Genomic DNA, 548,486 nt, shown 5'->3' on the forward strand with positions numbered 1-548,486 from the left:
TTAGCTGTGAAATGGGGATAGTGATAGTACTAACCTTGCAAGGCTGTTTTGAGGATCGAATGAAATAATATTTATAATATTGTTTGGTTCAGCATCTTAGACATGGTAGGTGTTATACATCCATATATACATATATGTGTGTATGTATATCTATATCTGTATCTACTTATCTCTTTTAATTGAATCTATGTTAGCTTTAACTTTGTCCAAAATCATGATTGCTACCCTTGCTTTAATATCAGGTGAAGCATAATAAATTCTACTCTAGCCTTTTATTTTTACTCTATGTATATCTCATTTTTAAATGTATTTCTTGTAAACACTGATTTTTAATCCATTCTGCTATCAGTTTCTGTTTTATGGGTGAGTTCATTCCATACATATTTAAAGTTATAATTACTAGTTGTGTATTTCTCTCCATTCTATTTTTCTTCACTGTTTTCCCTTCTCTTGCTCTTTTTATCCTATCCCTCCTCAGAAATCTCCTGCCTTATTCTGCTATCTTCCCAAGATCACTTTTAGTGGATGCTGTATAAATGCTTATTCCCTTCCCTGCTTACTAGAAGAACTGAATGTTAGCCATTCTTGACATTCTCATTATAAATGAATAAAGGAAGGAGAAGGAAAATGAACTTAAATGGAAGGATAGCTCACAGGTTCTCCTTGGAAAGGCAACAACAGGAGTAAGTAGACCACAAAGATAACAAGAAACTTTATCTTAGGAACTATTTCATTGTCCCATATTTGAAGACAAGCACTATGAAAGAAACTTATCTTGAGAAAAGAATTGGAAGATGTTGGATATAGTGAGCGTCAGCTAATATTAAAAATGAAAAGGTAGTTATATTTTAACAGACAGGAAATAAATTGTACTTCAGCATGAGGAACTTTCAACCCCATCCACTGTTACCACTAGCCAATATTTTTAAAGTAACTTTTATGGAGTTGTCAAAAGATATTAAGTGAGTTGCCCATGTTCGCAGAGCTAGAAAGTGTCACAGCTGGGATTTGAGCCCTTCCTGACTCTAACTCCAGCACTCTGTCCCATCACTATAATGAAAACAACAACAACCACCACCCAATATTGTTATTTTGCATTTTGTTCTCAGAGTCGCATTGGAAATTAAAATCCAGTGGTCTTCTCTGACATTTGCTGAACCCTAAATTCTCAGCAAATATGAGAAACTTGCTTAAGTAAAGTCAATATTGATATTGATTGAAAATATAAAAGAATGATGGGACGTGATTGACATTAATTAAAAATAAAAGAATAAGGAGTAGATGTAATGAGATTTATATAGCATCACATTTAAAGCTAGAAGCGATGTTAGCCTCTACTCCAACCCCCTCATTTTACAGATAACAAAAATAAGACCCAGCATGGTTAACTGACTTACCTTCAGCAAGAAAAGGTTATGCCAAATTAACCTCATGTATTCTCTGTCTCTCTGTCTCTGTCTCTGTTTGTTGCTGTCTTTTTCTCTGTGTCTCTGCCTTTGTCTTTGTCTCTGTCTCTCTCTCTCTTTCTCCCCCTCCTTCTCTCCCTCCCTCCCTCCTACCCTACCTTTCTTCTTTTTCTCTCTCCTTCCCTGTCCCTCTTTCTCTTTTACATACTAGACTGGAAGGGTATGGGAAAGCTGAAGATCTAGTTTACCTAAGTCTTATCAAAACATTTGATGAAATCTCCCATGTTATCCTTATGGAAAAGAAAAAGGGATGTATAGAATAATTAGGTGGCATTAGAACTTGTTGAATGGCTGAATCCAAAAAGTAGTTGTTAATGGTTTGGTCTCAACAAAAAAAAGAGGTCTTTCTAGTACTGTGTCTTAGGGATCTATGTTTGTCTCTGTGCTGTTCAACATTTTATCTGTGACTTGGACAAAGATATTGATGGTTTACTCAGCATGGCAGGAGACATAAAACTGGGAGAGATGGCTAACAAGTTAGGTGACAAAGTCAATATAAAAAAGATCTTGGTAAACTAGAAGCCAAATTTGGTAAGATGAAACTCAATAGGATTATTAATTTAATAGAAAAATTTATGTTTGTATTAAAAATAAACTTCACAAATATGAGGTGTGGTACAATGGTAGCTACATAACAGGTTGTTTTCAAAATACCTGGCTGTTCTTGATGGAATGAAAAGTCAGTATGAGTCAAAAATATATGGTGGTAGTGAAAAAAGTTTATATGATTTTAGGTAGAATTAGGGAAATCATAGTTTCATTGTGCCCTTCCGTAATTAGACCACACTGTGATCCTTGTCTTTGATTTTGGGTACCTTATTTTTGAAAGGAAATCATCAAGTTGGAAAGTATCTAAAGGAGGCAACTAAGATGGGATAGGGCCTCCACCTCATAAAAGATGATGATTGGCTGAAGGAATTTGAGATGTTTGGCCTTGAAAAAAAGAAAAATTGGGGCAGAAGGTGGGCCCACAATGGCTATCTTCAAGTATTTGAAGGGTTGTCACATGGAAGAAAGATTGTCTGCTTGGGCCCAAGGACAGATTGAGGATAAATGTAAGGGTGTGTGAGTAAATGTGTAACAAATCGTCCTCTGGAAAAAAATGTATGCACAATATGCTTTCAAAATTAAACTGATTAAAATATTTTCTACAACAATTTCTTAAGTCTAGACAATCAACAAAACAGTCATTCAAGCCCCAGTTTGTACTGTTGCTGATTTCTGAGGTGTAAAAGCTCACATTGAAAATTCAATAATTGGTTTTCACAAGTACAACCTAGCTGTAGCACACCCCTAGATCAATAGGCAGGAGTGGCACAGAGGTAAATTTAGGCTTGATATAATTAAAAACTTTCTAACCACTGAGATTCTACAAGAGGGCCATGGGCTGCTTCAAAAAGTATTTGGATCACCATTGGTCTCTAAGGAAAACCTTGATGATGACTTTTTCTTTTAGGCAGTTGGGGTTAAGTGACTTGCCCAGGGTCACACAGCTAGTAAGTGTCAAGTGTTTGGTCTGAGGCCAGATTTGAACTCAGGTCCTCCTGACTTCAGGGCCAGTGCTCTATTTACTGTGCCACCTAGCTGCCCCAGATGATGACTTCTCAGATATGTTGAAGAAAGAATTCCTCTTTAGGTATGAGTTGGACTAGATGACCTCTCAGGTTTGCAGAATCACAGACACAGAACTAGAAGGGGACTCAAAGGTCATCAGGTCCAACTTCCTTATTTTAGAGATGAGGAAACTGAGGTCCGAGGAGGTTAATTGATTGCTTAAGTTCCCACATGTAATAAGGGTCAGATATGGTATTTGAATTTAAGGTCTTCCAACTCTAGAGCCAGGGCTCTTTCCACTGCAATGTGATTTAGGAATCTTAAACTCTGAGATTCTGTGATTCTTCCTAAGGTCATACTAGGTAGTAAGTGACAGAGTTGAGATTCAAACTCAATTCCTCTTAACATACAATAAAAGTTAGGAGATTGTCACAAGAGGGTAACCACTCAAGGGCAACTCTCAGCAGTTTGGACAAAGTTTGAGGGTAAGTGCTTATAAAAGGGATCCTTAATAAGTTTATTTTTAGAAAAAAAAAAGACAGCCCTTTTTCTTTGATAGCAATACTCATGGCCTCTTAAAAAATGCCAACACAACGCTTTTTTTTTCCCCTATCAGGATTAGGAATCTCTGATATTAATTCAGAATAAGTTTGCTCAGCAACATATGCTGGTCCAACAAAATAGAGCTTTACATTGCTAAGATCTTTGGAAACATTGAAGCTTTAAACTTTTCAAACACATTTTGCATCTCTAGTCATGGAAGTCTTTAACCAAAATTAATTTTTGATGAATACCTCATAGCCCACCAAGATCTATGTTAGCTCAAACAATTTAACTCTGAAAAATTTTACCTATCTGCAAAATTTTTATTAGCTTTTCCTCTATTTACCAGTATTCTTTCTTCTACTATTGGTCTCAAAAGATGAAGAGAATTAAAAGAGTGGCATGCAACCAATACACAGGATATATTGCCTTTCTTATTCCTGTTAAGGTGCAAAATTCCAGGAAAACTCAACATAAGGGTTGGGGTGGGGGGAAAAGAAAATGGAGAGACTAGGTATACTTCATTTCTCTTAGGTTAGTACTTTAAAAAATACACACACACACACACACACACACACACACACACACTTATTTCCCCCAATTACATGTTAAAACAATTTTTTGACATTTTAAAATAAGTTTTGAGTTCCAAATTCTATCCCTCTCTTCCTCTCTCCCTCCTCTTGCCCCTCCCTGAGACAGTAAGCAATCAGATATAGGTGATACATGTGCAATCATGTAAAACAGTTCCCTATTAGTCATTTTGTACCAGAAGACTTGAATAAAAGAAAAAGAATGAAAGAAATGGAAAAATAGCATGCTTCAGTCAGTATTCAAACAATATCAGTTCTTTCTCTGAAGACAGTATGTTTCATCATTAGTCCTTTCGGATTGTCTTGTATCATTGTATTGCTGAGAATTGCTAAGTCATTCACAGTTCTTCAATGAACAATTTTTGGGGGGAGGGGCGAGGCAATGGGGTGAAGTGACTTGCCCAGGGTTACACAGCTAGTAAGAGTCAAGTGTCTGAGGCCAGATTTGAACTCAGGTCTTCCTGAATCCTGGGCTGGTGATCCATCCACTGTGCCACCTAGCTGCCCCTTCAATGAACAATATTGCTGTGACTGTGTACAACATTCTCCTTGTTCTGTTCACTTCACTTTGCATCAGTTCATTTAAGTCTTTACAAGTTTTTTTCTGAAATCATCCTGTTTGTCATTTCTTATGGCACAATAATATTTCCTTACAATCATATACCACAGTTTGTTTTGCCATTCTCCAATTAATGGGCATTGCTTTGATTTCCAATTCTTAGGCTAGTACATTTTTTTTTTAAAGAAAATTCTGCTCAAAGGGTCTCTGAATTAATGCCTACTCAAAAACTAGAATGTCCTGGGATTTTGTTTATTATATCTTTGTGTTTTCTGAAATCATTAGCTTTCCCTTGCCCAAATCTAATTTCAAGTAGTTATTTTCTTCTGTAAGTTTTAGGATCTCTTTTTCCAAATAGTCAGGTTTCTTTTCATAATTTTCTTGACTTTCTTGCTTTACTCTTATCTTCCCCCCTAACTTGTCCTCCACATCTCTCATTTGATTTTTGAAGTCCTCTTTAAGCTCTTCCAAGAACTATTTTTGGGCTTGTGACCATTTTGTGACTAGGGCCTCCACAAATACTCTTACTCCCTGTGGTCCCTCCAGTGGTCACAGACTTTAGCTCACTCCTTTTCCCTGGAAACGAAACTCTGCTGTAAGGGACCATAGCAAGCAGGGTCCCACCCTTCGGCAACCACACTCACCAGCATGTACTCACTCCTCCTCACCCACAGCCTGTGACCACATGTGGTCAGTGCACCTGAGTCACATGTCCAGCACTAGCCAGAAGCTGAGACTGCCGTCTACACAGCTGCCTCCAAGACTTGTTTAATTCACCTGTATCTGCTGGAGGTATTTGCACATTCAGTTAGACCAGATCATCATCCTGGGAGGTCAGGTCTTTCCTAACATCTTCTCTAATTGTCTTAGGCTGGACAACTGCTTTATCCCAAATTTTAATTATTCCTGCCATTCTAAAGTTCACTTTGAGGCACTATTATGAATTATTTGTAGGGGAATGTGGGAGAGCCAGGTAATTTCCTGCCTTATTCTGCCATCTTCCCAGAATCCTCTCTAGAGCTGTGTTAAAGTAGTTTAAATAAGCATGTTCCCATCTCTTTAATAGTCTCAGATTTAAACAGTCTTAAATCAGGAGAGAATTCTTCAGGTTCAATTTTCTGTCATTGCTGTTGGATTTTGAATGTCTAAATAAGAGTTTACATGAATAGGAGTTTGTGTGCACATGTTTATTCGAGTAAAAACCAATGGAAACCATAAGAATGTATTTTCTTCCATTGTGGTTCTATTGGACTCAATTTTTAATTATTTGGATTTTAAATATTAGCTATTTAGTTACTCAAGTGATGTAGAATGGAAAAGAAGAAGCACTAGTCTGGAAGTCAGTAGTATGTTGGTAGAGTAGAGTAAACATGAATTTAGGATCATGGTATTTATTTTCTTCAGTTCTATTCACATTCATTTGTCTAAAGAAAATCCAGAACAATTATCAAGGAAGTAGCTACCCAAAGCAAAGATTAAAAAGTGGAGAGAACAGGATGCTTTATATAAATTGAAGAGCCTCTTTAATCATCATACCTTTTTTGCTTGTTTTTGAGCCTGGGTCACCCTATCTTGATCAGGCTGAAAAGTCAGTGACCACTCACAGGTCTAATCTCACTGCTGATCCACATGGAATATCTGCTCCATATTCCAAGCTTAGCTACTTTGTCCCCCTCTTAGATAATTCCCACATTGGCACTGAATTAAGCGCAGACTCCTGATCAACCTTTAGCCCTACTGCAGCAGAACTCCTAAGCTCGAGCAATCCAACACCAGGTATTTCAGGAATGGAGCAATATACCTGGCATCACCTTGTTTCAAAATGAATAGTTCTAGATAAAGCAAAGTTGACCCTTCTCTTTCAATCTGTTCTCCCCTTTAGCAATACAGCTGGCCCAGCCTGGGTTATGGATAAGGGAGTTCACCAGTCACAGTGGATTAGTAATTGACTAACTAGAAGGATCTACCCCTACTGATTCTTTTAAGATCATAGCCCCCTACTCTCCATTTAGTGATGTGCTTTTGTTTTACTCCTTGAAGTACAGTGACTATCACAGACAACTATGTTGCCTTTATAATGATGAGCGAATTCTCCCTCCCTGGCTTTTTACATGCATCTGGGAAATAAAGATAAGCTGGGGGATGAATGTTTAGAATTTTTTATTGTTCAGATTACTATCAAATGATATTTAGGTAATGTACTCACTAGATTTATACATTAATAGCGTTTTATATAGAGAATACTGTAAAAACACAGTAAGAATAAATTTTACCCATTTCTATTCAGGAAGGTCTTTGTACCCCTTAACTTTTTTTTCATCCCTTAACTTCTAAGCTTCACCAATGTTTTGCCTCTGTCTGCTCCAGTCAGGGTCAACTGGTACTGCTTCCTCTCCTCCTCATCTTCCACAGCAGCAGAACTTCCAAGGCCTTCTTGCTCAGATACCATCCTGTTACATTCCATTTTAGGAGCCTTAATGAAGCTTACAGGAGAGTAGATATTACCTTCCTGGTGTTTTCTCATTTTGCTATCATTGTGATCCAAGAACCCTATCAATTTAAATATTTGTTTTTCTAATTTGTTTAACTAACCTGCTGATAGTTGGTCTTTTAATTCTTCCATATTTGTTTCAGTGTCATTAATGATTCCTTCTGCCATATTGACTGCTAATACACATTCTTTCACTTATCATCCTTGGCATACCTCTCTGCATATTTAACCATATTCTCCTATACAGCTAAGTGGTTCAGTAAATAGAACATTGCATCTGTAGTCAGGAAGACTGGGATCCATTAGCTGCATGACCCTGGGCAAGTCATCAGGATTGACGGCTTAACTCCCTTGGCCTGACCAAACAGATCCTCACAACCTGGTGAACCTTTGGCATTTTGCTCATGCTGCCAAGGCATAAGGATGCCTTTTCCAATGTTGTTCTTGCTGACTTCAGCATCTGATGTGGCTTTCTGACACTGGTCAGCAGTCTTCCTAATGAGCTTAGTGCCAAGACCCTCAAAATGAGGGCAAGCCAGCTTTTGGTTCAAGTGCTTAAACCCAGAAGCATCCTTGGTCAAATACAAAAAGTTGATGTCAATCTTCACAGAAGAAAGTCCACATTTGGCCTTCTCAGAGGCCTCCCACACTCAATGAAGGGCCAAGTTATATTTAATAACGTCATGTTCTATCTGTCTTTTGAACTCCTTCGTAATATACTGGAGCATAGCTTGATCAAAGTCTTCACTAACTAGGAAAGTTTCTCCAGTGGTAGATTCTCTCTCAAATATTTCTTTCTGAATTTCCAGGGGAAATATGTCAAAAGTTCTTCCACCTAAATAATACATGGCAATAATTCTCTTTTCAGATCTAAGTTGTAAGTCAAAGCAGAAATTGTAGATTCCTTTATCACTCAAAGTATATCCTGGCCAAATATTTGCTTAACATCCTTGATGACTCATCTCTGGAAGTAATCTAAATAAGTTAGAGGAACAACTAGGTACTGATTAGTATGAGTAATGAAACCCATGAAGTGGTCACATTATTCAAGTTTTGTTTGCATATTTCCATTGGGCTGGAACTAATTACCATATCATATATACATACATATATATGTATATATATATATATATACACACACATATGTACACACACTATATATATACACATATACTAACATATGTAATGTGTATTTATAACTTCAAATAGTGTAAATTTGAATAATGTAAGCACTTCATGGGATTCATTATTCACACCAATTGAGATCTGACTGTACAATGATAGCAGGATGTTAATAACTTAGGTAGTTGTCTGCAGTCTCCTTCATCTTCATCAACACAAATGTACTCATCTGGCTTTGAAAATATAGCTTTCTATGGGGGCTTCCACCTAAGCAATCACCACTAGAGGCTCAGACAATTCTGAAAAGGACATTGTTCATCTCTTTCTGCACTTCAGGATAATCAGATCGATAGTCAATGAAGACTACAACCGAGGGAGTAGATGTGGCATCTTCAGCATTTACCAACACCTTTGCTTGCTCTCCTTCCATTACTGCCACATAGGAGTTAATTTCACTTAAGCCAATACCAATAACCACCCATTTGATTGTTTCTAACACATAGTCTCACCCTGAAATTATTTTTTTGTTTGTTTTTTGCTTTTAGGCAATTGGGGTTAAGTGACTTGCCCAGGATCACACAGCTAGTAAGTGTCAAGTGCTTGGTCTGAGGCCGGATTTGAACTCAGGTCCTCCTGACTTCAGGGCCAGTGCTCTATCTACTTGGCCACCTAGCTGCCCCACTGAAATTATTTTAAAAGTCTCATGGCTAACACCATTCCAGCAATCCTGTTAGAGGTGAGGTGGGTGCCCATAGCACAGCTAGTACTGAGCATGGGCAGGTGAGCAGATGGGTGCTAGGATGCATGCAGAGTGGCAGTTACAGCTTTTCTCAGCTTTTATAACATTTGCAGCTAAAAGGGATCTTAGAGATGATATAACTCTTCTCTATTTTAATGTATAAGAAACCGAGGCAAAGAGAGGTTAAGTAACTTGCATGACGCCGCAAAAATAAGTAAATAGATTCAGGGTTTGAACTGAGCACATTTGACTCTAAACCCTGTATTCCAGGAAACTTGGGTTTTGAGTCTTTGTTCTGCCACTTATGCTCTATGTAACCTTGGAAAATTACTTTGTCTTTTTTGGTACATATTTCTTCATTTGTTTGTAACACTGTACTTTGGAAAGTATTCCATCCTCTAAGCTCCCTCTGCTCTTTTGGAAGTTATGGAGCTATATCTCACCTAGTCCGTGTCATCTGGGCCTTTCCTTTCTCCACTCTGCCTTCTTTCTTCTTTACATCATATTCTTTTTTACATCATGAATTAGTCACATTGTGTCACAATAATTAGCTCACTTTTAGCTTAGGGGCCATTACCTCAATGTCACTTTCTCCACTATGTTATAGCATTTACATCAGACATAAAAATAGTAATAGGATCATAATAGTTCAGAGCCCCCAGTTAGAAAACTTCCTAACATTGGGACAAAGGTTTGGCTCTCTGTCCAAATTTAAATTATGTGATTTTCCCGTTAATCCCTGGGTTCTTTATATTTGTGGCAAAATCAGGATACAGTAAACTCTTTGGTAAAAGAAAAAAAGCCAAATATATTTTAGTGCCTGTGATGGGATAGGCATGAAGGGAAAAATCTGGAATATAATCTTTCAGTCCTTAAAGAGGTGAGTTGGATCAGTAGCTTCAGTCCAACTCATCTCTTCCAAGTTGAGTACAGAGGCTTGATGAGCCTCTCACCTCTATCTGTCCCTTCTCTGCCATGGCTTAACTTTCTCTTCAGCTTCTCCTCTTGTCTGTTGCCCTCATATTACTTCATCTCAATTCTTTTCAGCTTGGCTTGTTAAGTTCCAGGCGGGCCTAGCAATGCTACATTTCTTACTCCTTCCTCTCAGTCTGCTGTCTTGTAGGCTCTGTGTCTCTTTTTCAACTCCTTGAGTGTTACCTAAATCAGACTTCAAGCTCAACAATAATGATTGTCCAAATCACTCTCAGGACTATGAGGGGAATACCTGTCCCTATGAACTACAGACCTGGAATGCCATTTAATTCTCAGTCTTCTATTATATATAAAATGAGGGTTGTTGTTTGTCCTTCATTCTCAAAGAGGACCAATGATATCAGGAAGGTGATGTCTTGACTTACAATTGAGGCAGGGTTGCACAAAGTCACGAGCCTCACTCTCTTCTCCACAGCCATGTGGCTCCAGTGGCAAGACATAGATCAGGGTGACAGGAGATGGCCCTGGAGGCAGGGGGAGATTTTGGCCTTTTTAAACTAAGGTCTTTCCCAGGTCTCAGTTTGTCTGAGGCAACACCCATTCCTTGATTAAGGCTAGGTAAGAAATGAAGCAAAAAAAAAATGGCCACTTGTACCTATTTAAAAAAAAATCAACCTGGGAGGGTAAGACCCTCAGGGTTTCTGTCCGGAACAGAAATAATTGCTATTTACACTCATCCTGCGCCAACAACACCCAAACAGTGACCAACAGAGGCTTGGGCTGGTACCTATTATTGGCCAGTGAGACCCACAGTGATTTAAATTTAAGGTGTAGTCAAGTGGCTCCATTTGAATCCAAATGGGCTTTATGAAAGCCTGGTTTATTTCAAGAAATTTATATTCCTCTGGGCAGAGCAGCCACATGTAAGTGTATAATTCTCCATGTGGAGGGAAAAAGGAGGGAAGGAAGGAAGGCTAGCAGGGAGGAAGGAATGAAGGAAGGAAGGAAGGAAGGAAGGAAGGAAGGAAGGAAGGAAGGAAGGACGGAAGGAAGGAAAGAAAGAAAAGTGAGAGGGAGGGAGAGAAGGAAGGAAGGAAGGAAGGAAGGAAGGAAGGAAGGAAGGAAGGAAGGAAGGAAGGACGGAAGGAAGGAAAGAAAGAAAAGTGAGAGGGAGGGAGAGAAGGAAGGAAGGAAGGAAGGAAGGAAGGAAGGAAGGAAGGAAGGAAGGAAGGAAAGAAAAGTGAGAGGGAGGGAGAGAAGGAAGGAAGGAAGTTGAAAAAGAAAAATGGAAGGAAGGAAGGAAGGAAGGAAGGAAGGAAGGAAGGAAGGAAGGAAGGAAGGAAGGAAGGAAGGAAGAAGCAGCATTACCTAACTGAAATTGCCCAGTTGGGTCCCCAGTAGGACAGCTACTACTGCTCACAGATTGTTGTTTGTCCTTTGTTCTTGAAGAAGATCAATGACATCAGGTAGGTGATGTCTTGACTTACAAGTGAATTGGATTTAAGTTGATCTTCATGGACTCCTTTAGGTTTTAGAGCTAGAAGGAACCTTTATAAAATCAAAATCACTTCCCTATTGTTTGGGAAAAAATTAGAAGCAGGACTTAATTCTAAAGAGGAATTCCATTTGAAACACTTAAAATGATCTTGAAAATAAATTATACAATTACCACCTTATGGCTAAACAGGCTTGTCTCTGTCCTCAGTTCTTGAGTGTTGGTTGGACAGCTGTATTTGTTTGAGAGTGAATCAGGCTTCTACCATTTCATTGGTGCTAAAGAAATCAAGTCTATTGATTGCTTGTATCAGGATCTGGGAACCTGGGAGTGGGCTTCTAAATAGCAGTAGCCCCAAAGAGCAGCCCCTGGTTTTTAAAATCTGAATGATTGTTCCCGTTAATTCGATAACTGCCGGAAGGAAATCACACTTTCTCATTGTCCTTTTCAAGGCCATTCTTTAATGAATGGTAAATCTGAGGTAGGGGAAGGGGGTGATCTTTGGGTTAGATTTCCCAGAGTAAATGATGAATTGTGAAGGGTTTTATCATCATTTAGCTGGGAGTGTAAAATGATCATGGTGAAAGAGAACTAATGTAGTCTTTATTGCTTCCTGTAGGAACCTGGGAAACACATTATTTCTATTCACAAATGAAAGAGAAAGAGAGAATGAAAAAGTCAAATGGAGGAGTATGACAAAGTCTAGTAGTGAAAATTATAAAATTATAATTGTAGACAACTTGGTCAGATCATTAATTGAAGGAGTAGGGACATAGGACTTGGTATTGTTTTGTTGAGACAAAGGCAATTAGTGTAGTAAAAACAATACCAGGTGTTTTGAATCTGAACTCTGACAGTAACTGTAGGCTCATGGGCAAATCATTTAACCTCCTTAAGCCTCAGTTTCCTTATCTGTAAAATGGGGATGAAAACATTTAAACTACCACTCTCACAATGCTATTTTATGGAAAGTGATTTACAAGTCTGAAAGAACTACATAAATGAGAGCTATGGTATTATTGCTGTTGTTAATTATTATTATTTCTTTATTTGACACTGGGTTTCCCTATTTTGTCCAGGCTGGAAGCACAGTAACTGCTCACAGACCTGACCTCACTGATAATACTCATGGAAGCTTTAACTTGCTCTGGTTCTGTGCAGTGCCAGTTCAGCCTTTCCGCAGGTAGTCTGGTAGATGCCACCACTCCCAACTATTGTATTATTTTAAAATATATTCTTAGCAATTTTCGGTATCATTGAAATTTAGTATTTGAAGAAACCGTTTTTGAGAGGTTCAATGACTTGTTAATGATCATTGGATTAAACGTCAGAGTCAGGATTTGAACTCCTGTTTACTAACTCCAGGTTTAGAGCACTGTCCACTAGACGACATTGCTACCCTCTTCATAGGCTCATAGATTTAGAGCTAGGCTCTTAGATACAATCAAGTCCAACCCTCTCATTTTATAATGAGGAAACTGAGGCCCAGAGAGGTGAAGTGATTTTCCTAAAGTCACACAGGTTGTCAGAGGCAAGGTTTGTACCCAGTTCCTCAGACTCCAAATCCAGTGCTCTTTCCATTATGTTCCACATCTTGTCACTTCCTCATCAATATCTTAAAGATAGGAAATCTGACACCTGAGGAAGGAAATTAGGAAGCTACTATTTTGTGACCTTAAATGGTATTTCACTTGACAACTTTGTCTATCCAAGTATTCAGCCTTGAAAATAAGGATGAGGACAGATTAAATGATTAATAGAATAAGGACTGTGGAAATTATGAATCCTTAATTATTCTTGAATATTAGGTTTTTGTGAGATTTTACTAAGAAACAATAAGAACCAAATTATATCAGAATTTCTAGTACCCTTCATGCCTTATTTCTCACTATAATTAAATTTTTTATTAATGCCAGAAATCCAAGGCATACAGCCCTTAGACAAGGTGGATATGGCATGAAATTTCAAAGAGACTCCAGGGCACTTGAAACAAGTATCTTTAATTTATATCAGAATTAACTTAAATCTTTAGCAGTTTGCAGCATTTTATGTGCTTATCTTCTTGTGGTTTCCAACATTACTGTGGCCACCAATCTCCCTTAAATAGGGGAGAATACTTAAGCCTACAGTAAGAGCTGAGCAGGGTTAGGTCAAATAGCAGCTTCTAGATGTGTGATCACCAAATCCTGAACACATTAAAAGTGCTGGGGATTGAGTTTCCTTAAGTATGGTGCATATGGATGGGGGTAAGGTGGAAGGAGACAGTGAATTGCAAGAATTTTATTTCCCACTGTCATTGGCCTTCATGAAGCCAAGATAAACCAGGAAGAGAAAGGCAACTCAGAAAACCTTTAAGTATTTGTTTGGTGGCAGCATGATGGAGTAGTCAAAGCCAAAACTAGGAACTCTGGTACCTGGTGCACCAGATTGAGATGGCATGGAAGGAGAAGAGCCAGAGAAACCAGGACACCCTAAAGCTACTGCACATTGCCATCATAAATCCCCAGACTAGGTGATATATAGGCAGTCTTCCTGGGTTGACTGTAGTCATGCCAGTTTGCCTATGATAGAGAGTAGCTTGGGGATAAGGATATGTGTTTCAATAACAGGACCCTTAGGGAAGTGGCAGCACATACTTCCTCTCCCTTAAGTACTGGTATCTGGAGGATCACCCATTTTCCCTGTAGAGGACCTTCCTACCTCATGATCCTCTGTGCCACCTGATACCCTGAGGGGAAGAAGCACACTGCCTTATATGCTATTACCCTGGAGAAATGTCCTGATGGCCCAGTGCCAATGTTGATTATAGCTGTGGAGTGATGAATTGCAAATGTTTATCTTGATCCAAGGCAGGTGTAGAAATAGTTGAGTTTGGTGGGGTGAGAGCAAGGAGAGTAAAGGTTGTTTGGGGAGAAAAAGTTGGAGGTTGTCAAGAATCTCTTGGTCAGTTGTTTTCAGGAAGACTGAAGGATAGAATTCTCATGTCAAACACATTGAGATGACATGTTGACCCTATCAGAGGGGTAGACAGTTCTTAATAAGAGACTAATAAATGTCATCACCCCTACTATGTGTACCTGTTACTCTTTACTCTCCTATTCTTCCATTTCCCATAAATGTTAAAGTGGGACTCATAGCATCACTTCATCTCACTGGTGGCACTCAAGACTACATTGTTGACCTTTGCCTTTCCTGCTTGCTTCTTTAATTATTACATTCTACATCAGGATCTTCATAAAGTCCTTGTGTCATTTCAAAGATTTCACATTGAAAACCTTTAATAACTTAAAAATCAAATGCCCACAATTTCTTTGGTAAAATGAAGTGAATTTTCCTTTCACAACTCACGTGGCAATTCTGTCAGCTACAGGTCATAATTCATCTTATTGTTTGTAATAGATATGGTCAGAGAAAGGCCATGGAATGGGGCCAAAAAAACTTTGTGAAGACTGAAGCCAAATGAACAAGTGTCTCAGGTATCCAGATATATGAGCATCCTTCTGTTTGAGAGTCATTGGAGAGATGACACCTCCAATAGAGGGTTGTGTCTTTTGGGTATAATTGTGTGATGTGGTTGTCTTAAAAAAAGTTTAATGCATTGACTTTTCAAGGCTGACTCCTATCCATTGTTACCATTTTTTTCAACCTATAACCTAAATAAAATTTCATCTAGCTCTAAAATCTGTGATTTGATTTCATGATGACCCTACAAGCCACAAAAAACAAACTTACACACACACACACACACACACACACAAACAAACGATGATTTTTTTTTCAAGAAAAAATGTATTTTCCTTCCCTTAATCAGCAAGCATTCTGACACTGCCACCACTCTGGTGATTAGGCACTCATCACCTCATGCCTGAATGATTGCCATAGTTTGCTGGTTGGTCTCTCTTCCTCAATCAACTCTGTATCCTCAATCAACCCCCTCTAAGCCAAACTCTAGTCAGCTGTCAAATTTATCTTCCTAAATCACAGATCCAACCATCTCTCTCTCTCTCTCTCTTTCTCTCTCTCTCTCTCTCTCTCTCTCTCTCTCTCTCTCTCTCTCTCTCTCTCTCTCTCTCTCTCACACACACACACAACACACACACACACACTCAAACCATTACCCTTCCCCCCACACCACGTACCATTCAATAAACTGCAGTGACTCCCTGTCACTTCCAAAATCAAATGTAAAATCCTCTGTCTTTTAAGTTGTAGTTCAGTTGTTTTCAGTTGTGTCTGACGGGGTTTTCTTGGCAAAGACACTGGAGTGGTTTGCAATTTCTTTGTCCAGCTCATTTTACAGATTAGAAAACTGAGGCCAACAGGGTTAAGTAATTTATCCAGGGTCACACAGTTAGTAAGTATCTGAGACTGTATTTGAACTCAGGAAGAGGAATCATCCTGACTCTAGGTCTGGCACTCTTTCCACTATGACACCTAGATGCCCTTGGCTTTTAAAGCCCTTCATAACCGGCCCCCTCCTACCTTTTCATCTTCTTGTACCTTACTCCCCCACCCACATACTCTGTGATCCAGTGATACTGGTCTCTGTTATTGCTCTCACGAGACACTCCATCTCCTGATTCTGGGCATTTTCACTAGCTGCCCCCTATGCACGGAATTCTCTCCCTCTTCATCTCTGTTTGACCTCCTTGGCTTCCTTCAAGTTTCAGCTAAAGTCTCATCCTCTTACAAGAGATGAAAGCTAGTGCCTTCCCTCTGTTGATTATCTGCAATATATCCTGTACATAATTTGTTTGTACACAGCTATTTGATATGGTCTACCTCATTGGATTGTGAGCTTCTTGACCATGAGCAGGGACTCTCTTTTGCCTATTTTTGTCTTCCCAAAGCTTAACATAGTGTCTGGCTCTTAATTGAGCACTTAAGTAATGCTCGATAAATGACTTATTAAGTTCTTTCTATGTCCCAGACCCTCTGCTAGGTGTTGAGGATACAAATACACAAATGAAACAATTCCTATTCATAAAATGCTTACATCTGAATGGGAAAAATAAGAAGCACATACATAAATACATACATAATAAACATAAAATGAATAAATACAAAGTAGTTAAATACAAGGTAGTATAAGAGGAAAGACATTGGCAGCTGGAAAGTAGAAAGGATCAGGAAAGACTTCATGGCGAAGATACCTTTCCCCTGAGTTTTGAGAGACATCATGGCATACCAGTAAGAACTCTAGTCAAGGAGTCAGAAGAATGGTGTTTTGGTTCTGGCTTTGCCATTTAGCAAGGTCTGTGGCACTCTTCTCTTAATTTACCTTCCTTCCCAACCCTTTGAGTTGTTTGGGTTTTTCTGGGGAATGTTCTACCTCCTCTTCTGAGGCAAAGGCATCTGTGATTAGACTGTCCCCTGCACCAGCCCACCTCCAACTGGTTTTATTTCTCTCCTGGTAAAGAGAGACAGGGACAGAGACAGAGACAACAAAGACACACACACACACACACACACACACACACACAAAGACACAGATAGACACACAGTCCACGAGAAAGAGACAGAGACACACAGACAGACACACACAGAGGGAGAGCAAGAAGGAGTGAGAGAGAGAGAGAAAGAAAGAGAGAAACCGATCTCTGAGAATGACCTTTTTAAAGGGTTTGAAATAGTTTGAAATAGAGGTTGGGATAGTAAAGTCCATTAATGGATTAGAGGAGAGATTGGGTTGTTTTGTTTTGCTGCCTCCTTCTTTTCCCTTCCAGAATGGACTACCTTGGGGCAGCTAGGTGGCGCAGTGGATAGAGTACTGGCCCTGAAGTCAGGAGGACCTGAGTTCAAATGCGGCCTCAGACCAAACACTTGACCTGCACTAGCTGTGTGACCCTGGGCAAGTCACTTAACCCTGATTGCCTCACTAAAAAACAAAAACAAACAAAAAACCAGAATGGACTACTTCCAGTCTATCCTCCCTCCAATATTTTTTCCTATATAGTTGTTAAACAAATATTTCTAAAGCACATCTATGACCAGGTCACTACTATGCTCAAAAAGCTTTAGTGGCTCCCTATTTCTCTCAGGATAGATAAAATATAAAGTCTTCTTTTTGACATTTATAACCTTAAAATATGGCTTCTACATGCCTTTCCTGACATTTCACATTTCTTCCCTTATATACTTTATGTTCTAACTAAACTGGCCTATGTACCGTTTGTTGTACATTATGTTTTTCTCCCACCTCTGTGCCTTTGCATAGATTTTCTCCTGTGCCTGTGATGTTCTTCCCCATGCCTGGGATGTTTTTCTCTTCAATCTTGTTTCTTGGAATCTTTAGTTCCATTCAAACCTGAGCTCAAGTTACATAAGGACTTTCTGGATCCTTCGAATTATTAGCACGTCATTCCCAGAAATTACTTTGTATTTACTACACACACACACACACACACACACACACACACACACACACACATGTATACACATACATGCATACATATATATATATACATATACATACATTTATATATTCTGTGCATGAATCCTTTACATCCAGTTGAACATAAACTCCAGAGGAGAGGGAGTATTTCCATTTTTGTATTTATATCTACAGCCCTGGACACATAGTAGGTACTTACTACCTGTTGAAGCTAATGGCAACATCAACCAGTTGGGAGAATTTAAGATGGTGTAACTGAACTAGTCTCTGGGCACCTTTGTCCTCTTATAATATTATTTAAAGCAAGGAAGATTTTTCTAATTCTAATAATAGGCATGATTATATAAGATGTCTAAAAAATCTTAGTTATTCATATCTTAGCTATTAAAACTTAAAAGTGCTCTCAGACATTTGGGAAACCCTGTATAAAAGAAAGCAAATAGAGATGTGGAAATGCAGGGATATTTCCAATTTAAGCTTAACCCTGGTTTGTTTGATGATGTACTTAATTCTAAGTCCTAGCTTACATTTTATAGTCAATCCTCATTCTAATGTCTGGATATCTTGTCCTCTTGCCTTTGGGGCCATAAATGTGAGTAATCACCTACCAACCAGCATCAGCTAGAGGAAATTGCTAGATGGTTTCTTCTCAGTTTGTTCCTGTTAGACAGTTAGTGAGACTGCCAGTATTGATTTTCTGGGTCTTGTTTGATACGTGAAATTGTCTTTGCCCCTTTATTGCAATGTCAAGGATGGGCTCTGAGTTTAAGTACCATTTTTCTCCACTGGTGAGGATTTGCTTCCTCACATTAGGGCTTTTCTTTCAAGATTCATACAAGTCGCAGTGAGATGAGGTGAAGTGAGGTAAGGTGGATAGTTTTCCTTTCCCTGTTGCCTGGCCCTTTAGTGAAGAGAATTTACTGGAAAGGGGGCAGGCCAGCACCTGAAATGACTCTGTGGAGACAGAAGCCAACTGAACAGTGACCTAAGTGTCAGGCTATGGCTAAGGAATACACTGGAATTGAATCAGTGGGAAAAGGACACCTGCAATTTCTGGATGGTGCCTGTGGCAGGTGGGAATCTATATCACGGGTGATTTATTCCTGTTGTGTTGAGGGATGGGCATTACCAAACCTATTAGTAGCAATTTTCACAATTCAAGCAAGCTAGTGGTGAGATGGGGCCAGGGAGGAGCTCAGCTGATGTTCAGCCCCACCAGGGTCTAGAGAAAGGAAGCATACCACTATCTGGTAGCTTCCCATTTTAACTACAGTAATTGTTGTGAACTCGATGTAAGCTCCATGATTTTTATGCTGTTGGCAGATGGCTAGTGCTTTCATTTTCAGCTCTCTAGGAAAAGCCTCAGAGATATAGAAGAGAGTATTATTATTAATGTTGTTATTGATTATTATTATTATACCATAACACCCACTTTTCAGATGAGAAAACTGAGGCCTAAACAGATGAAGTCATTTGCCTAGGATCAAACAGTTGGATTATATTGAACCTGGGACTCAACTAGAAGTCTTCTGGCTCTTAGATGTTTTGGAAAGAGTAGTCTATCATTATACATTCTAGTTCTTTTGGGAATGAAAGAAATTAATCTGGAACTGCAGAGCTGCAAGATCTTAGTGTTAGTCTGGATTCTCTTGGGTCGATGATGTCTTACACTAAGCCACCTGTTTGTTTGGTTTTTTTGGTACCCTGAACTTGAGAGCAAAACCCTCTGTATTACTAAATCATCCATTTTAGAAAATTTAGGAAAATTTAGAAAAATCATCAATGCTTCTCACATTAATGTGAGAAGATAATGATACTTTGGATATATTTAGGGGCCCTTTTTCTAAATTTTACCATTTATCTCTTTTTTGTCCTTGTGAAGTAGACAGTGTGACTGTTTTGCTCCAGGTACACAGAAATTTATGAATTCCTTTTTTTTTAGTTTCTTTTTTAAAATAATATTTTATTTTCCCCCAATGACATGTTAAAACCATTTTTAACATTATTTTAAAAAGAATTTTGAGTTCTAAATTCTATCTTTCCCTCCCCCTTCTCTGAGATGGTAAGCAATCCAATATTTATGAATTCTTGATTTGCCTTGTTGATGATGAAAGTAGAGGAATCAATAAAAAAATTGCTACTTTGGATTTGATTCTGATCAATAAGGAGGAACTCTTTGATAAAGGAGAAATGATGGAGAACTTAGGAGAAGCTACCAATCAGTATGCTGATTAGGTAATAGAAATTGTGCTAGGTGCTTGGAATACAAATATAAAGAATGAAACGATCTCTACTCCAAAGCTGCTTATATTCTAATAGAAAAACTGTCCTCTTAGGGCTCATGATGCATGAAGACAATACTGAAGGCATTCTGAGTTCCAGGCCTTTGAGAAGCAGATTGGAAAACTTTAGAGAAATAATAGGTATCATCCAAAAGACAGAGATGTAAAAAGGGAAGTCAGTTCAAGACGGATAGGAGGCTCTCAAAAATAAAATTCTGATTTAAGTGCAGATGAACCCAATGAAGAAGATGACTCTATGAGAATGGGATTTAAAAAGATGCATAATAAAGGTTGAAAGAAGGGCAAATAACCATGGACTATTGTATGTGGTGTAGTAGAAAGAATAGACTAGGGTCAGAAGACCTGGCCTTGTGTCTCTCAGCTCAGACACTTCATAACAGTGATTCTGGGGATGTCACTTGCTCTTCTCTGGGCTTAAGTTTTCCCTTGTGTAAAATTGGGATAATAATACTCATAGTATACTTTACAGGGTTGATGTGGGGAAAGTACTTTATAAACCTGAAGATCCTATTTTGAATTGTTGCTGCCGTTATTACTATTATTATTTTGTTCTTTTGTGTTGAAAGGAGCTCAGATAGAAATGGTCCTGGAATAAGTTGATATACTGCTATTATTCTTTTACAGTCAAGGTTTGGTAACATATTGTACAGTGGATAAAATGATTTCTTTTTGTAATTGAGTGAAAATATTAAGATCTCCACTCATCTTTTGTAGACTCACTGAAAGCACCATCAGGGCAACTCTAGTAGTAGTTCATAGTTTGGTAGGGTTGATATTTTTCCTTCCTGTTCCATGTGGTTTTGATTTCTTCCTAGGTCTCTATATTTTAAGAGATTTTCATTCCACCTAATTTTGAGATTATGAATGATATGGCAACCATTATTAAAGTGTTTTTCTTCAATTTTTGTAGGTCAGTGTTTTGTCTGAGTGATTATGGATGATCATTTTATTTGTAATAATACTCCAGTGCCAGGGAAATTTATTTGTTGGATTCATAAGAACATTGTGACATTTGCATTTGTAGTATCTACTACTTTATGAAGAATAGTGGGCATGTGTTGCATAATTTTTGTTATTTGACTATGGTTCCGGTAGGTGTGGAGTTTTTGCATCTTGCAATGATATGTTGCATGGTTTCTATCATTTTCTTGCAAAGTCTGCATCTATCAAGAAGTCCATTTCCTTATGAACAAGCCTTCTGTAGTTTCTGGTAGCAGTGACCTGGTCCTATATTGCTATCATGAACCTCTCCATTTCTGTAAAAAAAAAAAATTCACTAGAGTAATATTTCTTGGATCTTAGTTGTTCAGTAGGGTCAAGCTGGTGGTAAACATGTATAATAAACCCTTCCCCCATTCCCACCCAAGAAGCATATCTAATCACCATTCCTGAGTCCAGAAAACTACTAGGAAGATTGGGTAGTGGTGTGGGGCACTGCTTCAATACATGCATAATTTGGGGGCTTGCAATGGGAAATGATAAAAAGTCCCTAATTTGCTACTGAGTCAGAAGAGTTAATGACTCAGAGGATGTAGGCAAAAGGATCTATGGGCACTTCCTCACTCTTACTTTCAGGTTGTGATGTATATTGGGGGCAAGCCAGAGTGTGAGAATAGGGAGCCTAATTTCTCTAATTAGATGTCAGTCTTCTTCAGGATTGACTTTGGTCTAGGAACCAAGTGCTTGGGTACAGAACAAGAGTGGTGTCCTTGGGAGTCGAGCTGCTATTTCTCTATGCTAGAGGATATTAGTTACATGTAGTCAGTCCCCTGATATATCTCTGGTATCAGCTTTTATTATTGCTGTCTGTAGAGAAAATTTTCTATAAAAATTTAACCTCTTTATCATGTAGTCTGAGAACATCTATTTTCTCCTACCTTTTTGATGAAGAAGTACTAATCTTTCTATAGCTGCCTTAGGATGGTGGTCCTTGTGTTTTAGTAATATTGTGCAAATTTTTGTTTTGATACTTTCTAAATATGTTATCAATTATTTTACTATTCCAGAGGTATACATTGAGACTGGTACTTCTAAGATCTTCTATATTGAATTTTGATTGCAGGATGCCAATAAACACATTATTACTTTTTGCTACTTTTTTTTTCTTGATAACTTTGTGCTTGATGTGTCTTGCTTGGAGATGATGGTGAGATTTCTAAATATCATCTTTATCCATTGGATTTATCCAGTGGAATAGCCAAATCCATTCTATTTGATCTCCAGATTTAAGCTTAAAATCTTTAGTCTCCATTTTTCCTTGGTATTGAGAATTACACACCTATTTAGTCCAAGTGACCCAAGTGACAATTTGATATCATTAAAGAAAACTTCTATGAGATGTAGAAACTGCTTATGTGTTTTTCAGTGTAGCCATACAATGGGATGTTGTATGCATATATTGAATGATTAATGCAATGGTATAATGCAATTTACTCTTTGACTTAGAAGTCCTACTAAATTCTATTCAGGAAATTTATGACTGAGCAGAATCATAATGATATTATTGCTATTGATGATATATTTTATGTCAATTTGTTTTTAATGTTATTGTGCTTGTAGTAAATTTTAAGTAAAGAACAGTTTTCCATGTGTACATCATATGCTCCAGTATTATCACTGTATTTATGCAAAGTATATGTATTTGCAATAAATAAATTTGCAATGGATATGTAACAAAGTTGAAAGCTCTTTGATAATCAGTGAAGGCAATACAGACGTGGCTTCCTATTCTATCTGCATCTTCGCTTTTATTCAGAGATAAATATTAATATTTGATTTCTTTTCCATCCCTTTTCCTGTTAACTGTGAAAGTAGCTGTTGCTCTTCATTTAATTCAGAATATCTGACCTAACAATTATGCTTGAAATGTGAGGGATAGTTGAAGGACCTTTTGATATTTGACCTGAAGAAGTGAAAGTGGAAGAGAGGTCAATGGTGTACTATTGCTGTCTTCAATTATTTGAAGGACTATAGTCTAGAAGAGGGATTAGATTTATTTTATGCAGTTACAGAGAACAGAATGTCATTCAGTGTGTGAAAGTTATAGAGATGATTTCCGCTGAACTTAAGGAAGAACTTTTGAACAATTAGTATTGTTCAAAAACAGAATAAGCTCCCTTCAGTGCTGGTATTTCAGTTGAAGCTCATGAGAGATTTTGTAGAATTGATTCCTTCATTGGGTGGGGAATTAGACCGGGTGACCTCTAAGATTCTAGTGATTGAAACAGAATGAGAACATTGACTTTCTAAATCCTGGCCCAGGATTCTTTCTTGAACTGGAGTTTGAATGACTAGACATTAGAGGATCAGTAGGAAATCATGGAGTTGGAGGGCAAAGGAAGAAGTACATGCAGGAATGGGAAACATATGAGCAAAGGGCATGGAGGTGAGAAGTATATAACTTGGAGGTGAGACAAGAATCCAATAATTTAGTTGCCTTGACTTAGTGTGTGTGTGTATATATATATATATAGTGGTAAGACTGGAAAGGTAGTATGGTACCAGATAGTAGAAGGTCTTAATGCTCGGAATAGGAATTTGGACTTGGTAAGCACATAAAGGATTTTGAACAGAGGAAAATAAAGCGATATCCACGTAAAGAATATATGTTTAGCTGTGGTGTGAATGGTAGATTGAAGCAGGGAGAGAATGGAGTCTGAAATATTTTTAGGAGGCTATTGCAATAATACAAGAGAACAGTAATGAGAGCTTGAACTACAGTGGAAGCAGTAGGACTAGAGTAGAGGGAATGGATACAAGAGAAGGTGTAGAAGTGGGATCCACAGGAACTGATAATTGATTGAATAGAAGACATGAGAGATAGAAGAGTCCAAGGTGACACCTTGGGTTCAAATATGGAAAACTGGCTAAGTGGTGATGACTTTTAGCAATATAGGTAAGTTAGAATACATTGCAGATTTTTTGTGGAAAAGTAATAAATTTGATTTAGAATATTTTTAGTTTGGATACTAGTGGGATATTCAAGTAGAGCTACCTTGTAGGTAGCCAGAAATAGGGTTTAGAGCTCAGAAGAGAGATCAAAGCTAGAGATTATAGGAATCATAAGATTTAGAGCTGAAAGGGATTAGCAGTCATCTACCACAATCACCTCATTATACAAATGGGGAACCTGAGGCCCCAGGGACATTCAGTGACTTAGTCAAATTCACCCAAGTAGCAGGTAGCTGAACTAGAATTACACTGCGCCTTTCATTTTAGAGGCAGCTAGGTGATCCTGTGCATAAACTGCTGGGCCTGGAGTTGGGAAGACCATTCAAATGTGGCCTCAGACACTTCCTAGCTGTGTGACCCTGGACAAGTCACTTAACTTCAGTTTTCTCTGCTGTAAAATAGGGATAATAGTGACCCTTACCTCCAGGGCTGTTATGAGGATCAAATGATATAATAATAATTAAGCGCTTAGTACATACAGTACCTAGAACATAGGAAGCACTATATAAATGTTAGTTATTATTATTGTAAGTGATGGTTGAACTCACAGAAGGGAATGGAATTGCTAGTTGTGAGAGCAAGACACAAAAAGGCTGAGAGAAGTTTGGTGGTAATAAATAGCATACAGCTGCTTTTCCAGTCTAAAAAGTGTTCTTAAAATTTGTTGTCTGATCCTCCTTTCCATACACACCAGGTTTTCTCTAATATTATTCTATTCTATTCCATATTTTTATCTTTATCTATACATAATACACACACTTCTCAAGAGTTCATTTTATAAATGTGTATATGTACATAGATCTATATACATTGTAGATTCATATATGGGATAATAGCACTTATCTCAATGTTGTGAGGAAGAGAGGAGGTAATATATATATACATATATATGCATATATATAAACACACACACACACACACACATATATATATAAACATACATATGCACATATGTGTGTGTATAAAATGTTTTGCAAACTTTGGTGGTAGCTAAGTGGCTCAATGGCTAATGTGCCAGCTGTGGAGTCAGGAAGACCTGAGTACGTCTGACCTCAGACACTTAATACTTGGGAGACCCTGGGCAAGTTGCTTAACTTCTGTTTGTCTCAGTTTTCTCATCTATAAAATGGGGATAATGATAAGCACCTACCTCCCAGGATTGTTGTGAGGCCCAAATAGGATGAAAAATTTGAGTTTTTAGCATAGACCCCAGCACATAGTAAGCACTATATAAATGTTAGTTATTGTTATTATATAAAAGTTTTTGAACAGAGTGCGAAGGTAATATCTGCATAAATAATGTATGTATAAGAATGGTATGAAGGGTGGATTGAAGCAAGGAGAGGATAGAATCTGAAATAGTTTCAGAGGTATATGCATATATGTGATGTGTATTGCTACATATTTGTATATCTGTATTTGTATATAATATCTACATATGTTTATGTATTTAAGTCATTATAGTCATATCTGACTCTTCACAATTACATTTGGAGTTTTCTTAACAAAGATGCTGCAGTTATTTGCCATTTTCTTCTCCAACTCATTTTATAGGTGAGGGAACTGAGGTAAACATATTAGTGACTTGCCTATGGTCACACAGTTAGTGTCTGAGTGTCTGAGAATGTATTTGAACTCAGGTCCTCTGACTCCAGGGCCAGTGCTCTATCCACTGTGCCACCTAGATGCCCTATAAGGAAACTTAGAGAACTTCTAAACCAATTCCTTTATTTTATAGAACATGAACCCATCATTCTAATGGAGGAGACAATATAGAAACAACTATATGCACACAAATTATGTATATCAGAAGTATTTGGAAGGTAATCTCAGAAAGGAAGCTCTAGCAAGAATAGGGGCAGGAAAAGGGGAGATGAGTTACCATGCCCTGTGGATCCCAGTTCTGCTGTGTCTCTTATATTTGTCAGTGCCTGGTACATAAATACTTGAGATAGGAATGAGGATGATGATGATTATAACGATGATGATAATGGTGATGATAAAAGTCAAGGAAGAAAGAAAAATCAAAGATGATATCTGTGTTCCAAATACAGAAAACTGGGTGAATGGTGATACCATTGATAGAGACAGGAAAGTCAAACAACAGTTCATTTTTGAAAGGTGAGAAAGGTAATCCATTTGGTTTGGAACATGTTTAGTTTAGGATACCAGTGGAACATCCAGGTTAAGCTGTCCAATCTCCAATTAGAGAGGTACAAGCATTTAAATTGAATTTTAAATTTTGTGTCCCACAGGTATATACAGAATTCTTAAAATAAAAATGCATTTTAAAACATGTTCATGTTTTTCAGTCTGTTGAAATATTCTTTGATTATGTGCCTGGAAGATTAATACTGGGTTTTGCATGATTGGATACAGTCCTAAACAGATTTTCACAAGCTGAATAACCATGTGAGGCCACCAATTTCACTACCATGCAAATGAGAAAACTACTGCTTTAACAGAATGCCAAGCAGGCTTTTGGTCTCCTCCTCTTCAGTGACCCATACAAAGTGACCTCTTCAGCCCTGTGAGAATTTGTTTTCTCACATTTCAGAAGGACAGTACAAACTTCTGTTCAGGTGTGAAATGGATCTTTTCCACCTGATGCCAAAGAGAAGCAGCATTAGGAAAGGCAGACTGATAGAACAGGCATTTTCTCTCTTAACTAGGTTAAGTTGTCCTGTCAGTATATCTTAATTTTTGATCTTCCCACTGTTTTGTTTTTTTTCAGTCTATGCTAGCATTTAAAATCAATATTCCCTTTGTTTTCAGTGACACATCTCTGTAAAAGTAAGGTGGAGAGAAACTTTGGGATGCCAAGTGTTCTTGAAATTCTCCATGATATTTTGAATATTTCTATGTAGTGGTGTTTTCAGGATAAGGTCCCTCAATGAGCCAGGCACTAAATATTTAAAGTAGTTATCTATCTTGCAAGAAGTTTGAGGGTCAGACCACTCTTCACATGAGACTTTAAGTTCTTTTTTGAGTGCCTTAGCGAAGAAAGAAGCATTTAAAAATTTGTAGAGAGAAAATAGGATAAACCAAATACCTTGAGCTTATATAGTACCTTCTTTGAATCTTTAAATACTTCACATTATTATTTCTATAAGTGTAATTTTTCTTTCCATTTTCCAATAGAAAAGCTGAGGTACAGAAGTTAAAATTTCTTGTATCATTCTAGCCATCCAAGTTCAAAACCTAGGAGTCAGTCTCATTATTACCGTCATTCACCTACCCCTTATAAATGACTGGATATTGGAGAACCACAAGGAAATAAGTGGTCATGGTTGCCCTAGTTCAGACAATAATTAGCTGTGTGGCTTTGGGTAAATCACCTTACATATCTAAACCTCCATGTTCTTATTTATAAAATAAGAAGGTTGAATTAGATGTTCCCTAAAGTCTCTTCCAGCTTTAATAGACTATGTTTCTATAATTAAGAATCATCATAACTCTGCCTGATTAATTACGAAGGCCCTTCTTTAAAGATCCCAAGTAACGTTAAACCTATTCCTATTTCCAATCAAGGCTCATTGATCATTCTTTCTCCTTTATAAATAGGGAAGAGGAGATCACATAGGCCAAGTGGATTATTCAATTACACAAGAAGAATGAGAAGTGGAGTAGGGATAGAGTCAACAAGGTGAGCTTCTCAGTCCGCTGCTGTACAACCAGACAAGTCTTAATAAGCCTTGTATAAGTAGCCAGTGCTGGTTTGAGAATTGCTGTAAATGAAAATGAAAAGGGAGAGAAACCATGTATCTGGGCTACTAGCTACAGTGTTACAATGGAAGATAAGGCAAGGAGAAGAGAAATTTTTGATGGAAGAGATGGAAATGAACAAAGGAGCAGGTAAAATATCGCCACTGGCTATTGGGATGTAGACAATAAAGCCTGGTGGAAGAGTAATAAATAGAGAAGCAAAAAACAAGCAAACTAACCAATAAAAAAAAAACCCACCACTTTTTTTCTCTTCTGCCATCTTTCTGTATGACATTTGACAAATCACTTAATTACTTAGCAATCACTTATTAAGAGCCTATCATGTGCCAGTCCCTGTGTTAAAAAGAGATGGAAGGTTCAAATACAAAAATGAAATAATCTCTTTCCTCAGAGAACTCACATTCTCCTGGGGATGGCAGAGGAAGATAAATGTGGTCACAGAGAAATAAATACAAGATACATACAATATAAATCCACAGTGATGGGAGTGGAGAGGACAGAGTGAGCTTGGGAGTAGATCATGTACACAGACAATCAAGAGTAAACCAGGAAAGCCCTTCAGAGCAAGTGACACTTGAACAGAGCCTCCAAGGAAACCAAGGATTCCTAGGAGAAAGAAGTGAGTAGGGAGAGGATTATTGGCCTGGGGGACACCCCGTGCAAAGGCAAGAGGGAAAGAAATGATGTCATGTATAAAGAAAGTACACCAGTTTGACGATTGAGTAGAGTGCGTGAGGGCAAATAGTATGTTATGAGCCCAGAAATTCACATTGGAGCCAGAATGTGAATGGCTTTAAATACCAAATAAAGATGTCTTGATTTTATCCTATGAGCCATGAGGAGCTGCCAAAGTTTCTAGATCAGGGAAATGAGATGATCAGAGCTGCATTTTAGTAATTTTTGGCAGTTATGTGGATAGATTAGAGAGGGAAGGAATCAGATGTAGGGAGATCAATTAGGATGAAATTGCAATAGTCAAGGATAGAGGTGATGAGGGATAGTTCACTAGGGTGGCAGTGGTGTTGTGAGTAGAATGAAGGGGATGGTTGAAAGAGATGTTGAAGAGGTGGAACTGCCAAGATTTAGTAACCAATTGGATCACAGAGCCATAGCCTATCAGACGTCGGAGAGTCTTCAGTGATCATCTCATTCAACCCCCTCATAATATAGCTGAGGAAAACTGAGACCCACATATGTAAAGTGAGTTGCCCAAAGTGACACAGCTAGTTAGTGGCAGAGCTAGGATGACAAGATAGACCTCCTAACTATTCTCTATGCCACAATCATTTATTGCTTTGTGGATTTCTAATACCCAGTCATCTATAACCCAAGAACAGCTCCATAGAAATTCCAGTCCTGGCTGTGGGCCAGGCACCTTGAGAAGAGACTCCGTAAGTTAATGTCCATGCTCCCAAATAATCTTAAGTTAAACATGAGAGAGTGTGTGATGTAGTTGTCAAAACACTGAGCAGGGAGTAAGAAGCCTTGGATTCTAGTCTTTCTTCTGCTCATTTGTTTTGACCTTTACCACTCTGAGCCACAGCTTCCTGATCTATAAAATGACAGGGTTGAGCAAGATGATCTGGAAGGTCTTTTCCAATTCTAATGCTAGTCCCAGTAGATAAGTGGCCAAAGGATAAGAATGAAGAATTTCCAAGGGAATTATAAACTATTAACAGTAGATGAAAGAATGCTCCAAATCTCTAGGAATAAGAGAAATGCAAAACAAAACAACCTTGGGATTTTATCTCATACCTAGCAAATTGACAAAAATGACAATAGTTAATAAGTAGGAAGAAAGGTCTACTGGTGCATCATTGGTAGAACTGTGAATTAGTACAGCCATTTTGGAAAGCAAGTTGGAATAATGCAAACAAAGTGACTAAAATGCCCATACCCTCCTGGAAATCTACTACTAGGCATAATAACCCTGTAAGGAAGTCATTGATAAAAAGAGACTCCTTATATACAGCAAAGTATTTATTGCAGCACTTTTTTGAGGGGTAGCAAAAAACTAGAAACAAAGTTCTGATCCATGGATTGAGGAATGGCTAGACAAATTTGTGGCCCATGAATATAATATTGCTGTACTATAAGGAAAGACAAATATGATGAAATGAGGTAAGCAGAACCAAGAAAACAATATATAATATTACTACAATAATGTGAATGGAAAATACAACTACCACAAACAATTGTGAGTAAATTACCAAAACCCCCCCAAAACAACAACAACAACAACAAAAACACAGGGCCACAAAGAAAAAATAAGAAAAGATGTTTTTCCCACTCCTTTGAAGAGGTGAGAGGTCCATGAATGTGGACCATTGCATATATTTTTCAGATTTTTTTTTGCATATAGTGATTATTTTCACGTTTTTTTCTTTCTTCCTCTTTTCCTTCAAAAATTTATTTGCTATGTGAGTGAGATGGTCCTTGAGGAAGAGGGAAAGGAGTTCAAAGGGAAATTCTGAGGTTGTCAAAAAATAATAATAAATATTTTTTTTAAATTGCTGTGTTGCCTTGGACAAATTCTTTAACCTTTGCAGATGTCAATTTTTTCACATGTAAAATGAGAGAGATAGATTTAAATGATCATCACCAAGGGAGTATGGCAAATGCTTAAGAGTGCTGGATTTGGAGTCAAAGGATCTGGGTTCAAATTCCAATTGTTACATTTATTACCTGTGTGACTGGGCAAGTCACCTAACCTCTCTGAGCCTCAGTTTCCTCATTTGAGGAGGCCACACTCAATTATCCGTCAAGTTCTGTTCACCTTAAAATCTAATTCTTACTCTGGGATTTCCTATTTTGGTGTGTTGGGATATGGTTTGCCCAGTAGAGGGGGATGTATCCTTATAAACAAACTCCCCTCTGGGCTATTTCTCATTCCATTCTCTTAACTAGGCACCATAGGAATCAGAGTTTAGGGAAAGAAATGAAGTTAGAGGAGTGACATCATATGGGTGGAGGTGAAGGAAAAGATGACTGCGTGAAAGTTGCCATGTTGTTAAGGATTAGAAGAGGATATTAAAGGTTGCTGTTGGAAATAGAATCCACAGCTTTATGTGTTCCTTTTTGTTAAATATGCTAATTTAGGAGTTAGGTTGTGGGTAAAAGAGTGGGAGGAAACAGGCTTGGGTGTTCCTGCCTATGTCTGGGAATTTCCTTCTTCAATTTGTGGTTCACGTTCCTGATGTTACTGGAAAAAAAAAAAAAGGAAACTTCACACTGGGCAAATAGGCAAATGCAGTTTGATTACTCAATATCATTGCCAGGTCCTGGTCCAATGTTACTCCCTGCCCGCCAAGTCCTAAATGAAGGAATGCATCGTATTGGAATACTAAAGAATGATAAAACTTACAAACACTTTTCTACTGATAAATGATAGATTCAGAAAGAGTGAATATTCATCCGTTTATAGTTGGAGAAGTTATATGGTATTGTGAGAATTTGGCCAGTTTGCTTCATTTTATTTGTCTGGCCCTGATAATTTTTTTCCACAGAACTCATTTGGTGTTAGTTCTGTTTGAGGACAAAAGTACTAAGTACTTGACATCAGCTGAGTGTGCTTATACTTAAGTTTTATTGTGAAGGTAAAGTTCTGTTTCCATGGAAACATCCTCCTTTTGTGGTATTCAAGTTAGGAGAAGCTATTCACTGGATAGCTTCTGGTGATGGCCTACAGTCTGGTAGGCTAGCCATGACTAATTGTATATAAATTCCCTATTTCCACAAGTGCCTGATACCATCCTTCCCACACAATCAGTGCATTATAAATCTTTTTGAAATTGAATGGTAGTAGATGCAGTATTTGAAGGCAATGTGATTGAAGACTGCCCACATTCTCTTACCCAGTTAGTGAAAATAGTTTAAGAAATCTTCTCTTATCTTGGAGCCTGCCTCTGACTGTGGAAGGAGGCATAGACTATGCCTAAGGAACTTCTTAGGACAAGTAAGTGTCCCTATCTCTGTCCCTTCCATCTCTACAAAGGGTAGAAAAGCAGGTGGGAGAAAATAATGGTAATATGTTATATCTGTTCAATATCTTTCTCCCAGGAGTACAGAATATTTGGGGGGAGGGGTCTAAGTTGGGGAGAATTGAGCCTGTAGCAAGTATCTACCTGTTCTAATCTATCTCCAGTAGGGAAGTTAGAAGTGGGGACTGTTATCCTATATGCCAGCTAAGGCTGGGCTGCCTGAAAGGGGTTTTGGAAAGTTATTTGCTCTAGGACTTATGAGCTAAACTGGCTTTTTTTGTATGTTTCTAGAGAGGAAGCCAAGGGGGCATCAGTAAGTATGGTCATCTACCCTGAAAACTCTGCCTAATAACTGGCTATTATGGGAATTTGACCAGTTTATTTCATTTTGGTTGGCAAAACATGCTATTTCTGCACAGAATTCACTTTGGGATAGCTGGGCTTGTATGATATTGCAGTTGAAACCTGGAAGACCTTCGAGAGACAACTTGTTAAGATTTTAAGGTGCCTATTTTAAGGTGCCTACCTGTATTAGTAGAGGGCATTTTCTTCATCCTGGAGTTCCCAATGCTAAAGATATCTCATCTAGTACCAATCCCACCATACTTGTGTACAAAGGTACTTCAGTCAAGCACTTATTGTTGGTTGAGTGTCCACATTAGTAGGTAATATGCAGAAATTACATAGAGCAAATTACACATAACCTTTTTTGGTAAGAGTTTATATAGGTGGTGTGAAAATTAATCTCGCAGAAAATATGGATCACATATGCAAATACTATTTACATAAACATTGATTTTTATTTTACTTTTAATTTTGTATTTTTACTTTCTCTCTCTTTTTAAACCTGATTTTTAGTCCAGAAGATCATAGATTTAGAGTGGGAAGGGACCTTAGAGGTAGTCTTGTCCAAAGGTGTCAAACTCTCAGCCCTCGGATCTCAAGTGGCCCTCAAGATGCTTGAGTACAGTCAGAACCAGGTTCAAATGTAATTGCAAAACATTTGACAAAATAAGTAAAATGCAATAAAAACTAGATAATGTTAGTATGTGGTTTTCTACATCAACATGTAGCCCGTTGAGATCCTTATGTAAATGGCCCCATTTCTATTTGAGTTTGATGCCACTGATCTAGTACAACCCTCTCATTTTACAGATTTGGAAACTGACACCCACAGAGATCAAGTGACTCATCTAAGGTCATAGTGCTAGCATCAGAGCTGGGGTTTCAAAACAGTTCTTCCTGACTCCAAGTATAGCAATCTGTCCCTCTTGGGAGCAAATGAATTATATGGGATTCCATTGTTATGATATAATTGTTCTAAAGCTAATGTAGAGACCATTGATCTGGAGTCCACAAAAGGAGTTAGATCTTCTCAAGGATAACCTTTTTGCTCCTAAACAACAACTCTTCTTCATGAAATACCCACACTCACTAACTCATTTTAATATGCCAGTGGCTACTAGAACTTTTTTCTGCATACATTGAATGCTGGCTTTTGTTGTTGTTGAATCATTTCAATCATGTCTTCTTTGTGACCCCATATGGGATTTTTTTGGCAAAGGTGCCGGAGTGGTTTGCCATTTCCTTCTCTAGATAATTTTAGAAATGAGGAAACTGAGGCAAACAGAGTTAAATGACTTGCCCAGGCTCACACAGCTAGTCAGTGTCTGAGGACAGATTTAAACTCAGAAGAAGAGTCTTCTTAGCTTTCAAAGTGTCAGGCACATACTGAGTGCTAAATAAATGTTTGTTGAATGACTGATTGGTAGAACTGGACACTACTGAAGACCTACAGTACGACCTGTTATAAATAGCACTAATATTGACTACAGATCTCTCCCTGAGATTTACAACTTGGCTATTATCCCAAATCCAAACTTGGTAGAGTTTAGTTTGATACTAGGTTTTGCTCATTGGGACAAATGTCTGGAATACTAAATTGCTCACACTTAAGACACCTATTTTATACCCTTGGATTCTAAAACTGTTCTGCATTATTTAAATTCCCATCCCACCCCCACCCCCATTTTTTGCAGGTGATTACATTGTGATATTGCCTAATTGCTGTTTTAATTGCTAAGTTGTATTACTCAGGCTTTAAAATATGTGTTTACATGAAAGATGATCATGTCTCATCTGCAGGGTAATGAATATAATAAGATGTTCAACTTCAATGAGGTTTTATATGCTGGACTTCACAACGTTTTAGGAATACTAATTCAGCTGGAAAGAGAAAAGGGATATTTTCTTCCAGTGAAAAGAGAGATAAAGAGATAAACTGATGCAGTGAAATTACTTGCTTGGGGTAACATAGGGAAACTATGGTCCTGACTTCAGATTTTCTATTCCTTGACAACATTCTCACCTCTCTTTCTAATTGTCCTGCTTTCAGGGTCATTCAAATTATTTCTCCATAGATTGTTTACTGAATTTCTATTGCTTCTTCAAAACACAAGATTTTTACCTCCTTCCATCTGATGATCTGGCTCTTATAATGTTCCTCCCTTATCCTTTTCTTGGCTTCCCCCTTCTTTTTTCACCCCTGGTTTCTGCTGTAACCTTTAACTTACCTCTTTTTTGTATTTCTAATTTCCCATCTGGGGTATTCTGCTTGGGATCTCTCTCTCTCTCTCTCTCTCTCTCTCTCTCTCTCTCTCTCTCTCTCTCTCTCTCTCTCTCTCTCTCTCTCCTCTCTCTCTCTCTTTCTCTTTCTCTCTCTCTCTCCTCTGCCAAATATCACCTCTTCCCCTTCTTTCTCCATCTTCTTGGAGAGTTAGCAGAAGGATGAGGTTCCCTAGAGCAATAGCCACTTTTTCATGTGGCATGCACTGTGACAGCCCACACATGTGACTTTGTCAGCATGTTCCAGGTGGGGTAAGAATTGAAAAATGTTGCACACAGACTTTTAGCAAACAGGAAGATGAAATGTAGTATCATTGTCACAAAGATCCTTATAATGGCCTCCACCATAAATTTGGTCTCTGTCCCATCAAATCCTACACCAATTATAGTTTCACAGCCCCAAGAAAAATTCATTTTCAAGTGAGAGCTATGATATTGCCTGGGCATGAAGCAGGGACATGAACCATATGAGATATGCAGTGGATACAGGTTTGGTTTGGAAAATATTTTGATATTTTGGTTCTGTTCTCAATAGTTTTGTAACACGTCTAAATTTGGAAATAGGTTTCACTGGTTCACAAGGTTTTAACAAAAAAATGCTAGTTTAGTTTTTTTTTAATTCTCTTTTGGTTTCCATTTGGTTTGGAGCTCATAAAATCAAAGACACATGATCTGATGTTTCAGTAATGGTTAGATTTGGTTTAAATTCCTAAAATAAACCCAATTTACTAAGCAATTCACATCAACAATGGTTTCTGCTAGTGAGAAGGAAGTTGGAAGTTTGTGGTCCTGACAGATGGTTGATGCAGACTACCATTAAGGTAATCATGTCAAACAGAGCACATAGTGGGTCTTTAATATTTATTGAATTGAATTGTCTCAGAGGGATCTAGATTGGGTCCTATGACTTGACTTGTAGAACAAATTCAGAACACCAAGTGGAGATTACTTGTGGGAAATTTTAGTTCCTTCTCTACACAAGGGAAAGTGTGGTATAGAGGCTTGTGGGCTTTCTTAGGGATGGAAATAGGGAGTGGATATTGTTATTTCATTAATATAGGGAACTCCTGGGTAAGGACATTCTCTCTGCCAATGGAAATTGATACCTTCTCTGTAATCATAGTTACCTAGAGTACCAAGAGGTTAAAGGACTTGCGTAGAGTCATACAACCAGTATATGTCAGAGGATGAACTTGAACCAGGCCTTTCTGACTTCAAGAATGGCTCTCTGTTGATTATATTAAACCATCTCTCAGTAATTCCTTGCTGTTCTTAAATCTAATCCTGATGAGATGTCATAGCATCTTTCCAAACAGTGGACCAGTTTTTTTTTTCCTCTGTGGTAGGAGTAAGCCTTTTGTCCTAAATTATGATTTTATATTTATCCTAATATGTGCTTATATATCCAAAGTTCTTCTGTTTTAGCCAACTCTATAAAGTAGCATGATGCATCAACAACCTATGGTTAGTTATTGTCCTTTATTCTCAAAGAGGACCAAAATGACATCACTATGTTGGAGTCAAGGTACAATGTGTCTGATTGTAGCTTATCAGACTGATACAAGCTTGGAAGGCACTAGCCCAGGTCAGGCACAAATAGTCCAAATGAACAATTGGAGTGGAGATGTCTCTAAATTTGTGCATTGTACATTTTCATAACAAACTATAAACACCAGCAAAGAAGCCTTGCTTCTCTGAGATTTTTTTTCTGACTTTAGGCAGTCTATGTGTGGGAGAAAGGCTGATACGTTACTCAGGGCTATTGGCAGCAGCTTATGCCTTCCGACTCCCATAATTCAACTATTTTACCTTCTTGACCATATTACAAACATTTTTTTGTCCTCAGGTAGCATAAGAGAACCAAAAATCATCTTAGTAGATCACTCTTTCTGAAACTCCTGCAAATATTTATTATAATCTAGATTCAAGCCATGCCACAGGGGTAGTTGAAGATAGACTATTCAACTCTTCTAGCCCACTGAGAATAGTCTATTTATAATGCCTCCAAGCTAGAGGACATGTCCCCCTGTTCTCTTCTATATCAAACTATATTAGTAGCTTCTCAGAATAATCATATCACCTGGAACAATTTGATTAAAGGTACATGATAGGGGCAGCTAGGTGGTACAGTGGATAGAGCTCTGGGCTGGAAGTCAGGAGGACCTAAGTTCAAATCTGCTCTCAGACACACAACACTCAACATGTACTAGCTGTGTGACCCCGGGCAAGTCACTTAACCCCAATTGCCTAGCAAAAAGCAAAAAAAAAAAAAGTACATGATAAAATCTAGGTATAGATGGGTCATGATATATTCCCTAGCAGGAGCAAAATACTGAGGAATGAGTCAATTGGTGTTAAATTTGATGGACACATGGGGTGACTGTGATACAGAATATATTCCATGCATGAATCTTTGAAAGTGAGAAGGAGGGATGTGGAACAACACAACAATAGCAGGGATTTGGGGGAGGGGGAGCAGGGAGCTGCTATACTTTTTTCCTTACTTTTTTTTGGCATTCAGTTTATGATGCTCCAGTAATGCTATATGATCACTACTCTCTTATTATTCTTGTGTTGTGCTCCATTTCATTGCTGGGGTTGTAAGTATTGACCAAAGTTCAGTGAAGTTCCAGAGTATGAACAGAGCTCCTCAAGATATCGGAGTCGGTATCTTCATATTCTGTTTGTCCAGATGTGACCCCAAGAATCACTGCAAGTTTTCATGGTATTCTCAAAACTGGGTGTAAATAACTAGTCATGAGTTACCTGCATGTATCTAGTATCCTTGCATGGGGAGCTCTAAAAGAGGATATTGAACTTTTAAATTATATATGTATATTACATATGTAGTCTGGAGATTTTAAGTTATAGTCTCTTGCATGCAAATAATGCTTCTGCTTTTAGTTCCCTTTTATTTAATCCAATTAAACTGCTTACTAAATGATTAGTATTCGATACAGAGGCTATTGATTAAAAATACTTTGAGAAAAGTAGGAAGAGGTGTGGAAGTAGGAAGACACTGAAAAAAAATTATACCCCTAGGGAAAGTAACAGTAGGGATCAGAGTTCTTGAATAATAGCTGTATGCCCAAGGTCCTGCCTGACTGTTGGTAGAAGACCATTTATGCTAGTCACATGTATGTAACTTCTTGAGATGTTTTTGTTTGCTCTGGGCATCTTAGTTAGAGCTAAAGTAAGTTTGGGCAATGGAGTAAATTTGGGTTATATGATTCCTTGCAAAAAAAAGAACGCTGAAATCTTGTATGCTTATGTACTGATACATCTTTTAGTTCTTTTCTACCTGCAACCTTAAACCATTTAGGAAGAATACATTGTACCTGATTTTTGTTTTGAGAGAACTACAATGGCCTTTAGCCAAAAACAATAAAGTTCTGCCTTGACTTATTTTGGTGATAGAACCCTAACCCTCTTCCCCAGAAGCATAGTGCCAATCTCATAGATGGCACTCAGTGAACATATTCATTTTAATGGAAGTGAAATTCCTCTTCGCTGTCAAATCTACTGGTACCAGTGCTCAGCTCTGTACTATGGGGTGTAGAAGTCCAGGGCAAGTGATGTATAAGTGCCCTGCTCCCTATTTTTTGAATATAGGTAAAATTGAGTTAGATGAATGTCAGAAACTGAAGTGTTGATAGGGAGAGGAAGGAGAAGAAATCTCACAAAAGGACATCTCATATATATCCCCTTCTCTCCACTCACATGATTACCACCCTAGTTCAGGCCCTCACTACCCCTTGCCTGAATTATTGCAATAGCACCCTAATCAGTCTCCCTACCTCATCTCTCCCACTCCAAACCTGCCTCCACTCAACTGCCAATGTGATTTTCCTAAAGTGTTTGGTTTGTCCACATCAACCCCACACTCCCATTCAGCTCACTTCAGTGGCTCCCTACTATATTCAGGATCAAAGGTAGAGTCCTCTGTTTTGAATTTAAAGCTCTCTACAACTTGGACCCTTCCTACCTGTATTGTCTTCTTACACTTGTCCTCTGTGTGCTCTAGGATTGAGCTGCACCAACCTTGCTGTCACTTGCACATTATAATCTTCCATTTCCCATCTCTATGCCTTTCCACTGGCTTCCCTCCTCACTTCCCTCTATGAGTCTCCTTGATTTCCTTCTAGATTCAGCTCCAAACCCATCTCCTACAAAGGGCTTTTCCCAGTCCTCCAAGTTAGTAGATTCTTCTCTGAAATTACCTTCCATCTAGTCTGTATGTATCTTGTATACACCTAATTGTTTACCTGTTCTCTCCCTCATTAGAACATGAGCTCCTTCAGGGCAGGGGTCATTTTTGTCTTTCTATGTACCCCAACTTGGAGCACAGTGCCTAGTATAATTTAAATGCTTCATCAATGTTTATTCCTGAAAGGGGAATACAGAGGAAGATTGTTATTGGCAACCATTTTTATTCTACTCTCCCTTTACCTGCTGACTGTTTTAGATGTTGAATATATTTATAAAAGGGCAGCTAGGTGGCACAGTGTGATAAAGCACTGGGCTTGGAATCAGGAAGACTCATCTTCCTGAGTTCAGATCCCACCTGACACTCACTAGCTGTGCAAGTCATTTAACCCTGTTTACCTCAGTTTCCTCATCTGTAAAATAAGTTTGAGAAAGAAATGGCAAACCACTTCAGCATCTTTGCCAAGAAAATACCAAATGGGGTCACAAAGAGCACATGACTGAAATGACCAAACAGCAACAATATTTATAAGAACAAGTCTTAGGTGCTTTTTAGGACCTTCTCCACTGTTTACTGCCTTTTAAAAACTCTCCAGACACCTGGTCCCCACTGCAGCTTTTGGACACCCAGTGGTATCCCATAGGGATTTTGCAGTGGCATCATTCCCCAGGCAGCTGAGGTTTGGCACAGCATTGCTGTGATACTTAAAGGCTTGTCAAAGTTTGGGAAGGTGATTTTTAAAAATTGTAACTATATGTTTCTAACAAGTTTACATTATTATATTTTATGTAAGCACTTTGAGCTTTTATAGGTAAAATATATTTCAGATGCAAATTTCTCCACGTGTACATATACATGGATTTTTATTTCTCTAGACTACATGGATAAGTGATTACTAAATTTCATTGGTTGATGGTGTGATGAACCCACCTTCCTGTTTATACTGCTGTTTTGGAGCAAAGGGATGAGAAGGAACAATTGATCGCCTTTAAATGCTTTTCTCCAAACTGGCATAGGCCAGAAAGTAGGGCAGCTAGGTGGCACAGTGGATAGAGCACTAGGCCTAGAGTCAGGAAGACACAAGTTCAAATCCAGCCTCAGATACTTCCTAGCTTTGTGACCCTGGGTAAGTCACTTAACCCTGTCGGCCTCAGTTCCTCATCTGTAAAATGAGCTGGAGAAGGAAATGGAAAATCACTCCAGTATCTTTGCCAAGAAAATGCCAAATGGGGTCACAAAGAGTCAGTGGGGAAAAACGACTTTATGGGTGCAAAAGTTTATGAAGGCCTCATTAAATTGTTACCTTTGACCCTGTAATATGGTCATTGACAGATATAGTCCCTTTTAAAATGCCTTTCTTGGGACTTAGGGCTGATTCTAACATATTGAATGATAAAGTAAGTTAGCAAAAGATACTGACAAGCTAAAATGTTAGGCCAAACCTAATTAGATGAAATATAATAGAGATATATGGATAAAATCTTATACTTGGGTTCAAATGATCAGTTTTTACAAATATGATATAGGAGATACTTTGAAATGCAGAAGTTCATTTGCAAAACATCTGGGAAACTTAGCAATCTTCAAAGTTTGCTATCAGCCAACAATATGAAATGGCAGCCATGAGAAAAAAAAACTAATGGAACTTTAGACTACATTAAAAGAGACAGTGTCCTAGGTGGTGAAGTACATGGAGTGTTAGAACTGGAGTCAAGATGACCTAAGTTCGAATCTAGAATCAGATACTAACTAGTTGCATGACCCTGGGTAAGTCACATAACTCCTTTCTGCCTCATCTGTAAAATGACGTTTTCTTACCTGTAAAATGAAGATAATAATAACACCTACCTCTCAGGGTTGTTGTTTCAGGAGGGCCTGGGGGTTGTTGTTGTTGTTGTTTTATGCTCATATCTTCATCACCTATGGTAGTGCCTTGTCTACAGGGGGCATGTATTAAACGCTTGTTGAGTTGAATTGAAGAAGGTGACATGGCAAATAAAGAGACTAATCTTATATTGCATTAACAGGAGCATAGTGTCCAGGGTGAGGGAAGTTCTAGTTCTGTTGTTCTCTGCCTGGGCCAGACTATGTTGGGAACATTAGGTTCAATTCACAATGAGGGTGACCAGGATATAGAACCACATCACAGGAGGATCAGTGGAAGAAATTGGGCTATTTATCTCAAAGAAGAGAAAACTTAGGTGGGCCATTTTAGTTGTCCTCCAATACCTGAACTCTGCCATATAGCCCAGGGATTATCTTTATTCTGCTTGTTCCCAGGAGGCAAACCTAGAGACACTGGGTAGAAACTGCAGAGAAGCACATTTCAGAGTCAGTGTAAGGGGAAAAGAAACACTCAATTATTTGAGCTGTTTAAAAGTGAAATGGGCTTTCTTGGAAGATTCCTCCCAACAATGAGTAAGTTCCTCATTGTTGGAGGTCTACCAACAAAGGGTGAATGACCACTTTAAGGGATCATAGGGTAATAAGACCATAGATTTTTAGCTAAAAGTGACTTGGAGCCCATTTATTTTTAATTTTCATTCAGGGATCAGCATAGGTGTTGTATTTATAAAAACTTTTCCTTAATTACCCTGTTAGTGTTATTTCCCTCTTTAAATTAGTTGATATTTACTTTTCTGTTTATTCTCTCCCTACTCCCACAACCCACCTCCCAGAAATATAAAATTTTTGAAGAGATTGTTCAGTTTATGGTTTTTGTATCCTTAGCACTTAGTTGCCTTATATATAGCATGCACTTATTATATTATTTATTTTATTAATATATTTTAATTGAATTAAATGTAGCCCATCCCCCATATTTTACAGATGGATATTATAGAATTGTAGGATTTTACAGATGGATATTGCTGTTCAGGTATGACTTGAGCTAGATAATGTCTGGTCCCTTGAAATGCTGAAATGCTAGGATATCTGTCACTAACTTTCCATCATCCTAAGTATCTATTGACTGCCATGCTGAATGATATTTGTCAACTTTCTGCTCTTAATATCTATCAAACTTCATATTCAGTACTTGCACTACATTTAGCCTGCTTGAGGTTAGTGGGTGGTGAAGATGGATGACTTTTCAGCTTGGTATTTCATGGGGGTGACAGGAGGGGCAGAAAGAATGTTTGCTTATTAAATTCTTTCATTAAGTTGATTCCCCCAAAGCCTTATAAATCACTGTTTTTTACAATCTAAAAAGAATTAGCTACAAAAGTAATTGGGATTTAATCTAGCTATCTCAAAAGACTTTACAAAAACTGGACTGAAAGAATTATTCCAACTTCCTACCATCCCTAGAGAGAGAAAATGGAAGTTTTCTTTCCTTTTAGATTACACAGAAAATTAGTTGTAGTTTCTGGATTGTACCCTAGGGGACAGATGGGTCAACATGGGCAGATTCTACATCATGCGGTTACCAACAAGACAAAATCATCATCAATATCATGTCAGCCATTCCTGTTCTTCCACAGAGAAGGGGGCAACTGCATGTGGTCCCCAGACCACGTGGTTATATGGTTATATAGTTACACACACACACACACACACACACACACACACACACACACACACACACACTGCACTTGGAGGTAGGAAATTACTATTCACCATGTATTCAAAGGATGAGCTTAATGCACCTGATGTAGAGGCACAAGTCAGAAGGAGGGTTAGGCTAATTAAAACCTTGTATTGTCCCACAGAGTCTGTAGCTTCCTATGCCATGTAATTTTAGAGAGAAACTAGTTGATAACCTGTTGGGTTATTTAAAACACACACACACACACACACACACATACACACACGTCTCTCTTTCATGAAATAAGTTGCCTTGGTTACAAGAATTCAGATAAATAGGAAAGAAGAGGGAAGATGATTTGAAGTGAGAGGTTTTTTTTAATGTCACGGACTCTTTTACCAGTGTGGTGAAGTCTATAGACTCCTCAAAATAACACTTTTAAATGCATAAAATAAAATACATAGGGTGAGAAAAGAAACCAATTCTATTGAAAACACAGTTTTGAAAATATTATAAAAGAAAAACAAAATTCATGGATCTCAGGTTAAGAACCTTTGAAAAAAATTCATCATAATATAGGAAGAATGAACAAAGTTTTCCTTTACTTTCATTCTCACAACAAATTGGGAGGAAAGTATTATTATTGTCCTTATTTTACACATGAAGAAACTGAGGCAGACAGTGATTAAGAGACTTATCCAGGATCGCACAGCCAGTAAATGTCTCAGGCCAGATTTAAATTCAGGTTTTTCTGACTCCAAGTTCAGCATTCTATCCCCTTCACCATCTAGCTCCCTACTGAGGTCAAATGTTTAGGGTTCTGGGTCCCCACCTACCCCTCAGTTTGGTGATAAAGATGAGGAAAGAGAGACACAGAAGAAAAAAATGCCCCCTATTGTCACATACTAACTCAAACCTAGGAACTGAATTCCAGCATTTCACTCTCAGGTGTCTTCCTCTCCATCAGCTCCTTATAATGTTCTGTAAAGGGCCCACTGGGCAATTCAAAATTTTGGTGACTATTTTTCAGGCTTAGAAGTAATCAATTTTTTTTTCTTGAGCTAAACTTAAAATCCTAAATAACAGATGGCTAATGGTACTATTCTCAGTCCAACACCATCCATCTATTTTTCTCAGTGGTGTGTCTCCCATTTGATATCTTTGAATCATAGTGATGGAATGTCCTGTCCAACTGTAGGAAGAGCTGACTTAGCGAGGATCCCTGCCAAGAAGAAGTGGGTGAAGAGGAAAAGAGGTGACTGGTGTTGAAATCTCATTTTTCAAACAGGGCTAAAGAGTACCGTTCCTTCCTGAGGCAACAGGCTTATAGCATCCATGGGTACATAAAGTATAGCAAAACCCCCAAAATCCAGAAGAATAACTGCTATTGCCATGAATAAGAATCCTGGGTCAGCCTCCAAATGAATAAGGATCTGATGGCTTGGCATTCTTTTCTCTGGCTGCCATGGTGATTATCTAGATGAGGGGTTAAGAATCTCTGAAAAGTACTGCACTCAGGTTCAAACCCTTTTACTTCTGATGTGTGGGAACTCATGCTGCCAACTCTCAAGATTGGAGGTATGTTAAGTATAGGCTAGTGGCTGACTTTCATGATGGTGAGATGGGCGGTGCCTCTGAAGAGCACTGAATTTGGAGCCAGAGGGCCTGGGTTCAAATTCTGAATCTTCCACTTACTGCCTTTTGCCTCTTTTTGTGTCCCCAGTGCTTAGCACAGTGCCTGGCACATTGTAGGCACTTAATAAATGCTAAATGAATTGAACTGAATCATGTGACTTGTCCTAGTTCATACCATCTCTGGGCTTCAGTTTCCTCAGTTCCATTAAGAGGAATTTGGATTAGATCAGAGGTGTCAAGCATCATAGCCTTTAACACTCCCAAGTGTAGCCTGAATCAGCTTAAAATATAATTGGAAAATATTTAACAAAATAAATAAAAATACAAGAGAACATAGATAATGTTAATGTGTGGTTTTCTGAGTTAATATGTTGTCCACAGGGATACTTGTATTTGGTCTATTAGAATTTGACACCATGGAACAAGATGATTTCTCAGTTTCCTTTCAGGTCTGTCTTTGATACTGTGGATACATGAGAAGTTGGGCAAATCACTTAACCTCTCTGGCTTGCAGCTTCTCATTTGTAAAATGAGATTGGGTTACATGGCCTCTGAGGTTCCTTCCACCCCTAAATCTTTAAAATAGTAGTAGAAATAGGGGTTTGTGGCAACAATTGGTTCACATATCGTTTTGGACACATGTTTATTCATTGATACTTTCTCTAGACCAAATATAATCAGTCAAAATTTCATATAGGACCTTTTGAAATTGTTTAAATGGCCAATAGGAGGGAATAATTTCTCCTTGAAAAAAAATTTTTAAAAGCCTTCCTTTTCTACTGAAAGATCCAGTTGCTTAAAAGGAAACTAGTCAAGTAGAATATCAGAAAAAGAAATCCAAATTTCAAATTCTGCTGAATTCTGAATATGACCTCAATTTGAAGTATGACCTTTAATGAATCATTTAATCTCCTCTCCCTCAGTTTCTTTACCTGTTGAATGGGCATAATAATCATTGCCATCATCATTCCTAAGTAGGGCGTTGTAAAGCTTAATAAGATCATGTTGGTCAGGTGCTTTGAGCTCCTCAGATAAAAGACGCTATATAAACATGAAGTCTCATTAAGGATAATTATACTGCTATTTTTCCTACTTCAGGTGTATAGCTGAGACTAAACACTGTACGAAGGAAGTCATTTTAGAGAGGAAATGAGGGAAAACAGATTTCAGAAACTTAAAGAAAAATCCCCAAATATTATTTGACGAAACAGATATCAGACCTTTGGGTTTTAGAGGAAGAAAGACTTGATCATTGGGTTTTTTAAGCAAATACACAAACAAGAGGGCCTGAAGTTTCTGAATTTAAATGAAAAAAAAAAAAGAAAATAGCTCTTCATCAGGTTTCCCCATTCCCAAAGGAGAAATATTAAACTTTATAGGAAGAACATAACTAGGTGTTTTTTTTTTTTATTTTAAATACGTGAATGTAGAGTGGGGAAACCTGTTTGACCTTCTATACAGACTGCTGGTTGACTCATTAGTGTTCAGTGTGCTCTGCATAGTGTGGCATGGTAACTAGTTACTTGTGCAATGGAACAGGAGAAGAGTGTCCACCAAGGCTTCTCCCTCCTTTCTCCATCCTGAGAGCCCATCATGTTTGCTGCGGGCTCCCCACCCTTCAGCACCATGAGTCCCTGCTACCACCATAATTCCAGACATGGCCCATCCATGTCAGTTGCCAAGATCTGGAAATGCCGTCACAGGAGGTCAGTAACCCCAGAGGAAGGTAAGCTTGAAATTTTAGACCTGGCACATTGGTTGTAACAAAACTCTCATTTAAAAGAGTGAAACATGCCTATCTTTGTATATAATGCAGCATCTAAATTCTTTTTGTTGTTGTTGTTGATTCTTATTAGTTCTACCTATTGATGGTCTACTGGAATAAATATTGAGGGGCCAAGGCAGTATTTTGGCAACTCAGCACTGGTGAAATGGCTTGAACATACACTTTGACTGTTATCTACAGGGTTGCTGTAAGATGATAGTGTTTTGGCATCTGGTTTTGGTTTGTTTCAGACTGAATATTGATCAATTCATTGTATTATATTGAGACCGTATGGTGGACTAAAGGGATAGAGTTCAGGTTAGTGTTTAACTTTTTGGAAAGGATGTAAGGCTTATAAATAGATTCTTATCTAGAAGGTAGTTTCATAATGGAAGACTGTATCTTTGGAGATATGAATAGGGTTATCCTTTTTTAAACTGAATACCTGATCTATGCCTTAAAAATGTATTTGAAGTAAGAAAATAAAATTCCATATTAAGGAAGCGAGGATTCTATGTTTGAAGAATAAGGTTCTCTTTATTAAAAGTGCATCCTTTTAAATATTAAGCTTGGATATTTGATTTAGTGAGGACAGTATGGTATAGTGGAAAGAACACTGGATTTGGAATATTGATGACCCAAGTTCAAACCCTGTTTTGCCGCTTAATATATATGTAGTAACATTGGAAAAATTTCTTAACCTTTCTGGGTCTTGGTTTCTTATCAGTAAAGGAAGGTTGCCCTAGGTAAACTCTGAGGACTCTTGCAACACTAAATCTTTGTTCCTACAACTGTTTATTAATTTGGGGAAGAAGGGATTTCCTCTTTTCTTCTTTCCCTAAGAAGAACTTTTCCCTATCTCTTTTCTGCCATCTTTGAAAATTACTGGTGGTTGAAAGTCTTGAAATTTCATTTTAAAGTTTAGAGATAATTGCTTAGGAAAATGAATCATTTTGGAAAAAATGGAAATGGTCTAAAGAAGTTATATTTTACTCTGTTTCACCCCTATCTTTAAGCTTCTTATTCAATGGTATCTGCTTGATATCATAGTCACTTTCTTTTTTTTTTCTTTTGTTAATGTCTTAATATGGCTTAGAGCATCTTTCTATTGGGAGAAAAAAGTGAGAAGGGGTTTCAGCCTGCATATAAAATGGTTATTAATGAAACCAATGAGAAAATTCTTTAACTTGTAATTGCCCACTAGTAACTAGTAATTAAATAAAAAAGAATGGTTTCCCATGGAATGTTTTAATCAGCAAGTGCAATCACTTTTAAGATTGTGAGCCACAATTTGTGATTGTAAAGGGCTTTTTAAAGGGGTCTAGGTGAAAGTAGGCAGATTAATTAAACATTTCACCATTCATTTTTCTTGCATTGCTAGTAATAAAAACATTAAAACATACCCTTTTATTCACATATATGACAAGTAAATAGTATTTTGATTTGGAGAGCAAAAGATTTTTACCTAAGAAGGTATTGAGAAAGAACCAAAAGGCATAATAAACTCAAAATCAATATCCTTTTCATTTAATTAACCAAGGTGAATAGTTTAAGTAGTAGGGAATTTGGATGGCAAATGGCATTGGGACTTATTCCCAGTACAGTCTTTGATTTACTGTTTGACATTGAGCACATTTTGTAACCACTCTGTTCTTTACTGCCTTCATTCATTCAAAGAAAATGAACTTTATTCACTCTCCTTCTTACCACGCTTGTGGAAGAAAGTGTTTGCAGAATTTTTGAATATGCAGGTAAAAAAAATATACCTGAAATGTGTGTTATTTCATTATTGGAATTAACATGAAGCATTTTTTTGCCTTCATTTTCAATCTCACTTTTAGTTACAATTTTTAGTCCCTAAAATAAACCTGAAGTGCTATTAGCATTAATCATTGTAAGTTGTAATTTCCAATGATCTCTCCTTAAGGTTAAGTCATTTAAGTATATCAAGCTGTTCAATGTAGTAACATACATAAACAGGAAGAACCCAAGAAAAGAAGATCACCATAGTACCCTCAGAGACCATTGAACAGGGTTTCTGGTCTTTGTGTCATGGCCCTTTTGAAAGACTTGTGAAGCCTATGGAACTCTTCTCAGAGTAATATTTTCACATGCACAAAATAAAATGCATAAGATTACAAAGGAAACCAATTTTGTTGAAATGCAGTTATCAAAATATACATTAAAGCAAGTTCAAGTTCTTAATTCTAGGCTAATTCCCCTGTTCAAAGCAAAGCCCTCATAGTACTGGTACTCAAAATCTGTACAGGGTTATCAAATTATTTGAATTTTAAGCAACTGTTAAGTAGGAACAGATACTTGTATTATGTTTTTTATGATAGGAAATTGTAATTACATATTTTGTTATTGACAGATGGATTATGGGGGTGTATAGCTTCAAGGCAGTAGCACCTGGATTTTGTTTTTTTGAGGAGGGGGTAAGGGTTTGGAGGGGCAGTTTCTCATGCCAACCACCCAACTGTTAAAACATTCCTTCTCACCTTAATCATCCATAAACAGTCCTACCCTAAGCTTCTACCAGTAGAGACCTGTCTTCCCTTGACTGTTGGAAAGAAACTGTATGCATAGAGTTTTTCTTTTCTCTCAGCTGCTGCTTAATATTGGTACCCCTGACCTGGAAAATATCTTTCGCTTTAACTAGATAATATTAAGTCAGTCACCCTTGTGTTCATTAGCTTGTCCACACCTTGAACTTCTACTATCTATGCCCCATGTTTTTGTTGGAGAAAAATGATTAATTTTAGAAACAATGGCTTCATTATTTACGTGATTTCTCTACTCTGAACTGGTTAGTGGAAAAAAAAAACAAGCAAACCAAAAAAAAAATGAACAAAAAGACTTTTCCTTGGAAAAACCATATGGTCTGCCATAGGAATTCAGTCCTAGTGGTAGGAAAGCACACCCAGAGGTGGGTAGCCCAGTCTTGTTCTTCTAAAGAAAGAAAACCAATATAATTTAGCAATATCCTAAAGACTGGTTCCTGCCCATCTGGGAATTGAGTCATGCTGGAGAAGTGAGGGCAGTGGGGAAAGATTTCAATCCAGAATTGTGAGAAGTTGAAATGCAGAGAGTTGAGAAAGGGGTGGGAGATTACTTGCTAGGTCATGCTCTACTTGAAGATATGCACTAGAAAATAGTGGATTTAGTACTGCTTGAATGACTAGATCCAAAGATAAACCTTAATAGGTTTTTATAAATTGAGAGAGAGAGAGAGAGAGAGAGAGAGAGAGAGAGAGAGAGAGAGAGAGAGAGAGAGATCTTATGCATACACTATCATATATCATATATAAGAGACCAGCACTGGTCCCAGAAGGGCTGGGGGAACTCACCCTGTCCCTCTGAGTTGATTCTGAGAATTCAGGTTTCTGTTTGGGAGGAGCTTGGATTCTTTAAAGAGGCACTCGTTGCCTTTTCTCATCATTTCTTGTTCTTTGTTCCCCTACCCAGGGAGCTCAGGGGAAAATCACTTACAGTTTAGGTTTCATATCTAGCATCTTCCCAAAATGGAGCAGAAAGGTACTCAGTGTGTACAAGAGAGATAACTATAGGGAAGTTCTTTATTTCTTTTTATAAAAGGAATGCTTAAACCACAAAAGATTCATAAGTGTGCATTGATGATAACTATATATGACTAGTAAGTCATATCTCCTGTTTTTTTTTTCTTGGAAGTTGATATTTAAAACATTAAACCAAAGAACACGTGGTGGGACTGAGAAAAAAGACATTTCACCTTTACCTAAACTCTGCAGTGTTTGAACAATTCCCTCAAGGTCCTTGTCTTTTGGCAAGCTGGGCCAGGGTTTGAGCTCATCTGCTTCCTGGTCATCTCTTCTAAGAATCATCATAGTAGAGGCAGCTAGGTGGCACAGTGGATAAAGCTCTGGCCTTGAGGTCAGGAGGACCTGAGTTCAAATCCAGCCTCAGACACTTGACACTAGCTATGTGACCCTGGGCAAGTCACTTAACCCCCATTGCCTATCCAAAAAAAAAGCATCATAGTAGCTTTAGAGGGTCCTCCACACAATGAAACAGAGAACAAGTGAGGGACCTGGATACTCCTGACCTTTCAAACTCATGAGGTTACCTACCATACTAGAAACATCCATCTCAGGATTACTTTTTGATCACCTATGGTCAGGAAAAGAAACATAAAAGCCAGAGAGTCAGCCAGAGGCCTGATCAAGTCCAGGCTTTAACATGCTAGACAGTAGATATGCCTACTTCCATGAGTGAACAGCCTCTTTCTCATGTGATGACACAGAGAGTCCTACAACACATGTCCTGGTGAAAGGACAGAAAGGACAAGAAAAAATTGTCTATCTCTGTAAAGTGTATTGAGTGCTGAATAATTTCTGGCTCAGTAGCTAATCCTGTTTGACAGAGGAACCTCTTGCTACTGTCGAATGATTAAAAGGAGTGTTGAATCATCCCATCCCTTAGTGCCAAGTCCTTCAGCATTGAGTCCCACACATGATGTTGGTTTTTATAACACTATTCTCTGCTGATTTTCTACATGGTCTGCCACTGGAATTCAGTTTTAGGAAGTCGGAAAACACACCCAAGGTTGGGCAGTTGAATCTTGTCCTGGTTCTCTGCCTACCCATCTGACTAATCCTCTTAAGTTTCCTTTGTTGCATCTGAATCTAGATAGTGCCTGCTAATAATCATGGATGTCTCCCAAGGCTCTCTAGAGGGCCCACTTCTTTTCTCCTTGTTTTGCTTGGTGATCTCATCAGTTCCCAGATTCAATCATCATAATTATCATCTCTGTGCAGATAATTCTCAGATCTATTTATCCAATTCCTCATTCTGGGTCACACTGTCCACCCCACTCCATTACCCAGTCTGTTGAACTATTAAGTCCTATCAAGTCCTATCAATTTACCCTTCCCAATATATTTCACATACCACTGCTCCCCGCTTCTGAACTTTAATGCTGCCACCATTTTGGTATAGGCCATTCATCATTTTACACCTAGACTATTATAATAGTGTAATCAATATCTCTGCCTCAAGTCTCTCCCTACTCTAGTCTATGCTCCACTTGGCTATCAAAGTGATTTTTCTAAAATGCAGGTCTGACAACATTTTACACACACACACACACACACACACACACACACACACACACACACACATTCAGAAAGCTCCAGTGGCTCCCTGATAGCCCCAACATGAAATATAATATCCTCTGTTTGGCTTTCAAAGCACTTCATAACCTGGTCCCTGCCTCCTTTTTTGGTCTTCTAACACCTGACTTCCCTCCAGGTACTCTTTGAGCCAGTAACGCTGGCCTCCTTGCTGTTCCTTGTACAAGACACTATAGCTCCTATCTACATGCCTTTACCCTAAGCTGTCCCCCATGTCTGGAATGGTCAGCTCTCTTACCTCTACCTCTTAGTTTCCCTGGCTTCAAGACTTAGCTGAAATCTCTGCCCATCCTCTCCTCTTCTCCTAGTTGCAAGAGCCCTCTCCTTTTAGATTATCTTCACCTTCTCTGTACATTGATGGTGGTACAAAGGAGAGAAAGTTAGTCTTGGAGTCAGAAAGACCTCAGTGCAAATCATATCTTAGATACTTCCTAGCTGTGTAATACCAGATAAGTCATTTAACATCCTTCAGCCTCAGTTTCTTCATCTTTAAAGTGAGAATAATAATAGTAACTACCTTAACAAGGTTGCTCTGAGGATCAAATGAGATACCATGAAAGTACTTGCAAACCTTTAAGTCCTATATAAATGTTGGTTGTTATTATTAGCTAGTTATGTCCCTAGTTATTTACATGTTTGTCTCCCCGATTAGAATGTGAGGTCCTTGACTGAAGGAACTGGGTTGGAGGGGTTGTTTTTTTTGGTTTTGTTTTGTTGCTTCTTCTTTGATCCCAGAGCTTAGCACAGTGCCTGACACATTGTAAGGCTTGTTAACTAACCACTGTAGCAGAGAGCACTTCCTATATGCATTGGTGGAGGTGGTAGCCAAGCAGATGAAACCACAGACTTCAGCTGTCCAGAACCCGCCCCTTCCCATCCCTACCAGCATACAGTTGCTACTTATACTTACAAAGAGAGAAAGAAAAGGGAACTTTATCGCTGTAGCCATGTATGCTAGAGCCACGTGAGGAGACCTCAGCAATTGCAAGAACTGAGGTTTAGGGACTAGGCATCCTATTGCAGGTTTAGAGATTTAGGGCATTTAGTGACATGGATATGCAATGCAGTGTCATGACAGTGCGACCCTCAGAACCAAATAACCCTTGTTGAATGAGCAGAATATCCTTGGAATAGCCAGGTCATGCTCAACCATATTTTCCAGATTGATGAGGGCCACCCTTCAGCCTCTGTACCTTCAAGCTTTGCAGTGGCTACTTGGGCAGTACCTATGATTATGACATAAATCTTTCTTAGTTAAGGCTAGATGCCCCCCCCAAATGTATGCAGGTGAAGTATATATACAACAGAGCAAGATAGAGGCAGCTAGACAGTGCAATAGGTAGAATGCTAGACGTGGAGGTGGAAAAACCTGAGTTCAAATGCAGCCTGAAATAGCTGTGTGACCCTGGTCAAGTCATTTAACCTTTGTCTGCCTTAGTTTCCTCATTTGTCAAATGAGGATAATAATAAGACCTACTTCCCAGGGTTGTGGTGAGAATAAAATAATATTTGTGAAATTTTGTGAACCTAAAAGTGCTGAAAAAAAAAGCTAGCTATTATTATTATTATTAGCAAGACTTGGTTCTAGGTGTCAGAGACTAATAGGATCTTAGCTATTGAGGTGCTCAATCATTTCAGAGATAATAATTTAAAAAATAAAAATAATAATAGCTAGCTAGCATTTATATAGCACTTAAAGTTTGCAAAGTACCTCACAAATTTTATTTTACTTGATCCTCATAGCAAGCCTTGGAGATAGATCCTATTATTAGCCTATTTTACAGAAGATGCAAACAGAAGTGACTTGCCCAGGGTCATGCAGCTAGTAAGTGTTTGAGGCAGGCTTTGAACTCAGTCTTTCTGAGTCAAGGTCCATTGTTCTATCTCCTGGACCATGTTAACATTTTCTTTTTTTTTCTTTTTCTTTTCTTTCTTTTTCTTTTCTTTTCTTTTTTTTTAGTGAGGCAATTGTGGTTAAGTGACTTGCCCAGGTTCACACAGCTAGTAAGTGTCAAGTGTTTGGTCTGAGGCCAGATTTGAACTCATGTCCTCCTGACTTCAGGGCTGGTGCTGTATCCACTGCGCCACCTAGCTGCTCTCATGTAACATTTTCTATCATCTAACTACAGTATATGAGAATGAATCTTGGTGAAGAGTGAGTGGGTATATGTTTTCCATAGTTAGGAGGAAATCTAGTTTTGTTTAGATATTTAAGCAAGATGGAATGAATGGCTACTAAGCTCCGATTATTAGACACCCTTCAATAAAGGAATGTTGTTGGTTATATTGTAGAGGAGGAAAATTTTTGGTGGTTCTGTCATATGCAAGGTGGGAGAGACTAGTGTTTGTGTGATGTTTGCATGGTGTACCCAAACAAGCTGTGAGTGATGTGAGTCAAATACCTGAGCTAATGATGACACCCAAGAAGAGGAGGAAAGGCACCAGAGAGATTTTTGTGGGTCTGATGACCAAAGAGCATCAAAGTCTGTTTGTTTTTTCCCTGTCAAAGCGAAACCACCCTCATATTAAATTCTCTTCTGAAAACTTGGCCTCTATTTGGTAAGAGTGTCTTGGGAAAGGTGTCTTATGGTGTTACCATTGCCACTTGGTTGTTCGGTTTGGGTTTGCAAATCTGTTCCTTAAGTTACCTGCCTTGGTCATGGCTTCATGGTCCAAACAGTTTTCATTTATAGATATGTTCAAGTAGGAGAGATTAGCATCCTATTGCGTTGAATTATCCTTTTTTAAAAAGGTTTGTCTTTTTCCAACTTAATAGTATTTTATTTTTTCCAGTTACATGTAAAGATAGTTTTCAACATTCATTTTTATAAGATTTTGAATTCCAAATTTTTCCCTCTCTTTCCCTCCCTTCCCTTTCCCCAAGACAGGAAGCAATTTAATATAGGTTATACATGTACAATCAGTTAAACATATTTCCACATTAGTCATATCGTGGAAGAAGAATCCAACCAAAGACAAAAACCACAAGAAAGAAAAAAAAAAGAGAAAATAGTATGATTTGATTTACATTCATACTCCATTTTCCATCATAAGTCTTTTGGAATTGTCTTGGATCATTGTATTGATGAGAAGAGCTAAGTCTATCATAGTTGATTATTGCATGATGTTATTGTTACTTTGTACAATGTTCTCCTGGTTCTGCTCACTTCACTAAGCATCAATTCATGTAAGTCTTTCCAGGTTTTTCTGAAATCCACCTGCTCATCATTTCTTATAGCACAATAGTATCCCACTACATTTATATACCACAACTTGTTCAGCTATTTCCCAATTGATGTTCATCCCCTCAATTTCTAATTCTTTGCCACCATGAAAAGAGCTGCTAGAAATATTTTTGTACATGTGGGTCCCTTTCCTTTTTTTTTTTTTTTGGCAAGGCAATGGGGTTAAGTGACTTGCCCAAGATCATAGAGCTAATAAGTGTTATGTGCCTGAGGCCAGATTTGAACTCAGGTCCTCCCGAATCCAGGGCTGGTGCTCTATCCACTGTGCCACCTAGCAGCCCCTCCTTTTCCCTTTTTTACAATCTCTTTGGGATACAGACCTAGAAATGTTATTTCTGGGTCAAAGGGTATGCACATTTTTATAGCCCTTTGGGCATAGTTCCAAATCGCTCTTCAGAATGGTTGGATCAATTCACAACTTCACCAACAAATCATTAGTGTTCCAATTTTCCCACATCTTCTCCAACATTTATCATTTTCATATTAGCCAATCTGATAAGTATGAGGTGGCACCCCAGAGTTGTTTTAATTTGCATTTCTCTAATCAATAGTGATTTAGAGCATTTTTTCATATGGCTATAGATAGCTTTAATTTCTTAAGACTTGTTCATTTAAATTAAAGTTTTATTGGTGCCTTTTGTTGCATCCCAGTCATTTCTATGTAAACTCCCCACACTATAAGCCCTCACATGTAACAAAGAAAAATAGTCAAGTGACAATGGCACAGTGAATGCATCCAACAGTATATGCAGCAATAGCTATATTTCATTATCTTTTTTTCTCTTCTTTTCCCCAATCCTTTTTCCCTGAGTACTCTGATAGTAATGTTCCTATGTATATTCCTCACCAAGCAAGGATTAGAGAATAAAGTGGAAGAATAATTCTTATGGGTTTTCTTGTCTCCAGGTGCATTATTGGAATTTGTGTCTTTGGACTTAAGCTGTTTTTGCTACCTCTCTTACTCCATTTGTTAGCCAGTTTAACCCTTTTGCCGCCATAACAAACACTGTATCTTAAAAAGATACATTTAAAACCATAAGTTCAAAAAATAATGTCCTAATAAAGATATGTAAGACCAAGAGCTACTCTCGAATGGATAAATTGTGAAAGAATATAAACAAAAGTTCTCAAAAGAATTGTAAAGTATTAACAAATTAAGGGTTGCTCCAAATCACTAATAATAAGAGAAATATGAATCAGAATGACCCTAAGGTTTCATTTCACACCGAACAAATTGGAAAGAATGACAAGAGGTTGGAATATTTATTGCTAGGAGGTCTGCAGAAAGACAAATATGCTCATATATTGTTGGTGGAACTATGAGTTGGTCCAATCACTTTGTAACGCAATCTAAAATTGTGCTAAGAAAGTGACTAAAATGCCCATACCTTCTGACCTAGAGATACCACTGTTAGATATATACTCCAAGGAAATAAAAAACAAATCCCATCTATATTGAAATATTTATAGCATCACTTTTTATAGCAGTTAAGAATTTAAAAGATTTATTGGAGAGTAGATGAACAAATTGTGGTGCATGAATATAATATATTAGTTCCATGCCATAATAAATGAATATAAGGAATCTAGAGAAATGTGAGAAGACTTGTATGAACTAATAGAAAGTGAAGTAAGAAAAACCAGGAAAATAATATATAAAATGACTACAACAATGTAAATAGGAAAAAAAGACCAATAAAACCAAAAGCTAACAAAAGTGAATGTCCAAGATTGTCTCCAAAGAAGAGATGAGAAAATGTACCTGCCTCTTTCATTGGAGAAGTGGAGGATGATAGGTATGGAATATATATATATAGTCATACTCAATTGATGTGTTGGTTCATTTTGTTGAATTGCTTTCATTTTTCCCCTTTCTTTTTTTATAAGGGATTGTTCACTAGGTAAGGGATGGGTATATTTAGAAATGAAGGTGATATAAAAATAGAATATTTCAATGGAATGAAGACATTCAAAATTTTAATGTCTTCAGCATAATCTAGTACCTTTCTCATTAATACTTAAAGTTTTCAAAAGTTTAATGATTTCATCACTGTGGACATTTCTTATTTCAATGCCATTCACAACCTTGTACACTTTCGGAGATAGTGTAGTTTCTGAGATAGAGATAGTTTCTGATAAAAAAAAATCACTATTTAATAGTAACCCATTTGACAAACCTTTATAAACTTAGCTAGGCTGGTCCTCAAATGGCACACCCTCACCAGGCCCATACTGAAAGCCAGATTTTGAAATTTCCTTGCGTTGCCTTTGAGAACAGAATTACTTCCATGTAATGATGAAGCATCAGACTAGGACTTAAGTGAAGCCATTCATCTATCATTATCAATTGATACTTATTCTAATGCCGGCATCATCACTATCCAAATTCTTATTTTGGAATTAGAATCTTCCTAGCATTTGTCCACAGGCTCTGGGACACCTGGTTTGGTATAAAAAACTCTAGTGGTTTATGTTTTATAGCTATGATAGCCCTAGTGAGAATCCTCTTTGTTGCATAATCATCCAGTGGAATTCAGCACCATCACTGTCTAACTTCCAGTTTTTCTCTGTCTTAGGTTACACAGAAATACAAGTGTGTGTGTGGAGATTGGGATGGGGTGGGGGGAGATATGAAGAGAAAGACATATAACCTGTCCTCTACTATTTCTCTCTCAAAGCTGCTCTTGTGTGTTAGAAGATCAACTCATTGTGAAAAGAAATTGTCTCATTCATTGTATTTGTATCACCACTGACTGACACATAATAGGTGTTTAATAATGTTTTTTGATTGATTAATTTACTCCACAGTGGCAGAAACACACACACACACACAACCCCCCCACCCACACACAGATTGGAGTCATGTTGTATGAGGGGTCTCCAAGTGAATTAAACAAACATTTAAGAACATACTGTGTGCAAAGCACCCTGCTATGTACCAAGAGATTCAACAATAAAATTAAATTATCTGTGACTCTCTCTTTCTGGCAGCTTCTCTATATTTAGCTAATTTTTTGGAGAGAACATAAAGCTCCCACATCCCTTGTGATCAAAACTGTAGCTAAGTTTTGTGTGAAATGAAATTTTACATCTTATGTTTCCTTTAACAACCAAGTCTAGAACTGGGTCTGAAGGAGACAGTGTGGTTTAATGGAAAGACCACTGAACTTGGTGTCACAAGGAACTGGAATTCTACCTCTACCATTTATTATATGTGTGACATGGAACAATTCACTTAACCTCTCTAGGCCTCATTTTCCCCGTCTGTAAAATGAAGGAATATGATTAGTTAACCTGTAATGTTCCTTTCAGCTCTAGAACTATAGCTCTATGACCCTAATATTAACTGCTTGTGAAACATATCTTAGAATTAGAAAAGTACATGTATACTCTGAAGTATTTCTTAAATGGGTTCAATTCCTCTTCCAGAACAAATTCCTTTTAAGTAGTATTTTGTGATGTGTAAAAGTTCAAGAGACATATTTCTGGGTAATTAATTATTTTATTAATCATGCTAGCAATAATTAATTAAAGGGTCAGTGGCACTCTTGAATGCCAAAGACCCTTCATGGACCCACCCAGCACTTATATGCCCTTGGAAAAGTGGGTGTTCCTGAGGGCAGCAATAGACTCTGATTGGTTAACAAGTAATGAGAGAATGAATATTATAATGAGAGGTGGACTTACTCTAATGAGGGGTTGGGGGTTAGTGACTCTGATCACTTAGTCCTGGACAAAGAGACATATCTTTTATTCCTACCCTGGCTTAGGGCAATCTTAGACAAAAGGGTGGGTCCACCTCTGCTCAGACTGAGCTGAGTGGAACACAGTGGACCAGATTTCACCTTATATTAAATCTTTGTAAGATTCTCTAGTTGGACTGGATAACAATCTGCCCTGCCCTTCAGAGGACTAAGCCTTGACCTAATCTCCAAATGAAGAAGGGAAAAAAAAATCCTAGATCTTCCCAATATTTGGTTATTTAATATTAACTTATCTCATTTCCAATAGAACAAAAATAGAGAATTTAACCACAAATATTTTAAAATACCCACTTCTTTTATAGCATAAGCCAAGTCAACAAATTAGTTCAACAAGCATTTAATAAGCATTTAATGTTTTCCAGGCATTGTGGTAAGAACTGGAGATACAAATTTTAAAAAGGCAAAAACAAGTTTCTGACTTCACGGAGCTCACATTCTCATGGGGAGACCACATGTAAATAACTAGGTACATGGAAGATAGATATATTGTGTACAAAATAGATGAAAGATGATCTCAGACGGAAGGCACTAGCAGCTGGAAGGTGGGTAGTGACTGGCAAAGTCCTACTGGGGAAGGAGAGATTTGAATTGAATACTATACTGAAGGAAGCCGGAGAAGTTAAGAGATACAGAGGTGAGGAGGGGCAAAGACCATACCAGTCACGTTGCGAGGAATTTTGGTGAAAGTTAAGTGTAAGTAGAATGGAAAGGTAGGAAGGGGCTGGATTACATAAAGATTTAGATGGCAAAGAGGAAATTTTACAGAATACCTGGTCACTTACTTGTATCTGACAGTATCCCTTGGATTGTAAACACAATGTGGTGCAGAGGATAGAATCCTAGACCTAGAATCAAGAAGTCTTAGATTCAGATCTTATCCCAGTCACTCAATGTGTAACTGGGGCAAATCACTTAATATTTCTAAGCCTCAGTTTCTTCATTTAGAACAGGTCTGAGCAACATAGAGCCGCCAGGTGGCTTGCAGCCCACCAAAGACTTGGGGGGAAAATGTAAGATTGTCACTGTGCACGGTCCTGTTTGTCACGTGACCTGCAGCAACCAACCGTGGTCAGTCTGTCTATACTCTAACCTCTCTGGCCTGAGGAAATTTAGCTATTTTAATTTTGGCTCCTACCTACTCTCAAGTAGTGTGGGTCTGATCTAGAAAATGGAAATAATAATACCCTTAGTACCTTCCTCATAGGGCTGCTGTGAGGCTCAAATGATAACATGTGCAAACTGCTTTGCAGGCTCTAAAATATCGTTATGAATTGCTGCATGTGAATGCGTGTGTTTCATGAATGCCAGCCGCTTTTGTTCTCATTACTGATACAATGAATAATAGTAATTTCCATGACCAAAACAGTGCAAATAAGAAGAACAAAATACCCCAAACTGAGCAGTGTCATTATAATGACCAAGCTTGGCTTTTTAGGAGATGAGAAAATGAACCTTTTGTAGAGGCAGGGGCTAAAGGCTAGAGAAGGCCACATATACTGTCAGACTCAAGGCAGTGGTGAGTTTCACTGTATTGTTTTCTTAATTTTTCCTTTTTTCTTGTTACGAAGGTTGACTCTGCAGAGGAGAGGAGGGAAGGTACATCTGCAAATGAAAGTGATGTAAAAATAAAACATTTTAATAAAATTTTTTTTTTGAAATCTAGGGACTTTGACATAAAACTTGACATGCATTAGCTCAAATCAGAATGCCAAAATTTTACAAGACTTTTGAAGAAACCTCAGCGTAATGGTTCTTTGGGATGTAAATCCCAAGAAGTATGCTATATTTAGCTCCTATTTAACATGCATACAAGTAGTAATTTACCCTTGTGGTCTTAAAATATAATACTGGCTTTTATGAATGCCTCATAAATGAAAATGACCTACCCTAAGCAAGACATGCACTTTAATTTTTTTTTCTAGTTATAATTTTCATCCATTCATACTTTAGTGTCTGTGGAAACAAGATGGCTGGCCAGGGATTCGGGGAAGTAGTATGTCACTGTGAAATACACTAGGGGATAATTGTAAGTTGACTATACAATTCACAGGCCTAGTTCTCAGAGTCGTTGCTGGCAACAGGCAAACCGGGTTAAATGACTTGCCTAGGTTCACACAGTTACTAAGCGTCTGAGGCTGGATTTGAACTCAGGTCTTTCTGACTGTTGGCCCAGTGCTTTATCCATTGCATCACCTACGTGCCCTACCTATTATTATATATAGTTTATACTTAGAAGAGTTGTTGCAGTCTATCTGCTTTGCTGTTGTACGCTAAGGACAATAGGACCTTTCCATCTGCGTTGTAGCTGAAATCTTCCATCTGCATTATGTCCTCTATTAGAATATGAATTCCTTGAGAGCCAGACTGTTTTACTTTCTTATCTGTCTTCCCAATGCTTGGCACAATGCTTGGTGCTCAGCTTGGTGTTTTTCATAAATTCCTTCATTCCTATTTAAAAATACATAGTATCATAGATCTAGAGCTGGAAGGAACCTCAGAGGTCAGCAGAGGGTAGGAAATAACACTGGGGACATGCATTTAAATTCTACCTCTGAGGCTAATTTTCTAGTGTGACCTTGGGCAAACCATGTAACCTCTATGGGCCTCAGTTTCTCATCTGTATAATGGGAATAGCAATACCTATAAAATGAGAGAGAGCTGGACAATATGGCATCTTAAGTTCCTTTTATCTCCAGGTAATTATATTGCTGAAGTAAAAAAGCTCTTTGGTTTTTATTGCATCTGTACATTTTCAGTTTTCCTCATTTTACAAGACACTTTTCTAAGGCCTTGTGCACAGCGAAGAAGGACATGTTCCCTGTCCTCTGGGAACTGAATACTTAACAGGCTTCAGAAAGAGTGCTCTATCTGCATGACTCTGCTTCTGCCTTATTCCTGGATGTGGTCACTGCTTAGGGCTTTGGTAATCTGCCTGGCAGCTGGCCTTTCTTGACATTGTGAATGAAGTTATTCAATGAGGTGTTGAGATCCATGACTGCCCTTAGTGGGTTAATTGTCATCACCAAGCAATCACAGTCTTGGCTTCTATTTTATGGTCCATTTTGTAGTTATGGGCCTACATATTTGTATGAATGAATGAATGAATAAGAATATCATTTAAGGACTTACTGTGTGCCAGGAACTCTGCTGGTCCAACTAGATCAGAAGCTAGTAGAGTACAAGGGCTAAGTCGTATAAATATATAGATATAGGTATAGATAGGTATATACGTTAAGTATACATACACAGTAAATAGTATGCTAGGGCTGGAGTCAGGAAGATTTATCTTCCTAAGTTCTAATCCAGCCTCAGATATTTACTACCTGTGTGACCCTGAGTGAGTCACTTAACCTTGTTTGCCTCAGTTTCCTCACCTATAAAATGAGCTGGAGATGGAAATGGCAAACCACTCCAGTATGTTTGCCAAGAAAACCCTAAATAGGGCCATGAAGAATTGGACACAACTGAAAAACAACAACAAGAACATATGCATATATTTTATTTATCTTATTTGTGTATACATTATATTTGTCAGTGTCATAGTCTAGTAATAAGTGCTTGAAAAATATTTGCAGAATAAATCTATTAAAAGAACAGTAGTTGAATATGTGGCATTCATTTAATATCCTAAGGCTTTACAGATACCCAGAGCTTTAGGATGTGTTATTATGATGGAGTTTAAATTACAACACTGAAGTCTGACATGGGGTCCTTCCATTAACTTTGTTATCCTTTGGCTAGACATCTCTAGGGAAGCTTGAGTGTATTTTCTTTTATTAGATTTCTGCATTAGCTGATAGTTGCTATATTATGTTTTTATTCAGAAAACAGTAATAACAATATTTCTTCGGACTTATAAGTAACATTTAATTTTTTTATTATAATAAACCTGGTACAGACATGAATAAACAGATAATGCTAACAAATGTGGGACAAATAATTCTCCAATAAAACCCTAAAATCCAAACTATTTACATTCTGATTATATATTTAGGATGTGTCAAAGATCTTGCTATACTAGCTTAAAACTGCTTCAAGAGCTTTAAAGTACACTAGGATTTTTGGGATTCCCTGGTATTTTACACACACACATTTTTATATGTGTATAGACATGTATACATGTATATATGCATATACATACCATACCTACATGTGTGTATATAACTTTCAACTATGATACATTTACTCTATTCCATTTTGAATCAAACTGCATACTACTTAAAGAGCCATTACCTTTGAGACCACTAGGTGGCAGAATGGATAGATCACTAGGTCTGAAGTCAAGAAGACTTGAATTCAAATCCAACCTCTGAGACTAGTTGTGTGACCTGGGCAAGTGATTTAACCTCTGTTTGCCTCAGTCTTCTCAACCATCAAATGGGAATAATAACAACACCTACCTTGCAAGCTTGTTGTGAGGATCAGTCGAGATAATATTTGTAAAAGCTCTTAGCACAGTGCCTGACATAGTAGATGCCATATTCCCTTCCCCTATTATTTTTTTTTAAATATGGCTGTGGATAATTTGTGTTCCCTTCTTGTGTTGATGACCTTATTTTGCTTCATTCTGTAGAGATTTTCCTATATATCTGCATTTTGTTATTTTTAAAAACTTATGTATATGTGTATGTGTGTGTGTGTGTGTGTGTGTGTGTGTGTGCGTGTGTGTATAATTCCATGAATGCCATAATTTGTTTGCACATTCCTCAATAGGTAGGCGCAGAGATTGTTTCCAGAATCTTGCTACAAGTGAGATGAAATCTCCATAAACATATTTTGTACAAAGAGGACACTTTATCCTTTTTAACTGATATCTTTAGGCAATTGTCTGAGCAATGAGATCACTGGGTTAAAGTCTATAATCAATTTTGTAACTGATGTGTTGTTGGAATTTACTCCAAAAACTTTTCACTAGTTTATAGTCCCATAAGCAAAGGAATGAAGTACTTGTTTCCCAGTATTTTTATTTATATGATCCCCATTCCTAGCTGTTAATGCCTTCTTTTCCAATGAAAGTATCTCTTAACACAGAAATCTTTTGTCTGAACAAAAAAGAGCTCCACCATAGATAAAACATGAAGTGAAACCGGGGAAATAATATACTAGTTTTCCTGGCTATCATAAAGTACTTTTTTTCCTTTTTCTACTGCTTTACATCTTTCTTCTACGGATTATTCCTACAGATATAGCCTTTCACATTTGAAAAATCCCATTTCCACAAAGGTGGGATATAAGAAGAAGAGGAATCTAGAATGAGATTATGAGCAACTTTCTGAAGATGGCTGTTTCATTTACTGGGCTTTGGAGGGAAACATGGATTACTCTGTAGCCAACATATATCAGTAATGTAATTTCATTTGGTTCATATATTTCAAATGCTATCTCTAATGTTTTGGCAAGTTCATTTTGTTTGTTCTTTCCTGAATTATCCCAAGCTGTTAGGAAATGCACCTTGAAATGCACATATTTTCCCCTGCCCCATGATTGGTCCAAACCTCTGATGGATTAGCATTGGAGGGCAAAGTGGCAATCAGAATGAAAGTTGCAGAAGTGGATGAGGACCTAGGAGGAGAATGTGTGAAATTTAGGATGAATTGCTGTTTGTGTCCTGTCTGTATTTACCAAGTCAGTACAGTTGTTTTGGCAAATGCTGTCTCTTTGGAGTCTCTTTGAAGTGACCATCTAATGAATCAAGAAAAGGGCAGTTAAGGCTTTCATAGTAAGAATATCAAAAGAAGAATGAGATATGTTACAGGCCAGGAGTCAAGGGCTATATGTTGACTTTTCCAAAGAATGAGGATAGAAGGGATTTGGATGACTGGGTGGATTTCCTTTATCTCTTGACCTTTTTATCTCTTCATTTTTACCAACTCACTCTGCAACCTCATTTTCCTTAGAACTATTCATGCATAACTTAATATCATACCAATGTTCCTGGCTGAGGAAATGAAAGTTATATTTTATCAAAAGGAAAGATGTCATGATGTAGTTTTACAATGTAATTTCTACTGGTTTAGAGCAATGAAAGTGAAGTACTCACATGATATTGGAAACAGCAATGTTCTTGGCATAAATTTTAGGCCATAGCCTGAGTGCTTGTATTGGAAATTTTTTTTTTAAAAAAAGGAGTTGATAGGAGAAATACCACTAACTTTTAGTTTATCATTTTAAGAATTCACTTTAGGATCAATTTCCTTTGTCACAGAATTGTAATATTACATAAATTGTAATAAAATAGAATCAGGATGTTTTGATTTTACTTTAATATTTGTCTTGTACAAAATCAGTTCTCTGTTTTCCTTCTGTCTTCTGAAAAAGAAGCTGCTGAATTACAAAAAGCCTAGAAGGCAGAATAAGGAAGAAAGAGGAAAAATAAAGGTCTTAAAATAATTCACAAATATGATAACTTCTACCCAGAAAAGAGTTGATGATTGTTATCAAGGTATCCAAAAAAATTTCCAAATTCATTACATAAAATCCCTGCTCTTTTCCATCACCACCCATGGGAGAAAACCAAGACACAACCTATTGAAAAAAATGCTATTTTAGAAGATTATAAGCTTGGTTCCTGCTTCTAACCCTGGCTTTTTGGAACCAGGTTTCTTGAGCTGGCATGTTTCTTGACTGTCCAACAGCCTTGCCAATGTTTGTGAAGTTTGGTAATATGGCCCCCCACAAAAAATTTCAGAGTCCATTAGCTAGGTTAGGAACATCAAATAGTGATATTTTCAATGTCTTCTGGAAGTCTTGCCTCTCTCTCCAAGTTGGTCACTGGGTAGCTAGGCTTTAAAAGGTATCCGCAGGAGGTCAAGAAAAGGTGATGAAGATGACTCTAAGCATGTTGGGTATGTCATCTGTGTTGAGCTAATGGGAGAACATACACATGGGCTGATACGGAAGGTGTAGAATATTCATCATTATAAGGAAAATCTACATTAATGAGATCATATAGCAATGGGACAATCACAAAACTGAATTTTATAACCCTCTTCCTAGACATATTTGTGTGTAGGTGTGTATATAGCATATACCAAGAGTACAGCTGGCACAACAGATATACCCTTTATTAAGTTGACCTGTTCAATATTATTTTGCAGTGATGTTTTTAGGAGAGTTATGTTATAATGTGTTAACAAAATCCCCAGACACTTAGTCAATTGCTTGTTTATGATATTGTTTCCATAACACTAAATGCCCTCTGAAACATTTTTTATGGTTTTTTCTCAACAAACTAATGATATCTGGAAGAGCATGCATATGCTCTTTAAAGAAAGAAACCATATGACTTTGTATTTGGCTGCCCCTAGATATTTAAAGTCAAGGAGATAAAGTTCTTTAGCCCTTTCCTCTTATGATTTTTTTTCTTCTAAATGTGTGATTTCATTGGTATAGTGAAGTCCAAGGGAGAAAATTCTCTCCACTAATGCATATCAGCAAATTTTGTGCAAGTTTTAGTTTTAGAGAGTTGTTTAGGATACCAAGAGGTTAGGTGACTTCTCCAGGGTCACACAGCCAGTATACTTCAGAGGCCTTACTTGAACCCAGGTCTTCTTGATTAAGAGGCCAGCTCCACTTTGCCATCCTGCCTTACTTCATGATACCTCATCAGCTATGATAACACTGTTAATTTGCACCCAAGACATTCCTTTTTTTGTTCAATTTTTCTTTATGATCCCTCCCCCCCATCTCAATTAATTTGCTGCATTCTTGATCCCATGGCAAATTAGAGAACCAGTTTATAATTAAATTAGCTGGAAGACATTACTGAAAGATTGGTGCCAGTTGTTCTCGATAATTTTATTTTAGTTTCCCACAACTGACTCAGTCTTTATGGTCTGAATAGCCTGGGCACATTTCAAGTTTTAATTGTGCTGAGTCCTCTGTGGTCGTCATTTCCATGACCTCACACCAGGGGGTTTGCTGATTTCTTTCAGAATATTCTGGAGTTTCATCATTAGTGGGTATCAACTGGGAATTCAAATAAAAGATAAGAATGGAAATTGTTTGGTTTTCCAAGCATTCTCAGTGAGTCACTGCTTTGTCTCACCCTGCTGTTTTAAAAGATAAACGTGGATATTGTGTTTAAAATGTAAATTTATATGCATATTAACAAATAAGTATAGTGATAACTCACCCTTGAAATACTTGTCAGCTTAATAAAATGAGATCAAATATGTTCTTCTATTCAGAGGTAATTATTGAATATAATTTATCTCTGTATAATTCTTCAGAACTACTGCATCAAAATGTCCCCTTTGTAATCTAAATCAGAACTTGTTAAATAGAGTTATCTTAGGATATTTGTTCACGCTATTCCCCTACTTGGAATATGTCTCCCTTCCTCCTTTGTTTTTCATTTAGGAGCCAGTTTAGATGTCATCTCCTTTTGCAAATCTTTCCCTGATTCCCCTCCTCTCCATCCTCCAAAGTCAAAAAAGTTTCCTTCCTTGTGGGTTGAATGGCACTTATATAATTCTTATATGGCTATGTATTTTCTATTTTGTATTATACTTATTTTTTGGCTATGTATCTATTTTCTGTACTAGATTTTAAGCTTCATGAGAGAATGGACCATGTCTTGGACATTTCTATATCATCTTCCAAAATTTAGCACCATGCTAAATATGTTCTAAAGTGAATTGTTGGATTGAGTTTATTGGTAAATAGTTGAATTAGTATTAGCAATAACTGAAACAGTGTTTTACAAAGCATGCAAGTCCATTTTCCCATGTGAGCCCCACAACCACTGGAAGAAGTTGGATCATAGCTTTTAGAGTTGGAAGGGACTGTAGGGGCCACTGAATATAACACCTTCATTTGACATGTGGGGAAACTGAAATCCAAGGAGATTAAGTGGCATGTCCAAGATCACACAGGTAGTACGTGTCTGAGGTGAAATTTGAATCCAGCTCTTCCTGACTCCAAGATCAGTGCTGTGTCCACCATACCATACTGCAAGCATGATTATTACTGTTTAATAGGAGACTGAACCTCAAAGAAATTAAATGACTTTTTGTTGAGTAAGATAGCCAGGCACACAATTTATAAGTAGCAGAGATGGGAATTAAACCCAGGCAGCATAGTATCATAGAAAGAGCACTAGGTTTTGAGTGAGAGGACCTGAATTTGAATTCCAGCTCTACTCCTGACTAGATGTGAGAGTTACTTAGCTACTTTCAGTCTTTTTCACCTTAAAGGGAGAAGGTTGGACAATATATTTTCCTCCAACCTCCTTTTAGCTCTAAATCCTGTGGTCCCTCCTTGATGAAGAAGATTTGGATAATTCTATTTCTATATGAGGAAAGATAGAAACTGAAATAATTAGCATTGATATTTTAGTGAGAGAGAAGCATCAGTTTCCCTTCCATATTGGTATTGGGAAACCAGTCCTCAAAGACAAGATGTTATTGGTATAGAAACAATTTTACACCCAGAAAACTTTCACTAGTAAATCAGCAGCATTCCCTGGACAGTTGACTTGTGCAATACCTAATGAAATTGAATGTTGGCAAGCATCACATAGGTTTGGGTTGCCGTAACATAACAGTTAATTGTTAACTCTCTACTTCATTTTGTGCTGTGTCAGGCTAGCTCCTTAGAAGGGTGTGGTTAAATTTCATTTTTTCCCCAGAAAAGTGATATTTCTCTATAGCATTTTTCCCATTGTTGAAGGTAAATACTATTCCCCCAGTTCCATTCTTTTCCAAGTTCATTTATTACAGTTTGATTCAATTACTGGAAATTAAGTCAGTGCCCATGAATTGGAGAATGGCTGAACAAAATATGGCATATGAATATAATGAAATACTATTTTGCTATGAGAATTGATGAAAAGGACAGTTTCAGAGAAACCAGGGAAGACTTGTAGGAACTGTTGCAAAGTGAATTTAGTAGAACCCAGAGAATGATTCATAATAGCATGTTGTAAAGTCACTTAACCATGTTTACCTCAGTTTCCTTATCTATAAAATGAGAAGGAAATGGCAAATCATTCCAGTATCTTTGTCCAAAAGCCCCAAATGGGGTCATGAAGAGTCAGGCACAACTGAAAAATGACCGATCAACAAATACATGTATATATGGGGGGGGGGGTGTATACATACATACGACGACTATAACAATGTAAGTGGAAAGAATAGGCACAAAGTAATTTTTAAATGAATATTGCAAAATTACAAAGAAAAAGCATGGCCCCAAAGAAGAGATATGAGAAAACACATTTATCTCACTACATTGCATACATTTTCATACTTTTGGATACATTGATTGGTTTTGCATATTTGATTTTATTTCTTCTTCTACTTTTTCTTTTTTTTTAAATATAGTTTTGTAAATGGGATGGTTCTTTGAGAGGAGAGGAGAGAAATGCTAGAAAAAATTCTAATGTAAAAAAATGAAAAAATAAATATAATTTTGTCTTTTTAAAAAGAAAATATTTATTAATTGAAAAATAAAATAAAATGTAAAGAAGTACAAGTCAGTTTTAATTCATCAAGCATTTATTAAGCACCCACTATATGCAAGGTACTTTGCTGGGTTCTAGGAATACAAAGACAAAAATGAACAGTTAACAAACCTTGTTGTTTCTACTTCCACAACACATCTCAGATATGGCCCTTTCTCTCTATTCTCATAGCTGCCACCTTAGTTCAGACCCTTATCACCTCTCACCTCAGATATTATAGTAGCTCCCTAATTGATTTCCCTGCCTTAAGTCTCTTCCCAATCCAGTCATCCTCCATACTGTTGTTTCAGTGATTTTCCTTAAGCTCAGATCTGATCATATAACTCCCATACTCAGTAAAATTTGGTGGTTCCTTATTGCTTCTAGAATCAAATGTAAATTCCTCTGCTTAGCTTTAAAAATTCCTTCCAACTTTGCCCCAACTTATCTTTTCAGTCTTATTGGATATAACTTTTCCTCGTACACGCTGCAATTCAGCCAAACTGGTCTTCTCTTTGTCCCCCATCTCCAGCCTTGTACATTTGACCCTGTGCAATGGACTATACTCCACTGCTGGAATGGGATTGCAATGTGTGTGCTCTGGTCCTTTCTTCCAGAGACAGGCTACATACACCCCCTTAAGGTTTCAGATTACTCTTATGATTTAGGTATCTTTTTCTCTACTACTACTGACTCAGGTTCCCCCCACTGGCTCTGTTCCTCCCACATACACACACTATTAGGCACCAGGAACTAGTACCCCAATTACATCTAATTACCCAGCATCAATTCCCTTTTACAAACGGATATAGCAAGAACAAATGTATAAATATTTTCTCCAATACCCCTAGGGTATGCTCTCTCCTTGATTTCTTGGGGAGTAGGCTCAAAACTTAACTGTTGCCATAAAGTATTGGCTCCACAAAGGGGAAGTCCAAAGGCATCATCACTGTCAGATAAATTTTCATATTAGCTGTCACTGGGCTGAGGTCCCAAAGGTCACTCCCAAAGGTTATTCCTTATTCCTCACGGTATTGATGCTGTTCTGCCTGCCAAACCCAGCCTACACTCCAACTCCTATTGTTGGCTTAGTCTCCTGACCTTTTGAAGGGTTGACATGCTTTCTAACCAGAGACCATGAGCTAAAGAGTCACTCAATTAAGGCAAAAAATAATGAGAGAAAAGAAAAGGCACCTGAAACCGTTCCTAATCCCTTCAACTACTGGAACCTTCTTTTCCAAACCACCTTATATATAATTGTTTTGTGCTTATTCCCTTTATATTTATTCTATATAACTTAAATATGTACTTGTTGTCTCCCTCATCAAAATATGAGCTCCCTAAGAACAGAGAATGTTTTGTTCATTGTATTTGCAGCCTCAGCATCTACCACAGTGCTTAATAAATACGTGTCATTTGATTAATCATTCTGGATAGAAGAAGCCCTTTTTTAAGGATACAGTTTTCCAGATATTTGACAGTCAGCCAAGCCAACAAATACCAGAAGTATCTCTGTCAATTGCAAGTGTTCCTATGTTGGGTATTCATAATACACAGCTTTACAGAGACAGAGTGTAAAGCATTTCTGCTCATTAACTCTATCTTGTTTCTACCTTAGTAATCTACCTGATGATCCAACTTCTTTTGTAAGGTTTTGATTCATGGAAATTCTTTATGCTTTTTTCAGGAATCTGAGCATTCACTGAATACCATAGTTGAAAGGTTCATTTGAAACTGAGGATGGTAGGGAATGTTACAATTATCCACTGTCACACAATTTCTGTCTCAAGGTAGGGATTTAATTTTGAAATGTCCAAAACATGTCCTTTTTCCTAATGCTCACAGGAGCTCAGTGACAACCAGAGTTGGATATGTAACAGCTATTCACTTAAAGAAAAATCCTCAGGCATTTGTCACTACAGTTAATGCCTGTGTTGAATTTGTGTTGTGAGAACTTTCCTTCATTAACTGACAACATCAGTGGGATTGCATTTTGCTGATTGATTAGTGTTCGGTGAGGAATTACATTCTGCACCAGGCTTCATGTCAGGATTTACAAAGAGCTAAAAATAGATGGCAGGATCACAAAATAAGAAATGTTAGCATTCATTAATGACTTTTTTTTAACCTTTTTCAGAGAGAAAAGTGAAGTATCTGCCAAATTGGGTGTTGGGGAGTAAGCTGATTTGCTGAAGATATAGCAAAAATAGCATTATATTTTTTTGATGAGGATCTCTAAGAGGGAAAATCCTGGGTAACATGGTAAAAGAAAAGAGACTTACCTTTGGTATCTTGCTTTGCTTGTTCAAAGCAAAGCAGCAGCCTTTTCATTCAATAGGGTTTAGAGCTAGAAAGAACTTAGGACTCAGCATAACTTTGAAGGCAGGAGATCTGGATTTGAATCCTACTTCAGTGCTTACTTAGTATGGTCATGGAAAACATCAATTAATCTCTCAGAGTCTCACTTCCTTTTTCATCTGAAAATGGGGATGATAATATTCATACCTTCCATCTCACAGGGCACCTCACAACATTATTTTTATGTAGGTTATCATTGCCCCATAGCAGGAGCTAGTAGATTCTGACGTTTTGTCCAGAATATCTCAATGTTTGTGCCACCACTGTGTACCTCTTTCTGGTATTTGCCAAAATTATCAGGATGAAGAGTCTCCTCTTTTACCTTTTAATAATTTGGGCAAATGAACATTTTCTATTCCCTCATGAAAGGTTGGGGATTCCTGAACTAGTCCAAGCCTTTCATGCTATAGGTGAGAAAACTAAGCCCCAGAGAGTAATAACTTGCCCAAGTTAGTGACAGACTTGGTATCCTGACTCCTGGGTTCATGTTCTTTCTTTCTTATTTTTTTAAGCAATCATTTATTTGCTCTCCCTCTCACATACACCCCAAATTGGGGGGGGGGGGAATACCCAATATCCCTTTAACAAATATCATAGTTAAGTGAAACAGATTTTCTCATTGGCTTTGTCCAAAAATAAATCTCATTCTACACCTGAGTTCTCATTCTACACCTCTCTGTCAGGAGGTGGATAACATGACCATTGGTCCTCCAGAATCGTGGTTTGTCATTGTACTGATCATAGCTCTTGTCTTTTCAAAGTTGTTTCCACTGTAAAATATTGCCCTATATTTATTCTTATTGCCTTTGCCTTCCTTCATCTTCATCCTCATCCTTCCCCACTCTCCTTTTGGCTCCAAGACCCTGAGTTTAACTGCTAGAATTTTGGTACCCATTTGCTATTAAAAGGCGTCATTTGACAAGGAAGATTGCTAGGTAAGGAACATTAGAATGTGAGGTAGGCATCCTGTTTCATCACCCCTTTCATTCATTTTAAGAATCAGTAAATCCAGAATCAAGACACCACAAAGACTAATTGGGAAAGATGAGCAAAAAAAGAATAAAAGAAAATAAGTCTTTATTTGCCATTGTGCCTTCTTTTAGATTATAAAATTTTCAGGATAGAGGATTAGGCCTCTAAACTATCAAATTAATAAGATTTTAGAGCTAGAAAGAGACCTTGGAGATTATCTAATCCAATATTTTTTATAGATGAGGAAACCGGGTCAAAGTGACTTTGCCAAGGCCACAAAATTCAAAATTGAATCTGTAGATCCATAATTGTAGTATGTACCCATTTTTTAAAGTGTCTATTGAATTTAACTTGATAGTAACAAAACTGCCCTGCTTTCTATGTCACTTTCTGGACTTCCTTTGATTCTCTTTCTCCTTAAAAAAAATTCATTAACACTATTTTATTTACATCACTATATTAACCCTTTAATTCCTCCTCAATAACTTCACTCCCATATGAAAGTCTTTCCTTGTAACAAGTGTAGTTGAGCAAAACAAATTTACACATAGACCATGCCTGAAAACGTATGCCTCACTCTACACCTTTCTGCTCAGAGGTGGGAAAAATGCTTCATCATTGGCCTTCTGGAGTCATGATTGATTATTGCATTGATCAGCATTCTTGTATCTTTTAAAGTTTAGTTTGGCTGTATATTATTATGGTCACTGTATAAATTGTTCTCCTCATTCTTCTCACTTCACTCTGAGTCCAAAAGTCTTTCCAGCTTGCTTTGCATCAATCTTTTTTGTCGTTTCTTATAGTGGAGTAATACTTCATCCCATTAATATCCCATAGTTTGTTCAACCACTTCCCAAATGATGGGCACCTTCTTTATTTCCCATTCTTTGCTACAACAAAAGAGATAAGTATTCAGTCAATGAACATTTTAAAAACACCTACTATGCACTGGTGATACAAAGAAAGGTATAAGACAGTTTCTATCCTCAAGAAGCTCACAATCTAATGGAAGCCACAACACATAAAAAGAACTGAAAAGCTAAGAGATGGGGAGAGGGAAGGTTATACAGAGGCATGTGTCATGCAGCCAGAGTAAGAAATCATCTGTGGAGGTTTGAGTTTCTAAGTTGATTTAGTCTTGTAGAATGATGATTTTTCTGGAGATGAAGTTCAGAAAAGTAGCTCAGATAGGAAATGACAAGGGGTAGGAAACTATAAAGAAAATTCTCTGGCAGTCACCCTTAAAAGCAGGAGGATAAGGGAATAGCTCCCAGATATCCACCTCCCACTCTTTCCAACTAGAGGGCACAATCCCAGGGGCACAGGATGCTGAGGAGGTGTGAGTTTCTGAGTTGATTTCACCTTTCAAAATGTTGAGTTCATGTATAAGTCTTTTCCCTCTTCTTTAGGATAAATGCCAAATAAGAATATCACTGGCTCAAAGAATATGTATGCAGTTTAGTGATTTTGTTTTATAGAAGCACATTTTAAAATGTCTCTTTTTAGATTGTCTCAAAATATTAAGAAAGAATATTAATCAAGACTAAAACTCTTTCCAGACTTTTCCCTTGAAGAAGGTGGGTAGAAAAAAAAAGGAAAAAAAAAGAAGGTGGGTAGAAAGCTATTCTTAGAATGCTAAAACCTTCCTTAGGGAAATGGATTAAGAGTGATAGCCACACTTAACTCTGATCTAGATAAAATCCTTGCCTTCTCCACCCACGAAGTGTTTGGTGCTAGGATCCACCCAAGGGAAGTGCCCATTTCCATTGAAAGGCAAAATGTCTTCTTTTCCTGGAATTCAAATTAGACTCTTTGATATAGATTTCTGGTAGGAGTCTCACTGATTCCCCAAAAGGAGTGGTCTAAGAGGACCAGAATAGTGACTTGGTTGCTCAGATATTCTTAATGATAACTCAGAACTGTAATATTACATATTGAGGTTTTCTTCTTCGAGATTCCCATAAATGTTACCTAAAATTGTCTTGGGGAAATAAGTCATGTTGGAGGGAAAAGGAGCCTATACCAGTTTAGACATCTCTCTGTCTAAGCTAGAAATGCTTGGATATTCACTTAAAGTTACATTAAATTTTCTTCTGGAAAACTTCAGTACAGTAGCAACTTTTTTTCTTTGACAATAGGTATATTTCTGATTGATTTCCAGAACTGTTGAACTATTTCTCAGCTCTACCAATAGTGTATTAGTGTCTTTATTACTGTATTACTGTGTGACTCTGAGACTTAGCTTCTACTCGAAATCCTAGAACATTCAAGTTGTAAGATACTTCAGAGATCATTTGGTCCAATCCCATCATATTACAGGTGCAGACAATTACCTAATTTGCAGTCTGTGACTTAATTTTGACAGCAGCCCTCCTTGAGGACAGTGACCACATTTCTCTTATGTTTGTGCATGTCCTGCAGAAAGAAGCTGAGGAGAAATGACATAAAGAAAGCATTAGTCAGTGAAAATTCTCTGGGAGATGTGAAACTCTCATTGATAATGGCCTACTCTGGTCCTATCTACCTGGTTTTCTACTTTGGGACAATCATGTGAGTGACTGGGCATTCAGCAAGTCCAGCCAAGTAGGAAGACAATGTTTTAAAGTGGAAAGAACACCAAAAAAATTTTTTTTAAAAATAAAGTGGAAAGAACACTAGACTCAGCAGAACAGAATTGTGGTTTTGGCTCTGGCACTGCATGACCTTGGGCAAGTCACAATCTCTGTGGACATTAGCTTCCTTTTGTCTAAGATGGTCTGTCATAGTGGATTATTAAGGTCTCTTCCAGATCTTTCTGTTATCTACAAGAACTACTATTAGTATTTTATTAGTATTTTCATTTTGTAGCTTAGATATACTGTTTTGGAAAGCATTGTTCAGGGATGCCTGTGAAAAAGCCGCACTACGGTTGTTTGCTGAGGTGATTGGCTGGCTTCCTGGGAGTTATTGCATTTGATGATGTGAATCCTATTTTAGAACTTGGGTAGAGGTTAGATCTGCTGCACTGACACACTCCTATGAATTCTGATGAGCTTGATGATTTTTCTCTTTAATTTCCTTCAACAAAAATGGTCACTAGCACAATTTAACATTTGGTGAGCCTCATCAGTATATGGGGCACTACCCTTACAAATTTCATAAAAGGAGAACATATGCTATTACCAGGGGCTAGTAAGGGATTCCTTGAAGAAGTCAGTTTTGAAGAGCATTGAGAGAGAGAGAGAGAGAGAGAGAGAGAAAGTAGGAAGCATTATTTGTTGGTTATCTTAACCTGGAACAATAGCAAAAAAAAATGAACAAAGAAAAAAAGACTAAGAAAAAGGACCACATTAAACACTGGGAAGTCATGATAGCTTCAAACTGCACCAAAACTATTGGAACAGCCTGTATAACATAAGAGTAAGGACAAGAGACTTTAAACTAGATAGAAATACTTCAGTTTCAAAAAGGAATCTTAGTATTTCAGTTTTTAAAGGAACCTCGGTGGATATCTGGTTTAGTGAGGAGGAGGAGGAGGAGGAGGAGATTTGAGAAAAGGTCATTGGGGGAAACTCATTTACCTTCACAGACCTCAGTTCTCTCAGCAGTTAATTAAGCTGCTTCTGTCTCCTGGAAATTGTGGGAATGAGTAAGAAAATACATGAAAGGGAATTTAACTTTCTGAAACAATGATTTATGATCTCAGAGTTTCATTATCAATTGTAACCTGATAACTTTACAAAATGTTTTACTTGTGTATAGCTTTTCTCTTTATAAACATACAAGATTATGACTGTATCAAGGAAGAACTACTAACAAATTAATGAATCAGGAGTTTGTACTTTATGAAAGAATTATTTATGAGTTTAAATATATTTTTTCTTAATTATAAGTTTTGGTTGGCAATGAAAATGATGGTTGACTCTAGTAGGTCTTTGCTGTTAAATAAGATATATTCTGGTATGTGGAACTTTGGACTGGGAGTCAGAAAATCTAGTCTCTTCTATCTCTTGTTCCTTGGCCTCAGTCCCCTCATTTATAAAGTGAATGGGTTATGGCTTATGGCTCAGTGTCTGGCACATAGAAAATACTTAATAAATTCTTAGGATTGATTTATAGTTCTATAATTATATTCAAGAACTGGAAGACACTTCTGGGATCATCTGATCCACCCCCTAGCCAATGACTATATCTTTCCCTAAAACCTCTCCGAAAAATAGTATTCAAGACTTTCCTTGAACATTTCCAGTCACAGTGAGCTTTACTACATTGTGAATCAGTCTATTCCATTTTTGGACAACTTATTGTTTGGGAGTTATTGCTCAATTAAGCCCCAAATTGCTTCCCTATAATTTTTCACCCATTCATCCTCATTCTCCATTCCAAGCATCTATTAAGCATTTACTATGTGCCAGGCATTGTGCTAAATGTTGGGGGTATCAAAAAAAAAGGGTAAAAAACAAATAGTTCCTGCTCTGAGGAGCTTACAGTCTAAGGGAGGAGACAACATGCAAAATGACTATGGTGTATGTGTGTATTGGTAGGAGGCAGCCAGTGAAAATACTTAGAGTCAGAAGACGGAAATATCATATACAAGAACAACAAGTAGGCCCCTGTCTCAGGATCAAAGAGTACATGGAAGGGAATAAGGTAAACGAAGACTAGAAAGGTAGGCAGGGACCAGGTTATGAAGGACTTTTGAAAGCCAAACAGAGGAATTTGTTTTTGATCCTGGAAGTAACAGGGGGACACATACTTTAAATCCCTCACATGACAGCTCTTTAAACATTTGAAGGCTGAATCTCTAATTCTTTAAGTCAGGTGTTCTTAACTTGGGTTCCATGAGCTTAAGAAATTTTATTTTGACAATTTTATTTCAATTTCATTTCTAATTCTTTGTATTGTGTTTTGTACATTTAGAAGACATTATTCTAAATAAGGGGCCTATAATAGAAAAAGGTTAAGAACTTTTGCTGTCAGCTAAATATCCCCAGTTGCTTTAACTGATCCTCACAAAATATGTTTGTACATCTCTTTGTCATCTTGGTCACTCCTATCTTAGACATGCTAATCTTTAATTTACAGAGTCTCTTCTAGGTTTAAAATTCAAGCTAAGTCCAGATTAGTGCAAATAATCGCATTATTTTAATTCATCCTACATATTTCCATTGAGCTGGAACCAATGACCATATTTTATTTAATTATAACTTTGAATAGTCTGAATTGAAATGTATGTGACCACTTCAAGGGATTCATTATTCTTACTCTTTGGTACCTAGCTGTATTCTATGTTTAGAATTTAAAAATACTTAAGCTTTTGGAAATTGGAGCTCCTTTTCATTTGAAGGTTCACTTTAATACAAATTATACATTGACCCAGAGGCAAGACACTAATAGTTACTAGATATTTCATCTAAATAGCTACTGGAAGTATTGTTCTTCTAAAAGTGGAAGATTTTGACATATCTTTTTAACTTGCCTTGGCAGTTTCATCTCTTCAAAGGCACAAGTAGCCAGGAGAACCTTTGTTGTACTTAACTCAAAGCTACCAGGAAGGCCGAGGCTGGTAGACCTCTTGAGCTCAGGAGTTTTGTGTTACAATGAGCTAAATAGATCAGGTATCCCTATTAAGTCTGGTACTGATATGGTGAGTCCCTGGGAGCAGGGGGCTGCGAGGCCCTCTAAAGAAGGGGAAAACCAAGTCAGAGATGGAGCCAGTTAAAGCTTCAGTGCAGATCAGTAGTAAGTTGGGCCCATGGATGGCTACTGTGTTTCCAGCCTAGATGGAACAGGGATACTCAATCTCAAAGAGAAAAGAAAGAAAAGTAGAAGAAAGGGCGAGGAAGGAAATGGGGAGGAAGGAAAGGAAAGGAGAAAAGAGGAGAAAGAGGAGAGGGGAAGAGAAGAAAGGCATGGAGAGGGGAGGAGAGAAGAGGACCTAAATCTAGTGCTTCCCCTAAATTTTCTTGTAATATTCTATCAAAATTAGTAAATATATATTATTTCATAAAACAATATTCAGTAATTTTGTTGTTCAGTTGTTCAGTCATGTCTGACTCTTTGTGACCCCATGGACTTTGCACACCAGGCTCTTCTGTCCTCTCCTATCTGCTGAAGTCTGTCCAGGTTCATGTTTGTTGCTTCCATAACAGTGTCTATCCATCTCATCCTCGTGTCCCCTTTCCTTTTGCCTTCAATCTTTCCCAATATCAGGGTCTTTTCAATGAGTCCCATCTTCTCATTATGTGACCAAAGTATTTAAGCTTCAATATTTGACCTTCCAATGAATAGCTTGAATTAATTTCTTTAAGTATTGACTGATTTGATCTCCTTTATGTCCAAGGAACTCTCAGAAGTCTTCTCAAGCACCATAATTCAAAAACATCAATTTTGGGGTGCTCAGCTTTCTTTATAGCCAGCTCTCAGTCACACATTGCTATTTGGAAAACTATAACTTTGACTATTGGACCTTTGTCAGCAAGGTGATGTCTCTGCTTTTTAGTATGCCGTCCAGATTTGTCATAGCTTGCCTTCTAAGAAGCAAGCATCTTTTAATTTTGTGACCGGTATTGCATCTGCAGTGATCTTTGAGCCCAAGAATGTAAAATCTAACACTGCTTCCATTTCTTCTCCTTCTACTTGCCAGGAAGTGATAGAACCAGTTGCCAAGATCTTACTTTTTTTTTTTATGTTAAGCTTCAAGCCAGCTTTAACACTTTTCTTTTTCACCCTTATTGAGACCTTTTAATTACTCTTCACTGTCTGCCACCAGAGTGGTATCATCTACATTTCTAAGATTATTGATATTTCTCCCAGCAACCTTAATTCTATCCGTTGATTCATCCAGCCAGAACATTTTGAAGAAAGTAAGGAATTTTAAGCCCTTCTCCCTCTCCACAAGATGTAAATCTTTTTTTGATACAATTCAATATTATTTTTACTTATGCCTTCACTAACACCCATCTATTTCCCTCTAGAAGTCCCCAAATTGTATTTTCACAGGATGTTTCCCAAGGATACTCCATTTCCCCACAGAAAAGTAAACTCCTTATGGTTGTTGGCTCAAAGATTTCATTACCCTCATTTTCCAGTGTTATAAGCAGAATATCCTGATCTTAGGAGGCTGAGATCAAGCAAATAGCAAGGGCCTTCTTGAATCTCTTACTCTTCCCATTATTCTCAGGAAAAAGCCCTACAGCCTAAGAGAGGAGGCAAACAAGAAAGCTTGACAGAGGACAGAGGAGGGAGATAAGGGAAGAGCAGAGAGAGGGGAGGAGAGGAAAGGAGGAGTTCCTTGGGGAAAAAAAATGTGACAGAAACCTTGGGGAAAAAACTGTCTTCTTGAAGAGTCCTTCAAAGTCAATGAAAGGAGTGGTAGGCACAATCAGATATATAACCTAGACCTTATGAGAGCAGTTTTCAAAAGTTTCTGTGTAAAGGTAATTGTGATCATGGAGAGCAGTAGTGTTAAACTCAAATAGAAACATATGTGGCATAGCATATTGACTTGGAAAACCATGCATCAACATTATTTATGTTGTGTTATAATTTTATTTATTTTATTAAACATTCTTCAATTACATTTTAATCTGGTCAGACAGCACTCAGGAGTTTTCACAGCCCGCCTGCCAAATTTGACACCTATAACTTAGACCTAATAAAAGAATATGGCTCAGGAGGGTTAGACTGCTCTAAAACATGAATTTATGACTATAGAATTAAATTATCTAAATTAGGAAGAAAAGATCAAGGTATCTAGGGAAAAAAAGTCAATGCACAGGCAGCTCTCAAATGAGCTCATATTGCTAAAGGGAATATAAAAAGGCTAGAAGGAGGAAACATATAACCAATGGGACATCTGAGAATAATATAAATCCATATTTATAGTGCCTGGAAAGCTGAGTCCCAAAATGAATTGGGGCTTCTGAAGAATATTAAAGACAACAAAAATGGTCTTTTTGGTACCACCAAAACAGGAAGAACAAGTCTCACTATTTGAGGACAATGGCATTGTGTGAACAGATGGCAGAAAAAATCAGAGACTCAACTTCTATTTTTTTTCTGTCCTCACTATCAAAGTTTGTCTTCCAACTGAAAATTGTACTACATAAAAAAAAGTTGGAGAGCAAAAGATTGAAGACTCGTTGACTATAAGAACCCAACTGTTTTAAAAGAATTCATATCTCTTGGTATCCTTTGATTCCAAAATAATGAGACAATGTGATCAGGAATCTCTGTTGACAATCTTTGGGAAATCATGGAGAAGGGGAGAACTACCAGAAAGCTGGTGATGGATTGTCCAGATTTTCAGAGAGATTAAAGAAGGTTACTAGACACTGTGGACCAGTCAACTTGATATTGGATATTAGGAAAATTTTAGAATAGAATATTAAATAGATGATTAGTGAGTATTTGTAAAAGAAGGTGGTAGTCATTTGGATCTAGAATTTGTTCCTAAGGAATAAACCAACTTCTAACTAACTTCATTTTTGTTAGGGTTATTAATATAATTAGATGATAAGCATATAGTAGATACTGTATATTATTTCAGTACAGCACTTGACAACTTTCTTGTAGAAAAGAGTGAAAATGGTGATTTAATATTTTAGTTAAGACAAATCTGTAGTTGGTTAACTAGATATTTCCTCAAAACTGTTGAGTAATGTATTGATAAACTAATTAGAGATTCCTAGTTGAATGCCATGGAATTGTACTTGGTCCTGACCTTTTTAACTCTTTTTTAAAAAATCATTGACTTAAAGAAGACATCAGGGGTATTGATGTTAAATTTGCATATGGCACAAAGCTAGGAGAGAAGCAACACAAACAAAATTCAACTAATACAACACAAACAAAATTTTAAAAGTTCTCAATATGCTGGAATAAATAGGGATGGGGTAAGAACTGGACCTGTGCTTTAATTGGCATAGGGAATTCTCAGGTAAGTACACTCCTTGTGCCAGTGCAAATCAGCACTTTCTCTGCAACTTAGAGTGTTACCTAGAACACTAAGTGGTTAAATGAGTGACTGAGGGTCACAGCCAGTATGTGTCAGAGGCAGGACTTGAACTCAGCTTCTCCTAGCTTTGAGATTAGCTTTCTCATCATTATATCATGTTGCCTCTAATGAGGCTACAACAATAGGTTAAAATAAACCAGTTGAATACAGATGACTTAAAGTGTGAAATGTTAAAAAAAAAATCCTACACATTTTCAGGATTGAAGAGATATGACTTGACAGTAATTCCCTTGAAAAAGACAAAAAAAAAATCTCATTAGGAGCCTGTAGTGTGACATGGTTGCTAAAAATACCAGCGTCATCTTAGGCTGCAGTATAGTACCTAGATCAAGAGAATTGATAGCCCCATTGTAGAACTACACTAGTTAGACCATCTGGAACCTTGTGGCTAGTTGTAAACACCATAATAGGCACATAAAAATTTTTTGAATGTGATTAGGATACTGAAGGGATTAGAAATCATGTCACATGAAGGATGGTTGAATAAACTAGAAATGTTTAGCCTGGAGAATAAAAAATTTCACTTTGTGTATATGGGGGTGAGAGGAAGAAAGGAGGGAACACAGTCTTTCTCTTAAAATGTTTGAAAATCTTTGATGTGAAAGGTGGATTAGAGGTATTCTGCATGACTTCAAAAGGACCAATGAGTCAAGGTTAAATAAGGAGGCAAATTTTAGACAAATAAAAGGCAAAACTTTTTAAGGATTAGGGATGTTCTAAGGATTAGGAAGGTGTTATTTTGAGAAATTGTGATCTCCAATCAATGAAAATTCTCAAGGTATGACTGGACAATGATCTCCAGAGATGTTAAAGGGGAAAATACTGCATTAGGGGTGAGGGGCATCTAAGTAAGCTGTTTTTACCTCTAATTCTAAGATTCTGTGACTCAGTGCTATGGATGGCATTAATGTATTCAAAACCCTAAAATGCAAAAGTCTGGATACCAGGCTACAATTTTCTTTCTTTCTTTTTTAATGCTATCTTCTTCCATGCTGCAGGCATTAACAAAATTTAGTCTTTTGCTGCATCATTTATAATACCTATACTGTAATACCAGATTCAGATATGTAAAAATCACCGTCTACAGATTTCATACATTTCTCTATTGCTCACAGCAATTTGAGGGGCAGAGTTGAGATTTCCCACTTAAGTATAAATCCATTCAGACAATGGTCATTTTATTTCCTTTCTGTGATCAATCCTCATCTCTATGGAAGGAACAGATCAGCCAAACACTTTTCTCCCAAAGCTCATATTTTTAGGAGTACTGCTCCTCCATTCACAATCCCTGTCATTTTCCTCTCTTACTTCTTGTGGTAGAGATTTAGGATGGTAAGATGGACATAGAGACAGACAGTATCTCAAAATATGTCTGTCTAGCCGGTTCAGTGGCATTAAGTAATAGCTGCAAGGTATTGCAGGTTGTGATTATTCTCTAAAATTGACAGACAGAAAAACTATCCATTACTGCGCTGTCTTTCTAGACACAGATATGAATATTTACACGTGTATACAGAGTCTACATGAGTACTTAACACTGTCACGTTCTATTAAGCACATATCTAGATCGCTGTCTCCTTTGCTTGTAAGTACAAGTTTTAAATCACCTAAGGAAAGCAACCTGTGTCTAACATATCACTTGTGATATTCACACTTGAGAAAACTTCACCTTGTTGGATTTATTTTAACTTGAGCCTGATGGATGGCTTTGGGAGCTGTAGCACTTTGAAATTCATGAGAGGAATTCAAATTGAACAGTTTTTTCCCTGTTATTTTAAAAGGCTTCACCAATTTAGCACTGCTGCCAAGGAGAGGATTCTGGTTGATGTAAAAGTGAGAGAAGTAGGTCTGATAGGCACTAGAATTTTGTTTAGGGCAATGACTTTAAACCTAGGTCCATGAATTTTTTTAAGGAAAAAATTTTGATAACTGTGTTTCAATGTAATTGGTTTCCTTTGCAATCTGCTGTGTATTTTATTTTTGTATATTTAAAAGCATTATTCTGGAAGAGGTCCAGAGACCACCAAACAGCCAACATAAAAAGAAGTCCCCAAACCTGATCATGTAGTATGTGGAAAATCAACTTGTCTTTGGAAATGAGAATTTCTTTAATGATGAAAAATCAAGCTTGGTAAACAAGATTAAGTTGTAACATTTAATAGATGTGGAGATTACTGGGTATGAATTAGGAAATGTGTTATAAACTCTTTCTTGGGTTACTTGATTTTTAAAGCTCTGGACTTTATTCTAGGTGTTTTCATTACAATTGACACAAAGAAGTTGAAATTTCAGTTATGATACTTTACTGGGATTGGTTGTACCTTATGACAGAAATTTGTTTGGGTCTGGGATTTGTTTGGGATTTGCACACTGTGTAAGGGGGAGAGACAAATGATATTTTAGAGATACCAGTTGTATGTAGGCACTGCTCCCATCACTAGATGGAACTTGACCACAAATTTGACCATTCCTTTCTGTGTGGCCACCATTTTTGATAATTGCTAGTGGAAATCCCAGTCTGATGTTTTAGGTTAGCGACAGGAAATGCAGTTCACCATTTGAATGCACGGGGAAGGCCCAGACTTTCAGAGTGGTCCTAAGGTAAGTCACACCATTATTACTGTTATCTGTGATGTGTTGCATTAACAGGGCTCGGTTGTAGGATTAACCTTTTGTGTGTACATGTGTATTTGAATAATGTCTTTGGGAAACTGAAATGATAAGTGACAAAGGGAAACACAGAAAAGGAAGGTGATAAAGGGATTCATTTTAGTCACATGAAAGAGATAGACAAATGATAAATTTAATGATTTTTTAAAAAATGACCAGCCACCATGTCAAATGAATGTTCTATTCCTCCAAACCTGTTCTATACAATACCCTGAATGATTTTTGAGTGAAATTTTAATAGAATATATTTACTTGATTTTATTTTATTTTATTTCTTACCAAAATTAATCAGGAAAAGAAAGTAGTATGGCCACTTGCTACATATAAATATTAATATTCATAGCAGAGGAAAACTTACTTTCTAGATTTGTGCTTCATATATTTAAATGAAGAATATGTCCTGTGTTCTAACCTGCATCATCAGATCACTTAGAATAAAAGCTTTTTGCATTGAATTCTGTGGCTGAATTAATTCAGCTTTTGGTCCTTTGTCATGCTGACAATACAAAAATGCTTACCTGTCAAGGTTTCGTAATGCATGTTTCCTTCATTTGGATACTGTCTGTTTTTTTAAAAAAATCTTTTTAATAATTTACTTCTCAAAGCATTCTCCAAAACTAAATTACTTTTTACTGTGTCTGCTTTGGGTTTTGCTTCTTCCCATCCTCATCTTAAGTTGCAAATAGACCACATGCACAATCTCAGTATTGCTCTGTTTGTAGTCAACTACAGAAGGAAAATATTTTTGTTAAAATGGGAAGCAGAAAAAAAAGAAAAAAATTGTTAATTGTGATCTATATCAAAGTTTGTGGAATTTTGTACTCCTATTTTTCCATTATACCATTAAGAACTTGTACCATCAGACAGTTTCCTTTGATTATACATGCTTTAAAAAAAACTTGAAGGTATTTTGCTTCCTTCTGTGTTGTGACGTGTCCAATTTGTTTTATGTGTCATCCTTCATTCATTACTACTACATGTAATGCCGACGGTAACTCCCATGTCCAAATGGAAAAGGAAAATGTAGAATGAGATTTGGAAGTGAGAAAGTTGCAATGAGATTAAGAAAGTTGTGAAGGGAGAAATCATAAATTAAATCAGCTTTTGCATCCCCCAGTTCTACTTCCTGTGAAGAGAAAAGTCTCAGAAAGAAACAACAATAACAACAACAAAAGAAAGCATAGCTGAAGGAAATTCAGTCCTTTGGTTCTATAAAACATACTCCTATATCATGTGATAAGAGTAAGAGAATACATGGGGAGAATGAGAGGTCTGAAAGCCTAAAGATATTTTGCCTTGAGAAAAGTAGCAAAAGACCTAAAGGACAATGACAATTGAACAGGGAAATTATCTTTATCTGTCCTTCTAAGGTAAAAGGGCAGTTTGGATGTAACATTCTGGACACCCTGAAGTCTGCCCAGGAGAGAATAAGCAAACACTAGCAGAGATCACAATCTATCTGTTGCTACTTTAAAAACCTTTAACCAGATAAGCAAAAGAAACACCTGCCATATACTTGGGTAATTTGACATATGGTGACAGCAGAAACACTGCCCCCTATGTGATGAAGCATAGTAGATGCTTTTGTGTTTCCACTTTTTTTCCCTTTAAAAAAAAAAAGGCCATCTGGTATGAAAGGTCAGCATGAAATGCTGCCTGGCAGTCCATTTCCCAGCTGGCTTATCTTAAGCTCATGTTACTCATGAATTGAATTTTCAATTGGATAGCTGAGCTACTTGTACATATATATATATAGCCCCACAGATGCGTAGCACTGCCACGATAACCTCGAATGCCAGTTTAATAGATATATTTACCTGTCACATGCTTAACAATGACTCTGAATGCAGTGGTAGGTTGGCCTCTCTCTCTTTGGTCTTTCCTACTGGTCTTAAAACAACACCATCATTCTGAGTTTGCTCACAATGCTAGATCTGGAACAGACCTTAAAGAGCAGATGAAGAAACTGAGGCCTAAAGAAGTTAAGGAACTTACTCAAGGTTACATGACTAATTTGTAGCAGTGTTAAGACTTGAACCTAGCCTTCTGTCTACTAGTCTAGTAGTTACTTCCTTTACACCAGAGGTTCTTAACCTGTGATCCATGGACTCTTAAGGGGTCTAAGGATAGATTTCAGGGGGTCCATGAACTTGGGGGGGGGAGAAATAACATATTGATTTTCATTAACCTCTAACTGAAATTTGGAATTTCCTTCAATTATGTAAAACTATTATTCTGAGAAGGGGCCCAGAGACTTCACTAAACTGCCAAATGGGTCCATGACACAAAAATAAAAAAACAAACCCTTGGTTTAGGTAGAGGCAGAGAGAAAAACAGTAGCCTTCTTTCACTGACTGTGAATATGGACATATCTATGAGTATGACTCAGAAATAATGATTATGACTTAACCCTTTGAGGAAATTGGGTCCTAAAAATATAGCTCTGAAATAAGGGTAAAGGAAAGAGAAGCTAAAGTGTAGAGAGGAATTTCCACAAGTTGGATTGAGATTTTTCCAGCCACCATCACTGATGACCTTCTATGTATGTGTTGACATCTTTTAGGCATCTCCCTAGAGGGCTTCGTCAAGATGGCTTCACTGAACAGTCAACATATAAGGAGAGCTCCAATAGGGATGGAGATGTATGGGTCTTGGGCTACAGATCAGGACCATCCTATCCCTTCCTGATCCACGAGGAGAAAGAGAAGCCCAGCAGGAGTGAGTTACATTTGGACCTTCATGTGAGTATTTCAATAGAAATCTGGATGTTTATGCTGTGGTTTTATGTAAGCAATACAGGGTCATTTAGTATTCTTAATCCATACCTATATTTATATGATATGTTGCATCATTCACAAACTTGTTTAGACCAGAAAAATATTGTAGGTTTTTTTTTTTATTTTGGTCATATAAAAATGTGAGGAGCTTTCTCAAAACAAAAAAAAAAACAGGTAAACTGAGACTAAATTACTTGTCTTGGAGTATGTCAGAGGTGGAGTCAGGAACATAACTTAGATTTCTTGTTTCCCTATTTATCAATCAATAAGCATTTGTTAAATGCTTAGTATATACTAGGAATTGTGCTAAGTACTGGGGGCATAAAGGGGTATAAAGAAAGGCAAAAACAGTTTATTAATAATAATAATAATAAATAGCTGTTAGTATTTATACAGTGCCAATTATATGCTTAGAACTGTGCTAAGTGCTTTACAATTATCTTATTTGGTTTTCACAACAACCCTGGGAGGTAGGTACTATTATTATCCCCATTTTACAAATGAGGATACTGAGGCAAGAAGAGTTTAAATAACTTTCTCAAGGTCACACTCAGGCAGGATTTGACCTCAGGTCTTCCTCATTCCAAGTCTCCATCTAATGGAGGAGACAGCATGCAAATAAATATATACAAACTATATAAGGTGTAAATGGGAGGTAATCTCAGAGAGAAGGCACTACCAGTGAGAGGAGGGGGCAGGACAAGCATCCTGCAGAAATTGGGATTTGAATTGAGTCTTGAAGGAAGGCAATGAATCCAGGAGGCAGAGATGAGGAGGGCCAGCATGAACAGTCAGAGTCAGGAGGTGAAATGTCACGTTTGATGAATAGCAACAAAGTAAAGTTGATTATGTGGAGAGGAGTAAAGTGTGGAGAATGGGAAGGTAAAAACTGCATGTTGTGAAATGCCAAACAGAGGATGTTATATTTGATCCTGTAGGGAATTAGGAACCACTAAAGTTTATTAAGTGGGGAAAGAACAACAGGGTCAGACCTGGGTATGAGGAAAGTCATTTAGGCAGCAATTATCCGACTTTTAATGCTGGTTAGACTCTTACATTGGTTTCAAATGATAGCCCAAGTGACTTTATAATGGTTCTAAGTTGGTTCACTGATAGAGACTCTTTAGAAGCTATTTTGAAGAAATCTGAAGTGAAGAAATCTCATTGCAAAGAATTGTTATACTGTGGAGACTCAAGTGAAATCCATGTATCTACAATGTTCTTATAACTGCAAGAACCTGCCTTCCTGTCTTCTATCAAGTAACAGGGTTGGTATTTAAGTTCTCATAGTTGGAAAGGAATTTAGAGGCTCTTTTGTCCAACGCGTACTTGAACATGAATTCCCCACTATAAAATGTGTGGCGAGGGGCTAAATAAGCATTTTTGCTTGACGTCTTTCAGTGAAGAAGAGCCCACTAACATGAGGCAGCTCATTCCACTTTAGATAGCTCTAATGGTTTGAAAAGTCTTCTTCCCCACCCCCATCCTACAACCCACCATTATTAAGCTTACAACAATAGCTAAGAACACTAGTATTTATATAGTACTTTACATTTTGCCAACTTCTTTACAAATATGATCTTCTTGTGTCCTCTCAACTGTGAGATAGGTGCTATTACTATCCCCTTGTATGAACCAAGAAACTGAGGCAGGCAGACTTGTCTAGTATCATACAACTAGTAAGTGTCTGAGCCAGTATTTGAACTCAGGTCTTCCTGATTCCAGGTCCAGTATTCCCTCCACATACCTGCCTGTTGCCTATATTTATCTCCTTGAAACACTCCCACCCATTGTTTCTAGTTCTACCATTTGCAGGTCAAAAAGAATAAGTCTAGTCCCTTTTACCATGTGATAGCCCTTCAAATAATTGGAGGTAATTATCTTGTCTTCCTCTTCCCCAATTCTGCTTTCCCTTCATCCTCAGCTCATTCAACTAAACTAGTCCACATACGGTGTGAGCTCAAGGTCCTATATCATTCTGTATACACTCTGCATACTCTCCAGCTTAGCCAGTGTCCTTCCTAAAATGTGCCCAGTACTAAATGCAAACAGAACTGATGTAACTTCCCAGTAGGAAACCTATATAATTCATGAGGGTCCCTTTAGAATATAGTGTTTTCCCTTTTTTAATTCATTCGTTCTTTTGTTCAATAAAGTTATATCCAGCACATATTTAATAAGCTCTTACTGCAGATAAAACCTTGTTATTTTTAAGGAGATATTTCCCTTTCTTTTTGGTGAGGTGATCAGGGTCAAGTGACTTGCCCAGGGTCATACAGCTAATTAAGTGTTGAGTGTCTCAGGCTAGATTTGAACTCAGGTCCTCCTGACTCCAAGGCCAGAGCTCTATTCACTGTGCCACCAAGCTGCCCCTGACATTCACCTTTCAAATAAGCTGAAATAACTGATCATACTACAAATATTCCCACTGTCTCTGGCTCTATCTATTATCTCCAATTTCCTTTCTTTTTTTTTAAAAGCAAATCTTTCCCTCCCATAGGCCTCCAAATTAAGCAACTCACACCATTCCCCCAACAAAACTTTCATTAAAAATACACACAGTCCTGAAAAAGAAATTCCCCCCACTGGACTTGTCAAAAACTGTATGTCTCATTCTATATTTTAAGTCCATCACCTCTCCAGCAGGAGGTGGATTGTTTGTTTCGTCTTTGAATGAAACCCTTTGGATTCGTGGTATTTCATTGCATGATTCAGAGTTCTTGTCTTTCAAGGTTGTTTTTCCTCTATAATGTTGTTATTATATGAATCGTTCTCTTATTTTGATCTCACTCTGCATCAGTTCATAGAAATCTTCCTGATTTCTTCTGAAATCAGTCCATTTTATCACTTCTTATTACATTCATATATAATAATTTATTTAGTCATTCTCCAATAGGTGGGCATCCCCTTGGTTTCTAATTTGGGGTTACTATGAAAAAAGCTACTATAAATATTTTTGTCCAAATAAGTTTTTTTCTTCTTTCTATGATCTCTTTGGGGTATAGCATAAGTACTTTGTGTCCAATCTGCCACCAGTGACAGGAATTTGTATCTAACCAGTAGTTAAATTAACATATTTAGATTACTGTGAGCCCTGCCTAAAGTTATTGTTCCTTAACATTTGTATGTACCTGTTGCTAGATCCTTCTTAGGCCTTATCTAATTACTTTTAGACTTTGGAACTATTTGCATGGCTGGTTTGGATTATGCACCGTATTGCTCACAGGCATGATGATTTACTTCTCACAATTTTCAAAATCCACTCTAGGCATGGCTTTGAATTTTCCTGTGGGAAACGCAAATTAATAATTATCTTTTCTCCTGGAGAAGCAACAGACCTCTCTCAGCCAGCCTCCTCTAAAGGGCATTTGAAATTACCCTGCAGGTTAGAAATCGCTCTTGAGGAGCTGACATGGACTTTGCTAAACATTAGTCACTTCCTATTTTTTCAAACTAGTTTCACAACCTGAATGATGGACTGGAGTCTTGGAGGGCAATAGTGACATCTGTTGGTGGAGTAGCTGGAGAGAATTTAAATGGAGATTACTGAACGTAGCAAGACTATCACATAAAAGCTGCTGGACTTATATATTGCTGATCAGTTTTTCAAAATCCTAGTTTCTGACCCATATATTCCTTGTTAATTAATGTAGCTCATCGGATTGTAGATTTACAGTTGGAAGGGACATTACAGGTTATTAAATCCAAGCTTTCATTTTACAAATGAGGAAACTGAGGCCCAGAGAAGTTAAGGTTATACAACTAGTAAATACTTAAGGCAGATTTGAACCCACGTCTTTCAGAATCTAAGGCCAGTGCTCTATCCACTAGGGTATTTAGTCTCTCAATTGTCTTTTCCTGTATTAGTGGGTAGGCCTTAATACTTTATAAATCATAGCTTCTCAAGTTGTATTATTTTCTCGTTTATATACTCCTCTTTAAAGGTGACTATAGTAGATAGCAAAAGATTTTTTTTTCTCCTGGTGATCTGAACATTTAAGGTAAGATACTGTTCTCAGGAGAAAAGGGGATAATATGGTACCATTTTTTGACCAGTCAGCAAGCATTTATTAAGCACCTAATATGTGTCAGGCACTGGGCTTTGTGCTGATCAAGGGAGACAGTGTGTTATAATGTGAAAGAGTATTGATCTTGGAGTCACAGGAGCCAAGTTTAATCTTGATTTTTTTCATTTAAAACCTGTGTGACAGGGAGCACATCATTTAACTTATCTGGCCTTCAGTTTTTTCATGTATAAAATCCAAGGGGTTGAACTAAATGACTTCTAAGATCCCTTCTATCTCTGTCTAGTTCTATGATGCTATGATATAGAATTATCCACAATGTTCTATTTTTAGCTCTGTTCCTGATTTAAAGTGTGACCCTTGGGAAGACTGTTAACCTTCCTGGGTCTTTTTGTAGAGGAGAGATGCTTTTTCCTCATTCGTTTGTCATTGAAATTCACCACATGGGCAATTAAAATGTATTCCTTTTTAGACCAAGACTGCTTACTGCTACACATGGGATCAGGTAGGTTCAAATAAGACTGAACTTAACACTTCATTAATTTCACTTGTGAAGTTTTGAGCACTCATTTTTTAAGCAAGATGCCAATGAACTGAATGAGCAAATGGTGTGAAAAAATGATGAAAATCTACCCCTTCAGTGTAGCACATGGAGCTGACAAAAAACCTTAGTCATCTCCAAGTGCACAAACACCCTTATGAGTGACAAATATGGAACATGAAGATTAAAAAAAAAAACCAGGCTGCTACTTATTTACTCTTACTACTACCTTCCCAATTTCCTTTGGTTTGGGTTGTTGTTTAAAGGTTGTTTTTGTTCAGTTGTTTTCAGTCGTTTTTGACTCTTCGTGACCCCTTCTGGGTTTTTCCTTGGCTGGAGTGGTTTGCCATTTCCTTCTCCAGTTCATTTTATAGGTGAGGAAACAGAAGCAAACAGGGTTAAGTGACTTGCACAGGGTTACACATGTAGAAAGTGTCTGAGGCTGGATTTGAACTCATAAAGATGAGTCTTCTTGATTCCAAGCCCGGTGCTCTCTATCCATTATGTCACCTACCTGCCCCTACTTAAAGATAATTAGTTAAAATTTTTTAAAAGGTTATTAAATTAAATCATAAACTGGAGGCCAGGCTGGACCTAGCTCCTAACTATGGTTAAGATAATCATATGGAAGCATGTGGGGAAGAGACTCTTTCTTGTCTAACATATAGAATCATTTATTAAAAAGTCCTTAAATTAATGTTATAGAAAAATAATAGCAAAACAACAAGATAGTTGAAAGGAGAGAAGATGAAAGACATAGCTTTGGCACTGTCTTGGGCAAAATCTTAATCAGTGGTTTGGATGAAGATCTGGGAGACAAGTTGCCATATTTGTGGATGATATGAAGTCGAGAGTGATAGCTAATACATTGTTTAGATGATGACTCCAGATTTTAAAAAGAGATTAACAGGCTAACGGATGATACATCAATGATATTTAGTGGGACAAATACATCCTTTGCACTTAGGTTGAAACATCAACAAGACAGGGGAGATGTAGTTTAGAAATAATTCATATGAAAAAAGACATAAAGATATTACTTGGCTCCAAGTTCAAGCTGGGACAATAATGTGAGGTCACCATTAAAAAAGCCAAGGAGATCTTGGCCTGCAATGCTAAAAGCATAGTATAAAGAATAAAGAAGGCATGAGTTTTACTCTTCAGATAGTTGTCTGGAGTATTGTATTCAGTTCTGGCTACCACTATTTAGAGGAGAGTGATCAGAGTGGTGAGGGGGACTCAAAATCATAGTAGATGAGTATCATTTGAAAGATCTGGGGATGATGAATGACCTTTGGAAAAGGTTTGTCAGAGGGGAGAGAACTAGACTTACACTTTGTAGCTCCCGAGGACAAAGCTAGGACAAAGGATAGAAAAGGACTTATTTTTCCTCAATCCGAGTTGTCCTAAACTAGAATAGGCCATTTATGAGGCAGTGAGTTCACTGTCACTGAAGTCAGTGTTCAGAGATTGGTCACTTGGTGATAGATAGAGAGACACACACATACACACATATACATATGTGTACATTATATAAATGTGTGTACATTATATCTATATGTGTGTATATTATATGTGTGTGTGTATACACATATATACAGAGAGAGAATGAATTTCAGCCCAGGGAGGTTGGATATGATTTCAAAGGTCCTTTTCAACTGTAAGATTATGTGATTATAAAAGGTGAATATACTTAAGCTGGAGTAGGAGACACAAAAACATTCCAGAGAAGTGAACAGCTAGTATTTTTGGTGTTATGACTCATAGGAGATTTGTGATTTTAATATAACTACCACAACCTTTGCACTTTTCTTTGTGATAGCTTTGTACTCTCGGTGCTCACTATTATATGTGCACACATAAGCTAGGCACTTCACTGCTCAATAAAAACTTGTTGATTTCTGTAACAAAGTCAGGGCTCATGTTCATTTCTTCTTGGGAACTACCAGTGGTTATTTCTAACTCATATCTCACTTGTGGCTATCTTAACCACTTTAAAAACACCTACTGAAGGAAGTTTAGCTGATCCCATAAAATAAATACCTCCCAGAAACAAGAAGTGTGCAGATTCTCATCAGTTCAGTAATAGCAGCAAAATGGAAATTCACACACCCCTGCTGTTTCCTCATTTACAATAAATAACAGATTGGGAGTTGAGGTGGGAGGGGGAGAATGAATAAGAATAGGGTAGGAAGAAAGAAAGAAAGAAAGAAAGAAAGAAAGAAAGAAAGAAAGAAAGAAAGAAAGAAAGAAAGAAAAAAGAAAGAAAGAAAGAAAGAAAGAAAGAAAGAAAGAAAGATGGAGTCTTGAAGCATTTTAAAAAATGCACACAAGAAAAAAGAAGGAAAGCCAGGATCATAGACAAGTAGGACAGCTTTGAAAGTTACATATTGAATTTATTATATATTTGAAAGAAAAGCAAGTTGTACGTAAGACCAACAGTTCTGTGTACAATCTTCTTCTTCTGTTATATTGTATGTATGGAAATGCCCATTTTATTTGTTGTTTAAGTTCAGAATCTTGAGAATAAATAAATTTTTTTTAAAAAATCACAATAAGTGGATAGAGCACCAGCCTTAAAGTCAGGAGGACCTGAGTTCAAATCCGGCCTCAGACACGCGACACTCACTAGCTGTGTGACTCTGGGCAAGTCAACTTCACCCCAATTGCCTCACAAAACAAACAAACAAACAAAAAAATCACAATAAGCAATGGTTCTACTCCCCCCCCCCAACCAAGCTACATGAGGGATTACATGTCATTAGTTTCACTTCAAAAACTTGACATGTCCAAATCAGATTATTAATAGTAGTACAGCAAATATCATCAAGTAAAGCAGTTCAGAATAATCCAGAGGATCCTTTCATCTCCTCTCAAATGTGTTTCTTTTAAAGAGTGTAAAATATCTTCAAGGAGATATGGGCTGGGAATGACAGCTTTTCATTTCCAAAAAAAGAACATAGAATATAGAAAAACAATAATCAAGAACTGGCAGCTTTGTATAATTTAGCATTGCAAGGGATCCAGGAGTGATCAAGGTAAGGGACAGAAGAGGTCAAGGTGAGCAGGGAATCTATGATGAGTAGTGATAATGAAATGAATATCTCCCAATGGAGATGCTAGCTCTCCAGCTGTCTCTGCCATTCTTGACATTACTGGCTCTTCCAATTCCAGAGAAACCTGGGAACACTTGCATAAGCTGATGCAGAGTAGAGTAAGCAGATATAGAATAATTTATACATAATTTATATAATATATTATATAATTATAATATAATACAATTGTGATACATAATCATATATTATATAATTATAATAATATAATATATAATACATAATTTAATACAGTAACAACATAGAAAATCAACTTGCAAACATTTAAATACTTTGAACAATCCAGTGACTATCTATGACTCCAGAGGAGAAATGATGAAATATGCTACCCACCTCCTGAAAGATGGGTGACAGCCTCAAGGTGCAGAGGGGGAAATACATTTTTGAAGGGCAAATATGTGAGTTTGTTTTGCTTGGCAATGTTGCTACAAAGATTGTGGTTTTCCCTTTTTATTTGCAAGAGGGGATTTATCAGGGGAAAGGAAGGAAGGTAGCACTACTTCCCTCCCCCCTCCAAAAAAAAAAAAAGAGAAATTAAACATCGTTAAAGCATCTTCTAAAAGTTCAGATAGGGGAATAGAAGGAAGTTCATAGAGAAGCACAGCTTTGAAAGTAACATGTTGAACTTTTATATCCTCTTTTAAAAAATAAGCTCTATATAATTAAGATTCATGGTCTCACATATTCTCTTTTTCTATTCTGCTTTGTACATGAAAATACTCCTTTTTTGTTTTCATTTAATTCAAAATAAAAAAAGTAAATTACTGGCTCCTCCTCTCTATAGTCTTATCCCACTTGACTGTTAACATCCATAAAAGTGGGAGAAAAGGCCTACAACTTTCTAGTACACTTCTGAAAACTTCATGTAGTTATGTAGTTAAGGAAATTGGAATCATAATTGCACTTAGTGGAGGTTTCATTTTTTTTTCCCAATGGCAAAGAGTTGTTTTATTTTTGTGCTTCGGCATCAATATCAGATAGGCACTAGATCTTAGTGGGGGCTTTGTATATATTAATTTTTCAATTTTTAAATAACATCAATCAGAAAAAAAAAACCTCAAAGGAATGAGAGCTTTATACCTAGGGTATGCTACCCCTGTCCTCTACCCAGAGGCTTCTCTAACTAACAGCCTCACATCTCTACCCCTCATTGTTATACCTAGAATGCTTAAAAAGAAAATTCATCCCTTAGATTCATAGATGATTTTGCAAATGTCTGTATTTTAATTGCAGAGCTTTGGCCCCAGGAGATTTTTCTTTTAACCATTGTCAAAATAGATCCCTTTCCTCTTTTAAGGATGAAAATGAAATATGAAAGAAAAATGAGCTAGATAGGAGACTGTACTCTTGAAGCTAAGCATATGGTAAGAATACATTTTCCATTTGGGGAAATAATATTCAAATGAAAGACATAGAGATTATTATTGGAGCATCATGCATTCTTTGTCGTGATGTGTCTGAAGTCAGGCCATACTTCGAATGTATTTGCAAAATCCTTCACCAAGATCTGCAGGTGTTCTTTTGGGCTCCTCTCTATGGGTCAACAACTTCATCCTTTCCATCTTAAAGAAGGAAATATTGAAGCTCAAGAAACTTTACTGGCCTGCTCCAGGAAAGTTATTACATGGAACTAGTTAGGATAGAACAGTACGCAGCTCTGAGTATCGTAGTATTTCCTATTGTGTGTTTGATTTTAATATACGAGCCCTGACTTCTGAGTGTACAAAACTTTAGGAAAAGATAATGCTTCTTGAACTATGTCTTTCCTAGGCCAGGTATTTTAATATTTCCTAAAAAGGATTAAAGAAATGAAGAGTAACTATGATTACAGTTTCATTATCATTTATACAGAGATAGCACCCTGAAGTTTACAAAGCAATGTATTCATCAGAAGCAGTCTGGAATAGTGGCTATATGGTAGACCTCTGAGTCAGAAAGACCTGTGTTCAAGCTATGCCTTTAACAAATATTGACTGTCACCTTGGGCAAAGTTATTTAATTTGCCAGGGCCCTAGGTGAACTCTTTTCTTTTCTTTTTTTCTTTTTTTCTTTGCTAGGCAATGGGGTTAAGTGACTTGGCCAGGATCACAAGGCTAGTAAATGTCAAGTGTCTGAGGCTAGATTTGAACTCAGATCCTCCTGACTCCAGGGCCGGTGCTCTATCCACTGCACCACCTGGCTGCCCCTCTTAGGCAAACTCTTTAAGCCTAAAAGATGGGTAACAGTTTTGATGATAGGCACTGGTGGAGGGTCTTTTCTCACTTATTGTATGCTGATGAAATCACACATCAGGCATCACACACCTATACATAAATTATCTTTTTGATCCTCTCAACAAAACCCCAAGTATTGTAAAAGCACCTACCTCTTAGGGTTGTTGTGAGGATCAATGGCCAACAATAAATGTATAGTGCTTAGCATAGTGCCTGGCACATAGAAACACTATATAAATGTTAGTTATTATTATTGTTATTAACATTATTATTAATCTATCAAATGGGGATTGAAATATTGTGTTATTCCCATTTTACAGATGAGAAAACTGAGACTATTCAACTAGAGTGGAGGATTAGAGCCAGGATTTGAATTTAGGTCTTTTGAGCCTAAGTCCAGGGCTATTTTCGTTTTCTGCTCTATGAACAAAGAAGCATTGCAGCACCACAAAGGAATCATGAGACACACAACTCTAGAGACAACAGCGATCCTAAATGTTCAGCTGGATTATTTGTGCCTGACCTGTGGTAGAGCCTTTCAGAGCTTGTATTGGACTGATCAGTTACAGCCTAACACACAGTACCTTAGAAGTTCCCAAACTTATCTGGCCCACCACCCCCTTTTCAAACAAAAAGATTACTCAGCACTCCCCTGGAAATCTATTTTCTTTAACCCTTTAACGTTTTTTTTTGAAATTTGCATCATCTCAAAAAGTATATAAAACATATATTTTTTAAAAGATGACACATCTTAAATTTAATAATTTATTACGAATTTATGGGTTTTTTCCTGCATTGAAATGTTGATGATACAAGACTATGTCATACCATAGAGTACCATTACATATACCTATTCCTGCTGACGCGTGCTGGACTTCCTGACAATTCATGACATGCTCACCTTCTATCATTTGCTTTTTAAGAGCTGTCAGTGGATTTGACCACTGATTGGTTATAACTTGCATTTTATGTGTTTATTTGGAAAATAATGTAATCACTATGACTTTAACTCTATTACACAACACATGAAAACATGTATGGTTTTTCAAAATTTTCTTCTCTTCTTATAAGCTTCCACCGCCCCCTTATTTTTATTAAATCCCGCCCCCCTTGCACCAAAGGCTGCTACCACCCTCCTGGGTTGTTCCAGCACCCCCCAGCGGGCAGTAAAGCTCACTTTGGGAACCTATGCACCTTGACCCCAACATTGTGATATCATTGGTCTTCTTCGAGTATGAAAGATTAACAACACAAGGTCTTTTGATATGATGAAGGGAGAGCTTTAAGGAGATCAATCCAATGAAACTATGAAGAATATTTGAGAATTGAAGTGGTGTGAGGAAAACCAATTTGGAGGATTCTGCAGTACTCTGAGAAGAAGATCATAAGGCCTGAATGTGGGATGGAGAATCAAAAGGACAATTGGGACGATTGGAGAATAAGATAGTCACAGATAATTCCTGAGTTAAGAGCCTTTAGCCAGGATGTACTTACCCAGTATTCATAAGGCAATAATGCTGTGCGAAATGCTTGTTCAAACCCTTTCTCCCACTGATCATGGTCCTTCACTATTAGAACTTCAAATTCATACATCCTCACCCTTACCTCTTTTTTCAAACTTTTGAGTATGCCCCTGCCTCCACTTATTTTCCTTCTCAGAGTCTCCCCTTTGCTTTCTTGTTCTGCAACATTTTCTGACTCCAGTAAGCCTTTTGGGAACCTCATTAAACCACACTCTTGGCAACTTTTGGCCTTTAAGTGTCTAAGGAGAAAAGACCCTAATTGCTACAACCTGTATTTCTTGCAATGTGCAGGTGCACTTGATTTGTACCGATTGACTAAGCTCAGTTGTTGGGTTTAGATAGGTTGCACCCACAGGGAGTGCTCTCAGTCAATCATTCATCAGTACTTAAATGGTGGATGGTCCTAGGACATCATGCAGGTAAGGAAAATATTTCAAAGTTATAGCTCTTATGTCCTTCCAGGAGCTCAAAGAGTCTTCCTGGATTTCTTCGTTTTAGTCATATAATGTGCTTGTGAGTTAGGCAAGTGTGAGTTATTGTCCACTTTTTCCCAGATAAAGGAACATTATATGGGGAAGAAGCTGGGTTATAGAGAAGGTAAAGTCACTCACCAAATTAATGAGGAGATGTAGAGTTAGTATTTTAGGGGAAAGAGAAATAGATTGGAAGTCAAGTGAGCTGAATTCAAATCTCAGTTCTGCAATTATCTGACTATGATACCTGAGAGAAATCAATTTCTCTGGACCTTACTTCTTTTCATCTGCAAAGTTGAAAGCGTGGAGTTAAATGGCCAGCAAGGTCCCCTTCAACTCTGGAATGCTGTGATTCTGACTTAACTCTCTCAACTCCACTTATATGTGAAATTTCCCATTAATCACTTAGGTAATTTGATAAATTTGGCAGCATTCCTCAAACAAAAACAAACACAAAACTTTTATCCTTCCTTTACACCATAACCCTACTGTTTCTTTATTATTTCCTAGACCCTTACTCTTTTCCTCACCCATTTTCCTCTCAAATACTTAGTAGTCAGAGATTGCCCCCTCACTGACATCCTTCACGTTTCTACTCCTTAGCATTCTTTAACCAGGCTCTAATTTTACCCATTGACTGAGGTATCTGGTTCTAGTAATAGTCAACTGAACCATGACTGACATCCTTTGGAAACTAGACCAGTGAGGAATGTCAAAAGCAGGAGCTAAAATCACAGCAATCAGGTGCTATACCTAGGAAAAATTGAATCTACTTTGCCTCATTTTTTTTTCTTCCCTTCTGGAGGTTGCTTTTATCGGAATTTCTCTCTACAAAGATATCCTTTTAGCTGAGTAATTAGTAACCAGTAAAAATCAGGAGAGCAGTAAAAAGAAGATGAACAAAGTTCATTTTGTAGATTGCATAGAACTTCAGTGGCCTAATGGCTTTGGAAAACTCTTTTTTAAGGCCATTTTTACTTATAGGATGAGGCTAAAGGCCTTGTGGTACAATGGAAAAAACCACTGGACTTAAAGAGATGGGTTTTTGTTCTGTCTCTGCCAACAGTTACATGATGTTGCACTATTCACTTGATGATTTGAAGCCTTAGTTTCCTTATCTCTATAATAAAGGGGCTAGATTAGATGACCTAAAAGGCCTATTTAAGTTCCAAAATCTCATGTCCCTATACTCAGTGAGAGGAGAGAAGCTAGCACCTAATCCTTGTTTCCCAGGAACAGATGATAGGGAAAACTTTACCTCCTGCTATGCTTACTGTTTTTGGTGAGACAAACCATCTTCTTATCTGATAGAGGGAGACAAATCATCTTCTTATTTGATAGCTAACCTCATTGGGATAAAGAATACTTGACTACAACTTCAATCTGAGTGTAGCTGGGATTATAGTGGGATGAAGAAAAAAGGAAGAATTCCCTGGTCACCTGATCAGAGGATGTATTTCAAATCCTAAGTAGTTGGACAAGGATTGTTATTAAAACCTGTTTATAGAAACCTTTATGTAGGTCAAGTACTTCAGTTTATTATTTGTACCTTATTATCACTACCTAAAGTAAATCGTTGTGAGGTCCATTGTACATAGATAAAAGCCATCAAGTATAAATGTTGTGTAAGTGTCTAGAGACCAGAACAAGTAGATTGAGATAGCAGTCTGAGAGCAGCTGACAGAAGGACCTGCAGTTATATTTAGGGAGAGCATCTTGACTACAAGCATCATGGGAATCCAGATCAAGTTTAGATGGTGTCTTCATAAGTGTTGGTGCTCATTTAGTCTTTGTTAGTTGATGGCTCACAGATGTCAACATACTTAGACGGTCACTCTTTTTAGGCTCAATCCCACCTATTTACCCTAAGTCTATGGGAATGTACTCCTTTGTATTGCTATATTAGATGTCAAACTTCATGAAAGAAAGGGGAAAAAAAACCCTCAAAAACTAGATGACCTCTTTATGCCCCCTGCTATAGTAGGATTCTTTGATCTACTTAATTTTTTAAAATTATTGTATTTTTAGTTTATGGATTAAAACAAGCATTTCCATAATATAATTTTTTTTAAAAAGATGATTGCACATGAAAATGCAAATCTATTATGTACAATTTGCTATAATCAAAGCCAATATTAATGGATCTCTTCTTGACTTTTAAAAGGAGATCTGTTAAATTTCCCTTGAAAGTGTTATCAGTGAAGAAGAATGACTATTCTTCAGTTTTCTGGGATTAACTGTAGGGGTCAAGAAACACGAGTTCTGGTCTTTGCTCTGTCATTAACTCGATAACCTTGGGTGAGTTACCTAATTTCTCTGGGGCCTCAGTTTCTTCATCTGTAAAATGTGGCTCTTAGATGAGGTGACCTCTAAGGTCCCTGTCATTTCTAACATTCAGTGAGGCTGGTTTTTGTCTTTGTATCTCCAGGGCCTACCTAGCATAGTGTCTTGAATATAATAAGTCAAATTTACTAAGTAATTGTTCAGTTAAGTTCTAAATCTGCTTTTCCATTTCTGTAGCAAAAGTCACCACAGTGATACTGAGCTCCCTGGTCTGGTGGTAAGAGATAGCTATTGACACTTGGAGGGAGATTTCATGTCCTTGAAAACTTAGAGGCAGCATTGTATACTGTGAAAAGTATTCCACAAGGAGGCAGGAAAGACTCCATCTGTCACATGTTAGCTGTCTAACCTAAAGCTAGTTACTTAACCTCTCTGGACTTCAGGTCTTCATTTATAAAATGGGAATACGAACACCTTACCTGCCTCGGATTGGACCAGATGATCTCTCTATCTTGAGGCCTCTTTCATTTCTCAGTTCTAGGAATCGTAGATTCTCCTCACTTAAATTACACTGCCTATGGGCATCGAGATGAGATGAGAGCATCTATCATTTTACTATACATAGTTCATAAAGACCCAGGTGTTTGCTGTTGTCCCTTCCATCTTGTGTCCTACTGTGCCCTTTTCTAGAAACCAAAATATAGCAAGTTATTGGTAGAGAGACTGTGTGGTACAGTGGGAAGAGGATTGGCTCTGAAATTAAAGGACCTTCATTCAAATCCTGATTACTTGGATAACCTTAGACAAGTCAACTCAATTTTCTTAGTCCTCATCTTTAAAGTAAGGGGTTTGTTCTAAATGGTCTTTGAAACAGACCCCCTCTACCTCTAAAGGAGGTATTCTTAGCTTTGTTTTTGTCCTATATCCCTCCAGGAGAATGGTGAATACTATGTAACTCTTCTCAAATAATGTATTTTTTTTAAATGCATAAAAGAAAATATATTAGGTTACAAAGGAAATTAATTATATTGAAATGTAGTTATTAAAATATATATGATATATGTGTAGATATGAGTGTGGATACACACACCCACGCAACACACACACACACACACACACACACATACACACACACATGCCTGTTAAGGATCCCTGCTCTAACAAATACATTAATAAATAGATAGATACAACAAACAAACAAACAAACAAACAAACAAACAAATAAATAGGGGCAGCTAGGTTGCCCAGTGGTTAGAGTTCTGGCCTTGAAGTCAGGAGAATGTGAGTTCAAATTCAGTCTCAGACACATGACACTTACTAGATGTGTGACCCTGGGCAAGTCACTTAACTCCAATTGCCTTACCAAAAAGCAAAAATCAATACATAAAATCAATAAAATCAAATAAAATAAATCAGAAAAGATCCCTACTCTAAAGCCATGATCTTATTGACCAGAACCTGGACCAGACCTTCTCACTTAACCCATTGTGTGACATGTCTACCTCTTCCCACACTTAACCTAAATGTCTTTATCTACAAAAGTCTCAGATTTCATTTTTGAAGAGGATTTAGTTTATTAATTCCTCCTTTTTTTTTGTCAGAAAAGTTGGAGCTTTGTAATAGTGATCCTTAATGAGTAGTTCTGCTAAACAAGAAGCAAGCCTACTTTGAAACCCCAATGTCATGTCTGAGATTTTCTCTAGCATCTGGTACTTGTCCAGCCTAGTCAATAAGCTGACATCCTTAAATTAGAAGACTAAATGTGGAAAGATAAATTTGATCCTGTGCTGAAAAGGGGAACAAGAAATGTCTTTGATAAAGGGCAGTCTCCTGTATGTGTCAGTGAAAAATAATATAATCTATTTGTTCCCATATATACACAAATGAGTATGTACATATATATATATATATGCAATCTGAATGTATATGTGTATATATATGCCTCTTACAATCTGCATATATGTGTGTATGTATAGACAGATAGATAGACAGATACATAATGATTAAGTGTAGGCTTCTTGGGGGCAATATCTAGAACATATATACATTTAAATATATTTCCACTGGTTATCTGACTGCCTCACACTTAATAAGCGAATTGTTCAATATGCATTCACACCTTTAAATATACATGTATTTATAGAGAATTGCTTTGGATCAAGTCCTTCATAATTATATGTTATTTGTGCTTCACGGAAGCTGACTAAGGTAGATCATTGCACAAAGTAGCTAAGGTAGGTCACTGAACATGTTGCTCATTGCACAGATATGAAGATGAGCTCATTTGTGTTGTGTATCCCAGTTCTCAAAATCCAGAAACTGCAAACTGTTGTCTGCGAGTAGAAAACATAACTGAAAAGACCAGTGTGTACCCAACCTAGTCCTTTTTATACCGAGCACACAGGGCTTATCTTTTGGTGTGAGACTATAGCCTCTGTTTAAAGAACTTGTATTAGCATTTTTGCCCCTTGGACTCACTCTTCTTGACACTTTTGCTCAAAGCAAACTGGACATATTCATAACTGATAACTACTGAACAAGTCCAGTGTGCCCTCACAGTGCTTAGCAGCAGAGTGCTTGCACATAGTAGGTGCTCTGTACAGATCTGTTGTTTGGCTTGGCTTTAGAAAACATGTCTAGAAATAATCCCAGAAGACAGCTCAGAAACTAGGCAACAGAGCTAGTGTTTTTATGTGTCCTTAGTTTCCAGTCTCAGTAAGAGGTGTGGTGGTAATGAGCTTGAGTTTGTGTATTTATTTGGTGACTTGGCTCTGCCCACAGAGGCTGGTGTGAGCCTTGTAAATCCATTGGACTTTGAGGAAATTTGTCCCCCTGGCAACAGGCCTCATATCAGTTTGCCTAATGACAGGTTGCATTTTGTCTGAGGTAACTGGAACTTTTATTCAGTGTGATATATTATCCCAAAGGGGGTTGGGTGGCGGTGTCAGGGAGGGGTGTGAGCAGGGGGTTGCCCCTCTGCGGCCAGGATTTTCTTTGGGAAATTGAGAAGTTTCAGTTGCTGTGAAGAATCAGTCAGAATGTTACACATTCAAGGTGCATCTAGGACTGGCGGTTTACTCTGCTACTGGTATAACTTACAGACACTGGGCGTGGTGAATGTGCCTACTAAGTACCTGTTTGTAGAACACAGACACAGCTAAAACACCAGTAATCTGAAACCAGTCGTGTTGGTTTTCTCCTTCCCTGGCTCCGGCAGCTGAAATATGCATTCCAGATGAAACCTGTGGGGAAACGGAAGAAAACATAACTTTTTGGGGGAAAAAAAGTGCAGCTTCAAGGGCAGTAATTTTATCCTTCAAGAAACCTTGAGGACTCTGGACATTTTGCGACTCCTCTGTTTCTCCGTCGTTCTTTGGTTTGGGTTTTGTGAATGCCCCTTCTGGGGTGGAGATATTTTTGCATGCTTTGGCCCGGCCCTCTGATTGTAATCAAAACTGAAAAGATGATATGCGAGCGGTTTTCTGAAGTTTTCTGCTGAATCTCATTTGAAACTCTCTTGGGCTACTCCTCCCAGAGAGCCAGACAGACGCTGTCAGCGCAGGCTGACCGGCCCAGCGTGTTCAGAGAACCTCAACTTTCTCAACAAGGAGGAAGTTGAATATAACCAGGAGCACGGCAGGAATTGGGGCGGAGCTCATCGGTGGAGTTCTCGGCTGAGATTACACAGTCGCCGGCTGACTTTCTCTCCTACAAAAAGCCTTTTGTGCCGGGAATAAATACGGAAGTGGCCGAAGAGAAGCCTCTCTGGGTTGTATGTAGTAAAGGTGCAAAGACTGTCGGCTGTTTGGGGCTGTAAAATTTGACAGACGTTTTAAAGTTGACTGTAGTCACCTCATGACTAAAACAGGAAGAAGGATACAGTGACCTAAGGAGAGACCAAGTTTGTTAACTGTGTCAATTGAGGAGACTGGTTGTCAGCCCTTGTTGGGTTCTTTCTTGTAAGTTCAGAGCAGATGGACAGGATAAACTGAGCTAGCGGGAGGATTGGCAGTCACTTGCATCAGGAACATATCTGAATGTTTTGGAAGACATGGAAGACGGGGACAGTTCTCTGAATGGCAGCGATGGCCCCAGAAATGAGCATCCAACAGAACATGGAATTGAAATAACCCAATCTATCCTGAGTAAGTTTTCCATGAAATCCTTTTTTGGATTTACTTCAAAATTGGAATCCACTAAGCCAGCAGAGGAGGATGCTGTGCTTAAAGCCTTCCGAAATTTGGGATCTGAGCCTCAGCTGCAGCTGGAAAGCAATAACAAGAACCAGGAGGCCAAGGCCCAGTCTCCACCTGTTCTCCTGAACTGTAAAGGTAATGCAGATGTGGAGCCTGAGCCAGAAAAGGAAGGATGCCCTGGGAAAGAACAAGATGAGGGGTTTCTTTTCAGGCAAGAGCTGCATCCATCCTCTGCTCTGAGTCCAAGCAGAGATGATGGTCTTCTTGTTCATGGGACCCTTGTCCATACCACCAGTGATTCAGAATCTGAGGGTGAAAGTCGGGAAGAGAAAAAGGGTAAAAATATTAGCAGTACAATGTCATTATCTGAGCCATCTGTGGACCCAAAAGAAACACCTGCAGAATCTCAAAAAAATGAATCCATGAATGAGGTGGATGAAATGGAGCTCAGTGTAGAAGTTTGCTCAGTGCCTCCGTCTGAGTCAATGAGTGATTTGGAGCAAAAGGAAGATAGCCTGTCCACAGGATCGGGTCCTAGACAAGACCATCCTGGGGAAGAAGATTCTCCCACCATAGCTTGGACAGTAGATAAGAGCTCATTTGTTGGAAACTCTGAAAATGCCTCTTCCAAAAAAGAAGCCTCGGGGGAGAAATCTTTCCAGCTCCCAGTCTTTTTTAGTGGGCTACGTGTGCTGAAGAAAGGGGCCACCACTGAGGGAGGTGAGACGATAACTGAAATTAAACCAAAGGACAGTGACCTGGCTTTGCTTAAACTGACGCAGCCTGTCCAAAAATCTCGGGCCCAACCAGGGACACTCTCTAGGAAGAGTGGGGAGAAAACACCTGACCTGAAAGCCACTCCTACTCTGTTAGAGCAGATCTCTCAGTTGCTAAACATTGATATACCCAAAACTGAACAAAAAGGAGAAGTACGTGAGCAGTCCAAGGAAGAAGAGATGGGTAGTGATACTGACCAAGAGAGTCAGTGCAAGGCTGATGTCCCATCTCAGAACGAAGAGCTTAAACCTAAGCCCCCAGAGACTGCCCTGGAGGCCTTTAAAGCCTTGTTTATGCGGCCCCCCAAAAAAGGGTCGACAGCTGACACTTCTGAGTTAGAAGCCATAAAGCAGAAGATGAGGCATGAGAAGGAGTCGCTAAAAGCTGTTTTTGAGAGGTCCAAGTCAAGGTCAGGGGACAGCTCATCTGATTCCAGAAGCGTACGTAGAGTTGCATTCCTATTACTTTAGGGCTAAATGGAGGTGGTTGTCCTTTTTCCCCACAGTCTTTTTCTGGGTGACTGTTAGCAGGGGATCTGCAAACAATAGTTGGTAAGAAATTAGGAATGATAATTATTCTTTTAATTTCTATTTGAGTATTATAGTGAACGTTACTCCAAAACAAACAAACAAACAAAAAAGAGTATCATAGGTACAAAAAGCAATCTAACCATGTGCTTTCAGTTCCTGGACATTCAGTCTCAGGTTTATAATTACTATGTCTTTTGGTTATGCTCCTGTAACAACTCAGTCTCTGCTTTGGAAATGGACTGTATCAGGGAAAATGAATAGAATTTCATTTGTTCAACAAGCACTTATTAAAACCTTCTGTGTGCCAAACACTGTGCTAATTTATTGCTTTTAAACCTTTGCAATTAGGAATGACAGGACTGAAAGGGACTGGTCGTTGCGTTTGGGACCCTGAGTAGCAGTGCATAGTGTAGTGGAAAGAACTGTGGATTTAGAATCAGAAGTCATGGGTTGTACTTCCACTTACTATCTCTGGGATTTTGGACAAGTCACATTCTCTTTGGTCTCAGTTTCTTTATCTCTCAAATGAAGGAATTACACCAGACTCTCTTAACTTTTTTTTGGTCCATGCTTATCATTGGCTCCCTGGGTAGTCTATTAAAACCTATAGCCAGAACCCTTTCTTTAAAAAACAAAATCGTTTTAAAATATATGAGATTACAAGGGAACAATTATGTTGAAATACAGTTATCAGAATATTAAAGAGATAAGTTCACTACCCCAGGTTAAGAACCCCTGTTCTAGAGGGTTTCTAAGTTCACTTCTAACCCTGACGTGTGCTTCTCTGATACTCCTGAAAGGGAAGAATGTTGGTAAAAATATAATACTAAGAATCAGGATACCAAAGATTGGTAGGCAGTGCAGTGGATAGAGTACTTGTCCTGGCATGAGAAGGACCTGAGTTCAAATCCTAACTCAGACACTTACTAGCTCTATGACCCTGGGGAAGTCACTGAACTGCTGCCTATCTCAGTTTCCTCATCTGTAAAATGGGGAAAATAATATCACCTATGTCTTAAGATTGTTGTTAGGATCAAATGAGATAAAATCTGTGAAACTATTAGCAGGTGCTTAATAAGTGCTTGTCTTCTAATCTCAGCTTTGTGACTATTAACCTTTTTAGTCACTTTACCTCTAGGAAATAAAGAGGTTGACCCTGTGACCTTCTAAGATCCTTTCTAGCTCTATTATTCTGTGATATGAGCTGGCTTTTCGTTCATTCTCCTCCTCACAAGTACCAGCTGCAAAAATTGAGCATGGCAGAGTGTAGAAAGAGACCCATAGGCTTTCCTTTAGTAAGCATGTTTAAAATTTTTTCCTTTTTTTTTTTTTTAAGGCAACTGGGGTTAAGTGACTTGCCCAGGGTCACACAGCTAGTAAGTGTCAAGCATTTGGTCTGAGGCTGGATTTGAACTCAGGTCCTCCTAACTTCAGGGCCGGCGCTCTATCCACTGCGCCACCTATCTGCCCCAACATGTTTAAAATTTTAAGGAAGACAACACACAAAAATAACCTAATACTAGGGAAGAGACAAAAAGTAAAACAAAACAAAACAAAAAACCCAAAACTGGGATTTGGGAGTCCTGGGATCTGTTTTGAAACTTTAAATGGATAACTCTGGAAAGGCTGAAAGAAATAGTTTCTCCATCTGAATGTTAGGGAATAGTACAGGGCGGGGTAATAATAATTTTAGTTTCTTTAATAAGAATAATGTTAGAATAAATGGGAAATGAAGCAAGTTGATGTAACTGAACAGCATAAGTAAAAGAACCAGATTTGTTCAAGGTATCTAGACTTGAATCCTGGCTTATATGACAAATCACTTAACCTTTCTGTTTCTCAGTTTCCTTATTTGCAAAATGTGAGGGTTGGAATAGACCATCTCTTAAGATTCCTTCTAAATCCTATGATTCCTTTATCATAAAACTAAAACAGTAATGTTACTAGAATTAACAAATATCTCTCCAATAATTTAGTGTCTTATATAACACTAAAATTTTCTGTTGGAATATTTACTCATAACATTTTGACTTACCATTATAAATTTGGAGTTAAGGACATTGAAGGATATGAGTTTGAATTTCTGCTGTATCACTTTACAATCCATGAGTCTTTGGGCATATTGCAATCTTCCTAGGCCTCATTTTCCTCATTTATAAAATTGTGCAGTTGGACTAGATGACCTCTGAGTCCTTCCCAGCTCTAAATCTATAATCTTATGATTTGTATACCTGGGAGAAAATAATTTCATGGAGTAAGTGCCATAAGTATGAAGACACAATACTGTGCCCACTGGGGAAACTGATTGCTTTAGAAAACAATTTTGCTTTAGCTAGAACGATTTTAACTTGAAGGTCATTTTGCTCTTTTTTTTCAAAGGCATATCAAGGAAATAAGAGAATTAGATATTGAGGAGGACCTGGAGAGCCATGGTTTGACCAGTAGTTGCAGGAAAAGACTGTCCTCACACTTTCACAGAACCCCTGAAATTGCTTGAACACCCTACAACCTTTACTATCAGTGTAAGAGTAGTGTCTTTAATTTCAAGTCTAATTAGTGGTTTTTATAACTCTAGGACCAAGTATATATGAAGAGGAAACAGGCAAATTTTCGTAAATATGGATATAGGAACTAGGCTTGTAATTTCATATGTGTATATGTATATTCTCTGTACTATAGGGAATCTCCAGGTGAGAATACTCCCTCTAACCTTGCAGGTTGTCAACTTCTCAACAACATGTTTAGAGCATTGAAATTTCAAGTAACCTGATCAGGGTCACACAGCCAGTATGTGTCAGAGGTGGAACATGAACCCAGATCTTACTGACTTTGAGGCCAGCTCCCTAGCCACTATGCCATGTTGCTTCTATTTCATAGGCATATTTAGTTTTATTATATCTTAAGTGTGTATGTCTGTATGGTGTCTGAATATATAGTATTCCTAGTTTCTGTAATAACTTCAATCCAACAAACATTTATTAAATCACAACTAGATTCAAGGCTTGGTGATAAGTGTTCATAATTCAAAGATGAACAATAGTTGTTACCCTCGAGTAGCTTATACTCTAATGGGAGTAGGGGTAAGTATAAGACATATATACAAATAAGTATGATACAAGGTAGAGGGTGATACAGGCAAAGGAGGCATTCCCAACTACCAAATAAAACATAGCTTTCATTTTTAAACCATTTATTGAACAGATACTTGCTAAACACTTGCTAAAATGCAAGGTCCTTTGATAAGCAAACATTTGGTATACAGAGGAGCATAAAACTGGTAAAAATGAGTCCAGAGGAAGACAACAATGATAGTAATTGGAACTCTCAACTATGTCACTGTAGTGCCCATTAAAGGAATCAGAAATGTTTAACCTGGGAAAGAGGAACCATAGGGGCTAGGGGGGAGGCATATCAATAGCTGCCTCTAACAGTGATCATGTGAAATTTGGGAAAGGCTTACTCTATAAAACTTCAGAGTGAAGAACATTAGAACTAAAGGATGGAAGTTACAAGGAGGTAGATTTTGGATCAATAGGAGGAATAGTTGGTTTTTTCCCTCCTAACCCACTAGATTATCCAAAAATCGAATGGACTACCTCATGAGCCAGTAAATTCATTATTACTGAAGGTATTCAAGTAGCTACAAGATAACCAGTTACTGTGGACATTCTTTTCTTTTTTTTAAATTCATATAAATGAGTTTACTTCTGAGGTCCCTTCATATTTATTCTCTCATTCTCTTTTATGAGAGCTCTAACCAGAATGATAGAAGAACTACGTAGAGGTAACTTTTAAAAATTCTTTTTCTGTAAAAGAAAATTGGAAAGGATTTAGAGCTAGAAGAAACTTTATACCAGAAGTTTTTGATCTGGGTTCGATGAATTTGTGTTCTGAAAAAATTTTTTTTTGATAAGTATGCCATTTATAACCAATTTCCTTTCTATAATCTTACATATTTAAGAGCATTATTCTCAGAAGGGGACTATAGGCTGGATCAGATTGCTAAAAGGGTCATTGAAACAAACAAAAAAATTGCATTTAATTTCACTCCCTTAAGGCTCTGCACAATAAGAAACAGAACTGAGATCTGAACCTGGTTTCTCCTAGCATATATTTAGCTCTCTTAAAATTGACCTTACTTATTAACTCACTGTAACATATTAAATGAGATGATGCTAAGATTTAGACTGCTTTTGTTTTCACCACAACTGATCATTTTAAATCATTGGAATAGAACCACATTGGTAATGAAATACACCCTTCATTGTGTGAATTAAATGAGGTAACGATAGAGATAACTGGCATCATTAAATTTTAGCAGCCACAAGAATGGATTGATACTGGCCACCTTCTATTCAACTTTCTTCCTCACCCCGCCTCCTTGCCCTCTTTTTCTTTAAAACAGGCTGACCAGAGTCCCACTGAGCAGGATGATAGAACTCCTGGACGACTCCAGGCTGTGTGGCCACCTCCAAAGACAAAAGATGAAGAAGAAAAAGTGGGATTGAAGTACACAGAAGCAGGTAAAATGAAAGGGGAGTGATGCCCATGATGCCACAAATCTGTCATGACAACTCAGGATTTTGTTTTGTTTTTAATGCTGTCAATTGGATTTAGTCTTCACTGGAGTTTTGCATTTTATTGTCATATTGTGCCTTTGCTTCTGAGGATTCCCTATTGCAGTGACCCTCCAACAATTTATTGTTAGTAAGTTTGTTCTAGAAGATGGAGAATAAATGCAGTGAAGTGACCGGAGCTCTTTGTGTGTGGAATGCTCTGCTGTTGTGTCCTGGGATTGCCTAGAGTGTATAAATTACAAATTTCTTGGGAAGTTGAGAGTTGGCTCTCATGCAGTAAGTTAGAGGGATCAGGTAGGGTTGCTTTCTTTTGTGGGTGATGAGGAGAGTATGCTTTAGGGCATTGCTTCTTTAGAGCTGTAATCTGATGTGCTCAGCAATGTTTTAAGGCTGGAGGGAAGTTGGGCCAAGTGAATGTACAGATGCTTTATCAGTTGTTCCTTCTCTTTTGTTATGCAATGTATTATTTATTCCAAGGCGAGTTCTAAATCTGCCTGATTTACTGGGAAACTTCCCAGCAGCTTTGCCATGCTCTATGAGAGAAGCAAAATCTGGGTAAATGGACCCTTTGAGTAGAGCTTACAAATGGAGACTTCCAGATAACAGAAATGTAGAAACACAAAATAGCCACATTGTATATGTATATGCATATGTATAATACATGTTTATAATGAAACTTGTTAAGGGTAGGGATGTGAATGGACTCATATCTGAAGATTGTCTATTTGCAGAACATTTCTTTGATTGTAGCTATGATTTTTTTAAATTTATGTACATATCCATAACTTAGCACAAGGTCATCACAGTTTTGGTTCAGGAAACTAAGATCTGGGGAACAGTCATTCTCCCTGAGGCAACAACCATCTTCCCATACCTCATTTTGTGGTCTTATGCCATGGTATGTCTTGTGTGTACAAGGGCTTGACTCGACTTTGGGTTATAAGCTGTCCCCTCCCTATAAGATCTCTTGCTATGGTAGTAGGACTATCTTATGGCCTCACTCACCACACTGAATTGCCCCAGGCAACCGTTTCAGCTAGTTACATTTCTGTTTATATATGTATTTTTTCTTTAATCGTAAGTAGCTATGGTAAGTAGACAGAATTTGGGAAGTTACATAATTTGATGATTTTGCACAATGAGTTGTCTTTCATTAATTTCTAAAAGGGTTGAGGCTTGTCATGTCACTCTTAAAAAACTTAGAGTCAAACAACCCGATAAATTTTGCCTGAGTATTTCTGAATGACTAACATCTTGATAGGACTTTTGAGATTTATTTCACAAACATTTCTTCCTCAGGTTTGATTACTAGAATTAGAAACCCTGTAGCTGTGTCTAAAGCTAATCAGCTATGTTGTGCTACTTGAATCCTTTTATGGCAAATTTGGAAAATGAAATGTAGCTATCTTAGCAATATTATAGCTGTCTTATTTAGCAATACTATTCTTATCACATTGTTTTTCTCTAGATCAGGCATGGTTTGGATGTTTGGAAAACATACTATAATGAGGCTCAGTGAACTGACAGAATTCTGTGAACTGACATTGATGACCTTAGTCTATGACCTTTCTTTACTCAGTTCTCCTGAGGGTAAAACTATTACTTTCTGTTAAAGTACTTAGAACAAGGAGATTAAAGGGAACATATTCCTGTAGTTTGTTTCTTGATTTCTCTCCCTACTACCCAAATCTTCACTAGTCTCCTCTAGTCTCATTTCATATGCCTGAGGAAAATTCTAATTAGATATTCTTGGCTTAGACCATGGTAATAATGTTACCTCTTCTGCCTGAAGCCTAGACTTTGCAGATACTTCCTTTGACTTGAGACCAAGTGACTTGGCCTCTGGTCACTCAACCAGACATTTGTTTGTTGCTTATCACGTGACCTCACCTTACTTCACCCCTTGTTTTCTCTTAGTCTAAGTTTCTCTGAGCGGATGGATGTAAAGTGTCTTTCTACTTTCTACTCATCTGAATTATGGCTTACGCAGGCTTGGTTGGGACTTTTACCCTATGGAAGTAGATCCTGTGGTCCCAAATGGATCTGTGATCTCTTGGATTCTGGTATTCCCTCCAGTGATGCAGATTGAAACCCATCTAGATTTGCAGAATACATTACAAATTATGTGTTAATTATGTGTTAAAGGGCAGCTAGGTGGCACAGTGGATAGAGCACCAGCCCTGAAGTCAGGAGGACCTGAATTCAAATGCGGCCTCAGACCAAACACTTGACACTTACTAGCTGTGTGACCCTGGGCAAGTCACTTAACCCCAATTGCCTAAAAAAAAATTACATGTTAAAATGATATAACTTGACCATCTTTTCCCCAAAATTCTAGTACAGGAGATCCACAGCATTGGTACCAGTGTTAAACTCTTGCTCTTGCCATGTGAACAACTCACCTTCTCTTCTTGTCATACAATTCCTTTATGACCTCCTTTACTCCTAGTCTATAGATTTTCTCATTGGTTCTATGTTAAAGCCTGTTCAGACTATTGCGAGCCTCTCCATTCCTTTGTGTGGTATTTTTCAGTACTTCAGATACAGCCATGTTTCATGTCTCACTGTCTATAGCAGCATTGCTGGTATTGAGCAGATGGGCCTTTACTTTTTTTCATAGGTCATATGATAATCAAACCACCATTTCCTCTCTGAAATGCGTTGAAGCATAGAATACCAGAAGATGGATTTGGAGCCAGAGGATCTGGGTTAGAATCCTAGATCTGTACTACTTTTGTGAATTTGGACAAGTCATCATCAGTGAGCTAATCAATTTCCTTATCTGTTTAAAAAAAAATGAATAGGCCAGACTAAGATCCTTTCAGATAATTGGGCAGAGGCAGTTCACCAGAGGAGGCCTATCAGACTATTATTTGAAAGCCTATTATTTTGTACACTTTTGTTAGACATTGAATAAAATGCAACCCTCACCCTAAAAAATCTTATAACCTACTTTAGGAGATTAAAAAGCTGTTTTGTTATTGTTGTTGTTGTTCCTATAATAGTAGTCTTGAGTAAATTATTCTTTCCTTCTGCTTGTCTTTGAACTCATCCACTATTGAAAGAATATCATTTTAACATGTAATTTTTTTTTTTTAGGCAATTGGGGTTAAGTGACTTGCCCAGGGTCACACAGCTAGTAAGTGTCAAGTGTTTGGTCTGAGGCGACATTTGAACTCAGGTCCTCCTGACTTCAGGGCCGGTGCTCTATCCACTGCGCCACCTAGCTGCCCTTTAACACATAATTTTTAATGTATTCTGCAAATCTAGATATCTGGAACTATGTACTTGGGGTAGGGGTGGAGAAAAACATAGGAAACCTCTCTCTACTCTTGAGTCCAATGAAGTTCTGCAGAGGCATGCCATGCTCTAAATCTTTACTTATTTGTCTGTACTCTGGGCCAGTCCTGGGTAAATCTGAGAACTAGACAGTTACTTTAGAGGCAGCAAGGTGGTATAGCTGATAGAGTGCTAGACCTGAAGTTGGGAAATTCTGAGTTCAAATCCGGCTTTATTAGGTGTGTGATCTTAGGCACATCACTTAACCTCTGTTTGCCTCAGTTTCTTCAACTCTGGAATGGGGAGAATAACAACACTAACCTTCTGGGGTTGTTGTGAAGATCAAATGACATAATATTTGAAAATTCTTGGCATAATGCCTGACACATAGTAGATACTTAATAAATGTTTGCTTCCTTCTTCCTTCTTCTTAGCAGTCATTTTCCTATTTTGAGCAGTCCCTTCCCTGTTGACATCTAGAGGAGGCGACCTGATATCTTAGGCCTGCCCAGCCACAGCTGGCTTCCTAACAGTTTGTTGTTGCCTTAATCTACCATTTTGGAAATCCACTTGCCTAAGTAGCTCTTCATCTTTGGGTTTATACTGAGGGTCAGTGAATGCATGTAAAATGAGAGGGTCTGACTAGATGACCTTTAAGGTCCCTTCTAACTCTTTAAAAAAACACTTTTTTTACAATTACATGACACATTCATTTTTAAAATTTTGAGTTCCAAGTTCTCTCCTTTCCTCCCTCTCAACTCCACTCATTGAGAAGGCAAGCAATTTGATATAGGTTCTACATGGGTCATCTAACAAAACATATATCCATATTAGTCACTTTGTGAGGGAAAAAAACACAAACCAAAAAAAAGTAAAAGAAATTAAAATTTTTTTCTTTTTTATTATTAATTTATATATTTTTAGTTTTCAACATTCACTTCCACAAGATTTTGAGTTCCAAATTTTCTCCCCATCTCGTCCTTCCCCCCACCCCAAGATGGCATGCATTCTGAATACCCCTTCTCCTAGTCTGCCCTCCCTTCTATCTCTCCCCACTTCTCTTATCTCCTTCCCCTTCAATTTTCCTGTGGGCAGGATAGATTTCTATACCCCATTGCCTCTATATCTTATTTCCCAGTTGCATGTGAAAACATTTTTTTAAACATTTGTTTTTAAAACTTTGGGTTCCAAATTTTCTCCCTTCCTCCCTTCCCACTCACTCTCATTGAGAAGACAAGCAGCTCAATACAGTTTATATATGTGTAGTCATGCAAAACACTTCCATAGTAGTTATGTGGTGAAAAACTAAGTATATTTCCCTTAATCCTATCCTGCCCCCCCATTTAATCTATTCTTTCTTTTGACCCTGTCTCTCCTTAGAAGTGTTTGCTTCTGATTACCCCCTCCCCCAATCTTCCCTCCCCTTTATCATCTCCCTGCTCACTTATCCCCTTCCCCCCCCATTTTCCCATAGAGTAAGATAGATTTCCATACCCAATTAAGTGTGTATGTTATTCCCTCCTTAAGCCAAATCCGATGAGAATAAGATTCACTCATTCCCTCTCACCTTCCCCCACTTCCCTTCCACTGTAAAAGCCTTTTCTTGTCTTTTTTATGAGATAATTTACCTCATTCTACCTCTCCCTTTCTCCTTCTCCCAGTATAATCCTCTCTCAACTCTTAATTTTATTCTCCAGGTATCACCCCTTCATCTTCAACTCATCCTGTGCCCTCTATTTATCTATCTGTCTAAAGATATACATACATATAATTTTTTCCCTCCAACTACCCTAATACTGACAGAGGTCTCATGAGTTACAAGTATCATTTTTCCATGTAGGAATGGAAACAGTTCAACTTTACTAAGTCCCTTATAATTTCTCTTTCCTGTTTACCTCTTCATGTTTCTCTTGAGTCTTGTATTTGAAAGTCACATTTTCTATTCAGCTCTGGTCTTTTCATCAAGAATGCTTGAAAGTCCTCTATTTCACTGAATATCTATTTTTTCCCCTGGAGGATTATACTCAGTTTTGCTGGGTGGGTGATTCTTGGTTGTGATCCTATCTCCTTTGACCGCTGGAATATTATATTGCAAGCCCTCTGGTTCCTTAATGTAGAGCTGCTAAATGTTGTGTTATCCTGATTGTGATACTTTAATTGTTTCTTTCTGGCTGCTTGTGATATTTTTTCCTTAACCTGGGGACTCTGGAATTTGGCTACAATATTCCTAGGAGTTTTCCTTTGGTGATCTTTTTCATGAGGTGATTGATGGATTATTTCAATTTCTATTTTGCCTTCTGGTTCTAGAATATCAGAGCAGTTTTCCTTGACAATTTCTTGAAAGATGATGTCTGGGTTCTTTTTTTTTTTCATGACTTTCAGATAGTCCAATAATTTTTTATATTATCTCTCCTGGACATATTTTCCAGGTCAGCTGTTTTTCCAATCAGATAGTTCACATTGTTTTCTACTTTTTCATTCTTTGGGTTTTGTTTTACAGTATCTTGATTTCTCATAAAGTCACTAGCTTCCAATTGCTCCATTCTAATTTTTAAGAAAATGTTTTCTTCAGTAGGCTTTTGGACTTCCTTTTCCATTTGGCCAATCTTTCTTTCTTTCTTTCTTTCTTTCTTTCTTTCTTTCTTTCTTTCTTTCTTTCTTTCTTTCTTTCTTTCTTTCTTTCTTTCTTTCTTTCTTTCTTTCTTTCTTTCTTTCTTCCTTCCTTCCTTCCTTCCTTCTTCCTTCCTTCTTTCCTTTCTTTTGCTAGGCATTGGGATTAAGTGACTTGCCCAGGGTCACACAGCTAATAAGTCTTATGTGTCTGAGGCCAGATTTGAACTCAGGTCCTCCTGAATCAAGGGTCGGTGCTCTATCCACTGCTCCACCTAGCTGCCCCAAATTTAGAAGTTAATTTCTTTTTTTTCCTCCCTTTTTTTCTTCTCTACTCTTTCCTTTTTTTTTTTTTTTGGTGAGGCAGTCAGGTTAAGTAACTTGCCCAGGGTCCCACAGCTATTAAGTGTCGTGTATCTGAGGCCAGATTTGAACTCGGGCCCTCCTGACTCCAAGGCCAGAGCTTTATCCACTGTGCCACCTAGCTGACCCTCAATTTTGCTTTTTAAGGCATTCTTCTCATTGGCTTTTTGGACCTCTTTTGCCATTTGAGTTAGGCTATTTTTTAAGGTGCTATTTTCTTCAGTATTTTTTTGGGTCTCCTTTAGCAAGCTGTTGACTTGTTTTTCATGATTTTCTTGCATCACTCTTATTTCTCTTCCCAGTTTTTCTTCTACTTCTCTTACTTGCTTCTCAAAATCTTTTTTGAGCTCTTTCATGGCCTGGGACCAATTCATATTTTTCTTGGAGGCTTTGGATGTAGGAGCTTTGACTTTGTTGTCTTCTTCTAGATGTATGTTTCAATCCTCTTTGTCATCAAAGAAAGATTCTGTGGTCTGACTTTTTTTTGTGCAGTTTGCTCATGATCACAGCTAATTACTTGAGTTATAAACTCTTTGTTAAGGTGGGGTCTGCTTCCAGTGTGGAGAATGTACTGTCCCAAGCTTCTGGGGTTTGTACAGCTGTTTTCAGAGGTACTTCTAGGGAACTGTAAATTTTCAGTTCTTCCAAGGTGGTATGATCAAAGGAGAGGTGTTTACTCCTTTCTTGGCCTGTGCTGTGATCTATGAGTGACCACAAGCACTCTTTTCTTCCTTGAAACTGTGAGGAGGATTTTCTCTGCACCACGAGTATGAGCTCCACCATGCCAGAGCTCCTCCTCACCCCAGGACCGCCACAGAACTGTGACCCAGATCCAAGCAAGGGCAAAGCAAGAGAATCCTGCACCAGCAAAAAGATCCCTGCAATCCTTCTCAGATCAGCCACTCAATTCCTCCTCAGTCTATGGACTGGAAGTTGCAGAAGCAGCCACTGCTCCAGGGCTGCATCTAGGGACTAGGACTGGGACTGGGACTGAGCTTCATTCTCACCACAGTCACAAACTTTCCTACTGACTTTCTAAGTTGTCTTTGGTATTCCTGGGTTAAGAAGCCTGGAAACCACCACAGCTGCCTGGGATTCAGTCCTCTGAGGGCTGCTCCAGGTTCACTGAGGACTGTTTTGCCTGCATACCATGCCAAACTGTGTTTCTTTCCCAGCCCAGCGTGATAGACCTTTCAGATCAAACATCCAGGTTGTCTTGGGCTGGAAATTTGTTTCACTCTATCTTTTTGTGGGTTCTGCTGGTTTAGAATTTGGTTAGAGCCATTTTTTACAGCTATTTGGAGGGGTTTGGGAGAGAGCTCAAGCAAGTCACTACTTTTACTCTGCCATCTTGGCTCCACTCCTGAATGTGTCGAAAGTTTTTTTTAAAGTATGTTTTCATCTGCATTCATACTCCATCAGTTCTTTCTCAGAAGGTGGATAGCATTTTTCATCATGAGTCTTTCAGAATTCTCTTGGATCATTGTGTTGCTGAGAATAGCTAAGTCATTCACAATTGATCATAAAAAAAATTGATGTTTCTATGTATAACATTCTACTGGTTCTGCACACTTCAGTCTGCATCAGTTCATGTAAGCTTTCCAAGTTTTTCTGAAATTATCCTGCCTGTCATTTCTTATAGCACAACAATATTCCATTACAATCATATACCACAACTTGTCTAACCATTCCCCAGTTGATGGGCATCCCCTCAATTTTCAATTCTTTGACACCACAAAAATATTTATATATATATATATATAGATGCTTTCCTTTTATATTTTTTTTTTAAATTTCTTTGAAATACAGACCTAGTAATGGTATTGCTGGGTCAAAAGGTATGCACAGTTTTATAGGCCTTTGGACATAATTCCAAGGTACCCTCCAGAATGGTTGATCAATTCACAAATCCACCAATAGTGCTTTAGTGTCCCAATTTTCCCATGTTCCTTCTAACATTTGTCCTTTTCCTTTTCTGCCATATTATCCAATCTGTTTGATAGATGTGAGGTGGTACCTCGAAGTTATTTTAATTTTCATTTCTCTAATCAATAGTGATTTAGAACATTTTTTTCAGATGACTAAAAATAGCTTTCATTAGTTCATCTGAAAACTACCTATTTATATACTTTGACCACTTATCAGTTAGGGAAGGACTTGTATTCTAATAAATTTGACTCAGTTTTCTATATGTTTGAGAAATGAGGCCTTTATCAGAGAAACTTGCTGTAAAAATTTCTTCACAGTTATGATTGTTGTGTATTTCCCTCCATCCTATTTTTTCTCATTTATCCTTCTCTCTCTCCTTTTACTCTGTCCCTCCTCAAAATTATGTTGCTTCTAATCATCTCCTATCACAACCTCTACCCTCTCTTCTATCAGTACCCCCTTCTCCTTTTCTCTTATCTACTTTCCTTCCTACTTCCTCATATGGTAAGATAGATTTTTATACCCAATTGAATGTATATATTATTCTCTCTTTGAGCCAGTTCTGATGAGAGTAAAGTTCAAGCATTGACTGCCACATCTCCCCTCCCATCTTCCCCTTACTGTAAAATGTTTTTTGTGTCCTTTTCATATGGGATAATTTACCCCATTCTATATCTCCCTTCCCACTTCTCCTTGTGCATCTCTTTCTGACCCCTTAATTTTACTTTTTTAGGTAGAGTTCTTAGGAGTCACCAATATTATCTTTGCATGTAGGATTATAAATGGTTTAACCTTATTGAATCCCTTATAATTTCTCTTTCCTATTTACCTCTTTATGTTTCACTTGAGTCTTATATTTGAAAGTCATATTTTCTGTTCTATTCGTCAGGAATGCTTAGAAGTCCTCTATTTCATTAAATATCCATTTTTATCCCTGGTTTGTATTCAGTTTTTCTGAGTAGGTGATTCATGATTGTAATCCTAGCCCCTTTGCTTTCTGAAATATCATATTCCAAGCCCTCCAGTCCTTTAATGTGTAAGCTGCTAAATCTTATGTGATCCTGACTGTGGCTTCACAATATTTCTTTCTGGCTGCTTGCAGTATTTTCTACTTTCTGAAATTTGACTATAATATTCCTGGCTATAATAATAGAGTTTTTGTTTTGGGATCTCTTTCAGCAGATGATTTGTGGGTTCTTTCAATTTCTATTTTATCCTCTGGTTCTAGGATATTGGGACAACTTCTCTTGATAATTTCTTGAAATATTATGTATAGGCTCTTTTTTTGATCATGGCTTTCAGGTAGTCTAATAATTCTTAAATTATCTCTCTTCAATCTATTTTCCAGGTCAGTTGGTTTTCCAATGAGATGTTTCAAATTTTCTTCTTTTTTTTCCCTTCTATTGTTTTGTTTTTGATGTCTCATGGAGTCATTAGCTTCCACTTGCCCAATTCTAATTTTTAAGGAATTATTTTCCTCAGTGAGCTTTTGTACCTCTTTTTCTATTTGGTCAATTCTAGTTTTTAAGAAGTTATTCAGTAGATTTTTGTACATCTTTTTCCATTTGGCCAATTATGCTTTTTAAGAAATTCTTCTCTTTAGTGGATTTGTATGCATCTTTTACCACTTGGTCTATTCTGTTTTATGTCAGATAATTTACCCTATTCTACCTCTCCCTTTCTCCTTTTACCGGTATAATCCTCTCTCACCCCTTAATTTTATTTTTTAGATATCACCTCTTCATCTCAACTCAGCCTGTGCCCTCTATCTATCTATTTATACATACATATAATTTTTTTCCCCCTCCAACTGCCCTAATACTGACAAAGGTTTCATAAGTTACAATATCATCTTCCATTGTAGGAATATAAACAGTTCAACTTTAATAAGTCCCTTATGATTTCTCTTTCCTCTTTACCTTTTCTATTCTGTTTTATAAGAGGTTATTTTCTTCCAATTTTTTTGTGCCTTCTTTACCAAGTTGTTGACTCTTTTTTTTTCATTATTTTCTTGCATCACTCTGATTTCTTTTCCCAATTTTCCCTCTACCTCTCTTATATGATTTTTAAAATCCTTTTTAAGCTCTTCCAGGAATTCTTTTTGGGCCTGAGACCAATTTATATTTTTCTTTGAGGCTTTGGGAATCTCTAATTTGACTTTGTTGTCTTCTGAATTTGTGTTTTGATCTCCCGTCACCACAGTAACTTTCTATGGTCAGGTTATTTTTGTTGTTTGCACATTTTCCCAGCCTATTTATTGACTTTTAACTTTATGTTAAAGGGCTCTGCTGGAGTGGAGGGGACACTGTTCCAAGCCTCAGGTTTTTTGTGGTATTGTTTTCAGACCTAGGTCTGGGGGGGGGGCAGTCTGTAAGTTTTCAGTTCTTCCAAGGTGGCATGATCTAAGGAGAGTGGTAGTCACTGCTTTCCTGGCCAGTGCTCTTTTCTGTGAGTGACCACAGCCATCCTTTTCAGCCCTAGAACTGTGCCCTAAGTTCTCGCTCCTCTGTAGCTGCATATTCTAGTGTGGTAGTATGCCTTCTCACCCTGGGACTGTGACCAGGAGTCGCTTATGGGCAATGCAACAGAGTCCTGTACCCAGCAAAGAGTTCTCGGTAATTTCCTTGTGACCAGTTGTCCAACCCCCTTACCATCTATGGGCCAAGAGATCTGAAGCCACTGCTGCCAATTTAGTCTCCCCCAAGCCCTACTGATGGCTTACCAGGGTGGGGGAGTGGGGTTGGAGGGGCACCATACTGGACTTCATTCTACTCTCACTGTAGTAAGACAAACTTCCTATCAACCTGTTAAGTTGTCTTAGGCTAGAAAATTGTTTCACTTCATCCTTTTGTTGGTTCTACCACTCCAGAATTCATTTTGAGGCGTTATTTTAAAGCTGTTTGGAGAGTAACTTGGTATCGGTATCTGCCTTTACTCTGCCATCTTAGTCTCTTCTAACTCCTAGTCTATGACCTATGAACATTATACCACACTGCAGTGGAAGACCAATCTTGATTTTAGAGAATTGAAAATAAAACATACTATTATTCATCCTCTGACAAAGAGGAGATGGACGGACTTAGGGTGCAAATTGGAACTTTTTTTTCTCTTTTGGACATGGACAATGCAAGAAATTTGTAGTGCTTAACTATGTATGTCTGTTACACAGTATTTTTTTTTCATCCAATGGAATGCTAGTAGGTGGGAAAAAAGAGATTTTTGTTCATTGAAAAAAAAAAAGAAATTTAATTTTAAAAAATTATACCACACTGACTTTCCAATTAGTACTAGGAAAGATAACTTTGAACTTGAAGACCTGACTTCATCTGTCTCATCTTCCTGCTGTATTCTAAATTCCTTAAAGGCAAGGGCATGCTCTTCTCTTTCTCTGTATTTCTAGCGCCTATTATAGTACCTTGAATGTTGTAGGTCTTTAATAAATGTATGTTGAATTGCCTTGAGCACAAGACCCAGATCTATCAGTTGTATTTTTTTTTTTGGTCAGACAGTGCTAGATAAGTCACTTAACCTCCCTGAACATCATTCTTTTTATCTCTAATAGCACCTATAGTGCTGTCTTCCTGAGGTTGTTGTGTGGCCCCCCAAAAATTGTAGGATCATAAATTTACAGACTGAAGATACCTCAGAAGTTGTCTGATCCTATTCTCACATTTTACAAATGAGAAAATGTATGTAAAACTTTGCAAACTTTAAAGCTCTATAAAATGTCAGTTATTACTATTGTTGTTATTACTCCTTAAAATGAGGATGGTGACCTGTTTTGGTGGCCAAGATTCTGAGTAATCATTAATATTTAATAAGAAAGCTTCCAGGTGGATTTTTGAACTGCATAGTCATTCAGGAAGGAGACTCTTCTGATAAAAATAGATTTTAGATTCCCCTGTGGTGAACCATAGGATACAGAAAGGCAACAACTTTGGTGACATAATAATGCAAAAGAGAATCTTAGAGGAGAAAGAGGCAGCACTCTTTTAAAAAAAATTTTTTTTTTAGGCAATTGTGGTTAAGTGACTTGCCCAGGGTCACACAGCTAGTAACTGTCAAGTGTTTGGTCTGAGGCCGGATTTGAACTCAGGTCTTCCTGACTTCAGGGCCAGTGTTCTATCCACTGTGCCACCTAGCTGCCCTGAGGCAACACTCTTAATGCTATGTGTATAAAACAAATTTTCTTTGTGCCAATAGCACTAGATTGAACCCTTTACTCTATGCTAGTTTAAATTCTCATTTTTAGACTCTTTTCTGCCTTTTCTAAGTAAAATACTAAGACTGTGGTAGGTCCAGAATAAGAGTGAGTAATTCATGGTCTAAAGCAAAATCTTGGTTAGCCAGAAAACTTGGAGAAGAGGATATTCTAATTAATTGAATCATTTGGTTAATGTACAGTTAAATGGAAACTTCTGTCCCACCTTTAATATTGAAAATCTTTCTTTTTTTAAAAAAATATTCTATTTTTCCCAATTACTTGCAAAAACAATTTTTAACATTCATTTTTTAAAAATTTTGAGTTCCAAATTCTCTTCTTCCCTTCTCTCTCCCCTCTCTGAAAGGTTAAGCAATTTGATATGTTATGCATATGTAATCATGCAAAACATTTCCATATTAGTAGTGTTGTGAAAGAACACAGATACCCTCCAAAATAAACATTAAAAAATAAAGAAAGTGAAAAATAGCATGCTTCAATCTGCATTCAGACTACATCAGTTCTTTCTCTGGAGATGGGATAGCATTTTTCATCATGAGTTCTTTGGAATTGTCATGGATCATTGTACTTCTAAGAATGACTAAGTCATTCATAATTGGTCATCATACAAGATTACTGTTATTGTGTACAATGTTCTTTTGGTACTGCTCACTTTACTTTGCATCAATTCATGTAAATCTTTTTCAGTTTTTCTGAAATCATTCAGTTTGTCATTTCTTATAGCACAATAGTATTCCGTTACAATCATATGCCACAACCTTTTCAGCCGTTCTCCAATTGATGAATATCCCTTCAATTTCTAATTCTTTTTTTTGCCACAAAAAGAGCTGCTATAAATATTTTTATACAAATATGTCCTCCCCCCCCCCTTTTTTAATCTCTTCATGCTACAGACCTAGTAGTATTGCTGGGTCAAAGGGCATATATATTTTTTTGGGGGGGTGAGGCAATTAGAGTTGTGACTTGCTCAAAGTCACACTGCTAGTGAGTATTATGTGTCTTAGGTCAGATTAAACTCAGGTCCTCCTGACTCCAGGGCCAGTGCTCTATCCGCTGCACCACCTACCTGCCCTAGTAGGCACATTTTTGTAGCTCTTTGGGCATAGTTTCAAATTGATCCCCACAGTGGTTGGATCAGTTCACAACTCTACCAACAGTCCATTAGTGTCCCAATGAAAATCTTTCTTGAGGCATACTAGGATCATAGATCTGGAGCTGAAAGGGACCATAAAGGTAATTTAATCTAGCACCTTCATTTTCTGATATGGAAACTGAGGTCCACAGAATCTAAATGATTTTGACTTGCAATAACTGGGATTCAGACTCATGTCCTGTGACTCCAAATTCAGTACTTCAGTATACCATGAAGACTATTTTTCTGATTCAGAATCATAGACCAGAATTTAATTTGACCATTCTTTTCATAATTGAGGATCTTATAATACCTTGTCACTAATACTAAGCATAAATCCAGTACCCCAAATATCTCCTGTCTTCCAATCCATTATAAACACAGATGTTAAAAGTTGTTAGATCTAGCTGCATTGCCTGTATGATGAGAGAAAAGGACTTCAGAAATTATATTAGTGGTTTTTATTTTTGAAATGTGTGAAAAAATGACTTTTCTTGTAATATGCCTCTTTCTGCTAAAAGTTGACCACTGGATAAAATCTGGCTAACTGAAAGTTTCTGGATAGTTGTGGTTTTATTGCATATGGTTCTCTTCTCAGAACCAAGATTTGGCTGCCTGATATAGTTTTTTTCTGATTGATTCACCTTAAGGGAGGTACCTGTTCTCTTTTTCTCCCTTCAATCTTCAGCACTGGTGAATTGAGTTTCATTGCTGAAGGCTGCCTGCTTTTTCACTGTGACCAATTTAATGAGAATTTGTTCATCTCTGCAGGGATTTATTGCAGTATTCTATGTCCTTCAGAGCCCCAAGGGGAAATATGGTTGATGTTAGTGGAATTGGAATGGCACTCTTTGGAGGAATTGGGTGTTAGTGAAGTATAAATGTAGGGCGAGAGGAAAAACTACTGTTTATATTCAGGAATAAAGTTTTACCTTTTTCTTGTATACCTTGAATTGTGTAGAGGAAGAATTTGTTTTCCTCAACTGTAGATTTTGAGATTATGCCTGGGTTTTTGTTATATTGATAATAAAAATTTTACTAAGTGTGAAAGCTGTAGCTTTTGTAGAGAGGAAGATTTACAGTGTTACATCATGGGATTCATGGGAAATTAGTTTCCAAAGCTTATGATAATCTCATCCTGGACCTTAGCAACCCTATTCAATAACTTTGAGTCAGTTGTAGAGGTCTCTGGTGAGAAAGTGCCAAAATGACCAATCTTCTAACCTGGGTGGGGTCAATAAAGGACTTTGGGATCCCTTAGCAGTAAGACAGAGCTATCCTTACTATTCTTCCTAGTGAGTCTTGTATCCTTATAGTTTCAGCAGGAAGGACTTGAATTGTAAATGCCCAAGGAGAGTGTTTGCTTTGAATTTGTGTGATCATCCATTGTATTAGTTCTGGTTGGATTTTGTTTCCTATAAAGTGGAGAAACCCAAACTGCATATTCTAAAGGTTTCACTCAGGTTTTTCCTAGGCTGTGTGTTTCATCAGTGAATTTCAAGGGATGGCACTATTTAGGATAGGGACAAGGATAAATTGATATCCTGACTCCTCCAAATGGGGCCTTAAGTTTGGTGTTAAATAAATATGGGAAGATCTCAAGTTCAGTCAGGGTACAGTTCAACTAAACTTAATTCTGCAAATTTATATTAAGTACCTACTATGTATAAGGCAGTGTGATAACTATGAAAAATTCAAAGATGAAGATACATTCCCTTCCCTCAAGGACCTCATGATCTAGTAAACAGGTACAGAAATAACTATAATGCAAGTTAGAATAACTGATACAATGCATAGAAGAAGGTAAATAGCATTGAAAGAGGATGAGGCCTCATATCCATTGATCTGGGAAACAAGGAAGAAGTGGAACCTGTAGAATCATTCCCATTTCAAGTGGAGATGCCAGGCTCCCACCAATGGAGAGGGGACAAATAGAGTAGTTTTTGATATGCAGATTTTCAAGGATATGAATTTCCTCCTCAATCAATAAGTATTTATTAAATATCTTCTATGTGTTAAGCCCTTGGAATACAAGGGCAAAAGTGAAACAGTCCCTATGATCAAGAAGCTTATATCCTAACAAGAGAAAGCAACATGAATGTTTCTAAGTATGGCATGTCCCAAAAGTCTTAAGGCCATTTTACTCTTTAATAGCTTTAACTGCCCAAAGACTTTTGGGACACCCTGTATGTATTACATAGTATATAAAAAATAAGCATAGTATAATTTGAGGAAGGTATTAGAATTTAGGAGCATCATGAAAGGCTTCATGTAGAAGGTAGTACATGAGCTCCTGTGTTATTTTCATGAAAAGTGTTTAAGGCAAGAGAACATGTTAGTGTGTTAAAATGAAAGAGTAAGCAGTTTAGAATCTCTGAGCTTTAAGAGAGCTTAGAGTTAATCTAATCTAGTCTCTCATTTTATTTATAGAGAAAAGAACTCAGTTCCAGAAAGGAAAAGGGTCTTTGCTAAAGTCACATGGTTGCTTCACAGAACACCTTGGATTAGAACATTGGGATTAAAGCATTGCATCCGAATGGAGTTCTGAATTTTTCAAATATACATGCAGTTTAAGGAAAACAGAGTAGAAGGGAACCATTTAATGTTATATAGACAGTGTCTTTTTAAAGTTAACTCAAGGGAGATATTGAGCCCATGCTTCTTTCCAAGAGGAAGAAGAAAGGGGTTGGGGATGAGTGACTCATTCTGAATAATGGAGGACAGCATATGAAGACCATACCATATGCTTTGACACATCTGCTGATGTTGACTCATTCAGTTCATACTGATCACTTGACTTTGGTTTCCCCATTAAAAAAACAACAAGAAGAAGAAGAATTGAATTTACTCCACATTTGCTAATGTTGTAGATGATGACCTATGAATCTGAAAAATGTGCTTTGAAAAAATGTCCAAAAACACCATTTATTTGGGAACATCTGTAAGACCCAGATGGCTGTAGATTCAATTAGTTTTTACTGAGCATTCACATATTAAATATTCTATTGGAAAGAACACTTCACTGTGAGTCAGGAGGCTTGGTTTTCTAGTTCTGACAGCTAGCTTTGTACCTTGGACAAGTCACCTTCCCTCCCTGGGCCTCAATTTCTTCATCTGTGAGAGGAGGATTGGTGGTAGATGAGATGATTTCCAAGGTCCCTTCTAGCTCTAAAAATTCTCCGGGAATTTTGGAATGAGATAGACAATAGTCTTTGCTTGAAAAAAATTTAATTTAAGTAAGAAAACTAGAGAAAATATAGATAAGAATCACATGGAGGAGAAGGTGAGAATGGGTCACAGCATGGGTGAAGAGATTATCCACACTGATTAAAAATATAGTTCTGTGGAAGTATAACAGTAGATATTAACTTGTAAGATAATACATAGACAACAATATTCAAAGATCTACTATTTTGTTTGTCTGGGCATACTTCTTTCACTAATACAAATCACATGGCCTATATAATTTGGTACATAATCTTTAGTCATTGCTCTGGTCAAAAAAAAAATCAGTAACTACACCCCAACCTAGTGGTGAACCTCTCTAAACTTAGGTGGATTGCTTTTAAAATGGAAGCGAGGGAGGAAGGAAAGGAAGGAAGGGAAGGCAAGGGGAAGAAAGGAAATTAGGAAACATTTATTAAGTGTCTACTATGTACCAGGCACCGGACTTAACACTTCACAGATATCCCATTTGATCCTTACGATAATGCTGGGAGGTAGCTGCTACATATAATTCATTGCTTAGATCATACTCAAAAATCTTTCTAGCTTGGTAGGATCTGCTGGAATTGTGTCCTACTGAATGAATGAATGGAAAAGCATTAAAAAGTGCCAACCAATGGAGATGCAAATGCAGGAGCTTATGCTCTTAATAGAGGAGAAACTATAAATGGATGGTGACTGATGGAGTTGGGATCTGAACCCCAGGAAGAAAAAACCCTGGACTTTCCCACATGGCCAAATCTTGGGTGTTCCTGAGGCTATAATCCCCTTCATTGTGGCTACACCAAATCTCCCAATTCTCTTTTACCCTTAACCTAGCCTAGCCTTCCATTGTTTTAGCTTCCAATGGCCCCTGGTCACTTCCCACCCTTAATCCTATCTAGGCTCTATTCTCTCTTGGCCACTTGGTCTAGGCCCCTGGAATTCTATTACCTCACAGTCCCCTCAGACTACTTGGCTACTCCTAGATCTCTCCTACAGTCTTTCTGTATATAAGGTCTATTTTGTTTCCATTAAGGTGATCAGATTCTTAAAATCTAGCCAATAGCTCAGTAATGTTCAGATTCCTTAAGAGTTTGGCCAATATGGCAGATGTTCTAATAAACCTTGTCTTTGGCTGAAACAAGGCTTGGGTCAAATTCATTCAGGCAGGACCCTCATTTCTTTCTCTCAGTATTTTGGGGTCCCAGAACCCCTAAACCCCCAAACCTCAAACAGTGACCAGCAAGGAGTATTTTGGTTGAAAAAGTTATAGGTATGGTGAGTTGAGCCAGAAGGAAATTAAGTGGCAATGATAGTACTGATATGATTGTGGCTCCGTAATGAGAAAGGAAGGAGTTAAAAATGTATTGAGAGTATAAGAGAAGCAGAGGGTACACAGTACTTTGGTGGCAGCAAGCAGCTGATGGCCAAGGAGTAAAGTGAATCATGGTCTCCTTGACTCTTGTCCCACTGTTCTTTCTATTACTCCACCCTGCCTCATTTAGGGAGTAAAGTTATTCCTGGTGGGGATAGGTGGAGGTTAGGAGCAGCAGGACTGAAGATAGGATCAATTCAGGGAAAGTAGCAGAAAAAGCATAATTGGATTACAGTACCAGTAGCAGTATGGTAGTGGTAGTGGTGGTGGTAGTAGTAGTAGTAGTAGTAGTGGTGGTGGTGGTGGTGGTGGTGGTGGTGGTGGTGGTGGTAGTAGTAGTAACTACTACTCCCAGTAGCAGCTACTTCCAGGCCACTGATAAGCAGTGGATAAGCAAATCTGCTTGATCTACTCCATTTCATGCCTGGTGGCTCCACAGTCCCTAGGGCTAGCCATATTTGTGCTAGATACCTACCTATTGGCTTAAACACTACTTTACCTTGAAATTCTAGAGTTGAAGATATTCACCAGCCTTAACCTCCCTGGCAACAGGAATTATATGTATTACAGGCATATGACACCATATCTTATCTTAACTTTGTATCTCCTTTGTGCCTGACAGTGCATTCTGAACTAGTATATGCTTGATAAAAATTTGAATAGAATTGAATAAGTATGTTGACAGGTAAAGACTATATAGCTTTTTAGCTAATGCTTCATGGCACTGAGTCAATGCAAGAGTATGATAGCCACTTTATGGATTTGAACTAGGCTAGGGGATAAACAAGAAGATCAAAAATCCTGGGAAAAAGTGTTTCCAGTTACATTGGGCTTGGCATCAGGAAGATTCATCTGCATGAGTTCAAATCTGGCCTAAGACATTTAATAGCTATGTGACTCTGAGCAAGTCACTTAACCCTGTTAACCTCAGTTTCCTCATCTGTAAAATAAGCTGGAGAAATAAATGGCAAACATTCCCATATCTCTGCGAAGAAAATCCCAAATGGGATCATAAGAGTTGGATACAACCGAAACGACACAGCAATTAACAACAACAACCGAGTTACTTTTCAAACAGGTAGGGATAGGGAGTAAGAAGAGGTAAAAGATGAAAAAATGATAGTCCTTGCCTTCCAGGAGTTTATAGTTCAACAGAGGAAGGGTAGGTAGTAGGCTATGGTAAAACCAGTCAATGGAACCTAATGGGAAATAATGATAATACAAAGGTTGGGATAAATGGGAAGGGAAGGAAATAATAATTTATATGTTGTCTACTATATGCCTGGCACTGTGCTAAAGGCTTTTTACAAATATTGTCTCATTTAATCCTTACAACAACTCTGCAAGGTAGGTGCTGTTATTATCCCCATTTTACAGTTTGGTAAACTGAGGCAGAGGTTAAGTCACTTGCCCACGGTCACACAGCTAGTAATTAACTGAAGCCAGATTTGAACTCAAATATTGCTGATTCTGGACCCAGCGTTCTATCTTTTGCACCTCCAGTTGCCTCTGATGTATGTTCTATAATAACGTGCTGAAAGAAAAAATGTTATGAGGAGTGAGAGGATTCCTCTAACTGGTGCCACTTGACTCTTTGCTTTTAGAAATGCCACAGGGCTAGAAATAGTTTCAAGATCCCTAGGTATATGCTCTCCATTAGACAAGGTAAACTGTGTGCATGTCTACCCCTTAAAAGTTCTGATAATTTTAGAACTATCTTATTGCCAAGTTGCAGCCAATCACAGATAGTTCCCAAAGGAATAAAGGATAATGAGGAGGGGACATAATAGGAAGCAGAAATGAGTTTAATGAAGAAGTACCAGATAGCATTATGTGATATCATCTGAGGTTCCAGCTAGTTTTCCTGAAAATCCTAGTTGTAGATATTTTTTCTTACTATTTCTGCCTTTTTTGCTGTTGTTGTTCAGTCATTTCAGTTGTCTGAATCATTGTGACTCCATTCGGGATTTTCTTGGCAAAGATCCTGGAGTAGTTTGCCATTTCCTTCTCCAGATCATTTTATAGACGAGGAAACTGAGGCAAACAGGGTAAAGTGACTTAACCAGGGTCATATAGCTAGTAAGTGTCTTTGAGGCCAGATTTGAACTCATGACGATGAGTCTTCCTAACTCCAGACCTGGGACTCTATCCACTTTACTACCTAGCTGCCCCAATATATCTTGCTCTAGATATATGCTGATTTCACAACTCTCCCCAGTGCTCTGATGTCACTACAGATGGGTACTTTCTCTATGGGTAAATGTTAAGAAAGTTATATTGTCAGCTGTTTTCTAGCTGTTTCCTTTGAACTGTTGTTCACTGTAAATCATCTAGCATCTTACTAGAAAGGGGCAGAGACAATGTAGCTAGTTCTCTGTACTTAGAGTCAGTACTTTTGCCTCTGATACTCACTAGCTGTGTGACCATGAACAAGTCATAAGTTGTTGAGTCTCAGTTTTCTTATTTGTAAAATGGGATTGGTCATATTTGTATCACCTACTTCATAAGGCTTGTTAGACTCAAATGAGATAGGAAGGAAGGATGGACAGGCAGAAGGAAGGAACAAAGGAAGGAAGGAAGGGAGGAAGGAAAAATTTACTAAGCACTTACTATATTCCAGGTACTGTTCTAAGCACTTTATAGGTATTATTTGATTCTTCACAACAACCCTGCTACTAGGTGCTATTATTATCCCCTTTTTACATTTGAAGAAACTAAGGCAGAGGTTAAATGAGGTTAAGAGGTTAAGTCCAGGGTCACACAAATATGTCTGAGACCAGATGTGAACTTGAGTCTTTCTGATTGTAGACCCAGTGCTTTAGCCACTACACTACCTAGCTGCCTAAAACTGGTATTTGAACTTGCGTCCTGTGACTCCAAGTTCAGAACTCTTTCTGCTTCGCTATACCTTTTTCCTTTGCAAACTTTAAAGAGCCAGGTAAATACTGGGAAATACTATTTGTACACAGGAGACTGGGAGCTCTATAGTTTCCCTCTGTTTTGGAATGCTTCTGTATCATCACTGGAGATCTTCCCTGTACAGTAAAGCCATGAAAACGATTAGAATGATGACATATTTAGGGGACAGGAAAGCCTAAGTTCTTGACTGTCACTGATATGCTATGAGACATTGAATAAGTCACTTTACCTGTGTGTATTTATTCATAGGATGGTAAGGTAATAAATGTGAACGTATAAGGGATATTAGAGGTCATCAAATTCTCATTTTACAAATAAGGAAACAGGCTGAGTCACACATGGTCACATAGCTAGTAAATTTGGGGGGCAGGATTTGAACCTAGGCCAGTCTCCAAGTCCAGTGTCCTATTCACTACAGCATACAGTCCTCATTCTTTTTCATCTCTACCTCCTCATTGGTAAATTATATTATCTTTCCCATACCTCATAATAATGCTATACAGATAAATGATACATTAGAATTGAATTTTAAAAGGTGGAATAAGATGCTACAGAAACTTCAGATCTCTTAAGAAGCAGTGTAGTATAGAATGGAAAGTGTGATGGATTTGGATTCAGAGTTAGAATCCTGATTTTGCTACTTTACTGGCCTTAATCAAGTCATTTGACATCTCTGAGCTTCGATTCTTCATATGTAAAATTAGGGCAGGAGATGAATTGGTTGGCTTCTGAGATTCCTTCCATCTCTAAATCGATAATCATATGGAAATCTTAGGCAGTGAAGCTACAAAAGTCAGCACCATAGGTTTGATGTGCACACAGCACAGTTAGTGTCATTCTTTTCCATGTTCACAGATCAAATCTTTAGCCCTGACTTTTCCAGATGAATTCTATTGGTCATATAAAACAGACTAGTCATGTGGTATAATTTTTGATTCCCCATTATTCAAGGAGTATGTGGAATAAGTGAGAAATTATGGTACAACTAGAAATTGTGTTAAGAAGTCTAAGTCTTAGCAAAATTTGCTCTAGTTAGCCACACTAAGACAAAAGAAACAAATAAACAAAAAATCATTGGAAATATTCTCAACCTCAATCTGCTGAGGATTTAATAAGTAGAGTAGATGAATACTGGCTAGAGTTTAAATCCAATAGGAATGGGAATCCAGTGGTTTTCAGATGGATCCTCTGTGCTCTTCTGCAATAATACTATCTCTTATTGGAGCAAAGCCTCCCTCCTCCCTATGTTGCCATTTTAGACAAGCAGAATGAGACTTTGGAAAAGTGCTGCTATTGTGTACTGAGCTTCATGGTAGAGCTAGGATAACTCCTTGGGGATTTCCTTTGACTTAGTTAGAAGTCACATTCTCTTTGGTGTAATTTTAGAAGGTGTAGGTAAATGGTCATGACAGCAGAGTTGCCAGTGCTCACAGATGATATCGAACTCTTCTTTATCAAGGGTACTTTGATGTCTAATTCACTAGTGGTAGTAATATACTTGTTGCAAAAAAATATCATCTATGAATTAGTCTCATTCTCATGTATGCACATGCATCCAGTCATCATTATCCTTGGTAAGGGGGCATAATGAAACCATAAATAATGGAAACCTATAAATAGTCTCAAAATTAATTTTAGCTGATACCTTAATCTCTTTTCTCACTAGATACTTCATCAGAGTGACAAAAGAAAGACAGAATTCATAAAAATTCATAGTGCTTTAGGGTTTGCAAAACATGTTCCTAGTAACAGCCATGTGAGAGAGATGGTTTAGGTATTATCTGCATTTTACCAATGAGGAAACTGAGGTCCAGAAAGTGATTTGCCTAGAGTTTCACATGGCTAGCAAGTAGCAGAGACGGAATTCAAAATCATGCCTTCTATTTAAAGATCCTGTTTCTTTCTGTTGTATTACAAATGGAATTATTTGAATTTTACTTCTTGTTATTTTGTCCGTTCTGTGTTGGAAATGTCACGTAGTAATGAAATGCATTGTCATTTATGCATTAGCAAGAAGACTAGATAATCCATAAAATGAATAACTATTCCCCAGATGCTATCTGATTATATATCTGCCCATGAGCAGAAGCCTTACTCCTTTGTTGCTTTATTCATTCAATGATTATTAAGTGCTTATTAGATGCAATTCACGGAGTTAGGGGTGAAAAATAAAGATAAATGAGACAATGTCTGTTGTATTGGAGTGTATTTGAGGAGGAAGAGAGAATACTAGCTGACATGTATAAAGCAACTTAAATGAAAGACAATCTCTGTTGTCTTAGAGTTTATTTGAGGAGGAAAAGGCAAACAAATATTAGCTGATATGTATAAAGCAATTTTTAAAGTTTTCTTCCTGCAATAAACTTTTGAAATAGGTTGAGCAAGCATTATTAGCGCCATTTGCCAGATGTGAAAACTGAAGGTAAGGGAGGTTTTGACTTAAGGTCACAAAGATAATAAGTGGTGGAGCTTGAATTCCAATTAAGGTCTTCTGACTCTAAATCCCCAGCTCTTTCTACTCTACCACATCTAAGAAAATATTATATTGCTATATAGAAGGTGTCCCTAAACTCATGCAGCTTTAACCTATTAAAAAAAAACCAACTAGATGAAGACTTTGGGAATACCCTGTATAATAGTGAATCTTGTTTTATATTCTTCAGTGTTTTGCACAGTTCCTACATAATAGTTACCTCATAAATATTTGTTGAATTGATGAATAATTATGATATGAACAAAAGAATGGGCATACTAGTGTAAAGTATTTCATGCTAGAATTAGTACTTCTCTAGAATGGTGAAACGCAATGATATTCAATTCAACATTGTTCCTCTGCTTAATGTCTGTTGCTACATATTACTCTTTTTCCAATGATGAAGAATAAAGAACTCTAGAGAGAACTGATAGTGATTCAGAATAGTCCAATTTTCTCTTCCTCATGGCATCATGATTTGCATATATCCTAAGAGCTTTGTCTGCCCAGTGGAGTAGAGTGGCAAGAGCCCAGGTTCAAATCCCACTACCAGATTTTCCAACACATACCTCTTCTTCAAATCCTGGTCAAGTTCTACTTTGTCTGTGAATTCTTTCTTCAGCACTTAGCTTCAAATTCTCTCCCCATCCACTGAACTCCTATATTTATTATTTTTACTGTTGCTTGAGCAGTTACAAGATTGCACAGTGGATAGATCTCTGGACCTGGAGTCAGGAAGACCTGAATTCAGATCCAACCTCAGACACTCAATAGCTGTGTAAATATCCTATGTGACCTCAGATTCAATTTTCTCATCTGAAAAGTGGGAGTAATAATAGCTTCTTAGGATTGTTGTGAGGATAAAATGAGATATTTGTAAATCATTTTTTCAATGCAAACTTCAAAATGCCATGGAAATGCTGGCTTATTGTCTTACCTCCTCTCCCCACCTTTTTTGAGAGGGTAGAGTGACCTAAACTTTTATTGCTGTTTTTCTTACAACTTTTTCCTCATTTTGTCTTTTCAAATAGATTGCAATCTGGAGAAAGACAGTGTTATATAGTTAAAAGAACATTGGTCATGCAGTAAGAACCAAAATGTAAATTTCATTTTTACTTACTAGTGTATGCCTTTGGGCAAGTCATAACCTCTCTGAACTTCAGTTCCCTCATATGTTAGAAGAAAATATTATCACTACTACTTACCTCAAAGGATAATTATAGAAAAGCATGTTGAAGCTTAATCACTGGGAATTCAATGGCATGGGTGGCCCATACTTCCACAGATGCCACCCTTCTTTGCTGTAGCTAAAAATCCATTGAACCTTCTCCTGTCTCATGATGAGGTTTTCTGAATTCGGCAGGCCTGGTTTTCAGACAGAAGACATACAGTCTGTCATTTCTTGGCCTATACTTACATTTGAAGCCTTTCTAACTTAGTAAGAGCCATCAGAATAAAAAAAGATAACTAGATAATGATAGATGATAATAATAATAACTATGCCAGTTAGCATAACCTTTAAAAGTCCAAGATCTTGTCCGTGCTGCTGTCCGATAACAGAGAATGACTTGCATAGAGGACGAAGAATATAAGATGATTCAGATGAATGTGTGATCTTGCCTTGTGCATAGCCTGTAAACAATGAAGATTCCAGCCTGTTAGGGTTGACATCTCTTAGTTCAGGTTAGATGTTGGGATGAAATGAGGCATTAGTAAGTCATTGAAAGGTAATAAAACGTGTTCTACTTAGTCTTAATATAGCAAAGATATGCAACAAGGATACAGGAGCACTTAACTTCAATCCATTATATCCACATGAAAATGCACCTGTACAGTTGGGCAGGGTGTGGAGACTCATGTGGTCTCCTGGTATCCCTCAAGTCAGAAAGGCACTGACCCCACATGGGTGGGACATTTTATTCCCCTAAGTGTGGAAGAAGATATGTCAACATAGCCAGAAGCCACAAGGAAGTCAATTATGGGAGGCACAATTTGAACTTTACTCCTACCCAAAGCTAATCAAATCCTGACTTTATCTTTGTTTAGGGCCTAACCCATGTTTCAGGGAGGGGAGATAAAGAGGGGGAACCCTGATATATATAGGTCCTATCACACAATCTACACATCCCTGCCCATTTTGTGTAAATCTTGTCCATATCTTCTCATATATTCACCACCCAGGGGATGTTCCAACATACTGGTGACATTTCTGATTTTCCCTTGACACCTCAAGGATGCAAGTGAGACAAACAGGTTGCCACTTACTTATCTCTCATTCTTACCACAGGAACAGTCCTTCTTATTTTTGGATCGCACATTTCTTCAGTGTTACCCTTTACTATAGTGCTTCATAACTCCTTATGTTTTACATATTAGGCTGCTTGTACCAGTACCATATGCCCCTTCTCTGAGTGATACTCATTTTAAATTCTCTGCAGACTGTAGTGTGACATGATTTATGGGCATTAAAATCACTGATAGGATACTGGTATTAAGAAGATGGACTTTTATTTCCAGGAGAAGCTTGAATCAATTAATGGAGCATTGAAAAGGTAATCTAGCTTATTCTCTTCCCTCTGTGTAATTCTGGGCCCAATTTCTAAGGCAGTGGATCTCTATATTCACAATATTTACTAAGATGGCTTCATTTCAAATATGGTGAATATCAGTAGATATAACTTACATAAGCAAAAACTCTTTGGAGGGTCCTCAGTAATTTTTAAGAGTATAAATAGATGGGGAGGGTTCTGAGACCAAAAAGCTTAAGAACTACTGATCTCAGGTATATGAACTGATGAACAAACTTTATAGATTGTCCATTTAACTTCCTATTATAATCTGTGAGCTACCTCTTTCTCATACCAAACCACTTGACATCATTCTCCTACTTTGCTTCAGTGTCTGTTGATGAGGTATCCCTTTTCCCTGTGAGGGTAAATCTCTTTATTTGTCACCTTGATCCCCATCCATTCAGTGTCTTCTGAATGCTTGACCTGAAATCATTCTCCAGTCTCTAATTTTTAGTCCCACTTTTTACCGGCTCCTTCCTCACTGACTTCAAATATAACCAGGTCTCCCCATCCTTTTAAAAAAACACCTTAAATAAACAACTTTTTATTTGACCTTACTGTTCCTTCAATCTGCCATTTTGTGTCTCTTCTCCTTTTCACAGGTGAACTTCTAAAAAATGCTCTCTATTCTCATTGCTCAACTTCTTCTCCTCCTCATTCATCTGTCAACCTCCTGTACTATGGCTTCTGACCTCATTACTCACTCAGTTGGAACTACCTTCTCTGAGCTTACCAGTAATCTCTTTATTTATTTTCTCAGTTTTCATTCCTGTTGAATGTTCCAAGTATTTAATTCTTTTGATCACCCACCCCTCCTGGATAGTCATTCCTTCATGGAACTCCACTCAGTAAAGTTTACTGGTTCACTCATCTAGCCAATCTTTCCCATTCTCCTTTGCTGGATCATCATCTATGTTCTGTCCTATTTTCAATCTGCAGGTTTACTCCCAGGCCTTTGTCCTGGGCCCTTTTTTGTCTATTTGAGCCTATCAGTGATGTCATATGTCTCCATGATTTCAACAGTCATATGATATAGATGATTTTTATCTCTGTAGATCCAACCCTCATTTCTCTCCTGAGATTTGGGCTTATTGCATCAACTGCCTGTTTTATATTTCCCATTGCAGTTCCCATGGATGTCTCATATGCAACATGTCCAAAGTAATACTCATCATCTTTACCCCCAACCCTTTCATTTTTTCTAATTTCCATATTTCTGTGGAGGAAACCACCATTCTTCTAGTTGGCCAGGTCCATAGTCTTGGAGCTATCCATGCCTCTTCTATCCCTCTCATCCTTCAAATCCTATCAGTTGCCAAGTTTTGTTGATTTTTATCTCTACAGCATCTCTTGCATCTGGCCCTTTCTTTCAACTCAAACTATCCCTCCTGTTCAGGCCTTTATCATCTCTAGCTTAAAATACTACAGTGGCCACCTCATTGGGCTCCCTGACTCTAGTTTCTTCCTTTCTTCAATCCATTCTCCACACAATTGCCAAATTAATATTCCTGAAGCACACATCTAATCATGCTACTACTCTACTCAAGAAACTCTACTGACAACCTCTTGATTTGGGAGAAAAAGCAAACTGCTTCTTTTAGATTTAAAAGCCCCTCACAATCTGACTCAAGCCTGCTTCTGAGGCTTTATTGCATATTACTCTTTTCTCTTTCATGAACTCTGTTTCAACCAAACTTCCATGAAATATTCCATCTTTGGTCTCAATGATTTTGAACAGTCTCTCTTCCATTCCTGGAATGCCCTCCCTCCTCATTTTTGCCTTGTACAATCCCTAGCTTCCTTCAAGGCTCATATTATAATGCTATCTCCTACATGAGGTTGACCTCTGCTAATGCCCTACCCACTGGAAACTATTTTCTATTTACTTATCTCTATGTTTTATCTACCCTCAAGAGAATATAAATTCTCTCAGGACAAGGACTGTTTTGTTTTTGTCCTTGTATCTCTACCATTTAGTATAGTGCCTTATACATAATACTTAATAATTGCCTGTTGGTTGAATGAGTGAATGAATGGGCATAATAAAAGCTTGTTGGGTGAGTGAATGAATAAATAGACATTCTTCATTTACTTGATTTTCTCTATATGGAGGGTTACACCAAATTCTCTTCAGTGGTTATGAATCTTGTCCGTGAGATTCTGTAGTAGAGCTTGATATCATAAACACAATCCACAAACAAGAGGATCTGGATAACTTCCTAAAAAGAGGGACTCCTTCTTCAACTTGGACTCTGTTCTGGTTCTCCTCTGAGTTAGTTTTGAACACCTTAGGTGAGTGTATGTCCCCTATTTTATGCATCAGTTGATGTTAATGATCAGAGGTATGTTATATCATTTAAGTAAGCTTATATCTTTTTGATATATGCATGTGGAACATCATCTTGTTAAAAGAGAGACCTTAAGGCAACATTTAATTTACGGAAGTAAATGTATTTCTTAGAGTCAATAAATAAACGCAGTGGGATCTTCTATTCTTTACATCTTGGGTGATTATAAAATAGTAAATTATAGTGTAATATAACTTGTGAAAACCTTCTCTTTCCTAATGCCCTCATCAAAGATACCCTACTTTCATGTGTAGATTATTCTTAATTAAAAAATTAAATTGACAGGAAAGTAGGTATATAGGTCAGTAGCTGTTAATTGTATCTTGGTAATTTGGAGGAGTATTAATAAGGTCTGACATTTTCTCCTATTTCCCACCCCTCATCTTTGGTATCTTCCTTTCTTGATAACTTGTGAATTGATTCCTTGATGCATTCACAATCTGTCATCTCCAATACACATATTCTTCATGTACCCTTCACCTAATTAACCTGAATTTCCTATATTTGTTCTCTTTAGAATTATTTCTACTTCCTCTCCAAGCATATTTGAAATCATGACATTAGAGTCTGAAAGTGTGATCCTACTTTCATTGATGATGAAAAGTTTATTAGAAAAATCCTTAAAGGTAAACCAGGAAAACTATATACACAATGACTTTAATATTGTAAATAAGGAGGAAGAGAAAAAAGGAGGAAGGGGAATTGAAACCAGTATAATTATAGTGATACAGTCTTGACTCTGAGAGAGAGTTAAGAAAATGGGCCTCCCTGCTCTATTTGCATATGTGGGGGACTGAGGGTGTGAAATATTACCTATATTGTCAGATGCAATTGATTTTTACTGAACAGCTGTTTTCCTCTTCATTCGCTGTTACAAGGAATGTCTCTCTGATGGTGAAACAAGAGTAGGTTTTATTCAGAAATAAAAGGGATGGGGGCAGCAAGGTGGCACAGTGGATAGAGCACTGGCCCTGAAGTCAGGAGGACCTGAGTTCAAATCCAGCCTCAAACCAACACTTGACTCTTACTAGCTGTGTGACCCTGAGCAAGTCACTTAATCCGAACTGCCTAAAAAAGAAAATAAATAAAGGGGATATTTAATCAAAGATATTCATAAAATTATTATTATTTTAAAATCTCTACAATTTCTTTCCATTTTTATTCTATTGGTTATCCTTCAGTTTTATCCATAAATAACCTGGATCCCCTGACAAAGTTGGATGTCTCACTTAGAAGGCTCAGTTCTATGAGGTGATGATTTTCATAATCTTCTTCCATCCTTATCACAAAGATCCCAAGATTATAGCTTTAGAACGAGAAGAAACAGAGGCTGAGGTAGATTAAATGACTTGTCCAAAATCATACAAGTAGTAAATATCAGAAAAGAGCCAGGCCGCCTGACTCTAGAGACAGTGCTCTTTCCATTCCACGCTGCTGCTTAGTCTACATTCTTAACCTGTTTTACAGTTAACTGCTGTATTTCTCTGCTTGGCAAAGAAGTGAAAGTTTGGCTGACCAAGGGCTTTGTAGGCTTTTTTTGTTTTCCTCATTATGGCAATGGATTTACAAAATAAGATCATAGATTCAGAACTGGAAAGGACCCAGAGGCCATCTTGTCCAACCCTTTCATTTCCCAAATGAGAAAACTGGGGCCTGAAGCCATCAGCTAAACTTCTATATAAAATTGTTGTAATCATTCTATGGCCTTTATTCCATCCATATCTCGTTTTTCATGACTGGCAACTTCTTTAAATAGAACTGCTTCATGATCTTTACATTAAATGGCATATTTTTTCCTTTTTGTATACTCCTAGCTTTGTACTAACTTTGATCTTTGTTATAATAAATCACTGGCCTTACTGTACAGAGACAACTGATTCAGGACTAACCCATATCATAAGAGTGTTTTTTTCCTTCCCCTGTTAAATATAGTCAATTTCATTTTTGTATAATGTTAGTGTTTGATATGTATGATGCCTACCAATTCTTTTCTTGAAGTATTTATGATGTATAAGCATGAAGTAATGTGAATAAAAAATTTATTAAACCCTTACTATATGCCAAGTACTGTCAATGAAAACAGAAAAAATCAAAATGTCCCTGATCTCAGTACCTTGTTTTCTAATTGAGGGAGAACATATATTTTTTAAAAATTCAGCTATATGATGGGTGGGAAAGCCTTTACAGTGACAGGATGAATAACAAGACCTTTCTGTTATTATCCATAGGTCAGATGACAGTGCTAGGGGTTTTCAGGATGTAGCACAGGACAGATGGTAAGTACTGAAGGGCCTTGATCAGCAGTGATAGAATGAATAGTAAGCTTTGAAAACTTTTCATCTCTCACAGGAAGGGAAAGAACTGGTAACATCCATTTCATTCCTGCCATGAGAGGAGGGGAAAGAAGTTAAATGAGAAAGGAAAGAGGAAGGTGTTGAGGTGAGAAGGGGGCCTGGCTATTCCTAAAGGGTTCTGAGTAGTCTACAAGTCTTTAACCTCCCTCATTCTTTATTTTTGATCAATATTTTCTGAAATCATAGCCTTTTCATCATGATAGAATCTGTCCAAGTTTTCATTTCATCAGCATAACTTTTGAGAATCCCAAGGTCATCATCACACCATGATAAAGCAATGGGAAAGGATTTTGTGGAGGTATTAGGCCCCTTCACCATCATAATTAATTACTAAAAACAGCTATTTTATCTACTTGTGTAATAGTGCATAGAATATTAACTATACAAGAATAATAGCTGGATAATGACTTTTCCAAGAACCAATCCTATCTGAACTCTCCTAAAAAAAGATGAGAAGAACGATATGGGGATGAGGATGATGCTTATATTTTTTGTCTCATTACCAAAGTCCTCCTATATGTTTAGAAGATGACCTGTGTCTTTTGAAGGCTTTGCCAGCTAAGCAAAATCTGGAACAGGTCCTACCAAGTTGAAATAGTTTTGAACTTCAGCCCAATGACAGACTGTCACCCAAGGATCAGCCTTGTTAAATTCTAAAAGGTTCCTCCACCAAAGTTTGGAGACCAAGTGATGAATTGTATGAGCATAACCCCTAATTCAACCTTATATTTACTAAGTGAGGGTTGCATTATGCATCAATGGAAGGATCAGTAAAATCAAACATATTTTGAAGTGCTGAAGTGCCTTGCACAAACTATTTATTAAATGCTAAGTGCCAAACAGTGGGCATATAAATACAAACCAAAACCCATTCAGTCCATGACTTCAAGATGCTTGCATTGCATTCTAACTGGGGAAGACAACACATAAAAGGGAATTATGGATGGGGAATAAAATTGACTTTTAAAGTTAAAATGATGGTTAATTGAGCCATATGAGAGTAGATGGACATATTCTTTACAGAAACAATGACAGAATTGATTTGATTATGACTCCAGAACTAGAAAGGGGAGGGATTGCAGCATGCTAGCATTGTAATTGATTAGGAGAAAAGTCAGGAGGATGAAGTGTGAAGCACCCCCAGACATATATGTAGTATTTAATGAGGTAGCTACTGATCACACCAATCAAGAGTCGGGCTCAAGGGCAGTAGTTCTAGAACTGAAAGGTTTTAAGTCCTTCAGGGCTTCTTGCCTGGGAGGTGGTAGCTGATAAATAGAAGTCCTGAAAGTGAAGTGAAGCTCACTGGGCAATGAGCTGGATCCTCATATGCATTTGGGGATGTTAGAAAAGAGAGCAGTAAGGAGAGACTCTGAAGTGATGGATGGATCTCAGTAGTCAAAGAGGGTGGAAGCATCTTCTGCTTTCTTTTTTTTTTTTAATTTTTAGGCAATTGGGGTTAAGTGACTTGCCCAGGATCACGTAGCTAGTGTCAAGTGTTTGGTCTGAGGCCGGATTTGAACTCAGGTACTCCTGACTTCAGAGCCGGTGCTCTATCCACTGCACCACCTAGCTGCCCCCTGTCTTCTGCTTTCTACAGAAGAATAATGCATGCTTCTTTTAGAGCAGGATTAACCTAGAATCTATGGATAGGGGGTCTAAGAATTTTGATGGGAAAAAATTACATTTTCCTTTTCACTAACTTTAGTTCCTTTTGCAATCTGATTAATTTTTGTTTCATATATTTAAAAATATTATTCTGAGAAGGATCCATAGGTTTCACCAGACTCATAAAAACAGGTTAAGAATCCCTCTTCATTGTGGTATTATGGAAAGAGTGCTGGAATTGTAGTCAAGAGACACTTGGATTTGAATCCCATGTTATCAAGATGAACTTTGTGTCCTTGGTCAAGTCCTTTAACCTCCATTGGCCTTTTTTTCCTAGATGAATTCTGAGGTCTCTTCCAGCTCTGTAACTGTGAACCTATGATGCTATGATTATGGTCAAATCTTTTAGCTTTTCTAAGCTTCAGATTCTTCTCTGTAAAATAGGGATCGTATAGTGAATATAATACTAAATTTACAAGGTCACTGTGAAGATTAAATTTATATATATATATATGTATATATGTATATATACATATATATACACACATACACACACATGTGTATATGTATATAAAGTGCTTTGCAGTATCAATTTTGCATGTGCTATATAAATGCCAGTTGTTGCTGTTTATCTCCCAAGAACATGGCAAAGCTTGTTTCATCTTGTGTTGGTATGCCTAATTTTTATCAGCAGGAACTCATGCCTGATGTGATATGGGGACACTGATATTAGTATGTGTCCAAATGGTTTGACAAGGAATAGGATTTCTTCCCAAATAGTCACAGGTGTTGTTTCACAACTCTGGGGTGAGGGTGGGAGCTACAGGAACTCCCCCAAAATAATCAATGCCAAGCTGTTGGATGGAACAATAGAACCTGTCTCCGAATAACTCTAAGGAGTACCTCATGGGGTAGAGCCCATTCAGAAGCTCCTAACAGGAATGAAGAGTTCTTGGGCTACATGTTCTTGGGTATGAGCTAAAGTATTCAGTCTAGACTTTGTTGCTGAAGTGAAAGTGAAAATTCAAAACAGAAACCATCATCTATCCTCCCAAGCCTACCTCTCTTCCTAATTTCTCCTTTTCTGTTGAGGGTTATCTTCCTGGTCACATACATTTGGTATCTTGAAGTCATTTTTGACTCACTCATCTTCCCTCCACATACTCAGTCAGATGCCGCATCATATTGATTCTACTTCTATATCATCTGTCATATTATATTGGTCTTCTTCTCTCCATTCATGTAGCTAAAACCCTAACTCAGGCCCTTATCACCTTTCATGGAAACTATTTCCCCTTCTAATTGGTGTCCCTCATGACTTTCTCCTTCCTAACCCAACCTCCACAGAGGTGCCAAAGTGATATTCCTAAAGTAAAGCTCTAGCCATTCATTTAATAAACTCCCTATTACTTTAAAGGAAAAAAACCACAAAAGGCATTTAAAGCACTTCACAACCTGACTGCAACCTATTTTTTCAGTCATCTTATACATTTCTCCCCTTTGTGTACTCTGTGGTACAGCCAAAATGGCCGTCTTGCTACTTTTCACACAAGGCATTTCCTCTCATCTTGTCTTTTTACAAGCTGTTCACTATGCCTGGAATGCACTCTCTCCTCACCTGCACCCCTAAGAATCCCTATGTAGTTTCTTTTTTTTTAAATTTTTGTCTAGTCAGTGGGGTTCAGTGACTTGCCCAGGGTCACACAACTAGTAAGTATTAAATGTCTGAGGCCAGATTTGAACTCAGGTCCTGCTGAATCCAGGGCTGGTGCTCCATCCACTGTGCCACCTAGCTGCCCCGCTATGTATTTTCAAAGCTCAGCTCAAACACCACTTTCCATATAAGGCCTTTCTTGATTCTCCCAGTTGCTGGTGCCTCTCCCCAAAAAATTGCCTTGTATTTATTGTGTGTGTGTTTATATGTGAACACGTTGTTTCCCCTGATTGAATGTAAGCTTTTTGAAAATAGGAATTGTATCACAATTTTTTTCTGTATCTCCATTGCCACACCCAGTGCCAGGCATCCAGTGGGTACTTAATAAATGCTTGAAGATTTTTGCCTATTGACCTGTTCCATCTCCCCACCAGAAATTAGTCAGAATCCAATCCAGTATCCTCTTTCTGTGTCTGTCTTGTCTTTGGTATTGGGGCAACGGGGTATCTTGAAATATGCCTTCAATTTATTTGTGACTAGTCTGTCTAAGGGACAGTATTAGATACTAAGAATATCACAAGGATAAAATAAAAAAATTTCTGTCCTCAAAGAACTTATGATTGGTATTGATCCAAATAGTATTAAACATTCTTATACTATTAAAACTAGGAATGTTGGGCCTTTGAGTCTTAGGCAAAGTAAATTTATTTTGTCTAAAGAGGTAGTCACTATGAAATGGAATATAGGATGGAATATCCTATTTTTGCATCAAATTTGCCTGAATTGTGTAATTGTTCTCTACAATTGTATCCTTAATGGGTGAGTAACATGGGAAAGTAAGATATTGGATATGATCTCCCTTCTCAGTATTTATTGGTACACTAAATTTTTCAGTAGGTCTGGGCAATGAAATTGATCAATTTCTTAAGAATTAAGACCTACTTTTAAAAATCAATTGTATTTCATGGATATAGAAGGAAAAATGCTCTCCAAAATTGAGCCCCATCCTCAGGTGACCTTTATATCCAAGAGAATAGGAGAAGAGCTTCTATCTCTAGACTTGACTCTGACTTTTTCTCTTCTTCTTGTTCTGGTGAGGGAGGTGATTTCCCCTCCCCCAAGAGATGGTATCATGGGATTGTGGGCAGATTGTTAGATGTGAAAATAAGGAAAAACTTGTATTTAACTGTGACTTACTAGCTGAGTGACTATGGATGTTTCACTTAACCTCTCTGAACTTGTTTCCCCATCCGTAAAGTAGAAATAATAATACTTGTATCTTTAATACTTACCTCACAGGACTATCACGAAGGGAAAAAGAGAATGAACATAAAGTATATTGTTAACTTTAAAGTAATAACAATGTTATTATTATTGTTAGGTGGGCTATTTGCTCTTCATAAAATGATACATAATGTGATTGTGCCACTTGAATTCTTTTTGAACATCTTTAATTCATAACATACTAATTTCACTTTCAGAATAAAGTCATTGGAATTTAAATTGGTTAACATTAATTTGTAGAGGGTTTGAAAGAAGTGTCTCTCAGGATTGTGTTTAGGAATAATGAGTAAAACACTTCATATGTCTTTGAATAAGTACCTTTTACTTGTTGAATAGATCTCAAATATTTATTTATTTGAAACATAAAACCCTTACAATCATTGTAGATAGCAACAGATACTTTTAAAAATCAAATTAAACTGATAATAATAATGTTGGCTGGAACCAGGGTCATGATTTAATAAATTGAACCTTTTGAAAAGTACTGCAGACCCTTACTTACTCTGTTTCTATGGCATCTGTTGCCATAGTAACCAAGGAAGGCTTTGAAAGATGAGAGAAAGAAAAGAAAATGGGAGTATCACCTCTCTGCAGCTGCTGATATACCAAGTTATGAGGATGAAAAGGAATAGAGTAATTGTGAGAGCCTTGTATGAGTTTCTAGAAGCCTGGGCCAAAAAAGTGGCATCATAACGTATGGAGCTGAATGTTAGTACAGAAAAAAAGCTTTATGGCTTAGGCTCAGAATAGTGTTTAGGAGGCTATGTCTTAAGTGGATATTTGTAAGGTTCAGGGAGAAGCCTTTGTGTTATGGAGGATGGAGATTTTTTAAGGGAAGTAAAAGGGAATAAGCATTTTAATTAGTGGAGGGGACAAAGAAGGGAAATGAAAAAATGGGGAGATACTATGGCTGATTTGTGGTCTGTTCTGTTAAAGATAGAATTCTATTCTTCAGGACTTCTGAGAAATTTTCACTTTTTTTAGTTGTTCTTGAAGTCATTAAAACAAACAAACAGCAAAGGTGCTAAAGTTTGTTCATGGTAGGAATTTCTGATTTAAATCATAATTTTCCACAGCCAGTTTCCTGACCCTAATGCATACTTTCATACACTTCAGTGAGAAGGTTCACTCATCACTCTCAGTCTTTTGTCATGTACATATTAGGTTGCTTTGCATCTGTAAGATGGCCAAGCAAACTATCTTACAGTTTTAGAATTCAGTGGCACTGTCCTAAATACCTACCACTGAAGCCAAGAAAAATGAAAGCAAGTAATATATGTTGCCCTGGCTGACCTGCCACTGGTTCTTCAGCTTTATGGAATGAGCTGTCTATGAAGTATCTGTTGATTATAACTTGCCTCAGCTGCATCCTCTCAGCTGCTTCTCTTTCCCTTCATCTGTGCATCATCCTTGCTTTGTCCTATCATGTTTTGCTTGTCCTCTCTTCTATATGGTGGGGAGGAAAGGAGATAACTTTAGTCAAGTGCTGATTGTTGCGTTGATCATTTGTATCCCTAAATCTTAGGAGTTGAGAAAGGAATTATGGGGGAGAGATGTACTAAAGGGAGCCAGAGGTTTGAAAATTGTCCTGTACTATAATGAAAAGGGAGATGATTAAATGTAAACAGGATTGGGAATTACTAGGCAGTGTCTGAGTGAGTGAGAGCTGTGATGAGTGCAAAGCTGTAGTAAATCTCTAAAGAGCTGGGGATAAGTCAACATCTCTTGTGGAAACCAAGTGCAAAGAGAACAAATTGTTCTATGATCTCTGTCCCCTGTGATAGTGATACTCTGAAATGCTGGGTTAAAACCAATGAGTTTTCCCACTAACTACTGCATTGGTTTAAATATAGGCTACCTATGCATATAGGCTATACCCTTAAAATTAGATATTTGAAAAGAAAAAAAAGTATAGCTATACACTGATGAAAATTTGCATAAAATTACCACAAAAATATTTACTGAAAAACCATTTACATTTATTTCAATTCAGGCAAAAATGTTTTATTCCTTAAAAAAACCTTTTTTGACATCTTTTTTAGTTACATCACCTTTACTTCTCAATATGTACCTCTCTCTCTGTCCCACCTAGAGATCCATCGCTTTTAACAGAAGATTTTAAAAAAAGAAGAAAAACAGTTTAGTGAAACTGAGCAGCAACCAGCACTAATAGTATATGCAGTTACACACTTACATGTTCCCTCTTCCTATCCTTTACTTCCAAAAAAGAAAACAATAAGTTATATCCTTATATCTCTCTGACTGGGTTTGGTTATTGTAATGATATTGTTGCTCTTATTTCCAATTATGTTGTAGCTGTGTATACACACACACACACACACACACATATTCCCTCTTGGCTTGGTTTACTTCATTTAGTTCATAGAAGTATTCCTATATTTCTCTGTGTTTTTGCATTACCTTTATTCCATATGGTTTAATGTATCTGTTATATTTGTGCACTAATTTGTTAGCCATTCCTCAATTAAGGGGATCTACTCTGTATTATCACAAAAGTGCTACTAGTAATATTTTGGTGAATATGAGACCTTTTATTTTATAATTGACCCCTTTGGGGTATATGCCTAGCAGTGTGATCTCTGGGTCAAAAACTGTAGATATTTTAGTCACTTTTTTCAGGGCAGATTTAGTTGCTTTCCAGAATGGATATACCAATTTGTATGTCACCAAAAGTGAAGGAACTTCACCTCTACCTATCTTTCTGCATCTCGCCAACATTGATTATTCCCATCTCTTGCTATCTTTGCTAATTTTCTGGGTATGAGGTGAAAGCTGAGCGATTCTGATTTGCATTTTTCATATTATTAGTGATTGGGAGCATTCTTTCATGTGATCAACAATAGTTGGCATTTTTGTTTGAGAACTGCTTTCATTTTCCTTGTCCTTTGACCACCTATCCATTAGGGCATGATTGTTGTATAACTTTTCAATTGTCACTGCTCTCCATCATTTTCATTGTTAGTTGTTGCATACTAAGTTTCATTATGGATCACCCTCCAGTGTTTATACAAACCAAATTTAAGGAGGAAAAAGAATGTTTCCGGGCCAGTCAGTATTTGTAAATGTATTTTTGTTTCAAAAGAGACACAGGCTGTCCATAAGAGTGTATTTGTGTCCCCTTTCACTCTGAACTCTAAAAATAAAAGTCTTGCTCTCATTTTAACTGCCACTTTCTAGTGAGCATGAGGGAAATGCTGATGCACAGGGACTTTGGTGACTGCCTACTGTTTTATTTGGGGTTTTCATCTTTGCACTAAAGTCAACATAAATCTTTCCTCTTGCAGTAGTGTGCCTGCTAGGTGGCCCAGTATTTATTTGCTTGTGCCTTCTTTGCTGAGGGGTGGGTTTGTAGCTCTACATTGTGTTTAGGCTCCGGCTTTGAGCAACTCAGAAACCTTGCCTCTATGTCCGTGGGTGTACTTTCCTAGATAGTTGATCCAACTACTTGATAAGCCAGAGAAGAGGCATAGGACACCATAGAAATAATAGCACACTGGATGTTGGGAGCCTTAGTATCAGCTCTGTAACCTTGGGAAAGTTCTTGTAAAATGGGGGGATTAGATGAGATAGCATCAAAGGTTCTCTTCAATCCTAGTGTTATATTATTCTGTGGTTGCTTTTGAATTTTATATGCCATCTTGCATCTTTTAGCTTCCAGGCGCAGAGCTTCTAATTATAACTTGGAAGGAAGGAAGGAAAGAGAAATTTCGTATGAGCTAGCTACCCACAAGCATTGTCATAGTAATAAATTTGTATGTAATGTGTACTCTTCATGCAATTTCATAGTAGTGAGGTTTATACAATGTGTTTTTTTTCACTTATGGAAAACTTCTCCGTGGTTTGGTTTATCATGGCATACACAAGGAGAGAAGAGATATTATACAATTATCCTGGAGTTTCTTGTTCCTACTACAAAACTTGTGAAGGTGATGCCTTACCCTTCAGATTGTGGGCCATTAGAGTTGCATTGTGAAGGTGGAGTTTCAGTGGATTGGTTAATAGGTCTTTGAGAATTGAAACTACATGACTGTTCAACTGATAAACCAGGGTTCTTCAACAGGAGGCTACATAAGTGGTACAATTTACACAGGAAAATTGGCATTTTAATGTTCAAGATGTTCATCTTCCTGGTGGATCATAGGAACCAGAATGATCTAGCAACAGAAATTCAATTGTGTGCTTTTCTGCTCTACTTTATTCTCTTTCCACCTCCGTCCTCTCCTCAAATTGGGCTAATGCCTCCTGATCCAGGAGCTATTGTAACAAAAAAGAGCAGGACCCAGTTTTTCACATTAGCCTGATTTATTTATCACTGAGCATACTTCTGTGTTGGAGATTGGAATCTCTGGTGAATGGTGGGAAGTATTTTCTTATTTCTAGCATCAGTCTTAATCTCCATCAGTCAAATTATTTTCTTGGGGGAAAGGAAACAAAAACAAATCACACAAAGAGGATGAAGTTAGTTGACAGTTGTTAAAGAGATTTAACATTGCTCGTTTGTCATGGCTCTGTGACACTCATCAATCCGAGTTGATGTTTGTCACCGAATTGTGACATTACACACCAGAAGAATTATATAGGGTACCCTTTACTTGAGCAACTGTATTTTACCTTCTGACTAATTTGGTTGTCCTATTTACTCTTGCTTTTTTTGTAATGAAAATGTCTTTTATCCATAGCACTCCTAATTCTTTACAAGGAGGGACCGCCAGGTGGGTGCAGAGTCTCCTGTTTTGTGACGCTATGTAAATGTGTGTATGTGTGTTCTGTTGGATTTCTTGTTTATGTCCTTTCTCCTTGGAATAAAGATAGTGATTTCAGTTGTTTCTGTGCGGTAACAGTCTGGAAAGGAAACTCTCAGTCAGAATACCTGTTAAGACAAACTCATGTCATTAAGCTGGGTTGTCTGGGGGAAAAAATAAAAGGCTTCTCTGAGTTTTTAGGAGCCCTATGAGTTTCTAGGATCTTTTCTGTTTCCCAGAGTATGGATACTAGTTGTTGTTAAACATGTCCTTATATTACCTGTTAACCTCAGTACCAAGTGCACTCTCTGGTAGATTTTTTTATATAAATACCCATCTGATTATGACATCCACTTGTATATGTCTTATGTATGAGAATTGTCTCATTAGGACAGTTTGGAGCTGCATAGGGAGCAGACCAGTGCGCAGGACCATCTCTATGAACTTGTGCCTCCTGGATTTGTCATTAACTGTTTTGCTCTGAAAGTATATTTCTATCCTGAGTTCTAAGTCTGACCACCTCCTTCTGCATGACTGTCATGTAGTATCGTTGTTTCCTGGGATTGGGCCAAATTCCTGTCTTTGTGCAGACGTGAAGATAGAGGCAATAGAAGAAAATTAAAAACACTCGGTTTTTCAGTTCAGAATGGTGATATGAGGTGAGTCAAGGTCAGATGATTGCAGAGAGCAGTAATCGCCTTCTGGCAAGTATAGCAACCTACATTTGGGGGTGGGTATTTTTCCAGAGAGAGAAACAATGCCCTTTGGGCCTTGTAAACTCAGTATTGTGGCCTGGCATCACAGGAACTTGTCCAGCCTGTTTTGTGTAGGTCAACTCATTGGAAGTTAAAGTTATGGAGTTATAGAATTCCAGAGCTGGAATAAAAGATGCAAGACAAATAGAACCAGGACATTAGAATATCAGAATTGGTATCTTTGAGTCATAAATTCTTGGAACTGTAATGGATCTTAGACACCATATAATCGTTTCCCCATCCTCAACAGCCCTCTTTTTATAGATGAAGAAATTGTACCTGGAGAGTCCAAATAATTTACTCCCAAGGTCACTAAATTAAATAAAACAACAAACCTACAATAAGTGTATATATTTTAAAGTTCTTACTTTGTGTAGGGCATAATGTGAAGCCCTGGGAAGGATACAAGATTTAGATAAAACGTAGTCCTTGGCTTCAAGGAATTAGCTAGTACTTGAACCCGGAGTCTCAACTCCTAGTCAATAGGGCTGTTTGGGAAATGAGAAGCCAAGAAATATTCCATATATCTATCTAATATAACACACACATATATATATATATGTACATATATGTATTTATATATACTATAGTCTGTTCCAGATATTTCTTAGATAAAAGCAAAAGATAGAATATTTTTCATTACTGAATTCAGATGTATTAGGAATAGATAGTTTTCCCCAAGAGGTAGAAGTAGGCTCAACGTAAGGAAAAACTTATCAATTAGAGTTGTCTAAAAATGGAATAGGTTGCAGCATGGAATGGTATGTTCCTCATTACTGAGCTAGGTTTTCAAGCAGAATTCATAAGCACCTGGTGGGAATTTCATACGCTAGATTCATAATTTAGGTGAGAATTGAACTGGGTGATCTCTGAGGTTCCTACCAAGTCTGTTTGATTCTTTGATAATACTACCTAGGTTTGTCAAGGTCAATGACTCTTACAGTCTTTTATGTGTTTTTGCTAAGCACTAGAAAAATTAATAATATCCCTCATCTATTTTATTTGAACTGAGGACAAATAATCGACTTCTACTCACATAAGAAATATGTTTTCTTTTTTCAAGTTGATAATAACCTTTTAAGACTCAAATAAAAATATAACTACTGCCATCTAGTGGCAATGATCAGGTAAATTTTAGCTGTAATTTTTAAAAAACGATTTTTCCTAAAAGTGGTGCCCTTTCTTTCTAGGGCAGATTGTACCTCTACACCTGGAAGGGACCCTAGAGTTTGTTTAAGCCAACATCCTCATTTTACAGATAAGAAAGCGGAGGGATAGGGAGGTTAAGGTGAATTGCCCAGAGTCATACAGGTAGCAAAGCTGGTATCTAAGCAAAGGTCTTTTGACTCCAAAGCCAGTGGTCTGCACTGCTCATACAACTTTCTAAGAAAGTTCATCCTTTTTTGAGATAATTTTAAAATGAACATTGCTCTTGTCAGATTTAGGGATTGCAGAGATAATAGTTCATATTTCTATAGCACTTTAAAGTTTCAAAGTTCTAGCTTTATCCCTTAACTGCAGTGTATGACATTGGACAGATTATATTACCTTTCTGGATTGGACAAATTATATTACCTTTCTGGATGTTAGTTACTTCATCTATAAAATGAGGGGGTTGAACCTGATGACTTCTAAGTCCTTTAGAGGTCTAAATCTGTGATTGAATAATCTTAATTGTAATGGATATAGATAGTAAAATTCTGCTTAATTCTAGTCTCTCTATAACCTTCAGATAGGAAGTAAATTGTACTGGAGACTTTTATAAATCAGGAAATTGAAACTTAGGGAAGCTAAATACTTATCCAAGGTCAAATAGAGCAAATAAGTGTCAGAAGTGCGAGTAAGCCCAGGTTTTCTGTCTCTAAATCAAGAATTTAAAGGTAAGTAAGTTATAGTGTTCTCTCTCTTTCTTCATCCTTTTCTTACTTGACCTTGTATTCAGTGATCCATGAAACAAATTCCTCCTAATTCTCTTCCTAGAATTTCAAAATGGCTCACAGCTATTACTTAAATCTTGGATTGTTTTAGCACATTCATTTCAATTCAATAAACATTTGTTAAGTCTTAGGACCCCAGGATACAAAGATTTTTTTTTTAAGTCCAAGTTCCTATCCTTAAGGAATTTATAGTTTATTGGGGATTAACAATAACAAAAAAAAAGGCAGAAAAATAACTTGGACTTTTTTTTTTTAAAGAAATCTGGTTTTTATCATAAAAATTGCATCATAGCAGTCCACATATAAAATCCATATATACAATATAATAGCAGTCCACATATATAATCATAGCAATCCACATATGAGCTAGTGAATGCGTCTTCCTTGGGAATTGATTACTAAATGGTCCTTAGTTATTAATTTTCACTTTCTAGAGACTAGGTAAGAAGCCCACGGGAACACATTGATCTTTTTCTAAACATTAGATCCTGTAGGCCTCTTCCTCTCACCAAAACTTAGGATGTCAACTTCGGCTTTCCTCTGGAAAGAGTTGAAAGATATGAACTTCTTAATTTTCCTCTGTCCTATGTGCTAGAATCTTTCCCGGGGCTTTTGGTTTCAGGGAATGGGTGGGACTCTAGCCCTTCATATGTAGCTACCTGATCAAGTTCAGTGACCAAATTGGACTGGAGACCTCAAATTTGACCTTTATCTAGATGTGTATCTATGAATCAGTTGAATTGGATCATGAAATAAAAGAGGAACAAAGACTTGTGTTAATGAGGTCCTTAATGAGCTCTTAAGCTCCTTAGAAACTGCAAGAAGACTGCGCTGTTGAATGCTTGGGTTCTATTGCAGCCTCAAATGATTGTGTATTTCTGGCTAGGTTTATTTACCCCTTAAAAATTAAATGGTGGGGGCAGCCAGGTGGTGCGGTGGATAGAGCTCCCGGCGTTAGAGTCAAGAGGACCTGAGTTCAAATCAGACCTCACACTTCCTAGCTGTGTGACCCTGGGCAAGTCACTTAATCCCAACTGCCTCATCAAAAAGCAAACAAAAAATAAAATAAAATAAATTGTGGTACAGCAGAAAGGGTGCTGTGGGATTTGAACTCAGAGGGCAGGAATTAAATCTCACCTCTTCCACTACCCCAGTGTGGCCTTGGGAAAATGGCTTAACTTTACTGGGACTCATTTGCCTTTGTAAAATGGAAGGGATTGGACTAGATGACCTGTAAGGCCCCTTCCAGTACTTAATCTGTAATGTTTTATCCCGAATGTCCTTCAGCATGCTGCAGTCAGAAACACTATAGTACAGGAGAAATACTGGACTTGGAGTTAGATCTAAGTCTTGTACTGTCATAAACCCCCTGAGCATCAGTTTCCTCATCTGTAAATGGGGTTTAATGGCAAACCACTCCAGTATCTTTGCCAAGAAAACTCCATGGACAGTGTTGATGTGCTAGGGTCCATGGGATCATGAAGAGTCTGACACAAATGACCAACCGGACAACAACAAACAAGTGGGAATAAAAGTACCTAGCTGTCTATCTTATGGGGCTTTTGTTAGGATCAGATAAAGTAATGAGTATAAAGCCTGGTATAATCCTGAAGTGCTTCCTAAGTAGAAGAGGCTGAGCTGCAGAAGACACGGTGGTGCTGGTGGTTGTCAACCCTAATTTCTCTAGCACTTCACTTGCTTCCAGAAGTAGCATACCAATGACAGGTAGCATTGTCTTGGTGGGTAGAGGACTGACCTTGAATCAGATTTGTGTTCTGGTGCTAACTCTTTCAAGTACTGATTAAATAACCCTGGGCAAGTTACTTAACCCCTTGTTACTGTAGGCCAGCAATATCACATTCAAAAAGAAATAGATCCCTGAAGGATCACATATTGACTTAGAAACCCACAAACTAACATTATTTATATTGTATTTTTATTTATTTTGTTAAACGTTTCTCAGCTACATTTTCATCGAGTTGGGGCAGCCTTCAGGAAATTTTCAGCCTCAGACTGAGAGTTTGACACCAATGCTCTAGGCAATTCTAAGAATGTGGATTGCAGAGGAGTACTTATCTCTATTAGTAAGGGGGAATAGTAATGCAGTCATAGATCCCTAATCTAAACTTGTCAATTGAGTTTCCTTTATGGAGTTTCCAAATCTGATTTTCCACCTACTTACCTCTTTCTTCAGGATGACAGATTATTCCTTTTTGTTTACTGATGATTTCTCAAGGCATGCTTTGGTGGCTTCTTGCTTTGAGTTTCCCTGATTATTGTTCTTATGCCACATTCTTCAGTATAAATTCAGTATTCTTTCAGTATAAAATCAGTGTTCTTCAGTATAAATGGTATAACTTCTTTTGAGATTGGTTTGTTTTCCTTTTTAGTTTTTGTCCCTTAACAAAACATTTATGCACTAAGATTAAGGACAGGCAAAGGCTTCTTGCAGAAGGTAGGATTTTAGTTGAGACTTAAAGGAAACCAGAGAGGCAAAGGTGAGGAGGGAGATAATTCCAGGCATGGAGAAAAGCCAGTAAAAATGCATAGTGACAAGAGATTGAGTGTCCTGTGTGAAGAAGAGCAAGGAGGCCAAAATCATTAGATCATAAAGTACTTGGGGAAGAGTAAAATGTAAGAAGATTGAAGAGATAGGAAAGGGATGGATTAGGGTGGTCTTTAAAAGCCAGAGGATTTACATTTAATCTTAGAAGCAATAGGGATTCACTGGAATTTATTGAATAAGGGAGAACATGGTCAGATCTATACTTTAAGAAGATCACTTTGATGTCTTTGTAGAGGATGGAATGTTGTGAGAAAAGATGGTACAGGAAGGCTAGCCAGAAAACTATAGAAATAGTCCAGGTGTGAAGTGTTGAGGGCCTTCACAGGGTAGTGTCAGAGAAGGGGCCATATATGAAAGGTATCTCAAAGATAGAATCAATAGGTCTTGGCAGCAGATCAGATGTAAGGGGTGAGAGAGAGTGAGTAGTCAAACCTGGGTCACTGGGATTGATGATAGGCAGTCATTCATTTTAAGTATTAGAACTGTTGACATTAAGGGTAGAGTTCTGCAGAGTCTGTTTGCCTATACCAGGAAAGATGTTTAAAGCTGGGTCAGAGGGCATAGGGTTCCTTTCTCAAGGTTCATACCTTGTTTGTTATTCCATGGATCCATCTATGTTGCGATTCCTGCTACGTCATTCCAGGTTTTCCATTCCAAAGTCTATCCTTCTTCCATTTCATGCCTGGCCTAAATCTGAATAATATCCATTAGAGATTACTCAATTTGTCTGGCTTGGACCTCTGGATTCTGTCTCTGGTGTGTATGTGTGGATTCCAAACCTTTCCTGTGTTTATTAGTTTGGCCTGATATTTCAGACTCAGACCTCAGGGTGTGTAGTAACTACACATCCTCTTTCTAAATCAATTAACTATTAGGACGAGATCTCTAGGTATCACTCCTGAAAGCCAATTCCATCTCCCTATTCTAGTTCTCCACGGACTCGTTCACAATTGCCGATGATCTGGTACCAAGATATATTAATTTAAAGAATTAGTAAATTTCCTGATTAGCAAAAACCCCGATTTTTTAAAGTCCTAAACTTTGGTGTCTACTGCTGAAAGAAAACATGGAAATGAAAAATGATTCAGAAAGTGTAGGATCAGGGAACTGAAAGAGGAAATTCAAAAGAACAATTTAGCTGTGAAAGCAAAAGGAAAAAAAAACATGGCGTGGCAGACATTCATAAAATACTAATGAGAAAGAGAAGACAAATGACAGATGGTAGCAGGTGCTGGCAAATTATGAAATGCAGGGCAGTGATGGTGTGGGCCAATTTTTAGTATCACACAGGTTGCTGTCATTATGTCTGCCTCTGCTACTGTGAAAAAGTCACACACCCTTGATAAGTCAGTTTTACATTCAGCAGTTTTCCCTCTCAAGGCAAAATGCTGTCATCACTGAATGCCAAGGCATGCATTCTTCACCCCCCACAAGAATCAGTGAAAATTCAAGGCACCCCTCTCTCTGTAGCCCCATCATCATACCAGAAGTAAAAGGATCGAAACCTTGATATGCTCATTTTTGAAGTTTACTGACTTTCAACTAAATTATCCTGTGATAAAGCATTAGGGCAGCCCATAAACTGAAGGTGGACTTTCTTAAACACACATAGGATATTACACAACTGAGAACAGTGTTGTCCTCCTCTTCTCTATCTTCCTCTCCCCAACCCTACTGTTAGTTGTTTCCAGGGATTTGAATGGGAATAGTGACAGGAAGTGAGGACAGAGACGCAGCAGTAGGAGGACAGGAAGGTGGCTACACGAAAGGTAAAGGTCAGAGGAAGGGTGGGGGAATGATGGGGGTGTGTCTCCTCGCTGGGTCTGGCTGTCATGTTCAGTCACCCTGCTTCTTGATGGCTTAACAGAAGCCCGATGAGTGACGAGACAGATGGAGGAGAGGAAGAAAGAAGCACCGTCTCTCTCAGATTTTTGTTCAGACCAGATCCTGAGTCTATTGCTTTTGCTGAGTTCCTGGTCTACAGAAGTTATAGAGTTTCTTACTCTTCAACAGCTGGATTGAGCATCAAGTAGGCATTCCTGCATTCTTTTGCCCATTCAAAAGGGATCAGCAGTGGGGAACCAAATAATAATAATAGCTAGCATTTATATAAAGTTTGCAAAGCGGTTTACAAATCTTCTTTCATTTTGTCTTCACAGTCATCCTGTGAGATAAGTTCTATTATTACCACCACCACCACCACCCCTTTTTTTTTTTTTTTTGCTAGGCAATGGTTAGGGTTAAGTGACTTGCCCAGGGTCACACAGCTAGTAAGTGTTATGTGTCTGAGGCCACATTTGAACTCGGGTGCTCCTGACTCCAGGACCAGTGCTCTATCCACAGCGCCACCTAGCTTCCCCTTTATTATGCCTTTTTACAGATGAGGAATTGAGACAGAGATTAAATGACTTGCCTAGGATCACAAATCTGAGGCTAGATTTGCTCCTCTAATTTCTGACTACAAGTCCAGTGCCCTATCCACTGTACCAACTAGCTGCTTCTATACATTAAACAAAGAACCTCATACTATACATTTCCTCAAACTTCTAAGTGTGGATTGATCTATCTTGAGAGACTTCTGGCATGTAGGAAAAGGGCAGGCTCACAGTCATTCAGCAGATTTTATTATTGTTGTTATTATATATCATGTCCATGTTAGATATACTGTGTTTTTGCCTATCAATTCCTGACTAAGAAAAAATGCTATGTACAGTATCTAAGCATGTTTGTTTCTTTGGAGCACCAGTTCCATTTTGCCAAGGACTTGTGACTAGGGATTCATGAAATATTTCCTGCTCCAAAGGCAGCACGATTTTTAACAGTGATTAGGAGCTCAGAGCTGATTTTGTTTGGGTAAAAACACAAATCTACCCTGCCCTTGACAATTAGGGAACACTGTCATTTGGAGGAAGGTGCAACAAAAGATTTAGATGGTCATGAACTCTTCAGTATTTTTCCAGTATTTCTGCTCTAGCAGGCCATACACAAACTGCCATAGTGAGCATGGCATTTGACTTTCTGCAAAGATAGATAAATAGTTAATGTTCTCTCTTCCTCTAAATTATCTTATATTTGCTTACCTATTTATACGGTATATCCTCCAAGTAGAAAATAACTCACCTTTAATTAAGGTCAAACAATTTTTTGGGGGGGCAGCTAGGTGGCACAGTGGATAGATCACAGGCCTTGGAGTCAGGAGGACCTGAGTTCAAATCTGGCCTCAGACACATGACACTTCCTAGCTATGTGACTTTGGGCAAGTCACTTAACCCCAATTGTCTCACTTAAAAAAAAATAATGTTTTTGTCTTTGCATATCTGCCACATAGTTCCTTCTACATTTCTCTTTTTTTCCCCTCTTTCAAACAATTGAGTGGAGGGAGATCTGGACCTATGGCTTTGTTGGTGTCCTAAACTTACAAGTGTGAAAATTCCATACACTAGTGCATATTGGCAACTCATCTGTAACTTACAACCTTAGAGCAATGTCTGGGGACACAGATTATGTCAGAGGCAGAACTTGAACTCAGGTCTCCTGGTCCCCAAAGAAAGCCCTCTCTCCACTGTGCCATACTTCCTTCCATGTGTCTGACTTTTCATGAACCCATTTGGGCTTTTGCTTGGGCATTTTACAGATGAAGAAAATGAGGCAAATGGTGAAATGACTTTCCCAGGGTTATACAGCTATTAAGTGTCTGAGGCCATAGTTGAACTCGGGTCTTCTTAACTCCAGGTACAGCACTCTATCCGCTGAGCCACCTAGCTGCCCCACTTCCCTTCACAGAAGGCATTTAATAAATGGTTGCTGTATACATTGAACTAAACTAAAAGTTTTAGAGAGGCAATGTGGCATAGTAATATGAGGACTGGCTATGAAGTCAAAAGACCGTATTTCAAATCCTGACACTCATCTAATCCCTGTGTGGACTTGTGTAAGTCACTTAACTTTTGGGAGCCTCAGTTTCCTCATCTCTAAAATGAAGGAGGAGGTTAAGAATAAGAATGGGCTAGATGATTTTTTTCAAGGTTATTTCCAGTTCTCAGTCTTTATTTCTATGCATTATGAAGAGAACTTTAGTGGAGGACAACATGTAGCTGTGAAAAAGTAAGCCCAGAAACAGCTCTAAAAAAATTTAACTTCTGGGATGGCTAGGTGATGCAGTGATTACAGCACCGACCCTGGAGTCAGGAGGACCTGAGTTCAAATCCAACCTCAGACACTTGACACTTCCTATCTGTGTGACCCTGGGCAAGTCACTTAACCCCAATTGCCTCACCCCCCCCAAAAAAAAAGTTTAACTTCTTTCCCTAAAGAATTTATGAGAATGTGAATTCCATGTCTCTCCACTTTCACACAATTTTATTATAATAACTCCAAGACTTCTATGCAGCTTATAGAGAGAAAAGAGACAGATGATAATAAGATTCCTTGTGAAATTATCTGCAGGAAGAATCTTTATCCATACATCCAGATTAAACTCCAAGTCAATACCTAATTATAGCATTTGCCCCTACCCTAGAGTAGCAGTTTCTATCATTGCCTTGTATACTTCATAATAAAAAATTACTAGATCTTTAACTCTTGTCTCTAGAATTTGCTTCTGGGAATTTCTAAAACTAAACAATGGATATCTAAGTTATTATTTTTTTGTCTAAGAGAAGAAAATTCCACAGCTTTTCTCAGTAACAGATTCTAGGGTCTTGCTACTTAACAATATTAATGACGTATCAATTTCTAGATATTTGGTATGTTTACCTTTAGATGCTTGCCCAATCATTAAAAATGTAAAACAAATATTTGCTTTGTTCTTGTTCTTAAAATCCATTTCACTACTTAGGAGAAATGTGATCATCAGCAAAGACAATTACCATATGTCCTTAAGTGAAATAATCTTTTAGTAGTTCTGTACATCATGATGAGCTGGAGGACACTGTCCATGTTATGACAGCTGGCAAAAAAAGATGCTGACTTGTTGCTGGGAATTTGCTTAAAAAGAAGTATTGTGCAATGGAAGGTCAGTGAATAATAATACTTTAAAAATACACTGCAGCCTGTTTTTATTGAGCAAAAGGTAGCATGACAGTTTCAACCCAATGGACAGGTTCTAAAACCATTCAATTGTCCAGATAAAGAATTGTTTGCCTATAGGAAAGTCCTCACATTTATTCTCATGAAGTTAAACTTAAGGGTGGCCGTGGCATCAGTAAGCAGCCTTTTTCCCTTTTCTGTACTTGGACAGAACACACTAACTGCCCTCTTACCAAGTTCTATCATCCTTTCCCCCAGAATAAATGATACTTGTTTCTTCAGTCCAGACTTTCATAAGGCCAATGACAAACACTGAGTAAAGTCCTCCATTACACAATTGAATTCTCAGTTCTGAAGGTCTGAGCCCTTCTTTCCTTTTGTTAGCTCCAGAGAGATTTACTGAGTCCCAGAGCTCTTTTCCTTTATCATTGCTAAGTTGTTTAGTTGTGTCTGACTCTTCGTGACCCCCCCCTTTTTTTCTGAAGATACGATAGCACAAAGTCATTGTAGGAAATATCAGAATGATGGCAATTCACATTGACTATAATGTAATTCCAAAGTGATTCATCACTTGTGATTGATGCATTATTGGAAAGTGAGTTCCCTTTTATTTCTATGCACGAATACCAGGAATAATAATAATGAGGAGAGGTACCTTGGGTTGTATCTGAATGGTGCTAGAACCAAAATTATAATAGGTGAATTATAAAAACTGATCATCTGGAGTTAGCTTCAGTATTTCCCTGAGTATTTATCAGGAAAAAAAAAATGAAGTCTCAGCAAAGACACCCCCCCTCCCCAAATACTAATATTATCTAGTCTCATTTATCTTTTCACAACCTAGCAAAATTTTGATTCTTCTACTCCCTCTCCAAATTCCTATTCTGGTCAAAATATTTCTGTGACCCCATTTTTATGGAATTTTCTTGACAAAAATACGGGAGTGGTTTGTCTTTTTCTTTTCCAGGGTCCCCATTTTACCCACTTGATGAAACCGAGGCAAACAGAAGTTGAGTGATTTGCCCAGGGTCACATAACCAGCAAGTATCTGAGGCTCAGTTTGAACTCGGTTCCTCCTGACTCCAGGCCTAGCACTCTACCCATTATTCCACTGCTCCTTCAGAAGTGGTCATTTTTAAAGATATAATTCCTACTAATAATCAGTCTAATTTGGGAACTATTAGCCTAGCTTTTGAAAGTAATACCACTTTCTAAACTGTGAACTATATTTAGTTGCCTGAACACTTATAAGCCTTTTCTCTATATTTGTGGAACCCATGAATAAGCACTGCTCTAGAAAGGGCCTGACCAGAAGGCATTACTGTAAAATTATAGCATTTTTGATCACCTTGTCCAACCTCTCATTTTAGAGATGACCAGAAGGAAGAAGTGATTTACTAAGGTCACACAACTAGTTCATGGCAGAGCCCAGGATTAGAATTCAGGACTGCAGTGAATGTTCTACTATACCTGCCTCTTCTTATATGCCATATAGCAATTATATTTAGGCCTTCTAATCAAAAATATATTTGTGTGCTTCATTCATACCTCTCACACTGGGACTCTAGGAGAATATATTTGCTTAAAGATGAGGTAAAACATAAAATATTTCTGTTGGGTGTTAGCCCCAATATAAGAATAACCTTTACCTAACCTTTTTTAGTGATCTGATTACAAATATCGTCGTGTTACACCATTCAAGGGATTCAGAGTATAAATAGCAGAATCTTCATGCTTTTTATTAAGAATACTGCAATATTTATTTCAGGACAAAAACTGCAGCACAGGTCCCAGGAGTATACCAGGCAAAGTGTAAGTCAGGATTTGATCCAGATTATGATCCAGATTAACATTCAACATTTCTGTGGATTCTGGCTTTTTTGGGTTAGTTTATATACATTAGTGTACCAAAATATGCAACCCCAGTGCCTCTGTTATTAGCTTCATTTGACATATTGGAAAACTGAAGCAGTCAGTCCTGATCCAAGCACCCTTCAGGGTCATCTTTAAGAGGATGTAGAGACTGTATAAGTTACAGTGTGACTCCTATTCCCAACCTTTGTACAAGTGAATCAATTTAAAATGCACATCCAAAGGGAACCTTAAGTTAAAAAAGGTCAGAATGATGATCAGGAAGGAAAGAAGGGCAATCTAATGACTTTGCCTTGGTGGTTTTATAGGGAAGAATTATGAACTGATTGCATGTATGAGAGCTTGTAGTCCATATGTAGTCCATAAGTCCATAGCTTGTAGTCCCACCAGCTAGCAAAACTAAGTCCCTATCTCCTCCTTCTCTGCCTCCTTCAAGATGCAAGACTCCTACTGGAATCTGGAATGATGAGGAGTGGCGGGGTGACAGCAAGGGATGTAGTTGGCATTAGGGGCCTAAATAACTGCCCTCCACAAATCGGAGGCCTGATTCACCTTGCCTTGAGTTTGGCTCTGCATGGAGTACTCTGACAATTTTAGGTGACTATATTTCAGTACGGTATAGTGTATAAAATGCTGGACTTGAAGTCAGGAAGACCTGCATTCAAATATCTCCTCTAATAATTTTAGCTTTGTTACCCTGGGCAAGTTATTTAATCTTTATATATCTCAGTTTAATTTATTTTGGTTGAGGCCTGTGTTAGTAAATTTCTGCTGACAAATATCTCTCTGTATCCTTAAGTCACCTCTGACTGCCAAGTCTTCACCCCCCCCCCACTCCCCCACCCCCAGATCTTTCTCTCATAGTTTAACTATGAGAAAGGTTATGGTCTTGCCTTCAGGTGTAGTTGCAGTCATAGTTGCCATTTTAGGTAGTAACCTTAAAGTCATTGGGAAGACCACTCCAGGCTGTACATCTAATTAAAACATGGCCTTTTGATAATGATCCCTTAACAGAAAGGAGAGTGCATATCAAATTACTGATCTTCTTCTAGGTCTGTCATTCCAGGTTGTATCCAGACAGAAACAGAGCAGCGCAGGAGTACATTCATTGTCTGTCTCCAAAGAACAGAGCAAAAAGCTTCTAACATCTCTCCAGACAGCATGGCATAGTGCATGATGAGTACATGTTTAAGGGAAAATAGTTATAGAATAGAATTTTTAAGAGCTACTACATAAATACGACCCAGAGCACTGGGCTTATAGTTAAAAAGGTCTGAGTTCAAATCTTCCCTTAGATACTTACTAGCTATGTGACTCTGGATAAGTCAATCTCTTTGATTCTCAATTTCCTCATATGTAAAATAAGCATATTAGACTTGGTGGCTTCTAAGGTCCCATCAGCTTTAAACCTAGTTTGCTGTGACGTGGATTGCATGGCCTAGATTGTTTGGGAGGATAGGAGAGGTGATACATCTCTCTTTTTTATTATTGTTCTCACCCCAGAAACTCTGAAGAAATTTCCTGAATCAGCTTGGGTGTATGGCATGTGTCCAGGCTAACCCAAAAGAAAGGAATAAGGTCCCCGATTCCTGCATGTGTACAACTCCTGCTCAGTGTATAATATGGAAATTGATCGTGGAATAGTCTTTATTCCATGAACTATAGAAAATACACATGATATAAAGATTCAGTAGGTCCTAAGAAAATATAGAAACATAAAGGACTCAAATAAAGACCATTAGGCAATCTACCATTAAGAATTAATTAAGTCCTAAGAAAATATAGAAATATAAAGGACTCAAATAAGGACCATTGGGCAATCCACCATTAAGAATTAATTAAGTACTTATTGTGTAGCAGACACCATGCTAGGTTCCGGAGAGACAGAGATAGAAGGTCAAAAAGCCTTGGGAGGGATGCTCAACAAGTATTCACATTCCCCTTGGACCTGCACTGTTTAAGTAGCACTCAGGTTGTGTTGCTGTCCAAGTAGGTTGCTGAGATGGCACAGGATCTACATGGCCTCTCATCTCTTTACTCTAGAGAGAATGATACATCAGGATGCCTTTTTCTCCCTCTTTAGAAGATTAGGAACTCAAATTCTCAAATTCAGTAATGCTTGATCTTGAAGTTTTTCAGGAGGCAATAACCAAAGCTGATTTTGTCCAGGAAATCTCCTTTCTCTAGACAAAAGGTTAGATTGAGATATACTGCCTAGGGAAGTCAAAATCCCCCCTCTCTATCTCCTCCCTACACCAAGAAAAGGCATTGAGGTTTAGGAACAGAATTATTAAACATCCCTCTCAGATGTGTTCAAATATGTTTGTGATTGCTATGAACTTCTAATGTCATCATTGTTAGCCCTCGTGAAGTAAGGGACAACCCTTTTCTCCTTCCCCTTTCCTTTGCTTTATCCTGTAAGAAAGTGGAAAGGGAGCCCTAGGGAACAGAGAATGGGAACATCTGCCTGCCATTTGTAGACCACTCGGCGCCCTGACTTTCTCAAGAAGGTTCTAAGGGCACAGGTTCCATGGAATGTGCCCAGCAGGCAAATCTCATTAATTTGGTTGAGGGAGTCATCCAACTGATGACATCCCATATAATAATAATTGTTAATAATAATGTATATAGTGATTTAAAGTTTGAAAGGCATTTTACAAATATATTTATTTAGTTATCACACAGATTTTACACCAGCCTAATTTGGACTAATTTGTACATCATTTCTATTTTATTTAAAGAATACATGTTCACATAAGAGGTCATATAATATCTATTTCTAGAAGTCCTTAGTGATAATGCCCTTTATGTCCACTAGCAGCTCAGGAAAGAGCCCAGAATTACCTAAATCCTATTTATATTAGTACAATGAGTTTATCAGATTGGCTGATTTTCATCCTGAAGGGCTCTGAGCCTGGTCCTGAGGAGATGAAGGGACAGGAAGGGGCAGAGGTGAGAGCTTTGTCAGGAAGGCATAGTGCCTACTGTGCGTCATGTACTGTGCTTAATGGTGTGCATGACCTTAGCAAAGTTAGGGGGGAGGTATTGCCAAACAAGTACAGTAACCAAGGAGAGGGATCCCTAAAAAGTTGCCCAGTAGGGACTTTTTTGTGTGAAGAATAGAGGGGTAGGGGAAGGAAACCTTTAGATTTATAGACCTGAGTTCTATTCACATTTATGCTAATAGTTTTTAATTCTCATCTAGTATTTTTGAAAGATGAGTTGGCAGACATGGATTTTTTCATTTACCCTTTTAAAAAAGTTTTATTACTTTATTTCAGAATATCTGTTCTTCCTCACTCCCTTCCCCCCCCCGGAAAAAAATCCAAAGTCTCCCCTTACATCAAAGATTAAAGCAAAAAACAAAAAAAACCTGTTCAGCAAAACCAGCCAATACATTGACAGCATTTGACAACATACCACATCCCATGGTTCCATTCCTCTTCAATGAAAGAAATACATTTTAGCACCTCTTCTCTAAGCGACCAAAATTGGTCAGTATAAATTTTACATTTTTATTGTTCTTTGCATTACTGTATTCCATGTATTACTGTAGTCATTGTGTATATTGCTTGCCTAGTTCTGCTTATCCAGATGTGGTATATCCGCATCACTTCACATGTCTTCCCATGCATCTCTGGATTCCTCCTTATTTCTTATGGTGCAGTAATATTCCATCATATTCCAACATAGTTTGTTGAGTCAATTCCAATCTACACGCCACTACTTTGTTTCCAATTCTTTACTATCACAAAAAGTTTCGTCATGAATGTTTGGTAGATGGGTCCTTTACTTATGTCTTGGACCTCCTTGTAGTATATACCTAGCAATGGGTTCTCTGACTCAAAAGTTATGTACACTTTGTTATTGCCTTTTTTGGGGGGGGGAGGAGGCTTAAGTCCAAATTGTTTTCTAGAATGGCTAGATTCATTCACAGCTCCACCAACAGTCAATTAGTATGATTATCTTCTTACATCTCATCTAGAATTGACTATTTCCATCTTTTTGTCACCTTGTCCAATTTTCTAGATGCAGGGTAAAACATTAGAGTTGTTTTAATTTTCATTCCTCTTATTGTGAAATATTTAGAATAGTCTTTCTTATGATTGTTAATAGTTTATAATACTTTGGAGAACTGTTTGTTTCTATCCTTTGACCCCTTATCTATAAGGAAATGGTTCTTATTCTTTCTTATACATTTATACAAATTCCCCATATATCTTCAGTATCAGACCTTTATCAGAAATACTGACTTCAAAAAATTTTCCCCAAAAGGTGAATTCCCCTAATTAAATTGATTTTGTTCATGCAAATTGAAATTGCCTGTTTAATTTTTTGCAATCTCTACTATTCCTTGATGCATTAACTAAGCCATAGTTATGAAAGGTAGGCAGTTAGATGGCACAGTGGATAGAGCACTGGGCCTGAAATCAGGAAGGCTCATCTTTGGGAGTTCAAATCTGGCCTCAGATACTTACTAACTGTGTGACCCTGGGCAAGTCACTTAACCCTGTTTGCCTGAGTTTTCTCATCTGTAAAATGAGCTGGAAAAGGAAATGGCAAACCACTTCAGTATCTTTTCCAAGAAAACCCCAAATGGGGTCATGAAGAGTCAGACATGACTGAAATGACCAAAGAAAAGCATGCTATGAAAGGTGTCTCCATCATCTTCCTTCATTTGTAGAAACTATTCATTTACTTTGGCAAAAAGAGCTACATACCACACTCTGACACCTCAACTCCAACCCATGTAGTAGGAAAAGTGCTGCACTTAAAATCGGAAGACTTACTCTGAACTTAATAGTAATGTGAACTTAAATTTGAACCCAAATCCTATAACTTCAAATCCAATATTCTTACTATAGCACCTTCCATACAGTTGCTGTGCAGATTAAATAAGACAAGATATGTGAATGTGCTTAGTAATTATACCAAAACATAAACAAATGTAAGGTGGGAAGATACTGATCATGACAGACATTATTAGACCAGGACCTTAATTCCCTGCTTCTAATTTCTGATACCTTATTGGTAAAATAAGCCGATTTTAACTGACTTTCTGGTCAAGCCTAAGCCATTTCCCTTTCTCACTCTTCACATCTTTTATCTCTGTATAGCATTGGCATGAAGGTTACTTGTTCCATTCCTTTCATAACTTGAGAGTTCACACAATGGAGGTCTCACTTCTTCCCATTGTAGTTCTCACAGGACTATGATTTCATGGTGTTCAGCCTCATTGTAGGACATGAATTTTAATTGGATCAATAAGCATATATTTAGTACCTACTATGTGAATTTGTCTTGACTTCATGTTATTGATGGGGTTCCCAAACCTCTATGTAGTTGGGATTGGAACGCTATTAAACTTGAACTAAAATTGGAAAAGTAAAAAGAAAAATTTTCTCAGTCCCTTTCTCTGTTCTTGTCTTCTCTAGTCTATAATCAAATGATCAATTGCCTTTACTTTCAGCTCAGCCTGTATAGGTTAAAACCTAGTCTAAGAGCATGCTTAGGTTTTTCTATCAAGAGATTTCTGAAAACAAAATGTTAAATCTCTGTTCTTACATACAAAAAAAACTCCTTTGTTTCCTTTTTTTTTTTTTAAAGCATGTTCATATTTGTTCTCTGTGGGGCTTTAGCTGGCTGTCATCTCCTCCCTCATGTCAAACATTCAACCCAATATTTATATAAAACACTCATCTTCATATTTTTTAATCCTATACTTCCTAGTTAATCACTGTGTTTGGGCCTCCCATAATCCCAGGGTCTGATAAATGGTGTACTTGCATAGTCTGTGTCACATGTTTTATGTTTTGACTTCATATAAGCCCCCATTATGAAGTTTCTGACCTTTTGGAATTCAAACCATGACAGTCTCCCCAGTTGGCCTCTAGGAGGACTCTATCCTTGGATGAATGCTCACTTGAATTTTGTGAATGATTTCATGCTCCTTTTGTAATGGCTTCTTTTGTAATTTTACAGAGTACCAAGCTGCAATTTTACACTTGAAGAGGGAACACAAAGAAGAAATTGAAAACCTTCAGGTACACCTCTTTAGTCCTACTGGTTATAGGAAACTGATCTGTTTCTCTCAAATACTGAAGTAAATCTTACCCTTCGATGAAATCTTTAAATAGGCAACTTTCTCTGGCCATACAGGCTATGGAAATACCCACGCAAACATTTAATCCTTGTGTTTTTGGAAAGCCCCTCAAAAGAGTGGGAAGAGAAATGTGAAAGTCAGTGAAAGATTGTTGTTATTTAAATGGAAACTGTAACTTAGGATGCATGTGCCATTAAAATTTCACCATATAAGAATTATTTCCAGCTGGTTTCCAGTCTGTTTCACGGTTAAATTTTCAAGACAGGTCCCTTAAGTCCAACAGTGTACAAAGATCATTTTTATAAATATATAAAGCAGAGAACTGGAAGAGTAGAGATTATATTTAGGAAATGGAAAGTAGGTCTGATTGGCTAGAGTTTGAAATGCATGAGAATAAATAGTAAGAATTAAGTCTGGGAGGCAGTTAGGTGGTGCAGTGGATAGAGCACCAGCCCTGGTGTCAGGAGGACCTGAGTTCAAATCTAGCCTCGGACCAAGCACTTGACACTTACTAGCTATGACCCTGGGTAAGTCACTTAACCTAAAAAAAACACAACAGAATTAAGGCTGGAAAGATCACTTGACATTGAGTTATAAGAATGGTTTCCTTGCCTTTCTGATCCTCCTTCTCTTCTGTCTTTCCATATAATGTAATATATTTGAAATATTACTGTACTGGTTGTAGATCTGACTTATAGTCATGGCCCTCTCACTAACCAACTTTATCTATGAGTTGCGATCCCGTATGGGATCATGACACACAATTTAAGAAATGCTGAAGGGGTCACGAGTGGAAAAAGTTTAAGAAGTCTTGAATGACCTTGGACAAGTCAATTTATCTCTGTTTCTTCATTTACAAAATGAAGTACTTGCTCTTAACTAAAGCTCATTCTAGCTCTAATATTATAGGAGTCTATTATCTACAAAAAGGAGTCTATATCTTTTGGTCTGCTGCTAGACTATGTCCCACACAGATAAATGGCCCTCCAGGGAAGGATCCAAGAAGAACTGGCTTGACTGCTCACCATCTGCCAGTGTGCCTAAGGTCCTATCAGCATTTTCACCTCAATTTGTCTGAAGTGGAACACATTTTTCCTCAAACACAGCCTTTGTCCAAACTTCCTTATTTCCATTCATGGCACCATAATTCTAGTAGCCCAGTTCAACTACTTTAAAGTCATCTGTGACTCTTCCACTCCATCACCACATGTACCCCTAGCTAATCACTTGCCCAGTATTATTGATGTGACTCTTATCTACACAGTTTTGCATATTAGTCCTCTCCTCTGCTCACATGGCCATCATCTTAGTTCAGGTAAACTTAATTAGAGCCTTAGGCTGTTCTAATTGCTCCTTCATTCTAGTTTCTCTCCCTTGCCAATCTATCCTCCATATATCCATCAAAATAACCTTCATAAGGTAGAAGTCTCACTATGTCATTCTCTTATTGAAAAAATTTTCACTAGCTCCCCACTGTTGCTGTATAAAATACTAGGATATTAGGATAAAATGTTAGTATTTCTAGGACAAAATGCAAGCTCTTCAAACTGTTAAGGCCCTCCAGTGTGATTCTTGCCTACCTTTCCAGTACTCTTTCATATTGCTCCCTGCCCTGCATTGTCTGTTACAACCAAATTATACTCTTAGGTGTTCTCTGAGCCTTCTATTTTCTGCCCCATGAATTCTAGGAGATTTTGTCCCTCGTGCCTAGAATATACTCCTTCTTTATCTCTACCTTTCAAGATCCATAGCTTCCTTCAAGATTCATTTCAGGTAAGGAGCATCTAGGTGGCACAGTGGATAAAGCACTGGCTCTGAAATCAGGAGCACTTGAGTTCAAATCTGGACTCAGACCAAATACTTGACACTTACTAACTGTGTGACCCTGGGCAAGTCACTTAACCCCAATTGCCTAAAAAACAAATAAAATAAAAGATTCATTTTGAGTAACATTTCCTTCATGCTGCCTTTCCTAACCATCTGTAACCTTTCCCTTCCTGTTGTTAGTGAGAGGCAACTGGATTAGGAGTCAAAGACACTTTCTAATTCTGGATCTGTTACTTAGCTGTGTGACCTTGGGCAAGTCAGTTCATCATTTAAATGCCTACAATATGTTCAGCATTGTGCTAGATACTGGTGGTACCAAGTCAAAAAGAAAATCATCCTTTCCTTCAAGGAACTTACTGGGAATGACGGAAGAGAAGTGAAAAATATGTACATAGATATAAATAGTTATTTTTGGGGTTGGAGGTCACTAACAACTGGGAAGAGTTTAGAAAGACCATTTAAAGGAGATATCATTTAAACTGATCTTTGAAGGGCAGCTAGGGACTCCAAATCACATTTTTTAAACCTCCATTTCCTTATTGGTAAACTTGGGGGTTTAGACTAAGTGACCTTCAAGGTCCCTTGTACCTCTCCATTAATGGTCCTATGATCTCTTGATTTACCTTGTACATACTTATCTATATACATATTTATCCTACCAATAAAATATAAACCCTCTGAGGGCAGGAAATGTTTTATTGTTATCTTAGTATTTTCAGTGTCCAGCACAAAGTGTTAGGTACTTAAAGGAAGAGCCATTGTTTGGATATTCTGTACTACCTGAAGCATAGAAAAATGAGTTGTCAATCTTAATTTTAAAAGTAATGGCTATAAAGTCAAGTTCTTTCAAAGTTGCTGACTCAGTAGCTTAGTAACTAGCTAGATTGAACATCATCTAGTCCCATCCTCTTATTTTCAAGATGAGAAAATGAGGCCATAAAAAGTAAAGCAATTAAACAAACTGGTGGTAGAGGTGAGACTTGGACCTAGGTGTCCTGACCTCTTCTACTACAACACATTGCTTTCTGCATTTTATGAGGATAAATGAAGAAATAAATTTAAAAAATGTTTATTGTAACTTGTGATGAAACATATTACAATTTTACTATTAATTTCCCATTGGTTATTTTCCCCAATATCCTATGTAAGGAGATACCATTTCTTTACCTGAAGTAGTTTATATTAAGTGTTGCTTGTAGCAACACACTATTAGATCTATGTAGATTCAAGCCACACCCAATTTAACTAAAGAAGTCAAATAGCTTATGGGAGGAAAAGGGTATTTCTTAACAACACCAACAATAATAATAATTATAAGTGAGAAGAAGAAGATGAACTTTTGATTTGGGGAAGAGAGAGACTCTGGACTTTTATGCTTTAAAAGGCAAAAGTATGAAAATCCAATCTGACTAAGTTGAGCTGAAAAGGGTGGGGAATTACTTCAGAAACGGTTGAGGATATTTAAAGAAGTCCTTAAACTTTGAAGGCTTACCTGGAAGATGAGAGAGTAGTTAAAGGGACCTCAATGCCAAAATAATATGAAGTCTTAGAGAAGTGTACAGACTCTGGGTAGATTTTGATACCAGGCCAAGATTCAAGGAAACATAAAATTACCTCCTGATTAAGGTCTGAATATGACATTACTCTTAAGTAGTGATGGACAACATAGAAAATACAGTAAGAAAGATATGTAAGTGTTAATACTTTAGATTTTGTTTTAAAATTACTCTAGAACAGGGGTTCTTAACCTTTCTTATGTCACGTATCCATCCCTCTGACAATATGTGGATCCCCTTCTCAGAATAATGATTTTAAATGCATAACATATGTAAGCTTATAAAAGAAACCAATTATATTGAAATAGTTACCAGGTTTTAAATTTTTTTTTAAGTTCACAGACTACAGGTTAAGAACTCCTGCTCTAAAATATTTGGTTTACTGGTTAAATTTAATTATTTTAATCCAGTGGCATTTGATTTAAATTTAGAAGGACCAAAAAGCACAATAATCTCTTCCTAGTCAAAATTTGCTTATGATTTATGACCTACCTTCACAAATCATACTGTCATGAAATGCTGGTGTCACTTGGTGATATCAGTAGAGTGAAAAAATGCTAGATTTAGAATTGGAGATCCTGGGTTCTAATGCTGCCTTTGCCACCTTTCTACCCACCTTGAACATGTAATTTAACTTCTGGGAACCTCAGTTCTTCATCCCTTAAATGAGAGAGTTGGAATGGATGCCTTCTGGATACCCTTTTAGGTAAATATCTATGATCTTGTGATTTATGATCTCAATATTCCCATCTCTTGCAAGGCATTTGATCTCTTCCCAGAATTACTCACTTTATGTCTCTGGAATCAGGATTTCTAAATGGGAATGTACTGGACCTAGGAGCCCATGTAATTTATCTTTGCATATATCAACTTTCTTTTGGAAATTCAAGAAACTGCATTAGCCAGGGAACTACAAATGTGAAGGACCACAGACCCTTACCAAAGATCTTTACTTTGCTATGGATTTTTTTTTTTTTTAGGGAATTGGGGTTAAGGGACTTGCCCAGGCTCACACAGCTAGTAAGTGTCAAGTGTTTGGTCTGAGACTGATTTGAACTCAAGTCTTCCTGACTTCAGGGCCAGTGCTCTATCTACTGCATCACCTAGCTGCCCCTTTCTATGGATTTTCTGGGCAATTACTTTGCATGTTGTCTTGACTTTCCAGTCTTTACAATAAAAGCGTTGGTTTTTTGTCCCATTTTACCTGGGGTTGTCTTGAAAATGGAAGAAGATGCTCAATATAGAAAGGTCTTGGTCTAGCTTGGAGGCAAAGGATTCTACAAATGCCAAGATTTCTTAGCAGTTCTCTAAGTAGTTTGAAGTTGGAAGTTTCCTGGCTAGATGAAGACAGAAAACTGCTGACATAACATTTAAGGTTGTATGTACAATAAATTGATACATCTAATGTGGAGAGAGTTCAAATATTACTAAAGGTTTAGGGCATATTTGAAAAAAAATTCCATAATAAGAACCTATGTGACTTCTGATATTTTCTTGTGAAAAGCTAAAGAAATTCACTTGTAAATATCTCAGTCTCCTAATAATTAAAAAACCAGTATTTTTCAGAAATCAGTTCCTCTTGAAACTTAAAAAACAAAAAAGAGTGAATACCTGGGATGTCCATTCCAGTACAACACCAGAAAAGTTTAATGCAAACTGAATTAACCAGTGTCCTATCCTGGATATAGGTACCAGAACCCCAGTGTATGAATCAATAAATTCTCTGAAATTTCCATTTTGTTAAAAAAAAAAAAAGAAAAAGGTGTGCATTTAACATAATGAAGCACAGGAAGCATAGAGGGAAAATGATCAGTTGGGCTGATAGAAATTCAAGGATTGAGAGGAGCCCAAGTATAATGTGTATATTGGAATCCTAATTGACTGCCTGCTCTGCCCAGTGACCTGTGGCAGTGTGGGGTTACTGGAATGAGTGAAGGACTTAGAGTCAGCAAGATCTAGGTTTAAAATCTTCCTCAGAGAGTAATTAGCTATGTGATTATGATAAAGTAACTTAATCTCTTTCAGCCTCAATCTCTTCATTTGTAAAATGAGAATAATAGTAGTACCTACTTCACAAGGTTGTTGTGAGAATCAAATTAGATAATATATGGGAAAGTGTATTGCAAACCTCAAAGTCTAAATATCTAAATTGTTATTGAATCCATCCTGAACCCAAATCATCAGAAACAGAAGAATAATTATCTGATTTATAACATCCTTCTATAACATAGTCTCTTTCTTACCCACTCCACTGTTTAACAGCTTTCAATATCAGACAGATTAGTCCTTGTTACACAGTTGGTGCATTATCTCGCAGAATACAACTCCTAGAGTTCTATCTCCTTTTTTTGTCTCCTTTTATTCATAGCAGTGTAAGAAAATTGGCGGTCTGGTCCCCATCATGTAGAAGGTCAATCCATCAGTCAGTAAGCGTTTATTAAACTCTTGCTAAGTAAAGTAGTACCTGTAACTAGGTATTTATCAACCCTTGGAACTTGGATTTCAATTAGCCTAACTGACCAGATTCCTTCTGCTGCATAATTTGCCTTTACAAGAGAAGAAAACCTTTTTATAGAATGAAATCTTCAGAGAATTAGTATACTTGCCTTCTGAGGCCAAAGTGAAAATGAAGGTTGTTGGTTCAATGTATAAAATTATCATTTAGATGATTTTAACTTCTGAAATATTTGCCATGTGAATGAGTTGAACTGGCATTCTGAAGTTTTTGTGTTATATTTAAAGCCAGATTTCCTGCACGTAAATCTTTTGATAAAGTAGAGTTGCTGTTAGGAAGAAAATGACTAGCTTTCTCCTCTTGTTACTTCATAACAGACAGTGCTTTTTTTTTTAATGACACCATTAGCAAACAGTGATGTTCCAATCAGAATCTATACACGATTATGGTTTGAGAAATTACTTAGAGGTTATCTATTCCAATACCCTTCACTTTATAGATGAGGAAACTGAGGCCTAGAGATATTAAATAACTTGCTCAAGGTGATTAAAATAGTATGTAATAAGTAGCAAGGTCAGCATTAGAAACTATACCATCTGCCTCAAGTTCAGCATGTCTAGATCAGCAGATCTGGTTTTAATTTTTGTTTATTCACTGATTTGCTAAATAATCTGGAAAATTGACTTCCCCTTCCCAATTTTGACATATGTACAATGGCAGTAAATATTTAACACTCAACTGTACTTTTGGAATCTAATTAGGAAAAATGAAATATCAAAAAAACTTAGGGGAAAATATGTTAAAAACTTAAAATTTTTAATTTTTTTTAATTTTTTTTTTATTTTTGGCTCCCTATTGGGGAATTAAACCCAGGTCTCCTGCATGACAGTTAAAATCTTTTTAAAACAAGACAGGTGGACCAGCAGGATAGCAAAGTAGTTGATATTAGTCTGAATTCCTTAACCTAAGAACCTCAAAACAAGAAAAAAATGCTCCAAATTTATAGTAATCAAGGCTCCATAAACTAGATAGGAAAGCACAAATACCACCCAAATGTAAAAGCTTTTGGAGAGTGAAAAGGCTTAAACCTCCCCATCACCAGCTCATCCCACATGCTCAGTACACCTTAAACCTAAACGGCTTCTCTTTGGTCTCTTCATGGCATATAGCCCTCTAAATTGTTCATACCTTATAAGAAGTAAAATACATTGATCTGGTCCTGTGGAGAGGGAGACTTGATGGTGCACTATCAGCTAGAAAGGAAAGGACCTGGAAACAAATGTGCTCAGACTTCTTCCAGTAGAATTTACACAGGGCAGGGCCACAGCCAGGCTCCAATTCTTCCTTTCCGCCATTCCTCTCCCCCAACCTGAGGAAGCTAATGCTGCCCAGTATTGGGTTCTGTGCAGGAGAAAACTTGTGTGCTATCCTAGTGGAAGAGAAGAGGAATTAAACATTAGGAGAGGTGCCTGAATGGACTTCTGGGATTGGTCAATACCTGAGGTAGGTAGCTAGGTAGCGGAGACAGTGATATAGAGTTAGGGTGTATTGGCCTTGGAGTGAGTTGTGAGAATAAGGGTAAGAAGTAGTACTGGACCTCATCATGCAGGATACAGATTGACTTACATCACACCAAATTTCCTTCCTCCATTCATTAATATTTCTAGAAAAAATGATAAGCAGAAGCCCCTTCCCAAAACATAGGGGGAAAAAAAGAAGCAAGAATGGGATAGCTCTACAAATGTACTAACATTAGAATGGAATAAAGGAGCAAGCTCAATGTTTGTATTCCAGAGACCTTGCCTTTCGTAAAGGACTTAGAATAAAGGACATGTTAGTGTATGGATCATGGATGAGAGAATAGAGTTCAGGATGGCCTCAATGGGAATAGAAATAATCACAAGGACAAAGTAAATGAGTAATTCTTGGAAAGAGCACCACCAAGGAATGTTCCATAACTTAAGAGGTTGGACCAATAGTGTGGAGATTATAAACACACTCTTATGTGGATTGCGGGGGAAGGGAAGGGTCAAAAGTTTGGAAAGAGTCAATAAATAAAAATAAGTAGAAATTTATAAATTACATAAACTCAAGAAACTTTGAATTGGGTAAATGAATGGGAATCAATGGCAAGGGAGAGCATGTGGGAATAGACTAGGATCAAATCAATGTAAGCCAAATTTATCACATGGATCTTAAAGCACTGACTTAAAAGATGGATCAAAATCTATATAAAAGAAATAATGAAAAAAGCACAAATCTTAAAACCATGTCTTTCAATGTGAATGGAGGAACTCCTGAGTTCTATTGCCATCAAAATGACAATTTATTCACTTCTTTTAGAACCCTTTAACTTTCAAACTTCCCAAAAAAGGGAATTATGTGCTAGATATAGAACTACAGCTAAATCCACAGAACAAAAAAGAGAGAACTGTAGCAAGTTTAAATCCTGTTAAATTAATACTGGAGAATGTTCATTCAAAACTCCTCACCCACTTCCCTCCAAGCTTCTGTTGTAGGGACACAAGCTGTCTTACAGCCTTAATCCTTGGTCTCATTGAGGGGACCTCTTCTAGCTATAGTGACTCTGTCAGAACATTCCACCACCTCTACATCCCTCCAGCTTGCAACAAGCAGCAGATACTGTCTCTATATAACCACATGAGGAGGGAAGGAATTAGAAAGGAGACCCAAAATGTGTCGCTTTCCAACTGTGACCTGGTCCTAGGTTAGGGCCCCTAGGATTGTAGATACCCCTAAGATACCCTCTCTTTACCCTATAAGAAGTGAGACCACTCTGATTCCAATCAATTTGATGAAAAAGAAGAGCCAAGGGAGAAAATGGGGTAGTAACTAGCCCAGTTTGTGTGGCTATTCCAGGCATGAAGGAAAAGGGTACCCTGTCCCTCCAGAGGATACTCAGGACACAGATCCAGGCTGGTGAACCTAATATCCCCCAAAGTATGGAGGCTGAAGCAGCTTTGCAGACTAACCTCAGGAATATGCCCACTAGAAAAAAAGGGAGCAGCCAGAAAGTGAGAGGAAAATATTTTAAAAGGCTAGAACATCAAAGATTTCCAGAAGAAAACCTTCAATAAAAGCCTATAATATTGCTAAAACAACAGGGATGATCATAAAACTAGAAGAAAGAATGGGCCCTAAATCTCCAAAGAAATTGCAAAGCTCTCTTAACAAATATTACAAGACAAAGATAGAGGAATACTGTACCACATGAAGTATGAATACTATAGCCTCCCAAGAGAGTGTGGGACAGCAACAAGAAATTCCAGAATTTTCCAAAAGAGGGGTTAAATCCATAAAAAAATGAAATTAGGAATGAATGTCAGTCTTAACATAGAGCACTTGGTGTAACTAAAAAAAAATTAAATTTGAAAAAAAAATCCATGATGGAGAGTCTCCTTATAGAAGGTGTAGATTAACAGAAGTGTAAAACAATAATACCAATGTAAAGACTGGCAAAAGAGAAATCAAGAGGCAACAATATTAAAAGAACATTGAATTCTACACAAACCAAAGCAATCAACCTTGAAGACAGCATCACAGAGATGAATGAATGAAAAGTGTTAAGAAATTATTATATGTCAAGCAATGGCTAAGTGCTGAGGATACAAATAAAGCAATGATGTCCCTATAGTCTCTGTTTCTGTTCTTTGTGGAGCTTACATTAGATGGGGGAAAATGACATACATAGGAGAGTTTTGGCTAGGAAGGATATATGGAATAGACTGACACACCCTAACCAGGTACAGTGAAAATTAATTTGATCATGGTTCCAGAACTATAAGGTTAGAAGTTGGCAACTAGGCTGTGGAAAAGGTAGTCAGAGTGAAAGTTTGCTGGGACTTAAAGATCAAAGGCAGTTAGGTGTTATTGTGGACTAATAGCAATAGTGCTTACCATATAGTAGTCACTTCATAAAAGCTTGTTAAAACAACAACAACATAATTCTCCCAGAAGAATATAATAATTTTTTAAAAATCTGAAAACCATAATGAAAATAAAATAAGAAAACTGCCCAGAATTTCTAAATACAGGCAACAAATCAAGACTTAAGATAATTTTTTGATTACTTGCAAAAAAAACATTATGAATGGATTAAATAACAGTAAAATGAAAGACAATGACAGAATGGATAAGAAAATAAAACCCATTTTCTATATATGAAATGCATCTAAAAATAAAGACATATGCAGAATCAAGATAAGAAGCTGTGACAAAATTGACTAAGAAAGTCAAAAGTTGCAATAATGCTATCAAACAAGGCAAAAATGAGATATAAAAAGTAATCTTCCCACATCAGGAAGTCAAGCCAAGAAATACTTGAGCATCTACCAGGTATAGTATACTTTAATGATCTACATGTAAATAGGGAATCTGTGCTTCATCCACGGATTCATAAAATGTTAGAACTAGAAGGGATTTTGAGGATCATAGACCAATCACTTCATTCCACAGAGGAGGAAAGTTAAGGCTAAGAAAGAAGGGATTTTGCCCAAAATGACATAACTAGTTGATGATGAGGCCAGAGTCATAAAGAACCTTATTTCTTGGTTCTCAATCCAATGTTCTTTCCACTGCATCACACTGACTTCTTTTGGAGGGGTGTTTATGGGGCTAAGGTAATCATCATAAGCTTATTGGCTCAGGTCCTAAAAGAAACTAGACATCAGGGACTAAACAGGATTAAGAGGTTGGAAAGTAGAACTTTAAATGAAATAAAAAGCATGAATCACATCTCTGGTCCTGTTTCCTTCAAGCTATTGATACTTATCAGCTACATCATCTCCAACTCTACTAAATGTAAAAATAATAGGGACACAGAGAGGAAATACTACTGTATATTAAGAGAGTGAGGGGTCTTAGGCTTAAGTCATAGCTCTGCCAGTGAAGAGCTTTTGATTTTGAGTAAGCCATCTAATTCTTCTTGGCTTCACCTCAACAGTTGGAAAAAACCTCAGAGGTCATCTAGTTGAACCCTTGTTCAAAGAATGAACTTCCTATAGAGTACTCCCAAGAAATGGTCATCCAACCTTTGCTTGAAATTGTCTGGCGATGGTGAACTCACTAACTCCTGAGGCAATTTTCACATCATTTTAACCAAGATAGAAATTAGCAATTTTAACATCCAGGGCACGTACCAGAAAATGTACCCTGAGCAAGCAGGAGTGTGATGGAGAAGTCACAGATGCCCTGAGTTTTGCAGCCAGGTGAGACATTCTGAGCTGAGTTCCCTGCTTAAATGGAGGTTAATGTTAGGGAGTTGTTTCTTTTTCCCCTGATATAAAACCTAAATTTGCCCTTTTTTTCATCTTCTACCAATTGCTGCCATCCAGGGTCTAACAGATCAGGTTTAATCCCTTTTCCATGTGACATATCTTCAAATGTTTGAAGAGAACTATGCTGCCTCCTCTCCCCACATTAAGTCTTCTCAAGATCTCCAGTTTAGTAGTTCTACCTGTTCAGAATTTTGTTCTTTATGTTGTGTTGAAATCTGCTTCTCTAAACCTTCTACTCTTTGGTCCAAAAGTTTTTTTCATATTGTATCTGGTCCCTTTGATGAAATTTTTTGTCACTTCTTGTTTCAAAATCTGATGTAGTGAATAGAATGGTGACCTTAGAGTAAGGAAGACCTGAATTAAAGCTCCATTTCTGACAGTTATTAACTGTGTGATGCTGAGCAAGTCTCTTAATTGCTCAGTGCCCCAGGCAAAATTCTCTAAGACATTGATTGCTATAGATGAATTATTCTCTTTTTGGTAGCAGGCATTTCTTTACCAGAAGTTCCTTACATTGACAAAATCACATCTCTATCTGAAAAACAAGCAAAAGCTCTCTCTTTTGAGCCAGCCAGTAAAGTCCAATCTCCTCTGAGGGATGTCTCTATAGTTTTATAATATTAAAAAGCACATGAAATGTACATTCAGTTGTCAAATCCTATCAATTCTACCTCTTTCATATCTATCACATACTTTCCACTTCTAATGCAACAAATCTCATTATTACTTATCCAGACTTCCTACCTGGACCTCCTTCTCTCCTTTCCTTCTTTCCACCCCCATTTCACCACTATCCCCAGTCCATTCTTTTAAATTTTATTTTGAGTTCAATACAAAAAAAGAGAGCATTTCATGTGTGTGTGTGTGTGTGTATAACAGAACACAAAAAGGAATGTATATAAAATCATAAATTTCCGTAATATACTGCATGCTTTTAAAAAAGTACTGATTCCACATATTGCTTTCAAAACTGTCTTATTTCTCTGAGCATCCTTTTATCTTCTTTTAACTAAAAAAAGTCTCAATAGCCTTTAAATTTTTTTTATCATATCAATAACAAAAACAAGGAAAAAATTATAAGATTATATCAACAAATGCTGAAAAAGCTTTTGACAAAATATAACACCTATTCCTATTAAAAGACTAGAATTAATGGAGCCCTTCTTAAATGATAAATAATATCTATCTAAAACCAAGAGCAAGCATTATCTGCAACAAAGATTAACTTGAAGCCATCCCAATAAGATCAGGAATAAAACAAGAATGCCAATTATCACCACTATTATTCCATATTGTATTAGAAAATCTAGCTATAGCAATAAGGCAAGTCAAAAAAATTGGAGGATAAAAGTAGGCAACGAGGAGACAAAACTATCATTCTTTGCTGTTAGGGAACCAACTGAGAAATTAGTTGAAAGAATTAACAACTTTAGCAAAGTTGCAGGATATAAAATAAACCCACATAAATCATCTGCTTTTCTGTATACTACCAAGAAAACCCAGTAGGAGATTGACCTAATCAGTGCACCTGAATACTCAAGGACTAAGGTAAATCCAGAGAAGAGGTCTACACTTTTACTAGCTTTCTTACCTGGTGTCTATCTATCCATAGAGACTGTAATATAACTCAATAACTCAATAACTAATAACTCAAACATTTCCTTCCAGTGACTTGACTTTTTGCCTCAACCACAAAGAGGTAAGGGATTAACTAGAGAGATATAAATATTAGTGATATTCTTAATTGGGACCTCAGAGCAGTTCTGATTAAACTAACAACTTTTTATCTCAAATAAATTCCTTAAAGCTGCAGAGGAGGGAATCATGTAGACCTGAAGGGCCATTATATATGTATATGCATATGCATATGCATATATGTATATTTATTTGGTCATTTGGGGCTAAATGATTTGCTCTGGGTCACATACCTAGTACCTCTGAGGTCACATTTTAACTCAGGTCCTCCTGATTCCAGGTCCAGTACTCTATCCACTGCGCCACCTAGCTGCCACCATTATATTTTCCTTAGGCTTCAAACAAGCTAATTATTGTAACAGGGCATTGAATGTGTTTTTATTTTTCACTTTGCTGTTTGGTTTTAAAAGCTCTGGGCATGTGATTTCTTGAGCTATGACATGTATACTTTTTTTATGGTTTTCAGTAAGTCTAGTAACTCTTAAATTCTCTCTCCTTTACCGCATTCCCAAGTCAGTTATTTTTAATAACATATCTTACATTTTCTCTATATTTTGTTTTCTATATTATTGTATTCTAATATTGTTATCTCATGGTGTCATTGATTTCTTTAATAAAATGCTTTTTCGTAATTTAAGGGATGGGCATTAATATGAACATTTTGTTCATCTGAATTGACTACCTTAGGAGTGAGGGGAAACACAATTCCTACCAAGAGAAGGGATGGGGTTTCTGCCTAGAAGACACAAGTAATGGAGATTCTAAAGCCTGGGCAATTATCTCCATATGTTTCTTCAACTGTAAAATGGAAGGAATAGGCTAGAGGAGCTATAAGGTCTATTCTAACTCAGTCACTCTAGTTTTTGATTCTATCAGTAAAAATGGGGAGTTAAAGAAGGGGAAGCTAGGAAACAAAATTAAAGGTGTTAAAATTGTAATCATTATCATTAAATACTTATTGAGCTATGAATAAAACAGTGAGACTACCATCACTGTTTCATGTGTAGTAAGATGCATTTGTGATATGTGCCATTTTCACTTCCAGACCAATGTCTCACTGGTGGACTGAATCAATTTATATTCAAGGACTAATATTTAAATAAACTAAAAGTATTCTCGAAGCCTTTTATAGACTTTTCTACAGAGTAAATATGGCAAGCGTCTTTGGCGCCATTTTGTCATATAAAGAAACTGAGGCCAAGAAGATGGATGGTTCTCTAAAATCACAGTATAAACTTTATCCCCAATCTCCAAGCCTATTTATTATCCTGAATAACTTATGACTTAAGATCGAAAAATTCTTGTGTAATAGAGACTTTTACGTTTGATGTGAAGTCCTTTATTTTGCCTTAGGATCCTTCCCACCCCTTTCCCGCCAGATTAATGAGTTGAGCCAAACATCTTCCCAACTTTTATGACCCATACTTCAAATTTGGAATCTTTGGACTCATTTTTCCACTTTGTTCTGATTTTGACTTACAGTCAGGATGCTATCCTTGAAAAAAGAATAACTCGTTCTACATTGCTTGTTCCTAGCACCTGAGATATCATTTGATTATTGTGAACATAAACTCAGCAATTCCAAAACTATTGAGAGAAAAACACAATGTAGATATAACTGCTCTGGGATGTGTGAACAATCCAGGTCTTTCTCCTGGTGTGTAAAAAGGACACTTTAGTTTGCCTTTGCTTCTGTGCATCAGTCCCAAGAATGGCAAACCACTACTTCAGCATTGATTTCCTTTTTTTTTTTTTGGGGGGGGGCTAGGCAATGGAGTTAAGTGACTTGCCCAGGGTCACACAGCTAGTAAGTATTATGTATCTGAGGCCCGAACTCCAAGGCCAGAGCTCTATCCATTGCGCCACCTAGCTGCCCCCATTGATTTACTTTTAAAACCTTTGCCCCAGTAAGGCCAATCTCAGTAGCCCTTTAAGTGGTGAAAGAATTAGGTTTAATGTTTATCTTATGCTGACCTCTTTATAAAACCAGGCAAATAGAGAATTGTTTTTTTCAAGCCCCTAAAAAAGAGCAGCTGTGTGATATCTTGGAGATCTGGCCTCTGAGCCAGCAAGGCCTGATTCAGGTTGCACATGTACTGGCTATGTGACCCTGGAATCTCTCAGTGCTGTGGAAATTCTTCAGGGTTATTAGTTGCATCCTCCACCTGCATTGGTAGAGGAAACCTCCTCACCTTAAAGTTCCCTATATCAGTGAAATCATGGGTGCAGTACTTATTCCTCTCCCTATCCCCATTTTGTCACCTAGCTTGAACTCTTGGGGCCCAGTTCCTCTAGAAGGCACATATTTCCTTTCCCACAGTGCCTTCTACGGAAAGGCAGCTTGAAATAGTGGATGGAGTATTAGACTTTGGGTTCAAATTCTGCCTCTTATACTTATTAAGTTGTGTGGCCGTAAGCAATTCATTTTAATCTTTCTGAGCCTCATTTTATTGTTCTGTAAATTGGGAGTAACAATAATAATTGTACCTCCTTCACAGGGCTGTTAAAAGGTTCTTTTCAAACCATGAAGTGCTGTGTAAATAAAGTTGTTTTCATTACAGCCTGAATTGCCTTATATGTAGGTCCTTAATAAATGTTTATTGTTTTAACTCCTCAGTGAGACAGATTACCTCAGTGTCTAATCCATTTCCTGTGCAAAGTTAGGTACTTTAGCAAATTTGGTGAGTTCTTATCATGTCACCAAGGTCTCATTTGGTAACATTACTTTCCTATAGGCTTAAAATGGAGCAGCAGCTTAGGGTAATGAAGATTATGGAACCTGGAGTCAGAAGACATGGACACCATCTTTCACTAAGAGGAAAGCCTAGAGCCAAAGAATTTCCAAACTCATCCCAGGTGCATTTATTTCTGATGCAGATTCCTGGCTTGCCTTGGCTACTCAAACTGATTTATATGACCTTGGAAAAATAGTTTCACTTCTCTAGGCTTCAATATCCTGATCTGGAAAATGAAGGAACTGAAGTAAATTATCTCTCTTAGGCTCCCAAGGTGGTAAACTTATTCATCAGAGAGTAATTTCAGCAGAGAATTTCGTGTGTATAGTTTAGAATCATTGGATTCCTATTCTCCCTCCACTCTTGATATTAGTTATTTCTCATCCCTGCTCTTTTTTCTTCAGGTTATCTTTCCCCTTACCTATTCTTCCTCTCATTATTTCCACACTTTTGTCATCTCTTGTCCTATAGGAAAGCCCACTCACGTCATGTATAAACCATGTTGAACTCCCCAAAATTTTCCAGACTCCCTGCAAGGTGATTTGATGGAGCCATTTAATTTAGAAGGTCTGCATTTAAGTTGCCTATCATGCAGGAGTCAGATGTGGCCTGTTTGGCTCCCTGCTTCTCCTTCTGTGAAAGGTGGAAAATAATACATGCCCCTCATCTGCCTCGTGAGAAGCAGTTACAGATTAAGGAGATTATGGCTTTGAGTAGTTTGAAACAAGGTGGCATGAAGATGCCTGATGGGTTTATCAGTTTCCAACCAATAATGTGACTGGGTGGGGTGGGAGTGGAAAACTGGTTGTAAGTTGTTACTTTACCAAGTAACCTTTTGCCTTCATTAAACCAAGATCATAGACCTTGGTATGGTCAGAACTCTATATGAGTTTCTAGGGGTTCTACTCATTGTTAAATGCATTCGTGTTCATAATAGGGTGATTAGGCTATGAAAGTAATCTGGGAATGGACTCCAAACTGAATGTGAACTTAGGCTGTATTTTGTTGTCCCCAGTGGAACAAAATTGTATGTGTCCATTAGGAAAAACTTGTGGAATTTCTTAATCTTTTCGTGGAAATAAAATTGGAAGCATCAGGGCACCACAAAATAATTTTATTCATATAATGTACCCCTTGGCTACACTTTTTCTGACTTACACTTTGCTGATGAAGCTAAAATGAACAGAAATTGGGTTGGAAGTGAAGTTGTTGGGGTTTCAAAATAATCTGTCTGATTTGCAAAATCTTATGTTACTCTACCAACATGAAACAGATAATCGATTAATTTCTGGGGAATGGAGCAAGGGAAAAGGAATAGAGTTATTTGCAGTCCAAGAGTCATCTGTATGCCCGGACAGAAACTGATGATACCCCAAACATCAGTAGCGGCACCATGAAGGCTCATGGTATAATAATACCTTTAGCTTAATTGAACTTACTATTAGGTCAATTTCCCTGCACCAAACAAAATAGAAATATAGAAAAAAAAACAATTGCGTTTGGAGACGTTAAGTCTCTCAAACCTATATATTTGTGTTTTCTTTATAACATGTATGCCAGTCATCACTTTAGGTCATTAAGTTCCTAGAGGCCCAGAGGCATGCTTTAAGAAAGTCACTGGGGTGCTGTGGAAAGGCCATGGGATCTGGAGTCAGGGGACCTAGGTTTGCATCCTGACTCTGCCGCTCTCTCCTTTGTTATCTTAGAGTAGGCATTTCGTCCCTCCAGTTCCTAGTGTACTCATCTCTAAAATCAAGTAGTTGCGTCAGATGACCCTTGAGCTCCCTTCTAGTTTTGGCATTCTAAACCCTAATTTGGAGCACAGAATTCGAATTCAGAGTTGTTGTGAAAAGAGAGCGTTTCATAAACCAGAAGGCATTATATAATTGTGAGCTATCACTGCGATTTTTGTTTTTGTGCAACGAGTGAAATGATTTCGCACGTATCGGATAGTCCCAGGAAGTTCTCTGCCTCCTACCTTTGGAGGATTCCGTCTTACATCACAGGCGGATAACATTGCATTGTGCCAAACTCTGGTCCTGCACAAATAGGTGGGTTGCTGAATAACGAGTGCTTTCATTACTCATGTGCAGTACACAGCTGGTTGCTCCTCTCATAGGCTTCTTCTCTGCAATTCCAGCTTCAAGCTTCGGACATGTCTGTTCTTTTCTGCTGAATTTCCACTTCTTCTTGTTACTACACTCACCATCTTTGAAATGCCATTGGGACCCAAGGTGGCCTTTCTGGGAAGAGTGTTGGCTTCAGGTGAGAGACTATCAGTGCAGCTGAAACATTTTGAACATTGGTATTTGTTTTCTGCTGCTTCACTTAAGAGAAGGCAGCGTGGTATGGTAGAACAGACTTGGAAACGGGAATCAGACAACCTAGGCTGGAGCTCTGCTGCTAACTAAATTCCATATTCATTTTGAATCCTGGAGGCTCCGTTGAATCTAGCTGCATTTCTACTACCCTACTAACTTTTTGCTTAGCTCCAGAATTGAAAACTACTCCTTGCTGAGATGCTGTAGAGTGGATACAGGAAGGACACTCAACTGGGATCAGGAAACCAAGGTTATAGCTTTTGTGTCAATTAACTGTGTGACATTGGTAAAGTAATTTAACTTCTCTGGGCCTCCATCTCCTCAGGCATAAAATGATGGGATTGAAATAGATCTCAAAAGTCCCTGCCAGCTTTAAAATTTCTTCTTTGAGGGACTGATATTTACTTTGTTTTAGTTTATGCTCATGCAGATTTTTGGATCCTTTCTTTTATACCTCCCATGATACCAACACAATGCTGGGCATGTAGTGGGGGTTTGATAAACATTTCTTAAAAAATCTCTGACCAAATACTGACATGATATAACACTAATATCATACTTTAACAAACATTGATAGAAATTCCTTTTCTCATATCTTGTATTTAGTTTGCATGCCTTTCGTGGATGGCATAATATATTAGAGGAGGAGGTTGAAAAGAAGCATAGATCACTTTCTCAGTTGACTCAATGGACTTTGGATGTCTTAGCTTCCTATTTCACTAGAAGAGCCATTGAAAGGATGGAGTATTGCAACAGTATAGTTAGAGCTACAATACAATCCTTAGGTGGAAGAATTGAGAAAACAGCTAGTGAAAGGGGAGGAAGGAAGGAAGAGAGGAAGAGATAGAGGGAGGGAAGAAACTAACATTAAGTACCTGCTATGCGCCAGGCATTGTGCTAATCTTTTTGCAAGTATTTCACTTGATCTTTTTTACAACAGCTCTGTGAGGTAGGTGGTGTTGTTATCTCAATTTTACAGTTGAAGAAACTGAGTCAGACAGAAACCCTGGGCAGACTTTCCCAGGGTCATGTAGGTCTGCAATCAAGAAAATTTATTGGAGGGATTGGAAAAGGAATTGCCTTGCTCTTAGAACCTTCAGAACTTTGCTGTATTCCCATTTGGGGGATGAAAGTCAGGGTCTGTCTTCATAATGGAATCACAGTGCTTAAATTTTTACATCTGATGATGATGTAGCAAGCCTTCCCATCTCGCCCCCACCTTCCCTGATTTTAAATTGCTGTGTCAACTAGATATTCATGACATATTGGATAGAGACAGATCTCAAAGTTAGAAGTACCTGATTTTAAGTCCTGCCACATTCTGACTGTGTGAGCCTGAGCAAGTCACTTGACTTTTTAGTGCTCTAAGTAATTCTCTAAAACTATTAATTGCAGAGAAGTTTCTTTGGATCAGCATTAGTAGAGGGAGTTTCCTCTCCTGAGAGTTCCCTAAAGCAATCAGATCACAGCTCCAGTTCCTTTCCTTTGATTCCTTAGAGATTATATTTCAAGATACTTACTATTACTCTGTTGGATTATATGAGATTATAACTGTGTAATCCCAGATTCAGTCCCTAGCCCTGTTTAGTATATAGGTGCCTTAACTTTTTGTGACTTTTGTAGACCATTTCTTTTTCCTTATATAAGCTAAGTAATAACTTAGATGGAGACAGAGCAATGGTAATATCCTTTGTTTAATTTATTTGTTTCAGAAATTAAACAGTTCTCCCCTAATTTACTTATTTAAAGGTGGGGTTGGGTAAAGAGGAAAAAATATCAGCAGCTAAAGGAACAATGTAAACTAAATATAGTGGAGTACAAATTAGAACAGCAGACTTAAACTAGGAGGAGAAGCAGGGAGTACTTACGTGTGCATAGGGATACAGGTAACAAGTCTCTCTCCTTCACCATTTTTCCCCCTCCCACTGGTCCCGTCCCCTGCTCCAGAAATGCTATTCCATCATTTTATCACTATGATCCCAATTGTTGGTTGTGTCCACTTGGCAGATGAAAAGACTAAGACTCAAGAAGACTACAAATGATTTTTGTAAGCTCATAGAGGGAGGGCAGTAAGATCAGGTGTTCATGTATCTGTCCATTTAATTTTTTTTTACTTCAGATATATTTATTCCTTTCCTCCCTAACCTTTACTTCCAATTCCTTGTTTCCTTCAGTGTGCCATGTAAATTCCTCTGAATCACTTGATTCCCAGAATCACTGAGGAAAAACCATATTATTGTTTTCCCCTGTGCCATCACCTGTCTGTGGGATGTTCCCACATAGGGTAGACAGTTCTGTCAATCTCCTCAAACAAGTCCAGGCACATTTGTGTTTTGAGATCCTCATTGCTAAGCTATCATGGGGCTAGGAGAGCACAGTTGTTGATCATTTCATTGTAGTTTATTTTGGCTTGCTTTGTGGTCTGGAAATGTTTACACGATGAAGGTGCTTGGCTTGGGTAGTTTTTGTCTCAGTAATATTCTGTGTATGTTCATTGCCTGAGGGTGACTCTTGGCTTTGATATATCTACACTACGTGTAGTGTCAGCACTCATCAGTAGTATATGGCTGTGAAGAATCCAAAAGATATTACTCATTGGAGTGAATGGCATGAAACCTTTGGATAAAATGAAAGCTAGCTCTAACACTAGGTCGCTAAAGCCAGCGTACATTCATATAGTTGTATTGTAATCAAGTCCATGTATAAGGAGGCAGTGTGTGCGTGTGTGTGTGCATGTGTGTGTGTGTGCATGTGTGTGTGCGTGTGCCTGTGTGTGTATATATACACACACATATATATGTATACACACACGCACACACACACATATATATGTACATGTGCGTATGAAAAGAGGATGAACCTTCTCTTTTATTTTTTCATTAAAATTTCAAATAAGCTCTACCCAAGCCAGGCAAGTTGAATTGTCTACTAAAAGAGGGTGGGAGGAGATGTATCCTATTGAATTCTGGAGTGTGTCATTACTTGGGAGTGGGGAGGGGGGGATTGAGAGAAGAAAACAATAGTTGTTTTTAAGTATTTGAAAGACTGTCACTTGAGGGAGACTGTTTAAATTTGAACTCCTTGGCCCCAGGGAGCAGAAATTAGGAACAAGAATTGAAGTTGCAAAGAAATCGTGATATAAAGAAAAATGCCCTAACTAATAGAACTCTCCAAGAAGTGTAGTATGCTGCCTCAGGAAACAATGGATTTTCCCTTAAGGGAAATCTTCAAACAAGGATTGATGGACGATTTATGGGGACGTTATAGTTGGGATTTGTGTTTGTGTACATAGGTAACTAGATGGCTTCCCAGATTCCTCCCAACTCTAAGATGATGTGATTATGATTTTGTTGTTGTGGGTTGTCCTTCATTCTCCAAGAGGACCAATGACATCAGGAAAGTGATGTCTTAACTTGCAAGTGAATTGGATTTAAGTGAGGCAGGGCTGTGCAAAGTCACCAGCCTCACTCCTCCAGAGCCATCTGGGTCCAATGGCAAGACATAGATCCAGGATGACTAGGGGAGATGGCTTCAAATGCAGTGGGAGACACTGGCCTTTTTAAGCTAATGTCTTTCCCAGGTCTCAGTTTGTCTGAGGCAACACCCATTCAGTGATTAAGGCTAGATAAGAAATGAGGCAAAAAATGGCTACTTTTAATCTGCTCAAAAACCAAACCAAAACAAAAATCAATCTTGGCCGGGAAGACCCTTAGGGTTTCTGTCCAGAACAAAAACAATTGCTATTTACACTCACTCTGAGCCATTAAAACTCTATGACCAACTGAGGTTTGGGTTGGAGCTTATTATTAGACTATCAGTAAGAGTCAGAGTGATTTGGTTTTAAGGCATAATCTGAATGAGCTTTAGCAAAGCTTGGTTTAACAGAGCTCTGTTTCGAGAAATTTGTATTTGTTTGGGCAGAGAACCTACATGTAAGTATATATGATTCTCCAAGAGGGAGGGAGGGAAGGAAGGAAGGACGGACTGGGAAGGAAGGACTGTTCCAAATGGGGCAGCTACTACTACTCACAGCAACAGTGGTTTTAAATGATATAAGAAGCTAGATGGTTTGTTATTGTCAAGCTCATCATTTGTACCATATTAAAGGTCTGTTTGGATTAGAGTTGTACTAGGTAAGGAGGCATTTATTTACAGGCTTATGCCTCTTCATGAATCTTGAGAGCCCTTTCTGAAAGGACAAGGAGACCTATGGAAAAGGTGACCTCCTAGTTACATTCCTACCTGAGAAAGAAATAATAAAGATTCACTGCTAGATTTCCATAGCATAACTTTCTCCAGAGGTTTATTAACATTACTTTTTTTCTGGATATGTGAAGAACTTGATCTGTGCTTGGGTTTAGTGTCTTTGCCCTGCAAAACAAGAGCCCTTTTGTGTCTTTATTGTCGATAGGTTGTTTATTTGTGATCAAGTTTCATGTTTTAAAGTGGCTAAGTGAGTGGGTGAACAGGCAATAGTTACCAGGTGGGGATTGAGTAGGGGCAGGAGGAGATCAGGGAAAGGGCCTTCCCACTGAATTTTACTAAAGCCCTGTCACCTCCCCACCTGAATTTTCGATGCTTTTCCTCTCCTTGTCCCACAACCTTTCTTTTTCATGTACCACTCAGCAAAGCATTCAGAGGGATGTATGTAAATGATGAAGGGAACTGAAAGAGAAACCGGTAGATAGATGAATCTTGAAACCCTAAGGGTGTTAACCATAGGAAGGTTTAGTTGTATTGACTATTTTGCAGTTGCTTGGAAAGTGGGTGGGGTGTCAGCTGGTACTACAGTAAGTTATATTGATGAATTATCCTTGGCGTGTTGTTTACACCATTGTGGGGCCCGAGCTAGTTTGTATTTACTAGAAGCAGTTATTTTGCCCTCTATCCATGGTGGGAGGAACTAAGAAGGGGACAACATAATCTCAACTAATATTAGGAATACAGATCCTCACTACTCTGAGTATTGATTAATTAGTCAACAAGCAGTTCTTAAACAAGTACTGTGAGCCCTGCGTTAGCCACAGGAAACAGAAATACAAAAGTGACTTAGATTCTCTTGGAGGGATACATCATCTGGCCAGATGAATGAATATTAAATATATATATGAAATAAATATAAAGCTATTTTAGGTGATAATACTGTTTGGCATTTCAACTAGATTAAGTATGTACTACGAGAGGGAAACAAAATGAATATTGACATAGACGGATACTCCAGATATCCTTTATATTTTGGTGGGCAGCATATTTACTTTCCAAATCGTATTTTACTCAGATTAATATTCCAATTAGTTTGCATTCCCTGAGCACATACCAGCTGGAAGTAGAAAGTAGCTTATAACTTCTGAAATGAAAAATTTCTTGTGGAATATGCAAATGCGGAATATAGGGAATTTATTGCACTATGAAAGTGCAAAGCATATATCCAAGGTGACATTTTTTTAATGATACCTTTTGTTTTTACATCACCTCTATTTCTAAATACATCCCTTTCCCACCCTCTATCCTACCAAGAGATATATCCCCTTCAAAAAGAGTGAAAGAGAAAAAAATCTATTTAGCAAAACTAATCTACCTAGCAACTAAATCTGATAGTACATGCAATGTTCTGCACCCATAGTTCCTGACCTTTGCAAAGAAAGGAATGGAGTGTATTTTCTCATCTTTTTGGGGGGAGCAGAAGAGGACCAAGTTTGGTCTCTTTAATTATACTTTGTTGGGTTTTTTTGTTGTTGTTTTGATCTTTCTTTTTTATATTATTGACTTCACTAAGATAGGAAGATAAATTTCACAGCTGCTTATTTGTAAATTTCCAAAAACAAAACAACAAAACCCCAAAACAAACCAAATAAAAAACAACCCATTTGTAAATTTTAAAAATAAATACATAAATAAAAATGAGAAAGGAAAATAAATTTCATAGCTACCTATTTGTGTATTTAAACAAACAAACAAACGAATCTCCATCTGCATTATCACTGTGTTTACAGCTCTGCATATATTTACTGACTCCCTTTTATGCCCGATAATTCTGGGAATTCAAAAAAGCTAGAGATACCATCCCTGACTTAAAGGTTTATAATCTAGTTGAGGACCTAGGAAAGAATACATAAAAATATAACAGTAGAAGGCAGTTCTTTGTTAAGTCTAATCCTGTTTCATGGTGGGGTTGAATGATCCTTGAAATTTATTACTTCTCCACAGTAGCTACCAGAAAAGAAATTACAGGTTAGTGGAAAGGAGGGATTATTATATGATTAGTAACAGTAGCTTTGAGTTCACAACTCTGTGTAGGTAATATTAGACAAATTTCAAATTATATTTTCCACCTAATGGTTTGTAAATATCTCATGTCTTTTTATATCATTACCTCACAAACAAGCAGTTACTTACTAGTTGAAGGAAATAGGTTCTGTTGGAAGTCACTTCTCCCTATCACCACTAGAGGTCAGTTTGGCCTTCTTTCTACTTATCCTTTTTCCTATACAACATTACTATTTCATTCTAAGAAGAGTTTTTACATACAAGGCATCTACAAATAGTACCTAATTTAATCTACAGTACCCATTTATCCTACAATATTAATATAACAGGATGCATATTACCTGAAACAATGTAAACTAATTGGTATATAACCTTATAATTCTTTTAGTCTTTAAAAATATTAGATATATGTTTTCCTTTTGCAGTAATCATTTGTTTTTAAGTAATTTGGCATTGAGTACAGAAGATTTTGACGCATTCATCATTATGAAATCATATTTATCACAGTGGCTATTAAGCATACCTTTGACGAACAATCTATTTTTCCACACCCAACCTTGATAGGCCATTGAAACATGTTTATCTTCATCTCTTGGATAAATTTCTTATCCTTTTATTGTGTGACAAAATTGCAATATTGAGTTATAATATTCCTTCACTCTTTCTTTGGAATATCTTTAATTCTGGAGCGATTCCACTTCTCAGTGTATCAGTGTATTTATCAAAGTTCATCACTTCCTTAATGAGATTAAGACTTCCTAGACCAATACAAATGTTTCTAAAATTCCCAAAATATTTTTTTGCCTAGATATTTTACTGTCTCTTGAAGTCATTCAGAACTTATAGGCTTACCTGAACTTCCCAAGACAAGTTTTGTTTAGTGTGTTTCATTAGTAAAAATGACCTTTTTCCAATAACTAATTATTTTCATTGTCTTGCTTGTGACAAACACATTTTTTCCTTTATAACAATGGTTAGCAGCTAATTTTTAAAAATTAGGCTTCTCGTTTTTCTTTCAACTATTTGAGAAGCCTCTGCCACACTGTAAAGAAATCAGTAACCACCTCTCTAGCTGCTAGGTTCTTCTGAAGGTCTTTGCTTGTCTTCTGGGGATTAATTAAGCTGTTTTGTAGCAGTATTTGTCAGTTTAGGGCATTGCTTTTTCTTTTTGACTACACTTTTCCTTTGTTCTCTGGTAAGACTAATCCTCTTTCATTGGAGAGTTGAATGATCCTTGAAATTCATTACTTCCACTCAGCAGTTGCCATTGCAATATCTCTAATAATCACTGAAGTATTCTCTTTAATAGGTACCATTTTTATACATATCCTAACAGTTATTTAAAAATTAGAGCATTAAAAACAAATTATGAGAGCAAAGAAAGTGTGTGTGTGTGTGTGTGTGTGTGTGTGTGTGTGTGTATCACAAAATCTAGTACTCAAATGACATGAAACTAAGTAAAGGTATGAAATCCTGCTCAATCTAATTCTATCTAGTCAAGGCAAGACTTTGAGTCAGCCTTATCTGAGTAGAAGCACACATGCATGAACAATGCACTCACAAAATGAAACCATATCAAAATTAGGCTTGTCCCAAGTAATTAACATACCACTTAATATGTTGTATATATACATAAAACATAAACATGTATGCTTTTTTGTACACACATGTAAATATATTTCCTCTTCCCAACTTATTTAGTACTTACTTCATGGGTCATTGAAATAAAAACCAATAAGGGCAACTAAAATCCCATAGCATCAATTGTGGTCCATTCAAGGATGGAATTAGAGGAAATGAGTGGTCTCCATCATGCTATAAATCACCACTGCTAAGTCATCCCACAAAGTAACAACAAAGAAGAGTAAGTTTAGAATGTAGTAACACTTTGGTGTCTTCCTGCTCCTTTTCTTTTTTTTCCAAGTCTAATGAAAGAAATCCTGTTCCTGCAAAGTTTTTAAATTTCCTTTAAATCAAATACACAAATGCTTTCCCACAAATGAGCTTAATGAACATTGTGGATTTGGGGAAATGAGATACCCATAGTTATTTTTAAGTAGATGTCTCTTGGTAAAGTAGAGGACTTCTTATACATTCCAGTAGTTAAGTGACTATGACAGTACTCAGTTAACATATCCTACCTATGTAACCACTTGCTACCTCTGTTTCTTGTATTATGAATTTCTTGTTCTTTAGTATTGTTAGGGATTAGGATGTAATTACAGTTATTCTGGTTAACAGATTTACCTTACATATACCATATACAGTTTGATAAAAGAATTAGAAGTAAATGAAGTCAATAGACATTTTGAAGGAACTGACCTTTTTTTAATCATTGTTGTTGCATATTTTAGTACCTAGTATAAATGCTCGTGAATGAAGGATACTGAATAAATATTTTTTAATTGAATCAGTACAAATGCAATTCTAAATATATGAAGATCAGGTGAACAGCAAGATGGAGGAATAGTTATTTTCCCCAACCTTCGCCAACCCAGAAATCTCAGGAAAAGGAATTATGTGCCACATATAAAATAACCAAATTTGAATCTCCAAGGTATACCACACAAGATAATAAACCTCATGAAATAACACTGGAAAGTTTAAATACCAATTCGTCACCCTCCAGCCCTAAACCAACCTCATACAATATATACAACAGTCCATTCTGCTTGTCAGGCACAGTGAGCACAAGCATTATGAATCAGGGTCTGTTTTTAGGCACTGCTATTCACTCTTCCTACATCAGTGACCGAGTCTGAACCTCTGCCTTCCACATGACAAAAGACCAGAGACTGCTGGTTCTGTGTAACTGTACAAAGGAAAAGGAAAGTAATTGGTGGAAGAAGAAGGAAGGGTTAAAAGGGATAGGCAATATGAGTAGTACAGAACACAATTAGAAGTGGAAAAAGCATCAGGAACCTGAAAGAAAGGGAACTATTAACCAAAATGGGCTCAGTCCTCTTCCCCAGAGACCAGACTGGCCTATCTTCTGGGGGTTGTGTGACAACTGGAGGAACCTAGGAATGAAGGACGGAAGCCAGCAAATATTTGGGAATATGGGAGAGAAGCTGCAAGACTAAAAGTTCAAGAGAGAAAAGCCTGACTAAAACTCTAGCTTATAAACAGATAAACCAACATAAAAAGGATCGTAAATACAGAAGGAAAAATGAGCAAAACCTCAGAGAGGCCCCATACATAAATATTTTACTGTGAGGGAAAATGAACCAAAATTCTCTAATGAGGAAGAGACCTTTTGGACTCCCCAGAGATGTTAAAACAACGGTAAGGAAGTGTAGAATGCTTTAAATTAAGAAATTAGGAATGAAACATATCTAAAATCAGAAATCTCTAAAAAGATTTGCAAAACATAAAAATTAGAATGGAAAAAAAAATTGTTGTGAGAAAATCCCTCCAAAGAAATAGGGAGTGAAAGGTTTGAAACAAAAAACGTTAAAAGTGGAAGAAAATTTGACAGAAGAGAAGACAAAAGCATTATTAAAAGAACACAAAACTCTATATAAACCAAAGTGACTAAACTTTAAGGCAGAGTGGACTGGCATAGCTTAAGGATTATAGTTTTACCAGAACATGAGAAAGTTTAAATGCTAGATACCCTACTGAGGAAATAATATAAGAAAACTGTCTAGAACTTTTGAATATGAACAACAAAGCGCACTGATCTATAGAATCCAAAGAGAATTGTCAAAAGTGGGGGGAAAATCAGCACATGTTTTAGACTGGACTTATAATTCCTAAATTCCACAATTTCAGTAACAAACAACAAATTTTCCAAGTCGCTTAGAGAAAGGCCTTCATGTTTGAAGGAAAGGAAATTCAAATAATACCGGATTATTTTGAATTCATAAGTTGGAGAAAGAAAAAAATAGTATTTTCCAAAAGGCTTTAGTCAAGACCCAAAATGATATACCCTTCCTGCCAATTTGAATCTAACAATCAAAGAAAAAAAAATGGATGTTCAACAAGAGAAAGGTATTTGAGGCAGTCTTGAAAAAAAAGAAAAATCAGAACATAAAAGAGATAAGTTGATTACTTGATTTGCAAATACTCCGAACTATAGAAATACTAGGAAGGTAAATAAATACAACAGAAAAAGTCTAAACAATGAAAGCATTTTTTATGCTTATTGCGTATTGTTTAGAAAGAGAAAGCACAAAAGGAATTATCAAAGGACAAAAAAGACCTGCAGGATCAGAGATTTAAAGTGAACTTAAGTGTCAGCAGAAGGGAAAGAGGAAAAGTGAATTAATATTCTCTTTACTAAATCCCTTAAGCCTATATCAGTGAATGAATCTTTTATAGGAGGGAATAACAGAGTGGGAGGCTTTGCAAATGTGGAGAGAGGAAGGTGACAGAAGGGAGCAGGTGATGCATCCCTAACAAGTCCATAGGTGGCCATTGAAAGGATAATAATATCTCTAGTCTCTCAATAAGATTGGGAGAGGGGACGGTTAGAGAATGGAATTCAAGTAAGGAGAAGGAGGAGAGTACTAAGATGGAAATAGGAAAATGAGGGAAATTTTCCCTCAAGGGTGTCACTAAAGAACTAATACCATAGGAGAATAATGTTTTTGTTAGGAGAGAGGTTTTCTTTTACACATTAGGAGGCTACCTTCTCTGAGAAAGGGTTGTTTTTTCCTGAGTAACATCCCACTCCAGGAAAGGGTATACATAAGTCCCCCAAGGGCAGCCAGCACTCAGAGCAGGAAGGGAAATAGAAGCAGAGAATATGAGTTAACATAGTATTAGGAGTACAGACTGATCATGTTGAAGGTAGAAGTTGAGACTGGGTCGCATGACTTGGAGGCATAGAGTGACTTCCTCTATGGGACACTGCTTTTGTCTAATACAGCTTCCTCTATATATTGATTTCTAAGAGCAAGAGATGATAGAAAGTAGGTTAAGATCTAAAAGAGTAATAAAGGAAATGGAATAGAAGAGAAAGTTTAAATTTAGTACATCTGAAACTTTGTCCTCGTGAGACACAAAGGGAAAATAAAGAAGGATCACAGGAAAAAAAATGAGGTGTAATTAAGGAATTAGACGATAAAATACAGAATATAGTAGAGGAAAGAAAGATAATGATTATAAGGTGAATTTTGCTCTTGCAAAAGAAGGTTATAGCTGGGCATGATGGCACACACCTGTAATACCAGTTACAGGAAGGCTGAAGTTAGCAAATTTCATGAGCTCTGGAATTCTGAGCCAGGTGTGTTAAGTTAATCAATGTGCCTGCCTTAAGTCCTGACTTAATGTGGTGAGCCCAAGGTGAGGGTGGGGGAAAGGTGAAACCAAGTAGCAAACTATTTCAGATCAGAAGCAGAATGCCATGATCATCATCAGAGGAACCAGGCAGTGAATGACTATTACATTTTCAGCCTGAGCTGGATAGGGAAGACCCAGTTTAAAAAAAAAAAGTTACTTAACATGTTGAAGGGGTGGCAGGAGGTATGATTCTGAACTATCTCCATGTAACTAGGTGGGAGAAAAAGGGTCAAAAAAGAGAGGAAATGGGGCAGCTAGGTGGCACAATGGATAGAGCACCAGCCCAGGAGTCAGGAGGACCTGAATTCAAATTTGGCCTCAATCACTTGACATTTTACTAGCTGTGTGACCCTGGGCAAGTCACTTAACCCTGATTGCCTCACCAAAGGAAAAAAAAGTGAAAGAAAATGGATAATTTCTTTTTATTTGAATGTATTTAACAATTTAAGTAAATTCAAAGAACTTGAGAGAGGTAAGGTAAACAGGAGCTAGAGGACAGCTGATGAGAATAAAGTAACATGAAGGTAGTGTAAGCAAAACTAATCGCAGAAAAAATTACTGAATTAAAATGAAGGGGAATGATCATTACAAAAGAAATTACAGATGAAAGCATAAATATAACAATCATAACTTTGAATGTATTAAGTAAATAAAAAAAGAAAAATGATAGAATGAACAAGAAAACAAAAGCAAACAATCTTTTATACAAGAAATACAATTAAAAATTAAAAAAAATTCAGAATAAACATGAGGCTAGATCAAAATCTACTATCAGAAGATTCTGAAAAAACAGGAGTTGCAGTTATTAATGTAGTGAGTATATAATTTAAAAAACTAGAAAATCAACAAGTAGACTTCAAATAAGCACCTGGAAAGAAATCTTGAAAATTAGAGAAATAGATAAAATGAAGAATAAAAGCATCACAGAAATAATAAACAATACTAAAAGCTGTTTCTATAAAAAAAAAAATTGGCAAAAATCAATCAACATTTAGCTAACTTAATTAAAAAGAAAGGGGAGGAAAATCAAATTACCAAAACAAAAACTGAATAAGGCAAAATCAGAAAAGAAATTTAAATAATAATTATCAGAACCTATTCTAAACCATTATATGCCAGCAAAACTGAGAACTGGAAACAATGGAGGCTTACTTACAAACAACATGATATACCCAAATTAAATGAGCATGAAATAGAGATTTTGATGTAGTCTGAGAAAATGAAATTGAACAAGACAGAAAGCAGTGAAAAAGTCCAAACACACAAGTAAATCCTATTCAGTGTTCAAGGTCACTAATACTCCTTTATACTTTTTTTTTCGGGGGGGGGGGTTGGCAACAGGGTTAAGTGACTTACCCAGGGTCACACAACTTGTCAAGTATCTGAGGCTGGATTTGAACTCAGGTCCTCCTGACTCCAGGGCCAGTGCTCTATCCACTGCACCACCTAGCTTCCACCTTTATACCTTTTACTTAAAAAATTGAGGAAAAAAAAGAAAATACCTTGAAAAGATCTAACATAGAGGACAAGTGAGGAAAGAGAAGAGTATAGAGACAGAGACATAGAAGGTCCAGAATAGCGCATTGAAGATAAATGCTTAGTGGGTAGAAAATAAATGATGAGCTAGCAAGGACGTTTAAAAGGAGTCCTCAAATAAGATAGCCAGGAGAGGCAGAAGAGGGAAGTGTATTGGAAGCTGAGGGAGGAACATATACATGAAGAAGGGGAGGTCAGTAGCGTTAAAACTGGAAAGAAGAGAGTTAGGATCCCCATGTGATAGACATCAGAACACTGATCAATGCAGTAACCAATTATAACTCCAGAAGGGTGATGATGAAGCAATTCTCCTACATTTTAACAGAAAGGTGAACTAAAGATATAGAATTAGACATGTATTTTCAGATATAGTGAATGTTTTGCTGTGATTTTCTTAACTATACTTATTTGTTACAACAGAGACTTTTCCATGTAGGTAATGATTAGTGGCTAAGTGACAGAGATACTAAAAAAAAAGAAGGGAAAATGAATCAAGAAAGCATTAAAAATACAAAGAAAACAAAAATTTCTGGAATTAGAAACAAACAGGACAATTTTGTTACTATCTTCTAGTAGTTTAAAAAATCAAATTGTATGTAACCAAAGTTCATAGTTTCATATATAGACTTTTTTTTGTTCTGTCTATATTGAAATGTTGTGCTTGTTGATAATCAGGTTTATAATAAAAAGATTATTTCTTAAATGCAGAGAGATCAAAGACAATGAGGATGAAGAAGAGCTTTTGTTATTACAATGAACAGATTGTTGGTAATCTTGGAAAGACCAGTTTCAGCTAAGGTGTGGTTTTAGAAGCCTGAATATAAGGATCTGATAAATAGATACATGGTAAGCAAGTAAGCAACTATTTAAAAAAAAATTTTTTTTAGGATTTTGGGAGTGAAAGTGAGAAAAGATAGAGGATAATCATTTGAGAGGTGGTCGGGATCAAGAGAAGGGCTTTGTTGCTGCTATTCATGTTTGTTCTAAGAATGAGAGAGACTTAATGTTTGTAGGCAGCTAGGAAGAAGCCAGTAGAAAAGGAGAGATTGAATATGAGAGTTTGGAAGGAATGATTAATGGCACAAGTTCTTAGAGGAGGAAGGATAGGAACAAGTATACAAGCTGAGGAAATGTCCTTGACAGGAGGACTGCCTCTTCCTCGGAGAAAGTAATGAAGGAGAGAGGAGGATAGGAGAAATTAGAGGAGTATTTTGAGGAATGTAGTAGGTGAGATGAGGTTGCTTCTGTTGGATTGACTTGATTTTCTCAGTAAAGGAGAAGTCAAGGTCTTCTGAGAAGTAGCAGAATAGACTTTGAGGTGAGAGGTTTGGACAATGCTGTGGGATCCTAATCAGGGAAGGATAAAGCTCTAGCTTATGGCATTGTTACGTAGTCTCCTAGGCTACATCAAATGAGATCATGCCTGTAAAGTGCTTTGAAAACCTTAAAGTGATACATAAGTATCAGTTATCATCATCATTACTATTATTATATGCTCACACATTAACTGACTGAACACAAGCATTGGTTTTCTTTAAGACCTGGACCATTAAGTCATAAATAAGAGAATTTGCAGTTTTGCCTTGCTCTGGAAACACATGTGACTTTATTCTGTGCTTCATAACAGAAAGAGAGCATAATACATTCACTGTCTTAGAAATAAAATTCTGTATTTACCCCAACTAAGAATGTCTCCCCTTCCCTCTCAGTTAGGTATAACCTATCTCTAGCAGAGGATAGTTTCCCTAATTCTGTGGAACCTATGATGAAATCTTCCTAGTGTTCCTATCAATGGATGCTATTAAAACGAAGTATGTCTTTGTGTATGATAGTTTAATGTATATTATATTTTCCTAGTAGATACTATAAAAAAAGTAATTGAAAATATTAAATTGGGTAGTAGAAAATTGATTTTATGAATGGTGTGAATCCATTCAGTGAGGCAAGCAGGTATACAGATGTGGAGCTCTCTTGCTTTGAATGTGCCATTCTTCTAGAACCTTACATGAAGAATGGAATCAAATATTATTATTTCAGGTGGAGAGAGACCATGGTTGGAAACTCCTGCTGTGTTTCAATATGGAGTACTACATAATGGGCCTGGAGAGCACTTAATGAATAGAATAATTCCTTTCCAGTTTTCATTGTTCAGGATTCCTCTGTCTTGGGCATGCTATGTGATAGAAAGAAAATCACATCAGCTGTCTCTTTACCTCTCATAAATTACTACTCATTGAATAAGTTATTTTAGGGGTTGAGCCTATCATTGGCCTTTCTGCTTTAAAGCTGGGATACTGATGTTCAAGTACTTTGCCAAACCCAACATCAGTGTGATTAGACTCCATTGTAGACTGTATTTGAATACTTAAGCTATACTGTGATCTCCAAGTCATCTCTTTACAATACGTGTTTCATTTCTGGAAGCTTAGTTGCTCACAAAACAGGTAACAGCTCATTTTAATTAGGAATTTGGCAATTTTATGTGGGTTTTTTTTGATACAGACATGATTTTATTAGTGAAGAGAGCTTTTGGTGTAGAAACTTCTCCCAATGAAAGCAATTCAGTAACTGTTCTGCAACTTACAGCCTTAGAGATTTGCTTAGAGTACTGAAAAGTTAGAGATTTACCTGTGGTCACGTAGTTAGTATGTACCAGAGGCTAGTGTATATTTGTGTCTTCTTGATTCCAAGGCCAATTCCAGCACAACACTAGAGGTGCCAATATGTGGCCTACTGTCTATATGTCCACAACATTTCCACGTGTGGCCAGAGCCAGATTAAAATATAATTGGGAAATATTTAACAAAATAAATTACAATACATTAGAACATAGATAATGTTAATATGTGGTTTTCTAATTCAGTGTGTAGCCCACTGGGATCCTTTTGTTTCTTATTAAATTTAACACTGCTGTACTACACCATGGTTTTTCTCCAGTTTTGTATAATAGTCACAATAAGTAGCCTAAGGATCTTTTAAGTCTTAGACTTGAGTGAATTCTGCTGGGATTAAAAAAAAAAACCCAATCAGACCAAAATTTCCTTCGTTACAAACTATTCTTTCTTATTCTTACCATCATCATTGTTATCATCATATGTGATGTTCTAATTACTGCAAATAGTGATTGTCTTGGTACATAGTGGCTTTCTTCTTTTTTTGAGTTTCATATTCATTGCTCCCATGGAAAAAAAAACATTGTTCAAGTATGGCTCAATCTAAATAAGTATCATTACTTTTTTTGTGTGATGCCAACATTTTCAAGTAATGGCTTAATCTCAAAGATAGATTGCCAGCTAATTCAAACTCCATCCCATGTGCTATGAAACAATAGTGGATGGACCCAAAAGAAAAGGGGGTATGGGAGGGGGAACAAGATTGCATTACAATTCTGGCAACATCAACCACACTAGTAAAATCAAATCCAATGTTGTTTTACGACCCAGAATTTATGTGAGTGCCCAGGATCAAAGGGCTGGAATCCCACTGGACTACAAGGTCTATAGTTCATGGCAAAAACTCATCAAAAAGAACATTTTAGTCGTTTAGGCTTTTCATTTTAATCAGCCACAGCAATAAAAGAACTTTAGGTGTCCAAAAACATTCCATAAGATCAAGAGGCTGTTCTCCCACTCAAATGAGCTGCTTTCTTATTGGATCCATATAATGTCTGCAGCCTTAGAGTGTCATGGAACCATCGCCTTCTACTCATTGGCCTTTTGGGGATGAGGGTTTTTTTTGGGGGGTGGGAGGGTCCTTTTGGCTATGTATCATGATATTCCACAAATTATGGTGCCTAGCAGAGAGACCACAACATGTGCACAAAATTTATCAGACTATTTCTGCCACTTAAAGTTTGTGACCTGACATCATGCCAAGCACTCTGCTGACTATAGAAAGAAACCTCATCTATGACTTTGATGACCTTATCAAAAGGAAATGTAATCCACTGTCAGAGTCACATCTAATTAATTTGGAATTTTTAATAAGGTATCAGTTATTCTCTTTCAGAAAAGGATAAGTAGTATTTGTCTGGAAGGGAAGGGAGGCAGTCATTTTTGGGGGGAGTGAGTGTCATTTTGTTTTGATTTGCCATTTCAATTTAAAAGTGATAGCAATTTCACAAATAACGCCAAGTCCTTAAGATCCTTAGGACCTTCATGCTAGTTCTGTAATTCTGTATTTTTTATGGTGCCGCTAAAACTCTTGTAGTCTTTGGCACTTAAGTTAATGGGTATGGAAAAAATATTGTGATTGTCCCTGTCTTCCAGATGTAGACATTGACCCAGAAAATGTGTTGCTGAAGGTTACAGAGAAAGTCAGAAACATTTAAGACTCCAGAGCACATGACTGCCTTACTCATTGTTCAAGGCAGGTGTCCCTCAGTCATTGTCATAATAGTTCCAATTCATCCTCATCGTTTTCCAGGTTAATTCAAGGAATTGTAAATCAACTGAAAATTAAAAAGGAAAACCTTGGTCTCCTTGTTTTCCTCCTGCAAGGCTTTTGTTTGAGCTACGCTGACTACTCACAAGCAGGAGCACTCCCAGTTTCCATTTCTTTTTTTACATTAATTTGTTTTTATTTTGCTACTGAAAAAAAGTTTTAAGGAAAAATATCTTACACCATACATAAAATATATCAAAAAAATCTTACTCTTTGTGCTATGTAGGGTTCAGAATAGTGGGCAATGAGAAATTGAAAGAAGGGGAGGAAAGCATCATAGCTTTTGATGTGGGGAAAATGCAACTCTATGTATGTAGTAAAATGCAACAAATATTTCTAATATTAAAAACTGTATAGTATTATTTTTGGTCTTCATTTGTATTCATTAAGTAGTTAAACATTGTTTAACTATAATGTATAAGCTTGATATGAATGAGGACCTCTTTTATTTCATGTAGTTTTTGTTTCCATTTCTATTTAGTCTTAAAAATATTTAAGTTTTAGTAACTTTTTCCTTCTATTTGAGCTCTTTTAATGTTTAGATATCCTGTTTCTCTACTTCCGCTAAGAATACCTTTGATACAAAAAAGTTACTGGTATGGCTACTCCCATATATCTGTGTTACATTGCCTACAACTTGAAATACCATTATCCATGTCATTATGGAGGTATGAAGCAAACTTATAACCTCAACCCCCCCCCCAAGGAAATTATAATAATCTATAATAGAAATTCAAATCAACAAACTTTAAGCACTTGCTTAGACTGCTTAAAGTATATAACAGAAAATTGTTATCTCTCTGGTCAGTTGAAAGCATGACATATATCTGTACATTTAGTACATAGAGTTTCATTAACTATTTCACCTTGATATAGGAAGGATCTTCACACATAAATGAATAGGAGCTTCAGTGGACCACCTCTACATTTATGTTGGTCACTGTTACCATGGTTATAGGACATTTCTTATAGCATTTCCTTTGAGATTAACACATAGGAAATATGGTAGCATGAAACATGTGGAATGAGGAATAATTCTCAAAAGGTCCTAATTAAATAGCAGTTATTTTAATAGAGGCTAGGAACATTGAACAAACTTGATCTAACAAGAAAAGAAGGGTTCCCTCCCTTCTTTTTCTAATGAGGAAAGAAGAGCCCCCAGGACAACCCAAGGGATGCCCAGGGCTAGAGATATAAGAACTTTCCAAAGCTATTTAATCTATGACTATCCCATTTGGCTAGAGTAAAATGTAAATAAGGCTAGAATCAGTACTGGATTTGCATATGAACCAGTTAACTTTTTACAGTGGTCCTCTATTATGCATTTTAAAAATCCATGCCCTTGATATGTGAGGATGGATGAATTACTGCAAATCTATCACCAATCCTGTAAGGAAAAAACATTTGTCAACTTATGTGGCATTCAGATAGAAGTCATTATTATCTTATTTATCTATCCTGAAGGTGTCTGTTCTGGTACATTAAGAATGTTCCACGTTCTGTTGAGGGTTTAGCTGTGTGGAACAGAAACACCAGTATGAGAGAACTTACTCCTCTGTCATTCTCTTTACTCTCAACACTGCTGCCAACACCACCACCACCATCACCACCACCATCACCACCATCACCACCATGAAGTAACTATTACCAACAAGACACAAACACAAACCTAAGAAATACCACCATAGTGATTGCTGTGGAAACCACAGAAACCTCTGTAGAAAGAATTCTGCCAGAGATGTCAACATTAATATGGATTCATAAGTTACAAGACATAAACCTGAGTATTCTTATGTGTTTTGCATGATATCTGATGTCTTCTGGCACTCAGTTTATAATTCATTTAATTATTAACGATATGAAGGTCTTGAGAAGAAAATCATTTGTGTGTTTGAAACTAAGCCTATTTCAATTGAGGTCCTTGTACACTCTGCAATTTGCTTATGACAAAGTTAGGGTCTTAAGTACCCCTTATTGGGACAGCAGGTCATGGAGAAAGCCCAAATTTCTTGACTTTTACTCTATGTAATGTACTCGTCATCTTCAGACACATCTTTGGCAAAATGCCACATTGATTTACGTGAGTCTACAAAGAACTTAAGTAATATTTAAAAACAGACCTCCTCTATTTTCTTTGTTTCAGTAAACATGGAAGAAGAAAAATGTAAATCTATCACTTAGGTTTATTTTTTATAAGTAGGGATTTTAATTGTGTATTTATAAATTTGGAGGGTTTGATGCCTTAAACAGTTAAGATAATAAATGGAAGTTGGCAGAGCATTGGTTTTGATTTCTGGATGTTTAATGATACTTGGAACATCAAAATACATGTGAAATTGCTTTATAATATAATGCACACAGTATAACTTTGGAAAGGATTAGATCTCCTTTTTGACTTCTTTTCCTTTGGAATAATGACAAACCACATTCTTGAATTTTTTTCCCTCCTCAGATTAAACTTTATTACTTTTGATTGATATTCATCCCCTTAATTTGTGCATTTGAAAGGATAATTGTTCCAAGAATTACATATGCCAGTCTTTGCCAGTAATTGCAAGAGATGCATTTAAATCAGCATTCTTATTTCTTAGCAGACCTAACATGGGATATAGTTCATAAAATATTTTCAAAATAAATATTTAAATATCAAAAGAGTCAAACCAGTGTTTTAATGTCATCGAAATTTCATTCTACAAGATACTTAATGGTTTCTATGATTATTTTCTCTTAATCTTTATTTTAAATGTTACAAAATGCATGTGTTTAATAATGTGGATAGATGAGAGTATCCTTTTGTTCTGCATACACAAACCGTTGCATGTTTTTATTAATAAAGTATTCATGTTGGGATAGCTTAGGTACAGTCTGTATCAAGAAATATGACCATCTCTTGTTTTCCTGTTGTCTAATTCTGTCTCAAACTAGTACTTTTTGGTAGATGGGTATTAATTAAAATAATATCCATATAATCTGTATCTACCAATTCTATGATCTGACCCCTTCATGGAAAAAAACAAAACAAAACTGGATCATGTCCCACTACTGTCAGTCTAGTCTAAATAGTTACCAAACTAGTAAACTCCTAAATATTTCTATTTCTAGGAATCTCATTGTTGGGGCGTCACCTTTCTTTTCTTTTTAAATTATGTCATCAGTCAAGGCAGTAGGAGACCTTTAGGCTTCATGTCCATGAACATAGTATTAATGCAGCATGTGTAACTGATTATCATGGTTGAGGTGTTTGAAAGGAAGGAATTTTGATTTTCATACAGATTGGCCTAGAGATCATTTTGGGGGTCCAAATTTCCTTTAATTACTCACCCTCAATGGCTGTTTTTTCAAAATGTAAAACAAATGCCTGTTTGTCTTCAGATTTGCTTTCTTTTTTGGTCTTTTTTTTCCCCTTCTTCTAATTTTCTTACTACACTAATGGCAATAAGAATGAAAATGTCCTTGTTGCTCCAAAGATGATAGGAGAGGCATCATGGTCTTGTGAAGGGTCACTAGACCGGGAATCAGGAATACTTGGGTTTAAATCTTGCCTCATTTGTTAGCTGTGACCTTGGCTTTGGTTTCCTTATCTATAAAATGAAGGTAATAATAGCAATTACCTTACAAGGTTGTTGTGAAGCTCAAATGAGATTAAGTATGTAAAGTGCTTTGCAAACCTTTAAATGCTATATAAATACGAGTTACTATAATTATTTTGATGTCAGATGGAAAAACACAAGACTATTCAATACTAAAAATTGGAATTCATGGAGGGGAAAATGTTTGTCCTTCAGCTTTCCTGGATATAATTGGTTTTAAGTCCATGATTTTTGAGTTTTTTATGCAAAGAATCCTTTGGCACAGTTTTCTTCTTGGTTGTGGTATGTTTTTTTAAAAAAATCCATTGTTCATTCATTTGCATAATCATAGGGAATGATCATAGGATTTAGAGCTGGAAGAGACTGGAGATCATCTTGTCCAATCCCTTTGCTGTACAATTGAAGAAACTGAAAACCAGAGATGTTAAGTGACTTAGCCAAATTCAATTAAATATTAACTGGAAGAGCCAAAATTTGAACCCTGGTCTTCTGGTTGCAAATCTCGTGCTTTTTTCATCATTCCACATATTTGAGGAGAAAAGCAAGAAATCCATTCTGGGAACTTCACTATCTCTTTGTCTTCTTTCCTCCTTTTTAGATTGGGGGCTAGATAATCGGGCCATCAGGACCTCTAATCACTGCACTAAGTGATTTTTGGTGAGCTAGTAGTTATTAGGGAGAGGCAGCATGATGAGACAGGAAAAACAATCAGGAAGACCTGGATTTAAGTCCCTTGTCATATTGGCTGTGTAACTTCAGATATTGGCAAATCCTTCTAGCTCTTGTGTCTTGGGCAACTCTAAAATTATAACTTTTGGGTCAGTTACATATCTGTGTCATAGAAGGGAGTTTCTATACTCTTGAGCTCCCCACACCAAAAAAATAAAGATAGGTCTGGACCCCCACTTCTCTCCCCCCAAATAATAGTAAATAGTTTTTTTTAAAAAAAGAATAGCATTTATTTAGTGCTTTAAAATGGATACGGTGCTTTATAAATATTATTTTATCCTCACAACAACCATGGGAGGGAGGGAGGTATTATTATGCCAATTTTGCAGATAAGGAAACTGAGGTAGAGGAAGATTGACTCATTCAGGGCTGCACAACTAGTAAGTGTCTGAGGCAGGATTTGAACTCAGGTCTTCCTGACTCCACGTCCAGCACCTCTATCCATTATACCACCTAGATGCTTTAAAATCAAACAAACAAAAACAAATGGAGAAACAAAGCATATTGGTATTAGTATTATAAAAAGCCCAGGATTTGAGCATGGGTCACATGAGAACAATGTCAAATCAGGTGCTGATCCATATCTCTTTAGTGCACAGAGTCTAGTCTGGGAGTTGAGATTCCCCAAATCCTGTTTATAATTCCTGGCTGGAATCCCAAATTTTAGAGATGAGTGAGGAAGGGAAAAATAGTAGGAGACAACTTCTGAAGCTTAAAAACCAACAGAGCTGAGACTGAAGTAAATATTTGGAAAAGGTGGCCTTATATTCCCCCAGTTGGTTTGTACATTAATAACAGAAACATGTTTAACTTAGTTCTGTGTCTGAAGGTTTCGATTAGAAAGACAGTTTTAAAAACGGCACCAATTTTTTAACTCAGCACCACCCATGGTGCCATGCTGTTTTGTGGATTCCTGACCCATTCCCCCTCTCTCCCACATTCTCTCTCTCTCTTTTTCTTTCCTTCTTTCTCCTTCCCTTCTCTTCTCTCCTCCCTCCCTAACCCTTTCCTCTTCTTCCCCTCTCTTTTCATAATTGAATTTAACTGTTGTTCTCAAACTCGATGAGGCTTGGTGATATTATATTTGTCTCACCTAACTTTCCCAGTGTGAATCGATCACTCTCTGTACCTGCCTGTGCTGCTTTGAGTTCCATATCTGATGAAGGTTGAATCTAGGGTCAGTCACTATCATTTGTCTTTCTCTTTTGGATTAAAAGATAATCTCGATAAGCTGGAAGCTATCTTGTTTAGACCTTAGAGGGGTTTATTGAGTAGGTAGCTTACAAAATAGAGAGTTAGACTTGGAGTCAAGAAGACCTGAGTTCAAATCCTGCCTCAGACACTTACCAGCTGTGTGACCAAGTCACTTAACTCTGTTTACCTCAGTTTCCTCATATGTAAAATGAGCTAGAAAAGGAAATGGCAAAGCACTCCAGTATCTTTGCCAAGAAAACCCCAAATGGGGTCATGAAGAGTCAAATATGACTGAAATGACTAAACATCAGCTCATAAATTGGCCAAAAATTGAAAGGGCTCACCCAGAAGAATGGTGAGCTCCAATCACCAGAGAGCTTCAAGCAAAGGCTATGTTCATGAATCATTTCTTAAGGATTCATGATTTCTTAAGGATTAAGAATATTTGAGTATATAACCTCTGATCTTCCTGCTCTCTACATTTCTCTAATCCTCTGGGAATTTAACTAGATGATCCTTAAGGTCCTTTACAGCTTGGATATTCTTTGGTTATAAGTCCTGAACATTATACTTCAAACAGGTAGATGGCTCAGTGGATAGAGTGCAGGCCTGGAGTCAGGAAGACCTGCGTTCAGATTTGGCCATGGACACTACGTGTGTGACCTTGGGCAAGTCACTTAACTTCTATTTGCCCTAATCCACTGGAGAAGGAAATGGCAACCCACTCTAGTACCTTTGCTAAGGAAACCCCATGGACAGTATGATCCATGGATCAGGAAGAGTTGGACACAACTGAACAAATGAACAGCAACAATAGTTGCTCTTTTCTGTTCTCACTGTTAATGCAGTTCAGGTCTTGTTATCTCTCTTTTGGCAAGGGAACATGGCATAGGAAAAAGAAACTCAACTTGGAAGCAAAGAGCTTAGGTTTGAATCCCAATTCTGCTGCTTATTTATTACTGGTGTGACCTTGCAAGTCTCTGGATCTCCTTTTGCTCGTCTGTAAAATGATGGCTCGAACCTCTTGAATTCCTTCCACCTCTAAATTCTATGACTATCTCAGTACCTTATCCTTTCTGCTCGTTACTGCCAGAGAAATCTTCATAATGTTCCGATTCCTTCACAATCCTATTCAGAAGCTTGCAGTGGCTCCCCAGGACCTGTCAGATAAAATCCAAACTGGCAATTAAGGTTCTGCATTTAAGGTTACCTTTCTGGCTTCCTTTTATGCTCTGCTCTTTCACATTCTGTATTAAAGCATATTGGACGATTTATCTTTCTTAAACTCATCTTGCCCTTTGTATCTCTGTGCTTTTATTCACAAAGTCCTTTGTACATAGGATTCAATTTTCTTCCATCTCCCTGTATTGCATCCCATCCTGTCTTTTATAGCCCAACTCAAAAAGCACCTTCTCCATGAAATCTTCTCATGGTTCTTCTCAGTCAGAAATTTTCTCCCATAGCCAAAGTGTGTGTGTGGTGAGGGGTGTGGAGAGGGTACTTTCACTCACCTGTCACTGGCTTCAAGTGCAGAACCTATGTGTTGCAGCCACAAGAGGATCTTTGGGATGGGGATGGAATTTTTCCAGTAGCACCAGCCTAGCTGCTGTGGACAGCTATTCACTTAGGTTTTAACTGCCCTGAGAAGCCAATACCAGGCTCAGAGGAGGAGAATTTTGGAGATTTAACAACCAGATATATTAATATGATTATGTTGGAGATAACACACAATTTATTATTATGCTGCCAGGGTAGGATGAGACCTATATTCCCAGTCTCTGATTGGTTGATCATATATCCTCCTTGGTGATGCCATTCCCTTTAGGGCTCCCTCCCTTGTCCCCTCTCCACCTCCCCCCCCCATTTTTAACACTGATCCAAGGCAAAAGTTGATAATGGTCTGAACTTGGATGGTGGCTATATGATTTGTGAAGTGAGATATATGAGAGAGAGGTGGTAATAAACACTGCAAGATGTACCAACTAATTGGATATGTAAGTTGGCTGAAAGTGAGGTATTGAAAATGATACCAAACCTTGGTGACTGGAATAATGGTGGTACCCTAGACATAACTATAAGAGTTAGAAACAGTGAGGGGCAGGGGGGATAGTGAAAATAGTTCTTTTTGTAGTGACAAAGAACCAGAAACTGAGAGGGTGTCCATTAATTGGAGAATGATGCAACAAATTATTGCATATGAATATTATGGAATACTATTGTGCTATAAGCAATGAAGAAATTGATGATTTCAGAGAGAGCTAGAAAGACCTGTATGAACTGAAGTAGCATGAAGTTAGCAGAATCAGGAAAACAATTTGTACTATAACATCAATATTGTAAACGATCAAAAAAGAACAATTCTGAGAGACTTAATCTGATCAATGAAATGATCAACCATAATTCCAGAAGACTGATGAATAATGCTGCAGACCTCATAACAGAGAGATGAAGGACTAATATGCAGAATAAGAAAAAAAAACATTTTTTAATGTGGCCAATGTGGGAATTTGTTTTGCTTGACTATGCTATATGTGAGTTTCTTTTTTTCTTCTTTTCTTCCCTGTATCCTTCCTTCCTCTCTGCCTTCTTTCCTTTCTCTCTCTTTCCCTCCTTCCCTCTCTCCCTTCCTTCTTCCTTCATTCCTTTTCCAGTAGGGGCAAGAAGAAAAATTAAGGTCTTGAAAATTGAAAAAAAAATTTAAATATTTTTAAAAATATCTAATAGTTTCATCATATGGGACAGGAGCTCAGGCAAGAATTTTAAAATACAAATTTTGGAGTAATCTGCACTGACGTGATAGAAGTGTTTGGAGTGAATGAGATTAAACAGCTGTAAGGTTTTGTGCTATAAGCTTTACAGAGGCCTTTATATACATGATTTGATTTGAGGCTTAAAACAATACTGTAAGGTAGATATCACAGGCATAATTTCCTGTTTTGTAGATGAGGAAAATGAAGATGAGGGTAAATGACCTGCCCATATAACGCATTCAAACTCAAGCCTCTTCTGATGTCCAAGTTATACTGTCTTGCCTAGTAAGAATGTAAGCTTCCTGATGTCAAGGACCACATTTTTGCCTTTCTTTCTATCCCCAGTGCTTAGCACAGTGCCTGGCACATAGTAAGTGCTTGTTGACTAATGTAATGACTGACTTCTATCTCATGATGCCTCTCTGAAATGGGAGAACATCTACCATAGTGAATATGAATATTCTTTTATGGAAGGTGGGGCAAGAATAAGTGGTAATGCTGGTCTAGCAAAAAGAACCCTGACTTGGGAACAGGAGAACCTAAATTTAAGTCCATTCTAGCTCTTAGTCTTGGAGACTTAGTATCTCATCTGTAAAGTGGACATAAAAATAGCATGACCTATGTTGTGAAGAAAGTACTTTGTAAACCTCAAAGTTTATAGAAACTTGAGCCTCTGTTGTTGTTTCAAAATAGGAAGTTGTTGGTAACAAAAACTTTCCACCCTCACCCATTAAACACTGCACATGTTACTAGATAGATCTTATTGACTTCTTTCCCTAGCCTGTATTATCACAAGGGAAAGAAGTTCTGGCCACTTAGCAATTCTCTGTGGCTAAGGACTAAGATAATGATATCTTTAGAATTCTGTAGTATGGGTATTTCTCACAGGGTAACACTCAAATCTATAGAAGTCAAATCGATGAGAGAATTTGAGTATGGAATGCCCTGTGATTAGAATATATTTTTGGAGGCTGGCACTTTCTTTGTACCATAGAGATGATTACAATCCCTATCCCATCCCCTCAGTTTTACAGATGAGCCTTAGAAAGATAAAGGGACTCCTCATTCAGCCATTCATTTCAGTCGCATCTGACTCTTTGTGACCACATTTGGGGTTTTTTTTGGTAAAGATACTAGAGCAGTTCGCCATTTCCTTCTCCAGCTCATTTTACAGATGAGAAAACTGTAACAAACAGGGTTAAATGACTTGCCCCAGGGTCCCATAGCTAGTGTCTCTCCACTGTGCCACCTAGCTGTTCCTATAAAGGGATTTACAGTCACATAACCAAGTCTTCCAGTAGCATTAGCCGCATATCACATTTCTATAGCACTTAAAGGTTTATCCTATGGCACCCTGTGAGTTGTGTTGTTAAGTGTTATAAGTTGTACTGTTTTCCCTGATAAATAGATAAGGAAACTGAGGTTCTAGAAGGTTGAATTATTTGCCCATAGTCATGCAGCCAGTGAGTGTTAGAAACAGAATTCAGACCCAGGTTTATTTCTGATACATATCTAAGGCTCTTTTCAGTGTACCATGTGGTCTGTCCCCTGCTTCAGAAATGGAATCTCCTTGTGTATTTGCCTAGGAACTAGTCTATTTAAGGAGGCCTCTATATTCTCTCAAGCCTGTTAGTTCATGCCTGCTATTTTGAGTACTTCTTGTAGCTGGGATCTTTGGAAATTTAAGACATTCCTCTTCCCTGTCTCCTCTAGAGGAACCTTCATGGGCCAGAACCCAGGCTTTAATGAGAAACATGTAAACTCCATTGTTTGTCCCCCCTCTTGCATTAGCCTATGATCTCAAACCCATTCAACAGCAGATTTATCAAGTGATGGATCGCTGGGTAGCCTTGAAGTGGCAGAAGGGGAAAAGGGAATATGGCCTAGGCACACATCATCTGTCATTTGTTCAAATAATAAAGGTAGGAGGCCAAATGTTTGCTGGTTCATTCAGGGAAAAGCATTTAGGGAGGCTGTTAAATTGTTCAGTTCTGGGAGGGCTATTACTTAGCTAATGAAAGCATCATGGAAGATTAAGTCTGTGTTTGAAATGCGAACTGAAATTTAGGTGCATGAGGGTTCCAAGATGTTTTTATTGGCCTTTTGTTTGCTTAGTTTGTTTTTTATGATTGGTGTTTGACAATGAAAATGACTTTGATAACCCATATTGACGGTCCTAGAAATTATATACATCTCACAAATGTATTATTAATAGTCAGTAGTTGGCTCTGATTTCAAGCTAATCAAGGTTTATTATGCCCGTAATTGCTATCCATTTCATATTCACAACATCTTTATTAGAAAGCAAGTTGAGAGACTAAGATGCCCCATTTTTAGTTGTGACACAGTAGAATGAATGGTGACTCTGGGGTCAGAAGACTTGGGTTCAAATCCTACCTCTGATGCTTAACTTATCTGTGTGGCATTGGGCAAGTCACTTAACCTGCCTGGGTCTCAGTTTCCTCTTCTATAAAAACAAGGGTTTGAAATAGAATGCCTCAGAGATCTCTTCCAGCTCTAGGTTTATGATATTACAGAAAGCTCCAAGAAATCCATCTATAAAGGTGACCTTAGAAACTCTTACCAAGTTGAAGGCAAGGGGTCATTAACCTGCTTCAGTAGAATTGTCAGAATCCTCTGGTTGTGGAGAGGGGAGTTAGTACTCAAAATCTAATCATAGTTGAAAAAGTACACAATCGTCAAAGCTGGAAGCACAGGATGGCACAGAATCTAAGACATGAGACTAAGTGAGATAAATACATCAGTGAAAATGAGGATGAAATGGAAATCCAGAAAAAGGTCTTTGGAAAGACAGAGCACTGAGCGAAACAGATCCCCTCTCAGCAGCTTCCTTTTGACAGAGTGCTTTATGTACCTTCTTTTGCATCTTAAAAAAAAAACCAAGCAACAACAAAAAAACCCTGCTCAGCTGTGATTTAGAAAAAAGATATACAGAAGTCATCATCCTTGCTTGTTGACTGATGGTGGCTGATGCCACATCTTACTGCAGATTTGGAGTGTGGAACGCCATCACTTCAAATATAATTAAAGAATCTAAAATTTTGTTCTTCAGAATAATATGTTGGCCATTATATTCTAGAATTATAAAGGTAGCCAATTATGAAGGTTAATAATGAAGGGCTTCTATATGTGAACAAGGTTGCTGGTACAGGTAGCAAGTTGTACATTTGGGATTACAAATGCATTGTTCTCAATCTGTTCCAATTTCATGTAGAGTCTGCAAAACTTAAAGTCATGTGCAACCTTGATAATAATGGTAACAATCATAATTGGAATTAGAATCGCAAATCCAGTCTTCTCATAGCAGAGAGGGAATTAATGTCTTGGCCTCTTGCCTTCAGCCTTCAATGTGCCCAACAGAACAAAATATAAGGTAGATTTTATTTTGCTAAACAATGCAACCATATGTTCAAAGATCCAGATAATCAACATCAAGTAAGGCATAGAAAGGGAGATATAGCTTGTCCAAAAACTGTGGTTGGATAGATCTGGCCTGGAAATCAGGGGAATGGTTTGCCAACCTCTTGACCTAGGTTATTTGCCCATTTCATAGAGAATGCTCTATAAGGAGATTTCCTTTTGATAGAAAATTCATCAAATGTTCCTGTTTGTGTATATCATTATTGTTGTTGTTATTTTGTCCTTTCATTCTGGAGAGGACCATGGCATTAGGGAAGTGATGCCATGATGTGCAAGTGAATTGGATTTAAGTGAGGGAGGGCCGTGCAAAGTTACCAGCCTCACTTTCTCCTCTGGAGATGACATCATTATAATTATATTAAACCCCAGCTTACTATAAATCCACCTCATGAAATCCATGATCATTCAAAAGAAATTGGCCTAGCCATCCTCAGAAGAAAAGCAAAGTGGATAAAAAAATGAAAATTGCCCACATTACAACATGTAGTTGTATAAGTAGCATACTGGCTCAGTCCATCAGTATATTCTTGCATACTTTAAATGGATAATGAGATGGGCTCAGAATGGCATGGCAGGAAAAGATTGGGCAGGACCGCATTTAAGAAAATATATCTTAAATTATTTGTTGCAGCAAAAACCTATTTTTAAATGGCAGCATTTGCCCAGTAATTGCTATATTGCCATATGTAGCATCATATATACATACATATACATATATATATATATATATATATAGAGAGAGAGAGAGAGAGAGAGAGAGAGAGAGCACGAGTGCTATATATATATAATATATATTATATATGTAGCTATATTATAGCAGTAATGCTATATTGCCATATATAGCATTATATATATATGTATATATATATATATATATATATATATATATATATATATATAGCTATATTATAGCAAGCCATTGTCTCAAAAAAAATCAAAATTGCAGATAACACAAAAGGCAGTTGGAAGATGACTGTAAATAGGTTGTAGCATATTGCCAAATAATTCTTACATTCAAGAAGAAGCATAAATGATGTAATCAAGAATATAGATAATGGAAAAAGAAATGTGGTGGTCACATATTGAAAGTGATAACGTATTCTGTACTGGTACCCCAGCCCCAAACGTACATTAGATCCTGTGTAGAAGATTGAGGAAGGGCACAATACTGTGGAAAGGGCACTGGATTTGGGGTCAGAGGAACTGTGTCCAAACCCTACCTTTATTACTTGTTGCCTGTGTGACCTTGGGCAAGGCACCTAAGCCCTCGGAAGTTCACTTTCCTCGTCTATAACATGAAAAGGTTAAATTGGATGGCTTCTCCTTATGCCTCTAAATTGATGATCCTGCGATTTATAGGAAGACAGGAACAAGAATTGCCTAAAACAGGGAAACATAGAGGGAATTGAGTCTGCATTTGTGAAGTGATTTTGTCTGGGTGAGCACATATAAGGATCCTTTGAATTACTGGAGAAATACGGATCATATTAAGCATCTGTTTGTACCATTTTTTTAATTCTCTATTTGAATATAGCAAAAGAATTTGTGACATTTCTTGACTCTTTGACATTTTCCTGTATGTCTTTATGTTTTCCTGTTCCTCTATTCCTTCTTCCCTCCGTATTGTATCTGATTTTAAAGGTACTACAAATGCGAAGAAAACTACAAATGCAAAAACCCTTATTCACAAAATTCTCTTTTGTGGTTTATGTGATATATATTTTTATTTCCTGTGTGAACTAATAGTTTGCTTATTAAAATCAGACATGTCATGGGTCCTTCGAGAAAACCAGTATCATTTTCTCATTAAGTTTTAGATGTTTGTCTTTTTTTTTTTTGGTGGTGGCATGTATTATTCTGATTAGTTTATCAGGATGATGACCTTGGATTCTAAAAAGCTATTATAGAAGAGTATAAACTCTGGAAAATCCTACCAAGCTGAAAAGACTAGAAGAATAGGCTGGGTGATGGACAGAGTCAGTCATTTGAGAATTATCAGAGCCAAATTCAGAGAAGCTCATCACCACATTGACCTCAGGGTGATGAATTTTCTGCCATATCACTTAACTCCTATGAAGTCATAAAGGAATTACAATTAGCACTGGTAGAGGGACTATTCCAACATTGATGAAATAGCAAGTTATTGAGATATTGAGGTTTATGAGTGGTGACAAAGAATAGAGCTCATGAATGAGATAAAAAACATTAGAGCTAACTTGTTCTTAAAGTATATGGCAGGTCAATTAGTTCAATTCCATTTGAGTACTTAATGCTCCTAATCCATTTTCCTTTTCCTTTCTTCCTTAGTGACAGAATTCTTTTCTGAACTCATAGAAAATAGGTCTTAGCAACATGTTGGGAACTTCTGGCGTACTCTGACCTGGGGATGTAGAATTTGGAATAGTCCCTGGAAAACGTTGACTCAAGTTGTATGGCAGATAACCTGGATTTTTACTGACCCTGGCAGCCCTACTGGGATAGCATGTTCATAACAACAAAATACTAATGGGTAATTTTTCCACAGCCTTTGGCACTAGCTTGACGTCTTTCATCAACAAGCACTTTTCCACCTTCTTTTCAACAGACGTGCCCATGTGGATCAGACAAGCAAAAGTGTCCCTTCCCAGTGCTTGGGTTTCAGCACATTGTGTCCCTTTAATGCTATCTCAGAGCAGTGGTAACAGGGAGGATACTAACAAATAATAATAATAATAATAATGAGGATTATGGTTTTGGAAAGGGAGAGGAGGGAAGACTGACTTTGGAAGAGGCTAAGGGAGTTGCCTGGAAACTGTTCTTTGGTCAGATTAGAATCACAAATATGATTCTATCATGCTGGATTCTTTTACACTATGAAAACAGCTGCATAGAACATTCATATTGTTATACTATCTGTATTTTGAATTAAATAAAACAGAACAACACCAACTTTTTTTTATAACACCTGTGCATTTGATCTGAATCTGCCAGTTAACAACTCTCATTATGTAGATATAAAAGCCAAAGGACCTGAGTATGAATTCCAGTTCTGCTATTCATAAACTCTGTGACCTTAAGCAAGTCCCTTAATCCAGAGGTGTCAAACACAGTCCTCAATATTTAGTGTGGCCAATTCAGACTTAAATGTAATTGGGAGGCAGCTAGATGGTACAGTGGATAAAGCACTCACTCTGGAGTCAGGAGGACCTGAGTTTAAATCTGGCCTCAGACACTTCCTAACTGTGTGACCCTGGGCAAGTCACTTAACCCCTGATTGCCTCCAAAAACAGATAAGTAAATGTAACTGGAAAATGGTCAACACAATAAAAATAAAAATGTAGATAATGGCAATTTGAGATATTCTAAGTCAATATGAAGCATGAAGAAATCTGTTTCTATTTGAGTTTGACTGTAAGCTCTCTAGACCTCAGTTTCATCATCTGTAAACCTGAATTTAGACTAGATGAATTCTGAGGTCACCTCTAAGTCCTGTGTCTCTGTGTTACTGGTTGTAGTGGGGAGGGTGCCCAAGGAGTAGAAGGCATGGTCTTTGCCCTTCAGTAGGCTATCATCTAGTTTGGTTTGCATAAAAATGTTTATAAATGTCATAAAATATTTATGTAGACCAGATTATCTTCTCTTTTGGCGTACATAAAATGTATGCAATAAAAAGACTTAAAACAGCAAAAAATGAATGTTTGGTAGAGTATTCATGGAACACTGAAATGCTGAGGGAATACATGGCATAAAAGTTATGGAGGAAGGTAGTTTCAGACTGCCTGGGTAGGAGTGGAGTGGGGTATCCCACAATGGTATGATGGGGGCAGAACTGTCTTAAAGTCTGTCAGTGTTCCTACTCCATTTGTGACTTAGCAGATAAATCTTACAGAATTGCCTGAGGCTCAGAGAGATTAATGGCTTGCTCATGGTCGCATGGTTAGTGTCATAGGTAGAATTTGAATCCAACCCTTCCCAATTCCAAGCCCCGCACTCTGTCTACTACACTTCCCGTTGTAACATGAAACAAGCAAGGAGAAGATCTTGGTGAACACTCTCAATTCAGTTAAATAGATGGTATCACAATGGATAGAGTGCTGGACCTGGAGTCAGGAAGACCTGAGTTCAAATCCAGACTCAGATATTTACTAGCTGAGTGACCCTAGGCAAGTCACTCAACTCATATTTGCCTAAGTTTCTGCCACCTACCTTGAAGAGTTGGTGTGAACATCAAGTGAGATAATATATGTTTAAAAAAAAAAGTGCTTGACTCAGTGCCTGGCATATAGTCAGTGCTATATAAATGCTTACTCCCTTCAATTTAACAAACATTTAGCACCTACCATATGCAATAGGAGCAGAATATGTACAAAAATACATACAAAAGGAGCATCCCAAGAATGGAGTAATGAACAAGCCAAGGGACAGAGATATAAGAGGACAGAAAAAAATGTAGGAGTCAAAGAATGGCCAATGTTCTAGTTTGTCTCAGAGATAGTAACATGAGATATATGAAGGAAAATAGTGTGAAATAAGGCCTGAAAGGTAGACTGGAACCAAATTATGAAGGACTTTGAATGCTAACCCAAACATTTTTAAATGTTTATTTTAGTAGGCATTAGGGAGCTTTCAGGGAGATAATGATACAGTCATTTTAGACATGTTGACCTTGCAGTACCGACGGAGCATCCAGGGAAGAGAATCTAGAAGGCATTTGGAAATAGGGGACTGAGATATGTGGAAAGGTTGAGGTATAGAAATATGGATTTGGGAATCATTTACATAGAGATAGCAATTGAAGCCAAGGGAGCAGATGAGGTCATCAAAAAAGTAAGTATAGAAAAAGATGAGAAAAGAATCAAATATGAGAATGTGTCTGTGGAAGAAGGAGTTAGCAAAAAAAAAAAGGCACAAAGAAATAGTCAGGAAGTAGGAGAGGGGGCATAATAAATCCTTTGTCATAGAAACCAAGGGAAGAAATTGTATCAAGAAGAAAATTTCTGTGTCGTGGTAATACAGGCTGGTAATCCCAGCTTTGAAGGGGGCAAAGGGGAAGCCTGTGTAGGTGAGGACAATGAATTGCCTGAGTTTGGGAGTTCTGAACTGCAAAATTTAGAGTCCACAGTAAGTCAAGCACAAATAAGCTGAGCCCCTGGGAGCATCAAGTCACTAAGCTGCCTAAGGAAGGGTGAACGGTATGGGCTTAGAAAAATGGAGCAGGTTAAAGTTTCTGGGCCAATCAGGATTGGCCTTGGCTTATAAATGGACACTGCATTTCCAGTATGGGAATAGCTAGAGGGATTAAATATTTTTTTTAAAGAAATGATGGTGGGGAAGGAGAGGAAAGTTCAGCATCAAAAAACATATATTAAAACAGATGAGGAAAGAAAAAAAGACAAGTGGATTTAGTGAGCAGGTTTGACCTTAGGGGAAATAATGTAGGGGTAAAGGTAAACCAGATCACAAGAGGTTGAAGAGTCATCAGGGTGTCAAAGAATTGAAAGTAATGAGTCTTTCTCAAAGCTTGGCAAGAAAGAAGGGATAGAAAAAAAGCACAAGGAAGAGGCAGAATAAAGGTCAAGAGTTCACTTCCCCTCCCCCAAGATACCTGAGCTTTTTTATAGATGGAAGGAATAGTAGAGTGAAAGACATTTAAGATGCATGACAGAGAGAGAGAGACAGAGAGAGAGAGGGTGATTGCAACAATATTATGTAGGGTGCCAGAGTGAACTCACAATTGAAGGGTTTAGCCTCACTAGGAGAGGGGCAACCTTATCTTCTGAGACTGGAAAGAAGATAGACAAAGAAACCAAGGACTTAGGAGTGCAGGATACTTTTGATCTCATTTACTGTTGTTGTTTGTCTTTCATTCTTGCCAAAACTTGTAAGTGAATTAGATTTAAGTGAGGCAGGGCTTTGCAAAGTTACCAGCCTCACTCTTTCCTTCAGAGCCATCTGGGTCAAGTGGCAAGGCAAAGATCAGGAAGACTGCAGGTGACCCTAGAAGCAGTGGGAGACCTTGGCCTTTTTAAGCTAAGGTTTTTCCTAGGTCTCAGTTTGTCTGAGGCAACACCCATTCAGTGATAAAGGCTAGGTAGCAAAAAAAAAAAAAAGAAAGAAAGAAAGAAAAGAAAAGAAATCAGTCTGGGAGGGGAAGACCCTCTGGGTTTCTGGCCAGAACCTAAACAATTGCTGTTTACACTCACTCTGAGCCATCAAAACCCAAACAATGAACCACAGAGGTTTGGGCTGGTACTTATTGGCCAATCAGTGAGACTCAGGGTGATTTGATTTTAAGGTATAGTCAAATAGCTCCATTTGAATCTGAATGAGCTTTATCAAAGCCTGGTTTAATGGAGCTCTATTTCAAGAAATTTATATTCCTTTGGGCAGAGCACCTACATGTAAGTATATGATTCTCCATGTGGAAGAAGGAAGGAAAGAAGGGAGGAAGGAAGGAAGGAAGGAAGGAAGGGAGGAAGGAAGGAAGGAAGGAGTAGCATTGCCCAGCTGGAACTGTCCAGTTTGTTCTCCAGTGCAGCAGGTACTCACAGATTGTTGTTTTTCCTTTGCTCTTAGAAAGGACCAATGACATTAGGAAGGTGAGGTTAATAAGAAGTGAAATTATTTGAAAGTAGTAATGAGGGAGCAATTAAGATTAGAAATCTTTTTTTTTGTAGAAACAGTATGATTTCAGGATTTCTTTTAGCAACTGTCAATTTAGAATAGGAATATTTCAGCCAATTTGGAATATACCAGGAAAGAAGGAAGAAGAAAAAGCGTTTAAGTGCCAACCCTTGCACTAAGCACTTTACAAATATCTCACTTAATCCTTACCCATTTGGGAAATAGGTGCTATTATTATTATTCTCATTTTACAGTTAACAGAGGTGTTAAGTGATTTTCCTAAGGTCACACAGCTAGTAAGTTTCTAAGGCCAGATTTGATTCTGTCTTCCTGACTCCAGGCCCAGCCCTTTATCCACTGTGTTAACTCTAGAAAAGGTCCATAGACTAGCAGAATCTCATTTGGATGAGACCTCAGAAGTGATCTAATCTAACCTATATCTGAATGGGAATCCTCTCTACAATAGCCCTGACAAGTAAGTAATCTTGACTGCACTGGAAGATTTCCAGAGATGGGGAACCCAGTGCCTCCCATTCCACTTCTACATAGCTTTCATTTTAAAGATTTCTTTATATTAATCAAAGATCTGCCTTTCTGAAACTTCTACTGATTGCTCCTTTTTCTGCCTTTTGGAACCTATTGGAACAACTCTGTTCCTTTTTCCACATGATTACAATTCAGATACTTTAAGACAATTATCCTGACTCCCCAAAGTCTTCTGTTATTCGATTTAAATATTTTTTGTTCATCAGCTGTTGCTCCCATAAGACGGTGGTCCCTTTGGAAAAAGGGCCTGCCTCTATTGTTCATATCAGGGTAGCCTCTAGTAGCTCTAGGGAGTGGCCATATTCCCCCAATCTTCTCTTCTTACTACCCAATGACTAGCTTCCTGCTGTTCATCTTCTGAATCAAAAATGCTTCTTCCTCATCAGAGGATCCAGCGTTACCAAGACATCTCTGAAAGTTCAAAATTTTGGAGGCAGAACAGTTGGAAATACAAGTGAGGTTTAGGTCTTGAGACCACGGTGGGTGACTGATGTCCTGGAAATTGAGCTTTAAAAAAAATGTTATTTGTGATGGGAAAGCAAGGTGTTTGAAGGCTTGTCAATGTGGATGTTGAAGCCTTAGGAAGACGTTGGAAAGGGAAGGGGTAGAGAGAAGGAATGCATTTATGAAGTGCAAGGTAAAGGGGATTTAAAGATTAGATAATCATCATAATAACAACGATGATGATGATGATGATGATGATAACAGCCTCTGCTCTCAAAAGGCTTTCATTCTTTTATGGAAACTATGACTTATACACAAATAATTAGAATACCAGGAAGTATGTGATCTAAACTTTGAGACAAGAAAGGATACCTGAAATGGGAGTATCAGGAAGATTGTAACCCAGAAGGACAGGAACCAATCCTGCCTCTGAAGGGAGGGACACGAAGGAATTAACTGCATAAAAAGCTTGCTCTGGCAAAAAAAAAAAAGAAGAAGAAGAAGAAGAGGAAGAAAGAAAGGATACTTGCATCTAGGAGGATTAGGAAAGGTTTCCTGGGTGAAGGAACAGGGGTAGAGTATATTACTGCAAAACCTCTGTGAATTGAGGCAGAACAAAGTGAGTAGAACTAGAATAACTTCAATGCATCCTTATCTTAAACTTACTAATTTGGAATTCTTGTTTCATTTAGAATGAGCATAAGACAAAGCTGAATTCTGATGATTTAAAGTGGGGTTTGTCAATTTTTGTTTTTGTTTTTGTTTCATGGACACTGCTCTGGCAATACAAAGACTATGGACCTCTTCTCAGAATTTTTAAGTGTTTAAAATAAAATACATAGTATTATAAAGGAAAACAATTATATTAAAATACAGTCATCAAAATATTTTTCAGAAAGTTCACAAACCCCAGGCTTAAAACCCCTGGTTTACCCTTATTAGCCTCTGAAAGCCCAGAAAATACCGCCCTAGGAAAAACCCTGGAACAGCTGAACCAGAAGAAAGATGGAGTGTAGCAGTTCAGTAGCCTAGGTCACTTGAGGGATTAATGGAAAAGGCTCCTGTTGCCCTTGGGAAGGGGAGCAGTACAGAACAGAAGGCATCCCAGCAAGCTAGCAGAAAGCCCCTCCTCAGCATACCAGGAGGAGATCCTGAAACCCAGGTGGTAGAGCAGGCAAACACCAATACCAGGACCCCTGCATGCCTCAGTGAGGGCAGGGGAACCAGTGGAAACCAGTTTGAAAAACCACCAGGTGCCTTAGCATTCTGCAGCAACTGGGTCTCCAGGTACCTCAGCACAACTAAGGGAAGCAGCACTCCAAGGAGCCCCAGGTGAATAAACACCCTGCAACATCCATCTAAAAGGAGCTGAAGAAAGCGAAAGGAAGGAAAGGCCTGAGTGAGCAGGAAATCTCCAGGAGCCACTGCTACCCAATCCTACACCTAGAGTTCCAGTGTTGCTAATTCTAGCCCAACATCAGTGAAGTTGTCAGAACCCTACAGCCTCCAACTGCCAGCATTGGAGGCCTCAGAACACAAAGCCAGTGACCAGGCCCTAGGCTCCCAACACAAGAAGCTTGGGTCAGTGCCCTCTGCTTCCCAGCAAGAGAGCTCAATTTCTTTTTAAGGCCAGGAAATAAGCAAACACCATGAGCAAGAAGAAATGTGCAATAGATTCTTATTATGGGAAGAGTGAAGATCAAGGCAGAAATTCTGAAAAGGACAACATTGTCAACAAACCCACATCTGGAACCTCAGAAGGGAATATGAACTGGTCTGTAGCCCAAAAAGCCTTCTTAGAAGAGCTCAGGAAGGATTTTAAAAGTCAAATGAGAGAGGTAGAAGAAAAAAATGGGAAAAGAAATGAGAGATATTCAAGAGAGAGTCAATAGCTTGGAAAAGGAAGGACAAAAATTAACTGTAGAAAACAAGTCCTTAAAAAATACAGTGGGCCAACTGGAAAAAAAGTACACTGAAGAAAATAAGCCCCTAAAAAATACAATTGGCCAAATGGAGAAGAAGGGACAAAATCTAATAGAAGAAAGCAATTTGTTAAAAATTAGAATTGGGCAAATGGAAGCTAATGACTCTATGAGAGAGCAAGAATCAGTCAAACAAACACAAAAGAATGAAAAAAATAGATGAAAATGTAAAATACCTCATTGGTAAAACAACTGACCTTGAAAATTGATTCAGGAGAGACAATTTAAAAATTATTGATCTACCTGAAAATCATGATGGAAAAAAAGAGCCTGGAGAGTACCCTTTCAGGAAATCATAGTGGAAAACTGCCCTGAGGTCCTAGAACCAGAGAGGAAAATAGCCCACCGATCACCTCGTGAAAGAAATCCCAAATTGAAAACACCAAGGAGTACAGTAGCCAAATTCCAAAATTACCAGGTTAAAGAGAAATACTGCAAGAAGCCAGAAAGAAACAATTTAAATATCATGGAACCACAGTCAGGATTACACAGGACCTTGCAGTTTCTACATTAAAAGACCATAGGGTATGGAATATGATATTCCATAAGACAAAGGAGCTTAGATTACAACCAAGGATCAACTACCCAGCGAAAATGAGCATGATCTTTCAGGGGAGGAGATGGGTATTCAGTGAAATAGAGGACTTCCAAACCTTCCTGATAAAAAGACCAGAACTCAACAGAAAATTTGATCTTCACATGCAAGACTCAAGAGAGACAAAAAAAAGGTAAACAAGTCAGAAAGAAACAACATGTTATTCATAAAGGCAAACTGTTTACATGCCTACAAGGGAAGATGACATAACCCTTGAGAACTGTATTGTTATTACACCATGTTAAAGGGGTAATACATAAAAGGGGTGGATATAAGTTGACTTTGATGTAATGATAAAAAAAAATCTAATCAAGTGGGTTAAATGGATCCAAGTAAGTGATTAATCTGATCTAACTAAGAAAATGTACTGAGAGAAAGGAAAGGAGGAAGCAGACAAGGGTAAATTGCATTACGGGAAGAGGCACAAAAACCTATTACTGGCAGAGGGAAAGAAGGGAGGGAGATGAGCATTGTTTGAACCTTACTCTCATCAGATTTGGCTCAAGAAGGGAATAACATAATCAGTTAAGTACTAATATTGATAGACTTAACCCTGCTCAGCAATACAAGGATCTAAGACATCTCCAAAGGCCTCATGATGGAAAATGCTATCCACATCCAAAGAAAGAACTATGGAGTTTGAATGCAGATTGAAGCATACTATTTGCTACTTTTTTTTCTTCTGTTGTGTTTTGTTTCCTCTTTCTGGTGGTTTCCTATTGGTTCTAATTCTTAATTACAACATCACTAATGTGAAAATATGTTTAATAGGAATGTATATGTATAGCCTATATTAGATTGTGTGCTGTCTTGGGAGAGGGAGGTGGGAAGGGAGGGGGAGAAAAATTTTAAAGTCAAAAGCTTATGGAAGTGATTGTTGATAAATCAAAATAAATTAATTTAAAAAAAGAAACTATAGAATAAAATTTTTTAAAAAGTAAAAAAAGAAAAAAGAACCCCTAGTTTAAAGGCTAGAGTATTTAAAAAAAAGCATTAAGAATTTTGGAGACTAACTTCTCTCTATCTTTTTGACTGCCATATTAACCTGGAAATCTCACAAAGAAAGGCATTCTAGGGTGATTGCTGGAACAGCAACTATAGGCCAGAAGGATCCCCAAACATGCCTTTCTTATGACAGTCAATTTCCAAGCCAGACTTTGGAATTACAAAACGCATTTTCAGGCACATCCGAATATGGTTTGTATTTGATACTTTAACCGGGTAAAAGTTCTTAGGTGATGTTTTTGCTCTTAAACTTTAATCCTCAGTAATTATTCCCCATGAGCTCAGGTTAGCTGAAATCATTCTTTGTTTCCAAATGTTTTAAGTTTCTGGAAAATTCATAAAGTGAAATGTATACCCATTTGGATTATTTCATGATTGCCACTTTGTCTCTATATTCAAATAGCATGTGCTATTTTGACATTGGAATAGTACTAAATCTCTTAATATGTCTAATCTTCATTTTACTGAGCTCTTTTCTTTTTTTACTCTTATCCTCAGGCCCAGTTTGAACTGAGGGTCTTCCACATTAGGGGAGAACACGCTGTAATAACGGCAAGACTAGAAGAAACCATTGAAAATCTGAAGTGTGAGTTAGAACACCGATTGAGTGGAGGATGTGAAACGACAAGAGATGCTTGCATCTCTACAGAAGATGATTATCCACCAAAGACCTTCCGAAATGTCTACATACAAACTGACAGAGAGACATTTTTAAAACCCAGTGAAGATGAGAGCAAAACCATTAAAAGTAACCAAATAGTACCCAAAAAACTGAATATCTCCTCTCTAAACCACATATCTCCCCCAAATGATAACAAAGATATCTCTTCAACCCTCCAGTCTTTAGAAAGTTGCTCATCTGGTCAACAAAAGTCATCTCCCCCTCCTGCTCCTCCACTGCCAACAGCATCCCTCCACCTCCTCCCCTTCCACCAGGACTTCAGCCTCTACCATTTTCAACACAATCAAGTGCTGGGCCACCACCACCCCCTCCTCCTCCACCCCCTCCTCCTCCTCCACCACCTCCTCTTCCCTTACCTCTAAGCTCTGGGAGTCCCCTCCCCCCTCCCCCACCACCTCTCCCTAGCACTGGACTCCCACTTCCACATTCTCCAGCTCCTCCAGGAATTGGACCACCACCTCCTCCTCCTCCTCCCTTTTTTGGAGGCAACACATCCTTTAGCCAGATTCCTCGAAAGCCTGCCATTGAACCCAGCTGCCCCATGAAGCCTCTCTACTGGACAAGGATACAAATAAGTGGTGGAAGGTAAGGAAAACCCTACCATGACACCTACAACTTAGCTTTCTGCTTGTAAAATTCCCAAGAGCTTCCATTAAGTGGTGTCTTATTCCTCACAGCTCTACCCGTTATTGTACAGTCTAACATTTACCACATGCATGATTCCTAAGTTCTATGTGGGGGTATCTTGGTGACGATGAGATACTTTTGGAAGGAGTGTCAGTTGAATTTGGCAGCTATTTGGCAGATCTTGACTGGTCTTTTCTTTTCTAAATCTTTGGTGATGGTATGCCAAGCAATGATCTTTGAGCAGGCACACCCTTCCTGCCAGCTAATAGATCATTTTTAGAGACTGGACCTGGGTGTGTCACTGTGATCTATTAGAGAGAGAGAAAGAGTAAGAAGACCAATTCTGCAGTAGATAATATGGATTTTGATGATAACTTTTGAAAAAGATTTTGAAAAGCAGAGATTCTTCAGGTAAAGGGTGCCTTTGTGCTGGAAAAATTCATGAATGTATGTCCTATTCAGCCTGAAGCAACTATGTGGTAAAGTGGAGAGGTCATTGGGCCTTGAGTTAGGATGGCATAAACTCAAATCCATCTGACACTTACTAGCTGTGTGACACTGGACAAGTCACTTTAACCTCTGTCTGCCTCAGTTTCCTCAATTGCAAAATGAGCACCTACCTCCCAGGATCAGATAAGTTAACATTTATGAAGTGCTAAACATAATGCCTGGCACATAGTAGGTACCTAATAAATGTTTCTTGCCTCCCTCCGTCCCTCCCTTGCCTTCCCTCCCCTTACTTCTTTTCCTCTTACAAACAGATGCAAATAAATTTAAATTTGGAGGCTGAAAGAGATATGAGAGGATCCAGGATGAGGGAAGAAAGACCAGATGATTTTAAAAATTAGTTGATTACAAAATTATCTTAAAACTATGTCTACTGTACCTCTAGGAAAAGCAGAATGATGTAGTGGAAAAATCACTGGTCTGGGAGTCAAAAGCAAGACTTGTATTCAAATCCCACTTTTGCTTCTTATTAGTTGTAAAACTGCATGCAATTAATTTAGCCTTTCTTTGGCTCTCAGGTCCCTCATCTATACATTTCAAGATGCTTGTACCTTTCTCATAGGATTGTTATGAAGACCAAATGAGATCATATGTGTGTGTGTATATATATATATATATATATACACACACACACACACATATGTATATATACATACACACACACACACACACACACACACACACACACACACACACACACACACACACACATATATATATACACACACACACAGTGCTTTGCAAGGCTTTTTAGCTGTTATTTTATTACCATTATTTTCCCAAAGAAGTACTACTTTGTGGATCTAGACAAACACCTTTTTTGTGTGTTACGTAGACAGTTATGAATAGTGGTTATTTAGTTAATAATAATAATAATTGCTATTATTTATATAGCACTTTGAGGTTTGCAAAGTTTTACAAATATTTCATCTTTTCTGCACAACAACCTTAGGAGGTAGGTGCTGCTATTATCCCAAATTTACAGATAGGAAAACTAAGGCAAACAGGTTAAGTGACTTGCCTAGAGTCACACAGACAGTAAGTATTTGAGGAAGTATTTGAATTCAGCTTGTCCTGACTCCAGGGCCAGTACTCTATCTATTTGCTATACAGCTATCTTAGGTTATTTGAATATTTCAATTCAAACCAATTTTCATATAGATTTTTAAAGTTTACTTCTTTGCTGCCAATGAGGTTGATGAATGAAGTACAACCTAGTTTTGTCTCTCCATAGCTTCCACCTTCCAGTATTTGCCAGTTCTCCTTGACTGCCATCTGTTCTCTATCTTCATTTGTTAACAGAGCTTGAGCCTGATTATAGGAGATGGACCTAATGTCAGGGTTGAAGGGGTCACTATATTTCATTATATAATTGCCACATTTGTGAGGTGATACTTCTCGTGGTCTTCCTCCTCCATAGATGTTTTGCAAATTAAACCAGTGCTACCCTCTGCTACCAGGAAAATTTATGGTAAAGATTGAATAAGAATTATACAGGATGGGAAGGCAAGGAAAGGTCATAATCTGTGCTAGTGGAAGAAATAGCCACACTAGTCAAAATCCCAGATCCTCCAAAGTACCAACTCTCATGCTGTCTTGCCCCTATTTTCAAGCTAAAACTAGTAGGAATTTAGTAATAGCCAGATCCAGATAACGGCGTCATTGAATGACAATCAGTATTCGCAATATGTTGTTTTTGTTCATACCATGGTATAGCTTCATATAGGTTCAAACCATACGATGATGCCTGACAATCAATGGGACTTCTAGGTTATAGCAGCAGGAAAACATTATAAAAGAATTGGGATGGGAAATGTTTTAAATATAACTAAGCAGGTGAATAGCCTGGTCTTAGTGTATCCCAAGTAGCAATTTGGAGCCTTCCTTAAGCCTACCATCAATAAAGAATAGAAATCAGAGCTTATGCTGGGCAGCTGCTTTTTAACCTTGCAATTAAATGTTGAAGCAAATACGCCTGTGATCTGAAATAGCCACACCCAAAACTCAAGTGCTCCTGGCAGTCTCACCTAAAGTCAAAGTGGAGTCCCCTAGGAAATAACTTTCCAGCACATTTATTTTGAGTGATTTTCATTTATTTGGCATTCTCAAATACAAGTGGAGAAGCACTCAAGGCTAATAGATTTCATCTCACAGCCCCATAATGCAGTTCTCGGATCACACTTGTTTCCATTCCCGTGTGTATCTAACTAGTCTTTTTCCACATTCTGCCCCACCTGCTTTCATTATCAGTGGGTAATATTAGAGCCTTGTAACAACACCACTGGGAGAGGCAGACTCTGCTTCTGCTACTCAATCTGGGTTAAGTACAGGCCAGAGATGATTGTTGTCTGCATTTTTTCCTCCTTATGTATTGTACCATTTTGAAAAAGGAAACAATTTAATATTAAAACTCTCATTAGTTTCAAAAGAAATCTAGTGCTTCAATTTTGAGAGAAACGAAAAGCATATGAATATATTTACAAGTCCCAACCAGAGGCATCAGGAGAGGCTGACTCAGTAACAGTTTCAGGCACTGAGCCACAATGTATGAGGTCTGGGGCAGGGGTGGGGGGACACTTCTCTTTGAAAAAACTGGAAAGTCTATTGAACATGGTCATTTTCTCCCTTCACTGGGTGTTTTATGATTTAATATAAGCCCATTGGACTATTATCTTCCTCCTAACACCCCTGATTTAAACCAAAATACACTGTGATTTTGTGTCATTCATATTCTGTCTTGGGTGGGCTCTTTGAAGGGGTGAAATGGTGAATAATTAGTAGGCAATTGTACTAAAAACTGAATATGGATCTGTTCCCTGATAACTGACACCCTCGATAGCAGGATGTACATAATTATACATAGTTACATGCACATTTTTGCGTCTATATGTATGTATTACTATTTTTCTTGTTTCTGGAGAGAGCACATCAGACTCTGAAAGTGCTGTTGTTGTTAGAGTCCTGGGTTTGAATCTTGGCCCCGATACTTAGTTCTTTGGTGACCCTAGGCAAGTCATTTAATCTCTGCTTCATGGTTCCCTCATTTATAAAATAAGAAAGTTGGACTAAATAAAGACACATCCCCTTTAATTCTAAATGTGTGATCCTAAATGATGCCATTTTTGATTAGTAGAGAAATCTTCTCCTAACTCACCTGATTTGCTTTCTAAGTATTTAGATTTAACACAATATACTTTTTTTTTTAAAAAAGGCTGCTTTCAGTAACATTGGTAATAATGTATGATTTGTCCCATTTTCTCATTAATAATAGCACTAATGACAGTAGCTCATATTTATATACTACATTAAGGTTTACAAAGCTCTTCATATGTATCATCTTGTTGCGGCCTCACAAGAACTCTTAGGAGTACTATTATTATCCTCAATTTATAGAGGAGGAAACTGAGGTTCAGAAATGTTAAGCGACCTATCCAGGATCACATAGCTGGTACATATACTATATACAATAGGTACATATACAAAGGTATATAGCCTTTAACCAAGTCTTCCCTGAATCCAAATATACCCAGCACTCTGTCCTTATTCTCAGTTTTGATGAGTTCAGATAGCCTTGTGATAGATATTGATGGAATCATCAAAAACCCAGCCTAAGGGGAGCAGCTAGGTGGCACAATGGATAGAGCACAGGCCCTGGAGTCAGGAGGACCTGTGTTCAAATCTGGCCTGAGACACATAATATTCACTAGCTGTGTGACCCTGGGCAAATCACTTAACCCCAGTTACCTAGCCAAAAAACAAAACAAAACAAAACAAACCCAGCCTAAGAAGCATCCCTTACTATTCCCACCAAATGAGACAATCCTTAACTGAACAAGTTTTGTTATAAAAGTCCATTTATGATGTGTCAATTATTTGTAACTCTGAATCCATTTTCCATAGATATAATAGCATCCTATTTTCTGAGTATCATTAAGAATCTTAGCATTAGAAAGGAATATAGAATTCCTCTAGTCCAATTCACAACTGAGTAGGAAACCCCTCCTCAGAGACCCTTATAAGTGACATCCGACTTCTGTTTGTTGACTTCCAGGGATAGTTCTCCGAGCAGCCCGTTCCACTTTTGGACAGCTCTAAGTTAGGATATTTTTCCCTTCTATTGAGCTGCTGTTGTTGTTCAGTCGTTTTAGTTGTGTCCAGCTCTTTTTGACCCCATTTGGGGTTTTTCTTGGCAAAGATACTGGAGTGGCTTGCCGTTTCCTTCTCCAGCTCATTTGACAGATGAGGAAACTGAGGCAAATGGAGTTAAGTGACTTGCTGAGGATCACACAACTAGTAAGTATTTAAGGCCGGAGTTGAACTCAAGAAGATGAGTTTTTATCCACTATACCACCTAGATGTCCCTAGCAGGAGCATAGCGTTAGTCTAATACTTTCTCAAGACAGCCCTTCGTATATTTGAGGACGTCTATCTTCTCACTATGGCTGCCATTCTCTTCTTCAGATTAAAATCCTAAGTTGCTTCCATCAGTCCTGATCAGTGGCAGAGCTCTGAGTCGCTTTAGCATCTCAGTTTTCATCCTCTGGGATGTTCTTCAGAACATAATACCAAACTCCAGATGTGGTCAGACCAAAGCAAAGCACACTGATACTTTAATCCCCCTCATTCTATATACTGGGCTTCTATCAGTATAGCCTAAGATTGAATTAGCTTTTTTGACTGCTGTGTTATACCACTGACTCATTAAGCACCAAACTAAAACCCTGAAATCCTCACATGTTTTTCACATGAACTGTTGTCTAGCCGTGTCAACTTATCCTACCCTCTCAGGTTCCTAGACCAACTGGCCGCAAAAGATTATTTTCACTTATATGGTATTAATAACATTAGTTAAGAGAAGAAAAAAAAGCAGAAAATTTCTTTCTGACATTCCTGTGCACAGGGCCAATCCTAAGCAACCTTTTGAAATCCCTCCCAACTCCATTTCAGATTCTTCTCATTTCCTAATGCCCTGCTTTCTAGGACCCCAGGCATCCTTTTCCTGATGAATTCTTAAAGTGCTGTACCCTCCTAGACCCTAAAACCAACAAGCACTTATTATGTGCTTACTGTGTTCCAGGCACTTTGCTAAATGGTAGGTATACAAATATGAGTAAAAGCATGACTGTCCCTGCCCTCAAAAGGCTTACATTCTAATGGAGGAAGACAACATGTAAAAGGGAACCAATGGGTGTAAAGAGAGCGATGGTGGTGAAGTCGGAAGCAGAGCCCCAAGAAAAATGAAGGAAACTACCCTGAAATTACTGGATGCTCCAAAACTACCTCCCCTTGATGGAAACTCCCACTGTACAGATGATTTCAGCTGAGTGTTAGAAAAAAGTAATCTGATTAAACTACTTTATTTAAGTTTGTGAAGTAATAGCTGTTGAATGCTCTTGAGTGGTATATGAAGCTTTAGTTGGCAACCAGGAGCAGCAATGGCTACTGAAAAAGCACTGGACCTGGAGTCAGGAAGACCCTGGGCAAGTCATTGACAGTGACTGACTGCCTCAGTTTCCCTCATACGTAAAACTGGAATAGCTTCTACCTCACAAGACTGTTGTGAGGAAAGATAAGATAGTGTTTGTAAAGTATTTTCTAAATCTTAAAACATTATACAAATACTAGTTGTTATTGTTATATCAAATCCAAATGAATTTCTAATTAAAGGACTTCATAAGCTTGTAGTAAAACAGTAGCAACAAACAACATTAGGATGCTGGAGGAAGATAGTTTAAGGCAGAGGGCACTATCGTCTTGAGTCAGACCATGAATTTCTAGGAATCTGTCCCTACAATCAGCTACCCTAAATGGTTTTTGCTTATCTAAGTTTCTTTTTTTTTTTTTCACTTTTGAATCCATAGGTCCCCTAAAATTTACTTTTCTTTTTCTCTTCCATGATTGCAGTGGCAGGAATAACAAGGGTTCTGATAGTAAGAGAAAGAGTTGGTGGAGAAAAGGGAAGAGGCAAATGCATCAGGGACTTGGGGTGGGTATTGCCCAGACTGAAATAAGGATCATTTGTCAACTGGTGTTCTAGAGTAGTTCACCTTAGGTGGGTATAAGCATCTCCAGCTACACATGTGGAGGCTGAAAACTGCCTGTATCTGTCTCAAATAAAACTGAGCCATTATTAAAAGCCAATTTTGATATCAGAGTAAGAAGAATCTACTGGGGGCAAATTTTTAATTAGAGACTCTATCCTGACTATACCTTTGATTTTCTAAGAGTGTACTTGGCAAAATTTTTCTTTTATTTATTTTTCTTAAATTTTTAAATGGTAGCTTTCAAGCCATCCTAGAAATGAAGGGCAGGAAGTGTGGAGGCTTGCTTATTTGACCTCACCAATCTGATGTCTGAATCCTCAGTCATCTTTTTTATTGGACTTTGCCAAATTCATCATTTTGGCTGCTTTCAAAAACCATCCAACTTTTAGGATGTATATTTGCTTTAATACCTGTTCAATATTCTGTTATACCTTTTGACCTTCCTCTAAGCTAGTCTATTGGAACGTGAAAAACAACATATTCCCAAACTCTTGCAAGGGTTATTTGTTTAAAAAAAAATTAGAAAAAAATCTCATTGTTTCGTAGTCTCTTTGATTTCAATTCACTATTTCACTTGCTTTTTTCTTTTTAAGCCAAAGTAGTACACCAACCCTATGGGATTCCTTAGAAGAACCTGATATTCAAGACCCAAGTGAATTTGAGTATTTATTCTCCAAAGACACCATTCAACAAAAGAAAAAGCCTTTGTCAGAATCCTATGAGAAGAAAACCAAGGTCAAAAAGGTACTGAATAATTATAGTAATAATCATTGTATTCCTCCTCAAATATGAGAATTCACTATATGCTGATTTGCTTACCTATCTTTTCTGGTAATATAAGAGAAATTTTTAAGTCATAGAAGGAAAGAAGGGAGTCTTAAAATTAAAGTAGTGAGAGTGAGAACTTGATTCCTGCGATTGTATTCAGAGGGTCTATGAACTTTGGTGCAGTTTTACAGAGTATTTTACCTGAGCTTATAATCTAGGTCTACTAGTTTTGCGTCAGCATGCATGATTTCTTTATTTCTTCAAAAATGCATTTAAATTTAATAAAAGCACAAGCCTGAAGAAAATAGTATTCTCCTCTCTCATTCCTTCTCCCTCTCCCTTTCCCTGCTTTCCTCCTTCTTCCCCTTTCCCACTTCCTGATCAGTATTACATTTTTTATTAAACAACAAAGAAATTGAAGGTTTTGATAGCTTTGTTGTTTAAGAAATTTGATAAAAGCCGTGGTGGTATGTGTAGAAGAGTCAATGGATATGATTCAATTTCTCCCTTTCCCATGTGATTTTGTTTAAACAAATTACTTTTACTATATAGACCTCAGTTTCTTCATCTGTAATAATAATAATAATAATAATAATAATAATAATAATAATAATAATAATAATAATAATAATGATAATACCTGGCTTGTCTATCTCAGAGAACTTCAGAAATGGAAGGGACCTTAACAGTCACCCACCACCTCTCAAGACCTCCTGCATGACTTTGGGATAGTTCAAGTTGTTAGGAATTTTGTCTGAAGTAAAGTCTCAGCTTGCCTTTTCTGAAGCTTGCCCCTGTTGTTCCTGGTTGGTTCTGCCCCCAGGACCAAACCGAGCGGGTTTAATCCCTTTTTCAAGGACAGTCATTCAAACATTTGAAGACAGCTGAATTTGTTGGGCTAACTTTTTCCACCACCACCCTCCGCCTCCAAAACACACACACACACACCAACTTCTGACAATTTGGTGTGTGCCATCTAGCCTTTTATTCAAGTTTTAGATAAAAAATGTTAAACAACCAAGCTGGGTCAAGTACAGAGCCCAGGGGACTCACAGGAGACCTCTTAACCAACTTGATAGAGAACCATTAAGTTCAACTCTTTGACTTTAGCCATTCAACCAGTTCCAAAACTATCTTAATTATATTACCAGCTTGTCCTTTTCTTGCCAACCTTTCCACAAGATTAACATGGGATACTTTATCAATGTTCTGCTAAAATCTAGGTAAACCGTATCTCAACATTCAGTTGATCTAACTGTCCAAAAAAAGGAAATTTATTTTGGCATCATCACCTGTGCTTGATGAAGCTGTACTGGCTCTTTATAAACACCACTTTCTTCATTATCTTTTTCATGAACCATCCCAGAATTTTACTAAGAATCAAAGTGAGACTCACTGAACTGCAGTTGGAAGATTCTGGTCTCATCCATTTCTTCTCTTGTAGTCTTAATGGCTCTTCTTGATTTTGAACTTAAAAAAATACAATTAACAAAGTAGAGCAGATAATGAGAATTGTACATGAAACCATGAATTTCTGTTATACCCAGATTGCATTTTCTTCTGATTTTAAAATAACTTTCAACATGTTACTTTCAAAGATGTCCTGCTTATGTTTCCTTCACTTCTATGCATTAGAAATAAATAATATATATATAGTTATATGTGTGTGTATGTATGTATACGTGTGTGTGTGCGCGCGTGTGTGTGTGAGTGTGTGACTGATTTCCCTCTTGTGTAAAATGAGAAGTTGGACTAGGTATTTCCTGAGGTCTATTCCAGCAAGATTCAAGTCCTTCCTTCCTTCCTTCCTTTCTTCCTTTCTTCTTCCTATACAGTGTTACCTTAATTCTGTTCCTCCTTCACCTGAAACAAAAACAAAACAAAAAGGGGAAACAGAATCCTTATAATAAATATGCATAATTAAGCAAAATAAATCCACACATTGGCCATGTCTGAAAATGTATGTCTCATTCTGCACCTCAAGACTATTATGTCTCTCTCAGGAGGTAGATGACAAACTTCTTCACTTGATCCTATGAGGTAAAGATTGGTCGTTTTACTGATGAAATATCTTTAATCTTTCAAAGTTGTTTTTCTTTACAATATTGCTCTGATCATATAAACAGTTCTATTTCTTCTGCCTATTTCACTTTGTGTCATTAAGACCTTTCAGAGGATTAGTGAAATAATACATATGAAAATGCTTTAAAGAGTATACAGTGTAAAATGGTATTATGATAATTGTTATATTATCATCTTAGGTCATCATTTCCCCTTTATCATTCAGTGGAGTCTGAGAGACAGCAAAGTAAACTAGGCTGTCTTAGGGATGGAATCAACCCCAGCAGGACGGAAATAGTAGGTCCAGTACTTTATAACTGTTTAAGTATAGATAAATTACTTGATTTCTCTTATAGTTACGTTTCCTTATCTGTAAAATGAGGATAATAATACATGTATATCATCCCTACTGAGCATCATATGAAATTAATATTATAAAGTATATAATTTTGCAGTACCTTAAAAGTGCTATCTTTGAAAATGTTTATTATTAGTAGTGATGCTGTATCTGCAGCCTTAAAAAAAAAAGCAATTGAAAAGGGAGCATGGTATTTGTTTAAAGTATAAGTGTACCTCAAGTACAGTAATGTGACAACTGAAAAACTTTACCATGATTTCAGTTTTTTGCTAAACAAATCATAGGCTTATAGATAGATCTTGTATTGGAGGGAACCTCAAAGACCACTGAGTCTAGACTTCTCATTTTATTGATGATTTATGTAATGCAGAACATTATTTTACCATTTAGGTAGTAGAGCCCTTTAGGCCATGGAAAACTCCAAATTCCTTAGCAAGACCCTTATCTGGCTGCTCAGGCTCCAGCCCTCAGATCATATGTCTGGAAACCTCCAGATTCCTTAGCAAGACCCTTATCTGGCTGCTCAGGCCACAGCCCTCAGATCATATCTCTGGAAGCCTCCATTGTGAGAAAGTTTGCACAGCATTATCATATCTACACAGAGGGAGAAGGATGTCCTTGACCAGCCCCCAAAAAACCTCTTCCTCTTGCCAGACTTCAAAGATCCATCCCCCTCCCTGTGCTGTATACTCCCTATATAAACCCTAGCTCAACCCCTGATGGCTGCTGCTTGATTTGGATGTGAATATCCCTGGCAGCCGCGCGCTAATAAAGTCCACAATTTAAAATTAGCTTGGGTGGTCAACTCGCTAATTTCTGGGTATAACAATTTATGATGATAATTAATATTTATAGAGTGCTTTAGGGTTTACAAAGCACTTTACAAAAATTATCTCATTTTATCTTCACAACAACCCTGGGAGGTAGATGCTATTATTATCTCCATTTTACAGATGAGGAAACCGAGGTATACAGAGATTAGGTAACTTTTCCAGAAAGTATCTGGGGCTGGATTTGAATTCAGGTCTTTCTGACTTAAACTAGAGCACTGTATGCACTGTGCCAGGAAAATTGAACCTTAAGGAGTTTCAATAACTTCCCTAAGGTCACGTAGTAATTATTAGAAGTAGGATTTAAACCCAGGTCCTGAGTCAGTGCATTTGGCACTGAATAAGGTGCTTCTGTATTTTTGACTTTCATTTGATGACTAGGTGGTGTAGTGGATAGAGCTCTGGGTTTGGAGTTAGGAAGACCTGAGTTCAAATCCTGCCCCAGATACTTACCAACTGTGTTACCTTGAGCCAGTCACTTAACCTTTGCCTCCATTTCCTCATCTGTAAAATATAGATAATAGCATCTACCTCCCAGACTTGTTGTGTCAAATAAAATAATATATGTAAAACACTGTGCCAACCTTAAACTAAAATATTAATGTGAGCTGTTATATGACATGTGTTTGTTCAGGCATCTCCGACTCTTCATTATCCCCGTGGACCATATCATGCTAATACTGTCCAAGGAGTTTTCTTGGCATCAAGACACCGGAGTGGTTTGCCATTCCCTTCTCCAGTGGACTAAGACAAACAGAGGTTAAATGACTGCCCAGGGTCACACAGCTAGTAAAGATCTGAGGTCAAATTTGAACTCAGATCTACTTGACTCCAGGCCCAGTGCTTTATCCACTGAGCCATCTAGCTGCCTCTTTTATGACATGCTGTGAAACTAGAATTATATTTTCATAGGAAGACTTTTGCTCTTGACTTTAAGAAGAATCATGGCAAATATTTCCAAATCATACACTTAATGGAAAAAATAGAATTTTCTGATAAAAGAACAATGCTAGAAGTATAATTACATGATAGGCGCTGGTTGAATCTACATAAAAGGGGGAATCTACTCATGTCTTCCTGTATATAGCTGATCTATCTGATCTATTTGAATAGCTTAAAAGGTGTTTCTTGCCTGTTGGGGTAGTAATAGTCTTTTCATTCCAAAGCAGGGATCAATACTCGCCTTCTCTAGGAAGTTTTCCTTCTCTACACACTAATCAAACCCACACTTATTCACTCCTTTATTTATCCTTTATAGTTTTTAAATACTATGGAGGAACTCCCTGATGTGTGATGTGGGTGCACATTGTATGCTTTGTTGACTGAGATAGCAATCTGTCTCAGCCTTCTCATCCTTTGTGGATTCTTCATCTCCTCCTTCCATAAATCTTCCTTATACTTAACGTTCTCATTAGCTGTGTGACCTTTAGCAAGTCAGTTAATTTCTCTGGACCTGATTTCTCTCTTGGGTAAAATGAGAGAGTTGGTACTCCCAGAGGTCTGTTCCAACAACAGAAGCTTCTAGGAAGCTGTGACTAATGCTCCCATTCGCTCTTTGTCCCTTTTAGATTGTTCTTTTCTATTTTGGTATCCCTACAGGGCCTACCTACCTAATGCAGTGCTGTGTAACTATAAAGCTCCTTAATGTTCAGTGAATAAATGAAATACCCGTTTTTACTCCCAAGGTAAAACTCCCAAGTTAAAAGCTATTGGCCTAGTTTGGCCATCTCTTATCTCTTAATGGTTTGCTTATTTAACTAAGGGCTTTAAACTAGAGCTATTTGTACTTAAAGAGTGCTTAAGTAATCTGTCGGTTTCAAAACAAAACAAACCTCAAGCCCTCTACTTTCCTTAAAGCTGCTTGATCTTTCTGCCCTGTGGGGGTATCACTTACCTTGTGGTTAAAAGATCTCTGTAAGTGTGTGTTCCATAGTTTTGTTTGGGGGGGGGAGGGATGGGACCCAGCACACCTGTAAATGGACCAAACCTTTTGAATTTTGAGAATTGTTAACCTCTAGGTCTTTAGCTCCTTTGAGGCAGAGATTTTCTTTTTCTTTTTCTTTTTTTTTGTATCCCTAGGCCTAGCACCAAGGTCGCACAGAGTAGGCAGTTAATAAATGGTTGTTGATAGGAATTCAGTCAATTTGACTTGCCTAGAAATCAGATCACTGGAATGACTGCTGTTGGCTAAGCTTGTTGATTCACTTAGTGCTAGCCAAGTACCCAAGGAAGAGGTGACATAATTCTTGCCTTATATGTATATACATAAGTTGCATGTAGAAGATGCAGATACATTTATCCTCCTCAATATCACTACCACTCTCAAAGAAAGCTTCATACCCAGTTCCTAGGAACAACAGTCAAGCATAATGAATTTGAAGGAAGAACTTTGGAAAAGGTACCTAAGAAAATTCTCAGGGAACCTAATTTGGACCCCAAAAAGTAGACTAGTAGAAAAGCCTAAATCTTAAGCTTGAAGGGACCTCAAAGATCATCTAGTCTAGTCCTCTTATGGAGACAGGAAACTGAGGCCTGCAGGACTTGTGATTTGCCCAAAGGCACACAGGTAGTTTGCATCAGAGGGATGTTTGAACCCAGGTCTTTTGACTCCAGGAGGTACTGTTCTTTCCAAGGTACCTCCCATTTCTGCTGAATGTCTCTGTCTCATCACTCTGGTTCTGCAAAACAGTGCTGGGTGCTCTCGGTCTTCAGTAAACTTTTATGGCTTACTTTAAGCATTGAGATTTTCAGTTTACAAAGTTTTAAGCAAATCTGAGAAATTCACTGCCGAATTCAAGCCAGAAAAGTTTAAAAGAAAAAGCCCTACTGCCTCTTACTGTTTATTTCCAGCATTCCAACAGCCACATCACTGATGTTAACCTCTTACCTGAACTCTCTCTCTCTCTCTCTCTCTCTCTCTCTCTCTCTCTCTCTCTCTCTCTCTCTCTCTCTCTCTCTCTCTCTCTCTCTCACACACACACACACACACACACACACACACAGAGCTGATTTGAAGCAAATATGATCTGAAGCACATCACTCCCCTGCTAAAGAAACTTCTGTGGCTCCATGTTGTCATTAAGATAAAATAAAAACTCCTTTGACTTAAGGACTTGTAGCCATATTTATATCGGTATATAAGCCCTTCCTAACTTGACTTTAGCCTATTTCTTCTGGTTGATTACATATTACATGCAAACTTTCCTCCTTTCTCTTCCCCATACACAGCATTCTATTTCCTGTCTCTACTATGCTGCAAAGACTGACCCCCATGCCCAGAATATTCTTCCTTCTCACCTAAGTTTTTGAAACCCCTAACTCTCTTCTTAGGCTCATCTCATGAACTTCTTTCAAGAGGCGTTTTTTGATTACCCTAATTGTTAGTGTGTATATTGTTTATTAGGAGTTTTCAGTCATGTCCAACTCTTCACAACCTCATTTGGGGCTTTCTTGGGAAAGGTACTGGAGTGGTTTGCCATTTCCTTTGCTCATTTTACAGATGAGGAAACTGAGGCAAACAGAGTTAAGCGACTTGCCCAGGGTCATACTTTTACGTGTCTGAGGCTAGATTTGAGCTCAGGAAAACTCATCTTCCTGAGTCCAGGCCCAGTGCTCTATCTACTGCACCTCCTAGCTGTCATTAATGTATGTAGCCTATATAATCTCTGAGCATGTATAGTAGACTAGGAATTAGCATATTGCATATAGAACTCATATTCAGTTTGCATTTATATCCCAAACATCTAGAACAATGTTTAGCACACAATAGGCGCTTAAGTGATGATTGGTTGATTAAGTAGATTAAGGATCGAAATCCCTGGCTCTTTTTTTTAATGAAAAGTTTTTTTGTTTGTTTGTTTGTTTGTTTTTTGTTAATTGTAACCAACCCAGGAATATGAATTCCAGTTTTTCTATTTACTACCTATGTGACCTTGGGAGACTTGCTTTACATCCATGGGCCTCAGTTTCCACATCTGTGAAATGAGGGGGCTGGACTGAATGATTTCTAAGCTTCTTTCTAGCTCTAGGATTCTGTAAGTTTTTTATCATCACTTTATCCCTTGTTTGGTTAAAAATTTTCTTCCTAGTCATATTCCATTCCTCAATTAAAAAAATGATGTGGCCTTTTATATTTAGCAATTTTATCTATTTTGAACTTATTTTGGTATATGATGCAAGATGTTAGTATGAACCTAAATTTTGCCAAAGTTTTCTCATTTTTTTCTAATTTTCTAATTTTCCCAGTTCCAAATTTCCCAGTTATTGTTAATGTCCACAAAAGGTGTATTCAAACCAAGAATAGTCTCATGAAAATGTTAGAAAATTGCAACATGAACTATGGCTTTTTATTTTTACTTCAACTTCTTTCTGATAGTCAATGTGACTTCTTCCCTCTCCCCTCATCCCACCTGATAGCATGCCTTAAGGTTATGGTTTGTAACCGTAAAACTGAGCAATGTTAACTTACAGGGCAGACATCTATGTCATATATATTGTTCACACAGTACCCTAATCGACGACATCGCTTAATCATTTTCCAAGTTTATTCCTTTAATGATCCTTCTATAATGAGGAGCTGCCACACCTTGTTCCAGTTTACAGATTTCTCCCTGGACTCTATGGCCAGCCTTTGAGGATCCAGTTTAAAACAAAAGACAGAAACCATTCAGTTTTCTTTTACCCGGCCACAAATACCTTAACGGGCTGATCTGTGTTTTTATTTATTCATATTTAAAATTAGTTGTCAGAACTTGTCAAGACTCCTTCAAACTGATGCTATTTGAGCATAAGTGTTGCTAGTCCTGAGTCTTTTGCTGGCTGTCCCGCAGTAATATAACCACATTGGTACCCGAGGCAGAGGCAGCTTTAATTAGGATACTCCCTACTTCCCTAAAACCACAAGAGGGCACCTTAGAATGTATAGACAGATAGGCTTTCTCTGTTCCAATAACACCAGAGAAGAGTCCTCTAGAAAGGAGTGACAGCTCTTTAACAGCCTACCCAGACCTATTAAGTACCTGTATTATTGACTCTGAGCCCAGGCATCGGACCACATTACTAACGTATCTGCACCCCAGCCAGTTGGACCAAGCTAGGAGACAAGTTATTAAGCAATTCAGTCCTAGAGGGTTGAATGAACAATGGCTGTTAAAAAGTCCATATGAGATAGACCTTGTCTTTCCTTGAATGACTGGAGTTTTCCTGCTTTTTTCTTCAGTTTCCCAATCTCTTGGGGGGGGGGGGATGGGTGTGTGTGTGTGTGTGTGATAATCTGGTCATCATAATAGTAGGGAATAGGCTTATTTAATTTATGAGTATTGAATAAATTATGTCTCTCCTAATGATATTTCCTATTTCCTTGGCTCCTGCCTTGCAACCCTCAAGTTTGCCACCTCCTGGTTCAGTATACATATTAGGAAAATTTTGAAGTCTTGCCTGTCTCTCTCCCTAGACAGGCTACCTATATTTATAGCTTTCCAGACTAGGCCTATTTCCATCGACGTGCCATGGGCTGGAGCCATCCAGATGGGAGGATGATGACTCACTATGCCAGAGACTTCTCCAGTGACAGAGACAACCATAGCCTCTATTTCTCAGCCAGATGGGTTGGAGAATATGATAGGAATAAAATCTGGTAATAGTCATCTCTGAGCTCCAAATCCCAATAAAGATACTTAGTAACTTGGGGGCTTACTGTCAGCTGTAATGGTTTCTGTACCTATTCATAGGTAAAGACGTGGATGTGCACGTGGACATCTCACAAGCACACACAAATACTTCACCATAGCAAATACTGACACAGACACAACTGTCTCCACAACGCAGGTGCACATGCACATGCACACACCTGCTTCATTATGTTCACATGTACATTCACATAAATAAAAAAAAATTCCAGTAATTTACAAAACTTAGCATAGTGGTGGGCACATAGAGAGCTCTAAATAAAATAGCAGATGACTAAATGGCCATAGATCCTTGCATTTATTTGTGTAACCCACATAAGAAAGAAAATCAGAAATATCTCTGTTTGGCTAAGACTGAGTCAAAGATAAAGATACACAATTACCTTTTCATACATTCTTAGAAGTAGCCAGATGTTTGTTCTAAACACTAAATGTTTTTAACTATATACAAAGCAAGATTTAAATATGTTGGCTCTGTATGGCATTGTAAACTGACAGCTGGCCTTGGAGTAAGGAAGGACTAGGGACTAGTCCTAGCCTAACACATGTAGGACATCCCAAAAATCTCAGTAGAGTTTTAAGCTCCTAAAGCTTAAAACTAAAGGAGTGCTAGTTGAATGACCTATCCGGGTATCAGGCAATTCTCTCAGACAATTTATAAATTGCAAAATAGTTGCAGACCTGCATTGATAGGAATTTCTTTACTGGGAATTATTCCCTGCATTGACAAAAACCATAGTTACAGACCAAAAAACAAAAACAAAGCTAATAGACAATTTTACATCTAGAGCGTATATTACACAGAGAAATATTCTGAATACTTTGGTAAAAATCAATATTGTAACATCAAATTCTTAGTGGTATAGGTAAATTTGATCATCATTTTAAAAAATCGAATCTCATACTTAGCTTTTATATCAAGATAAAAGGCACATTAACATAGGACACACCTTGAATTACACTGGAGCTTTGCACCTACTGCAAAGGTTTTACTTTCATCAGATCCAAGACATAATGATCTTTTAGTAGGATAATGGAGATCACAGATCTAAAACTAGAAAGGACCTAAAACATATTGCCCATTTTACAGATGGGGAAACTGAAGGTAAGATGTTAAGCGAGTGGCTTAAGAACACATAATTAGTAAAAATGTGAAGTGGGCTTTTAACGCAGGTCCACAGAATCCAGAGACAATGTTCTTAATAGTCCCTTCACTGGAACAAATCACAACTCCTCTTTTCCTTAGTAGACAATCTTTGTGAGTAGCTGGGACAGAAAATATTCATCAGACAGTGTCTAACATTTTATAATCACCCAAGCCTCCCTAACGTTGGCTAGATTAGTCCTTAGCTGATAGATGTGTGAGTCCATCTCTGAATCCATTCTTAAAACCTTCCCAATTTTGTATAGGATCTAAGTGCTTCCTCTTCACTTGGAATAGCCTTTGAGAATTTTGAGTTTCATCGTTATTATTCCTCTTTTATATCATAGTGAGGCATCGAAAGATAACTTAGTGGAAGGATAATAGTGATGATGGTACACTTAGGTATATTACACTCTTGGGTTTGTTGTTGCTTGCTGTTCATTCGTGTCCGACCATTTGTAACTGCGTTTGGGGTTTTCTTGGCAAAGATACTGGAGTGGTTTGCCATTTCCTTCTCCAGCTCGTTTTAGAGATGAGGAAACTAAGGCAAATAGGATTAAGTGAGTTGTTCACATTTGAACTCAGGTCTTCCTGACTCCAGGTCTAACACTCTATCCACTGCGCCACCTAGTTACCGATTTACCAAGCACCTCTTCCTCATAGCCAAGTATCATGAAATATACTGAATTTGGGAGTTGAAAGACCAGAGTTAAAATCTTGATTTACCTCTGTGCCTCATTTTCTTCATTTGCAAACTATGATTCTAAAGTCCCTTTTAGTCCTAAATTTTATAAACTGTGTGAGATCAGTAGTCTCCGTCTTATGCCTTTACTGAGGCTCATGCTTATGGTCACATGCTAGTAAAGTTACAGAACCAAGATTCAAATCCAATTCTCCCAGGTCAGGTTCATTGTTCTTTTCACTGTCATGATGTTAAATGTTATACATATAATAAGATCCTGTCATGATATTTTTAAATTTTTATTAATTTATTTTGATTTATCAATAATCACTTCCATATGCTTTTGAGTTTAAAATTTTTCTCCCCCTTCCTCCCCACCACCCTCTCCAAGACAGCACACAATCTGATATAGGCTATATGTTTACATTCCTATTAAACATTTTCACATTAGTGATGTTGTAAGTAAAAATTAAAACCAATAGGAGGAACTATCAGAAAGAGGAAACAAAACTCAACAGAAGAGAAAAAAAATAGCAATTCAACTTTCATAGTTATTTCTTTGGATGTGGATAGCATTTTCCATCATGAGGCCTCTGGAGATATCTTAGATCCTTGTATTGCTGGGAAGGGTCAAGTTTATCAATATTAGTCATTGTACAACGTGGCTGTTATTGTGTACCATGTTCTTTTGGTTCTTATCATTTCACTCAGCATCAGTTCATGCAAGTCTTTCAAGGTTTTTCTGAAGTCAACCTGTTCATCATTTCTTATAGCACAATAGTATTCCATTACATTCATATGCCACGACTTGCTCAGCCATTCCCCAACTGATAGGCATCCTCTCAATTTCCAATTCTTTGCCACCATAAAAAGAGCTGCTATGAATATTTTTGTACATGTGGATCCTCTTCCCATTTGTATGATCTCTTTGGGATATAGCCCTAGAAGTGCTATTGCTGGGTCAAACGGTATGCACATTTTATTTTGGGCATAGTTCCAAATTTTTCTCCAAAATGGTTGGATCATTTCACAACTCCACCAACAATGTATTAGTGTTCCAATTTTCCCACATTTTCTCCAACATTTATCATTTTCCTATTTTGTCATGTTGGTCAATCTGATAGGTGTGATATGGTACCTCAGAGTTGTTCTGATTTGCATTTCTCTAATCAATTATGATTTAGAGCATTTTTTTATATGACTATAGATGGCTTTAATTTCTTCATCTGAGAACTGTCTGTTCATATCCTTTGACCATTTATCAATTGGGGAATGGCTTGTATTCTTATAAATTTGACTGAATTCTCTATATATTTTAGAAATGAGGCTCTTATCAGAAAGACTGGTTGTAAAAATTCTTTCCCAATTTTCTACCTTCCTTCTAATTTTGGTTGCATTGGTTTTGTTTGTGCAAAAACTCTTCAATTTAATGTAATCAAAATTATCCATTTTGCTTTTCATAATGCTCTCTATCTCTTGTTTAGTCATGAATTCTTCTGTTCTCCATAGATCTGATAGGTAAACTATTCCTTGTTCTCCCAGTTTGCTTATAGTATCAGCCTTTATACCTAAATCATGAACCCATTTTGACTTTATTTTGGTATATGGTATGAGATTTGGGTCTATGCTTTGCTTCTGCCATATTCTTTTCCAGTTTTCCCAAGCAGTTTTTTTTTTCAGAGAGTGGGTTCTTATCCCAGAAGCTGGGGTCTTTGGGTTTATCAAATAATAATTACTATAGTCATTGACTACTGTGTCTTGTATATTTAACCTATTCCACTGATCCACCACTCTATTTCTTAGCCAGTACCAAGCAGTTTTGATGCTTGCTGCTTTATAATACAATTTAACATCTGGAATTGCTAGGCCACCTTCCCCTGCATTTCTTTTCATTAGTTCCCTTGATATTCTGGACCTTTTGTTCTTCCAAATGAATCTTGTTATTATTTTATCTAACTCTATAAAATAATTTTTTGGTGGTTTGATTGGTATGGCACTGAATAAGTTAATTAGCTTAGGTAGAATTGTCATTTTTATTATATTAGCTTGGCCTACCCATGAACAACTGATGTTTTTCCATTTAGATCTGACTTTGTATGAAAAGTGTTTGGGGTTTTTTTTGTTTGTTTTTGTTTTTTTTTTTTAGGCAATTGGGGTCAAATGACTTGCCCAGGGTCACACAGCTAGTTAAGTGTCAAGTGTTTGGTCTGAGGCCGGATTTGAACTCAGGTCCTCCTGACTTCAGGGCTGGTGCTCTGTCCACTGAAAACTGTTTTGTAATTGTGTTCATAGAGTTCCTGGGTTTGTTTCGGGAGGTAAACTCCCAAATATTTTATAATGTCTACAGTAAGTTTAAATGGAATTTCTCTTTCTATCTCTTGCTGTTGGGCTTTGTTGGTAATATATAGAAATGCTGATGATTTATGTGGGTTTATTTTATAGCCTGCAACTTTGCTAAAGTTGTTTATTATTTCAAGTAGTTTTTTACTTGATTCTCTAGGATTCTCTAAGTATATCATCATGTCATCTGCAAAGAGTGATAGCTTTGTTTCTTCTTTGCCTATTCTAATGCCTTCCATTTCTTTTTCTTCTCTTATTGCTAAAGCTAAGCATTTCCAGTACAATATTGAATAACAGTGGTGATAATGGACATCCTTGTTTCACCCCGATCTTATTGGAAATGCTTCTAGTTGTCCCCATTACATATAATGCTTGCTGAAGGTTTTAGATAGATGCTATTTATTATTTTAAGGAAGACTCCATTTATACCTATGCTTTCTAGTGTTTTTAATAGGAATGGGTGTTGTATTTTGTCAAAAGCTTTTTCTGCATCTATTGAGATGATCATGTGGTTTCTGTTGGTTTTGTTGTGTGATATGCTCAATTATGCTGATAGTTTTCCTAATATTGAACCAACCCTGCATTCCTGGTATAAATCCTACCTGGTCATAGTGTATTATTCTTGTGATAAGTTGCTGTAATCTATTTGCTAGTATTTTGTTTAAAATTTTTGCATCTATATTCATTAGAGAAATTGGTCTATAATTTTCTTTCTCTGTTTTGACTCTTCCTGGTTTAGGTATCAGCACCATATTTGTATCATAAAAAGAATTTGGTAAGACTCCTTCTTCACCTATTTTCCCAAATAGTCTATGTTTTAATGGAATCAATTGTTCTTTAAATGTTTGATAGAATTCGCATGTAAATCCATCTGGCCCTGGAGATTTTTTCCTAGGGAGTTCATCAATGGCTTGTTCAATTTCTTTTTCTGAGATGGGGTTATTTAAGTATTTTACTTCCTCTTTGGTTAATCTGGGCAATTTATATTTTTGTAAATATGTATCCATTTCACTAAGATTGTCAAATTTGTTGGCATATAGTTGGGCAAAATAATTCCTAATTATTGTTTTAATTTCCTCTTCCTTGGTGGTAGCTTCACTGTTTTCATTCTTGATACTAGTAATTTGGTTTTCTTCTTTTTTTTTTTAATTAAATTAACCAAAGTTTTATCTATTTTATTGTTTTTTCATAAAACCAGCTCTTAGTTTTATTTATTAGTTCAATAGTTTTCTTAATTTCAATTTTATTAATTTTTCCTTTGGTTTTCAATATTTCTAATTTGTGTTTAGTTGAGGATTTTTAATTTGTTCTTTTTCTAGTTTTTTTAGTTGTATGCCCAATTCATTGATCTCCTCTTTTTCTATTTTATTTATGTAAGCATTTAGAGATATAAAACTTCCCCTAAGAACTGCTTTTTTGGTATGTTGTCTCATTATTGTCATTCTCTTGAATGAAATTATTGATTGTTTCTATGATTTGTCGTTTGACCCAATCATTTTTTAGGATTAGATTATTTAGTTTCCAATTATTTTTAGTCTATCTTTCCATGGCCCTTTATTACATATAATTTTTATTGCATCATGATCTGAAAAGGATGCATTTAATATTTCTGCCTTTCTGCATTGGATTGTGAGGTTTTTATGCCCTAGTACATGGTCAATTTTTGTGTATGTGCCATGTACCCTGAGAGAAAGTATATTCCTTTCTACCTCCATTCAGTTTTCTCCAGAGGTCTGTCATACCTAACTTTTCTAATGTTCTATTCACTCCTTAACTTCTTTCTTGTTTATTTTGTGGTTAGATTTATCTAGTCAGAGAGGGGAGGTTGAGGTCCCCACTAGTATAGTTTTGCTGTCTATTTCTTCCTGTAACTCCCTGAACTTCTCTCTAAGAATTTGGATGCTATACCATTTGGTGCATATATGTTTAGTAATGATATTACCTCATTGTCTATGGTGCCTTTTAGCAGGATGTAGTTTCCTTCCTTATCTCTTTTGATTAGATCTATTTTTGCTTTTGCTTTGTCTGAGATCAGGATTGCTACCCCTGCTTTTTTTACTTCAGCTGAAGCATAATATATTCTGCTCCAGCCTTTTACCTTTACCCTGTATGTGTCACTCTTTTTCAAATGTGTTTCCTGTAAACAACATATTGTAGGATTATGGTTTTTAATCCATTCTGCTATCTTTTTCCATTTTATGGGAGAGTTCATCCCATTCACATTCACAGTTATGATTACTATCTGTGTCTTTTTCTTGTCCCTTTTTCCCCCCTTTATGCTTTTATTTCTCCTTTTTCCTTTCCCCCTTCACTAGTGTTTTGCTTCTGACCACTGCCTCCTTCAGTCCCTCCTCCCTTCTATTAGCCCTTTCCCTTCTGCTTCTTCCCTCTCTTTTCTTTCCGCTTTTCCCTCCTACTGCCTATAAGGCAAGTTAGATTTCTATACCTAACTGATTATGTTATTCCCTTCTTGAGCCAAATCTGATGAGAGTAAGGTTCAAACAATGCTCACCCCCCTTCTTTCCCTCTGCTGTAATAGGATTTTGTGTCTTTTCCTGTAATGTAATTTACCCTTGTCTGCCTCCTCCTTTCTCAGTACATTTTCTAAGATCAGATTAATCCACTTACTTGGATCCATTTAACCCACTTGATTAGATTTTTTTTTATCATTACATCAAAGTCAACTATATCCACCCCTTTATGTATACTCCTTTAACATGGTGTAATAACAATACAGTTCTCAAGAGTTGCAAGTGTCATCTTCCCTTGTAGGGATGTAAACAGTCCCTTATTAACAACATATTGTATCTTTCTGTCCCATTTACCTTTTTATGTCTCTTGATCTTGTACTTGAAGATCAAATTTTTTGTTGAGCTCTGGTCTTTTTATCAGGAAGGTTTGGAAGTCCCTATTTCATTGAATATCCATCTCCTCCCTTGAAAAATCATGCTCATTTTTGCTGGGTAGTTGATCCTTGGCTGCAATCCAAGCTCCTTTGCCTTAGGAATATCATCTGTTCCATGCCCTGGTCTTTTAATGTAGAAGCTGCAAGGTCCTGTGTAATCCTGACTGTGGTTCCATGATATTTAAATTGTTTCTTTCTGGGCTTGCAGCACCTTCTCTTTCATCTGGTAATTTTGGAATTTTGCTATTATATTCCTTGGCATTTTCAATTTGGGATCTCTTTCAGTGGTGAGGTGGATTCTTTCTATGGTTATTTTACCTTCTTTCTAGGACTTCAGGGCAGTTTTCCTTTATGATTTCCTGAAAGATACTGTCCAGGCTCTTTTTTTCATCATGATTTTCAGGTAGTCCAATAATTTTTAAATTGTCTCTCCTGAATCGATTTTCCAGGTCAGTTGTTTTACCAATGAGGTATTTTACGTTTTCATCTATTTTTTCATTTTTTTGTTTCTGTTTGACTGATTCTTGCTCTCTCATAGAGTCATTAGTTTCCATTTGTCCAATTCTATTTTTAACAGATTGTTTTCTTCTTAGTTTTTTGTACTTCCTTCTTCAATTGGCCAATTGTTTTTTAGGGACTTGTTTTCTTCAGTGTATTTTTTTCCAATTGGCCAATTGTATTTTTTAAGGACTCTTCTACCTCTCTCATTTGACTTTTAAAATCCTTCTTGAGCTCTTCTAAGAAGGCTTTTTGGGCTTCAGACCAGTTCATATTCCCTTTTGATGTTGCAGATGTGGGTTTGTTGACAATGTTGTCCTCTTCAGAATTTCTGTCTTGATCTTCACTCTTCTCATAATATGAATCTATGGTATTTCTTTTTACTCATGGTGTTTCTTTATTCCCTGGCCTTTAAAGAGATTGAGCTCTCCTGCTGGGGAACAGAGGGCACTGACCCAAGCTTCTTGTGTTGGGAGCCTAGGTCTTGGTCACTGGCTTTGTGTGCTGGGGCCTCTTATGTTGGCAATTGGAGGCTGTAGGTTCTGGCAGCTTACCTGGTGTTGGGCTGGAATCAGCAAGGCTGGAACTTTCAGGCAATTCTAGGTTGCCTGCTTTTCCTTTCCTTTAGCTTTCTTCAGCTCCTTTTAGATGGGTGCTGCAGGGTGTTTATCTGCCTGGGGCCCCTTGCAGTGCTGCCTCCCTTAGATCTGCTGAGGCACTGGGAGGCTCCTTTGCTGTAGAATGCCGAGGCACCTGGTTTTCTTAGCTGATTTCCACTGGTTCCCCCACCCTCACTGAGGCACGCAGAGGTCCAGGTGTTGGTGTTTGCCTGCTCTACCACCTGGGCTTCAGGATCTCCTCCTGGTTGGCAGTTGGAGGCTGTAAGGTTCTGACAGCTTACCTGGTGTTGGGCCAGAATTAGCAAAGCCGGAACTTTAGTAGGACTTTAGATTGCTCTCTATAGCTCCTTTCAGATGAATGCGGCAGGGTGCTTATCCACCTGGGGCCCTTTGTAGTGCTGCTTCCCTTATTTTTGCTGAGGCACTGGGATACCCATTTACTCTAGAATGCCGAGTCACCAGGATCTCCTCCTGGTGTGCTAAGGTGACACTGGGCTACTGCTCTGTTGCTGCCCATCTTTCTTCTGGTTTAGGTGTTCCAGGGCTTTTTCTGGGGTGATATTTTCTGTGTTTTCAGAGTTTGATAGGGAAGTGTGAGAGAGACTACCTTTTTACTCCACCATCTTGGCTCCTGGAAGCGGAAGTCTCCCTGTCATGATATTTTCTAAGGAACCTTCTGCCCTCCTCCCTCAAACAATCCTATTTGAGAAAACTTCCCAGTAGGGAAGTGGAGAACCGAAGATGTCATTTGGAGAAAGAAAAGAACTAGAATGTCAAGGGAAATAGTGAATCAAGGTAGGAGCAAAAAGAGAATAGCATCAAAATATATTCTAAAGGAGCAGTCATCAAAACTATTTGGTATCAGTGGAAATAGAGAACTATATCAATGGAACAGACAAGGGAGAATAAGGGACAGTGGAAGTTAACAACCCAGTGTTCAGTAAAATGGAAAATTAATTAGGAAGGAACTACTATTTGATTAAAAAAAATTACTTCTGGGAAAACTGGAAAGTTGTCTGGCATAAATTAAGCTTAAACTAAAATCTTACACTTTATTCCTTAATATATCCTAAATGGATATGGGATCTTAATGTTAAGGATCATTCTATGGAAAAAAAAAATAGAAGAGAAACAGATCATATGCTTTTCATATCTCTGGGTAGGAAATATATTCTACACTAAACAAGAAATGAAGCAATTACAGGTTATAAAAGAAAAAAACTTTGACTACATGAAACTTAGTTTTCTACCTTAAACAAAATTAAATTAAAGCATCAAGAATAAAAAGGAAAGCAGTGGAATGAGAAAAAAATCTTTCTGTCAAATTTCTTATTTGAAGGTTTTATTTTTGTATGTGTTCTATGACATATAAACACACACAAATTCCTGAGTAGATAAATGGTCAAAGGATACGAACAATCAATTCTTTAAAATTGTGAATTATTAATAACCACATGAAAGAATGCTCCAAATCACTGATAAGAGAATTGAAAATTACAGTAAGCCTGATGTTTCATCTCACACCCAGAAAACTGGCAAAGATGACAAAAGATGGAAGTAGTCAATGTTGGAGGACTTGGGGGAAGTTGGCCTGTAAGTGCATTGTTGGTGGAACTGTGAATCTATACAACTATTTTGGAAAGCAATTTGAAATTATACAAATAAAATTAATAAAATGTCAATGAGAGATTCCAGTATTAAGTTTATCCTCCACAGAAGGAGGTTATTGATAAGAAAGTCCCCAAAATATTTACAGCAGCAGTTTTTGGAATAGCAAAGAATGGGAAGCAGAGTAGGTACCCATCTATTAAGGAATGACTAAATTGTGGTACATTAATATAATAGAATATTACTGTACTGTGAAAAACCATGAATGTAATGAAAACAGAGAAGCATGGAAAAATTTACAGGATCCTTTGGCAGAATGAAGCAAGCAGAGCTAAGAAAACAATATACACATAAGTGATAAAACAGCCCACAAAAAAGAGAATGCTACAAAATTACAAAGAACAAGCATGACTCCAAAGAAAAGAATTGAGAAGACAATCCCACCCAATCCTTTGCAGAGGTAGGAGTCCATGGATGTGGTGCAATGTGTATATTGATCATTCTTGTTGATTTTTTTCTCTTCCATTATCATTTTTGTTGATTTTTTCTCTTCCATTTTTTCTGCTTTATTCTTTCTTTTTAAAAAATCTTTTATTTTTCCCAGTTACATGTCAAGACAATTTTTAGTGTTCATGTTTACAAGATTTTGAGTTCCAAATTTTTCTCCTTCTCTCCTCTTCCCTTCTTCTTCCTAAAATGGTAGGCAATTTGATATAGGTTATATATGTGCAATTATGTAAAACATATTTCCATGTTAGTCACAGTTATGAAAGAAGAAGCAGATCAAAAGGGTAAAAACACACACACAAAAAATTTAAAAAGTATGCTTCAGTCTGCATTCAGAGTCCATTAGTTCTTTATCTAGATGTGGAGAGCTTTTTCCTTTGTGAGTTCTTTATGCTTGTCTTGGATCATTGTGTTGCTCAGAATAGCAAAGTCATTCATAGTTGATCGTCACACAATGTTGCTGATACTTTGTACAATGTTTTCCTGGTTTTGCTCATTTCACTTTGCATCAATTCATACAAGTCTTTCCAGGTTTTTCTGAAACCTGCTTGCTCATCATTTCTTATTGCACAATAGTATTCCATTACACCCATATACCATAGCTTGTTCAGCCGTTCCTCAATTAATGGGCATCTCCTCAATTTCCAATATTTTGATAACATGAAAAGGGCTGCTATAAATATTTTTGTACATGTAGGTCCTTTTCCCTTTTTTATGATGTCTTTGGGATATAGACCTAGTAGTAGTATTGTTGAATCAAAGGGTATGCACAGGTTGGTTGCCCTTTGGGCATAGTTCTGAATTGCTCTCCAGAATGGTTGAATTGTTTCACAACTCCACCAGCAGTGATTAGTGTCCCAATTTTCCCACATCCTCTCTAACATTTATCATTTTCCTTTTTTGTCATTTATGAGGTGGTAGCTCAGATTTGTTTTAATTTGCCTTTCTCTGATCAAAAATGATTTAGAACACTTCTTCATATGCCTATAGATGTCTTTGATTTCTTCATTTGAAAACTGCCTGTTCATATCCTTTAACCATTTATCAATTGGGGAATGGCTTGTATTCTTTTAAATTTGACTCAGTTCTCCATATGTTTGAGGAATGAGGCCTTTATCAGAGATACTTGCTATAAAGATTGTTTCCCAGTTTTCTGCTTCCCTTCCAATCTTGGTTGTGTTGGCTTCGTTTGTACAAAAGCTTTTTAATTTAATATAATCAAAATTATTTATTTTACATTTTGTAATACTCTCTATCTCTTTTTTGGTCATGAGTTCTTCCACTCCCCATAGATCTGACAGGTAGACTGTTCCTTGCTCTTCTAATTTTTATGTCTAAATCATGTACTCATTTTGACCTTTTCTCAGTATATTGTGTGAGATGTTGGTCTATACCTAGTTTATGCCCTATTATTTTCAAGTTTTACCAGTAGTTTTTGTCAAATAGTGAGTTCTATCTGTTTCCATTTTATGGGAGAGTTCGTCCCCATTCACATTCACAGTTATGACTACTAACTGTGTATTTCCCTCCACCCTATTTTCCCTCCTGTTTGTCTTTTCTTTCCTTTCACTGTTTCCCTCCTCAATAGTGTTTTGCTTCTGGCTACCACTTCCCCTGGTCTGCCCTCTCTTCTGCCAGTCATTCCTTCCCCCCAGGCCCCTGTACCTTTACTTAATTTCCCCCCCCCTCCTATTTTCCTATTGGGTAAGATAGAGTTCTATATTCAACTGATTGCATATATATTATTCCCTCTTTGAGCTAATATGGATTAGAGTAAGGCTCAAGCAATTCCCATCGCCCACCCTCCCATCTTTTCCTCCACTGTAATAGGTTTTTTCACACCTTTTCATGTGAAATCATTTACCCCATTCCACCTCTCCCTTCTTTCTGTACCCAGTGTACTACTCTTTCTCATCCTTTAATACTCTTTCAATGCCTATTTTACACTCTGGTTTCAGCATATTGAGGATATCAAGTTTTCCTTAATAATTTCTTGAAAGATGCTATTCAGGTCCTTTTTGATTGTGGCATTCAGGTAGTCCAATGATTCTGACATTGTCTCTCTTAGATCTGTTTTCCAGGTCAGTTGTTTTTCCAATGTGGTGTTTTACATTTTCTTCTATTTTTTATTTTTTTTGAATTTATTTGATTGATTCTTGATAACTCACAGAGTCATTAGCTTCCATTTGCCCAATTCTAACTGTAAGTTAGCTTTTGTAGTTCCTTTTCCATTTGGCCAATTCTACTTTTTAGATAGTTGTTTTCTTTTTCTAAGTTGTTGACTCTTTTTTCATAATTATCTTGCATCACTCTCATTTCTTTTCCCAGTTTTTCTTCTATCTCTCTTATATGATTTTTAAGCTCCTTTTTGAACTCTTCCATGAGTTCTTTCTGGCCTTGAGACCACTTCTCATTTTTGTTTGGAGCTTTGCCCATAGGTGTTTTGTGTCTTGATCTTCCCTATCAGCATAATAACTTTCTATGGTAAGATTCTTTGTTTCATTGTGTTTTTTTGTTTTGGTTTGGTTTTTTTGCTTATCTTTTTTGATCATTTTCCTTTCTTTTAAATTTGAGCTCTGCTTCTGGGGTAGAGGGGGCATTGTCTCAGCCTTTTTGTGCAGGAGCTGCAGCCCCAGCTACTTAACTGGTGCTCTACTGATGTTTCCCTGAGACCCACAGGGGACCCTTGTGTCTTTTGGGGTGGGGGGGTGGCTGATGCTACTGGAAGCCATAGCAGTCTTGGCAACTTACCCGGTGCTGAGCTGGGGCCCTAGTGTTGATATCTGGCATGTGCTGAGTCCAGTGGGTTGTTTCTACATTTCCCTAGCTGCACTGAAGCATGTAGTGGTCTGGCTGCTGGAGACTACCTGCTTGCCCTGAAGCACATGGGGAGTCCTGGTGTTGGCATTTCCCTGCTCCACTGCACTGGGGCTCAGGATCACCCACTGGTTTGCTGAGGTAGGGCTTTCTGGGATGCTTCCTGTCCTAAACTGGGCTCCCCTTTTACTCAAGTGAGACAGACCTTTGCTGTTTATCATCCAAGTTTCTTGGGCTAAAAGTTTGTTTCACTCTTCTTTTTTGCTGCTTCTGCTGTTCCAGGATTTGTTTTGGGGCCCTATTTTGTGGTTGTTTGGAGATGAATATAAGAAAGTGATTTATTGCTTATTCTACCATCTTGGCTCCTGGAAGTGAAAAGAAAAGAAATATTTAAAAAAATATTTGTTATATGGGATTACTCTTTGGGAAGGGGAAAGGGAGATACTAGAAGAAATTTTAGTGATATTAAAATAAAACAAGAGATTCTCAACAAAATTCCATTTTAAAAGAGTAATTCTGAATTTTTATTATGCCATGAAGATTTAGTTAATCTTTTGGTTGAATATTCCAAAGTACTTGACAAGATCAGTGGCTCAAGTTATGATTCATATCACAGGAGTTAAATTCCCAAATTAAAATCCTAGGTGACTTTCCATTGAACCTGGAATTTTGTCAGTTTTTTGGGAGGCAGTGTGCTATAATGGGAAGAAAAAAAGCATTAGTCCAGCAATCATGATACCCATGTTCTGTTTCCAATTTTTATGTTAGGTGGGTGTGCGATTTTTGGTAAGTCATTTCACCTTTCTTGGTCTCAGTTTTGTCAACTATAAAATAATGGGGTTGAACAAAATTATATTTAAGGTCCTCTTTGAGTTTCCAAAGATTTTGTCATTGCTCCACTTTTACAGATGGTAAAACTCAGACTTAGAAATGTTGAATGACTTACCCAAGACCAGACAGCTTGATGAATCACAACCAAACTCAGGCTTCCTAATTCTCTTTTCAAGCAGTGGTAACTTTTCCAAATCAAATTGCCTTCATTAATCCATATATTATACAGCAGGAGTTCAAGATGTAATACATCACACCCATCTTAGTAACATCCCAAAGGAAGGGAAAATTTTTTTTTTGGAAAATGACAAATGCGTTTATTTGTTATATTTTTTTCAAAGTTTATATACCCTTAGGGTAGGGAAACTAGTGTTTCATGATATGAAGATTTGTACTTCCAGTTGTGCTACCAACTATGTGTGTGACCTTGGTCAAGTTGTTTAAATTCTCTAGGCCTCAGTTATCTTGTTTGTGAAATGAAGATATTAAAACTAGATATATTACATTCTCTTCCAGCATTAAAGTTTTTTTTGTTTGTTTTTCGTGATGCCTTTTGTAATTATATTATAGTCATTTCAGGAGGTCAGGTAGTGATAAGATCTTTCTCTGCTTCCTGAGAGAATGCTCCTGTATAATAAAAAAAAAAAAGTTCAGCCAATATACCCAATATATTGATTGCATCTGATAATTATTGTCCTGTAAGAATGTGTACAACTTTATTCCCAGAAAGTCCTTCCTTCTCTACTGTGAGAAGGGAGATAGATTTCATAATCTGTTCACCAGAATTGTCAGTGCGTTTTGTTTTGGTTTTTTTTTTTTTTAGTTATCTGGAGAGCAACTTTTATTTATTTATTTATTTATTAAGCAATTTATTTTTTAATTTTTAGTTTTCAACATTCACTTCCATAAGATTTCGAGTTTCAGATTTTTTCCTCCTCCCCAAGACAGTGTGCAGTCTGATATAGGTTCTACTTCCACATTCATATTAAATATATTTTCACATTAGCACGATGTAAAGAAGAATTAGAACCAATGGGAGGAACCATGAGAAAGAAGAATCAAAACAAAACAACAAAAGAAAAAGAGAGCAAATAATATGGTTCCATCTGCATTCAAACTCAATAGTTCTTTCTCTGAATGTGGATAGCTTTTTCCATCGTGAGTCTTTTGGAATTGTCTTCGATCTTTGTGTTGCTGAGAAGAGCTAAGTCTATCAAAGTCAGTCATCACACAGTGTGGCTGTTACTGTGTACAACGTTCTTCTGGTTCTGCTTGCTTCACTCAGCATCAGTTCATATAAGTCTTTCTAGGTTTTTCTGAAGTCTGCCTGCTCATCATTTCTTATAGCACAATAGTATTCCATTACATTTATATACCACAGCTTGTTTAGCCATTCCCCAATTGATGGGCATCCCCTCACTTTCCAATTCTTGGCCACCACAAAAAGAACTTCTATAAATATTTCTGTACATGTGGGTCCTTTTCCCATTTTATGATCTCTTTGGGATACAGACCTAGAAGTGGTATTGCTGGGTCAAAGGGTATGCATAGTTTTATAGCCCTTTGGACATTGTTCCAAATTGCTATCCAGAATGGTAGGAGGAGATGAACTTTTAGTGAACTTTTCATTTACTTTTTAAAATAATTTTTTGCATTTTTTTGTGTGTGAGGCAATTGGGGTTAAGTTACTTGGCCAGAGTCACACAGCTAGTAAGTGTTATGTGTCTGAGGCCGGATTTATACTCAGGTCCTCCTGACTCCAGGGCTGGTGCTCTATCCAGTGTACCACCTAGTTATCCCATTTTTTTGCAATTTTTAATTTTTTTTGTTCTGATCTTTACAAACTGACAAACATCAATCTTTACCTTTACAAAAAATAACAGAAAAGAGAATTGTATGTGAAACTATTATGTACAGCCTGAGTTTTAAAAAAGTATAACAAATTTAAGTATAATAAATTCAACATATTCCAGAGTTGTCCTACTTATCTTTGTCTCCCTCTGAATTTCCTTCTCTTGGCTTCTGTACATTTTTAAAATCCTTCATTGGTATTTTTCCCCTTTTTTTATTTTTAAAAACATAACTAACCACATTCTTCCCCTATTCTCTCTCTGGTAAAAAACCTTCCTCTTAACAAATAAAACCTTTGTCTTTTGACAAATAGGCAAAACAAATCTATACACTGTCCAGATCCAAGATGGCGCAGTGGATAGAGTACTAGAATTGGAGTCGGGAATATCTGGCTTCAGATACTCACTAGTTATATTACCCATGTAACCCTGGCAAGTCATTTAACCTCTCTCTGCCCTAATTTCCTCATCTATAAAAGAGGAATTAATAATAATACATTCCTCCCAGGGTTGTTGTGAGAATGAAATGAAATAACATATATAAAGTGCTTTGTAAACCTTAAAGAGCTATATAAATGCTAACTATTATTATTTTTATACCTCTAGTTCCTCATCTGTCTTTCAAAAGTTAAGAAGCATGCTTCAATCATTTGTCCTCTGGAGTTATGGCTGCTTACTGCATTTGTCAATTACTAGGTCTTTGCAAGTTGTTTTCTCTTTACAATATTATAGTCATTGCACAAATAATCTTCCTAGTTCTATTCATTTCACTCTGTAATAGTTCACACAATATTCTCAAGTTTCTCTGAATACTCTTTCATAATTTCTTACAGTGCAGTAATATTCAATCATATTCACATACCATAATTGGTCTAGCTATTCTCCAGTTGATGGTCACCTGTGTTTTTTCTTTAGTTCTTTGCTGTAACAAAAACTGCTTCTGATATTTTTGTATATACGTCCTTTTTCATTTTTTGGAGGTTTTCATTTTTTTTTATTTTTGGAGGCAATAGCTAAGTGATTTGCCCAGGGTCACACAGCTAGTAAGTGTATAAGTTTGGATTTGAACTCAGTTTCTCCTTTCTGAAGGGCTGGTGCTTTATCTACTGTGCCACCTAGCTGTCCCTTCATGTCCTTTAAAAAACATACATATGGGGGCATCTAGGTGGTGCAGTGGATCAGACCAAACACTTGACACTTACTAGCTGTGTGACACTGGGCAAGTCACTTAATCCCAGTTGCCTATATACATACATACATATATACATATTCATACACACATACAAATATATATGTGTATGTATGTATATGTATATGATGTATATATATCTTTAGGGGTATATTTAGAGTATGTACCTAGTAATGATATCATTGTGTTAAAGACTATCAAAATTTTCACTAACATTTTAGTCATTGAGTAGTATATATTTTTGCTTATTGTACTATATCATTTTGTAGAAAAACTCACATTTTTATGAATTTCTTATGTTCATTATTTCTTGCTACATAATTCAGTTTCATTCAAATACCAGGTTTGGGGGTTTGTTTGTTTTTTAGCCATTTCCCAATTTCGTAACATACTCCTTTTTAAAATTATTTCTTTGCTACCCCCAAAAAGTTCATCTCTGAATGTTTTGGTATTTATTAGAGCTCTGATTTTGTCTTTGACTGCTGTTCAATATATGCCCAATAGTGGGATCACTGGATCAGAAGGTATGAACAATTTAGCCACTGAAAAATTCCAACAAAGTTTCAGAAGGATTTTCAGAATAGTTAGAATAGTTTACCATCCTCCAAACAGTATATTAATTTCCCTGTCTTCCCGTAGTTGTCCCTCCCCATAAATGTTCCCATCTTTGTTTATCCTTATGAATTTTCAGAGAGAATTTGCTTACTTACATAATTTAGTGATTGAGCATCTCTCAGATAGTCATTTATAGTTTGTAGCTCTTTTTTAAAAATCTCATTATTTTATCATTTATTTTATCTATTGGGAAATTATTCTTGATATTATACATGTGTATGTGTGTGTGTGTATGTTTCAATATATATGTTTCCTGTATATTTTGAATATGGCTTTTATCAGTGATAGTGGAATTATTTTCTTCACTCAGTTATTTCTCTTCATATTGTCTTCCTGAATTATGCTTGCAAAATTTTAAAAATTCTGTATAATTAAAATTGTTTTGTTTTATTATTTCATCTATGACCTATTTCATGAAAAATTATCCCCCTATACATAGTTGTGAAAGTTACCTCATATTCTTTTCTAATTTTTTTATTTAACCTTTTTCCTTTCTTTCTTATTTTGTTTTTTAAACTTTTTTCTCTGTATTAATTGATTTATTTTTTATTTTCAACATTCACTTCTGCAAGATTTTGAGTTCCAAATTTTCTCCCTATCTTCTCCTTCCCCCTACCCCAAGACAGCATGCATTCTGAATACCCCTTCCTTTAATCTGTCCTCCCTTCTGTCTCCTCCCTCCCACTCCCTACCACCTTCTCTTATCCCTTTCCCCTTCTATTTTCCTATATGGCAGGATAGATATGTATACCCCATTGCCTGTATATCTTATTTCCCAATTGCATGTGAAAACAATTTTTAACATTTGTTTTTAAAACTTTGAGTTCCAAATTTTCTCCCTTCCTCCCTCTCCACCCACCCTCATTGAGAAGGCATGCAACTCAGTACAGGTTATACATGTATAGTCATGCAAAACACTTCCATAGTAGTCATGTTGTGGAAAACTAATTATATTTCCCTTCATCCTATCCTGCCCCCCCATTTATTCTATTCTTTCTTTTGACCCTGTGCTTCCTCAGAAGTGTTTGCTTCTGATTACCCCCTCCCCCAATATGGCATCCCCTCTCTCATCTTCCCACTCTCTTATCCCTTTACCCCCTATTTTCCTGTAGGGTAAGAGATTTCCATACCCAATTGACTGTGTATGTTATTCCCTCCTTAAGCCAAATCCAACGAGAATAAGATTCACTCACTCTCTCTCACATTCCCCCACTTCTCCTCCACTGTAAAAGTCTTTTCTTGTCTGTTTTATGTGAGATAATTGACCCCATTCTACCTCTCCCTTTCTCCTTCTCTCAGCATAATCCTCTCTCACCCCTTAATTTTATTCTCCAGATATCACCCCTTCATCTTCAACTTACCCTGTGCTATCTATCTGTCTGTCTGTCTGTCTGTCTGTCTGTCTATCTATCTATCTATCTATCTATCTATCTATCAATCTATCTATCTATCTATCCATATATTTTTTTCCCTTCCAACTACCCTAATACTGACAAAGGTCTCATGAATTACACTTATCATCTTTCCATGTAAGAATGGAAACAGTTCAACCTTAATAAGTCCCTTATGATTTCTCTTTCCTGTTTACCTCTTCATGCTTCTCTTGAGTCATGTGTTTGAAAGTCAAGTTTTCTATTCAGGTCTGGTCTTTTCATCAAGAATGCTTGAAAGTCCTCTATTTCACTGAATGAATTTTTTTCCCCTGAAGGATTATACTCAGTTTTGCTGGGTACATGATTCTTAGCTGTAATCCTATCTCCTTTGCCTTCTGGAATATCATATTCCAAGCCCTGCAGTCCCTTAATGTAGAAGCTGCTAAATCCTGTGTTATCTTGATTGTGTTTCTACAATATTTGAATTGTTTCTGTCTGACTGCTTGAAATATTTTCTCCTTGACCTGGGGACTCTGGAATTTGGCTACCATATTCCTAGGAGTTTTCCTTTGGCAATCTCTTTCAGGAGCTGATTGGTGAATTCTTTCAATTTCTATTTTATCCTCTGGTTCTAGAATATCAGGGCAGTTTTCCTGATAATTTCTTGAAAGATGATGTCTAGGCTCTTTTTGTGATCATGGCTTTCACATAGTTCAAAAATTTTTAAATTCTCTTTCCTGGATCTATTTTGCAGGTCAGTTGTTTTTCCAATGAGATATTTCACATTGTGTTCTATTTTTTCATTCTTTTGGTTTTGTTTTACAATGTCTTGATTTCTCATAAAGCCACTAGCTTCCAATTGCTCCATTCTGGGAAAGGAAGTATTTTCTTCAGTAAGCTTTTGGATTTCTTTTTCCATTTGGCCAATTCTGCTTTTTAAGGCATTCTTCTCATTGGCTTTTTGGACCTCTTTTGCCATTTGGGTTACACTTTTTTTTAAGGTGTTATTTTCTTCAGTATTTTTGGGTTTCCTTGAGCAAGCTGTTGACTTGTTTTTAATGATTTTCTTGCATCACTCTCATTTCTCTTCCCAGTTTTTCCTCTGCTTCTCTTACTTGCTTCTCAAGATCCTTTTTGAGCTCTTCCATGGCCTGGGACTGATTCATATTTTTCTTGGAGGCTTTGGATGTCGGAGCTTTGACTTTGTCACCTTCTTCTGAGTGTGTTTTGATCTTCTTTGTTACCAAAGTAAGATTCTGCAATCTGACTCTTTTTGCCCCTTTGTTTGCTCATGATCTCAGCCAATTGCTTGAGTTATAAACTCTTTGTTAAGGTAGGGGTCTGTTTCCAATGTGGGGAATGTACTGTCCCAAGCTTTGGGGGCTTTGTGCAGCTGTTTTCAGAGATATTTCTGGGGAATTGTAAATTTTCAATTCTTCGAAGGTGGTATGATCAAAAGTGAGGTGTTTATTCCTTTCCTGGCCTGTGCTGTGGTCTATGAGTGACCACAAGCATTCTTTTCTTTCTTTTTTTTTTTAGGCAACTGGGGTTAAGTGACTTGCCCAGGGTCACACAGCTAGTAAGTATCAAGTGTTTGGTCTAAGTCCAGATTGAACTCAGATCCTCCTGACTTCAGGGCCGGTGCTCTATCCACCTCACCACCTAGCTGTCCCCACAGCTTTTCTGCCTTGGAACTGTGAGGAGGATTCCCTATCCACCACCACCACAAGTTCCACCATGCCAGTGATCCTATTCGCCCCTGGATTGCCACCCAGAACTGTGACCCAGATTCAAGCATGGGCAAAGCAAGAATGCCATGCTGGGAATGGGGCTGGGACCAAGCTTCTCTCTCACCACGGTCATAGACTTTTCCTACTGACCTTCTAAGTTGTTTTTGGCGTTTGTGGGTTGAGAAGTCTGGAAACTGCCACAGCTGCCCAGTGATTCAGTTCCCTGAGCCTGCTCCAGGTTCACTGAGGCCTGGTCTTTGCCTGCGCACCCACGCAGAACTGTGTTCCTCTCCTAGCCCGGCACAATAGACCTTTTCCAATGAACCATCCAGGTTGTCTTGGGCTGGAAATTTGTTTCACTCTGTCTTTTTGTGGGTTCTGCTGATCTAGAATTTGTTTAGAGCCATTTTTTACAGGTATTTGGAGGAGTCTGAGGGAAAGCTCAAGCAAGTCACTGCTTTTGCTCCCTATTTCACCTTTTAAATTGAGATTGATTCATCCATTTTTGGAGCTTATTATGGTTTAGGGTATAAGATTCTGGCATACATCTAACATCTGCCAAAACTGCTTTCTAATTTTACCACCAATTCCTGTCAAAAAGAGAACCTTTCCCTAGTAATTTTGGCTCTTGGGTTTATTAAACCCAAACAGCCCAAGAAACTAGGCTGCTCTTTTCTGTTGCTTCTGTATCTTGCTTATTTAGTCTGTTTCACTGTTCTACTTTTCTGGTTTTGACCATCCAAGATAATTTTGATGATTAGTGCTTTGTTATACACCTTAAGGTATGGTAATATTATGCCTGCTTCGTTCTCACTTCACATTATTTCCCTTGAGATCTGAATGTTCGGGGGATTTTTGCTTTGTTCTTCCAAATGAATTTGATAATTTTTTTCTGCCTCTGTAAATTGCATTTCAATAAATTTGATTAATATAGTACTAAATCTTTTAATTAACTTTGTGGTATCATAATTTTTATAATATTGACACGGAAAGACTACAAGCCAATTATTTCTTGTCTTTTATTTCTGTAAAGTGTTTTATTTATAGACCTTTTATGTGTGTGTATGTGTATAGGCTAAGACCCAGATGTTTTATGAATTTTGTAGCTTTTAATGGAATTTCTTATTGGCTTTTATCTTCAGTTTTGTTAATTGTTTATAAATTGGTGATTTTATAGATGTATCATATATTCTGCTACTTTGCTAAAACTGTTCATCATATCTCTGAATTTGTTTTTTAATTCTCTGGAATTTTCCATCATGCCATCTGCAAATAAGGATAATTTGATCTATTCTTTGTCTTTAATTTTGTTCTTTTATTCCTATAGGTATCATTTCTAGAAATATGTCAAATAATGGTGGGAAGAGGAATATATTCTTGCCTTTACCCCTGTTAAGACTTTGAAAGCTTTTAGTTTTTCTCTGTTGTAAATAATGAAAACTCTTGGTTTTACCTATATGCTCTTGATCATATTAAAAAGAAGGGACCACCATACCTCTGATTTTTGTAGTTTTTAAGATGTATAAATCCTATATATTTTCAAAATTTTTTGGTTTCATTTTGAAAAAACATTTTTTAAAAGTTTTATTGTTTTGTGATTAATTATGCTAATATTTATCCTAATATTGAACAATCTATGAATCCCAAGTATCACTCCAATTTGGTCATGGTAGAGTTTCTGGAATGTATTGCTGTAGTTCTCCTTGAAAGGATTTGATTTAAAATTTTTGTACCAATGGTATATTTTTTATAGATATTCGCATACTTCCTTTGATTCGTCAAGATTGCCGGCATACAATTGTATATAGCAGTTTCTGATGCTTCTTTTCATAGACTTTCACTGAATCATTTTGGGCACAGGAATGACAAAAACAGATTTATGTGTAAGAGAGCTTGCCTTAGAAGTGATGTGAAAGGGGTTGATAGAAAGTGGATGGAGCTGGAAAGGCCAGTCTTTATGATAATATATTTGTGACCTATGTGACATAGGATGCACATAGGCACACACACACTTCATATTGATGCTTTTAGTGAACTTTAACTTCTACCATCCACAAAAATAATAATCCTTCTATGCTTTATCTTGTAAGACTTTTGTCCAATTATAAATTCTCTGTAGAAGACCTACTCAGGGTGATAGACCCATTCCTCTCATCCTTTTTGTCTCTCTTGGGTATACTATTCCTATTACACATAACCAATCCATCTTTTCTGGGCATACTTGGATACTGGGATGTTCAGGATACTGAAAAATATCCCTCACTGAATATCTTGAAAATCTGTGTATAAGGAGACTCAATCCCTTAACTTTATTCACGCAGAAACACCTATGGAGCATTCATGCACCAGGCTTGTCTCTGCAAGTTTTTTCTCTTAAGAGATAAAATTTTCTTCCAATAGTTCAGGTTCAAGCCTCTCAGCAGTTACTCATACATGGCCCGAAACAACCATTTCCAAGCTTCCTTTTGATTGCCGTGTGGCAGGAGTTGTGAGTCTGAGCTTGCTTCAAAAAGGAGGGGATGGACTCTGCTACACTTAATACTTCAACAATCCATGATTTCATCTTTGGGGATACTCTTTCTGCTAAAGATTATAACTTCTTCATGCTATGGCAGATGATTACTGTTGTCAAAAATAATTTGTCACATCCTCTGCAACCCTCTGGATCTTGATGGGCTTGTCTTTGGGTGACAGCTATTGAATTCATACTCAGTTTTCCCAGATTGTTAATATTCTGTCAGAGCTTAAGGTTCAATGGCAAAGCCTTTCAGAACCTAAGATCATCTCCGTGTTATCATGAAGATTAAAGTAGGACTTTAGTGGAGGTACTCAATAATATTTTAGTAATCACATATTTATTTAGCTTGGACATAGGCTAGATCAGGTATACCATCCTGACCCTGGACTCAGGAACACCTGAGTTCAAATCCTGTCTCAGATATCTACTAGTTGTATGACCCTGGACAAATCATTTAACCTCTCCTAGTCTCCGTTTTCTTATCTGTAAATGGAAATGGTTTTAGCGCCTATCCCGTAGGGCTGTTGCATCATATCAAATGTGATAATACATGGAAATTACTTTGCAAACCCAGGGATAGGGCTTGAACCAGTTATTATAATAACATAGGGAATTTTAAGGTGAGACGGTTTCTTCCAATTCAGGTCAGAACATTAACTGCAACTTACAGTCTTAGAAATTTGCCTAAAACATTGAAGGGCTATGACTTACTGAGCATCATGCACCCAGTATGTATCAGAGGCTGCACTTCAACTCATGTCTTCCTGACTGCAAGGCCGGTTCTTTATCCACCATGCTGTTTTGTCTCTGAAAACCCTGAAGTACTCTACGGTGTTGGTTATTGTCATCACTATCATCATCATCACTATGCCACCATCTCTCTTGATAGAGTCACCAGAATCAGTAATCTCTTCTAAACTTTCAGTTTACCTCACATGAAAGTGTTCCTTTTTTTTTTTCCTTTAGGACAATGGTTCTAGGACCTTATACAATTTTTACCCATCTGTGATCAAAGGATCACAATGCCTGACTATAAATATGGGATTTATAGAGGATACTGACAATTATATATATTTTTAAAGAAATGCTAGAAACAAAAAAAAAATCCACTTCTAATATCCAAGGTCAACTCTGCACCTCATGCTTTAGCCAAGACGTTGCTCATCTGTGGTTAGTACAGTGAAATTATGATTGACCTAGTTAGGGCAGCAGGTTAACTATGGTGAATTTGCAGAAATAGTATGGGGAGGGAAGACTTATGATGTGTAGTTGTGTTCTGGGTCACAGAGGCTGCTGTCAGAAATTGTTAAAAAACCATATCTGTGCCAGAACCGTCATCCTATCCCATCTCCAGCATGTAAATGGGATTGGAGAATTTTTGTTGCACTTTTAGTGGAATGAATGACAAAGGAGATTCCAATGTGAAGAGCTAGTGAATCATTTTGGGTTGTCTCCCCCTCTTGTTCCCAGCTGTAGTCTTTAGCTGCCAAGCCCCTCACATATGAGTAGGAGAATGTGGGAGTTCCTTAGTGCAGCTTCATGAAAGGGGCTACCCTTGGATCCTCATTGGAAAAGAGAGTTTTAAAAGGTCTCATTTGACATAGGAAGGTGAAGTTCTAGATTAGAGTAGAGAAGTAACCCAGTGCAGCCTGCAGATGGCTTATGATCCCCACTTTTTTTCTCCATAAGAAATGTGGTTCCAGGTAAGATATGGCCCCAAGCCCTGGTTGTGATAATATGGAATATAATCATCAACAGCAAACAGGTTGAGAGCTTACTTTGTGTAAGTCACTGTATTCAGTTTATGAGCAGTGACATGAGCGAAATGTCAGAAGTGTAATCTCATGTCCTGACAACTCCACAGAAAATGGCTATGACACTTTACCCCCAATGCCTCAAGTACTTAGTGTTTCCTCTTGCATTGCAATGGAAGCTTTTGCTTCCTAAAAGTAATTCTCTCTCTAATCGTTTCTCTGTCCATTTTAGTGACAGCAATCACCTTTGGATCTAGGTGCTTCAAAATGCCAAGATGATATGGAACAGAAAATAGTATGGGAAGGTTCATTTAAAAGGACATCCAGTTGAAAGGCAAAAGATTCCTGTTGCTTTCTCTGGGGCCCATTGTATATAGGTCATTTTAGTATCATCTCCATTTTATGACTTGGCTGTGGGTATTCCCTCTAACACTTCCATGACTCCTTATCTTTTGTGACTCTCGTCTTGTTCTCCCATAACTCATGTATAAAAAGTTCATCCAACATGCTGAGGGCCTTCCTTTAGTTCTCTTGATTAAATCTGAATATCTTTGAACATATCAACTTTATATTAGTTATCTCTCACCCTTACCAAATAATCCACTCACTTTTTCTGATCATACATACTTCTGGATTTTTTTTTTTTTGGTGAGGTAATTGAGGTTAAGTGACTTGCGTACAGTCACACACTCAGGGGTGTCAGGCTGGATTTGAACTCAGGTTCTGCTGACTGCAGGGCCCATACTCTCTCCATTGTGCCACCTAGCTGCCCCTTCATGCATATTTCTGATGTCATCCCTTACAATACTTTTCTTGTACAATTCTCCAATGATAATGTGTTGCAGCTTTCTCAAACCCACCATGTTTTTCTCTATTTTGTCTTTTGGGTGGTCTCAAAAGTTAATTTGTCAGACATTATGATACTGACAACTCATGGAGTTGGCTCCTTAGTATGTACCTTAGAGAACTGTAGTTCACTGTCAATGAGCTGAGCCCAGAATTGACTATAACAAGGAAAGCAAACTGGACCGCTTTGTGGAAATTAAACAATCCAATGGCACCAGTCTTCTCCCTGAAGCAATGGCCTGTCTTTTTAAACAGTACTCTTTATAGATGAGAGATGTAGAATCACAATTTTGCTGATGGAGGAATGAAGAATGAAGATTACTGATATTAATGGAAATTGAGCTTGAATGTCTAGTAGTAAATTCCTAACAGCAATTGCAAAGGGAAATTTAGATGCCAAGGAAGTTAAGATTGTGGTTTTAAGCTGTAGGCATACATACATATTGGTTGGGAATAGAAGAGTGGAAGTCTATCATCAGATATGTGTGCCCTTTGAGGAAGGAGAGTAAGGTCCTCTGTTATCTTAGATTTAAAATTGGAACAAAATGCGATACTCATATGTCATTGAGTATTGAATAAAGGGAAGTTTACTTTTGCCATAACCTAGAAAGAATATTCAATAAAGATACAATAGCACTTCACTTGGGTAAACTTAGCCTCTCTATATGGAAATCTGTCTGGTCAGCAAGGCAGAGTATGGCTTTGGAATGTCTTATAAGTCTGAAGGACTTGGTTCCATGTTGTGGGGGGAGGTGGAGTAGCTATGTTCTTATGTGATTAGAAAGCCACGTTAATCTGGGAACTACTTCCTTGACTTTTAGGGAAAGAACTGCTTAAACCTTTAGGAAGATGTGTAAGTCACATGGTTGGAGAATGAAAATTAATCAGGAGAGAACTGCATCCCTTGGTGAAGGAAGGCTAGTTGCTAGTTCCTATGCTTGCCAACCAGAAGGTGCCGAGCCACATGGCCCCAGAGATTGAGGAATAGGTACTTACAAATCAGAGCACCCCAAAACCCTAAAGGAAACTATTCTCTCTCCATCTAACCAGTGTTTTAAGATTGAGGCAGGAATACCTGACTCTGAACTGCTGGGGAAATAATTGTATCTCAAGATATGAAGCCTTATACTGTACCTAATCCTGGTTTTCTGGCTCAGTGCTTATTCCATGTTAGTTATAGCTACTTTAAATTAAGAAAAATACAGAGAATTCCTTTATACTTTTATCTATAAGGTGAAGATGTAAAAGTGGACAAATATAAACAGAAGTACTAGCCTTCTTTTCACCTTCCTTCATGGTTTTGGCAGAGATAACCCATAGAGAACTACACAGATTCCTTTTTTTTTTTTTTTTGCGCCCTATTGATGTTTTCCAACTTTGATGGTGGGCAACTAGATAGCGCAGTGGATAGAGTGCCAGGCCTGGAATCAAGAAGACTTATCTTACTAAATACTGATAAACTTAACCCTTCCCAGCAATACAAGGACCTAAGACATCTCCAAAGGCCTCGTGATAGAAAATGCTATCCACATCCAAAGAAAGAACTATGGAATTTGAATGCAGATTGAAGCATACTATTTACTATTTTTTTTCTCTTCTGTTGAGTTTTGTTTCCTCTTTCTGCTGGTTCCTCCTATTGGTCCTAATTTTTACTTACAACATTACTAATCTGAAAATATGTTTGATAAGAATGTATATATGTAGCCTACATCAGATTGTGTACCGTCTTGGGGAGGGAAGTGGGGAAGAAGGGAGAGAAAAATTTTAAACTCAAAAGCATATGGAAGTGATTGTTGATAAATCAAAATTAATTAATTAAAAAAAAGAAGACTCATCTTTGTGAGTTCAAATCTGGCCTCAGACACTTACTAGCTGTGTGACCCTGGGTAACCCTGTTTACCTCAGTTTCCTCTTCTATAAAATAAGTTGGAGAAGGAAATGGCAAACCACACCTTTATCTCTGCCAAGAAAACTCCAAATGGGGTCACAAAGAGTTGGAAATGACTAAACAACAAAAAACCTTGATGATCTCTGTTAATGTTAAGCATGCTTTCTTTAAGCATATGGTTATCCATTCAAATAGAACAAGCACTGTCTAGGCTGCTTAGAACCTAATGACATTCAAGGTGTGCCAAAAGGAAATTAGACAATAACCCTAAAGAAAACTAGACTGTGTGACAAAAAGGAAACAGGATATATATTTGCCTCTGGTTTCTAATTCCTTTTAATGGAAATGTATGTTTGTGAGGGAGTTGTGAGTGTGGCATATATAGGGAAAACAGAATGACATAGCCAGAATATACTTTAGATATCTTCTATATTAAAATTTTTTGGGGGGGTGGGGTGGGGCGGGGGGAAGAGGGAGCTTTTTCCCTTTCTTTTAAATTTGAGTTCTGGTCCCAGGGTGGCAGGGGTACTGTCTCCAGCTTGTTGTGCTAGTGGCTATAGGCCCTGGCTGTTTGCTGTCCTGATTTTGTCCTGAGGCCCATGGGGGACCCTTTTATCTGGTGCTGCACTGAGGGCTGGGTGGCGGGTGTTGACTGGCTGCTGGAAGCCATAGGGGTTTGGCAACTTACCTGATGCTGAGCCAGGCTCCTAGTAGTGGTGTCTGGTGTGTCCTGAGGCCCAGTGGGGTATTTCTGCATTGCCCGTGGCTACACTGAAGTATGTGGAGGTCAGCCCTCTGCAGGCTGCCTGTTTGCCTGGGGCCACTCTGAAACACGGGCTGATGCTGACTGGTGGCTGCTTATTTGCTTAGACACCTGTAGGGTAAATGTCTACCTGTTTCCATATCTTCTAACGTAGGAATTGGATTCTAAACCTGGAGTTCGTGACCCACAAAGAGTCTGTGGATTGATTTTTGAATGCAGCTGGGGAAAAATTACATCTTTATTTCAATATGCTTGATTTCCTTTGTAATCTCATACATTTTATTTTATGCATTTAAAAACATTATTCAGAGAAATAGTTCCTAGGTATAACCAGAATGCCAAAAGAGGATTCATGACATTAAAAAAAATATTAAGAACGCCTGTTCTAGCTACCCCCTCATGTTACAGATATGGAAACAGGCCTAGAAAAGTGAAACAGCTTATACATTCTATCACAAATAGGGAAGGAGCTAGGGAAGGAGCAAGATATCTAGTGCAGTGAGTGCTCAGATCTCTTAGCTTACTGATGTGGAGAATTTCCTGTAGAGGTGGGGATGGCAAAGAGACAGGTAACTGGGAAATATAGATGGAGTTAAGGGGAAAAATATTATGACATATTTGTTTGGCCAAATAAATATAGAAACCTACCATAAATACATCTTATTTACATTATTAAATAACTTTATTAGATTTTTTAAAATTATCTAAACTTTTTTTAAAAAGCCAAGCTGTAGGACATCAAAGCAGGATGACTTCTACCCAAAGATTCATTGCTTGTGAGTGAGATGGCAGAATGAATTATAGTCCTGACTCTGCCACTGACTATGTTTATGACCTTGGGCAAGTAACTTAATGTTTCGGGAGTTCACTATCCTTATTTGTAAAATTAAGGAGTTGAACTAGATGGCTTTAAGCTGGAAGATACCTTAAAATGCTAGATGTGTAATATCATTTTATATTTTTAACTGACCTTTTGTCTTGGCTAAATGGCTTCTACCAAACCTTCTGGAATAAGAAAATAATAATCTTAGTACGTATTTATTTGGCTGTTTTCAGGCCAATCTTAGAGTACATAGAGAATGGCTTTAGTAAACAAGAATTGGAGAACTATCAGGGGTCAAAATGAACTTCTTACAGGTGCTGATGATTTTTCAAGACCATTTGCCAAGCCTGTGTAGGTGATGGATGCCGTTTGAATTCATCTGGAGAGAAAGGCAAAGTATAATCTCAATTATAATTATACTGAGGAGTCTTTCCTGTTAGAATTTGTTTCATATACTTTGAGGTCCATTGGCTCCCGGCTGGCCCTGTAGAAAACAGTGCTCAGCATCACTCACTCTCTACCTTCCAGAAGTGAATGGGAAAATGCCAGGTAATTTGCATCATGTGTACAATCTAAATCAAAGTCCATCCATCATTTCTGAGTCTTTGAATGCCACGATTATCATATCAAAGACATAGGATGACATTGAAGATAATAACTTTTCTGTTGCCCATTATCTCTAACCAGCTTTGAGTAATTATTAGCATATGTTCCTGAAAGTTTAACGTGCATGCTGATTTTCATAAAAACAACCCTATTTGAAGCGTCAAGGATATAGGTAGGACCATTCTTCAAATCTGTATTTTAAATGGAGAATTATATAGGTAAGGTAGGAAGTACAGATAGTATAAATTACTGACCATATCTCTTTTTTTCTTTCTAAAATTTTCATTAAATGCTCATATGAAAGTTTTTCCTGCTAGGTAGGAATTCAAATTCAATTCATGAAATTCAGCAAACATTTAGTAAGTGTACCTAAGTCTATTGTGTAAAGAGAAGCATCACAAAGCATAATGAGTCAACCTTGCGTCGAGGAAAACCTGGATTCGAATCTTACCTCTCATACATACTGGCTGTACAACCTTGTGTGAGTCACCTTCTCAGTACTCTAAGCACCTCTTAAACTCCCCATTCTGGCCTTGGTCACTTACCAGCTATGTGGCCCTGGGCAAGCCACTTAATATCTGCCTTCCTCAGTTTCTTCATTTGTAAAGTAGAGATAATAATAGTACCTACCTCCCAGAGTTGTTGTGAGGATAAAATGAGATAATATTTGTAAAGTATTTTGCAGACCTTAAAGTGATGTAAATAACAACTATTATTGTGATGATGATGATAAGTAGTCATGATTAAATGAGTTTCTCACCTAAGAATTCCCTATACCAATGAAATCATAGTTCTAGTCCCTATCCTATTCCTATCCTTCCATTTATTTTTTTCAAAAACGTATTTCCATATTAGTCATGTTGTGAAAGAAGAATCAGAACAAGATGGAAAAACTGCAAGAAAGAAAAAAAAAAGAGAAAATAGTATCCTTCAATTTGCATTCAGACTCCATGGTTCTGTCTCTGGATGTGGATAGCATTTTTCATTGTGAGTCTTTTGGAATTGTCTTAGATCATTGCAAAGTTGGTCATTGCAGAGTGTTGCTGTTGCTGTGTTCAATATTCTGCTGGTTCTGCTCACTTCACTCAGCATCAGTTCATGTAAGTCTTTCCAGGTTTTTCTGAAATTCCACCTGCTCATCATTTTTGGTGGAACAATAGTATTCCATTACATTCATATACCACAGCTTGTTCATCCTATCCTTTGTAATATTCATGGCAGGCACACTAGGGAGAGGGTCCCCAGAAACATAAGTGAAAATAAAACTCAGAGTCCAAGATAATTCTGTAATATCTTTTGCTTCCCTACTTTGAGAGATAGAGAGTGAGATTTATGCCCAGTGGATGATGGGCATCTATCCATTAATTCAGGGACTGAGTAAGAGAAAATAAACCTGAAATGGATGAGTGGTTAAAACAGAGGTTCTTAAACTCGGGTCAAGGACACCCCCAACCCAACCATGAAATCTGTGTCTAGATTTAAGGATGAATATGAACTTGAATGGGAAAAAAATAGGTCTTTATTTTCACTGATCTCTAACTAAAATTTGGTATTTCTTTCAATTATTTAAAAAATTATTCAAAAAGGGGGTCCTCAAGTTTCACCAGACTGCCAAAGGGGTCCAGAACACACAAAAAAGGTTAAGAATCCCTGAGTTCAAAAAATTTTGTGATGGTGAGGGCTATTGTGTTGTTTATAGGAGTTGTATAATCCTATCCTCTTGAGGACCTTGATATTATTGAACTCACTATTTGCCCCCCATGTCCCCCAAAAGAGACCTTTTTTAAAACCCCTTACTGCCATACCCCACTGGCAAATGCTTAGATTAAGCAGGGACTGTTGACCTTATTGACTTTTGCCAGGAATGTCCGTTCCCACTTCATATAGGCTTCTGTTCCCCTTTCTCATTTTTCCTTGCCTATTTCTCTTTCCTTCAGGCTTTGTCATACTCGTTTATTTGTTATACTGTTTATGGCTTGAGAAGTTTCAGAGGTGTATTTTAGTGTTTGTTCTCTGAAGGTACAGCAGCTTTAGACTCCAAAATGATTTAACCAGAAAGTCTCCCATCCTCCTGGGATGGCTAAATGTAGTCCTTCCTGAAAGCAGAGAAATGATTGGGATGTAGCTCTAGGACTCACATTAGGTGGGAAATTGGATGAAGCTTTGTTGGGCAATTTGCTTTCTCCGTGACAAAAAAGCTCTTAAAACCCCGAGATGGACTCCTATACCTTCCTTCCAGCCCTCACCTGCTCTACCCTTCCCTGCAGATTTTTACCTACTATATTCATTAGTCTGAAAAGCAATAAAAGGGTTTTTCTGTCCCAACAGGGTGGAGGGGAGAGTGCCAAGTATGTTTCCTGACACATAACAGGATGACAGTTCGCTTTTTCACATTTCTTGGTTGGGATCCTAAAATGCTCAAGTAAACTTCAACTGGGCAATTTTATGTGTCCCCAGAATAAGGCTTTGGAAGAGTTTCAAACCTAACAGTTTGACAGAACAGTGAAGCTTGGTTTGCCTTGTAACGTTTAATGGGACGGATTATCAGGCTGCGTGAGGAAAGCTCATTTTAATGGCAGCATCAGGCAAACTGACAGAGGCCTCTGCCCAGAAGCATACTGGGCTAAACTGGCCACAAGCAGAGAGAGCTTGTTTGCACCGAATCAGAAGACATTTCATAATGCAATACAACAGTGCCAGCCAATCAGCCACCACTTGATGTGAGCTATGAGACAGATGAGGAGGACAGGGTGGAGAATCAGAGGAACAAGGGGTCTGAGTCAACACTTGTATTGCTGGCTTCAGGCCAAAAACCAATTTGTTTTCCCAGCTACGTGCTTGCTGCAGTTGAGGAGAGACAGCAATCTGGCTGCTAGGTCTGGTCCTCTAATGCCCTCTGCCAGCTGGTACTTGGCACCTGGCATTGGCGAGAAAGAACAGTCACTTACCTGCTCCATCTCCAGCCACTGGAACACTGGGAATAGCAAGGAGGGACAGGAATAACCACAGTCACGCAGCTTTGCTTCTGTCTCTTGCCTCCTCTTATAGTTTGGCATGCAAAGCCTGAATCCCAGCTGCTACCACACCCCATTCCCATGTCCCATCTTATGCATTCCTTGGCGGCAACACCTATGCCATAGGGAAATGCTTGCTGTATTTTCTAAACTCATCTTTGGTGAAGGGGAAAAGGTCTAAATTTTTAATCTGGGATGTGTGAATGGGAGCTAGGTAAATGAGATAAGGATGAAGCATGAGAGAACCCTCAACATTCCAAAGAACTCAGAGGCTGTCTGCCTTCTTATTTCATCCTCAGTGGAAACTTCTCTCTGATCCCGACAAACTTCATCTACCCTTTATGGTGACAGCAATGTCTGAGGTTAATCAGCAGTGCAGTCATTTCACCTGGCCAGAATCTCCATGAGGCTACCCTGTTAGAGCAATGGGCTGGGGAATGAGAAGACAGAGATTCTGGTCTCAACATGATCATGGATTTAGGTGTTATGTCAGGAAGCCTCTTTCTTCCTCATTTTGTCATTGATGAACAAGGGGTTTGTGCCACCTGCTTTTCACTACTTCGGGTGGATGTCTTAAAGATAAATGAGACACTCAGCATGAAAGCTCTTTGGTCCCTTTAGAAGAAGAAAAGGAATCTAGAAATTTAAGGGCTGGGGGCAGCTAGGTGGCTCAGTGGAGAGAGCACCGGCCCTGAGGACCTGAGTTCAAATTTGACCTGACACATAACACTTACTAGCTATGTGACCCTGGGCAAGTCACTTCACCCCACTGCCCAACCAAAAAAAAAAATTTCTTTTTGAAATTTAAGGACTGAATCAGCCACACCTCTCTGATGTGCTGTGGGTGGCAAGGAGGCAGATGGGATGAGGAAACATTCATGGAAAGGCCATACAATAATAACCATTTCTAGGTTGTAGAATTTTAGTATATACAGATATGAAGAATAAATAGGTGTTTCATAACTTGTAAACACAAAGATGGAATAAATTTTAAGATTTTACTCTTTTGCTGACTTGCTGTTGTCTTTTTCTACAGTAAACTTTTAATATATACATCAATATAGGAATGTTGAATTTTGCCTGGCATATGGTAAATGTTTACTAAATGCTTGTTACCTTGTGTCCCCATGGTTGGTAGTGCTAGGCTTTAAGCTCCTTGAAGAGAAGGACCCTGTCATTTGCCTCTGTATCACTAGCATCTCAGCCAGGGCCTTAGGAAGAGAAAGAACTGAAAATTTAAAAATTAAAAAAAAAATAGAGACTAAGTCAACAAACATGAACATTTCCATGTTTAAAATAATCTATTATTTGGAGTCTTAAAAAAGAGATAATGATAATGACTCAACCTGTGATTTCACTGAAAAGAACTCTCAAATGAGAGAATTCCCTTTACCAAAGCGGATTGTCACTTTTTCTTTACGGAGAGGTTAAGTAACTTTCCTGGGGCCACACAACTGGTTTGTGTCAAAAGCAAGATTTGAATCTAAGACTTCTTGGCTGTGAAGTTGAATCTATGCCCACTATCCACCTCTCATCCTCTCTCCTATCACATGAGGACGTAAGATGTAAAGAAAACACATGGGTTATAGAAACTCTGTATCTGAAATTAGGAAATAAAAATGTTAGGGTCGTGTCCAAGAACAGGGTACATACTTATGTCAAACACAAAGTTGACTCCGAGTGTTGTACAGGGCTGAGTGACTGGAGGAGAGAAATTAAAAAATGGATCCCCTACTGCCTCTAAGTCAGAGAATACTATCTAGAAGAGAAAGGTTTCTACATTCATGCTGATTTCATATCAGAATCTCATTCATTCTGCCAGGACTACTCTTAGCATTGTAGTCAGAGACATTTATCTTTATTTGCCTGCCAAGTTAATCCAGAAAATTGCAAGGTGTCTGTGGATGTGAAGCTTTCACTGGGCTTTCATTCTTGCCCTGCCTGGCAACCCTCACCTGGCTGAGTGGAAAATGTGTAATTTTTCCAGGAAAGTAAATATACCTTCCCATTTCCATCTTAATTTCTATCATTTAAAAATCCATTTCTTAACCAAAAAAAACCAAGCTGAAAATGTACCTATGAGAAATGGTAACACTGTTGGCTCGGAGGGTCCGAGCAAGGGCCTAACTTTCCCCTTTCTGGAGAGCACTGCAGCAGTTGCTTGGGCAATGGATGAATGCACATGTTTGACATGTCCTTTAACTGGCATGAGGTGGGAGTCTGGAAAGGCTTTGCTTTTAAACTAGGCATGTCTAATAGGGTTTAATGCAACCTGTGAATTTACCCCTGAAACAAGGTCAGCTTTTAGGTCAGAGGAATGCTGTACAAATTGCGCTCTATTCCAGACTGTAATTATACCTGGGAGAAGTTAATATGCTGCCAAGTTCAGCAGACTCCAGATATGACCAAGATAAACGGGGAGCTTTATAACACCACCCCTTTCCCCCCCAAAAAAAACCCTGACTTTTTTGGGACATGATATAAAACAAAGCATTTTTCTACACACATGCGTGCACACACATACACACAACCTTGAAATCCATGTCAGACTGTTATTTAGGGGGGTGGTGCCCATAGATCACAGAACGAGAGGGGTAGATCTGGAAGAGACCTTAGAAGTCATACAGTCTGACTCCTTCATTTTACATATGAGGAAACTGAGGCCGGGGGAAGTGAAGTAATTTGCCCAAATAGTTAAGTAGTGACAGGATTTGAATCCAGGTCCTTAGGCTCTAAATCCAGCTCTTTTTCCCTGCTATGATTAATTGCTTGTAGAAATAATTTTGGTTTTATGGTAGAAAAATAATTTTGAATATATAATATATATTCTTTATAATTTAAAAATAGCTGGTCAATCTACCTTTCTCAAAGAAGATTTTTGTATATCTGAGTTTGTGGTTTTGTCTAAAGACGGGTGTATTAGAGTATTAGACTTCTCAAGTTTCACACTAACCTCAGGATTCGACGATTATGTGACATTATTTGGACAGGTTAGATGTATCAGTGATTTCAGTGTAAATGCTAGGCCCCTTGTGCAAAATTGTGCAAAATCCCAATCATGCCCTTTCCCCCAACTCTTTAGCTCACCACCATCTACTTTCTCTGTGTTCTCTTTGTGGGTCAGGAGGGAAAGAGGAAATGGGCCTTTTATAGGACTACAAAGCATTTAATGAAATGTTTTGAGTTATTATTAGTATTCTGATGTATACTTTCAAGGGACTTCTTGATATTTTCTCTGTGTAATAATTCCACATTAACTTTTTGAAATAGTGTGATTGAATGATTTGGGTTGCTTTCCTTATTCATCAGCTATCCTGCCTTAAGGAGTCATGTTTTAGTGTTTTTCACATCTCAAAACCCCCTGTTTCTAAGAAGTGTGTCTAGATGTATACTACAATTCTTACCCCAAGGCCCACATAGGGTAAGAAAATAAATGAAAACGGAGATCCTTTCCTTTTCTGCCATGTTCACCTGGTATGATACTAATATGATTTAGAGAGCATTTCTGAATTCACACAGGGATGGGATTTTGGGCACCAGATTTTGAGACTCAATTGTACTACTTATTCCCTGCATAACCCTAATATAATCACTTAATCTCTCTGGTTGAATAATATTTGATTAGATGATATGTAGGATATCTATTAGAAGGTGTCTTCCTTCAAATTCAAAATCTCTTGGGTAGAATTCTCTTTGTGCTGTTGATGAGATATTTTATAGATGAGGGAGATCTGAATATTTTTGCTCAGAAATAAAAGTGATGAATAGATATTTTTTCCTGTCATCTTGTCACACAGAGAGGTCATGGAATCCTTTGGACTAGTGAGACATATCCTCATGGATGTTGCCCTGCAGTGGTTCTTCTGTCTGGAGACCGGAGATATAATATTCTCTTGTGGCATTTAACCATTTCTCCTTCCCAGTCTGCATCTTTAATCACTTAATCTCAAATGCTGAGAACTAAGGAAACAGTAAAAGAACCATGTGCTTCTTAGAGCATTTTCCTACCGTCTCTTGTGGGAGGGGAGGGATCCAGATTGATGCTTGATATAGTAGAAAGAACACTGGCTCTGAAGTCAGAGACCCTTGGTTCCAATCTGACCTCGAATTCAGTCTCTGCTTCTTATTACCTCTGTAATGTCATTTAACATCTCAGGGCTTCATTGTCTTCACGAGTAAAACGAGTGGTTTGGATTAGATGGCCTTCAAGATACCTTCCAAACTGAGATCTGTGATCATATAATTCTTTCAACGATTGTGTGTCCACTGCAAGTGTTTCTAAATTGTCCTGTCTCGCTGGGCTTATGGTTCCAGAATTCATATCACATCACATTTTATGTGGTTGTACGATACTGTTAAATGTAGGGTTTCAAGATTTAAGGGAATAAACATGCAGAGTTGAAGACTGTTACACCTTATACACTGAAGTGTTGGAAAAAGAGCAACAGAGTTCGTTTTCATGAATAAGGTCTTTGTTAGTCTTAGAGTGTGATTATTTGTTCTGAAGGGCTTATCCTGAATACCTGAATACCACTCAGCAAATGAGGCCATGGAAAAGAGTGCTGGATTGAGAACCAGGCAGCTCTGACTAGCTGTATGACCATAGACAAGTCATAACCTTTCTGGGCCGTTTTTTCCTCATTGGTTCAGTGAGGTGGTGTGGCTATAAGATCTCTTAATTTTCCTTCCTGTTCTAAAATTCTCCTATTCCCTAACAAAATTCTATGCTAGGGAGCCCATTGTATGTTTTTGAACCAACTTGTTTGTAGGTAGTCTGGTGTTTTTCAGGGACCTTAGTCTCCAAATATCACAAGAGCCTGGGAATAAAAAGCAGGTCTCCTGACATTCCAGAGATCCCTGTCTATCAAGGGATACTGCTAAGGATTTCTCAAATCAGAAAAAGAAGTCAAGGTGATTTAAAGCTGAAAGCTCTAAAACAAAATTTTTTGAAAATCAGGTACTTTTCATATGTCCCTATTCTGTTCTCTCTCTGTTTTTTCATTACTACATTTGGTCCATTATTCTAGGTTCTTGTGTGTATTTGAGAACCTAATTTTTTCATTTAGAATATTGCCTATCCCTTTCAAACTTTGTATCATCTGCAAATTTGATAATTGTATGATCTCTACCTTCATTCAGATACTTAATACTTCAATAGATGTCATGCCTTAGACTCTAGATACAGGTATTCCTCCCATCAGTGAAAATCACATACTGTTCATACCTTCTCATCCTGCGTGATTATTGACCATGTTCTTTGATAAATCCTCCATAGATTAACCTGATGTGTTGGAGTCCTTCCCTTAGATCTTTCCATGTTCCATTGGTACCAGCACAGCACTTAAGTGGTCCACTTGCTATCACTTGCTACATAGCTACATATCTTCTCCCTCCCCTCCTTTTTCTGTTATCCTGTGTTTGCTGACTGATACCCTTTATGGCACTTCTTACAGTGTTGGAAGTATGTTGCAGGCTATTTATAAACCTGTTGTGTAGCTCTCCATTTCCTTCTGGATTACTTACTACTTTGGGCAGGGGTAGGAGTGGGGAAGTTGTGGTATTACAAGATTTAAAACTATATAATGTTACTTGGAGCATATAGGTGATTTTTATTTTTTGAAAACGACGTTTGGAGTTGAGAAGCAACTTGGGATAATTAACAACATAGCGCTTAGTTTTCCAAAATATAGTACTGCCTGAATCTTCCTTCTAGCGTTTTCAATGAGATCTGTGATTACTCAAAAAAGATAAACATTAACAATCCATACTGAAAAAACTAAATGTATGAAAAATGCTAATTGTGTATCCTAACATGTAGTCTGATGATAGATCTATTAGGTTAATACTTCAGTACCTAGGACTGGTGCTACAGCTAGGATTTAATGTAAGACACAGATAAAAGTGTTTGTATAAGCAAGATCAAAGACAGAACCATGTGACATTATTAAAAAAAAACAAACCATCCTTCATATTGACCTGAATCTATTTAATCTTTACTTTTTTGGGGGGTGGGGGGTTGGGGAGGTTAGGCAGTGGGGTTAAGTAACTTGCCCAGGGTCACACAGCTAGTAAGTGTTATGTGTCTCAGGCCAGATTTGAACTTAGGTTCTCCTGAATCCAGGGCCAGTGCTCTATTCACTGCACCACTTAGCTGCCCCTCTTCTTTACTTTTGAGGTGTGGTTTTTCAAACAATTTTACAATAAATCTTGACTCTACTGTGTTCCAGCTTATATATCAAAATCTTTGCCAAAAAGATATAATAAGAGACTTTGTCAAATGCCTAGCGTACTTTATCTAAGGAATCCCCCTGATCTATTAGACTACCTCATCAAATAAGCAAATACATTAAAAAATGTAAATTGATGTCTTTTTTTTTTTTGGTTACATTCGTTCCTGAATATACTTCTGTCTCCTAATCAACTCCCTCCCCACTCCCCCACCCCGCAACCTCCACCTTGATTCTCCACTGTGATGCTTCCCTTGTAAATAACATTTAAAAGGAAAGCAAAAGTACAGGAAATGTACTTTTGACCAGATTTAACTATACATACAATATTCCAGGGCCATAATCCCTTAACTCTTCAATGGAGGGAAAGAGGTCCATTTTCCCCATCTCTTCTCTGGAGCTGAGCCAAGTCATATTAATTCTACATCATTCAGTTTCCTTTTATTATCCTTTCAGTTTATGTTGCTCTAGTAATCGTATATAATATTTTGCTGATTCTGCTTACTTTTTGTCAATTTGTATGTCTTCTCATGTTTCCCTGAATGTTTTATATTCACCATTTCTTAGCAATATCCAATTACGTTCATGTACCACAATTTGTTTAGCCATTCTTTAATCAGGAGGTACCTACATTATTTTCAGTCCTTTGCTACCATAAAAAAGTGCTGCTATGGATATTTTGATATATATGAGACCTTTCTGTTTTTTGTTTTTGTTTTCTTGGTTTTTTTTTACCATTGACCTCCCTGGGTAATATGCCTAACTATTTAAATCACTTTTTAATATCATTCCAATTTGCTTTAGTTAGCTCATTTCAAGGCTCTATCAATAATGTATTAGATGCCTGTTTTTTTCCAAAAATCAATCCAACATTAACTGTTTCTATCTTATGTCATCTTTTTCAATTTGCTAGGTATAAAATGCTATCTTAGAGTTGTATAGATTTTCATTTCTCATAATATAAGTAATGTCAAGTAATGGAATTTGTACAGAATTATATAGTTTTCCACTTGATTAGAGTTACTGGGAAACCTGGAAAACAGTTTGGAAAAAATTAGATTTATACTGACATTTTACAATATATACAGTTAAGATCAAAAGGTGTAAGTGACCTGCATAGCAAAAATTATAGTGTAAGAAAATTTTAAAGGAAAATCTTAAAGTATCAAATTTTAAATTACCACATTTTATTTAAATTACCAAATTTTAACATACCAAATTAGGTATTTTAGGTAGAGAATTCTTTGTCAAATAAGAGATAAAAATGATCACAAAAGACAAAATGGATAATTTTTATTGCATAAAATCAAAACACTTTTGCACGAGCGAAATCAGTACAACTAGAATTTTTTAAAAGGAAATTGTCAATTGGGAGAAAAGTCTTTGCAGTGGATATTTCAAAAGTTTGATACTCAAGTTATATTTGAAACTAACACAAAAGTAAGACCAAAAATCATTCTCCAAAGAATGTGATCAAAGGAGATAAAGTTTTTAAAAGATTTATAAACTAATAGCAATGACATAACAAATTGTTCTAAATCACTAATAAGAGAAATGCAAATCAAACCAATTTGGAGATTTCATCCCATACTCAGCAAATTGGCAATGCTAACAAAAGAATAAAATAGCCAATTTTGAATAGGTTGTAGAAAGACAGACACACCAATATAATGCTGATAGAGCTGTGAAGTGGTCTGAACATTTTAGTACACAAATTGGAATGGTGATTAAAAAATAATTTAAAATGTCCTTATCTTTTGACCCAAAGATTCCACTGTAAGATGTATACCCCAGGATTGTCAATGATTGAAAAAGAAAGAAAGAAAGAAAGAAAGAAGAAAGAAAGAAAGAAAGAAAGAAAGAAAGAAAGAAAGAAAGAAAGAAAGAAAGGAAGGAAACAAAGAAAGAAGGAGAGAGAGAGAGAGAGAGAGAGAGAGAGAGAAAGGTCCTATTCACATCATTATAGTTGTAGCAGCACTTATAATAGAAATTAAGTGGATGTTCATGATTTGGGAAGTGATTAAACAAATTGTGGTACTTAAATGCAAAGGAATATTGCTGTACTATTAGAGTATAGCTTTGCATTATGATAGATGTTCCAACAACATAATAACTACTCATCCATACCAAGCATGATAAATTCTTCTCCCTTAATATTTATCTAAATCTTAAAAATGATTTCTGGCATATTTTTTACATCAATCAAAAAGGCTTTTATTATTTCCCTTAGGAAATTCCTTCCTACTCATAGCAAGCTCACTTGTGAGAATCTTTCTTCCTTCTCCTCGGCCCAAATTGCCTTTTCCTGGCTTTACTCTATTGGTTTTGGTTGTCACTCCCCATGCCAATCTACTTGGTCCGGTAATTTCAAAACTTAGTTCAAATAAATATCCTTGTTTATTCCAGTTGTTGTTTCGGCTATAATCATAATTAAACTTGATCATACTTCCTTGGAAATAGGACCAGAGGGGCTCACATAGATAATCTACCCAAATTCCAGAAAACTCTGGACACACCCTGAAGGCACTGACCAGACAGATACCTTACTAATCTGTTGGCCCATTAATCAAATATTTGGCCTACTTATTAGGCTAAAATGTCTTTTCCCTTGGCATGTGTTCTCTTAGTTACTTTATATATCTGGACTTGATTAAAGTGTATGTTTTAAAATATATATTTCCTCTATCCTTTTTACTCCCCATTCACTCATGAATTTTCCTTGTAATTTGTTTGTCTTCCTCATATTACAAGGAAGAAGCCAACATTTTCCCAGAGAAGCCTAAACATATCCCAGATCAGTTTGTTCTTTCTCTTACAACTACCATGATGATGGCAAGAAACCTAGCTATTTGGTAGACATATAATGACTAGAGATGCCAAATAAGAAATGGACCAGCATAACTATGTCATTAATTATCTTGTACACTGATGTAGTATTAAATTTATCTAAAGAACCTAGAAGAATTGGCATATAGGGGAATAGGACCCTGGATTTAGAGTCCCAAAAAAGGACCTGAGTTCAAATCCTGCTTTAAATATGTACTAGCTTTGTAACCCTGGGCAAGTTACTTAATCTCTCTCAGACCTAATTCCTTCATCTTTAAAATGGGCATACTAACAAAACCTACTTGTTGTGAGAATTGCATGATATACGTATGTGTACATATATACATACACACACATATACACATATATATATATATATATATATATATATATATATTGCTTTTCAAACCTTCAAGTGCTATACAGATGCTAGCTAATAATATTATTATTGACCATATCATCTAATGAGTTCTTCATATATTCCCATAAGGTAGTGTGAGGTTGAAAAAAATAACTATTATCACTAAATTACAGATAAGGAAATTAAGGCACAGAGTGATTTGAAGGCTTCCTCAGGCAAAGAATTAGAGACAAACCTGGGAGGCAATAATATCAATGACTGAATTCTGAGAGGAATAAAGAAACTTCTTCACAGAAATCTGGTTAGACAATATAAACATTATTATCCCCATTTTACAGATCGGGAAACTGAGTTTCAGTAAGATTAAATTATTTAATTTTTGCCCCATAGTATGTGTTAGAATCAGGATTCAAAGGTTTTTTCCGCCACATTATATTGCTTCTCTAAAGGAATAGAATGAGTTTCCCTATAGTTCCAGAGTTTCCTATCACTTTCTCAGGAAGAACCATTGCATTGGATAGCAGTTGATAATTTTAGCAGGGCCACAGATCATAGGATTATACATTTCAACCCGGCAAAAGCTAGAAGTTGAGTTTAGCACTCTGGGTAAACAAATTAAAAAAAGAAGACAACACCCCATGATTCCAAGTTATAGCACAGTTTCTAAGGGTGCAAATTATTGCTGCTTCCTCTTACAACTCACTAAAAGTGGGGAAAGGTACAAACGCTGTCACCCTCTTAAGTAGTCCAAGCTATCTGTAAAGAGAAGGTTGAACGTTACTTATGTATTTCTGTGGAAGATCATGCGTCTGCTACCTTCTTCAGAGAGTCGTTGTGAGAAGACCAGGTGTACTGAAGGTGATGGGGTATAGTAGACAAAACACTGGGCTTGGAGTCAGGAAAGTCAGGGTTCAACTCCTGCTTCAGACACTTAACTAGCTAGTGTGATGTTAGTGTGAAACTCAGTTTTCTCATCTGTAAAATGGAGATATTAATATTTATATTGCCTACCTAACAGAATATGAGATAATATAGCTAAAATGTTCTATAAACATTAAAGGTCTATGTTAAGGTTAGTAATTATTATTAAAACTTTAAAGCACTGTAGAAATGAGTTATTATGGTTCTTTGCATTATCATGTTTACTGCCCCCTCTCTCCCTGACATTTTGCATATGCTCTTTCTGTCCTGAGTATGAAACAGGAAGCCAATAGATTTCCAAAGCCCCCTTTCCCTAAATTTTCATTCCAAGTCTACTCTAGTGATTGAGCTCTTCATGGTACTTATAGCACATTAATCCGAGCTCTCAGTTTCCTAAAAATAGCCAGAAGGGTGTGTGTGTGTGTGTGTGTGTGTGTGTGTGTGTGTGTGTGTGTGTGTGTGTGTGTTTGTAAATGGAAACTGTGAAACTCAAGTAACACTGTAAAGGTGTTTGAAGCTTGCTCCTGCTGTAATTTGTGTACCAAACTCCTTTATTTTTAGCCTGTCTGCAGGAAGAACAGACCAGCTAAGCACTCTCCCTTTCTTCCTTTATGAACCTCCTGACATACTGTGCAATGAAACACACCGCTGGGGAAACATGGTTGAACAAATGGGTTTGTTCCTCTTGACCAAACAACATAGGATTGATAGTATTGTGGCCTCAGTCACTTGGGGAGAAGCTGGTCAGTAGGAAAGGCAAATGTTTAAGACACTAACACTTCATTCAGTAGCTATATATAAAGTCTTAGACACAACTATGCTAGAAAAGAGTATGACATTTTAGCCTTTACTACCAGACTCTAGAAAACATGTTATATATTCTAGAATACTTCCACCGGCACCAATGTTTGTCTTTTATTGTGTCATCTAGCCAAACCATTGTTTCTCTGAATGTTATTCAATGATGTAAGTGTACGAACCTAGAAGGGAGTGAGACAGGGGTGACATATCGCATTAACTTGACTTATGTGTATATTTATAGAGCTTTACAAAGTATTATCTTCACAAGAAAGCTGTAAGCTAGGTTGTGCAAATAGTACTGTCCCTGTTTTACATATGAGGAAAATGAGACTCAGAGAGATTAAGTAACTTACTGAAGGTCACAGAATCACCATCAGAGCTGGAGTTAACACCCAGGTCTCCCCAGGCTTTCACTGAACTGCTTTTTCTTGGGCTAAGCATAAGATATTCTGATAAATCAGGGGAACAACTCCTGATTTACTTGGATTCTTAATCTTCCTTAGGGAAAATAGCGAGAATTTTTTTTTTCATATCCTATCCCAGTATTTTTGCAGATCACAAACCAGGCAAATGATTAGCCTTAGTGAATAGTAGGGATATTTCTTCTATTACTGGAAGAAAGGAGAAGAGAATAAATGATAACACTGTGACAGTTTAATGAATTCTTAAGCAAGGATGAAGAAACAGGCTAAATGTCTTCAACCAGATCTTAGTAAAGTAGGATACCAGGTCATCTGATGTGGGAGAGAGGTGGTGGCAAAAGCCAATAAGAAAAGGGGAAAGCTGTAATGAAATAAGGACTTGGTAACCATAGAATAGAAAGATTGTAAAATAACATCAAGGGTCCAGGTGAGTTCATGTACTTCATGAATTTGTAGTGGGTGAAATCATTTGGGATCCATTTCCTCCAGCTCCCCGCAGAAGTGAATTTTGGGCACGGTGTGGTAGTTCAGTAATTGCCATGAGAAAAATTGCGTTGTCTTAAAGGGCTATTAGCACCTTTATATCCCTGCCCTAACAAATAATCAGGCAGGACCATTTCACAAAACTAAACTTAATTAATATTTCAAGATTTCAATAATCATTTGTGTATATTGATTGTTTTTTCTTGCGTCCATCACACAGAACATAGAATATTTTGTCCCCTCTTTGCTGTTATCGATACTCTGCAAAGGCCCTACTCCAATGTCTCCAATAACTATGGATTTTCAAAGCTTTTGCCCCCAGAGTGAAAACTGGCAAGTTCTACCAAGCTGGAAAGGCTTTGAGTATGGCAGATGTGTGTATGTGCACGTGCACATGTATATGCCAATCAAGACCTATCCTGGCTAATTACAGAGAGGCATTTTAGCCACCAGATGAAGAGCTACTTTGGGATGCAGCAAATAATTATGACACTATCTGGGGGAAAAAAAGCATGGAATTGCAATCTGAGTTGCTACAGAGTACACTACACCATTTAATTACTGGTAAAGTCATAAGAGGGGCAGCATAATTTAGTGAAAAGAGCACTATATTTGGAGACCTAGATTCACATCTGATTATATTATCTGTGCAACCTTGGGCTAGTCATTCACCATCTCATGAGCTTGATTTCATCATTTTGCAAAAGAAAGAACTTGAACTCAGTCATCTGTTCAGATCTATTCTCACCCTCAATCCTATATTGTACAGGATCATGGGATCAATCGTCAGCTGTTAATAAACATTCATCAAGAGCCTACTGTGTGTCAGGTGCTGAGCTAAGCTCTCTGGGATATAGATACATAAAGGAAAGACAGCCCTTGCCCTCAAGGAACTTACAATCTAATGGAAGAAGACAAACACAAAAGAAGGAACATAGATTTAGAACTTGAAGAAACCTTAAAGGTCAGCAGGTTGAATCCCTTCATTTTACAGATGAGGAAACTGAGGCCCAGAGAGGTTAACTGACTAACTCAAAAACACACAGTAAATATCTGAGACAAGATTCAGACCCAGGTTTTCCTGACCCCAAGTCCAGCACTCTGTCCTGTATCACATTACTTCTCTCTTTGGCTCATATTGAAGTAAATATAGAAGTGAGAAGTCATTATATGACATCTAGTTTGGTAATTTTTTGGTTTGCTGTGTTTAAGAAGAGCATAACTTTGGGGTACTTACAGTAAAAGATACAGAAAAGCTTAATTGATTTATGACCAGGCTAAAGTCTCTAAAGAGATTAAAAGAAATTCAGTAAGTTAGAGAAGTGACATTTAGTATCATTTGAGACTTCATTTAGCTCTTCATACTTTATGTGGTTATTGAAAGATGGTATTACCTTTTGGACTAGTATCATGTCTTTTTTTTTTTTAACTCTAGATCATCAAACTGCTAGATGGAAAAAGATCTCAGACTGTGGGAATTTTGATATCTAGCTTGCATTTAGAAATGAAAGATATCCAACAGGGTAAGTCTTCTCTTTTGATTCATTTATTATTTTTTAAAAATAAAGACTATTATTACTTTTTACCCTGATACTGCTAAAAACAGAATGAGTTTGACCAAAGGATAATTTGTGTGTATCTGTTATCCTACAAATAAATGTCAACTTAATTATTTTTTTCTAAAAGAATATTATCCAGTAAAGGGAAGCAATTCCGAAGCCAAATTGACTTCCATGTCATACCTGTTCTAAAATCTGTATCCAAAATGAAAACACTTCCCCTTCCTCCTCTATGCTTCATGAATGTAAATCCTTTTTTTTTCTATTTCACTTGTAATATGTTCAAATTACAATATTTCAGGAATATTGTTGTAGTGTGTAACACTGGTTTTAGCAGTGGAGAAACTCTGAATCTCTACTTCCCTTTAAGGTTTGTCTATCCAAACTATTTTGTTTTGGCTTCTGTTGAGGCCTCTTAAAGTCCCTAAACCAAGAGACTCTGCTTTGCCTTTCCAGGAAACTCTTTGCATTTGTCAGGTGTTTAATTTCTTGCTCCAGTTTGTAAAAATCCATTCAGAGCTATTAAAAAAAAATGCCAGCCATACTGTAATTAAACTGACTGGCCTAGATTCTAGATCCTACTATTGGAATGGGAAAAGTAAGAGTGAATCCCAACAACATAAGTTGCCATGAATTAGATGGAAAGATTTTTTGAGAAGATTTTTTAGTTGATGTTGCCAATGACATTTCTTCTGGAAATGTTGTTATGAAGTTTTAACAAAAATTCTGATTTGGAGGATGTCTTGTAAAATGACAAACCCTAATCTTGGTTAGCCCAGTGCAGTATGGTATGCACTGAGATGATTTGTTCTCAGAATCACGTGTAGCCCGTATCGTTCCAAGTCTCTTGGGTCATGGCTTCTTTAATCTTTAAGCTCTTCCTTTTTTCTTACTGTCATTTACCTGTTTAATCATTGTCTCAAGGGTGATCAAATGGAGTCATTCAAAGGGCTAAGATTTTCAAATCTCCCAAAAGATAGAAGCTTTGAGGATTAAAAACAAAACAAAACAAAACAGTGGGTGATGGCCAAAGGAAGAAAATAGGTGCTGAAGATGAAATGGGGCAACTAAGACCAGGCCAAGATAAGCAAGAACAGCTGGAAGAACAGGAAAGAGGGAATGAATGAAATGGATGAATGAAAAACATTTATTAAGTGCTTACTATGTACCAGCATTGTGCAAAGTGCTATGGGCACAAATAGAAAAACCAGACAGTCCCTGCTCTCAAGCAGCTCACAGTCTAATTAAGGGCACCAGCATGTAAAAGAAAGTCCAGCTGAATGGAAGATTAAAAAAGACAGTAATTGTAGGGCAAATGGCAAGGTCTGGGGGCACAAATAAATGCTTTGGTTGTATTTAGGGAAGGATTGAGGGGTTTGCTTTTGGTGTAATCAGCTTTTTGGTGGAATCAGATAGGTACATGTAGGGAAGTAATTGGAGGCAATTGTAAGAAATTGCAAGATACTACAGGGAAATATTTGCAAAATTAAAAGTAAAGATGAGAAAGGGAAGCAGAAAGCCCATACAACAGGTTAGGCCCAGGTGAGAACTAAGCAAGGCAAAAATGTTTGGACTTGGAGATGCAGGAGAAGGAGCAAGAGAGGAAGGGAGAAGGAGGTAGGGAGGGAGAGAGGGAGGGAAGAAGGCAGAGAGAGAGAGAGAGAGAGAGAGAGAGAGAGAGAGAGAGAGAGAATGAAAAAAATCACTAACATTTGATAGCAAGAGAAAAAAATGAGGCAGTGGTTCAAGACAATGACAGAGCTATTTAGGGGCAGATGGACAGAAAATGGGTAAGTTCAGCAGGATTTTGATATAAAAGAACAAAAAGCTTTGCTGAGTCCTGAAAAATAATCCCTGTAGTGGGTAGGTACCTATTTAAATGACCCAGAGCACATGAGCAAGCCCTCAGTTACTTTTGTGGATAAACCCATCATGGCAGGAATTATTCAGGTTCTGACTATTCCTGCTCCACCACAATGGAGAGACAGCATGGTGAAGTGGAAAGAATCTTGGCTCAGAAATCAGAGGAATGAATCAAAGCGTGCCTCTGATACTTACTACCTGGGTGTATGTTTGGAAAAGCCACTTCAACTCCCTAGGCCTCAGTTTCTTCATTTGTAAAATGAAAGAGATGGACCAGTTGACCTCTGAGGTCTAGCTTCCATTACCCATGGAACACACTATAGCTCATACTCCTGGGAATGAGACACTGAGAAGGAATGGAATAAACACTGAATTTGGAGTCAGAGTACTTAGCCCTGCCATTTAAGACTTGTGTGACCCTAGACAAGTATTTCAACTTCTCTAGGCTATAATTTTCTTATCTATAAAATGAGAGTTCTGGGTTAACAAGGGTTCTTTACCCTGGGGTCCGTGAATTTTTTTTTTTTAGTATTTTGAGAACTGTATTTCCATATAATTAGCTTCCTTTGTAAGCCTGTGAATTTTATTTTTTGTATTTAAAAACATTATTCTAAAAGAGGGTCCATAGACTTCACCTACTGCCAAAGGGTCTATGCTACCAAAAAAAGGTTAAGAATCCCTGTCTTAGATGAACTCACTCACATGTAGCACTAAATTCTGTGAACCTAAGAAAAGGATCTATCAGACCTCCTGACCAGTCTCTCACTAAAGTTAGTGAGGGATTTCCATATGTAGTGGAAGAACCACCGTGAAAAACAGAAATTTCTTCACAGTTTTGGAAAAGCCTAAGTATGCTAAGTGTCCAGTCATGGAGATGGTGTGGCCAAGTTTCTCTCAGAGTAGCAACTGATAAGATTTCACTGCCATGTTTATAAGTAAAGCCAAATCTTCCACAAACTTGCTAGTACTAAAAACATGCCAGGATGCTCCATAGATAATAGCAAGTCTGACAATATAACATATTCAGTAGGCCAGGACTTTTATGACAATTTGCCTACTGTTTCAGTGATGTCTGGTAGAATATTCATCATCAGAAATAGCATGCTTAGCTCATCTCCGCCCCTCCTCCCCTTTCCCAAGATCACTCATCTGCCAGGAACCTGCTTACATGGAGGAAAAATGTGTGGTCAGTGCTTTCCTGTTGATGAAAATCATAAAATCACAAATTCCTCAGACTAGAAGAGAAGTGAGGTGATCATTTAGTCCATCCCCTTCCTCCAGCACCTAAGCCATCCCCTAAAGATTATTGTCTGCCTGTTCTGAAAAACCCCCAGCTTCCCTTAGTAATGCATTCCAAATAGATGTGGCAATATAACCAGAACATAGTCTTCTTTTTGAGATGGTTGACTGACGCAGACATCTGAAGGTCACTTAGGACCATCAACGTCATTTGCAATTTGCTTTGCATGTGCATCTGCAAGAGACAGAGAAAGCAATGGACTAATTTGTATTGTCCTCTTACCATAAGGATTCCTGTTCCTAGCCTGGCCTGTGAGAGAGTCCACTGAGTGTAAGTCCTGGACTCTAAGTAGATAGAGCTTGATATGAAAGTAAAGTAGGTGGCTTTTAAGTTATTTCTTTTAATAACACCACAGAATTTACAGCAAGACTAAAATGTTGAGATCATTTAGCCCAATCATCTCATGTTGCAGGTGAGGAGACGTACCAGTGATGATCCCAAAGAAGACCAAAACAACAGGAAAGGTTTTGTTGATAAGTTAGTGCAGAAGGATGCTGCAGTTCTGTTCTGTGGCCTCTTGAAAGACTGCTTTAGGTGTCATTCCCCACATTTGGAGAAACTATCTTTTTGAAGAATTCATTCCATTAATTGGTGATTTTTAGTAAAAAAAATCATTGAAACATATTTAGGCAAATGTTTATTTCTATATTTTAAAATACTTGCCATTTAATTAACATTTTATACATCTCTGTTGTTTAGAAACTTTCATGCCAGGACTTTTTCATACTTTAAATATATTGGTGGCTCTGTGATCTCATTGATGTGGGTCCTCCTTAATACTGGGACAGAACACAACCTATCCATGCCTTCTCATCCTACTCAATCCTTGTCTCTGTCCCCTTACAAAGTCTCTTGTAGGGATCCACCCAAGATGCTAGAGGACTTCATATAGCTCTTTTAACATTCCTTGGGTATTAGTACAGTATTTAGCCTATCCATGTGTTATACCCTGTTCCTACTACATAACTGGTCTACTTCTTTTCCCCAGCATATATCTCCTGGATGATATATTTCATGCCATTTTCTATGCATATCATTGTTGGTGATTTACCAAAGCCCACTGATATCCACCATATATTTCTTCATTGTCCTTTGGATTGCATGCAATTTTGATTCTTTAGAGATTGTAGCATTCTATAACTATTAGCCGTACAGCATTATCAGAAGAATATAAGTGCTTAAAAAGAAAGGTCTTGCCTACTATTTAGGTTTTTCCATTTTATTCTTAATAATACTCACTAAGAACTAGAAAAATGCAGATCAAAACAAGTCACACCAAGCAAACTGGCAAAGGTGACAAAATTTGGAAATAGTGTTAGTGAGAAAGACAGGCACATTATTAATGCACTGGTGATCCATTCATTTGGGAAAGCAATTTGGAATAATACTGAGAAAGTGACTAACCTAGAGATCCATAACCCATCGGCAGAATCATTGGCAGAAAGAAAGGCCCATATACCCAAGATGTTCATAGCATCACTTTTTATAGCAACAAAGAATTAGGGGGAAAAAAAATAGATGTCCATTGGTTGGGGAATGGCTAGAATATTAGCGTTCCATAAGAGATGATGAATATAAATAATTCAGAGAATCGTAGGAAGACATATAAACTGATGTATCATGAAGTAAGCACAACCAGGTAAAGGATATACAAAATCACTTCAACAATGTAAATGGGAAGAACAAAAAAAAGGTAGATAGTGTAATTACACTGACTAAATTTCCCCTATACAAGAGTTGAGAAATACATCTCTCTCCCCTCTAAGCAGAGGTGGTGGATCATAGGCGTGGAATATTTTATATAATTTACAATTGATGTGTTGATTGGTTGTGCTGATTGCTTTTACTCAACTTCTTTTTCCTCTTTCTTTTTAAATCTTTGTTAGAAAAGAATGCTCTTTAAGGAAGGAATATATTTGGAAAAGAAAATGACATAAAAACAAAGCGGTTTGTTTTTGGTTTTGGTGGGACTGGATGACCAGACCTATGATTTCATTGGTATAGAGAATGCCCATTGAGGAAATCCCCTTTAACAATACAGATGGACACCTGCTCTCCAATTGATAGGAAATCGCCTTGGGTACTAAGTGGTAAAGAAATTAATATATCAATTAAATTAAGATTAAAAAAAATGAGACTTTGTGCCTCTGGCTCTTGTCCTTTGTCTAGAAGTGGAAAATTCTTATTAACCACACGCAACATAGACCTCTTTACACACACACACACACACACACACACACACACAGTGTGTGTGTATATATGTGTGTGTGTGTGTGTGTGTATATATATATATAGTGTGTGTGTATAAATGTGTGTATGTGTATATGTGTCTGGGTGTGTGTGTGCATATGTGCATGCATGTATGTATCCTATTGCAACCAGTTGGGTACTGCAAACCTCATGGCATTTATATGAAGTTTCTCAGACTTTTGAAAATAGTGTTTCTTATGTTTAACCTAAAGTCAGATTAAAAAAGATATTTAGAAGTAGCCTCTCAATCTTAGCTTTGGGGAGTGTAGGTACCACGACAATAGTGATTTTCTCTGTCCCATTGTCCCCCTTTTAAAAAATCTGGCCTCCAGGAATGAAAAAGATAAGCAAGTCAGTTATTTACAGGATTAATTTCTAAACTCTAAGTCTTTAGATTCCCAGTCTAATGTCTGTCTCCTAGATCTTGTTACCTTCAGCTTTAATTGTCTACAGAAAGATTTGTTGAAATATCAGTGCTAGTTGAAAATCATTATTAATTTCCCTGTAGTTCAGAAATACAATGTCATTTTATAGAAATTCCCAAAGAATCTCATTGGACCCTAGCAGACCTTACTAACTAGACCCTAGGTATCTAAAGAGCCTGTGATATACAGAGTATTCCATAACTTTTAGTACGTTAATTTTTGGAACATCATATATTTTTTTCAAGATGATTGGGGATTTCACATGATTGAGGGTAGGATATCTTGGTTTTCAAAGTCTGGGCTGTTTTGTGTGACTTTGTGGTTGGTGTCCTCAATATTCCTGTCAAGCTTGTTGCTTTACTGCCCTTTCCATTTGGGGTGCCTAGGTAGATTTGACATATTTTCCAGCAAGGCATTATTAAGATCTCTTGGAATCATACAGACTTTTTAGTTTTTCAGGGCTGCAGATGCATAGTACAATTCACTGACTTGACATTTTTCTTTGTTTTCCCTTTGAAACTTCTTTCAGTGGATCTCTGACCATGTATCTTGCTTTCTCCAGGATTTTTATTAGTTATTTAGGGTTTAAAATATAACCTCAAGATCATTGTCATCTTTTGAAGGAAAGTAGGCTTTGAATTTTTGTTAGGTTCATTTTAAAATCAAGCCATATTTTTTAAAGTCTCCTAGAGCCTCATTATTAGTAATCTTATGTTTTATGATATGCAGCAAAAAAAAAAATCAGCCTTTTCCTATCATTGCTAAAATTAGAACTGAAGTTGGATCAGCCTATTAAGTCCCTTGAGTATGTGAGTATTGTATGTTTATGGGAATTAAATAAAGGTTTAACCAATATTATAGATATTGAGTAGATAAAGGTATAGTTGTAAATTAATAAATCTCCTACTATAGAATGTAAGCTCCTTATGAACAGGGATTATTTCATTCTTTATATGTGTGTCTCTAGATCCTAGAGTAGTCTCTGAAAGACTTTTAGTAATTCTATCATAAATATTCTACAAATTCTATTACAAATAAATTGCTGACTTTAATCTGATGCTTTAAAGTTTTCAGAGTTCTTAATATACATTATCTCATTCAGTCCTCACAACAACCTTTTGAGGGTGGTGCTATTATTATCCTCATTTTATAGACTTAGGAAACTCAGGTTAAGTGAATTGCCTAAAGTCATACAGCTAGTAAGTGCCTGAAGTAAGTCTTCCAACAACTACCTAACTGCCCCAGGGGACAAATACATTTCATCCACTAGAAGATTCCTCTGAGCTATGTGGTTAAATTTTTTAAAATAAAATTTTATTGACATTTTTTGTTTCTTACATTATCATAATATTTCATGTATCCCTCCTCTTCTCCCTCCGTCTTCCAGAGAGCTGTTTCATATGAGAAATAGTTTTAAGACAAGGAAAAAAAAAAAGCACAACTGATCGATATATTGAAAAAGTCTGGGAACATGTACAATATGTAACATTTGTGGACCTCCCACCTCCACTAAGGGTTTGAGTCAGGGTCTCTTCTCATATCTCTTTATAATTTCGTTAAACTTACTTTTGATTTGTTAGTGTGTCATTGTTCTTTCTATTTACATTGTTGTAGTTACTGTGTATATTATTTTCTTGACTCTGCTTACTTCGCTCTGCCTCAATTCATATAGATCTTTCCATGCTTCTCTGTCTTCTTGTAGCACAGTAGTATCCCATTGCATTCAAGTACTAGTATTTGTTTAGTCATTCTCCAATTGATGAACATCTAATTTGTTTTCAATTCTCAGCTATCACAAAAAGTGCTGCTTTAAATATTTTGGAGTATATGGGGATTTTTTTCTTATCAATAACTTCCTTGGGATATAAGCCCAGTAATGAGATTCTCTGGTTCAAAGCATATGGACATTTTAGTCACTTTATTTGCATAATTCCATATTGCTTTTCAAATTGATTTTACCATTTCACAGCTCTCCCAACAGTGTATTAGTGTACATATCTTTCCACAATCTTTCCTACATTGACTGTCACATTTTTTTGGTCATTTTTGACACAGTTTGGATTTTATGAAATCTGTATTCATCTCTGATATTGCTTGGGGGTATTTAAAGTCAGTATTTCTCTAGAACAAGGGTCCTTATCCTGGGAGTGTATGAGGTTTTGTTTTTTTTTTTAATACTTTGATAACTGTAGTTTACTATAGTTTCCTTTGTAATCTTGTGTTTTATTTTTTCATTTAAAACATTATTCTGAGAAAGGGTCCATAGGCTTCACCAGACTGTTAAAGTGATCTGTGATATGCATCTCTCTCTCTCTCTCTCTCTCTCTCTCTCTCTCTCACACACACACACACACACACCACACACACACACACACACACACACATGTTAACCCCTGCTTTGGATAAGGGGATAATGATACTGTAGAAATGATGTGGAGATTAGAATTGTAGAGATGTTAACACTGGCTCCTTCCCTTACTCTCTCAGGGTAGCTTTTGCATCTCTCATACAGTTCTGTCTTTCTCTTTATCACCTCATTCCCTATTCTTACAATTATCATTATCTCTCCTAGTCAATGTCTCTCTTGTTCAAGGTAAAACAAAGGGTAGATGCTATTATTGAAGAAGAAAAGAGGTAGTATTCAGAATTCATTATTTTCTTTTTTTTAAATAAAATTTTATTGATGTCCGTTTTTATATCACCATAGTTTCCCCCATTGTTACTCCCCCTTACCTCTTTAAGGGAACTATCTCGAAAAACAAATAGATTTAAGACAACAAAAAAGAAAAGTAGAAAAAACTCAGCATAATTGATCGATACATCAAAAAAGTATGAAAATATGTGCAGTGTGCAACACTTGTGGACCTCTTTCTTTTGCAATGGGAGTGTCTTCTCATGTCTCTTCTTTCAAGCCATGCTTATTCTTCATCATTTTGCAAAAATTACTTTTTTGTGGTTCTTTCATTTACATTGTTGTAGTTATTATGTATATTATTTTTTTGGCTCTGTTTACTCTGTTTCAGTTCATATACATCTGTCTGTTTCTCTGTGTTTATCACGTTCATATCGGAGCATAGTAATATTCCATTACATCCATGTGCCACAATTTATTTAATCATGTTCCCACTACATATTAGACCCCAGTAACTGATTTTTCTAGCTGGTATTCAAAAATAGGATCATTAGTGAAACTCTAGGCTTAAAAATATCTCTTTTATGCTAAAAATCTACTAGTAATTGAAGGCCTAATAGTCTTACCTAAAATGCTAATATGCTTAAAGCCAGAACTGACATAAAAGAAACAGAAAACCTGATGAAATAATATATCTACCCTTCCTTGGATCTAAAATCCTAAACCCTCCTCCACTTTTTATTATTCTGGGATAAAGGGGTCTGATTATACATATAGAAGTATAATGGGATAGAAAGGGAAAGGTAGGAGATACCTATTTGAAATCCCATTTATGGATTAATCCCCTTGAAGACAGATATAGATTAGATAGATAGATATAGATATAGATATATAGATATAGATACATATCCTCTTGTATCTTCTGGGCACAGTAGAAGGACATAATAAATTGGTGTAGCTGGGTAGCAGTGAGTTTGAATCTGGCCTTTGACATTCACCGGCTGTGTGCCACTGAGCAAATCATTTAACTGTTCTGTGCCTCGGTTTCTTCACCTGTAAAATGTTTATAATAATAGCACCTGCATCACAAAGTTCTTCTGAGAATCAGATGAGTTAACATATATAAAGTGCTTTGCAAACCTTAAATCATTATATGTGTTAATTAATATTATTGTTGCTGTTATTTTAAGAACAGAGGCATAGGAACCTAGAGAGGCCAGCTAATCAAACCTCCCCATTTTATAGTCGAGAAAGCTGAGGCCCAGAAAGTGACATATAGATAGTAATTGCCAGAGGAAGGATTTGAATCTAGATCTTCTGACTTTAGGCCTTTAGACTGCTCCATGATTTTTACTTCCTTCTTTCCCAAATTAAGCAATTTTAAAGCCCAAAAATGAGCAGAAAAATAAGGATTCATAATGAAACATCATTGAAACTGATCCCATCAGTAGCCCCCACATGGTTTATGAGTGAGCTATTAGGGTGTTAAAGTTAGCAAAGCCTTCCCCATTAGCAGGCTTGGGCTGTTTCATTAGTCTTCTCTTTGCTGAGAATATACTCAACCAGTTGTCAAATATTTATTGACTTATTGTCATATTTTTTAACCAACTGTATTCAAGGTAGTAAAGGGGAGAGACATAGAATCGTATGATAGAAGATGATGCAGTATGTAAGAATTATTTTGTGTGTGTGAGTCAGAGATTCTAGGAAAAGGGACAGATCATATCAGAGTCCATCAAATTTGACAGCTAACTTTGTTTTCACCATTTAGACTATCTTAGCAGCAGCTTCCTTGATGCTTTGTCTTTGAACCTGGTTTAACTTGAGATTAGAAAGTGTTGAGGGTGAGAAAATGGAGCGTAGGGCAGTGAGAATTCCTAGTTTTCACTCTGCTTACCTTTAAACCTGTGAAAAGCAGTTTTTAAGTCTGAGAGGGAAGCTTACCTTTTGTGCAAGGCCCTCTGCCTGTGCCTGGAACTGGCACATAGTTTTATGTGTGCCTGTTAGTTTGAATGCATGATGCGGATCTGCTTTTTGTCCAGGCTGACGGTTATTATATCTTAATGGGTGAAACACTACGCTAATGATCCTTGTGTATATAAATTCTTGTAGTAGAGAGCAGGCACCAGAGAACCACATAAAAATGTTTGCCTCAATTTCCCTGCAAAAAAGGAGCTCAGAAACCAGACTCAGCCAAGTAACAGATTTTTAAAGGTAAAGGAACCCAATAAAATTACCAGCTTTTCACAGCGTGTGTCTACTTCCTTTCGACATATTGTGAGGTGTAGGTGAAGTATTCTAACTGAACTGACAGTGTGAGGGGGACAGCTCAGGAGAGAGCAAGATAAAAGTAAAAACCCCCAGCAATGATTGGTCTTCGCTTTGTGGATCTGACACTTCACCTTTCAGACACCATCTGCAGGAGTGTTGGTATAATGAGATATGGAGAGGAGATCAAAAACTGGAATACTGTATCGGGGTCTTAAGGCTGGCTGCATTATGCTTTTTGGAGTTTTGGTATTTGTTCATTTTGTTGGAATAACAAGATGAAAGGCACAAGTTCAAAATAGGGTGGAAATGAGATTTTGTCGGACCTCAGGTAATACAAAGTCATATCAGAAAATGACTTTTTTTTTCCTGGTATGATGACTTCCTTGTTGGTTTTCTGGGTTAGTATAACATACTTCAAATTTTATAGGCTGTGCTTTTGCACAACAAGCATTTATTAAGTGCTTATTACCTGCTAGGCCTTAAGACTAAGTGTAGGGTATGTAAAGAAGTCTAAGAAATGGTTCCTGCCCTCAAGGTGCTTGAGGCATTATGATATAGTGCAACAAAAAAGCCCAGACTAGGATGCAGAAGACCTGTATTCTAATCTTACCCATATCTTCCAACTAAGCCTAGATTATTTGCTAGCTATATAGCTTAAAACAAATGGTTTAAATCATCTCAAATTGTTTTGGCCTTACTTAATGCATCTGTAAAATGGGGGTGCGGGAGTGGTAATAATACTTTATATTCCTAATGACAAAAGGGTATATATCAGATGACCAATTAATGTACAGATCTGTAACCTAAAAAATAATAAGTAAATGACAGGTATCAAATGAATGATACATAGATAAATAAGTGCAGTAGGAATACCGTTTGGGAAGAAATGATTGTAATCATAGAAAGCTTCAGACAGCAGATAAGAAAGAATATAATGCAGTATATTCTGTTGCCTGCCCATTTTCTCTCTGCAATACCTGTAAAATTCTAGGAGGCTGCATTTGCATCATTGTTAGGAATCAGAGTGGTTGAAGTTTTCCCTTTTGACATCTCTTCTAGGTAGTGAAGGAAATAAGTGAGAAATTAACGATCACTAATGAAGTTTCTTTATAGTTCATGTGTTTTTTTCCCTTCTATCTAGAACACAGAGGATAATCAGTTGACACTTACTAAATTATTGAATCTTTAAGTGAAAAAAAGAATGGATGCTTATTGACGCTAAATAAGGTTAAATTTGCACGATAACCTTTTGATTTTGCTATTCAAATACAATATCAGGATCTATCGAAATTTTAATTTAGATGTGAGAAAAATACTCTAGGTACTTTCCCCAAATTTTGTTGGCTGATTTTTGTAAGAAGGTAATGGGATTTGCATAAGGCTGAAAAGGTATCTGGCCATTTCATTTAAACAGTTGCCGGAGGTTTAAAGGCATGTTCCATCTGATAAATTAGTGAGTTCATATTATTGACACACATAAAATAACAGTCCTGCTGGGAAGGTAAATTCTTTCCTCCTTCCTTCAAGTGATGACTGCATTTTCATTTAGTGGTTTCAGATTGGTCTCTGTGGTATATAGCTTTTTGGGCTTCACTCAAAGCTTAGATGCCTTGCTTTGTTACTAAAGTATTTACCTGCTCTTTCCCCATCCACATCCCTAAAGCCACAGGTCAACCCTAGGTGTTACAATGAGTGGTGAATCAAGGAATTTGAGGTCTTTGCTTAGTATCATATGATGAGTTAGATCTTAGTACAGCTAAATAGCTTCGTCGAATTTGGTAAAGTGATTCATAAGGTCCTAACTTGAAAAAGAAAACCACATGAATTGAAGTAAACTTGAATCCTACATTGATGGTCTTTACCATGTTTGTATTTTTTCCCCTCTGCCTCCTCCAGGAGTCACGTTGTAATGCCAATGGACAGATTAATAATTGACAGGCAAAATTTTAAAGCATTCTAAATGTCACTGGTCCTTTTAATAAAATTAATTAGCCTGCCATGGAGAAAATTTACTAGCCTGCTGGTTAATTTCACAATGTAAAATCAGGGAACAGAGTGTGGGGGGTGGGGTGGAGAAGAAGCCTTATTACTTTTGAATAATTATTTAAAGATGTGAGCCTTGCCTATTTCAAACATTTTGGATAGCCAAATCCATGAGGGCTTTTAAATCTCAGGGTTTGTGTCCCCACATTGAAGGGAAGAAATCGAACACAGCTGAAATGGAGAGAGTATCAGGTAGCAGCTAAATGCCTTGTTTAGGTTACAGTGCAACAATTCAAATGGTGATAAGATTGGGGTACAGAGAGGTTGCTTTAAGATTGGGATTTGGGAGGTGGCCATAATCTTCATTTGCCATCAACACTATTTTGTTCTTCATTCTCTTTGTAACCTAAACAAGATGTTGAGTTGGCTGTGGAAAGGTGCTTGAAATCACATGCCTGGATAAATTTAATTTACAAAAATTTTCTTTGTTTCCCCACAGAAAGGGAAAGAATCCTTTAGTCAGGTCTGTGACACTAGGTACTAAATCTCTTCAATTACTGGTGGGGAAGAAAGATTAAAAAACGTTCTTCAAACCTACACCCTGGTTTAGTTCTAAAGCATAAACACTTCCCCTGCAGAGCCTAAATTAAACAGCAGTGGGACGTGGAGTTTGTGGAATTAAATGAGGCAGGGCAAGGGCGCAGGCCAGTGATAGAAACCATTTTGGCTCCTTTCATTTTGGCCCCCTGGGGATAAGGGAAGGAGAACAGTAATATGGTGAAAGGCATAGCTTGTGTGAGAATGTGTGATATTATATTGCCTGGAAACTGGGAGTGAAATAAGTGTTGGCTTGGGGGGTCTAATGAAATACTTTATTCTCTCTCTCTCAGCAATTTTCAATGTGGATGATTCCGTAGTAGATTTGGAAACATTGGAGGCCCTGTATGAAAATGTAAGTATCAAAGACCTGATGAACTGAGATGTTCATCCTTATTTGTCTTTGCTAGAAGCAAGAAGGCAAGAGGGGCATACTGGATAGTGGAACTAGCCTTGAAGTCAGGTAGACTTTGGGTTCAAGCCCTGCCTCTGACGTAAAGTAGCAGTGTGACTCTGCATAAGGCACTCCTGGGCATCTTTTTTTTATATGTTCTATATCAGTCATTAACAAGTTCGATATTCATTAGTAGGAGTATTCCCATTACACCAAGAGTCCCCTATATGTATGAAATCACAAGTCCAGGCCAAAACAAACCTGCCAAAAAAAAAAAAGAGATGGAAGAGATTTATATTAACCTTTAGACATATAACCTCATACAACCTGGGAACCTCAAAAATGTCCATAAGCTTTATCTGGACACAAGAATTACACCATTCTCCTATGAGAAATGAGTATTTTTCTTTTGCATATAATAACTAATTATTGTATTAGGACCAAGGTTTTTACCCTTTTTTACTTCCCCATCCAGAAACCAACTAGTGTGGGAAATCTCTCTTAAAGATTTATCCAGGACAAGATCTAATCAGACGGTAAAAGAAATTCTAAGTTTGGGCCAATGGGTATATTCCCACTCATTATGTTTGCTCAGACAGGTCTAGGAAGTGTTGATTCTCCCTTTTGTCAGACAGGTGATGTGGAAATTGATGTCTCTTAGACCAAGATTTAGGTGACCCAAAGTCACATGTCCCAAGACCCTCATTTTAATATAGTCCACTTCCCATTGTATTAACCAATCAGAGTTGATTGATGTCCCTCAGGAACATCTACTTTTTGAAGAGCATATAAACTGTAAGCCCACTGCCATGATTGTCTTTGGCTTAAAAGACACAGTCAAATGACCATCCTTTATTAATAAACATGCTGGCCTTATTAATAAAATGACTAAATTACTCAGAAACGATTTCTCTCAGAATTTCTTAATCATCATCATTCTCCATCAGTGAGAGAGTAGTTAATGGCAGAGTTGATAATACAAATTGAGCCACCTAAATTTCTGTTGTGATACTCAGGCTAGTAGACCTCATTTACATTGTGAAGCTGGGGGTGGAGGATGAGATCAAGGTTGGAGCTACCTTTCATAGACACTCTAGTGTGATAGAAAAAGCAGTAAGCTGTCAGGAGACCTAGGTTCTAGTACTAGCTCTTGGTTAAATCCATATGTATTCTCTTGGGTAAATCCATGAGCCTGAATGGTCTCATTTGAGGAATAATAATACTGTTTTGCTACTTAATCTCAGGGCAGTGGATAGAGTAGCAGGCCTGGAGTTAGGGAAGACCTGAGTTCAAATCTGGCTTCAGATACTTACTAGCTGTGTAACCCTGGGCAAGTCACTTAAACGTGTTTGCCTCAGTTTCCTCATCTGTAAAGTGGGCTGAAGAAAGAAATCACAAACCACTTCAGTGTCTTTGTTGCAGAGGACTGAAACAACTCGATAACAACTCAATAATTTAATCCCAGAGATGCTCGTGAGAGCAAAATGAGATGATGGATATGAAAGTACTTTGGGAAGTAAAATGACTCATAAAGCTATAGAGTGAGATTATTTGTCATATTAGTGGAAAAGGACTCTAATCATCCAAGTCAGGTGAGAAGGATTCCTGGAAGAGCCAGAGCAAACACAGTCATGTTCTTGTGAGTGGATCCTTCAGCATTAGGAGGAATATAAAAGCAAAGAAGACAAGTCACCAAATGAATGACCTGGGAGCTGAGTCCCCAAAAGTGACTTGAGGATCTGTCAGTTATATGGTGATTCTTGGGCTCAGGAAATTATTCCATTGAATTCTGCAAATAATTCTTGTGTTTTAACATTCTGTGAGTTGCTGTAGAGCGTGCAAAGAAGTGCAAGTCTTGACACCTGCCCTTGAGGACTTCACATCATAGTTAGAAAGGCAACACACACATATGAAATAATTTATGATCATATAAGGCTGCAGCATGGCATAGTGGATAAATTGAGAGGCACTCTGGTTGGGCTTAGGGTCAGTTTTAAATCTCACTTCTGGAGCTTACTAGCTGTGGAGTCCCAGACAAATCATTTAACTTAGCTTACTTAGGCAATTTCCTGAGACTTGAGTACTAAATCATAGGTGAGTTCTAATCTACACTGGTGGTGGGGATTCCCATGGTGAAAGTTCCTTTGCTGAAGAAGTCACTTGTTCTGTATATACTCCCAATGAAACAATATATAATCAAGTGCAAATTTTGCTAGTGCTATCAGTCTTCAAAGAAAGAGAATGAATAGGATGAATAGTTAATATATCTGATAATAAACATATAATGATTAGCAATATTTTTGACAAATTCTTTGAGGTCTGGGAGAAGGCTAAAGAGTTTCAAGTATGATATAACTTCTGGGTCACAAAGGGAAGAGAAACAGTTTTAAGACTGAAAACATAGTAATAATTCACATTTACATAATACCTTAAAGTTTACAAAGTACATATATCCTCACTATAACTCTTTGCAGTGTGGTACATTATTACTATGCATTTTATGCAGACAGTTAACTGAGGTTTGGAGAAGTTGTGATTTGCCCAAGTCACAGGGTTAAAAAATGCTAGAACCAGAACTTCAACTGAGACATCCTTGCTTCTCATCTGTCATTCTTTTCCACTTTGCCATCCTTGAAATATTGGGTACCAAAAGAGAATCCTTGAGGAAAACATCCAGGGACAATATACCTATAGTATGTTTTACATGACAATATGTCTATAAAGGGAGAAAACTGATGTGTGTCTCAAAGCCATTTCTAAACCTGGGGTATAAGTATCTGGGATCCCTGTCTGTATAACCTGATACCATTGGCTGCCCAGCCTCTGAATCTTTTCCTCTCTGATACTTTGCCTTAAAACCACCAGCTGCCTCCATATCTTTCAGTGCAGGGAAAGGAGGTCCACATATGAAGACGTTCTTATTCACCAGCTTGAATAGCCATACAGACTCCAACCATTTGTGTAGGTTAGACCATATGATCTCTGAGATCCCTTCTAGTCCTGAGATCCTGTGATTCTACAAGACAGCCTCTCATTTCTTCCATTTTGTTATTTCATCGCAGAGAGCCCAGAAGGATGAGCTGATAAAAATAAGGAAACATTATGAAACCTCCAAAGAAGAGGAACTTAAACTACTGGACAAACCTGAGCAGTAAGGAAATATGAATGTTTCTTCCCTGGGTGGGAAGGGGAGACTGTAAAGTTTAGGGCCAAAGTGGGGATTGCTGACCCTCTCCTCCACCCTGTCACCCTTCTCTCTTCCCCCTTTCTCCTCGGCCCCTCCCCACCCCCGCCACCGCCACCTTCCTGGTCCATCAGCTTTGAAAAATAAAACCCAACTCTTATAGTCTGTTAGATCACAATGCAATCATTCCAGTGACCTATTGCACAGGCACAAAAATAACCTCAGATGCCAGGAAATTCGGCATCAAGATTTAAGCTTCTGCATACTCTCTCACTCCCCTCCCTTCCCCCTTTCCTCCTAGTTTTAGTAACTCACTAATTCCTCCTAGACTAAACATTCCAGCTAAGAGTAACTGAGGAAGATAATGGAGCTCTGACTACTTGGCTACTCTAGGAAAGAAGCAGCATCAGAATCCCCAGAATTAATTACAGTTATTATTTTCCTAAACGTTTCCTCCAATAAATAAAAGCCAGATCACATTTTGCTCCCAGATTCTTCTAGTCGGCTCTCTTCCTGTTTTGTTTTGTTTTGCTTCTCTTTGTATTTTCCTGTTCATACCTATCTTTTTTTTTTGTTCTGCAATTGTGATTCAGTGTCATTCTTCCTTCCCCTCCTCCATTCATAGAGGTAATAGCTGTAGGAAGATCAGAGATATGGAAGGGACTCAAAGTGGATCCTGGGATCAAGCTACTATTGACTTGGGTGGATCACACCAAGCCCAGTCTCAGAGAACCCACAGGACGGTAGAGAAAACTGAGGGCCCTCTTGGCCCCTTGGTCACAGTTAGCATAAGGAAGGATGCTAGGGCAACAGATGGAACTGAGTATCCATAGAACTCTTTAAGATGATTGGAGCCCTTGAATATATGGTACTGAACTTTGAGATATTTCCCTCCAACCTCCCTTACATACTCTGCTGAAGATCTGTAGGGTAGCTGGGTCTGTCCTAGACACCCCTGAGTGATGGTGGGATTGAACTAAATCCCTGAGATTCCTTTGGGTACCTTGTATGTGTTCCTGGAGGCTTTGGGCAATGGCCCCAGGAATTTAGATAGGAATAGTCCTCAGAAAACCAGGAAGCAGATGAAGATCATTTCCAAATCTTTCTCTTGTCCTTTCATTGTCTTCTTCCTTTTCCTAATATAAGATTCTCAGGGCCTTCACTGTTGCAGGCCCTTTCACTATGAGGCTGTACCTTAGCCTGTCCTCATTTGCAATGCCCCATAGTCTAGACATGCCTTCCTCATTGTCTTCCCTGGCTCCTAATCCTCAATCCACGCGCTCCTGTTATGCATCTTATTTCTTCTCAGACCATGCTCTCTTTTTATTGCTAAGTTTCACAAACGTGTTAATGGTTGACTATGAAATAGCTAATGGTGGGAATTTTAGGCCATGGAAAATATGAGATATCTGGGGAGAGATATTTAGGTAGGGCAAGCTTCTCAGTGCTCCTTAAATCACACCATGTGGGCAGTTGCCTACTGAGACATTTGGAAAGGATCTTGCTACCCATAGTCAGCAGTGCCATTTTTTTTTTTACTCAGTGGATAGAATGCTGGACCTGGAGTCAAGAAGACATGAATTCAAATGTGGCCTTAGATAAGTACTAGTTTTGTAATCCTAGGCAAGTAACTTAGCCTTTGCCTGCCTGCCTCTGTTTCCTCATTTATACAGTGAAAATAATAATAGCATCTAATTCCTAGGATTAGACTCAAATAAGATAATATTTATAAAATACTTTTCAAACTTCATTTCTTATATAAATTCTAAGCTGTGCAGAAGCATCTTTGCCCTGGGTTTTTAGCTATAGTTGATATTTTAAGCAAAGAGCAAATAGCTAGTAGGTAATTGGGGGAGGGATGCTTTTGCTTATCTCTCCTCTGGCTCTATACTTCCATTCCTAATATCTCTACCATCAGAAGACTTTCATTTTCCTTTCAGCTCCGTCCCTTTCCCAGAATTCTTCCAGGTGCCAAGATGTAGGATCATAGAATATGGGTATAATAATAACTCTTAGCCTAATAATGATTGCCCCGATAGCTGTCATATTGAAGTATTGGGAGAGGAGATTTCTAATCTAATGGGTTTGGAACTTAATGGTTCCTCAGAATGTCTATGAGCATCATTGACAGCAAACCAGGCACTTCTGTTATTCCTGGCAGGATGGGTGTGCGTAGATTTTTCTGGAAGGAGAGGAGAGCAAGAGACTATTCAGACTGAGCAAATTTTACCTTCCCTCCCGACCTCCTGCACAGTGTTGTGTGTGTTTGAGGTTTGCCAGAGTTTGACTCTCTGGCAACCTATTAGCTCTTCAGCTCTTAGTGAGTTGACTATAAGTATGTTTTACATACTGGAAAATATGAATCATTTACTGAGTTCCAACATTGCAATTTCCTTCAAGTACTGTGGTGCCAGTCCTGTAAATCATAGCAAGGGGCGGTTGGCTCATCACTCACCTCATCAGTTTTATTCCATCCCAGCCCCAGAATTGGAAAAACATTTGTAGTATAGCAGTTGTCTACTCAGGACAAGACAGAAAGCCACTTGTGTGATAGAATTAGACAAGGGATTTGGGGGCTTTTTGCTCTATACTGATTAAAAGGAGCCCCTGGAATATAGATCCATCTCCCTTTTAACTGGTCAGGGACTTCAGAAATAAGAAACCAATGGCTAGCCCTTCAAAACCAAGTTGACAGTTACCAAGTACTCCTGGCATTCTGGTAACTACTACCATGCAGTATAATATATGTTAAGTAACTTTTCAGAATGCCTTTTGAATTTTCAGACTGAAGCAAAATCTTTTTTTAAAATAGAGAAAGAAATGAGAGGAAAAAATAACTATTCATATTGATATAGCACTTATAGGTTGTAAACTACATATATCATTTTTCCCTTTACATGTGACTTACTCTTTGGGAATTTGTTCCTCCATTGGGGTCGAGTGGGGAAACCCCCCGCCACACACACACACACTAGATTTGGAGTCAGAGGAACTGTATTTAAATCCAAGAGCAGGACTGGAAATGTTAAGAACTTAGATGCGCTTATTCGAAGCTAATATACTTTCTAGTAAACTCAAGCTAGAGAAATCCCAGTGTTCAGTGTGTAAATGTTCATTATTTAAAAAGAAAAACAGTATATTTGTATTGAGCCCCACTTTCCTCATTTGTAAAATGAAAAAGGTTGGAATAGATTATCTCTGAAGTCCCTAATAGCCTTAAATACTAGGAATCTGTGAAATAATTGGCCCAAAGATGCATGGGTAGACTACACAAAATACAATTTATCAAAAAATATTTGTTGATTGCCTACATTGTGGAAGTCAAATTTGGTTGGCATTATGGTGCATACACAGAAGAATAGAAGTTAACCTCAAGAAGTTTACAACCTAGTTGAAAAGACAAGACTTCAACACATTTTTGCCCCTTTCCCAATAAAAATGAAGAAAGCTACAGCATCCTAGCACACTCAGATTTGGCTTAGTATCATAGGAACTTGTCCAGGTTGCTTTGAGACGCTTTTCTAAGAGACAGCCTCAGTTCTCGTCTGGCTAGGCCACTTATGTTGTAAACTGTAAAGTGCCATTCAAACATTAGGCTTGTGTTTCTCATGATTTCAGAGGTGTCTGATACTGTTCGTGTGACAAGAAGAGTACAGTGAAATCTCCATCTTCTAATATGACATAACTCTGTCTTGTCAAACTTGCGAAGTTCCAGTGGGCACGAAGAGCTAGATAGCTACCTTAGTATCACTGACTGTAGGATGTAACACCAGATGGAGAGAAAACATCTGGGGATGGTAAAGGATATCTTAAGGAGATGGTCTCCAGTTGGTCCCTTGGTAGCATATTTCTTACAGTCCTAATCAAAATTAATTTGAAAATTCCCGAGCCTCCTCCTTACACAGGCGGCCAAACTGGATAGCAGGCCCTACTCCCTTCTATGTGTACAAACCCGGAAAAAAATGCCTAGAAAATTTGAAAGTTTCCTTTATACATATTGCTCTCTAGTTGTGTTGAAAAGTCTATTTCTTGGTAATTATTTTGGTGAAATCAAAGGCATCTTTCAGTTGTTCCAAGTTCCCTGGCAGGAAAAAACCCTTAGGACAGAAGAAAAAAAAAAAGATCAACTTTAGGTCTGAAAACACAATTTTATGTCATGGAGCTATTTGATAGTCTAATTAATACTATAGAACCCTTCTCAGAATAATATTTTTAAATGCATAGAAGGATTACAAGTAAAAATAATGATATTCAAGTTGTTATCAAAATGATGAAAAATAATAATAGCTAACATTTACATAGTAATTTAAGGTTTTCAAAGTACCTTCAGTCATTTGATCATTATAAGAGCCCTATGAGGTAGGTGTTATTATTATCTCCATTTTACAGATGAGGAAATTGAGGTACAGAGAGATTAAGGAATTTGCCCAGGGTCACACAGCAAGTATCTGTGACAGGATTTAAACACAGGTGTTTTTTTTTTCTACTTCAACCCCTTGTGGTCTATCTACTGCAATACCTACCTGCCCAAACCAATTCATAGACCCCAGCTTAAGAACCCCTGCTACAAGGTATAGATAGGGCTTGGAACTGGTATTGAGGAAGGGGGGAAATAACTCAGGGAGACAGTCATTCTGTTGGGCAATGAAGAGAAAGGTAACTTCCTGGTTTTTTTCTGCATGCAGATATGCACCCAGAGAAATAAATTTCTATGTAGTCCCTAAAGCACAGTGACAGGCATTAACAAAGACATTGTTTTGTGTACCAATAGAGCAAATAAATGTTCTCACAGCCCCCAGTGATCTCATCTGCAAAGAGATAAACAACAGCATGGAGTAGGTGGGTTGGTGGACCAAGTATTGATAATTAGTCCCTGTGAAGTTTGATTAGTATTTGTGAGAGGAATATACCACCGACTCACCACGTTTATCTGAAGGAATATGGTATGGGCATTATTAAATGACATTTGCTTCGTAGTTCCTGAGTCTCAACCAGGGACTGCCTGTTTGAAAGGTTTTAGATGAGGACCATTTGTGTGATCAGAGACACAGTTTCCAAGTAGGAGTTGGATCCCTGAAGGCATGGGAAGAGGAAAAAAGCCTTTCTTTCACTTCTGGGGTCTCAATTTGCTCAACTATAAAAGAATGGTTGTCCTAGAAGATTTCTTAGGTCCCTTTCAGCTTTAAATCCAGTGATCTTAGGAAGCCCTATTGTTGATCATTGTCCTTTGCCACCATATTGTTTTCCTTGCCATTCACTCTAGTGACCAGAGGTTATAAGGCTTTTGGAGAACTCCCCTCCTCCTATGGACTCCCTTTGCTGAAGCAATTAATGCCTCAAATGAAAGAATTTGACATGAATGGAGGGCTAAGTATGGAAAAGCAGTTGATTATTAGAAGTTTATTGAAGTGCAAATATCTCCAGAAGTAGAAGGATCATAAAGTATGAGCCAAATAAACTTCTTCGGGTACAGAAGTAAAAATCCTTCCAATTTTACTCCTGTATAAAAGTATTCTTTATGTCAGACTGCAGAAACCTCAAGGAAATGGTGCTATATGGGTCCATCAAGACCTTCAGAAATACCAGTTAGTCATCATCTCAATTCCAAAATCAAATTAATAGCCGAGTGTGTGGATTCTCCCCTTTGCTGAGGTCATGACCAGCTGTTTCCACTCATATTAATTTATGCCCCTTACTCTGGTTGTTGGCCTGGAGAACTTGTCAGCTATTCCAGCCTAAGTCTGCAAAGAACAGTAATGCCTGGACTCAGACAGTGAGTTACTGTATAGATCAGTCCCCACACTTAGCTGTCTGTTGGGATCCGTTATTAGTGTTTTCTTTGTACTTTGTCAACACATGTGGAGAAAAGTGAAGGGCCAAGCAGTTATCAAGTGATTTAATCAACATAGACCACTAATCTAAATTATAGAAGCTCATATATTGTTAGAAGGGACCTTGATACTAATTGATAATAACTAGCATTTATACAGTAGTAGGCTTTCAAAGTACTTTATATGTGTTCTCTCATTTGATCCTCACAGCAACCCTGTAAGGTATAGCCCATTTTCAAGACAGGGAAACCGAGGCTGACACAGGCTAAGGGACTTGCCCAGGATTACAAAGTTAGCAAATATCAAAGGCAAGATTTGAACTCAGGTCTTCCTAACTCCCAGTCCAGCACTCTTTCCACTCGGCCACCTGGTGTCTGCCTTACCCTAGATTTGAGACTGGAAGTAACCTTAGAGGCTATTTAATCCAACCTCCTCATTTTACAGATGGGGAAACTGAGAACAAGAGAGGTTAAATGACTTGCCCAAGATCATACAAGTAGCAGAACCAGATTTTGAACCTGTCTTCTGACTCCAAATCTAGCTCTCTTTCTGCTACTTCCATCCACATCCTAACTTTACAAATGGAGAGATGAGACCTAGAGAAGTGACATTTGCTTAAAATCACACGGCAACCGAGCTGGGTCAAGAATCCAGGTCTTCCAAGTCGTTGCTGTTTCCACTACTCCATACAGTCTACTTGCTTTTTCCTGGCCCTGAATTCTGTATGTCACTTAACCTTATAAACACAGCTAGAATGGGTATTTTGAAGAAGGGAGTTACCATGCATGATTTCAAATGCTAAAGATAAAAATAGGCACTTGCACTGATGTTTGCACTTTTGGAGCAAACCAAATATGACAATAGAGACCAGTGGTCATGGTTTTAGACAATGACTTTTTTGGTCCTAAAATGCTTAAGATCAATTCAATGAATATTTATTAAGTGCCTACTCAGAATACTGTTTCAGACATCAGAGAAGATAAAAAAGATAAATAAGACATGGTCACTACCATCATGGAGTTTGCTACCTAATAATACAGGCATATATATATATATATAGATAGATAGATAGATAGATAGATAGATAGATAGATAGATAGATATAGATATAGATATAGATATAGATATAGATATAGATATATGCGTATATCTTCAGGGAATCTCCATTAAATAAGCTACCTTTTTTTTAAATAGAGGCTGGATCTGAAATACAGAAAAAAAGGTTATATGTGAACCATATTTATAACTAGTACCTCTATAGTTAAGGTTTGCAAAGCACTTTACAGATATCTCATTTTGTCCTCACAACAACCTTGACAAGGGGGGTGCTATTATTATACCCATTTTACAGATGAGGAAACTGAGGGCAGATAGCAGTGAAAATGACTTGTCCAGAGTCACACAGCTAGTAACCAATTGTCCAAGATCAGATCTAAACTCAACTTTTCCTGATTCCATTGCTATCTACCATGCCAAATAACAAGCAAGCAACTGGCTGGAAACTGAACTCCTTGACCCTCAGCCTCAACATGTCACAGTCATTTTTGCCATGTGGTGGGACTTTTGTCAGTTCTTAGATTATCTCATCCAACATCTTTTGTAGGTATTGGATTTAAAGTACTTAATCTCACACCAAAAGTAGCTCTTCCTCAAACAAAGAAAACTCTAAGGCTAGCTCTTTCCATTTTATTTCTGTCATTTAATTTTCCCAAATACATCTGTGTATGTGCAACTCATTCTTATTTCCACAGATTCTTATATGAATTAGCCCAGATTCCAAATTTTGCTGAACGTGCCCAGTGCATAATCTTCAGATCTGTCTTTTCCGAAGGTATTACCTCTGTTCATCGAAAGGTGGAGATCATTACACGGGCTTCAAAGGTGTGTTCATTCCCTAACTTAATATCATACTCAGAGACAGAGGGATAGATGAAATGTCCTCCAGAGAGTATTTTCAGCCATAGGACTCTAAGTTTTTCAAAGGTCTTTAAAATAGGGATTTTGTTATTTTCTACCCTTTTTTTGCAGGGTAGAAATGGGATGGGGAGAGAAGAACATCAATGCCTCCTATATGTCTCCAGATCTAAACATTGGCTCTTCAAAACCAATTATATTGAAAACAAAATCATTTTATCATAGTTCTAGCACTTGGTAATAATAATAATGATGATAATAACTGACATGAATGTAGGTTTTCATAGTGTTTTATACTCATTGAAACGCATTTTAAATACGTTCTCTTCTTACCCTCAAAACAACCTTCGGAGGTAAAGTATCTCTTAGGTAGTTTAAATGAGAAAAATATTGCATTAGATCCGTAAGATTGCTCACCTGGGTCTCATCCAGTTTGGAAGATAAAATGGATCCTAAAGACTTGTAATGCAAATAAATACATAAGAATATGGGGTGACTGTGATTCTAAAGAGTATATTGGTATTTTTTTCTTGGCTATATCTTTGGACCATTTACAGGAGTTTTATATGATCAAGGCCCCTGATATAGGCTTACAAAAAGGTAACTAGGGTGGCACTAGAGGGAAAGAGAGATTCTGCATGTGTGTCACCAAATGGGGCAATACTCTCCTTACTCCAAGAGGCCCAATATAGTCATAGCCCTAGCTATACCACACATGTTAAAATACTTTGAGGTTCAGCACAAGGCTTAAAAGTTTCATTTCCCCATTTTCTTTCAAAGATCCATTTCCATAAGAATGCAATATTTTCCGTGAATGATTTGATACTTAATCAGTTCTCAAGTGGTCATAGGCTTGGGTTTTTTTAACCCAAATATTAGATGTTTTCAATAAAGAAACGATAAATATTACCATATTATAATGAATTCTTTTAGTACCACCCTAACAGAGAAGAAGAAAAGATTGGAGGTAATTTAAAACAAAACAAAAAACATTTCATCTTTGCACTGAAATGGATTTCTATCCATCTAAGACCATAAGGAAGAAATAAGTTCTCTTGAATTTTTTTTTTCATTTGAGTAACAAGAATAAGGAGAAAACCAAAATGAGATGGGGATCTGAAGGAAACCTTGAACAGTTTTAAATTGTAAAAGTTTATGGACTCATCAGCAAGCACATAGTAAATCCCAGTGCATGGCCTTAGGTTGCTTTCAAAGTGGTTGTCCTCTTAATTTTATACTTATTGAGAAAGGAGAAAAGTTTTACTGTTTGTAACATACTGACTATAATTGAACTGTACATATATGAGTTGCCTGTCTTTCAAATAGATTCTTAAGTGGCTTTAAATTCCTTTCCACACTGAAATCATCAAAGAATAAGCCTAAATATGTTAGACTTAAAAAAAAAATCTGTAGAGACTATTAAAGGTGTGGTTTTTTTTTAAAGCATCAATAGATTCAAAGAGAACATGGTTACTCCAATTAATCTTTAATAGTATAAAATATACAGTACTTATAATTTGGTGAATAGAAAGCAGTAATTTTTATGGGTATTTCTGGGGAAACTGGGGAAAATGTGTTTTTAAACCACTGACAATCTTATTGCCTACTGTCACACATCAGTTGCATTATCATTTGGCGTGTAAGACAAATCATAACTTGTTATTTGCTTTCACAGGGCTTACTAGACATGAAGAGCGTAAAGGATATTTTAGCCTTGATTCTTGCTTTTGGGAACTATATGAATGGAGGAAACAGGACTCGGGGTCAAGCAGATGGGTATAGCTTGGAAATTCTGCCCAAACTCAAGGATGTCAAAAGTCGGGTTAAGTATTCATTCTGGTGTAATGGACATCAGCTATTTTCTCTCTCTATCTACTTAATTAGTTACACTTGAATGAGAAAACTCCCTATACTAATAAAAGTTAGCACCCTCTCTGTAATGTACAATCATAGAGAGGTGACCAGAGCAATGAGAGGTTAAGTTGCTTGCCCAGAATCACAACGACAGCATGTACCAAAGACAGGACTTGAACCCATCTCTACTTGGGACTGTGAGTCCATCTCTCTATCCGGGATGCCACATTGCTTCTCATACTCCTTAGTTAAAATAATTTATTTTGAAATATTCCATTACTCTCCCTGACTTCTCTGTAAAGATTCATGTACCTCATAATTTTTCTTTTGGCCTGCCTTTGCTCTTTTTTTGTTTCCCAAGACAAGGTAGTTTTTCCTATGGGATGATTGGATCTGGTCTCTACGGAAGAGTCCAATGCTACTTTGTTTCTGTCTGTCTATCGATTGCTTCAAATGAACTAATTGGGGGCTGAGTTTCAGGAGCAATGAGGAGGATGTGAAACAAATAAGCCATCATCCCATCTGTCATATGAAACGCCAGCCTAGTGGAGCCTGGAGTTGGCTACGTGTAATCTCTTCTTTCCTGAATGGCAGCAATGAGGAACCATCACGATGGCTGTGCATTTGAATTGCTTTTTAGCTCACTACAACAATTGGGCTGGAGTCTACCTGCTGTCACAGACCCCGAGCCTGATTATCATTTGGCTCCACACCCCTGCAGAGTCTGTTCTTTAGGAGCCACCAGCCTCTACCTTGGAGTCCCGTGGGGGTTGGGGGGCGGGGTTAGGGAAGGCACACAGGCAAATTAGAATTGGACCCATGTGAACAGGACACAAAGGCTGCCTTGTGGGAGGGTCTGCTCTCCTCTGGTCTCCCAGGGTCATAAAATGACATGGTGTTCCTTTTAAGCCTTTTTTCACGCCATTACGAGCACTCCTACATTGTACCTCTGCCCCTCTCTCCTTCTCTCTATAGAGATGGAAAAGTTGTGTGTGTCGGGGAATGAAATAGGAAACTTTTCTATTCTGCTTGGGTCTCCTTTTCACTTTTCTATTTCCTCTCAACTCATAACATAATTAATAAATAATAATAATAATAGCTAACATTTATATAATGCATATATGCTAGGTACTGTGCTAAGTGCTTCACAATTATTATTTCATTTAATCTTCACAAAAACTCTGGGAGATAGGTGCTATTATTATCCCCATTTTACAGATGATGAAACTGAGGCAATCTCATCCAGGGTCACACAAGTAGAGTATGAGGTTGGATTTGAACTCAGGTCTTCCTGACTCCACATGCATTGCTCTGTCCACTGTACCACCTACCTGCCCCAATGGAAATACTTTGTGTCTGTTTAATCATTGTGCCAGGGAACTATATAGATAAAAGTTTTAGAACCTGAAGAGACTTTAGAGAGCCCATAGCTTCACCTCCCTCCTTTTACAGATAAGGAAACTGAGTCTCAGAGAGGTTATGACTTTGCTAAGGGTCACACAGGGAGTAAATATCTGATTTAGAATTTGAATGCGTTACTAGCTGTGTGACCCTGGGTAAGTCACTTATCCCCATTGCCTAGCCAAAAAAAAAAAAAAGAATTTGAATGCAGGTCATTTGTCTCTAAACCAATTTCTACTATATCATTGTGCATAATAATACTTAAAGGTTTTATTCATTTACTCATATTGTGGAAATATTTTGCTTTCTGTCATCATCTGTTTCGTTCCCATAATACCTCCTATCAGGGACAAGTTTATTTCAATAGTACAGATGGAAAACTGAGAGATAAAGGTAGAGCTATTAGGGCTAGGTTTGAGGAAAAAGGAGAATATGGTGTAAGTCAATTTGAACTAACACACTTAGTGTTAGGCGCCTGAACCTCATCCTTTCACCTAAAATATGGAAACATGTAAATCAAGTGATTTTAAGTGAATTTAAAAGTGTGAGTGACTTTATTTTTCTCTTGTCTCTTTAGGATAATGGGATTAGTCTAGTAGACTACGTTGTGAAATATTATCTGCGCCATTATGATTCGGTAAGCACAGCAGATGACAAAAGAAAATGATGTTTTCGATTATGCCTTTCCAGAAAGTCTAAAAGTGACCGCATGCCTTCACACCTCCTTCTACTATACCCAGGACTTTTCTCTGGAGAAGTCTAGATGGAGTCAGAAAAGTCCTATTTCTAAAACCGGATGCTGTGATGTCTACTCAAATGCTGAAAAACTAAGTCATTACAATGCCAGACCTTTTATCCTTGAGGTTTGTGGGTGACTGGCTTGCGGGCAGGGCCTGTCAAGCCTTTGGTATTGTTCAGTTGTGCATTCATGTCCAATTCTTGGTGACTCCATGGACTATGGCATGCCAAGTCTAGCTGCCCTATTTAATTTTATTTTCCAAAAAGGAAAGCTGTCTGAGAATGATCACCTAATTTCAATTTTATGTGTTCTACTCATCATTGCTAAAAACAGAACACACAGTACTATGGAGAGGAATAAATGGTCATGTAGGTCTTCAAGAAATGTAGTAACTTGGAGTGTAAAAATATGGCAGGGGAATATTGGTGACCATACTGCTTGTTTATCCATTTATAGTGATAATAACAGCTAATTCTTATAAGGACTCAGCGAGGTGGCTCAGTGTGTAAGACACTGGGCCTAGAGTCAGGAAGACCTGAGTTCAAATCTGGCCTCAGATACTTACTAGTTGTGTGGTCCTGGGCAAGTCACTTAACCTCTCTTTGCCTTAATCTCTTGGGCAAGGAAATGGCAAACCACTCCAGTATCTTTGCCAAGAAAACCTCATGGACAGTGTGGTCTGTGGGATCGTGAAGAGTTGAACATACTGAACAACAATACTTAAAAGCAATTTTAGGCTTACAGAGAACTTATTACAAATATATCATTTGATCCCCACAACAACTCTGTGAATGATGTGCTATTATCCCTATATTACAGATAAAGAAGGTGAGGCTGAAGAAAATTACAGGCCACACACTTAGTAAGAGCTGGAGGCAGGATTTGAACTTAGCTCTTCCGGACTTCCAAGTCTAGTATTCTATGTATTATACCACCTGGCTGCCTACACAACATTGTTCTAGACCAGTGGATCGCAAACTTTTTAGTCCCAAGATTCCTTTATACTCTTAAAAATTATTCAGGGTCAGGGGTGGCTAGGTGGCGCAGTGGATAGAGTACCAGCCCTGGAGTCAGGAGGACCTGAGTTCAAATCAAAACCTGAGTCAAATCACTTGACACTTCCTAGCTGTGTGACCTTGGGCAAGGCACTTAACTCCAATTGCCTCACCAAAAAAACCAAATAAACAAAAAATTATTCAGGATCTCCCTCAAAGAGCTTTTTTCCCCCTTAACTGTGGCTTATGTCTATCAATATTTATTATATTAGAAATTAAAGTGTCTTAGTATTTTTGTGAAAACGGTTTTGACATTGAGGAGCACCTTAAAGGGTCTTGGGGACACCCTGGGGTTCCTGGACCATACTTTGCGAGCTGTTATTTTAGACCTTGTGAGAAGATTTGGAAACACTACATAGTTTCTGCCCTCAGGAGGCTTTCAATCTGTCTGACAGGAGATATAGTTCAAGTACCCAGGGAGGGGGAAAAGCAAATATTTAGACATTTCTGTTATTTACTTTTCAAATGAATACATAACTTGTAATAAGCCAAAAAGAACTACAGGCTTGGGATTTGCTGGAGGACTAAGGTAAATGAAACAAGGTGAGAACTGGCTTAGGACAACTTGAAGTGGTGCATGTATCTTCACATTTCGAGTGCGAACATAAAGTCCCTGTGTAATCTGAGAGTTATTCTGAAAGATGTTAGGAAAGGAGGGTTCTAATGCTAGGTTTTAATCATTGCTTGCTTTGGAGAGTCAATGTTTTGGGAATGAAAGTTTTCAAAAAGCAAACTAAACTATTGGTGAGCAGAGTGGAATACAAGGAAAAAAATTCGTCAGAGGAAAATTTTAAGATTATATCCAAACAGGCAAAGGTCCAACCCAAGGCAGGGGGAAACCCCATATTTCTATGGTGGTTTATTGATCTTTCTTGTGCAGAAAGTATTTAACTTGAAAGTGGTATGTGATTTTGTGATTTATTAGATCTCTCTCTTTAAGTGCAAGTATAGGTGGTGATTTTTGTGGTTGGCATCAAAGAACAGTTATTTGTGACCCCTGCCCTAAGTTTTCCTCCTCTAAATCTGAAATATTAGGCCACATCTAGGGTATATTGGGTTTTAGTGAAAAGCTACCTGGATCCGTGTCTTTTGAATTCTATTTGAGGAATGTTCATAATTTAGAGATATCTGTGGAACTGTGATCTCACCAGCATGTGAGCATTCTCACTCATGACAGAGATGTTCTCTGTGGACACTCTCAAGTGGGGGATTAATAGATTAATTAATAGATTAATTTTCTTAGTGCTGTTTTATCTTGTTAAATCCTGGGTTGAGTTGAAAAATGGGTAAGAGGAAAGGAACTCAGTTGAAGTCTCAGAGCACAGAGCAGCTACGGAGCTTTTTTGGTGACCATTTCAGTTCTTTTCTATTCTTTATGTAATTCCACATTTCCTTTTCATTCAGGAAAACTGAAGCAGCTAGGTGGCTCAGTGGATAGAACACTGAACCTAGAATCAGGAAGACCTGAAATCAAATTCAGCCTCTGACACTTAGCAGCTCTGTGACTCTGGTCTTGCCTCAGTTTGCTCATCTATAATATGGGGTTAATACTGCCATTTATCTCCAGAATTGTTGTGAGGCTCAAATGAGTTAATATTTGTAAAGCACATTGAAAACCTTAAAGAACTATATAAAAGCTAGCTATTATCATTTTTCCTGAGATTTCTAAAATAAATAAATAATAGAATCATATCTTTAGAGCCAGAAGGGATATGAGAGGCCATCAGTTCCACTTTCCTTATTTAACAGATGAGAAAACTGAGGTTAAGAGAGATTAAATAACTTGCCCCAAATCTCTACAACTCTAAATCTAGTGGTTTATCCAGTATTCTTTTTTTTCCTTTTTTTTTTTTTTGGTGAGTCAATTGGGGTTAAGTGACTTGCCCAGAGTCACATAGCTAGTGAGTGTTATGTGTCTGAGGCCAGATATGAACTCAGGTCCTCCTGACTCCAGGGTCAGTGCTCTATCCACTGCACCACCTAGCTGCCCCCATCCAGTATTATTCTAACACCAACCCCCATAAATAAATAAATGTGTGATTTCACCAATATTGATGCCTCCCCTCCCCCACCACCTTAGTAAAGTTCAAAAGTTAGTAGAGAAATAAAAAAAAGTCTTAGGGACCAGCTTCTAGATAATGAAATGTCTCTTTATATTTAGCTACTTATCTTTAGGTGACAGATACCCAGACCATTACTAGACCTATACTCAAAGCTTCTTCATCTCAACAGGACCTTTCAAAGCTCATTCATATTTAATAGGATAGCCTTTGAGAAGCCAGAACCACCTCTGTACCATGATAAGGTATATGAGGACTTAATAATGGGAAATTATTATTATTATTATTGACAGTAATAATAATGATAATTGTTATTGTTTAGTTGTTTTCAGTCATGTCCAACTCTTCATGACCCCATTTTGTAGTTTTCTTGGCAAAGATACTGGAGTGGTTTGACACTCCCTTGTCCAACTCATTTTACCTCATTTGAGAGGTAAACAGAGTTAAGTGACATGCCCAGGGTCACATAGCTAGTAAGTGTCTGAGGCCAGATCTGAACTCAGAAAGATGAGTCTTCCTAACTCTAGGACCAGCACTCTATCAACCACACCACCTAGCTACAATAATAACTGTAGGGGTGCCATAAGAAAGAAAGAGCCAAAAATCATGAAAAAAAAAATCAGACTTTTAAAGCAGATAAGAGTGATTGACTTTAAGAGCAATATAAAACCTTCCTCCTCTATTACCTGAGGTCTTGAATGATGATGAAGGGGGGAAAGGAGAGATGGAAGATTCTTAAACACTAGAAAAATCTCAAGGTAAGTGATTTGTTGCTTAGGTATTAATCCCACCAGCACAGAGCACCTTGTGGGTCTAGGCATTTTCACAAAGTTTTGATTAGCAGAAAATAGAGAATGAAGCAGAACTGAAAAACAAGGAGTCCCCAAGTAGATAATCTTTTAGAGAGCAGAGCCTTTCTTGGATTGAGTTGTGAAATGTCAACAACCTATTTTAAATTGATATTACAACCAGGACACAAGTTTTTGGCCAATATGATTAGAAGAGGACAAGCCAGGGTTTGTCATAAGGAAAGCATGGTTGAGAATCAGCTTATATGTAACACAGAAGACTTCTTTCACAAAATTCCTGAGATGGTAGCCCCTCAAAATGTTTCTCACCTTTGTTCCTCTATTCAGTTAGTGAAAACTCTGTTCACACATGCCTTCAGTAAACTTTTCTTTGAATGAGTCCAATAACGTTTGGAAAGCCTTTTAGTTATTTTGATCAAAACATAAAAATGTACTTAATTAGAATTTTATATCATAATGGGAAATCAAGTGAATGAAAGAAGTTGTTTGTAGAACTGTAGGAAAAGCATCGTCTATTTCAGGGTTCACTTTAACCCGACAACTAACTTCATAAATTTTACATGTATCCTTATTCAGTGAGTTTCTAAGCTACTTATTTAAGGTACTCCTCTGATAACTTGTTTTACTGTCATCATGAGGAACTCAAATCTTAAATTTGGACTGCCTTCAAATGCCTAATTCTCTAGCCCTAAGAATAGAGTTTCCAAGATCAGCATATACCTAACACTTTTCCTTTTAATTCACAGGGCAAAGTAGAATCCAGCTCATGTCTGGTAGATTCACCAAGAGCAAACGACAAGACCAAAATCATATTCTGGAGGAAAAGCAAAGTAGCCAGAGAGGGAACATAGTTCATATATAGAAAGAATAAAACATTATGATTGTTATTCTAACACTATACAAAACATGTTTTCTTTCCCTGTCAGTATCACCCCTTTGAGATTCTAACTACAAGTAGTGCTAGAGGATTGTGCTTTATTTATTCTCTCTCCATGTATACATTTTTCTTAGGAGGCAGGAACAGAGAAGAGTATTTTTCCTCTCCCTGAACCACAGGATTTCTTTCTGGCTGCCCAAGTCAAGTTTGAAGACCTCATTAAAGACTTGAGAAAGCTGAAGAGGCAATTGGAAGGTAATGGGCATTTTTCCATTGTTACGATAATAATTGAGAGCATTTTTAGACACAGGATTGTTTACTGAGTGGTATATATTAATGGTCCTTATGGGTGGTATATATTGAAGGTCCACAGTCCTTATGAAAATTCCCACTCTTCTTTTTTTTAATGTAGTAGGTTTAAAGATTTTTAGGTTACTCTCATACTGTACACTTTTCCTACATACACACATACGTAAATGTTCATACTTGAAACATGTGTAAAATGAGGTGGGAGCAGTATGGCAAGGCACAGGAAGCTGACCATATTTCTTTTCATGTTCTATTTCTGCTTATTTCAGATTCTGAAATACTTCAATATAAAATAGAGGACCTCTCCCCCTCCCAATTTTTTTTTTAAAGGTGAAAGTATGCTTTCCTTAGGCAGGAATTTGCCTCTGGCATTTCCAGAGACTTGCATTTTAACTGTGGAGACATCCTTTTGCCCAAGAGCATAACGATGCCTCAACGCTGTTATAAGTACAACGGAGGAGCTGCAAGAAGGTCTTAGGAAGAGTGTTAATGTGGAAATGGAGCTCTGCGTGCCAAAGGAGGAGTTTGAGGAAATGAAAAACTTCGGCTAGGAAAATTTTTATGCTGAGATATAAAATAAACATTTTTAAAAATGTTTATTGTAAGAGGGAGCTTAGAAACTTAACTCTTTGACTAGTCACAGCTTGAAACTTGAAATAAAATAGGGATAATCATCTTCCAGATGCAGGAATAACCATTTATTTTTACTTTAGGCATAAAACTTGTTTAAATAAGTGAGGTGGTGACAAGCAAATACTTATATCTTGTAAATTTTATTAAAGAAACATGTGGGTTCCTTCCTCTTTTGATATAGTTGGAGGAGTGAATTTGACTAAATGGGCAGTTCATTTGGAAATGCAATATGGGAACCTGTGGTCGTTTTGCACTTCCCTTCCTAATTCCTTAAGACCTGTGGTGTGTGTTGTCTTCTTCCCAAGCTGACCTTACAGCTCAATTTCTTATTGTAGTAAAACAGAGAAAGCCATCATATAGCAATTTATCCTTTCCCTTTGCAATGGTTGGATCTACCTTCAAGACAGCTGCAAAGGTCAGCAATGGTAGGGCAAGATCAGTGCTTGTTTATTCAATAGAGCCATCCAAGAGTGCTCTATCTCTTCTCATCTCTTGGCCCCTGTAAAACCCTTGGCCTGCCCTCTCCTGTATCCCTTTGTGTGGAAACCTGATCTCCGTTTGATCTTTCCTCTTCTCTAACTTGCCATCCGGGGGCTGCCTCTTTCAGTCTTCCTGCCTCTGCTGCCTCACTTTGACATCCCTACGATTCTGATGATAAATTGCAAAGTCAGAAGCAGGAGGGTGCGAGGAAGAGAGTAGGAAGGTGGTGGTTTCCACTGGAACTCCCTACTTTGATTTATTTTGTTTCCTCCAGGGAAGCACAGGGGTCTAGTTGAGAATCACTTATTGACTGGCTGACACTTTTCTTAGTTGATTGTAGGGAAATGATGGGGGCCCTCCAGCTCCAGTTTAGTGGCCTCACAGAGAAGGCTAGAGATATTGCTTCTATTGTGTGGTTTTGGGGGGTTTTTTTGTTTGTTTGTTTGCATTGGGCTATACCAAAGGATTTAAAACACTAAAAAATACATGTTAAAACCAGTGTGTCCTTCCCCACTACACACATTGAGATCTTAAACAAAAATCTTTAGAGGTACCATCGTTTTTCTTTTTCTTTTTATGGATAAAAAGATACCCAGTAACTACTTAAAGAAAATATAGACCATTGATTCTCTAATGAATTTCTTTTTCTTTAACATCTGGGCAGACTGGCCAAAGTCATGGTGGGTTTGTTTAATCTAACATTCCCTTTTGGGTTTAACCTCCCTGTCGATAAGACCTCGACTTGAGCTCAGATTAAATGTTTAATTGAAGAGGACATAATTTTCACACATACAGCAAAGATTTGATGAGGCTCTGAGGTTTATTGTAGCCATTAAAGTGTCGTGGCTGCTGGCAAAACCCCAGAAAATATCTAAAGCTAAACCAGATGTGATTAGCAAATCCCAAGAAGCACCAGGCCCTAATTCTCTAGGCAGGCACAGTCCTTTAGAAGTAAATAATTTGAACAGCATTAGCTAGAGTAAATGTTACCCCTTAGCAGTAGGATTTAAACGGAACTTCATTAGTATTCACACATAAGTCAAAGATCGATGTTGTCAATGGCCATTAATAAGTCAAGGTATCAATAATATTGATTATAATATCAACAATAATAATAATAACAACTAGCATTTACAAAGTACTTTAAGGTTTGTAAAGTGTTTTACAAATATTATCTCAACCCTAGGAGATAGGTGCTAGCATTACACCCATTTTTACAGATGAGGAAAATGAGGTAGAATGTGGGAAAGAGTCTTGAATTTGGAGTCAGATAACTTGAGTTGAAATCACAAGTCTGTTGTTTACTATTTATATCACCTTGGTCAAGTCCCTTTACTTTTCAATATTCTGTTTCCTCCTGTCTAAAATGAGGTTGCTGAACTTGATGATTTCTTGTGCTTTGCAAGCCAAAATGTACCATACAAGTGTGACTAACTCCAAATCCTAGAATCCTCTGTGTGTAGCTTTTTTCAGAAGTAGACAGATTTGCAAGGAAGTAATTATTTGTCTGGGAGGAGATAAATGAAAAGGAAACACTAAGAGGAATTCATAGCTGCTACCACTGTTACCATATGTTAAAAAAATGATCCTAGGTATGATTAGGTAGAAGTTTTCGCTATGAGGGTGCCCATCTTGCCTGAATTTTTTTCCTTAGGCCACCTGACTCCTATCCAGAGTAGGACCACTGCCCAGATACACATATCCCCCTCCCCAATGCCATTGGTGATTTTAAGAATTTAGAAATTCATCCTTTGGCCTTTACTTAAAACCCCCTTAGAAGGGAGTTTGAAAGCACTTCTTTTATTTTCAGATAAGAACTCTGAAGGTATAGAAGATGTCATAACTACCACTGAATAACACAGACTAGAACAGCTGAGACTAAAAGCCATGGTCTTTGATTCTCAAGTCTTATTCTGTTACATAAACATACATATACACTCACACACACACACACACACATATACATGTACACACACGCATGCACACCCTCCCCTTGGCTATGTTTCCCTTTCAGGATTTGTTATAATTGAAAAGGAATTGGGTTAATACAGTTATTCTATGGATGTTAGTGCTTCTATACATTCAAAAATAAAACCAGTATGACCGTAAGTGACTTGGAAGCTACTTAATCCCTCCAAAAAAATCCACATTTGTTTATCACAGTCTTACAGTGGTATTTTATTCTGGCTGATGAAAAATTCACTCTGGCTGCATAGATGACAGGTCTTAATAAATGACTGCAGAGGAACAAGCATTGTTTATTGGCACAGGAGGAACAAAGTACCCAGAAGAGCCCGGAGAAGCCAGCATACTCAAAATAGCTCATCTTAGAAAAAAAAATATTTCTAAATCAGTCAACAGTATATATTGAGAACCTTTGTGTATAAAGCATGAAACTAGGGCAGGGTAGGAAATTAGTCAAAATCATACTAGAGCTTGTTCTGAGAAGGAATGAGTTAATAAGGCTGGATAAGACTGCTTCAATAACCAGTATGCACATTATGGGTCCCAGGTCTTAAAACTTGTCTGATTGAGAGCCCAATTCATGACATAGGATTATACATTTTCTTATTTTGGGATGGGTTAGCCTAAGTATGTTGACATTTTCTCCAGATACCTCTTCACACTTGTCTGAACCACTTCCTTTCTTCTGTGCCAATAAGAAATACTTGGGGCTGATTTCTCACATTTATGGGAAAGTGATGGGATCACATTTACCCTATCCACAATTTCATATATTTTGACCTTGTCCTGTCTCGACCTTCATCTTTTCAGGCTGAAGAATTATATTATTTTTTTTTAGACTGTCTTTATATGGAAATCCCAACTATCCCCTTCATGGCTGTAGTAGTCTTTGCTTGGACTTTTCAACATTTTCTCTTCCTTGAAATTGGACGACAAGATCTATACTTTATCTTCAAGATACTATATTGATCTACATGCAGGCTTCAATTTTCCCCAGAAAATGCCATATATACAACCCAAATGTCATTTTATGACCATGTTTTTAGTAACAGAAAGAAAACAAAAGTGATAAATCAAAAGTGAGATGATGATTAAAGTGAATCATATCTTTGTTTCAATTGAAAGACATCTATAAAAGAGCCTCAAACATGTCACAGAATATTTATTTTATTTGATCAATTCGGTAGTTTTCAGTGTGCATTTAAAACTTAGGCCACCTCACTGTTATCCAGAGTAGGACCACTGCCCAGACACACATATCTCGAAAGAATACCTGTAAATCAACTAGTCTGAGTGTTTGTGCAAATAAACCACCCGGAGCTTACTCACAGGTCCCCCAAGGGTGAAGCAATAGAAATGCTTTATAAATCTGTCTCTACTAAGATTCTTTATGCTAGGGGACTTTGTGCAGTTCATAAAGCCTTGCAGCAGAATCTTTCATTTAATTGCTACTGAAATGCTTTACTAGTTCCTGGCATATTTTGTTGTTGTTGAGTCCTTTCAGTCATGTCCGACTCTGGATGACTTCATTTGGTGTTTTCTTGGCAAAGGTACTGGAGTGGTCTGCCATTTCCTTCTCCAGCTCATTGTAGAAATGAGGAAACTGAGGCAAATAGGATTAAGTGACTTATCCAGAGGTATATAGCTAGTTTGTGTCTGAGGCTGGTTTTGAACTCAGGAAGAATAGTCTTCGGGATACCAACCCCAGTGCTCTATCCTCTGTGCCGCCTAGCTGCCCCTGCCTGGAATGTAGCAAATGCTTAATAAGTGCTTGTGGACTGACTAATTAAATGATTATGGCATTTAAATTACCCTAGGTTCTGGCCTGATAGTGAAAATATCAGTACCTCAAGACTCAGCTGTCCAAACTGACTTTCTAAAGTGCTAAACTGACCATGTTTCTCTACTCCCCCTTCAATAAACTCTTGGGGCTCCCTATTACCTCTAGGATCAAATAGTCCCTTCTTAACCTGGTCCCACCCTATCTTTCCAGTCTTCTCATCCCCTATTCCTCTCCAGGATCTACAATTCTTGATGTTCTTCGCATGTGACACTCCATCTCCTAACTACGTGTTTTCATTGTCTCCCTTGCTTGTGTAATGCATTCCCTCCTCATCTCTGTCTCCTAGCTTCCCTGACTTCAAGTCCCAGAACAAATAGATCTTTCTGCAAGAATCCTTTTTCAGTCCCCCCCCCCCATGGTGCTGGTGCCTCCCTTCTACTGAATGTCTTCAGTTGATTATAGTTACATCATGTCTGTATGTGGTTCTTTGCATGCTGTCTTCCCCCATCAGACTATGAGAGCAAGTACCATTTTGGGGGATGTTTGTTTTGTTTTGCCTTTCTTTGCATCCCTGGCATATACTTGTTTAATCCAGTGCCTGACACCTAGTAGGTGCTTAATAAATGCTCGTTGACTTGACTTGCTATTGTAGGTCCTACTAACTCAATTAAAAAAGCCCAAAATGGATTTTATGTCACCTACAAACCAGCCAAAGTGTCTTTGGGGAGCTTATCACTAGATTGATCCCTGGATAACGAATTTTTCAAACTCATGATTGTTTAATAAGGTATAATAAGGCTGCATTTTGCATTTGTGGAGGAAGTACTCACACGGATAGAATCTCAGATCCTTAATGTAGTGGAACAGAAAGCCAGCCTCCCTCCTCACCCGCTTGGGACCACCCAGACACACAGACCCACCCAGACACACACACACACACACACACACAGAGGCATGCACTGGTCCCAGCACTGATCCATAGAAGACATCACTGTTACATGCTTCCATGTAGGGAACTATCCATTTATCCCTATCCTTGATCTCTTCTCTTTAAACCAGTTCACCATTTATGATAAAACATCTTTCTCATCCCCACACGTGATGGCAATTTACTGTTTTGAAATTAATCTGTTGTGGAACCTTGACAAAGGTTTGTTGAATGTCTTGCCCAAGTTTTGACCACTTGCTCCCCCCCCCCCCCCCCCCGACCTTGAAAACATATTTGTTTATTCTCCTCCACAGCTACTCTTAGTGGATTAGTGAGTCACAACCACTCCTTGCATAAACAGCTTTGCTTTTTCTCTAATAGTTTAAGCTTGTTTAGTGATCATCAAGTTTGTCCAACTGAAGAAGTGAAACTTATCCCTTCTTTATTTCTGGATAGCCTTTTCTTATGGATAGAGTCATGATAGCAATCTGACAGTCATTTATAGGGACAGTTTATTCATTCGTACCCAAATCTCCACTAGTTAACCCTTGAGTGCCTGCAGAACTCTTGGCTGGGTGCCATTTAGACATAGTTATTTGCATGTAGTTTGAAACTTGGGCTTTTAATGTATCCAGCACTACCTATTATTTGGACAAACATTTGTTACTGAAGGCAGGGATTATCTTTTGCCTCTCTCCATATCCTCAGCACTTAGTATGGTACTGGCATGTAGTAAGTGCTTAATAAATGTTTAATGGCTAACTGATTTGAGCAAGTATTTCTAACACGATTGAGAGGCAGCATGACATTATGAATAGAGCTGGCCTCAATGTCAGGAAGACCTTGGTTCAAGCCCAGCCTCTGACCCATATTGTCTATGTAACCACAGTCAAGTTAGGTTCCCCCCACAGTGCTCTAGGTGACTCTAACTGAATTGGTAGACAAATTGTCCTAACCCAGGAATTCCCTATACAAAAGTAATCAGATCCAGTTCCTATTTCCTTCTTCAGAAGATAATTTCAATATGAAAATTTTCTTTGCTTCTTCCTCAAGTAAAGACTACAGGTGAATCTTTAGTATTTACTGTTACTAGACTGGTAGCCCAGGAAATTCAGTAGAGAGTATATTTGGGAAAGTCTCGTGTAAGAACCACATACAAAGTTAAGAAGTAAGGCTTGGGCAATAAGTGGATTCAATTTGAACAATTTGACCTAAAAAAATCCATAGAGGAGTCATTGACTTCATCATGATGGTGACGGAGGAAAGTTCCCATCCATGCGGGCATACAGATTCCTGACATTTAATGGGCAGATTTGGCCAGGGGAGATGGAGAATCCAAGCTAGGCAGAAGAGGATCATCCCCTGTATTTTGTCTTTTGACAGCAAGTGTCCAAATGAAAGGCAGTTCAGTAATCCCTTAGCCATGTTATGCTGTGGAACTGGTCACAAAATTTGAAACTTCATATTGGCAGTCATTGAGGCACATCAGATACTTCTTATCAAGCAGACAGAGATACCATGATACAGAGTTTTAGAGGCGATGTATGGGAAGTAGAAGGGAAAGTCAGTACTAAAATTTTAAATTACTTGGATAGTCAAGGAGTTGGCACATAAGAGTTGGGCGTGATGGACTATGTGATTCTGTGTGTGTGTGTCTATGTTTTAAGAGAAATTATTTCCAGGGACAAAGAAAAAGTATTAACCTTTTGCTATCATAATGATTGTACTTGTGCTCTCACATTTCCACAGCATTAGGTATAACCATGTAAATGATTTGTCCTAAGCATATCATAAAGAAGTTAGAAAATATAGAAGCTAACTGCTACAAAGAAAACACTGAGATGCTTTAAGAAAGTGAAGTTTTTTAAAGAGAAAAGATAATTTATTATAATATTGTAGAATATAGCTAATTAGATTATTTGTTTTCATTCATATCTTCATTTTTAAGTTCTTTTTAATTTTTTTTTAGTTTTCAAAATTTACTTTTATAAGATTTTCAGTTCTAGATTTTTCCTTTCTCTCTCCTCCCCCCTCCCCAAGGTGGCATGCAATCTGATAGAGGCTATACATGTACAATCCTATTAAACATATTTCCATATTTGTCATGTTGTAAAGAAGAATCAGAACCAAATGGAAAAACCACAAGAAAGAAAAAGAGCAAATAGTATGTTTTGATCTGCATTCAGACTCCATAGTTCTTTCTCTGGATGTCAATAACATTTTCCATCTTTAGTCTTTTAGAATTGCATAGATCATTGCATTGTTAAGAAGAGCAAAGTCTATCAAAGTTGGTCGTCTCACAATGTTTCTGTTACTGTGTGCAACATTCTCCTGGTTCTGCTCACTTCACCGGCATTAGTTCATCATGCATATACTTTAATGGATCTATGATCTCATCTACGTGTGTCTTCCCTCCATCACTACAGATAAAAACCTGTACATGCCCTCTCATCTTGTGTGACCCTTGTCCCTATTATATCATAGCTCCTCAAGAAAGACTTTCTAGATTTTTTTAAAAACACCTACTATGTGCTAGGCAGTGTGCTAAGCTAAGGATACAAAGCAAGGCAAAAGACACCCTGTTCTCAAGTAGCTTGTAGTCTAGTGGGGGAGACAACATGAAAATAACCATGTACAAACAAGCAACATACAGGATAAACAGTGCAGAACTCAGGATGTCCATCTGTGATCTCTCATTTTTGCTTCAGAATTGGCCCACCTCCTTTTTCTATTATTTATTTCCTGTTATCCCATGTGCATTAAGTTTTGCTGATAGATTGTCATTGGAAATGTGTTGAAACCTATTTGTGTTCTCCATGAGTCTGTCTCTGTCTCTCTCTCTTTCTTACTGGCCCCCCCCACTCCCCACTTTGGAACATCCATAGCATCAATTCTTCAGAGACTATAGTGATTTAAGATTTGTAATCAATCATACAGCAGGAGAACATTTGTATTAAGAAGAGAGGGTTTCTGTCCTGGGAATTAAGCACTTCATAGTTTCCCAAATGCATTCCAATTCACTTTCTTTCTCCTATGCAATCCTGGGCACAACTCTGCCCTCCTGAAATATCTGTCTCAGATATCATGTGCTGATTTTCTATCTAAATAGATTGATCATCTGTGTGTTATAGACCTTGTCATAGGTGTCTTTGTATCTCACCCTGTGCCTAACACAGTAGGTATTTAATGGTTGTTAAATGAATAAATGAGTCAGTACTAATCCAGATGCCTCAATAATAGGGATAGAGATTTTCTCTTTCTTTGATCTCTTTTGCGTCCTTTCATTTTCATAGATATTTATAGCGCTTATTTTTGTGTTGGCCAAAAATTAGAAACTAAGAGCTTATATCCAACAATTAAGTAATAGCTGAATAAGTTATGATAAATGAATGTGATATAGTACTATTGTGCTATAAAAAACGAGGAAATAGATCCTTTCAAAAAGACGTGAAAAGTCTTATATGAACTGATGTAGAGTGAAGTGAGCAGAAACAGAACATTTTATAGTATAACATCAGTATTATAAAATGAATAATTTTGAGCATTCTTATAAAATGATGAAGAATGAAATGAGCCAGAACAATTTATACTGTGTTATGGAAATGCTTATTTTGTTCCATCAATTGAAAATAAAATAAATTTAAAAAATAAAAGTAAAAAACAAAAGACAGTTATAACACTATAAAAACAAATTTGAAAGCTGTAAGAACTATAATCATTATAATGACTATTTATGATTCAGAGGACAAATGATGGAAAATGCTATCTATTACAGAGAGGTGATAGATTTAGGGTACAGAATGATACATGTACATTTCGTAAACAGCTATTTAGGGAATTTGTTTTGCTTGACTATGCATATTTGTTATAAGAAATTTTTCCTTTCTTTTTCTCCAGAAAGGGTGGTGTGAGAAGGTAGAGAAAATTGATTTCTGTTCATTTTTTTTTAATAGAGAGGTGGGGATGGGACTACAGATGTGAAATGTTGCATGCAGTTTTAGATGAGATCACTGTATAATTAGTTTTACTTAACTGATTTTACTTTGTTATAAGAGACCTCTCACAAAGTGGGATTAACCTGTCAGTGTTTGTAATATTCAAACAAAACACTTAACACATCAATAAACCTTAAAAATAAGGAAGAAGAAAAAAACATTAGAGATAGGGACTGGATCCCTCATTTCATTAGTAAAGGGAACTCCCAGGTAAGGAAACTTCCTCTACTAATGCAGGTCTGTACTTTCTGTGTAATTTATGATCATATGACTACCTAGCCTATATGACTCCTATCCATGTTCCATCTCCTCTCCCCCATCCCATAAATTCTCTGTAAGGAGTTGCCAGGAGCCTTGAAAGGTGAAGTAATATGCCCAGGACAACACACAGCCAGTATATGTTAGTCAAGATTTGAACACAGGTCATCTTGGCTCTGAGGCCAACTCTCTACTATACCACACTTGCATGATAATATATATATATTTTTTAGAATCCTCTATATGAAAAAGTTACACTCATGAGATTAACCTGCCTCTTTTTAGCAATCTCCAAAAGATTTTAAATCTACTATTGGCTATGTCTAACTTACTAGCTTTTTCTTTCTTTCTCTCCAGTATGAGTTTCTGCCAGTGGTTTTTAAAAATCTGAACTGCAGCACAAGGCCCAATACATTAGCCAGAGTGCTGAGCATGTTGCTATGGTGTCAAAAATATTTAGTTTTGCAAGCGAAGTGTTTTTTTTTTAAATAAAAAATACTTTGATTTGATTTATGTTTGCAAAATGATTTCAACAAAGCAAACTTAAGGAACAGGATTAAGCATTTCACGAAGACAGTGGGTGTAAAATGTTGATTTGCATCGTGGTGACTTTAGAGGCAAAGCATTCAATTAAAAGGAGTATGATGGGGAAAGGTCACATATTTCCCAAATGGAATGCCTTCAAAGACAAACTGTATTGTGCAGAAATAAGAAGGAACAAGAAAATGGAAACCCAGTTTGATTACCAGAAGAATTTTGTATTTTCATGTATGGGTGTCTCTGAGGAGAAGCAGCCATCATGGTTTATAGTGAGGAGGAAACACAATCTCCTGGAGGCAAAAGGCATGGGTTTGATTCCTGGCTCTGTTACCTACTATCTGGGTGATTTTAGGCAAAGTATTTAATCCCAGTGGGCTCCAATTTCCTAATCTATATAAAATGAGGGAGTTGAACTGTATGCTTTCTAAAGTCCTATCCATATCTAAATAGAAAATCCTATGAAGCCATGACTATGGCCTCTCTCATGTGAAGGGTGAGTTCTTCTATTTTACACTATTTCTACCCCCCCTACCTAAAATAAAAGAGAATGAATGATATTTGTCTTGGTATTTTCTTTAAGGATGAAATCTAACATCTTGTAGTATTAAACCATATCTCCATTCGACTCTTTCCAGCTTTATCTCCTAGTAAATCCCCTGTTGTCCCACAGCATGCTCCTTCATGTAACCACCACTATAAGTCAAACTGGACTGCTCAGGTCTTCAAATGCATCGTGATTTTTCTGCTTCTATCGCATTGCTCAAGCTGTTCTCTTTGTCCAGAATGTCCTTCCCTTGGCCCTTTGCCCCACTTCATTTTCACTTGTTGAAATTATATCCATCCCAACTCAAATGTCACATGTCCTATGACGTCTTCCCTAATGGGAGACAGTACATCACAATGGAAAGAGTGCTGGATTTGCACTCAGAGCACCTGGGTTCAGATCTCACCTCTGTTTTTTGTGACTCATTTATTCTTAGAAATATCATTTAATCTCTCTATGCCTCATTTCCCACCTTTAAAACGAAGGGGTTGAAATAGATGGTCTCTGTCATCCTTTTTAGCTCTAAATCTTTTATCCTATGATTTCTCCCCTCTCCCTGCATCTCTCTTCTGAAAGCTCATTGCATTTTATAATATAGAGGAAAGAGCCCCAGATTTGGAAGCAGAAAACATGGTATCAACTCTGGTATTTACTAATTATATGACCTCAGATAAATCACTTCTTGAAATCATTTTGCAAACATAAATCAAATCAAAGTATTTTTTACTTAAAAAAAAAACACTTTGTAAAACTAAAGTTTCTAAATCTTACTAATCTATAAAATTAGAATAATAATACTTAAATGCCTAACAAGGTAGTTGTGAGGATCAAATGAGATTATATAAAATGATACATAAACATGAGTTATAACTATTTTCACTTTTCTTGTGACACTCACTTCATTCTGCTTATTTGTGTATATCTCATCTCTCCTGTTAGGATGTAAATTCTCAAATGGCAAAGATTGATTTCCCTTTGCATCTCTCCCAAGTGATTAGCACAAGGCCTTGGACCTAGTAGTCACTAAATCAATATTTCCCCTGGCTTCCTTCAAGTTTCAGATAAAATCTTACCTTCTACAAGGAGCCACTCCCAATCCCCCTTAATGCTAGCCATTTCCCTATTGATTATTTAGGATTTTTAATGTTAACAGGGATTGTTAATTCCTGTTGATTATTTCCATTTGATCCTATATATAGCTTGTTCATATGTAGTTGTTTGCACGTTGTTTCCCCTATTAGACTGTGATCTCCTTGAAAGAGGGGACTGTCTTTTAACCTCTTTTTGTATCCCCAGAACTTAGCATAGTGCCTGGCTTCCCTAGCACATAGTAGGTGCTTAATCAGTGTGTATTGACTGATAGAAGCTTGAGAACCACCTGTGTATAATAGGTATTTAATAAAAGCTTGTTGACTTGTGTTTTGAACTGACAGTCTAGTTTTCCCAAGCTGTTTTCACAAGTACTATAAACATAATCATAATTGGGTGATTTCATTAGTTTTGTTAAGGAAAACAACTTGAAATCCTAAGACTTTGGGTATCCTGCTGATGGCTTTGTCAACCCTTAGGATATATCATATTTATTACCATGATAGAATACTTGAAAGAATGTGTAGACCTCTTGCTTAGACTGCCCTTTACCTGATGGTTCTAATTTTGATATCTTATACCTGCATCCTATAATTGAATTCCTTTTTCAGGGTTATGTTTAAAAAAATGAAACCCAAAGAGATGATCTTGTATTTTGTCAAATTCTCTCTCAGAGAATGTTTGTAAATTGCTTGGGAATATTAAACCATTTTCTTCCCGAGGCCAATTGTGTGCCGTATATAGATTTCCCCCACCCCTCCCAAGGGAGGCAGAGTAAATACTGGAAATAGTTAAGGATTCAGAGTAGGATGACCTGGGTTCAAATCCTACCTCTGCATCTTACTACCTGATTGACATTAGGAAAATCATTTAACCTCACTGGACTTCAATTTCTTCATCAGTAAAATTAGAGGTTGAGATTAGATGGCTTCTAGGGTGCCATCCAACTCTAGATATATAATCCTATGAACCTAATCAGACACAAGCCTGCTTAGAGCCCCAGTAACAACTAAGCCTTGGCTCATTGAAGAAATTCATTCCAGAGTATACCTGTAGTTAGAGAAAGCCTTCAGCAAAGAAGGTATCTCCCATTTCTGGCCAGGGCCTTTCTTGGATTTCTGGGACTGACCCTTGAAAGGAATGACATTATGGTGGCATACACAAAAAGAGAAAAAATGGGTAGAGCAGGTAGGGCAGGGGAAGGTTTGTTAACTGCCAATGCTCTAACTATATTTTTAATATTATCCTGATTGCTTTATTATTATCATTAAAAACTATCAAAATCCACAGATACCAAGTAATCAGTATAAACCTATAACAAACACCTAAAATTGTAGTGAGAGTACAATTTTGTATCTAAGGACTTTGCTTAATCTTTTTCTACCTAGTTCTTGCTTTATTTTTTAATTTACAGAAATATCCAATGATCTTTAAGCATATTTTTGGCCAAGGACTAGCACTTTTTAATTGGTGAATGAATGCATTCAGTGTTAGAGGTTCAATTCTAGCTCTTTCCCATTAGTCAATTGACACTAAATAAGACTTTTTGCCAACTTAGTACTTTCCCCACTTGGCTAATGCTCCCATCATTTTTAGCCCTTACGCATAACAACTAATTAAAATATCTGTGAAAGACTGCTTGCTTATGAAAATGTGAAAACAACCAACAGATATTTAAAGTGATTACTTATAATATAAGGATCTTAGCTTAGTGCCATATATATATATATATATATATATATATATATATATATATATATATAATAATGTATGTAAAGAAATTAAAAATAAATACAGTTGAATATAAATAGATAAGCACCATAATTCTAGTCTTATTATGAGTACCTGGCCAAACAGGGTTCAGAGAATAATGCTAAACTATTATTTTGTTCTGCCTTTTTTCCCCTTTCAGTCTTGAGGTTTACAGTTTTCTTCACAACACCAAAGAACAAAGGTAGCTGAGAATGTAAAATTTATTCCTAAGCTGACCTTTTCTGAACCATCTCCCTTTTCTCTTTCTTCCCAGCATTGGCCCTCCCTTAAGTGCTCCTACCCTTCAATGCACTTCATATTCCCCAAATCAATTCAAATATCAATAGAAAGGAATCATTACAGAAAAGAAAAAAAAATCTTCCAGGTATCCTATAATAATCTAACTTGTCATTCTGTAGGACATAGCCTGTCAGTGATGGCTGGACTAAGAACTTTCACTAAGCCATAACTCAAGAAAGCAGTTGGATCAGTGACAGGTTTACAGGAGAGCATGGCTTTAAATAGCTGAGGTCACTATCAGAAGAATTCCCATTAATACCATTGAAAATTGAGGGCAAGCCAAACTATCGTCCAGTCTAATTTACCAACGTGGAACTATTTGTGGTTGTGCATTTGGTTTTCAGACAGGTCCTAAGAAATATTGGCTTCCAACTGATTGACACTGCAGTCTTCTTTATGACAAAGCTTTGTTTATAAGCCTCAGTTCGTTTGACAGATTTACAAGTGTCTGTGGAGTTTTAAAAAAAGATTGCCTAATAGGCATTAAGTGAGACACATAGAACTTTGTAAATATTTTAGCTGGAATTGGGGATTTTGGAAATTTCTGAGCCAAATATTGCATTAAATGTGAAGACAGTGGCAAACTGATTAGCAGAAGCTTCCAGCTTTCCACTTTTGCTAGTGGTTCCCATAGCCAGTTCTGTAGTATTAGGGGGGAATATATCTGGCAGTTTAGATTCTGCATTTTAAAAACAGCTTTCCAACCTCTTTTTTGCCCGCTATTTTTTCCTCTCTTTCTTTCTCTTTTTTATTTTCTCTCTTCTCTTTCCTCCTTTCTCCCTTTCCCCCTCCCTCGTCTTACTCTTTTGCTCTGCCTTTCTTCCTTCCTTTCCCCACTCCTCTTCTCTCCTCTTTCCATTACTCTCTCCTTCCTTGTCTTTTTCCTTCCCTTCCTCATTCCTTCTTTATCTCTTTCCCTCTCTCCCTTCCTTCATCTCCCCACTCTTTTTTTCTTTCCTCTCTTCATGATCTTCTCTCTTTTTCCTCCCTCCCCATCTTTATTTTCCTCCCACAACTCCCTTCTTCACCCTCCCCTTCTCACCTACCTCTCTTCTACTTGTCACCCTTCCCTTTTCTTTACTCCCCTTCTCCCTTTCCCTTTTTTCCATTCTTCCCTTCCCCTTTTCCATTTCATTTTCCCCCTTTACCTTTTTTTCTTTCTTCCTTTCCCATCCTTCCCTGTTCTATATCTCTCAAAGAACTATTTTGAAAGTAGAAAATCACAGTTAAATGTGACTAAATAATAGAACCAGAAATGGGAATGTGAACCAAGAGGTCAGGGAGGCAGCAGAAGGCTTGCAGCTGTCCTGGGTTGAGTAATGTGAAAACAGGTTGCTTTTGCTAAAGTAACTGAATATCTTTAATCACTGACTTTTCTGTAGTCAGCTGCTATTGAGTCAGTAGTGAAATGGGTAAAAGACCTATGTTGATTCTACAGCTTTAGATTCTTTATCTCAAGATTAAATTTTCCTATCGGATCTTGAAGGATAGGAGATGCAGACCTTCAGGAAAGAATAGCTTTGTCTGGCTTAGTTCAGTCAACCAACAAGCATGTATTTTGTGTTTACTATGTGTGAGGTACTGTGCTAAGTGTAGCAAAGACCAAACAACAGAAACAGTACCTGCCCTCCAGGAGGTTACATACTAATGGAGGAGAGAATTCATAAGCAAATAGGTCAATACAAAATATGTGCAGAGTAGTTGGGAAAACTCAGGTTGGTGGTTGGGGATAGAGAAGGGACGGGAAAGGACTACCGTAAAAGGGTGTTTGAACTGAGCCTTGAAGAAAGGCAGAGATGTCAAGAGGGAGAGCATTCTAGGGATAGAAAACAGACAGTGCAAAGATATAGACATAAAAGATGATGTACCAGGTATACCTTATTTTCTGTATTTGATTTTAAAAACTACCACTTCATTGCATGGGACCTCATTGAAGTGTTACACATTCTATATGCTAGCTACTTCAATTTCAAGGACCATATCTTTATTATGATAATATAATCTTATAATGAGCATATAGTCCAAGTGAGTATGCATATGCATAAGTGAGTACAGGGCCAGATCTAGGCTAAGCTATAAAGTAACTAGAACTTTTCTTCAGAATTCCTTTTCCTTTTTGTGACCTTCTCCCCCTCATTGAGTGTCCACCCTTCCATGAAGCCCATTCATTCAGACTTTGAGGTTGAGCTGTAGCTCTTTTGCAATACCAGATTCGTCCTAAACAAGACTTTTACCAAATCAGCACCAATTTAGGCTGCATACCCACATGCCAGACTAGACCTTTCTTGAATCTCTTTCTCCACCCTAATCAAAACTAAGTTCCCTATATTAATTGCCTTGAGGATCTACATTCTTCTAACTAATCAGTTAATCCTAAAAAGTTTATAGATGCTTCTCCATTAATGTGCTACCCTTCCAGAGTAACATATTTTCTTTTTTAACAGGAATCTTCAGAAGCCAGTGCTTTCATCTAAAGGAATATATCTAATAATGGGTATTTTAGTCCCTGTAGAAGCTAGTAGAGGAGAAAGTAGTAGGCAGCTACTTACTCTGCTTACTAATGAGGTTGAACCTAATATAGATAGGTCCTTAATAAATATTATTCAAATACTGATGTCTCCCAGACCAAGGCTCAGCGTGAGTATAATCAACAGAGTGGAAATTCTGACTCAGATGCATTGTTCGATAGGGGGAACTGTTGAATAGCTCTGTAGACAATTTCGTGCGAAAGTTGTAGTTGGTGGTCCTTCCTGGCAAGTCTTTCCAGAGCCTTAAAGCATGTTGGTATGTCTTCTCTTGGCCCTGTCACTTCTGCTTAAGTTTTTTCACAGAAAATGCCATGATCATGGGACACTAAGGTGAATGTGATCTTGTGCAGCCTCCCTTTGTGGAGTGAATCAGCGTCACAGGATTCCCCTGAGCTCAAACTTTCATGGTGGATTGGTTTTTGCAGAACATTTCTCTAGGGGGAAGGAGTGTCAACTTTGGGATTTGTGCTTCTTGCCTCCTTCCAAGCCAAATTTCCCTATGAAATTTCAAGACGAAATACCAAGTAATGGTGTTGCTGGGACAAGGTTTTCATGAAATAGTTGATATAGAAGAGGCCTCTAAAAAGCTATTTCACCTCTCCCCTGCTTTCAAATGAGCGCACACCTAAAATATCAAAGGCAAGGGAAAGGTGATCTAACCTGAAAGACATCAAGAGAAAAAGATTCCAAGAGCTTCCTTCATCCACTTCTTAGAGCATTGTTCTCTGGATAGATAAATTATATGTCTAAATTCAAGTCATACTCCAACTAAATCCCATTTCTAGATCACCCTTTGCTATTTTCTTCCTCCAGATAAACAATACCACTTCATTTAGTCTTTCTTCCTAGGTCTTATTTTGCGTAGGTGGTGGTTTAGTAGAAAGAGGGCTGGTTTTGGAGTCAGAAGACATGGATCCAAAATCTAGCAATGCTTCTTATTATCAATGTGACTGTGGAGAAATCACTTCATTTACCTCAATTTCCTCTTCTGTAAGATAGGATTGAAATTTATACTAGGCCCTTTCAAGGTATAATAATCAGGCAGCTAAGTAGATAGAGCATTGGGCCTAGAGTAAGGAAAACTTGAGTTCAAATCTGGCCTCAGTCACTAGCTGTGTATCCCTGGACAAGTCATTTAACCTCTATCTGCCTCCATTTCTTCAGCTTTAAAATGGGGATAATAATAGCATCTACCCCTCAGTGTTGTTGTGAGGATCAAATGAGATAACATTTGTATAGCACTTATCATAATTTCTGCAACATAGTAGGCACTTAAGAAATGCTTATTCCCTTCCCTTCCCCTTCCCCCTTTGCTACAAGTTAATGCTCGAGTTAATACCTAAGAGAGATCCAGACAGAGTAGTACCAGAGATCCAAGAAGGGAGAAATCACTTAAGACTTCATGGAAAGGGTAATATCAGAACCAGATTTTGAAGGCAGTAAAGAGAGGCAGAATGATATACTGAAAAGAGTAGGGCATGTATAATCAGAAGACCTGGATTCAATATAAAGTAGTTAAGCTACTTAGTACTTTTGTTTCCTTGGGCAAGTTACTTAAGATCTGAGGGCCTCAGTTTCCTGTTCTATATAATGAGGATTTTTAGAGTAGTTCTTATCTTAGAACTTTTCCACTTCTTCGGTCTAGGAGCTTATGATTTCATACAGCAGAAGTCAATCAGTTATTTTATTTTATTTTATTGACTGGCTGACTTCCAACTCTAAATCTTAGAAACCTATGATTTCAGCCAGTTGAGGCATGAAGAAAAAGCATTGCAGATGTGAAGATGAGAAGGTGCAAAAGCATGAAAGCACAAAAAAAGGCAGAATAAAATCAGAGAATCACTAGTAGTCTGTTTTGCTTGTGACTTGGAGTATACGAAATCATGCCATGCTAGGGTTGATGTAAGGAAAAGAAATGTTTATCCTGGAGAAGAGATGTAGCAGAGGATATGATAGTTGTCTTCCAGTGTCTAAAAGGGCCCCTCAGGTAGAAGAAAGGCCTGCTTGGCCTAAGAGAAGAAAATTTAAGTCCATTTCCTTTTGTCCTTCCTTATAAGAGTTTCAGGAAAGTAGATGGTGGCTTTATATCTGAATCTTCCTCACTGTTGGTGCTGTCTGTAGGCAGAATATTCGAGCTGCCTCAGAAGGTGATGGGTTCTCCATCTTTGGAGATCCTCCAGTAGAGACCTGTCAGGAAAGTTCTAGAGAAGATATCCATTCATATAGGAGTTGGACCTGTTCAGGTCCATTCCAACTCTTAAATTGTATCTCATAGATAGGCAATACCACATAACCCAAGAATCTAATATCTACTTCTAGAGGCTTTACTACATTTAGGTTTGAATCTACCTTTCCCCAAGTCTTCAAGATGACTTTTGGCTCCAGAATGAGATTGTGTTTGACTTGCAAGAGAGTGTTCCCTCTGCCCTCCCTTATCCCAAAGTCTCAGGAACTGTACTATAGCAGTAACACCTGAGATAAAGTGGCAGATCTCACAGATGCTTTGAGACTTTCCTTACTCCCTACATTTGCCATCTAAGAGAGCTTTGAGTATCTCAGAGCAAAGGAAAAAAATATATATATAGAATCATTTTGCTTTAGTAATTAGATCCTTCCCAGAAGACAAAATCTGATTAACAAGAGCCGGAAAAGAGTGGCATCTTTATCACAGGTCTTAATACCGCTACATTAGCTATGCTTCATATATATCAATATTTTCCTTTCTCTCTGTCTCTCTCATCTATTTCTTTATATCTCCATATTCTCTGTATCTCTACATGTCAAAGCTAAACTCTAGAAACCTGTCAGTTCCCCAGTTTCCTTATTTGTAATATCTGCCCATATTTACTGGATGATTTGTTTACTGAACAAATAAATGGTTTATGGAGGCTACTAGTAGTCTTTAATGGCTGTTAGCACATCAAAAGGATGTTTAGTTTTTTAAAACCTTCTGTTTGCCGGTCGCCTTAGTATACTCTGTGACCTCATGCTCTTCTTCCACTCACGGTGGGGGCCCGGCTCTTAGCATGGTAATACTCCCTATTGGCTGCTCCCTGCTACCACCTCTCCTCTTTGAATTTGTATTCTTTCATCTGACTGAGTCAGCAGTAAAAAAGTACCCCAGACACTCAAATAATGGGTCTTTAAAGTTCCTCTCTTTGACGTCAACTCTGTGAATGACCGTGTCCCTTTCCAATTTGGCTTTTTCCTTGTCTTATGTCCTAAAAACAATACTACCCTTCTTTTCAGTAATTTAGCCCTTACTTTGGGCTTTGATAAACCCTTTACCACACAAGAAAGACATAGGAAATTGAAACAAACAAGGAAAAAATCAAAAAGTTTCATTGTGCTTATCAATTATTAATTCTGGCTCTACATACCAATATATCAAGAACTAAGATCCAATCCAGCTCGTCCCCATTAGTATGAATAATGAATCCTGTGAAATGGTCGCATTATTTGAATTCCCACTACTCAAGATATGATTATGTGGAAAACCTAGAAATTGGTTCTGGCTTAATGTAAATATGCAGTGTATGATTACTTTCTGAGATTTATTATTCACACTATTTAGGAGCTAGCTATCCTTTTCAGTTCCTCCCTCTCTTGCCTTAGTGAGTTCTTTCTTTCAGGTTTTGGTCCTTAAGAGTTAACTGGGCACAGTGGATAGAGCACTGGCCCTGAAGTCAGGAGAACCTGAGTTCAAATGCGGCCTCAGACCAAACACTTGACACTTACTAGCTGTGTGACCCTGGGCAAGTCACTTAATCCCAATTGCCTAAAAAAAAAATTAAAATTTTAAATAAATAAATAAGTAAAGAAGTTAGTAAATAAATAAAGGGACAGCTAGGTGGCACAGTGGATAGAGCACCGGCCCTGGATTCAGGAGGAGCTGAGTTCAGATCTGGCCTCAGACACATAACACTTCTTAGCTGTGTGACCCTGGGCAAGTCACTTAACCCCATTGCCTAAAAAAACAACAAAAAGAAAAAAAATTTAACTGGCCAAATTTTGAGTAGGCTGAATTTTAAGTAGAACTCTTGTGTTTCTAGTTTATATAAATTTGATTTGGCAAAGGCTATAAGATATGTCATCTATGTCTGAATTTATTTCCCCAGCCCTAACTCCAGGTTTGAGAGCTTCAGCTTTACTCCTTGTTGACCTCTATATGAATCTTTCTTCAGGATAGTAAGCCTTCAATGAATTTACAGATACTTTCAGAAAAAAAAAACCCATAAGATCCATAGGATCATATGTTCAGAGTTAGAAGAATTTTGGTATCTAACATCTGCCATTTTATAGATAAGGACCTGAAGCACAAAGAGAATTAGTGATTTGCCCAAAGTCACACAGGTAATTAGTAGCAGAACTGGGATTTAAATCTTTAAATCTGATGCCAATCCAGTGCCACAAAAAGTCTACAAACATGATGAATTCAGAGAAGTTTAGAAAGACTTATGTGAACTGATGCAAAGGGAAGTAAGCAGAGCAAGGGGGAAAAACATACACAGTGACAACAGCAACATAAATGGAAGGAACAATAGCCACCAGACGAATGAAACTGAACATTGTGAAATTGAAATGACAAGGCTTGGCCCTGAAGAAGAGATATGAAAAGACACTTGCCCTGGCTCCTTTGCAGAGGGTGAGAGTCCACAGTTGTCAAATGTTGCATTTAATGTTGGGCTTTTTGTTTGTTGAATTTTTTTTTCCTTTGTTATATGAGGGATGGTACTATGGGAAGACGTAGGGGAAAGATAGATGGGGAGTAGGGGAAAAGTGAAAATAAACTATATCAGTAAAGCACACAAGAAGATTTTCAAAGATTTTTATGCCAAACTATTTTCATTATTAAGGGCAATAGAGCCACCACTGGCACTAAAGAAGGAGGGAAAAAAAAATGGGGAAAGCAACTGGATTAGACTAAGTGCACACAAGGAGATTTGTATAGGAAATAACATAAATGTGAAGGCATAGATATAAAAGGTATTTGAAAAAAATGAAGATAATAAAAGTATGTGTGGGGGAAACCTCAGACCGTAGTAATCCTAAAAAAAAAACAGAACAGAAAACATCAACAGATATTTGTTTATGTCTCCTTTTCCATTTATATTCAGTTTTTATAGGCATCATCTACACATACATGAATGACAGGCTTTTCTAAGTGATATCACACAGTAAACCACACCTTTCCTATCAAGCAATCAACAAGTGTTTATTAGGTCCCTATGATATGTCTAGCATTGGAGATACAAAAACAAAAAAGCAACACTCTTTACCTTTAAGAAGCCTGCGTTCTATCGGGGGAATATGTGCGTATTCATGTGTATATGTGTATGTGTATGTGTATGATATGTATATGCATGTATTTATATATGTATACACATATATACATGTGTATACATGTGGTTTGTAGCAGCTCACAGGAGTCTTGTTAAATGTTTGGTGTGAGCATTTACACTTTGGAAATTAGCAGGATGGACTTAATTTATTATTTGGTTGATTGTGTGGATTTAAAGTGATGGAGATTAATAATGCAGATTCATCTTAAAAAGAATGTGTACTTTTTTTTTAGAGGACTAGCTATTGAATATTTATCAGCATACTCTTTTATATATATATGTATGAGTATTTGTGTATAGGTAAAGAGGTTTACATAACCATAGCTAATCAACTAGGTAGCATAGTAGATACCTGTTGGGCCTAGAGTCAGAGAGACCTGAGTTCAAATACTGCTTTGGACATTAATGAGTTTTGTTCTCCCAGCAAGTCACTTAACCTCTGTCTGCCTCAGTTTCCTCAACTGTAAAATGAAAATAATAATTTCTTATATATGTATATATATATATATATGTACATATCCAATAAACATTTTTTCTGATCCAGTAAACATTTATTAAGCACCTGCTATATGTCAGGTACTGTGCTAAGTGCTGGAAATACAACTAATAAAAAGAAAAACATTCCCTGCTGTCAAGCAATTTAATGGGGCATGGGAGACAGCTCACAAAAGTAGTCAAGAAAGGGAGAGGGGAGAGATCAGAGGGTACATGGTATGGGGGCCTCTTGTCCATTGGAGTTGAAACCGGGCAGGGCAGTAGATGTAAAGTAGAGTGAGCCAAAAATGTTGAATCCCTGCCTCCTGTAAAGGAAAACATTGGGAGGAGTGTGATACTCTACATTCCATTCCTCCAAATATAGGAAGAGGAGGCTAAGAAAGGTGGTGTCAGTCAAGGCTTGAATTAGCAGCATGATGATGACATTAGAGGTGATGACACATACATTTACTTGTGTGTGTGTGTGTGTGTGAGAGAGAGAGAGAGAGAGAGAGAGAGAGAGAGAGAGAGAATAGGGTCAGGGACTGAATTAAAGGATGTCCTCAAGGAAATATATAATCACAAAAGAAGATAGATTGATCATGTGATAGGAGCAAGGAATAAAAGGTGTACTGTTTGAATGCCCCCACTGATTATCTTCATAGTGTCAGGAGAAAATAAGGAAGACACCAGCTCATTGGGTTGACCCCCCAGTAGTGAACTTATTGTAACAAGAATCACGTAGGAAAAGCAAAAATAAATAAATTGCAATCTGAGTCATTGTAGGGAACATTCACATTGGTGAGGTCATACCTCCATTTGAGTAGTTCCATCACCAATCATGCTAGAAGCACTTTACCACAACTTTCATTTAAGCTTTAGAAACAAAATAATAAACATACACAGTGTATCACTTAACCAGTCCCAATAAATTATTTTTATGAGCTAAGGGACACTAATGGTTTTGTTAAATATACCATTAAGTTAAAAAGAAAAAGTTAACCCAGTCTTATAATTTATTGATTATTGATGGATTGTTCATTGATAAAATATTCACATAAAACTGCTGAGTGAATGGATATTAATAATATCCTTGCCTGCAAAAGTAATTAGCATCTTTAATTCTCTCTGTGTAGTATACTATTTTAAAAGGCATCTCAGAGATTTCTTGACCTGGCTTTAGTGAATGTAGTTTGCCCTGGCCCTTAAAAGCCTTCTTCCCTATACTCAATCCACAGTTCCAGTAAGGGAATTTCTTTACTTCTCTACTCCCAGAAATTCTCTTACTTAAATTCTGGAGGTTCCTGTGTATCCTTAGACTGGAAGAGAGCCTTCCCTGGGTCAGCATAGATATAATTTCCCATAACTTATTTAGGACTTTTATGTCAAATTTGTCTCCTAGTGCTTGCAGACTTCATGGCCCTGATACAGGGAACATATGTGCAAATGATATGCAGAAATGATACTGCAATCTCATTAGTTTCAACCACCTGATCTTTTCTAGAAGTAATTAATTAATAAGAAAATATTGGTAGTTTGATTTCAACCACTTCATGTTTTCTTTGTCCAACATCTGTTGGAAATTCTAAATAATTGTGAAGTAGATAAAGGGCTTAGGAACAGAAATAGAAGGCTGGGAGGAAAATGAGACAATCAGTGGCTGAACTATCAAGAGTTGATGGTAGACATCTTGCCTATTGTTTGAGCAAGTCACTTAACCTGTGTCTGCCTCAGTTTCCTCCTATAAAATGGGAATAATAATATTCAATACTTTCCTGGATTGTTGTGATGATAAAATGACATGTAAAACACTTTGCACATATTAAATTGTTAAGTAAATGTTAGTTATCATTATTGTGATGACGGTGATGATGATGTTATGATGACGACAATGATGATGTTTTTGACCTGGTCTGTAAGTGAATGAACAAATTGTGCTTCAGGTTAAATGATTATGGGTAATTAGAAGGTATAGACTTCTTCAAGACTTAAAAACATTCCTGATTTCACTAGTTTGGCTTCTTCTTCCAAAATTACAGATTAAAACATTAATTAGATTTTGTTTGACAACACGTAACACCGTTCATTATCAGATCATACTTGAAGCTTTTCCATCTTGGTAAAATTGATAGAGTTTATACTATTCTGGCAGGATCTTCCAGAGCTCACAGTCACTTTAATGCTTCAGAATAGGACTTTATAGAAGGCAAGTTATGTATAGACTGGGAATTCTCAAAGTTGTAGTGAATTTTTAAGCTATTGAAGCTTCAAAATTAAATAAGATGCTGGTGAAATGCTGTGTATGTACATGCATATGCATGCATGTACTTCAGTGTGTATATACTTCAGTAGACCTGTGATCCACTGATGGTGACTGCTCATTTCACTGATGAAGACAACATGTCCACAGCTTCTGATTTTGTATAGTCCTCATCCTTGTCTCACATAACTTTTAAAACATATACCCAAGTAGCAGAAACCTTTCTCTAGTCATAGGTTCCCAAAGTTGGCAATGCCACCCCCTAGAGGGTACTGGAACAATGGGGGGGTATTGAATAAAAATAAGAGGGCAGTGAAAGCATAAGGAAGGATGAAGATAAGAAAATTTTGAAAAACCATTCACATATGTTTCATCTGTTGTATAACAGAGTTAAAGTTGTAGTGATTACATTATTTTCCAAATAAACACACAAAATGCAAGTTATAACTGATCAGTGGTCAAGTCCCCTGACAGGTCTTAACAAGCAAGTGTTGGCAGGCAAGGACGTAGTGCATTGTTGCGGAAGTCCAGGATGTATCTGTAGGATTATGTGCATATAATGACTTGTTTACAAGACAATACTACACAATTACATGATGCAATATTGCGTCATCAAAATTTCAATGCAGGAAAAAACCCCACAAATTTATAACAAATTATTAAATTTAAGATGCATAATTTTTTAAAAATATTTTTGAAATAATGCAAATATCAAAAAATGTTAAAGATAGCAGATTTCCAGGGGGTTGCCAAATAATTTTTTAAAAGGGAGCAGTACTGAAATAAGTTTGGAAACCTCTGCTCTTGGTCTTTTAACATTTTATAGGTACTGAGGCTGACCATCTCTTATCTTTGGTTCTTGTTACATAGCTGACTTTCCTCCTTTCCTGCATTTGTTGTGAATGTGTGAATTCCTCAGGAGCTCTACTCTGTTTGTGTCCTCATTGCTTACGTGGTGATTTGTACATAATACATAATAAATACTTCATTCATTATGCATAAATTGTTATTGATAATGTTCTCTTATGTGTTTTGTTTAAATGTACATATGCACACGTAGCATTCTGCTTAACTTTTTTCTAAAATGAATTTTTGAAAATATGCATATGGGTAAACTATAGAATGCTTGACAAATGAAAAATTGACTATAGTCTGGACCTACCACAAGATTTACTGATGACCCAAAAGATTTCTTAGGGGAAATCCTTAAATAATTATCAATATAAAATGTTCTGGGCATTTGGAAGCAATAACATTGAGGTACTATTTCTAGAGTGTCTTTATACATAGGTTTAAGGATAAATGTAACAATAACAACTTTTACATATTTAGTCTTCTCTTTGAATATTTACCCTGACCTTGAATTCATTAATTTGTCACATAGCCCTAATCTAAGGGCTAAATCTAAGTTATCCAAGTTATAAATTATAGTCAGATACCTTTAGCTTAGGTAGAACCTTCTTATAATCATCTCATCCATTCCCCTCACTTGAGGCAGAATTTTTGTCTAAATCCTTCAAAACAGAGAAGAGTGTCTGGATACACATAAATATCTCCTCCAGGAATGACTTTAGGCCCCCACTTTGTATTCCTCCACTCCAATCAGATATAAATTAGAATGTAAGCTACTTGAGAGCAGGGGCTACTTACTTTTCTATTTGTGTCCCTACTGCTTAGCATCGTGCTTTGCACACAGTAAGCACTTAATAAATGCTTTAATCATTCATTCATTCGTATTGTGGGTAAGATTAGACTGTTAGACTTTAATAGGACATAGACCTAGATTGAGACTATGTAAGAAGATCCTCTGTTATGAACTGGGCCTGACTCAAGCTACATGCTTGGTAGTGTAGGTTCGACACTAGAACAAAATGGGGTAACAATAGTCTGTTTAATAGTTGAAAAGGAGGTTTTTATAGGCATCTATGTGGCACAATGGATAGAGCATTGGACCTGAAGTCAAGAAGATTTGAGTCCAAATATTGCCTCCAACACTTAGCAGCTATAGGACCCTTGGCAAGTCATTTAATCTCTGCTTGCCTCAGTTTCTACAACTGTAAAATAGGGATAATAATAGTGCCTACCTTCTACATTGTATGAATCAAAGGAAATTTTATTTGTAAATCACTTGTCTGGCACATATTAGATGCTTAAAATGCTTGCTTCCTTCTTTCCTCAGGGAAAAGAATTCGCCTAGGCTCCATGAGGTGGGGCCTTAGAAAAGCTAGGCCAGCCTACATAGCAAGACCTCTGGAAATATTGCTCCTAATAATTAGTCTGTCAGTCAATAAGCATTTATTGAACACTTAACCATTTTCCAGGCCCTCAAATATCAAAATAAAAATTAAACAAACAAAAAAATCTAGTCCTTGCTCCCAAGGACCTCACATTCTAATAGGGTAGTAAACTTATAACTAATAAGCCACGTATAAAACCTAAGCAAAGAATATGAAGGTAATATGAAAGAGGAAGGTAAAGGAAAACCAGAAAATCACAGCTTCTATAAGAAGACTTGAATTCAGTAGCAGCATAGTCCATCCTACTGCTCTCCCCAGGACATACGCTGTCTGCTCTGTACTTGACCCCTAATTGTCCAGGCATAGTACATTTGAGTTCTTTGTCCCCTCTGCTTTCATTATTCCACCTCAGTTCTCACTCCTGCTTCCCCCCAACTGCTAACCTGGGTTCTTGTTCTTTCTGAATTCTGACCCAGCTCATCTCCTTGTTGCCCCTATTATTCATCTGCCTTTCCATGCTCATGCTGATCTTTATCATTGGCCAGTCTGCCCCAGTAACCATGCTGCTTGTCTCTTCTGCTTTGTCAGTATCATGCACCAGTCCTAGACTCCAAAGAAGAATATTGAATTGGAACTCTATCAGCCCCCTACTTATTCTAAGTTCTTGGACACTGAACCCTACCTGTGTACTTGGAACCTACTTCCTGCTTTCCTACTCAATTCAAACTGCTATTCCCTGAACCTGAATATTCTGAATCCTGCCTGATCTAAGTCATCGACATTATAGCCAGTCTGCTTGTCTGACCTCTATGGCCTGCCCACTTTCTCAAATTCAAGCAGCACTCAAATATTCTCTTAAAACTTGCTGCCCCCCCCCCAAAAAAAAGCCCTGTTTTTTCTTTCATGTGAAATTCTGAATATTATCAAACCCCAGGAGCCCGAGCCCAGATCCTAGGTCCGTCTTTGGCCTGTTTTTTGTTATCCTTGTATTGCCTCTCACAACTTCACAGAAAGGAAATGTAATAGTATGTTTCAGAAACCTACTTACGAAGTTCTTAATTTATGCCTCTTTTGTCACTTAACTCCTTCTTGCCCACTTTCTTATGTCCCTTTTTGTCTAGTCCTATCCTTAGGGGAGATAATGGACAATAAGTCACTTTTATCCTTCATGATAATCTTTTAAAAAGTAGCCCCTTATTCTTTTCTTCTAGCTAAGTCACCCCTGTTCCTTTAACTTTTCTTCATATGTCCTTTTTTTTTTTCTAGTTCTTTTTACTCCTAGACAAGACAAATTGCTAATAATTTACCTCAGACTAATAGGCTGGAGGTACTAGTCCCATTTGGAAAATGACACTCTTGCCTTTAAGAAGAAAAGTAGCCAAATATAATTTTTAAAAGGAATAATTGGGTCACAGGAGGTTATCTCAGCCGAATCCCTAAACCATGGTATAAAACAAATATAAAACAGTTTTGTGCATGTCTACACAAGTTAGAGCCATGGGGTTATCAACGCACAGCCTAATTTGAGTGCAGAAAGATGGATTTGGGGGGTAATGGGTCTAACAGTCTCCTCTGGGACCTTAACCATATGAAATTCACCATGAGTGGATTTCCTGTTTGCCTTCACATGATTTCCTGTAACACTACTACTCCTCTCCATGCCAAGACTTGAAATTCTTTCCAGCATTTAACATCAGAGCTCAAGAACGTGAAATATGCACGTATCATTTCAGATTTCTGTCATTTATATTTGACTTAAATCAACTTTAAAACTTCCTTTATGTGGCCTTTTCTGTCTAGACATTTTTTTAACATACACAGAAAGCAGCCACAAAATTGTAGTTTCTCATTTGTGCCAACCTTTAATAAGAGAATAAAAAAAGTTTTTTCAATCATCTTGTCACTCACTTTTGTTTACAATTTTTTTCACATACAGTAACCTATGCTGCTGTCTAGAATAGGGCAATTTGCATTTTACTGTATAAATAAATTTTCTTTCAATCATCCAGTTTAAAGTTCAAGCTATTAACCATGAGAGGTCCATGCCATTACAGATCTTTTTCTAGGTCTGTGTTGTATTTGTAATGTGTTTTTTTATTTCTGTATTTTTGTAATATTTATTTTTGTTAGATACCCATTTTGGGGTGGAAAATTGAAAACTTTTTTGTCTCTCAGAAGGAAAATTCATGCTTTCCTGAGCAATGTTAAGTGAAAGGGATGAATTATTTCATCTGAGGCCAAATTATTTACCCATTTCACACTAATCATTGCAGTTATAGATTCTACAGGTAATTGTAAAACAGTTTTTCACATCTTTCAGTGGCTTCCTATTGCCTATCGGATGAAGATCAAGCTTCTTGAAGTAGTATTCAAAGTGCTCCAAAATCTGTCCCTTACCTATTTCTCAAAGATCGGGGCCTATAGTTTTCCTACCCAAAGAAAGCTTCAGTTTCAGCGTGACTCATCTATTTGTTTCTGAGCAGGTGTACGATATACATTCTTGCTTCTCTGCTTTGTTTTTGTTCTCTTTGCCTCTTCTGTCTATTTTTCTGAGCCTTTCCCTTTTTTTGAGGTCTAACCTCAAGTCCTACCTGCTTCTGTGAATCATGCCCCAACCATCCTAGGCCTCAGGGATCTCTCCTTCCTCTGAAATCACAAAGCACTTCCTCTATATATTACTCACTTAGCATTCAGAATATTTTACTTTGTGTTGTCATCTATGAAGTGTCTCCTCTGAGAAAAGCATTGTGTTAGGTGTTAGGTATACAAAAATGAAAAATTATATATTTCAGGCTTATCTTTTTTTAGGACTATAATGTATATAAAAACAAACAAACAATAGAGGTTAGGATGAGATTAAGTACATAGGAAGGTTAAGGCAGAGGTATGACAGATTTGGAAAAGAAGGTATTATTTCTAGTTTTTCATTTGTTTATTTTTTGAGTAAAGTGACTTGCCCAGGGTCACATAGCTAGTAAGTGTCTGAGGCCAGATTTGAACTTAGGTTCTCCTGACTCCAAAGTCAGTGCTCTATCCACTGCACCACAGCTCTATCAGCTGCCTGTATTACTTATAGTCTTTTTTTAAAATGTTTTATTGCATTTTTATTTATTTTGTTAAACATTTCCCAATTACATTTTAATCTGTACTCCCAGAGTTTTGTATGAGGCTGGGCTGTAAGTTTGGTTTCTTGGTATGGAGGGGAAAAGAGAAGAAGGGCCAGGAAATAGCTAGTGACCCCATAGTTACTGATGATAACATTGTGGGACACTCAGCAAGAGACTGAAGAAAAAGCAAATAGGTAGAGGAGAACCATGAGAGAACAAAGTCATGAAAACCTAGAAAAGAGAAGATATTCAGAAGGAGGTGATCACTAGTGTCAGATGCAACACAGTCAAGAAGGACATGGATTAAGAAAAGACCTTTTATCAAGATTAGAGATGGTGTATAAGAAAGTGAAACAAGAGAAAGTGTAAGCATCTAGTGTAAATAGTTTTTTTCAAGAAGGCTTAGTTGAGGATAGGACTGATATAAGATGATAGGTAGTAGAAATGGTAAGATCTAGTAGTATTTTTTTTAAATTCAATAGCCATTTATTAACAACCTACTTTGTGTAATATTCTGTGTTATATAATGGGCATACAAGAGCAAGAAATGAAATAATTGCTGTCCTCAATGAGCTTACGTACTGCAAGGTTATGTCATGAACACAGATATATTACTTATAGTCTAGAGGATCCTAAAAGGCTTCATCCATGGAGGAGGAGGTAACAAAGAGCCTACATAGCAATATTATGTCATCTTATTAGACTACTCAGTACCTTGCTTAGAGTAGGAAAATGTTGATAACCAAGACAAGTCTCAATTTTCTAATGAAGTACACCCCAGGACACCTAAGTTTGTGAGTCCTTCAATTCATTTTGAATACCACCTCCTTGCCCTAGAGTTGATTCGACTCTAATCAGTTTCTAATAGTATTGGACTATATTGCATTAACTAATTGCTTCTTTGAGCTTTCCAAACTGCAACACACCTTTATTCATCGAGAGTGTTCCCCTCAATATAATTCTACCCATTTCTATTGTCAGTATAACCATTTCCTCTTAGAGTTGAATTAACTCAATTTTTCATAGGCCTCTTAAAGCATTATCTTCCTTTTGACCAAAATATTTTCCCTTTAATGAAATGTAGTCAGTTCTTTCCATAGACTAGAATTGTGGAATAGTCATAATTTAAAAAAAAAAAAAGATCAACCTCAGTAGGCATCTTATCTCGATCTATTATTTTACAGACTAAGAAGCTGAGACCCAAAGAGGTTGCATGATTTGTCCAAGGTCACACAGGAAATTGATGACATCGTTAGGACTAGAACCCAGGTCATTTGACTGGACTCTGGTCTGGTGCAGTTGCTTGTTCTCCTGACTCCTTCATATATTTGTTCTCTTTGTACATATTTTCATTGCGAGATCTCCCTGCACAACATAATTAATATTTACCATCTAAAACTCTTATTGAAGAGATAATTTTTTTCTTTTTTTCCCAAAAGCTAAGCATTTTGCTTAATCCAAAACAACAAAAAGTGTTTTGTTCCTGTTGCCTTAAAAGAAAGAAAGAAAGAAAGAAAGAAAGAAAGAAAGAAAGAAAGAAAGAAAGAAAGAAAGAAAAACAACCTCACCCTTCAGTGACTGTTGGTTTTCATATTGAAACCACTGGAATGGCTTCTTTGTTTGAGGCCACCTTGGTGGTCCAGCAACATTGTGTACTCACTGCTGGCTGGACAATAAACTGCATTCATGTATTCCTCAGTAGCCTCCCCCTTCCATACTGCCAACCTCAAATGGAGCTTCCATTACTGTGACAGTTTCATCGTTAATTAGACTCCTAGTCTCCCATTTGTTTGATATTAAATGTCTCAGAACAAGATGAGTTAATAAATTAGCACAAGGCAGACTGCCTGGCCACTGAAATGTACTGCTGTGCTGTGGCAGTCAGAGGGCAACCCTCTTGTTTGATCGTGGGGGGAAGTTTAATCCTAATTGACCACATGGGAGTTCCATCCTGTTAAGGTTCAAGAGAGAGCACAGTGGTGGAGCCTGGTTTGCTTTGTACTTGTTTCAGTTCCTAATTTTCAAATGGGCAAGCTCAGAGCCCTGGGAGGCTCATTTCACACTTGCAGGGTGGGGGCCCTTTGCCAAGGAGTTTTCTGACATGTTGCAGCTAATCCTGATGATGGGGTGGTGAGATTGCAGCAAAGGGACAGGTGCAATTACCCTCCTCCGGAGAGGGAGTCTGTGGGTGGAGGGTGGCCTTTTCACTAAACAAAGATGACCTAGGATGTTTGTGGTGGACAAGCCCAGACCATCCCCCTGCTTTTGCTGTCAAAATGGCAGATTCTAAGGGACTCATTGTAAACTAAGCAATTTAAATAAGCAAATGCCAAAAAGGCTTTGTTCCCATAGACAATGCAAGGAATGAAATAATATAATCCTGGTCTTTAAAATTAAGGGACAGAACTGGATGATCTCTAAGGTCCCTTATACATATATAATATGATATGATATAATATAATATAATATATCCAGGATCCTGTTTTGTTATACTTTTTTCATGGAGATAAAAATGGAGGCTTTTCTCTAGTAACCCACAAAGCATCTGTCTTTTTTTTCCCCTACTTGGACGATGGAGAAACAACCTTGGATAATTGTCATAACTAATAGCCAAAGTTGAGGACTAATAAGTCACACTAATTTAGAACTATTTTTGTGTTTATAGCATAGATATACCTCACTTTTTAGTCTGTTTTGTGAGAAGTGTTATAGTGGATAAATCTATGATTTCATCAGTATATGGTGGAGAAACCAAATTGTTCCACCTATGAAGTTCAGCAGCTCATCTGTAACTTGGAAAATTGCCTTAGGCTCTGACAGGTTAAATGACCTTAGTTACATAACTGGTACATGTCAGAGGTAGGACTCAAATCAGATTTTTCTGACCCAAAGGACAAACTCTATCTCTAGGCTATGCTACATGTCCACATTGTCAATGTGCTCCTGGAAAATGTGCATGTCAGTTTTATTGTATTTTGAAGGTACTGGTAAGCTACTTAAGGAATCCTCATTTCCCACTTTTTCACTTACCTTATTGAACTGGGTTATAAATCCATATTTCATATATCAGGTCAGCTTCAAAAAAAGTACAAAGCAAAATGTGTGAATATGAGCAGCGAAGCATATGTAACTATATGAATTCATTCAGCACTATTAACCTTTTGTTAACAGTTGTATCTTACTGTATGGCTCTAGCTCCCTCATGGGACAGCTAGATGGTACAGTATGTACAGCATGGGCCTGAAGTCAGGAAGACCTGAGTTCAAATTTGACCTCACACACTTACTAGTTGTATGACTTTGAGCAAGTAACTAAACCCTGTTTGCCTCAGTTTCCTCATCTATAAAATGAGCTAGAGAAGGAAATGGCAAACCACTCCAGTATCTTTGCAAAGAAAACCCCAGAAGGGGTAATGAAGTCGGACACAATTGAAAAACAACAAAGTTTCCTCATATCTAATTCTGGAATGAAAATACTGTAACTTTATGTTCTGAGGCTTTCTGTTGCTTTAAAGTAAGGTTAATCATATTTGCCATCTAAGTATTTCACAAACTGAAGTGGAGATTGGTGTGATGTCTTTCAAGTACACTGAGCTTTTAATTAACAATCTTACAAATAGCTACACACCCAAACCAAAACAGGTTGGGTTTTTGTTTGTTTGTTTGTTTTATCCTTTTCCCAGGTGAGTAGGAAGAATTTCCTTTGCACTTCTATCTCCTGGGAGATAATTATGGGATTAAGTGGAGGAAGGTGGTTAAGACTGAAATTTGGAGAATTTGTTAGAAAGTCAGAGTTAATGTTACTACTAACATTACTCAATTTTTCTACCCCATGCACACCTAAAAAACTACTTGACATATGTACACACATATATGCATATGTACATATGTATATATATGTGTGTATAGATAAATACATGCATATATGTGTATGTATAGATGTGTACATATATGTATATATAGGTATCTATATCCATCTATGTATATAGCTGTATCTATCTCCAGGGCTTTGGGATTAGATCCAGTTGGCCTTCTGAAGAAGTTTTATGACCAATAAATTCAATCCACATGATTTCTCAGTCCCACATGATGATTTTCTTGAATTTCCTTCCTAAACTGCATGACTATTTCTGATTTGCTCAGAAATATATTTACACTTTTCACTGTCCTGATCTCACTTTTCCTTTGCCAAAAATGAATGAGTGAATGAACAAATGACAAAGCATTTATTTAAGCACTTACTATGTGCAAAACACTATGCTGAGTGCTAGGTATATGTGTAAGTAGAAAATCAAAACATTCTATGTTCTCAGGGAGTTTGAGTTCTAATAAGAAAAAAACGTATATGGGAAATTTCAGCTGTAAGTCAGAGGGAAAAGCCCAAAAGCCCAGTGGCACTTAGGGTGTAGGAACCGAGGGGATAAATCTGTGCCTTCTTTAATGTCATTTCCACTAATAAAACCATATCTTTCTGATGTTGAATCCTTTGACAATGCCAAGGTCTTTGTGTGGTGGACTTTGTTTTCCAGGTCTTCAGTAGTTGTGACTGCTGAGGAGACTGGGGGGGAGGGGCTGCCACTCCAGCAGAGGCAATTGCCAAGTTGCATCTCCTTACTCCCCTGAACGATGACTCTGGGGGCTGGGCTGGTGGCAGGATTGGTTGTCTAGATGTTGCTATTCCTCGAGCTTACTAGCTAGGTGAAGGCAGTTATTCAATAGCTAGTGGTAGTGGTAGAATGTCACACTGAGGTGAAATAACTAAAATTAGAGGTGGAGATGCCTAAGAGATCCCAAATAAATCTCCAATAATAACAATATTGATAGAAATGGTAATAAAAATGTTGAGAAAATAAAGTGTCTATTCATTTCAACACACATTTGTTAAGTATTTCATTGATGTTAAATACTGTGCTAGGCACTAGGGATGGAGAGATGAAAAAGGACAGTCCCCACCCTTTAAAAGCTTACACTTTAATAGCTGGATACAACATAAATATAAATAAACAACATGATTTAGAGTATGATAGGGCAAAAGAAAGACTAAGACAAAGTAGTTTAGGAAGATTTGATTAGAAGAAGAAAATTTGAAGAGAGAGCATGTTTAGTTTCAGTTGTTATGACTGAAAACTGAACACCTCCTAATATATAAGAAAAGAATAAATAGCAATGTATTCATCAATATTTTAACTTATATTTCTGCATACTATAAAAAGTAGTGAGTTGGCTCACTTAAGTAAGATCTTATACCTTGATTTCAAGTTCTGGATCCCTGCTATGAAGTGCAAGAATGAAATTCAAACGTGATTGTGGCAATTCAAGTGGATTTTTGTTTTCCTGTGAACAATATTGGCATCATAGAAACATAAACCTAACATCCTCCTTTTATGTATGCTGAGTGCTAGATATATATGTAAGTAGAAAAGCAAAGTGTCCCAATGCCCATCCCAAAGCCATTTGGTAAGGGACTCTCTCTTTAATGGTGGTAATGAATATGCTGCTTTGTGTGTAGGCTGGGTTGGAGTTGGTGAGAGAGGAGAACTCTTCAGTCTTCTTCAGGCTCAGAGTTGCTTTGGGTTCTGCAGTCACTTTGAGAGCTTCTGGCTTCTAGCTTCAAGAGAGAAGATGGGAGATGCCAATCCTACTTCATGTTCTTTTCATGTTTTCCCAGAGTCTTTAACTCAAGAAGACTGAAGAGCTCCCCTCTCTCACCAGCCCCACCCCACCCCTTGCACAGGGCAAGACATTCCTCTCCACAACTGAGGAGAAAATCCCATACCAATTGGCTTTGGGACTAGGGTTACTACATGATGAAGCCAAGGCCCACAGAAGGGAAGTAACTTGTCTGATTTCATGCAAGTAGTTAATGGCAGAGCTAGGGTAAGAACTTAGGTCTCCTGATTCCCACATCAGGGCCCTTTCTACTCAGCCATACTCTCTTCTTAGACTAAGTCACAAGAGAGCATCATGTGTAAGTAGGCGATTGGCCTCAATAAATAGATATGTAAATGCACCTCTAATTAACTTATTTGATCAGTCTTTTCTCCTACTCTTCTATTTACATAGAAGCACAGAATTCTTGAGCTGAAAAGAGACTTTGTTGTTTAGTCCTTTTCCAATGTGTCTGACTCTTCATGACCCCTTTCGGGGTTTTCTTGATAGAGATACTGGAGTGGTTTGCCATTTCCTTCTCCAGGTCATTTTACAGATGAAGAGCTAAAGCAAACAGGATTATGTGACTTGCCTGGCGTCACACAGCTAGTAAGTGTCTGAGGCCAGATTTGAACTCAGGAAAATGACTCTTCCTGACTCCAGGCCCAGCACTCTAATCATTGCTCCACCTAGCTGCCCCCAAAAGGTACCTTAGCGATTATTTATAATTGAACCCCTTTATTTTGTGAGAGAGGATATATTTTCAGTATTATCTGAGTTCAGAAATTTTATCTGCATATCTAATTTCACAAGCCATAGGCTTGCCATTACTTTACATATTTTTAAGGGCTAATCCAGTGGAAAGGGCACTGAATTTGGAGTCTGAGGATCTAAGGCTCAAATTCCATCACTGTCACTTAACTGCTTATGTGATTGACTAGGGTCAAATCATTTAACTTCTCTGCACCTCAGTTTCATCATTTATAAAATAAGAGGGTTAGACTAGATGACCTCTATGGTCCTTGGAGCTCTAAATCTTTGTTTTTTATAATCTTATTTGAAAAGGTCTGAGTATCTGGGACATCTGAGACCAGAAGTGGCACAGATACTTTTTTGGCCTCTGACCTGATATCTTCCCCAACTTTTTTTTTTCCAAATCTGATGGCTCCTGTGGTAGATTAACTTGTTGTCTTGGGAAAAACGTTATATGATGGTTGACATTTATAGAGCACTTTAAAATTTACAGCTAGGTTCTGATTAGGGTGAATAATAAATTCCCTGAAGTAGTCCCATGCATTTTAATTTTCACTATTTGAAATTATAATTATGAAAAATATGGTGGTTGGTTTCAGGCCAGTGGAAAAATGCAGTACAAATTCAAATAATGCTACTACTTGGGCAAGGGGTGGGGAGATTCATTGTTTGCACTAATTGAGACCTAACTAAACAAACTGTTTGACATGCATATCTCATCTAATTATTCACAATAATCATGTGGATTAGGTAGTGAAAAAGCTATTATTTCTATTTCGTATTTAAGGAAATCAAAACTTCGGGTAAGGCACTTGACCAAGATCATACAACTAATACATGGTAGACCCAGGATCCAGACTCATCTTCTAACATCAAGTGCAGTATTCCTTCTGCTGGATTAGCTCTCTTAGCCCAGCAATGCATTCACTAAATTGCAGTTCATATTTTTCCATTAAGATATGTGACATTTCCTTGCATTGAGACTTTTGTTAAATCATTGATGAGGTTTAGTCTCTGAAATAGGCAAAGACCATTCAGAATTCTAAATTCATTTTTTTTCTATTTTTTTATTTTGGATTTGGGGGAAGAGCTGTTTTGTTTTATTGGATTTTTTTAAAATGTCACATAATAAAAGCAAAAGAAGCTGTAGGTTGGTACAGACTTTCTGGAAAGTAATTTGGAAACCTGCCCCAAAAGACACCAAACTGTGCATACTCTTTGATCTGGGAATACCACTACTAGCATTATACCCCATGGATGTTAAAGAAAGACAAAAAAAAAACCCTTATGTGCAAAAATATTTACAAAAGCTCTTTTTGTGGTGGTAAAGAACAGAAAACAAAAGTGGGGGGTGGGGTCCATCAGTTGGAGAGTGCATGAGAAATCTGTGATTGTGAATGTAATAGAATACTATTTTACCATAAGAAATGAATAAGGGGATTATTTCAGAGAAACCAGGGAAGATTGGCTTTAAAAAAAAAAAAGAGCAAAAGAAGGTTTTAAAAAATTTCTTCTGCAAGGTAAATATGCATGATTGAAATAGTATTTGTCTCAGGAATAACAAACTTTTGTTCTCTTCATGGACATATTTCCTTAATGAGTGTTGGGATAGTTCTCTAAGAATTATTTGTCCTACCCCCCACCCCCAAGAGGGTCTGACTGTTCCAGCAAACACTAGGTATTTTATCTTATTTTAAAATTTATTGATATATTTCGTTTTGATACAGCAGAGACCCAATATGCTCAAACTGTCCTGACAAAGTACACTCCCTGAAATACAGGTGATTAGTTATTGACAGAAAGGAGGAATGTGTCCCTTGACTGATAGCATGGTGCTAACATTGACCATTATACTTTACCAGAGTTCTGTGGCCTCTCAATGTTGACTTTATATCATTATAGTCGTTGTATATATAATTCTTTTGGCTCTGTTCTTTTCCTGTCTCGAGACTTCAAGTGGCTCTTACCAAGTTTTTCTGAATTCTTCATCTTCATCATTCATAAAATTATGAGATCATAGATTGAGGAATAGAAAGGACCTCAGAAGTTAACTCTCTCATTTTATAGATAAGAAAACTGAGGCCCAGAGATGTTAAGTGACTTACCCCTGCCAGATCTAGTAATCATGTGAGGTAGAGTTTGAACTCAGGTCTTCTTGACTCCAAATTCTATATTATTTTTATCACATCATACTTACTCTGTAGCAAAAATTCCATTGTATTCATATAACATAGTTTGTTCACCTATTTCTCAATCATTGAGCACATGTTTTATTTCTAGCTTTGTGCCTTGACAGATAATGCCACCATGACAATGCTTGTATGGACATTTTTCATACTATTAATAACTTCCTTGGGATATAGCCCCAATAGTAGAACAGAGCTCTGGGCCAAAATATGAGAGCGACTTAGTAACTTTCCTTGAGTAATTGCAAACTATTTTTCAATGAGCTGAACCAATTCACAGCTCCACCAGTAACGGATTAGCACTGTGTGTTTTCCTTCAGCTCCTGCGACAATAACGTACTGGATACTCTGGAATTTAGAAGTGGCGGGAGTTAATAAATAATTCCTTAGAAATGTATAGGCATAGACTGGAACTGACACAAGAGACCTCCAACATCAGATTTTCATTTCCTTGACAATCCCAAAATTTCTTAAGAGTTGCCCGAGATTCCAGGCATCTTATCGGAGATGATATTTTTTAAAAAATGGCACTGGGGGATATCTGAGTAGTCTTTAAAAAACTTACTATTGTTACAAAGTAATCTGTTTTTCCTAGGCCCAAGTTCACTGAAGCATTAGTTTTAAAAATAGAATTATTTCTTTCTCCCCAAGTCCTTTTCTTTCAAGGTTCTCTAGCATCCATGATGCTATTTGTCTCAACCAAGAGCTGAGGTGCATGTTTCTGTCTTTCCTGGAGTACAAGATTATTCAGGATGAATCACAATACCAGGCTACAAGGCTGATTTGCGGTGAAGCTCCAAAAGATTCAGAATATTCTCTTAGACAGGGACATGTCAGGAATCTGGCCATGACCAGCAGACCAAAGTATTCGTTAATTAGCTCCAGCTTTGGAAAAATTAAACCTTTGTTTTTTGTTGTTGTTGTTGTTTTTCCTAGTGGATTTCAGATACCGGAACAAGTTAACAGGGACCTCAGGCAAATGTCTTTTTGCCTAGGTTGAGTGTACTTTGTTGTGGTGAATTATAGTATGTGATATACACTCATGCAGCCAAATCAAACCTGCCCTTTAGAGGTGGCTTGATGGTTCATTTTGCTGCAAATTTCCGAAATACTTTCTTAGAGCCTGAAATATAGTAATTTTATGGGAGCTTTGTATTTAATGTTTTGGAGGGGTTGTTGTTGGTAAGGGTGATGGTAGCTTTTATCTTCCTGTCCATTCATGACCTAACTGTCAGGCCCCATGGCCATATTCTTGTTAAAGAAAGTACAATTCTGACATATCATTCCTAGTTGCCCCACTTAGGAATAGGGGCATGTGCAGCAGCTGCCTTCTAGGTCTTTTTTTTTTTTTTGGAAGAAAAGACATGGGCTATAATTTGTGAATATGAAGAATAGAACCCTTAACCTTCTCAGTCTAGACCTTCAAAATTTTTGTCCACTCTGGTGCATCAGAAAAAAACCAGACCACCTTATCCTTTTCCCACTTAGCTGACTTTTCTGCCTAAGGAACAATTGGAGGCATAACACTTCCTTTTTCCTAAAGGACCCTTGTTATTGTGAGGGCCTCTTTGTTATTGTGACATGATGGAAACCACTGGAATTTGGATAAACATCAACTAATAATCTAGCCAAGCAATTAATTAACATTCTAATTCTGGGATTCTTTTCACAGCAAGTGAGAAGCAGATGGTGGTTGTGTGCAAGGAGTCCCCAAAGGAGCATCTCCAGCCTTTCAAGGACAAGCTAGAGGTGTTCTTTCAGAAAGGTAGGCAGCATGCTGCTCAGAAACATACTGTATATCCTCCCAGACCAATTACTACGGCACAACCTTCATTTCTATCACTGGACGATTTTACCCAGCTCAAAACCCTCTATTTCTACATCATTCTACATCTTTTTTGAACACCTACATACATAGTTAATATGAAATTAATCTGTACTTGATTTATATCACCTTTTTTAGTGTTCCTAGATCAGGATTTCAAACTTTTTATGTCATAGATCCTTTTGACAATCTGGTGTCGCCTACGGATCCCTTTTTAAATGCATAATATAAAATATTTAGGATTATGAAAGAAATGAATGATATTGAAATATAGTTATCAAAATATTTCAAAAGAGGAAATAAGTTCACAGGTCTTAGTAAAGAACTCCTGTTTAGATCATTTTAGTTCTATACATCTGTACCTAGCCCATTACTCTCATTCTTTGATAAATCTTTTAAAGGGGGGCCCATGTCTGTTCTTTCCTGGGAGCATAAATTTAGTGTTGGAAGAGAACTTAGGGGACATCTAGTCTAATCTTGGCCCTATTTTGCAAAAAAAAAAAGGAAACTGAGTCAGACAGGTTAAGTGATTAGTCATATTGTACTTTATGCTATGGCTGCTCATTTTCACTTGACAAAATGATTCACTTGTGGAATTCAATTGAATAAAACTCTTCCAAGCAATCATACACTTCATTTACATGATCAAAATGGCTTAATTGAGAATTCCCTTTCTGATTTCTCTGAAGTTCATCAGTTTGAGGACTATGGATTTTTTTTAACTGTTCGTCAAACTGTGTTCAGAAAAGCAAAATAAGCCAGGTGATATCATAAAGGGAGTTAATTAATCAACACATATTTATGAAGCACCCACTGTGTTCCAGACACCTTGTTAAGCACTGAAGATACAAAGACAAAGATGAAACAGTCCTTTACAAGGGCCTTATGTTCTGATGGGGAACATGTACATGTATAAGTATGTATGTATAAACATATATAAAATGACAGCAAGGTAGTTTTGGGAGAGGGGACACAAGCATCTGGGAGAAGAATTAGAAAAGGCTTCCTGTGGAAGGTGGCATTTGGGCTAGATCCAGATAATCCAGAGATTCCAAGAGGAAGAGGTGAAGAAGGAGGACACTCTAGGAATAAGTGATAGCTAGGACAAATGCCAAGAAACAGGTATCCTTGAATGCTGATGACTTCCCTCTCCCTGGAAGTCTTCAAGCAAAGACTAGCTGATCATTTTTCTCCCATGCAGTTAAAGTGAGGATTCCTTTAATGGATTGCTATTTGTCCTTCATCCTCAAAGAGGACCATGACATTAGAGAGGTGATGCCATGACATGCAGGTGGATTGAATTTAAGTGAAGGAGGGCAGTGCAAAGTCACCAGGCTCACTTTCTCCTCCAGACACATCTGGATCCGGTGGCCAGATACAGATCAGGACCACTGGAGATGGCCGAGGATGCAGTGAAGGACTTTGGCCTTTTCAAGCTAACGCCTTTAAAGGGTCTTAGTTTGACTGAGGCAGTGCATGGATTAGAAGGCTGATGAGGTCCTTCCCAAATCTCTATAATTCCATGACTCTGTGAGGATTCCATGATTGCTTGTGTATGAGGAAAAGCAACAGACTGTAGTTTAATTACAGATCTATCTTTCACAGAGAAGTGAATAGAAGTGACACAGACAAGACACAGTATCCTATTTAGAAATATCACTGGGATACCTATATTATTCGTAGTACTGACAGAGGATGAGGATATTGTTCATTGTCAACAGTCTGCCAATGTCATTTAAGCCATGAATGTAGGGTGTCTTGCTTTCTGGGTTATTTCCTAATCTGATTTTTTTCAAAATTTAGCCAAAGATAAGCAAGAGAAAAAGGGGAAAAATCTGCTTGCATTTATCTTTGCTAGAAAGCCAAAGGAAATGAGTGTATGAACCTTTGGTGAGCCATCAACATACCATGGCTGATTTTGAATCAGCCACCATGATACCACACCATAAACAGAAGACTGCTCATCAGGGTGAATCCATAAATCATGGCCAACAGTCATTGGAGATTGGCAGAATTTCCTGTGTGAGTCAGAGAAACTGGATAATGGCTGTCTCTTCTGATGGAGAAGCATAGCTGCTGTGTCCCCTCATATTAAGGGCTTATTAGAGTAGTCACTGAACAAGTTAAAGCTTTACTCTCAGAATCTGCAAATAATACTGTCAGTTTACCATCCTGAAATCTAAACAATGAGACTAATACACAGATATTCTGTAAACATAAAAGACATTGCTTGGTGGCATAGAAGAAAGAGTGATAGACAGAGTCAGGAAGAGGTGAATTCCAATCCTACCTCAGACACTATCTGTGTGACCCAAAACAAATCACTTACTCTCTCTCTCTACCTCAATGTCTTTATCAATAAAATGAGTTTAATAATATATGATAACTTATGTAAAGTGCTTTGCAAATCATAAAGTACTATATAAACACTAGCTATTACTAACAAGATAATCATAAAGGAAAGTAGCTAGTTTTCATATATGATTAGTAGAAGCTGTCTTATAAGTTAGTTATAACTGGTCTAAATAAAAAGCTGGCCTTTTTAAAAAAAGTGATCTTTATTCCCCTAAATTACTGATGGCTTATTATACTTGAAATGAGGTCCTGAGACAAAGATTAATTTGTATTTAGGTTCAATTTGTATTTTGAACAGTAAATATTCTAGATTTATATTCATAGATATATGTGTTGCCTTCTCTCTGGTGACTCCATTAGCAGTTAATTTATCCACAGTCCAGATAGCATTTTTTAATTCTCCGTGCATTTTTTTTTATCCATTTGCCCATTTTATGGAAAAGAAGAGATGTACCTGTGGGAGATATACCCCTGATAATCTTGTTATCTCCTTGATAGAATGATTTTAGAAGTCACAGCTTCAAATTATGTGATAAACTTCTGTTCCACTGAACTATTTTAAATTTCTATTCTATAATAGTTAATGTTTGTTGAGATTATAACTCAAGTAGTTTAGGGTCTTTTGAACAATATGGTTTCAAGAAGGGTGATGGTGTCTAAAGGTTGAAGAAAGGATCCTAAATGCCATTTATTCCAACACCTTCATTTTACCAGTGGGGAAACTGAGGCACAAAGGGATGAGGTGGCTTGCCACAAGATCACATAAGCATTAAGTAATAGGACAGAAATCAGAACTCACATCCATTGACTCCAAATCCTGCTGGCTTTTCTACTCCACAGTTTAAATTTTCCTCCCTTTTTAAGGATTACATACTGTGATTAGGAACACAGAGTTTGGTGCTGTCATTGTGGTAGGATGAAATGCTCCCTTCAGTTTCTATGGCTGGTTACATAGAACAGCCTGCTGGGAAGTTTGTATTCCATAATAGTTATTATCACTCATAAAATCTTAAGCAATTGAGTTCTTTATGCTTGAGAAGTCACATGAGGTGTGACTCAGTTGATTCACGGAAAGGCTTATTTTTAGATGGACTGTAATTCAGTTCTTCTAACAATCATAATGATTTAATTTTTCTTTTGTAAATCATATCCTGTTGCCACACTCGAGTGATGATGGCGTCTTTGAACTTTGCTTTATGTCTTTTATTGGTCCTCCCCTTCTCCAAACACCCTTAAATAGCCTCGTTTGATGAAACTGCCTTACTCCTACTTAACTAATTTCATTCCCCAAACAGAAGTGAAAGTATTTTTAATGGCAACACTTGCCAGAGTTGCACTCTTCACAATATTTGACCTTTCTTCTCACACATTTCCCTTCTCCACTGTGTTCTTTTACTTGTTCCAATTTACAGCTCAGTTCAGGGTCAGCTTGGGAAGGCATTATTTAAGCTCTAGGTTTCCCACCCTCAGATCAAACATGTTCATAATGATATAGCCCTCAAATATGTGATACACACATTAAAGTTTCCCATAAACCTGGCAGGGATCCTGTAATTGAAAGAATCCACACTGAAGTTGATTGGGTCCCAGGTATGGCTCTTGTAGGTGGTCTTTTCATGCTGTTAAATTGGCCTTTTGTATTTACAGCTCTAGCAGGGAGTATTGAAGTTGGAATGGGCTAAACTTACTTTTTGTGTGTGTCCTAACATTAGCATTCTCCCACATTTGGTGCTATCTCATTATCTGCTGTACTGCTAGTGAAAATAAAGTCGGTGTGATCTTTAATGGGACAGGATGTCCCAAATGTCTTGGTGCAGTTTAAAGCTATTTAAACTTTCATAACTTAAAACTGTACTAAGACTTTTGGGACAAGTTGTGCACACAGCTATGGAATTTACTGAACTATGTTTATTCTTGTTTCTCAGACCAGCCCTTTTGAGTTGTTTTTTTTTTGACCTGCACAACTTTCTTATAGTTGTCCTTAAATTTCAGATAATTCTGTTGCACAGGGGGAAAAAAGTAAGATGCAAAGCATCAGCTATCCAGTACCTCTGACATAGAAGAGTAAAGAATTACATAAAATTTTGAGGAAACTCTGGAACAGGATGGTTATAATAAAATATCTAAATGCTTTACTTCTTCTTCAGATCCATTCTGAATCCATTTCTGGATTTTGTATGGAGCACGTTGCCAAACTCAAAAGAGTGCCTCGTGGTCTTCCTCCAAATAGTTAGAAGATCAAATATTGTCTTGGCTAATAACCTGGAAGATTTGGCATCTAACTTAGGTAGCTTACATTCAAGAGAAATTAATAAATAGGTGTTGAGTTGAATTAAAAGCTGGCAGAAGTAAATTTTTCCTTGCATCATTCATTGCTGTTAAAAACAGTAAAGCACAGTAAGCGATCCACATGAAACAAATAAATTGGAGAGTAAGACCATTCATATCATCTTCAAATATAGAGTACTTGGAGTTCTGGGAAATGCAATCAAAGAGGAGGTGATAAATTCAAGATTCAGAGACATACGTTTTTTGGACATGGTCAAAAGTCCAGAATAGGAGTTTGTTTTGTTTTACTGTGCTGATTTGTTATAAGAATGTTTTTCTTCTGTTTTTTTTTAATTGGGGAAAAGGGTAGAAAGAAGAAAGAGAGGTTAGTAGTGGTGAAAAAAAAGAGAGCCATTGAAATATTTTTTTTAATGCAAGGAAGATTCAGACAATAAACATTTATTAAACACCTACTGTGTACCAGGTAACTATACTAAGAGCTGGGGATACAAAGAAAGGAAAAAGACAGTGACTCCTCTCAAGGAACTCATAGTCTAATGGGGGGAGACAAGATGCAAATGACTGTGTAAAAACAAGCTATATATAAAATCAATTGGAGATCATCGATGGAGAGAAGAGTTAGCATTAAAGGGGTTTTCAGGAAAGGGCTCATGTAGAAGGTGGGATTTTAGCTGGGTCTTGAAGGAAGCCAAAGAATCTCAGAGGGGGAGAAGAGGAAGGAGAGCATTGCAGACATAGGGTTTAGCCAGTGAGAGTGCCGAGGTGGAAGATGGAGTGTTGTGTAAGGAACATCAGGGAAGCCAGGGTCACTAGATCTCAGAGTGTGTGGGAGTGAGTAAGACACAAGAAGACGGGAAGGGCATATACCTTCATAATGTTTATATTATTTATTATTTATGTTAGAATATACATTTATGATACTTACATTAGATGTAAATATCTATTTTTACTTGTGGTTATACAGCTAGTATATCAGAGGCAGGGCTTGGACCTAGCCTCAGAAGTATCTGCACTGCCTTGTACTATTCTTTTTAAAAAGTGATGCCACCTATGAAAATAAATCTGAAGATTTTAGTGTATGGAAAAGGAAGCAGAAGAACCTAAGGTAGATAGCCCAGTCATCACCAATATTATTGCCAGGCATAATGAGCAGAGGGGAGGATAGCCAGGAGTGGCGATTTCAGGAGGCAACAAAAGAGGTCTTCATGAAAAGTGAAGATAATGTATTTTGATCATTGGTAACTGAAGCGCACTGGAAGAGTGTTCCTTGGAATGATGGGGAAATGACCTCATGAAGGCTGCTTCAACATAGAATTAGACCTTTCCTTGAAGGGACTAGTTTAAACAAATAGTTCTCCAAATTTTCTGTCAATGACCCTCTTTTACTTCTGACTCCATTTTCTTTTTATTTTTACTATCAATTTTTTATTCTCTTAGGCCAAAAATCACTTTTCTTTTCATAATTTCTAATCTTCTCACACACCTCCACTCTTCCCCTTTTTCCTTTTTTGATAGAATGTAAACTCCTTAAAATTAGGAATAGTTCCATTTTTGTCGTCATATCCCCAGCACTTAGAACAGTACCTGGCAACACAGTAGGTACTTAAGAAATGCTCATTGACTGATTAATTCTTCCTCTTCTCCTTGCCAATAGGGGATGGGGTGAGGAATTTTCAGAGCACCCATCCTTCTCTTTCCTTCTAAGATTGATTTAAGGACTTTGTCTGATTCCAACCTACCCCACTGACTTAATATAAGTCCAACAGAGTGTGACCAAATCCCTGAGTCTATCTAAACATACTTCCTGTTGCATCTAGTTGAAATGCCATTCATTGATTGATTCGGTGGAGGTGTCCAAGCCTTGTTCACAACTAGTCCTCATCATGCTTGGTCACTGGATGATCAATGGAAGAGACTTCTGAGGTCATCTCATCTAAATTCCTCGTTTTATAGACTTAGAAACTGAGTCCAGGGTGGGATTAAGTGATTTGCCCAAGGTCACCCAGCTATTAAGAGTGAGGGGTTGGATGTGAACTCAAGTCCTCTGACTCCAGTGCCATTTTTCCACAGTACCATGCTACCTTCCATATTGTAGGAACAGTTTTAATTTTCTTGTTTCTACCATGATATAACTCCTGCCAGCCCCCCTTCCAAAAACCAACAAACAAAAACAGCTACCACATGCCTTTTAAAAAAAATTATTGCTATATTTTGTTTTTATATTACAAACATTAACAGAGTGCTCTCATTCCATGAAAGATCTCTTGTAACAAATTAAAACAATTACAGTGATCTCATCTGAAAGTGCATGCAACAATTCACATATGTAACACCATCCAATGCTTCTTTTAAAAGATTTTTTTAATTAACAGAAATCTACTTTCTGTCCCTCCCATCTCCCATCCTATTAGTGGAAAAAAAAAAAAGGAAAAAATTCCTTGTAACAATTATCCACAGTCAAAGAAATCAAATCCCCTCATTGGTTGCATTGTGTGTATATCTATGTCTATATCAATATCTTTCTGTACTCCTCTCTGTCAGGAGAAAGATAGTTTTCAAATTATTAAATAATTAAATCTGTCTTTAAACAGTGGTTTAAACCATGGTTTGTAGTTGTATTCATATAGTTCTTGTGTATGTTTGGTAGGTATACTTCCAAGTATTTTATACATTCTGTAGGTATTTTAAATGGAATTTCTCTATTCTTATTGAGTTTTATTGCTATTATATAAAAATGCTAATGATTTGTATGGATTCATTTTATATTTTCTAAGTTTTATTTTATATCCTACAAGTTTGCTCAAGTTTCAGGGATCAAGTATATTATCATATCATCTGCAGAAAAGTGATCATTTAGATGCTTCTTTACCTATCCATTCATATAATTCTTTCTGTGTCTCCTGTAAATCATCTATTTCCTCCAATCAAATTTGATTAATTAAATAAAAATTCCAATATTGCAAAATGATAAAATAAAATATCTTACCAAATTCTTCCAATGTCACAGATATGGTCTTGATGTATAAACTATGGAGAGTTGAAACAGAAAAAAGAAAACTATAGACCAATATCCCCAATGAACACTGATGTTAACATATTATATTTCAATTAAGTTTAAATTTAAATGATTAAATCATCAATAATGGTTTATTGTTTTTTTAAAAGATCCTATTTGTTAGGACATATAAATCAATAAAATAAAATTTAAAAGTATTTAAAACATGCTTTTTTTAAGCTCTTAAAATATTTTGCTTTTAGGAAGTAATTCATGTAATACTATGTTCTGTTAAAGGCAACCAACTTATCTTCAAACCTTTACCTTACGGGATTTGAACATCACTTGAAGAAGTATCATAGGATAGTTTCCCATAGTTTATTGCTGTGACCTCAGGACAGTCATTGACTTGTATCTAAAAATCTAAAATGTATCCAAGAAATAACAATATTTGTATCTTTTCTTGATATTGATCCTGCAAAGATGTGAGAATAATACTTGCCCACCACAGCATCAGATGTGTGGAGTCTTAAGAATTAAGCTCTTGCACTCACCGAATGCTTTCTACCTTCCCCAAACAACATTTTTTTTAAGTCATATTCTGAGCAGATTTGTGTTGCTCACTCATAGAGTTAACTTTGATCTCCCTCTTCAATAATGGTTGTTTTCATAATGAACTCTACAGTTTCACTTTTGGTCCAACTACTTTTCCTGGTGTGTTATTTGGAATTCACTAATCAGTCCAATCAATTTAATTTCTGGTGGCAGAAGCTAAGTGCCTGTCACATGTTTATTCCCCAGCTTTCTTCATTCATTGTCTGGCTTGTGTCCAAAGACTTCAACATTGATGCAAAGGCTTTCTGCAACTATTATTTTTTTCCTGAAAAAAATCACATGATCCCTGAATATAGAATGAAGCTATTTCAAGATTATGTAAAACTCTAAGATCTTTTCATCTTTTAGAATGGCTTGTGTTCATTCTCTTTGCTTTATCCAGTCTTTACACAGACCTCTTCCTTGACCGCTCATAGGAACACTAGATTATTTAGAGCTGAAAGAGACCTTAAACACCTACCAATTATAGAGAACATTTTGAAGTTACCAGTACTTAAGTACCAGTGAACTCTAGAGACAGAATTGGGAGCAATAAGAAGGACACTGGCCTGTGAGCCGTAGTGACCAGAGCTTCCATGAAATTTTGACCCAAAAAACTATAACCTTAAACTGGTGGTACACTAGCATTTAATCACAAAATATTAAATCAGACAAATGGAGTCAGAGTAAGTTTAAAAAGTGCCAGATACCTGTAGCTGTTTTTGTTCTTTCATATTCTTATTCCAAAGGGAGATTTGTTACAGCGGTGATTTCTTTTTGTATGAATTGGACTAAATGATCAATGAAGTCCCTTCTGACTCTCCAATTCTATGATTGGTCATAGAGAATTTTATTGCCTTTTTATTCTTAAAAACAAAAAATTTTAATTAAAAAAAACAACAACATGTATTTCCTGGGGAGAAACACAAATTCAGTGTCTGAAATAAGCTTAGGCACCATCTACTGGCAGTTCAATTAAATTGGAGATACCTGATCCCAGGGACCCAGAAAGTTGTATCCCAATAGTTTAACCTAAATAAAGTCATAGCAGACACACAGTTTTATGCTTACTAACTATCTAATATCAAGAAAAGGTAGACAGCGTAGCATAATAGGAGGAGAAAAAGCTTTAGAGTCAGGAAAAACTCGGTTCAGGTCCTATCTCTAATTTATATTGGTTTTTGTGATCTTAGGCAAAGCATTTAATCTCTGTCTCTATCTCCTCTCTGCACCCACTCTACCCTTACCCTGCTTGCTCTTTAAAACTAAGATGCAGGAGAGTTGCCATTCTGCGTGGGGAAATGGGCTCCCTACAACAATGAAATCATAAGTCCAGACAAAATTAAAAATCTCTTAACTGTTCCAAGTAAAATTAGAAGATCATAAAATAGGGTGATATAGTTAGAACAGGAAGGTACCTTAGAAGTCATCTAATCCAATTTCCTCATTTTGTAGATAATGAAAATAACTTGTCTAAGATCACCTGAATAGTAAATGGAAGAGATAGGGTTCAAGGAGACATATCTCTTTCTAGTGTATGTATCACATTAGCAGAGTCACACACGCATACACACATGCACACACATACACTCCAAAAAAAAATTGAACTGAAAAACTTGTTTTGGTCTCCTTAACTCCATTCAAGATAGATAATATTTCCTAATTTTAGAGCTCTCCATTAAGAGAGATTCCACCACCATCTTGGATCACCTTTGGAGAAGAAACTTTATAATTCTGTCCATGGAATGTGGAAGGAAATAAACAACCTCATATGTCAACCTTGTGAACCCAAATCCATAAAGAGATCCAAGTGTTTTACACCCATTTCAGTACTTGAGAACCTTTATTTGTCACCAAGAAATATTTCTTTGTGCTCTTTCAAGTCCTGTTGGCTTCAGTTTGAGGACCTTTTGTCTCACCATGCCCTCAATGGACATGAACAAAGCTCATTATTACTCCCAAATTTTCCAGCCTACACTTCTCTGATGGCTGGAACCTGCTTTTCTAGGTTCTTTGTTACATCCGAACAGGTTTTTTTTTGTGTTCTTCTTATAGAAGGACAAAGTTATGTTGTTGTTTTTTTCCTTAGCTGTGACTCTTTGAAAATAGAAACTATTTCCTGAATGATGTGTACTAATGATATTTATTTTCAAGTCACCTGAATCTTTATTTCATTTTGTTGGTGTGGCATTCATCAAAACAAAGAAAATGAGAGAGTTTAATAAAAATTATTGGCAGAAAACCTAATGCTACAGAAAATAGAGCGATAGATACAAAGAAGAGCAGGTCTGAACAACCACAAGATTCTTTTTTGAGGCATAAGCCCTGTTCAGTTTAAGGTCTGGCTTTAAGAATTTTAACGCTTTGCTAAAGATATAAATTATCAGAGGCGGAAGGCAAAAGATATTGACCCCAATAGTATTTGGCTTTAGAGAAAGAAAACAGTTATAAACGTTAATGTTTCCTTTCCTGTGCTCTTGCTCTGAATAGAATAGGACAGCCAAAGACCAATGATAAGTTTGCATATCTTTCCAGTGTATCATGATTTGCCATCTAGCCACTGGGATGGCTAAGTCAGTGATGACTGCTTCTGACACTGCTGAAGCCCAAGTAAGGCTCTGTTGCCAGAATGACAAAAATCACACATTGCTGACGTATTTTAATACGGTAATTTAATCCAGTAATCAGAAGTTTTTCTGAGTGTTTGATGTTTTTCTTCTCCCCAAAGAGGGGAGGGAAGGAGACTCTTGAAAGTAATGTCTCTGTATTTGCAGTTTCTATACACACACACACACACACACACACACACACACACACACACACACACACACACACATATATATACTAGATACAGTAAGGATAGGGACAAGGCTAGACACTAGACCTGAGATTTCACTGGTATAGAGAACTCGCAGGTGAGAAAGCAACACAGGTTAACATCTTCTCTGCAACTTAGTCTTAAATTTCTTAAAGCAGTGCTCTGGACAACTCTCTAAGCCCATAAAATGCAAAGAAAGTGTTGATCTGCATTGGTATAGGGAGTTTCCTTAACCCCACAGTTCCCTGTACCAATTAAGTTACAGGTCCAATCCCTATCACCTATCCTAAAGAAACATGTTATACTTGTACTTAGATTGACATTTTCTATAAGTGTTATCTCCCAAATTTTAAATGGAACACATCCACCAGCAGAGACAAGCCAAGAAAATAGCCAACATGATATTGTTTCCCATGAACTGTGATACTCCAAACCCAAGATCAATGTGCTGTCATGGAAAGAAAAAAATCTTATCCAAGTTAAAAAATATGTGAAGTAATAGCCAAAGGAATAAAGAAAACCACTAGTTGGGCTAAAACTGTGATAAATGTTGGTGGTTTGTTTGTTTTTCAGACTTATTCCTGTGTGTAAGTCCTTTTTTCAGTAACAGATTCTGTTTTTTCCCATAATGCAAACCTTTTGAATGTTTGGTTGCTTCTGTCTGTGTATATCTTCCAAAGAAGGGAGAGAAATCTCATCTTTTCTACTTTAAAAGACTGTTTCCCTCACTGCCTAGGGGCTTACCCAATTGTATGCACATTTTCCTTTCCAGAACTCCTGTCATTCTAAATCATATTTTTGCTTCTTGAATACTCCACTGGAAGAGAAGGTTCTAATCAGGACTTCTTTTTCTGACTTTTATACCATTTTTTTTTACCTGGCACTTCCCATCCACAGTTCTCTCCACGTATTTCCATTCATATTTTTAGCACAAATATAAACCCAGAATAGTGTCATCATATCATTCAGTCCCTGCAACACATACTTTTATCTACTGGAAGAGAGAGTGTGTTCTTGTATCCTTTTTTACCTTGAAGTTTATAGAAATCACCATTTTACTCATTGTTTCTTCTCAGCTGCCTGCAAGTGAGGCCACACACAATTTAACACCCCTCCCATCCCACCTCCTGTAATTACTGTTTGTCCCTGTACAGGAGAAGCTGAGTCCACTTTCATTGTTTATGTGTTCGTTTTATTGACAGAGACTAAAGGTTGGCTAAGGGACCTCCTCTGAGAGATTAAAGGAGCCATGCACATAGCTGTTTGCCACACCATTTTTCACAGAATCATAGAAGGGCAGAATTAGAAGGGACTTTAATCCAACCCATACCTGAAGCAGGAATCCCTTCTACATTCCTAACAAGTGTTCATCAAGTCTCTACATGAAAACTGAAAAGGACTGGGAGCTCACTACCTCCTGAGACAATCCCTTCTGGCTTTAGACAGTTGATTAGTAGGAAATCTTTAATTCCATTGAGCCCAAAATCTGACTCTCTTTAGTTTCTTCTCATTGCTCCTTGTCCTGTCTTTTAGAGTCTAGCAGAACAAATCTAATTCTTCATCCATATCATAGCTTCTCAAATAGCTATCCTGTGCCCTGTGAGCTTTCTCTTCTCCAAACTAATTACTCTCAGTTCCTTCAACTGATGCTCATATAATATGCTCGTCATACACTTTGTACTCTTCTAGATAGCCTTCAGTTCATGATACCTCCCTGCAAATGTATAACTCACACCTGAAGACAGTTCTCCAGATGTGATCTGACCAGGCAGAGTACGGGAGGACTATAAATTCTGTGATTCTGGGTGCTATTCTTCTATCACTATAGCCTAAATTCATTTTATTCATATTTTATTGGCCACATCACACGGTTGACCTATATTGAGCTTGCAGTCACTAAAATACCCTATCTGTTTCACAGGTACTTTTGTATGGCTATACATCCTCCATTAATCAGATTGACTCATGGAATCCTAGATTTGGATGTCTAGCATGGCAGAAATGATTGGTCAGTCCTTAGCTGTACTGTTTAATCTTTCAAGTCTTTGTACACTTTCTGGAGAGTGTGAAATACGATATGGGAAGAAAGGAGAAGAGGACAGTTTTGCTCTCACATATTGGGACTTCAAAGGAGATAGAAACTTTGATTCATCCCCAGGAAAAGTGACTCCTCTTTCCTCCCTACCCTTCTCTATCCCAAATGCCTCATTACAATGGTTGCCTTTTTTTCCTCCCCCAAGGTCAGCACCCAAGGTTGGTCCTGTGACTATAATTGAGTCTGTGACATTGGCACCTGCATCAGCAAGCTGGCTAGTGATGGGGCATGTGGAGGAGAGGGGAAACAGTCAAAGTTTATTCTAGAACCTCATAGAAGATGAACTTATGTTTTAATACCAGGTTCAACTCCTTCAGGAGGATCCATCCAACGTTATGTGTGACATGTTGTTATAGTGTGACACATTCTCTAACAGTGTACCATTGGCAGTGATACCATCAGCAGGGGAATGGGATGGTAAAATAGTTTACTTTTGAGATTGGAGGAGTTCCAATAGCTTGAAAATGTGTTATCAAGATGTGAGGGTAGCACTGTCCATATGGATCAGCAGTTGTGGGTTACAGCAACGCAGATAAAACCATAGTCATTTTTGTGCCTTTGCATAGGCTGTCCCTCATGCCTGGAATTTTTTCATCTTTCACTTCTACCTCATGGAATCCATATTTTCCTTCAACAGTCAGCTCAAATACCACCTCTTCAACGAGACCTTTCCTGATTATCCCCTGTCCCACCCACCAGTGTCTGTCATGGACTCCTCACTTTATCTCATCAGTTGCCAAGGCCTGTCAATTTTACTTTTTCAGCATCTTTCAAATGTGCCCCCTTTTCTCCCCTGACACTGCTACTTCTCTAGTGGGGGCCTTCATCATTTCACACCTGGACTACTGCAATAGCCCATTGGTGGGTTTCCCTACCTCAAGCCTCTCCATACTAAAATCCACACTCCATTCAGCCACTAAATTGATTTTTTTTCTAAACTAATCTCTAATCTTCTAATCTCTCTGTCTCTCTGCCTCTCTCTCTCTCTCCCCCTCTCTCCCTCCCTCCCTCTCTCCCTCTCTCCCTCTCCCTCTCCTTACTACAATGGATCCCTATTGTCTACAGGATAAAATTCAAAATCCTCTTCTTGGCATTCAAAATCTTTGCAACCTAGTCTCTTCTTGCCTCTCCAGTCTCCTACCTTACTCCCTGCCATCTACCCTTCAATCCAATGAAACATGTCTCCTGGATGTTCCATGAACAAGACGTTCCATCTCTCATCTGTGGACAGTTTCCCTAACTGTCCTTTGTGCCTGAAATGTTATCCCTCTTCATCTCTGCCCACTGACCTCACTGGTTTCCTATAAGTCACAGATAAAATCCCTTCTATAGAAAGTCTTTCCCAACCCCTTAAAAATCCAGTGTCTTCCCTCTGTTAATTTTTTCCTTTTTTATCCTATATATGCCTTGTTTGTGTATATTTGTTTACTTATTATCTTCCCAATTAGATTATGAGCTCCTTGAAGGTGGAGAGTATCTTTTGACTCTTTTTGTATCATTAGTACTTTGAAAAGCCTGGCACATAGTCTGAATGCTGATTGATTGATTATTGATTAACAACGGTCCTCTGATGTGGATAGCTCCTTAATAATCTGAGAATCTGTCATTTCATTAGTGTGGGTATTCCTTCCCCTGATATAGATCATCACCCATATGTAACTTAGCAGATAGTTCTCAAAAGTTGTCATAGCTGAAAAATCTGTCCCTTTGTGGCCAATCTGGAGATGGACTTCTCTGCCTTTATCTTAGGTTAGTCCTCTGGCAGCAGACATAGTCAGCCCATCACCAAACCTATATTCATTACTTTCCCATCTTGGCAGGATGGACCAGAGCATATGTTCCATTGGCAAAGCCTTCAAGAACCTAAGATCAATTGATCAGTCAGTCAGTATTTATTATTATTGTAAAGATCACCTATGATGAAACATTGCAACTGAGGCTTTGTGGAAGGTGAAATAGCACAAGATAAGTGCTATTTTCATTCAAGGAGAATACAGAGAACTTAAGCTATTTGCCCAAGGCCACTCAATTAACAAGGGGCAGAGCCAAGATTCCAGTCTTCTGATTTCAAATACAGTATGCTTTTCACTACAATGAAACTGTTTCTAAGACAAGATCATAAAAGATGAGTTCAAATCTTGGCTCTGCCACTTAGAAATATCAATACCTACCTATTATATATTGTTTCAGGGTTTTATTTATTTATTTTTTAGTTTTCAACATTCACTTTTATAAGATTTTGAGTTCTAAATTTTCTCCTCCTTCCCCTTCCCCCTCCCCAAGAGAACATGCAATCTCATATAGGTTATACATGTAAAATCATATTAAACATATTTCCATGTTAGTCATGTTGTGAAAGAAGAATCAGAACAAAAGGAAAAAACTGTGAGAAAGGGGGAAAAAAGAGAGAAAATAGTATGCTTCAACCTGCATTCAGACTCCATAGTTCATTGTCTGGATGTGGACAGCATTTTCTGTCATGAGTCTTTTGGAATTGTCTTAGATCCTTGCGTTGCTGGGAAGAGCTAAGTCTATCACAGTTGGTCACGGCACAGTGTGGCTGTTACTATGTACAATGTGCTCCTGGTTCTGCTCACTTCACTCAGCGTCAGTTCTGCTTCAGGGTTTTTAAAGCCCTTTGATTATGTTATCTAATTTGATCTCCCTTTTCCAACAACCCTGTGAAGTAGGTGTTTCTACTATCCATATTTTAGAGAAGGAGAAACTGAGGTTGAAAGAGATGTGATGGTTTGTCCAAGGTCAAAGTAAGTGTCCAATTCAAAATCAGGTGTTTCTAACTCCAACACTGCCCACTGCTCCATTTAGCTGCCTACTGTTTCCCCATGTGACCTTGGGTTAGTCATTTAATATCTCTGGGACTTCCTCAGTTTAGCTCATCTGTAAAATGAGGCAGTTGGATTAAATATTGGATTAGAGTTCCTTCCAATGCTATGTCTATAGTCTTAGGATCCTGCAAAACAAATTACAATATATGAGAATATGTAATAAGTACCAAATAAAAAATGAAAAGGCCAGAACAACTGAACAGGTTAGCATGTGGCTAGCTTTCATGAATGAGTATTCTTCTTTCCATTTTTCCATTACTTCTTTCCCTAGAATATCTAAAAGTTTAGTTCAGAAAATAGGTAAGGAAGGGCTGGGTTTATAACTGGGGAAAGGGGGCTGCAGAAAGGGATTTGCCCAAAACCCTTCCAAAAAGCTTGGTCCAGGGGCAGCTAGATGGCACAGTGGATAGAACACCAGCCCTGGAGTCAGAAGGACCTGAGTTCAAATCCAGCCTCAGACCAGACACTGGACACTTACTAGCTGTGTGACCCTGGGCAAGTCACTTAACCCCAATTGCCTCGCAAAAAAACAAAAACAAAAACAAAGTTTGGTCCAGCCCTAGCTCCATATGTATGTACTTTGCTTTCATTAGGGGTTCATGTGACACGTCTTCTCCATGCCTTTTCTGTACCCTGGAACTGGATCTTCCCCCATCCCAATTTGTTCTAATTTCAAGAGAAATAACCTGATCGCTCATCCTGCTGTCATCCCTGGGCTGTGTAAACATTCAGATAGGCAACGAGTGGCTGTGTTGGTGCCCTGGACCGCTGCTTGTACAAACAGACTCATCACTCATCTTTTGGACTATAGTTATGCAAGTATGAGATAATGGGGATTTTGCTCAGTTTTCAGAATTTCTTCATACTGTTTAGATTTCAGTCTGCGTGTCAAAATCCTATTGTTCAAGCATTTTGGCAGCAACAACTACTGCCACTTGGTTCGTTTGGGGGGAAAAAATCAGATTATGTTGCATTGATTTTTTTTCATTAAATAATTTTTTAAAAATAAGACAGGAAATGGGCCTGAGCACATTGAAATCTGTAGGTAACATCTTTCCTTAATTTTATGCTAAAAAGTGTGTGTGTGTGTGTGTGTGTGTGTGTGTATGAATGTGTATATATGTATGTATATATATATATATATATATATGTGTGTGTGTGTGTGTGTGTATGTATACATACATACATATATATTTATATTAGACACATGCTAGAACCCTGGGAAGAAAAAGATGCATCCCTTGCCTGTTTGTACTGGTCAGCCTTCTGTTACATTCTAGAGGATGAAAAGTTAGATCCCTTATATCACTGAATCTTTATAATGTGCTGTGTCACTGTGATCATGTTTTTCCTTCTAGCTGGTATAGTTTCCTTTACAGCACATTCCTAGAGGCTACATAGAGAGACTCCTTTCATGTTGAGGACCCCCTTCTGAAGGAATGCCTCCTTTTTTCAGGATCCATAGGAATCAGTCCAGCTGCTACCAGCAGCTCAAGCCATCTCTGATGCTGTTGAGATGAGTTGATGACATCGTATTCATTTTTCTTTTCCTCTAGACATCTGCCTCACCTCTTCAGGTTTCTCCTTCCTCTGCTTCTGCTTTTAATTTTCTTTCCCCTTACTTCAGTTTCCTCTGCCTTCTATCATTAGCTTTCTTCTTTCTCTCTCCTCCCTTCCCTTCTGTTTTTGTTTTTCTCTCAGTCTTTCTCCCCAGACTGTCTCTGTCTTTCACTCTTAATGTTGGTTATCTTTTCTCTGAATCTTCCTTAATTTTTCTAGTCTTCCTTCTCTCCATAACTCATTCTTTAGCCCCCTTTTCAAACTCTCACTTATTTCTACTCTTAACTCCATTAGTTACTCTCAAGCGTTCCCTACACACACCTCAAATTCTTGCCAATATCTGTTCTCTTAATAGTGTTAGAAAATCACAAGAACTTGCATTCAATTTGGTCATTACTATTCATTTCCTCGCCAACTCCAAGGTCTCTTCAGTATTACTGTTGTAGTTGACCTCTGCTCCTACTAGACACTCTGACCTTAACCTTCATTTTGATGATGGGTAAGACATGGCAACAGGGAGAATGCCATTGACCATTACTACTCACAGTGGCACTCTTGCTCATAGAATGCCTGTAGAAGCCATTCTGGACATATGCCTCACATCATGAGATGAGACTAAGTAGGGGGACCTGGAATCCAGACACTTGTCTAGGGTAGAAGGAACTTGTCAGCTCAGCAAGGCTTAGAGAGAGCCAAGGATAATATCTTGGTTTCTTCTCTGAGCTCAGACACTTTTCAGATGAGACTGAATGGTAACTAGGAGGCAGGCATAGGTACTGGTCGTATGATTTCATTGATATTAGAAATACCCAAGTGACAAAATGTCCTCTACCAATCCAGGTCAGCAGCTTCTCTTCAAATTATGGTCTGAGTGACATAGAGCACTGAGAGGTATGTATAAGAAATAAAACTTGAACAAGTCTTCATTTTGAGGTCAACTTTCTCACCACCATACCATGCTGCCTCTTTAAAGAAGGAGTTCTTTTTTCTCTTACTAACATTCTTCAGTATTCCTATAACCATTCCCATGACATTTTGTCCAAGTACAGCTTTCTCTATGTCCTCTAAGCACAAGCACCATATAATTTAGCACAAGTATACCCAGTAGGTTATCCAACTCTCTCTACTTCTATTCTTTCTACTTGGGGCAAGGGAGGTAGAGTTCAAATAAGTATTATTGGCTTGAGTTAACATAATGGTTTCTCCTGAAGAGAATTTAATCAGATAAACGCATTATAATTTAAGTACTTAGAACATGTATTTTTATGAGAATATATAATAGAATATAAGCTTCCCAGGGGTAGAGACTGTTTTATTTTTGGTCTTTTCATCTCCTGTTTCTAACACATAGTAGTCTTAATGTTTGTTGATTGATTGACTAAATGAACTTTCAGACTACATCTTAAAACTCTGAGACTTTCTCATATCTCGGGGTACCCAAAATTCTTCATGGGTCTATAGGAGGGATCCCAAACTGCCCTTCCATCTTCATTGTACATCAGTGCCTTCCATTCACAGTAAGGTCCAACCAAACTGCCTTTCTTACTGTTACTTGTACATGGCATTCAATCTCCCACCTCAGTGATTTTGCACACTGACAGCTCTCTAGATTCCTAATTTCCTGTAAGGCTTGGTTCAAGTCCCAGCTTCCCCATGAAATCTTTCCTTCTGCCCCCAGCTGCTAGTGTCTTCTGTTCAAAATCACTATACATGTTCATTTTTTCTCCCCCACTAGACTATAAGCTCCTTGAGGGTACAGATGGTTTTTACTTTTGTCTTTGTATCCATAGTAGATACTTAATAAATACTTGTCGATTGAATAATTGGTTGACTGGTTAAAAGGAGTGAGATAGCTTCACAGCTATTAAGTGAAAAGTATGTGAAACTATACACAGGGCATCTAGGAGGATCTGGATATATTTAGCTTGGGGTGGTAGGGGGAAGGAGAGGAGGCTATATTTGAACATCAGACAAAAATTAAAACTGATGGAATATAAATTGTCATGAAGAACAAACAGAAGAAGAAGAAACAAATGTAATGAAAGGTTAATGTAGTCACTCACAGATCCAAAATTAAATATCAAATGCAAAGAGTAGAGTAGGAAAAGAGACTATTCTCTTTTTCCTTTCTTCTTCTTTTTTTTTTTTTGTAATTCCCCTGACTCTATCTGCTTTAATCTGCTTCTTCCTCCGGAGGCACCAGACCCAGACAAGTGTTTACCACTGTGAATCTTTCTTATCTGTGCACCAAGGTTATATGTACCTCCAAGGTTACACTTAAGGAGTGGCTATCATTTAATGATGGTTTGAAATAGAATTCCTGTGGAATTACCCACAACATCCACATGAAAACAAAGCAAGAACACACACACACAAATACCACCACAGCAGTGGGTATCACAATTCAATATGAGAAAATTTCCAAAGTTTCTGAGGTTGCAACTTGGCCCACAAAAAAATGCATCTGTGTCTCCAAACCTTTGGTTTGGAAATTAGAGTGGAAGGGGAGATTCGATCAGGTTTCCTCACAGGATATCCAGTACTTCCCCGCTTCCAATGAGCTGAAAAGACTCCAAGAGTAACCTGCTTGGTGTTCTGGGCCAGGAAGAGAGAACAATATTTTTGTTTAGGATAGAAAAACTTTTCTGAGTTTTTTTTTTAAATTTCATGAATATTTTTAAAAAAGAGAATTCTGACCAAAGTTAAAAATCAATCGTAATTTTATCAGAATGACAGCCATTCTAAGAACCATAAGGATTTATGATCACAAAGAGCAAACACCAGCATTTAAAGGAGGGCCCATAGCCCTCCTTTAAAATGGATGAGGAGTGTTTTCAATTTCTACCCCACTTTCTTCCTCTTGTCCTACCCCCTAGTAGAGGTATCCCCCTGGAAGGTTTGTCAGTTTGTAAAAAGAAGAGAGCTTGACGAGCACCTGACTATTTTGTTGTCAAGACTGGTGATGATGGTAATTTTTCACAAATAATCACAATCACAGGGTTCTCAAAGTTGTGTCAGAGATTATATAGTCCCACTCATACCTGATCAGGAGTCCTCTCTACAATATCCATGGCAGGTTGCTATTTAACCTTCTCTAAGAGGTCTCCAGTAATTTGCAATTTGCTAATTCCTAAGACAGCGCATTCCTCCTTCAGAATAATTCTGATTGTTAAGTGTTCCCTCACATCAAGTTGAAATCTTACATTCTTGCAACTTTTATTCATTGCTTCTAATCAGTGTTGGTGATGACAATAACTTTCCCCTTTGGTCCAAAAGACTCATTTCCCAACTTATAGACATTTGGCTTGTAATAAAAGTTTCCAAGCTCACAGTTCAGCACTTAGTATGTTTGTAACCTAGTACTAGCTATGTTTTTCCAAGTTCTCTGCATAGTGCTTGAATAGACCTCTGTGAATATAAAGCAATCCAGAATTGATTTCATATTCACACAAATGCTTTATTTTTTGATGCTGTATATTTGTGAATCCTGAATTTCTGAAGAACCAAAGTGTGGATGTCCCTGAAGGCAGTGGACTAATGCAGTATAGGAGCCAGTAGACTGAGGCATATTTCCAGTGACCTCTTAGTGCAAAGAAGTGATGTAAAGGATAGGTATAGAAGAAACATATGATGAGAAGAGACCTGGTCATGGACAAGGTCAAAGGACAGCAGATGGAGAGCCACAGTGTTCCACTATTATCCACTAAATGTAAAAACACCCAGAAGATCCTTCAAAGTGTTGAGTAGATACTATGTGGAGGTTCTTTAGACCCACATGGACAAAAATTGCATAGGATAAGGAGCTACAGAATAATTGCAAACTGATCAACCAGTAGAGGTTATACCTCTATATCCTCTATATGAGGGATATATATATATATATATATATATATATATATATATATATATATATATATATATATATATATATATATATATATATATGATATATATATATATATACTGAATTTTGAAAAGCACTAAAGAAGATGCCAAATTTTGATACAATATCATCAACTAAGGCAATAGAGACAACACAGTGCACCTCATTTTGAGCATTGCTGTAGCTGTCCCACTGGAGAAATTAGAAAATTAATGAGAATTTCTCTTTCCCTTACTCACTTAATGTCTGTTGGCCTCAGTTTCCCCATCAATAAAATGAAGGAGCTGGACTAGATAATTCTGAAATACGTTTCAGCTCTATAACTCCAATTGTATGATCTTACTTTCTCAGAGTATAGTCCACAGCCATACCACTTGACCCTAAATCCTTCTCCAAGTTAAAGGACATTTGACTGATTCAGATGGTGTTTCAAGTGGTAATAAGTGACTGCTAATAGCTAGATTTAGGCCTGTGCTTATAGACCCAGGATTTTCAGAAGGTGATGACAGAATTAAGAAGCTTCATAAACAGCCACTGAGGAAGAATATATATTATTAGAAGCTTGGAGAGTGACCATCAGCTTTTCTTGGGTGGGGCCTCTTCTCACCCAAGTCTTCTGCCCCTAAAGTCAGCAATCCAAAAGAATAAACAAGTAAACAGAAATGACATCTGAGGAGAGAGAACATGCCTATGTATATTTAAGTTTTTGTTTCCTCAGCCTGCTACTACTGAAACATACTGAAACTCAACGCCCAGCTAAAGGCAGGATGAGAGTAGAAGATGACTTAATTATCAGCTTCATGTCGAGAATTAAGAAATGCTGAGTTGTGCTCTAGATTGTAGATGATAATTCATGAGTATATGCTGTCTCTATATTCCAGAAAGATGCCAGCTTAATAGTAGGGAGATGACTATTTGACAGCTTAAGTTAGTTTTCATCAGAATGTGATAGAACAAGTATTCCAAGGACAAGGCCCAATAGCTTTGGAGACCAGATTTAGCTAAGAACAAATATGGTCACATAGGAGAAAAATACCAAAAGAGGCTAAATACCAAAATAAGTAGTAAGTAATAAGTAAATTTTTCATGGTAAATTTTTTTTTATCAAACAATAGCTACTGTTTTTAGTAGGTCAAAGATATGGCTACAACATTTGTTTGCCTTCAAACAAGATCATTCACCCAACCAACATTTGAATGTCCACTATGTTCAAGAGGTTGCCAGCAAAAGAAAGAAATCAATCTGATTTAAATGATGGACACTATTCTCTGTTGCTATTTCTTCTGAAACTCCCAACTTAGATTAACCACTAATGCATTTGTAACCTATGATCTTCTGCAGAGAACTGGTTGAAGGCCACTAACCAGTGAGGGATTTGAACTAGATGATGTCTTCAAGTCCCTTCCAATTCTAAATCTTTGCTTCTATGATTCCATAGTAATTCTGCTTTTAAATTATTATGAGGCCAATTGCTATAAAATAAGGATTGTACTTGTCACTAACTCTTTTGGAGAAGATATTTCAGTGCCTTCAGATAAGATGTGCTCTGAAACTTAGCTAGGTTTCAAAGAAAATTGTCACATTACCACCAATATTAGATAGCAAAATTAATAAAATTTTTAAGACAAGTGGTGTTGGAGGTATTGATGTAAACCATGCACGCTTCTTCTTTTATGTGCCAAATTCAGGAGCAGGTTGGATGCATTTCTTCCTAGTATCATGACGTCAGTCAGGAGGTTTACTTCCTCTGTCCTTGGCTCTCCCTAATATTTGGAATGCAAGTTGGCTTTCTATGGACCCTCACCAGTGCCAACTTCTGATAGAATAGATTTCTCCAGACCAGCCCCTTGATAGCACAGCTGTTGTTTTCAGGATTCTTTCCCATGACCCAAGCACTTTCTTTCCCACCAGTTATACAAATATAAAATTAAAAACACTTTTTTCCCAATGGAACCCATCTCTACAAAGTTGCCCCCAAAACAACTTCCCTTCCCCAAAAAACAGGAGAGCTACAGACTGGAATTTCAATGTAAGAGGGAATTCCATTGAGTGGAAACAAGAAAAGATTAGGAAACTAAACAGAAAGTTAAGTTGGTTTTTTTTCGAGGAAAGATGATAGACTATGGAAATTAATTTTCTATGTCCCTCCCATGCTCATGTTTGTCTTTTTTTCTTTAGATACATCTAATATAAATTGTAATTACCTTTTTCTTGTCCTTATAGTATCTTTCAGCCAATAACTTCAAAACATTTCATCTGCCAATAGCTTTGGACCTCCCTGGTATTTGGGAAAATGGAAGCATGAGAGGTTACACCGCTTGCCCCTGATCAAACCATAGGATTTGGCAGATTTGAGAATAAAACTTCAATCAGCCCTGGAACACAAGGCAGTTCTTATACTTGGTTTGAGAATGAGAATATTAATGGATATCTTTTTTTATCTAAAAGGCGCCTGCCCCACCCTATCCCACCCATACCCAGACATATGCTTTAAGTCATCAAGCCTTGAAACATCTCTTCCTTCTGTAAATCTACTCTTCTCTTATAAAAATGTGTTAAGGAAGTCACAGAGGAATAATAGGTCTCCTGCAAATTTTTGCTCTGTAAGAGAAAAACCAAGGCAGGAATAAAGCATATCATTTTAAACACCACAAGTTGATAAATAGCCCCTAGACTTGAGACCTAAAGCTAACAAAAGCATTAAATCTATGGGGCTTTGTGAAGGCGTAATGTTATTTCATACTTCTCTGCTGCCACCACAATTTACATAACAAATCGCTACAAAATGCAATCATGTCAAATGTTGGAAATAAACTCTTTGGAGTGTAGCTATTTTTAAACCTCTCATAGTAATAAGAATGGATTTTTAAAATGTACAAAAGCTGAATTTGTGCTTTCAGTCATAACTAACTGTAGGAGCTCTCTGCAGTTGGTCTTGGATTAACCTATTGAAAAGAAAACACTTTTTTTTTTCATGAGAGATAAGGTAGTATAATAGAATGCTGGATTTCAAGTCAGGAGAGAACTGGATTCGCATCTGGCTCAGGTACTGGGTGACAATGATAAAGTCACATAACCTCTCTAAGCCTCAGTTTCTTCAGCTATAAATTGGAGGGGAAAATAGACCCAATCTCGTAGCTTATTGTGAGTATCAAATGAAGTAACATGTACCAATGCAATATTCCATATCTCTATTCCGTCACTTCACCAAACAATCTTATCTCTTCATCAGAGACAAGCTTGATCATTATAATTATACAGTATGCAGACTCATTTTTATTGTGGTAGTTCTTTCATTTGCATTGTCGTAGTCATATATATTTTCCTGGTCCTCCTTACTTAACATTGCATCAATTTATAAAATTCTTTCCATGCTTTTCTGTATTCTTCATAATCATTCTTTTAAATGGTATGGCGAGATTCTATTATATTCTTGTAATGTTGACAAATTAATGGAAGGAAGGAAGGAAATAAGCATTTATTAAGTACCTACTACATGCCCTGCACTTTCCTAAATGCTTTACAAATATTATCTCATTTGATTCTCATAATGACCTGAGAAGTAGGTGCTATTATAATTCCCACTTTACAGTTGAGGAAACTAAAGCAGACAAAAGTTAAGTGACTTGCCTGGGGTCACATGGCTCATAAGGTGTATCTGAAATCAGATTTGAACTCAGATCTTCCTGACTCTAGGGCCAGCACTCTATCCACTGTGCCACCTAGCTGCCTCTACTGTTTTTACACAGGGTATAAACTGTTTACAATTCTTTGCTACTATAAATAGTGCTGCTATAAATATTTGTATGTATGAAACCTTTCTGTCTAAGTTTGACCTCCTTAGGGTATGTGTCCAACAGTGAGATCTCTGGGTCAAGAGATATGGAAATTTTAGTCACTTTTGTAGTATAATTCCAAATTACTTTCCGAATAGTTGAAGCAATTCATAGCTCCACCAGTAGAGAATTGGTGTGCCTGTCTTTCTGTTATTGTCTGTCTATCTCTGTCTCTTCTAGTGTTCATCATTCCTGTCTTTTATCATCTTTACCTATTTGCAGGATGTGGAAATGACATTCTTAAAGCATAAGTCCGAGTAAGTCACTCCCTGCTCAATAAACTCTAGTGATTCCCTATCATCTTGAGGACCAAACATCTCTTTTTGTCATTTAAAGCCATTTATAATCTGGTTCTAACCTACTTTCTCAAGCTTTATTATATGTTAGTCCCATTCACACGAAGAACAATCAAACTAGCTTTCTTGCTGTTGCTTATAAACAACAATTCCATCTCCATACCTTTTCACCAATTGTTTCTCATGCCTGGAATGTACTCTCTCCTCACCTCAGCCTCTTAGAATCCCTGGTTTCCTTCCAAGCTCAGTTCAAATACCACTTCCTACTTGAAGATTTTCCTAATTCCCCCCAACTGCCAGATACTTATTTTGCATATACTGATGTGACAAGAGTGTTGGCAGCAAAATGCTAAAATGTTCTAAAAGGTACATTTAATAATAAATGCAAACAACCATGGTTCTTTCTCCCATTCTCTGATGGTCCAAAGAGAATCGGACTTTTATATAATATTTCAATTATTTAGCCATCCTAAGGAGTGTGTAGTATTTAGTTTGGCCACCAGATAGCACTCTAGCTACCCATGAGTAACCTACTCCACCCATACTCTCCTCCTCCACCCCCCAATATATACACATTTGCATTTCTCATTGTTACTGTTCTCTACCAACTAGTGAATAAAGTAACCCCAGGTTCAATGTAAATCTAATGGTATGATCTGGAAGATACCCCAAATTGCCAAAAATGCAAAATCTCAACTCAATGAGCCCCCACCCCATTTACTCACTTTACCTCCTCAATAACAAGCTACCATACTAATAGGAGTCAACAATTCATATTTAATGGCCTTATAACTTCACACACAATCAGTCAGCGTAGAAAGTTCAAGCACATAATAAAATAAAACTTCAGATACTAGATTGTAATACTGCAATGTCATTGCAAATTGGTTTAATTTTTCCCTTTCTTCCCATCCCTCCTCCTAGCTTGTCAGAGAAAAGGAAAGGAAAGGGTTTAGATAAGTTTTAAAAAAAAATACTACTTAAAATTTAGCCACTCAGAAGGAAACTGAGGACAGGAATTGTACTTCATCTTATTGCTCCATTATGGTCCGTGCTTGACTACTAGACTTGGTTGCTCTCTACTTCTCTCAGTCTACTCTGATCCAGTCTGCTGTGTTGAGTGTCTGCTCTAATTATGTTCCTAGTCCATGAATGTCTTCACAGAGATATCAGTTCTCTCTTTTCTTTCCCCTACTCAAGGTCACTGGAGCAGCGCAGTATACACCTGCCTTGCTGCATTTCCATAGCAAGAAAATCAAGGAGTCCTAAGGGCAGCTTCATCTTCATCCTCTCTAAGACCATGATAAAAAAAAAAAGACTTCCAGGTAGAAGACCTTCCAAGGGCAAAACAAAGAGGAAACCTATCTCTGAGAAATGTATGCCCACACACATTTCCTAAGTTACTCAGACTTCTCTACTGTCTCCTATATCTTCATCCTCCCAGGAAGCCTTAGAAGGCTAGACTATACTTATGTGCCCTTGTGTTAGAATGGAAGCTCCATGAGAGCAGATACTGTTTCACTTTTGTCTTTAGCTGAAGACAATGCCTGGAGAATAATAGGTGCTTAATAAGTGCTTTTGATTGATTGAATAAAGAATATGCTTACAAAATTTGCAGATGGCAAAGAGGGCTGCAAATGGTCATGGTAGGAAAGAGAAAATGAGGAAAACACTAGGGACTAGTTAATACTATAGACAACAAGGTTAGAATTCAACATGGTCTCAACCGATTGAATAAATATGTGATTATGAGCAAAATATATTTTATTTTGAAATTAAAATAATGTTGTACAGCTAGAAAGGAAAAAAAATTAAACTTCTTCCCCTTCCCAAAAAACAAAAGAAATAAGGAATGGGACAAAAGTGGCAAAAAAAAATTGTCTAGAATTCCAGCTGACACATCTGCCCCCTTGGGCTAAAGGTGACCAAGCCATTCCTATGATGACCACAGAACAATTATGGTCTTACACGAACTTTTGCTGAGAGTTTCTGACTTTTAATAATTTCTCACGTGCTTTCTGGTAGTTCTTTTCTGTTAACCTTCAGTACCTGGTCTTTGGCACTTAGGTTTCATTCACCTACTGGTGGTTGGAACTGTTCTTGTCCTTGTTTGTGGTCAGACTTGCTTTTTAAAAATGGAAACAACAAATTAAAAGCGGCTAGAGGAAACATTCTTTTTAGCTTGCTCTTGTTTTGATTTCCATTCAACATGGATGGCTTGCAGTTTCTCAGCACATGTAGAGACTTCATATTCAGCAGCAGAGAAGGGATATCTCCTAATATTGTCACATGGTGGGGAACATGTCCTGCTTATTTTTGTTTTTTTCCACTATGGTGACGTTTGCCTAAAATTCTTCTTTCTTCTAAGACCTTCTCAGACCTTGAAGGGTTTGTATCTAGATGTAGAACATTGTTTTATAAGCCAGCAACAGAATTTCTTTAATCTTTCAAACTGTTTGTGACAGTCATAACTATTTTCATCACTCACGGTTCCCAGACTTTAAACAGATGAAAGGGTGATTTACATGGATTGGCAGGGACTTGAGAATCCTTATTGCTTTGGTAAGCTGAGACAATAGCCTCAGTCCATAAAGACACCAAATAAGGTGTCCTGGAATGTGATTGCATCCATATGCTTTCAACTAATTCAATATAGACACAGTGAATAAATCCCAGTAATGTTGCCTAGGAAGAGCAGACGGCTAACTTGATTCTTACCCTGCTAAACAACCCAAAGAACCTCCAGTGACCCAGTTTAAGTTTGAAATATTAATGAAAATAAGAAATTTTGTGGAAATTTTCATTTCCACAAATTAATTTCCACAAGCTCCACAGACAAACACAGTACCTCTAAAGGATATGCTCCAGCTCTTATTCATCATCTGTAACTATTGGCAGCTGGATCCTAAGAATGGATTCCCCAGTCTTCCTCACTATCAGCACTGCCAGACCATCAAGTTTATAGAACACTCCTCTCCCCAACCCTGGTCAGCTGGTTTCAGCTTTGAGAGATAGACTTACTATAAAGGCTACGTCAGGTAACTCTCAAAGATCGTTACATAGGCTCAAACTGAGTATTATGTAACAGACCTTTGTTCTCATAGTTTGGCTAGTTATATTAAGATTAAATTTGGGTGGAGTAGAAGGAAACAGTAAAGGAAAATTCTCTTCAATTTGGCTGCAATTTTACTCTCTAGTTTTCTTTGTTCTTTGAGTTGATGATCTGAGTTTGTGGTCAAATTGCCAGCTACTGCCATAGAAGAGCAAGTGATACAATCATGCTTGTCATTTTCCAGTGCCTTGTTTCCAGATCCAAAGCATTTTATAGACTTTATGCCTAAAAAGAAAGGTACAAAAAGGTTAAGAGACTTCCCAAGAACATTTATTTAATAGGTATCTCCTTTCCATTAGGGATGTAATGGGATAACAAGTAACTTTGAAATCCATAAATAAAAGTTAAATATCAAACTATCAAAATGCTCCCTTGTTATGTCTATATCCTTGATATTTGGATGCTTTTTTATAATTGCTTCCTTATTTGTGGAGTAGACTTTCTCCTAATTTCATTAGGTCACTGAAAAATCATGGTTTGGCTAGAAAAGAGACTGAGAAAAATGCTTCCTTCCTTTCATCCAAAGGTCTTGACAACTTTTTGATCACAAATATTTATCTTTGGTTCTCAGGGAAGATTCCTGACCATGCAAAACACAGATGGTGTGACTATGCTTCAAAATATTTCTCTTCTTATACATTAACTGACACACAGTGATGGCAATAGCCTGACTTTTTAGATCTTGTAGCCGTGCTGAGCTTATTTATATCATCTTCTGAAAAATTAGCAAGAAAAATAGCTCACTCCTGCCTAAAGATATTGAATATTACAGAACTAATGAATTCCTATTTTTTGTTCTGTTAATTAAAAATTTTAGATCCTCTTTGAATTCCTAATTATTGATCAAAAGTCATTGGGTTGGAAATGAAGATGTTCTGGGTTCTTGATCCTTGCTCAACTATTAATCTTGATGTGGAACTCCATGATGAAAAGAGAATAGTAATTCTTGTTCTCTCCTTTCCTCATATGATGGATATAATAGCAAATGTGAAACATCTTGGCCCGATTTGTCAAAAAGCAGCATATGGGATTAAGATAACATTTTGTCTTGGATAATTACCTGTCTAGAAAGACCATATTCCTGATGCCGAGCAATGCATTTCATTTTTATTACATAGCAGGGCTAGTACATATTTAAGAAAGAGATAATACCTATACATGAGTTATGAAAATATAAATTGTGTTCATTATAACCAACTGAATTTCAATATGATACATTCAACCTTCCTAATACTACTTACAAGGCAGTTGTTGGATCTTTTTATTCACCAAGTTATGTGGAAGCTGATTAGTGGATCTCATCCAGGATAGCACTTTAAAAATAGCACTGTGTGATCATAGTCCAAGTGAGCTCTCCTGGGTCCCTAAGTGGAGAGTCATTTCCCCAGAAGCATTTCTCTCATATGGATCAATGTCATCAAAATTATGATTTATCACCTTTCCTCACAAGAAGATATACAATATAACACTATATTTTAGTAGAGGAACCTTGCACATATTTTCTAATATTCTTCTTTGGACTAAAGCTATAAAAGTAAACACTGGTTTATATCCCCTCTGGGGATAAGACAGTGAGCCTGAAGGAAATGTAATACTTTCTCCTTTTTTTGTGCTCCCTTTTGGTTCTATTTAGTTCGGTACGGGGCGAATGTATTGACTCTAGGCAGCTGTTTGTCTTCTTTGATCTGAGTAGTAATAGAAGGCAGTGGAGATTGGTTAGGTTTGGAAGGAGGTGGCGCTGAGAGAGAGAGCCTGCCAAATGCATGTTTGTCTGCTAAGTAGGATTTTGCAACTTAGTGATCAAAACAATATTGCAAATTAATTATGATAACATTCCTCTCTGTAGCACCTTTTAGTGAAGTCAGTCAACTGGCATTTGTCAGGCTCCATGAGCGAGGGACCAAGGAAATAAAGAAAGGTTAACAATGAATGAATGAATGAAAAACAAAAATGAAACTAAAAAAAATGGGCCCTGCTTTCATGGAGCTTACAGTTTATTGGGAGAGACAGCATGCAAACAACTATGTACAAACAAGATACACTGAGGGTAGTCTCAGAGAAAGGGCACGAAGGGTAAGGAAAGTTGAAAAAGTCTTCTTGTAGAAAATGCTACTTTCACAGACACTTGAGGGAAGCCAGGAAAGCCAGGAGTTGGAGATGAGGAGGGAAAATTTTCCAGTTATGGAGCAGCCAGTGAAAACAATTGGAATCAGAAGATGGATATTCTTCTGCGTGGAACAATAAGAAGGCCATTGTCACTGGATTTGAGAATATGTAGGGGCGGGGTGCAGTAAGGTATAAGAAAACAGGAAAGATATGAAAGGACCAGAATTTTAAAAGCAAACAATGTAGTTTATGTTTGATCCTTAAGGTATTAGGGAGCCACTGGAGCTTTTTGAAAGGAGGAGGGTATGATATAGTCAGATCTGCACCTTAGGAAGATCAATTTGACGACTGTTTGAAGGACAAACTAGAGAACTGAGGCAGGGAGACCAACTATCAGGATATTGCAATAGCCCAGTTGTGAGATAATGAGGGTCTATACCAGAGAGCAGTAGCAATGTCAGAGGAGAGCTGGAGGTATATACAAGATATGAAGATAGTAATGGCAAGACTTGGCAACTTATTGGATATGAGAGAGAGGAGGAAGAGATAGAAAAGAGCTAAGAATGCCATCTATGTTGTGTATCAGGTAGTAATAGGGAAATTAGGAAAAGAGGAATGTTTAGGGAAAAATAGAATAAGTTTTATTTTTGGATATGTCAAGCTTTAAGGTGTCTTTAGGACATTCATTTTGAGATATCTCACAGGCACCTGGAGATGCAAGACCAGAGATCGGTAGAGAGATTAGGACTGAACAAGTAGATCTAAAAGTTTTCTGCATTGGGATGATAATTGAAATCATGGAAGCTGATGGGAACACCAAGTGAAATAATAGAGAGGAAGAAAAGAAAAGAGAGGGCCCAGAACAACCCCTAGTTAGTGGACAGGACATCCATGACATGAAGATAGCCAGCAAAGGAGTTAGAGAAGGAATGGCCAGACACCTAAGAAGAGAACTAGAAGAGCACAATATCATGAAAATATCAGAGAGAGAAGAGAGTACCAAGGAAAAGTGAATGATGAACTGTGTCAAAGGCTGCAGAGAAATCAAAAAGGATAAGGATTGAGAAAAGGCCATTAGCTTTGGAAATTAAGAAACCAATGGTAGTTTTGGAGAGAGCATTATGAATGACAAGATTGGAAGCCAATCCAAAAAAGAGTTAAGGAAAAAATGAGAGAAAAGGACATTTAGACACAAAGGAAAGGAGAACTATAGGAGGACAGCAGGAATGGATGGAACAAATGAGACTTATTTGAGGATGGGGCACACATGGACATGTTTGCAGGCGGTAGGGAAGCAGCCAATAGACAAGGAGCAAATGAAGATTAGTGAGTAAACAGGGATGATAGAGGGAACAATCTACTGGAAAAGACGTAATGGAGTTAGGATCACTTGAGCATGTAGAGGGGCTTGTCATGGCAAAGAGAAGATCCACTTCTTTCTTTCTTTCTTTCTTTTTTTGACAGAGGGAGAGGGGATGGAATAGGGGTTAAGTGACTTGCCCAGGGTTACACAGTTAAGTGTCTGAGGTCGGGCTTGAGCTTGAGTCCTTCTGACTTCAGGGCCAGTGCTCTATCTACTGCACCACTTAGCTGCCCCTGAGAAGGGCCACCTCTTCATGTGAAATGTGAGTAAAGAAGGAGACACTGGCAGAACACATCTGAATGATGTGAAATGCTAAATAGGGGGAAAGAGGGAACTATCAGTGATGGATCAAATTTATTCAGTGAAATATGAAGCAAAGTTCTCAATTAGGAGGGTAAGGGGAAGAGGTGCCATAGGAAATTTGAGGTGGTCTGAAAACTAGAAAATCCACTCAGGTGAGTAGGATAGTAAATCAAAAAAGGATATATCAAAGGATTGCCTTCCCGTGAGGGCCCAGTTCCACTATCTCTATTTTGAACCCCTCTCAAGGGGGCTTGTTACTGAAGCATTCAAAAAACCTTAATTTGAAGGTGGCCCCATAACACAGGTTTACCCAGAGAACAGTTGGTGTTGAAGCATACCCAGAGATCAGTTAATGTTGAAGCATCCTGACTTTAAAATGAAAGTCATTAGAAACTCATTAGTCAAGGGCTAATCAATTTTGGTTCCTAACTAATTATTGCATTCTTCTAACTAAATCAGTGTCCTCCTTTTCTCTGATTCCTGAATCTGTAAAATGAGGTTTTGTTTATCTTTCCTTTTCTGAATCTTCCCTCTGTATGGTTAAATACTAATAGTTTAGGCCCACAGTAAAATTCTGTTTCTACCCTCTAGGGTGGTTTCCTTCTGTCTTGTTTCAAGGAAATCCTCAGGGAATCTCCCCCCCCCCATTTCTGTCATTACTGGGTACTACTGGCATGTAGCTTTTCAGTCAGTCACCCAGTGGCAATACTCTAACAATACCAACGTGTTCTGTTGTATATCTTTCTCCATAGGAGCTCAAAGTATTTCATAGAAATTAATTTATATTCTTAACACCTTTCTGAGAAAGGCAGTTATTAGCTTGCTTCTTAATTATGATGAAACTGAGACTTATAGAAGGTATTATTTCTCTACTGACCAAGTAATAGGTCTGAGCTGGTTTTGTAATTCAGAAGAAATTCTAACTTAAGTCAGGAGATACTGAGGCTTGAGTTCTACCTCTGACTTTAGATAATTCATTTGACTCTTAGTTTCTTTCTCTATAAAATGAGGATAATGATACCTGTATATTCTACCTCACAGGGTCATTGTGAGGAAGAATAGAGGAAATGCATATAAAACACTTTGTAAAACCAAACATGCTATGTTAATTATAGACTGTTAGCGTTCTCTCCACTCCCCCTTTGAAAAACTTCTCTTTGGTCTACAAGCCATGTTTCCAGAGGATACATGGGCCACTGCTGGCTTTTCTTGAGGCTGCTGGTAATCCTGCTTCACCCAGTAGCCACATCTTGGCTTAAAATGAGCCAGGCTTATGACTGCTGCTTGCTAGGGTTGAATAAGAAGTAACAAGACAATATGAGTCTGTACTTTCTTGCCTGTAGTGCATTTATCCTTTATGACAGAAACATTGAATTTGTATAGTGAGGAAGTCCTCCAATGCAGGCTTTGTTCTGTGTTCCATTGACCTAAATGAGGCTCATCATTCACCTGCTAACTTCTTTTTTCCCCTTGTATTTTTGTCTAGAAAAGCCATATTTAATAGTATTTTGAGGTTTTTAATAGACCGCAAATTCAACATGAGTCTATAAATACAGGGTGTGCCAAAAGTCTTAGTGCAGTTTTAAGCTTTAATAGCTAATTTATAATTAATATAGCCCAATTTAATTTAATAGCGATTAAAGCTTAAAATTGCACAAAGGCTTTAGATTACTTAATATAAATTACTGGGGGGAAAAAGAAGCCAATACTGTCTTAGGCTGCACTAACAGAGGCATAGGAGGCAATAGTCCCAATGTACTTGACCTTTTATTCTTCCCTAGACAAGAGTGTATCTGAAGTTCTTCCTTCACAACTGATCAACTAACTGATTCTGGGCTCTAGATTTTAAGAAGTTCCTTAACAAGTCCACAGTTGGACATCCTTCTTATGGAGTCTATATCAGGGCATCCAGGATTGTGAAAGGACTGGAGTCTATCACATATGAGAATCTTTTGGATAAACTAAGGATGTTTAGCATGGAGAAGGAAAGGAATGTGTGTGGGGGGTGGGTAGGTAGCATATTAACTTGATAGCTGTTTTCAGGTATTTAAAGAGCTGTCATATGGAAGAGCTATTAAACTTTTTCTTGACCTCAGAAGGAAGAAATAGGTATAATGAGTGGAAACTATAGAGAGGCAGGTTTCAGCTCTGTTCAGGAAAGTCTTTCTAGGAATCAAAACTAACCAAAGGTAGAAACAGGATGCTTAAAGAGGTAATGAGTTCCCCATCAGTGGCTATCTTCAAATGGCAAGTTGGATGATTTGTTAGGGATGTTGTAGAGGAGACCCATGTAGAGGTATTGGTTGGACTGGGACCCTTCCCACCCCCAAATTCTTTGTTTTTATGGGATGTTTATGGGGTTTGTGGATTGTTGTTTAAACCACTATGATCATGAAGTCTTAGAAACTAAGGAAAACCTTGTAAGCAATAGAAACTGTGAATTATCCTTGGGATCTGTGCTTTGACCCCAAATCAACTTGCAGCCCATAGTATGAAGACAGTGGCAGACCATGCGAATGCAGTGCTCTCATTTCCTAGTGTTATTTTTGAGTCTTCATTAATTTTGTTAATAACTAGGTGGTAGATAAGTCTTTCTTTCTTTGTGTTCCTTTTTTTTTTTAAACCCCTAGCCCTCCCAAAGAATTCAATATAATTTCTGCCGTGGATGGAGGGCTGGCAATTCCAAAGCCCTTTTCAGTGTGTGGCTTGAATCATTTAAATGAAACACTATTTATTCACAGCTGCTGTTTTATAGAACTGTTAAAAAGAAAGCACAGCCCCAACATGGCCTTCTGCTATTTTTGCAGCAGAACATTAGAGCCACACAGTCTCTCCCCAGGCCCAACACCCTTCTTCCCTTCAAATTCAAATAAGCCCTTTCTGGGTTTTACTGTGAAGAATATTCTTCATAAGACAAAGTTACCCATAAAGAATTCCACCAGCTGTTCTGCCAAGTCTGCCACTATGAGTAAAAGAAAAGTGTTACTCTGAGAGGTTTTGTTCCTGGGTAACTTCTTGAAATGGACTTTACTTTTAAAGCAGTTATTTTAATAATTTTTATACTTTTCCATTTTACTTTCTTTTAGAGTCTCTGAAGAGCTGAAAGCCTCATCATCATCATCATAATAACAATAATAATAATAATCACTAGCATTTATATGTCACTTTAAGGTTTGCAAAGCTCTTTATACATGTTATTCCATTTGAGCCACCCAACAACCCTGTGAGGTAATAATACTATTGAACTTTTCCTGATCAAAATAGAAATGCCAAAACTTTGGTTTTATAAATTGATAAGAAAGAAAGACTGGGAACTAAGACACCTGGGGTCTGCTCACAGCTCTACCACTGATTTGGGAAGGTTAATTTCTCTGGGCTTGTTGCCTCATCTGTAAAATAAAGAGGGCTGTGTTGTGGAAAGAGCAATGAACTTGAAAGTAGGAACATTTAGCCCAGGTCTGCAACATTAGTTATAGGATCACATACCAATTGCTTATTTTTTTTTTTTTTGCTTTTTGGTGAGGCAATTAGGATTAAGTGACTTGCCCAGGATCACACAGCTAGTAAGTGTCAAGTGTCTGAGGCTGGATCTGAACTCAGATCCTCCTGACTACAAGGCCAGAGCTCTATCTACTGTGCCACTTAGTTGCCCTGAATCATTTAACTTTGTGAGCCACAATTTCCTCATTTATTAAATGAGGGTAATATGTGTACTACCTACATCACAGGTTGTGGCAAGGGCAATGCTTTATCAATCTAAACATGCTATACAAACTTTATTTTTATTAAGAATTAATTATTTGACCAATCAATATTAATCAAACATATAGATTGTGTGATAGTAATAATAAGCTTAAAAATTTGTATATTTTTAATGTTTATCACTAAAGGCCCTTTCAACTTTGACAGTCTGTGTATTCATGTGCATGCTTAGAATTTGATTTCTTTGGTCAGTTTTGAACTGTTCTACTGTTCTTCTTTTCATTACCGTAGTTACCGTGTTCAAAACCTACAAGTAGCATGGACAGAAATATAATGTAGTTGTTTAGACTCAAATCTACAATAACTGTACCACTGACGATAGTAAACTAGAGGACTTGGGCCCCAATCCTGACTCTGCTATGTACACTTATATGACCTTGGAAAAATCTTTCTACCTCTCTGTGCCTCAGTTTCTTCATCTGTAAAAAATGAAAATTACTAGATGCTCTTTAACATCCCTTCCAGCTCCCAAACCTGTGATGTGGTGGCCCTGAAGTATATGGCCCAAGTTTATTCTTAGAGCCTATTATTGTGGTTTAGTCCTATCTAACTCTTCATGACCCCATGTACCACAACACGCCAGCCCCTTCTGTACTCCACTATCTCTAAGTCTATCCAAGTTCATGTTTGTTGTTTCCATGACTGTCTATCTGTCTCATCCTCTACCACCCTGTTTTCCTTTTGCCTTCAATATTTTCCAACATCAGTGTCTTTTCCAGTGAGTCTCATCTTTTCATTATGTGACCAAAGTATTTAAGCTTCAGCATTTGACTTTCCAGTAAATAAGCTGAATTAATTTCTCTAAGTTTTCACTGATTTGATCTCTTTGCTGTCCAAGGGACTTTCAAAATCTTTTCCAGCACCACAATTCAAAAATGTCAATTCTGTGGCTCTCTGCTTTCCTTGTAGTCCAACTCTCACAGCCATCCATTGCTGCTGGAAAAAGCAAGACTTTAACTATACAGACCTTTGTCAGCAAGGTGATGTCTCTGCTTTTTAGTATGCTGTCCAGATTTGTCATAGCTTTCCTTCCAAGGTGCAAGCATCTTTTAATTTCATGTCTGTGGTCACTACCTGAAGTGATCTTTGAACCCAAGGATGTAAAATCTGACCCTGCTTCCATGGGAGCAGTTGCCAAGATCTTAGTTTGTTTTATGTTAAGCTTCAAGCCAGCTTTTACACTCTTCTCTTTCACCCTCATCAAGAACTTCTTAATTCTTCGTCACTTTCTGCCGTCAGAATAGTATTATCTACATATCTGAGATTGTTGATATTCTCCTAGCTACTTTAATTCTGGCTTTTGATTCATCCAGCCTGACATGTTGCATGACATACTTTGCATATAAGCTGAATAAATAAGGTGACAGCATACAGCCTTATTGTGCTCCTTTTCCAAGCTTAAACCAATCACTTGTTCCATGTTTGGTTCTAACTGTTGCTTCTTGGCCCACAGACAGGTTCCTCAGGAGACAAGTGGAGATGATCTGGTCCTCCCATCTCTTTGAGGACTTGAAATATTTTGTTGTGATCCACATAGTCAAAGGCTTTCATGTGGTCAATGAAACAGAAGTAGATGTTTTTCTGAAACTCCCTTGCTTGTTAGCAAATACTTAAAGTAGAAGAGAACTGGGCCTATGAGATTTCATTGGCATAGGGAAGTCCCAAGTATGAAGTCTCTCTCTACCATTGCAAATGAACATCTACAACTTGAAGTCCTAGAGTTTTGCCCAGGCACTAACAGGTTAAATGGCTTGTTGAGTCAAGAAGCTAGTTTGGGTCAAAGTAGAGCTTGAGCCCAGGCCATCCTGGCTTTGAGGCTGGTTCTCTACAACTATGTGATACTATTCATCTACCTCCTTCAAACCTTAACAAAAGTACATTGGGTATGATCATGGTCCTCAATAACATTCTAGGGTTCAGCTTCAGATTTCAGCTACTGTGCTGCTATCAGGCTTCCTCTGCTGTCCCCCAAAGCTTGTACTGGTCCTGCTTCTGAACCCCATCCATCAGCCAGGAAAAAACAAATGAACAAACAACCCAGTTGCTGGATGATGGTTAATGGCAGCTCCCAAGTTACCTATAAATTTGTAAAGATCAGAAAAAGAGATATTTAATCCAAGAAGACTGAAACTAGCCTGGTGATGGGAGCCCTATGCCACAGGGTTAATTGTATGCCTTGCCTATTGCTTTAATAATTCTAAATTCCAAGTCTGTGATAACATCTCATAACACTAAAGTGTAGATATGAGATAACACTTTTTTTAAAGGAATTGAGCTTGGCCAGATATATGTGAGTATCTTATCCTCTTCTTTATCCCCAGTCTACCTGTGTTATTCTGATTCTTAATTTTATATTCCTCTTCATGTCGTCTTTTCCCTAGGATTCCCTCCACTTTCCTGTTTTCCAAATTAATTTCACACCATCTCCACTGAAATTTATCCTTCACTGCTGTCAAAAAATGATTAAAGCAATAAATAACACAGGTAGACTAAAGATAAAGAAGAGAATAAGATACTCACATATTTCTGGCCAAGCTCAATTCCTTTTTTAAAAAAAATGTATTATCTGATACCTACCCTTTAGTGTTATGAGATATTATCATAGACTTGGAATTTAGAAAGTTTGGATTTGAAGGTTTATATACTACTCAGAACCATCAGCCCCTTCTAAACAGCCTATTTCCCCATATAAAGATCCAATAACTCATATCTCTTAAAGCAGGAATGTAGTTTTCATGTAATAGAGAGGTTCTCCTACATTACATATTCGCTACAAGAGTTTCTAGAGAGCAAATAAGTTTCTACGTATTTCTCATATTTTTTAAAAGACTATGTTGGAACTGCTTGAATTTACCTTTAGGAATGGCAAATTTAAAGATCTATAAATGTCATATTTGTCATCGATGCTGCTGAACATGGAGTCAAAGTAAATCATATTATTGTTGTTATTATTTATTAAGCCTGCTGTTTGAGATGGAAAAACCTTAAAAAAAAAATCAAAGCCTCTGAGTTATTCTTACCAGTTCTGTTTTGAATATAAAATAATAGGACATGAACTTTAAATTTTAACTTTGTTATACAAATGGCTTTAAACCTACCACAAAATAATTGTTGCTAATAACAGTAATGTTATGCTGGGTTTTGTTAAATGGTTATGAGTCATTGTTCTCCCCACTCAAAAGTGTGGAAGAATTTTTTTTTCATATCAAGTTGGGTCATAAGAACCTAACTTCTTGACTACATTTTTTCTATTATTTTTTTCTATCAGTTGTTATATTTCTTTAGGAACCTTCATTACATTCTTTAAGGAAAGAAGTGAAGCTAGCAAAGAAACAGATGTGTCCCATATAAAATATGCAATAAATCTTGTCCCAACAAATTCTTTGCTCTGGACTTTCTGACAGAAACTGTCAAATATCCACTTTAATTCAGGTATAAAATGTTCACTCCGTGTCATGGCGCCAACCGCCATATGCCGGAATAAAATCAGTGGCTAGCAATAAAAGGGAATTCAACCACCTTTGAAACCTTACAAGCAGTCACTGGTGAGAAAGATGCAAATAAACCTATGGAGAATAATTTCATTTTCACCACTATCCTACCAGGCATTTACAAGGAGCTGCCACTCCCAACTCTGAAAGAATTATAATTTTTTAAAAAATACCATAGATGGATGCAAAAAGGAAGTCCTTCCTGATGAAGATACAGAAAACCATAGTTTAATAACCCATCCCCTTTCCTGTACCCTCCACCCTGAGTTCTGGAATCCCCTTGAAGGGCAGATCCTAGAGCTTTAGTCAAACATGTGCAACTGCTACTCCTAGCTCGCCTTGCCCAGTTTTCCTAGATCATGTGAAACCAATCTTGTTTAAGCTCAATCAGAAGAAAAGACTTCAGCCTCATAAATCATTGTTATCATCCCACAGGAGGAGGTCATGCTATGGCTTTTCTCTGCTAAAACATTTCAAGCCTCTGGTTTCACATGCTTCACTTCTTCTCTACCCCTTTCTAAAATCAGCATCATGCAGGTTTAGACAATTACTTTCACACCTCTGCCTGAAGGGCCCTGGTGGTTCTTTTCCCATTGCCTTGTTATTTAAACATTTCTATCTTTTTCAAGTTTGGAGGGATACCTATTTCTCAATCATAATACTTATACTATGTATTTCCCCTAATTTTCCTATTATACTACAAGGACAATGCAGGTGTCCTGTTGCATCATAAGTGCTCCTAAGAATGCATCCTTGATATCTCAGATTCCTTTTCCCCTAACACAGAATAGATTGAGTCTTACCTTTTTTTTCCTTTAGAAAGGTCTCAGGTCTCTAATTTTGTAGCTCTGTAAACTAGATACACTTGGTCACTTCAAAGAGATTTTTCAGTGTTGTGGATGCAGACTATGGTATAAGGGTGTAATTCTTCCAAATGCAGTTAAATGTAAAATTTGCTTTCATTATATTTGAGAAAAACAGAGGCAATAGAATACAGAAAGAGTAGTCAGTAGACTGAGTTAAAATTCCAGTTCTGCTACTTTCCTAGCTCTGTGACCTAACTTCTTTGACACTCAGTTCCTTCATCTGAAAAGTGAAGAAATTGAAATAGATGAGCTTTTGAGCCCTTGTTAGCTCCAAATCTATGATCCTGTAATTCAGCTTTAAATCTCGAGATCCAGGAAAAAAAAAACTCTTTGCGGCTTAGGATTATTAGAGAAAAGAATTATTTGTATTTATAAGCCACTTATTTTAAGTGAATCCTTATCTTCCACAAAATTGTTCTTTAATTGCATACAATTCTGTACTGTAAAAAACAGCAGTGACATCCTTCACCTTAACAATAGCATTACCAAAAATTTCAAGCATATTGTCTCCCAAGGGAGTCTGCATTTTGATACTAATTTGCAAACTTCATCAACATACATATTTCCACTCAAGTTTCCTACTTCTAGTTGATCCATCACAATTTTCAGGGGCCAAGAGGATCTACATTTTTAATAAGCTAACATATTATAGCATATGTTTAATCTATGACCCATTTGTTTTTCCTGAAGCAAAAGCATTTTATAAAGCAGAGTACTGTCTCTATGTTGAATGATAGCTAAGGAGTAAATGACTATAAAAGTCTCCATCTCATTGAGCACTTCCCCCCAGTAACATGGCTTCTTTAAAATAAATCCTTGTTTGCTTGTTTTTTCTTTTCAGTGCTTTGAGAATAAACCCTTGTACTAGTGGTATAAGTGTGTGCTAGTAGAACATTAAAGCAGTTCTTTAATATGGAAAGTATATCCACTATGGTAGCTTGTATGGAAGATAATACTACTAATTGACACATACATAGTAGCACTTCAAGATTTGTATTATGTCATTTGGTATAAATTATATATATATACAGAGAGAGAGAGAGACGAGACAGAGACAGAGAGAATGAATGAGAATCCTGCAAGTTATATACTGGAAGACTCATCTCCATTTTACAAATGGGTAAACTAAAGCTCAAAGACATTAAGTGACTGGCCAGTGTCATGTAGCTAGCTACTGTCAGAGGTGAGATTCAAATCCAGAATTTCTGACTCCAGGTCAATCCACTATGCCCCATAAGTGTGAAGCAGATCATTGATTACGTTCACTGCATTGATACTTAATTAACTGGAAAATAGCTTTGATTATTAATGGATTTTGGGTTCCATTTCCAAAGGCACTCTTTAAAACTATAATTCTGAGAAAAAACCTGAATCATTATTGCAATCAAGTAATATGAAAATGCTTTAAGTGGCAGCTAGGTGGTGCAGTAGAAAAAGCGCCAGCCCTTGAGTCAGGAAGACTAGAGTTCAAATTTGGCCTTAGATACTTACTAGCTGTATGACCCTGGGCAAGTCACTTAACCCCAATTGTCTCCCAAAAATGGAAGAAAATGCTTTGATTGGTTTATAAGTACTACATAAATGCAAATGTTACAGTAGCAAATGCAAAGGAAAATAAGAAATGTATGTCAGTTAGGAGAGGCGGCAGGATATAGTAAGAATAATAGATTTGGAGTCCAAGGAATTGAGTTCTAGTACCAATTAGTTGACTAGGCAAATCATTTAACCTGTCTTGTCCTCAGTAACATCATGTGTAAAATAAAGAGGTTGGAATAGAGAATTTCTGAGATCCCTTCTAACTTTAAATCCGATGCTGTTTCTGACTTAATGTCCTGGGCACACCAGCCACTACTAGAATTCTTAAAGAGAGTTGTGGTTTGATAGTGAAAACTTGGTGATTTTTTCATAAAGAATTCTCTTGTCTGGCACAAAGATCCCAGGTAAATTTTAAGGGATTTCTTTGTCTCATTAACTTTGTTAAGATAATCTTAGAACTTCAGTATCGGATACTTCTAAGGCAAAGTCATCTCATTCCATCACAAGCAGACTAGCATGCAGGGCTCAGAACATGAACACATTTATTTGGAGGGAGCGGAGTTGAAGAGAACTGTTGAGGTTTTTAATAGAACCATAGAAAGCCTCAATACCCACCAGCAGGCAAACCTCTCCACTCACTCTCCCCAAAGGTTTTTATAGCCTCAGTAATTTATAGCAGTTCCTAGAAAGGGTTTCCTCCTCCACATCAGTTCTCCTTGACGTAGCTCCTCTAACTACTGTCAAAGAGCTCTCCAGTCCTAGCTCCTTTTCATATTCTCTTTTGCTCTCTTGAATTATGTGACTCTGCTTTCTGCAATTCTCAGATCTCAGCAGGCAGCAGGCATTCACTGTTCATTGTCATAAGTGTGTTTCTTGGTCCTTCATTACTCTATAATTCTTCCTTCTATTTCTCTATGTGTAGTTCTCCTCAGCCTCCACCAGATGGTAATTATTCCCTTACCCAGGGGATCAGCTCTCTTCCATGGCCAGTAGGGGAAGAGTATGCCAAAATCTATTTTAGCAAAGTGTGTTTACAATTCAAAATTCATATGTAGATCAGACTACATATGGTTTTCTGAAGCCACTTTGCATTCTCATTCTCTCTCCTCTCCTCTTCTCTTCTCTCCTCTCCACTCCTTTCTGTGTCTCTCTCTTCTTTCCTCTCCCTCTCTCTCTTCTTTCTCTCTCTTTGTATGTTGTCTCTCTCTCCTCCTCCTCCTCCTCCTCCTCCTTTTCCTTGTTCTTCTTCCCTATTGTTCTCCCTCCCTCCCAAGGTAAAATGATCAACCAGTGGTCAAACTACTAATTAGTTAATGACATTTATTGAACCCTGATTGTTTGTCCAGCAAGTGTTGGGGAACTGGGGAGGATAGAGTCAGTGATAAGCCCTGTGATTTCATTGATATGGTAAATTGAAGAAACTCTCTTTACTGCTGTAGGTCAGCTCCTTCTCTGCAATTTATAGTCTTAAAAAATTGATTAGAACACTGAGAGGTGTCACAACCACTATATGTCAGAGATGGAAACAACCCAGATCTTCCAGGCTTAGAGGATGGCTTTCTTTAACTTGAGGTGGCGGGAATACAAAAGAAATAGAAGTTTGTGCTCTTTGCCTAGTAGACCACTAATTTTTAGCTTTGGAGACAGAGCTCATATGTTCTGTGCTGTCTCTCCAATCCTCTCAAAAATCCGAGCCAGCAGTTTACTTCATGGTTAGCCTGAATAGTTAATGAGTATGTGACCCAGTCATCTCTTCACCCACAAGATTTATAATCCTGATTTCTAGGGACTTGTGGTACAAACTAATGAACAAAAATGGATTGTCCCTGCCTTAAGTGAGGCTATCACCAATTTAGTAACTCTAGGTTCCCTCTTGGCATTGGAACAGACTTAGTGACTAGAAGAAATGCTGTAAAGTGATTGCAAGTTAGGAGATCCTTTGACTCCATCCAGAATAGCTGGCAGTTCATTCCCAGTTCCTAATTTAGTGTTCCAAAGTTCTACTCTACACTCCTTTGAAATTTCCACAGGGTACTTGCTGAAACACAGACTATGGATGACCCTCTGGAAAATCTGCCATTTTAGAGGAAACCAAATGCTTTCATCATTTTGCTTCCCTTGGCATCCTCTGTAAGAATGATAGACTAAAGACAAACCCATGGCACTCAGTGGAAACTTGCAAAAATTCTGAACTACTAGTAAATGCCCTGGCCAGGAATTCCATAATGAGATTAAGTGACTGATTCACTGAGCATTGTGAAAAGGACATTAAAAAAAAAAACTTAAAGGAGGTTTCCAGGAGAAAGTCGTATTAACATAATTATTTAGAAAGTCTATAAATACTTGTTCTTTTCTAGCCTGTTAGCTGGTGAAAAAACATACCTGCAAAAGACACTTACCACTTCATTTTTATTTCTAATTACTAATTTTTTATAAAAAATTAATATATATGCCACATCATGGAGAATTTCATACTCTTTGGGAATTTAACCACCTGACTCCTAATTAACCACCTGACTCCTAACAAGCCTCTCACAGCTAAATTTCCAAGTGAATCACTCCATATCTTTGCTCCTGATGTTCTGGACCCTGGTGTTCTTAAGCCAATGAAAGCCAGGAAATTCAGTATGAAGGCTGAAATTCCATCTTCCACTTGCTCTCTGATGTGCAAACTCATGCAGAAAACTTGGTAATTGTTATAATAATAACTCACCTTTATATAGTCCTCATCTGTTTGTTATGTGCTTTCCTTAGATAGAAAATAAATCCAACTCTATGATGTGGGTAGTATATTATTACTTCCATTTTACAAATGAGCAAACTGTAGCCCAGAGGTCAAATAGCAAGTCTGAAGTCATACAGATGTTAACCAAGACAACACCACGTCTCAAGGCTCTGCTCCTATTTGTCTGATTGTTTCTTTTCCATTCTCTTTAATGGATCAGCATCCTGTCTCTGCCCATTAATTATGAACTTTCTCCAAGTCAGTGAGTGGTCTCTAACTCTTTTGGTCACCCTCCCATGCATTAAAAAAAAAATTAAATGTACAGTATATGTATATTTATTTCTAATTTAGGAAAGAACACTGTTTCTGGAGAAACTAGGTTCAAATCCTGCCTCTGCTGTTTACTACCTTAGTGACCTTGGGGCAAGTCACTTAACTTCCCTAGGTCTTTGTTTCCTCTGCAAAATAGAGGGAGTAAAGGGACTAAGATAGCTTCTGAGGTCCCCTCCTGTTCTAGAGCAATTATCCTATGATCCTATCATCCTGGGCACGTGCACTACTGTACTAATATATTAGATACATTCAAGGGTGTGCTGGTAAACGTTTAACAACTGCCTCTCCAGAAAGAAAATTTATGCATGATACATTTTTAAATTTAATCCACATTATTAACTTTTTCTCCATTATTTTCCTTAAGTTCAGACAGTGAACACAACAATAAATCAAGCCTTGGTTTGTAGCATTTGCCAATTTCTGAAGTATGGATATTCACACTGAGAATTTAAAAATCAATTCTTATGAGCTAGTTTAAGCTAACTCTAGCACATCCCTGGCATATATTATGAAGCATGCTTTTTTTAAAAAAATTGAAGAAGGATAAGATAAAGGTGAAATAAACCAAATGATTTAATGCTAATTTTGTTTTGTTAAAATAACTTTTGTTCTCATTAAAATTTATTAACAGTCATTTTAGCACAAGCTATGCAATTAAATGTTTATTTTTTAAAAATTGGGGGAGGGTGTCAGCTAGGTGGCACAGTAGATAGAGCACTGGCCCTGGAGTCAGGAGGACCTGAGTTCAAATCCAGCCTCAGACACTTACTAGCTAGCTGTGTGACCCTGGGCAAGTCACTTTACCCCCATTGCCTTAAAAAAAAATTGGCTTAACATTTTGAAATACAGTGACGGGAAAGTCTGATTTTAAGTTGAGTTCATTTAAATGCTTGGTTTTAATGACTATAATAGCTTTTTTAAAAAATACTTTAAAATGATACAGAAATCTGAAAGGAAAAATGTATCACTGACTTATTGAATAAATCATAATACTAATTTTTCACCTTCCAACAATTAAGCATGAGTTTTTATTGAAATTCAGCTAACAAATTTCCATCTTCCCCAATACCAATCAGTTGTTCTAGTAAACATATCAAAGGGTTTTGCATCTTTATATTTTTAACAAATAGATTCAAAACCCAATCAAATTCTTTATTGGATCTTTTTTTAAACAAGTTTTAAACTGTTTTCAAGTTTTTCACTTGTGCAGATCTGTAAATTTTATACATGAATCACAGTTTTAGCAACAAAATATTAGTTGTTAAATATCTTCCTAGTCATGATGACTTCATTGCTATTAGCTAATATCCCAATATCCAATATATAATTTTACATTTAATTTTTATTTTATTTTTCTCAATTACATTATTAAGCAAAAAGTTTTTAATTCATTTTTTAAAATTTTGAATTTCAACTTCTCTTCCTCTCTCCCTCCCCTCACTACACCTTGAGAAGGTAAGCAATTTGATTCAGATTATACGTGTGCTGTCAAGATGCAGTATATATTTAAGGGGAAGTTCATGATTAATTATAGTAGATGAAAAACCCATATTTAAAATAATCTTGATAACTTCATATCTGGGAAGACTTAGTTCAGTCTGATTAGGTAGTCATTGGTTTTCCTTCATAATGTGAAGAGCTAGTCTTAGGAGTAAGAGGCAGTGTTAGCTCTGCTATTTTCCTGTTCACTTGTACTTGTGTTATTATTATTCTCAACAAATAGTTGCTTTTTTAAAAAAAAATTTGTTTCATTAAATATTTCTCAATTGGATGTAAAATTATTTTAACAGTCATTTTTAAAAATTTTGAGTTCCAAATTCTCTCCTGCTCTCCCTCCCCTTCCCCCACCTTGAGAAGGCAAGTACTTTGATTTCAGTTATACATACGAGGGCATGACAAACATATTTGCAAGTTAGCCACGTTGCAAAAGAAAACATAAGCAAAATAAAACAATAAAAATAAAGTAATTTTTTTTAAAAAGTACGCTTCAATCTGCATTCAGAATTCATAGTTTTCTCACTGGAAGTGGAAAGCATTTTTCACATTGGGTCTTTTTTAATTGTCTTGGATTATCATCTTGATCAGAGTAGCTAAGTTTTTTACAATTCATTATCCTTACAGTATTGCTGTTACTGTGTACAATATTCTCCTGGTTCTTTACTTTGCATCACTTCATACAAGACTGAAACCATCTGTTTGTGATTTTTTATAGTACAAAAGAATACCATTGCAATCATATCCTACAACTTGTTCAGCCATTCCCCAATTGATGGACATACCATAAATTTACAATTCTTTGCCACCACAAAAAGAGCTGCTATAAATATTTTTGTACAAATACATCTTTTCCTTTTTCTTCGATCTTTTTGGGATACAGACCTAATAGTGGTATTGCTGGGTCAAAGGCTATGCACAGTTTTATAGCCCTTTGGGCATAGTTCTAAACTGTTCTCCAGGTCAGGTTAATTCACAACTCCACCAACAGTGCATTAGTGTCCCAATTTTTCCACATCCACTCTAGCATTTGTCATTTTCCTTTTCTATCATGCTATCCAATCTAATAGATATGAGGTGGTATCTCAAAGTTTTAATTTATATTTCTGTAATCAGTAGTAATTTAAAGCATTTTTGTGTGACTGTTGGTAGCTTTGATTTCTTCTGAAAACCTTTGACCACTTGTCAACTGGAGAATGGCTTTTGTTTTTGTAAATTTGGCTTAGTTACCTATATATTTAAGAAATGACGTCTGTATCAGAAACACTTGCTGTGAAAGATTTTTCTAGTTTCCAGTTTTCTGTCTAATTTTGGCTGCATTAGAGCATGTGTGTGTGTGTGTGTGTGTGTGTGTGTGTGTGTGTGTGTGTGTGTTTTAATTTCATGTAATCAAAATTATTTGTTTTATTTCCCATAATTTCCTGTGTCTCTTCTTTGGTCATAAACTCTTCCATTATCTGACAGGTATAGTTTTACATGCTCCCTCAGTTTGCTAATGATAGGATTTTTTTAACTTGTAACGATGTTTCCATTTTGACCTTATCTGGTATATGGTGTGAGATGTTGGTCTATGCCTTGTTTCTGCCAAACTGCTTTCCAGTTCTTACCCCCAAAAGCTTGGATCTTTGGGTTTATCAAACACTTGATTACTATGTTCATTTACTACTGTGTTATATGTACTTTACCACTGAACCACCACTCTGTTTCTTAGCCAGTACATAGTTCTTTTCATGATTCAGGCTTCAGGCTTTTTCATACTGCAGTTTTCAGAGTTAGTTCTGGAGGTTTGGAATGTTTTGGTGCTTCCAATTTGGTGTGATCTGGGGAGACATGAGGTAACTCCTCTCTTGGTCTACACTCTGGTCCTTACCCAGGAAGAGCCCCTGGTCTCTTGGAATTGCAATCAATACTGCTCCTCAGGGTCCCTTCTCCTTTGGGACTGGAAATGATACTGTTCCTCAGAGTTCCTGATCCCTTAGGGCTAGAAATGATACTGTCCCTCAGGGTTTCCACTCTCTCTTGACCAACAGTGTTCCTTTCCACCCTTGAACTGTGTGACTCAGAGGTGGGTGTAGGCAATGGAGTTGCAGACAGTTGTCCCTCAGGGGACTTTATTAAAAGTGCTCCTCTCTGCCCTAGAACTATGACCCAGAAATGGTTATAGGTAATGGAGTTGCCAAACACTGTCTGGTCCTGCATCCAGTGCTAGCATAGGTGTACCCTGTAATCTCTTTCTGGCCAGTTGCCACATCCCTTTACCATCTCTGACTTGAGAGCTGCTATTTCTGTCACCACTACTTAGTCCCACCATTGGTGTTTCCTCCATGTGGGCTCCAAGCCATCTTCCTCCTTTGTGTCACAGATCTCTCTTTATGGACTCCTAAGTTGTCTTGGGCTGGAAGAATATCTCATTTTGACTGTTGGTTGGCATACCCACTCTAGAATTCTATTAGAGATATTATTTTTAAAGTTGTTTGGAAGGGAATGTTGGGAGAGCTCGACTTAGTGCTTCTCTAACTCACCATCTTGGCTCTGCCCCAATGAATGGTTTCTGTATAGGCAGCTATATTAAGCCATTTGTCCATTTTGTGTGGATTAGTTTAGTTAAAACTAGATAATCCATAAATTCACTTAACTGGGCACATATAAGTGTAAGTATAATCATGTCACCATATGCTGAAAGCAAACGAACTGGAGAGCTGTCACCATCAATCCCTTCATTGTTGTAGAATTCATACTCTTTCCTCATGTATCATACATATGTTCATCCAACATACAGATGAAGTGAGAGTTCTAGTGTCAAGCCATATATTAAATATTAGTGAAGCTCAAGTTATTTATTATTTTTATCGATAAAAATATATAGAGGTTTTAATTTTTTTTCCCCTCCTCTTCTCCCCATGGATGTAACATACTTTGAGGACCACTACCCTAAGGGCCTGTCCTGGTCCCTCTCCTCTTCTCTTCCAACTCTTTGAATAAAGTAAATAAAAATAGAATAGGAAATTGATAATGTTAATACATAGCCTTTTAAATCAATATGAGGCCTGCAGGGATCCTTATGTGCAGTTTAATAGCCCAGTTTCTATTTGAGTTTGACATCACTAATCTAGGCAGCTCTCTACTATAAGTTGTAGAAACGAAGATGCTCACTTGCAGTGCTAAAGGAATTTCCTCATCCAGGAGTTCCCTATGCAAATTAATCACAGTTCTACCCTTTTTTCCTAACCATTAGGTATTGGTTACTGGCACCCTAATTGATGCCCTAATTTTTCCTAGGAAAGAGTGTAAGAAAGGTAACCGTTATGACTCTAGACTTTCCTGCCCTGGTTTAAAGTCTACAATTATGCTTTTCCTTTATTTCTTCTAAAAAAACTTCAGAAAAACTATCCCTTCTCTGTTTTCTCCTCCTCCCCGCATAAAGTCTACCCTTCAATGCTATGTTGTTGTCACTCTTGGAGAGCAACATTCTTTGCTCCTGGAAAGTATAAGACAGAATAATTTTCTAAGAAAAGGTGTAGTATCAGATGGATACCACGTGAAGGGAAAGCAAGCCTTTTGTTTCCTCATTAGCATCGCTATTTGTAGAGCCATAATAAAAACAACTTCTTTACTGTGTGTCCTGTTGGTTTATACCAGTCACGTCAGGTCTATAAACCATGGTATATTAAAGTGTAATAGACTATGTAAAGAATTCTAGGACAATGTTCCAGTCTCCCCCCATCCCATTTCCCTGTTCCTGATTCCACTGCTTTTACTGCCCCATACAGACAGGTATCCATAAATAGGACTTAATTACGTTTGGCATAATGAAAAGAATTTCTTTGAAAGTCACTTCTGAAGCCACTTTCAGAATATAAATGATATACTCTTGAAAATCAAGTTGTTGAATAGTTCATTCAGGATGCTAAATGGATAAATTTCCTTAGCCTGAATACCTCTCAAAATTATAACTTTATTTACCACGTGCATAAAAATGGGGCTGCCATGATTACACCATTTAAAACATTATGTCATATATTCAATCTTTTATTAGGGCTTATAATTATTTGTGTTAGCTAAGGGCTGCTAGGTGGCACAGTGGATAGAGTGCTAGGCTTGGATTCAGGAAGGCTTCAGTTCTTATCAAATCTCAGACATTTGCTATCTGTGTGACCCTGAGCAAATCACAGAACTTCTTTCTCTTTGCCTCCGTTCCCTCAACTGTAAAATAAGGATAATAATGGGACTTATCTACCAGGGTTGTTGTGAGGATCAAAGGAGATAATATTTGTAAAGTAATATGCACTTAAATTCTTCCTTTCTTCCTAATTAAGTATGATAGTGAAAAGCAGTATAGTAGAATAGGAAGAGTGCTGGATTTGGAGTGAGAGAGACTATAAATTCAAATCCTGTCTTCACTACTTTTTTGTGACTTTGAACAAATTACTCATCTCTCTGGGCCTGTCTCACCTTGAAAGTAAAGAAGTTATTCCATTTTAAATCTAAGACTCTATAAACCAGAAAGGAATTTAGAGATCATAGAGGTCAATCCTGTCATGTTATTGTTGTTGTTGTTGTTGTTATAAAGATAAAGACTCTGAGGTGCCCAGAGAGGTCTCTTGCCAAAGACCATATGCTTAATGAATTCTATAACTCAGACTTGAACTTAAGTCTTGATTCCCGTTCCAGTTTTCTTTCCTCTGTACCCTACTACCCATGTTTCTTTTCTTACCTAAATGTACCAATTCCCAAATGGGGTATACCAGGACAAGGAAGAGAAGTGTCATGCCATTTAAGTCTTTTGCACTGAGAGAGTTGGGATGTCTGGGTTGTTCAGGGAGGACTAGCACCTCTAATGTATTCTTTTCCATAAAAAAAAAAAAACCTTAGATCCTTAAAGAACTAAGATGGACAGGTCTGTCTTCATACTTTGGTAGTGTGGGTGTGACTCATTGTTGTGTAACATTCCATCTGGTCTAATAAACATTATGCCCAATTAACCAGATCAAAGGTTACATAACCAGTGATTATTAGGTAGCCTGATACAGTAAAAAAGAACAGTATGTTGCAAAGAGACCTAAATTCTAGCCCTGACTTTGTAACTAGCAAGTCCTATCCAAAACTCAGATTTGTCATCTGTAAAATGGATATAATAGTGCTTGCCCTCACCACTTCACAGGATTGCTGAGGAGATCAAATGAGATATATCAAGATATTATACCTATGAAAGCATTTTGAAAAACTATAAAGCTTTATACAACTAGAAGGTGATAATATTATCATCAAAATTCTTCATCATCATTATTCTCAATTATTGAATTTCCCAACTATGTAAAGAATGTTTGCCCACCTCTACCAAAGCCAGAGCACAATACATAGACTGAAACGTCAATAAGAAGGATTTAGGTCAGTCAGGGAAAAGCATTCTGAAACAGGTGATTGAAGGTATTTATGCAGAGCTTTAAGAAAGGAAAGTGCATCTGTCTGAGATGTTCTAAATCAGAAGGTTTCAAAGTCAGATGGAATAGGTAACTTCTGAGGAATGTATCCACTGCCATTAACTTGTTTATTGGGAATATACCATATATTCTCATGTACAAATATCAGGACACAATCCACTAACAGTAAGGCTTTAGCTTTGGGTTGTTGATTTGTTCCTTCATCTGGAGAGGAGATTGTATTGATTAATGGGAAGATAAAATAAATTAATGGAAAGAACTCTTAGCTAGGAGTCAAAAGTCTGAGTTCTGGTCCTTGTTCTGTTATCCAAGAGTACCTCCATGACCTTGAGCAAGTCCTATTAGCCTCTACATGCCTCAGTTTCCTCAAATGTAAAATAGGGATAATAATATTTACACTATATGCTTCACAGGGTTTTTGTAAAGAAAACTCTTTAAAAAGCAAGCTTTTAAAATCCTTGAAGTTATTATTAGGATTAGTAGTACAGCAGATGTATCTTAAAAATAATGGAATTGTATCAACTACAGTAGTATGGTATAGTGGAAAAATCACTGGACTTAGATACATATGACTTGAAATTTAGTTCTGGCTCTGCTACTGATTACCTATATGATCCTGAACATGTCACTTTATCTCTTAGGGCCTGAGTGTCCTCATCTTTAAATGAGAGGATTAAAAGAACTGATTTCAATAATCTCTACCAATAATCATATCATCTAATACATAGGATGTGTGCTTCCTTTAAAGTCCTTTAGTATATGCTTCATGTTATACTATGTAAGTATAATATATTATTATAATGATCAGTACAGGTTATACAGAGAAATGGTGGAAACTACTACACATCACTGCAGAGTACAAAAGTTTAGCCCCAACCAAATACATAGCAAAACATGCCTCAATAGCTAGAATTTTACATTGCATGCTTCCTATGTTTCATCAATTAAAAGGCAACAGATCCCCATGATACAAATACAGACTTAAAGTTATCCAGGAGAATGCAATCAATAAACTGCCATGGAATTGGACCATTGTCACAGATCAAATTGTTGCCCATGATTGCCGAGACAGAACATCGATCCATAAAAATTTTAGAACAATATTTTTATCACCATATACAATTAAAATATCCTCCAACTGAAATGGAAGAAAGAACTTCCAAAATACAGAAGGGATCAAAATTACAAAATGTGGAAACAGGACAAAGTACAGATCATCCTCATCATCCTATTTGCTTTCATTGAGTTTATTGAGGATAAACTACTTTAGTAAACTACAAAAAATCAGGTATTTTATTCACTTGCACAGTAATCCACAGAACATTAAATATAAAAGAATAATAGCAGGCCAGTATCTTGTTTCAGGACCTTCTTCATCTGAACTTTATTGGAAAAGGTAAGAAGAATGAGATGATAATAATATAGTGAGAATGAAAAAAAACAATGATGGCTAACACTTATGTGGTGCTTTAAGATTTACAAAACATTTTACATACGTTATCTCATTTGATCCTCACAATCCGATGAGACAGTCATTTTTGTTACCCTCACCTTATAAATAAGGAAAATGAGGTTCAGAGAGATTAAATGACTTGCCTAGGGTCACATAGTCATTAAGTTTTGGAGGCATGACTTGAACCCAGATCCTTCTGACTCTAAGTCCAACTCTTTCCTACTATACCTGCAAATGGCCCTGCCAATCAATAAGTATTTATTAGGAGCATACTTTCTATTTAGCACCGTGATAAAAAAAAATCATTGAACACAATTATTTTATGGATTAGTTGCATATATTTCCTTCTTTTTTTCTCAGTTTAGAAATGGATATAACTCATCAAGTTTGATTAGGAAGAGGTATACCCATAATCAGAATGTATGAAACTAAACATCTAAAATATAAATGATATTTCAAGGAAATGGTGTGACTAACTCTTTTTATTACATTAAAGTAGTCTTCAACTTGAAAGTAACATGGGCTTGTATTCTATGATAACTTTCAGTTTCAGTGATGAGAATTCAATTTTTTAAAAAATGAATGTTGAAAATATATAAATATTAAAATTTTTAAAAGGAGTCAGTTAAGACTGGTGTCATGGAAGAGAATGAAATGTTGATTTAGGTTAAGAAGAATTTTTTTGACTGGAAAGGTTGCAAAGAGATTTTGTAGTTTTCTAAGGTTGGATGCAAAATTAATATAATGCCATTTGTGAAGAGGCGCTTAGAGAATCTTGCCACAATTAGGTCATGAGTCTATGGGTTCCTAGGAGAATTAAAGTAATCATAAATTATCATTAGGAGACCTTGAAGAATATCATGCTGCACTTAGTTTAAAGGATAAGATAGATATCTGTTATAGTGAGAATATACCATATTCTCAAATATGGATAGGTTAAGTGCTTACTCATGATCCCATTCAGCCCTGGGATGCTAAGAGAGTCTGAAAATGGGAAAGTATGGTCATTTAAAGCTGATTCATTATAAGATAAAAGTTTTGCAGAATCCCATATTTCTAATATTTGGTCTTGGATGAGGCAGAGAGGTCTATAACCTTTTAACCTTTAAGAAGTGTTTAACCAAGTCATGTTTATTTTCAAAGTCATGGTTAAATTTCAAGCAGATGAGCTTAGGTGAGATTTGGAGTGGGGGGGTGGAATATGGTAGAGTCTTTTTTGTGCAGGAATTATTTAATTATTCTGTATAGTTGACATTGAATTAGTAATTTGAATAAAGGTAAAAGAACCTTACATTTTCACATTTCTCTTTCACATTAAAAGCTCAGATATAAACATAAAGCTACCTCCTATGTGTTCAATAGAACTGTTTCCTCACAACAACCCTCTGAAGTAGACAGTGCAGGCATATCATCTCCATTTTCAAGTCAAAGAGCTTTGTCAACTCAAATGTATTTTCTGTCATATGCAAGCTAGTGCAGGGGATGAAGATTAATGTCTCTGCCTTCATGGAGTATAAGAGCAGAATATCAGGACCTGAGATTTGTCCGGGATTACACAATCTTAGCTTTAGGGGTTCAGCTCCAAGTTCAGAGCTCCATTTGTTAACACAAGACTGCTTCAAGTAGTTGACATATTTCTAATGAGATATGTGGAAATGCTGGTCTGGAATGATTAATAATATTAGCTAATAGTTTCTAATATTTATGTAGTGATTTTAGGTTTACAAAGCACTTTATGTTATCTCTCTTGATCTTCACAATAGCTCTCTGAGGTAGGTGATATTATCCCCGTTTTACAGATGAAACTGAATCTGACAGAAATTAAATGACTTGGCCAGAATCACATAACTAGTGTCTGAGGTGAGGCTTTGAACTCAAACCTTCCTGAATCCAAGCCCAGGGCCCTATACACAGACCCACCTAGTGATCTAACCATTACTTGTCTAGATTAGGGCCAAAGAAAGTCAGATCTTTGAAAATTGGAGGCATAAATATTCAGTGATCATATTTATCAAGACGATTTTTTCAAGAAGCTGAATTCTCAAATAATGCCAATAATCAAATTATTCATACTTTGAAAAGAACTTTCAGCTGCTGATGGTAAAAGTTTGGGGAGCTGACCTTTACAGAACATTCAGTTCTAAAGAGTTCTCAGTTGGGAGAATTCCCAACATGCAGTGCAATATGAAGGTAGAGAGCTTTTGTTCTTGAGACAAGCCAAGCCAACAGGATGTCCACAGCCAATGGTGATTGCTTTCGTGACCATATTCCAGCATATAACACAAAGACTTTCTTCCTCTTCTTCAACTTCATCTATGAATACCCTTTGATATGGCTCAGGAATTCAGATTGAAGAAGCATCTGAGCTCAGAGAAGGATATACCCTATGACTCGGTCTTTAATGAATATGGACTTGTTCTCAACAATTGGAAGGATGATTTGGAATTCATGATCTTGGTAGAAAGGGTTGAGTTGATAGAAGCAGTTGAATTAATGTTGATTCTCAGGTGATAAGGATGTGGAAATCTAGTGGGAAGCTGGCATTGGCCATTATCAGGATTTATGGTACAGCCGAAACTGGCCTTCTTAGTGTTCCTTCATCTCCCACGTCCATGCCTATTCACTGAGTGTTTCCTATTCCAGGAATGTATTCCCTCCTTACTTCTGCTTCTTAGAATTCCTAGATTCCTTCATTATTCAGCTCAAATGCCACCTTAGATATGAGACCTTTCCTTATCTCTCCACTAGTTAGAAGCCCACACCCCCAATTACTTAGAATCTATTTCATATGTGCTTATATATGTATATGTTTGTCTTCCCCAAAAGGGTGTAAGATTCCTAAGAGTACTTCATGTTTGTTTTTGTATCTCCAACGCCTAGCATACTGCTTGACATATAGGACATATATATCCATATATAACCATCTTATTGATGGATAAATTAAATGAGTGATTGAGTAGTGCAGAGTTGCAAAATTGTTCCATATACTATCTCCACCATCATGTTCTAAGTTGCCAATTCCAAATTAAAGCTGATATTGTAATTAAAGACTCTGTTTTTGCTTTGTTTTTAAGGTAAATAAATTCTCAGATCTTGATCATGAGATAAAAAGTCAGTAGGTATGATGGAAGATAAAGAGGTTTTTTTGGTAATTATTATTGTTCTTCCTTCACAGCAAAAGGAGAGCATAAAATGGAAGAAACCCACGTGGAGAATGCTCAGAAAAGGTAGGTGGCCAATCAGTTTCTCAGTCTTCTCTAGAAGAACCATTCTCTCAGCCCTATTAAGACCAAACTTCCAAGAAAAAAACAATTCATTGAAAACTGGATTAGAAGCTCTAAAAGAAGGTGGTACAATATTTCCAGAAGTGATAACACTAGCTATATGATTTCATTCCTGCCTTTGTAGAATAGAATTATACAGCTGTGCCTGAGTAACTTTAAGGAGATTCTTATTGGCTGTTTTCCTCCTCATCAGTATGAATAGTGTACTGGAACAACTTTTGTAAAGGCCTTCCTTTCCTCTGATTTTGAATAAAGATGCTTTGAAGATGAAAGAAAGTTAGCAAGTGGTTGGGGAAAAGGGGTAAAAAACCTCTAAATAAGCGGTGTCCTCACTCTCTGTTCCCTTAAGTGGACATATCTATGAGGAAAAGACCAATAATTTGAGAAGATGATTCCTTAACATTCTTTATTCCTTTTGCACAGTTCGAGCAACCCAACACTCTCTCCCTTTTGCAAGGTTAAGCAGGAACCTAATGCTTTAGATGTTCACAAATTAAGAGCATATAATTGGTGCAGATCTTTGCTGGTCCAGATGTTGGGCAAAATTCGCACTGCATTCAAAAATGAAATGAGAAAAACATTGGACATTAGAAAAATAAAGCACAGCACTCTATCATTCCATGTTGCTAGCATAAATTTCTGTATTACTACTGGATATCAGCTGTTTTGTTTTGTTTTGTTTTGTTTCTTGAAACCTATTGATTTTCAAGCACCGGGTAGGAAAAGTTCTGGTTCTATTTATACTGCTTTATAATAGGACATGTCATCTGGTCATCATTCCACTGAACCTGCTTACATTGTGAACTTGCTAGGGTAGGAACTTTAGGGAAAATATTTTCAATTTTCTAGGTATAGAACCCCCTTGGCATGATAATTCTTCTACCCTATTTTTTTGGGGGGGGGAGTATAGTTGTAGTTATAATCTTAGATTTTGTCGCAGCATTTCTTAAACTGTGGATTGCAAACCCTTATGGGGTCACGAAAAATTTGGCAGCAGTAGGAGGTTTCTAAACATACAATGACCAAAAATTAATTAAAAAATCAAGTGCATTATGAATCTGAGGTATTTCTGACAGTGCTTGCCCACTTTGCATTCACAACTTCACTACAGCCTTGGTTCTGAACACCGTGCATACCCTCAGGCCATGCAATGCCAACAAAGAGTGGGAAAGGTTTAAGAAGCCCTTGAAGGTACTTTTGCTGAGTATGTGTTATTCTTTTGTTTCCCAGTGTATAAAGGAAAATGTGTGTGTGTGTGTGTGTATGTGTGTGTGTATACACACACACACATACACACACACACACATATATATATATATATACTTTGTATGGCAGTTATCTTATTCATGTATGGAATCCCAAGAAGGTGCTGCTATCAGAACACTCAGAAACGCCACTTTCAAGGGTAGAAATTCGATTTGCTGTATTTGTTCAAACTTAAAGAAAAGAGGCCCACCTGAGTGGGTGAGGCTGCCTGCCATGGTGCATTAGCTATGCTGAGTGAGGCCATAAATTGCCATGGTCAGCATTTTCTGTTGCTTTGTGGTGAAGGTGGTCTGCTTTCATGACAGACATGAAAAAAAAAGTTAGACCCCATCTTTTATGTGGAAACCGCAATTGTTTAGTTGCCCTCTTAAAAGGAGGTTGGTGGTCAGTGTTGTAATATTCATGCAAGATTTGGTCAGTTCAAAAAAAAAGATTTGGTCAATTCTTCAGTTTTATCCTCAAGAGAAACAATTTACTCTGAGGCTAGAGAGTATTTGCTTTTCCTAAGCAGTTTCTGAAGGGCGTACATGGAAAACAATAAGTGAACATGTTCCAGTGTGGGATCTTACACTGTAAATACAGTTTCCTGGGATTTTTGCCTAAGAGAAGATACAGAACAATTCACTTTGCTGGGAGGGGGAGGGTCTTTGATACAGTCACTATCTTATGCCAAAATTTTGGTTGAATTAAAAGGATATAAATCAGACAGGAAATTGCAGAAAGAAAAAAGAGGATAATTAAGGGAGTAATTTCAGGGTAGGAAAAAAGTCATATGAATACAAAATATACAGCTAGAAATCCACTTTTTTAAAGTTGAAAGGTACTTTCATGTATTATCATTCTACTATGAGACATATAAAGAATATTGTTGTCCTTTGGACAATAGTCTCTGTTAGAGACTATTAGCCTGCTCTATTAATATGATTAGTTATTATTATTTAGATGTGAAAGCTTACTTTAGATTGTTTACAGTGGCCAGCTCTAATACTTAATTGAAATTAAATTCTAAAAGAAAAGTATGTTGCATTTGGAGCTTGGTATCCTAAACTCTCAGATAGTTGTAGGTTTAATTTCTAGGTTTTCCTTGAGAAGAGTAACAAATCAAGTGTTTGGTCTTTGGTAAAGTTGGAGGGATTAGCCAAGCTTAGCTCATCTTCCAGCAATTTGTTTTCTCTGGTTTCTCTGGAGGTACATTTGCTGTTAGTTTCCAAAACATACAGGCAGAATTGCTGAAATTCAGTATTCCCTTTAGTTTTCACCCCAGTAAGTGTTAGCTAACAGGGCCTCAGAATCCCAGGGAGGGGACAATGAGTGTGTATGGTCAGACTCTGTTTACATCTTGGGAAACCGAAACCTCAGAGAAGATGACATGCTTTTCTCCTTCACTGTGATAATAGCAATTCTCCAACCCGTAGTGTCATTCCCTGAAATGGCTTCAGTGTTTATAGTATCATCAGGAGTCTGTGGATCCATTCAAACACAATGTTTGCTTTTTGCCCCTTTGCCTCATGCTGCTGGTGAGGAAGGAGGTGACCTTTCTCTCCTTTCTCTTTCCTGGAACATATTTCTCAATGCTAAAGGTAGACTTACTGATTGTGTATGCATGTGTGAAATAAAGGTGAAAGAATAGAAATATTTTATGTACTATCCACCAGACCTTTAAAATGGGTAAAGAAAAACAAAAGTTTATAAAAACTACTTGCCTAAAACAGAAGAAAATATTTTCTTTTAAATACCCATCCCACTTACCAAGAGAGATATGGAATTGTAATAGAAAGAAGAGTGGAATTAGGCATCAGGATACCGGGATTCTAATCCTCTCTGCCACTAGCTAATATGGGAAAATTGTTTCACCTACCTGGGACTCATTTTCATCATCTATAAATTGAGGGGTTAGAACTAGATAATCTCTAAGATTTCTTTCCAGATATAACAATCTACATGCTCTAAATATTCCACAATAAACTCCTCTGTGTTATCTATCTAATTTGTTTCTTGTTTCCATGGTAATGAACTTTTTTTTAACAGAAAAAATTACTTCTGACTATTCATTTGGTTTCCTAGGAATTTTTATTACCATAGTCTTAAAGTTTTGCATCTGGTTCAAAAAGGAAAAAAAGAATATTTCTTTTTTGTTTTTATTATTTCTGTTTTTCTGGTTATCAAAATATGTATGTTTAAAATTACAAGGCTCATTCTCTTAGGAAACCACTAAAATTATTGACCTGTTCCCTTCCTGCACTTCCATTCTTTTAATAACTAGGACATAAAAATCCCTGACCAACATTTCTAATTTGTACTAAAAACAGATTTTATTTTTTTAATTTACAGAAGCAAAAAGAATTTATAGGACTCTGAGCTGTAGTTCTAGCTTGGATCTCGCCTAATCATGTCCATGGAATCAATTAGCAGTTCATCTGTGAAATGTGATAAAAATCTTATGAGATACATATTGCACAATAATTGAAAATGAGATGAAAGTACGAATCATAATAGTAAAGGACTTCAGAGTTTTATAATCACTGATGAACTGAGTTCCAATAGAAATGCTATATTCAGAATGGCCACAAAAATGTGGAGCCTGCAGGAGATGATAGAGCATGGAGTCATAAACCTTGCTGGTCATAACTCCTTTGATTACTTTCCAGTGCCCTAGGAAAGAGGTCCCTTTACTGAAGCGTGCTTGCCTCTGGCAAATTAGCCATTTGGTATATGCTGGGGAAAGGAGGTATGGGGAGTGAATAAGAACAGAGTTTAAGTTTAGAAATAAAAATTGTTGACTACTTAGAGCTTTGTATCTACTCAAAGAAAGACAGTTTGGGGGACCTAGGCATTTCTATACTAAAAATCACTAATCTTTACATAGCACTTTAAGGCTTGTAAACTACATGTTGTCTGATTCTCGCAACAACTTTTTGAAGTAGACACGCTTATTTTCCCCATTTTACAGATGATGGAACTGAGGCTGAGACAGATTAAATGACTTGCCCAAGATGATGCACCTAGTAAATTTCAGAGTTCAAATTTGAACTCAAGTGTTTCTAAAGTCCAGAACTTTATCTACTACATCATCTAGCTGCTTATAATAATAGCTAGCATTACAGGTTTGCAAAGTGCTTTAGATGGTTTATCTTACTTGAGCTTCACAACAATCCTGTGAGGTAGGTACATCCCTATTTTACAGATAAGAAAACTGAGACTAGGTAGGTGGGGCAGTCAATAGAGTGCTGGGCCTGGAGTCCAGAAGTCTCCTCTTTCTGAGTTCAAATCTGACCTTAGACACTTCCTAGCTGTGTGACCCTAAGCAAGTCACTTAATCCTCTTTGCCTCAGTTTCCTCATCTGTAAAATGAGCTGGAGAAGGAAATGACAAACCACTCCAAAATCTTTGTGAAGAAAACCTGAAATGGGGCCACAAACAGTCAGAAACAACTAAAAAACAATTGGACAACAAAGAATGCAAAAAAGGATCTGTAGCATACGGAGATTCTTTTCTTTAAGGCCTTGGTTTTTTCTCTTCTTAAATCTTTACAAGGGATTTTCTTCCAGCCCAGACATCTTCCCAGATCCCAAGCAAATCTGATTTTGGCTGCACCAAGTATGCTATATGAGTTGATTTGTCTGTTTATGTTATTGAATTATGCTGGACTAAGTTGAATCATAAAATATTATGCCTGGAAGGAACCATAACCATCATGTAGCCCAACCCCCTCATTTTGTAGAGAAAGAAACTGAGGCCCAGAGAGCTCAAGGGAATGACCCAAGGTCAGACCTCCAATTGTGGCAGAGCTTGGAATTAGAACCGAAATCTTCTTATGCCTAGTTCAGTATTCAGTATACCCCATTTTATCATGATTTTACATCTAGTGGGGGGAAGGAGTAGAACTCACAATTTTCTCTTATTCTACACACACACACACACACACACACACACACACACACACACACACACACACACGAATTGTGCATTTTGATTCCTAGACAAAAAGATATGTCCCCAGAATCATGCCCCCAAAGAAACAGAGTTTGAGGATTGTCATATTTGGTGGTCAGGGCTGCAATACTCTCCAAGGTTGAAGGTAATTTACAGTAATTATTAGACTGAGCTACTGAGTCAGAAACCAGGCTTGCGAGAAACCTAGATTTCCCCAATGGGTTTAAGTGTTGACAGTTTTCCTCCTTCTCTCATCTTTCTTCTCTCCTGCAGTTTTGAAACAACGGTAGGATATTTTGGGATGAAGCCAAAGTCTGGTGAGAAGGAGATCACACCCAACTATGTGTTTATGGTGTGGTATGAATTCTGTAGTGACTTCAAGACCATTTGGAAGCGAGAGAGTAAGAATATTTCTAAAGAAAGGTAAGGTTCTAATAAAGTCATTAATACCCCCTTCAGGAGTCTGGGAAACTGCCTTCCCAAACTTAACAAATTACACTCCCATATTTCACAGGCAGCAGTGTTTGCTTTCAGATGAAGTGGACATCAAGGAAAGATTATTGCCTCGGGGTGCATAGGGAAATTCAGGGAAGGCTTGCTGCACACACACCCCCCTCCCAAGCAGATAAACACACATGATCTGATAAGTTACACTTTCTTAACCCCTTCCAATTACTAGCTAGTAAAATGAAAGGGGAGCCGTGCTAATTTGCAACAGATTGTTTCTCTGGGCATTCTCATGTTAGGCCGGCCTAAATGAGGTGGTATTGCTGTCGCAGACAGTACAGACAAATAAAAGTGAATGCTTTTCCCATTAATATACTGAACTTGCATCAAAGGGAAGTCCCTGAGACTCAGGCCACACTTAACACAATGTTGAAGCCCCACGCTGGATTTACAGCGCCACTTCTGACTCCTTGTATCCTGCTTAGGACATCAAACTACATGCCGCTAGGTCTCATTGCAACCTCTTGATTTTATTAGTTGGGAGCAGAAGGAAAACCTCGGCCTTGAGGTGGTTCGGGTTTTGTTCTCTTTCATGGAAAACCTGGATTGTGCCTTGTGTTTACCGTAGGGAACATCCCTTCCTTTATCTCTGACTGTTAACTATTCTAGCAGGTTGCCATCTTTCCTAAAGGAATACCATGGGTCCAGACTTCAAACAGGTCTGAACTCCTGCAAAACAGATGTATAGGCAAGCTGGTTAGGAAGGAAAAGGAAAAAAAGAAGTCTCCCAAAGTAAAGGAAGCTATTCCCTCAGATGGTATCTACACTAAATATTCATTGAAGGCAATTCCTATTCATCACTACTGACTCTCACTCCTATCTATAACCTTGAAATTATAAAATAGAGAGATTTTGGCTTATGATTTTGTACCTGGGGGAAAAAGATATTTAGATCTTGGCAGGTTATGCCTCAAAAGTTAAATTTGAGGGTTTTGATGAGTTACAGTGCTTTTTTAAAAAAAAATAAATTTTTTACCATATGTTTTGTTATTATACTATCTAAATTTCCTCCTACATCCTGTCCCCTGCCTCTTACTGGAGAGCTGTCCCATATAACCAAAAAAAAAAAAATTTTAAGGAAAACATGTGGGAGATGAAAAAATCAACAAGACCTATCAATACCATAAAATGTCTGAAAACGTGTACAGTATTCCATTCATGTAGACCTCCCTCTTCTGAAGAGGAGTAGGAGCAGGGAGCTGTCTTCTTCTGTCTCTTCATTGGGGCTATCTTTGCTCTTTGTGCATTGCAGTACCTTCTCTGTGGTTTAACTGGCAATACTATTTGGTACTCCTGTGAGATATTATCAAGGAACAATTTTAGAGAGTCTCATCCCTGCCCCCACTCCCCACCTTTTAGAAAAGCAAGAGCTTACTAAAATTGCTCCATGCTCTTGAAAAAGAGATTAAGATACTCCTGTTAAACAACAAGTGTACATATTTTATAATAAATTTTATAATTTATACTAAATTTATAAAATTAAATTTAAATTTTCTAATAGCCTAATAATCCTAAATATCCTAAAACCCCCAAAATCCTAATAATCTTAATATCCAACTAATTGCCTTTTTGCTGTCATGATACAAACACTCTTAAGAACACAGGAGTATAGATAACCCTAGACATGGTAGGGACTTCAGGGGCCATCTAATCTTTCATATGAGGAAACTGTGGCCCAGGGAGTGCAAGTGATTTACCTAAGGTCACACAAGTAAAAAATATCAGACACAACATTTGAACTCAAGTTCTCTGACACCAGAACCAGTTCTCTTTCTACTGTACCAATTCTATAAGATGAATGTTACATTTTACAAGTTTCCTATAAAAGATGGTACATCTAACCCCCTGCTTTTTTGATGGAGTAGACTTCTTGTTGGTTTTCCACCCATGAACCTTAGTCATAAAATCCAGTAGCATTTCCAGTAGCATCCAGCCGGGGTCTCTCTGTCAAATTACCACTTGAGCTGGAACCTTAACTGTGGATCCAAAAAAAAAAGAAAAAAATCAGAATGACAAGAGAAATCCATCAATTATTTTTTTATTCTAATGATTGTTGAAATGCCAGCTGGTACACCAAATTAATGAGTATTACCCTACTATAGGAGTGAACTCTGTTGCCCATTCAGACCAGAATAATTATCTTTCTGCCAGAGCAATGGGAACTCACCGTTCTTCAAAGTGACATTTTCCCCAGCTTGCCCTCATAGGATTTTTTTTTTTTTAGTTTTGCTTTCTGGAAAACAACTGCCCACTTTGTACTCTGTAAACCAACACCTTTTACAAGTCCTGAATTTAAAGTTTTTAAGATGGAGATAGTTTCTGAGGCCTCTGATTTGTCAGTCATGTGCATCTCTTCATTCCAACTATTCTTTGGACCAGGGAAACCCCCTGATTTCTAACTTAAGACAAAATCTTTGAAAATTAATGATAGCTAGTAAGGTATTTGAGGAAGCCATTAATTAATTAAGAGTTTTAAACATGTTTATATATGATAATGGAAACCCATTTAAAGATCTTGGTTATTGTCCATTACTCCCTCATACAGAGTTTCTCAAGGGAAATACAATCAGGAAGTGGGGACTTTCGATTGTGCTATCTCTCAAATAGCAGGTATTTTGTTCTTTGGGTCCCCTCAGACTCATGTAGTGATCTTTGAGGTGACTTGAGGTAATCAATTTGCATTTACACAATAGCTAGGTGTCTTAGCCAAAAGCACTGGACTCCATGGCTTGGAGACCTGAGTTTGAATCCTTCAACAGTCACTTAATATCTATGGAGCCCTGGCCAGCTTCCTCAACTATAAAATGGGATAATAATAATACCTATGTCCCAGGGTTGCTGTAAGGATCAAATAACATATTTAAAGCACTGTGCAAATTTTAAAGCCCTATATAATATATAAAGATTTATTTATATTATATATATATATTTGTATATATAACATAAATATTAGCAACTATTAGTCATTGATCAATAAATTGATTGATTTAATCGATAAATTCATCAATTTATTAAGCACCTTTTTGCCAAGCACTGTGCTAAGCTCTTAGTTATTAATTGTAAAAGGTTCCATTAAACTGGACAGCAGATGGCTTGCCTTTATCATTTTGGTGCCATTTTCACTGAAGATACGTGGCAAACTTAATCAGAGAATTACAGAATTTGAAAATTGGTAGGGAACCTCAGTGGTTGTTTAGTTCAACAGATACACAAAAGGAATCCCCACTATAACATACCATATAAGAATAGAAGTAGACCATTAAAATTTTAGGTTGTACTTTGTCTGGAAATAAATTGTGTTGAGCAACACTGAATACTCGATTGTAACCTAATATTTTTTTAAAAATTCAAAGTCCAATTACACCATAAAAATAAAGTAAATGTCCGTATGAAAACATGATCTTGTAACTATTTATAAAAACTAAAAGTATAGTGTTAGAGTTCATCCAGAAAAATTTTATACTTCATCCTTTTTATAAGTAATCAATTAAGTTCTATTAAGGGCAGCTAAATTAGACCTCAAGAAACTTAGAGGTTGGAGCTGGAAGTAGCACTACCTTTTTGTTTTATGTTGGTGTTCATGAAGTTTTATATTTGTACAGCTCTGTGACTAGATACATTGCAGACTATTATACTCAGGCATTTAAGGAAATTTGGTATAATGGGAAAGGTACTGGACTTAAAATCAGAAGGCCTGGGTTCATTTCCTAATTTAACTACCTTTGTGACTTTAGCAAGTAACTTTGATTTTTGGGGTTTGGGTTTTGTTTTTTGGTTTTTTTTTCAAGCAAAGTTTCCTTGTTTATAAAATAGATAGTATGACCTATTAAATAGAAAGTTGATTTCAGAGAAAGGAGGACTTGGTTCAAGTCTTAGCGCTAACAGATTCTGGCTGTGTTACCCTGGACAAGTCACCTGTCCTTTCAATGCACCCACTATCTCTCTAAATTACAGAGCAAGTCCTCATCTGTTTTGGTAGAGGGAGTTTCCTCACTGGGAATTCCCTGTGACAGTGATATCACAGTTTCCATTTAAAATGCATACATAATATATTTTCTATTATAAAATTTAAATTTTATTTTATAAATTATAAAATTTATTATGAAATATATGTGTGTATATTATATTAAACACATTATATAATATTTTATACTTATAAATGTTACATATATTTCTAAGAGCCTTCCTGGAAGAGGTAAAGGAGTACCATGTGAAGTCAAGAGACAGCTTCTAGACCTAGCTTTGCATTAATTTCCTACTCACCTAGAAAAAAAAATCACTTAACTTCTGTAGGGCTCAGGTTCCTTATCTTCACTCTAGCAACACTCCAAATATTCACTTTCCTTAGATCTACCCACCCCTAGGTCAACCTTGAGCAAGTTAGATGAGATTTATTTCTGAGATCTCTGCCAGTTCTTAATATTCAGTGATTCTTAGAAAGGGTCTAGACAACAGTGACATGCCGTAGTTACGGCAGCAGTTAAGTCTTTCTTACTGTCTGATAACATTCTGTTTTGAGTTTGCTTCTGTGAATTTCATAACACAAAAGCTACTGCTGCTCAATTATAGCTGGAATATCTACATTATAAAGTACTCTAATACCTAACTGAGAAGACCTGCCTACCGAATACATGTTGTAATTCGCAAAAGGTAAAAACCTCCCAGAGGAACCATGTGGGGAATATTATTGGTAAATTGTTCATTCACCCTGAGCCAAACCAAACAGCTGTACTATTTAAAGAGCCCACAATGGGAAGGTAATGAGTGAATAAGGAGTGTGGTAAGCTTCCTGGGATGTGCAAAAGAGAGATTCCATTATACACATAACAGTTATTATACAGTACAAGGAAATGGTTACTTTATTTTCAAGCCCAACTAAATTTTGAGTTGATTTCTAAAATATATCACTTGTAACTGCTGTGGCCATATATAAGTTTATATTGTTGCTGCTGTGGTTAGCTTTGAGAGTGATGAACAAATTCCCCCACTACCAAAGTGGATAATAAGATTTAGAGCTAGAAGAAATCCTAGAGATAATATAGTCTAAAGTTACATGACTTGCCCAAGGTCACACCATTAGGAAATCAGAATTTGGATCCAGGTCTTCTCCATTTCATGCTGCCTTTTTAGAGTAAGATATCAGGTTCTTGTAGAGTGACTTGGGGACCATTGATTATAGTACAAACAATACAGTAAGACTTTGATTTATAAATTGAATCTTATTCCCTATTGACTAGCGATGGAACTCCAGAGACAATTTATCTGCAATCAATCAATAAACATTTATTAAGCACCACAAATACAAAAAGAAGCAAAAGACAATCCCTGATCTCAAGGAGCTTACAATCTGATCTTTATGACTAAATTCAAGTGGATTGACTGCTAACCCACAGACTTTGAGTTTCTCTGCCCATCTGTCAAATAAAAAAACTACCCTTAAGTATATAAATGCTGTACAACTTTACAGCGAGTTAGTATGGTGTAGTATAGAGGGCAGCTAGGTGACACAGTGGATAGAATACTGCTCCTGGAGTCCTCTTCCTGAGTTCAAATCTGGCCTCAGACATTTCCAAGGTGCATGACCCTAAGCAAATCACTTTACCCCGTCTGCCTCAGTTTCCTCATCTGTAAAATGAGCTGGAGAAGGAAATGGCAAGTTACTCTGGGATCTTTGCCAAGAAACCCCAAATGAGGTCACAAAGAGGTAGACACAACTGAAAAACGACTCAATACTCACAGTGTAGAGGGAGCTGGACACAGAAGTCAGGAAGATCTTGGTTCAAATACCGCCTAAGAAACTTGCTAGCTGTGTGATGCTTAGCAAGTCACTTAACTTTTCTATGCCTCAGTTTCCTCATCTGTAAAATAAGGGAGTTGGCCTCAGTGGCCTCTGAGGGTCTCTTCCTGCTCTAAATCTATGATCCCATATTTTTAAATTTTTGAATAATTTAAATAATCATTCCCTTATATAATCAATTAGGAGAGACCTATTATATATCCACCATGTGCCTAATAGCTTGCTTGTGCTGTGGGCATTCCAAAGGTATAGTCCTATAGTGACTTACATTTATACAGCTCTTTAAAGATTACATACAACAACCCAGTGAAGTTGGTAGTGTATTACTATCCCCATTTTACAATAGGGAAACTGAGACTCAGTTTATATCCTGCAGTCTCAAGAAGTAGTAAACATTGGAGTCAGAATTTAAAAAGTCCAGTTCTCTTGATTCTAAGTCAGATCATAGGATCATATATCTTAGATCTAGAGTTAGCATGGGTCTCAGAAGCCACATAATCCAACCTGTTCATTTTATAGGTGAGGAAACTGAGGCCCAAGAAGGTTGAAGTGAAGGTCACACAGAAAGCAAGTATCAGAAGGAAGAGTTTGAATCCTGGTTCACAGACTCTAGAGTTGCAGTACCTGGCCTCTACTCTTTCCTCTGTACCCTGCTCCCTAAAGTTTAATCTGTTAGTCACTAAAATACATTTATGACATGCTTATTTAATGTCTGGTACTGTGTTAAGGGTTGGAGAAACAGAGGAAGGCAAAAACTGAGTTCACAATCTAATAGGGAAAACAACATATAAGTAACTAGAAATATATATATATATATATATATATATATATATATATATATATATATATAAAGATATATACAGAGTAAATGGAAGGTAATTTCAAAGAAAAAAGCACTAGCATCTACAGAACCAAAAAAGGATTCTTTTTTTAAAAAACTATTTAGTATTTTATTTTCCCTCAGTTACATATAAAAACAATTTTTAACATTCATTTTTAAAACTTTGAGTTCCAAATTCTTTCCCTTCCCTCCTCCCCACCTCACTTCATTGAAAAGGCAAACAATTCATTATAGGTTATACATGTGTAGTAATACAAAAGTCTTCCATAATAGTCAAGAAAGCAGACCAAAAAAAAACTCAAAAAAAAAAATAAAGAAAATTTTTAAAAGTATGCTTCAATCTGCTTTCAGATACCATCAGTTCTTTGGGTAAGGATAGCATTTTTCATCATAAGTCCTTCAAAGCTGTCTTGGATCATGGTATTGCTGAGAATAGCCAAGTCATTCACAGCTGATCATCCTATAATATTGCTGTTACTTTGTACACATTACATTTCGCTTTGTATCAGCTCATATAAGTCTTTCCAGGTTTCTCTGAGAGTATCCTGTTCATCACTTCCTATGGTACAATAGTATTCCATCGTGATCACATACCACAACTTGTTCAGCCATTCCCCTCATGGATGGATATCCCCTCAATTTCTAATTCTTCGCCCCAAGAAAAGGGCTACTATAAATCCTTTTCCTTCAGAAAAGATATCTTGCAGAAGATGGGATTTCATCTAAGTCTTGAAGAAAACTAGGAAAACTAAGAGGTGGGAGAGAGGAGAGAGCAAGCATTCTAGACTTGTTGGAGGTGGGCAGTGCAAAGGCATGATAATAGCTAATAATAATAGCTAACATTTATGTAGCACTTACTATGTGCCAGGCACTGTGATAAGCAGTACACGTATTACCTCATTTGATCCTCACAACATCCCTGGGAGGTAGGTGCTATCATTTCCATTTTACCGATAAGGAAACTGAGATAGTGGTTAAATGACTTGCCCTGGGTCACACAGCCAATAAATGTGTGAGGCCAGATTTAAACTCAGATCTTCCTGATTCCAGGCCCAGCTAAATCAGAGACTATATGGAGAGAAGTAAAATGTAAAAAGACTTGTAAGGGTAGGAAGAGGCCAGATTATGACAATCTTTAATGCCAAACAGAGGAGCTTCTGTTTGAACCTGAAGGTAAGAGGGAGCCAGTAGAGTACAATTGGCAGGGGAGTGGGAAGATGGGAAGGGGAATCTGCGGTGACACAGGCAGACCTAAGCTTTAGGAAGATGATGTTGGCCCCTGAGTGGATGATGGATTGGAGTGGGTTTTGACGTGAGGCAGGGAGACTTATTAGAAAGCCGTTACAGTAGTCTAGATGAAAAGCGATGAGGGCCTGAACTTGAATAATGGCTCTTTGAATCAAAAGCCAAGAAAAAAACCCAATATTTGGCAATGGATTTGACATTTGGCCCAAATGAGAGTGAGGAGAGTGTCAAGGATGACGCCAAAGTTGTGAGCCTTGGTGACTTGGGTGGATGGTGGTGCCCTTGACAGTAATAGGGAAGTTTGGAGGAGGTAAGGGTTTGGGGGGAAAGATGAGTTCTGCTTTGGACGCAGTGAGTTTGAGTTTCCTGCAGGCATAAGACAAGGCTCCTGTCCTCAAAGATCTTGCAGTGTTAACTGTGGAGGAAACATGAGTATGCATGAATAATTATATGGTGTAGGAAGAACGTAGATGAGGGATCTGAAGGCCTTGGACAAGTCAATGTGTTTCCCAGACCTTGGTTTCTCATTTGGAAAATAAGAGGGTGGACTACATGACCTCCAATGCCTGGAGATCCCTTACAGCCCTAAGAGTCTATGGTTCTGTGAAATAAATGAAAAGTGTGTCTTGTTGACTATAAATATAATAGTTAACATTATAATAGAAATGGAGATCTTGTGGGCTATTGAAATCAGAGGGGGCATCATAGAGTAGGTAACACTCGAACTGAGCTCAAAAGGCTAAGCAGAATTTATATATAGGTCCATGAGAAAAAGGGACTTATTTCACAGAGGGTGAAATAACATGAGTAAAAGCATGGAGGTAAGGGTGAGCATGGTTTATGTGAGGAACACTGAAGAAGTTAGCACTTGCAGGGTACAGTTGGAGGAGTACAAGGAAGTAAGATTGGATGGGTAAATAGAGTCAGGTAGTAGGAGCCATTGAAAATTAGCTAGAGGGTCAGCTAGGTGGTACAGTGGATAGAGCACTGGCCCTGAAGTCAGGAGGACCTGAGATCAAATCTGGCCTCAGACACTTGACACTTACTAGCTGTGTGACCCTGGGCAAGTCACTTAACCCCATTGCCTAGCTAAAAAAAAATAGCTAGAGCAGCCTCAGGTACTTGACACTTACTATTGTGTGACCCTGGGCAAGTCACTTAACTTCAATTGCCTTGGCAAAAAAAAAAAAGAAAATTAAAGAAAAAAAAAGAAAATTAGCTAGAGGATCTTGAACGTTAGTAAGAAATAAGGAGAAAAATCATAATGGTAAAAATGGTGTTTTAGGAAGACTAGTCTGACAACCAACAATTAAAGCCCTATTCCAGCGCCTCATTGTAAAATGGAAGTGACTTTGGTTTCTCTAAGACTATGCCTGCAGACCACAAACTCTGGAAAATCAAACCAAACTGGAAAGACTTCCAGGACAAAACCAGTGATGGAGAGGATTTAATTAAGAAGCATAACAGTGGTATGTAGAATGAGTTGAAGGAAGGAGATTAGAGTCCAGGAGACCAGCAAGGAAGCTATTTCAGTAATACAGGCATTACGTGATGGAGGCTTGAACTAGAACAGAAAAAATGAAAAGAAATGACCAAATCTTTGAGATGTTTCTAAAGAAGCAATGGCAGAAGTTGGTGACAAATTGGAGAGAGGGGATGAGGGAAAAAAGCGTGATATATCTGGTCTGGAATGCAGTAAAAGCAGTAATACCACTGACTTAATAAGGTAGTTGGGAAGGTAAGCCTGTCAAATTGGAGAGGGGGTGTGAGGCACAGAGAAAAGCAATAGGTTCAGTTTCAAATAAGTTAAGTTTCAGTTGATGAAAGGACATACAAGTAGGTTCTATAGACATTTAGAAATCTAGAACTGGAGTTCAGAATTTGGGGTATAGATTTGAGAGACATCTTCCAGGAGGAAATAATTGAAGTTAGAATTAATGGGTTCTTCAGAAAAAGAAGTGTGTGTGTGTGATGACTACATAAATATGTGCATGTATGTGGGTATGTGTGTGTGTGTGTATATAAAATATATATATATGTATATATATATATATATGTGTGTGTGTGTGTGTGTGTGTATGTGGGTATGTATATATATGTATATGTGTACGAGTGTGTTTTTGTGTGTGTATGCTTATAGGGGAGAGAGAGAGAGAGAGAGAGAGAGAGAGAGAGCCAGCTAGATGCCATACAGTGGATAGAGTGCTGGGCCTGGAGTAAAAAAGACTTGAGTTCAAATCTGTCTTCAGACACTTACTAACTGTGTGACCCTGGGCAAGTCACTTAAACTCTGTCTACCTCAGTTTCCTCAACTGTAAAATGGAGATAATAGCACCTCCCAGCATTATTGTGAGGATCAAATAAGTTCTTAGCATAGTGCCTAGCATATAGTAGGCCCATAATAAATGCCTATTCAATTCCCACATCAAAAAATATTCAGGAAAAAAAAATTCCATAGTTCCTTATTAGCCTACTTACTTGTCTAACAACCTTTATAGGTCATATAATTTCTGTGTGTGTGTACATACATATGTATATGTACACCCACACATACTTGTATGTGTGTCTGTATATGTGTATGTTTATGTCCGTAATCTTCCTACTGCAGGCAGGTAAGACTTCACTTATTTAATTAGATTGTGATATTGTTGGCACGCAATCAGGAGTTCGAGTCAGATGAAACCTCAAGAGAACACTAATTTAGATCTGGGCAGGCGTGAGGAGATGTCCTTGGATTCTCATTCCATTAAACTAGAGCAGGGTCTGGGACTGTGCAGAAGCAGATAGGGAAAGCAGCTCTTTCCTTCTCATTTGGTGACTTTAATTTCGGCCCCGTATTTCTAAGAAGGTATACAGGAGTGGGGCCTTCTAGGTCCTTGGGTGCAGCCTTTTGACCGAGTCCAAGTTTTATAGAACAAATACTTTTAGTAAGGGGATCTGTTCTGTGAAGTTTGGATTCAGTCAAAGGGCCACATTTGAGAACCTCGAGGGCCACCCCCTGTACTGGCTCTCTAATTGTTCTCTTGCAACTTTCTTTTCCCCTCACCTTTCCTTTCTTTATTGAAGCCCAAAGTGATTGTTATAGAGGAAAAGAGAGACAAGAGGGGGATCTAGTTCAGGTTGAGAAGTGGGATCATTTTGGTCCTATCTTCTCCACTTTGAACTCTAAGTTGGAATATGAGGCTTCTTCCTTTTACGTTGCTAGAATTAACTACATCAGGATACTCAAAACCAGGGGTGTCCTTGCTGCTGAGAAATGGGGCACTTTATTCAATTCATTTATTCATTATAAAAATGATAACACCTCTGACTGAATGGGAAAGTTGGGAAGGTGAGCCAGGTGGAAGAAAGATGATGTGTTCCATTTTGCATATGTTGAGATTCAGGTGAATCTGGAACATCCAAGTAGAGACACCTATAGATATTTGGAAATGCACAAGTTCTGTGCTTGATATGAAAGGGACTGTGCAAATTAATAAGGCATAGTCTCATATTTCCTGGATCTTACTCTCCAGTATGAAATAAGACATGTACACTCTATAACCACATAGTTAAATAATTGAAACACTGTGTTGAATATGTGTGCAAAAAAAAATGCTTGAACAAATGAATGCTATGAGAATCATGAAGAAAAGAAGGATACTAAAAGGGAAAATTTGAGGGAGGAGAGTGAGCTAGATCTAGTGAGCTAGATTTGACCTAGATCTTAAAGGATGAGTGGAATTTCACCAAGCAGAGAGACAGATGGAGCTCAAATAAGGACTTTAGGAAATATCTATCCTCACTCCATTCCCCTTCCTTGGCAGTGGGCAGTGGAAAACCAAAGTAAGACTCCTCCTAAGATCCGACTTCAGAATTTTAGGATTATTTATCTGTATAGCTCTTCCTAGGGCCAGCCTTTGGGTGGAGGTGGAATAGGAGGTTACCTTCATGGCACACCTACATAGTGTGATTTGAGGGCTGGCTGGAAAGCTCTCCTACCTAAAAATATCCCCCCACTCACACACTCTTCCAAATAGCTTTATACCATTTTTGGTACTGGGTGAGGCTGAGCAAGTGAGGCAGGTACGTTTTATAATCAAAAAACAAGGACTTGGTATCTGCTATCATGCATATGTTTTCATAACCAAGGCTTGAAATATTTTTCCAAGGACAAGCTGAGAATCCCCTATGAAGTTGCAGATTTACTCTATAGGGCTAAAAACTTCAGTCTAAAAGCTGTTAACTCAGATAACTCCCTCTGACCTGTTACCTTTCACTCTGCACCTCAGTCTCCCGGTTAGCTTGGGGTGTTATGTCTGCTAGGTGCAGAGTGATTGGTTTTAACAGATCGTGCATTCCAGAGTAAGTCCAGGGACACCCTCCACTTTTACTCCCATGTGGCCTAGAAAAGAAGCGCTGGAAATAGGAGGGAAGTTTGTTCTGTAATTAATCATTTGAAGTTTGAGTATGTTTTAGTTCTCCATGTGATATCACATTGAAAACTATGAAGTGGCTGGTTCTGTGACTGGTATTTTGGGCGCTAGGAAGCTTCCTCAAAGAGGAAAAGAAGGACCTTTGCTTAGGAGGCTGGGAAGAGGAGTTTGGTTGATGTCTTATTCTCACCTCCATGTAACAGGCAAACACACACACACACACACACACACACACACACATACACACACACATATTTTCTCTCTCTCTCTCTCTCTCTCTCTCTCTCTCTCTCTCTCTCTCTCTCTCTCTCTCTCTTTCTCTCTCTCTCAAGTGAGTAACTGATGGTGTTTTCTAAGAGAAAAGGTTCTAAGATTAATTTTCAATTTTCCTACTATCCCAGCATACCCTACGTCACCAACAGAACTGACCCATGAGAGGAAGTTAGGGCCAGGATCAGGCATCAAAGAATATAGGTTTGTCTCAAGCTGAGTGTGGGTTCCTGACTGTCTTCCAAAGATAAATGCGTATTGGCTTATCTATTATTTTTGTACTATCTGTACTTCTCACTCCAGCTACTGAGGGTTATTAGAAGTTATACTTTCTTACATTTCAACAGTATTTTCCAAGCACTTTCATCAGCTGCTCTCCTACTTATTGTCAACATTTCATCATTGTCCATTGTCCAGGTCAAATGTAATGGTTCAGGGGGGGGGGGTTGTTTGTTTGCATATTACTAATAAAGGAGATTGGCTTTATTTACCATATTTTACTGACTTTAACAACCTCAACTACTAGGATACACACACACACACATATATTATATTTTTCCCAAAGGCACAAAGCACAGCATGACTTTACTTACCGCTTTACCAGCTGTCACAATTATTAACCACTAAAAAAAATTTTTATCAAAGGCATAAAGAACAAAATTGGGAGTGCTGCCAGAAGTGGCATGAATTCATGATAAAAAATAATAACCACAATAATAGCATTTATACAGAGCTTTAAGGTTTCCACAGTTCTTCACATTTTTACCTCATTTGATCCTCACAACAACCCTGTGAGATAGATGCTGTTATTATCCCCATTGTGCTGAGGGAAATAAATTGAAGCTGAGTAATTGAGGGTAAGTGCCTTGCCTAGGGTCACACAGTCAATAAGTGTCCAAGGCAGAACTCCAGCTCAGGTCTTTCTGACCTCAGACTCAGCACTCTCTCCATTATGCTACCTTGCTAAAGGAGTATGACCCTAGGGGCCCCTCCTGCTCCTTGCCCCAGGCTAGCTCCCAAATCTCTCCTTGACTCGGCACAGTTATTCTTCCCTATGACCAGAACGAAACATTGCCACTCTTGTAGTGATAATTGAACCTGACATTAAAAATTGCTTCCTAAAATTGCTGCTGGGTATTGACTTTAAGAATGCCAGGAGAACTGTACCACCTCCCTATAAGCTGAGGAAATGCCTCTGTGGCATTGCCCAGGAAAACTATTGCTGCTTCAATTAAATTAAACAAATATTTATTAAGCATCTTTTATCTGCAAGGCACTATGCCTCCATCCTTCTCCTCTAAAAGTGCAAGATACTTAATGCCAAACAAACAAAAAAATCAATGTAGGTTATACTCCTGACCCTCCTAACCAGGAAAATTATTGCCTTTTGGTCAGCCCTGAATTGTCACTGAGGAGCTGAGTGTGTGTATCAAGTGGCACCTACTGCCAAGCCATCAGCTTATCTTCTTGCATCACCTTTGTGATGTCCCTTGCTTTGGATGTTCTGGCCTGACTCTACTTAACTTTCAGGTCATTTGAAGAACAAAAGAATCGATAGACCACTTTTGTAACTTCCCTATACCTTTACCCATCTCCTTTTTTACTTCTTCTCCCAAAGACAAACCAGAGATTTTTAGCAGTATTGGGAGTACCATCACTATTATTTTTGATTCTTTTCCCCCCAGACACTTCCTGCCAAATCATCTGGTTGTCTCCAGTGGGTTGCAGGAGAAGCATGCCTTAGAAGTGTGTAGCAGAGCTTCCTCATGTTGCACCATGCTACTGAGTGCAGGATTGGAGGATAGTGATTTGTTTTTCCCACCTGTGGGGTCTAGAGCCAATGCTAACATAGCAGTCTTTTCTAACTAAAAGCCTCTCCTACCCCTCAAAGCAGCCCAAACTGACAATAAAAAACATTTTTTGCCTGTTCTTTCATTGGTTTTTCAGCATATGTTCTCCACGTATTCAGAAGCAGACTCTAGAATTGGGGGAATTTATTTGTGTGCAGTAAGCCATGAGAGCCAAGTGATAGTGGTTTGGGTCTTTAGCTTTCTTTGTCATTTTTCAGCAGTCTTTGGTTTTTCCCCAGGTAAGCAAGTTTGCCACAGTTTTTAAAGACTCATTGCTGTCCCTGTTGGCTCATGGAATCTGCTTCATCAGTTCCCTTAGACCTCTTTCTTACAGTGGTGAATGATATTAGGTCATCTTTTAAACAGATTCATGTTACAGCTGGTCATATTTCATGCATTTAGCAACTTGCATTTCTTAAGCTGTCTTCCCTATAATTGCCTCTGTCTTCTGTGCCTTTGTCCACCAAAGTTTCCAAAGCCATTAACTTTTAATATCTTGGATGATGACGTATATATGGTCACACAGTGATTAATGTTTCAAAGTCACCCTGTTCTGCAAGGGCCTTTGATGTCATTTTAGCCCTCTAATCCCAGTCCAAACCTAAAACTTACTCTGAATTCCTAGGATCACTTGTTTGATATTGTCTGCATGACTCAGAACAGGTTATTTTATTATCAAATAACAGTTCAGCAACCAGAATATTACCCTAGATTACATCTGTCCCTACTGATAATGTGAATTATTATCAGCATTAGATGAAATGTTCAAATAAATACAACCAAATTATTACCCAAAAAGATGTGCTATGGTAGAAGGAATCCTGGACTGAGAATGACATGACTTCAATTCTAGTACCATCCCTGCCAACGTTTTACTAAGCAACCTTGGACAAGTCATTTTTGCTTCTCTGAACTTCAGTTTCCTCCAGTGTGAAATGAGAAGATTGGGCTAGGTGGTGTCAAAGATTCCTTCTAGCTCAAACAATTGATGAATCTATGAAAACTCAGTTTCAGTATCAGAATGAGTTTGAGCTCTTCAGCCTTGTCTCACTTAAATCCAATTCACTTGCAAGTCAAGATAGCACTTTCCTGCTATCATTGGTCCTCTTCAAGAATGAAGGAAGAACAATAACTGATAAGAGTTTACGATTGTTAGAATCAAAACTGTAGAGCTAGAAGGAACTTCTGAGGCCATCCAGTCCAGTTCTCTCATTTTACAGATGAGGAAACTGAGGTTCAAAAAAAGGTTAAGTGATTTATTTGCTCAAGATCACATTGGTAATAAGTGCCAAAAGTGGGATTTGAGCTCAGGTCCCCTGACTCTGAGGGAGCTAGGAGATGCAGTGAATAGAGTGCTGGCCCTGGAGTCAGGACGAGTTGAGTTCAAATCCAGCCTCAGACACGTACTAGTTGTGTGGCCCGGGGCAAGTCACTTAACCCTGTTTGCCTCGGTTTCATCTGTAAAATGAAGGAATGAGTGGGAGAAGGAAATGGCAAACCACTCCAGTATCTTTGCCAAGAAAATCCCAAAAGGGATCACAAAGAATTGGACATGACAGAAAAACAACTGAACAACAACAGCCCCTTCTGGCTCTGGAGTCACTACTACACTGTCTCAGTTTTCTTCCTATTCTAGAAGTTCTCGGAGTAAAAGATACCAATGGAGGAAGAGAAGGAAGGCAAGGCTAGAAATAAAATAAATCACAGTGAAATATTAAAGAATTACTACCCTTGGGTGAGAAGGGAAGGCGGAACTCTGAATTTTACTGATTTTCCTATTTCTTCTTTTGGCTTATGGCTCTCATAGACCTGACCCTATGGTGGCTTTCTGGTTGGCAGAGACTACTTACAATGCTAGGTTATTTTCTAGGAAGGAACAAGAGTGGGGATTGGTTGAGGAGTCACGGATCAATTTGTGTCTCAGCATTTTGTTTGAGCTCAGACTATGTACTGGGCTCTGTCATTCTAGGGTCAGTTTACTTGTAGTTTCAAGAGACTTTATCTTTTTAACACATTGTTAACTTCCAGTTGTCCCTGAATAACCCTTTTGAGAGAAGCATTGTGTTGGCAGTCACTCTTCCCAAAGAATTAATCCCATCAATTCAGGGATCTTGTAGACTAGTTCCCCTAGTTCCCTAGAGCCATAAGAATGTTCGGTGTTCTAATTCTAGTGACTTTTTAGATACAGAGTGTGATCTAGGGCAGCCCAAATTGTCCTGTCCTTGCATCCCCTCCCTCACATATACACACAATGTTTCATTCAGTCTTTTCTTCCTCATAGAACATGATCTAACGATACATTAGATGACAACAGAATAATGAATCCATCTGCCTACGTCTAGGGATCTTGCTTAGTCTCTGTTGTATAAATCTAGTCTGGAGTAAGCTGACACCATTTCCTATTAGGAAAGCCCTCACAAAATTGGAGTGAAAAGGCTGTGCCAGCATTGATTTAGTATAGGACCTTCAGGTATGTTCTCTCCCACCCCTACCCCACTCCCCTAACACAGTCAAGAGTAAAGATCTGATTCCCTGTCAAAGAGAGGGGTAGAGCAATCCCAGAGGGAAACTGACTTCTGGGAGGTAAGAGAGTATTTCGTATTTACCTGGAAAAACAAGAATCTTCTGTTTGGCAGACTTTTCCTACCTTCCTGGTCTTCTTATGCTTTATTCCCCACCACATAAGCCAGATATCCCAATCAATTGTTTCTTTATAGTAATAGTACAAAATATATACGCTAGAGAATTAGTTTGACAGGCTCTGCATCTAGCTGCATGTCATAATCCATTTTTTAATCCAATTTGTTTTTCCTGTGTGAATGGCTAGACCAGTATCTGCCATATGACTCTGATTCACTGAGATAGTTTGGGAGTCATCTAGTGCTCAGTAGCAACTAAGTGACATAATTAATAGAACATTTGGCCTGAAATTAGGAAGACGAGTTCAAATCTGGCCTCAGACACTTACTACCTTTATGCTCAGGGCAAATCACTTAGCCTCTCTGAGTCTCGGTTTCTGTAATTATAAAGTGTGTGTGTGTGTGTGTGTGTGTGTGTGTGTGTGTGTGTGTGTGTGTACATATATAAAATCACCTGCCTTCCATGAATATTCCATCTGGCACAAAGTAGGCACTTGACAAAGTTTATTCCCTTCTTTTCCCTCCCTTCCCAATGAAATTAGAATAATGTCATCTATGAATAAGAGCATTTGTAGAATGTGACCGTTAGTAAAAAAAAAAAAAATTAACTTTAGGCAAGACACAGGATGGTAGTATTATAGATTTAGAACTGGAAGGAACTTCTGAGGTCATTGAATCCTACTCCTTTATTTTGTAGATGAAGAAACTTGAGGCCCAGAAAGGGTAAGTGATTTGCCCAGGTTCACACAGTAAGTGTCTGAGGCAGGAAACCCAGGTCTTCCTGACTCCAAATTCAATACTCAATTCACTCCACTAAACTAAACTGCCTGTTATGTTCCACGACGCAAGCCAAAATGTCATTTACCAAAGTATAGCTCCCTTTGAAAAACTTACTTGATGTCAGCATCCAACAGGCTATCTAGCAAAATAATCTCTGTGATCACATATGTCACAAAGGCTTGTATAATTTTGACATGTGCTGAGACACCTAGTCTGAGAAGAGTCTGTGAGTCTGTACTTTATTCAGTGGAGTCAGATGCTTTCTTACAAAGAATTAAGTTATAAACCAGGGAGGTCTTAAAATTCTCTCCTCTTGAAAAAAATAAATCTTCCTATTCCTTTCTCTTGTTTTCATAAAGGATATCCTCAGCAGTACCAATGTGATTCTCGTAAAGATTTTATAGTCATATGATTAATGTCTCTCTTCTAACACTTTCACATTATACCTAATACTGTGCTTAATTTAGTTTCTACACTGGAAGCTGCCTATGCCGATGAAATCAGCTCATTCATTTCTTTGTGTTTATGCTTTGTGTCACTGCTGATTCCTTATGTGGACAGGAGGAGAGAAGGAAGGAAGGAAGGAGGGAAGGAAGGAAGGAACGAACAAATGAACTGGCCAGTTGGGAAACACACTCCTTTCTTTCTTTCCTTCCTTCCTTCTCTTCCCTTGTCCAGATAAGGAATCATACCCTCATCTGCAAGTGTTCTGCCCAAAGAAACACACACACAAAAGATATCTTGGAGTTTACAGGCTAGATTTCTTTTTTAAGGACCATGCCTTAAATCCAAATCACTCTGCTTGTCATCGATTGACCAGCAGTGGGTCCCAGTCCAAGCCTCATTTGGTCATTGTTTGGGCTCTTGATGGCTCAGAGTAAGCGTAAATAGCAGTTGTTTCTGTTTTGGCTGGAAACTCTGAGAGTCTTCCCCTTATAGATTGATTCTTATTTTATTAGGTAAAAGAAACCATTCTTTGCTTCATTTCTAACCTAGCCTTGAGGATGTTGCCTCAGACAAACTGAGACCTGGGAAAGACCTTAGCTTAAAAAAGCCACAGTCTCCCACTGCATCCAGGACCATCCCTAGTCGTCTTGATCTGTATCTTGCCACTGGACTCAGATGGCTCCTAAGGAGAAAGGAAGGCTGGTAACTTTGCACAGCCCTGCCTCACTTAAATCCACTTCACTTGCAAGTCATGACATCACCTTCCCAAAGTCATGGTCCCCTTCAAGAACAAAGGACAAACAACCTCGCTACTACTCTGTGCTCTCCATGAGAGGAAGACTGCATCTAACATAGCACTTATGACAGACAGTGCTTTTCAATCTACCACTAATTTACCCTTCCAACCATATTCCGCGTTTGTCCCTTTCATACACAGTCTACTCATAAAGAACAATGTAGTGTGGCAACTTACATGATTTAACCATCAATAATAATACTAGTAACTTGCATCTGAGGCTTGCAATGCACTTTGTTTAAAGTACCTTATTTGATCCTCATAACCAGCTTCTCAGTTAAGTACTACAGATATTATTCCTGTTTTACAGATGAAGAAACAGAGTGGTTAAGTGACTTACTTCCAGTCAAACAGCTATTAAGTGTCAGAAGTGGAATTTGAACTCAGGTCTCTTTTAAAAGAAATGCCAACAACCCCAAAAGAGCTGCTGCTGGTGGAGTGTACTGCACTGCTAATCTCCATTATTGTTGCTTTACAAATTCTTCAATATTCAGTGTTTCAGAAGTGGTTTAAACTGGGCTCAGTCTTTTTAATATAGTCTTTTATTGAGTGGGGATTGGTGCAGTTATTTCTGCAAATGGAAAAGGTTAGTAAGTGGGAATTTCAAGTTTTGTTACTCTCTAATCATGCCTAGATCTGTGCTGATGTCAAGAGATGCCCAGTTTTCTGCTCAACTTGGCAAATTTTTTTCTGGTTGTCTTATATATCTCTGCTCATATGCAAGTCAGATTCTGTTTCTGTGTCTCTCTCTCCCTCTCTCTCTCTCTCTCTCTCTCTCTCTCTCTCTCACACACACACACACACACACACACACACACACACACACACATTTTATTCACCCCCACACCCACTCTTCATGTAACCAAGGTAGGGTTTCAATTCATTATCATTAACTCCAAACTGTAGACAGAAAGATTGATTTTGATGTGTATTTTGAATGTATTAAATTAGCCTTGCAAATAGCCACTTGCCTCAGGCAAGTGATGATTTATATTGAGCAACTAGTAAAGAATGTGGATTTCCCTTATTTAAGTCCTTGAAGGAAAGGATACATTTTTTTTTAAGTTTGTGGGTTATTTAATTTTTTATGCATGTTTGAAATTTTCTAGTTTCTAAAATTTTCCCCAGAGCTTCAATTTTCAGAATTGTCTCTGATAAGCAGGAAAAGAAGCAGAATCCAATTAACCATACAAAATGCATACTGAGGGTTAAAGAAACTATATGATCTTCAGTTAATAAGAACCTACCACATATTCAGAGACATAGAAGCTTAAAGTTGGAAAGGTCCTTAGAGGTCATAGATGACCTACAACCTTCCAATGAAGAAATTTGATATGGAATTCAGGTTTTGATAAAACATCAACTACTCAGTTAGGAAATGTGGTAGGAGAGTGCTGAACTTTAAAATCTAATTATCCACCTTGAATTTTAACACTGCTAATCATTTGGAAATGATTCCAGAGTTTCCAGGCTCCCAAGAAACTGATTGGATAATGGAGAAACAATTGTTAAAAATGAATTCCTTTGTTTCTGTTTAATATAGTTCTTTCTCCTCTTTTTTTTTGGTCCCTCTTTCTATTCATCTTTTCTCTTCATTCTCTTCGTTTCAGGCTGAAAATGGCCCAGGAAACAGTCAACAAGTTAACAGCAGAAAAGAAGGTGGAGACAAAGAAAATCAATCCCACTGCCAGTCTGGTAATAAGATGCTTTATTCAGTGTAACCAATGTTTTCTTAATACTGAAAAAAAACCCCAAGTGTGAGGTAAACATGAAACTTTTTTAAGTTTACCTTCTTTTCCTTCTCCTCAATTAAAATGAATGCCATTACCAATAAGCTCAACCTGGTCTCTTTAGAATTCTCACACCCTTTTCTCAGTAGATCATGGGAATAGAATCATAATGCTTTATATTTCAATAATACCATGCTTTTGAAGTATCCAAAACACCTTCATATTTGAGGTCTCATTTGTTCACACTGCAGAAAAAGGGTAACCAGTATTCCTATTCAGCAGGTGAGGGAATTGAGATGCTGGAAATTTAAGCGATCTTGCTAAGTCATGAAAACAAGTGTCAAAAGCAAGGCTAAAACCCAGGCCTCCTGTTTCCCAGCACGTTGCTATGTCTCCTGGCTTATGTTGCCTCACTAAAGACAGGGCAAAATTAACATGTGAAGGGCTACACTGAAGTTCAACCCAAATGGAGTAAAAGATCTGCGAGTATAACTCAAGAAACATTTAACTGACCCTCTTCACTAGTAAATAGAAGCAAGTTTTTTAAATGGTGGGTTTTTTTTAAAAAATTAAAGGCTTTACTATCATTTTGTTTAATTGTTTCTCATGACAGCCTTGTAAGGTAGCTCCTCTGAAGTTTGGTACTATTTGTATGTAGGAGCTCAATACATGCTATTTGGTGTTGATAAGAAATAAAGAAACCATGACCCAAAGAATCTGCTTCCATTGGTTGATAGCAGAATGAGTACATGAACCCTTTAAGCTATGTTTCTTTATCTACATGCTTACGTGCCTGGGAATTTCACTTGACTGTTAGATTTCTGGCTTGTGGGTTCATGCCCTAATTTGTGTCCCAAACATCTATTGCTTTTAGTCTCTTCCATTTCCACCTTGTATATATCATTCTCCCTGCTCTCACAGACATATTTCATCCCACTAAGACACCCCATCTTTATTGAGAAGGGGAGATCATCTATTTTGTGGGGTCATTGCATTATTATAATTATAAATTGACCTCAACTAGCCGGATTCCAATTAGAAGGCATAACTTTTTTTTGGTATGGGAAGTATAAGGAAACCTATAAGATAATTCTTCATACAAGTACATAAGTAAAGAGATGGTATTTAAATTTAGATGGGTTTTTTTTTAAGTTGACTGAATTTAGAGTCAGGAGATTTGAGTTTTAATCTTGGTTGTGATATTAACTACCTGTGTGACCTTGAGCAAGTTACTTAAACCCTGACCTTCAGTTTCCTCATCATTAAAATGAGGGAATTGGAATATCTGGCCCTTAAGGACCCTTCCAGCTCTCAACCTATGTTCCTTGATACTGTGATCTCATAGATGACAGGCAGCTCTCTTTGAGGGTCCAAATTATTGTCGATTTCTCAGGGAACTTCCTCTCTCATCTTTCCATAAAAGGCCTGTTGGCCTTTTAAATATTTCTGTCCCACCCTCATGAGCAACACTCATCCCCTTAACATGTTCAATATATATCTATGTTAAACCTACAGAAAGTGTGTGTTCATTTTTCTGTTCTGTTTATACTTGTTTCTATTTATATAAACTAAACAGAGCTATATATGCCATCCATCTAGAGGGGGGGAAAATTAATGGAGAGGAAATATTGGCAGCAACAATTCAAACCGATAAAAGAATATTTACTCATGGTCTTCTGCAGATATTTTCAACCTGGCAACATGAATTTTTCATATTCCCCTAAATGATAAATCACTACTCTCCATAAAGTCCTTGGATAATGCATTTTAAGCAGTCCCTGAAAGATGGAAGGGAACAAAGAGTAGCCTGCTATCCTTTAGAACTTGCTCTGAGACCTGGAGCTGCATGAGGTTAATTCTGCAATAAGTTTTAAAAAAAAATTGGTTGGTGGACTGGATAAGGATTAGGATGACGACAGAACAGTAGGAAAGAGAATGATAAAGAAACACTCATCTCTTTGGCATGTTTCAGACAATTCAACACAGCCTTCTAGACCACATGCTTGTTGTAATTTGAGAACAGATGGAAAATTAGAGAAAGGAATGATAATAAACTCATTTTTTTCTTAAACAACAGAAAGAAAGACTGCGTCAGAAGGAAGCCAGTGTGACCACCAACTGAAAGGAGACATGAAAAGGATGACAGTGGGATTTGATAAGCTTGCATGGTGCTTTACAGGGTGACCGGTGCCCTGGAGAGCACTTGGTAGAAGACGTGGTTACCAACCATTTGCTTTTGTTCTACTTTTCCTGAAATTAGCCAAGGAAAGCTCTCCAGATCTTTGCAAAGCAAGACCCTCAAGAAGCCAGAGGAACGAGAAGCTGTTTACAGGAACAGTAGAAAGAATTCTGGTAACTACACCTTGGGGGTATCCAAAGGGATCCCCTCTGCTAAGTGACTAATGGATGCACTGTGTCTATTCAAGGCTTATTGACCAGAGCATGATATATATATGTTGCAACAGATGAAGGAGGGAGCTGTTAACAACACATCTGCCCTATAAGATCATTCTTAAGCCTTGGTCTTCACTCGCTGCTGCTTTGATGATTGACCCTACTTTAATCATGTTGGAAAGAACATGCATCCTTCTCAGAAGGGTTAAAGATTTCTATATATAAATATACCCTGTATTTTATTATTTTACTACAACTATTTTTAGAGACCCAAGACTTTGTAAATATCCCAGGTTAAAAGGTCGTTTTGCACACCAGTGGGGAGGGGAAGAAGTAGCCATAAACTCCATTCTCCTAGGAGAATGTCTAATGACTCCAGGTAGTTGGCCTGCACTAATTCCCTTGTTTCAGTGTGATGACTGTTTGGTGTTCTTCCCTCTGGGTCTAGGTATGCAGGAATCCTGCATACTCAACTCCCAGAAGACAAAAAAAAATTTACCAGAACAGCTTGAGGATCAAATTCATTGCTTGTCCAGAAGAGAAAAAGTGGCAAGTACATTTTACATTTCAGACTGGTGTTTGATTATGGATGCCACAGAACAGCCTGACATGAATGGTGTAGTCCCCAAGTAAGATTTTGCTGCCAGAACAGTTTAATTAGGGAGTCCCTGGGTTCCTTCTTGCTCCTGTATCAAAAGAGATCAGGAGTCAGATGAGAAAACTTTCTCACTAACAAGTGATGTTTGTGGCAGATAGAGGTCCTCAGCATGGAAATAAATGAGCATAGGGGAAAGATCTTCCCGTCCAAAAGAAAAAAATGGATAAGTAGGCTACTCTTGTTTTGTTTTGTTTTATGAACCTGAGAAACTAAGAGTAGCTACTGGGACATGAGTCATGATGATACGGTTGTGAGCCCAGGGAAAACCCATCACGGACCCTTCCCCTGACCTGACGACCGTTACTCCCCTTGTTTGCCCTTTGGTTCTCAGGTAGAAAGCATGGGACAGGGAGGAAAGTAAAGAGAGGTTTTAGGTGATGTTTTTGAAGACAGTAAAGCTTCCTCTGCTGATCAGTAGGGGACCATCTAGAAGCAAGAAATACCCCGTGAGTGCCTTTTCCCTCCCTACTGCCTCTGATATCCATCGCCCTTCTCCTCAGGCTCCTAGACCATTCCTCCTTGTCAGGTCCCTGAGTCTCTCTCCATTGTGTGGTCCCCACCAACCTGCCAGTCAGCAATCCTTTCAGGAATTGTTGCGAATAGAAGCATCTAATAAAAATACCACCTCATCCTTAACACAGTTTTTATCTCTAAGGAGTTTTTAAAAATGCATGATGAAGGTCAAATCAAAGCATAGGAAGCATACTCACACAGGTGCTAATTGTTTTCTTTACGCTGCCAGAAAAAAAAAAAAGGAAAATGATTAGCTTTTTGTACTCCCAAATAAAGTGCTAGGACAATCAAGGTAAAACATCTATGCAGAACTATGAAGGATTTACTAGATCTCTTAGTTAAAGAGACTTCTATCACTGAGTTCTTATGTTTCCTATTCTGTCTCATTCAGATGTGATGAGATCTCTGGGAATTTATCAACTAATAAATTTGATGGTAGTGACCCTTTTAAAACAAAGGTCATCCAGTACTGTCGGGAGTTCCTCCTGGTATTTACACGTGGAAGAAGAGTGTCCATTTAGCCCTATTCAACCTAGATCAGTGTAAATTTTAACTTGATGAGAGGATTGCAGAAGGGAAATCACTATACAGTTAGACTTACTCTGCTATTGCCAGAGAGATTCCCTGGACCAAGAAGTAGAATATTGAAAAGAACAAATGCTTTAAGGCAATTAGGATTGCCATATTCCCCCCAAAAAGAACATCTTCTCAAACAGCTAAAGGCTAGAGAGGGAGAGCAAGCAAGTAGCTGAACAGACAGTTAGGCAAATGAAGCCCAAGTTACTGGCAGTCCTACCTTTATCTTGGTTGAAGCAATAGAACTTGAGAGTAAAAGAAAAAAAATTACTGAAAGAGTGAGAGGCTTTTGCCTTCATCCTGCTGCCACTGATAAAACCTGATGGACTGGTCACCTCCAGCCAAATGTAGCACATTATATTAATACTTCATACTACTGTTGCCCCTGTCTCTATTACCCTTCCCCAGTTTGTCAGTGTATTCACCATTGAAAAGAGGCCTCAGGTTAAAAGGAGCCCCAACTATTCCTCCCAAGAAGCACAGACTGAAGCCCTAGTTGATAGTCTACAAATGTCAGCTGCTAGACCCTTCTAAATGAGCACACCTTAACACAAGATTGGAGAGGAGGTACAGTAAGGTTCCTAAGATGTCTGTCATAGAGCTACTTTGGATTTGCCTGAAGCCCAGAGATCAATAGATGAGTTTATGATCAAAGATGTAGACGTATAAGCCATTGTGAGAGCTAGGTGTAGTAAAAACCAAATCTACGATTGATGGATATGTTTGTGTATGTGTGCATGTGACTACCCCAAAGTGAGGAAGAATAAGGGGAAACTCATCCAGAACACGGGACATTTCCGAAGAGGAGGGGAGCTATTGCAGCTGCTGAATTCCCTACTCACTTTTCAGTGGAAATGCCCATATACTTCTAAGGGAAGGAGTTGCTAACAACAGCATATCTTCCTATCCCTCAAAAAAAAATATATATATATACATATATACATATACATATATATATATATATATACACATATACATATACATATATATATATACACACTTCAGCTGCGTATGGAGTAGGCAGGGAACTGGGTTCATGGTATCCAACTCTCCCTCAACCCAGTAGAAAGGGCAAATTGTTAGTAACTACCATCACCTGACCAACCAGATCCAGAATCCAAAACTAGATCAAATGGTCAAATGTGACCATCCACTTAAGTACTCGTAAGGTAACAGCTTCTGAGCATGTCCCCCCCTTACCCAAGGAGCATGCTAATATCCTTGTAGCCAGTTTCTTGGTGCCATAAATCCCAAGTCTGCATGTTTACTGAAGTCCAGATTCTTACAAAAACTGATTGCAATAAGCATTGATTGCTGGACATGTATATGATGCTTACATATGTTATTGCCTATCCAGGTACAAAGGCAAGAAAGCCATAACAGGCCACAGAATAACCTGTATCATATTATAAAGAATATTAGAAGGTGGGCTCTCTCTTGCATACAGACTTCTAATCCAAGTTGGAAAGGAAAGAGGAAAAGCCAAGTGTGGGTAAATAAGAATGGAAATATGAGTGCTAGATGGCATTTCACAGCCTAGCATCTCAATACCTGGTGACAAAACATGGGAAGAAAATGGTCAATCATGACAATCATCTCGTGCAACAAGAAGGTGCCTTTTAAGCAACTGAGCCCTGTTTATAGGAAGTGCCTTCAGAGACCCATAGCAACTTGCTAGGGCACCCAAGGCAAGGGAAAACATGAAATCTGGAAAATAACAGAGGGAAATCCTGCATTTTTCCAACTGAAATGGATTCTATCTTAGAGTTAGCAAAGGGAATGAACACATGATTTTTCAATGAATATACAGAAATCACTGCAGGTCTGGGGTTGAACTAGGTGATCTTTAAGACCATTTCTAGCTTTCATGGTCTCTATGGAGTCCCTTCAGTGAGGTAACCACTTTCACATTAAAATCTCAAAGCCTACTACTGAGAAAATTGGAGAAAGTGCACTTATTAGGAGAAAAAATTGATATATGGGGGACTGTGAATGACTTTAAAACTTTAATGATATTGATGGAATGGTCACTGTTATTTTCCCAAGGACCAGTTGTAGATGAAATAGGAGAGCTACAGGTATACTCGAATAACAGTTTGCCTGTGAGTTACAAATCTCACCATAGATTTTGCATCCTGTTCTCAGGCAGTTTTCGACATAATTTTATTATTGCTTCTCTAGATGTTTCCATTACTTGCTTTCTCCCACTATTGTTCCCAACCTTGATGGTTTATAATATAAAAGTATACAACAGAAAGAAAATATAAATCTTAGGTCATACAAAGGTAGGGCAAACTCCAGGATTCTACTTGGAATAAAGGAAGCAGGACACCAAAGGACTTGGTTATTACACAGGATGTGTACCCACCATCAACCCTGAATCATAAACAGTGGGTAGAAAGCAAATCCCTATTGTAAGATATGTGAGATCTCATCTTGTATAAGCAATGAATTTAAACAGTTGTGATTACCTGATGATTCTGAGCAGAGTAGTCCCCAACCCCTGTTTGAAGCATCTATATAAGTAAACATGAACTGTTTGTAGTCTAGATGTGAATACTTAGGATGGTGGAAGCCAATTCCATTTGAAAAGTCTATATACAGGGCCAAACAACATATTATGATGCAAAAAGCCATGGACTGAGTTTGAGACCTTGCTCTGCTATTAATTGTTATGTGACATTGAACAAAGCAACCTTCCTAGACTTCACTTTCTCCATCATCAAGACAAAAGAGTTGGACTACTTAAATGTCCACTCTACTCCCAAATGCTATAATACCAAGACAAAGAGGTAGAACAAATCTCTTTTAAATTGATACCATTCAGCACTCCAAAGAAAATCTCAAGATCAAGTCCTGAACTTTGTCTTAAATTTGTTGGAACACAAAATTACTTCAAACTCCTCTTAATGGATAGTGAGGTCAACTTTAAGTTTGTATTATTGGACTAATGTTGTTATAATTGAAGTGTGGCATTGGCAAGAGAATAAGAAAAGAGCAAGATGTATCCCCGAAGTCATTGTAAGTTTTTGTATTTGTCAAAAATTTCATGATCATTCATCCAAATAGAGTGGTGTTTCTTTTCCCATGTCCTCTTCTCTGTCATGTTGGTTTGTAATAAGCCTTTCATTTTCATTTTCAGCACTTGCAGGCTTGACTCTACTTTTAATGGAATGTTGTCAACAGTTAGTGATTGTTTAGCACAGAATTTGGTGCTAGAGCCTTTGTTATGCAAAAAATAGTATGGTCAATAAAGACACTAAGTAACATTTAAAGTGAACAGACTCCCTCAAGATTAGACTAGAATTTCTTCCTTAGGTAGTGGTTCCATTTTGATTATTTAATTGGCCTACATCCTAACTATGGCTACTCAGGAGTGGCTTGCAAAAGTGTGGAATATCCAGAGGGCATGGACCCCATACACATTATAAAGTCCAATGATCGTGCTTCAAACATCCGTCAGTTGACCTTTTGAAACCCTGATGTAGTAGGAGAATGGGATGAGACAGTGAATGTAAGAAACCAAACTACTGATTTCATTCCCTTTACTTCTTGGTCATAATAAGAAACTTGCCCCTACCCTATCCCAAAGAGCCCCTGGGGTTGACATGCATGTGAAATAAGTCCCATATGGTCAAACTAATCTGGAGTTCAACACACGTGGCCAGTTTGAGTCTTTTCAAAATGCAAAATAACCAAAGTTGTTGTTGGATAGCTTTCCACTTTCAAGCCACATGGAGAAATAATTCCATCTGCTTAGAAACCTCCCTCAGCATTGGCCAAGAATTGCACATGAAGAAAAAGCACCTTCAAAAATGGGAGCCAATAAATATTTGATCATCCTTTTTTATCAATGTAACATGATATTTGCAATTCCATCAATTTGCAATTGATTTCAGGCATAGTCACTCTGAGTGACAGGGAGGCAAGTTCTTCTTGTTATTGGGCAATGACGCAAATGTATTTCTATACAGCCTGTTAGCTGTTGACACTTTGTTTGAGGCACTGAATTCCTATTTCACAATTTTTATTTCCCTCCCAAGAAGCAGTCAAAAGTCTCACATTCTCTAGATTAACGCCTTACTGGAAGTTACCAAATTTAAGATGCTCTTAATATGTCAGACTTGAAGCCAATTTAGTAGGCTTATTTTTTTTTTTGCTTAAGATTCCTGATCAACACTATGATGTGAATTTATCAAAGACATGTAGAGCATTAAAATTTTTATGAAAATGAAGCAGTAGAAATGCAAGTGAGATCAAGCCAACCGGAGATGTTTCATACTCATCCAAACCAGGGGGGAAGCTTTCTTTTTCCAAGAGTTGTGCAGGATCGGTAACCAATGGAGAAGACGGTGAAAAATCCCACACTTCACTTCTTCTCAAAGGTGAACTTCACCTGGCTTATCACTTTTGTTATCTTCCTCCTCACCTCAAGGTTTGTCTCCTTGTCCTCCCATAAACTGCCTCCCGAACCTATAGCAAATAACTGGCTTGACTGACTCTTTGTTGACCTACCTCAAAGATTTTTTTTTCTCCTACTTCTTATTCTCTAGAATATGTTCTCAGAGAACTTACTCTGGTGTTTTATAGTCCACTTCTGTCCTGAGTATAAACTGACTTAGGATTGAATTGCACATTTTATCTTAGAAGCATTTGTTAAAGAATATTTTCTGCATTCAATGTGCTGGGAAAGGTAGCAGAATTGATTTCAGTTCTTAGACAAAGTGATAGATGAATCTGCCCATTTATCTTGCCACACCACCTTCCCATAAAATGTCCTATTTCCTATCTTCTCCAAAATGCTAAGAATGCTTGTATCTGTCCTTTGATCTTAGCCTGATCAAAATATTTCTGTAGGCTATTTTTTTATGCATTGGGTGAAACTTGATACAAGTGTGCTAGTAAAATGTCAGTGAATCTACAGTTTCTAGCTAGCTTTCCCCTGAGGAATTTGGCAACCTTTAGTATAAGATTAATATATTCCTCCTCATGTGAGCCATCACCTATGCTGAGAAATAACTCTCATAATCCTCCTACCTTTATAAAAACTGGGGTACTGTCACCCTGAAGAAGGGGAATACCTAAATATAAAGTAAGCATTTCTTCAAGATTAGAACATGCATTGCCAATACATTGTTGTATACTTAGCATATCAAGCATGGAATCATGAAAATATTTTCAGGAATGTACGAATAGGAATTGTCAACAGCCCTGGCAAAGTTCAACATACTTTCCTCTGTTCTCACTGAAATTTTCCCTTCTATTAGCATCTCATGGACTATAAGCATTTTTATCTATTCAACTGCCTGCTTTCATTTTCCAGGTTCAACTTTCCGAAACAAAAAGGTGATTCCTGCAAATAATTGGGCATAGGGAAATGTCTCTGAGTGGATATATATAAGCCTCTGTAAAGACATTGATCAGATATACATAGTACCTATCTTCTCCACTATTTGGTCTTCATTCCATTCAGAGCTATAGAATGAAGATGGGTAACAAAGTTTTATGGGTACTTTCTCCTTTCCATTGAGAGACTAAAAGTTCTACCAAAATCTTTATATGTAAGACCAGTTTGGGGAGAGCATGAATAGTTCAATTTTTAATCCTTCATTTCTGACATATGTAGAGTTGCTACCTTGCTTTTTGTCTGCTTTTCAAAACATGGCCACCTCCTGATTATGACGTGCCTAAACCAAAAGTTTCCATTTCTCCTTCTTGTAGCACTTTAATAGGCATTTTTCTTGAACTGTCTTCACTGGCCCAATGCAATGTAGGTTTGACTCTACTTCCTTGTACAAAATGAATGGATAGATGTCATTGCACCTTCCTTGCAGGCATTATAATTCTCTCTGTCAGCAGTTTCCCAAGGCATAAATAATGCGATCCTCACATAGAAGCTTCATTTAAAAATCGTGATAAGTATTCAGTAAAACTCACCAATCTGAAATATGCTTCCAAGAAGAGAAAGAATAGTTTTTTAGTTAGATTTTTTTTTCCAGGAATGTTCTAAGAAAAAAAAATGACAATTAATGCTCAATTTCTCTTTTTTGACTTGGGTTTCAGTATGAATACCAAGTCAACAATGGGGATCAGGTTGTCTCCAAATTTACTCCGAGGGGCCTATGCCTTAGCCAGGAAAATAAGCACTGCTCTATATGCCCAGGACCTCAATGAAATCAGGGATAGGTTCTAATGGAAATCAGGAGGTGCACCTGAAAAGATGGAATAATCTTGGCCTCTCATATCTGTCTTTCTGTGTTTCGTTTTCATGGGATCCCGTATCTGAGGAATCAAATGCTTTGTTCTAGCCAGATGCTATCTTTTCTTAGCTGGGAACTGGGAGATGGCGCACGGCAGAAAGAGGATGGGAAGAGATAGGAAGTAGAGCATATGGAAAATTGGATACAGAGCAAACACAGATTTTTCAGACCAATAAACTTTTAGTGGCCCCATGGTTTTTGTACATTCTCTGCAAAGAGTAAGATGTGATTTCTGATGAGTGAGATCTCTGCAGTGAGATGTAGTGTGCAAACTTCTGTGTGAGAGTTCAGTAAGCCTTTGGTGGGAGCCAAAGAGTGCCCTGAATACCCCATTGTCCTTGGTGTTGATCACTTGCTGGAAATGTGCTGAAATGGCAGATGTCACAATGAAACTGGCCTATGTTTGCTTTGATTAGTCAGTTAAAGGTACATGTTTACTGGTCCGGTTCCAGTTTCTCTGATCATCTCCCACTGAATTTCCAAGACTCCTTTGGTCATTGGCAGGTTGCTTCATTTTGCTTCTTCCCTTTTGAGGTTTCTCCCACCGTCACCCTTCCCCTTGTACTTCACAGCTGTTATTTCTTTACTATTACAATCTCTCTAGGCCTCGGCTCTTTCCATCTCTTCCTATCATAAATAACTTTCCCCTTCATTCTCTGCTTCATCCCCACGCTTCCTGCACTTCAGTTCCAATTCCTTCTCCCTCTTGACAACACCTTTCATGCCAAAGGATGCCCACAGGACAGTTATTGACCTAGCCAATTCTACATTGTTGTACCTCTTGGTAGGGTTATTGTTGCCTCAACACTTCAGAGACCTGCTTACACTAAACATGCCTTCAAACACACAGAGAATCAGGAAAACAAATGGGGGAAAACTTTATTGGTCTGACTTTTTCTTTTTTATTTTTGACCTGGCTTTAAAAATAAAGCAAAATAAATAAAGATTTGCTTTATTTTAATGGGAGATTAATCTATTCCAGGACTACTTGGCTTTCATTTGGGTTAGAAATGAATTTTAGTAGAAGTTATGGCACAGTTTGGGTAAGAGGAGGAATAGTTATTTGAAAAATCAAACTTACGTGATCTTAAGTAGTTAAAAACTTAATAAGTTAATTGGATTCAGGTACATTTCCTTTAAAATATTAAATGTATATGTATTTCTAACCTATATTTGCACATTTAATTTTGTAAAAGCTAAGAAATGATTATGAGTTGGATTTGTAAACATCCTTTACAACCAAATGAAGTATTTATTTTTAAAAAGAAAGGGTGAAGGAATTATTGTTGGTTTGTATATAATGAAAATATAGATATATATTTTCCTCCTTGACACTGCTATTCACCATATTAAGTGTATTTTTGTATGTAAAATATATTGGTTAGATGTTATAGATTGTCTACTCAAAGAATTCAATCTCCAATGTAGCTATTATTTATCCTGTGTTATTCATACTATTAATGTTTTAGCCTTCTTTCAATTTGTTTTAAGAGATAGAACCTATTTTTTTTTAATTTGCAGAGAACTACGTTGATGGCTTAGAGATGTAAATTTCTTAAGGTTATTTTAATAAATGTTTTCATGTGTTCCAGGTGTGTAGTACAAATTCATTCTCTATTTTCACTTAAAATAGTAGCTTACAAATCTGGGCAACTTTTTCATTCGTTTCTTAAGCTCATTATTGCCACAACCTCCTGTTTACTACCTAAGTGAATCTGAAAAAGTTCACCATTTCCATTTTTCTTTCCATCTTACACATTTTTCTTAAGAATCTACATCTTTGCCTTCTGTATTCTAACTCTACCCACAAATGGTCTTCTTGTAGCTGCAGTCAAGATTAAGCACTAACTGAGCCCCACCATTCATTTTTTTTCTAAATTGGACTACCTTAAAGGCAGCCTCTATCCTGAATAATAAAATGGCAGGAGAAACAGGAGTTGGAGACTCAAAAGTTCATGCATGTAGGAACAGGAGGAAATGTATATGTTGTGACAAAACAAAAAGAAAATTATGTTCAAACTCTGCAATAAAGGCATGCATTGGGTTAATTTGATAAGCAGTAAGCTATAAAATTCAACAAAAGTGTAGTTGGCAAATCTAATATGCATAGCAAAACATATCCCACTGTGTTTAAAGGTAACTCAATAAATTAACACCTAATTACCACTGGAGAAGAATTTCTATTCTATCTTTAGGAAATCTTAATTATGAAATCATGGAGTTGAAAAATATCTTACAAGTCATCTAGTCCAACCCCTTTATTTTACAAATAAGGAAATTAAGTTACATAAATTGCCCAAGATCGTATAAAGAAGTTATATAAATTAGACAAGATAAGATTGAAACCTAGGTCTCCTAACTACTAAGCTTATTCTTGATCCACCACACTGTCTTCCTCTCAACAAATTAAGACTTCCTCCTTTTTATCTAGATATACAATTATGTTAGTGTAGCCAGAGCGAAAACCTAGCTTGTAGTTTGGAACTTGGGACACCAGAATCCTAGAGTGATACCAGATCACATGGATTCCAGCAACCCTAATGATGATGGTGACCTCTAACCAAGAACCAACAAGTATATTGGGGGAAAGGGATTGTTGAGAATCTTTTGACAAAAGGAAAATCTCCATGGCACTCAAAGTCCAAGAAGAAGAAATATCTAAGGGGCAGCTAGGTGGCGAGTTGATAGAGCACTGACCATGAAGTCAGGAGGACCTGAGTTCAAATCTGGACTCAGATACTTGACACTAGCTGTGTGACCCGGGGCAAGTCATTTAATCCCATTTGCCTAGCCAAAAAAGAAAAAAAAGTATCTAACAAATTGTGGAGGTTTTTCTCCTATAGTTCAGCCAAATAGTTCAGCTTTTCTTCCTAGGTAACCTGATGAAAAGAGGTGAAGGTGTATTGAGCTATAAAGATACATTTTCTTATGTTTCTGCACCACCCTCTGATGCATAAGCCTTCCATTAGACCAGGAAGGCAGAGAAAAAAGTTTATGGTGTAGATAAGGGGTGGAGAACCTGTGACCTTCTAGATCTTTAAGTGCAGCCTTTTGACTGAATCCAAATTCTTGAGGCCTTAGCACTTAAGGATTTAGAAGGCCACATATGACCTCAAGGTCACAGGTTCCCTCCCCCACCCCATGTAGATCATAATTTCCCAACATGAAAATATGGTTTTGCAGACTTCTTATGTCCCCTCCCAATGCATTTATACAACTCCTCTGTGATTCTGAGATCCATAAATTTTTAAAGTTGGAAGAGACTCAGAGGCCATCTAGTCCATGTGCACCTGAACAATAATTTCCATGACAACATATTCAAAATGTAGTCTTCTAGCCTTGCTTGAAGACCTCCAGTAAGGAGAAAAACCCATTCCTCCAAAAGCAGCTCATTCCTCTTTGGGATAGCTCTAAATTTCATCAAATGTAAATCTGCATCTTTGCAGCTTCCACCCAGTGCTCTTACTTCTTCCCTTTGGGACCAAGGAGAACAATTCTAATCCCTCTCCCAAATGGCAGTCCTTCAAGTACTTGAAGAAAGCCATCACGTCTTCTGTTCTCCAGGCCAAACTTCCCCAGGCCCTGCAACTCATTCATATATGGCAGTCCCTTGAGGCCCTTCACCATCCCAGTGGTTCTCTAGACATTCCACCATGTATCAGTGTCTTTCCCAGAGCAGAAATACTGATTAAGCTGCATCTGAACTAATTAAGCTCATCATTACAGTCTTTCATGAGCTTTTGGTATCCTGAGAGTGTCATCTAGTTATGTTAACTGTATTTTCTTTGTGTCATCTGCAAATCTGAAAAACATGCCACTTATTACTTTATCCAAGTGATTGATGAAAGTGTTGAACGTGCAAGGGCAAAGGAAAGATTACTGAGACATTCTACTAGAACCCTCCCTCCAAATTGGCATCAATTTATTAATGATTACTTTTAGGATCCAGTCAGGTTCTGGCTCATTTCCTATATCTGAATTTACATTCTTCAAGATTCTAGATAGATGATAAGTAGATAGATAGATAGACAGATAGATAGATAGATAGACAGGTAGATAGATAGATAGATATTATTCTGAATTTAAGAAATAAACATTTCCATAACGTAGCAGAATAGAAAAAAAGATGATTTCATGTGAAACTGTAAATCTATTATATACAATTTGCTATTCTTTTAAAATATGTATTAAAGTTATCATGTAACTTTTTTCCCTTTTTTCTTCCCTCCCTCCTACCCTATAGATGGCTACCATTAGACACAAAATATGTGTGTATTTGTATATATGTGTATATATACACATATTCACATATATATGCATATATATGTAAAATCATTCTATACATACTTTGTATTTATCAGTTCTTTCTCTGGATGCAAATAGCATTTTCCTTCATAATAGGTCCTACTGTAGTTAATTTGGATATTTACAATAGTCAAAATGAAGATTCTTTCTCTGTTGTCAAACTGAACACAATTCACGCAAACAGTTTTATATTCTTTGATATTTGTCTCTTGACCTACACAGTATTAGTAACCAAACTCTACTTACAGCTACGTTAATACTGGATAGGATCTTTCCCCACTTCATCCCACCCTTTCCCCACCCCTACCCCAGTCCCACCCAACATTATAGAAGAAATCAATAAATTCTTGAGTTTTACAAATGTGCATCTCAAAATTCCTCCTTTTTCCTCTTCTTTTATCTTTGGTCTTCAAATGATTTCCCAGCAACTACTTTCCTGAGCAGGAGTGTCTCTTAGCTCAGAGGCTAACACCACCATAATGTTATAAATATCAAAGGAGAAAAGAAGAAAACATGTGATGCCAAGTTCTATTCCTAGGGGATAAGCATTTTTTTTTAAGTCTGTGGCCAGCAGCCAAGACTATCAGTCTGAAGTGTGGTCATGGCTGAGAGGTAAATTAAAAGATTGATGTGTATTTTACTGACTTCCCGCCCTGTTCACAGACACAAGCACAGTGCAGTTCATACACTGCAAGATGAGATGCATATATTCATATATATTTAAGTTCCTATTACCACAGCTACTGCTACTCTATATTTTTGCTTGTAAAATGAGTGACAAGACTTTATATATGTTCCTTATTCTTGTTTTAGATGATTTTGTTCTCTTAAACCTCTGTCAGTCCAAGTGGGCATATGTCTACTGTACAGTTTTCTGTTAAAAGCCACATCCAGAGGCATAAGTAGGAATTATTTCACTTAGGGCAAAAACAGCTGGGCAGGGAGCAACACAGAGGACCACGTGACCAAGGATGTAGTCATATTAGAGGATGCAGTGACCTGCCCTGCCAGAAAAAACTATCCCTCCACAGATTAGAAGGCACAGAAGGGACCCTGGGAGAAGGTCACCATGGTGAGAGGAAACATATGTCTGTAGTAGCCTGAAAAGAAGTCCCAGGGAGATGCAAGCCAGTAGAGGACTGTGAGGTAAGGTATAGGAAGAAGGTGTCCTCAACTATGTCAACACCTTAGGACAAAGTCTCATCACCTTGGGGCCAATCATGACTCTTTTATCTCCAAAAGAGAATTCGATTTGCTATTACTTCTGAAAAAGTCAAAAAACTGTTTGTAAGATCCAAATACAAGGAATGAGGCCTATATATTCTATAAGATTTTAAAGAACAGCTAACAGGTTTTCTTTTTTTTTTTTTCCTGTGGGTCTTATAGGTTGGAGGAGGCTTCATCAGCATAATGTGAGATGAGATGTGAGCTGGAATTGGATTTAAATACCAAGGAAATATATGGGAAATGTTGAGTATGGGCAAGCTGGCTCAATTAATGCTTCAATGCTTTCTCTCCTATGTTTGCTTTGTCATCTGGAAGTAACCATAGAATGAATCAGCCTTGAAATATTTCTTAGATGGGAGAACAATGTCCCTACCACAGAAGAGGATATTTCAACAACAGAGATGGATCCTGCAATGCCCAATGTCCCAGGGAAGCCTAGCAAGATCTTTCTTAATAGGAACCACTGATTGGTTTTTGACCCAATTGGTGTCCATTTAGCAACATTTTAAAAATTTAATTAGGAACACAAAATACCACCTTGCTGGGAAAGGAACAACCTATTTTGTTTCTATTTCTCTGCCAAGGAGGATGATTTTTAGATTGGAAAAAAAAGAACAAAAATGGTTAATGGGAAGTTGATAAGCAATGTGTATAAGGACATAATGAGAACACCTAGCTGCCCTTAATGAATTCAAGTCACCTGACCCAGATGAACTAATTAATGTGACTGCTGAACCACTGACAGTGCCACTGACATGGGAAAATGGAGATGATACCATGTAGATGGACAAATGCCCTGAATTTTTTTTAAAGGAAAGAAAATAGAATCTGCATGCTATAGACCTGACATCAATTCCTGGGAGAATTCTTAAATAAATCATTTAAGCAAGTGGATAGGTAGATGGTTTTAGAGCATCTAGAAAAGGAGGCAGCAATTACAAAGAGCCATCACGGATTCACAAGGAGTAGGTCATGATCTCTATGTTTAAGTATTTGAAGGATAACCATTTAAAAGAGGGATTAGAGTTACCCTTTTTGGCCTTATAGAGCAGAACTAGGAAGAACAGGTGGAAATTTTTTTAAAAAGGCAAATATAGACCTGATGTCGGGAAAAACTTCCTAGTATTTACAACTTTGCAGAAGTGGAATAGTCTATCTTATAAGGTAGTGAACTGCCTTTCACTGGAAGTCTTCAAGTAGAATCTGGATAACTAATTGTTGGGTATGTTACAATAGGGATTCCTTTTCCAGTGGGATTTGGACTGGATGACCATTGAGGACTCCTTCAACTCTAAAATTCTGTACTTCTATGGGCTCATAGAAAGTAGATGTTCCCTTGAACAACACAGATTTCAACAATCCATGTTCCTCCTTGATGCCTCTGTCTACTGTGCCACCTACCTACCTCCCCACATTGGGAGGTTACATCATGGTTACAGCATGGCAGAGAGATAGGAAGATGCACCTTCCTTCTAGCCATCATCATGACCTTCTGCCCTCTTCACAGGAACCTTGGACCCTATCCCTGGAGCCACCTTGGGCTCTGATTGGTGAGCTTTCATCATGCTTGTCAGAAACCTGAATAGAGTACTTTTTAGGGTTACCTTGTACACAGTCCCCATCCTTTTCCACCTCTCCTTTATATATTGTCTTCCTTGAGGGAAGGAACCATCCTGCTCATTTGTATTCGTACCTTAGTACTTAGCCCAGTGGTTGGCACATGGTAAGGGCTTAATAAATGCTCTGTTTAGATGTTTATGAAGTATCACGATGCCTTGGAGAATTTAACCATTTCATCCATTTTTTTAATTCATTCATTTAAATGGCCAATAAACTTTCATTAAAAATGTAATAAGTTAAAACATTCTGCTGCTGCGAAGTTTAAGAAGCACTTGCTTAAACAACAGTACTCTGTTCCTTGACCAAATATGATGATACTCTGGTGGAGAGAATCATGCATGCTTACCCACTCAGCTGTGGCTGGCAAGAGCTGTCCTCTGTTCCAGGAACCATTAAACAATTTTTGTCTACTATGGGTGTTGAGAGCAGTAAGGGCTAAAAGATTAAACTCATTCCTACCTCCTTTGGTGAGCTAAAGGCTATTCTCACCATGGCCCTTAACTAGACTTCTGCTATATTTATGAGCTTATATACCTTAAAAAAGGAATTGCCCCATAACACAGTCCCTCATTTAGTAAAGAGTCCAATTCCTGATTTAATGGAGAGAGAATAGAAAGTAGTTTACAACACATTTTTAATTCAGTAACTAAATTTGTTTATTAAAATTATGTCTGGCTACAGGATGATAACTTCAGGAAGCCTGCTGTTGCTCTTCACAGGGTATCTCTAGTGGAGATAGAAGAGATGTCAAAAAAGCACCAAATTCCATTCAAAGGTGAAATAGTTTGCCTATCTTCAAAACAGCATGGGAAATCCTGAGTTCGATGATAAAGAATATAAAATGGAGAAAGCATCCAGGGAACTTTGATCATGCACACTGAGTAAACTGTCCATAAAGAAATGAAAAGGAAAGAAAAAGAAAGGAGAGGAGAGGACAGGACAGGACAGGACAGGAGAGGACAGGAGAGGGGATGGGAGGGGAGGAGAGGGAGGGGAGGGGAGAGCAGAGGGGAGGGGAGGGGGAGGGGAGAATCTGAAAACAGATATAAAGGCTCTAAGTTGGAAAGGACTTCAGAGGCCATCTAGCCTAAGCCCTAGCCAATGAATTATCCCTATTTACAACACCATCTCCTAAATAATCCTAGCCTTTGAACAGTTGTAATGATGGGGAGAATCATTGCCTCAAGGAGATGCTTAGGAGACAATGAGCCAATAGTTTCCAGTTCTTTGTTGAGATGAAATCAGCCTTGTAATAATTTCCACCTATGGTCTTAGTTCTTTCCTCAGTAATAGCTAGCTTTTCTACAGTGCTTAAAGGTTTGCAAAGCACTTTACAAATATCTCATTTTATCTTCTTAACCCTGGGAGGTAGATGCTATTATTATCCTTATTTTACAGGTAAGGAAATTGAGGCAGATAGTGGCTAAGTAACATGCCCAGGTCACACAACTACTAAGTATCTGAGTCCAAATTTGAAATCAGGTCTTCCTGACTCCAGGCCCATCATTCTATCCACTGCAGCACATAGCTACCTTTTCATCTAATCCCTCCTTCGTTACAGCAAAGTAAATAGAAAGAACAACCACAAAACAATTAAAAGTGAATATTGCAAAATTACAGAGGATAAGTATGGCTCCAAAGAGCCCCCACCTTTTTTGGAGAAGTAGAAGGTCCATGAGTATGATACTGTACATATGTATTTGGATTTTTTTAATACAGATCAATTTTGCTGATTATTTTCTTCTTGTTTGCTATTTGTTATATGAGATGGCTCACTGGGAGGGGTGAAAGAGATGGATAGTGGGAAAATTTTAGTGATATAATAATCAATACAAATTCATTTTTTAAAAAAATAACTGCAAAATGAAAAATTTAACAAAAATCTGGGAGTCAGTTAACCAACTAAGACATTTTAAGACATATAAATACAATTACAAAACTCTCTTTAAAGCAAGAGGTCTTAACCTCTTTGTGTCCTAGACTCATTTGGCAGTCTGGAAGCCTATGGACACCTTCTTGGAATGATTTAAATCCAAAATAAAATACATGGGATTATAAAGGAAACCAATTTATTGAAATAGCATTTTGAAATATTTTAAAAGCAAGTTCATATGCTCGAAAAAGAAATTGAGAATTTGGGTTAGCCCAGTGACTTATACCATAGACTATAATAATCTCTAAATGGACACAAGACTTGGAGTTGTTGTTCATCCTTCCTTCTTTAAGAGGATGAATGACCTCAGGAGAGTGATGGATGGCTTGACTTGCAAGTGAAATGGACTTAGGATTTAAATGAGGCAAAGCTATGGAAAGTCATCAGCCTCACTCTCTCCTCCAAAGTCAACAGAGTCTCATGGCAAGACCTAAGTCAAGATGACTGGCAATAGCCCCCGATGCAGTGGAGACTTTAGCCTTTTCAAGCTAAGGCCTTTCCCAGGCCTCAGTTTGTCAGAGGCAATGCTCATTTAGTCATTAAAGAGTAGGTAAAAACTGAGGCAAACAATGGCATAGTTTGCCTTCATAAAAGAATCAATTTGGAAGGGGAAGACCCTCAGAGTTCACAAGACTCGAAGACCTTATTGAAACATAGTCAGTCAGTAGGATGATCTTTCTCTTTATCTACCATCTGTTTCCCCCCCCCCGATCCTCAGCCATGAAGACTTAGATAGGTGAAAGAGACATTTCTGCTCACATTACTTGGATAAGCTGGGAGTCATCATCTCTGATTCTTCTGGTGAGGTGGAGGACCATTAGACTTTATTATCTGCATTGTCACTGAGGCCTAGGATCCTCTAGATCTTACCATCTGTCCTGTATCTATGTCTTTCAGACCCCTAGGGCACCATTATCTAATCAGCTAATGCATCCTAAGGACCCCTGGACCTTGCCATTCACATTGCCACCACCGTTTCTGACTTCTGAGACTTGATATCTGTCCAGCAGATGAACTCTCTTTTATGTGTGGTCTCTTCCAATTAGAAAGTGAGGTGCATAATAATATCTTTTTCTATTTGTATCTCTAGTACTTAGAGCAGTGTTTGGTACATAATAAGCATTAAATGAATACTTTTTTCATTTATTCATGCAAAAAAAATTAGATGAGAATGAGATTAAATAATTTTCACAACTATGGCTAGGGAGAGAGCTCTTAAGCCAAAAAAAGGGATAAAAATTATCACAAAAGATAATAATATCGATTACATGAATTGAAAGTTTTTCCATGAACAAAATCATATGACAATCCCAATGCATTAGGATAAATAGGAAAGCTTCGATTGGGGAAAAACAAGCTAAAGTGCTGTATTTGAAGTCAAAGGATCTGGGTTTAAATTCTGGCTCTGCTATTTATGATCAAAAGGAAAAAAGAACACACAAATAAAGTAAAAAAGTATACTTCAATCTGCATTCAGAGTCCATTAGTTCTTTATCTGGATGTGGTTAGCATTTTCCTTTGTGAGTCCTTTGTACTTGTCTTGGATCATTTTGTTGCTAAAAAGAGCAAAGTCATTCATAGTTGATCATCACACAATGTTACCACGTACAAAGTTTTCCTGATTCTGCTCATTTCACTTCGCATCAGTTTGTACAAGTCTTTCCAGGTTTTTCTGAAATCTGCCTGCCCACCATTTCTTATTGCACAATATTATTCCATTACATTCATATACCACAGCTTGTTCAGCCATTTCCCAATTGATGAGCATCCCCTCAATTTCCAATATTTTGCTAATATAAAAAGGGCTGCTATAAATATTTTGCACATGTAGGTCCTTTTCCCTTTTTTATGATCACTTTGGATACAGACCTAGTAGTGGTATTGATGGATCAAAGGATATGCAGAGTCTGACTACCCTTTGGTCATAGTTCCAAATTGCTCTCCAGAATGGCTGGATCAGTTCACAACTCCAGCAACAGTGCATTAGTGTCCCGGTTTTCCCAAATCCCCTCCAACATCTAACATTTTCTTTTTTTGTCATATTAACCACTCTGATAGATGAGAGTTGTTTTAATTTGCATTTCTGTAATCAAAAGTGATTTAGAGCACTTCTTCATATGCTTATAGATATCTTTGATTTCTTTATCTGAAAACTGCCTGTTCATATCCTTTGACCATTTATCAATCGGGGAATGGCTTGTATTCCATAAATCTGACTCAGTTCACTATATTGGAGGAATGAGGCCTTTATGAGAGACATTTGGTGTAAAGATTGTTTCCCAACCTTCTGCTTTTCTTCTAATCTTTGTTGCATTGGTTTTGTACAAAAGCTTTTTAATTTAATATAATCAAAATTGTCTATTTTATATTTCATATTACTTTTTATCTCTTGTTTAGTCGTGAACTCTTCCCATCTCCATAGATCTGACAGCTAGACTATTCCTTGCTCTTCTAATTTGTTTGTGGTGTCACTCTTCATGAACCCATTTTGACCTTATTTTGGTATACAGTGTTAGATGTTGGTCTTTACCTAGTTTGTGCCCTACTGTTTTCCAGTTTTCCCAGCAGTTTTTTTGTCAAATAGTGAGTTCTTATCCCAAAGTCTTTGGATTTATCAAATATTAGGTTACTGTGGCCCTTGACTACTGTGTATTGTGTACCTAGCCTATTCCACTGATCTACCACTCTATATCTTAGCCAGAACTAGATACTTTTGATGATTACTGTTTCATAATATAGTTTGAGATATGGTATTGCTAGGCTACCCTCCTTTGTATTTTTTTTCATTAATTCCTTTGATATTCTTGACCTTTTCTTCTTCCAGATGAATTTCATTGTTATTTTTTCTAGCTCTGTCAAATAATTTTTTGGTGCTTTGATGGTATGGCACTGAATAAGTAAATTAGTTTAGTTTAGGCAGAATTGTCATTTTTATTATATGGGCTTGGCCTACCCATGAGAAATTGATATTTTCCAATTGTTTAGATTTGACTTTATTTGTGTGAAAAGTGTTTTGTAAGTGTGTTCATATATGGGTTTGTCTTGGTTTCTTCAAGAAACTTGGAAGGTCTACAAGAAAGGTCTCATTTCAGTAAAAGGGGAGTGCAGTCCAGGACAGAAAGAGTTCTAGGAAGCCAGCAGCAAACCCCACCTCAGCAAACCAGGAGGATATCCTGAGCCCCAGCACAGTAGAGTAGGCAAACACCAAGATCAGGACCCCCCACATACCTCAGCATAGCCAGAAGAAAGGGCAGCCTCCAGCTCTGAGAACTAGGTGCTCCAGTGTAGCCCCAGGGAAACAGACAGACTCCACATCCCTGTGCTTCAGCTTAGCTTTGGGCAAATAAGAAAAGGGCAACCCTACATGTGCGTAAGCAAAGGGGCAGATACCACAGACACCAGACACTAGCTATGGGACCCCACACATAACTCAGCATAGCCAAGCAAAAAGGCAGCCTCCAGCCCTGAGACCACCACGTGCCTCAGTGTAGCTTGGGAAAACAGGCAGAAGCCACTGTAGTAACACCCCACCAGCCTCAACACACACCAGATGCTAGCACGGGGACCCCAGCTTAGCGCCAGGTAAGCTGCAAGACCCTTGTAGCCTCTTGCAGCCCCAGTCACCCCCAACCCAACACCCTCAGCAAATCACCAGACACTAGGGTCCCCCATGGGCCTCAGGGCAACATAACTGCAGCACCAGGTGAACCACCAGGGCTTATAGCCCCTGGCACAAGAAAACTAAAATAGAACCCCTTCCACTTCAGGAGCAGAGCTCAAATTTTAAAATAAGAAAAAAGGCCAAAAAAGATGAGCAAAAAACCAACAACAACAAAAGAATCTGACCATAGAAAGTTATTATGGTGACAGGGAAGATCAAGACACAAACTGAGAAGAAGATAACAGTGTCAAAACACCTGTGGGCAAAGCCCCAAACAAAAATGGGAAGTGCTCTCAAGCCCAGAAAGAACTCATGGAAGAGCTCATACAGGAGCTTAAAAATCATGTAAGAGAGGTAGAAGAAAAATTGGGAAAAGAAATGAGAGTAATGCAAGAGAATTATGAAAACAAGTCAACAGCTTGGAAAAAGAAAATAGCTGCTCAAAAAGCAGAATTAGCCAAATGGAAAAGGAGATGCAAAAATCTACTGAAGAAAACCACTCCTTACTATGCCCAAAGGGCTATAAAAATGTGCATACCCTTTGACCCAGCAATAGCACTTCTAGGGCTATATCCCAGAGAGATCATACAAATGGGAAAAGGACCCACATGTACAAAAATATTTATAGCAACTCTTTCTGTGGTGGCAAAGAATTGGAAATTGAGAGAATGCCCACCAACCGGGGAATAGCTGAGCAAGTTGTGGTATATTAATGTAATGGAATACTATTGTGCTAAGAAATGATGAACAGGCTGACTTCAGAAAAACCTGGAAACACTTGTATGGTCTGATGCTGAGTGAAGTGTGCAGAACCAGGAGAATGTTGTACACAATAACAGCCACGTTGTGCAATGACTAATATTGATAGACTTAACCCTTCTCAGCAATACAAGAATCTAAGACATCTCCAAAGACTTCATAATGGAAAATGCTATCCACAAAGAAGAGCTATGGAGTTTGAATGCAAATCGAAGCATACCATTGGCTATTTTTTTCTTCTGTTGTGTTTTGCTTCCTCTTTCTGGTGGTTCCTCCTATTGATTCTAATTCTTACTTATATCACTAATGTGAAAATATGTTGAATAGGAATGTATATGTATAGCCTACATCAGATTGCTCACCATCTTGGAAAGGGAGGTGGGAGGGAGGGGGAGAAAAATTTAAAACTCAAAAGCTTATGGAAGTGATTGTTGATAATTCAAAATAAATTATTTTTTTAAAAAAGACAACAATTCCTTAAAAAGTACAATTGGCCAAATGGAAAAGGAGGTACAAAAGCTAACTGAGAAAAACAACTCCTTAAAAGTTAGAATTGGGCAAGGAGAAGCTAATGGCTCTACAAGACATCAAGAATTAATAAAACAAATTCAAAAGAATGAAAAAATAGTAGAAAATGTAAAATATCTCCCAAAAAACAACTGACATGGAAAATAGACTCAGGAGAGACAATTTCAAAATCATTGGACTACCTGAAAGCCATAATCAAAAGGAAGACCTGGGCAGCATCTTTCAAGAAGTTATCAAGGGAAACTGCTCTGTTATCCTGGAACCAGAGGGCAAAATAGTCATGGAAAGAATCCACGGATCACCTCTGGAAAGAGATTCCAAAATAAAAACTCCACATAACATTATAGCCAAATTTCAGAACTATCATGTCAAGAAAAAAATACTGCAAATGGCCAGGAAGAATAATTCAAATATCAGGGAGCCACAATCAGGATTATACAGGACTTAGCAGCTACAACATTATAGGATCAGAAGTCATAGAATATGATATTATGGAAGGCAAAGGAGCTAGGACTACAACCAAGAATCGCTTATTTAGCAAAATTAAGCATAATACATCAAGGGAAAAAATGGTCATTCAATAAAATAGAAGGATTTCTAGCTGTCATAAGGAGAAGACCAGAATTAAGCCAAAAATTTAATCTCCAATATCAAGACCCAAGAGAAGCCTAAAAAGGTAATAAGGGAAAAGAAACCATAAGGGATTCAATAGAGCTAAACTGTTTACATCCCAACATGGGAAAATGATACTTGTAATTCTTAAAAAATTGTATCACTAATAGTGCAACTAGAAGGAATATACATAGAGAGAGGGTACAGGTATAAAGTGAATTTGAGGGAATGGCATAAAAATAATTAAGGGATGAGAAAGTGGAGTACACTGGGTACAGAGAGAAGGGAGATGTAGATTATAATAAATTGTTTCACATGAAGAAGTGCAAAAAACCTATTGCAGTGGATGGGTATAACCTAGAAGCCTTCCCAATAAGATCAGGGGTGAAGCAAGGATGCCCATTATTACCACTATTATTCAACATAGTACTAGAAATGTTAGCTATACCAATAAGAGGAAAAAAAGAAATAGAAAGAATTAGAATAGGCAATGAGGGAACAAAACTATCACTCTTTGCAGATAATATAATGGTAGACTTAGAGAATCCTACTGAATCAACTAAAAAACTAGTTGAAATAATTAACAACTTTAGGAAAGTTGCAGGATATAAAGTAAACCCACGTAAATCATAAGCATTTCTTTATATGACCAACAAAGCCCAGCAGCAAGAGCTAGAAAGAGAAATTCCATATTAAAATAACTGTAAACAATATAAAATACTTGACAGTCTACCTGCCAGAATTTAGAGAGACTGAAGGACAGGTATGAGCCCTGTTCTGAGTACTTCTTTTCTCAGACCACCAAGGTCTGTGCCAAAGAGAACTGAAGGATCCCATTTGATATTGTAGAGTCAATTAAATAGTATAGTAGATAGAGTATTGGACTTGCAGACAGGAAATCATAAATTCAAATCTTGCCCCAGTCATTCAGAAATTGTGTGACCCTGGACAACTCACTTAACTTTTCTCAGTCTCAGTTTCCTCATCTATAAAATGGATAATAGCACCTATTTCATAGGGCTGTTGTGAGGATCAAATAAAATTTATGTGTGTGTGTGTGTGTGTGTGTGTGTGTGTGTGTGCTTTACAATCCTTAAAGCACAATATAAATGCTAGATATTGTTGTTATTGTTTTTATTTTTCACTTCACTGGTGGTACTTTGGAGATTTCTTTTAACAGTTCCAATATTCATTCAGGAAAAGTCCTTGAATTATCAAAGGATTCATGACTTCAAAATACAGAAGAATAAACTGCTACAAATTTCCCTGTATTTGATATTGGGATTGACTTAAGCCCCTAAAGGACTGGAATTGTGAATATAATGGAATATTACAATGTTGTAAGAAATGAAAAACAAGATAAATATAAAGAAACATGGAAAGATTTATATCTAGTGCAGAGTGAAGTAAGAAGAACCAAATATATATGTGTATATATACATATATGGGCAGCTAGGTGGCTCAGTGGATAGAGTGCCTGCCAGGTCTGGAGTCAGGAAAACTCATTTTCCTGAGTTGAAACCACTTCAGACACTTCTTAGCTATGTGACCCTGAGCAAGTAACTTAACCCTGTTTGCCTCCATTTCTTCATCTATAAAATGAGCTGGAGAAGGAAACGGCAAACCACTCCAGTGTGTTTGCCAAGAAAACCCCAAACAGGGTCATGGAAGAACAACTATTAAACAGCAAGAGTTACATACAATCATCAATGTTGATCCAGGTACTTAAACTCAGGATAAGAAAAAGATAGACTTAGCTATGTGTTAGAAAGTCTATAAATTGCCAGAATGAAAATTAAGCAAAATTAAAGTTGGGGTGAAGGATTTATATGACTTTACGAATAAGGAACTTCCTCTTTAGGTTTCTTCATTTATAGTTGGTTCTCTTACTCTTTTGCTTTGATAATACAGATGTCTTAGACCTATAAGGAACTTCATGCTAGATTTGACACTGGGACAATGAACTGAACACTCTATTTCAGAAAGAAATAACCAAAAAAAAAAAGGCCCTTGCCCCCAAGTAGGCTTTTGTTTCATTGCAGAGAAATGTGCCTGAGGCTCTGCCCAGCACTTTTCTTTTTGGACTCCGTTGAAGACACCCCAGTTGCCTATATATAGCTCTGTCTTGTGTAAAGAATTTAAAAAGCATTAGAATGCAGAAATCAAAGAGACAATAAATTTAAAACCAATCTTATTGTCTGCAGCCCAAAGTGTTATTTAGATCAAAGGGGAGGGGACATCTGGCTTCTGGCTGGCTGCAAAAGTCAGATCACATGACCTATCGATTCCACTTGCTCATTTCCAGGGTCCACTAGAGCTGGAATTTTGCAATTCCCTGGGAAAGTTAAATTGGTGAATTAAAGTCAAACTTCCCCATCTTTTGGGAATTAAAACTACCTTTATAGAAGAATACAAAAATGGACAGGCCACTTCATTCCCTGATTTTCTAGAGATTTATAAGTCCTGGAAGAATGGAAAGAAGCAGTTGTGTTGGGATATGGTGGCCCTTATTTCAATGATTACCCTTCCCCCAACCCCTCCCCTCCCCCAAAACTAGATCTTAGTGGTTTGAAAAATACTACTGACCTTGCAGGGGAGGAAAGAAAAGAAAAAAAATTGATAGGCTGTTCGGATTTTTGTTCTTACCTGCATCTGAGTTTAAAGTTTATTTATAGAATGTTGAAATAGAAACTCTTGTCCATTTTTGCTTGTTTGTTTTGCTTTGGTTATATAAATAAAGACTTGCTTTATCATCTGACTACCTATTTTCAAATGACTGCCTGTGGCACAAAGATCTCTTGTGTTCTTGTGCCTAAATTTTTTTCCTCAACATCTGTGCAAATTCTACACATGATTCACTTCCAAACTATATGAATTACAACCTCACTTTTGGCATAGAGGTGGAGTTATGGCAACCTGAAAGCCAATTTAAAAAAATAGATACTTGAAACAGAAAAGTCTTCGGTCTTTATGTGACTTTGACTTCACTTACTCTCAAGAGAGAGTAACCCAAGTGCAGGGTATTCCAGTAATTGAGGAAAATAATTGTATATGTAGAGGATAACAATTAAAAGCAATTCCCTTCCATAGCCATCACCACCCCCCCCACCAAAAAATGCTCTAGAAAGGAATCCAGACAACCACAAGCTAAATAGCATGGGACATTTATGCAAGTTGCCAGCTGCATTCCTAGACCACTAGCACAGATCTTTCAACTTCCAAAACAAGGGCCAAGGTCCCTGCTGAAGTGTCACCACAGATTACTGGATGTCCCTCGGCCGTGCTTGAGTATTTCAAGGGCTGCATCCCTCCCCCTACACAATGGTCTTCTGGAGGCTTAACAAACAAAAGTGCATTTTCTGTCTTTCTGACCCATCTTCTCGTGGGAAAGGAACTCAGTCACTGACTACCATTTCCTAGTGGAAAATTATTTGCCTTCTAAACAAGAGTAATTGGAAAATTCCTCATGAGTCCTAGAAGATTTCCAGCCCAGTAACCTTCCCCGAGACACGTGGTACTTTTGAGTAACCTTGGCTTGCTTCGTGCCCATTATGACCGTAATGGTAACTGATTAGAATATAGTCACCTTCTCAAGCCAAGAGTGTGGAGGATTGGGGGAGGATTGAAAGATGAGAAGTACAGTATTGTGAATATCTGTATTTTAATACCTGACTACTTATCAAAGGAGAGGAATATTCAGTAGCCTTCCATTCCTGGAAGGTGTTGAAACAAACCTTTTTCATCTAGTGTTTCATCAGAAGGCATTGTTCCAGGAATTCTACTTTGGGAACAGTGCCCAACTTCCTTTGTAGTCAAACGATAGCATGAGAAGCATCACAAAGGAGAGTTTGGTACTAGCTTAGCATACAAACTGTTTACAGTGCCCCTGAAAAGACAAGAGAAGGAATAAATAAGGAGCCCTTCACACTTTGCCCCCCATAATTAGTCTTTGATTACATAGTCTTAGTTTGGAAGATAATAAATGCTATCTTGAGCTCTGAACAGGACTGGGACCCAGAAACTCGTTGGTTCTATGTTCAAAAGCCCAGTGCCATCTCCAACAATAAGGCCATACCTCTTAGTCTCTTTCAGTGAGTCTCCAATATTTATGGAAGAAACAAAGCAAGTGTAGTAGAAAGAATGATAGATACGGAGTCAGAGGACCTCAGTTAAAATTCTGGCTTGATGTTGTCAATGACTAATATTGATAAACTTAACCCTTCCCAGCAATACAAGGATCTAAGACATCTCCAGAGGCTTGGTGATGGAAAATGCTATCCACTTCCAAAGAAAGAATTATGAAAGTTGAATTGCTATTTTTTTTCTCTTCTGTTGAGTTTTGTTTCCTCTTTCTGATGGTTCCTCCTGTTGGTTTTAATTTTTACTTATAACACCACTAATGTGAAAATATGTTTAATACTAATGTAAATGCATAGCCTATATCAGATTGTGTGCCATTTTGGGGAGAGTGGTGGGGAGGAAGGGGGAGAAAAATTTTAAACTCAAAAGCATATGGAAGTGATTATTGATAAATCAAAATAAATTAATAAAATTTTAAAAAAATAAATAAAATTCTGGCTTGGCCACTTTTTACCTGTGTGACCTTAGGCAAGTCATTGAATATCTCCAGGCCTCTGTTTTCAAAGGAGTTAAACTAGATGACCTCTCATTTCCAGTTCTATGATCCTATGGCTCTTGATGTCCTACTTCTGTATCTATGACCACATATGTCCTTTAACTCTAAGAAGACTCAGGGATGGCTATACCCTGCCCTGTACACTTATGGAATGACTGATAAAGGCAATGGACTTCTATTAGAAGTCCATTGAAACAGATTATTAATTAGAGAAAATTTTAAATCATTTCCCTTTATAAAAAAGTCTCCATTTTTACTTCTCAATTCTTCAGATTTCTAAAAAATAAGCATTTTTAAATTTTCCTTCTGTCCTCCAAAAATTCGAACTAACAAAGGCAAGGGGAAGGTAGGTGGTGCAGTGGATATAGAGTGTCCGGCCTGGAGTCAGGAAGACTCATCTTTCTGAGTTTAAAATCCAGCCTCAGACATTTACTAGATGTATAACTCTGGGCAAGTCACATAACCCTATTTGTCTCAGTTTCCTTATCTGTACAATGAGCTGGAGAAGGAAATGGCAAACCACTCCAGTATCTTTGCCAAGAAAACCCTGAAAGGGGTCACAAAGAGTCAGACACAATTGAAATGACCAAACACAATAAAGCCAAACTTTGGCTGGAGGAGACGGGTGAAATGAATCTGAAATAAATGTCTGGTAATTGAAAATAACACAGCCCCCGTTACTGTTTATGGCCTTATTCTCAAGGTTGGATGAGACTGTTGAAAAATATGGTACCACGTTTATTCACATGGTTATCAACTTTCAGGCATGGCTTAGACATGAGCTTCCCCACTCCACCCTGCACCCTCAACCCCAAATGACAATAGATTCACAACTCACTGTGAAAGAAGAGTTTGCTTATCCTAGTCCCAGTTCCAGCCTAACCAGCTTCTCTGCCCACTTATGTTTCCTTTATAGTTTTTCTGAGAGGTGTTTTTAGCTCTTTGCCTTAAAAGCACAGTCTCAGCCACCAGCATGACCAAAATTAGTTTCTGATAAATGCAATGGCAGACAAGAGTTTCCTATATCCCTAGTGGGTGAGTAGGTAGGATGAAATCTTACAGATAAGCATCAAGATTCAACTGACCCAACTAAAGTTTTAATTAGCCCATGGTTAGAAAGTGAGGTGCTTCTTATTTCCTGGTCACCAGTACCTTGAAATCTATGAAATACCAGTCTTGTGTAATCTGTTTTCCTAATTAAACATTCACCACTGTTTTTGTCCTTGCTTATTTGATCTCCAGGTTTTGCCAATGTATACCACCCACACACCTACAGTCATACCTCAGAAATTTTCTCTTGAGGTTTCTACTAGGCTTGTATCAAACACTGTAAATTCCTTATCCCAGTTCTGTCTCCAACACACCATGGGCTTCGAAGGCAATCAATCACTTTAGCCTCCCTATAGAGTTGTAAGCAAAACTATGTAAATAAGGTGCTGGGTACAAGTTCATAGTGGATGTATGTGAGTGTGAATTTTTTAAGCCACCAACCAACTTATTTGATTTAAAGAAACTGAAGCTTTTTTCAGTCCTCTGATCTCTGTCATCCAAAGATATCTTCCTGCTCTGCTTAGCATTATTATTAATTTTCAAAAATTTGAAGCTGCTCCTTTGGAATGGGGAACTTCAAATCCATTCAACCTACATCCTTAAATACTACTTGGTGGTATAGGTAAGTGTAATTGAAAGGATTACGTACTGTGCAGATTCAATTTAGGTTCAGATCTCAAGACATAATGACACATACTCAGGATAAACTTTTTTACAATGATTAATAATTATTTATTTACGATGATTAATAATGATTAAAAACCACAGAAGCAATAAAGGTAAGAATAACATTCAATGCAATAAGTAATAATCAACATAAAGGAAAGTAGGAATAAGAAAAGAAAGGATACACACTCACTGACCAGGTGAACTCAAATACCTAATAGACCGGGAGACTGGAGAATGGCCAAAAGGTCTGATCAGGGAGGCAACGGGGAGCATCCTACCCCCGGAACACAATGAAGGCCATGCATGTAGTCCACCTCCGGCAAGGAATCGGCGTCCCTATCTTTGCAATCAAAGACTCCAAAACCTCCCTTTCCAATGACCCTTTTTATATCCATGTAAACCAGGGAAAAACAATCTTGATATTTTGTTTTGTGTACGTATCCTTGGTGAGCTCATGTCCAGGCATGCACACATCTACAACAAAAGTTGGGGCTTGATCAGAGCCCCAAATACCTGTTTGTTGTGCAAGTCTCCAAGGCGTGATCAATTCCTTGGACAGTTACGCACATTTCTCAAGAAAAATGTTCCTTGAGATAATTTGCTTTCCCAGGTTAACATAGTTTGTTGGTTTGTTACTCAGTGTTCTGTCTCCATGGTCAGCTCTGGCCATGCATGATAGCTACAATTTATCTTTATGTCAAGTCATGAGGCAGTTACACGGTTAGATCATGAGATGTTTACACAGGGGGCTGGGGAGGATCTATCCTCCTCAGTTTCCCTTACAGTAAGTCCGAAATATTGAATTAAATTTTTTGATCTGTCCTTCCCCTTATTGAGGGCAACTTTATGTAAATCTACATCATAGAAGTTCTGAAGTTTGAAACGGGAAGGTAGGAATTGTATGAGATGGTGCAACAGATCTTGATGCGACTGTATCTTAGCTTCTTCTCTGTAAACTGAGGTTAATACTTGCCCCTAGGAATGTTAGGAAGTCCCTCCACTATACTTCAAGGTCTTACTGAGTGCCCCTTTAGCTGTCTTCTGCTAGAGGCACTTTCTTTGAAGCTGCTGATGATAGCTATGTGGGTTATTGAAACTAGTATTGCCTTGTCAATATTTGGCAGCAGGGGAATAAGCCATTGTTAATTACAATTAGCAAGGACTTAAAGTTTGTAATTGGTTCAGAAATAGATGTTGGCAGAATACAATCAATCAGTTGATCAAACAAGCACTTACTATATGCTTAGCATTATGCTAGACATTGGAGACTCTGAAAGAAGAGAGTCATTTCTTAGTCTTGTAAGGAAGTACCGCCCATATGTGATTTTTCCTTCATTCCATTGGCACAGGTTGGTATTGGTTGGAAGACAGCAGGTCTTTTGCCGATAGGGAGGACCGACTTCTTTATTCCCACATATATCCTCTCCCATTCACCCACCATTGAATTCTCATTCTTTTTGCTAAGAAGATGAGATTCTAGCCTTTCTTCTTTAGGGCATTTGATGACCATGACAATCTGGATCCAGTCCACCACTATAGATTTGTTATCCATTACTCCCCTTCACACATTCTATAGTCTAGTAAAATGGCCTGTCTCTCACAAGTGACACTCAATGTTCCATCTTTATGCCTTGGCACAAGTGGAACTCAAGACTAGTATGTACCCTCTTCTAACTTCTCCCTCTTAGACTCCCAAGCTTTCTTCATTGCTTTTACACGAGGCTTTTCACGATTCCCCCAAATGATTATGTCTGTCCCCTTTGTCTATATCTTGTATCTGCTTGCATAGATGTATGCACACTGTTTTCCCAAATAGAATGTAAGTCCCTTGAGGTCAAGAATAGTTTCATTCTTGTTTCTGTGCCTGTCACGGTACTTGGAGCATAACGAGTCCTTAACAATGCTTGTTGGCTGACTGATTGTCCAACCCAGTATTTTACTGTGTCACTGAACTGCATAACTGCCCTTACCAAGGGAGGCAATATGTGACATCAATTTGATGTGAACAGAGTTTTTGAGGCGAGAGAAGACTTTTTATCATAGACTCATTTCACTGTACATTTGAAGGTACCAGAGGTAGGGAAGGGAGGTTTCTAACCATCAAAAAAAAGGTATAATAACATCTTCTTAGAAACACTAAAGGCTAATTCTTCATTCCATGATAATGGAGAACAATGATAATATGGATAATGTAAATACACAAAGAGTCAAAAAATAGTTTTAGTCCCTCCAGTTGTTTCAACCTCCTTGCAACCAAATTCTTTTTTTTTTTGGCTAGGCAATGGGCTTAAGTGACTTGCCCAAGGTCACACAGCTAGTAAGTGTTAAGTGTCTGAGGCCAGATTTGAACTCAGGTCCTCCTGGATCTAAGGCTGGTACTCTAGCCACTGTGCCACCTAGCTACCCCATAACCAAATTCTTCAGTGGCATACATTTAAAGAATCTGTGGTATCATTATTACCCATTATCACTGAATGAAGTGTTGGTCATGGATGCTCTTGAGAAAATGGTACTACCCTTTTTATGTTTGGAAAGTATACATCTCCTACCTTTACCCTGCACAGCTACCACTGGAATACATACATAGAGACCTTCTACCTTCATTCATGGAACGGGCTATAGTATTGGACTGCATCTAATAAGATCAAACTTAATAGGGATATGTAAAGTTTTGCCATTGGGTCCAAACAATCAGCTTTGTAAGTATAAGACAGAGTTGAAAGCATGGCTTGATAATATATCTGGGGAAGAGATTGGTGGATGGATTGCAAGCTTCCTTTGTATCAATAATATGATGCAGCAGCCAGAAAAGCTACTACGATCTTTAGCTACATTCATAGGAGGCTAGCATTCAGAATAAGGGCAATGACAATGGATGAGTTCATATGATCATAAATTTTGAGAGAGAAGGTACCTCAGAGGCTGTTTCATCCTACCCCCACATTTTACAGGTGAGGAAACTGAGGCCTAAAGAAATTAAGTGATTTGCCCTTGGTCAAGGAGACGACAGAGTCAAGATAGATGATAGAGCCAAGATTCAAACTAAAGTCCTCTGATTTCAAATCTGGCACCCTTTCCACTGAACCACACAGGAAATGTCTAGCCCAAAGAAAAGAAGACAGACGGAACATGATAACTGCCATTGTGTATTTAAAGAGTTGTTATATGGACTTTTCTGTTGGTTCAAGAGGACAAAATGAAGTACTGTGGGTAGAAAATGAAGAGAGGAAGAGGTAGGCTTGATGTTAGGAAAAACTTCCTAATAATTAGAGCTGACCCAAAGTGGAATGGGCTGTCCCATTCTGGAGGGTTACTGCTTACTAGAGGTCTTCAAGAGAAGACTAGAGTACTATCCATTGAGGATGCTTCCAAGGGAATTCTGGGTGAGGTGTGGGTTGGACCAGACGACTTCTAGATCCCTTCAGATGCTAATCTTCTATATTCATTTCTTCCCAGCTCAAGTCATGGTGAGTGCCTAATGAAATTAGCTGGGGCTCAGGGGACAGTTAGGTGGAAGGAATAAAACCTCTGACATTTGGAGAAATCATAGAAGCCATCCTCTTCCTTTCCTCCTATGACAAGACTTATCACAGCATAGTAGAAAAAGTGTTGGGTTTATAGTCATACCAGTTACTATCTGTGAAAGTCACTTAATCTCTTTTGGTCTCAGTTTCCTCATTTGTAAAATGAGGGTTTGGATTAGATGACCTCTAAGGTCCTTTCCACCTCTAAATTCAGGATGTTACAATTTTTAAAACTTCCATCTTCTCTACTCACTTCCTTCTGCATTCCATCCCCATTAAGAGAAATTACACAAAACAAAAACAATACAGAAGAGGTTTAATTTATTGGTTACCCTTGAGAAATGGTTACATATAAAAATCTTGGGGAAAAATCCAATCCTATTCAATTACAGGTCAATAGAAATTCATTTTAAACCAAATTTCCTTTCGAGTCCATGAACACACATAAAAAAATAAGGCACCTCATAGTCCACATCCTTTTTTTTTTTAGAATAAAGGAGAAGTTTAAATACATGATACAGTTTATATTAAATATCTTGGGTAATGAGAAATCAGCAGAACTTTTTTTCAGCCTTATGCATTTGTTAGCCATTTGTGTGTTCTATGCATAAAATTGGCATTTAAAATTTTTCCTTAAGGCAACTTTGTGAATTATTGCTGATATTGGTATTTCCTTTCTGTACATCTTAAGTCTTCACAGATATTGCTTAAAGTCTTTACAAATATTGCTTCAGGAATGTTAACCTCTGAAACATAAAATATAGATGTCAGCCTCTTAATTTTTAATAACTGTAATACTTATATGTGCACAGATAAAACAAAGTTTATTGTCTCCCTCTGAATAAAAGTCATCCCATGCAAAAAACTTTCAACCACCTAGGAGGAGCCAGTGTCTCTTTCACCCAATTCAAAGGAAGTCATACAAAAGAAAAAAAACTGCTGTTATCACACTGAACAAAATATTTGAATTAATAATTACATTAAATACCCATATCTTTCTATTTATTCACATTCCACACAGTGGAAATTATCTCCTTTATCTTCAAATTTCTCTCTTCCCTTATCATAGTTATTATTACTTTTAATTTTAGTCTTTGAAGAAATGCAGATGTCAAAAACACTTAAAGTATATATATAATGTATATATAATATATGTATTTGAAAAGATGTCAGGTATATGCCATAATATGCAAATTCAGTGTTTGGCATTATTTTAATAGGAAAGATTGAAATCATTATATCTCTCAGTAAAAACAAATAAACCTACAGCAAATGCAGAAATGAATTATTGCATCATCAGTGAGTACCTGATATAATATGTAACCAATGTGGCATTTTAAGTAAATGATGGAAGATAGACTGTACTCATGCTAATCTTAACCAAGAGTGGCAGAATAAGACAAGTAGAACTATTCTCTTTGTTTGCCTAGTTATGCTTTGGGGGTAGTCATGCTGTTGATTATCCCAGGGAAGTTAATTATGAGGAAACTCTTTTTACTGTAGCCAAATCCTCCCCAAATGCAAGACTGTGGTACAGGCTACTAAAACGAGGATTATTGCTGGCCGCTTAAGTCATCTCTTTTTAACAAAATCACATGCCTGTGGCAGAGTTAAAACAACAAGAGAAATTCAGTGTTTACTGGTTCTGAATGTTATTTCTCCTCTCTAGTGTGGTTTTACATTTTCGGTTCCATTCTTGTTTCCTCTTCCCACTACCCATTTTGGCTTAGGCATTTGTGTGCTTAATTAAAGCCATTCTATGCTTTCCTGTTTGAGGATTTGAATGAAAGAAAGATTTGGGGCAGGGAGGATTAATACAAAGAGTAGACAACATGCTTCCACATTGGAAGTATGTTTGTGTGGGCATGGGAGGAGGAGTGTTTATGAGTGGACCTTGGGCCAAGGGTAAGATTGATCAGCAAGGAATTGGAAATGAAATTCAATCAGAAGTGAAAATTGAAAAAGGAATTCAAAATGAAACCCAGTGCTGGATCTTCAATTCTGTCTCAAAATACGTGGTTCTTGTTTATAGCTATTGGGTGGGACGACTTTGAAAATAATTTCTTGGAGAGTTAGCAGTGCCCTGAATTTTTTAACTCCTGGTCTTTGAGTTCCCATCCTCCTCCCCATTTGTGGAGCTGAGAAGGCACTGGGCAAGAAGAATATAGGTTTGATTTTGGTGTATAAAACCCCAAATTTTGGGAAAACAGTGTAGTCACACAGACACAGAGCTAGGCATGCCTACCCTCTGCAGTGTTCCATCTTAACCTTACATGAAGAATAAGTCAGGAATAGCCATTGGAAGCTGTCCCAGTTTATTTAGAGCAATACAGATAAGTTAACCAATAAATATCTGAATGATTACACATCAAATATACCAATATCATTTGTCAAGAAACAAAGTTTCTTATTCTGAATGCCTCCTTTAAAAAATAAATAAAATAGGGATTTCCCTTTAAATTCTGCACAGAGGACTATAGAGGTAAATGTTCCTATTCTTTATCTTTCTCTGTGAATCATACTAACATATGACTCTCCCAGGAGTTCTCTGTTCTTCCTCTCTTACCCTTTTTCTCTCTTTCCTCTTTTTTTCTTTCTCCTTTCTCTTATCTTCTCTTCCTTCTCTCAAAAACACTGGTTAAAATACAAAACACCACAACAATGTTGCCAGAACCATCCCTAGCTAAACAGATATCCCCACTGTGTTCCATGTTATCCTGGCATTTCTATACTCTATTTGACAAGTTCAGATCTGGCACAATTAGCATCAGGACTTCCTGAAAGAGCAAAAATTTTTAGCCAAAATTCTCATTTACAAAAGCAATGCTAAACCTGTGAAGAAGAAAAGAAAAAAAAAGTTGCTTGAGTCTTCTTTTAAAGAGATTTTTCCACACCATTTTCTCCATTAAAACATATCTCTTTTAAAAAGGGCGGGGTACCAGCTCTGAACTCTTCATGGCGAAGGAGGTCTGAGCGGTATTTCTCATGATCCGCAGATCATGGTGGTGGTAAGGGGCTATTTTAGGTTGCTTCACCTAATGCTGAAAATATTTGTGTCTTGAGTCTGGCCTTGGTGACTGTGTGTTGCTTATGTGCTCAGGGCCAATAATTAGAAATGGTAGGCGAACTAGGGCAGCTAAGTGGCACAGTGGATAGTGTGCGGGGCCTGGAGTCAGGAAGACTCATCTTCCTGAGTTCAAATCTGGCCTCAGACATTTACTAGCTGGGTAATCTTGAGCAAGTCATCTAACCCTGTTTGCCTCAGTTTCCCCCTCTGTAAAAGGAGCTGAAGAAGGAAGTGGCAAACCACTCCAGTATCTTTGCCAAGAAAACCCCAAATAGGGTTGAAAAGAGTCAGGACTGAACTGAGAACTGAGGCCAACTTTAATTTTGATCTTAAGTGATATTTTTCCTTATTCTCTGGGAAAACCAGGCTATTTAGCCTGGGAGAAAGGACAGGCTGGGGATTTTTTTGTGAGTTGTACAAATGATGGTGAATATCTATCAAACTAGCCTAGTTAGTAAGTGGGACAGCTGCCATGACATGAAATTTGAAGCCAGCCCCAACACTGAGACCATAAGAGATCCTCCATCTTATAGAAAATCTTCACAACCCTGTCTGGGGAATTTAGGGTAATCAGCATCTCCCATATACCTCTACCTTGTTGTCCTCAATCCTGTGTTATAAGAAGGTCAAGCAGCTTCCAAACCAATATGACTGATTCTATTCAGTAGCAGAATGTAGGTCCTTTAAGGGCAGGGGCTGTTTCATTTATGTCTTTGTATCTCTAGCACCTAGCAGAGTGCCTGGCATGTAATAAATTCTTGCTGAGTGAACAATAATATAATGATTTAATTTTCATAAGGCTTTAAGCCCTGTATTTATGGGGATGTAGGGCAGAGGAGGAGTGGGCAATAACAGTTTAGTTCTTTTTATATATTGTGAATTTCAGTGGGCTGGACAAATTAGCAAGACAGAAATTTGATCTTGGGTTGAGAAGTGCCACAGTTGAAAATTTGGCTCCCTACAAATAATGTCAAGAAAATTAGAGCTAAGGCTACCATATTTTATTCAGATCCATTTCAAAATGCACAACAGAGCTGAGGGTGTTATGCAAGACATTTATTGAGTCCTTGATTTACTTAGATTCTGTTTCATGCTGCAATAAAAATCTCTACTTCAAAGGATGATTTTACAGTGTTGTCATATTCAATTCCCTACACATACCCTACCTCAATCCTGCCAAGCTCATGTGAACTTTGCCCCTAAATTCTACCTCCTGGACCACTACTTGCCCTTCAGTGTCTCGCCTCCATTTTCTTGGCAATCCAAGCCTCCTTTAATTATCTGGAGTATTTTTGCAAAGAGGAAAGTACATAAAACCATGGTAAGAAGACAACAGGGATAGCTCACAGAGAGCAGTTTGGTTTGTAAACAGCTATTGATTTTGAGTTTGGGGGCATGGACCAAAAGTGGTTGAAAGGAACAGCTGGTTAGGAGAAGGAGCTTCTGAAATCATTTTTCTATGTCATGTATGGATCTGAAAGTAAGTCCCTTTCCATGGTCCCTTAAAAAAGCCCAGGGTAACCACTGTCCATGCAACACTCATTCTGAAGAGAATTTTAGATGCCTAAGAAGGCGCATTGAAGGCAGAGGCAAAGCAAGACAGCATCCCTGACCGACTGGTGATTTGCCTCAGGGAAGTTGCCAGGGATTTGGGTCATCTGCATCATCCCCAAGTGCAACAACTACTCTTTACATAATAGGAAATGTCCTCTAGAAGAGATTGTTTTATCCCCCATGGTGCCTCTGGACATGCATGCGATGCTCCAACGCACAGACAAATACACACGTGCATGCTCATGCCAAGAGGCAGTGAGTGGTTCTTCCTGCATCTGGGATTTGAGCATGGGAAGTGCCAAGCTGCCTTTGATTTGGCACCGTGCATATCTGGGGCTAAGTCATCAGGGTAGGCTGGGTGTCTGTGACCTAATCCAAATCAATAGATATGCAGCGACATTGCTTCACCCGGGTAACCCTTTTCTTCTTGGTTGGTGGCTGTAATTCAGGACAATTGAGTGTAACCATCATGGTGGTGAATTTCTTGGGCTTGCAGAAGGAACATGACTGAAAGGAGCCTTCCTCCTTCCGGATGTGCCTGGGAATGTAAAAGGAATTGCATTGGCCATAGCAAAAGCGGTTGATTATGGTGCGGCTGTTGCAACCCTCTTCATGTATGGTCTGTTTGAGAGGCTGTGTCTTACACCAGTCCCGCTTCAGGTATTTGCGTTCAGTCACATGCAGGGCCTCCTGGCTGGACTCCAGCACCTCTTCCCCGGGCATGGCAGTGCCCCGGCCCTGGCCCCGGCCCCGACTCCTGGATCCAGGCTGTTGGGGAGACTGAGTCTGCTCTGAGTCATTGTACTGATCCTTATCAGGAGGTGGGATGGCACCTTGAGAGCCTTTCTTTTTGCCTTCGGTGGCAGACAGCAAGGTTCCCAAGAGCAGAAGCAAAGCCCCCACAGTGTAGGCGGTTCGACCCATCCTAACAGAAAGGAAAGAGGGAGCAGAAAGGAGAATGCAATGATTATTCTTATATAGGAAATAAAAGAATCACCATGACTATCATATGGGAAAAGCACTTTCCATATATTATATCATTTGATCCTTCCAATACTCCTGTGAGTTAGAAGCTCACTCACGCCTGGATTCATTCTCAACCCCCTCAGCTATATCTCAAAATCTTCCTGAGCTCCCTTTCCAGCTCTCCTATATGTGATGTCTTCCCCCATTAGAACATATGCTCTTTGAAGGTAGGGATTATCCTTTTTATTTTTATTTTTTGTTTTTGTTTGTATCCTCGGTACTTGGCACATAGTATTTAATATAAACTCTATCTATCTATCTATCTATCTATCTATGTATCTATCTATCTATCTACTTATCTATCTACAACCCTGTGAGATAGGTACTATCATGACCCCCATTTTACAGATTAGGAAACTGGCTGACAGAACCTTAAATGACTTATCCCAAGTCACACAGCTAGTAAATGCCTCAAGCAGGATTAGAACTCAGGACTTCCTGACTCCAAGTCCAGGCAGCACTCCATCTTATGGTACCACTTATGTAATTTTGTAGGGGGAGAAGGAGTGTAATAGACAGAAAGACCATGAGTCTTAGAGTCAGAAGCTCTCCTTCAGGTTCTGCTGCTAATTTACTGAGTGACCTTAGACAAATCACTTAAACTGAACCCAGTGTCCTAGACTGTGTGGCTATGCATTATAAGAGAAAGCGCCATGGCCCGGGAGTCAGGAGAGATGAGATCCTGTTCCAGGTCTAGCAGTAACTAGCTCACAGTTGGCCATAAGAAAGTCATTTAATCTTTCTGTGCCTCCATTTCCTCATCTTTAAAACAGATGATCTCTATGGCCTTTTCCGGCTCTAAAATTCGGTGACAATTTCTGGTTTATTTTATGCCTTGGAGACTCAGTTCACAAACTTGCCCCAGGGTAGACTGAAAATCTATTGTGCTCTTTGCTTGAAGCTATCATGCTACTTCTCCTCATAGGCAGCCTGGTATGCCAGAAAGAGCTGAACTTGGAGATAGCAAAGGTCTAGGTCCAAATCTTAGCTCCAACACCTCCTAACTGTGCCATCACAGGCAAGTCATTCACCCTTTCTGAGTTTCAGTTTCCTCGTCTTTGAAATGGGGATAATAACTTCTATAGTAACTGGTCCCAATACGTGAGGCTCAAATGAAATAATAGATGAAAAATGTTCTGTGAACTTTAGAGAGTTATCTAAATGTCAGTTATTATTATTTCCCTTACCTGGTTTCCTGATGTTAGAAAGGAATTGCAGATTTTCACTGTCTGTCTCCCCCTCCCCACTCTTACTTTGCCCTGACTTTAAAATTTTACACATGAGAAGCAACCAGTGAAAATTGAATGGTAACTTTTAACAATTTCCTCCCACTCCCCACCATAAGAATATAGTGGATCAGACTCTATAAAGAGCAGTGTTCAAATTGAGCCTCTTTTTATTTGCTACCTATTTGACCTTGGGCAAGTAATTTCACCTTTCTGAGTCTTAGTTTCCCAATCTGTAAAATCTAGAAGGTAGATATCTAAGATTTACTCCAGCTCTAAATCTATGGTGCAATAATTATCCAATTTATCCAAAAGATCCAATAATTATCCAATTATCTAAAAGACAACAAAATATGTGAAAAAATATACATTCCACAGGCCCAAGGAAAACACTGTCTTTCAACCCTAAGAATAGTGTGGAATTACAACCACAAGCTGTCAAATATAAAACCGTATGTCAATAACACAGTATCAGGATTTCTGACACAACCTAATACTTTGCGGGAAGTGAAGACTCAAAGAAAAGAATGTGGCATTTTCATTCCAGCTCTGACTTCGAATTTCCTGGCTTTTGTCAGTTTGTGTTACAACATCACTGTTATTTAACAGAGTAAATTTCCCCCCAAAAAAATTATTAATTCCTTGTTTTGTCCTAAAAAATATTTTTTTCCCTAAAAAATTTAGTGTTAAAACAGTGCATGTTTTCTCCAGAGACCAAGATGACTTGAGCCAGAACTGTTCCATCTCCCAGGCAAATATACTTTGTACTTCAGCAACCCTTAGAAGTCTGTGTTATTTACTCAGAACAGCGCCAGTATCTAAAATAAAATTCAAACCAGTTGCTGCCCATTTCAGTGGAGGAACACAGGAGATAGCCCCAGGCCTCCATACTAGAGAATCTACTACTGCAGATACCTGCCAAAAATGGATCCCAATCCATCTAGGTCCAATTTCAGGCTGTATTATTTATTCATGGTTAGTTGTTTGTAATAGAGGACATTTCTAATAATAACAGGTAGGATGGATAAAGTGTTTTTGGTTTGCAAAGTGCTTTACAAATATTACCTCCTTTAATGCTCACAACAAACCTGGGAGATAGGGGCTATTATAATCCCCATTTACAGATGAAGAAACTGAGGCAGATAATGGTTAAGTCACTTGCTCAGGATCACCTAAGTAGTAAGTGTCAGAGGATGGATTTGAACTCAAGTTTTCCTAACTCCAGATATAACCTTGATGCCTCATAAGAGAACATTTGTTATAAAGAAAGAATATAGAATCATAGAACTTACAGCTTAAGGGGATCTTGGAAATCATCTAACCCAACTCCATCATTTTATGCATAAGGAAACTGAGGCCAAGAGGCTAATTGATTTACCAAAGGTAAATAGTCACACAGTAAGGACTAAGTAGCTGGTGTAGCCCATACTCCCAACCATAATCTTCCAAGGTCTCCTGACACAGTGGCAGGTGGATTGAGGCATCCAACTAGCCCAGTAGAAGTAGAAGGAGAGGATGACTTTAAAAAGGAATAGAATGAGGGGGTATATTAGGGTAAATGAAGAAAGGTTTACAAGTCCTCCCCACTAATCTCATAGCAGGCAACAGACTTGCTCCTTTAATTTAACCCTTTGTCTCTTCACAAGAAGAAAATGTTTCTGTTTAAAGAGATCTGTTATATAATGGCTGCTATTTCAAATCAAGGTGAGGTGAGATGGGGAATGGAGAAGTAGAATGAAATTATATGGAGAAAATTTTTTATCAGAGAAAATATGCAAATAAATTGGTAGTATTCTGTCCCTTTACACATGAAAGAACTATTTTCTCATCCCCATTTTATTTTATTTTTTTAGGCAATTAGGGTTAAGTGACTTGCCCAGAGTCACACAGCTAGTAAGTGTCAAGTGTTTGGTCTGAGGCTGGATTTGAACTCAGGTCCTCCCAACTTCAGGGCCGGTGCTCTATCCACTGTGCCACCTCGCTGCCCCTCATCCCCATTTTACAGAGAGGCAATATGCCTTATATAAATTCACCTCACAGATCAAACGAGTGGCAAAGCCCAGACTAGTGCTCAAGATTTCTAACTTTCAGCCCAGCGAGGTCTCTGCTAGCCTGGCCAGCCTTCCAAATCATGCCTTGCTTTTTCTAAGGAAACTCCAAAGTCCATTAGTTTTATGAACTGGTCTTAGGCCAAATTCTGTGGGGTTTATTTTCTAATTGAAGTCATTTTTATTCACTACTATGAGGCCAAAAAGAAAGCAGTAAGTTCAAAACCATGTTTCACTTGTCAAATACCATATAAAAGTCACCAAATGTGGTTTTTAATTTTAATTTGGACAGGCTCTGTTCTTCCTATGGGAGCACACATGTCCCATAAGCCAAGCCCAAGGGGAAGGGGGAGGGTGGCAAACTTTATCTTTTCTTAATTAAAACAAAATTACAGATTTCTTTATTTTAAGATTTAGTAGTCTGGCACAGCCCGGAAAAATTACTATGAATTTTTTTTAAAGCATAACTACTGTTAACTTTAAAGATCTTAAGTACTTAATGTGGACCATTTGAATTCTTAAACATTATGGCAGGAGTAAAGGCCAACTTCAAAAATTCCAATCAACCAAGGTCTCTGTTTCCTGGAAGCCAATAGTACTCTGAAGAGTAGGGGAAGAAGGGGTTGTTGAAAGCTCTGTACCCTATATCTTTGTGGTAAGTTAAAGGGAGTCTGTGCTGTTAACTAAGTAAAAACATGGAACCCTGAATTTGGGCTCTGTTGAGCCAAGGATGGAGGTCACTTTTCCGTTACTGTTAGTTGGAACATTCCCCACTCCCACCTTCTAAGTCTTCTGCCCAACACTTTGTATTTTTTAAAGAACGTGAATGTGAAGGGGGAACAATAAAACTTATGGGTCATATCCCCTCCATTAAATTTTATGATCCATGAAGAGCTGTGTCATTACTCATCTTTGCATCTCAAGCATGTAACACTCATAGTAAATGCCTGAATAAATGCTATCTTGATTCATCTTAGTATCCTGAAGAACTGGAAGTGTCTTGTGCACAGCAGGTGGTCAATAATTATTAATGACAATGATGTCCCAGAATAGGTTTTTTATGAATGGACACTATGTTCACCAATGGATCTCCCATTGTTTATGAGGACCATATGTGTTCTGAGTATTTCCATTTGTTGTACTATCCACTTACATAACCAAGCTAGATCATTATTCTAGTAGCAAAGTTAAACAAAATTAACAATGAAGAGCAATATAAGATCATCTCTGTCGTTTACACATGTGATTTTAGACAAGTCATTTAACTTTTCTAGATCTTATTTGCCTCACCTATAAAATGAGGAGTTTTGATTTGGTAGTGTTTAAGGTCACATCTAGCTCTTTGGGTTGGATTCTATGATCCTTTGGACTCACTTTTGTGTCAGTTGAAGGCAGAAGCGTACTAGAGCCAGCTCATACTTTGACAGACAATTACCAAATGTTCAGTGTGGGCATTTACATTTCAGAAGTCGGTGAATGCTATAAATCAGGGCTTGATTTAATGTTCTGTTGATTTTCTAGGCCTAAGAAAGTTACGGAGAAAATATTAATAATGTAAATTACACTTTAAAATGTCATGCCTACCTTTTTTTTCTAGAAGGCTGGTTGTTAAACATTTACCAGCACACCAGTGAACAGGTTTTGTCAACACATTAGAATCTATATCAATTTTCACTGAATATTCTTCTATGTCATCTGGTCAGATTTTTGTGAAAAGCCATCTGTGTAGCTTCTATCTCTTGGGCAAGTCATCATTTTTATCTTTCCTCACAGGTTTTTCTTCCCCTCCCATCTCTTTAAAACCTGACCAAAAGTATATCTCTTCCCACCTGATCCTTTCCTTCATGACTGAGAAAGTTTGCATGAAAGATACTCATTGTGTGTGACATGCTGATTTGCAGGTCATTGTGGTGGGTGCCAACTACTGCATAGGCTTCAGGAGCACAATCTTCTGGATCTTAAAGAACAAAAAAAAAATCAAACTAGTTTGCATAATCTATTTTTAATGCTCTTTACATAAGACAGAATCTATTATCTTACTGAATTTGGGACTGTTTCCTTTTTACTCTGCTCTCTCAGCATTTCATAATTTGGCCAACTATGCCACATCTACTCATAATAACATCCAGCATTTATATAGCATTTTAAGGTTTGCAAAGTGCTTCACAAATCTTATCTCATTTGATCCTCACAACAACTCTGGATGCCAGGTGCTATTATTACTCCCATTTTACAGATAAGGAAACAGGTAGAGAGAGTTTAGGTGACTTACACAGTGTCTGAAACAAGATTAAAACTCAGGTCTTCCTGACTCCAAGTCCAGTCCTCTTTCCAATAGCTGTCTAGTTTTTAAAAGTTTGACATAATAAATACAGTAGAAAAAAGCTATAAAGAGGTCAGAGGATTGTGCCTAGGCTTTTGGGTAATTCTCAGTGAATAAATTTTGGAAAGGCACCTAGAAAAGACACACTTTTAATGTGATCATCAAGTTGTTTTTCCTCACCTCCTTAAAAAGATGCTGGTGATGATCACCTATACTCTATATACTTTTTGGATGATGTGACTCTTTTCTTCCCAGGCTTATAGTCTAGGAAGGACAGAGGGTAGAAGTGGGAAAGAGTTGGGTATATTATTGTTTTAGAGCTAAGCTAAATTAATCAAAACTCAAGATAATGATGTAACAATGATAATTATAAAATGAAATAATCTAGAATTTTCTGACTACTGAACTCACCAAAGGAAAAAAGTAGACTCTACATGTTTTTAAAAAATGGCAGTGAATAGAGCTCTGGCCTTGGAGTCAGGAGGACCTGAGTTCAAATCCAGCCTCAGACACTTGACACTTACTAGCTGTGTGACCATGGGTAAGTCATTTAACCCCGACTGCCTCACCAAAAAGAAAAAAAGAAAAGAAAATGCCTATGAAGAACCAGAAACTTATCCATCCGCTGTATGTTACAAGTGCCCAAACTAACAAATTCTGAAACTGAAGGCACCATTAGTTAAGGTGGACTTGTCTCCATCTATTGCATAGACCAGATGATCAGACTCAAATCCAATTCACTTGCAAGTCATGGCATTATCTTCCTGATGTCAGGGTCCTCTTCAAGAACAAAGGACAAACCACACACAACACAAGACCAGATGACACTCAGAATCAGAAGACACAAAAATTTAGGAGCTGAGAATTTATAGAATTATTAGTATATTAAAATAGGTTGAGAAAAAATTATTCTGTAATAATCTAACTCCATTAATATGGTGATGTCAAGGCAAATTCATGTTACATACAGGTTTTTTGTGTTAGTATAAATCTACTCTAGGGTACATGATCTGACACCATGAATGACTGAATTTGTAGCGTATACAAGGGCAAGTTTTTACTTACATTGTGGGCATGAAGGATTTTTTCCCTTAAAACTGCATTTTTTGGAAATGTTGTAAACCTGCACTTAGCATCATTTATTTAGAGCTAGAAGGGGCCTGGAAGGTCATCAAAACTAATCCCCTCTTTTTACAGATGAGAAAACTGAGGTATAAAGGAATTAAGTGACTTGTCCAACATCACACAAGTAGTAAAGAGCAGAGCCAGAATCTGAATCCAGGTTCTCTGTCTCTAAAACCAGTGTGCTTTCCACACTGTACCAGGCTACCCTCAATTGAATAAGACTTATTTTTCATCTTCTTTGTTTTTGATGAAGAAAAGAAATATATATATATAATATACATATATATATACATATATATATGTATATATATATATATATATATATATGTATTATGAATTTACTTCTCTAGGACTGGGTGCTATAGAAAATCATTTTAACATATAAGCAACAAAGGTGATATCTGACCTCATGATTCATTCCTGTCATCCAGCCCATAAGTTCACCTCCCCCCACACACACACGCATGCACCCACAAACACTAAAAATAAATGGTTTTTCCCAACTCAGTGTCTCAGATTAGTCATTTCTGAGATATGCTTCCCTCACAAGATTCATTGTAGACAATGCTATTTCCCAGCATTACCTCTTAGAGCAGTTGTATCTCTCGTAGTATATAAAGTATCCTTTATGTAAAGTATATAGTAGTAGTATAGTAGTATACTGTATAAAATATATAGTACATAAAACAAAATCTTTAAGCAGACAGAAAGAGAAATGCCCTTGTAACACATTTAATTTATGTCTTTGGTACTAACGATAACTTTTCTAGATAAATTGCTTTTGACTCTGGAGTATAGAAAGTCTGGAGATATAAATGTCGCCATTCCCCCATATATTTATTTAGCACAGTGTTCTAACAGGGAGCTTCAATTTGGAAGACAGAGGCAGATCAGAACCACATTGCTGATGCATAATCAGATCAGGGCAAAAAGCCTGAAAGTCCCATATTCCTGAGTCCTAGTCAGAGACTGTACAAAGATGAGGAAATGAATCATGTTTCTATTCTTCTCCAGTGTGGCCATTATAGTTAGCGCTTGCAGAGACCCTGTTATTCAATGCTTTCCCCAATCTTTCATTTAACAGGGTTTTTTTTTTGCTTTCCCATGAATTTTATATTTCTCTAGGCTAGATCCTACAAGTTGCTAGTTTTTCCCTCAAAAAGACTATATGACAAAAAATAACGAACCTATAAGACTATCAGACCCACAAAACACAAAATGAAAATGCTAAGCACAGCAATAACCTTAAGGTTTTTCTTTTTTTAAAGTGGCCATAGTTCTGAAGATGCCTTAAAGAAAATTTCATGCTCAAAATGAAACAGTAGTTTGCCAAGGAAGACTAGTTAATTCAGCTGGATTACTTTAGACTTTAGGTTATGCTAGATAGAGGCTGAATCTGAATCATGCTCTTAAGGTTCTATTTGGGTACTTTGGAAAGCTTTTGAGATAAATCCTTAGGATTCATTTCACTCTTACAGAGTTATCTTAACCTTTTTCCTTCTCTTTGTTTTTACTTTCATGTATAGACAGAAAGAAGTACTCCTCTAGGGCCTATAGGGCAATTTAAACAGAAAATAACACAATGGATTGATTTGATCAACTCCTTTCCTCCAAGCATCACTTTGGGGAAAATAAACAACTATTCATAAACATCACCTAGATTTGCTGCTTCAGTTGGAAGATTCCACAACCAATTCCGGCCTCGACAATGAAAGACCTACCAAAGTCTTAGCAATGAAACACTCTGAGTTTTGTTGTTAAGGTTGTTATCATTAAAAGGCTTACAGATTCTGCTAAAAGGAGGTAGTGGAGAACTTGAAGTGGAAACAAAGGAAGGATACAACAAAACCCAGCAGGGAAGCAATTCGTTTCTGATTCTGCAACCAGGAGATGAACTTCCCTAAGAAAAATGGAGCCTGCCTCTCTCTCTCTCACTGTCTCTCTCTCTGTCTGTCTCTCTCTGTCTCTGTCTCTGTCTCTTCTCTCTCTCTCTCTGTCTCTCTCTCTCTCTCTCTCTCTCTCTCTCTCTCTCTCTCTCTCTCTCTCTCTCTCTCCTCTCTCTCTCCTTCCCCTACGTTCACTCAAGATAACCTACGCTCCCTTCAAATATCAATTGGTAAACTGGAGCCCCCACGGTAAGGTGTGTTAGAGCTGCAAAGCCCATTGTTATACGATGCAGAAAAGAGGACATGGGTGGCATTTTGATTTTCACTGAACATTAATACATTAGGGAGGCAGCCTGGCACAGGATTAGAGGGGGAGGCTCAGGAGTCAGAAAAGACTTGGGTTCATACAACTTGACCACGGGCAAAGCCCCTAACCTCTCAGCGCATTAGGCAACTCTCTAAAACGGAATTTATCAACGAATTGCCTATCTGCACCATTGGGTTCCACAACTAGAAGGCACCACCCCCCTTAAAATCACAAGTTTCTATTAAAAGGGAATGGATGGGTTGGGGAGGGGGGAGATTAATTTCAACATTGATTGTATTAGCCCCTAGGCAACTGAACTTTCTACAGGGTTGTTTGTAACGGCAAAAAAGCCTGACCAAATAGGGCCCGCCTAGAAGATGAGTCCCTGAGATGAGGCGGGATTGCAAAACTGCCCGAAGCTCCAGGCTTTCTCGTGACAGACAATCTATTTCCCCAGAGATCCTGTCACCGGCTGCCTTTCGAGAACCTGAGCGGCGACTGCCCCTTTTGACTGACAGTCGAGAGGAAAAAGGGAATAGGGAAGCAGGGAGTTGGGACGGACATCTACAACTTTTTAAAGTATCTTCCAATGTATACATAAGAGTTCAGTGGGAGAAGAATGGAATGTCATCCAGGGCTGAACTAAGTGTAGGATTGTCTAAGGATAGGTCCCTGGGGTCTCCAATTTTGTGCTCTAGGGCTTTCTGGCTCACTTAGGTTTATAAGCTCACACACGTTCCCCTGAGCCAGAGTCGCCTTTTACCAGGTGCGCAAGGGCGCAGGCGAAGTGTTCTCACACTGCAGCTACTGTATTCGCACTACCCTTCGGATTTCCCTTCTCTCCTAGCTCTCCAACTTTGCGCGACTAGTAGGAGATAGACTGGCGCCGACTGAACACACACACACACACACACACACACACACACACACACACACACACACACACGCACACACACACACAGACCACATCACACGCACGCACTCTAGCACTCACAGAAACACAGGCACGAGCACACCTGAGAAATTCACATTCTCCTCCCGTTACCCCCCCACCGCCACCACCGCGGTCGCCCCACCACCAAGTCTCGGATTCAATCCCCTGCTGTGCCCGGATCAGAAAGGATGACCCCACTGCTCCCCAAGTCTCAAGTCCTCCCCCATAAGGGAGATGAGACGTCAAGGCTGCAGCTCCCCAGCGCTTCCCTCCCTGACGGATGGGGTCTCTTCCCGCCTTTTAGGGGAGCAGGAGGAGGTCTGGGATGGTAGGAAGTAAGGTGTAGGAAAGCAGAACAGGCGCTTCCCCAACAGGCTTGACCTCTACGGGTTCCATTGCAGAGAAGCAACCTGCAGTTCGGGACAGCTCCTTCCCTGGAGCTTGCGATCCTTCTGGGTATAGCCGGCTGTCAGCAGACACCTCCTCCCGGGAGAGCAAGGAAGGAGGATCCCAGCATGGACTGGGGGCTGTGGGCTGCGCTGATGGAAGGGCTCGAGATTCACTATAGGAAAGCTCTCCTCGTCGGATCTGCGCCCAACCAGGCACTGGCATCAGTTGGGCTCAACTCACCTGTTCCGAAGCGTCCTTTTTTCTTCTCTTCTCTTCGTGACGGAGGGGTTTTGTAAGTCTTCCTGAGTCGCCGAGACTGCCCCAGGGGCTGGTTCCGCGCCCCCTGACCCCCCTGGGGCGGCACACTGGGTTAGCTTGGGAGCTGCGACTGTGTCAGCGCTGCTGGATTGGCCCCCGAGTCCATGGAGGTAGCGCCGAGTGCCTCAGCATCTCGGCGTCTCCCATTTAAATGTCCGCCGGCTGAACGCTGCGCTCCGGGGCCTCGCCACATCATTGGCCAGGCGCCGCCCGGCCCGGACCCGCTATTCCGCCCCCTTTTCCCGTTACTGAGTCCCCCCTCCTTCCTCCCCTCCCCATACACCCCCCTCCCTGGCTCCCAGCGGGGACCCCTACCAGACTGAACCCGCCTCCTTTTCTCCTCCCTCCCCAAAGCCCCCTCCCTCTGCCGAGGCCAGCGGGGAGAGGTCACCCCAGGGGACCGCGCCTGGAATGCACAGCAAATCACATTTTCCGCTCCCGTTAGAAGGGGAAGATCGGTAGGAAATCCCCCAGCCTTCCCACCCCCTCATTTTCTCCTCCCCTGCCCCCAGAGCTTTGCCTTTCTCTCCTTCTGAGGTTTCTTTCATTGCCTTGTCGGTCGCGATGTCCTGATAGAGATCTGTGTCACGACAGAGGATGCGGTTTATTTTCGTCCCAACATAATATCGATCAGAGAAATCGGGACCCTGAGGACTCGGGGATCCCAGGGGTTTGATTCTAGGCCCCCAGATTTGAAATGGACCTCAACGACCCACTTAGCCACCCAGAACTCAACCACCACAGATCTCGGAGTACTTAATCCGCCTATCAACATTTCTTTTTCCATCCCCTCACTCTCCTTTTCAGGGTCTCTTTTAAATGCAGACTAGCTTTTTAAATGCAGACTAGGCTACAGATGTTTTGCGGTATCCTTCAGAAGTAAGGAGGGAAAGTGGAGGGAAAAACCTTGAAGGGACAAAATTCAGTCGACCTCGCAGAGGGAAATATTTACTAATAGAGAATCAGGTAACTGTAGCAATCAGAGATAATTAAATCTCGAAAATCTAACTCGGGAAAAGTTAGATGCAGAAATGTAATACTAAAAAAGGCTGTCAGTCTTTGGATGTATATGTGCACCTATATTATTATTATTCATCCAGTTAATATATGAGACACTTCTAGGCACATGGATATTGTGCGCATGTTTTTAAATAGGAGTAAGGACTTCTCACGTTTGCCTTCCTTGGCCGTCCCACTCCCATATCATACAGAAGAAAAAAATTTACATCCATTTAGTCGGCTTGGAAAAAAAAAATAGCCCTGTTATTCCGAACACTGTGGAAATTGTTTTGTGTGTATCTGCCATGACCCAGAGAAAAATTGGCCAGTTTTCTTTATCTGCAATCAGCCTTGCTTAGACGTAGAAAAACATTAAAAGTTATACAAAAGAACATTTTAAAAGAAGCAAATCTGAATGTTGGCTTCATTTGTGACAATGAAATCTACAAAAAAAAAAAAAGAGAGACAACGAGGATTTGAAAACCAGTTGCCATGAAATGCAAAATCAGAGAAAGTTAGAGAAAGTTCCCTTTTGGAAAGGGAACTTGCTGCTGATATAAAGTCAGAGACAACAATCCTAATGGTTTTAAATGACCTTACACGTTTTTTCCCAAATTCATTTCTTGGAATGAGCAACTTCCACAAACATATGGACTATAACATCTGAATGGGTGCCTTATGTCAAACCAGTTTAACACCCAACAGCTATCTGAAGAGAGTGGTTAACATAGACATAAAATATTAGGGTATGAGTATTTAACCAAGAATTGCATGAGACAAAGCCTACACTGGACTGTCTTGATTTAAATTGGTGGAGCCAAATTCTGTCATTGAATAAACTGCTCTTCAATGTTTCAGATGCCTAATCTCACTGGTGCCAGTGTTGTCTCCAACTGACAAAGATTATAATCCTTATTTTTAGTATTCATCATTATTGTGTCTAGAAAAATCCATTACCTAGTGATCACTCTTACCTTCGAGAATAATGCTTTTTATTATCTCTTCTTTAAATGATCCCATAAATATTATGCACTTTGCTGGGACTAAAGAACAAGTTTATTACAGCATGAGGTCTATAGTGATGAGCTTCTCGGAATTTAGCTAGGTTAGTCTTACTCAAAAGAATTTCATCCATGAAAGGCCCATTCTAGGCTCTTTTCCAGCTTGGTAGAGACCTCTACTAAGTTTGTACTTAGTTCTCAAAGGCTATAAATTAGGAACAAAGTGAACACGTTTTGGCAGTTCATTAACAGTAAGACTATGTCTAATTCCAGTGCCATTTTAAAATGTTTTGATGCCTCTGTGTGTGTGTGTGTGTGTGTGCGTGTGTGTGTGTGTGAGAGAGAGACAGAGACAGAGACAGAGAGATAGAAAGACAGAAAGAAACAGAGAAACAGAAAGAAACGGAGGAAGGGAGGAAGGAAGAAAAATATGATTTTTAGAGACTAGTAAACTATTTAAGAATTGAATCTCCTTCATTCAATGATCTTTTGTCTTAAACTCTAAGTAAATTGTGGAGCCCACTAATGATAATAAATGAGTACCTTAATTCAATTGAAATTGACAAATATTTATTAAGTGCCTACTATGTGCAAGGCACTATGCTAAGTGATGGGTATATGAAGACAAAAATGAAATAGACGCTGCCTTCAAAGAACTTATATTCTATGGGGGGGTATTTGCAATACGTATGCAGAGAAGTAAATGGGGGGGGGAAACAGGCAAAGAAATACAAACTAATTCCAAGGGGGAAAGACTGCTAATATCTACGAGATTCTGTAATAATATACAAGACTTCCATATGCATTGTTCCTCTAGCATCATCCTCATGGGGTAAGAAAAACTATTTGGATTGCCATCAATTTCATTTGTTTGCATAGTGAAGCGATAGACTAATGGGTTTGGATTTGCTGGGACTAAAGAGGTAGATTCTTACACCAAATGATCTATTGTAATGATGTGAAGAGCCATTTAAAAACTTGGAGAATTGTTATCTTTGACCTTAGATTAGCAGGCTTCAGAGTCAGGAAGACCCAGGTTCGAATCCTGTCTCTGGTACTAGCACATGACAGTGAACAAGTAATAATCTCCCAGAGGTTCCCTGCACCCCCAGTTCTCTAGAATTTTAAATTTCTGAACAACTATTATTCTGGTAGAATAGAGGGAGTTTCCTAACCAGATGAATGAAAGCAGATTGTGACACCGTCCCCAAACCCCAAGAAAAAAGTGTGTTTACAATGCAAACTATCTCTAGGTTCTGATCTAGGTGGAAGGTCCAATAGAATATGAGTTCCTCCAAGACAGGGATTGCTTTTCACTTTTGTATTTGTATCTATCCCTAGCCTAACCATGATTTGCTTGTAGTGGAAACTTAATAAATGTTTGTGGAGTGGAAGTGAATTGAACTGAAGCATAGGAAATTAAACCAAAGTTGCTGGGGTGAGGTAGGGAGCAGAATGGAAAGGTCAAACCAGTTTGCCTGAGCTCATATATCTAAACCTTCTATTTTTAGTAGGTATAGAGTGGGGAGACAAGTGAACTAAATGGGTCTGTACAAGGATAAAATTTATCTTAACAACAACCAATTCCCCTTAACAATTTTTTTTTCCAAATCATTTTCGGACTACAAAATAGATATTGTAGGCAGCTAGGTGGCATAGTGGATACAGCACTGGTCTTGGAGTCAGGAGGACCTGAGTTCAAATCTGCCTAAGACACTTACTAGCTATGTAACCTTGTTTGCCTCAGCTCCTCATCTGTAAAATGAGCTGGAGAAGGAAATGGCAAACCACTCCAGTATCTCTGCCAAGAAAACCTCAAATGGGGTCACAGAGAGTCAGATATGACTAAAATGACTCAACAACAATAAATAGATATTAACTGAGACAGGATACCTTAATTCTAACCTGAGCTTGGCTACTGATTTGAAAGATCATTTGCAACTGACCACCAAGGAGTGCTACTTTCCTCTTGCTGTGCTTTCACCCTTTGGTTTGAGAACTGAATTACCCAGTAAAGTCTGTAGATCAGGTGTAAGAAGACCTGAACATTTTTGTAGACATGATGAACTTGAACAGATCATTCCACAAATTTCTCTGCCAAAAAGATGCCATCTGGAAGACATTGTGTTTAAAGTATACCATACCTCTCAGCTTCAGTTTCCTCATCTATAAATAAGAAGTAAGAGGTTGAATTAGATTGTCTCTAAGGTCCCTGGCTCTAAATCTGTGATTCTGTAATCTCTCTCCTCCCCTCTCTTCTTCCTCCCTCTCTCCATTCTCCTCTTTCTCCCCCTTCCTCCCTCCCCGTGATGAGATCATAAATAGAATACTCCTTCAGAGGATCATAGTACCCTATTCATTCAAAACTGACCAATAATACTTAATATCTTTAAATATTTTAAAGCTTACAAAATGTTTCTTTACAAAATTTCTTGATCCCATCATAATCTCCTATCATTCCATCTCCCCCTGAGCCTCATTTCTCCTAAACCTATTCTTTGTCCTCCAGGGAACTTCTAGCCTCTCTGCCCCTCAGTGTTCTCCCAGGCTGTATTCTATTTTTTGTTTTTGTTTTTGTTGAGGCAATGGGTAACCCTAGTGCCTAGGGTCACACAGCTAGTGAGTATCATCCAGGCTCCATTCTGGCTTTGTTTTCCTCCTTTTCAAATCTTGATCCTAGAGATAACCAATTCAAATCCCTACTGTCCTCTCTGGTCAAACCTGAGCTTCCTTATCTATTGCCACTCATACCTAAGCAAACCACAACCTCAGATTACCCATAATGCCTGTGTGCACTCCTACTCAAGGACCATTGAAAGATGTTGGTGGAAGTCAAGAAATCACATTGTTTGGATCTGTTATAACTATGTAATTTAATCCCAATTAGGATTTCACTACATCAGAATTATTCCTTTACACAGCCCTAATAGTTTCTTCCATTCACCTCAGTGCTTATTTCAAATTTTCTCTTCTCTCCTCAAAACTCCCACAACACTCCTTCCCCTTTTCCTCTTAACAAAGAACTTTCATATTTTATTGAGAAAATAGAGGCCATTCACTCAAAACTCACTCCTCCCCTACTTTACATCTTCAAATGCATTGACATTATCCCCATTTTCTTATTTTATTCTAGTCTCTGATGAAAAGGTAACCCTTCCCCTCACCAAGGCTAACCCCTTTACCTCAACTCTGGATTCTACTTTTCTATTTTCTAGGCTTTTTTTTCTGGAAAAAAAATCACTTCCACAATTGATCCCCCTCTCTTTAGATTTAAATGTCTCACTATCTACTCGCTCCTTCCCTGCTTCACATAGATCTGCTCAGTTCTATCCCTTCCTTAAAAACACATCAGTTGACCTTACCAACCTCTCAGACCCACAACCTATTTCTCTTTCCCATCTCAGATTCAAACTTCTAGAAAAAAAATGTCTATTCCTATTGCCTCTATTTCCTTTCATACACTCCTCAAACCCTTGCAATTTAGCCCCTGATTTCTTTGCTCAGCTGAAACTGTGCTCTCCAAAGATCTTATAATTACAAAACCCAACGATCTTTTCTCAGTCCTAATCCTCTCTGCGGCATTGAACACTACTGACCACTCCTTCCTCCTAGAAACCCCTCTCTGGGTTTTCATGAGAAAACCTAGTTCTTTTCCTACTTTCTCTTGATCTCCATTGCTATATTTTCATCCGTGTCCTAATTCCCTAACTGTGGGTGGGCTTCAATCTATATTTCCAGACTTATTATGCATTATTCCTATTCAAATTCAAGCCAAGGTGGTCAACTTGCAGTGCTTCACACTTTTTCATCCCTATGCCTTTTTACAGACAGTCCAGCAAAGTTGCAATTTACTCCCTTCTCACCTTTCCCTCACATACCTCTTGCATAAGACTTTTCCTGGTGATCCAAGATCATTTTGGGTTGCCATGCTGCCATACAATCTGTCTGTCTTTCTTGTTTATGTCAATTTTTGGATCTAAAATTTTGGATTTGAAGATTATAGATCCAGATTCTTAAAAGGAATTCCAAAAGCCATATAGTCCAAATCCCTCACATTACAAATGAGGAAACTGAGGCTCAGGAAGGTTAAATGATTTGTTCCAGGTTATATGAGAGTTAACATAAGAGTTAGGAGTTAAACCTCAGCCCTCCAACTTCAGAGCCAGTGTTTCTTCTACTTACTCTCTGTGTGAACTTGGGAAAAATTCCTTAATTTCTCTGAGTCTCAGTTTCTTCATCCATAAAAAGAGGGGGTTGGATTAGGTGGACTCTAAGATTCCTTCCAGCTCTAGAGCTATGATCCTAATGATCCATTCTGTGACATTACATCGTAGTAATGGATTGGATTTGGTCCGAGGGAAGAGTCCTGGCCCCCACCCAAGTCATTCCATATTTTTTTTGTTTATATGTTGTACTTACTTATCCCATATTGTTTCTTCCACTAGAATGTTTGCTCCTTGAGGGCAGGGACTATTTCACTTTGTCATTGTATCTTTAATGTTGACCAAAATACCTATATACAACACACTACAATCAGCCAGCATTCATTAAGAACAATGTTGTATAAATTATTTCATCTGAGCATTGAAATAACTTTGTGTGCTATGCACTACACGTATTACTTTCCTCATTTTACCAAAGAGGAGACAGAGGGTCAGAGAGCCATTCGGCTGTTCTTTCATCCACAGATCATAAGTAACTGAGGTAGAATCCAGGTTTTCCCAACTCTAAGCCAAATATTCTATCAGCCTCTCCATACTGGCCCATCTTTACATACATTATCTCTCTCATTTCTCACAGTATCACTGATGTGGGTGGGTTCTAGTATTTCACAAAGAAACTGAGACTCTAAGAAATCTTGTCAAGGTTACATGGCTAATAAGTAGTGGGGCTAGAATTTGAACCCAGGTTTTCTATTTCCAAACTAGCACACTTTCTCTTCTCCCATAGGACTTTACTTGAATGATGTATGCTTTTGCTTTAAAGAGGAAATTCCAAACACTTGATCAAACATTCTATGATTTCCTACATTCTTTTTTTAAAAAAATATTTTTATTTAAAGTTTTGAGTTCCAAATTCTATTCCTCCCTCTCTCTCTAACCCCCTCCCTGAGATGGTAAGCAATCAGATATAAATTATACATGTGCAATTATGTAAAACATTTGCATATTAGCCATTTTGTACAAGAAGACTCAAATAAAAGGGAAAAAATGAAAGAAAGTGAAAAAAATAGCATCTTTCAGTTTTGTATTCAATCGAATCAGTTCTTTCTCTGAAGGCGAATAGTTCACCATTAGTCTTTGGGGATTGTCTTTGATCATTGTATTGCTGAGAATAGCTAAGTCATTCACAGTTCTTCATCGAACAATATTGCTGTCACTGTGTACAATGTTCTTCTGGTGCATCATGTAAGTCTTTCTAGGTTTTTCTGAAATCATTCTGCTTGTCATTTCTTACAGCACAACACTATTTCATTACAATCATACACCACAGCTTGTTTAGCCATTCCCCAATTGATGGGCATCCCTTTGATTTCCAATTCTTAGCCACCACAAAAAGAGCTGCTATAAATATTTTTGTATGAATAGGTCATTTCCCCCCTTTTTTTTGAGATGTCTTTCATTTCCTACATTCTTAGGAGGATCTAGTCTAAAAACTGCCTGAGCTTCACAATCGCTGTGGTTGCTATTGTTAATTATAGGATTGTTTTATTTTATAATTCTAGGGCCATAAAGATTAGCATACCCAATCCTACTCAAAGAAGAGGACTATAAAGATGTAGGCAAGAAAATAAGGATGCATCCTGCACGCTGTCCAAAATTCCCACTGACCCTCACTGGTCAGATACATATCTAGGAAGGAAAATGGTATTTGCTTTTATATTTATACTCCTCCTACCAAGGAATTCTTAACCTCGGGTCCAAGGAATTCATGTATAGATTTCAGAGGGAATGTGAACTTTTTTTTTAACATATTTTGGGTTTCAATTTTATTGGGCTTCTTTGTAAAACTGTGTGTTTTATGCATTTAAAAAGCATTCTCCTGAGAAAGGGTCCATAGGTTTCACCAGATTGCCCCGGGGGCCATGACAGAAAAAAAAGGTTAAGAACTACTGCTGTACACATTTGTCTTCTTTGAATTTAGGGACCTCACAGACTGTGGTCATTCTCATTAAAGCTGGGCTGTGATTAATCATTTGTTTCTAGACCTAGTGATTCAATTCTAGCTCACAAAGAAGGTATTATCCAAAGAATCTGTCTCATTTTTGGTGTCTTGGTGTATTGCTGAGGAACAGCTTGTTCTAAGATGGGTAAACATAATTTATATTCTACTTCATTCTGTCCACAAAGAGCATTAAAAACATGATTAAAAAGGGAGTGTGTAAGAGACAGAAAGAGAGAAAAGAGAGACAGAGAAAAACACTGTGTGGGGAGGAAGATTCTTTCTACACTCTCCATTACCACTCTTGGCCTAAAAGGCTGGTTCACATGGAATATGATTTCTCTTAAGAAAAAAAGACAAAAATGTAAACTGTGGACTCCTTACTGCTTACATCAGAGATATATGTGTGTGTTCTATCTAAACTAACCATTCATTTCTAATGCTTGTAAGAGCTTTGTGAATTTAAAGCATTTGGGATATATATTCAAGCATTGGTGCCTTTGGAGATATGATCAAAAAGGGAAGAAATTAAGGGTAAGAGAAAGTAATTTAGAATCACGTCCATGAAATGTGAGGAAATTATTAACATTTAAACTGAGCCACATTCTTTCTGATACAGATGGCTATGTTTACACAAAGTTCAGAAAGAAAGTTCATCTATATCATACATTTTCCCCAACCTCCACATGGTCTACAGTGCTTGTCTGTATATCAGAGAAAGAAACAAAATGGAGAATATTTTTAACTAAATAATACCAAAGTAGTATTATTCTTAGGAAAATAATTCTAGGTGATCAGAAGGGCATCTCCCGAAAGAAGGAGCTTCCTATGTTGTTGTTGCTTTGTAATTTTCCCAGTTGTGTCCAACTCTTCATGATCTTATTGTGGGGTTTTCTTGGCAAATATGCTGAAGTGATTTCCTTTTCTAGTTCATTTTACAGATGAGGAAACTGAGGCAAACAGAGTTAAGTGATTTGCTCAGGGTCATACAACTAATAAGTGTCAGAGGCTAGATTTGAACTCAGGAAGATAAATCTTCCAGACCCCAGGCCTGGCACTCTGTCCACTGTGCCACCTACCTGCCCCAGATTTCTTATAGATCCTCTCAAAGGCACTCTTCCATCCTGCTGAGATGAAACCTCAGGGACTCTTCCCCTAGACCAAATCCAGTCCACTATTACAATGTAATATCACAGAATGGATCATAGGATCATAGCTCTATAACTTGAAAGAACTTCAGAGGTCATCTAGTCCAACCCATTTTACAGATGAAGAAACTGAGGCTCAGAGAAGTTGGAAGACTTTTTCCAAGTTCATACAGATAATAAGCATAAAGAACACTGGCTCTGAAGTCAGAGGACCAAGGTTCAACTCCTGATTCTTATGTTAACTATAATATAACCTGGGGCAAGTCATTTAACTCGTGGGCTTCAGTGTCCTCATTTGTTTGGACTACATGGCTTCTGGGGTCCTTTTTGGCTCTGAATCTATAATATTCAAATCTAAAATTTTAGATCCAGAAAGTGACAAAACAAGAAAGACAAGCAGGTTGTCTAATAACATGGCACCCCTGATAATCTTTTCCAACCTTAAGTTTTTTCAACTTGACTAACTTTCTCCCAAACTTACCTATCAGGTGTCTTATTGACTAACAAATATAGGCAAGCACCCAAAAACACTTCTCACTTGTCACAGCTAGCTGGTGCCATAGATAGAGTGCTAAGCCTGGAATCAGGAAGACCCGAGTTCAAATGTGGCCTCAGACAATTATTAGCTATGTGATCTTGGGCAAGTCTTAACCTCTCTTTGCCTTAGTTTCCTCATCTGTAAAAAGAGATAATAATAACACCTAACTCCCAAGTTGTTGTGAGGATCAAATGAGACAGTATTTGAAAAGCACTTAGCACAATGCCTGGCACATATTAGATATTGTTATATAACTACTAGCTATTATTATTATTAATTCTACTCATATAGACTAGGTCTTTGGGCTACTCCCTGGAGCCTCCTCTACCAACAATGCCAATCAGATTTTCCAGGTCTTGTCATTCATCTCTAAAATGCTGATATTGTTCTGTGGAAAGGTATTGGAACCCAGAATTGCCACAAACTCAGTGCTTGAAACATGAGTAGAACATATAATCTTCCACCACCCCTAATATTTACTCTTTCCATTCTCCCACAAACCCAGGCGCCTAATGTACTGCCTCAGAGACTGCCAGGTTCCAACCCCAATCACTACTGTCAAGAGAACTTCTGTTAAACTCAGACACAGGAGTGACAAGTAATGGTTGCAGACAGCTGCACTGTCTTTTTTGCAGAGTTGTCTGCTTTGCCCATCATTCTCAACTCTAACTATTTACTAGATAGGTGTCTGTAGGTTAATTTGCATTAAAGAGTAGCTTAGCAAACATAACCATCACAGAATTAGGTACTAAACTGCCCTCTGAGGCAGACTAAATTCTGGGAGGTGGGTGGAAGACTTTGGAGTTACAAAACATAATTTTATCAAAGCTTAATTTTTCAATAATGTTAAAATAGTTTTAAATAGAGACATTCTGCTATACAGACCACTATACAAAGAAAGAGATATGTAAATCTTAGTCTTTTGTATAGGTTTATAGACAGGCACTTTGGTGTGCAGCACTTCTTAAACTATGTCGCTATCCCATTTGGGGTCATGAAAAATTTGGCAACAATAAAAGGTTTCAAAACGTGCCATGGCCAAAAAAATAACTCAGACTCAAACTCATAATGAATCTGAGGTGTTTCTGGCAATGCTTGCCTCGTATTGCATTGCGCAGCTTCCCTGCAGCCTTGGTTCTGAACACAAAGCATGTGCACTTTGCACTGTGCACGCCCTCAGGCCACGCAATGCCAACAAACAGCTGCCAAAACAGAGTGGAAAAAGTTTAAGAAGCCGTGGTGTAGCAGACAGAGTACAGGTTTGAGTCAGGAAAAACTGAGTTCAAATCTCATCTCTGACACTAACTCTATAACCATGGAAAAATCATTTAATTTCTCTGAGTCTGAAAAACAAACTCTAAGATTTATAGATTTACATATTGCAATTTGCACAGGTGAAGGAAATTTCTACACAGAAGAAATCATGATCCCTTGATATGTTGGCACTTATAGCTAAAATATTTCTAATAAATTCTTAATAAAATGTTAGGTATTCCTTTCCCTTTTCTTTATAGCTCTCATATGTGACTAAAATGTATAGTAGCTTAAGAACTGGATTTTTGGATCAGGAAGACCTGAGTTCAAATTCTGCCTCAGACACTTACTAGCCTCAGACACTACAGCTTACTAGACCTCAAGTCACTTGACCTTTCTCAGATTCAGTTCTCTCATATGTAAAATAGAGACAATAATAGCACCTACTTTTTATTAAGCTTAAAGCACCATATAAATATTATCTATTATTACCATCTTTGGATATTTTACAGGTCCTTGTCTTGAATTTTGTTACATTAATATTTTAACTAGAGAATGCTTTTTATTGTGTCAATTGCATTAAAAAAAACAAATAAAATTTTAATCTACTCATGGAATCATAAAATTTTAGAGTATCATTTAGATGTATTTTCACAAGATTTTTCAAAGAAAAGTGCTGAGAAGCAGACTGGAAAGAAACAGAAAGACTTTCATCCCAGATCTGCCTCAAGCATTTACTGAACATATGCTAATAAATACAGAATTAAGGTCATGTCAACACTATTTCAACACAACCGATCAAAATCATGAAGATCTTCCCAGCTATTCATTGGGGTTGTTTAATGGTATCAGGAAGTAGACTGGAGATGGCATGTTTGGAAACTGGCTTGTGAGTGACAAAGGAAGAAGCATAGATGGAGAACTAGCATTTGTGTGAAGGACTTCATTAACCTAGGAAGGAGTTCATTAACCTATGTGAGAAGGAAAAGATGAACTATAATATGAATAGAATCAAAGACTGAGTGTGGGGGAGTGAGTCTGTTTGGAGGATGAAAACAGGTTTAATTGTAGGAATTTAGGAAAAGTGAACAGTGGTGGAGTAAGGAGAGGATTCAGAGTATGTGTACCAGAAAAACAAATAAAGGGAAGAAGCTGAGAAAAGTAGCTAAGGCAACTGGAAGTTGGGTAGTCCTGAAGTGACTATGTGAGGAGCCTGAGTCCTCATGTACATATATATGTATGTATGTATGTATGTATGTATGCATATATATGTATAATTTGGGATGCCCTATAAATATTGATAATACGATAACACTATTTATAATTCTATAATAATATTTATTAATAGCTAATATTTATATACTATTTAGCACATGCCAAGTACTTTACTATTCTTATCTCATTTGATCTTCCCCAGAACTCTGGGAGGTATTATTAACATCCTCACTTTATAGATTGGGAAACTGAGGTAAACAGAGGTTAAATAGCTTTCCCAGAGTCACATAGCTAATAGGTGTCTGAGGCCAAATTTGAACTCAGGTGTTCATGACTTCAGGCCTGGTACTTCCTCTCCTGCTCAATCTAGCTACCCCTACATTAGCACAGAGATCAATGAGGAGAGGCTATTAATCAGATTTATCTCATGATCTCTTATCTAGATAGACTATTTCCTGAGCTTTCCTAGTCTGTTTTGAAAAGATGTTGTCCATATGGCATTGGAGGACCTTGAATATAAGATATCTATATCTATTAAAGCAGAAAGTTTATGACAAACATCACCAAAGGTGAACTCCTCATCTTCCCCTCTAAAATGTCCCCTTTTCCCAACTTCTCCATTTCCATTGTTGGTATCTTCATCCCTCTAGTCACCCTGACTTGAAAGCTTAGAATCATCTTTGACTCTTTCTCCTCCCTTCTTCCCCTTAATCAATCAATCATTTATTAAGTGCCCATTATATCCTAAGTACTATGCTAAGAGCTGGGGATATAAGTACAAAGAATAAAACAATCCCTGCTCACAATAGGCTTATATTCTAATAGGGGAAATAGAAAGCATGTCTAAAATATAAGTATAAAGTTAATAAGTACAAATGTATACAAAATTATTAAATATAAAGTAGCTTGGGAGAGAATAAACTAGCTGTTGGAGGAATCAAGAAAAGATTTATGCAGAAGATAGTTCCTGGGCTGCATTTTATTTTTTTTGGTGAGGCAATCAGGGTTGAGTGACTTGCCCAGGGTTACACAGCTAATAAGTGTTAGGTGTCTGAGATAGATTTGAACACGGGTCCTCCTGACTCCAAGACCAGAGCTCAATCCACTGCCCCACCTACCTGCCCGCCTGGGCTGCATTTTAAAGGAAGAGAGGCACTCTGTAAGATGCAGGCAAGAAGGGAGTGCATCCCAAACATGGGAGACCACCAGAACAATGACACCAAAATGAGAGATGAAGTATCATCTGTGAAGAACAGAGAGAAGACCAGTTGGGCTTGAATGAAGAGTGGAGGGAGGTGGGGAGTAATGGCCAATAAGATTAGAAAGATAGGCTACCAATCAGCTGTCAACTCTAGATTTTGCCTATGTAACAGAGACACTTTTCTCATACAACTACTACCCTCATTCAGGCCCTTACCCCCCTCCTAGCTCCTATCCTAGACTATTGTGATAGTCTCTTAACTGGTTCCTTTGCCTCCAGTCTCTCCTCTCCAATCTAGCCAAACAAAGCTGCCAGAATAATTTTCCTTACATATAATATCTGACTATATCACTCCTTCTCAGGAAACTGAAATGGCTCCCTATTACCTGTTAATAAAATTACCTGGTATTCTCCATCAATTAATTGTGTGTTGTGAGGACCTAGAGTAAGAGCTAAAACCTGACACTTAGCCTATCAAGAGAAAAGAAAATTGAACACTCTGAAGAAGAAAAAAGAAGAGAGGGAGTAAAAATAACCTAAATTAAGTTTGTTTTCAATTAAGTTTTATGAATACTTTTTTTTTTTAGGCAACTGGGGTTAAGTGACTTGCCAAGGGTCACACAGCTAGTAAGTGTCAAGTGTTTGGTCTAAGCCCAGATTTGAACTCAGGTCCTTCTGACTTCAGGGCCGGTGCTGTATTCACTGTGCCACCTAGCTGCCCCCGTTTTATGAATACTTTTAAAAAATATCATATGATCATAGATTTAGAGCTAGATTTCAGAAGCCATCTACTGCAATCTCTTCAATTTAGAGATGAGGAAACTGAAGCCCAGGGGGCTTAAGGAACTTGCCCAAGGTCATACTGCCATTTCTGGGTGTACCTCTCCTACACACACACACACACACACACACACACACACCCTAGAATTGAACCTTCCTTTGTATTCTGCTCTTATAGCTCCCTAGAACAATGCCTAAGTGTCAATATCTTCCTTTGGTTATCTGTTCCCCTGAATCATGATCATCCTCTCCCTCCAATCCTTTCTCCAAGGGACAAATCAGTCTTGAATCATATTCCATCAATAACAGAAAGCTGCCTTCTCAATCCAACATGACTTTCTGGGACCCACTACTGTTCTGGTCAGAGCAGAGTTTCGAATAAGGAGTTTTTCTCTATACCCTCCTTCCCATCCAAATAGCTGGAAGATAATGATGTCATTTGTAATGATGATATGGCCAGGATGGCTAAGCTAACATACCTGTAGGATAAAATAACAAACTCTTCAGCCTAGCATTTAAGGACCTCTACAATCTGGCTCCAACCTGCCTTTCCAATCTTATTTCATATTACTTCTCTTCATACTTAAGTTCCCTGATTTCATCCAGCTGTTTCCTTCCCCATACATTCACACTGGCCATCCGCTAGGCCTCCAAAACATTCCTTCCTCTGCCTAACAAAATGCTTCTCTTCCTTCAAAGGACCAGCTTTCTTCCTTCTCTGTGAAGTCTACTCTCCTACCTTGAGCTGAAGTGAGCTATCATTCCTCAAATTGTCACAGAGTCCTTTGTCTCTGCTTCAATTATACTCTACCTATCACATTCTACCACTGTAATGCTTATTTGTCTATATGCTGTATGTCTTTAGTGGACTATAAGGTTTTTGGGAATATAAATTGTATATGTATCCCCAGTGCCTAGTAAAGTACTTTGAGATAGATGCTGTTTAGTGTTTGAAATATATCAAAGCAAGGGCAGGATTATAAAGGAAGGAAACGGATTTGGACAGTGACAGACATATGTAAAGTCTTTACCAAACGATTGCCATTTTAAATTTCTGTTCTCTCTATTTTATCAGGCTACCCACAGCACCAACATTACAAGTCATCCTTGAATGATATACTAGTGTGAGAAATGAATATTTCTCTCTTATATTTAGTATTAGGAGCAAAGTTTTCCCCTTTCCTACTTCCTTATCCGGAAATCAACCAGTATGGGAAATCTCTGTTAGAGATGTACCCAAGCTGAGATCTAATCAGACAGTAAAAGAAATTCTAAGTTTGGGCTAATGGGTATATTCCTACTCATTATGTTTGCTGTTATTTGTGATAAGCCTGGAGAAAATGTTGATTGTCCCTATTATCAAGATAGGTGATATGGAAATTGATGTCTCTCTGACCAAGATTTGAGTGATCTAAGTCACATACCACAAGATACGCCCCCTCCCATTGTGTTAACCAATCAAAGCTGATTTCCATCCCTTAGAAACACCTATTCTTCAAAGGGCATATCAACTGAGACCCTACCACTATTAGGGTCTTTGGTCTAAGAGAGGTGGCCAAATGACCACCCTTGTATTAATAACCTGCTGGCCTTATAAGTAAAATGATTAAATTACCTAGAAACTATGTCTCAAACCTTTTTAATCATCTCACTAGGATGTGAATAAAAGTTATGGTTGTTAATGGGGGCTCCAGTCATTGTCACTAATTTTCTTTTTTTTTTTTAATTGATGGGATAAAGCATTTCCATAACAGTATGATTTTTTTCAAAAAAAGATGATTGCACATGAAACTGTAAATCTATTGTGTACAATTTGCTATTCCTTTTAAATATATAATAAAGTTATCATGTATGTTTGTTTTCCCTTTTTTTCTTTCCTCCTCCCCCACCCTAGAGATGACTATCATTAGACACAAAGATATACATGTAAAATCATTCTATACAGACTTCTAGTTATCAGTTCTTTCTCTGGATGTAGATAGTCTATTCCTTCATATGTCCTTTGTAGTTAATTTGGGTATTTATAATAGACAAAATGACTTATTCCAGAGTTATTCTTGAAACACTATTGCTGGGGCAGCTAGGTGGTGCAGTAGATAGAGCACATGCTCTGGAGTCAAGAGGACCTGAGTTCCAATCCAGCCTCAGACACATAATACTCACTAGCTGTGTGACTTTGGGCAAGTCATTTAACCCCAATTGCCTCAACAAAACAAAAAGAAACGCTGTTATTGTATATGTTTTCTTGGTTCTGCTCATTTTGCTCTTCATTATTGCATGCAAGTCAATCCATGTTTTCCTAAGATCATTGAGCTCATCATTTCTTATAGCACAGTAGTATTCCATCACAATCATATACCACTTGTTCAGCTGTCACTATTTTTCAAAATATCTCACTGCAAGCTCTATTTCCCTACATCTCTCACATCCTGGTTTCTAATTCTTAAATGGAAGCTACCTGTTTGTGACCAAGATATCCACTGGGACACAAAACTTTGGCCACGTTATGAAATTAGACTTCCAAAGGGGCTCTGTTAGAGGCAGCTAGGTCGTGCAGTAGATGGAATGCTAATCCTGGAATCAGGAAGACTCATCTTCATGAGTTCAAATCTGACCTCAGACACTTATTAGCTATGTCACCCTGGGAAAATTACAAGCCTAATAATACTAAAAATACTACCTTTCATTTGTTCAACACATTACAGTTTCCAAAAGGATTTCACATGCCTAAACATTACCTTCTTAAAGACAGGTTGAGATGGCCAAGAGAAGGGATAACAATGGAATGTGTAGGGTTTGAAGCCCTAATGCCTTTCGAAAACGCTTTTTGGAGAAGTCAAAGTCACTCTCTAGGACCATGTGAAGAGTACCATCACTTTTGCCTGCATATAAGCTCATGCACACACACAAACAGACACTTGTTTAAGAATGAAAATTGGTGGATCAACTTAATCCATCACGAAGGAACACTGTGTAAAAACAGTGTTATTTTGGTTGTTGTGGCTTCTGTGTGAGTGGTTCTCAACCACAGAAGTATCTGGTAGTCATCTGGGAGGAGGTGGATTGGTTAAGATGGGACTGGCTGCAGCAAACGCAGGTGGAGCCAGTACATATTTTGCAGACCTGGTAAAAACAATTTTTTCCAACCTAATAATTTCCAAAAAGTATTTATTGGCAGAGCATGGTTAGCCCACTGTTAAAAATATGCATAGAGATGCTGGACCTGACTTCTTTTATCCCACCCTTTTCCTCTATCTCACCCTTTTCGCCTGCCCTTACTTCTCACGTTACACTTCCACATTCCGTCCCCACTAACTTTGCCCTGTACATCAATGTTTATACATAGACATATTCCCAAACACATATACATGTGTGCATACACACAGACACAAACATATATTTCCTAACATAAACCGATATTGGTGGGACTAGACAGTCATTACTGTTGTAGTGATTTTGAGACTTTTCAGATGAGAGGGTTGTTTTTCACTAAAAATAATGCTTCCATATTGATATTTGAAACACTATTAATGTTGATAGCACCACCATCCTTCTGATCACCCAGAAGCATGGTCATGTCCAAGTGAAATCATCATGCCATGTGCTCTGATTTCCTTTCAGAGTCTATCACTGTGGTAAGCTCTGGGCATTTAATATATATTTCTTCCTAATATATTTCCTTCACAATTTTCCAATAGAATTTCCATTTCTGGGAAATCAGATAGATATGCTTGGATCCAACTCTTTTATCTTTAAATTCCCAACTGTTTTCTTTCTTTCATCCTGTCAAAATCGCATATTTTGACTAGCTTTAAATGGAGTATATAGCAGACCAGTTTCTCCTTGATCTTTTCCTTTCTGATAAAATCTTGAATTGTCATTAGACTCTTCCTGCAATGTGTTTTTCCTCCCCATGCACAAGATGCCAGGAGTTTAGTTTCTCCTTTCCCTAGGTTGTGTCAACATCACAAAATATTTGAAGTTTTAGCTTCTTTTTTAAGGCAATTGGGGTTAAGTGACTTGCCCAGGATCACACAGCTAGTAAGTGTTAAGTATTTGGTCTAAGGCCGGATTTGAACTCAGGTCCTCCTGACTTCAGGGCCAGTGCTCTATCCACTGTGCCCTGAAGTTGCCCCCCTGAAGTTTCATCTTTCAGGTGAATTTTCTAATCTGTTTCTCTTCTTCCAAGCTTCAGAAAGTAGATGGAGCAATTGTCCTCAAGTTTTCAGTATGAAAATTTGTTGTTAAAAATAATGGTGGAAAAAATGTAAATTCATTTGGTGGGAAGACTTTGTACCTTTCTTTCTCTCTGGGCTCCACTCTTAACTCTCTGGACTTGTTTCTCTACCCTTCCCCAGCATTCTTCTCACCCTGGAAGATTCCTCCACCACTGCGGCCACTTCCTTTGATGGGTCAATTCCTCCTGGAACCTGGAACCTCCACCTTAAGCAAATTTCCCAAGCCAACTATATTCACTCTTTCATTTCTCAGTCAGCTCTCCACTTTTGACTCTTCAGACTTCTTACTCTACCATGCACCACCCCCACATATTTCATGGGTACCTTTCCCTTCATCTTTCAGCTTTCTTTTATGTGTTGTCTCTCCCCCCGTCCCTGCCATTAGAATGTAAGCTCCTTAAAAGCAGGAACTATTTTTCTTTTTGCTTGTATGTGTATTCCCAGCACTCAGCACCAACCCTGGCACATAGTAGTAGTGTTTAATAAATGCTTATTGGCTTGACTTTGTAAGTTGTTTTAGTTTAATTGGAGACAATGTGTTACAGGCATCTACATTGAATCAGGGAGAAAATATTCAGGCTTCCTGAGGGAAAAATACTGATTATACTTTAAAACTTTCACAAAATGTATCCCCCCAAAAAAGTTACTTGCCTTAAGATTCAAGTGAAAAAGATCAAACTGCAAAGGAAAGCATCAATCATAGTTCAGATCGAAGAGTAACAAGGCTGTGATTCTGTGCCAAGTAGAGAAAAGCACAATAACCAAGAAAGTATTAGCTACTAACAGTGTTTTCAATTGAACATATCCGTTTATAAAAATAGAAAAAGCTTGGCACCAGAATTTCCATATCTCCTTCCTGCTGTCTGTAGCCCCCACCTTCCCATCCTCCACCTCCCCACCACCACACCATAAAAAAAATGTTGCAATATGGTTTGAGTTGGGAATCTGCTGGAAGCATCTTTGGTGCAAAACAGTGAAAGAGTAAATTGGGAGAAGGTTGTGCTGGGTAATGATTATGGTTCACAAAGTGTCAGAAGCATTTCTCCAGTTTATTTGTGGCTCTCCAGTGGGCCCCCAGTAAACTTAGATTCATCACTGGCACAGTTCCATTGTCAGAGAATGAGTCTCTCTGCTATGTAAAAACCTCTTCAAAGATCTTCTGAGGATATGTGATTGACTGTTTGCAAAGTAATTTTAGTTTCTTGGGTGGTCTGTGCTATCTAAGTATGATTGCATGGCTATCCATGTCAGAGAATCCAAACTGGTCTCATCTAAGGAAAAAACTTCCCAATGTTATCTCAACACATTTGAAGAGGATTATCAAATGTTAATGTCTCATTGAAAAGTTAGAGACATTCTTAAAGGCCTGAAAAGGCCCTCCCTCTCAAAAGTGAGAAAAGTTACTCTCATAAACTTGATGAAAAAGCCCAATAATAATAGGTTGTCTTTGGATTCTCCTTTTTCTGAGCCATAACTAAGTGGGGGCAGCTAGGGCTTTGTCCCAGGGTACTAAAATCTAGAGCAGAAGTTCTTAACATTTTTGTGTCATGGATCTCTTTGGTAGTCTGGTGAAACCTATGGACAGAAAAATATTTGTTGCCTACATTCATAATTAAAGGAAATGATACATTTCAGTTAGAGGCTAGTGAAAAACAAAGATGTAATTTTTTTCTCATCCAAGTTAATGAACCTCTTGAAATCCATTGGCTTCATGTTAAGAACCTCTGATGTAGGGAATTCTAACAGCACTGTCAAAGGCTGTGCTTTTCTCCTCCACTCTCCATGGCTATACCCCAGGTGAGCACTCCCCAATCACCTGATGTGCCCACTTTGCTCACTGTGCAGAACTTCTAGTAATGGCTCTGCTCCATCCTCAAAGGAGTGCAAAGTACTTCATAGATATCTAGTGACAAATGGTAGCATTCACCTCATTTCACAACTAGGGCAGAAATCAATTAGGGAGATACTTATAGTTATTTAGTAAATAAATGTAAAAGGTGACTGAATGATGAGCCCTCTTGATTATTCCCTAAGTCCAACAAATGCACAGTGAAATCATCCTACTTGCCAAGTCAATAATTGTCTTTTCTTTGATGCTCCTCAGTTTCTAGATTTGTTTTGGCTCCTCTGCCAGAGCTGCAAACCTTATTTATTTATTTTTTCTGTGTAAATGTTTGTGGTTTTCACTAAATGGACCAGTTATGTCAACACGTCCTACCACATTATTAGTTTTATCAAATAGCAGAACGTCCAGCCTGCTGGCCAGGATGTCTTTGGTGTCTGTCTATCCAGTACATCTTGTAACAGCTCTTTTCTAAGATACTTTAGATTTCTTCCTTGTAAGTTAACACATTTATCAGCTCATGTTTCAAGGCAAATTTTCTAGTGCATAATTTCTGTAGGAGAATTTTCCCGGTTAATGTGATCCATGGACACTAAAGTGCTTCATTCCCTATTTTTATATGCATGGAAATTGTTGACTGTTGGGGGAAAAATGTTGACTGGTTGGAAGAAAGGAAGGAAAGAAAAAGGAAGGGAGGGAGGGATGAAGAGTAGGAAGGATGGAGGAAGGTAGGGAGGGAGGAAAAAAAAGAAGAAAGGAAACAAGGGGTTTTTTTTAGTATTTTTATTAAGCACTTATTATGTGCCAGGCACTGTGCTAAGCATTTTACAAATATGATCTCATTTGAGCTTCACAACAACCCAAGTAGGTTCTATAATTATCTCTATTTTACAAATAAGAAAACCAGAGGCAGACAGAGGTTAGGTGATTTGCCCAGAGTCATACGGTAATAAGTGTCTGAGGCCAGATTTGAACACAGAGCTTCCTAACACCAGGCCCAGCGCTGTATCTACGGGGTTGGACTACGTCCTGGTTATGATATGCCTTATGCCCCTACATTTATCAGCTTAGTTTTTCTCCACTAATTCCTTGTGATCCTATTTGGTGGTCATCACTCTGTCTGGGGGCTGTAGAGTTCTCAAACATTTGGGTTTGGCTGGAACAGAAAATATGCTGCGTCCAACACATTTTCTTTTAATTGCTAAGCCTGTGTGTATTTTAGGAGGAAATTTGATCCATATGTTTCTGATTCATCTACATTTAAGTCACCAAAATGTTTTGCAAGAGACACTTTAAGGCCAAAAGGCTTGATGAGTCTTTTCTTTCCCTTAGAGACAGGAAGTCGAGGTTGTGAGGAGGAAGTAATCCCCAAACCCAACCTGACCTAGGGTTCACTGGTTAAAAAAAAAAAAAAGGCAAACTTCGTGAGGTTTGCATGGAACTTCACTGGTTCTAAAGCATTGTTTTAGTCCTTGTTGCTGAAATGGCTTCTCATTGTAACCCAAGCTACCCAGGTCTAAGCTATCTTATACATATAAGATATGTTCTGTGGAGCACATGAGAGCAAATCTCTTATTTTCATATTGAATATTCTCTGTAGGAAATTACTTGATTTTGCATCATGGTTTGTATAGGGGTAGAGAAAGGTATATGTTGACCATTTTGCAATGGAATAACTCTGATTTCCTGGTGTTTCCCTATAATTGGTGCCTCTCTGATGTCATTAGTCCATAGGGTATACAACATGAGAGAATGGTCCTCTGGGGATTGAGGCTCTGGCCAGACAGTGTTTTGTGGGCTTTCTTGACAAGCTTCCTCCACCCACTGTCATTTGCCAATTAGGCCTAGGATTTGAAGCAACTTTAAAGTCAACCAGTGTTTATCCATGTGGATCATAAGGTCCAGCAGTTTCATTAGCAGAGAAAAACAATTGGTGAGAGGTAGAATGTCTGTAAGCCTAAAGAAATAATGATGTTTGGATGATTTGATTTCTTCAGAGATTTCCCCACCACATCAAATCACTCCCCCTTATCTTTCCAAATCATCTCACCACCCTCCCCTTATGACCCACCTCTGCATGCTAACTTCCTAAACCAAAAGCAAACTCATCATTCGCTGGCCAGACAAGGTTTTCCAAGGTCTCCCTGCTCTAATTACTGAGCTGCTGCTGCCACAGCCCTGAAAACAGTTTAAGATCTGTAATGCTTCCTTCCCATGTGCAGAACACATGGCTACCAGATATTCTGGTGGTCAGGAGTACAGAGCCACTCAAAAGCCACTGGTATAACCATGATGATGGTGCTGCCTTGTGCACTCATGGTCCTCGTGGTGAGGAATTGGGATGCTGCCCTAGCATGGCAGTTCATCCCTTGAACAAACAGGGGGACATGTGTACAGTTGGCTTAGGGTGATTATCCTAAGACCCAGAATTCAGAGAATGCCATCCTGATAGCTATTGGGTTGTTCCCTATGGGGGGGGAAAGGAATGTGGTTCTGATAGCTTGTTCTAAGAGTCCTGACATTTTCTGGAACACATATGAATGCACCCAAATCGTGAGTTAATCTTGTCTTACAAAAAGGTTTTAGTGCTCAAAGCTCACAGAAATTCTACACAGCCTATAGAATTCAGAATCAATTTTCCCAAAGCTACTTCTCTCTCATTTCTTTAGGTATGCAAAAGCTCTTGGAGTCGAAGAGGCCCTAGAGCAGAAGTGAAGAATCTGTAGCCTTGAGGCCACATGTGGCCCTCTAGGCCCTCAAGTGTGGCCCTTTGACTGAATTCGAACTTCACAGTACAAATCCCCTTAAGTGAAGTTTGGATTCAGTCAAAGGGATGCACTTGAGGACCTAGAGGGCCACATGTGGACTTGAGGCTGCAGGTTCCCCACCCCTGCCCTAGAGATTGCTTGAGTTTTCACCCCATGCAGGATCCTCTGCACAAAAATCCTGACAAGCAGCTGAATATACAGCCTATGCTGATCACTTCTGGTGACAGCAAACTTATTACCTCATATACTTCACATTGATTTGTATTTCTTTATAGTCATTCCGTAGATGACTACATAGGGACCTGTTGTCTCCCCATTCCGTGAGGGAGTTCCATGAGGATAAGGATTCATTTACTATTTGTGTTTGTATCATCAGTGCTGATGCAATGTACTATCTCTTTAAGGCCTTTTCAGCAGGTTAGCATTTTAAAGGGCAGAAAAAAGTTCTGTGCAATGAAAAGAAATTAGTTAAATCAATTGTTAAGTATAAGATATTGCTGCATTTTGATGGCTAAAAGGAAAAGGAAAAGAATTCTGGTTTAATAAAAACTGCTAAAATATATGCATAATGAAGCACAGCTTTCAAATGGGATTTGAGCAGTCTGGGACAGAAAATGAAAGTAGAATAAACATAAAGACTCAGAAACCCTTTATAAAAGATGTATAATGATGAGTCATCCCAAAAATGCCTTGTATTTATTTTTATATACCTTAATGTGTACATATAGACACCCCAAAATAAAGTAACTTCCTAGAGGGCTTGGGCTGTTTCATTGTGTTTTCCAAGCCTAGAGCAATGCCTGGCACAAAATAGGTGTTTAATAACTGCTTGTTGACTGATTATTTCTGATTCCTGCTTATCTAGTCTGTTCCACCGATCTACTTTTTTATTTTGTTGTTGTTCAGTCATTTCAGAGTCTTTGTGACTCCATTTGGAGTTTTCTTGGCAAAGATACTGGAGTGGTTTACCATTTCCATCTCCAGCTCATTTTACAGATGAGAAAACCAAGGCAAAAAGGATCAAATGACTTGCCCAAGGTCACACAGCCAGTAAGTGCTGAGGCCATATTTGAACTCAGGAAGATGAGTTTTCCTAACTCCAGGCCCAGAACTCTATCCATTGAACCACCTAACTACCCCTAATAAAAAATTATATTTTTTAACCAGCACCAAATGTGTTTGGTAATTAGTTTTATCCTACAGTTTGAGGTCAGGAAGTGCTATTCCCCCACATTTTCCCTCATCATTTCCCTTTAAATTCCAAACATTTGGTTCCTCCAAATGAATTTTAACCTGATTTTGTCTAATTCTATAGATGACCCTTTGGTAATTTGCTTGGTATAGCACTATATCTGTAAATTACTGTAGATAATATCATCCCTTTAAATTACATTGTCATGGTCTAATTATAAGCAATGAATAGCTTTTTAATTACTTAAGTCTTTATTTCTAAAAAGAGTGTTTTGTAATTTATTCACATGTCTTGAGTGTGGTAGACTGGCCCCAAGATACATACATTTTATAGTTATTTTGTATATGATTTCTTTTCCTATCATTTCTTCCTTCTTTTGATTTTAGGAATGCTGATATTGTTTGTATCTACTTTGTGTGTTGCTACTTTATTTAAAAAACCTACTGGTTCATTTAATTTCTTTGCTGATTCTATAAGGTTTTCAGGGTAAATCATCATGTCATCTGCAAAAGATGATAATTTTGTCTCTTCTTTACCAATAATAGAGTTTTTAGTATCATTCTCTTGCAATATTTCTATTGCTAGCATTTTTAGAACTACTGCAAATAACAATGGAAAAAAGTGGCATTGAAATATTTGTTTTAAATACACAAAAGGGAACAGAAGGAATCACAGATAAGTGGGACATCTTTGAAAGTGACATGTTGAATTTATTATGTACTTAAAAAGAAAAGCAAGTTGTACATAAAAGAGATTTGCAGTGATGTGTACAAAACCTAGCACAGTGCCTGGCACAACATGGGTGTTTAATAAATGCTTGTTGACTGATTGTTTATGATTCTTCTGTTTTCTGTTTTAAAATGGATATGGAAATATTTATTCTATTTAGTGTTTCTTAAGTACAGAATAAAATTAAATTCAAAGGGAGGAGAAGAAATATCAAGTCTCTCCAATTCATCCCCCACATGGGTGTCTGACCACATCATGCTCTTGTTCAATTGGTTTTGTGTGCTAGTACCCTATCACCTTTAAGGTCAAATATAAACTCCTCATTTTTATATTTAAAGCCTTTCATGATCCAATCTATTTTTCTTATATTATTATATTACTCTTCTTCACACACTCTTTTTTTCTTTTTTCTTTTTTTTTTTTAGGCAATTGGGGTTAAGTGACTTGCCCAGGGTCACACAGCTAGTAAGTGTCAAGCGTTTGGTCTGAGCCTGAATTTGAACTCAGGTCCTCCTGACTTCAGGGCCAGTGCTCTATCCACTGTGCCACATAGCTGCCCCTTCACACACTCTTTAGCCTAGCCAAATTGGCCTTCTTGCTGTACCTCAAATGTGATTTTAAATACTCCATTTCATGCTTTTGAACAGGCTGTCCCCATGTCTGCAATGTCCTCCTCCTCACTTCTACCTCTTAGAATTCCTAGTTTACTTCAAAGGTCAGCTTAAATACCACCCTTTTAAGGTATCATAAGTTACATTTTTATTTCAGTGATTTAAAATGACTTTAAAAGTCTCTGTTTCATAGTGCTTGTATTGATGACTAAAATCCAGACCATTTAAAATAGCACACTAAAATATGTTTGTAATGCTTTAGACTTAAACAAGCACATTTTACCGGGCTCTGGTGTGTGCAGTGAGTTCCCTCATAATTTAAAGTATTACATGCTTTTTTTACCTCTATTGCCTTGTCTAATCTTTCCAACTGCTAGTGCCTCCCTATCTATCTATCTACACACATATATACATATATGTACAGAGAGAGAGTATATACTTATGTAATGTGTGTACCTGCTGTCTCTCTTAAGAGAATATAAGCTTCTTGAAGGTAGGGAATGTTTCATTTTTGTAATTGTATCCTCAGTGCCTACCATGGTGCCTAGCAAATACTAGAGGCTTAACAAATGTTATTTGATTGAGTCATTCTCTTATTCATTATTTTTGCTTTGACAGCTCTTATTTCTGACCTAATATCCACCTTAATACTCTCCTTTAAAAATTATTTATTTCTTTTTAACATTTAAAAAAAAGTTTTTGAGTTCCAGATTCTGCCCCTCCCTTCAACCCCTCCCCCACCCATTGAGAAGGCAAGCAATATATCATTTATACACATGAAATCATGCAAAACATAATGCTATATTGGCCATGTGGCAAAAAAAAAAAGCAAAAAAAATTAAGTGAAAAATTATACTCCAATTTGCACTCAGAGTTCATCAATTCTCTCTCTGTAGGTGAATATCACTTTTATTATGAGTCCTTTTGAATTGTCTTGGATCACTATATTGATCAGAGTAGCTGAGCTTTTTACAGCTCATCATCCTTACAATATTGCTGTTACTATATTCAATGATCTCCTGGTTCTAGCTCTCTTCACTATGCATCAATTCATATAAGTCTTTCCAGCTTTCTCTGAAATCATCTGGCTCATCATTTCTTATAGCATAATAGTATTCCACCACAATCATATACCACAACTTGTTCAGTCCTTCCCCAATTGATGGATATCCCCTCAATTTCCAATTCTTTGTCACCAAAAAAGGAGCTGCTATAAATTATTTTATACATAATAGATTTTTTTTCCTTTTAAAAAAATCTCCTTGGGGTAAAAGAGCTAGTAGTGGTATAGCTGGGTCAAAGGGTCCACACAGTTTTATAGCCCTCAGGGCATAGTCTCAAATTGTTCCCTAGAATGGTTGGACCAGTTCATAACTTCACCAGAAGTGCATTAGTGTTCCTACTTTCCCACATCCCCTCTAGCATTTGTCATTTTCATATGACTATAGAGAGCTTCAATTTCTTCTTCTGAAAACTGCCTGTTCATATCTTTTGTCTACATATCAATCGGGGAATTGCTTTTAGTTTTATAAATTTGACTCAGTGCCCTATATATTTGAGAAATAAAGACTTTAGCAGAGCAACTTGCTGTAAAAATTCCCACTTTTTTGCTTTCCTTCTAATTTTGGGTACATTTGGTTTTGTTTGTGCAAAATATTCTAATTTCTTGGAATCAAAATTATCCATTTTACTTCCTGTTATCATTTCTAATTCTTGTTTCATCATAAACTCTTCCCTTATCCATAGATATGACAGGCAAACTATTTCTTGCTCTCCAATTTGCTTATGATATCACCCTCTCTGTCTAAATCATGCACCTATTTTGATCTTATCTTGGTAAATGGTGTGAGATGTTGGTCTATGCCTAGTTTCTGACAAACAACTTTCCAGTTTTTCCAGGAATTTTTGCCTAATAGTGAGTTATTACCCCCAAAAGTTCGAATTTTGGGGTTTATCAAACACTACTTACTATGGTCAATTATTACCATGCATTGCGTAGGTAATCTATTCAACTGATTTTAGTCAGTACCAGATTGTTTTGGATTTGGTATTCTTGAACTTTTTTCCTTCCACATGAATTTTTACATTATTTTTTCTAGATCTACAAAATTATTTTTGGTAAGTCGATTGGTATGGCATAGAATAAATAAATTAATTTAGGCAGACTTGTCATTTTTATTATGTTGCCTTGGCCTACTTATGAGCAATTAGTATTTCCCCAGTTGTTTAGATCAGTCTTAATTTATGTGAAAAGTGTTTTGTAATTGTGTTTATATAGTTTCCAGGTTTGCCTTGCCAGGATTACTCCCAAATTATATTGTTTGCAGTTATTTTAAATGGAATTTATCTTTCTATCTCTTCTTGCTGAGTTTTGTTGGTAATATATAGAAATGTAGATAATTTATGTGGGTTTATTTTATAACTTGCAACTTCACTAAAGTTGTTAATTGTTTCAACTAGTTTTTCAGTTAATCTCTAGAGTTCCCTAAGTATACCATCATATCATCTGCTGAGAGTGATAGTTTTGTTTCCGTATTACCTATTCTTATTTTTTCTTTTTCTTGTCGTAACTGTTGTAGCTAGTCTTTCTAATACAATATTGAATAATAGTGGTGATAATGGGCATCCTTGCTTCACCCCTGATTGTATTGGAAAGACTTCTAGTTTATCCTCATTATAAATAATGCTTATTCTTCATTTTAGATAGATACTCCTTATTTTGAGAAAGGCTCTATTCATTCCTATACTTTCTAGTGTTTTTAATAGAAATGGATGTTGTATTTTTTCTGCATCTGTTGAGATAATCATGTGATGTTTTTGTTATTGATATATTCAATTATGTTTATAGTTTTCTTAATAATAAACCAATCCTGCATTCCTGATATAAATCCCACAAGGTCATAGTGTATGATCTTTGTGATATATTGCTGTAATCTCCATGCTAGTATTTTATTTAAAATTTTTGCATCAGTATTCATTAGGGAAATTGGCCTATAGTTTTCTTTCTCTGTTTTTGCTCTCCCTGGTTTGGGTATCAAAACTACATTTGTGTCATAGAAGGAATTGGGTAGGACTCCTTCTTTACCATTTTTTTCAAATAATTTATGTTGTTCTTAATTATTCTTTAAATGTTTGGTAGAATTCACTTGTGAATCCATCTGGGCCTGATAGGGAGTTCATTGATGGTTTGTTTAATTTCTTTTTTCGAAGATAGGGTTATTTAAGTATTCTATGTCCTCTTCTGTTAATCTGGACATTTATATTTGTAAATATTCATCCATTGCATTTAGATTATCAGTTTTATGGGAAAATAATTGAACAAAATAATTTCTAATAATTGTTTTAATTTCACCTTCATTGATGGCGCATTAATCCTTTTCATTTTTGATACTAGTAATTTGGTTTTCTTCTTTTTTTTAAATCAAATTAATGATAGTTTTTCTATTTTATTGGTCTTTCCATAAAACCAGCTCTGAGTTTTATTTATTAATTCAGTGGGGTTGTTTACTTTTAATTTTACTAATCTCTCTTTTGGTTTCTCAGGATTTCTATTTTGAGGATTTTTAATTTGTTCTTTTCCTAGTTTTTTTTAACTGTATGCCTAATTCACTGATCTGCTCCCCCCCCCATTGATGTAAGTATTTAGAGATATAAAATTTATCCCACGTACTGCTTTAGCTGCATCCCACAAATTTTGGTATGTTGTGTCATTTTTTAAAATTATATTTAATGAAATTAATTGTTCCTACAATTTGCTCTTTGACCCACTCATTCTTTAGGATTAGATTCCAATCACTTTTAATCTATGTTCCAAGGCCCTTTATTGAATGTAGTTTTTATTGCATTGTGATCTGCAAATGGATGCATTTAACATTTCTTCTTTTCTGCATTTTGTTGTGAAGTTTTCATGGTCAAATACATGGTACATTTTTGTGAAAGTTTCATGTACAGTTGACTATATATATTCCTTTATATTCCCATTTATTTTTCTCCAGAGGTGTATCATATATAACTTTTCCAAAATTCCATTCATCTTTTAACTTCTTTCTTACTTACCTAGTTCTGAGAGGGGAAAGTTGAGGTTTCCTACTAGTATAGTTTTGCTATCTATTTCCTCCTGTAACTCATTTAACTTTTCCTTTAAGAATTTGGATGCTCTGCCATTTGGTGCATATATATTTAGTATTGCTACTCATTGTCTATGGTACCTTTTAGTAAAACATAGTTTCCTTTATTATCTCTTTTAATTGGGTCTATTTTAAATTTTGTTTTCTCTGAGATTATAATTGCTACCTCTGCCTTTTTTTTAAAAAACTCAGCTAAAGAATGATAGTGCTCTAACCCCTTCTTTTAACTCTGTGAGCGTCTTTTTGTTTCAAGTATGTATCTTGTGAACAGCATATTGTTGGATCCTGGTTTCTAAACCATTCTGCTATTCTCTCTCTTTTTTTTATGGGTGAGTTCATCCCATTCACATTCAGAGTTATGATTAATAACTGTGTATTTCCCTCCATCCTGTTTTCTTCTGTTTATCCTTTTATCTCTCTCTTTTTACCCTGTCCCTCCTCAAAAGTCTGTTTTGCTTCTGACCACCACCTCCCTTTAACTATTCTCCTTTTTATCACCTTCCCCTCCTATTTTCCCTGATAGATAAGATAGATTTCTATACCCAATTAAGTGTGTTTATATATTCTTCCCTCTTTGAACTAATTTGGATGAGAGTGAGGTTCAAATGTTGCTCACTCCCCTCATTTTTCCCTCCACTGTAAAGGCTTTACTTGTGTGCCTCTTTTATGTGAGATAATTTTCCCTCTTCTTCTCCCTTCCCCCTTCTCCCAAGTGCATCCCTCTTTTTTAGCTCTTCATTTTTTTGAGATCATCCATCCCAATATAGTTGACTCATGCCCATGTCATCTGTTTATGCAGTCTCCTAATTGCCATAATAATAATAAAATTCTTAGGAGTTACATGTACCATCTTCCCACATTGGAATGTAAACAGTTTAACTTTATTAAGTTCTTTATGATATCTCTTTTGTGTTTACTTTTTTATGTTCCTTGAGTCTTGTGTTAGAATGTCAAATTTTCTATTCGGCTTTAGTTTTTTCATTGCGAATGCTTGAAAGTCATCTATTTCATTAAATGACCATTTCCTCCCTGAATGATTTATACTCAGTTTTGCTGGATAGGTGGTTCTTTTTTGTAATCCTAGATCAGGGGTGGGGAACCTGCAGCCTCAAGGTCATATGTGGCCCTCTTGGGCCTCAAGTGTAGCCCTTTGGCTGAATTCAAACTTCACAGAAGAAATTTCCTTAATGAGAGGATTTGTTCTGTAAAAGGCTGCACCCAAGGACCTAGAAGGCTACATGTAGCCTTGAGGCCACAGGTTTTACAGGACTTACAGTCCAAGTTCTCCACTTCTTTAACCTGGAAGCAGCTAAATCTTGTGTGATCCTGACTGTGGCTCTACAATATTTAAATGATTTCTTTCTGACTACTTACAATATTTTCTCCTTGACCTGGGAGTTTTAGAATCCATCTATAATATTTCTGGGATTTTTCATTGTAGTATCTCTTCCGAAAGGTGATTGGTAGATTCATTTGATTTCCATTTTACCCTCTGATTCTAAAATATTGAGACAGTTTTCCTTTATAATTTCTTGAAATATGATGTCTAGGCTCTTTTTTTGATCATGGCTTTCATGTAGTCTTAAATTGTCTTTCTTCTGGGGGCAGCTAGGTAGTACAGTGAATAGAGATCAGGAGGACCTGAGTTCAAATACAGCCTCAGACACATAAGACTTACTAGCTGTGTGACCCTGTCACTTAACCCCATTGCCTAGCCCCCCTCCCCAAATTGTCTTTCTTCAATCTATTTTCTAGGTCAGTTGTTTTCCCAATGAGATAATTTTCCCTATTCTCCCTCACCCTTATTCCTTTCCTTTTGGTTATTACGTGCCAAAAATGTGGTAATACAAATGTTGTTTGTGCTTCATTTTCAAAGAGGACCAAACAATTGATTGGGTGATGTCTTGACTCATTCATGAATTGGATTTAAGTGAGACAGAGCTGCATAAGGTAGTCAGCCTCACTCTCTCTTTCAGAGTCATTGATGTCTCATGGCAAGACAAAAGTCAAGACTACTGGTGATGGCCACACCCCCTATAACTCACCAATGGATTTGAGGCCCATTGATTACCCTCAGCCTGGTTTATCCCATCTGCAGAAGTATTTAACTGGAGTGTAGCAATGGCACACGGTATAGCTTCTTGTAGTCACAGATGAGCGTTAACTGCCAAGTAGACACCAAAGATGGAGGAGCAGCCCTGAAAAGAGCTTGGCAAGCTGTCATACCATAGGTGTTAGTCCTCCTTGAACACCCCTTATGCCCCAGCAGAACAAATACAAGCTCCTTGCCCTCAAGGAGCTTACATTCCAGTAAGAGAAGACAACACATAAAAGGAAGCTCAAGGGAAGGTGCGAAGAGACAAAGATACAAGATACAGGGGCATAGAGAAAATATGGAAGTCAGCCCAGAGATTAATAAGATTTTGCTGGCTCCATTGCCCTCCTTAAATGGAACTTTTGAGAGACTCCATCTGATCAGAAGGGGAGGCCACAGGGACAGAGAGACTCTTTGTTCAGTTTGAGGCTCCAAGATGAAAATCTAGAGAATGGAAGAGGAGGTGTGGAGTATAGCCTCTCCTCACATCTTCAATTGCTCTGTATTTACTGGCTTGTTCTCTGACTTTTCCAAATATTCCTGTATCTCTTCTGTCCCTAAAAACTCCTCAAGCTATGATTCTATATTTCTCCTGACTTTCACAGCCAAACTCTAAGGAAAAAGCCATCTATGCTTGATGCCTCCACTAACTTTTAAAGCCTTTACAATATGGCTTCAAACCCCACCATACTACTGAAATAGGACCAAATCCAACAACCCCATTTCACTACTCCTTGATTTCTCTTTAGCTTTTGACACTGTCCACTACTACTATGTCCTTGTGAGTACTCTCTTCTCCCTTGGTTTCCATAATACTTCTCCTGTTGGCCTCCTATTTTCATGACTTCTTATCTTAGTCTTTATTGCTGGATTGTCAAACAATTCCTGCCTCTAGCTGTGAATGCTACCCAAGAACACACCCCAGGTCCTCCCCATCTCAATAATCTCATCAGCTTCCTTCAGTTTAATTAATTTTGTTGAATCCCTATTCTCCAGTTCACCCAAGTTTGTAACCTCAGAGCCAACATTAATTCTTCCCTTTCCTTCCTCCCAAATAACCAATCCATTGTCAAGTTTTGTTCATCGTGCTTTCATTCCCTTCTTTTTATTCATATGACTGCTGCCCTACTTCAGGTCCTCATCAACTCTCATAGTGCCTGGAACATAGTATAGATTTAATAAATGCTTGCTTATTTTGAATTACCTGCTTAGTAGCGCCTGAACTATTGTAATAGTCTGCTTTCTTTCAGTTTGTCCCCATCTAAACCATTTTCTCACAGCTGACAAAATAATCTTGCTAGGGTACAGATGAGACTATGTTTGTTGAACTGAAATTAATTGAAGTGTGGACCCATTGGTGACATTAAGAGAAGAATTATTCAGTAAGTGTCAAGGAGAGAAGAGACCAATAGTGATGGTTGGCAACACTGCTGAGCAGTTCCAAGGCATTTATTTATCAACCGGACATTAACAATGGGGAGGTCTGCTGACTTCCCGGAGAACGTATCTAAACTATGACAGAGAGCCTCCCAAGATTTGTTAAACCTGACATTTCCAAACACTTCTGGTAATTCATGTGTGGGATCAAACTGTGTTGCTGGAATGAACGTAGACAACATTGTTGGGGATTACAAAGTCCAGGATAGGTCTTTGGGAGAGGGTGGAATGTTTTCATCACTACTTACATTTGGAGGTAGAGGATAATATAGAAAAGGCCAATTTGGAAAAGAGTTAATAAGATGACACTTATAAATAGAATTTGGATTTCTGGACCACAAATTAAAACATATGAAAGATGGACATATGGCCAGGGATGAAGTACAGATGTTGACTGACAAAATTATATTTTCCTAGACTATTACAAGTCTGATAAAAAAAAAGGTGATTTAAATTGAAAAAGAGAATAGAAGAAAGATAATTGTCTAAGTATACCTATCAAGTTAAAAACTATACAAAGTAATGGCTACAACATAGGAAAAAAATAGTCATTAATTCAAGGAGATGACTTATTTTTATTTTTTTAGGCAATTGGGGTTAAATGACTTGCCCAGGGTCACACAGCTAGTAAGTGTCAACTGTTTGGTCCGAGGTCATATTTGAACTCAGGTCCTCCTGACTTCAGGGCCGGTGCTCTATCCACTGCGCCACCTAGCTGCCCCCTCAAAGAGATGATTTTTTAAAAAAAGAGCCAACAATAAAATCCCTAGCTTCAACTTTCTACATACTGATATACAGAGTATTGGTGCTAAACAAAATCAAGTAGAGAATCTTATGCAAGGGAGCAATTTAATCTCATAGGTTTCTGTGGTTTGGTGAGATACAACTCATGACTAGATTATAACTCTGGAAAAGTATTTTTTTCCAATAAGACTAAGGAAGTATGAGTTATAGTAGCTTTATATATTATGTGAAGAAATCCAGGAAATGAAGGGAAAAGCATAGTGGGGAACTTTTGGATAAAGATAAATTGAGGGAAAAATAAAAATTATATTGTCCTGGTAATAGAGATCACCTGGAAAGAGGAGGAAATTGATTAGGAATTTGGTGAAATGATCCACAGCCAGGCATAAAAACATGTTTCAGTACTAATAGAAAATTTCAGTTAAAACAAATGAGATAAGATATGTAAAACGCTTTGCTAACTTTGCAAAGTACTTTACTTTATGAATGTTAACCATTATGCTTATTATTATCTGGTCATCTGCTGGTATTCTACCAAAAACAGAGTAGGAACAATTCATATAATAACAACAGTAAAGAGAAAAAAGCACTTTCAAATACTTTAGAACTCTGATCATTGCAATGTTATGAGAGGATCAAAGATGAAACATGTCATCCACATCCTACCAGCTAGGTGATGGGCAGACATAAAATGCAGAATGAGACATACATATTTGATTAATGAATGAATAAATCACATATTAAATATTTACTATAGGCAAAGCAGTGTGCTGAGTGCTGGGGATATGAGTAGAAAAATAAGTTCTTTTCAAAGACTTCATATCTGAATGGGGGAGACAGCACATATGAAAGATTTCAGCTGCAAATCAGATGTAAAGGTCCCATGGTCTTTAGGGTACAGTGGCAAAGCAGATGACAAATGTATCTCTTTAAATATCATTTTCAGTGATAAAATCTTATCAGTTTCTGATGTTGAACCACTTGACAGGGCCAAGGACTTTGGTGGCAAGAATTTTCTCTTCTAGGTCATCAGGAACTAGGGATGTAGCACCTACAGTAGCAGTTGCCAAGCTACATCTCCACATGGATTGCTTCCTAAGAGTATGAGTGAAAATACTGGGCTAGAAGCATTGCTATTCCTGTAGCTGAGGGTCTGTCTCTATCAGGGGCTGAAGGGAGATAGTAATCAAGATGATGGTGGTTTGACTTGCCTCGCACATGCTGACTCCTCTCTCTCAGAATGCCTTGCCACTTTAGTTAGGTTAGTTTGCCTGCTCTGTGGGTATAAGTTGGTTGACAGTTGAGGGAGGTGGGGAATGGATAGCCCTTTCTCCACAGGAGTTATTTCCCCAGATGATGGTGGTGAGGGCTGGTCTAGAAGCCAGACCCACAGTGATTTGAGGAGTTCTGCCACTCCCAAGGCTTCTGGGTTTATCTACCTGTGTTTATGAGGAAGGTGGGTCCCTTTTTCACAATGATTTCTCCCTGCAATGATGGCTACAAGGGCTAAGCTGGATGCAGGTCTAGTGATCTGGGGAACACTGCTATTTTTAGACACGGCCAATCTGGGAATGTGTCTTGCTGAGCTGTGCACATTTGTTATGAGGTTTTACTTTTGGAGGTGGGGTGTTAACTGTTTAATCCAGAGACAGTGGGAAGAAGAGATAATAAATGTTTGTAGTGATAAATTAATGAATAAATAATTAATTAGAAAAATGAAATAAAAATTCAGAGCAGCTAGCACTTTGCTTGCACTGATATCATTTCACTCTTTGAAATGTGGAAGAACACACATATAAAAATATTGACAGCTGCCTTTTTGTAGTGCCAAAGAACTGGAAATTAAGGGAGCATTGAGAGATGTCTGAAAATATGATGGTATGTTGACATAATGAATATTAATGACTAATAAGAAACAATGGAAGGGACAGTTTAAAACAAACCTGAGTAGACTTCAATGAACTGATGCAGAGTAAAGCGAGCAGAATCAGGATAATTTATACAATAACAATACTGTAAGGACAAATGACTTTAAAGAACTATGAACTCTGACCAACCATGGTTTCCGAAGACTAGTGACAAAACATTTTACCCTCATGACAGTAAGGTGATGAACTTAAGGTACAGAGTGAAAATATATATATATATATATGTGTGTGTGTGTGTGTGTGTGTGTGTGTGTGTGTGTGTGTGTCTATCTATCTATCTATCTATCTATCATCTATCTATCTATCTATCTATATCTATCTATATCTATCTATCTATCTATATATATAATATATATATAGAGAGAGAGAGAGAGAGAGAGAGAGAGGAGTACACTAAATGTGGTGATTTATATTGCTTGATTATTCATATTTGTTACAAGGGTTTTATTTTTCTTTCTTTCGGTTTGGGAATAGGGGTGGGGAAGATGGAATACAAAAGGGGCCAATGATAGGGTTACAAAAATGAAAAGAAAAGTATGAAAAAGGGTTGCTGAAGCATTTCTTAAAGTCATTGAAATAAAAAAGGAGAAGGAGTAGGAAACACAGATAGGTAGGACAGCTTTAAAAATAATGTGTTGAATTTGCTGCATAATTGGAAAGACAAGGAAACCATACATGGTGCATATTCATGACTCCATGGATAATCATCTTTTTCTGTTCTGCTCTGTATATGGAAATGCTCATCTTATTATTTGTTAACTTCAAAAAAAAGAAAGAAAATGAATACATGTGCAAAAAGCAGGAAAGGGAACTGTATCCTAGATTTGATTCTAAACAGGGAGAAACTGGTTACTGACTATCTAAATGATGATAACCTCGGGGAAGATTTTTGCCTTTTGTTTAGTATGCCCTGACTGGCACATATCAGGAGCTTAATAAATGCTTATTGATCGACTTATGGAATGTTTTGCATTTTCCCCATCCTTTATTGTCCTCTCTGTACCCATTCCAGTTTTCCAATGGCTTTTCTGAAGTGGAATTTTAAAAAAACACAACTAAAACCAGCACCACATATATTATCTGATCAGGGCAGACTATAGCAAAGTTGTTTCCTTGATCATTCTTAATGGGCTGGAAGTGCGATGAGGTGCTACAAATATTAACATTTAATATTTTTTCAGTGATGTCAGTATAGTTTATGTCATCATTAAAACTTTATTGAAGCATTAAGGGAGTCTATTCTATTCTTAGTGCACTCTAAAATCTCTAGTTGACGCCAGTCCTTCAAAATCATAAACAAAAAGGAAAATATAAAAAGGGAATGGGTAACTTGGTGGCTAAAATGCTGAACTGTATGTAGAAAAGATCTGCAATTATATAGAAATGATATGTATAGACACAATTTTAATATTATAAAATTTCAACTGGCAGAAATGTCAGAAGTTATCTAGTTCAATTTTGAACTAGAATTATACACAGACACACATACACACATACATGCCATTCTCACAAAGTGGTTATCCAGACTCCACTTAAAAACACCGTGATTGATTCATGATGAAGCATGCTATCCACCTCCAGAGAAAGAACTGATACTGTCTGAAAATAGACTGAAGCATGCCACCTTTCACTTTCTTTCATTCTTTTTAAAAATTTTAATCTTTTGTACAAAATGACTAATATGGAAATATTATACATGATTGTACATGTATAAACTATATTGCATTGCTCACTGTCTCAGGTGGTGGGAGGTGAGTAAAGAAGAATGGGATAGAATTTGGAATTCAAAACTTTAAAAAAATGTTAAAAATTGTTTTAACATGTAATTGTGAGGAAATGAAACATATAAAAAGATGACACTGGACATGGAGAGAACTACAAAAACAAACAAACATAGTGATAGAGAACTCAATACCTTTTGAGGAAACCCAGGCCACTTTTGGATATTTTCACTCTTAGGGAGTTCTTTCTAATGTTAGCACAGTCAGGCAATCAATAAAAGAGTTTCAAGAGAAGATAAGTCAACAATGTTGAGTGTTGCATGGAGGTCAATAAGAACGAAGGCTAAGAAAAAGCTGTTGCCTGTAGTTATTAGGTCACTGATGACCCTTTTTGGAGATGTGGGATAGAGGGCAGTGTACTATTTCTAGTTGCATTCAGTTGATCTCATAATGAAGTGGATTAAGAATTGGCTGAATGACTAGATCTAAGAAATGGATCAATGTCAACTGGAAGGGAGGAATCTAAAGAAAGTCCCCAGGGATCTGTCCTTGGTCCTGAGTTATTCAACTGTAGTTGTTCAACAAGACTTATTCAACAAGTCTTCAATGACTTGTATGAAGGTAGAGTTGGAATGCCTATCAGATTTTTAGATGAAATGAATCTGGGAGGGATAAGTAATATTTTGGATGACAATGAAAATTTTAAATTATCTCAATGGTTTAGAACAGCAGGCCAAGTACAGTGAAATTAATAATTGTAAGATCTTCATTTAGGTTTTTCAAAAAATCAAATATATATATATATATATATGTGTGTGTGTGTGTGTGTGTATATATATATATATATATATATATATACATATATATATACATACATATATATATATATACATACATATATATATATATATATATATGATGAGGAAATGTAACTGGACAATGCATGTTTCAAAAAAAGATCTGGGAGTTTTAGTGAACTGCGTGCCTGGATGGGGCAACAGCAACAAAAAAAAGTGACTAAGTTTATGAAGGTTATGCTAGTGAATCATAATCATTAGCATGTTCCAATAAGCAGGAAAGGTTTCTCCCTGTGAACATGACAATGAACTCCATGTTTGTCATCCAAAGACTAGTCTAATTTTGAAGAATCTTTCCCAACAAAAAATGGGCCACCTGGTGGTGATTTTTTTTCCAGTTATAGTAGCTCAAGAAGACCATTTACTAATGGAGTGGTGGAGTTGTGACCTGTTTTAGTGGAAGAAATATCCATATCAATGAAGTCACTCATTCTTGAAATATTCAGGTAAGCCATGTTGTTCACCATGTTATCTTGGTCCTCAGAATTCTACAATGGGTCTTAATTACCCTCTTTATAAAATTCAAAAAATTACTACAACCAAAGACCCCCATCATATAGTTTTGTTGTCATACAAGGCTGAAGCAAAGGAACTGGGGGAAGGGGTTAGCCTAAAGAGAAAAAAATGTAGGACTATATGATAGCTATCTTCAAGTATCTGAATGGCTGCCATGTGTAGAAGGGTTTAGATTTGTTCTACTTGATTTCATATGGACAGAACTAAGAGCAGTAGGTAGAAGGTATAAAGAGGGACATTTTGGCTCAATATAAAACAAAATCCTAATCGTAGAACAATCCAAAATAGAATGGGTTGCTTTATAAGATATTAGAGAAAAAGAATCATCAGAGGTGACTGACAATATAGAGAAAGACAAAAGGTGGTGAATTCAAGAATGACTTCAAGATTTTGAACCTCAGAGAAGGATTCTATCCATTTATAAAAAAGAGAGAAGTCCAGAAGAAAAGCTAGTTTTGGAGAAGATAAAGAGTTCTGTTTTATAGATGTAGAGTTTGAGATGATAAATGGAGAAGTCTGGAGGGTTACTGCAATAGCTTCCTGAGTTTTATATACTCTTCCCCAAAGACTTTGATGAAGATTTGCAAACTATTAACAAGTCATTAATAAAATCATTAATACAATAAATGCAAATCTAAACAAATCTGCTATTTCATCTCATAACTACTGAAAAAAGATAAAAAATAATTAATATTAGAGGGGTTGTGGAAAGGCCATCACACAGACTTAATAGCTAAAATGGCTGCTTGAATAGGAGGCAGACTGCCTAGCTTCTCCATACCTACTCCAGCAAAACCCTGAAGTCCACACCAGAATGAATAATGATCAAGAGATCCAATGACAAAATATTGTAAATAACTTCTTACACTTCACAGAAGAATAGCCAGAAACCCATTAATAAAAGGAGGGGGGATCTTACCAGCAAAGCCAGTATCATCACAATGTTAAAATCAATGGGACACAGCTCTGTGTCAGGAGGCAGCATGAGTAGAGAATTCCCCCAAGAAGGCCTCTGAGTGGCCAAAAAACTCTAGCATGGGGATTTGGGAAGCACGGGGGCAGTTATGAGCAGCAATCAGCAACCAGCATAATGCCATAGAACATATATCTGGTCAATCGAGGTTCAGGAATTCTTCAGGTCCCTAACCCTTTGTCACAAGATCCAAGAAAAGGTTCTGAAGACTGAATTCTGAATGGCAAAGATTCAGGGAAATTTAACCCCAGGACATGGAGGTCAGTGGAGAAACCCAGGTCACTCAGGGCAAGACCAAGCAAAGTCAACTACCCCACCCAAGAGTGTAGCCAAGTGTGGATCTTGGCTCTAACAGAAAATACACATTCATAAGCTAAAGTCAGAGACATGTGTAATTCTCTCAGCAGAAACACAGAACGAGTGTCAAAAGTTAGTGCAAATCTAGAGATCCTCCAAAAGAAAGAGAATAATTTCATAAAAATCTCAAGCGGATATTCAAAGGGGAAAAAATTTATTTTCCACAGGGACGACATGAATACTTGAAATAAATGAAAGAAAAAATAAAATAAAAGCTCTGGAGGAATAAATTGGAAAGAGAATAAGTAGAAGAGGTGATATATCTTACCAAAGAAATGTACTCCTTGACAGTCCTAGATTAGATCAAACAAAAATTAATGGCTTTGTGAAACAATAAAAAAAATTAGAACAAAATCAAAAGTTCAGAAAAGTAGAAGAAAAGAGACCTGATATAAAAAAACTGATCTGGGAAGCTAGGTGGCACAATGGATAGAGCACTGGCCCTGGAGTCAGGAGGACCTGAGTTCAAATCTGGCCTCAGACACATGATACTCACTAGCTGTGTGACCCTGGGCAAGTCACTTAACCCCAATTGCCTCACACATACCCCCAAAAAACTGATCTGGAAAACAAGTCAAGAACAGAGAATTTAAGAATCATTGGACTCCCTAAAAATCATGCTTTAAAAAAAAAGCCTAGACCCTACATTTCATGAAATCATTGATGAAAACCATCCATATGTATTAGAACCATAGGGCAAAGTAAAAATGGAGAGAATCTTGGGTGGAGCCAAGATGGCAGAGTAAAAGTAGCGACTCACTTGAGCTCTCCCCTAAATCCCACCAAATACCTTTAAAAATAATTCTAAACAAATTCTACAGCAGCAGAACCCACAAAAAGACAGAGTGAAACAAATTTCCAGCCCAAGACAACCTGGAAGGTTGATAGGAAAGGTCTGTTTCATCAGGCTGAGAGAGAAGCGCAGTCCAGTCAGGCTGCATAAGTGCAGACCTGGCCCCAGCAAACCAGGAGCTGGCCTTGGGAGTGACTGAATCACAGAAGTAGCAGTAGTTGCTTCCAGAGCTCTCAGCCCACAGATGGCATGATCAAACAACTAGTCAGAAGGAGATTATAAGGATCTCTTTGCTAGCACGGAGGCAGTTGCTTTGCCTATACTTGAATCTGGGTCACAGTCTTGGGTGGCAGTCCTAGGGTGAAGAGGAGCACTAGCATAGCAGAGCTTGCAGCAGACCAGAGTACAGGCCAGGAGAGAAGTAAACACATCTCCTTAGATCACATCACCCTGGAAGTACTGAAAATTTACAGGTCCCTAGAAGTATCTCTGAAAACAGCTGCGCAAAACCCCTAAACTTTGGGACAGTTCGCCCTCCACACTGGAAGCAGAGCCCTACCTTAACAAAGAGTTAAAAAGTCAAGTAATAGGCTGGGAAAATGAGCAAACAATGGAAAAAACCCTCTATAGAAACTTATTTTGGTGATTAGAAGATCAAAACACACACTCAGAAGAAGACAACAAAGTCAAAGCTTCTACATCCAAAGTCTTAAAGAAAAATATGAATTGGTTTCAGGCCATGGAAGAGCTCAAAAAGAATTTTGAAAATCAAGTAAGAGAAGTAGTGGAGAAATTGGAAAGAAAAATGAGAGCGATTCAAGGAAATCATGAAAAATGAAGTGAACAGCTTGCTAAAGGAGACCCCCCAAAAAACTGAAGAAAATAACACCTTAAAAAATAGACTAGACCAATGACAAAGGAGATGCAAAAAGCCAATGAGGAGAAGAATGTCTTAAAAAGCAGAATTGGCCAAATGGAAAAGGAGGTCCAAAAGCTCACTGAAGAAAATAATTCCTTAAAAATTGGAATGGAGCAAATGGAAGCTAATGACTTTATGAGAAATCAATAAATCATAAAACAAAACCAAAAGAATGAAACAAATAGAAGAAAATGTGAAATATCCCACTGGAAAAACAACTGACTTAGAAAATAGATCCAGGAGAGATAATTTGAAAATTATTGGATTACCTGCAAGCCATGATCAAAAAAAAAAGCCTTATCATGTTTCAAGAAATTATCAAGGAAAACTGTCCTGATATTCTAGAACCGGAAGGTAAAATAGAAATTGAAATAATCCACCAATCACTTCCTCAAAGAAATCCCAAAATGAAATCTCCCAGGAATATCATAGCCAAATTCCAGAGTTCACAGATCAAGGAGAAAATATTGAAAGCAGCAAGAAAGAAACAATTCAAGTATGGTGGAGCCACAATTAGAATAACACAAATTCAGCAGCTTCTACATTAAAGGATTGGACAGCATGGAATATGATATTCCAGAGGTCAAAGGAGATAGGATTACAATCAAGAATCACCTACCCAGCAAAACTGAGTATAATCCATTAGGGGAAAAAATGGATATTCAATGAAATGGAGGAATTTCCATGCATTCTTGAGAAAAAATAAGCGTTAAGTTGAAAATTTGACTTTCAAATACAAGATTCAAGAGAAGCATGGAAAAGCAAACAGGAAAGAGAAATCATAAGGGACTTATTAAACTATTTACAATCCTTCATGGAAAGATGATGGTTGTAGCTCATAAGATCTCTCTCATTATTAGGGTAGTTAGAAGGAGTATATATAATAGAAGGCACAGGTGTGAGTTGAATATGAAGGGATGATATCTAAAAAATAAAATTAAGGGGTGAGAGAAGAATGTACTGGGAGAAATAGAAAGACAGATATAGAATGGGGCAAATTATCTCACATAAAAGAGGCAAGAAAAAGTTTTTATAGTGGAGGAGAAGGGTGGGGGAGATGAGAGGGAGTGACTAAACCTTACTCTCATCAGAATTGACTCAAAGACATACTTTGAATACAGAATAACATACTCAGTTGGATATAGGAATATATCTTACCCTACAGAAAAGTAGGGGGAAAGGGGATAAGAAAAGGGGGGGTGATAGATGAGAAGGCAGATTGGGGGAGAGAGGGTAGTCAGAAGCAAAACACTTTTGAGGAGGGACAGGGTGAAAGGAGAGAGAGAATAGAATAAATGGGGAGATAGGATGGAGAGAAATACAGTTAGTCTTTCACAACATGACCATTATGGAAGTGTTTTGCATGACTACACATGGATAACCTATCTTGAAGTGCTTACCTTTTAAACGGGGGAGGCGGAGGAAGGGAGAGAATTTGAGACTCAAAGTTTTAAAAATGAATATTAAAATTGTTTTTATGTATAATTGGGGAAAAATAAAATACTAAATATTTTTTAAATGGAGAGAATCCATAGATCATCTCTTGAAAGGAACCCAACAAGGAAAAATGCCAGGAATCTCAGTCAAAATCCAGAACTTCTACATAAAAACAAACAAACAAACAAACAAAACAACTGCATGCATTCAGGCAGAAATACTTCAAGTATCAAAGAACAACAGTCAGGATCACATACCATCTGACAACTTACACTACAATGAGATGAGATACTGAAATATAAAACCCTCAAAGGCAAAGGAGATTGATTTACAACCAAGAATTTTCTTATCTTCACCTGCTAAGCTTAATATAATTCTACAAGGGGAAAAACAGACATTTAGTGTAATGGAGGATGTTCAAAAATTTCTCTTTAAAACATTAGAACCCAATAGGAACTTTGAAATACTAATGCAAGGGTAAAGAGAAGCTGGGGTGGGGGGAGCAAGATGGCAGAGTAAAAGCAGTGACTTGCTTGAGCTCTCCCCCAAACCTGTAAAAAATGGCTCTAAACAAATTCTAAAGCAGCAGAACCCACAAAAAGACAGAGGGAAACAAATTTCCAGCCCAAAACAAGCTGGATGATTGATCAGAAAGACATATCGTGCCAGGCAGGGAGAGGAATGCAGTTTGGCGTGGGTGCTTAGCCAAAACAGGCCTTAGAGAACCTGGAGCAGGCTTCAGGGGAATGAATCATGGGCAGCTGCGGTGGTTTCCAGACTCCTCAATCCACGCATGCCAAAGACAACTTAGAAGGTCAGTAGGAAAAGTCTGTGACTTTTGAGACAGAGAAGTGAGAGAGAAGAGGAGAGAGAGAAGCTCTATCTATCCCAGCACCAGTCCCAGCTGCTGCCCCGGGGTGGGGGCTGCTTCCAGAGCTCTTGGCCCACAGACTAAGGGCGAATTAAGAAGCTGATCAGAGGGAGATTGCAGGGATCTCTTTGCTGGTGCTGAGGCAGGATTCTCTTGCTTTGCCTGTGCTTGGATCTGGGTGACAGTTCTGGGTGGCAGGCCTGGGGCAAGGAGGAGTGCTGGTGTGATGGAGCTTGTAGTGGTGGTGCAGATAAAATCCTCCTCACAGTTCCAAGATGGAAAAGAGTGCTTGTGGTCACTCATAGACTAGAGCACAGGTCAAGAAAGGAGTAAACACCTCACCCCTTATCATACTACCCTGGAAGAACTGAAAATTTACAGGTCCCTAGAAGTATCTCTGAAAACAGCTGCACAAAACCCCCAAAGCTTGGGACAGTACATTCTCCACACTGGAAGCAGACCCCTACTTTAACAAAGTATTTAAAACTCAAGTAATTGGCTGGGATCATGAGCAAACTGTGCAAAAAAAGTCAGATCATAGAATCTTTCTTTGGTGACAAAGAAAATTGAAACATACAACCAGAAGATGACAACAAAGTCAAAGCTCCTATATCCAAAGCCTCCAAGAAAAATATGAATCAGTCTCAGGCCATAAAAGAACTCAAAGAGAAGCCTGGAAGATAAATTTATCTGAGCATTTGGAAGGAGCTATATGATGATGTAGTGCTAATATTCTAATAGGGGGAGAAGAAACAAGTGTCCCTGCAGAACTTCGACATTATCAAAGGGCATTGAAAGTGTTAACTAAGAAAAATACAAGCAGTTCTGTTTAGCAAGAGTGGTTTAGCTCAGTTTTGAGAGTTCAAAGAGGAGAAAGAAAATGGAGAGTAAAAGAAAAACACCAGTGTACAAAGGAGGAAGAACGTATAGACTTGCTGTTTCCCATAACTGGGGTGTGTGAGAAGGATAAAGAGTAAGGGAAAGAAGGAGTGGACATTAGATCAACCTTACTATTATCTGAAACAAAGGAGAGAGTGAGCACACTTCAGTGTAAAAATACATCAAACTCAATTCTAATAGAGAAATAAGCTTAGACAGACAGGGGGAGGGAAGTTAAAAAGGATAATGCCAGGGTGGAAATAACCATAAGCAAAACAAACTCCCTGTTCCTAAGAAGAGGTTTGAAGACAGCAAAGAAACTGCATGGTGTAATTGATTAGAAAGCTGGCTGTGGAGTCAGGAGGACCTGGGTTCAAGTGCTTTCTTTGACACACACTGACTACGTAACCATAGGCAATTCACTTAACTTCTCAGTATCCTAGACACGGAAACAATAAGTAGCACAGCATATGCCAATCTGCATTAGTAAAAGGAGTTTACTCCGTGAGAATGAAATCACAGTTCTTATCCAAAATCCAACATGGAAGTCAAGGCATATTTAATAATACTATCCACCTCTCAACCATTACCCACTGCATCATAATAAACAAATGTGCATACTATATGTGTGTAACTACATATGTACATATATGTGTATATTTTGTGGATATGTAGTTTTAGGTAATTCTGTCATCACATAAGTATATGCTGAACATCCTTCTCTAGAACATGTACATAATATGTCTTTATCCACAGTGATTATTTTAATAGGAAAATGGATTTAGAGCTAGATGGATTCTTAGGGCTTCTCTAGCCCAAACTACTGATTTTACAGATAGAATAACTGAGACCCAGAGAGGGGGTCACATAGGCAGGAAGTGGTAGAGCTAGGATTTGAACTCATGTTCTTTGACTCCAGACCTAGCAACATTTCCACTTCACATTTGTACAGGACCTTACAGTTGTCAGTGTTCCCACATCCATCGCCTAAATTGATTTCACACTGCTAGGGTCTAAAGGGTCCTATATCTATTAGACATTATAATTATAAATAATAAAAATTAAATATCTATTAAATTTAATTTTTGCAGTTCCACAAGCAGCTATTTGATGATATGTAAAGATTTTTATTGCCATGCTAATCTTGATTTAAAATCCCAGTAATTCAATTCCCTATACTCTAGAGAGAATTGTTATGATTTTTGTTATGACTTTGTTTTTCGTTATGACTTTTCTGGTGTTTTTTTTTATTTCAACCTAGATCCTAAAAATGGCATTAGTTATGTAAGAATAAACTAAGTCTGACTTCAGGAATGATTTAGGTGGTGCAGTGGATAGAGCAGCAGGCCTGGACTCAGGAGGACCTGAGTTCAAATTAGGCCTCAGACCAGACACTTAACAATCACTAACAGTGTTACCCTGGGCAAGTCACTTATCCCCAACTGCCTCGCCAAAAAGAAAAAAAAAGGAATGGTTTAGGAGAAAATGGGAAAAGGAGATGATCCAGAAAGAAGGTATTAGTTGAAAACAGCTTCTGTCTCTGTTAATGACAATGATGTGTGGTACAGTAGAGTACAATAGCTGGAGCTAGAATTTATTTTCTCATTACCTTAAGTAATGAGCATCTTAAGTGTTCTACCAATTGCTTAGGCAACTTGAAGGCAGGATACGGGCTTGTAGTGCTTATAATCTGTTTATTTTAGATGACCTAACAATCATGCTCACCACTCATCTTCTCACCTTCCTACTCACTGTTGCGAATTGCTAGAAACAAGAGTATCCAAGTTGAAGTCAGGGGTCCTTGCTGTCTTCCTCTATCCTGCCCAACAAATTTCACAGTCACAGTATTTTTGTATGGTGTAAAAATACTAAATCTTTGCAACATATTATAGTTATTAGTATTCTTATTTATTCCCAAAGATTGTAAACTCTTTGACAGCACACATCCTGTTAATTTGTTAATCCTCCCTGGTGCCAAAAGATGATGATGATGATGATGATGATGATGATGATGATGATGATGATGATGATGATAAATGAATAAGTAAATCATAGAACTTTGGACATGGAAAAGACCTTGGAGATCCCCTAGTGCAAGCCCCTGGTTTTACAATTATGGAAAATAAGGCAAAGAATTTAAGTTATTCACCTAAGATCATGCAGGTGCTTGTCAGTGGCAGTCATAATCAGAACCTAATAATGAAGCAGTTAATTTTTTTTCACTATGCCAAATTTTTGTTGAATTGAAATACATTGCAATTAAAGCCTTTAAACTTAATAGCTAATCTCTCATAGAAGGAAACAGACTCAGACAGGTTGTTCTTTGCCCAAGTTCATAAAAATATTAGTTGGTAAAACTGAAATTTGAACTCAGGTGTTCTAAACACTAATATTTTTAGTTCAAGTATAGGATTTTTATTGATCTCTCTTCAATTTTAATATATTAGATTTGTACTTTTTATTGAGACCTTTTTGGACCCTATTTGGATCCAAATGCTACTTTTTGTATTTTGTCATCCCAAATGTTATCTGAATCCAATAAGCATGCTACATATGCCTTCATCCAAGTTTTGTAAAAATGGTGACCTACACAGGACCAAGCATGAAGCCCTACAGCACTCTACTAGAAACTTCCCTCCAGTTAATGTTGACCCATTAATTCTCATTCTTTTTTTCAGTTTGATCATTCACCCAGTTCCAAATCTACCTAAGTATAAAACCCATATCACCATCTAGTCCATCAAGATATCATGAGAAATCACATCAAATGCCTTAATGTCAGAAATTCTGTGCCTATGCCATTAGTCTACTAGTATAGTAATCATGTCAAAAAAGGAATATGGTGAATCCGGCATCGCTTGCTCTTGAAGAACCAGTATTGGTTCTTAGTAATCACCTCTCTCTTTTCTACGTTCTCATAAACATTCCTTTACCAGTGTGCACAATAATTTTCCTGGAAATCAAACCCAAGAATTTCATTATTGAGAAAATTATCTGTCTTTTGAATATACTTCCCCTGAAGAATTTTAAATCATTGATGCTATGTATTCTTTTTTTTCTGAACTTTTGTATTCAGCTCTCATAACATACAGGGTAACTTATATTGCGTTCAAGTTTCTCTTATTTTATCTACCATGAACTCTAAGTTGAAGAATTTTACTTTATCAGCCTTCCTATTGGTCAAAATTGATTAGAAGGTCAACTCTCATTTGGTAGATGAAAAATCAGGGAACAACTCTAGCTTGAATGAAATACATAGAGAAGTACTGCTATAAGCCCATGAGGTTACTTCCATCTCTAATGTGTT

General features: G+C 37.6%; 2 protein-coding genes and 1 pseudogene across 2 annotated transcripts; 1 reads left to right on the forward strand and 2 right to left on the reverse strand.

Annotated features, from left to right (window-relative positions):
• Positions 1 to 7,508: 7,508 nt before the first annotated feature.
• Positions 7,509 to 8,758, reverse strand: LOC144456401 (stress-70 protein, mitochondrial pseudogene; annotated as a pseudogene).
• A 95,074-nt stretch (positions 8,759 to 103,832) lies between these two features.
• On the forward strand, positions 103,833 to 460,709 carry LOC110214783 (formin). Its single transcript, XM_020995886.2, is given in 18 exon segments — positions 103,833 to 105,590; positions 110,086 to 110,203; positions 168,488 to 168,549; positions 227,404 to 227,799; positions 227,802 to 228,172; positions 235,359 to 235,509; positions 290,867 to 290,954; positions 304,605 to 304,666; positions 307,768 to 307,856; positions 315,472 to 315,601; positions 317,310 to 317,456; positions 319,467 to 319,526; positions 324,564 to 324,684; positions 365,213 to 365,305; positions 422,093 to 422,144; positions 427,674 to 427,823; positions 448,598 to 448,682; positions 450,795 to 460,709. Coding segments are annotated over 18 exon segments (3,582 nt in total). The 5' UTR covers positions 103,833 to 104,228; the 3' UTR covers positions 450,840 to 460,709.
• Positions 460,710 to 483,946: 23,237 nt separating this feature from the next.
• Positions 483,947 to 500,023, reverse strand: GREM1 (gremlin 1, DAN family BMP antagonist). The gene is made up of 2 exons (XM_020995779.2): positions 499,769 to 500,023; positions 483,947 to 489,188 (listed from the first exon to the last, which is right to left on the reverse strand). The coding sequence occupies exon 2, from the start codon at positions 489,185 to 489,187 to the stop codon at positions 488,633 to 488,635; it is 555 nt and encodes a 184-aa protein (XP_020851438.1). The 5' UTR covers position 489,188; positions 499,769 to 500,023; the 3' UTR covers positions 483,947 to 488,632.
• Between the last annotated feature and the right edge of the window lie 48,463 nt (positions 500,024 to 548,486).

This window comes from Phascolarctos cinereus, unplaced genomic scaffold (genome assembly GCF_003287225.1).
Source record: "Phascolarctos cinereus isolate Bilbo 61053 unplaced genomic scaffold, phaCin_HiC Scaffold_3;HRSCAF=262, whole genome shotgun sequence".
Lineage (NCBI taxonomy): Eukaryota > Metazoa > Chordata > Mammalia > Diprotodontia > Phascolarctidae > Phascolarctos > Phascolarctos cinereus.

Excerpts from the sequence above, each read along its gene's own strand:
- GREM1 (XM_020995779.2), bottom strand. The coding sequence starts at position 489,187 with ATGGGTCGAACCGCCTACACTGTGGGGGCTTTGCTTCTGCTCTTGGGA.